General features: G+C 42.5%; 16 protein-coding genes and 5 long non-coding RNA genes across 34 annotated transcripts; 10 read left to right on the top strand and 11 right to left on the bottom strand.

The window, feature by feature from the left end:
* Positions 1-44,983: 44,983 nt before the first annotated feature.
* Positions 44,984-47,320, bottom strand: LOC106098292 (uncharacterized). Its single transcript, XR_001224481.3, has 3 exons — positions 47,180-47,320; positions 46,934-47,028; positions 44,984-45,860 (listed from the first exon to the last, which is right to left on the bottom strand). It is a non-coding gene; the product is annotated as an uncharacterized LOC106098292 (long non-coding RNA).
* A 9,265-nt stretch (positions 47,321-56,585) lies between these two features.
* On the top strand, positions 56,586-58,990 carry LOC109196087 (zinc finger BED domain-containing protein 4-like). Its single transcript, XM_019349297.2, has 2 exons — positions 56,586-57,805; positions 58,023-58,990. Exons 1-2 carry the CDS (start codon positions 56,733-56,735, stop codon positions 58,672-58,674), a joined length of 1,725 nt encoding a protein of 574 aa, XP_019204842.1. The 5' UTR covers positions 56,586-56,732; the 3' UTR covers positions 58,675-58,990.
* A 2,296-nt stretch (positions 58,991-61,286) lies between these two features.
* Positions 61,287-91,767, bottom strand: LOC109196069 (C-type lectin lectoxin-Enh2-like). Its single transcript, XM_019349264.2, has 3 exons — positions 91,529-91,767; positions 91,064-91,158; positions 61,287-61,515 (listed from the first exon to the last, which is right to left on the bottom strand). The coding sequence occupies exons 1-3, from the start codon at positions 91,764-91,766 to the stop codon at positions 61,399-61,401; spliced, it is 450 nt and encodes a 149-aa protein (XP_019204809.1). The 5' UTR covers position 91,767; the 3' UTR covers positions 61,287-61,398.
* Positions 91,768-99,393: 7,626 nt separating this feature from the next.
* On the bottom strand, positions 99,394-122,617 carry LOC100708795 (peptidase inhibitor 16). The gene is made up of 6 exons (XM_025901829.1): positions 121,923-122,617; positions 106,276-106,426; positions 104,822-104,889; positions 104,338-104,447; positions 102,915-103,006; positions 99,394-102,491 (listed from the first exon to the last, which is right to left on the bottom strand). The coding sequence occupies exons 1-6, from the start codon at positions 122,211-122,213 to the stop codon at positions 101,971-101,973; spliced, it is 1,233 nt and encodes a 410-aa protein (XP_025757614.1). The 5' UTR covers positions 122,214-122,617; the 3' UTR covers positions 99,394-101,970.
* A 16,195-nt stretch (positions 122,618-138,812) lies between these two features.
* edem2 (ER degradation enhancer, mannosidase alpha-like 2) lies at positions 138,813-146,542 on the bottom strand. Its single transcript, XM_003446007.5, is given in 12 exon segments — positions 138,813-140,712; positions 140,715-140,837; positions 140,949-141,070; positions 141,740-141,884; positions 141,964-142,088; positions 142,362-142,503; positions 142,866-143,077; positions 143,173-143,298; positions 143,458-143,563; positions 143,659-143,698; positions 144,950-145,060; positions 146,273-146,542. Coding segments are annotated over 12 exon segments (1,689 nt in total). The 5' UTR covers positions 146,365-146,542; the 3' UTR covers positions 138,813-140,367.
* A 2,245-nt stretch (positions 146,543-148,787) lies between these two features.
* On the top strand, positions 148,788-154,673 carry LOC102078770 (macrophage mannose receptor 1). Its single transcript, XM_005477876.4, has 6 exons — positions 148,788-149,320; positions 149,515-149,705; positions 150,112-150,331; positions 150,499-150,840; positions 151,100-151,194; positions 152,436-154,673. Exons 1-6 carry the CDS (start codon positions 149,284-149,286, stop codon positions 152,556-152,558), a joined length of 1,008 nt encoding a protein of 335 aa, XP_005477933.2. The 5' UTR covers positions 148,788-149,283; the 3' UTR covers positions 152,559-154,673.
* Positions 154,674-162,303: 7,630 nt separating this feature from the next.
* LOC102078667 (macrophage mannose receptor 1-like) lies at positions 162,304-169,183 on the top strand. 5 transcript variants are annotated; one of them, XM_025901881.1, is made up of 7 exons: positions 162,304-163,053; positions 163,241-163,375; positions 163,536-163,726; positions 164,284-164,485; positions 164,635-164,973; positions 165,994-166,085; positions 168,626-169,183. In XM_025901881.1, the coding sequence occupies exons 2-7, from the start codon at positions 163,342-163,344 to the stop codon at positions 168,740-168,742; spliced, it is 975 nt and encodes a 324-aa protein (XP_025757666.1). In that variant the 5' UTR covers positions 162,304-163,053; positions 163,241-163,341; the 3' UTR covers positions 168,743-169,183. The 5 variants fall into 5 exon arrangements, with proteins under 5 accessions (XP_025757666.1, XP_025757665.1, XP_025757668.1 ...); XM_025901880.1 differs by having other exon boundaries at positions 162,304-163,124; positions 163,280-163,375; XM_025901883.1 differs by having other exon boundaries at positions 162,304-163,124.
* A 9,912-nt stretch (positions 169,184-179,095) lies between these two features.
* On the bottom strand, positions 179,096-182,245 carry LOC106098291 (uncharacterized). Its single transcript, XR_001224479.3, has 3 exons — positions 181,993-182,245; positions 179,831-179,930; positions 179,096-179,434 (listed from the first exon to the last, which is right to left on the bottom strand). It is a non-coding gene; the product is annotated as an uncharacterized LOC106098291 (long non-coding RNA).
* Positions 182,246-185,631: 3,386 nt separating this feature from the next.
* LOC106098290 (C-type mannose receptor 2-like) lies at positions 185,632-201,020 on the top strand. 2 transcript variants are annotated; one of them, XM_013271809.3, is made up of 7 exons: positions 185,632-186,284; positions 188,178-188,324; positions 188,599-188,780; positions 190,575-190,776; positions 190,924-191,262; positions 192,061-192,152; positions 200,227-201,020. In XM_013271809.3, the coding sequence occupies exons 2-7, from the start codon at positions 188,291-188,293 to the stop codon at positions 200,344-200,346; spliced, it is 969 nt and encodes a 322-aa protein (XP_013127263.1). In that variant the 5' UTR covers positions 185,632-186,284; positions 188,178-188,290; the 3' UTR covers positions 200,347-201,020. The 2 variants fall into 2 exon arrangements, with proteins under 2 accessions (XP_013127263.1, XP_013127262.1); XM_013271808.3 differs by lacking the exon at positions 185,632-186,284 and adding an exon at positions 187,900-188,120 and having other exon boundaries at positions 188,217-188,324.
* Positions 201,021-204,268: 3,248 nt separating this feature from the next.
* On the bottom strand, positions 204,269-205,426 carry LOC112843258 (uncharacterized). The gene is made up of 3 exons (XR_003215475.1): positions 205,362-205,426; positions 204,527-204,781; positions 204,269-204,440 (listed from the first exon to the last, which is right to left on the bottom strand). It is a non-coding gene; the product is annotated as an uncharacterized LOC112843258 (long non-coding RNA).
* Positions 205,427-205,706: 280 nt separating this feature from the next.
* Positions 205,707-223,369, top strand: ccdc135 (coiled-coil domain containing 135). Its single transcript, XM_013271776.3, has 18 exons — positions 205,707-205,804; positions 206,871-206,932; positions 207,485-207,623; positions 207,739-207,864; positions 208,553-208,747; positions 208,839-208,991; positions 209,399-209,617; positions 209,697-209,840; positions 211,783-211,849; positions 212,029-212,157; positions 212,589-212,717; positions 216,157-216,371; positions 217,030-217,242; positions 217,353-217,463; positions 217,588-217,683; positions 220,772-220,918; positions 221,543-221,683; positions 221,782-223,369. Exons 2-17 carry the CDS (start codon positions 206,895-206,897, stop codon positions 221,657-221,659), a joined length of 2,238 nt encoding a protein of 745 aa, XP_013127230.1. The 5' UTR covers positions 205,707-205,804; positions 206,871-206,894; the 3' UTR covers positions 221,660-221,683; positions 221,782-223,369.
* A 1,245-nt stretch (positions 223,370-224,614) lies between these two features.
* LOC112843361 (uncharacterized) lies at positions 224,615-225,629 on the top strand. The gene is made up of 2 exons (XR_003215683.1): positions 224,615-224,929; positions 225,592-225,629. It is a non-coding gene; the product is annotated as an uncharacterized LOC112843361 (long non-coding RNA).
* A 1,772-nt stretch (positions 225,630-227,401) lies between these two features.
* On the top strand, positions 227,402-238,126 carry LOC102078323 (neural cell adhesion molecule L1). Of its 7 annotated transcripts, none has more exons than XM_019349460.2 (10): positions 227,402-227,510; positions 232,648-232,777; positions 233,340-233,483; positions 233,568-233,670; positions 234,468-234,628; positions 235,286-235,445; positions 236,174-236,301; positions 236,413-236,523; positions 236,877-236,917; positions 237,221-238,126. In XM_019349460.2, the coding sequence occupies exons 3-10, from the start codon at positions 233,381-233,383 to the stop codon at positions 237,338-237,340; spliced, it is 927 nt and encodes a 308-aa protein (XP_019205005.1). In that variant the 5' UTR covers positions 227,402-227,510; positions 232,648-232,777; positions 233,340-233,380; the 3' UTR covers positions 237,341-238,126. The 7 variants fall into 7 exon arrangements, 6 of the variants coding, with proteins under 6 accessions (XP_019205005.1, XP_019205006.1, XP_019205002.1 ...); XM_019349461.2 differs by lacking the exon at positions 227,402-227,510 and adding an exon at positions 227,557-227,575; XM_019349457.2 differs by lacking the exon at positions 227,402-227,510 and adding an exon at positions 231,930-231,964.
* A 735-nt stretch (positions 238,127-238,861) lies between these two features.
* On the top strand, positions 238,862-255,847 carry LOC100709875 (PHD finger protein 20). Of its 2 annotated transcripts, none has more exons than XM_005477812.4 (18): positions 238,862-239,029; positions 240,202-240,281; positions 240,918-241,089; positions 241,567-241,651; positions 242,732-242,805; positions 242,915-243,152; positions 243,289-243,378; positions 244,272-244,331; positions 246,005-246,191; positions 246,287-246,378; positions 246,470-246,595; positions 247,411-247,497; positions 247,577-247,719; positions 248,012-248,111; positions 249,424-249,619; positions 249,709-249,925; positions 251,511-251,766; positions 252,316-255,847. In XM_005477812.4, exons 2-18 carry the CDS (start codon positions 240,202-240,204, stop codon positions 252,450-252,452), a joined length of 2,340 nt encoding a protein of 779 aa, XP_005477869.1. In that variant the 5' UTR covers positions 238,862-239,029; the 3' UTR covers positions 252,453-255,847. The 2 variants fall into 2 exon arrangements, with proteins under 2 accessions (XP_005477869.1, XP_005477868.1); XM_005477811.4 differs by having other exon boundaries at positions 238,875-239,029; positions 246,473-246,595.
* A 2,195-nt stretch (positions 255,848-258,042) lies between these two features.
* Positions 258,043-260,183, bottom strand: LOC102077874 (uncharacterized). Its single transcript, XR_270221.4, has 3 exons — positions 259,365-260,183; positions 259,161-259,212; positions 258,043-258,979 (listed from the first exon to the last, which is right to left on the bottom strand). It is a non-coding gene; the product is annotated as an uncharacterized LOC102077874 (long non-coding RNA).
* LOC100710142 (protein NDRG3) lies at positions 259,442-290,445 on the top strand. 2 transcript variants are annotated; one of them, XM_019349453.2, is made up of 17 exons: positions 259,442-259,578; positions 262,954-263,176; positions 269,257-269,328; positions 269,554-269,586; positions 273,170-273,275; positions 273,400-273,520; positions 275,092-275,154; positions 275,247-275,307; positions 275,395-275,481; positions 276,539-276,595; positions 276,711-276,814; positions 277,875-277,940; positions 278,025-278,076; positions 278,161-278,208; positions 278,704-278,739; positions 278,936-278,987; positions 288,160-290,445. In XM_019349453.2, exons 3-17 carry the CDS (start codon positions 269,269-269,271, stop codon positions 288,318-288,320), a joined length of 1,107 nt encoding a protein of 368 aa, XP_019204998.1. In that variant the 5' UTR covers positions 259,442-259,578; positions 262,954-263,176; positions 269,257-269,268; the 3' UTR covers positions 288,321-290,445. The 2 variants fall into 2 exon arrangements, with proteins under 2 accessions (XP_019204998.1, XP_005477865.1); XM_005477808.4 differs by lacking the exon at positions 262,954-263,176 and having other exon boundaries at positions 259,443-259,578.
* A 314-nt stretch (positions 290,446-290,759) lies between these two features.
* rfc2 (replication factor C (activator 1) 2) lies at positions 290,760-304,336 on the bottom strand. The gene is made up of 6 exons (XM_003446012.5): positions 304,030-304,336; positions 296,843-296,948; positions 296,663-296,764; positions 294,841-295,099; positions 294,496-294,756; positions 290,760-291,204 (listed from the first exon to the last, which is right to left on the bottom strand). Exons 1-6 carry the CDS (start codon positions 304,262-304,264, stop codon positions 291,094-291,096), a joined length of 1,074 nt encoding a protein of 357 aa, XP_003446060.1. The 5' UTR covers positions 304,265-304,336; the 3' UTR covers positions 290,760-291,093.
* A 1,175-nt stretch (positions 304,337-305,511) lies between these two features.
* Positions 305,512-322,400, top strand: usp11 (ubiquitin specific peptidase 11). The gene is given in 22 exon segments (XM_005477806.4): positions 305,512-305,753; positions 305,755-305,829; positions 309,274-309,383; positions 309,460-309,590; positions 310,696-310,813; positions 311,836-311,981; positions 312,164-312,225; positions 312,703-312,802; positions 314,526-314,699; positions 315,253-315,411; positions 315,557-315,781; positions 315,960-316,043; positions 316,340-316,434; positions 316,517-316,720; positions 316,819-316,919; positions 317,096-317,593; positions 317,751-317,821; positions 318,330-318,442; positions 319,358-319,507; positions 319,588-319,703; positions 319,784-319,872; positions 320,063-322,400. Coding segments are annotated over 22 exon segments (3,045 nt in total). The 5' UTR covers positions 305,512-305,721; the 3' UTR covers positions 320,255-322,400.
* Positions 322,401-323,089: 689 nt separating this feature from the next.
* zgc:86609 (TMCO1/EMC3 family protein) lies at positions 323,090-330,245 on the bottom strand. The gene is made up of 9 exons (XM_003445975.4): positions 330,153-330,245; positions 329,215-329,412; positions 328,577-328,634; positions 328,124-328,217; positions 326,833-326,937; positions 326,551-326,632; positions 326,085-326,164; positions 325,931-326,013; positions 323,090-323,831 (listed from the first exon to the last, which is right to left on the bottom strand). The coding sequence occupies exons 2-9, from the start codon at positions 329,367-329,369 to the stop codon at positions 323,703-323,705; spliced, it is 786 nt and encodes a 261-aa protein (XP_003446023.1). The 5' UTR covers positions 329,370-329,412; positions 330,153-330,245; the 3' UTR covers positions 323,090-323,702.
* Positions 330,246-331,508: 1,263 nt separating this feature from the next.
* LOC100710931 (IQ motif and SEC7 domain-containing protein 1) lies at positions 331,509-513,520 on the bottom strand. The gene is given in 19 exon segments (XM_005477802.3): positions 331,509-339,223; positions 340,166-340,215; positions 340,778-341,005; positions 342,441-342,602; positions 349,861-349,960; positions 350,954-351,079; positions 352,066-352,205; positions 352,876-353,042; positions 353,135-353,257; positions 356,456-356,614; positions 358,203-359,117; positions 360,137-360,318; positions 360,321-360,731; positions 363,517-363,612; positions 363,706-363,879; positions 364,509-364,676; positions 365,332-365,500; positions 498,715-500,761; positions 513,173-513,520. Coding segments are annotated over 18 exon segments (4,362 nt in total). The 5' UTR covers positions 499,440-500,761; positions 513,173-513,520; the 3' UTR covers positions 331,509-338,956.
* Positions 455,854-469,557, bottom strand: LOC109196140 (mucin-7). The gene is made up of 3 exons (XM_025901959.1): positions 469,538-469,557; positions 468,570-468,802; positions 455,854-460,929 (listed from the first exon to the last, which is right to left on the bottom strand). The coding sequence occupies exons 1-3, from the start codon at positions 469,540-469,542 to the stop codon at positions 460,838-460,840; spliced, it is 330 nt and encodes a 109-aa protein (XP_025757744.1). The 5' UTR covers positions 469,543-469,557; the 3' UTR covers positions 455,854-460,837.
* Positions 513,521-517,060: the final 3,540 nt, after the last annotated feature.

Raw genomic sequence — 517,060 nt, 5'->3', positions numbered from 1 at the left:
GAAAGCCCACAGCCTCGACTGTGTGTGTGTGTGTCTGTGTGTGTGTGTGTGTGTGTGTGTGTGTGTGTGTGTGTGTGTGGACCTTTTTAGCCTTCATAACTCACATGTTTGAGCTAGCCACGTGAAAATGAAAGTGCACTTTGATGGCTTGTAATACGGACATTATTTTGCATGAAGGTACATTTTGCACAGCTTCATTAAAAATGTTAAAGTTGTTGTTAAAATAGGAGCTGGATAGAAAAAAATGTACCCCCCATGTGAACACCACACCTTAAATATCCTGCTTGAACTCATCAGGCTTTTCTTACTATTAACTTTTAAAAACTTCTCCATTTCAAATAACTTCAAAGTATGACTTGTATGAGTCGTTTAACTTAAAATAACCAAGCAATTTATAAAATACCAAAAGTATAAAAACCGATCATAATGGAGATCCTGGTACTCTGATCCCACGCTGCCATATTTGGCGATAGAAACATGGACTTTCTCTCTGGTGGGAGGTGTCATGATCCACCTTTCAGTTTCTCAGTGGAGGTTGTGTTTTTGTTTGTAAGTTATAGTATTATTATTATCTATTTTCAGATTTCCTGCTCTCCTGTGTTTCCTCTATTTGCCTCTTAAGTCTGCATTTCTTTGTTAGACCTGCTGTTACTTCCCGTTTTATTTTGTTGGTCATTGTTTCCTGCCTGTAGTTGCATTTCAGTTTTATTAACTTTGTCTCCCAAATCTGGATTTTGGATCTGATTTTCCCCACTGCATCTGACTGAAGGACCCTGAGTTAGTGTGTGGTTGAAAGATATCACCTACATATGGTCAGAGTCTCCTCAATGCACAGCTCAGGCTCTGGAACCAACTAATGATTGAGAGGTAAACATCCAAACACACAATATTGATACAATAAACACAAGTGACCAAGGAAAGACAACTTTTAATAGCTTTACAATATCAAAAGTGTAAAAGGTCCAGACACTGACATCAAAACAAACAGGGGGACCAGACTATTTATACACTGATATGAGACTGGAAACGAGACACAGGTGAATATAATCAAATTAAGCAAAAAGCAAGAAATAAAACATATGTGAGGCATAAAAGGAAACTAACCTTCAAAATAAAGCAGGAAATAAACAAGAGAACTAATACAGACGTAAATACTAACATGTCGGAGTAGAAAACACAGGAGAACTGAGATATTAACACAAACATGAGCGAGAAACACAGACGAAACTAAAAACTAATAGGCATCAAACAAAACACAGGAACTAAAATTCATCACTACAAAAATGATAAAAGGAAAAGAGCAAAGTCTCAGTGATATTTCAACAAACACAGTTTGGAATCTGCTAGAATAAAGAAAACAAAAGAGGAATGTGTGGTCTACGGCTCTGCTGCGGGGACGGGGTCGTGGTGGTCATGTCAGACCCACAGACTGCGCAGCCGGTTCAGTTGCTGGCGGCCATCCACAGGGAGCAAGCGGTGGCGCAGAGGGAACAGCCGGACAGACTTCAGGACCCGGCCGAGCACCAGATGCAGCTGCTGGTCGGGATCACAGTGCCACTGCCCCCTCCTCTGCTGGCAGTGACGATGCATCGGATAGGGGAGGGGGACAACCCACAGTTATTCCTGGAGACCTTCCAAGCCATGGCAGAGCGTGCCAGTGGCCCACAGCAGAATGGGCGCCACAGCTGCTGCTCTCTAGGGAGGTTCAGACGGCAGCTCTAAGCCTGCAGCAAGCCTTACGGGGAGCTTTGGAGACATCTGCCGGGCCATTTTGGATCACTTGGGCCTTTCCCAGGAAAACCATTGCTGGCGGTTCTGGGGCTGTTGGATGACGGCAGAGGACCAGCTGTTCACGTGGGCCTGGAAGGTGCATGACTGGGCCGTTGTAGGGAGAGGTACAGATGCTGACATTGTCCTCAAACAATTTGTGGAAGGGCTGCCTAGAAAAATGGCATGATGGGTTCACTGACATCAGCTGGCAAGCCTGAAGGGGGCTGTCATCCTGGCGGAGGACATCCAGGCCGGATACAGGTAGCAGAGAGCTGCATCCAGTACTGAGGAAGAGGATCCCTGGCTTTTTGCCCTTTTTTTTTTTTTCTCCTTTTGTCTGTCCCATTTGGTTCTTTAGCTGTCAGAATTGTTGTCTGAAGACCAACAAGGATACCAAATGGATTTATTTTGCCAAATGGATCATCATGGCATTGCCGTATTGGTCCATTTGATCAAACTTTGTTGTTATTATTTACTTTATTTTCAGTTGTTACAGATGGAACAGACATGACTGGGGGATAGGAAAGGGAGAAAGAAAGAGAGGAAGGAAAAGAAAAACAGAAGGGAAAAGGGACAGTGAGAAAGGGCACTTACAAAGACAAAGAGAAAGAAAAAATCTCCTGGATCACCTGTTGAGAGAAAAAGAAGAGAAAACTTTTTGCCCTTTTTGCCCGATCTCCCTTGCCGCGTCCCGGAGGCAACAGGGACTGCATTTGAACAATGGAGGGCGGCACTGGGGCAGGACTGCTGGCGGACGGTACACATGAGACAAGAGTGTCTGTTGATGGAGCTGGGCAGGTGTTTCATGCCGCTGAGCCTCCCACACCCTGCCCGGATCCAGGAGGCACATACAGTCTTCTGGTAAGGTGTCAAGGGGCTTTACGCCAGGCTTTGGTGGACAGGGACTGCACGCAGACCCTGGTCCAGAAAAAAATGAGATTCAGTAGGTCCTGGACCTTAGAGCAACGCTGCACACATTGGGGAGGTTGTCACTGAAAAATGTGCTTCAGAACGTGAGCAGCGCCTGTGCAACAGTTGCAATTTTCACCAGGAGATAAAGTGCTTGTGTTACTGCCTTCTTCAAGGTGAAAGTTACTCGCCAAGTGGGAAGGACCCTTTTGTTTTCACCGACTATGAGGGGATACAGTCAGAAAGGGGTGGAGCCACACAGATATATCACCTTAATCTCCTAAAAGCATGGACAGAGGCCAAAACCGCTTCTCTGGTCTAGTGTCCTGGTGAAGGAGGGAGATGAGTTGGGGCTAAAGGTGCCAAGGTTACCTGAGCATAAAAGGCAAACTGTCTGGAGAGAATTGGCTGAAATGCTGAAAATAGTTCTCATAGTTCTTGTAGTGAAGAAAGATGGGTCTATATGGTTCTGTGTCAACTACCACAAAAGTAGATTCTCTTGTCTGCAAAGTCCAAGGAAAAAAAGCCTCATCCACTTCGTGAGGGTTGTACCTATTTGTCAAACTTCCGTTTGGCTTGTTCAGAGACCCAGGCACTTTCCAGAGCCTCATGGACCAGGTGCTCGGTGCTCACGCTGCAGAGCTTCTTAACTTAACTTCTCCCTCCCTTTTGTCCTGCAGATGTGCCCCTTGAACAGAAGGCTGGGTGCTGTTTTGTCCCAGCAGGTACGGGGGATCGACCACCTGATCCTGTACACCAGCTGGAAACTGACAGAGCAGGAAATACAGCACAGTGGAGAAAGAGTGCCTGCCAATCCGGCGGGCGGTGGACTCTCTTCGTTCGTTACTCTCACACCCAGACTGATGTGACTGTGTCAGAGGCAGAACTGAGGTCGAGTACAGCTGCATCAGCAACCATTAAGAGATCAGCTTATTACAGCGTTTGTTGTAGAAATATAATAGAAAAGAGGATGGGACAAAAATTATGCTATTAATTTCAAATAAAATCTTAGATGTTCTTTTTTATATTCACAGAAACATCAGCCAAGGCTTCTTTTACCAATGCCTCAAAACATGTTGTTTAAAGTCCTGCTTTATTAGCTGTGACCATTTCATTTTACATAAGAAAGCAGATTTCACACAAATTGGAGAAGAACTAAAGAATAATACTTTTTAAAAGAACAAAGCAAAAAGAAATGTTTCATAATCTCAACGAGTAACGTTTAAAGCTCATCTTTTACAGATGGGTTCCTTTCCTTGGTTCCTTCTTCGTCCTTGTCTCCATCTGGCTGCTTCCTCCAGCTCACTGTGAGATCTCCAGTGCCTCCCTGGTCCTCCAGCTTCTGTTTGAGCTGGGACACACAAAACAGTCATTTTCAGAATATGACATCATTCACTGATATTCTCTATTCACTCGTTTTTGCTGCTGCATTTATAAGTTTGTTGTTATGAAAGTAAAAGCAGCGTAAGCTATATTTCACAATAACGGTGCAGTTAGGTGACTGACTTAATCTGCCCAAAAACCAGTTACCTGTTTCAGCATGGCATCCATCACATCATCGTCATTCAGATCCACAACTGTGTTTTTTGTCTCCAGCCTCAATCTCACCACCTGCCTGTAGGTAGGCGCTGATTAAAGAATGAAGAACAGTCAGGGTTAGAAAACAGAACGCACAGCATACTTCACCTGCTTTTTCTGCTGCCCTGAGTTTTCTCAGAGCACAGGTGAGTTTAGTTCAGGGGCGTCAAATTCATTTTACGTGGCAGCCACATACAGCCGCCTTTAGGCCGGATCAGTTAAAGAAATCTGTCAGCACGACTCTTTGGACTTAAACTGTAACAAATGAAACTACAGAAAAAGTTCATTGCCCAGACTGTCCAGTTTGTTTGTTGGTGTCTTTGTTTTTTTCCGTTTAACTGTAGTCGTAAAGAAGAAATTTCTATATTAGAAAGTGAAAAACAGAAACTTTTCTGCTTTTTACAAAGTAACAGAGATTTTATTAGAGACAAGAGCTAAGCGTTTTGCAATTTTGGATAATTTGTTAAAGTATAAATCTGTACTGAATAGAAGAAATTAGCATTTCTTGTCAAAGGTCATTTTTGGTGAAAAACAAAATAGCAGTCGACAGCACTGTACACAAAGGTAGACTGCTGCGTAATAAGAAATTGATGCAGAAAACAGAGATTCAAAGCAGAGATAGCGCTGTGCAGGAAGTGCGTTTTATCATGGTGGAAGTAAAACAGCGAAGTTAAGAAGAGATTCATGACAATGTTTTCCAAATGTCTCCTTTTGCTGCTGGTTCAGTTAATTAACCCGCAGTTTCAGAACCTGGGGGATGTTGCTTACAGACAGATTAGCGCTTTGTATTAACATCTTTTTGCAGACTCTGGCTGGCTGCTCTTTAATCTTTTGCTCTTTTAGTTGTTTGATGCTTGTTGAAATTCCTGCATCTCTGCCATTCAAGCACACTTTGTATAAATAGTTCATTTTGTGTAATATTCAGTACTGAACTGTAACTTTAGTTTTTCTCAAGGAGCAGTTTTTTTTATTGAGTGTCTTCATAAAAGCCTTATTTTTATGGATTTACTACTTTTAGGGAGAACACAGGTGAGGTTTAAGGCCTGGACAAGTTTGAAAGCTTTTGTCCTCCACAATGGAAAATATGGATCACTTTATTCAGCTGCTAATTTGATCAGTTCTGCTGTCAGCTTTGCAGTCTCCATTATTACTGAAATGCAGCCAGATTCTCATTTTATGTTTTTGTTCCTTTATGTACTTTTCCTGACACGCTGGCATTTAAATCCGGCTCCCAGCCTCTCGGTGTACCCGGCTGTACCACTACACCTGCTGTCTTGGAATGTCTGCCCCTCTTCCTGCATTCACATAGTGCTATGATCCATGTCTGTCATTGCATGTGATTGGCATAGTGTGCCCATCAAAATGAAGCCCCACCAGTGCCTGCATGGATTCTGAGCGGGACTGAGGATTCGGCTCCCACATACTGTCGGGCCACTAATAACTGACATATGAAATGACCTCATGGGCCGGATGTGGCCCGTGGGTCATGCGGTTGACACCCTGGCTTAGACCCAAAAGGGTTAGTTCTAGTAGTAATAATCACTTATTTTAATGTTGTGTCTTGTCATTAATAAATAGGACTTTCATTGTTGCAGCAGAAAGAAGATGAAGAGATAATTTCATGACACAAATGAGTGGTGTAGATATAAAACACACTTTACCTGAAATATAGCAAGATAAACATGTATCATTTCATCACTGATGATGATTCCACCTAACTGAGCAGTGTGTTGTATTGATATCAAGTGTGGATTCCCAACCTGCACTTATAATAATTAGTATAAGGTTATTTTACTATTTTCTATTTGAATGCCATGTGTTTGTCTGTGACTGAAAAGAAGGAGTGAGGAGGATGGCGACAGTAGACAGAGAGAGCAGGAAGAAGTCTGCAAACAACAATAGTAACTAAGTTTCACAAAGTAGGTTTACATGCATTTCATGGACGCTTTCTGTGGTTTCCAGTAGCACATTTAAAAAAAGACAAGTGGACATTCAAAACAGAACATACTGAGATGAGTAGTAGCATTTTAGAGGATTCATTCATATCACATGGTGTTTGAGTTTATGTGATAAGGGAGCATTTGCATGAATTCAAAACCTTGTAAAGCAGGAAATGTAAAGCAGCTTTCTTCCCAGCTTTTTGACCAGGTGTATGGAGGGCAGGGTGACTTTCCCGTGCCTGTACTAAATACTGCTGCTTTAATAGTTTGATGATTTGATGGGCTGCCTCTACTGCATCTGCCTAATGGACTGAAACATTGTGCATGTTACTATATACCTTAACTTACTTTGAAAAATTCTGGTCAGAATGACTGCGTCTAACTAAAGGGTCTGACATAAAGGCTTTATATTATTTAGAAATCTTTGATTATTTATTCTGAATTATTCTCTGACACTACAACTGTGATTGGTGGGTAAGGGTAAAGAAGTGTTGGGTCAGAAATAAAGCAACATCAGTTTCACAGCCCAGTGCAGCAAATCTGCAGTAGTTTTACTTTGGCTTCTTTATGGATATTGTTTAACATCAGTCTGGAGTGCAGTGTGCGAGGCTCTGAGGTACATGGGAGCAGCGTTGTCTCTATTTGAAATCATGTAATTAAATCCAAAACTGAAGACTACCTCACTGTTAAATCTAATATTGTGCTTAAATAAAAATATTAAGTAGACTGAACTCAGTTTTATCAACTTAAGTAAGTTACCAGTACTTTTCATTCAAAAAGCTGATCAACTCAGTTTATTTGTGTTGGCTTAAATTAGAAAAATTAGGTAAGCCGGAAATTTTGCTTTTCAGTGGTGGAATGTAACAAAGTACAGCTTACCACTGTAGCAGATAAATGCTGTCTTTCGGTCACAGTTCCAGTCCTCCCATATTCCAGATGAAGGTACAAAGAGCCCTGTGCTGATATCAGGTTGAGTTGGATTCCAGTATCTAAACGCGGAGTTACTACCATCTGCCCACTTCCAGGAGTCTCTGAAAAGGCCGATCCAGGCGGATTACCCTGCAGGTAGCACTTCTGTCACCCTCTGGTTCTCTGACATGTTTCTCACACTGGCCAGGTCTGTGTGATGAGCTCTGCAGTAGCTCTGGGCTTCAGTCCATGTCATGAAATTGTTGATGAAGACAAATGTCACATTCAGTCCTGTAAACAGACCAAAGCGAAGTGTTCTGAAGAACAATGTAGATCCCTTAAACAAAACAGCTCAGGTTCTAGATGAAAATGCCCCTGACCTTTACATTTAAAAAACATCCTCACCTGTGACATCAGAACAAACTGCGTTAAATTTACTGTCACATTTGTCATTATTCCATAATCCAGTCTCATGTAAGTCAGTGCAGTGTTCTTTCTTTAACCAGTTGTCCGGTTGTCCAGGCTCCCAGTTTCTGAACATAGCCTCATCATTTTTGTAGAAATCTGTGTCCGACATCGACCACCTCCAGCCGCTGATGTCACCATACATCCCAATCTAGGCTCGCTGCAAGCAATAAATAAATTGTGTTGACTAAAACTATATGACCTAAATTTCTGGCTTAGTAATAAAGCCCGAACCTAAGAGGTCTCATTTATCTTTGGAATCATTCAGTTTGAGTTGGACCGAGGGGATATATCTGGTCATCTGGTGCAGTAATTACCCAGTCACACCTGTAGTTACATGGTTAGTGGCACGTTATGTCGACAGACTCAATCCCCAATGGACAGCCTTGAAATGGTAAAGTTAGGCTGTGTTTGGACTGTGTTGAGGGTGAGATTTTGGGGTTTGGCCTCTCTACAAAAGACTGGAAACGCTAATGTTTTACACACACATACAGATTAAACACAAAATTACACACAGAGAAGGAGCCTGGCTTGGGCTCTGGGACCAGTCTCCTCAGTCTGAAGTTGCCCCTGGTGAAAGGCGGTGGGCTGGGGTGGGTATCTAGTATGCCCTCAGCTTGCTGCCAGTATGTAGGGGTTTCTCCCAGTGGACAAGAGGGTTTTTTCCCTGCGCCTTCGGGTCAGGGAACAGGTCCTAACTGCCGACTGCACTTATGCACCGAATGACGGTTCAGAGTACCCAGCCTTCTTGGAGACCCTGACAGTGCTCCACCTCGGGACTCTGTTGTCCTACTAGGAAAATGAAGCACTCATGTGGGCAACGATAGTGAGACCTGGAGGCGCGTGACTGGGAGGAACAGCCTGCTGGATCTAAACCCGAGTGGCGTTTTGTTGTTGGACTTGTTGTTGATGCTGGACTTCGGTGCAAACCACAGTTTGTCCATAACAAACATCATATTTGAACATAAGGGTGTCCATAAGTGCACGTGGCACAAGGACACCCTAGGCCACAAGTCAATACTTGTATCACCAGACCTGCTGCCATATGTTCTGGACACTTGGGTAAAAAAAGGGGTTGAGCTGTCAACTGATCACCACCTGGTGGTGAGTTGGATTAAGTGGCGCAGGAGGATGATGGACAGACCTTGCGCACCTAAACGTATAGTGATGGTGTGCTGGGAATGCCTGGCAGAGGCCCGGTCTGTGAGATCTTCAATATTATACTATATAAATTATACTATTTGTATTTATCTGTCCTATTTGTATATATTAACCAGGCATCTGTGTGTTGAAAGCAGAGAAAGAATTTCATTGCACAGAGAAATGCTTTTCTTTGTACATATGACAATAAACGCTTTGAATCTTTGAATCTTGAATCTGAATGGACCATGTTCAGCAACTCGATTGCTGAAGCTGCTTCAGTGAGCTGTGGCCGCAAGACAGTCGGTGCCTGTTGTGGTGGCCCCTGAACCAAATAGTAGACACCAGAGGTGAAGACAGCCACCAGCCTGAAAAAGGAGTCCTACCAGGTTTGGTTAGAGGCAGCTGAGGCAGCTGATAAGTACTGACAGACCAAGCAGAATGTGGCTCGGGGAGTGGCACAAGCAAAAACTAGAGTGTGGGAGGAGTTCACAGAGGCCATGGAAAAAGACTTTTGGACGTCCTCAAAGAAATTCTTGTAAACTGTGAGGCGACTCAGAAGGGGAAAGCGGTGCTCTAGGCATAGCCAAGTGGCGGAAGTATTTCACTTGGATTGTCTCAGAATCTAATCTTTGGTTTTCTGAGGTAATGTGTTTCTGTTAGCTTCCAGCTCAAACTGGAATGATTCGCAGCTGAGTGTGAAGCTGTGGGAATGAGAATCAGTGGCTCCAAATCTGAGGCCATGGCCCTCTTCCAGAAAAGAGTTGAGTGCAAACTCTGGGCCAGGGACGAGTTCCTGCCCCAAGTAGAGGAGTTTAAGCATCTTGGGGTCTTGTTCACAAGTTATGGGAGAAGGGAGCGGGAGATCCACAAATGGATTGGTGCTGCAGCTGCAGTGATGCAGACTCTGTACCTGGTCTGTCATGGTGAAGAGAGAGCTGAGTGTAAAAGCAAAGGTCTGAATTTACCAGTCAATCTACGTACCTGCCCTGAGCTTTGGGTAGTGAGTGAAAGAACGAGATCGCAGATACAAGCGGCGGAAATTAGCTTCCTTTGACGGGTGGCTGGCCTCTCCCTTAGAGATAGGGTGAGAGGTTCAACCATCCTGGAGAGGCTGAGAGTAGAGCCACTGCTACTCCACATCAAAAGGAGCCAGTTGAGGTTGTTCGGGCATCTGATAAGGATGCTTCCTGGGCGCCTCCTGGGTGTGGTGTTCAAGGCATGTCGCACCGAGAGGAGGCCCCGGGGCAGACCCAGGACACGCTGGAGAGATTATATCTCTTGGCTGGCCTGGGAACGCCTTGGTGTTCCCCTGGACAAGCTGGAGGAGGTGGCTGGGGAGAGGGAGGTCCTGACTTCTCTGCTCGGGCTGCTGCCTCCGTGACCAAGCCCCGAATAAGTGGAAGAAAATAGATGGATGGATGGATGGATGATGACAAAGGGCAGCCTTGGTGCAGTCTGGAAATGATTCCAACTTACTGCCAGCAATGCAGACCAAGCACTGAGACTGAGTACAAAGTACAGAGACTGAATGCCTCCTAACTAAAGGGAATACGCCACATGTTATCGTAGTGATCAAATCCCCCCTGTAAGTCCACAAAACACATGGGCACTTCCACACACTCGAATATCCTTGACAAAATTAAGAGCTTATCCAATGTTTTGCCAACAGGACAAAAAACACAATCTGAATCTGAGGTTTCACCACCACACAAACTCCTTCTCAGTACCCTAGCATAGACCCAGACTTCCCAGTGAGGCTGAGGAGTCTAATCCCCCTATAGCTGGAGCACACCCTCCACTCCCCCTTTTCTTAAAGACGGGAACCACTACCCCAGATCTCCATGTGATGTTTCAGAGACGTGTCAACCAAGACAGCGAGAGCCTTCAGGAATTCAGGGCTAATTCTTATCAAGGACAATGTGACAAGGGAAGTAAAATAAATGCAAAGACCTTTCAAATAAAACAGAAAGCAACTAAACGGGGAAACACCTAACACAGAGATGAAGACTTGACAACAAAATACAATGGACTACTGGGACGATATATTAAAGTGAAAGCAAAAACACAAATCAGAAAACTTAATCCAAAGATAGGTGGACGTTTATCTGCAGAATAATTACTTTTACTTTTGAGACTTTATGCACAGTTTTTCAATAATACAGTTTTATGTGTACTGAGGTGTTTTCATGGTGTTTTTATTGCTTTTTTACCTAAAGGAATGGTCTGAAAAGTTCTTCCATTACTTGTGCTTTTCAGGTAATAGAAAATATATTTTTTGTAATATAGCAGATATTTATTTAACTATAGTAGTAATAATATTTCACAATTCTTAAGCCAGGAAGCAGTGCAGAAAGGTGACGGCATCCATGTATACCATGCCACTGATACATACAAATACTTTAACTCCCACCTGTGGTTTATATGAATCAGTTTTAATTTAAAAAGAGGATAAAAGTGTACTCACATTTTTGTATTGTGCGTCGTTCATTTTACTTGTGTCTGCCATGTTGTTCAACATATTCAGATCCTCCGTGTTTTCTATGGTGGACAGGTCTGTGTATGGAATATTATAATATTAAATGTAAATACTGATTACATTTGGGCTTATCTGTATCGTTTCAGTGGAATTGTAGTGGTATTAGCTGTGTATTGGATTATAGCTGTAAAACCACCAATATTAATGTCACATAAAATGACTAATGAAGACTATCCTTCTGTTTTCAGATCAGTTAATATAACAGTAACACAAGGTACCACAGTGCTACCTGATACCGTGTTAAAAATGAATATGAAAAGGAAATAGAAAATAAAAACACATTAAACGCTATGATGAACAGAAAAACTTTTCTTCCTTGTTTCTCTTCTTTGACTGTAGACATACAAGTCTTGATGTTTTTCGGTAAGTTATAGATTAAAATCTTTCATCTTCATGCAAAGGAACATATTGGCATGTTAAGGCAAGTTCTTTCACATCAGCTGATACAGTCTTTGTTCCATGAGACTGTACTGAAGAAGTAAGTGTTGGGTGGTGGATGATGCTTTATGACTGACGCTTGCTCACAGGTGAAGTGATGTCACAGACCTACAATACCCCGCCCATGTCAAGTTTTAACTAAATGAAGTAAAAACAAACTGTACAAAAACAAAAGTAATCTTATTTAAAAAAGTCAAAACATGAGATTTTTACATGAAGTTCTAACTCAACTGCAGTTCATTAGAAAAGGTTTTTTCAATTTTAAAAAGTAAAGTAAGAATTAAAAAAAATCTTAACTTTAAGGATCACTATAGTTCATCATCTCCTCCACCTAACCTCATCTCTACTCTCATCTTCTGTCACACCAACCCTCGGCATGTCCACCTTCACTGCATTCATGAATCTTCTCTGAGGTTTTCCTCTTTTCTTCCTGCCTGGCATCTCCATAAAAACAAAAATATGTTCTTTTTTTTATCAGTTGTCCAACCTGTAATGTATACCTGCTACTCTTCATCTCTCCTCCCCAAACCCCACCCCAGATATTTGCCTTTAGAAAGTTTTAATATGTAAATAAAAAGGTGCAGCACCAGTACTTCCCATCAGTGTTTAGCATAAGCGTCTTCACACACTATATGTGTGTGTTTGCACATGTTTAGTTTTCCCGTCAGGTGTGTTACCATGTGATTGCAGATTATCCTGCTGAATTGTTAGGATGTATTTATGGGTAAATGCATACATGCTGCACTGATACAGTGTCTGTATCCCTCTGTTCTGTCTGCTGTTGCACTGTCTTTGTTTTGGTTTTTTGCAAGTTTTGCACTTTATGTAGTCCTGTGTTGATTGTCTGTTATGTGTCATATGTAGCACCACGGTCTTGGATGAACATTGTCTCGTTTCACTGTGTACTGCACCACTGCACATGGCTGGAATGACCATGAAGCCACTTGACTTGATAATTGTACATTTTATGGGCTAAGCTCATTTTGGATGATAGTGAATAAAACAATAAATCCATTTTCTAAATTTTATTCATTCTAAGCTTCAGAAAACTTATGACTATTACTGGCTAACAACTTGAGAATGACAGTTTGTTAGCCAATGAGCATTCACTTTTACACTCAGACTGCCCCTCCCCCCTCTTGTTTCAAAACAACCAAATGACAACAGGAAACAAACTCACAAACCAACAGGTGACATAATGTTAGCTGTGTCCAAACTGTACATGGCTTTAATCATATTATCATGAAACGCTGTTTTATTTACCTAAATGCAGGATTGTTGACACAGAAATGAACATTAAGCAAAGTTTAATGCTTCTAACTCCACAGAAGCCCAAAATCCAAAAGAAGTCCAAACATCTGGAAAAACACAGCTATGGTGACAACACAACAAGGGCAAGGGGACGATGAGATAAGGGAAGTAAAATTAAATACAAAGAACCACAGACGAGACTATCAAAAAAAATAGGAAGCTGAGCCAAGTGAAGACTTTAAAACAAAAGAAATGGAAGATTAGGGAAGATAGATTAAACTGAAACACACAAGAAAGTAAACACGAGCCAGAAAACCAAATCCAAGGATACAAAACCCAAAACACTGGGCCAAAGACTGAGGACCAGAGAACACATATTGGACAGAAGCCACCTCGTTGGCTGTTAGTCTTTGTTGTTCCTCCTGCTGAGTGATTCTCGAGATTTCCCCGAGCCTAAAATATGGTGAGAATGTGTTTCTGACAGGAGTTTGTACGTGACAACATACTGGTTAGCGAGCTATGTGTGCAAACAGAAGGTATTTACTAAGTAGTTACGAGTAGCACCAGAATAAGGTAGAAATTCACCCCATGTACAGCTATTAGGAAAGGGAAAATTATCCTTAGAGGCTAAATCGTTTTTCTATGTCAAGGATGTAAGCAGTTTTATTCTTTTGTTGTTTTTTTCTGCTGTAAAGTTACGTGTTTTTATCATATAAGCCTTCAGAAGAGTGACTCACTTTTTGAGTCATTGCCAAGTGGCCGTTAGCAAAACTACTCTGAACTTTTGGCTACATAACCAGACGGGCCTTGCAGAAACTAAATCTCTTTCAAACAAAACAGGCAGGTGAGCAGGGAACAAGAGAACTGAATTACAGATGTGGTTTAAAAATACAATAAGGAAAGAGTGAAGGAACGCAGAAAAGGTGGCTGGATAATAGGTGCATGGAAAGAAAAACAAAAGCTTACATGGAGTGAAAGAGAAAGCGACAGAGGGCAGCCAGAGGCCACGTCACACTGGATTGTCTCTAGCTTCAGTGAAGATCTCTTTCCCTCACTCCTGTTCTCTAACTTTTCCCCTGTTTTTACTTCTATAGCTCCCTCTGTGTGGCTCCATCCTTTTATACTGACTGCATGTCTTTCTCTTTAATGCAAACTCACTCATCCTGCCTGCGGGAAGGTTGTTGGTGTTGTGGTCACTGGAGGCCTGTACAGTACAGTGCAGTGGATCACTGTGTTCACTGCAGCAGGAGCGTCATTGTTTGGCTGGAGGACCCAGGCTGGGTCACTGCAGGACGCAACATAAAGTGACTTATTTTACTTCAACCTGAAAGACATTTAGCATTCTGTTTATGTAAAACTGGACTGTTCTCCAAGTGTGTAAAATCAGAGAGAGATGCTGTGTAGTCAGTTCATTGTTGAACCTTTTAACTAACCGGGGCCATCGTTGACAAAACCAGTATTATGAAGCTTATGTGTAAATTCAATGAGGAAGCTCTGCAGTCACACATCTGTCTGTTTCCCAGGCGTTTGGTGGCCAATCTCAGCTTACATCACTTCCCACGCTGCCAAGCTCATTGTGACATCACTGGGCTAGTCCTTATTCGGGCCAGTCAGCCTCCATCTCCACCACCACCATCTAGACTTTCGGGGGTAGTGTTCGATCCCTTCTAATGATCTCTGCTCACTGAAATGAATTTGTCAGACTTTTGAACACAGACTCAGCAGGAAAGCCTGAGATCACAAATCACATGAGCAGTAAGGTCAATTTCTTAGAGAACTACAAAAATGATCTTGACTTGATCAGAAGAAAAATTAGAAGAAACTATAAAGGAGTCCCACTACAGTCACACGATGGTTCAGTCTCACCACCATTAAGCTCTCATGTTTCACAGTGACAATGATGAACGTGCGAGACAACTTCTATAGTTTCAGTTAAACTTTTGGTCAAACTCTGAACACATCTCAGGGAAAGATCATAGCTTCAAAATCCATGGGTAGATTACTGATGGGCAATTTGGTCTCCTCAGTTTTTTTTGTTTTTTTGTTTTCCCTCTTCAGTGTCCAGTGCATGGACAGGCCTCGGGGGTCTGTGGCCACCCAATAAAAGTCACAGCGCCGCCTCAGCTGAATCCTACTAAAACACACAAGGTTACACTAATTCAAACAGTCTGGTACAAAAAAATGAAACGCTAATGTCGCCGGGAAGTTGCTGCATTTCAAGTTGAGTTCAGGTATTCGGTTCCCAGTAATTTAGTGTTTCTGCAGCAATCATGGAGACCGGTATGATGAGGAAGACGCTCAGCTGATGGTCGATGCAGGTCAGATTTTGGAAAGTACCTCGATGTTGCTTTGAAACTAAAGACCAGACATTTGTCGGTTTGTGTAGAAAACTTTCAAAATAAATATAAATGTGTTATTGATGGTCTGCACTCACAGTCAGCTGTTCTAGTCCGTGGTGACGTCACTGATCGACTTCTGCCTCTGCTGTTTGCATCTGCCGTCTCAGACATATTTGTACTCTTTCATGACTGTGGCTACATTACTCCGAGTCTCCTGTATTAGTGTAATCACTCCAGTACAAATGCTCTGGGTTTTTTCCATCTGTCATGTTTCTTTGGAGCCACTTTGAGTGTTTTTGTACAGATGTTTGAGTTCTTCTTCAAATCATTTTACATCTATATGCAGTTATTTTCTTTGCAGTTATATGGCTATGAGCCTCATTTTATTTTTCTGTAGTACTCTACCGTAGTACTCCGTACTATGCTATACTGTAGTACGGTGTAACCATGTTGCATATCTGGTAGTACCATCATTCTCTGGCTGTCAGTCTGTGTCACTCCTGTACTGCATATTTATATAATTGTGTGCTAAGTACATGTGCGATTTTAAAGAGCTGGTTTTAATCTCATTACACTGTGTTTAATGACTATAAAGGCTTTCAATTTAATTTTTCTTTTCCTTCTTGTTGCAGTTTTTTTCTGTCTGAAATTTTCTTGAGAAACTTTTTCATTTGATTTACTTCAGTCACATATCCTACAGCCCTCTGTGGGGAGTAGGCCTGTTCAATACTTCTCACAGGCAGTCACTAGAGTGCCTGTAACATCTCCTCCTCCTATGCAGATTTAGAAAGAAAAAGATATTCTCTTTTCCAAACACAAAGGCACACAGTACAAAGCAGCACAGAGTGAAACAAAGAAAGAGACTGATAGAGGGAGGGGCAAAAGAGCGATATACACAACAGAAATACAATCAGACAAGTTTATTTTAATAGAAGAACAGAAATGCTGTTTAGCTGCAGGGAAGAGCTGCATGCAGCACACACACATACATGAAGAGTGACTCTCTGCAGCTTTGCAGTGCACCAGAACCAGAAATAGGCTGAGAGCACTACGAGCATTTAGCGATGAATATTTCAACCATTCTCTCACTTTGAAAGTCTGTTCTCTCATAACCACCACTCCACCTTCTGTCACTGCTTTCACTTCTTTAAACTTTTAATCCAAAATCTTTAAGTTCACATCTTTGTTACTTTCTCCACAGGCATGCCCACCACACCACACCCACTCAAACCCATGTCCATTACTGCTTTCCTTCCAGTCCTGTCTTTGGAAACACATTCACGACAACGTAGTAAACGTGGGACCAATAATCAGTGTTGGGAAGGTTACTCAATGAGAGTAACGTATTCTGAATACTTTGGATTACTTAATATATTATCATGCTTTTTACAACCACATGAATGTACTATTGCTGTGTGATTTATTACTATTACTGAAGGTTAATCGCCATACCAATATCAACTAGATTTTTAAATCTTAATATAAATGAGTAACAGTAGGTGGACATTAGGTAAAGCTGCACTTTTTGCAGTGATCTCGTGTAGAAAACTATTCCGCGCGTATATAAAACAGGTCTGCGGCTCCGAACTGTAGTAAAGGGACCTCTGGCTAAAACTAGCTTTACTTTGTTGTCTGGGTCAACTTTGCTAGCGAGAGACAGAGAGAGGCGTTGAAAGGCTCCAACCGAACTTATTGTTTCGGAGGAAAACATGAACACAGTGTACAGTCGAGTCTTAATAGCTTACTTACAGCTGGGCTACACTGGCCATGAGGCTACATTCTTTAGGGCGATGCCTGTAACACTCTGCCTATTGCTTTCATATTAAATCATATTTTGAATAATAATTTTTTAAAATATTTCACCACGTCATTATGCGGGTGCAAGTAGAGGTGACATGGGCCGCGAGATTGAGACTTGTGATGTGTCGGTCGCGAACGAAATGGCTCTTAGAGCCGGGTGTTGTGCCAAAAAGTGATTTCCAATGTTTCTGTGTATTTTTTGTGTAATATCTTTATGTATGTTTGGAAATAGACTCCGGTGAACAGGGTTTACAAAGGGGTTATATATAGAATTAAAAAATTATCTGTTTTTCAAGTATCTTTACAACTGTGTGTTATTGTACTTACATTATAACCAATGTGGTCCTTTATCCCCACTTAAAATATTTTTACACAACTATTGTAATATTTGCTGCCATTTCTGCTGTCCTCTTGGCCAACTTACTCTTACAAAGGACATTTTTAATGTTAATGAGATTTTTTTAACTGCATATGTAACAAGTGTCACCTGGCAGTTTGTTGCTCTCTGCCAGGTGATTGGATGAAGAGCTGTGAAAAGGTAGTGGGTGTGTGGGGTGAAGTCAGCGCTCTTCTGTGGAAAAAACCAGAGGCAATTAATTCACTGGGGTGCGAGTGGGTATACTGTCGGTAAGAGACTTTTGCCATTTTTGTTTGGATCATTTGCTATTGTATGTGCCTATTTTTAATGTGTTGTTGGACTTTTTTAGTGTGACCACGAATTTTAATAGAAGAATTGATCAAGCCCTAGATCAACTGCGCGCAGGGAAACTGATCAATATTGTAGGTATATTGCGTGTTTGTTTTAGCTTCATGATTTTGAATGGTTTCATAAAATTTATATTTTATTGGGTAATATTTTAATCGATAATGTTGTTTGTTTTTCAGCTGTGCTGTCTCTGCTGTCCTTTTTTTTTCGTTCTTTTGATTGATTTGTAATTTTGTTTTGGTTAGTCCGTCCAGCCGTAAAGGCGGTTATGGATTGAGAGTGAGTTGTGTAAGGGCGGACTAACCTCCCTTTTTGTTTTTTGTTTAATTGTTTGTGCCACTTCCCTTTATCTCCCAGATCGCAGGCCATGCATAGCGCTGATTCCCAGCTGCACTGAGACCCGAATTGTTTGCAGTGCGTGCCACGATTGCAGTGTCGCTAAGCGGGGTGTGACGGGTTGCAGTGTTGCGTTATTTTCGCACCGTTTGTGTGGTAAGTCTCATGTGCAGCTGGGATATCAGCAGGATGTGTTGTAAGCCCTGTCTGGAAATAACTGGGATTTTTGTATGTCTAATTGATGTAATAAATAAATGATCAATTTGTTTCGTTGCCCCGTTTACTCATACCTCGTCCTCGGTTACACATAAATAAAGGTTATATAAGTCACTGCCAAAAACTGATTGCGCCTTCTACCTTGGTACACGAATGTTGTTTGTGGCTCAAGATGACTCTATGTCATCCATAAGGGATGCATTTGACATATGTTTCACATATTATAACCCAACAAGTTACTTATAGCAGTTTAAATACGAGCAATCAGTTTTTGGCAGACAATTACTTTTTGGCACAACACCGGCTCGTTGAACTGACCGACGGGAGCCGGCTCCTTATTGGGAGCCATGTTTTTTTCCCTCCCTCTCTCTCTCTCTCACTTTTATTCGCTTCATGCCGCACATGAGTCTTGTGTTTGTGCTGAGCAGAGGGGGGAGGGGCGGTAGTTACAGGTACAGGAACAGAGCAAGAGAGAGAGAGCTAGGGGCAACAACAAGAGACAACATCGTCGCACTAGAAAGGTATGGTGAAGAAAATGAGTGACACCAAGAAAAGAAGCAAAGTCTGGAATCATTTCACAACCGCCTAAACCAACCCAGAGCTCTGTTAGACAGTTTTTGCAGAAGTCTGTGAACCCCGGCAAGACAGACCTCAATTGATAAAGAGCTGGCAAAAATGATTGCACTTGATTTCCAACTATGATAAAGTATTCAGAAAGTTTATTCATGTAGTGAATCCTATGTATGCAATTCCAAGCAGGAAAACACTCTCCCAAAAAATCATCCCAGGCCTATATGACAGAAAACATGCATCTTCTTTTTGTTTTGCATATTTAAATTTATATTTTATTGCGTTGTGGTTTGCAGTGTTTTGTGTTGTTTCACTTTTAAATTTGTTTAAAAGGAAAAAGCTGAAAATTTAAATAGTTAAAAGTTGAATTGTAAATAGTTGGTTTTTATATTTTATAATTTATTTTTTACATTTTATGTAGAATGAATAAATAAAAGCATATTTATATAATAAACATGTATAAAAAAAATGTTTTTTTACATTAGTAATTCATTTTGTGGATAATTTTACATTCTTGTTGCTAATAAGTTAATTAAAGCAACAAAAAACCATGAAGAGCCGAAAGAGACGGTTCTCTAAAAAGAGCTGGAATTCCCATCACTAGTTGACACACAGGCATTAGAGCCTCTTAACGCGTGTTTTGTTCCAGAATTACCAAAAATAGAGAGGGGATGAAACAGGAAAAGACCGTCGTGTAATCCCTTTATTTCAACAAAGTAACTGTATTCTGATTACCACATGTATTCCGTTACTCCCCAACACTGGCAATAATCAAATATATGACGGATTCACATGCATGCAGGCTTCATAAAGAAAACTTTACCTGGTGGTGTGATTGCTTCTTGAAAGTCCCATTCTGACTGCATGCACATGCAAGATTTATAAACTGTGGAAAAATCTTATTGGCTTTGTGTTGAGGAAACCAGGGCGATGCTAAGAAGAATGTTAGATAGAACTAGAAAGCGAAAATTTCAGAAGAAATTTTATGTGTGCCTATGCCGCTGGTAATCAGTGTAGTTTGCCATTCATACAGCTACAGAGAGCAAAACTCAGCAGAGCAGCCATTCTCCACCATGAATTATGATAAAAACAAACACCGCTCGCGCCTCACAGATGACAGCTTACAGTTTTGGGTAAAGATGAAGTGACTTTGTACAGCCCCGATTTGCAGACGCTGTGCACACAGGTTCATGAGCAGAAGTCCCATTGTACCACGGCAGACCCAACAATGTTTGCATGAACACGCTTTGAAGCATTATGTTATGGACCACTTTTCACACATGGTTGGTGTACCCACACAGGCAGCTGTAGCTTTTCAACTCATAGCCCAACACACACCCAAAAAACAGCCAAGAGAGCACAGACTTTACACCCGTGGGTCCACCTCCCCTGCAGCGGCACTGCAGACCACGCCCCGACACACACATCAAACACATAAAATAAATATATATGCACTTTTGCATTCACTTTTTGTTTTTTGTTATTTTTACACAGTGTTCTGAATGATGAACAATGGTCTACAGCCAATCTTGTGTATTATTATACAAACTTTGGTTGTAAGATTCGGATAAGCATTTAATAAAAGCTAAATATTTTATATGAGAGTAAGAAAGAAAAGTATATCTTTATGTCCACCTTTCTCTGTTAATGCCCTACCTGGCCCCCTGGCAAAAGCTTTGCTAGATCCGCCCCTGCACAGTTACCAGCTGTCAGCTACACAAAAAAAGGAGCTTGGTGTTTACAGGGAGTGCAGAATTATTAGGCAAATGAGTATTTTGTCCACATCATCCTCTTCATGCATGTTGTCTTACTCCAAGCTGTATAGGCTCGAAAGCCTACTACCAATTAAGCATATTAGGTGATGTGCATCTCTGTAATGAGAAGGGGTGTGGTCTAATGACATCAACACCCTATATCAGGTGTGCATAATTATTAGGCAACTTCCTTTCCTTTGGCAAAATGGGTCAAAAGAAGGACTTGACAGGCTCAGAAAAGTCAAAAATAGTGAGATATCTTGCAGAGGGATGCAGCAGTCTTAAAATTGCAAAGCTTCTGAAGCGTGATCATCGAACAATCAAGCGTTTCATTCAAAATAGTCAACAGGGTCGCAAGAAGCGTGTGGAAAAACCAAGGCGCAAAATAACTGCCCATGAACTGAGAAAAGTCAAGCGTGCAGCTGCCAAGATGCCACTTGCCACCAGTTTGGCCATATTTCAGAGCTGCAACATCACTGGAGTGCCCAAAAGCACAAGGTGTGCAATACTCAGAGACACGGCCAAGGTAAGAAAGGCTGAAAGACGACCACCACTGAACAAGACACACAAGCTGAAACGTCAAGACTGGGCCAAGAAATATCTCAAGACTGATTTTTCTAAGGTTTTATGGACTGATGAAATGAGAGTGAGTCTTGATGGGCCAGATGGATGGCCCGTGGCTGGATTGGTAAAGGGCAGAGAGCTCCAGTCCGACTCAGACGCCAGCAAGGTGGAGGTGGAGTACTGGTTTGGGCTGGTATCATCAAAGATGAGCTTGTGGGGCCTTTTCGGGTTGAGGATGGAGTCAAGCTCAACTCCCAGTCCTACTGCCAGTTTCTGGAAGACACCTTCTTCAAGCAGTGGTACAGGAAGAAGTCTGCATCCTTCAAGAAAAACATGATTTTCATGCAGGACAATGCTCCATCACACGCGTCCAAGTACTCCACAGCGTGGCTGACAAGAAAGGGTATAAAAGAAGGAAAAACTAATGACATGGCCTCCTTGTTCACCTGATCTGAACCCCATTGAGAACCTGTGGTCCATCATCAAATGTGAGATTTACAAGGAGGGAAAACAGTACACCTCTCTGAACAGTGTCTGGGAGGCTGTGGTTGCTGCTGCACGCAATGTTGATGGTGAACAGATCAAAACACTGACAGAATCCATGGATGGCAGGCTTTTGAGCGTCCTTGCAAAGAAAGGTGGCTATATTGGTCGCTGATTTGTTTTTGTTTTGTTTTTGAATGTCAGAAATGTATATTTGTGAATGTGGAGATGTTATATTGGTTTCACTGGTAAAAATAAATAATTGAAATGGGTATATATTTGTTTTTTGTTAAGTTGCCTAATAATTATGCACAGTAATAGTCACCTGCACACACAGATATCCCCCTAAAATAGCTAAAACTAAACACAAACTAAAAACTACTTCCGAAAACATTCAGCTTTGATATTAATGTGTTTTTTGGGTTCATTGAGAACATGGTTGTTGTTCAATAATAAAATTATTCCTCAAAAATACAACTTGCCTAATAATTCTGCACTCCCTGTATGAGAGTGAGAAATAAAAGTATATCTTTGTGTCCACCTTTCTCTGTTAATGCCCTACCTGGCCCCCTGGCAAAAGCTTTGCTAGATCCGCCCCTGCACAGTTACCAGCTGTCAGCTAAATAAAAAAAGGAGCTTGGTGTTTATTTCTCTCAGAAACAGTTCATAACTTCCCTTCAACTCATTCATGTCACCTAAAAAAAAGGTAAACCTGTTTCTCCATCACCAGTTCAGCTCTGATGATTTAGTAAGGTCATCTCCTGGTTTCGACCAGCCGCTTCTACAGCTGTGGCTCCAGCAAACATCAGCTGATACTAGAAATTAAAATCAAATGAATTCTAACAACAGCTGATCAAGCTTAAACGTGCTGCTGTTGTTTAGCGCGATAAACAAACAAAAGAGAAAAGCCGATCATTGATCAGTTTCATGACTGAAGTTTGAACAGGCGAGAGAATGACAGGGGAGGCTGTCATAAAGTTCAACATCAGTAACTTAGCGCGCACACAGCTGTATAGAAACTCCATCGTGCTAGCTACCACGCAGTACGAGTTATTATAACTGATTGTAAAAAGTCAGCACAACGAAAATAAACTACACCTAAACTCGGTTTATATCTGACCCAAATAGAGTGCAGGTCATAACTTCTTACCTGAAATTCAGTTCACCTCACGCTCCGACCGGCAGCCGCCTGCTTCTCCTGCCTTCGGTTTCCCTGATCCACGATCTACCACCGGTCGATCGGCGGTCACCTCGCCGCCTCGTTCCCCGCATGTTCTTTCTGACACACACCGGTGGATAGCTGCCCTCGGTTGTAGCTCCGCGTCAGCGACTACCAAACAATTCAGTTATTTTTTCCACATCGACCAGCATCTGGACAATCCACCGCCTTTCACTGTTTGTACCGTTACTAAAAAAAAACCCTCATCGGCTCATAAAAACGAAAAATAAGTCCAGCTATGACCCTGAGTCAAAAAGACAGCCAGCTCGGGTTAGCTAGCTACCTGTCTAGCTCTTTGCAGGCACCGAAAACATCAGAGCTAATATGGGATGTCTTGGTAACACGAGCAGATATTTGAAGTTTACATCTGGCCAATCCACCACCTTTCACTGTTTATACCGTTACTAAAATGAATAAATAAATAAATCATCGGTCCATATAAACGAAAAATAAGTCCAGCTAAAACACATACTGTCGGCGAGCGACCGGGTGCTGACACGAGTTTCACCCGCCTCAATATAAGCCAAGCCTGGGTGCTTTTTCACGAAGGGTCGCTAGCGGTGCTAGCTAACTATGCTAGCGGCGCTAGCTAGCTAGCCGGCTATCAGCAACACATAAGAGAACTGCTGCTAAATAAACTACACCTAAACTCGGTTTATATCTGACCCAAATAGAGTGCAGGTCATAACTTCTTACCTGAAATTCAGTTCACCTCACGCTCCTGCCTTCGCTTTCCCTGATCCACGATTGACCTCCGCGTTAGCAAACACCGGTCGATCGGCGGTCGCGGCATGTCCTTTCTGTCATACACCGGTGGATAGCTGCCCACTGTTGTAGCTCCGCGTTATAGCACCACCAAACAACTCAGTTATTTTTTCCACATCCAGCTGTAACTCCGATTCTGTGCGAGCATTTGCGAGAGACCGGGGAGGTGAAACGACAGAGAGAGTCCCCTCGCTATCCATTTGCAGCCAAGTGCGGCAGCTAGCTAGGTAGCCGGCTAGCTGTCAGGCAGGACCAACGTCGTCAGAGCACTGTCGCTAAATATGGGATGTCTTGATAAAACAAGCAGATATTTGAAGTTTACACACCTACATTCTCGCCTGAAAATATCTTAAAAGTTTATTTTGTGACCTAGAAACACGAATAAAAGACATATAAAACGAAGTGGTGGCCGCCATTGTTCACTCTGTAGAGGCGTGCTATGAATTGTGGGATATGGAGTTTTCAACACAAGGATAAATCTTTTCGGCTGTACTACTCCCGGTATACCACTAGAGAGAGCCAAGACACCACAAATGAAGTCTGTTTATTTGGCGCCAAAAGATGAATTGGCCTAAATTTGTACTAAAATATTAATATTTAAAAAACTATAAAAGTCATAAACACCAAAAGTCACAACATAATAGTCCAGCTCCAGCCGCACAAAATGATCTAACATATGTAATCCTAATGTCAAAACTGTTTGGCAGAGGAGCGCGGGAAAATTTTCACTAAAATATTAATATTTAAAAAACTATAAAATTCATAAACACCAAAAGTCATAGCACACCATTCCAGATCCGGCCGCACAAAATGAGGTAACATATATGAAGCTTGTCTCAAAACTGCGGGGCGTGATACGTGCCGAAATTTAGGCGGAAGATGGAGAATAATAATAATAAGAATAACTAGAAAGCGAAAATTTCAGAAGAAATTTTATGTGTGCCTATGCCGCTGCTAATCTGTGTAGTTTTCCATTCATACGGCTACAGACAGCAAAACTCAGAAGAGCAGCCATTCTCCACCATGAATTATGGTAAAAACAAACACCGCTCGCGCCTCACAGATGACAGCTTACAGTTTTGGGTAAAGATGAGGTCACTTTGTACAGCCCGGATTTGCAGACGCTGTGCACACAGGTTCATAAGCAGAAGTCCCTCTGTACCACGGCAGACCCCGACAATGTTTGCACGAACACACTTTGAACCAGTACGTTATGGACCACTTTTCACACATGGTTGGTGTACCCTCCCAGCCAGCTGTAGCTTTTCAACTCACAGCCCGACACACACCCAAAAAACAGCCGAGAGAGCACAGACTACGCCCGAGAGGTGTGATTGCAGATGCCCCTCAGGTGGGTCCACCTCCCCTGCAGCGGCACTGCAGACCACGCCCCGCCACACATATCAAACACGTAAAATAAATATTTATGCACTTTTGCATTCACTTTTTGTTTTTTGTTATTTTTACACAGTGTTCTGAATGATGAACAATGGTCTACAGCCAATCTTGTGTATTATTATACAAACTTTGGTTGTAAGATTCAGATAACTATTTAATAAAAGCTAAATATTTTATACAGGGAGTGCAGAATTATTAGGCAAATGAGTATTTTGTCCACATCATCCTCTTCATGCATGTTGTCTTACTCCAAGCTGTATAGGCTCGAAAGCCTACTACCAATTAAGCATATTAGGTGATGTGCATCTCTGTAATGAGAAGGGGTGTGGTCTAATGACATCAACACCCTATATCAGGTGTGCATAATTATTAGGCAACTTCCTTTCCTTTGGCAAAATGGGTCAAAAGAAGGACTTGACAGGCTCAGAAAAGTCAAAAATAGTGAGATATCTTGCAGAGGGATGCAGCAGTCTTAAAATTGCAAAGCTTCTGAAGCGTGATCATCGAACAATCAAGCGTTTCATTCAAAATAGTCAACAGGGTCGCAAGAAGCGTGTGGAAAAACCAAGGCGCAAAATAACTGCCCATGAACTGAGAAAAGTCAAGCGTGCAGCTGCCAAGATGCCACTTGCCACCAGTTTGGCCATATTTCAGAGCTGCAACATCACTGGAGTGCCCAAAAGCACAAGGTGCGCAATACTCAGAGACATGGCCAAGGTAAGAAAGGCTGAAAGACGACCACCACTGAACAAGACACACAAGCTGAAACGTCAAGACTGGGCCAAGAAATATCTCAAGACTGATTTTTCTAAGGTTTTATGGACTGATGAAATGAGAGTGAGTCTTGATGGGCCAGATGGATGGGCCCGTGGCTGGATTGGTAAAGGGCAGAGAGCTCCAGTCCGACTCAGACGCCAGCAAGGTGGAGGTGGAGTACTGGTTTGGGCTGGTATCATCAAAGATGAGCTTGTGGGGCCTTTTCGGGTTGAGGATGGAGTCAAGCTCAACTCCCAGTCCTACTGCCAGTTTCTGGAAGACACCTTCTTCAAGCAGTGGTACAGGAAGAAGTCTGCATCCTTCAAGAAAAACATGATTTTCATGCAGGACAATGCTCCATCACACGCGTCCAAGTACTCCACAGCGTGGCTGGCAAGAAAGGGTATAAAAGAAGAAAAACTAATGACATGGCCTCCTTGTTCACCTGATCTGAACCCCATTGAGAACCTGTGGTCCATCATCAAATGTGAGATTTACAAGGAGGGAAAACAATACACCTCTCTGAACAGTGTCTGGGAGGCTGTGGTTGCTGCTGCACGCAATGTTGATGGTGAACAGATCAAAACACTGACAGAATCCATGGATGGCAGGCTTTTGAGTGTCCTTGCAAAGAAAGGTGGCTATATTGGTCGCTGATTTGTTTTGGTTTTGTTTTTGAATGTCAGAAATGTATATTTGTGAATGTGGAGATGTTATATTGGTTTCACTGGTAAAAATAAATAATTGAAATGGGTATATATTTGTTTTTGTTAAGTTGCCTAATAATTATGCACAGTAATAGTCACCTGCACACACAGATATCCCCCTAAAATAGCTAAAACTAAAAACTACTTCCAAAAACATTCAGCTTTGGTATTAATGAGTTTTTGGGTTCATTGAGAACATGGTTGTTGTTCAATAATAAAATTATTCCTCAAAATACAACTTGCCTAATAATTCTGCACTCCCTGTATTTGTCTCTCAAAAATAGTTCATAACTTCCCTTCAACTTATTCATGTCACCTAAAGGGTAAACCTGTTTCTCCATCACCAGTTCAGCTCTGATGATTCAGTAAGGACATCTGCCGTTTTTACAGCTGTAGCTCCAGCAAACATCAGCTGATACCAGAAATTAAAAGCAAATGAATTCTAACAACAGCTGATCAAGCTTAAAGGTGCTGCTGTTGTTTTGCGCGATAAACAAACAAGAGAGAAACGCCGATCATTGATCAGTTTCATGACTGAAGTTTCAACAGGCGAGAGAATGACAGGGGAGGCTGTCATAAAGTTCACCATGCGCACACAGCTGTATAGAAACTCTGTCGTGCTAGCTAGAACGCAGTAGGAGTTATTGTAAGTGATTGAAAAAGTCAGCACAACGAAAATAAACTACACCTAAACTCGGTTTATATCTGACCGAAATAGAGTGCAGTTCATAACTTCTTACCTGAAATTCAGTTCACCTCACGCTCCTGCCTTCGCTTTCCCTGATCCATGATTGACCACCGCGTTAGCAATCGCCTGCCCGGCCTCGTATGTCTCGTTGGCGGCATGTCCTTTCTGTCACACACCGGTGGATAGCTGCCCTCTGTTGTAGCTCCACCACCAAACAACTCAGTTATTTTTTCCACATCGACCAGCATCATCGGCCCATATAAACGAAAAATAAGTCCAGCTAAGACACAGACCCTTGCTGAGCGATCGGGCGATCAAACAAATTTTAGCCACCTCACTATCAGCCAAGCCTGGGTGGTTTTTCACGAAGGGTCGCTAGCCGCGCTAGCTAGCTAAGCTAGCGGCGCTAGCTAGCTAGCCAGCCGGCTATCAGCAACACGTAAGAGAACTGTTGCTAAATAAACTACACCTAAACTCGGTTTATATCTGACCGAAATAGAGTGCAGTTCATAACTTCTTACCTGAAATTCAGTTCACCTCACGCTCCTGCCTTCGCTTTCCCTGATCCATGATTGACCACCGCGTTAGCAATCGCCTGCCCGGCCTCGTATGTCTCGTTGCGGCATGTCCTTTCTGTCACACACCGGTGGATAGCTGCCCTCTGTTGTAGCTCCACCACCAAACAACTCAGTTATTTTTTCCACATCGACCAGCATCATCGGCCCATATAAACGAAAAATAAGTCCAGCTAAGACACAGACCCTTGCCGAGCGATCGGGCGATTAAACAAATTTTAGCCACCTCACTATCAGCCAAGCCTGGGTGGTTTTTCACGAAGGGGCGCTAGCTAGCTAAGCTAGCGGCGCTAGCTAGCTAGCCGGCTATCAGCAACACTTAAAAGAATTGTCGCTAATATGGGATGTCTTGATAAAACGAGCAGATATTTGAAGTTTACACACCTACATTCTCGCCTGAAAATATCTTAAAAGTGTATTTTGTGACCTAGAAACACGAATAAAAGACATATAAAACGAAGTGGTGTCCGCCATTGTTTGACTCGGTAGAGGCATGCTATGAATTGTGGGATATGTAGTTTTCACCAAGCATGGCACCCTTTAGGCCGTACTACTCCCGGTATACCACTAGAGAGAGCCAACCCACCACAAATGAAGTCTGTTTCTATGGTGCCAAAAGCAGAATCTTTCTCAGGAGCCTAGAAATTGGCCTAAATTTGCACTAAAATCTAAATATTTCAAAAACTATAAAAGTTATGAACACCAAAAGTCACACCATACTAGCCCAGCTCCAGCCGCACAAAATGATGTAACATATGTACCCCTATTGTCAAAACTGTTTGGCAGAGGAGCGCGGGAAAATTTCACTAAAATATTAATATTTTAAAAACTATAATAGTCATAAACACCAAAGTCATAGCACACCATTCCAGATCCAGCCGCACAAAATGAGGTAACATATATGAAGCTTTTCTCAAAACTGCGGGCGTGATACGTGCCGAAATTTAGGCGGAAGATGGAGAATAATAATAATAATAATAATAAGAATAATAAATCCGACGAATAGTAATATGTGTGCCTCTTGGCATAGGCACACATAACTAGAAAGCGAAAATTTCAGAAGAAATTTTATGTGTGCCTATGCCGCTGCTATTCAGTGTAGTTTGCCATTCATATAGCTACAGAGAGCAAAACTCAGAAGAGCACCCATTCTCCACCATGAACTATGGTAAAAACAAACACCGCTCACGCTTCACAGATAACAGCTTACAGTTTTGTGTAAAGATGAAGTTACTTCGTACAGCGCTGATTTGCAGACGCTGTGCACACAGGTTCATGAGCAGAAGTCCCATTGTACCACGGCAGATCCGACAATGTTTGCATGAACACGCTTTGAAGCATTACGTTATGGACCACTTTTCACACATGGTTGGTGTACCCAAACAGCCGGCTGTAGCTTTTCAACTCACAGCCCGACACACACCCAAAAACAGCCGAGAGAGCACAGACTACGCCTGAGAGGCGTGATTGCAGGTGCCGCTCAGGTGGGTCCACCTCCCCTGCAGCGGCACTGCAGACCACGCCCCGCCACACACATCAAACACGTAAAATAAATATTTATGCACTTTTGCATTCACTTTTTGTTTTTTGTTATTTTTACACAGTGTTCTGAATGATGAACAATGGTCTACAGCCAATCTTGTGTATTATTATACAAACTTTGGTTGTAAGATTCAGATAACTATTTAATAAAAGCTAAATATTTTATATGAGAGTAAGAAAGAAAAGTATATCTTTATGTCCACCTTTCTCTGTTAATGCCCTACCTGGCCCCCTGGCAAAAGCTTTGCTAGATCCGCCCCTGCACAGTTACCAGCTGTCAGCTACACAAAAAAAGGAGCTTGGTGTATATTTGTCTGTCAGAAACAGTTCATAACTTCCCTTCAACTCATTCATGTCACCTAAGGGTAAACCTGTTTCTCCATCACCAGTTCAGCTCTGATGATTCAGTAAGGACATCTCCTGATTTCATCTTCATGCTCCAGCAAACATCAGCTGATACCAGAAATTAAAATCAAAAGAATTCTAACAACAGCTGATCAAGCTTAAACGTGCTGCTGTTGTTTAGCGCGATAAACAAACAAGAGAGAAAAGCCGATCATTGATCAGTTTCATGACTGAAGTTTCAACAGGCGAGAGAATGACAGGGGAGGCTGTCATAAAGTTCAACATCGGTAACATCGGTAACTTAGGGCGCACACAGCTGTATACAAACTCCGTAGTGCTAGCTAGCACGCAGTACGAGTTATTGTAAGTGATTGAAAAAGTCAGCACAACGAAAATAAACTACACCTAAACTCGGTTTATATCTGACCCAAATAGAGTGCAGGTCATAACTTCTTACCTGAAATTCAGTTCACCTCACGCTCCTGCCTTCGCTTTCCCTGATCCACGATTGACCTCCGCGTTAGCAAACACCGGTCGATCGGCGGTACCCTCACCGCCTTGTATGTCTCGTTCGCGGCATGTCCTTTCTGTCACACACCGGTGGATAGCTGCCCTCTGTTGTAGCTCCACCACCAAACAACTCAGTTATTTTTTCCACATCGACCAGCATCATCGGCCCATATAAACGAAAATAAGTCCAGCTAAGACACAGACCCTTGCCGAGCGATCGAGCGATTAAACAAATTTTAGCCACCTCACTATCAGCCAAGCCTGGGTGGTTTTTCACGAAGGGTCGCTAGCCGCGCTAGCTAGCTAAGCTAGCGGCGCTAGCTAGCTAGCCAGCCGGCTATCAGCAACACGTAAGAGAACTGTTGCTAAATAAACTACACCTAAACTCGGTTTATATCTGACCCAAATAGAGTGCAGGTCATAACTTCTTACCTGAAATTCAGTTCACCTCACGCTCCTGCCTTCGCTTTCCCTGATCCACGATTGACCTCCGCGTTAGCAAACACCGGACGATCGGCGGTAGCCTCACCGCCTTGTATGTCTCGTTCGCGGCATGTCCTTTCTGTCACACACCGGTGGATAGCTGCCCTCTGTTGTAGCTCCACCACCAAACAACTCAGTTATTTTTTCCACATCGACCAGCATCATCGGCCCATATAAACGAAAAATAAGTCCAGCTAAGACACAGACCCTTGCCGAGCGATCGGGCGATTAAACAAATTTTAGCCACCTCACTATCAGCCAAGCCTGGGTGGTTTTTCACGAAGGGGCGCTAGCCGCGCTAGCTAGCTAAGCTAGCGGCGCTAGCTAGCTAGCCAGCCGGCTATCAGCAACACGTAAGAGAACTGTTGCTAAATAAACTACACCTAAACTCGGTTTATATCTGACCCAAATAGAGTGCAGGTCATAACTTCTTACCTGAAATTCAGTTCACCTCACGCTCCTGCCTTCGCTTTCCCTGATCCACGATTGACCTCCGCGTTAGCAAACACCGGACGATCGGCGATACCCTCACCGCCTTGTATGTCTCGTTCGCGGCATGTCCTTTCTGTCACACACCGGTGGATAGCTGCCCTCTGTTGTAGCTCCACCACCAAACAACTCAGTTATTTTTTCCACATCGACCAGCATCATCGGCCCATATAAACGAAAAATAAGTCCAGCTAAGACACAGACCCTTGCCGAGCGATCGGGCGATTAAACAAATTTTAGCCACCTCACTATCAGCCAAGCCTGGGTGGTTTTTCACGAAGGGCGCTAGCTAGCTAAGCTAGCGGCGCTAGCTAGCTAGCCGGCTATCAGCAACACTTAAGAGAATTGTCGCTAATATGGGATGTCTTGATAAAACGAGCAGATATTTGAAGTTTACACACCTACATTCTCGCCTGAAAATATCTTAAAAGTGTATTTTGTGACCTAGAAACACGAATAAAAGACATATAAAACGAAGTGGTGTCCGCCATTGTTTGACTCGGTAGAGGCATGCTATGAATTGTGGGATATGTAGTTTTCACCAAGCATGGCACCCTTTAGGCCGTACTACTCCCGGTATACCACTAGAGAGAGCCAACACACCACAAATGAAGTCTGTTTCTATGGTGCCAAAGCAGAATCTTTCTCAGGAGCCTAGAAATTGGCCTAAATTTGCACTAAAATCTAAATATTTCAAAAACTATAAAAGTTATAAACACCAAAAGTCACACCATACTAGCCCAGCTCCAGCCGCACAAAATGATGTAACATATGTACCCCTATTGTCAAAACTGTTTGGCAGAGGAGCGCGGGAAAATTTTCACTAAAATATTAATATTTAAAAAACTATAATAGTCATAAACACCAAAAGTCATAGCACACCATTCCAGATCCAGCCGCACAAAATGAGGTAACATATATGAAGCTTTTCTCAAAACTGCGGGGCGTGATACGTGCCGAAATTTAGGCGGAAGATGGAGAATAATAATAATAATAACTAGAAAGCGAAAATTTCAGAAGAAATTTTATGTGTGCCTATGCCGCTGCTAATCTGTGTAGTTTTCCATTCATACGGCTACAGACAGCAAAACTCAGAAGAGCAGCCATTCTCCACCATGAATTATGGTAAAAACAAACACCGCTCGCGCCTCACAGATGACAGCTTACAGTTTTGGGTAAAGATGAGGTCACTTTGTACAGCCCCGATTTGCAGACGCTGTGCACACAGGTTCATAAGCAGAAGTCCCTCTGTACCACGGCAGACCCCGACAATGTTTGCACGAACACACTTTGAACCAGTACGTTATGGACCACTTTTCACACATGGTTGGTGTACCCTCCCAGCCAGCTGTAGCTTTTCAACTCACAGCCCGACACACACCCAAAAAACAGCCGAGAGAGCACAGACTACGCCCGAGAGGTGTGATTGCAGATGCCCCTCAGGTGGGTCCACCTCCCCTGCAGCGGCACTGCAGACCACGCCCCGCCACACATATCAAACACGTAAAATAAATATTTATGCACTTTTGCATTCACTTTTTGTTTTTTGTTATTTTACACAGTGTTCTGAATGATGAACAATGGTCTACAGCCAATCTTGTGTATTATTATACAAACTTTGGTTGTAAGATTCAGATAACTATTTAATAAAAGCTAAATATTTTATACAGGGAGTGCAGAATTATTAGGCAAATGAGTATTTTGTCCACATCATCCCCTTCATGCATGTTGTCTTACTCCAAGCTGTATAGGCTCGAAAGCCTACTACCAATTAAGCATATTAGGTGATGTGCATCTCTGTAATGAGAAGGGGTATGGTCTAATGACATCAACACCCTATATCAGGTATGCATAATTATTAGGCAACTTCCTTTCCTTTGGCAAAATGGGTCAAAAGAAGGACTTGACAGGCTCAGAAAAGTCAAAAATAGTGAGATATCTTGCAGAGGCATGCAGCAGTCTTAAAATTGCAAAGCTTCTGAAGCGTGATCATCGAACAATCAAGCGTTTCATTCAAAATAGTCAACAGGGTCGCAAGAAGCGTGTGGAAAAACCAAGGGGCAAAATAACTGCCCATGAACTGAGAAAAGTCAAGCGTGCAGCTGCCAAGATGCCACTTGCCACCAGTTTGGCCATATTTCAGAGCTGCAACATCACTGGAGTGCCCAAAAGCACAAGGTGTGCAATACTCAGAGACATGGCCAAGGTAAGAAGGCTGAAAGACGACCACCACTGAACAAGACACACAAGCTGAAACGTCAAGACTGGGCCAAGAAATATCTCAAGACTGATTTTTCTAAGGTTTTATGGACTGATGAAATGAGAGTGAGTCTTGATGGGCCAGATGGATGGGCCCGTGGCTGGATTGGTAAAGGGCAGAGAGCTCCAGTCCCACTCAGACGCCAGCAAGGTGGAGGTGGAGTACTGGTTTGGGCTGGTATCATCAAAGGTGAGCTTGTGGGGCCTTTTCGGGTTGAGGATGGCGTCAAGCTCAACTCCCAGTCCTACTGCAAGTTTCTGGAAGACACCTTCTTCAAGCAGTGGTACAGGAAGAAGTCTGCATCCTTCAAGAAAAACATGATTTTCATGCAGGACAATGCTCCATCACACGCGTCCAAGTACTCCACAGCGTGGCTGGCAAGAAAGGGTTTAAAAGAAGAAAAACTAATGACATGGCCTCCTTGTTCACCTGATCTGAACCCCATTGAGAACCTGTGGTCCATCATCAAATGTGAGATTTACAAGGAGGGAAAACAGTACACCTCTCTGAACAGTGTCTGGGAGGCTGTGGTTGCTGCTGCACGCAATGTTGATGGTGAACAGATCAAAACACTGACAGAATCCATGGATGGCAGGCTTTTGAGTGTCCTTGCAAAGAAAGGTGGCTATATTGGTCGCTGATTTGTTTTTGTTTTGTTTTGAATGTCAGAAATGTATATTTGTGAATGTGGAGATGTTATATTGGTTTCACTGGTAAAAATAAATAATTGAAATGGGTATATATTTGTTTTTTGTTAAGTTGCCTAATAATTATGCACAGTAATAGTCACCTGCACACACAGATATCCCCCTAAAATAGCTAAAACTAAACACAAACTAAAAACTACTTCCGAAAACATTCAGCTTTGATATTAATGTGTTTTTTGGGTTCATTGAGAACATGGTTGTTGTTCAATAATAAAATTATTCCTCAAAAATACAACTTGCCTAATAATTCTGCACTCCCTGTATGAGAGTAAGAAATAAAAGTATATCTTTGTGTCCACCTTTCTCTGTTAATGCCCTACCTGGCCCCCTGGCAAAAGCTTTGCTAGATCCGCCCCTGCACAGTTACCAGCTGTCAGCTAAATAAAAAAAGGAGCTTGGTGTTTATTTCTCTCAGAAACAGTTCATAACTTCCCTTCAACTCATTCATGTCACCTAAAAAAAAGGTAAACCTGTTTCTCCATCACCAGTTCAGCTCTGATGATTCAGTAAGGTCATCTCCTGGTTTCGACCAGCCGCTTCTACAGCTGTGGCTCCAGCAAACATCAGCTGATACTAGAAATTAAAATCAAATGAATTCTAACAACAGCTGATCAAGCTTAAACGTGCTGCTGTTGTTTAGCGCGATAAACAAACAAGAGAGAAAAGCCGATCATTGATCAGTTTCATGACTGAAGTTTGAACAGGCGTGAGAATGACAGGGGAGGCTGTCATAAAGTTCAACATCAGTAACTTAGCGCGCACACAGCTGTATAGAAACTCCATCGTGCTAGCTACCACGCAGTACGAGTTATTATAACTGATTGTAAAAAGTCAGCACAACGAAAATAAACTACACCTAAACTCGGTTTATATCTGACCCAAATAGAGTGCAGGTCATAACTTCTTACCTGAAATTCAGTTCACCTCACGCTCCGACCGGCAGCCGCCTGCTTCTCCTGCCTTCGGTTTCCCTGATCCACGATCTACCACCGGTCGATCGGCGGTCACCTCGCCGCCTCGTTCCCCGCATGTTCTTTCTGACACACACCGGTGGATAGCTGCCCTCGGTTGTAGCTCCGCGTCAGCGACTACCAAACAATTCAGTTATTTTTTCCACATCGACCAGCATCTGGACAATCCACCGCCTTTCACTGTTTGTACCGTTACTAAAAAAACCCCTCATCGGCTCATAAAAACGAAAAATAAGTCCAGCTATGACCCTGAGTCAAAAAGACAGCCAGCTCGGGTTAGCTAGCTACCTGTCTAGCTCTTTGCAGGCACCGAAAACATCAGAGCTAATATGGGATGTCTTGGTAACACGAGCAGATATTTGAAGTTTACATCTGGCCAATCCACCACCTTTCACTGTTTATACCGTTACTAAAATGAATAAATAAATAAATCATCGGTCCATATAAACGAAAAATAAGTCCAGCTAAAACACATACTGTCGGCGAGCGACCGGGTGCTGACACGAGTTTCACCCGCCTCAATATAAGCCAAGCCTGGGTGCTTTTTCACGAAGGGTCGCTAGCGGTGCTAGCTAACTATGCTAGCGGCGCTAGCTAGCTAGCCGGCTATCAGCAACACATAAGAGAACTGCTGCTAAATAAACTACACCTAAACTCGGTTTATATCTGACCCAAATAGAGTGCAGGTCATAACTTCTTACCTGAAATTCAGTTCACCTCACGCTCCTGCCTTCGCTTTCCCTGATCCACGATTGACCTCCGCGTTAGCAAACACCGGTCGATCGGCGGTAGCCTCACCGGCTTGTATGTCTCGTTCGCGGCATGTCCTTTCTGTCACACACCGGTGGATAGCTGCCCTCTGTTGTAGCTCCACCACCAAACAACTCAGTTATTTTTTCCACATCGACCAGCATCATCGGCCCATATAAACGAAAAATAAGTCCAGCTAAGACACAGACCCTTGCCGAGCGATCGGGCGATTAAACAAATTTTAGCCACCTCACTATCAGCCAAGCCTGGGTGGTTTTTCCCGAAGGGTCGCTAGCCGCGCTAGCTAGCTAAGCTAGCGGCGCTAGCTAGCTAGCTAGCCAGCCGGCTATCAGCAACACGTAAGAGAACTGTTGCTAAATAAACTACACCTAAACTCGGTTTATATCTGACCCAAATAGAGTGCAGGTCATAACTTCTTACCTGAAATTCAGTTCACCTCACGCTCCTGCCTTCGCTTTCCCTGATCCACGATTGACCTCCGCGTTAGCAAACACCGGACGATCGGTGGTAGCCTCACCGCCTTGTATGTCTCGTTCGCGGCATGTCCTTTCTGTCACACACCGGTGGATAGCTGCCCTCTGTTGTAGCTCCACCACCAAACAACTCAGTTATTTTTTCCACATCGACCAGCATCATCGGCCCATATAAACGAAAAATAAGTCCAGCTAAGACACAGACCCTTGCCGAGCGATCGGGCGATTAAACAAATTTTAGCCACCTCACTATCAGCCAAGCCTGGGTGGTTTTTCACAAAGGGGCGCTAGCTAGCTAAGCTAGCGGCGCTAGCTAGCTAGCCGGCTATCAGCAACACTTAAGAGAATTGTCGCTAATATGGGATGTCTTGATAAAACGAGCAGATATTTGAAGTTTACACACCTACATTCTCGCCTGAAAATATCTTAAAAGTGTATTTTGTGACCTAGAAACATGAATAAAAGACATATAAAACGAAGTGGTGTCCGCCATTGTTTGACTCGGTAGAGGCATGCTATGAATTGTGGGATATGTAGTTTTCACCAAGCATGGCACCCTTTAGGCCGTACTTCTCCCGGTATACCACTAGAGAGAGCCAACACACCACAAATGAAGTCTGTTTCTATGGTGCCAAAAGCAGAATCTTTCTCAGGAGCCTAGAAATTCGCCTAAATTTGCACTAAAATCTAAATATTTCAAAAACTATAAAAGTTATAAACACCAAAAGTCACACCATACTAGCCCAGCTCCAGCCGCACAAAATGATGTAACATATGTACCCCTATTGTCAAAACTGTTTGGCAGAGGAGCGCGGGAAAATTTTCACTAAAATATTAATATTTAAAAAACTATAATAGTCATAAACACCAAAAGTCATAGCACACCATTCCAGATCCAGCCGCACAAAATGAGGTAACATATATGAAGCTTTTCTCAAAACTGCGGGGCGTGATACGTGCCGAAATTTAGGCGGAAGATGGAGAATAATAATAATAATAATAAGAATAATAAATCCGACGAATAGTAATATGTGTGCCTCTTGGCATAGGCACACATAACTAGAAAGCGAAAATTTCAGAAGAAATTTTATGTGTGCCTATGCCGCTGCTAATCACTGTAGTTTGCTATTCATACGGCTACAGAGAGCAAAACTCAGAAGAGCAGCCATTCTCCACCATGAACTATGGTAAAAACAAACACCGCTCACGCTTCACAGATGACAGCTTACAGTTTTGTGTAAAGATGAAGTTACTTTGTACAGCGCCGATTTGCAGACGCTGTGCACACAGGTTCATGAGCAGAAGTCCCATTGTACCACGGCAGACCCGACAATGTTTGCATGAACACACTTTGAAGCATTACATTATAGACCACTTTTCACACATGCATTCACTTTTTGTTTTTTGTTATTTTTACACAGTGTTCTGAATTATGAACAATGGTCTACAGCCAATCCTGTGTATTATTATACAAACTTTGGTTGTGAGATTCAGATAACTATTTAATAAAAGCTAAATATTTTATATGAGAGTAAGAAAGAAAAGTATATCTTTGTGTCCACCTTTCTCTGTTAATGCCCTAGCTTCCCCCCCCCCTAAAAGCTTTGCTAGATCCGCCCCTGCACAGTTACCAGCTGTCAGCTACACAAAAAAGGAGCTTGGTCTTTGTCTCTCAGAAACAACTCATAACTTCCCTTCAACTCATTCATGTCACCTAAAGTGTAAACCTGTTTCTCCATCACCAGTTCAGCTCTGATGATTCAGTAAGGACATCTCCTGATTTCATCTTCATGCTCCAGCAAACATCAGCTGATACTAGAAATTAAAATCAAAAGAATTCTAACAACAGCTGATCAAGCTTAAACGTGCTGCTGTTGTTTAGCGCGATAAATAAGAGCGAACAGCCGATCATTGATCAGTTTCATGATTGACGTTTCAACACGCGAGAGAATGACAGGGGAGGCTTCGTAACGACAGAATAAATCATGTTTTCTCTGAATGTGGGACGATTCCGTTTGTACGGCACGGCAACTCTATGAACTAACCCTAATGAATAAAATAAAGTCCAACGTCAGTAACTTAGTACGCACACAGCTGTATATAAACTCCCGTGGCATTACGATTGTAAAAGGTCAACGAAAATAAATTACACCTAAACTCGGTTTATATCTGACCCAAATAGAGAGCGACCGGGTGCTGACACGAGTTTCACCCGCCTCAATATAAGCCAAGCCTGGGTGCTTTTTCACGAAGGGTTGCTAGCGGCGCGAGCTAACTATGCTAGCGGCGCTAGCTAGCTAGCCGGCTATCAGCAACACATAAGAGAACTGCTGCTAAATAAACTACACCTAAACTCGGTTTATATCTGACCCAAATAGAGAGCGACCGGGTGCTGACACGAGTTTCACCCGCCTCAATATAAGCCAAGCCTGGGTGCTTTTTCACGAAGGGTTGCTAGCGGCGCGAGCTAACTATGCTAGCGGCGCTAGCTAGCTAGCCGGCTATCAGCAACACATAAGAGAACTGCTGCTAAATAAACTACACCTAAACTCGGTTTATATCTGACCCAAATAGAGTGCAGTTCATAACTTCTTACCTGAAATTCAGTTCACCTCACGCTCCTGCCTTCGCTTTCCCTGATCCATGATTGACCACCGCGTTAGCAATCGCCTGCCCGGCCTCATATGTCTCGTTGGCGGCATGTCCTTTCTGTCACACACCGGTGGGTAGCTGCCCTCTGTTGTAGCTCCACCACCAAACAACTCAGTTATTTTTTCCACATCCAGCTGTAACTCCGATTCTATGCGAGCATTTGCGAGAGACCAGGGAGGTGAAACGACAGAGAGAGTCCCCTCGCTATCCATTTGCAGCCAAGTGCGGCAGCTAGCTAGGTAGCCAGCTAGGTAGCCGGCTAGCTGTCAGGCAGGACCGACGTAGTCAGAGCACTGTCGCTAAATATGGGATGTCTTGATAAAACGAGCAGATATTTGAAGTTTACACACCTGCATTCTCGCCTGAAAATATCTTAAAAGTGTATTTTGTGACCTAGAAACACGAATAAAAGACATATAAAACGAAGTGGTGTCCGCCATTGTTTAACTCGGCAGAGGGGTGCTATGAATTATGGGATATGGAGTTTTGTAACAAGCATACAGATTTTCAGCCGTACTACTCCCGGTATACCACTAGAGAGAGCCAAGACACCACAAATGAAGTCTGTTTATTTGGCGCCAAAAGATGAATTGGCCTAAATTTGTACTAAAATATTAATATTTAAAAAACTATAAAAGTCATAAACACCAAAAGTCACAACATAATAGTCCAGCTCCAGCCGCACAAAATGATCTAACATATGTAATCCTAATGTCAAAACTGTTTGGCAGAGGAGCGCGGGAAAATTTTCACTAAAATATTAATATTTAAAAAACTATAAAATTCATAAACACCAAAAGTCATAGCACACCATTCCAGATCCGGCCGCACAAAATGAGGTAACATATATGAAGCTTGTCTCAAAACTGCGGGGCGTGATACGTGCCGAAATTTAGGCGGAAGATGGAGAATAATAATAATAATAATAATAAGAATAATAAATCCGACGAATAGTAATATGTGTGCCTCTTTCCATAATAAATCCGACGAATAGTAATATGTGTGCCTCTTTCCATAGGCACACATAATAAGAATAATAAATCCGACGAATAGTAATATGTGTGCCTCTTGGCATAGGCACACATAATAAATCCGACGAATAGTAATATGTGTGCCTCTTGGCATAGGCACACATAATAAGAATAATAAATCCGACGAATAGTAATATGTGTGCCGCACACATAAAAAGTGGCGTGGGTTAAACATACACACACACATTACTCATGCCAGTGTCAAGGGCTCCTTGAACTCTGTCGCAGCTGTCATTTAAAAATACACACAAACCTACAACATACGTACAGTTTCACAGTTTCAAGGTTCCCTAAAACACAATTTTCCTCGATCTGAGCCTCAGTGATGCAGATCAGAAAAGACTGTAGCACCAGAACAACAGTATCAGCTTTCATTTTTGTATTTTTGGGGTCACTAAAAATTTACATTTAGAATATTGGTGCTGTTATCAAAACTGGTCAGTACCCTTACATATAAACCTTATATACTGAACAGTATGTAAAGGTTGTTATATACTGCAAAAGATGTTGCACTACACTTCACAGTTGAAAAAGACTATAAATAAATGTTTTTCTTCCTTTGCATTTTATCAATAAATTTAGTGAAAAGGCAGCGAGCACCGAAACTTCATGCTGTGTCAACTTAAATTACATTTGCCATTAAACAAACACATAAAACAAAATACTGATGTGGATGAACACAGATCAGGAGGAGTAAAGACAGCCTGTCGTACTCTTACCACAGAGACTGTTTTCACATCTCTGGAGGTGTTCGGGGCATCTGGAGCACCAATCGCCTTCAACATATGGCCACACTCCTTCATAGTTCCCTCTAAGCACACATACACAAAATATCACACAAATCCAAATCCCACTGAAAATGTTATGTCCAGATGAACAGAATCAACTTTTGGGGATTTCCTTACCTGAATAATTGAATAAACTGTGTTTAGTTTTAGTCTTAGTGTCATTTTCCAACAGAACTAACACGAAGCACCATTGATGTCTTGAGCACAAAGTGCCCTTTTGTTGAGGCAACTTTTAAAAAAAAAAAATGTATTTATTCATTTATTTATTTTTTATGTGTGTGTGCGTGTGGAGTCCTGTCTGTGCCCCTCAACAATAATATTTAACTATTAATCACAGTTTTGCTAAATAAAAGGATCTGGCTTGCATCAGTCACATGATCACATTTAACCAATGATCGCCCTTGACGGCAGAACGTGTTACGAGCTCACAAAGAGCACGCGCATTTTTTGCGGTCCGGAGCTGTAGGAGAAACAAATTAACTCAGAGACACAGACTGATGCGACAAAACCAGTAAGTAGGTGTACAGCGCACACTGTAGTCTACAGCACACAGCAGTATTAGCTTATCATGTACACGTTGGTAAGCTGTCTTGTTGCAACTGACGAACTGAAACAAATGAGCGTGCTGTGTGTGCAACAGCGCGACAAACATTACCTGTCCTTTTATTAACTGCACAAGTAGTGCTGGTCACAGCTGCTGGCTCACTGGGTAAGGCTGTCATGGGTCTGTAGCTCTGTCACCGTTTTAGGGAACATATTTAGTTTTAAAGTAAGTTACAGGGCTTTTCCTGCCTTTCTGGAGGGATTATATTTCACTAAAAAATGATCTAATATGCATGTACACATAATTATGCATTATTATAATTATAATATATTTAAAAACACACGCTGTATTTTAAAGAACATACATTAAGAAGCAGATTATATTAGATTTATATTTTAAATAAGACAAAATTTGGATTTTACAGCAGCAAAATTATTGTATCTCTACAGTTTAAAAATGTAATAAGCTTTCTGCCTGCACAGAGTGGATAGTGAAACAAATGGAATCATCATAATGACATTATTTCATATTTATTACTTCCCCCTCTTCATTGCTTTATTATTGTAGCTCTAGTAATAAATAATAATGTAATGTAATAAGGATTCTGGATCAGCACCATGATGCCCACAGTATATACAGTATTCTGAAGAAGGTCTAAAATGTCACTGTGTGTGCATGCGTGCGTGTGTGTGTGTGTGCATGCATGTGTGTGTTTTATGTATATGGATTTAAAAAAAAAAAAATTACTCATGATATAACATTGTCCAGACATGCCTGGTAAGGACATGAGGAGGAAACAGTAGGAGCTGTGTGAGGCTACTAAAGGCAGTGCTATAACATTTTTCTGTCATCATTTTATTATAGATTAAATGCAAGAGTTGTTAGGTGTGGATAATTAAATTATAGTTTATTGCAATAGCAAGTTGTGCCTTGTTCTCAGATAGACAGCAAGTGGAGAGTGATATATGAAATGATGGGATGGAAGGAAGAAGAGAAGCAAAGAGTGATTCACAGGCAGAGCCTAAATTATTTCTCAGTTTTTTGTTGCCTTATGGTTCCAAGCGCTGTCACCAATCTTTGCATTTTGTTATTATCTCATGATACTTGTTTAATCAGCTACCATCTCTCCTATGGACGTTTTAATGTCTACAGTCTCAGATCAACACAGCCCTGCCCTCCAGCACTATCAGCAGCAGGAGCAGCAGCAACCCCTCAACAGCAACATTGTACCCATCAGGTAAAACATCGGCTACGTTTGCTTTGCCTTGTTGCCCATATTAGATTCTTGATGAATGTGTGTTGTTGTTATTCAGCCTGGTTCAATGTGCCCCTTTTTAACTTTGAGCACCCGCCCCTTTAAACGTTTCTGCACGGCCCTGCAATTAATGACACGTCTCCTGCCTTCAGTCAAACATAAAGTGTAATTATTACTACTGTCCACAAGAGGGAGCGCTTGTTGTAGTATTGTGCAGCAGTAACACTTGAAGGCGTCGTGGTACTGACGCTGGGTAGTAGTTACAGACGAGGAAGGAGACTGTCTCAATCCAGTCCCTCCATAGTGTCACACACATGCACAGTTTAAACTGAGTGGATCTGCCACATTCTACACTAGTTTTTGGACAATGTCATCTGCAGTGGATTTTTAATAAAAAAAATCAGGATGTGCCTTTAATTCGAGGAGTTTAACAAAAGTATTGAACTGTTTAGGAACTACAGCTGTTTTAGTCATATTCCCCCATTACTTAGAAGTAACTGGACAGTTGACTGATAATTAAAGTCATTCTCAGTTTGGATATGAATTTCTGGAGATAAAAGATCTTAAGATGTTTGCAAGTGTTGAACACCTTTTTTGGTACGTGTCCACTGGAACAGCTCAAACTTAAAAAAAGTGCTGGTCTGCTTAGCAACTCAGAAAACAAAGCAGCCAACTTATGAAACTCAAGAACCATAACAGGAGCTTCTACAACAGCCCGCACACATAATTCCTGTATCAGAATCCTGAACAAGAGTCTGATGGACCAGAGCACATCGTTCATGTCACCCACAGCTTTTTGAATTACTGGGTTATGTCTGTGAAGGTTCTCAGTCATCCAGGTCATCGTAGTCTAAGGAGCTTGGAAAGAAAAGTGTCTGGACTCATTTAAGTTGCTTGAATTACTGGGTATAAAGTCTATTTGGACCAAAGCGTATCACCCACAGACTGATGGTATGGTGGAGCATCTGAATAAGACTTTTATTGATCAATGATGATGACGAACATGACTGGAACCAGTGAAGAGATCCTCAGTTTTTTTCACTGCGTTTTTTAAATTTCCTGTTTGGCAGGAAGCCACATGGGGTCCTGGACCTACACAAATAAAACTGGGAGGAAGGGCCAAGCTCCAGTACAAATGAAATTCAGCACGTAATGGACCTGACAGAAAAATTTTGGGTCAGCTGTCATGTGACAAAAGGGTACCCCCCCAGTACTGTACATCAGAGCACGAGTCACGCTACAGCACTGTAGAGGAGTGCTTCAGTGTCAAGTGGGCGGTCAACACCCTGATCTATTACATCCTGGGATGCCCACTCACCCGCTTTTTGGAACATTGACCCAACATACCAACATGCCCCCCTGCAATGGCTCCATCACATGATAAATGTCGACAAATGTCCACACCTGGACCACCTGTCGGTATGTGATTGACAGTAGTAAAGTTAGTAGGAGGAAAGTTAGGCCAGACTGCTCGCTGACCTGATTTGGGCTTTGGGGTTATGTGGTGCAGGGTGCACTCCACTATAAATGACACTATCATCTTGTAAATCTTCCTTTTCACCCTATCACAAATCACCCCTGACACTCGTCTCCACCCACACCACCCTGCATGAACTTCTTCACCTCTCTTGTACATTGTTCACTGCTTTTAATGGTTGAACCCAGATATTTAAACTCATCTACTCGTCTCCATCAACACTCAAAGCAAACAGTCTTTGTTCTTGGCATGAAGCCTTTGTTAAACTAGGTTTGGCCAATATTCACTGTCGTGTCTCATTATTAACTTTTCCAAACAGGCAAGCCTGATTATTACGTGTTTTGGAAAGATGTGGACAGATCACTCAGAAGTATTTTCCTCAACTTTCAATAGCTTTTACAAAATCCAAGAAAGTGTTAATCCCACTGATAAAGTAAATCCAAAACAAAAGGGCTTTACAACAAGATGGCAGACCTTTATTTTATTTTTTATCTCTATATTGTTTTAGTGTACACTGAGGGCTGTGGAAGCTTTGCAGTTTCAAATTCCTGTGTATGACCTGTACGCATGGTTTTTGACAGTAAAGCTGATTTTGAATACAGTCAGACTAACCAAACAGCAGGAAGTAAAACTAACATGAAACATGAAAAAAAAAAATCAATTGTAAACAGGAAATAAACAAGAGAAGTAACACAGACTGAATACTAACACTTAGGCTACATCCACACTCATCTGGATACATTTGAAAACGGCATTTTCGTCTGAAAACGCGTCCACTCTATCGTTTTCAGTCGTTTCAGTGTGGTTGAACAGCTGTTCGGAAACGACTGAAAACGCTACCTTCCTGTACTGCGCATGTGTGAAACGATTTGACCTGCGTCATTTCAGTCCGATGTTTATTTTGCCACGACTTTGAAACATCGCAGTAAAATGTCAAGGAAAAGCACTTTTTAAAAAATGGACTGATAATTAGGTGGAGTTATTGCTGTGAGTAACACAAAAGTACAAAGTTGCGTCTTCATTTTCGAAAGCCTCCGTTTTCGCTTTTCACACTGCGACCCAAAAACGCCGTTTTCAAATGTATCCACTTTGGAGAGCGTTTTCAAAAAGCTCCGTTTTCCTAGTCCAAAAACGCGTGTCAGTGTGGACGGAAGGCCAAAACGGAGAGAAAAAGATGCCTTTGCAAATGAAAACGTATTAGTGTGGACGTGGCCTCGATAAGATGCCTGAGTAGAGAACACCGAAGTGCTGAGATATTTACACAGACACAAGAGGAACAGTCACAGATACATGAAAGAAACCAAGAACTCCTACTAACAGACATAAACCAGAACACAGGAACTAAACTCATCAATAACCATAACATGAAAATAAAACTAAAAGTCTGAGTGATGTCCTAATAATCAAAGTTTACTACTGTAAACTTTACTACTACAGTCTACCAGAATAAAGATATCAAAACATGAATCCAGAAATACACGAGAAAATCAAACTCCTAAATGCAGAATAACAGTAAAACTAGAACACAAACACGTTTATTACTATATTGTGCTCTACAAAACAAACAAAAACAAAAGAACCACCCACACCAAACAATACATGAACACAACCTGCAAAACTAATTTTTACAGGCTGTGTTCTTCTTTGTTTCCTTTTCATCGCTGTGGAAGACCTCCCCGTCTGACTGCTTCCTCCAGCTCAGTTTGATGTCTCCTTTTACGCCGTTATTCTTCAGCTTCTGTTTGAACTGAAACACACAAAAAGTGTTTTTCTGAATATCATTTAGACAAAATTCTTTACTAAAACCTTGTTACTCACATTGCTTTGCTTTGGAAGGATGCAGGATCACACATCTATAACTGAATTAACACTGTACACAGTGCTGTGCATAATGTCTGTTCCTTTATTATTCCATAACAAATGAAACAGATAAAACAGTCTCTGAAATGTACTCAAAGTAATGAATGTAAAAAGTAACTCTTTGAATAACAATTCTATCAGCTATTTTTGTGCAAACTAACTGAACCTTGTGCTATATTAGTGTATTACAATAATAATATTGTTTGCAAATTTATACACCTGATTTTAACCAGATGTCAGCAGATGTTTTATGTTGTCCTGGCTGATTTCCATCCTTGACACTGACAGTATAGTGTTTTTGCTGTCTTTATATTACACAGCCACTGTGCACCACTCACACACAGTTCTTTATTTTAAATCCATCACAGTGTAAAAAAAAACTAACCTGTTTGTTCTGCACTAAGCTGCAGAGGATTTTCATGCAGCCTTTAAATAACTTAGAAGCTCCCTTTATTCTTGCTCCTCTTTTGTAGGGCGAGCTAGAAGTCAAGCGAAGCTTACGGACATCGGCAGTCGTTCTGGTGTTGTGTGAAAAAAAATTAATCACCAGCAACATCTGCTGGTGATTAATGAACAAAGATTGCCTTTCATGTGTTACTGTTCAAACTCAAATCGGTTTGATGAGTGAAGGCTCACAGTGGCGTAAAACAAAACTCCCCTCAAATACATTTATCTTTATTGAACAAAAGCAAGCAACCAACTGATAGTCAGTGTTTATCCACACCTCCCCCCGAAAACTCTCAGTATCAGGTGACGATAAAACTGAGGGGCAAAAGCAGTAAAGAGGTGAGTGGGGCCAAAAAATGAGGCAGCTTTAAACTAATTACTTATGAATGTATCCTGCCACTGTAGAGAGCTCAGGCATTATCATTGGAGAGCCACAACTAGTTTTACCCCTGCACTGAGATCATGACTTCTTACTATGTCTATAGTGTGTTTAAAAAAAAGTTGTATAATTACCTGTTCCAGCATGGCTGCCATCACTGCAGGGTCATTCAGATCCTGATTGTTGTTTTTCTCCATTCTCAGTCTCACAACTTGCTTGTAAGCAGGATCTTTGTAAATAATGAAGAAATGTAAGGATTTAATTGTAAAGGTAAATAAGTGATGCACAATACAGTAGCGCCTTGTTGTTGCTGCTGCCCTGACTGTTCACAGGGTAAATACAAATGTCAGAAATGAAGCAACATCAGTTTCAGAATTTACCTTTATAAACTACACTGAACAAAAATATAAACACAACACTTTTATTTTTGCTCCCATTTTCAATGAGCTGAACTCAAAGATCTGAAACATTTTCTACAAACACAAAAGACCCATTAGTCTCAAATATTGCTCACAAATCTGTCTAAATCTGTGTTAGTGAGCATTTAAGATAATCCATCCCACCTCACAGGTGTGGCATGTTAAGGTGCTGATTAGACAGCATGAATGTTGCACAGGTGTGCCTTAGACAGCCCACAATAAAAGGCTACTCTGAAATAATAATAATAATGTATACTTTATTGATCCCCGTGGGGAAATTCTTCTCTGCATTTAACCCATTCACTCAGTGAAGCAGTGGGCAGCCACCAGTGCGGCGCCCGGGGAGCAGTGTGTGGGGACGGTACCTTGCTCAGGGGTACCTCAGGGTAGCCGTTCAGGGGATTCAGGGTTCAGGGAAATGTGCAGTTTGATCAAACAGCACAATGCCACAGATGTTGCAACCTCTTATTGTGGGCAGCAAAAACAAAAGTGTTGCGTTTATATTTTTGTACAATGTATATTGACCTTTGTCATAAAAACATATGTTGTCTGTAATATAAAACATCATAATAGAGTGCAGTCTGTGAGGACCAGAGGTGGATGGGAGCATCCTTGTCTCCATTTGAAAACATGCAGCTAAATTCAAAAACTAAAAGATACATGAATCAGAACTTACCACTGTAGCAAACAAATGCTGTCATCCGGTCACAGTTCCAGTCCTCCCATCGTCCAGCTGATCCAAAGTTTGCTGCCGTACAAGTTTCCTTACTGGCACCATTGGGTTCATTTGTATTCCAGTGCCTAAATGAGGAGTTACTTCCATCCGTCCACTTCCAGGAGTCTCTGAAAAGGCCGATCCAGACCTTTTGTCCTGCAGGTACCAACTCCTTTGCCTTCTGGTTCTCTGACATGTTTGTCACACTGGCCAGGTCTGTATAATTAGCTCTGCAGTAGCTCTGGGCCTCCATCCATGTCATGGAATTGTTGATGAAGACAAATGTCATATTCAGTCCTGGAAAATGACCAAAGTGAAGTGAGAACAAGACATATTTAAATGTAAAATCCAAAAACATTATCTGGACAACTGGTGGGAGTCTAGAACTTGAACAATTTTGTTTTAGGGTTCTGCATGAATTAAAATCCTCACCTCTGACATCAGAGCAGAGTGTGCGAAGGACACTGTCACAACTTGCATCATCCCAAAATCCAGTGTCACGTATAAAAGTGCAGTGTTCTTTGCTGTTCCAATTGTCTGGTTGTCCAGGTGCCCAATTTCTAAACTCAGCCTCACTGTTTTTGTAGAAATCTGTGTTCGACATCGACCACCTCCAGCTGTTCACATCATCGTACAGTCCAATCCAGGCTCGCTGCAAGGAACAATTGAACTGTGTTGTGACATAAACTAGTGATCTAAATTGTTATCCCCAAAGGTTGATTCTGTTCATCTGGACGTAGCGTTTTCAGTGGGAGAAACGTTTCGTCACTCATCTAAGTGACTTTTTCAGTCTCAGCTGACGGCAGGTTTCCTCAACTTTATAAACAGCACATTTGCATAATGAATGAAACCAGCCCACTGAAGGAACAATGGGCTGGGAGGTCAGTTCCTTAATCATTAATATGCAAATTCTCTTTGTGAATGGTACTAATGGACATTGATCAGTAGTCAGTAGTAATATACCTGTACTTTTTCAGGTTGTTATGAACGACTTATATTTCTAACATTTTGTGATATAAAATGAACCATGTGGGTTTTTTTTATTTTCTGTGTGATGGAAGGACTTAAGACACGAGTTATTTAAACAATTCTAAATGACAGTGTGATGGCCATAGTACTTTATGTGGGCCAAATATGTTAAGGATAATGTTTATCAATGTAAAATTGCAAAGAACCTTTGGATAGAATATAACATCTTGTAAACAGTTACCTCAGAAGCTGTACTGTCAGCCCTGTGTATGTAAGGTAAAACTTTCCACAGTACTTCCACTTAAGTAAGTCAGCCTTACCAATAATTCACTGCTCCTTGAAAAAAGTAGCACAAACAGACAACTGACTCAGCAATGATGAGTAGAGCTACCCGAGGCCGAGACTCAAGCGGAAGAAAATTAAAAGTTTTGGTTTTTGTGGCTCGAAAAATTAAAGAAAGTATATTTAATAATTCAACAAGACCTACACCTTCAACACGTGTACATTCAAATGTTGGAACAGGCTCAACATTGCTGTTTGTTCAATAGTTTTTAGCCGTTCGAAAAAGTCATTTTATGGCTTTAACGTTTCCAGCTGATTAGGAGAATGACTGCATTTCAAATGTGCGTCCAAAGGTTTTAAACATCCGCTTTGTCTGTAACGACAGTATCAAACTACAGAGCATTGTTTTTACTAAAATTCAACATTTTCAGATGAACATTTGGCTGCTTTTTGTTTTTTTTTTCACTGTAACACACCCCTCAATGCCATTTTTAGGATATTCTTGGTGATCCCATTTTTTCATATTCATGCTTTTGGGAGTAAGGGGAATCTAACACGCACGTTGTTACTGTGTTTTGTACTACCAGCTGTGAGGGCTCTGCGTTTGCTTTGGGCAGTCTGTTTTTATTTTGTCTTGTGAGTGCGTGTTTTTCAAACAAGATCCTCCTCAGTTTGATTTTGTTACCACAAACTTTGTGTGAAGTTCACAACAGAGGTAAAGAGATTTAAACACACCAGTTTAAGGAGGCAGCGGTTGGACCAGCTGCACAGGACAGGTGAAGCAGAGAGTGTCGGGGGAGATGCAGCAGAAGCAGAGGGAACATTTTACAAGATGATAAATGGCAGATTTTGTTGACAAGATTAAAAGACACGTCTGTCAGAGTTCAGCAACATTACAGTTTGATTAAATAACAAGTTTTAAACTACACAGGGTTTATTTTCTCCTCTGATAGTAATCATATTAAACATGTCAAGAAAGAAAGAGTACAAAGAAAAATAGTAAATGTGTTTAATTCAACTCTTTCTGTGAACCTTATATCATCCTTTAATATGTTCGGTGTTACAAACTTGAAGAAGCAGAGAAAAGATCATCAGACATTAATCTAATCAGTTTTCAACCTTCATTCATATTGAAAAGTTGGAAATCTTCCCTGCTAGACCAAAGTGCAGCGTTTAACACCGTTGGCCATAACATTTTATTACAGCTATTATTAAATGGAGAGTCCTCTTCACACGCTGAGGTTAATTATGAAGCTCCACAGGCTTCTGTGCAAAGACCAGTTCTCTTTACATTATACGTGCTTTAGAAGACATAGCGTACATTTTCACTGCTATGCAGGTGATACCCACTTTTATTGGTTAAACTGCCAGGATGTCTTAGACACATAATGAGCTTTAATTTTCTGCTTCTAAGTTCAGATAAAACTGAGGTTATTGTAACGGGGCGTAAAAATCTTAGAAACACTGTCTAACAAGATCCTTACTCTGGACAGCATTGAGCCGCCTGCTGTAGTGAATTGACACATTATAAGTAAAATTGAAACACACAATCCCGTCGCACAACATCAACATTTATTTATATACAAAAATAAAAATGCTTTTTACAGAAAAGAACTGTAACTTCACAATTCATCACCGATTACGTGGGTACATGTTTTTTTTAAAAATGCGCTAAATGTTGGATACATTGTTTGGTAAAATGCAGGTTACACGTTTTTAGAAAGAAAAATCAGTCTTTCAGAGAAAACATTAACAGCCTCCTTTGTAACACTCTGCGACCAACCGTAGCTGTCTGATTCTCACCATGTCCAACCCCACCAGATTGGTGTATGCCTCGGCGATGGCGTCAAAGACTTTCCTTTCCGATTTCAGTTCGTGCAAGAGAGTTTCCGCCACCATGAGGACTTTGACATTGTCCATTTTGATGTTGCGAGCAAACGGAAGCCGTTGAATAGATAGAATGAAACGTGGGGTGAGGAATCTTTTTCTGATGCTTTGATAATTTTCAGCGTAAAAGTCATCCTCCAAGACTTGCACACACTCGTGCTGTTTCTGGCGGGGGCGATCGGACTTACAGCCGCTGCATTCGTCAGTGAGGTACTTGTTGATTACTAGGTTGACTAGATGATACACCGCGGTTTTCACGGTATCGATGAAAAAAGAAGATGCCCAACCGTCAAGCTCGTCGGCTTGCTGCTGCTTCTCCAAGGGACAATAGTAACCGGGCGTGTCAGGTACTATTGTGCCCTCGGCCGCAGAACTTTCCTCCTCCTCAGTGTGGCGCAGGGCTGCAGAGGCCATACTTCTGTTTTTGAGCTAAAAACGGTTTGAAGGAATGAGACGGCGGTGTTCTTTTTTAAATAACAGGAGGGGGCATGATCTGGAAGTGGGTTGATCTTAGAGGGCGGTTAGGAGTTGCAGCAATTTTCAAAAACCGTAGAGTTGGCCACTGTGTCTCTCTAGCAGCTGCAACTTTGGAAAAGAACGGTAATTCTCATCTGTTGGGCTTGAAATTCTCCACGAAAATGGCATCTTCCAGCCCTTCTGCTCTATCAACCATCAAAGTGGCTGAACTTGGTACATACTTGGTACTTGGTACTATCAGGGATGCTGGGCAATCTTTACTCTCTGAAGAGCCATCCACGAGCCCTGCATTTGAAGATTGGAGTGAAGACGCACAGTGTTCACCAGTATCAGTGTGGAGCTCACCCCCCTCACCACCACAACTGTGGACTATGGACACTGACAACGAGGAAGATTTTTTGTATTTCGACAACTCTCCCGACATTGATGATGTAGACTGGGCATGGCCACCCTTCCAAGGCCCTGAGAGATTACTGGAACCGCTATGGGATAATGATGAGGACTTACCCTATGTACCCACGTAATCGGTGATGAATTGTGACGTTACAATTCTTTTCTGTAAAAAGCATTTTTATTTTTGTATATAAATGTTGATGTTGTGCGACGGGATTGTGTGTTTCAATTTTACTTATAATGTGTCAATTCACTACAGCAGGCGGCTCAATGCTGTCCAGAGTAAGGATCTTGTTAGACAGTGTTTCTAAGATTTTTACGCCCCGTTACGATAACCTCAGTTTTATCTGAACTAAGAAGCAGAAAATTAAAGCTCATTATGTGTCTAAGACAGTTTAACCAATAAAAGTGGGTATCACCTGCATAGCAGTGAAAATGTATGCTATGCCTTCTAAAGCACGTATAATGTAAAGAGAACTGGTCTTTGCACAGAAGCCTGTGGAGCTTCATAATTAACCTCAGTGTGTGAAGAGGCCTCTCCATTTAATAATAGCTGTAATAAAATGTTATGGCCAACGGTGTTAAACGCTGCACTTCGGTCTAGCAGGGAAGATTTCAACATTTCAATATGCATGAAGGCTGAAAAACTGATTAGATTAATGTCTGATGATCTTTTCTCTGCTTCTTCAAGTTTGTAACACCGAACATATTAAAGGATGATATAAGGTTCACAGGAAGAGTTGAATTAGACACATTTACTATTTTTCTTTGTACTCTTTCTTTCTTGACATGTTTAATATGATTACTATCAGAGGAGAAAATAAACCCTGTGTAGTTTAAAACTTGTTATTTAATCAAACTGTAATGTTGCTGAACTCTGACAGACGTGTCTTTTAATCTTGTCAACAAAATCTGCCATTTATCATCTTGTAAAATGTTCCCTCTGCTTCTGCTGCATCTCCCCCGACACTCTCTGCTTCACCTGTCCTGTGCAGCTGGTCCAACCGCTGCCTCCTTAAACTGGTGTGTTTAAATCTCTTTACCTCTGTTGTGAACTTCACACAAAGTTTGTGGTAACAAAATCAAACTGAGGAGGATCTTGTTTGAAAAACACGCACTCACAAGACAAAATAAAAACAGACTGCCCAAAGCAAACGCAGAGCCCTCACAGCTGGTAGTACAAAACACAGTAACAACGTGCGTGTTAGATTCCCCTTACTCCCAAAAGCATGAATATGAAAAAATGGGATCACCAAGAATATCCTAAAAATGGCATTGAGGGGTGTGTTACAGTGAAAAAAAAAACAAAAAGCAGCCAAATGTTCATCTGAAAATGTTGAATTTTAGTAAAAACAATGCTCTGTAGTTTGATACTGTCGTTACAGACAAAGCGGATGTTTAAAACCTTTGGACGCACATTTGAAATGCAGTCATTCTCCTCATCAGCTGGAAACGTTAAAGCCATAAAATGACTTTTTCGAACGGCTAAAAACTATTGAACAAACAGCAATGTTGAGCCTGTTCCAACATTTGAATGTACACGTGTTGAAGGTGTAGGTCTTGTTGAATTATTAAATATACTTTCTTTAATTTTTCGAGCCACAAAAACCAAAACTTTTAATTTTCTTCCGCTTGAGTCTCGGCCTCGGGTAGCTCTACTCATCATTGCTGAGTCAGTTGTCTGTTTGTGCTACTTTTTTCAAGGAGCAGTGAATTATTGGTAAGGGTGCCTTTATGTGTTTAGTTACTTACTTAAGTGGAAGTACTGTGGAAAGTTTTACCTTACATACACAGGGCTGACAGTACAGCTTCTGAGGTAACTGTTCACAAGATGTTATATTCTATCCAAAGGTTCTTTGCAATTTTACATTGATAAACATTATCCTTAACATATTTGGCCCACATAAAGTACTATGGCCATCACACTGTCATTTAGAATTGTTTAAATAACTCGTGTCTTAAGTCCTTCCATCACACAGAAAATAAAAAAAGTCGCATGGTTCATTTTATATCACAAAATGTTAGAAATATAAGTCGTTCATAACCAGTGTTGGGACTAACGCGTTACAGTAACTACGTTATTATTGTGGTAACGAGCACGGTAACTAGTTATTATGCCAAAACCAGGAACGCGTTACTCATTACTGGGATTTAGATAGGCTCGTTACTCGTTACTTCGTGAGGTGAGTGGAGGGGAGTGTTGTGCGGAATCCTCGCCGACGTAGTTTCACCTGCGTGAGTCCCCCGTCTGCGTCTCCTCCGGGAGCCACAGAGAGCCGCTGCGCCTCCGATTCAAATCTCTGAAAAACTTTCCGGGTTTATGAAAAATGGATACGAACTATTTTGAGACGACTGCCTGATGTTTAGCACTTGATCTCTGGAGAAAGTGATGTGGTCTGAGTGACCAAAAGCGCAGAAAATAAACAAAAACAAGAAGAAGTGCAAGAGAGCGCAGTACCGAGGCTGCCATCCGCGACGCCATCTTGCATTTTACTGTTTCTTCCTGCAGTGAATGTGATGATATTATTCAGGGGAAAAAAATCACATATATTTTTTTATCATGACTCTGGTTTTACATGGCCTTTCGACACAATTTAAAAACTGTTATATCGTTTGAAGTCCCCACTTTTAACACAAAAATGGAGACTCGGGGTTGTTTTGGGCTGACATAGCATCTTGTTGCAATTTCATCTTAAATTGGTCATGTGATTGGTTTACAATGACTACTAAATTCTTCCTCAGCCAATCAGCAGCACTCGTGCGATTGTTTGCTCCCCCCCAGCTCCCGGTAAGCTGAAGACAGCTTGAGCCGTGTGTATGTTGAAAAATAGGTGCATCATCTTGTAAATCTTCCTTTTCACTTTATCACAAATCACCCCTGACACTCGTATCCACCCACACCACCCTGCATGAACTTCACCTCACTTGTACATTGTTTGTTGCTTTTAATGTTTGAACCCAGATATTTAAACTCATCTACTCATCTCCATCAAAACTCAAAGCCATACTGCTGCTCACTGATCCTTACTATTAAGAAGAAAAAAAATGTGTGGATAATTACTTAAATATTATATCCAAACTTAATATTGATATGATAACTGCAACTACAAATCTCAACGTTGAATTTAAAATTGATTCTGTGTGCTCACAGTTGTAAATTACTGTTAGGCCCTCTCTCTTTGCTGATAATTCGTAATTGGATTTAGTGAAGTTACAGCTGGTGTTCCGGGGGTGTACATGTGCACATTTTTGGAAACACGCTTATGGATCTTGTAAGGCTGCAGGGATTTAATAAACTGAAATAGATGGACTCAACAAACATCTTCAGCCTTTTGTTAAAGTAGGTTTGGGCTGTATTCACTATCATGTCTCATTAACTCTTCCAAACAGTGAAGCCTAATTGTTACGTGTTTTGGAAAGATGATAGGTTTATGCTACAAACCTATTCGCTGGAACGTTCAAGACAATTTACTACACAGCAAAAGCAAGACACAAGTAGGCAGAGTTCTTTGTGTTACTCATGCATGAGGGAGGCCTGCCTGGAGCCAAGTGTCGTTCCACCCACTTGACCTCCGTCAGACTCTCAGCCAGGTTTCCCATAGCACTCCTTTTATTGTGGTTACATGAACATGCACAGGTTCATTAACATATGACGTTTCATATAGGTATACATGTGGACAAAGAATACCTTGTCTGTGTGTGTCGCGTAAGTGTGTGTGTGTGTGTGTGTGTGTGTGTGTGGGGTCAGAGTGTGACCCCATAAACGACTTCTCTAAACCTGCTGGTCTGGGGCCCGTTCTTCGTACCTCGCTTACTACATCCAAGATCAAATGACACATCCAAGATCAAATCATCGCGCTAACTTTGAGCTCGCTAATCCGGTTCTCCGAACACACCTGTTGTTGACGATTAGTATAGCTGGATGAAGTAATCTGAGATCACTGGGTGGCTTAAAAGGGGCTACGCATCGATAGTAGAAACATTGATCGGCAACCCTTTGATTGGTCGGCGAAGATGTCGAAGGAGCGCGCACAGTATTTCACGGCAGCAGACCAAGAACTCTTGATTGAGGGATATCAGGAGTTTCAGAGTTTAATTAAAACGCAGGGGAACACTGCAAAGGCTGCAAAAGCAAGGAGAGAGGGCTGGCAGAAAGTTGCTGACAAATTAAACTCGTAAGTGATCCATGATATTACATTATATCATGTGATATTATTTTATTCCACATTATATTATATTACATCATATCCTCTTTCACATTAGAGCCACAACAGGACCCACTAGAACATGGGGACAAGTAAAAGTGAAATATAAGAATATTCTACAGAATGGTAATATTTATCACTTATATTGCTTTTAGTCTATGACAAGAGACCCTGGAATAATCTGTTTGTTTGTTTATAACAGCAACCAAGAAAAGGGCAGAGCAAATAAAGACAGGTGGTGGTCCTGCACCCCCTCGTCACACCCCTTTTTGTACTGTGACATTTATTGACATTGTGGGTTTTTTTGTGTGTAGTTTGACATAACACTCCATCACTTTTACCTGTTCCCATGCAAGGGGTGACTGAAGCATGCACAGTAAGTCGGGAGTAAGTATATACAGTACAGTAAGTGTGTATATATATATATATATATATATATATATATATTATAGCTGTCGAAATTAACGCGTTAATTGCGATAATTAAATTTTGGAATTAATTACGTTAGAATATTTAACTATTTAGCGCAACACGCAGATAAGTCGCTCCCATAATTCCACTTGATTTGTTTACCGCGCCACTGAAAATGGAGAAGCAGGAACAGGATGGCCTTCTGGATGGGGAATTTAAATACAAGAAGAACATAGATGGGACAATAAACAAACCCGTTGTAATTTGCACTCACTGTAGTAAAGAGTTTCAATTTCACCGTTCAAATTCGACCTTAAAATACCACCTTAATGCCAAACACGCGTTTGTCGGGGCAGCAGCTTCACCCGGCCTGCGTCAGACCACTCTTAGTGAACGCAGGCCACTCGGTAAGTCTTCTTTGGACAAACTGACCGACAATATAGCCAAATGGATAGCAAAGGACTGTAGACCGCTAAGCATTGTGGAGGACAAGGGCTTTGCGGATGTTTTAAAGGTTGCATGTCAGGACGCGTCCTACAAGCCCCCAGCGAAAAGCACAATAACAATTCGAATCCACGAACTGTATGAAACGGAGAAAAAGAAAAAAGAAGAGGCTTTAGTTCACACAGAATGCGTGGCTCTGACAGGAGACCACTGGACATCATTGAGTAATGACAATTACCTGGGAGTTACTGCGCATTTAATCACTGAAGCCTGGGGTCTGACATCCTTTGCGCTGACTATAATGAAAACGGAAGAGCGGCACTTTGCGGAGGCTTGTGCAGAGCAGTTCCAGACTGTTGCTCGCAGGTGGAGAATTGAGGAGAAGGTGAGAACAGTAGGCACGGACAGTGCGCGCAATATGATCGCCGCGGCTCGCATCATACCATTCAATCACATGCCGTATACCGCGCACATTCTACAGAGATGCATCACAGTGAGTCTCGCAGACAGTGGCTTTGTCACTGCGCTGGCCAAATGCCGCAAAATTGTTGGCCATTTTAAGCACAGCCCAGCAAACACAGCAGAGCTGAACGCAGAGCAGGTGTCACTGGGGCGCAAGCAGGAGCCGTTGCCCCAGGACGTGCCTACGCGCTGGAACTCCACGCTGGAGATGGTGAAGCGCTTGATCCGCAACCAAACTGCAGTAACCGCGACTCTGGATAAACAAAAGCATAAACTTGTCCTCCTGACGCCTCCAGAGTGGGACAAACTCCAGAGACTGGAGACACTTCTAGAGCCCTGCAGGTGAGCCTGTCATTGTGACCATAATTGTAGGTTTAGATTAAATGTATCAAACATACATCTTAAATCAGTTTTGTTATTATGAAAATGTCTTATTTAAAAAATAAATGAAATCAAATATTTTATTAATATTACCTAGTATTAAAAAGCTTTTTTTAATTTGCTGTCTTATCTGTGTTTGTGTGTGTGTGTGTGTGTGTGTGTGTGTATTCCACTGCAGATATGTGACTGAACTGCTGGGAGGAGAGGCCTACGTCTCCTGCTCTGTAGTTCTACCAGCCTTCTGCCACCTGCGCCGTGTCATGGAAGTAACTGATGAGGACCCTGCATATGTGGTGAGGTTTAAAGAGAAGTTTAAGGAAGACCTTGCTTCCCGCCAGGAACATACCAACTATGCATGGCTCCAGATCGCAACTGCACTGGACCCACGTTTTAAAGACCTACGCAGTGTGCCCAAGACTGACAGAGAAGCAGTGTGGACCACACTGGCAGGCATGCTGCATGAAGACTCTCCTAGAAGATCACACACTGCAGAAGAAGGTCCAGCCAAGAAGAGGCTGAGCCTGCTGCAGATGGACTCTGACTCTGAGTCAGAGGAGGAAGTACAGCAGGACAGAGCCATACAGCGCTACAGAGCAGAGCCCTGCACTGCCTTAGAGGACTGTCCCTTACAGTGGTGGGCAGCTCATGCAGGAGCCCACAGCCAGCTGGCCCGCCTTGCTCGCAGATACCTGGCCACTCCTGCCTCCACAGTGCCCTGTGAGAGGCTGTTCTCTGTAGCAGGGCACATTGTGAACAAGAAGAGGTCTGCTCTGCACTCAGAGAACGTGGACAAGTTGGTTTGTCTCAGCAACTGGCTGAAGGATGAGTAGACCAGAGGACCGTGTGTTTAGAGCTTGTTCTATGGTTGAATGTGATTTAAACAATACTTTTCACTGTTGTTCATATTTTTTTGCACTAATCTACCTTACCCAAAAGGATGATTGGAGATTTTTTCTATTTTGCCTGTTGAATTAGGCCTATGTTCTGTGAACTTGAAGATGTATATGGATAAAACAATGTGCTAGATTTAAACGGGTGGAAAACATTCAGTAAAAATCCCTCACAATTATTTGAAGCCCTGTTCTGCTTGTACTGCTTGTACTCACAATTAATAATAAATAAAACAAACAAGTGTGTTAAAAACCACTATCTGTCCCGATTTTTACACATATATACACATATACACATATATTTCGAGTTGCGATTAATCAATTTTTAGGCTGTGATTGATTCGCTTCCAGCACAACACCCAGCCTACGTCAGACCACGCTGAGTGAACGCAGGCCACTCAGCGTGGTCTTAGCATTAAATAACACTAACAAGTGTGTAAAAATCCGCTATCTGTCCGTATGTTTGCACACATTTTGGTCATATTTCGAGTTGCGATTAATCATGATTAATTAATTTTTAGGCTGTGATTAATCTGATTAAAAATTTTAATCATTTGACAGCCCTAATATATATATATATATATATATATATATATATATATATATATCTATAGAGAGAGAGAGAGAGAGTGAGAGAGAGAGAGAGAGAGAGAAAGTAAATAATACCCTCACGGGAGAATCGATATCTCTCTATGAGCACACCGTCGCGCTGAGCTAAAGGATCCCGTCTATCCCGCAATATACGCTAAATTCTGTAAACTCTCCTTATCAATCTTGCACCTTCCTTGCTCGCGTACAAACGGACAGGACATGGCTGCGACAGACTTCCCAAATCCACCTTCGCTTTTATAGCCGTGGTCTCTCATCTTGATTGCACGTAGTAATTTACTATTACTACTCTAAAATATGAATTACATCTGACATGATCTACTACATGTAATAGAATGATTAATAGTACATTTCCCTTTTTTTCGGAAATGACCTGTATGTATCTGTATGAAATCAATAAAAGAATCAAATACATTATCTTTAGTTACATTGCTAATATTTATTTATGGTAAAACAGTGGCGAAATATCGCTCTTGCTTTCATATAACTGCAGCGGACATACCTGAGTGGCCGCGATCTAATCCTGTTTACATAAAGTAAGCCTGCTCCCGAGCAGGTTTACGCTTACGGATCTGTTGCTATGACAGCAAGTCCCAGATGAGCTTTGGAGAACCGAACGATCCAAGATCACGCGAAATCGTCAACATTCAAATCCGGCTAACTTACTTAGCGAGGTACGAAGAACGGACCCCTGGAAGTCCAGCAGTTCATCTAAACAAAAGGCACTTAGAGTAAAACAGATATACGTGTTTGCTATACCATATATCAGTAAGAGCAGATATAACCTCTCTCCTGACCTTAAGTTGTGTGTGCATGCCAGAGTGCTCTGGGAGGCACAGAGTCTCCACAGGCTACTAAGGATCAAACCTCTACCAACATGACATTGATTATAAAACTAAGCATATATGAGTAGATATTTCTAAGCATAAATGACAATCCACTATATAAACCTGACAAAAGATGTGGACAGATCACTCAGACGTATTTTTAGAAGTTAGTCTTTCACTTGGATGGCAATTCCTCAACTTTTAATAGTTTTTGTAAAATCCAAGAAAGTGTTAATCCCACTGATAAAGTAAATCCAAAACAAAAGGGCTTTACAACAAGACGACAAGACTGTTTATACACTCAGACGCTGAGTGTGAATACAGTCAGACTAACCAAACAGCAGGAAGTGAAACTAACAAAACATTTTTAAAAAATCAACTTTAATTTTTTTTCAATTTTAAACAGTATACAGGTCTGTGTTAGTTCTCTTGTTTATTTCCTAACACTTAATAAGATGCCTGAGTAGAGAACACCGGAGCGCTGAGATATGAACACAGACATGAGACTGAGGGAGGAACAGTCACAGATACCTGTAAGAAACTAAAAACTCCTACTAACAGACATAAACCAGAACACAGGAAAACAAAAGTTAAAGTCTCAGTGATGTCATAATAAACACAGATTGCAATCTACCAGAATAAAGATATCAAAAGATGAATCCAGACAGACACAAAAAAAATCAATCCCCTAAATGTAAAATAACAGTACAGTGGTCCCTCGCAGGAGTTGCGTTCTAAAATTAACCCGCGATAGGTGAAATCTGCGAAGTAGACAACTTTATTTTTTTACAATTATTATAGATGTTTTAAGGCTGTAAAACTCACTACACACTTTATACACTTTTCTCAGACAGGCATGAACATTTTCACACTTCTCTCTTGTTTAAACACTCAAAGTTCAAACCTTCATAGAAAAATAAGGCCAGTATTATAGAATGAAACCAAAGGCACCTGTGGTTGCCTTTGGTGGTGCAAAACGTTTGGTTGACATTCTTGTTTGTTAGGGAGAAACGTACAAACATACAGCGCAGCACTTCAGAGTCACACTGCTAGTGATCGAAGATTTATGTAAATTTGACAAGCTGAACGCATTCTGTACTGTACAGGAGACAGGGCACGAGATTGATTGACAATGGTCTACAGCCAATCAGGACGCAGAACACAATGCGCTGAAAATAACAAAAAAAAACAATACACGCGCCCTGATCAACATTTAAAACTCGTTATTTCAGGCTGTGTTCTTTGTTTCCTTTTCATCCCTGTGGAAGACCTCCCCGTCTGACTGCTTCCTCCAGCTCAGTTCGATGCCTCCTTTCACACCGTTATTCTTCAGCTTCTGTTTGAACTGAAACACACAAAGTGCTTTTCTGAATATCATTTAGACAAAACCCTTTACTAAATCCTCATTATGCTCTGCTCTGCTCTGGAAGGATGCAGGATCACACATCTATAACTGAATTAACCCTGTACATTGTTCCAGTGTTTGTGGACAGCTTATAGATTTCTTGATTGGTAAATAAAGGCAGGCAGTATTCAGAAGACGACAGTTTGAGGGAATACACTGGAACACAGGAGGTATAAGTGCACAGTTTAAGACAGTTATAACTATGTCTGTTGTAACAGCTGTTGAGTGCTGGTGTTTCACCATTAGGTGGAGCTCTTGCAATGCTAATGTCATTAACGCATTTTATTTTTAAAGATTTTTATGTTTGACATGTTTAACATTTTCCTATTTGTATACAGGATTAGAATACTGTTAATTTGACATCTGTAAAATAATTGATTAATTTAGTCTAAGGGCAAAGACAGAGGTCACTTCCTGTTTAGAAAAAAGGTTAGAGAAGCTGCTCATGGTGACGGTCTAGCCGTGTGAATATCAAGCTAAGGAAGAAATAAGAAGTCCTAAGTTTCCCAGTACACCAGTTTGTCCACTTGTTTATATTTTATGATTTTTATATGGCAATATGTTTTATGTTGAAATATGATTTCATTGTACATTTTATTCACCAGCTCTATGTTGTACCTGTGTACATTAGGAGGAGCACAGTAAACATCATTAAAGGAGAACTCTTGTGTTTCTCGTGTATGTGTACAGGCCGACATTTCGGTAATTTTCTCAGTTTTATGTCAGATTAATATTTCAAACAAACAGCAAGGTTTAGTTTTGAAAGACAAAAAAAAGTACAATAAAAAAGTACAACCATAATTCTGCGTTGCAGGACTACATTACATTAATACGCTTTCTGAATATGTGAATTATTATATGTGAATTATTCAGTCAGGTGATGTTTGTTCCCTCGTTATTGCATAAAAAAATTAAACAGATAAAACTTATGAAGTTGGTTCCAAATACTGAATCTGTATTTTGTAGCTTTTCACTGGGCTTCTCAATTTAAGGTCCAAAGAGATGTTGATGAAAGCTTCCATCATTTGGAATAATCCGAGTGAGAAACCGCTGTTTTTCTGTTCTGGCTTTGCATTGCAGCATCCGCCCCTTGGGGTGGAGCCCAGGTTCCACACCTGCACCTCTCCATTTGTTCCCCATCTTCAGCAGTCAACAAGACGATTACTTAAGACCAGCATCTCCTTCAGTTCTTTGTCAGTTTGTCAACTACCCTATGGTGGTAACCAGGCCTCAGAAATGTTCATGATAAGTACTTACCTTGTTCTCTTCTCGCGTCAAGCAGCCATGCCAAGTCTCCACACGTACCTGCAACCTTCCTCTCTGGACGTTGGGTCTCAGTAACAAAGATTCTCACTTTTTCCCGCAACTCACTCCTCTGGTCCTCGCCTGCTTGTCCTCCTGCCAGCCGACTCTTTTGGAACACTAGAACTCGGGTTGGAATCCACTCATCCACTCCTCACCCGGACGCTCACTTGGAAACCCCTCTTTGGCGGAGGTGTGGTCTTTAGCCTGCTGCTGAGGAGGGGTGACGCAGTGAGCTCACAGGGCGGCATGGAGGTGGGGGAACAGCAGGTGTGCTGAACTGGATTGATGAATGAAAACTTTGTCTTGCAGTGAGATGTAGCAGGGGAGTGATGGTTGCAGAAGAGTACCTGTGTCCTGGGCAGAAGCCATAAACCGCCTTTCATATCCCCTGATTCTAGGTACCAATTGGCCGGGGTTTCATAGCTTGTTGTGGCAGTATGTGGGGATGCTTTCGCAACCAGTAGACGCATGTACTGTCTGTGCGGCGTTCGGCGGTGACGCAGAGTTGTCCAACACCAACTCTGGGTGGGAGGCGGTGGCGGGGCCCTCTTCAGAGGGGCATTCGGTGGAATGCCCCACGGGAGATTTCCCACTGGAGCAGTCTTGTGACCCTATGACTAGGGATGGGTATTGATAAGATTTTAACGATTCCGATTCCATTTTCGATTCTGTTTAACGATTCGATTCTTTATCGATTCTCTTATCAATTCTTATTTTAAAAAAGGAGAACACTAAGGTCGATTAGCTTAGAACTTTGTTTTATATCTTCTCTTTGAACAAGATAGAAATTTAGGAGTAACATGGCCTTACAAACCCAACAGTGAGATCTTAAGAGATCCACAGCCTACGGCTCTTCAATGGGGTGTCACAGGGTCCCCGGGGAAAATTGTAAATGTAAAATAATAAAATAAATATTCTTCTGTAGCAATAACAAAGTATAACATAAATTATTCTGTAGCAATTACACAAGAATATCCAGTAATGTCCCTGCCTACAATTAAACACATTCACTTACCATCTGCTGTGGCAAATGGCTGCAAGGCTTTGACCACAAACTTAATCACTGCTCGGTGACATTCGGCCCTGAAAAGAGACGCTACCGGTGGACTGCAGCGACAACTGCCAGCGAGCGCCAGCCAGACTGTCTGTCTCTCTCATCACGGTCACCTAAATGCACAGTAATGGCAGGTTTTGCAATAAAGCAGATCGCGCTAACATAATATGCACTGTTAGTTGATTATTTACCTGCCGCATTAACGGGAGAGGACGTGCAAACGTTACCGCTGCTGCTGGGTTGAGATTCACGAGTCCGGAGCGGAATTAAAAACACGACATTCATTTAAGTTCATCGCGTGTTTTGTGAGCAAATGCTTTTGCATATTCGTAGTGTTTCCTCCCTTAAATGAAATATCTACTTTGCAAGTATTGCAAATTGCCCTGTTGTCATCCGTTCTGGTAAAGTATAACCAAACTTTTGAGCGTTTGAGCCGCTTAGGCGCCGTGTTTCCTGCCAGGTACGCTCCGACGCTCCGCAACGTGGTGACGTCATTCGGCGCGACTGGAATCGATAAGGGAATCATTTGCAAAAATGGCAAACGATTCCAAGGAATTGAAACAGTGGGAACCGGTTCTCAACAAGAACCGGGTTTCGATACCCATCCCTACCTATGACCAAGGCATACAAACTGATGGTCGATTGGTGCGCCCCGAGGTCGCGTGGACTTACCCGCATTTTCTATCACGACTCACTCAATACACGAGTGAGTCGTGACACTCGCACGAACGAAGTACACACCCACTTGTTGGTGCCACAAAGCCTCTGGAAAATGATTTTCCCAGGCGGCTCCTTGCAACCCCATGGCAGGACACATGGGGTGCGACAAAACTCGATGACAAAACATATCACAGCTCAATTGTATTGGCCAGGCATCTGGGCCGACGTGCGCCGGCGTTGCATGTCGTGCCCGGAATGCTAACTGGTTAACCAGCCGGTGTTCCAGATTAATTGGCGTCGCAGATTAACTGGCGTTGGTCGAACAGATGTGGGGTAGACTTGCGTTTCAGGAGCCGCTCCTGACAAACCAGCAAATAAACACCAAATATTTCATCTGTGACATTTGTGAGGTTACCCCAAACACACTCCGTCAGTCTTGCTGCTGTTGAACAGCAAAATGTTTAAAAATGTCACGAGTTTACCTGCCGATATTCTCCTGCACAAGGCGATCGCAAAAACGGCAAACAATTAACACCACGCCGATGCTGTTCACAGGACAGCAAGAGTAAAGGATCAGGAGAATCTTGTCTTCGTTAACGTTCCCTACGTATGTGTTATTAGTCTGATTTCAGCGTTTTCGCTTCACAACTAAAGCGTGCAGTTTACTATGTGTGCACTCAATGGAATCGAGTCAACTAGCGCCACCTGTGGCCAGGTGCCATAGCCTACAGCCAGATTTACTTGTGACACACATCTGCACCTGGCTCTGTCGGCACGTTTAAATGCATTTCATGCACAATACATTTGTAACTTTCAATTTTGTTTTTTTGTTAGTGTCTTGCAAATAAACCTTTAAACTACATGAAATGGTGTTACACATTTATTTTTGTCAGTAAGAAATGCCAAATTATATACACAAAGTTATAGAAATCACCAACCCCGTTCTTCATGATGATTTCAATATTTTTCCCCATAACAAAGAAATACATCTTGAAAAAATATATTACACACTGATGTTTCAATAGTGTTGTAATATCATATCCTGTAAGCACAGTCTGCCTGTTTCTTTTCTCTGGAAATGAACATTGTAAGCCAATATAGGAAATTCATCAACATTGCTGGAGAGAGGTGGTAGTTATGCACAGTCTATGTAAGTGTGGTTAATTTAATAAACATTTGTAAGGAGATGGCAGTTACTGTGAATTTACAGCAGTTACACAGTGATTAGTAATAAACAGAGCCAGTGTGAGTCGAGCCTATGAGAGTGAGTGGATCTAACAAAGTGAGTGACTCAGGTGTGTTAGTTGGTTTGTCATCTGTTTTTGAGTGTGGAGGAGTTAGCATTAAAAGTAAACATGTCTAAGTTAGGAATATTCATGATTTATTTCCAGAAATTGCATAATTTGTAGCAGATCTACTGACTATTACATTGCAGCTGGAGCAGTCTCAAAGGGAGGTCAGTCCACTACTGCCACCTGTGGCCAAGTGCCATAGCCTACTACTAGATTTACTTGTGACACATCTGCACCTGTTTTGATGATCACATTGAGTAGAGGCTGAGTGGCTGCACTTCCACTGGTGCATTCAAATCTACCCACAAACACATTGAAAGAGGCAATGCCAGCAATGTCGATTGTCAAGAATAAAACCAGTCAGTAAGCAAAGACAACAGGGATCATTTTCTGTTTATCATACAGCCAGATTTACTTCCCTTAGTTATGCTGCAATAGACGTAGGCTGCCGGGGATTCCTATGATGCAGGGTTTTAATAGTTTTGCAACTTTCATTAGTTTTTATTTTTATTTCGTTTTGACTTCAGATTTTCAATTTTATATTAGTTTTAATTAGTTTTTACCAATTGTTTGCTAGTTTAGTTTATTTTTATTTTTTTGAAAATCCTTAGTTTCAGTTTAGTTTTGATTAGTTTCAGTTATAGTTTTAGTTGTGTTTGCAATAAAGTGTAACAAAATCCCAGTTTCATCATATCAGTCATTCTCTTCTGCTTATCCTTGGGTATGTTGCTATTCCAGCTACCATACCCTGCACCCTGCACAGGTCACCTGTCTGTCGCAGGGCTAACACGCAGAGACAGACAACTCACATTCCCACCTATGGGTTCTTTAAATAAATAAATAAATAAATAAATAAAGGCAGATGAACAACCATTGATACCAGGCAACTATAAAATGTATATCTTGGCCCCAATGAGACTATTAACTCTTGCAGCACCGGGTGTTAAGGCAATTGACTCACACAGTTATGTAGATATCCCAGTCCTGTTGTCTCGGGATGCATCACGCTGCCTTGCCTGGTGTTAGCTTCTGTTTCTGGGGATGAGGGTTGGGCGTGCTCCCTTACCTTCTCCAGGTAAGCTAGGTTAGCCTTCTTGTGTGAGCTTTTCAAGTGCACTTTAAGGTTTGTGGGATTTTTTTCCCTTTAGAAATGTCCCTCATAATTTGTCTCGTTCCACTACAAGACACTTGCTTTATCCAAAACACAGTCATATTCAAAGTAATCCCAAATTGGACTCTGGCGCTTTCTCCCGACTTTTCCTGACATGATTCTGCGCATGGACGGAGCAGCGACACAGACGACTCGACTAAAGTACTGCCACCTGCTGGCATAATGAGACACAGCACGAAAAAAACCTGGAAACTAAACTTCATTTTCACCCTTGACTATTGTATGACTCGCACACATCTACGAAAACTAAACACATTTTTGCTATAAATTCAGTTAATTTTAGTTAGTTTTGTGAACACTCATTACAGTTTTAGTTAGTTTTCCTTTTTTTGTTTTTATTTTTATTTCCCTTTTTATTTAGCCCTGCGACAGACTGGCAACCTGTCCAGGGTGTACCCCGCCTCTCGCCCTATGACAGCTGGGATAGGCTCCAGCGCCCCCCGCGACCCTGAAAAGGATAAGCGGAAGCGAATGGATGGATGGATGGATGGATGGATATTTTTATTTCCGTTAACGAAAATGTTTTTTCACTTCTAGTTTTCGTTAACGATAATAACCTTGCTATGATGCATTGAGTTTTTCCTTTCCAGTCACGTTTCTCACTCACTATGTGTTAATAGACCTCTCTGCATTGAATCATATCTGTTATTAATCTCTGTCTCTCTTCCACAGCATGTCTTTATCCGGTCTTCCTTCTCTCACCCCAACCAATCACGGCAGATGGCCCCGCCCTCCCTGAGCCTGGTTCTGCCGGAGGTTTCTTCCTGTTAAAAGGGAGTTTTTCCTTCCCACTGTCGCCAAAGTGCTTGCTCATAGGGGGTCATATGATTGTTGGGTTTTTCCTCTGCATCTATTATTGTAGGGTCTACTGTACAATATAAAGCGCCTTGAAGCGACTGTTGTGATTTGGCGCTATATAAATAAAATTGAATTGAACTTGTGACACACATCTGCACCTGGTTCTATCACCATGTTTGAATTTGTTACACAATACATTTGTGACTTTCAACTACATGAAATGCAATTGTGTGTTTATTTTCATCTTATCATATAAATGAAGTTTTAGACATCACAACTCCTTTTGTTTATGTAATTTCACAAAGAAATATTTCAAAAATATATTACACAGAAATATTTCACTAATGTTCTCACACAACACGTTCTGTTAGCATAGTGTGCCTGTGTCTTTTCTGTCATTCTACATAGAGCAGGGCGATTTGACCAAAAATATTTATCACGATATACATTTGAAAATTTGCGATAACGATATAATTGACACTAGACAAAATACTTTACAACTCCACAACTTTATTAGTGCAAAAAACAAAAAACCCCATCAATTTTCACTTAAACAAGCAGCTGTTTTTTTTTTTTTATGTGCCTTAAAGTTATATAAAAATTTAACAGTGCAAATGCAAATTCCTTGCTGACAGTTTAACCAAAAGGCATTTCCAGTGGAAATTGGCCGACATATCCTCAGCATAACCATGTATAATATCCACAAAACGTTAGGTTAAAAACACACACACACACACACACACAGGTAATATTATGTTGAAGCACAGTACGTATCACTCCGCGAGGCTCCTGCCTACGATAGCCGTAATGCTCCGACAATCCATCAAGTGGTGTGGGTTCGTAACTTAGCAAAGTCGTACTCAAACCTTTGACAGATGTTCGAGCGCCGGGTGCCACAAAATCGTTTCGAGGTCAGTAAACACAACCAGAATTCATACATAAGGCACACGGGATTTTAAGGGACACTGTCGATTTTCAGAGAAAATCTAAGGATTGATTTTAAGTGCGCCATATTTTCCCCCCAAAAAACACGGTAATGACGACGGCCCGCTAGCATGCGCTACCAAAAATAGTGCTTTGTTGTGTATCTGACAGACGAAAGGCTAAACCAGTTCCACACCACTGAAGTTGTAGCATTTTTACAAACCAATTCTGGTTCATCCGTTTCATTCAACGATCGGCTTTCGCCCTTCTTATTCTCCATCGCTGCCATGGTTTTTCCCGCCATGTGCATATGAAAACAAAGGCGCTGCGCATGCGCGTTTTACCCATATTCCATCGCGATATTTCATTTTCTTATCGTTGCCCAACATTATACCGGTATTACCGTGAACGGTATAATATGGCCCAGCCCTAATTCTGTATATTGAAATTGTTTAACTAGTCACCTTGGTCCAGTCATTTAGTGTTTGCTAGGAACACGTGGAGCCGATATATGTAATTGATCAGCACAGCTGGAGAGAATTGGTAGTTATATACAGTCTATATAAGCTTGGTGAGTAAAACAAACATTTGTGGGTTTTGTGAGGAGAAAGCAGTTAGGCAGTGAATTTACAGCAGTTAGTAATTAGAAAGCAACTATAGCCAATGTGATTGAGAAGAACTTGTGAGTGAGTGGATTTCAGAAAGTGAGTGACTGAGGTGTGCCAGTTGGTTTGTGTCGTGTGTTTTTGAGTCTGCGTGACTGTGGTACAGTGGAGTAGGTAGATAGGTGTAGGTGGGGGAAATGTATCCTAAAATTGTGAGTGAGCTTCTGAAGTTCAAACTCCACAATCGCTATCACCATTTATCGCTCAGGATAAATGGTGAGTACAATGGATAATGTCATGTAAACTATCAGAGTGTAGTATTGTGGTCTTATGTGATCATTTGTTTTTTGTTTAATTTAGATGGAGACCTGCATTATATATTCAGGCCGAAGAAAAACAAAACTGAGCACTTGGCGAAAGTGGTCTCCTCTGCCAAAGAGGGAAGTGAAATTTTTGTGGAGTTTTATTCCAGCCACTTTGATGGACACTGTGGATGGGAGAAGACCCACAGTGCTATCATGGCACGCTATTACTGGCCTGGCATGGAGGGGGACATTCAAAAATGGTTGAGTACATTTCCTCAAAATGAACCTCAACCTTGTACTTTGTTGCTTCTCTCTAACACATTACCTACAGCTATAAGTCATTGTGCTGATTATTATGAAAAGCAGGGAGAAAGTTAAATTGTTTTTGAGCATGTCATGTTACTGTATTTGTCAACAGGTTGCTCAGTGCCCACAATGCCAGTGTAAGTGGGTCAATATTAAGGACAAAAGAGGATACATTCCAATAGAGGTACAGTAACACAAACAGAATATTGGATACTGTTTAAATACATCAAAAGTAATATAACACTTGTCTTTTCCCCTCACAGGTCAACGGAGCCCTTTGAGCTCCTTGGGATGGATCTTGTGGGTAAACTGACTTTAACAGATGGTGGTAATCAATACATTTGTGTCATGGTTGATTATTTCACCAAATGGGCTGAGGCCTACCCACTAAAAAGCAAAACAGCAGATGAGGTCACCAGTTGTGTTCTTGATTTCTTTTTGTTGTTTTTTTTAACAAATTTGGTGCACCTAAAAGACTGCTACCAGACCAGGGTTTTTTTTTTTTTTTTTTTTTTATTTGTTCATTTCAGGCACAACAAAATACATATATTAAACATAAAGTGCACAAAAACAAAAAACAATTTTACCTGAAAAGGAGTGGGACGAAGAAAACGTATTAAATCCCACCCCTATACTCACTCATCAACAAAAACAACAATAGCTTCCCACAGCTATGCCCATCATTGCAAACCAAACAACACATCAACAGCCCCGGGCATCTCAACGGCAGCTCGCAAACAACAAATAGAACCTTCATAACTGAATACAAAATATATTAATTATAAAATTGCGTTACCACAGGTAACAGGTCATACAGACAGACAGACAGACAGACAGTGTTTTTTTTTGGAATCCATACCAGCAATGGTAAGAGAACAGACATTACAGAGCACACCAAAACCATCATTGATTATACTGTGACCAGACCAACTGTTTGTAGAGGAATTTAAATTTATGAATATTTTTGCATTGTTTCAGTTGTAAACTCAGACTGTTCCAGATTTTCACACCACATACAGACACACAAAAACCTTTACGGGTTGTTCGAGTTCTGGGTAATTTAAATTCTCCGAAGCCTCTCACATTATAAACCCTTTCTCGAATTTCAAATACAGTTTGTAAATTTGCAGGTAGAAGTTTATTAAAGGCTTTGTATAAGATTATGGATGTATTGTAATTAACCAGATCCTGGAATTTAAGTAACTTTGCCTGAAGAAAGAGTTTGTGAGTATGATCTAGATAACCAGCCTTGTGAATAATGCGCAGTGCTCGTTTCTGTACTGTGACTAATGGATTGGTTGTATTTTTATATGTGTTTCCCCACACTTCCACACAATATGTAAAATATGGAAGGACCAGGATACAGTACAGAGTACGAAGTGCATCTTTATCAAGGTATGGTTTCACTTTGTTCAAAATTGCGAGGCTTCTTGAAATTTTGGTTTTTATGTGTCTGACGTGGGGTTTCCATGAAATTTTGTTATCAATTACGACTCCCAAAAATTTGTTTTCACTCACATTATCAATTGGTACACCTTCAATAATAATTGGTAATTCTATATTATATTTTAAATTACCAAAAAACATTGCTTTAGTTTTATTTATATTTAATGATAATTTATTTATATCCATCCATTTTTTTAATTAATTTTAGCTCCCTGTTTACGGTCATTACAAGATCAGTATAATCATCGCTGCTGAAAAATATGTTGGTATCATCTGCAAACAGTATGAGTTTAAGTACTTGAGAAACATCAAAAATATCATTTATGTAAACATTGAAAAGTTTTGGTCCCAACACTGACCCTTGGGGAACACCACATGTAATACCAAGTTTCTCTGAATGGTAATGCCCTATGCTAACATATTGTTCCCGACCCGTTAGGTAACTTTTTAACCAGTTACCAGCTTTCCCTCGAATACCATATCTTTCCAATTTATCCAATAAAATTGAGTGATTGTGTCGAAGGCCTTTTTGAGATCAACAAAAATACCAGCTGCATATTTATTTTTATCCAGTGCATTAGTAATTTCTTCTACTGCCTCAATTATCGCCATTGAAGTGGTTCTTTGCGTTCTGAAACCATACTGACCAACATTTATTATTTGATGTTTTCCAAGGAATTTTTCTAATCTTGAATTAAAAAGTTTTTCTAAAATTTTTGAGAATTGAGGCAGTAGAGAAATAGGCCTATAATTGGTAAAGCTGTGTTTGTCATTACTTTTGTATAGTGGTATTACTTTCGCAATTTTCATTTTTTTTGGAAAACAACCGCACTGAAATGATAAATTACAGACATATGTACAAAACTGCTCAAAGAAGTCCTGCCATTAATTAATTCTTCGATCTTAAATATGATCAACCTATCTCTAATAATTGGCTATGTACCACAGGCCTTCAAGGTGGCTGTAGTTAAACCTTTACTTAAAAAGCATCTCTAGACCCAGCTGTCTTAGCTAATTATAGGCCAATCTCCAACCTTCCTTTCATATCAAACATCCTTGAAAGAGTAGTTGTCAAACAGCTAACAGATCATCTGCAGAGGAATGGCTTATTTGAAGCGTTTCAGTCAGGTTTCAGAGCTCATCACAGCACAGAAACAGCTTTAGTGAAGGTTACAAATGATCTTCTTATGGCCTCTGACAGTGGACTCATCTCTGTGCTTGTCCTGCTAGACCTCAGTGCTGCGTTTGATACTGTTGACCATAATATCCTATTAGAGCGATTAGAACATGCTGTAGGTATTACAGGTACTGCACTGCAGTGGTTTGTATCATATCTATCTAATAGACTCCAATTTGTTCAAGTAAATGGAGAGTCCTCTTCACACACTAAGGTCAATTATGGTGTTCCACAGGGTTCAGTGCTAGGACCAATTCTATTTACATTATACATGCTTCCCTTAGGCAGCATCATTAGAAGACATAGCATACATTTTCACTGCTATGCAGATGACACGCAGCTCTATCTATCCATGAAGCCAGGTAACACACACCAATTAGTTAAACTGCAGGAATGTCTTAAAGACATAAAGACCTGGATGGCCGCTAACTTTCTGCTTCTTAATTCAGATCAAACTGAGGTTATTGTACTCGGCCCTGAAAATCTTAGAAATATGGTATCTAAGCAGATTCTTACTCTGGATGGCATTACCTTGGCCTCCAGTAACACTGTGAGGAACCTTGGAGTCATTTTTGACCAGGATATATCCTTCAACGCACATATTAAACAAATATGTAAGACTGCTTTCTTCCATTTGCGCAACATCTCTAAAATTAGAAATATCCTGTCTCAGAGTGATGCTGAAAAACTAGTTCATGCATTTATTACTTCCAGGCTGGACTACTGTAATTCTTTATTATCAGGATGTCCTAAAAACTCCCTGAAAAGCCTTCAGCTGATCCAAAATGCTGCAGCAAGAGTCCTGACAGGGACTAGAAAGAGAGAGCATATTTCTCCTGTTTTGGCTTCCCTTCATTGGCTTCCTGTTAAATCCAGAATTGAATTCAAAATCCTGCTCCTCACATACAAGGTCTTAAATAATCAGGCCCCATCTTATCTTAATGACCTTGTAGTACCATATCACCCTATTAGAGCACTTCGCTCTCACACTGCAGGCTTACTTGTTGTTCCTAGAGTATTTAAAAGTAGAATGGGAGGCAGAGCCTTCAGTTTTCAGGCCCCTCTTCTGTGGAACCAGCTTCCAGTTTGGATTCGGGAGACAGACACTATCTCTACTTTCAAGATTAGGCTTCAAACTTTCCTTTTTGCTAAAGCATATAGTTAGGGCTGGATCAGGTGACCCTGAATCCTCCCTTAGTTATGCTGCAATAGACGTAGGCTGCCGGGGATTCCCATGATGCATTGAGTTTTTCCCTTCCAGTCACCTTTCTCACTCACTATGTGTTAACAGACCTCTCTGCATCGAATCATATCTGTTATTAATCTCTGTCTCTCTTCCACAGCATGTCGTTATCCTGTCTTCCTTCTCTCACCCCAACCGGTCGCAGCAGATGGCCCCGCCCCTCCCTGAGCCTGGTTCTGCCGGAGGTTTCTTCCTGTTAAAAGGGAGTTTTTCCTTCCCACTGTCGCCAAAGTGCTTGCTCATAGGGGGTCATATGATTGTTGGGTTTTTCTCTGTATTTATTATTGTGCTATCTACTGTACAATATAAAGCGCCTTGAGGCGACTTTTGTTGTGATTTGGCGCTATATAAATAAAATTGAATTGAATTGAATGTTAAGGGACTAGCAATATTCAGAATAACCTGTTTAACTACAGACATATTTATGTCATGATAATCCATTGAAGACTTACTTTTACATTTTAATGTGATATTTATTACTTCTTGCTCATTTGTAGCTGAGAGGAACAGTGAAAAGGGATTTGATTTTATATTACTGATATTTTCATTTTTTTGACACGGGATGTCCGCTGCTAGTTCAGGGCCAACATTTATAAAAAATTTATTGAACCCATCAACAATGTTACTCATGTTGTGATTTTCACCATTTGCATCAATGAAATATTCAGGATATGATATTCCAGAAGATCCTTGTTTAATTAAGTTATTTAACACATCCCAAGTTCCTTTTATATTGTTTTTATTTTCATATAATCTTCTTCTATAATAAAGTTGTTTACTCGTTCTTATAATATCAGTCAATTTATTTCTATATGCTTTATATCTACGTTCCACTTCTTTTGTTTTTACTTTGATGAACTGTTTATACAGATTGCTTTTCTTTTTGCAAGCACTGATGATTCCTTTTGTGAGCCTTTTTTTTTCCTTTGTCCTGTGTTCGTTTACAGGACAATGTTTATTGTACAACATAGTGAAAATATCTAGGAAATTGTCATAAGCCTTGTCCACATCTGACTCTTCATACACCGAACTCCAATCTTGCTGTGCTAAATCGAAATTGAAGGCATGAATTGCTTCTTCATTTATTGTTCGCTTTGCTATCGTAATCTTAGTATCTATTTTTTTTTTTTAAATCACAGTCACACAAAGTAAAAACTGGTAAGTGGTCAGTTATGTCACAGACAAGCAGGCCACTATTAATTTGGAAATCCATGACACTAGTAAAAATGTTGTCAATAATAGTGGCGCTATGTGATGTTATTCTGCTTGGCTTTGTTATTGCTGGATATAGTGATAAGCTGTACATCGTGTCAGTAAAGTCATCAATGGCTTTTAACCTTGTTGGGTTTAGCAAATCAATATTAAAATCACCACAGATGAATAGTAATTTTTGGTTCACCGAAGCAAACATTTTTTCTATCCATTCATTAAAAGTGTCGATACTTGAACTGGGTGTCCGATATATGCAACTTATAACATTTCTCTTTTTTTCCATTCATGATCTCAATGGTCAAACATTCCAAAATTCCATCAATAGCCATAGACATAGTTGTTACAACATATTTTATAGAGTTATGAACATATATAGCAACCCCGCCACCCGCCTTATTTAATCTATTCATGTATTTTAAATCATATCCATTCAAACCGAAATCTATTCCTTTATCGACATTGAACCAAGTTTCAGTGATGGCTATAACACTAAAGGGGCGAGAAAATTGTTGCAAGTAGTCCTTAATTAAAAATTAGAGTACATACTTCTACTATTAAAGTGAATTAATGAGAGCTTCCCGTCTAGGTTGATTTTTTTTTTTTTTCATATTGTTCCTGTGTGAAATAATTACAATTTTTAACAAAAGAAGAGAAAATTACTTTCAGAATCTATTTCTGGGTCTATTATATTATGCTCCTTATATTCACAATCTAGATCAATAACTTTCTGTTGGAGAATTGATTTCAACGTGTCCATGTCATTTCCTGGTGTAATTAGAGATGTTGGTGTATTTATCATCTTTGTCATTAGAGTTATATATTACCTCGATACATTAGTGTCAGTTGTACTTGTCCAGATCCTCCATGTTCCTCACTATCAGTACTTTTGCCTCTTCTGGTGTCCCGTTTAGCTTGATGAAAATCTTGCAGTTTGTTACCCATGTATGTTGTATTTTACCGTTCTTCTTCAGTTGCCTTGCCTTCCTCACGATGTCTGCGTTTTTTTCGTGTCAGATGCTCATTAATGAAAACGTTCGTGCCTTTCAGTTTGCGTCCTTGTTTCAGCAGTGCGACCTTGTTCTTCCGATTGACGAATCTCATAATGACGGCCGGCGGTCTGTCGCTCCTCCTGGGCAGTGGGTGACATGCTTCTACGTGCTCCAGGTCCATCTCTATCCCCTTGCTTTGAAGGAAGGACGCCACCTGTTGCTCCATCGAGCGGGTCTCCTCGTCGCTGGGCTCTCCGACGTTCCCGGGGCTTGATTTTAATACCGCTGATGACCACATCGTTTGTACGGGTGTACTGCTCCAGCTCATCCACCTGCCGCTCGAGATCCATGATTCGTCTGTCCTTCTCGGCATTTTGGAGGCGTAGCTGTTTTACCTCCTCCAGAAGCCCCAGAAGCAGCTCCTGCTGCGCCCTGACTGCGGCCACGTCTCCGCACAGCGCTCCGAGGGAGGTTTTTATGGACTCTGAGGAAGAACCACCTTTCCTCAGACATCCTGGTGAACTTCTATCGCTGCACCATCGAGAGCATCCTGACCAACTGTATAACAGTCTGGTACGGGAACTGCTCTGCCTCGGACCTTTGGCTCTCAGCGAAGGCGGTCGCACTTTTCCTCCTCTCCTCCTTTCCCCCCCCCATCTTCCCTGCTTAGCTGCTTATGTCCTTGTCTTGTGTTTTTTTTCCTATCACTTCCCTGGAACACTCTCTCACAGTCTGTGTCTAAAAACCTAAAGAGAACTATGGATTTGATCAACTGGTCTCTGAATGCTATTGACACCCTCTTCTCAACGAGAAGTCTGGGCTCGGGAGAGCCCGAGTGCCCTGGAGGGACCTTCCCTGCCGGATACATGATGGACGGGTGGCAGACTTGGAGGATCGTGTGCCTGGCGGGACTGTCGATCGAGGACGCTGAAGATATCTACCTATTCGGAACCATGATAACAGGGTTCTTGCTGATCGGAGCTGGCTTGGCCCTGGCTTATCAGAGAATTAAGAAAGCGGAACCGGCTGTCCAAACTGCCACAAAGCTGCCCGCTGAGATTGAATTGACGGGACGAGGTGCGGGTTTTCAGAAAAGGCTCACAGACGGGGACGTGGTCAAGAGCTTGGAGGCAATTGCGGCTGCAGTGAATACTCAGAATAACATCTGAGCGGATATTGGGACACATCAGGGAAGAATCCGCTCAAATCAACAACTATGGGCGGAAGTTGGCATACATCACGGATCAGTTGGCTGCGGTCGCGAGGTCTCAGAATCTGATCTGTGAGCAAAAGAATGACAAGATCATGGAATTGAAGGTAAATAACATCATGGAAAAACTCGCAACTATCCAACGGGTGATGGAGGGACCAGTGTCGGAGTGCTAAAAGAAACAGCTCAAAATTCTCATGAGTTGTTGGAAGACAATCGCAATCATAATATGACTACCCTTCCGGCGCCAGCTGCGGGCTCAAGGCTGGAGCCGATCTAAACAATCCCTGATAACGACTATGTTGAGACTGTTCCTTCCCATCCCATGCAAGGCCACCTGGGTTGGCTGGTAGACTGTTTACTTAGCCTGGCAGGGCGAAGGACACTGTCTCCACTGAACTATGGACACACATACACTGATAAGCAAACACTGATCCCCCTCCCTTTCCAAACGCCTTCGATGCTTGTTTCCTGCGGGGGAACACGGCGGGTCTATGTGCCGCGCTGGAATGATAGCGCTGTGCAGGGCGGCTGCTGTGTTCGCTTCGGATAACTCCTCACCCCCCACCCAACCCTGTGGCTTGTCATGTCCTTCATAATGTTGTGCTGTGGACATTCATGTGCTTTTTTGTGCAGAGGAGTTTTTTTTGTTTCCTGTTCTCATGCTGTCCTACCATGGAAGCACAGCATGAGTAGGGGTCTCTTTTTTTCCTCTTGTACTTTCCCATTGTAATGTACATTTCAATGTTTTTCTCTAATGCTACCAATCTCCGACCGGTATCCCCATGTAATGTCTGTGTTGTATGTGTAAGGTCGGGGGGGGGGGGTCCCATTTCACTGCAGGGCAACCTGCATGTGACGAATAAAGCTTTGATTGATTGATTGACCGGAAGGCGTTGCAGAGGGTCGTGAAAACTGCCCAGCGCATCGCCGGAGCACCACTTCCTGCCATAAAGGACATCTACAGGAAGCAGTGTCTGAAAAGGGCTGGGAAAATCATCAGAGACCCCAGTCACCCATCACATAGACTCTTCACCCTCCTGCCCTCTGGGAGGCGCTACAGGAGCCTCCGGACTAAGACCACCAGGTACCGGAACAGCTTCTTCCCCACAGCTGTTAAACTCATGGACTGAACACACACACACACACACACACACACACACACACACACACACACTTTACTACTGTATAGTTCTGTGTAAATAATCATTCTGTACATATGATAATTTTTAATCCCACAACTGTTTATAACTTACATAGTTCACATTTCTGTATAACTGTATATCTCAGATCCTGTTCATAGCTTGTACTCACTACAGCCTGTACATACATAGTTATAGAATATTCATAACATACTTCACACTGTGTACATTATAACATACCATAATAGACCCATTTCTGTAATATACTTACACATCTCTATTATTGCTAATATATATCACGACTAAAGCACTTTCTGGATGGATGCAAACTGCATTTCGTTGCCCTGTACCTGTGACATGCGCAATGACAATAAAGTTGAATTCTATTCTATTTATGTCCTCGACCTCCTCTGGTGTTGGGCCTTTCTTGGGTGGCATACTGTTTTTAGTTTGTGTTATTTGTGGAACTCCAATAAAATATTTGTCTTAACCAGCCTTTCCAGTCCAGGGGTCATTTCTTCTTTTATTTAACTGGCGAGCTAGCAGCTGCTGGTAGCTAATGCTACCGTAAACTTGCTAGTTATCTCCCGGTTAGGGAGCGCAGCCCGAAACACTCTGGTTGATAGAATTGGTAGAATGTTGGTTGTCCTCTTCTTAACCAAAGTCCTGTTTGCCGTTTTAGAAGTTTTTAGAAGTTACAAATACAGTGCCCGTTGATAAGCAGCGACTGTAGAAAGCTAGCATTTCAATCCAGTGAAACCGAGGAGGAAAGACACAACCGAGGGTTCAGAGTTTTGCAACAAGGTAAGGTATTAATAAATCAAGCAAATATGTAATTGCAGCTGTGATGACCTTTTCAAGGTCAACTATGGCTTGTGTGAGACCCTGGGCATCAAAAGAAGCCTCTGCTCACCATATCATCCCCAAACCAATGGCCTTGTGGAAAAATTAAATGGCACAATCCAGAGGTACAGTACTGTCATTTATATTTTGTGCTGTAACTATGTCACATAACTGGCTGTTTAGGATATTTGTCTTATGCATGCTAACAAATTTCAGATTCCTCAAAAAAAAAAAAAAAAAAAAAAAAAAAAAAAGGTCTCTAACATCATTTCCAACGAAGAGCCGTGTGAGGGCCTAAAATCCCAGGAGGTGGTATACGCTGAAGTGAACAAAAATGTAAAAAGCAGCCAAGACAAAATTCGCAGGAGAAAAGCAAAAAGGGGAGGAGGAGGATAGTTTTCCCACCTGAAAACTATCCTCCTCGTCAGCGCCTGCCCGTGAGGGGCCATCAGCGGTGCAGTCTTGCTGTGACCCAGAAAATGATGAGTAAGCAGACAATGAACAGCTAATGTGTCTGACACGTGCCTGACAATAATGTCTTCACAGTAATAACAAAAATCTGGGCTGGAGAAAAGGGAAAGGTGCTGTAGTCAAACATTGGGCCATACAAGTTATTTTCCGAAAACATTGCAGACTTGGCCCCTGGAAAAGTTGGAAAGTGAGGTATTTAAATGTTTTCCAACTAAGTGGTCACCTTATTGGAAGGAAATGACGAATGTTTGTGCTTCTAGATAATAAATGCCTATTTGACACTGGTGGGGCGGAAAAATGCTGCATTAATTATCGATTCATATTTGATTACATCAGTTTGGCAGGGGTCCACAAAAGGTTTCAGAAAGGGGAGTTGGCATTGAAAATTAAACTCTCATTTAAGACCATTTATAATTTAATTTCTAGATCTTCACTTTGTAGCTGGATCTGCTAAAGTATGATGTGGCAGCTGGGGGAGTCTGCGACAACAGACACTCATTGTAAGACAACACTTGGCTCATACACAACCATGAGAGACTAAGAGATGCAGGTCATCTTTGACCCATTTGGGGCAACACAAGCACAAATGGAAAAAGTGCCGGGATGTAACAAGAACAAGGTGAGCAAAAAGGGCTAATGTTAACCACAGAAGTCATTTCTATTAACTTGTACATGTGAATTACATGACATGAGGCTATTGCAATGAGTGAAGATCAGTAACTGTAGTACCCGTTTTGTACAGAGCTCTGGTTAGGAGGAAATATCCAGCTATTGGCAAATGGACATGCTCAACTGTCGCCCATCCTAACAGCAGGACATTACATCCTGTGGTGTCTTTGTATGCAAGGTAGGTAAAATGCTCATGGTGTATTGTGCCTGAATAAACAGATTCTAATTAATAGAAAATTGTCAGCTTGCAGAACAAATCCTATCGGGGACAACAATATGCTACCCTGTTTACGAGGAGGGGGTTGCGTGCTCAGACTGGACATAGCTCTCTCTCTGTTCCAAAACTCAGGTGTACCCAAGAAGTGGCATTTGGGTCTCCATTTAAAATATTCATGTGTATATCCTCATTGTGACATATTTTCAGATGACCTTTCCCAGCTATGCCGTGCCTGTGGTGAGAGAAGCTGTGGTGCAGAAACCGATGAGTGGGTAAGATAACCAAATCAATACTTAAGCCTGAAGCACTCTGAATGGGTTACTTCAACATCACTGGGTGACATGTCACTTTGATGCACCAGCAGAAAAATTATAGTTCAGCTAACCTGCATGCGTTTGCACTTTAAAGACACTGGAGCACCTAAAGGATGCATGAAAACATCGAGTGACCCACAGAAAAGACTTTTGCACAGACATCTGCAGTATCGACACATTTAAACATGTTTAGTCGCTTCACTCAACATCCTGACTTTAGATGAATGACTGTGACAATCTCATTTTTCTTGCAGATTTAATGCACCTTCTCTGGAAAGTAGTACCACCACACAGTGTGCGTGGACTTCCCCTGTGCAGACGGCGACTACAAATGTTGTGCATACTGAATAAACAGAAAATGATCCCTGTTGTCTTTGCTTAATGACTGGTTTTATTCTTGACAATCGACATTGCATCTTTCAATGTGTTTGTGGGTAGATTTGAATGCACGAGTGGAAGTGCAGCCACTCAGCCTCTACTCAATGTGGTCATCGAAGCAGGTGCAGATGTGTGTCACAAGTAAATCTGGCTGTAGGCTATGGCACCTGGCCACAGGTGGCGCTAGTTGACTCGACTCCATTTGAGTGTACACAAAGTAAACTGCACGCTTTAGTTGTGAAGCGAAAACGCTGAAATCAGACTAATAACAAGTACGAGGGGAACAATAACGAAGACAAGATTCTGATCCTTTACTCTTGCTGTCCTGTGAACAGCATCGGCGTGGTGTTAATTGTTTGCCGTTTTTGCGATCGCCTCGTGCAGGAGAATATCGGCAGGTAAACTCGTGACATTTTTAAACATTTCGCTGTTCAACAGCAGCAAGACTGACGGAGTGTGTTTGGGGTAACCTCACAAATGTCACAGATGAAATATTTGGTGTTTATTTGCTGGTTTGTCGGGAGCGGCTCCTGAAACGCAAGTCTACCCCACATCTGTTCGACCAACGCCAGTTAATCTGGACCACCGGCCGTCCCGAAGGAGCCTTTGCGCCCATTACCCTTAATGGAGGTTCCCCTTGACCATGTCAGTACGTACCTTGTCAGGCCATTTCACCAGAGCGCATGCAGCTACTGCTTCGGTTTAGTTTACAAAATTTGTGGATAACTTTTCAAAATATACAATTTATATTTGCATTTGAAGTTATAAAAAGCATTTACTAAACATGTCTACGGTTTTTAACAGTTTAAAAAAAAAAAAAAAAAATATATTATAATAATAATAATAATAATAATAATAATAATAATAATAATAATAATAATAATAATAATAATTTAAAGAAAAAATAATAATAATTCAGACGTGAGGTTGAGCTGAAAAGAATGATACCAAGCAAGGCAATGTAAAAAATAAATAAAATTTGAACGTGAAATACAAATGTAAAATCAAAAGTCTTCAAAAATGGTTAATTATATGTTGGACCTTAGGATTATTCCAACAAATCATGAAATATTAGGTTTAAGTTTTTGTTCATGACAGCACAGATTTCTGACAATGTGTTAAAGTATTTTACAATTTGATTATTTCTAACAAAACAACCCAACACACCCCATGTTGTGTAGCTTTCTGGATTTTATACTTATTGGGCTACATATTTATTATACAAGCTATACAGTACATCAAATCAAAATTCATGTTTTATGTAACTGAAATGTTTAATTATATGGGCTACAGAAAATAATTACGTTAAAGACTATTTATATGAAACATGCATACTGACTGCATTTGAATCATTTTAACCATATGTAACACCTGCATGTCTTTTTAAAGAAGGCTTTGATTTTGCCACCCAATTTCTTTTCCATGCCTCCCTAGGAAGGTTTCTCTAGATGTCATGGTCTGTGTGCAGGGAGGCAGGAAAGGACCCAAAATGCAGACTCAATACAGGAGCAGCAAAACTTAAAGTCAAAATGGCAGCTTTAATGCTGGAGACGAGAAAAACTAATCTTAAATATGCAGCACAAACTAAACTTGGCAGACAGAGAACACACAGACATGTATGAGGGAGATCGCGACACTGACAAAGAGGAACACAGGGCTTAAATACACAGAGGGATAACGAGGGGAATGAGACACAGAAGGCGAACACAGCTGGTCATAATTAGGCAGGACGAGACAAGCAAAACTAGAAACACTGACATCAGACATGGACCTTAAAGTAAGTAAGTAAGTAAAATTTATTTACATAGCACATTTCACAGATAAAAATCACAAAGTGCTTCACAATAAAACCAGAAATACATATAAAATAATATAAACCAGTGAAAAAATTATTTAAAAGCTTGTTTGTCTAAAAATGTCTTCAGCTGCTTTTTAAGTGAGTGAGTGGAGTCTGCACAGCGTAAAGACAACGGCAGACAGCCTAGGTGCCTGAAAAGCCTGATCCCCACGTATTTTGAACCTAGTACGTGGGACCAACAGTGACCTCTGATCTAAAGATCCAAGTGCTCGGGATGAAGCACGAGGTTTCAACAGGTCAGAGATGTACTGGGGAGCTTCACCATGCAGAGCTCTAAAAGTTGCAACTAAAATTTTAAAATGAACCCTAAAATTTACTGGCAGCCAATGAAGAGAAGCCACAACTGGAGCAATGTGTGACCTCTTGTTTGTGCCAGTTAAAAGTCTTAAGGCGATCCAGAGCTGATTTGTTGAGACAAGTAAAAAGACAGTTACACTAATCCAAACGAGAAGAGACAAAAGCATGAAGAATCATCTCAAGTTCTGTGTTTGACACCAGTAGTCTGAGTTTAGAAATGTTTCTTAAATGATAAAAACAGTTCTGTGCCAGTTGTTTAGAGTGTTTCTCAAGAGACATTGAACTGTCAACTATAACACCTAATTTTCTCGACTCGACTGAAATGAAGGGTCTAAAAAGCTGATATGCTGCTGAATTTCTGAGAGCATGTGATCAGGAGCAATAATCAAAGTTTCTGTTTTATGTGTATTTAACTGGAGGAAATTGTCATTTAATTAGTGCTGTCAAAATTAAACCCTAACGCAAATTAATCCGCCATCACAGTCAACCAGATTACAATTTTTAACCCTATTAACGCATCTGGAGTCCAGAATGACTCAAAATCCCTGAAATGTTTCTGTCAACGCATTTCAGGCAGTTTGTCCAAGTAGAGTTACCCTCGCACATGCGCAAATAGGCAGTTGATCTGGTGACGGGCAGCTGAACCAATCAACTCAATTTGGAAGATAATAAACGCACATTGGCCCTCTCGATGGGAAATTTGAGTATTAAAACAGTCGACCGACATTAAGTATTATGCACATTGTGGGAGTTTTCTTTTCACCAAAGCACTTCTAGCTTTAATATCACATTGACGCAAAGCATACGTTAGTCGGGTATGCTGCTCGGACTTTGGCTAATGCGTCACCCAGCTTGCGACAAACCACTCACAGAGCATCGGGGACTCAGTAAGTCTACCTCGGACATATTGACTGACAGAATTGCCAAGTGGATTGCAACAAACTGCAGACCTGTTAATATCATTGAGAACACACGCTTTACATAGCTTTGGTTCCTCGCTTCAAGGACTTGAAGTACCTCCCCAAGAGTGACAGAGAGAGAGAGGATAAATGTTTATAGAGCAAACACACTAATAAAAAATGAAGGAGGAAGTACATCAAGGTGGCTTGAAGTCAGTTTCATATGACCAAGCAGAGCACTGATGTCCTGTAAGGTAACAGGAGTAAAAGAGGACCAGGTATCAGAAGTAAGCAAAGTGTCAGTGTGATGCTGGGAGGATGATGGAGAAATATTAGACCTGATGGCAGTGACCTTATTAACAGAAAAGTTCAAAAATTAATTACAGTCAGATTTAGTACATGGTACATGAGGAATATAAGGAGAGACAATATTCTTAATTGTATCAAACAACACTTTGGGATTGTTCTTTTTTGAAGCTATTAAATTAGCAAAATATTCAGTTCTGGCATTTTTTATCATGTCGTTAAGTGAGAAAATTGATTCCTTGAGATGTACCCTATGAACCTCAAGCTTGGAAGTCTTCCATAAACGATCTAATTTGCGACGATATCTCCTAAAATTTTGAATATTTTCATTTATCCAGGGACAGAAATGTGAAGAATGAACACTTTGATTCAGAGGTGCCACTGTTTCTAAAATAGATTTACATTGATTGTTAAAAGCACTTTGTGCTACAGTTTTGTTTTTTTTTTGTATGAAAAGTGCTTTATAAATAAAGATTGATTGGAAAAAAAAAAGACAAAATAATTGAATCAACGTCATTATGAGCCATGCGAGGGTCAAACATGGCAGAGAACCTTCTAGCAGCATCCTGGTTTATAATCCACCTTTGGATCATAAGTTTAGGAGGTGAAGGATCCAAGTAAAATGACAAATTAAAAAAATATGCAGCTATGGTCACTCACATGGACATCCTCCACACATACATCATGTATATTTAAGCCCAGGGAGAAAACAACATCCAGTCTGTGGCCCTTTGTATGAGTGGGACCAGAAACATGCTGCTCGCTGAAATCCTACTCTTATCTCCAAATATGCTACTGCTGGGCAATTTTAACATCAACATGGACAGCACATCAAATTCAGCCACAAGAGAGTTTATATCCTGTCTCGACAATTTTGCCTTTCACCAATATATGGACATTCTCACACACTCCAAAGGACATATTTTGGATCTTGTTTGCTGTTCTGGTGTCACCCCAAAGAACTGTGCTGTATTGGACATGCCTTTTTCAGACCATAAATTAGTTTTATTCAGTGTTAGTCTCCCACTGTACAAAAATAAACAAAACCGCTCAATTACTTTTAGACATATTAGGGGCATAAATAATTTACCTACCATTGATGCCTCAGCTTCAATAGACAACCTGGTATCTCACTATAACAACGGACTTATCAACCTCTTAGATACTTTGGCTCCCCAGAAAACTCGAACCCTTCCTTTCTCTCGCTCAGCCCCATGGTAGTCCTCTGAACTTTGCCAAGTTACAGCTACTGGACGCCGCCTGGTAGGGCTGTTCGATATAACGATATAAAAACATCTATCGTTTCATTTTACGCTATCGTTTGTTTCGTGGTGTCGTAAAATAAACTGTTTACGGCAATATTTTTCATCGTTTTGATGGTCACTGTAGTGGCTATATTAATTTCTTAAAGTTCTCTCTTTCTCTTATATTTAATATAACCACACTACGGCCGGACAAGCGCCTGTTTTTATGCGTTGTTGTTAGCAACAACAACGGTAAAACCATCGCGTGTCCGCTTGTTTATTTTCCACATAAACCTTTCACAATAAAGCTCAAGATCCTGTTGAGACTTTTCAAAATAAACTGAATCACGTGAAATAGTATGCAGAGTATTTACAGATGAGAAGCAAAAAAGAGCCGTCAGGTGCTAAAAAATAAACCTTGGACTCAAACGTTAGAACAGGCTTTTCCCTGCAGCACGCTGTGTAATAAATACTCACAAAGAAAACGGCGGCCATTATAACTTATGTCTAAAAATGTATAGTATCATGCATCGGTTTAAACATTCGACTCCAGGAACACGACGCCCAGCTGGAAACACTTCACGCCAGTCGAGCTGCCCGAGATTCACAGAATTTTCAGAAAATGTAAAATTTTTGTGATTTATATCGTTATTGGACGATAGATGTCTTATATCGGGATATGAGATTTTGGTCATATCGCACAGCCCTACCGCCTGGAACATCGCTTCAGGAAAACAGGACTTACTATTCATAAGGACATGTATCTCAGTCACATGCAACCTTATAAAGAAGCTATTCATCATGTTAAATCTGCCTACTACACTTCTATTATTGAATCCGCTGAAGGAAACACTCGCACTTTGTTTTCTACATTACACAATATTGTTAAACCTTCAGATATCTTTGCCATACATACACACTCTGCTGCAGTTTGCAACAAATTTATGGACTTTTTTTTGGACCAAGATTGAGAATCTTCACCAACACTGTCCTGTGATATGGTCAGTTGTTCTATCTGCATTTTTTTGTCCTACTCAGCTGTCATCCTCTCTATCTAAATTTGAACTTCCTACAATAACTCAGCTATCTTCCATAATTGCTATGTTAAAGTCATCATCGTGTAAACTTGATCCACTGCTGACTAATCTTGTTAAAGTCTCATTCCCGTCTTTTGCCCCACTGATTGCTAATATCGTACACTCCTTTCTTATATCTGGTTCTGTTCCTTCTTCTCTTAAAACTGCAATAATAACCCATCAATACTGAAAAAGAATGGTTCAGATCCCTCCAATCTAAATAGCATCTATTGGCATCAATGGTACAGTACTCACCTGGTTTACCTATTATCTCTCTAGCCGCTTACAGTTTGTTCAATTACTCACTCACAGATCACGATCTACTCCAGTTAATTCCGGGGTACCCCACCTCCTGTCCTCTGTCTTCCTTTCTTCAGCGTCAGGTTGTCTGTTTTCCCTCCACGTCTTGTCATAGTATTCATAGTCATCATCAAAGTCGTCACATTCATTATAGCTGATTCATAGTTCTACAGTCTTGTAACAGTTTTCACAGTTTTTTAGTTTTTCCCATTTAGGTTTCAGTTTAATTGTTGCTCCTGTTTTGCCTTTGCTCGAGTTTTATGTTCAAGTCTACCCACCACAATAAACAGCTTGCTTTTGTTTAAGACTGCAGTTCCTCTCTGAGTGTCTGCATTTGGGCATTTCTCAAACACACCGGCATGACACAATATGTACCCATATGGATCGGATGCTGCTCGGGAGAGGGATGTCGCTCGCCTCATGAGCCTGTGGAGGCGCATTTATGGCGCCTCGGACATATGGGTGAAGATGGTGGGATTAAGCGCCATGGAGGCTATTCTTCAAGGCAATCCAGATTTGTTGCAGGTCCCATTGGCTTCGGAGCTGGTCCACAGTCTGGTCCAGGCCAGAGAGACACTCCGAGCCCAGGAGCTGACGGACTCCACGTGGCAGTGGCAGCCAGAGGTCTCCGCCTCTTCTGGCCCTGCTACACTGTCACCTGCAATTCCACCATTCGTGGCTCCCATGCCTGGCAAGTCAAGTCACGTCCACGTCCAGCACCAAACTGTCGCCAGCCACTTTTTCTTTTTTTTTTTTCTCTGTCCCATTTGGTTCTTAAGCCGTCAGAATTGTTGTCTGAAGACCAACAAGGATACCAAATGGATTTGTTTTGCCAAATGGATCATCATGGCGTTGCCGTATTGGTCCATTTGATCAAACTTTGTTGTTATTATTTATTTTATTTTCAGTTGTTACAGATGGGACAGACATGACTGGGGGATAGGAAAGGGAGAAAGAAAGAGAGGAAGGAAAAGAAAAACAGAAGGGAAAAGGGACAGTGAGAAAGGGCACTTACAAAGACAAAGAGAAAGAAAAAAAAAATCTCCTGGATCACCTGTTGAGAGAAAAAGAAGAGAAGACAAGCAAAAAAAACCAAACAAAAACAAAGCAACATACTAAACACAACACCATCACGTTAATCTAGCTGAGTGTGAACAGCAGTAAATACTAAATATTGAAAGTTGTTGTGCAGCACGCAGGACAGACAGCGCACAATGTGCTTTGAAGTAGCAGCTAAGAAAGGTGTAGTTTATGTCTACAAACAGTGAACACCCGTGTGCACACCTGTGTGGATCAACGCGCTTGTATACAAAAGGTTTCCCCATGTAACGGTCTGCTAGAGGGTGTGGAGGCCCATAGCCCCGTCCCCCAGGGCATGAAGGAGTACCACCAGAGGGGCATCCGTGCCACCTTCCTGGGAAGGGCTGAGGAGATCCCCAGACGAGGGGTTCACCCAGTAGCCACGGAGCAGAAGCCAGAGGGGGCTGCACCGGCGTGCCCGCCGGCTCTGCCGGCAGCCAGCTGTGCCAGAGTGAACCGAGTTGCAGGCCCCGAGGCCGGAGGCCCGAGGGCCCCCTTTTGCCCCGGAAGAGGCCTGACCGAGCGACAGGCACCAGGCCCCGCCAAGTAGCCACCGGGAGTGAGCTGGTGCATACCTGAGCGCCCAGCCCCGGACACCAAGAACCACCAATGCACCAACCCCTGAGGGCATCAGTTACCAGCAGGGAGTGTGGTGAGGGGAGATAGGCCTCCACACTTGGAGGGCCTGGGAGTACCCAGGGAGGTGGAGTCTAAGACCCGACCTGACATATAGACACAGACAAACAGGCACACACAGACATAAACATGCTTTCCCACCCTCATGCACACATATACAAACATTCAGCACTCACCCAACGTAGGGATAGACATACATGGACATGTACACACAATCATACTCCCCAAACATACTCTATGCCCTGGGTCCAGGTACCCTCGCCCCAAGAGGGGGAAACGGCACCCAGACCCAAGAGATGTGACCCTTTCCCCCGGGGTGGAGGCAAGCAGACTGCCCCAGGCTCCGCAGCAGCAGGGAGGCCAATCGGACAGCCAACACCTCCTCCCAGCCCCCGCCCCGATGGCTAGTAGAGAACGGGGGTGTGTGAAGACCCCATACCTCCCTCCTCCCGCTCACGTGTAGTGTTGCTGCGTGTTGTTCTAAAGTGCATTTAAAACAAGGGAGGGCATGGTGCTGCTGCCAGAGAGCAGCAGGTGTTAGCACGGCCCCTCCCGAGAACCCTCAATGTCTACATGGATTTAAAATTGAGAGGTGGGCACCGGCGCCAGAGGTAGGGTTGAATACACAGACCGTCCTCTGAACGCCGTTAACGTGGTCACCCTCAAGGCCCTATATATATATATATGTGTGTGTGTGTGTTATGAGAGTGTGAATAATGTGGATGTCTAAGTTGTGAAATAAAATTGAGGCACAGGTGGCCAGAAGGGGACAGAGGGGGGGGGGATGCCTCCCCTGCACCCTGGTGACACACCCGCACCCCAAGGCCCTACCTGTGTGGGTGGGTGTGGTGGAGCGGGAAGAGGGAGGCAGCCGGGGATGGGGAGGAAAAGAAGGGAGGGGCAAGATGCCCCTCCTTAGGGCCAGCTCCCCGGCTGACCCCAGTAGGCACCCCCGTCCTCTAGTACCCACCAAGGCAAGGGAGCCCAGGCCCATCCAGATCGGGGCCTATGGCAGCAGCACCGCTAAGCCCCACAGGACCTGGGGAAGCCCACCCCACCCCACCGCAGAGGAAACTATACCCACCCCAACATTCAATCATCTCCAGACTACACAAGACAACAGACACCCAGGTTAGGTTTATTCTCCACCTCTCCTGTGTCTCTCCCCCACCTGCAGAGTGGACTTCTGCAAGGATGGAACAACCTCCCTGCCAGTTGAAGAGTCCCCCAGTTAGGTCGATGCACCAGAGGCCCCTGCGCCAGGGCTGAGCCCCCGTGCACCCACCCGCCCACAACCTCGGCGACACACCGACGAGGACCGAAGCCCCCAAGGCCCAGCCAGAGCCCCATCACGGAGACGAAGCACCCCCGAACCCCAAGCCCCCTCGCCAGCCACTTTTGAGGCCATCGGCTGATAATCTTCACCGTCATGGGTGGCCTCCTGAACGGTGTTGCCGCTGTTTTCCATGCAGCCGGACTCCTCAACCGTTTCGTCACCGCCGATGGCTCCGCAGTAGGCCTCCCGAACTGACTTATCATGGATTTCTGTGCTGTCGGCCCATGGGTCGAGCCCCGGAGTTATATAATTATGGACTTTTGCGCTGCCAACCTCCGGGTTGACCTCCAGAACTGTTTTGTGATGGACTTTTGTACCTCGACCTCCGGGTCCATCTCCTGACATTTTGTTTTTTGAGTTAGTTTACTTTAGTGGATTACTGTGAAAAAATGTGTTCTGTGTAATATGTGCAATAAAAGAAGAGCCAACCCAACCCAAAGACAGGGCCCCCGGCACCCAGCAGAAGGGCAGTTGTGGGATAAGCAACCAACTGCTAGTCAGTGTTTATTCACACCTCCCCCCGAAAACCCTCAGTATCAGGTGAACATAAAACTGAGGGGCAAAAGCAGTAAAGAGGTGAGTGGGACCAAAGATGCGGCTGCTTTAAACTAATTACTTGTGAGTGCATCCTGATATGTCTCTCATTGGAGAGCCAGAACTAGTTTTACCCCTGCACTGAGATCATGACTGTCTGTAATGTGTTTTTAAAAAAGTTGTATAATTACCTGTTCCAGCATGGCTGCCATCACTGCAGGGTCATTCAGATCCTGATTGTTGTTTTTCTCCATTCTCAGCCTCACCACTTGCTTGTAAGCAGGATCTTTGTAAATAATGAAGAAATGTAAGGATTTAATTGTAAAGGTAAATAAGTAACATGTGCTCAGTACAGTAGCGCTTTGTTGTTGCTGCCCTGACCGTTCACAGGGTAAATACACGGTGCATATGCTATGTCAGAAATGAAGCAACATAAGTTTCACAACACTGTACTAAAGCGCTTGTGTTTTTACTTTCTTATATTAAGCTAAGCTAACTGTATTGACCTTTGTCATAAAAACATGCTGTCTGTAATGTTAAACAGCAGCCTGGAGTACAGTCTGTGAGGACCAGAGGTGGATGGGAGCATCCTTGTCTCCATTTGAAAAAATTGCATCCAAATTCAAAAACTAAAAGATACATGAATCAGAACTTACCACTGTAGCAAACAAATGCTGTCATCCGGTCACAGTTCCAGTCCTCCCATCGTCCAGCTGATCCAAAGTTTGCTGCCACACAAGTTTCATTTTTGACATAATTATTGGGTTCATTTGTATTCCAGTGTCTAAATGAGGAGTTACTTCCATCCGTCCACTTCCAGGAGTCTCTGAAAAGGCCGATCCAGACCTTTTGTCCTGCAGGTACCAACTCCTTTGCCTTCTGGTTCTCTGACATGTTTGTCACACTGGCCAGGTCTGTATAATTAGCTCTGCAGTAGCTCTGGGCCTCCATCCATGTTATGGAATTGTTGATGAAGACAAATGTCATATTCAGTCCTGGAAAATGACCAAAGTGAAGTGAGAACAAGACATATTTAAATGTAAAATCCAAAAACATTATCTGGACAACTGGTGGGAGTCTAGAACTTGAACAATTTTGTTTTAGGGTTCTGCATGAATTAAAATCCTCACCTCTGACATCAGAGCAGAGTGTGCGAAGGACACTGTCACAACTTGCATCATCCCAAAATCCAGTGTCACGTATAAAAGTGCAGTGTTCTTTGCTGTTCCAATTGTCTGGTTGTCCAGGTGCCCAATTTCTAAACTCAGCCTCACTGTTTTTGTAGAAATCTGTGTTCGACATCGACCACCTCCAGCTGTTCACATCATCGTACAGTCCAATCCAGGCTCGCTGCAAGGAACAATTGAACTGTGTTGTGACATAAACTAGTGATCTAAATTGTTTCATAAAAAACCTTGAAACTAAAATGGTATTTTTATACTTTAGAGTCATACATTTTGATTTCAGTGTAAACTGGGTGATTATCAGGTCATCAGGTGCAATGCTATTTCTTTGGATTTTGGTCAAACAGCATTTGACGATGATGATAATAATGATGAAGTCTTTATTTGTCACCTGCAGTTGCCTGCAGCGAAACCATACATATATTAAACAAACATCACATTGGGGAGACAGGTCAGAATAGGTAGCATAAAGAAAAACAATGAAATGTACAACACAATAGGGGAGTGGAGGAGAAAGAAGAGAACTCTACTCAGACTGAGCTCCTGACAGGGGATCAGTCTGAGAACAGAAAAACTCCTCAGCACACTAGCACATGAATCTTCACACCGTAACACCATGAAAACACGTGACAAGCAACAGGGGTGGGTGAGTAGGGTTAGAGTAAGGCAATGTAGACAACAGCATTGGGTCGTGGTATCTCTGCACAGTCCAGCTGACCTGCCGTATGATTCGGATGGGGGGTAAGCATCGGAGGTGTTTGGAATGGGAGAGGGAGTGAGTGTGCATCTGTGTCAGTGTACATGCGTATGTGTGCGTGTGTAGCCTGTGTTCAGCTTGAGAGAGTGTCCTTTCACCCAGTTAACCAAAAGTCAACAGTCCTTCAACCCACGCAGGTGTTCTTGAAGGATAGGGTCAAAGAGAGTAACCTTGGTCCTGTTATCAGGGCCAAGAATTTGTTGTTCTGGAGCTCCATGAGTGAGGGAGATGATTGTTTGGATTAGTGCGGACAATTGCACCAACTTCGCAGTTGTTCTTAATCTCCATCACTGGTCAACAGGTCTATCTATTTCCCTTTGCAAGGCCGTGAGCTTCTCCAAGATCTTCCCATATGGCGTTCAGTAAACACAATCTGAGTACTCACGGGTTGCCCATCATCAATCATTTTGGCCAGCCTTGTGGGGTTTTGAACAGCTGTAACAACTTTCTTTGTTCTTCGATAAGCCAGGTCCGAGCCAGCTCCAATCAGCCGAACTCTGTTATCATGGTTCTGAATGGTAGATGTTGTTCAGTGTCCTCCATTGAGGCTGTCACCAGACACACAACGCAACCGACCATCGAGTTTCTGGCAGCAAGTGTCTCTGAAAGAAAGGCTCTATCCCATTCCCTGTCACCGGAGGAAGTGTGGCCCAAACAGTTCTCCAAACTGGACATTGATAAAGGTATTTTTTATGTTTCTGAGCCAGCAGATCATATGACTGGGTTTTATGTTTACCTGCCTGAGAAATTAGAGACTCAGGTCAGTGTTTCCCACAATGTAAATAAAGAGACTGGCTTTTTGGCTGAGCTGAGCCTTTCAGATACTGTTTATGGATCACAGCCAGCTCTCTCTAAGACCAAGGTTTCTTCAGTTGTGGCAACTCCCCTAGAATTTATACACTCTGTTCCCGGTCCAGAGAGTCCTGTTTTTCAGCCTAAGTCTATCCACGAACCACTACCTGCCCTAATAAAGACCGCAGTTTCTCAACCTGTTCCTCCTCTCAGGGCAGGGAACTGCCTACCTTTTTCATTAGTTAATTATCTAATTTTATAAAGTTAAATAATTATATAAGGTACAGGACCTTATATAAGGGTGGCACGGTTGCCCCTCTGGTGGTCCTCCTTGGGCTCTCGCACTCTGGGGGCTACTTGCCCCCGCCCTTCCATCACCATCCCCAACTGCCTCCCTCTTCCCATTCGCCACACCCACCAACACATGCAGGGCCTTGGGGTACAGGTGTGTCACTAAGGTACAGGAGGCATTCCCCCTCTGTCCCCTTCTTGCCAACTGGGCCTCAATTTTATTCCACAACCTAGAGCCGCTGCTCCTCCACATCGAAAGGAGCCAGTTGAGGTGGTTCGGGCATCTGACAAGGATGCCTCCTGGGCGCCTCCTGGGTGAGGTGTTCCGGGCATGTCCCACTGGGAGGAGGCCCCGGGGCAGACCCAGGACACGCTGGAGAGATTATATCTCTCGGCTGGCCTGGGAACGCCTTGGTGTTCCCCCGGATAACCTGGAGGAGGTGGCTGGGAAGAGGGAGGTCTGGGCTTCTCTGCTTAGGCTGCTGCCCCCGCGACCCGGCCTCGGATAAAGCGGATGAAGATGGATGGATGGAACCTAGACATCTACATTACTCAAGACTCTAATAACACATACATATAGGGCCCTGGGGGTGGGCATGCTATACAGAGTCCAGAGGACGGTCTGTGTATTCAACCTCACCTCTGGCGCCGGTGCCCACCTCTTAATTTTAAATGCATGTAGACATTGAGGGTTCTCGGGAGGGGCCGTGCTGTCACCTGCTGCTCTCTGGCAGCAGCACCATGCCCTCCCGTGTTTTAAATGCACTTTAGAACAGAAAGCAGCAACGCCACATATGAGCGGGCGGAGGGAGGTATGGGGTCTTCACACACCCCCGTTCTCTGTTAGCCATCGGGGCGGATGGGCTGGGAGGAGGAGTTGGTTGTCTGGTTGGGGTCTGGGATGTGGGGCCCGCTGTTACCGGACCAGGGACGGTCTGCCTGTCTCCATCCCGGGGAAAAGGGTAACATCTCCTGGGTCAAGGGTTGGATTCCCCCTCTGAGGGCGAGGGTACCTGGACCATCGGTATAGAGTATGTTTGAGGAGTGTGAGTGTGTGTACAGTGTTTATTTCTTTTTGTCTCCATGTTGTGCGAGTGTCGAGCGTTAGTATAGGTATGCATGAGGGTGGGAATGCATGTTTGTCTCTGTGTGTGCCTGTCTGTGTCTATATGTCAGGTCGGGTCTTAGACTCCACCTCTCGGGGAACATCTCAGGCCCTCCCAGGTATGAGGGCCTGTCTCCCCTCACCACACTCCCTGCCGGTGGCTGATGCCCTCAGGCGTCGGTGTGCTGCTGGGCGCTCAGGTATGTACCGGCCCACTCCTGGTGGCTGCTTGGCGGAGCCAGGTGCCCATGGCTCAGTCGGGCCCCTTCCGGAGGGTGGGGGGCCCTCGGACCACGGGCCTCTGGGCCTGGGGCTGAGTCCACTCTGGCATGGCTGGCTGCTGGCAGAGCCCGTGGGTACATCACTGTACCCCCCTGTGGTTTCTCCTCCGTGCCTGCTGGTGGCCCCACGTCTGAGGCCCTCCTCAGCTCTTCCCAGGAGGGTGGCACGGTTGCCCATCTGGTGGTCCTCCTTGGGCTCTCGCACTCTGGGGGCCTTTGGATGTCTGGGGCCTGGATCTCCTCCATGCCTGCTTCATGGCCTGTGGGATGGGGCTATGGTTCCCCACACCCTCTAGTGGATTGTTACATGGAGAAGACTTTTGAATAAAGGTGCATGATCCACACGGGTGTACACACGGGTGATCAAAAACTACACCTTTCTTGGCTGCTGCCTCAAAGCAGATTGTGCGCTGCTGGTCTTGCGTGCTACACAACAACATTCAATATTTAGTATTTACTGTTACTTACATTTATTTAGGTTATTGCAATGATGTTGTGTGTATTGTGTTGCTCTCTTTTTGCTTGTTTTCTCTTTTTTTCTCTCAACAGGTGATCCAGGTGATTTTTAAGTGTCCTCTCTCACTGTCCCTCTTCCCCTCTCTTTTTCTTTCTTTGTTTCTTTCTCCCTTTCCTATCCCCCAGTCATGTCTGTCCCATCTGTAATAACTTAAATAAAATAAATAATAATAATAACAAAGGTCAGTCAAATGGACCAATACGGCAAGGCTGTGATGATCCACTTGGTAAAGTAAATCCGTTGGGCATCTCTCTTGGCCTTCAGACAATAATTCTGATTTCTAAAGAACCAAACAGGACAGGCAAAAAGAAAGAAAGAGAGCAAAGTGAGCTTACGTTACTGTATTTGTCGTAGTTCATTTTACTGAAGTCTGCCATGCTCTGCAGGATCGTTACATCCTCCATGTTTTCTATGGTGGCCAGGTCTGTGTATTTCTCTCTGCAGTAACTCAGAGCATCAGTCCAGTTCTTCCAGTCATAAACGAAATGGTGCTGACGTTTAACATATGAGGAGCCTGAACACAGCCCTGCAGATATAGATGTGAATACTGATATTACATTTATGCTTAAAACAAAAAAGTAAAAAATCCATCTTAACTTTGTCATTAATATCTACTTTTATGTGCAGTAAAATAACTTCTAATGTTAATGTCATGAATATATAATGATTTAATAATTTAGTGCAAACTATGATTCTGTATTCAGCACAGCAATGAAAGAGAGAAGTATTGTACAGTTAATATAATAGTTCCTAGAGGTTTCACAGTGCTGATGTTGCATTAAAGAAAAGTGGAAATGATCAAAACAAATGAAAATACTCGCCTGATGCAGCGACGATAAACAGAAAAACCTTTTCCATCCTTGTCTGTTCCGTGTTTCTTGTCTGACTGAACATGCAACTGATCTTTCAGCTTATTTCATGCAAAGTGATTATCGGGAAAATATTTGCATTAAAGGCAAGTTTGTTTTGTGCAAACTGCTGCCATCTTTGTTTAATGAGGTTTTTCTGAAGAAATCTATATTAGGCGCAGAGTGAGGCTTTTGTGACTCTTGTTTGTTCACAGGTGAAGTGACGTCACAGGCGTAGCTATTACACACTCCATGTCCATGTTTAAAATGTGATTTTTATAGATACTATAAGTACGTTCTAACTTTAGCTTCAGATGAACAGAAAAAACGTTTTTAGATTTTAAAAGCAAAGTAAGAAGTAAAAATTATGTTTGAAATGTGGCAGCAAGTAGTACAATCCTTCTTTTTCTTTGAGATGTTGCCTTTAGGGGTTACTGTAACATAAGATAGTGTTTATTATTCCCAGAGCTGATAAGTTGACATGGTGGATGGTTTGCCTCCACCCTCTCTCTACCTGCTCGTCTGTGACACCAACCCTTTGCATGTCCTGTTTTCCTGCATCTATAAATATTTTCTTCTGTTCCTCTTTTCTGTCTAAAGGAAGCTTTAATATGTAAATAAAAAAAGGTGCAGCACTACCTCTGCTAATATGTTTTTAGCTGATTTTCACACTGTCTGTGTGTGTGTGTGCACGTGTTGTGAGCCTTCGTGTTCAGTTTTGCCATCATGTGTAACTGTGTAATTTCAGATTATCCTGTTGAATTGAGATGAGATTACTGGCTGTGGAAATCGTGTACATCACTGTTCTTTGTATGCTACTGATGAGTGGTCATTCCTGTATATCCATAGATTTTCCCATTGGTTGGTTTTTATCTCTGCTTTCTCTGGTTTATCTTATCTCTGTGTGATTGAAAATCACAACCAGTATAACTTAGATCGCAGACTCACAACAGAATTAGAAAAACAGGCCTTTAAATACACTGTCAGTGTAATCTACAGACAGAGCAGAAAATGTCATGATCCACCAGTGGCTGTCCTGGGGTGCGGTGCCTGCCTTCCAGTGGTCACCTGATCTTCACACCCATGCACACGCACGTGTGGCTCATCACGGCTGATAAACACTGACCATACTTAAGGCCTGGTTGGAGTGGTGTTCCTCGCTGGAGCGTTGTACTTACTAATGTTAGTGTAGCCTGGCTTAGTCTCTTGTTGATCTCCCCGTGTTCCTGAGTCTGACATCTAACTCCATCTCCCTTGTATAGACCTTCCTGGGTCTGAACCTGTCTTCCCTGGACCCAGTAGCGGTTTTTGATACGGGCAACACGGGCGGTTGCCCGGGGCGGCATCGTGGTGGGGGACGGCAACACGGGCATTGGCAAAAAAAAGAAAAATTGCTCGTACTCATGCTGCCCCGACGTCATGCCAGCGCATACTGTGGGTGGCACAGGCACGAATCGGTTTTCTATCGCCCATTTGCTGGGAGTAAGGGCGCCCTCCGTTTGCGAGGGGCGCCTGCTGCTTGCGGCACAGGGAGGAGAGGGCGGGGTGGCGGGGGATTCTCTGGCTGGCTGGAGCAGCATCTAATAACCAACTCACAAAATAAAAACAAACCAACAAACACGAAAACACCAGACATTATGATACAGACTTATAATTTGCACTGATGTTTTTTTGAAATTCTATACGCGAAAAGTGAGCGCGAGAGCCCTCGGTGCTCCTGCGCGCTGCTGAAGTCAAAGTAAACTTTATTGTCATCTCCACTACATACAGTCCAGTATGTAGAGAGACGAGATGACGAGGCTCCAGTTACAGCAGTGCAAGTAAATAAACAATATATATGAGAAGAGTAAGAAAATAAATATACACTTTAGGACCAGGGGTAAAGGGATCAATAACAATTAAAAATTTATAATTTACAGTTTGATGATTTAAAGTCTCACACAACCCGTCGAAAGGGGAGGGGGGCCGGCTGCTTCCAAATAGAGCAGATTTCATTCATAATGTTGTAAATCCAAGCCCATTATGTATTCATGGTTTGAATCCTGGGTTGTGCGAAATCCCAGAAATAAACCCTAGAGGGAGTGTTCGCCCAGGGCGCCAAACAGGCTAGGACCGCCACTGCCTGGACCCTTCCCAGTTGAGCATGAGTGAGAGTTAGCACGGTGTTGGAGTGGACGGTGTGGAATCTGTATTTGGACTGTACATAGTGGAGTGTCACCGTGTGTTCCCCTTTTAGCAGCCAGTTATGTGTTGTTGTTGTTGTTGTAATATCTGCTGCCCTCTTGGCCTTTTTAACCTCAATGTGACTTTTACTTTGATAAATAAAGGATAATTAACTAAAAATGAAATGAGTAAGATTCAGTGTTAATCAGGGAAACACATGATACAGTACTTTGGATACATGTACACATGCTGTGCTGTAAGTTTGCAATAAAACACTGCAGGTTCTTTTGATCAGTTTGTTGTAAAACACCCCCAAATACCCCAGAACCCATTTTAGCATTCGACAGTGAGTGGGTGCACTATTATTGCTCTTATAGTAGAAAAGTAGAGAGCGCCACATAGTTAGTGTCATTTGTCCCAGTGGTCAACTGTGGTATTGCACTGAAAAAGTCCCCAATTACCTCCATTAAAAAGAGACTTCTCTAAAAAAAAAATAATGGTACCTTCAGCGACGAGCAAACTCGGCTTTTACTATCCTTACTGTGAATTATTAGAAGAAGCCACACAGTATCAACTAAAGGAAGTAAGGTAGGTTTTTTTTATTTATCTTATATACAGACATTTACAGCCACCTTTGCTAAAGTTATTTAGGATAATTATGGTAATTTTCCTTCTAAGACAGCGTAGCAGAGATATGTCAGTTGTTAGATGTTGTCCAGTTGTAGTTCCAGTCTGAGAGAGAATACGCTGTACAGTAGACATGTAGCGGTGAAAAAGAAGAAGCAGGGTCGTCAGTTTGAAACACAACAAACACACTCAGTGATTATTTCTCCTGCAAACCTACTACAACACTAAAATCCCTGTAAAACAAAATGTCTCCCACTCTGTTAGCTTTCACTTGATGATACTGATGCACACCACTTTCATCATGTTTGTTTTCATCAAACAAAGAGGTGATATCAGCGGGGGTTCAGTTTGTGAGCAGCTCCTCTGCAGCACTGCAGTGCTGTTTGGTTTTCAGTGCAGAGGAAGCACAGCACTGCTGTAAATATCTGACGGAGCTCAAACTCCAAATGAAAAAAATGTAAGTAAAATAATGTTCAGATATATATTTTTTGGTATTTCACTTCCTTACACATTTTTGTGCATAAAATAAGATCATTAGGACTTTCCACAGTTTTGATGGTGTAGTAGCAACAAAACATCAAAGATATGCAGCAAATTCAGTTTTTTAGTTCAAGAGTGAACCTGATGTAAGTGCATGAAAATGCTTCTCGCTATTTCACATATCAGAGTTTCTGCCAAGAGTTAACCAGCAGCTCAAAGTAAGACGAGAGATATGATTAACTTATTAGCACAAAGACTGGAAGTAGAGGAAAACAAACGTTTGGGGGTTTGACCTGTAAACCAGGTGTGACGGTTATACAATTTAGTTATTTACCAGGAGTTTCTTCCACAATTTTCCATCTATTAAACTGTTTAATAACTTAAGACATTTTTATGATCTGATTGGAAACGCAGGTTTCATTAATGACAATCTTCAATCCTGCTTTTATCTTTATTTAGACGGGTCGGCATTTTACATCCTGGACATTTTTACATGTAAAAATAGAAACTGATAAAGTTACAAACAGGTTGGTGAAACTTTATTACAACTAATATTTTGACAATAAATATTTACACTTCATTTTAGTAAGTTTAAAACAAAGTCTAAATAATTACATATTCAGTGTCCTACATTCTCAGGGCGTCGGATGAAGTCATTTCTACTCATGAATTTATCAGCACAGTTTAAACCATTTACTGTGTTTCTGTGAAGGTTGAATTAGGCTTAAAACACGGGAACATAAAATGAGACAGAAATGGATCCAAAACAGCTGCTGCAGGTATTCAAATTATTCATTAAATTAAGCACAGGTTATTTAATCTGTGTAACAGATGGTTCTGATGATGTCATCAAATCTGGAGACAGCTTCCAGTCTTTATGCTAAGCTATAGGCTAACCATGTTTAGACACTCCTCTCAGACTCCTACCTGATAAAAGTTCTGATGGACACATTTGAATCTGATGTAAGTGAAAAATATCCTCAATCCTCTCTGAAGCGGTGAGGAAAACAACTTGTTCACATACAGGGAGATGGATTTCCCTTCTTTCACGATACAACTTATAAATAACTCATTATGTAATTAAGAAGTTTATATTGCGTCAGAAACCACATATTTGTTTAAGACAAACTGGCATGAAGCTGGCACTACCTAACCTGTGGTTAACATTTTACACCAGTCTATTTGTACCCAATTTAGCCTAAAGGCCGACGTTTGGGGGGGTTAGCAGATATGTGGACAGGCCTTCCAAAAAGGAAATAAAATCCTACACTGTTTTTAGCACATAGGCTGTTATTCTAAGACTGAATTAAATTAAACATGAGGATGGGCAGAAAATGTGACTTGTTTTATGATTTTTTATTTTCTGTCAATTATCGAGCTACTTTGCGGCTGTTTTGGGGCACCTGCTAAGTTTTCAGGGTTTCCTGTGTACGTAGAAATTTCAGCAGCAATTTCTGCTATTTCCATCCACTGGTCGATGTTTGTACATGCCTATAACTATTGAAAACTGAAAATTAAAAACTGACAATTGTATAGTCAGCAGTTATCCGATGCATTGATCTCCACAGAGACTGTGAACCTGCAGGTAATCAAAACCTGCTCAGGTGTGATGAGTAAAAGTACAAAAGGAAACCTCCTCTTGATCCCAAAATCTTATCCTTTGAGACTTACCCAAACCACAAATGAAACTGCAACAGAAACTGTGACTGTGTCCATTAACCAATAGATTAATCTTTTTTTAACTATTTCACAGAGTGCTCTGAAGCTGTTTTGGAAAACATCATATTTCCTGTCAGTGAACGGCAGTTTACTGGCTGTAAGACCTTAGTTTTCCAGGCAGGTTGAAGCAGGTTATGCACACATTGTTTGACCCAAATCTCAGTCCAGACTTGATGCAGATGTGGCAGAAATGGCAGCTGTGTTATGGTGAGGCTGATTTATAAATTGACCTATTTAGCTCAACAAGGCAGAGAGGGGAAACGGTGGGAAGGGTTAACAAGGCCATGTGCAGTCAAGTATGGTGAAGGGAGGAGAACGCTTCCTCTTCTTCTACTCACAGCCTGACAATCAGGATCCCAGTCAGACAGGCTAGCAGGACTGAAGGCGAGGACATCGAACCAGCACTGTTCTGCACAGCGCTACTGTCCTTATTTATTATACTTCCAACGACTCTCTTCACATCTTTCTCCTCTTTATGTGGCGTTTCATTTAGTTTCTCCTCTTCCTCTTTCTCCTGCTCCTTCTCCTCCTCCCTCGTATCAGGACTGATCTTGTTTATCAGTGTAACGAGTGTTGTTGGGGGGGCAGATGGAGGTTTGGTGGCCTCAGCTGTGGTGTGTGGACGTGGTGTATCTTCAGAGCTCGATGCAAAGTGCACAGTGGGAACACTGGGAATGCCGTCAGCGGTGGTAGACTGCACTGGGAAGTCAGGTGTTGTAGGAAGAACATCATCCTCTGTAGGTTGGAAGGGATACGTTTTTGCATCAGGACGGGATTCTCCTGTTGTGGGCATGGGATCAGCTGACACATCATCATCATCGTCATCTTCATCCTCTTCTTCTACTGTGTCGGGAACTGGAAAACATAAATGAAGAAAAACTTGTTGTAATAACTTTCTGGGATCTAATGAGGTCTCGCAGTCGTTAATGCTGCCAGTGAGAAATATTTTTAGGTAAGGAACCCGGGAACATGTGCTGGGAACGCAGACTGTGCTGATAACAGAGCTGACGTCCCCCTTAAACTCTGTCACCACTGCTCCAGAAAAAATGCACACAGCCATGACATGCAGCTTCCAGATCCCACAAAACCACATTTTCCTTTGATCCGACCCACACTGGTGGATCTACAGTGCATATCAAACTTGACATGGGACAGCACGATAGCAAATACGTATTATATTACATTTATATGCTGATAAAAAATACATCAATAAAAATAAAGTCAAATAAAATACTGATGTGGATGAACACAGATCAGGAGGAGTAAAGACAGCCTTACCACAGAGACTGTTTTCACATTTCTGGAGGTTTTCGGGGCATCCGGAGCACCAATCGCCTTCAACATACGGCCGCACTCCTTCATAGTTCCCTCTGAACACACATACACAAAATATCACACAAATCCAAATTTAATAACTCCAGATTGTGTTACAAGAAAAACAGAAATAAAAAGAAAAACTAACAGAAACAGTGAAACAGTTAGTCAAGTGTTACTCTTTGTTAGTTTGTCCACAGCATGAGGCACCAGCTATGTATATATGCATTTTATTACATTGCCTGTATTACTGTGAATCAACTGACTTTAAAAAGTATAAATTAACAAAGGGATGTTAAAATATACAATACAGGCCAAAGAATTCACATTTAATGACGTGTCTCCTGCCTTCAGTCAAACATAAAGTGTAACTAGAAGAATTTGCATTTCCTGTGAAAATGCTGTGTAGCGGAAATTATCTGCTGAAAAATGCAGAAGAAGCAGAACTATCTGCTGAAAAGAGGTGTAGAAGCTGAAGTGTTTGCTGAAGACAGCTTTATTTGGAAGGGTACACTGAAGAGTGTCAAGAACGCAGAAAGAACGTGAGTGGGGAAGATGTGTGGCAAGAGCCACGGGTAGGATTCAAACCTGCGCCACCCAGTCTAAGGGCGGCTGCTCATTTCAGTGAGCCAAACAGGCCCTTATCTCAGACACTGGAAATGCTGGTGAAGAGGCTGAAGTACATATTAGAAAAGTTGCTGAATTCATAAAAACTTTGTTTTTCTTGGTCAATATTTCTGCTAATTTATTACAATTCTTCAGTCAGCTGAAAAAAGCTGAACAAGTTCCGTCACAAGTAATAGTTGTTGAATGGTGAGAAATCGGCTGCTGTCTGCTGAAAAGAGGTGTAGAAGCTGAAGTGTTTGCTGAAGACAGCTTTATTTGGAAGGGTACACTGAAGAGTGTCAAGAACGCAGAAAGAACGTGAGTGGGGAAGATGTGTGGCAAGAGCCACGGGTAGGATTCGAACCTGCGCCGCCCAATCTCAGTGAGCCAAACGGGCACTTATCTCAGACACTGGAAATGGAGGTGAAGAAGCTGAAGTACATATTGGAAAAGTTGCTGAATTCATTCAGGATTCCCCTTGAACAAATGGCCATAATAATAATAATAGAGTGAAAACTGAGCGAGTAGCAAGAAGTTGTTCAGACATGAAGAAAAGACTCAGAAAGGTCCAGCGGGCCACTCAAAGCAAACTGCATGTATTTTCTGAAAAATCATAATGATGCAACTGAAAACTTAAAGAGGGATTAAATTAAAACAGAAGAAGATATGAAAAAGCTGAATTATACATGAATAGCTCAATAATTATTACTACTGTCCACAAGAGGGAGCGCTTGTTGTAGTATTGTGCAGCAGTAACACTGGAAGCAGTCGTGGTACTGACGCTGGGTAGTAGTTACAGACGAGGAAGGAGACTCTATCCCAATCCAGTCCCTCCATGGTGTCACAGAGATGGAAGGCACAGCCCACTCTGTGTGTGTCTGCCCACACCATCTGTAACACACATGCACAGTTTAAACTGAGTGGATCTGCCACATTCTACACAAGTTTCTGGACAATGTCGTGTGCTGTGGATTTTAAATAAAAAAATTCAGGATGTGACTGAAGTGCAGACTCTCAGCTTTAATTCGAGGAGTTTAACAAAAGTATTAAACTGTTTAGGAACTACAGCTATTTTAGTCATATTTCCTGATTACTTGAAAGTAACTGGACAGTTGATTGACAATTAATGTCATTCTCAGTTTGGGCATGCACCCTCAAGTGTGTCATTGTCCAGATACACAGCCTAACTATACTGTGTGTGTGTGTGTGTGTGTGTGTGTGTGTGTGTGTGTGTGTGTGTGTGTGTGTGTGTGTGTGTGTGAGACCTGCGTGTAGTGTCCACACATCTTATCTTCGTCACAGCTGTTGTTCTGGAAGTCGTAGTCCAGGCGTTCTGCACAGAACAGATCGATTAGAACACACTATTCTAATCTGAACAATGATGAGACTTTGTTGAAGAATCACCATGTTCGGGACATATCCAATGACAAGTGAAAGTTCTGCACTCAAGATGAACATCCGGCATGTTTATCCTGAAACTTGAGAAATTCTCGTGTTACAGCAGCCAAAATAATAAACAGAAGCTATAACAATAAGGTTCAATAAGGATGCAAAAGTGCTGGTCTACAGCGCAGGGCTCTGCTGTCAGAAGTACAATGGTTAGAAAAACCACAAGAAATCTCACAAAGCAAAAAGCAACAATTTCAGCACAACTGAGTGAAATCAAATACAAAAAGTGGTGAAAACTGAGAAACTACAACAGGAGTTGTAACTTTAACATTCAGTGTCAAAGTTACATTTTTTATACAAGTTAAGTAAATCAGTAATCCATAGTTATAGGAGGGATTATTAATGTGTGAATTCACAGAAAGAATGTGAATGTTTAGGCTTTTACGACTAGGTGGGGGCCACTAGAGGCTATAAGAAGCTGAGTAACCCGTCACGGCACCAAGTTGTTAAAATCTCCCAATTCTTTTAATCTTTGGGCTGAAGGAAGGACAATACTCGGTGTATAAATGCTCAATCAACAATACTTTATTTCCATACAATTCAACACTTAAGAGCATAAGAACCATCATGATGGGGAGACCTGCCTGCAGAGGGTCACAGCAAGTCTCAAAATGGTGACGGGTTACTCAGCTTCTTATAGCCTCTAGTAGCCCCCACCTAGTCGTAAAAGCCTAAACATTCACATTCTTTCTCTCACACGGCGCCTAAGTTATGACCTCGGCTCCTTGTTTTCTGCTCTCTGTAAAGGTGGGAGTATGGAATGTAGTCTGTTTCTTCTATTCTAGACACAAGGTCTCCTGCACACAACATTCTCTTCATGATTCAGCAGTATGAAATGTCAAGAAACAGTGTAACACATTCAACAGTGTCGAGTAATACAGGTCAATCCAATAGATCTAATGATTTTCACACTCTTTTAAGTCAGAAGTATAATGCAAACTAAAACTACATACTGATCACACACTCTATATTAAGGGGTATAATATGATCTACAGCAGTATCATAATTCAACTACTTTGATTACATATATAAGGTAACATATGATAACAGAATAATCTCACAGTAAACAGACAAACATCTTATTTGCTCTGACTTTTCATTGTGAAATAGATTGGATTGCAAATCTCGTGGTTATAGAATACTGAACACCAGCACTGCTTGGAGTGTTTGCCTGTAAGCCTCACTTCTACTGTTCAAGGATAACCACTAACTGTAATCTGTCTGCTGTGAAGAAGAAAACCAACAAATATTTACTTCTGAGATCACTCACCCAGGAACCATTTCTCCAGAGCCGTTCGGAGGTCCAGAGGCCCGGTGCCAGCGTAAAGATTCTCTCCAGTATCTTCCAGTTCTGGGTTGTGGTTCCAGATGCATTTAGCAGCGTAGCCCTCTGCCACCACCTTCAGGTTTGGATCCCATTTCTGCAAACAACCAATGAATGTTACAGAAGTGCTGGTTTGGCACCACCAAATCTGCTGTTTGTTAATCATAAGCAGCTTGTGTCATTTTGCAAGGCAACATGTTATTAGTTTACAGAGAGGAAGTCACATAAAAGTAGCTAAAATGCTGGCTGTACATATTAAAAGCAGTCAGAGTTTAAAGCAATCAAATGAACATGTAAAAGTAAAGCTGGTTGACAAAACGCCTTTTTCCAACATTCCTGTCAGGGTCCTGATTCTGGTGACTCAGTGTTTGTTTTTTGATTATTAATATTGTTTATTTCTGTTAGTTTCTGGTTGTACTTTAGTGATTTAGATGCTTCCTCTGTGTTATGTCTAGTTATCCTGGTTTCTCTGTTCGTGTACTTCCTGTTTGACAGTCCTGTGTCAGTGTATTCTGTTTTGCTTCCTCCCTGTCTCGACGGTTCATCTGTGTTTCCTCTGCTTATCTCGTGTCCCAGGTTTCTTCAGATCTCAGGTTCTGTATAGTTTTTTTCCCTCTGTATCTAGTAGTGCTGGGCCATATGGAAAAAAATATTTATCACGATATGAATTATTTTATATCACGATAATGATATATATCACGATATACCACCTGACGTGTGGTCATCTGGAAAGTATGCAGTCTGTAAACAGCAAGTGGAGAGGGTGCAGTCTTTGTTTTGAGTTACCGTAAAGCATGTCGCAAATCTGGGTGCAGTTAAGCAGTGTCAAAAACACAAGACGGAGTTTCTTTGCGAAAAATATCATTTTTTTATACTTTATTTTCTCTTGCATAAAGTTAAGAGTATGTATAGTGAGAAGACAACACTGATATATTTGTCACAGGCTATTTAACCCTTTAAGACCTACCATGAGACCAAGTCTGCCAGAGCTTATCTTTACATTTTACATGCTGTGGAGCCATTTGTGGGAGCATTTCAAGTTGCTATACATCAATACAACCGTTATAGCCCAAATTTTAATAATATGTATGCATTGAGTCCATAGTAACTACATAAATTGCAAAAAAGTGCAATAAACTACAAAAAAATTGAAAATCGTTTTTGTTTTGTTTTTTTACAAATATTTCTAGTTAGAGAAATTTAAGAGGCTCAAAACTGTAAATACAAAAAAGTTGCACAAAATAGTTTCCAACCACGAGAAATTTATTTTGAGTGTCTTCATAGTTTTATTTTTGAGATACACTAATTTTTATATACTACAGGAAAAATGAAAATAAATATTATAATGCAAATTTGCAAAAAAAACTGCATGTGCATCAAAATAAACTATTTCCAACAGTGTAATTTGACTTCTAAGCCTCCCAGAAAGATACAGAAAAGCATAAAGTCAAACATGACTTTTAAAAACACCAACATAGTCTTTGAAGCTATCAAACTACATTTTCCGCGAAAATGACGTCACTTCCGGTTTCGAACGGGTAATGGCGGACATGTGATAGTTCCCGCTGACTTATATTCTAACATAGGAAGTGCTATGAACAGCTGATCAGATCGGCAAAGCGTGTTTCTGGAATATTATGTTTTTGTTGCTGGAAGTGCTTTTTATGCAATTTTTGCAAAGCTATATGTGGAAGGAAACCGTGACCTCGGGCAAGCTAATGGAATAAGATGTAAGTACAACTCCTCCGGTTTCATATGCAAAAAAAATTATTGCGCCACCTTACGTGGTTCCAGTTCTACAGGGATTTAAAAATAGTTAGGCAAAACGGAGTGTGCCTGCTCCGACCGGTTTTTAAGGGTTAATGATATATTTTATGTAATAATTTATAAAATTAGGGTTAGAAACGATAGAAGACAAATGGCACGATAGACACTTTTCTATCGTCCATCGTCATATCGCCCAGCACTACTATCTAGTGTTGTGTTGTTTAGCTTTCCCCAGTTTAGGATTTTGTTAGTTTATCTCAGTTCCCAGTCGTATTTGGTTTTATAGTGTTTTGTGCAGAGCCCAATAAAGGCTCGCCTTCTGTTCAACATCCACTTGCATCTCCGTTGTCTGCATTTGGGTCCTCTGCCCTCGCACATCATGACAATTTCTTCTACTTTCTTTATTTGTTGATCTTCTACAACAGCCCACAGTAAGGGTGCTGCCTCGCTGAGGGAAGACACGGCATAGATAACGGGCCATTAAAAAAGATAAATAAGTTGTGCTCTGAACTGTCAGTCATGAACTCTAAACTACTCTACTATAGGGAAGTCACACAATACAAAAATAAATCAATGCAGTTGGACCATCCTCATTTTTGTTGAAATATTTAGGATTAGTAGAAATAGAGAACCAGTTCCCAGAAGTTCAGTTCCTTGGAATTGTTAGTGTGCCTGCTTATTGATTACGCTTATCGGATCTACTAGACTACAGTCAGTTCAGTTCCAGTTTGCATGCTGGAGGAGGAAAAGGGTGGCTCAGTCTCCAGCCTGGATATGGACATTACTTTTATTTTTATTGCACAAAAGGACGAGTTAATTGAAAACTGCCTCCAGGACAGAAACAACTGCATTATGCTGCCAACACAACTCCAGCTCTTTACAAGCACCTGCACCACACAGCATGCAACTCATTCCCATGAAGGTAAAGTCTTTGTTATGCTGCTTTGTTATGCTGTCGTGGTGACTCTCAAAGCGGAGGCAGTAAGAACCCAAAGACAATCAATGAGAACTAAAAAAATCAAATGAATCTTATCAGTGTCCATCCCTGCTGATAATTCTGTAACAGCTAACTTTCAGATTTGTATCCTGTTCATTACACTGCTGATACAAATTACAGTGAAATAGCAACAGTAACAGACCGTAGCACACAGTGGGTCTGAGGTACGGGGAGAAAAAACACCCTCACTGTGATGAGTTCACTCTGAGACGGAGAAAGATGTAAGAACGAGAGAACACGAGAGGAGGAAGTGGAAATGTAAAGCCTAGGCTCCCAATCATGCTTGATTTTTTTGTAATCAGATATTGATTGTGTTCATGTTGTGTTGCTGAAGTGTTTTCATATTGTGGAACAAACATAATAATTACGGGATAATTATGCTCCATAAGTATAATAACTGTCTTCAATGCTGCCTTGTAAGTGACTCTCTGTACAACACAAGCTGACTTTTATCCTTTTATGCATCTGTGCCGTACATGTGGCTCTGATATCTGAGTCACGGTCTTGAAGTCGTTGGCTGCTTCGCCCGGATCAGGACTTGAAGCACAGATGAAGGCAAACTTAATGCATACAAGTACAAAACACACACACACATCAATGAACTGGTGCACATCGCCGTTCATGTGCTGCAAGCAGAAGTTCAACAGGGATGATGAACACGACTGTCGAGTTATTTGGTCTTCATGTTTATTTGTGCACACTACACAAATCAGAGTTTTAATGCAGACACAGCACCGATGCGTTCATGACAACAGAGTGTGTATTTTTTATTTAAATTTCACACCACAAGTTACTAAAGTCATACTTTTGAATTATTGTTTGTGAGATTAAATTGGTGGTTTTATAACCCTTCTCCATTTTTGGTTCCCTCCCCTCTTTAAACCTGCTTTTAATTATCATGATAATTTCATTGCATTGCATTTCCCAAGAGTTTAACAAGCCATAAAACAGTAAATCCAAAACAGCAATGTACAAATACTCTGGAGCTGCTTTATTCTGATTATTTAAACCACCTCCATATCTCCCAGTACTATAAAATCAGCCACAGCTCTCCAGCAGAGTCAACAGCAGGATCATTGTTGCTGTTTTCTGTGACACTCATAGAGGCTTCATAAGCTGAACAGCCTCTTAAAGTAAATTTGACAGCCAGTAGTTAAATAAATATTACTGCAGATGATATGACATTTAATATCACACCAATGAAATGTGGAACGCAGAGAGCTGATTTATTAGCAGCCATTGTGTTTGAGCCACCAAGGCTGAGTCATCCTGTCCTGGCCTCGCAGCCATTTAAAGATGTTGAAGTTATTTATTTTTTCCAGTTATTTTCTATCCTGCTTTCTTTTTACAAGACAAATCATGGACGACCCCTTACCCCTGACCTCTGACCCTGAACGCAGTCTGACCCCCTGACGTGCACATTCCCTTCCCATCATGTCTGTGGCTTTAACAGCAGGTTTTTCCTGTACAGAAACTGATCTGGTGAAAGGCAAATCGCTTACTGCACGGACGTGTGACCTTAAAAAAAGTCATTATGAACAGCCGCTCTCTGTATCAGCTTCCTTTTATGAAGATCAACCAAAAAATGCTCCGACTGGGACAAGAAATGCCAACTTTGTTGTCTCAGTTTAAAGAGCTCAGGTGTTAATGACGCCTGAAGCAACTAAAATAAGCATCATGTGGTGGATACATGTGTATATAATACCAATATATCCACCTTCAGTCACTGATTTTGGAGTCTGCAGTTTGAGATCAACGTCAGCACGAGTCAGAAGTGACATGTCTTGTTTGGACGACATGATGGAGAAATAAGTCATCATCTGAGTGGATGGATCCACACATTTGATTGATAAAACACATTCTTGGAGTAACAACAACCATCAGCAGCTCCAACATGGCCTCAGAAAAAGCTGCCAGTTGTACTGAGTTTGTGAAATAACTAAAGAGATCCCAAAGTGATAAAAGTTCTCTGTAAATTTCTAATTTAACTTTTTTTTAATGTCATTTATTTTCAAGCCATCTAACACTTCACTTAGATATGTCTTACTTCTACAGCTTCTTCAATTTAAAAGTCACCATTAAGAGTTTGAATGTCCACTGTCTAAGAGTCGGGCAGATGCAGCCGCTGTTTGCCTCCCACTGCTGCTGAAGACGTCATGTGATGATGGTCATGAGTGATGAGACGGAGCACAGTGACGTCTTTAACTCAGCCCATTGTCTGCAGCTCGTGGTTTGAGTCACTGTTGCTACGAAACCTAAAGAATGAACAACAGGACCCTGACAGGGAGTTTAATATCCCCGTGTGCGTGTGTGCGTGTGCACATGTGTGTGTTTATTTGTCCAGCGCTGACATGCAACACAAACAATAGTCAGGGGTCTCCTTCACATTCCTCTCCCTGCAGGCGCTCGCAACATCTGGTCTGTATTATGACTTTCAGGTCACGTCGTGTACACACACACACAAACACACACGATCATCTCTGTCGACTGTACTGGAAGTCACCCGATCTGAGAACAGCTGATTATGTTCGCCCGAGTTTAACCGCGGCCTGTTTTTTGTAATCTGAACAAAGTTTTTATGTTTTAATCGCTGACTCTTAAATTAATGGATATTTTTCATTGTTGCCCAGCGCGCAGAGGATCACTGAGTCGAGGTTTCTACCTCAGCTGTGGACTTCAGTAGAAACTTTCTATGCATATCTACTTTAATCTGTGCTGTATAAATAAAACTTAATTGAATCCTGGACTTTAAAATCACAAAGGATGGGTTTACTTAGTGAGTCCTGGCTACCATCGAGGTCGAGTTTGTTTCTAGAGCACATTTCAAAACAACAAATGTTGAAAATGTGTGCCGAATGTTAGACCCCCCCTCCAAAAATAATATCTGAAACAGATTTATTAGTTAGTTTGTTTGCGTTTGCCATCGTTTACTGATAATTCAGATAAAATAAATAAGTATCAGGTCAAGATGGATTAGAACCCCCCCGGTTTTTAACCTGGATTGGTGAACCATCAGGAGGCCATAGTGAGGCAGAGCTGTCGTGTCATTTTTTACCTGGGGAGTCTTTTAATCCCAGGCAGAACATTTCCCTAATAATAGTAATGCGGTGGTGTGGACGCTGTGCCCGCCACTTCTAGGAGCGAGAGTCTAGCTCTTGATTCACAGCTGCTTGTATTACTTATTTCACCTGCAGCCATGAGCGTTGGGCGACTGAAGGAATATTCTGGATGATCAGCCTCAGAGGAGGAGGGGCTCAGCCTGATAGTTTCTCTGCAGGCCTGGGCTCTGGTTCAGTTTCGGGCTCTAATATGTGACGAGCAGGTTCAGCCGGATGTGAACTGGTCCACCTGATTCTCCTTTTTGCATTTTCCATCTTGTACCACGGTACTGGTTAGACTGGTTTGGCTCAGTCCAGGTCTCTGAACCAGCTGTGTGACTGGACCATTTTGCAGACGCCTTTACATCCCAACAAATGCTGAACTCTGTCCTCTGTCTCTTTCTCCTCCTCCCTTTGGGTCTCCCCTCATCTCCCTGTTGCTCCTCTTTTCCATCATTGTCTCCTTACCTCCTCCTCCTCTTTCTTCCCTCATTTGTCTTCCCCTTCCTACCTCCTTTCCTTCCTTGTGTCCTTGAACCTTTTCACATCTTTTTCTCTCCTGGCCAGCTACAATCATAAGAAAATAACATGAAAATAGAAACATCCCTGTGGGGCTCCCATGGAGGCTGAGACCTCCCCTGGTCCAAACACACAAACATCACTGTTAGCACACATGCGCACACACACACACACACACACACACACACACACACACATTCCTCTGGGCGCCCATTCATTCTCTACCTAATTTTCTTTTCTCTCTCTATCTAAATCTTCTCTTCCCCCCTCTTCATCCCTTGGCTCTTTCCCAGCCATCCTCCTCTTCTGTTGCTCAACCCCGATCGCTCACTCCCTCGCTGTTCAGTCTGTTCCCTCTGACACGCTTGCTAATAACTGGAGGGCGTCTGCAGCGGGAAACACCCGCCTGTTCCTGGAACCCAGGCCTGATTTACTCTGCTGCTTTTTTGAAATGCGGTTATCTCATGAAGAGTGATGACCCTGCTCTGCCAACCTGTGCAAGCAAGTTTTTATCAACTCACTGAGTGAATTAAGAATGGTTTTGGTTGGTAGTAAAAGGAGGTGGGGAGGCAGTGTTATTAAAATGGATCTTTGCCATCCATTGTATGCTGGAAGATAAGAAGGAGAAATAAACAAAGCCATGCTAGCAGTTCTGTAACTACAACTAAAAAAACTGCAGCATTCAGCATAACAGGTGCTTTGGTGTTTGTCCTACAGACAGTCACAGTAAGTTCACCCGTGCTCCAAATGCAGACATGCAGCACGGGTAAAAGGTGACGTCCAAATATTTAGTAACAAAATTAGTCAGTGAAAAATAATTTCAAATGGAGAGAAAAGGGATGGAAAGTGTGAGAAAGAGAACTAGGAACATTTATTTTTAGATAAGAGGTGTTTATAGTGACACTGAGGAGACAAGTGTAGAAGATTAACCGTGAGATGGTAGAGAAAGCTAAGAGGGAGGAAGTGAAATTTAAAGCACCTCAAATTACAAAACAAGAGGAAATAACTTGAACCTGAACATCAATAACTACAGTTCTGCCCAATGTCCCTTTCACATGTTTATCAGAGAAATAAAAGACTCCTTCAGACATCTGGCAGCTGTGTGATCGCTCTGGGTCACTGACAGCAGTCTAGTCGTAGTCAGAGATGCTCGGACACATCCTTCAGCTCCTCCAGGGGGACACAGAGACAAGCCCAGGCCAGCCGAGAGTCCAGTGTCAGGGAGATTACGTGCAGCATCACTGCAGATGCTGCATCAACCCACCCATTCTTTTCTAAGTGAGCACCGTGGTCTCAGATTTGGAGGAGCTGATGGTGATCCCTGCTGGTCCACACTCTCTAAACCAAAAGGATCACCTGTGGACTCTGTGGACTTCATCAGTGACATAATGAAGCACCAAAAATCCCTACATCACCTCATTGATGGAGTTCCTGCATTTATTTTTCATCTCATTTGTTCTCCCAGGGTGGCTGGATTTTTAAAAATGGCACTTATTGTGTTTTTGTTTCTCAGTTTGATCTATCGTCCTGCTCGCTGGAGTTTTTCTGGATCACTCTCTCCACTAAAACCAATCCTAATAGCAGTCCTGCTGAGGAGATTTCCACTGTGGAACCACACATTAAAGTTCCTGTGGTGGAAAACGGACTAATCCTTTCTTCTGGTTTATGGGCTTCAGAGGTTTAACTGCTTGTGGTTAACATGTGACCTAAATTTTGACAGATCTTGGCTGATGTTTGTCAGACGGGTGTCCTGCATGATGCGCCCTGATGCGCCCTGCTCCCAGTCTTCAGTTTGCTCTCAGGCCCGGGCACAAAAGATTTTATCGAGAGATGGGACGATAAGAATTTAGCGATTCAGATTCTGGTATCAGTATCCTTATCGATTATCTGGTTCTCATTCGCTCTGCTTTGAGAGTCACCACAATCGCTAAGCAGCATATCAAAGACATCAGAATCAATTGCATGCTGTGGGTCAAATGTTTGTGCATGTTGGAAGTATTTCTCCTCTTTGTTGTGATCAGTGTTGGGGTCGTTACTCCAAAAAAGTAATGCATTATATATATTACACAACAGTTTTCTTAAGTACTCACATAGTAATGGCATAAAATGACCTGAAATGCATTACCATTTCAAAACCTACAGACTGCAGTCCCACACAAACCCCTATAATAATGACACATACAGTGTAAGACAAATGCAACAGCACAAAGCAAGGATGAAGTCTAACACAAAGATGCTTTAAGGTGGTCACCACAGTGACTCTACTTTGGAAACATGAACAGGTAGAACTGGAGGCCACAGCCTGACCGCTGATCACTTTGGTTACCTGCTGAGCTTCAGGCTGCTCGGTCACTCAGCTTTAAAATGGCTCTGGGCTAGCTTAGCATTAGCATGCTGTCTATGCAGATGTTTACAAAGAGCCAAAGTTCTGTTAGCAGTACAGTGCAGCTGTTTCTGTCCTGGACATGGTTTGCACTTTACCGTCGCGCTGTCGTCTTTTTGTGAAATAAAATATAAGTAATGTCCACATCCACGCTGTAGACCGCGCCACTGTTTTGCTCCTTCGCACATAACTGAAATCAGCTGATTGTAAGTGGAGCCAGTAAAGGGAGAAGACTAACAGTTCCAAGGAACTGACCTACTGGGACTCCCAATGTCAGGTTAACTGATGAAAAGTTGGAGGTAACATGACATGACTCAATCAGACCTCATGTTAAACTGTCCAAAAGCTGGATTTGACATTTCACAAACACTCTGGCCTCAATGACGCTGGATTCATTTCAGAAGAGCAGAGGCCGAAAATCCACAAATATAAGTTTGCTATCTGAAAAAGCAACCAATGAAAAGCTCCTTGTCTGTGTTTGTAATCGAATTAACCTTTGTTTTTTAATCTTTTATGTGAATCTGTTTTTATCAAACTATTTTCGAAGGATGAAGGAAACAAAAATGTAAATATTCTTCCTGCATGGTGTTTGACACTGTTAGCTGACTTCATATTTTTACTCCAGAAAAAAAAGCCAAAGAGCTTCTCGTGGGATTGATTAAACAACTAAAAACTAATGATGTATTTAGTCTTTATGTTTCCAGCAGAATCAAAATGACTAACATTGTCTCCAGAGCCAAAAAGTGCAAAAGTGGAACAAGCAGCGATGTGTTGTCGTTCGATAAAAGGCGGTCTCGCTCTCTCGTACTGAAAGACAGATTTTCTTTGAATTTTGAAAAACAAACTGAATGTTAACCTGAAATACAACATGTCAGGTCATGTCAGCAATAGATTCTCCATCATCTAAACAGCTGGACACGTTTCTCCTGTTACATGACTAATCTGTCCTGATATGATAAAATTACAAAATGAAAAAATATGGAAGCAGTTATGATTTTAATTAGAAGGATATTTAAGTGTAAGTATGAACTCACGATAAAGATCCCAGCTGTTTGTCAAACTCAGCTGAATACTTTGATCCTGAAATGGGAAAATTCCCTTTCTGGAACTCAAACGCAGAGAAGTCCATCATTCACTGTAACATCTCCAAAACGAGTCAGACTTCCTCCAGCTCGTCTCTGGTCCAGTGAGCAAACCGAAACAAGCAGCCAGCCCGACGCTTCAGCACAAAACCATCGCACAGCTTTTATCTGATCTCAGAAGCTGCACAGACAGAAAGCTCCCAGAGACACACTGGACTGTGATAATTGTGCTTTTTCACTGATAAATGCTATCAGACTATCAGTAAACTACAATGTTCATTCGTGCTTCTATAAATAAGAAAGCACATAAAGTTAAACTCACTGGCTTGCTGTATCACTATAGTTGAGTGATATTATCATCACCTCACCTGCTTTTGCAAACATGTTTTTTTGTATTTCCGTCTTCTCATCTGATAACATGATGTCATCTGAAGTTGATGTACTGATGTCAAATATATTCAGTCTGGTTTTTAACTTTAAAACTTACTAAATTCTCCCAGTTTTCTCTTTAAGTGGTAAAGATGTGTTTATATTCTTTCTGCACGTTCCTACAGCACTGTGTCCTCAAGCCTTTATAAAATCTAATTACTGACACATTCATACTCAGAAGGGGCAGAAAGGACGCTTCAAAACGCAGACAGTGTGTTTCCCTGCTCTCTGGCCCACTGACCAGTTTGCTGTTGTGGGAGGCTTTCTTATTATTTAGCTGATATCTAATGAGTGTCTCTGTGTGGTCAGCTGGAAGGCCGCTCCTTCCACTGAGCGGATAGAGAAGAAAAAACTGGAGAGGGTGATCATCTTAATGCTCCAGTATTTATTTATCAAAAAGTATTCGATTGAGTTTTTCTGATCAATGTACTTACCGACCACACATTTTTTAGATATGGCTCTATTTAGCATCTCAGCTTGGTGTCACTCGCAGCAGTGTCATCATGCTTCTGTTTAGAGTCTGTGGGTCTCTTGGTGAGGATCAGAGTGAGGGTTTGTGCACTGACTTGTTTCTTTCTGAGTGATCATTGACCATCATGTTTACTGTATGCATATGATTTCATCAGACAACAATGAGGTGAGAATCCCAGCCCCACCTCCACCACCTCCACTGGGAGGAACGTTTGCTGCTGATTACCACTGAAATTTCCAGAGTTCAGAAAATGGTGTTCAGGACAGCCTTGGTGTGTTCGTCATGAAAACATGGGACACAAAACACAGATACAAACAAGGATAATTAGAACAAGACAAAGCTAGAAGATGGATCCAACAAACAGTGCCAGAGATTACATATGCACTTGTGCTCGGGGGAACATTCGACAGAGAGAAGAAGAAGAAAAAGCAGACAACAGAACAAGAACTGAGAATATTAGGAAATTAGGATCAGGTCTGTTCTGGACAGAAGATAAAGACAGTAAACAGACATCCGGCCAGTCAGTTTTACTTGTGCTTCCTCTTTATCCGTCTCCTCCTTTTTATTTACGTTTTCTTCTTCCCCCCCGCTGACTCAGCACTAATAATCACCCAGAGCCTTTTAAAACAATGTCATGTAAACTCAAACTGAATTTGCTTTTGGCTCCGATGAACGCTGATATCCCATAATTCACGAATCACAAGAGCCGCTCACAGCTGGAAATGATGAAAATAAATTGCGGGCCGTGATGAGAATGAGCAGAATCGTCTTATTTGCTCTGTTTTATTTCCTAACTGGAGAAATCACACGTGTTTCAAAGTAAAAGCTAGACTTTCACACACATATGGAGAGGAGTTAATAGTATTAGAGACTGAAAACACAGCTTGTCCCTTCAGTTTTATTCATCTCTACAAAATAGAATTTGTTGGGGTCTTTTTTTTAGCAGCAGATTAATTTTAGAGATTTCAGTTCAGCGTTTTACAACGAGGCTCAGTGGATGGTTGTTGCTGCTGCAACACAATTAGATTAGTAAAACTCAACAGCAGCATCTCTTTCTGAACACAATGGTCAGTCTGTGTTGTCTTGAGGTCTCTGGATTACTCAGGATGAAGCTCAGAGTCAGACGAGGTTCAGAAAACTGGAGACCTGATCCCTGTAACTGGGAAAAGACTGGCTGGGTGGTCAAACATCTGTAAAGTACCTCCACCCACAAGCAGTTTTGTGGAGGTTTAAACTGTTACGAAACAGAGACTCACAGGCTGCTGTTGCATTAGTAACACCTGCCTGATGTCACTGCAGTCTTATCGTACATGCAGTGTAATGCAGAATTATATCTTGTGTGAAAGGTTGTCCTCACTTGTCTGCAGGCCGTGAACACCTTTGGGCGCTTTACATAAGACTGGTTATAAGTGGTGATGCTTTAAAGACAATTGTGTTGTAACCAAATTACACATAATGAGAAAAAAAGTTAATTTAACTGTCATCAAATCTGCAGTTTGCCACTGAGGAAATGACTTTAACTGCAGTGAACTGGCAACCGAGGGGCTGAAAAAGGAAGTGAACACTAAAGGATCAATGCCCATAAACTCCCAAGGATTAAACATTCAGCTTTATAGCAAAAAATACATAAATTTGTAACCCGGTGCTAATAGAAAATATAAATATAAACAATTTTATATCCAGTCCATTTCTGAAGTGTGTTGCAGTTGCAGTGCCCACCCTAAGCTGTAAGATTTCTTTCCAAAGCTGGACTGGCTTCAGGCAGTTCTGCTATCAGATGCTCAGATGCATGAAGGCTCACTGGCAGACATTTTGAGAACATCTGAGAACATTTTGTAGTCTTCGTTTAAAGGAATTACCCACAGTTCATAGAGGCGTGGGCTTCACGGGGTTAATTATTTGTCCTGAACTGTGGTGGACTACAAAGGTTTGGACCTAAATGCGGGGCACTGGAAAGAAGAAATTATAACAATGAAAGGCAAACCGTTTTTTTGAGGTCTAAAAATCCCAGCAGAAATCCAAAACACAGGAGGGCACTGAGAGCAGAACACTGGGAAGCAACAACAAACACTGACAATGGACAAAGAGAAGAAAGGGCGATATATACAGAGAGGAATGATTGGACGTCAGGAGACAGGTGGGGAACGAGGTACAGCTTAACACGATTAACACAGACGAGAACAATCAGGGAAGTCGCAGACAGGAAGTAAAACTAACGCAGGGGCCAGAAAACAAGGCTAGAAGAGAGACGAAGTATAAAAAGAAAGTTAAAACAGAGGGAGGAACGACACGGAAACACTGAGAGAACTGAACACTCAAGAAATTACAAACTCAAAGTAGGAACTGAGGGTTAATACAAACAGTAAGGTCATCTAAACATGCGCCCGAAACTCCACAAACAACTAAACAGGAACCAGAACTCAAATAATACAACAAGAATGCTCAGAATCACTGCAGTGATCATGAGATCAGAGCAGGAGTGAAAAACACTCACCTTTGCATTCAGTACCAGGGTTACGCCTAAAAACTGCTCAGATAAATATTGTTAGGACTAAATTCTCCACATTATCCGTTAGTGCAGAGCACAGCATCTTCTTCCTGTTTTTACTTTTGTCCTTTTCTACAAGTTTCACACAGCAAAGGTAGGGGAGGGGCCAGTCACCTTAAGAGATTTGATTGGGCAATCCAGTGTCAGTAATGAACGTGAACGAATTCACCACTGTCAGTGTTTGTAGGGCCGGTGTGCAGCGCCCCTTCAAACCGGCCATTAGTCCAAAACTGTGCCGGCCCACCGGGAAAATGCCAGGTATGCAAGATAACTCTGAGCATCATCATGTGGTTTGCAGTGACACATTCAGGTTTGCTTAGAGTTTTGTCTGTGTGAAGAGAAACCAAACCACAGGGAAAAGCTACAAATTTAAAAACTCATCAGCTGATATCACCAGAATAACTGAACTATAGGTGGGAAAACGCCCTAATCAAACACAGAGGTGGCCCTGGCTCAGGAGGTTCAGTCCCAACCGGCTCCAGTCTGCAAAAGTATCCTCGGGCAAGATGCTAAACCCAGAGTTGCTCCGGATGCATACATCAGACTGTGAATGCGTTTGAATGTTGGATAGAAAGCACCTTGAATGCTCAAGAAGAGTAGAAAAGTGCTATAAAAGAAGCAGTACATTCGCCATTTACAAGCACAGACAGGATCAAAATACATCAAACAAAGCACAGCAGTCAAAAAGGGCTTAGCTACATCACATGATCAAGCCCCTCCCATTCCTGTTCAAGCCCACCTGAGCCCCTCTGCTGCACAGAAGACAGCGAAGGGCTCGGGTGGTGACATCACTGAGGTCTGTGAGGGTGTAGTGCTTAGGGAGAGCATTGTGCTTTGGCCATAATAATGGGTTCCTCCCAAGATCTGTGTCTCTCAGATGCTGAGGTCTGATTATGATACTATCCATGGTTCAACTTGTTTTTTTGAGTTAATAACTGATACATTTTGACTTAAGGAGAAACAAATGGACGGGTGGATGGTTGGAGCTTTTCACTTGGTTAAAACTGCTGCTGTATGTAACAATGATCACTATGGAAGTAATGTTTTACTTTGACTGATGTCCATATTTGGTGTAACTGCTGGGGTGCTTACTCCTATCATTTATAAAGACAAGAAAAAAACAACATCCATCCATTTCTTCAACTTCTTCTCCGAAACTGGGTGAGGGGTGGGTTACACCAGTGCTAACACACAGAAAAGACCATTCACATTCACGCCTACGACCAGTTTCGAAAAACCAGTTAAACCAACATGGAAAGAAGAACATCCAGGACAACAAGGACCTTCTTGCTGTGTTTACTTACTAATGCTGAAGAACACGTCATCATAATGGCGATACGAAGGCGTGAATTTCTGTTACACAGTAAAGATCTGCAGCTATGCTCAGTCATCGCCATTTTAAATGATTAGCCAACCGTTTCTGCGATGATCTGTTTTTAAACCAACTTCAAAGTATTTCTATGTTGCTGCATTTCCTGCAATCACATATATTTCCTGATGGCGTCAACATAAAGATGAGTCAAAAGGATGAAATATGTAACACCATACATGGTTCATGATCAGTGAAGCCACTGTCGCCTTCCTCCCCGGAGTGATGACACATTTACAGCTCAAAACCAGAAGTTACTCAATCAAAAGAAGCTGAATCACTCTCAGCTAAGCAGGTTATGTGTTAGCCTGCTGTAGCTGTAGGCTAACTGTATTTAATCCATATTTAAAGTAGTTCGGTTACAGAGATGCTGCATTTAGAGTTTACTTTGTTGCTCACACAAAGAAAAGTCAGCAGAGATTGAGATAAAGATATATTTTTTATTGAGTCCTCTAAAGCTGGATAAAAGTCGTTGAAGTTTATTTATCAATGCTGTGCTTTAAATCAAACACTATCACAGTTGGTCTGCTGCTGAGCCAAACAATTACTTGTCGCCTGGACTCACCAATATAGCATAATGGTGACGTTGGAGTCCAGTTCAGCACAGTTAATGATTGAATTCTTTTACAGCTCATGCCCTAAAAACATGACTTAATATTATTTTACTCTAATCTGCTGATATATATCTAATACATCTATGAGTATAGACGTCTCTGCTTATTTGTGATGAATAAGCAAAAACGGTGATTAAATGTACTGACATTAGACAGAAAATTATACATTTATGTGTCTGCTTTTATATTCTGCAGCTGTACTCAAGGAGGAAAAGGTGATATCAGATACAATATCTGACATTTATTGGATAAACTACATAAATTACATTCCCTTCCTTTGTTTATGCTTATTTGGGATGACTTGTAGGGTCTTACCAGAGGCAACATGGCCGAGGCGCTGGGTGAAACCTGTCCTCTGAAGTAGTTGTGAAGCTCCACCAGCAGCTCCTCCTGCTCCTCGTTCAGAAAGCTCCAGGCTCCAGGAACCACCAAAGCCCCCAGCAGCAGCCATACCCAGAGAGGAGCTCTCCTCAGTGGGCTGCAGTGGCCGCTGGAACCTGTCCTCTCTCTGGAGCTGCATGAAGCTCCATCCTGGGTGGTCCATGGGGTCGTGGTCCCTCTCTGGGTACTGACCCCCTGCAGCGCTGAGAGTCCCCGCAGGTGCATGATGGGAAACAGAGTCCTGGGGAATATTCTCAAATGGTCCAGAGTCCAGCGAAGAGTCTGCGTGTCAGACAGATCAACAACTGTGTTTTTTTGTCTGTGTGAGTGTGTACAAAAGGCCACTTATCTTAGTATGTGTGTGTGTGTGCGTGTAAAAGTGTGTGCGTTCCCTCCTCAGTGCCTCTCACTCTCAGCTCTGCTGATCTTTGTGTTGCTGACCCGGCTTTAAGAGAAAGAGGATCCTCCCCTACTCACACTCACGCAGACTTCCCTGTCTCTGTGAGTGCTCTCAGCATCCTCCAGCCCCCGATCGAAACCTAAACCCAAAAAACAATTTTACAAAGTGAAGAACACCCGAATTACCCTCACTCTGAAGGAGCTACACACACACACACACACACCCTGCAAAGTTCACATTTCACACACTGCACCGACTGGTACGCACAAAATAACCCCCCCACCCTCCTCCAGTACCCCACTCCACCCTCCACCCGTGCTCACTTTCCATTTTCTCCATGTCAGAGTGACTCTCTGATCCTCAGTTTTCTGTTTCTTTCTCTTCTCAGTTTTTTCTCCCTGTCATGTTTTTTTTAAATGAACTCATTCTGCCTTCATTTGATTTCTGTCATATATGTCCTCTTTCTCTGAACATTCAACAATCAAACATTTCAAAGTGTGAAAGAAAGAAGTCGGTGTGTTCACAAATACTTCTGATTCAACCTTTAGACTATGCTAAAAACCCGGGAGGTTTTTCTACTCTTAGCTCTTTATGATGTCACAGAGAGTACCAATATTTCCCTGTTTATAACTACAGGGGCCCCAATAACAGATCAGCACCCCATGACTCTGAAATGGATGGATGGATGGGTGGATGGATGGGTGGATGGGTGGATGGGTGGATGGATGGGTGGGTGGATGGATGGATGGATGGATTCTCACTCATTCCGGCCCCTCTAACTGATAAGACTCAGGTGAGGTGGTTTGGGCATCTGATTAGACTGCATCTGGATCATCTGGCTTTTGGGAGGAGCCCTGCCCTCAGGATCATCCAGGAGGAACTGGGAAACATTGCTGGAGTAAAATGCATCTAGCTTACCTCATTCAACCTGATACGACTGCAGTTTGACTTCTAAATAGCAGCGACACTCCTTCACCTCCCACCTCTGTCCCTTCAGAAGCCTTCCTGTCTGTCAATGACAGGTTTGTACCAGATTTTCCCAGAATTCAACAGATTCACATCGAGTCACTGATGAGCTGACACTGATTCAGTTTGTGACATATGTAATGTAGTCTTTTAAAGAGCCACATATGTTTCGTAATCACTTTTTTGTTATTTAGATTTCTTTTTACTTTTGGATTTGCAGTGAAATTTTCCCAAAAGTACTTCACTGTAAAAACATTCAGTACTTTAGAGGAAAGGATAACCTTCTCTCTTGTAGTTTCTGTGAAGGATGATGGCTGTACTTTAGAGCATCCTAACCTACGTCTTACATTGGACTTACATATTTCATTTGTAAGTTTTTAAATACTGAAAATAACATCTTAAGTTCAGAAGAACTTCATGGTAAATGTTATGATTTTGATTAATTCCCAAGTGAAACCCTGTATTACAAAGTGACCATTTCTTACTATGACCTTCAGTTCAGACTTTTTATTTTCCAAAACAGGAAAGTTTGTTGCAACATGGTGATTTTTTTCACAGACCAAGTTTAGTTTTTAGACCCGAGGCAGTTTGTCTTTTTTTCACTCAGGCTTAAAAATAAAAGTCTTAGTGGCGTGGCCTCAAGAAAGCAGTGCTTCGGTTTTAATGAATGAAATTCTAGAGTTACTTGGCACTAATTAACTGTGTGATGCACCCAAGTAAACACCGAGGTATTTGAAGGTATTCATTCTTTCCACCCGGGCCCCATTTATGCTGAGAGGGTGGAAGCGTCTCTGCTGTTTTTAAGTGACATTGTCTTTAAGTTCATTCATCTCAAGGTTGTTCTCCTTACACGAGTCAACTAGGTGCTTAACTTCATACCGACAGGCAGTCTCATCATTATTTGTGGTCAAGTGACTGTGTAGTGAGTGTACTTGACTATGATGATGAGTCTGAAGTATCTGCACAGTCATAGGTGTAAGGGAAATCCAACAGAAGACTCAACGCACAACCTTGAGCGACCTGTTGTGCGAACCACCTGTGGTCTGCTAGTCAGGAAACTGAAGACTAGCCTTGAGGGTGGGGGAAGGAAGGCCAAGGTTAGTTTAATGGCCAGCCTGCAGTGAATTACTGCATTAGAGTTGAGTGGGCTATGGAGTCATCTGTGGATCTGTGGGGACGTATGAAAATTGTAAAGCTCAGGCAAAGAGGATGTGCTTAAGGTTCTGATCACGCTTTATCTCTACAAACATCAAGGATCTAGAAGCAACGGTCATTTAAACAGCTGGGGGCTGGAGTTTCTTAGGAACAGGAACTATATCTGACTGTTTGATGCATGTGGGGATGATGCAGTGGTTAAATATATCACAGGGACTGGCTCATTGGCACTTCCTTTGAGGAAACGTCTAATAAATTCACCTTCACTGGGATCGAGTCCTCCTCACGTTGTGCTCTGTCACAGTGGTTGTCGTGAATCCACCAGGTGGTACGTTGGTTTCCTGCCCTCAAAGTGCACATAGAAGATCTTTAATTCTCCAGCCAGACAGCTCGAGGGTTTTTCATTACAGTCTGTGATGGTACGTGATCCCGGTCAGTCTTCTGGAGTTAGATTGCGCTCTGTGGACTTTATCAGAGGCAGCCTTGTATTTCCCCATGTTACTGATTGAGAGCTCTTTATACAGGCAGTGGTGTTGGTCCTCAGAGCACTGTAGATGCTTCTGGTTCAGAAATGTCCTCGTCATGGTTTTTGGGACACAATTGTCCATTAATTTCTTATTGAATACCACACAGCTTCCATAAACACGACATCATTTGAGCAGCATCAGGACATGGCCCAGGCAGAAACAGGTCACTTCTGCTGGTGTCATTCATCTGGTAAAGTTATGTTTATTTGTCATTTATGCAGGACTTCCACAGACATAAAGCTAACATGATGTCTGTAACCATCGGTCTGCTAGACATTTGTATAAAAGCTACTAGGACCTTGAGTTAAGAATAGTTGGCCCACTTTCATTATATGCTTTTGTTAAAAATGTTTAACTCTTGTTGTTATTGTTCCCAGGCAACCTTTGACAAATGGCATCACAAACAGAAACACTGAAGGACAAAAATCTGTGATCAGCGAGGACAGGGAACCACATCATGGAGAGGGAGGAGTCACAGCTGTCACATCTGTAACTAACGAGCTGCCAGAAAATATGAAGCGACCCAGCAATGCTCTCACACTGTGACCATAAATCATTACATTTATGGGTGATAGCTTTGCAAAAGTTTAGTTTTAGGAGTTGTTATGTTGAGGCAAAGTCACTCAGAAATGGGGGAAAGATTCGGTCTGCCACACAGATGCAGTTAGAACCGATAACTGTTTTTTGTGAACGCTAAAGCTGTGTTTTCATTCTTTCAGCCAAGTACATCACATCATAACACACACCCTGCTGTACCCACAGGCTCACATTTCATTGTACAATGTAACACATTCCTGAGTAAGTGTATGTGTGTGTGGTAAAGGAAGCAGATGGGATGAATATATGAAACTGAATCCTGTGGGGTCAGCGTTTGCTGAGTAACACCAACCTCATGTTGATGCGAGATTCACGAGTCCTGACCTCAGTGTCGCATCAACTGTCAGGAGTGTTGAAGATAATAAATTCAGGGTAGATTTAGGTCCAACCTAAATGACCGTAAGACTGAACGAGCAGCAGCAGATATCCAAACTGTGAAAGAGGACTTTCCCCCTCGTTTTCTGTCATATATAACCTGTTACAGTAGCTGAACTGTAACAGGTTATGGATATGGAATTAGCCATACTGAATATTACCAAAGTTTCAAATAACGAGGCAAGTAATAAACTCTGTGATCCTCAGCCTTTCAGACTAAGCTCGCAGTTTTTTCTAGTCTTGGATCTCTGTGATGTCATAGAGAGTGAATCCTTTTAAGGCCATCTCAGACACACAGTTCTGGTTGTGAGCACTGAGCACCAACTCAGCTGTACTTCAAACCTTCTGTTTATGATAAACAACCAATCAAAAGGTAGTTCTCGTAAACAGGACCTAAAACACTTTGTTTCAGACATTGTCACGGTAAGCTGTGTGTGCCAGGACCCAAAATCCAGACTCACAAGCAGGACTGCACTCAGAACGGATTTAAACTGGGAAGGTCAAATGGGAGATACTAATCAGAAAGAATTATACAAGGAATTACCTTACAGACACGACACCCAGCAAGAGGGAGATCACAACCCCGGACAGAAGGAAAGAACACAGCGAGGAATAATAACCGAAAACTAAAGGCTAGATAGCAAACAGACCTGGGGATAGAAACAACAGTGTGAATACAACGGATGAAACAGTGGAACATAATAACTTCATAAACCAAAAGTGCATCATGAACCCTCAAAACACTGGATCAACGACCCAGGACCGTGACAAGCCTGAACCGAGAGGTTGCACCAACGCCGAGTATGACATAAGAATCTTTTTCATTCAATCAAAATATGGAGTTGGAAATGAAATTAATAAGTTCACTAAGTTTGTTAAATAATATCCTAATCCTGTAGTAACAGAGGGAGAAACTCGATAAGCATTACCACAAAGCTGCGAGAAAGAGTTGTTGAAGCTAGATCATGAAGAAGGGCGACGATCGTGAGTGGTAGTAAGAGCACCACAGATGTGATGTTTGACAAAGCGGATCATAGAGTGTTTTTTGCTCAAACAACATTTCGCAATAAAAGTCTGCATGGCTTTTGACAAAGAATGATAGCAAGCACAGAATCATTCATCGAAGCATGTTATCTGCCTGCCACGGTCAAAGAGTACCATCAGAACATTCCATGTAAAAGATAACTTGTACAGACGAGTACTTTATGTTGAAACACAGGATTACATTAAGACAAAATATGATGCTATGGAGCCTCCCATCCATTCAGCCATATCAACATAACACAGGTCAGAATCTTTAAATATTCCATTGCACAGTATCCAGTGTTTGACGGTGGAGATGTCAGGCTACAATGTTCCCATTTTTGTAGAAAACTCAACATTTTATTTGTTTTATTGTACAAAAATAGTAATGGTTGAACTTCTGTGTATATCAAAGTATTCTAAAGCTGGGACCAGAGTGGGTCGACTGGATCACCAGACACTGATCCCAAGCAGTAAATCTGAAAAATAAAAGAATCAAGGTGCTGCAGTGTACCAGTCAAAGTCTGGACTTCACCTGATTTAATGCTGTGGTGGGATGTAAAGATATCTGTCCATAAACAAACGCCTGCAAACCTCAACGAACATCCTAAAGAAGAGCGGGCCAAAATTCCTCTGCAGTGATGTGAGACTGATAAAGTTGTACAGAAAATGATTACTTCAAGTTAGTGCTGCTGAGGGTGGTACTACAAGCTGCTGAATCACAGGATCCACTTAGTTTTTCCAGCGACTGCGTTGAGTCCTGTGAAAACAATGCGCATGTTTCTTCACCCCAGCGTGTTCTTACCATGTTTCATAAACGAGGACTACCAGTAAAAAACAAAAGTCGCTTATAAAATAATTTGTTCCTGCTGTTAGAGAGGATACTGTGTAACTACTTTCCTCCCTTTTATTGAGGATTTTTGTAACTGAAGTAAAATAACCTCCACTGTTCCGATTCTGGGTGAGGGGTCGGGCAGTTGTATCCCAGCTGACTGGGGTAAAAATTAATTCATGACAATCTCACAATCCTGATAATAAAACAGTGAACAGAACTGTAAACTGAACTATACTGAACCTTACGCTCTCTTTGATATGGATAATATGGCTTACGGTCTTGATTTAGAGGCCACACCCGAACAAAGAGCTGATTCAAACATGTACTGTACATTCTCATGAGACTTGAGAAAAAATACTCTCATGCCTCAAATATGTACGGTAACTTGCACCAATATTCTTTTTTCCTACTCTAAAGCTTTAGTATTTATAGTATTTACTTGTACATTACAATAAAACATTTCTGCTATTTTTAATACAGTGTTGATAGCCATGATGTATTAAACGCAAGCTTTATTTTTGCACTTTGTTTTCCAGATTTTACATCACATATTTGAAGTTTGCTGACTTACTGTCAGCTTTCAGGAAAAAAAGTTCACGAAGTTTTCAACCTTTCTTTGTGTGAAGTGAAATCTTTTACTCTCAAAACACAACGTGAGACCAAATGGATAACAGAAAAAAGACAACAATCACAGATCAAGACGACAAGCAGAGTTTTAATGAATCACATCCTGTAAGATCTCTTTTCCAGACCTGTGAAACTCGCAGGGTGGAGTCGGAGTGTCCAGTTTTTTTTTTCTTTTGTCCTGCAATCTGCTCCAGCTGGAAGGTGGAGAGGAGCCAAACATAAGTTTAGTCATGTTCATTCTGATGTAGGGAGTCTCCTGAGTGTGAGACAGCTGGTGCAGTAAGACTGGATGTATGAAAAGTTAAATCAATTCAGCAGGAAGAGAAATAAGCATATGATATGATCTGAGTTTATTCTTTTCACAAACCTTTACACTGTAAGTGACGGAGCGATTATGAAGGTCTGCTTCCCACAGCATGAATGTACATTCATGTCCTGTAGTTACACACAGACACCTTCAATTTAACCTTGATAGATTTTGGTACCAGTGTTGATTTAGTCCTCAATCTAGACTAGAGAGAAAATTCAAATGGTTCCGAAAAGAAGAGAATTATTTTGTCATTTTAAAGCCAAGAAAGTCCAGATTTGCTTGATATGCATAAAGGTTGTAGTTTCCTAGAGTTTAAACAACTGCTGTATCAGAGTGAGTGCTTCCAACTCTGTAATGAGTGCCTTGCTCTTTGGCAATAAAAGCCTATTCTACTGCATTCTATTCTTTTCACGTGTGGATCGAGTTGCTGGTTTTTCCTTAACAAAAGTAAAAAGAACAGACAGATCTTGGTGTTGAACCTTTTTTTTTAACTTCAGACTTATTGTTGAGCTTAAATCTGAAGAGCCGCCGGTCATGTGTTTGAGGGACAGGGCGAGCAGCTCCATGCTGACGGGGCCTGCAGAGATGGTTCGGTGTTGTTTTGGACACAGCCCAGTGGGAGGAGGAGACCAAGGAAAGATGATAGTTCCCTCTGTCAGGACAGAATCTGCACGAGCAACAGAGAGGCATCAAAATATCTTCTCCTCCCAGAAGATGAATTTATAAGGGATCCACAGCTTAAATCTATGCGAAGCGTGCATGAATATGACTTTAATCTATGTGAAGGAAATTCTGAATGAACATAAAGGGTATGACAAGAACATACATGGAATAAAACATCTTATTTTAGGGTCAGTTAAACTTATTTTTAACCATATTTATCTGACATAAATTATCCTGTCAAATATTAAATCACACTTGCAGCAGTGTCAGTGATATGTTGGCTAATCCATTTTAATCCTCTTGAAACATTTGTCTTCAATGCTAACGACTTAAGCTCAAACCAAAGTCTTTTTAATTGTTCAAGGGTTTTTTTTCCAGCTCAACAAATTAGATTTTAGCAGTTAACAGAATATTTTATGCTTTGTCTACAAGGGAGTTTCTGTCACACAGAGAGAAAAACATGACAAGAACAAATGGAGTGAAATATGAAGAGATGGAGTAATGGTGGAGAGGAGGAGGAGATTTGGAATTCCCCTTTGGTTGCAGACTGGGACTGATGATAAAGTCTGACCAGCTTGCACCTGATTATAACCTAAATCTCCCAAAACAAAGATCCTCACTTTAGAATATGTCCCTGTTTTTCACAGTATGTTCCCACTAAAGTCTGTTCTCATTTTCAAAAATTCCCCCTCATACCAAAAAAGCCTATTTTTTAAAATATCCACACTTTCAGAAATCCTTCACTGCATAACACATCCTCGCTCCCAAACGTACAGACACACACATCACTCGCACACACATCCATGCATCACTTGAATAATATGTGATGGTGTGTATGTGCATGAGCCCAGCCCATGTGATTCTGTTGTCATTGACTGGCTGCTAATGGCAACCAGATGAGCGGCCTTGCATGTGTATATATGTGTGTGTGTGTGTGTGTGTGTGTGTGTGTGCGTGCGTGCGTGCGTGCGTGCGTGCGTGCGTGTGTGTGCGTGTGTGTGTGCGTGTGTGTGTGTGTGTGTGTGTGCGTGTGTGTGTGTGTGTTGGGTGTGGTCCCTCTCACTCCTTTGGTTTATGATTAGTTTGGGGGCCTGGAGCCAAATCTCTCTCACACACATGCATTGCATTATGCAATATTTGAGCAGACCAGCATTTTGGGTAACGCCCATCCTTGACGTCATCATCTGTTCCTAGACCTGCACATGCTCAGTGATGATGTCATCGATATATGAAGCTGATTGTTCCTTAGAGACTATGTCGAACCCTCATAAGTGACTCTGAACCTTCACCGATGTGACTGCTGCACCTCACCCAGTAACTAGATATCCTGGGAACTGATTTTGCTCAGATTACTGGTCCTAATGGGTTCACTGGTGTCACCAGTCACACCTTTGCCAATAAACTGTTAACTGATCTCACTGGTTTCAGGTGTTGAATTCAATATGTTTCAATAATCACATATAAAAATGATTTTTCAGGCACCAAAACATTAGTTACACCAATCAAATGCTTCTCAGGCAGCCTCATGCTTGGTTTTCGGTGCTTTTCCTCCCACGGTGGTCTCTCTCTGCGATACTGGAGAGCAAATCTTTCACCACTGAGGCATGATGTATCTGAAATAAAGTCACTGTGCAGTGGTAACACTGCTCCCAGTGCTCCCAGCACACTAAACACTTGAACTGAACTGAAAGCTCAGTTCACTGAGTGCATTAAATAGCACCAGCATGTCACAATGGTGACCTTTTAGCTTACATTTCATTTTGGGGAAGAAACAAGGAGTCAAATGTGGCAAGTAAGGCGGGTGATGAGTGACAATTTTGTTGATGGCAGGCTGCCCAGCTGTCATTTGTTTGGACTGTTTGGGCTTTTTTGTAAATCTCCACACTGACAGTCTGACGCTGAGGGACAAATACATGCTGCACGGCCCTGTGATTATCTGAGAAAGCGATCATTCCCGTCACGCTCCCGTCAAGATGTACCTTATTCCGTCTTGGATACTGCAAAGACTGCTGTTTAATTTTTGAGCTGTAGCCTCATCTCAGACGTAGTGATTATCCTCCACTTGAAGGCTGGGTTATCACTCAGTGCTTCTCGTGCACAAGGTGTTATGTGAGGTCATAGTGTTGACGTCACGGTCCCGACTGCAGGGTCAGGCCAGTTACAAAGACTTTCACTTACTTCCCGGACTTGAAGCTGGAGTTTTTCCTCAACTTGTAAATCTTTTTAGAGTAGTGATGACACTCCCGTGACCAGCTGGGAGGAAAAGCAGTGGTTCAGAACTTAATCTCACATGTTACAGTTAATTAAAAGAGACACCGATGGGAGAGACGTCAGCTCCTTCTGTCTGGAAAAAGTGCTGAAATATATGATCTAACTCGAGATGTCACGAGATTGTTAATATCTAAGACACAATCATTGGTAGACCTTATTTCAAAATTTAAGGACAAGACTCAGAGATGTTGAATGTTACAGTAAAAATGATGTTCATGCCCAAAATGCTGACTTTAAATAATTTGATTATTTGTACATTTTAATGAAATGTTGTTTCATATTTACAGTGTAAATCATTCTATTTAATGGAATCTGGTGAAATTTACATTATTGATTTGCATTCACTTTATACAATGTATATATTTTTGATTTGAATATATAAACCTTTGATTTTATATATTTCAGTTGCATTACATTAAATTTTTTTGGTTTTTTTGCTTTTTGTCTGTCCCATTTGGTTCTTTAGCCGTCAGAATTGTTGTCTGAAGACCAACAAGGATACCAAATGGATTTATTTTGGATCATCATGGCATTGCCGTATTGGTCCATTTGATCAAACTTTGTTGTTATTATTTACTTTATTTTCAGTTGTTACAGATGGGACAGACATGACTGGGGGACAGGAAAGGGAGAAAGAAAGAGAGGAAGGAAAAGAAAAGCAGAAGGGAAAAGGGACAGTGAGAAAGGGCACTTACAAAGACAAAGAGAAAAAAAATGCATTACATTAAATTAATGCTTCATGTTCATGAGGGCCAAAATATTTGAGTATTTCAGGTGTTTGAGTAGCAGCTGTATTGGTAACATACTTTGGTTTTTCCAGATCTTAAACCTCACAGTGACAAAAATATTCAATCAGAAAATCAGACAGGAAGTTGGAAAAGGATATGAGTGACAGTTTGAAGAGACTGTCTGACTCAACTTCCTCTTTGGAAATCAGATTTTTTGGAGTTAATCATCGCTGCAGGTCTGTTTCTCTGGTTGTTTGCTGAAGGAATTCTAAAGTCATTTAAACTGTGTCTTTAAAATCCAGAACGGGGGAAAAAAACAATCTGGCAAAGTTCAGATCTAGCATACTGGTGCAGAGCTGCAGTAAATCCCCTCTGACTGATTTCACCCCTACAGGAAAGAGAGCAGCTGAGATAGATTGCATCACCACATGTTTCTCTTTCTGTTATTGTTATTCTGAGCATGAAGCAAAGAAAACCTCAGCAGAGAAAAGACAGGATGGGAGGCTTTGTTTGAAAAACAATTAAAAGAAATGTTTAGAAAGAGATTTAAATGGAAATGAAGATAGAAAAACAGGAGAACATGAAATCAGAGGATAAAGCCTGATACTCAAGTAGAAACTTTCAAGAGGGAAGGATCCAGTCAAAGTCGAGTGGTCAGCTGTAAGAATGAAAGCAGCAAAGATATCTGAAGTCCAAATGTTGAACTTTCCATTTAATTTGAAGCACAGAAAGGTACTTTCAGCTAAAGTGAAACAAATGATGAAAGATCTTGTAAAGTCTCCAAACACAGTGAGAGCACTGAAAGCTGTTGAAAGGTCATTTGATTGAAGGAGGTGAGGGTGAGAGGAATGAAACGTGTCCAAAAAGAGTTCATGTGTGTGCAGAGCCATCGTTGACCATTAAAACTGTCCTCGCTTCACAGTCGATCCCTCAGGAGCAGTAAGAAGCTGAAACAAATGCAGGACATAGAACCTCCAGATGATGAGGAGCTTCGCTGACAATGGGTATGAGCAAGAGGCACTGCAATGAACCTGGAGGATAAACCCCAAACGGATGGCAGGACTAACTAGATTTAAGAACCCTGGAGACTCCAAGAGAAAACTCTGAAGAACAGCACTCAGCTCAACATTTAAAAAAGAGCACTCGTTATACAGTCTGAGAGTGGGAACAAGACACAGGTGAAGGTAATCAAGACAATCAGGCAGGAAGGAAGCAAAGCTAAGAAACAAGCAAACAAGCCACAAGAACCAACTACCAAAATAAAACAGGAAATCAACAACAACCAAAAACCATGAAACAAGGAGACACTGAAACATGACGGACATGCTAAACATGAATGTGGAGGAACAGCGAGGAACACGCAAGGAACATAATTTACTGAAGACCAAACAGACAGGAAGGAAGTTACTAGGAAGTAAACAAAAGATAAATACCAATTACAGAGGCAGCACCCAGATTGGGGAACAGGCACAGGAAGATGGAACACTCAGGGAACACTTCGAATATGACAGCCTAAAACATAACCAAAGCCACCCAGGGACCATGACACTCCTCTGTGATACAGTCACACACAGTCAAACAGGTGTCGATGAATGATAAAGATTTATAAGAATGAGTGAAGCTGGAACTTGGCTGTAATTCTAGATGACATGACTAGCTATGGATGCTTAGGCTAAAAAAATACAGGAACAAGAGCCAAAGTAAATCATTCTCAAAGAGTGTGACATGACTGAGTCATAAAAAATGCATGTTCTGGTTTCCTTGTCTTGACGTCAGTAGAGTTTTTTAGGGACTGGATACCAGAATTGAGGTCTGTGGTTACCACAACCTTTGTACATCAATTTTGCAGCTCCAGATAAAGTCCCAGATAATGTCTTTGCTAACAAGTGGTTAGTGCTGTGGTGCAACCATGCAGTCATTTGTTAGTCAGCGTTACAGTAGAAAGTCTTAAATGGGACAGAACCTGCTTATCCCAAACTGTTGTGGCAGACCAATGGCATGCTGCCTTTACATCCAGGATGTCAAACTCATTTTACATCGAGGGCCACGTCCACCCCACTTTAATCTTTTGTGGTCCAGACCAGCGAAACTCCCCTTTGTGTCAATGTAAAGAAGTTTAGCTACACGTGTAATCCCTGAGAAGTCTTAATAGAGGAAAAAGAAGTGCAGTGTCAACATTTTGACAGCTTTGCATGTTTCTCTTGTTTATACAGAAGCAGTTAATTTTACAAATGCTTTACTGGTACAACGCCCATAACATTGCACCACATTCTTCATCTATTATTTTTATTTTTCAGCCACTTTATTAGGTACAACTGCTTCTTAATACAAATAAATAATCAGCTAATCTTAGAGACCAGATGACCTGCTGAAGTTCAAACCAAGTATCAGGATGTTGGTGCCTCACTAGTCTGATGTTTCAGAGATGGATGATATAATTTGGGTACACAAACATCTCCAGATTTTACAGAGAACGGTCCAAAAACAAAAAAAAGTATCCAGTTTGTTGCAAGCAAGGTATGCAGAAGAGCATCTCTGAATGCACAACATGTCAAATCTTGAAGTAGATGAGCTACAGCAGCAGAAGACCACAGTGGGTGCCACTTCAGTCAGCTAAGAACAGGAAACTGAGGCAACAGTTCACACAAGCTCACCAAAATTAGAAAAAGAAGATTCAAAAAATGTTGCCTGGTCTAAAAACATGACAGGATGGATTCATCCTGTCATGTATCAGTGATTCAGGCTGGTAGTGATGACGTGATGGTGCCGGGGAGATGGTCAATTCAGATCTACACAAGTGTGTACCATCGTGTCAAAGTCAAAGCCTCTGAACGTTTCCTACACTGTCATGAATCTATGCCATGAAGACAAAAAATAGTTGCATAAACTTTTCTGTGTTTCTAATTTAATGACTATTCAAATATTCAAAATCATGACTATCCCTACTAAGTATCATAAAGCTGTACCTCTGTCCACACAGCTTATTTTTGCAGTTTTTTCATGGAAATTTCATGGAAAGATACCAAAAAGTCATGTGGCTTTAATTATTTAAAGTTTTGGTCCTAAGCTTTAATGTGTCCAGCAAACCATGAGCCCGAGGGCTGTGCATACCTTTTTTATGGGTTTAGTTTAAAAATCTACTACACAGAATAGTTTTTCTCTCAACCTCAAGCAGCAGAAATGAGCTTCCTTTGCAGGGTGAACAGGATCCAGCTGAGATGGATCAAACACCCCCAAAGGAGCTGGTGGCAGCCCGAGAGGTCCGAGTATCTGTGCTGCCCCTGCAGTCCTGACCCAGATAAATAGATAGATGAACCAAAGTCTATTAAAAAAACATAGCACTGTAGCACTGAGAGCCTCAGCCAATGCAGAAACAGCATTATCAGATGGTTAATAATACATCACCATTTAACGGGTGGATAAGTACTTAAACTAACAGTTAAGGTACTAAAAACAAGTAAGACGGTTTAAAACAGCAGTATAATGAAATGAAACAGGTCAAAATAGAGCGACAATCCAGACAGAACAACATCAAGTAGACTGACAGAGTGGAGAAATGGAAGGGAGGTATGAATGCTTTTAATCTGGTTTAAAGACTTGTTTGGAGCAAAGTCGAGCTCACATTCAGAGCAGTTAGTCATGATGGAGTCATGAATGGAGACCGATCCAGAAACACACCCTGAAAGGACGAAGGAGGGGAGGAAAAGAGAGATGCAGAATAGTGATGGAGGATTGAGGGATGTTAAAAGGTTATAAAACGAGGGGAGGAGAAGAAGAAACAGCAGGGTGAGTCCAACCCTCAATGCCAGAGGGGATTTCTGCTGAACAGAACCAGAGTCAGCTCTGATGCTGGTCCGTTCTCCTCCTCACTGACCTCAACTCCGACTTAAATCTGCTCTGTGGAGTTGCCCTGTGAACAAACAAAGCTTCTGTTTACTTTTAGAGTTGCACAGCAAAGCCGGCCGTGTGGACCCTCCAACAAACACAGATTTCTGTCTTTGCTGTATTTTAAACCCTCTCGTCTTCCTTTCACCACCTTTGGCTGTGTTCACTTATTCAGTGTCAGGTGTTCTGTCTCACTAGTACAAAAAACTTCAAGTGTTAATTAATTGATTAATGGCTTGTGTTTGACATTAGCAACTGAGAGTTTTTGACCTTTTTGACCCTAACAGGGGCCATAGTTGATCAAATGAATATAACATGTGATTCACTAACACTGAAAATAGTGACCGAGCCCATAAAGTCATCAGGGACGTTTACTGAGATTACAGAGCAAAGGGACTCGACAACTCTTTCCCATTCAAGCCTATTGGCGACCAGAGGTGTCGCCCCCTGCTGGCCATCAGAAATAAGACAGGTTGAAGGGACTTCTGCATCGACGTCACTCAGCTTCCTTGATCTATGGCCACAGTGAAAACTTGTTTTAGGGCAGTGGTGTCCAAACCCAGGCCTGGAGGGCCGGTGTCCTCAGGTTTTAGATGTGTCCTTGATCCAACACAGCTGATTTAAATGGCTAAATTACCTCCTCAACATGTCTTGAAGTTCTGCAGAGGCCTGGTAATGAACTAATCATTTGATTCAGGTGTGTTGATCTAAAACCTGCAGGACACCGGCCCTCCAGGCCTGGAGTTGGACAAGCCTGTTTTAGGGTCTTCGTTGGCTTCAACACACGTTCTACACAACATCATCACAACATCATTAGTTTTCAGAAGGAGGATGAGGCAGGGCTGACTTTACCATGTGAACTTTCACCAATAATAAAGGTTTACACGTGACTGAAAGAAATTCTTACTTTGTGAGTGTGTCCTCAGTGGAAATTGGGCAGGGGGCGGTGGGACGATCTGGCACAAACATGGGTTAAACTCCACGCGGTAGGGCCCTGGGTGGGTTTGAATCTTCTTGCATTGTGGTAACAGTGCTAACCACTCAGCCACCACGGTGCCGTCAAATTGCAGCTTATGAAGCCAGATAATCAGATAATCCAACAAACTCTTGAACTCTTGTGGAAAGATGATCAATTACTTTGGGAAGACGGAGGATGGAGGATCTATAAGTCTTCTGAATCAGAACCACTTCAGCTGAAAACAGCCATCAGCCCTGCCCTGACTCGTTTGCCTCCATATGAAAACTGTTTGCTGGTAAATGAGTCTGTAATTTAGATCAGCAGTTTGTGTGGAAACTGAAGAGCTGGAAAACTGGATACACACCAAGAAAAGTTGATGTTTAATTACATGTAATCCAGAAACAATCACTCTGTTAAAACTGCCTTTCACCATTTTAACTGCTACAAATCTCTGAGGATATAAAGTTTTTAATCATCATTAGGTTTGTTTGTTTGTTCGTGTCTCCCTCATACAGATCTCCTCCAGAGCATCAAACAGACAATCATAGCCTTGAATTTAATGACAACATTCTGCTTCCTGAAGATGACGTCTTCACTTTTCATGTAGAACATTTGTTACTCTGTCGCTGCATATTCAGGTGCAAAATACAAAGGCAGTGCTCAGCCCGTTTGTCACCGCACATATGCACAAAATGTTCCTCCGAATGCAACTTTACAGTATTTTCATTTAGTCCAAATAGTTTGGACTGCTTATGATCCAGCAGGTTCCTGGTGACATTTTTAGGGTTAGGTTTTAAACCAATACTTGCTGATTTTTACCTGTGAGTCTTTGAATTAACTAGAAAATATTACTGCTCCTTTTTAAAAGCTTCCCTTGGTTTGGTTACTGGCAGTATTTTCACACTCTTTGTGAGCCCAGCCGGTGCTTGAGATCTACAGCACAGATCCAGTTAGCATAAATGAGGCCTGGCAGCCACTGATCAGCTACCCGTCTCTGTGTCAGTCCAAAATAAAAACAACAAAAACTATTAACCAAGGAGGAAACGATCCACCATGAATTCAGTTTTTAGCACTTCAAAGTCTGACACTAACCTGTGAGTCTGTGGGCGCTGATTCACTTTGCAGTCAGCCTGAAGTGGCTGTTAGCAGCGCTGCAGTTTTGGCACTTGGGCCTTTTGCTGCTTGCTCGTCATTAATGATGAGCGGGGATTTGCTGCTCGGCTCCCTCATTTTTTGAATCGTCTGGCCAGGCAGGCTGACAGGTCCTCTTTTAAATGTAAAAAAGTATCATGTGACTTGGATCACACTTTGTGCTTTTTATTCATTCGACCTGCAGTCTGCTGTCACGAGGCTCTGCACTGTAGCTGTTTCTCATCACACAACTTAATTTCTGATTATTCCAAGCATCAACAGATCATCTTTGTTTGTATGTCGGGAAAAGTTTATGCTGGGACTCATTAGTAATAAACTGTAATCTATACTGGATCACAAACAAACCACTGTGTTTGTTAGTCATGTACACTTTAATCAGTAATAAATATTCAGTCACTTGCAGCTGTGCTTCTCGGGGAAATGTTGCATGAAACGAATGGTTTACATGAAATCAGTCCAAGAAGCAGACATTACGAAAACTATAGAAGGTTCATGATTTTGTGTTCTGTATAATGTGACACGTGTTCGTCTCTGTAGGATCCTGACTCCCAGATGCCAGACATACTTTGGCACTATGGAGGCGAAACACTGCCTCCCTCTGGCTGCTGCGAACACAGACACCCACACGGCCCACACAAACACTGCCAGCACGCTCACGTGCTATTAATTCTTTAATTTGTTGGACTATTGTTCTGTCTGCTGGTTTTATTGTAACCACAGTGACAAAGGCTCCTGAACATGAGCCCATTATTACTCCTGATTCCTGCTGGCAGGGATGTAAACTTGCACAAAGCTCCATTTGCAATCCAGTCAACACTCTGACAGAATTTTAACTACTCTCATAGAAACACTTAAAGTTTAATCAGTTTGACTCCTGTCTTTTGTACTCAGAGGTCTGGATCCTGGATTTAGAGGGGAAAACACTTCCCGTCTGTTTTGGAAAGTTATAAATCTGTCCCCACATGTCAGAAACCGTTGGCTGGTCACAGAAACTCTCAGTGTGAAGATGAAACCTTAAATGGTGCAAAGGGAAGTTAATGCAGACTGCTCAAGCTCGGTGACCTGACTGTCGTTTCTGTAGTTAGACACATTTACCTCTGCAGTGGAGCTGCATGGTTGTACATCATCCCACATCAAAGTCATTAAAACCTTATATTGTGATGACCTTCAGACATTTCTCTATTTCTTTGGTGTAGAGGATCATGTTGTGATGTAACTATATCGACGACAGTAAACGCACACAGGATAAACAAACAGGTTTCACAGAATAATGGAGGCAGGTTCACAGAAGCTGAAGGTGTGCCACTTATTGTAACAAACAACTGTAAACTACAGCGATCAGCCACAACAACAGAACCACTAAAATATGAAGGAAATATTGTTTGGGTCCTGGCATTGATGTGGGTGTGGCTCTGACACATACCAGCCGTCAGATGGACGAAACCGAGCAATCGCCATCCACGGACGCACCACCCAACATCCTCAAAGGAACCAACCAATCCGCTGCAAGAATCCCAGTGCCAGACACCGCAGGACAACCACCCCCCACCACCACCCCAAGGTGGTGCGTCCATGCCCCAGTGGGAGTCATAGTGGTGACCGACACACTGTTAGGAATTCAGAGAACCAAACAAAAGCCCTGTACTGCACAAAAAACACCTCATCACCAACCGTGTAAAATAGAGAACAAATAACATTTGTTTTAAATAAAAATATATTTTCTCTTTAATTTAAATTACATTTGAGTCGACAAAGCACAGCAAAGGTCCTGAGATCCTTCATAGCAACAAGAAGCGAACCACAGTAGATCTGTGTAGGAATGTCTGAACAGTTTAACAATCGGAAACCTCGAAATTCGGGGTCTCACAGTCGCTCAGGGCGAGACGCTCGGAGGAAGTCGAACAGTCTCACGTGTTGTCGGTAAAAACTTGTCCCAGGATGGAGAGCCGAGCGCTGAACGGCTGAACGGAGCAGGACAGCAGAGGGGGCGTCTTCTTCTCTCCGGGTTTCAGAGCGATGCTCTCCGATTGGCTGCCCGGCTGTCCCTCTGTCTGTTTGGGAGGTGGTTTTGATTGGCTGCCGGGCTGCGACAGGGTGAGCAGGATGTCTTGGAGCTCCTGGTGGTCCTGGTCGTGCCGGCCGCAGCAGTACAGCGCCGCTGGGTCCAGAGGGTGAGCCTCCGTGTTGAAGATGAACCCCCCTGCCCCTAACACACACTCCCCCGACTCTCCACCCTCCTCCCACGACCCGTCCCCTCCGTCCCTCCGCCGTGCAGAAAGTGGGCGGGGTCAAAGAGCAGGTAGAGGTACTTGATGGTTTCAGCTAGAAAGAAGGACTCCATCCTGTTGTCCAGCTGGTGATCTCGCAGGTCTTTAACCTGCAGGAAGAAGAGCGAGGAAAACTTCACTCATGAGCTCTTTTTTTAGAAATCAGGAGCACTTCAAACTGATAACTGAGGCGAGCCAATCAAACTGATGGTGGGACTTACGCTGGCGTATCCACACGGCGTCTTGGCGATCTTCTCGATGGACTCCAGAGCGTCGAGGCCCAGCTGGAGATAGGTGTGATCACCTGTTGCCCTGAACAGGTACATGGCACTCTCGATTAGCTCTGAAACACGTACAGAAGAAGGAAGATCAGCGTTTGTCAGCTGGTCTGTCACTTAATGCTGCTCTGAAAACACAACCAAAAACTACACTTTTATTAAACCCAGATAACTGACATCAACTCCTCGAGGTTCATCTCCTCTATAGCTTTTAATGGCTGTCACCTGCTGCTGCGTTCAGGCCTCTTATAGCTTCTCCAACCAGACACTTACACCAACATTAGTGCATGCGTGCATAAATGTTTTATTAAACACGCGTAAACCCGATAAAAAGGTGGGGTTGTCCTGTAAGGTAGTAATAGATTTCTGAAGCTTTGGCTTGAGGGGGTGGGACATGATGACGGCTGAACTCAGGAGCAACACTGTGTGTGTATAATAATACTCAATAATTCACTCATTGGGGAAAAACAATGGTTTATTTTTGCTATAAAGCTCTGTGTTGTTGCCCATCTCTAAAAGCATTATTCACTTGCTGTTTAGTTCAGATTATCTCAAGATACTAAAACTCAACCAGCTGAAGGTTTCCACAGACGGACCTGTCAGAGGATTATTAACATTTGCTGTCTTTGTCTACAAATTGCTCACATAGCTGTCACAGGACTTTCAATGACACGTGTTTGAAATGACCCCGAAGACAGAAGGCGATAGGCTGAGGAGTCTGTTCGTGGACTGACCTGGTCTCAGTGGGTAGCCCTCTCTCTTATCCACAGTGTAACCCTGAGGGATGCTGTAAAACTCTGGCAGTCCTCCAAACTGTCTCCACACAGAATAATAATTCTGGAAAGTTCTCACGGCACTGTCCAGGTTTCCCAGCAGAGACTAAAACACAGATACAGATTTAACTTTGTTTATATGTTAACAGCCTCCAGTTAAAGACTGGGTTTGTGTGTTCACTCACCTGCAGGCCGGGCCAGAAGGCCTCCAGACTCTGGAAAATGGGCATGGACACGGTTCCTTTGTGCATCTGCACCCACAGGTACCAGTCGTCAAAGCGGGTGTAGTTCTGGATGGCTCGATCATACGCTGATAAAAGGCATCACAGGATCAGAGATCAGATGTGTGGTTTTCCTTCTGTTTGTTAGCACGGAGGCATCAAATGGAAGCTTTCACAAAACTTTTGCCAGAAAGTGCAGAAGTTATGCAGCTGGAACAATCAGACAAACCAACCCTGACGACTATTTACAGACTAGAAAAATTATTTTATTTGTCTCCACAAATTTATTTGTCTTCCTGTTTTAGTAAAACAGGAAATTGCTTAGCTGCTGTGAGGAGGAAGGAGAGCGCTGTGACGGTTACCCTGAAACATGCTGAGCAGCTCTTCATCCTGCAGCATAACGGCTCCTTTGACCAGATACTCGAAGTACGAGTCGACTCCCGCGCCAATACCGGCATCCTGAGCGACCCACTTCTTGGACACGATGTCGATGTGGTTCCCCACCTGGGCGGGCAGACAGGTGAGAGAAACAGGTAGGAGGGCTGTTCCTTTTTTATTAACTGATTCAGCTAAAAGCCAGCGAGCTCTGGCAGGATTGCTCCTTCATCAGCTCCAGGACTTTAGCACAATGCCCTCCACAGAAACTTTCTTATAAAATCAGCATATTTAAATGTTTTTGTTTTTATTTAAATTAATGTCACTGACTAGCCAAGGAAGCCTAGCTGACCTATCAGTGGCTCCATTCATTCTACTCTCCATTTTCAACACACCCTATACAAATGCTCATGTCAGGCCTTTTCTGACTTTAGCTGCCATGTTTGCACTTTTGGATGTGAGCAGACGGTTGTAGCAGACACTTTATTTACCAGTCCGATGTCAGATCTGGTCTTCCACAGGGCTCTCAGGGCTCGGCGGGCGACGTTCTCAAATGTCGGGTCTCCCGTTAGTCGACTCAGTGTGGCGAACTCCAGGATGAAGGTTCCCACGCCAGCGGTACAGGTGACCGGTGTCTCAGTGGGACTGACGCCACGCAGAAGGTTCACCGTACCGTACGGCATGCCGGTGGGAGTCTCAAACGCTGATTTATTGTTGAGACAAATTTCATTAATTTATTCATGTGTGCTTTTCAAAGTAGTTCATTAAAACTTTAGAGTCTGAAATGCCAGAACACACCAGGTAGCAGTTTCCTGGCGGCGTCCTCGGCCATCCTCAGCAGCGGTCCTGAGCAGGGCCACCCGGGCTCCAGCTCCATTCCCGCCCTCTTCGCCAAGAGATGGGCTGACAGCAGACCACCCACAACTACACACACACACACACACACACACACACACACTTTAACCTGAGGTGGACACGCTCCTTTTCCACAGCTCCTGGGCCCAGATGTGCAGCATTTATAAAACCAGCAGTTTAAATGTTGAACATGAGTTTCCTCTCAGACTCTGAATCGTCCGTCAGTACCTCTGATGTTGGTTTCAAACACGGACGCGTTGACGTCGATGTCGAAGTCGACGGTGTCTTGGAGGAGCGATGCCACTCGCTGGAACTCTGTATGGTTTCCCAAAACCTTCAGAGAGAGAACACATCGAACCACTGTCGGGTCACGGCACAGGAGTACGACATCTGCTCATCAGTGTTTGTTAAAGGTTCTGTAAATCTTACCAGCAGAGTGTCGAGGGCGTCAATCAGAGTGAGCGAGAAACTGTGGAGAAAAGAGCAGAAGGGGTTTTATTACTCTTAATGTTTCTGACAACTTAATAGAAGAACTTTTAACCTTACATAGTGTTTTCTTCTGAACCACTTTAATTGAAGAGGATATTTTCAATGTTTTACTTTGAAATTCTTTGTTCTTTATCTTTGTCTAAATGTAACTTCCTTCCCCCTGCATAAATACATAAACAAGAGAAAAATCATAATTGTATAATTTAATGTTAAAGCCACAATTTTTTAATGTGATGTGTGTAAAAAAGCTTGGAAAAAGCAGTAAATGCATTAAACTTTTCTAAGAGAAATCTGTCCTTGAATCCGTTAATTAAAGGGAAATAAAATTAACTAATTTCACCTGAATATACTAAATACATTCATAAATGTGACCTGATGGTTTCAGAAAGTGATAAAAATCACAGAAAGGTAAAAGAAATTCTTAAAGGTTCGGCGTGTGCTAACTGTGTCCTGTTGAGACAGGAAGTGTCTTATAACTACAAAATAAAAGAAACAAGAGCGCCCAGAGAGTTCAGATCTCCCTCAAAGGCACACGCTCTATTAAAACGGTGATGTTTTTATTAAGCATGCTGATGTCAGCATTGTTGGAAATCTTTTTGCGTCATTGTGAAGTCTATAACGTCAGATTAAACTAAGAAACTGCATGTGTCCCCCAATGACTAACATATCGATTTCAAATTGGGAGATGATTAATCGATTTTATTATCTTCACCCGTATGATTGGAGCAGAACTGACTGAAAACTTTGGCTTCTATCAGCTGTAGAAACTTGAGATTTTATATTCATGCTGTGTGACTTTGTGAAACTTTATGGGTCATCGTAACGTCGTAGGACCTTGTATTGAAATAATAGTGTATATACATAATAATACTCAACATGGTTTCTTTATTTTTTTTTTCAAGGTCAACTTTGACCTTAGGTGCTAACAGTGAAGGTCAAGGTCAAATGCTTAGCCAACCTAGATCCTCATGTCCCCTGAGGCCTGCTATAGTGTTGTGAAGTTTGAAAACAATCCATGAAAAGATTGTGAGTAATACAAAGTTTCTGCTGATTTTCACATGTTGTGACCTTGAACTTGACCCGATTTTTAACCTTAATTAAATCAGCTCGAGACTGTTGACGCTAAACAAACAAACAGACGGACTGAACCGATTACCTGCAATAACAGAAACAGAAAAAAATTAAACAGCAGTAAAGTGTACTTAACATTCAAATTTTTAAACTGCCTCACCTGCCCCAGGTGTCCTGTCCATCGCAGGTGAGAGGGCGGAGCTCATCATAGGGAAAGGCGTTGTCAAGGTAACTGTTGTAGGCGTGGTAGAACATGGATTTGATGCGCTGTCTGAGAGATGAAGTTTGTTACATTAAGGACGGGACAATTTATCAAAGCATTCAAATTTAGATGCCACTAATTCAGTGAAAATTGGATTCTGCAATTTTTCCCTCGTGTGAAAAATGTTAAACATCCAAGTACACAAATATTTCAACATATATTAAAATCAAAATGGAAACGCTCTGAAGCCAGATCAACTTTTTTAACAGAAATTCAGAAAAGCAAGCAAAAGAAACCACTTAACACTTAGAATAACTGTCAACGTTTTTCAAAATAAAAGCTTCTCACATTACTGACACAGGCAGACAAACACGCAAACAAATGAGAGCAGAATCGCTGTTTAAGGTTGTTTAGGACCAGTGTCCATTCTTTACATCACCTAAACAAATCTGTGTGCTTTCATCGAGACATTAAAAACTTTTGTGTTTCAGGTGAATTCAAAGCTTTTTAAAACAAACTGATTAACCTGTGAATATGTTGGGACTTCTCTTAATCATCAGTTTGAAATGATGCTTAAGTCAGTTTGCTTAAGTCAAAACCTTAAAAGAATGAAGGAGGCAGCATTCAAATTATGAGGCAAATGCAGCTGATAGTAGGATGAAATATTTCCACAAACAAAGTGTACCAACATCAAACCTGCCCACACCGACTGCTCAGGAACAGAATCAGTCAAACACAAAAAACAAATGAGAGACGATAAAGATGCAAATGAATTTCTGCGTCTGGAGTTATTTAATGTGCCGCAACTCGAACTTATCTTATATTGTTTTAATGCCACTGCTGCATATCATTAAATTTGGCATCTCTCTTCCACAGTTTGTTTTTTGTCTTGTTTGTTGTTTGTGGTCTTGAGTTCTTCCTCCCCACAGTCACCAACCTTTGCTCATATGGTCTGAGTGTGGTGTCTTTGTAAATAAAATACAATAAAACTACCCAAACAGCTGCCTGGACGCATTGATAAGATGACTGCTGAGTGGAAATACTTGCTTAGATAAAACATACAGTAAAAAACACTTTACAGTTATTATTTGATTATTGTGCTGAGGGAGTTTCCCCACTCTCAAACTCACAGTGGGATCCCAGACTAGTGTTAGCGTTAGCCCCTTCAGACACACGCACCCACCCTCAGACTCGCTCCAGCTGACGTGATGAAGGGAGGATGGGTGGTGTCTGCACAAAACTCAACTTTAAACCGAGTCCAGACGGAGCTGGTGTTCGTACCTGACAGCAGCCATCTCCTCCTCCGAGAACTGACGAGCCGCCGCATCGCTCAGCACCCACACCAGCAGCGCCGCGCACACGGGAGCGCGCATGTAGACAGACAGACGGACAGGTGAGACAGGTGGACTCGGACACAGATATCACCTGAAATTAAAGAACGGGGAAACACGCACGGAGCACAGAGAGAAGAGTCTGCTGTTGTTGTTATTCAGCGGTCAGGAAACAGGAAGTTAGTCATCTGCGCATGCGTCGAACCGGTGCGCTGACGAGGGCTTTCGACGTGGAATCTCATTGGACGTTTTTTTTAAATAAACCTTTATTAATAAACTGGTTACATGACAATGATGACAGTAAAGCCATTGAAATGACAAATAATAATATAACTGGACTGTAAAATGAATTATACAGATATGAATTAATAAAAAAAGTTTTATTTTAAAATTATGCTCCGTTGTATTTATTTTAGAGAACGTTTATTTCGTAGAGCTAAATATTTTTTCGAGCTGTTTCTTATTTTCATCTCTTATTTTATTAATTAAAATTATACGTATCTCTATTTATTTACATAATGAGTGAGTCAGTATTAAAAAGATAACTTTGCAAATATGGATGGACACACATTACAAAATACTGTACATTTACAGTAGTGTGGAAAGTCTCAAGGCCAGTGTTGGGCAAGTTACTTTGAAAAAGTAATTAATTATAGTTACGAGTTACTTCTTCAAAAAAGTAACTGAGTTAGTAACTGAGTTACAAGATTCTAAAAGTAATTAATTACTTGAAAAGTAACTATTGTGTTACTTTAAAAAAAAATTGTAACCCTCTGGGGTCCAGGGTATAATTGGCCATTTTTATCTACTTTTGATTTTCCCTCTACATTTTACCTTTAAAAACTATTTCTTTGCCTTGTTTGGTATCATCCTTTTCAGCACAACCTCATGTGTCTGAATTTACAGTTATGTTTTCATTTTGACATACTGTACTAACACAATTGATCTAAAATCAGACAAAAAACAAATTCCACGTAGAAAAGCTTTTTTACTGCAACAACCACAAACATGTTTATTGAATCATATTTCATAACTTTAAATGCAAATATAAACTGTCAAATTTTAAAATCTGATGCACAAGTTTTGCAACCAAAGTTATTTGCAGCCATTTACCTTTTACCCTTTTTAAAATAACCATTTCAAACTATTTACAGAACAATCAGGTGTTCTGCATTCAATAAGATGCCACACAAATTATTTGTACCACTCCAAAAAAAAATTTCTGTCCACTATAAAGGAGAACATCACAGCCTGATACCTGCACACAGCAGTCACCTCATTGTTCTGACACACAACACCAAACTATATACAACACTACAAAATTACTACACAAGACAACACATTAACTACACGCTAAATGTCACATCTCTCTCACATCTCTCTCGCCGTCACTCCTAAAACTTCCCCCTCTTTCTAAACAACCAAATGTCATGTTGCCATATCATTTTTTGATTGGTCGACATGGTGCATTTCTCCACCAACACGAACGGGGTGGGGTTTTTTGTTTTTTTTTTGTCTTAAGCAGAGAGTGCTCGCTAGCGCTGTCGTTAGACAGTAAACATGATGAAACTATTGAGGAAAAAACGCCGCGTATATATTGTTTATCATGACTCTGGCATTTTCTTGCTAGTAACGGTAACGGCGTTGTAACGATAGGAATAGTAATTAGATTACTCGTTACTGAAAAAAGTAACGCCGTTATTGCCATCACTGCTCAAGGCGCCTTTCATTTCTTTGTTTTGTTATCAAAGAGCCAAACATACATACATGCAGAGATACATACACAGACCTGCCCACTACAGAAAACACAGAGTATATGGATACCCTGAACAGCATGGCAGACTTTAGCAAAAGACCTACAGCTATGTAATCTCTATCATTGCACATTAACTGAATACTTCCATTTATTACTGCTCCACTGTATTTTAGAGTGACAAATTTTTCCTCCAATCAGAAGAACTATATGAGATGTTCTGTAAAAATAAAGCCATTTTAGTTTCAGAGCTTATCACAAAGCTACTATTTAACTAACTGAAGCACACCTGAGGCGAGCCTAGTTTGGACTGTACGATGATGTGAACAGCTGAAGGTGATCGATGTCAAACAGACATTTCTATGAAAGCAGTGAGAATGAGTTCAGAAACTGAGACAACTAGACAGCAGGGAAGGCAAAGATCCCTGCGCTCACTGATCCCTGCCCTCACTGTTCCCTGCGCTCACTGATGTGGGAATGGATCATGGACCAATGGAAATTGTGACCACGTTACCTTAACACAGTCTGCTCTGATGTCAGAGGATTAAAACAAAAATGGCCTGTATTTATATAGCGCTTTCTAGTCCCTAAGGACCCCAAAGCGCTTTACATATCCAGACATCCACCCATTCACACACACATTCACACACTGGTGATGGCAAGCTATGTTGTAGCCACAGCCACCCTGGGGTGCACTGACAGAGGCGTTCAAGTTCTAGACTTAGACTCAATAATTGATGAGAATATCTTTGAATTTTACATTTAATTATACATTTTTGTGGTATACAGTGTGTGAAAGTCTTGAGTCTCACATCTTCCTTTATATTTTCAAACATTCATCTTTCAGCTGCTGGCAGTCTGACGCTGCTCTCTCTCCTGTTTCTCTTAAATGACACTGAATGTGCAGCTTTGTGATGGAGCTGGTAGCAGGTATCCACATGCATACATTGCTGCCTTATGATCATTCCTTACACATTTCCTTTATGTTCATTCAGGAAAGATCATCACATCCCAACAGCATTAGTAAAGCTCCAGTGTTACATCATCCAGCCAGTATCAGTTAGTATGACACGAAATAACCTCACAAGCAAATATTCTCCTTTTAATAACTTTGCATGATGTCAACATTAAAGTGTTCATGTATAACCTCCTGAGTTATTTCCTCATCTGAGTGTGTGCAGTCACAGATACGAGCAGAACAAACAAGAATGGAGAAACTTGTTCTGTTCATCGCCGCTGCATCAGGCAAGTGTTTTAAGGTGTTTCCATATTTGCTGTAATGAAAACAGAATGATAGCTGGATTAGATAGCTACAGTATATCAGTGACAGTAATACTGGATATGCTTTTACTGCTGGAATAAGTTCAGACTACACTGAAATCTAATTATAAAAAGTCAAGTTACTTTTTAAAAGTGATCATGCATGTCTGTCACTGCAGGGCTGTGGGCCGTGTCCTTAAATCCTGAACGTCAGTACCATTTTGTTTATGAGCAGAAGAACTGGACTGAAGCACTGAGTCACTGCAGACTGTATTACACAGACCTGGCCAACATAGAAAACATGGAGGACGTGAAGACCCTGAATGACATGGTGGACTTGAACAAATTTGATAAATCTGCAGACAGCTATGTAAGTTCACTCTCTCTGTTTAACTGAAACATCTTTTTAACACTGGCAGTTCAAATACTTGTACATTCACGTATTTAATTTTTCTCTGCAATATTCCCTTGTTCCTGTTTTTTTCTTATTGTACGTTTATGTGATGTGTTAATCATCTCTACTAAACCTGGCCCCCACAATCACTCGATCTAAATTGAAATGCCTTGGTGTTGTTATTCCACAGCCTTTACAGTAGTATAGTTTTTTATATTATGTAATGAAATACCCTTGAACGTCAGGGTTTATCTATAAACTTTCAAACTAACAAACTTTGTCTTTAAAAACCTTGTTTACAAATATTTCTCCAATATTTAAAAAGATAGTGTACCACTAATCAGAAAAGCCAGGGATGTCACTCGTTAATCGTTGCTTACAGCGAGCCTGGATCGGGTTGTACAATGACGTGAACAGCTGGAGGTGGTCGAGGTCGGACAGCGATCTCTACAGAAGTGATGAGGCTGAGTTCAGAAACTGGAAGCCTGGACAACCAGACAACGAAGGGGGACACGAACTTTGTGCTGAGATTTTTGTCAGTGGAGAATGGAATGATAAACGCTGTGACAAAACCCTTAGTGCAATCTGCTCTGATGTCAGAGGTGAGGATCTCAATCTGTGCACAACCGTGAAACAAATCATGCACACTTCAGTTCTTGACTTAACAACCTTTGGATCTATTTGTCTCAGTGGTAGCTAACATGAAGATATCCATCATTTTTTTTACCTTTTAGAAATTAATTTTCTTCTTCCTTTGGTCCATTTTCAGGGCAAAATGTGACATTTGTGTTCATCGACAAAACGATGACATGGACCCAGGCTCAGAGCTACTGCAGAGCTCATCACACAGACCTGGCCAGTGTGAGGAACATGTCAGAGAATCAGAGGGTAAAGGAGTTGGTGCCTGCTGAAGATCGACCAGTCTGGATCGGCCTTTTCAGAGATTCCTGGAAGTGGACAGATGGAAGGACCTCCACATTTAGATACTGGAAAACAAAAGAACCAAATAACCAATACTGGAGAGAGAATTGTGTGGCAGCATACTTTAAACATTCTGGAAACTGGGAGGACTGGAACTGTGACTGGAACAAGCCATTTGTCTGCTACAGTGGTAAGCCATGATTCAGACAGTCTTTAGCTACATCTACACACAGCTGCATGCATGCAGTGTGTTTAGCTTGAAAACAAAACAGAAGTAATTCATACAAAAGTTTTGCTGGAAAGTTGGACTTTAAAACTACTAATGCATCAAATTCTGTGTAGCCAGGCAGCACATCCAGTGGGTGTTTATTGTGAGCGCACAGAAAGCAGCTTTCAGTGAAAAAAACCTCACTGGCTAACTGTGAACCTTACTTTTCTCTTTTAAAAAGAGCCTGTTTACAAGCAAGCGGTGAGACTCAGGCTGGAGAAAAACGCTCACCTGGATCTGAATCGTGCTGCTGTGATGGATGACATGCTGAAGCTGGTAATTTTTTATTTTTTTTAGTTTCATATTCTTTTGTTTTTGGTTTGGCAACAAGAGTTCCAGTTTACATACAAGTCAGAACTTCTCAACGAAAAACAGATTTTAAATCAATCGACATGTGATTGAAGTACAGACTTACAGATTTATTTCAGGGGACTCAACAAAAGTACTGAGCTGTTTAACTATTAGTCATTTTCAACTTAGATAGCCAGATTTCCAAGGTAACTGGACGATCCAACATACTGTTAAATATATGGATTTTTTAAAAGTTGATGAAATCTTTTGCAGTCAGTGATTTCCTGAAGTCTGGAATACATGGACATCATTGAATGCTGTCTTTCCTCCTTTGTGTTGCTCAGCTGCAGCCGTGTTTCATTCCTGCTTGTTTGTGGGTTTCTCTGCCTTCACTTTGGTCTTGAGAAACTCTTGGGTTGCTTTTGCAGTTTGCTTTGGCCCATCATCCATTCGCACTGTGAACCTCTGTCCCTTCAGTTCTGCAGGTTCTCTGACTGAACCTGAGCTGAGAGTACACTTCATGATTCATCCTGCTACTTCTCTCATCAGCCACATCATCATAAACTGGTGGCAGCCACACATGATGTGATGTTCTTCAGATTGTAAGCGCTGTCTTTCATTCGCTGGTACACATTATTCTTGGTCTCATCTGTTTCCAAAGACTGTTTGCAGAACTCTGGAGGTTTTTTCAGATGTTATATTTTTCCTGTCTTTGCTTTGGCTTGACCCCTGTGCTGTGTAACAAGACCAGTATGTTTGCCACAACAGATTGTAAATATTAACAGAAATTATTTTGTTCTCACTAAAAAGAAGACACCAGTTTGGCATGTGCTTCCTCTCCTGTCTCCCTAAGGCTTGGTAAAAGGCCCAGCACTGATAATTATTATAGTGGCCTAAATAGTAATTATACTTTGGAAAATATGATAACAATACAGGACAGGGGTGTCCAACTCCAGGCCTCGAGGGCCGGTGTCCTGCAGGTTTTAGATGTGTCCTTGATCCAACACAGCTGATTGAAATGTTCTCCAGAGGCCTGGTAACGAACTAATCATTTGATTCAGGTGTGTTGACCCAGGGTGAGATCTAAAACCTGCAGGACACCGGCTCTCGAGGCCTGGAGTTGGACACCCCTGGTATAGGACATATTTTTCTCGTAAAAGAAGAAAATTGTAGTCAAGAATTGACTCTATTAAAGTTTAACAGATTACATTTTCTGTGTGTCTCAGGTCAAACAGAAGCTCCAGGCCCAGGGGGTTAGAGGGGACATCAACCTGAGCTGGAGGAAGCAGTCAGATGGAAACGTTTTTCACAGCGACACAAAGAAAACAAAGAAGATAAAAATCCCTTAAGGAAAGATAAAAGCTTTGAATGTTGCATTATTTATCTTGAAAGATTTTTTTCTTCCTTGTCCATTCTCCATACTTTTGTTATTTTCCAATCAGCGTCACTAATGTTCATACTAATGTTGAGTGTAAGCTGCTTCTTCATTGCATATGTATTTTATAATCAGGTTTAATTCATGCCTCTTTGCACTGAGCTCTGGATTCAAACTGTCTCACTTCTGATTCTCACCAAAAATAATTTCACATGTAACAATTTGTGTGTGTGTTTTCTATTCATTCATGTAACTGTTAGTTCATTTATTTATTTTTCTCTGTCTTTTTTTTTTTGTTAACCTCTTTGTTGTGATGTGGTGGACATTCCTAAACCTCCATGAGTTCAGGCTCAACTTCAATCCAATTATATCCTGTACGCTCTCACTTGAACTCGTCCGGCTTGACCTCTGACTGGTCCCTGTCCCTCTTCTCACAGTGTCCTGTGTGGCCTTCAAATCTCCAGCAAACACAGGCCCAACTCAGCTGTTTCTTCTTCTCTGTTTCTTCTCTGTTGATCTTTTCAGTCTTTTCTTGTAGGTTAACTCCCAGCATGGCAAATATCGCACCCAGCATTAACTTATCACATGGACCACACCGGATCCAGAAATATCAACACAATTGTATATCCACACATACACAACTGATTCTTCACTTGTATCACAGCACATCCAGTAATATCATCAGAATTACTTCAACATGGTAAACACTGATTTTCCTTTAAAATCAATTTTCCATTAAAACTCAAGATCACAGCTGACTCGATTCTCTGAAATCCTGAGTCACTTAGACACCTTGCCCAACTCAAGGCGTCCTTTTGTCGGACTTCCACGTCCGAAATTACTCTTTTTACTGACAAATAAGTGTCCCACAAAATGATCCTCTGATCATTAGCTATTTTTAACCAAGGTCCCAGGTCTTGGCAGGTAGCTGGACCTGGAGTATGCCCACGCCGGAGCTCCTATTGGACGTCTCCAATAGGGAGGAGGTCTCCACCTCTGAACTTGAAATGACGCTTATTAAACCATAAACTGACTCATAAACTCTTATATTCTCTTCTTCTTAATCACACATTGGTCTCTTTTCTCTTTTACCATGAAATCTCACATTACTTTTAAATCAGTACTGTTGTTCTCAAAGTTTCATTATCTTTACTTCAAAGCTTTACTTTATTCTCAAGACTTTAGTTTTACCACTACTGAGCCAATTTAATAGTTAAGATCATCAACTCAGTGAACAGATAATTTAGAATTCATCCAATATGCACAGATTTGCTTTTTCTCTGAACAGGTGCCTTTAAATGTGCCTTTAAATCCTTTTAGACCGGTCTTCTGTTCGCCTCATATCAGATCCAACCTTCGGCCACATTTGTTCTCTCTGTTGCACGAAGAACCGGGCGGAAACACCAAATATTAAACCTGATTCTTTGATCCCCATGATGGAACAGAGAAAACCCGACTCATAGTGGTCAAAACATTTTATATTTCTTTTTTATTCAATCATCTTCCGGAAGAGAGAGTCCTGCACAGCCCCAAAAGCCCGTTGCAGAAACTCTAACATTAGAATCATAAACTGTGTCTCATATAGGTGTTATTTTGGTACTTTACACGTCACAGTTTCGATACCAACATTCCTTATATTGTACAAGTTCCTCTTTTCTGTCTGGCTTCCTGTATTTATTAATATACTTGTATAGCTCTACACTAACTTCCTGTTTTTCAGTCTGGCTGAGCACTTAGTTTATGAGTCAAAAGTGACCTTGCTTTACAAACCTTCATTATTAAAGTACATAAAACCATATAATAAGAAAATACGCACTAAGGATATATTAATTACATGACACATAACTGGAGGGTCGTGTGCCTGGCGGGACTGTCGATCGAGGACGCTGAAGATATCTACCTATTCGGAACCATGATAACAGGGTTCTTGCTTATCGGAGCTGGCTTGGCCCTGCCTTATCGGAGAATTAAGAAAGCGGAACCGGCTGTTCAAACCCCCACAAGGCTGCCCACTGGGATTGAAATGATGGGACGAGGCACGACTTCTCAAAATGGGCTCAGTGAGTGTAGCATGGTTAAGATCTTGGAGAAACTTACGGCTGCCGTGAATACTCAGAATAAGACCTCTGAGCGAAAGTTGGATCACATCTTGGAGCAGCTCACTGCGGTCGTGAGGTCTCAGAATCTGCTCTCTGAGCACAAGAATGACAAGACCACGGAGCGCAAGTTTGATAACATCATGGAGAAGCTCGCGGCTCTCCAACGGGAGATTGAGAGACCAGTGTGGTGTCGAAGTGTTAGAGAACAGCTTTGAAATTCTCATGAGTTGTTCGCATAAAAGAAAAAACCACCATCACTTCATGCGGCTATACCTTCGGCGCCAGCTGCGGTCTCTAGGCTGGAGCCGAACAAAAACTCCCTGATAACAGACTGTGCTTAGACTGTTCCTCCCATCCCATGCAAGGCCACCTGGGTTGGCTGGAAGACTGTTTACTTAGCCTGGCAGGGCGAAGGACACTGTCTCAGTTGAACTCTGGACACGCACACACATACATATACACTGATATGCACACACTCATCCCCCCTCCCTTTCCAAACGCCTTCGATGCTTGTTTCCTGCTGGGGAACACGGCGGGTCTGAGCCCGCGCTGGAATGGTAGCTGCTGTGTCTGCTTCGGATTACTCCTCACCCCCCACCCAACCCTGTGGCTTCTCACGTGTTTCATAATGTTGTGCTGTGGACATTTATGTGCTTTTTGTGCAGAGGAGTTTTTTTGTTTCCTGTTCTCATGCTGTCCTCCCATAGGAGCCCAGCATGAGTAGAGGTCTCTTTTTTTCCTCTTGTACTTTCCCATTGTAGTGTACATTTCAATGTTTTTTCTGTAACGCTACCGATCTCCGACTTGTATCCTCATATGATGTCTGTGTTGTGTGTGTAAGGTCGGGGGGGTCCCATTTCACTGCAGGGCAACCTGCATGTGGCGAATAAAGCCTTGATTGATTGATAAGTAAAGGAAAGAAGACCGATCGTTTTTCTAACACAAGTTAATCTTCAGAAGCAAACTCCAAGGTGTTTTAGACACCCACACCTTATTTCTGACATCCCCAATGACTTAAATAAGTTCCTTTCTTCTTAGATAATAAAGAAATGTCATGGTTGTGGGTCTGTGACCCAGCATTTTGTGTTTTTGAATGATTAATAGTCTTTGATTTCATTGTTATTTATAGTTTCTAGTCTCTTGGTTCCTGTCTCTGTGCCTTTCTCGTGTTCCCAGTTTTGCTTCCCACCGGTCTCGTTGTGTGTGATTTCTCCCAGCTGTGCTCTCCCCCCGTGTCTCGTTCCCTCATTATCTCTCTGTGTTTTTAAGCCCTTTGTCTGTGTATCTCCTGTTGCATTTCTCATGTTCCAGGTTTCCTTGTTCCATGTCTCAGGTCTTTAGTTTCTTTGTACTTGTTTTTAGGTTTCTCCCAGTTTAGGTTTTGCTAGTTTAGTCATTGTCACCCTTTACTTTTGTCTGTATTTTGCTTTGCTGTAATAAAGGCTCACTTTCAGTTTAAGTCCGTCACCAGTGTCTGTGTTTGGGTCCTAACTGCATATTAGGGCAGCATCTATCAGAGATGTCCATGTAGTCTTAGTTCACCACCATGGAGTACACACACACACACACACTCACACTCACACACACACCCTCTCGCCTTGTGGGCAGCCCTGTTCTCTGCTGTGATCGTCGTCTCGTCTCCTGATATACTGGACTGCATATAGCGGTGATGACAATAAAGTTATTTTGTTTTATTTTGCGAGTTGGTGACAGCGCCTTCAAAGCTCACGTTTTTGATTCTTTTAAAACGTGAGCTTTCCGACGAGGGAAAACAACACACTAGACCAGGTCTACACCAACATCCCAGATGCTTACAAGGCCACCCCCCTGCCTCATCTCGGACTCTCTGATCATCTCTCTCTGTCCCTGATCCCTGCTTATAAACCTCTAATTCAAAGACAAAAACCATCTGAAAAATCAGTAAGAGTGTGGACCGCGGAAGCCACCACGGCCCTACAAGACTGTTTTGATAACACGAATTGGAGTGTATTTGCAGAAGGATCAGACTTGGAGGGCCACACATCTGCCATACTCTCATACATCAGCTTCTGTACTGAGAGCGTAACAACAACAAAGACTGTTAAAGTGTTCCCGAACCAGAAGCCATGGCTCAACAGTGAGGTGAGAGCCCTACTAAGAGCACGTGACAGCGCCTTCAAATCAGGAGACCAACAAGTCTACAAAGAGGCACGCCAATCTCTGGTTAAAGGCATAAATGAAGCCAAGCGCAAATACAAACAGCGCATCGAGGAACACTTTAACACAAAGAACTCCAGAGACATGTGGCAGGGGATCAAGACACTCACTGGCTACAAAGACAGTTGCACACAAACCAACTCCCCAGACATCACCTTACCTGACACCCTAAACCATTTCTTCGCCCGCTTTGACCAAGAAAACAGGGACACCATCACCCATCCTGCCATTACAGAGAGGGATGACGCTCCCATCCAGCTGGAGCAGCACCAGGTCAGAGCCACACTGCGCAGAGTCAACGCGAGGAAAGCAGCTGGTCCTGACGGTGTAGCCGGTAGAGTGCTTAAAGCATGTGCAGACCAACTAGCAGAGGTTTTCACCACCATCTTCAACCTCTCACTGCTACAGTCTGTAGTACCATCCTGCCTTAAGTCAGCCACCATCGTTCCAGTGCCCAAGAAGAACACAGTGAGCTGCTTGAATGACTATCGTCCAGTTGCTTTAACACCCATAATTGCCAAATGTTTCGAACAGCTCATCATGTCACATATTAAAGCTGCCATCCCTGCAAACCTCGATCCACACCAGTTTGCATACAGGGCAAACAGGTCGACAGAGGACGCCATAATAACAGCTCTTCACACAGCCCTCACACACCTGGACTGTAGTAACACCTATGTGAGAATGCTGTTTGTGGACTTCAGCTCTGCCTTCAATACAGTTCAACCCCACAAACTGGTTAATAAACTAAGCAACTTAGGACTCAGCAGCTCACTGTGCAGCTGGATACTGGACTTCCTGAGCAACAGACCCCAGAACGTAAGAATGGGAGAGCACACCTCCTCCACCCTCATTCTGAATGTGGGTGTCCCACAGGGGTGTGTCCTCAGTCCCCTCCTATACTCACTTTTCACCCATGACTGTTCACCTATCCACACCAGTAACACCATTATAAAATTTGCTGATGACACCACTGTCATAGGACTGATCGACAACAACAATGATTCAGCCTACAGAGAGGAGGTTCATCATCTGAAGCAATGGTGTGACGACAACAACCTGCATCTGAACACAGCCAAGACCAAGGAGATGGTAATCGACTTCAGAAGAACAAAGCGATCTGAGCACTCTACCCTCTACATTGATGGGGAGGAGGTAGGAAGGGTAGAAAGCTTCAAGTTTCTCGGAGTCCACATCTCGGCCGACCTTACCTGGTCCACAAACATCTCCCACCAGGTAGGGAAAGCACAACAAAGGCTGTACTTCCTCAGGAAACTACGTCAGGCTCAATTACCCCAAAGACTGCTAGTAAACTTCTACCGCTCCACCATTGAGAGCCTTCTGACTTACTGCTGCACACTCTGGTTCAACTGCTGCACTGCGGAGGACAAGAGGAAACTGCAGCGGGTGGTGAGTGCAGCAGAGCGGGCAATCGGCACCTCACTAACTCCCCTCAGAGACATCTATACTAGCAGACTTCAGCAGAAAGCCAGCATCATCATTAAAGACCCCTCGCACCCTGGACACTCACTTTTTTCCCCCCTTCCCTCTGGTAAATGCTACAGGTCCATCAGGTCGAAGACAAACAGACTCAACAGAAGTTTTTACCCACAGGCTGTCAAACATGCCCTACCTCCACCCTGATTGGAGGATAACTGCACTGCCAACACTCATGGACATTACACCTTATTTATAAATCGTATTTCTGTTTATACTTCAATGCAAACAACACCCCTACCTCTTTAAACTGTATTTATTATAACATTATTTAGTATAGTTCCAACAGCACCCCCCACCCCACTCAATGTGCAATATCACTGATCACACTGCACCTCTCAATGCACCTGCTAGTTAGATGGCATGTATGTGTATGTATATAGATGTAAGTGTGTATGTGGAAATATGTGTGTGTATGCATGTACGGATGCAAATATGTATATATACATATATGTATGTATGTGCGTGTATGTTTGCAGGTGTATGTATAACTTGTACATATCTTTCTTGTGTAAATGTAAATTTGTCTGTCACTGTGTAAATACTTACGCTATTGTGTACTTCACACACATGGAGAGATGCCAAACTGCCTTTCACTGTTCTTGTAACAGTGACAATAAAAAGCTATTCTATTCTATTCTATTCTATTCTATAATTAAGTTATAGACTATATTTATATGAAAAACATGTATGCTTACTGCTTTTGAATTATTTTAACCATATGTAACCACCTGCATATGTGTTTGGAAAAAAAAAGGCTTTAATTTTGCCACCCCATTTGATTTCTTTGCCACCCTCATGCCACCCTATGAAAATTTCTCTAGATCCGCCCCTGCCCTCCGATGGTCTTCCTTGGGCTCGAACATTTTTCTTGTAAAACAAAGGGGGGCCTGGCAAAAAAAGTTTGGGAACCACTGGGTTAAGGTTTCTGGATGACACCTGGGCAAAATCTCAGGACCTACCACAATTTATGGATCACATAGACTCGGTGGACCGACACATCAGATTCACGAGGGAGGATATGAAAAGTGGCAGGTTAGCCTTCTAAGACTGAGATTTCCATTAGTAATGGGGGACATCTAAAAGCTGATGTGTACCATTAACCAACACATACGGTTCAGTATTTAAGGTTTGACTCTCATCATCCACTGGAGCACAAACTGGGTGTCATCAGGACGTTACAACCAGTGTTGGGAAGGTTACTTTTAAAATGTATTCCACTACAGATTACATGCCCCAAATGTATTTTGTAACGTATTCCGTTACGTTACTCAATCAGAGTAACGTATTCTGAATACTTTGGATTACTTAATATATTATCGTGCTGTTTACAACTACATGAATGTACTATTGCTGTGTGATTTATAACTGTTACTGAAGGTTACTCACCATACCAATACCAACTAGATTTTAAAATTTTAATATAAAATGAGTAACAGTAGGTGGACATTAGGTAAGGCTGCACCTTTTGCAGCGATCTCGTATAGAAAACTATTCCGCGCGTATATAAAACAGGTCCACGGCTTTGTTTACTTTGCTGACTGGGTCGACTTTGCTAGCGAGAGACAGAGAGAGGCGTTGAAAGGCTGCTCCAACGGAACTTATTGTTTCAGAGGAAAACACGAACACAGCGTACAGTCGAGTCTTAATAGCTTACTTACAACTGGGCTCGTCAGGCACTCTTTTTGGCTGCAGTGGTTATTATTATATTTACATGCTTCCAGCTCCCGTTTCTTTACAGGTAACTCCCCTTTCATGTTCACGTCTTAATGAGACACCTGAGCCTGCCTCTGAGACACGATCATCACGAATTTTAATGAAGTTGATGGTTTTCCCACTTACATCCATCACCTTGTGGAACTCTGGTGACAGTGTTTACAACACAAATTACTGGTTTCGCCATCATCAGTTGAAAGTGAAATGCAGTTAGAAACAGAAAGATACAGTTCGCTCTAGGGATAAATTACAGTTTTAGCAGGAACACACAGAGAAACTCGCTAACTTCACTTAATAAACACAAAGAATGAAAAGATTATAACCCAAAGACGGCCCAAGACATGTGATAATGAATCAGATTCCCTTTTCTTGGTTATTAAATAGTAAATATATATTATATGTTAGCTAGGACGTTTTTCCGTTACTTAAATGAGCTATTCAGGTGTTCAGTGGTAGCCTTAACAGTGTTATCTTCTAGTTACTTCCTGTTTTACTCTGAAGTTTAATTTTCTTTCATTTTGTTTCATGTTTTACATCAATTCAGTTTTAGTCATATAGCACAAAATTACAAACGACAAAACTTAAAGCACTTGTCGATAGTTATTTTACAAGTGCCTCATTACTCTCCTCTTTCTCATCATCACTGATCAGTTTCCTGTGTAGAGACTATAGGTGTGACTTCAGTGGAAACAGTTTTACATACTTTTTTGTAAGCCAAAGGAGCACTTCACTTTGCATGTATACAGAGGAAAATTGTGTTTCTACAATAAATAAAAGCATGCTAATTATTGGCGCTAAATGTATGCTGTGAGTCACATGATGATCATTAACCAATGCACGCTGGTTATGAGTCAGGAACGAGCTCGCAAAGAACACGGTCATTAGCTGCTAGCTAACTGGGTAAGGGTGTCATGAGTCTGTAGCTCTGTCCACCATTTTAGAGACATATTTCGTTTTAAAGTAAGTTAGGAGGGCTTATATTTCACTAAAAACTATCTAATATGCATATCCACATAATTATGGATTATTATAATTATGATATTAAAACACACACTGTATTTTAAAGAAAATACAATAAAAACAGATTATATTAGATTGATATTTCAAATATAACAAAATGTTGATGTACAGCAACAAAATTATTCTGATGACATGTGATGACCCAGGGTCCATGAGCATTTTTGGACTTGTTTATATGTTGCTGGGGTGCATTGTGGTCATGCGAATGAGCTGAAATAACTTAATGAACCTAAACAAACAATAAACATCCAAATAAACTAAAACTCAAAACACTGGGTCGCATGACCCAGGACCAACTCCTGCAAACAGCCTTAGTGGGGTTATTTTGGTCTGCACCCAAACATCTGCACAAAGGAGAAAACTGGACCAGGGTTTGATTTAACTGTACTAAACAGTGCAGGTTAGGAAAACATCATTGTTTTACTAGCTGTTTGAACAGATTTAACAACCAAAACAATTTGTTTAGGGTTCAGAAAAGATCTCATCTTGGGTTAAAACTTTCTCTGCTAAATGCATCTTCTGACATACTAACTCAGGGGTCTGCAACCTTTAACACCCAAAGAGCCACTTGGACCCGGTTTCCACGCAAAAGAAAACACTGGGAGCCGCAAATACTTTTTGACATCTAAAATGAAGATAACACTGTATATACTGTTTTTTACCTTTATGCTTTGTGTGAACAACTAAGGTGTGCTGCTTATGAAATCCATGAAGTGCTACAGAGAAAATTACATTTTATTTATGTAATTAACATATTTTGAACTCTTAAAGAAATATAACAAAAGCAAAGACACCCAGCTGAACTAAAATGATCCATGTAGCAAACAAAAACTGTTGTGAGCCGCCTCCCTTATATCTCCTTTGGGCTGTTGGAGCCTTGACCTGACTTTTAAAAAATAATTGGGAAAAAAGCTCTATGCTGCTGAAAATAAATGAAAAATAGATATTTGCAAAATTCTGCCTATGTATTTTACCTGGTTAATGTGTGTGGCGGGGTGTGGCCTGCAGCGCCGCTGCAGGAGAGGCGGACGCACCTGAGCGGCACCCGCAATCACGCCTCGCCACCTTAACGTCTGTGCTGTCTATGCTGTTGTGTTGGTGTGTGTCGGGCTGTGAGCTGAAAAGCTACAGCCGGCTGTATGCGTACAGCAACCGTGTGTGAAAAGTGCTCAATAAAGAGATGCTGAAAAGCGTGTTCATGGAAACATCGTCGGGTCTGCCGTGATGTGTTTACAATGGGACTTCTGCTCCTGAACCTCTGCGCACAGCGTCTGCAAATCAGGGCTGTACAAAGTCACTGTCATCTTTATGCAGGACTGAAAGCTGTCGTCTGTGAGGCGTGAGCGGTGTTTGTTTTTAACATAGTTCACGGTGGAGAACAGCTGCTGACATAATGTGGATCCGAAGATCCATAATTGGCCTACCTGGGGTTGAAAGTGTTGATAAAGGCACGGCGTTTTGGCGGGTATGCCGGCTTCTGCGAGTGTGACGCTTATTTTGAGCGATCAAAAAATAATAGAATGTAATTTTATATTTCAATATCACAATACTCTTCCAATTTAGAACTACAAGTTAAAAAAGAACATAAACATAAATAAAATACACTTCAGCTAAATACTTAAAAAACAAATTTATTTTCCCAAACCAGGCGGAGCCGTACTATAAGGACTACAGAGCCGCAGGTTGCCGACCCCTGTACTAGTCGATATATTGGGCTGCAGGGGCATGAAAAGCAGATGAGAGAACACACACTAAACACACAAACAGAGACGAGGAAACTGCACACAGGAGGAAGACACAGATGAACCTAATAACCATGACGAGAGGGAGGATGCAAACTGAATACACTGACATCAGACATAGACCTTCCAGTTTTGGGCCGGCCCATCTCATAATATTCGTGCTTGTGTGATTTGAAGGCTTTACCTTTTTCATGAAGTGGTATAAAAGTGTATATAAAATATCTATGAATCTTATTACTTCTGTTCCTTCCATGTTTTCCCAGATGGGGTGTAAGTAGGTTTCCTTTATGTCCTTATTAGCTAGGACGCCCTCATGCAAATGAATGACTGTAATAGAAACTGATTTGACTTGTTTTGAATTAACTTCTGCATACATGCATCCATAGCCTCCTTGGAAGTAACTTGCATATTCATTTTGCATGAAGATGAAGATGAGAAGTCATTTCACAACAGTCGGACCAAAGGAGAAAGCAGGGAACATACAAGAATGGAAAAAGCTCTGTTCATCATAGCGGCATCAGGCAAGTCTGAATTTCCCTTTCATTGTTTTTCTTCACAGAAATGAAAAAGATGATGCATTAGCGCGTTATATTTACTACTGACACAATTTTTCTGCCAAAATAAAAAATTACGCAGAAATGTACCAGTGAGGCTAAATTCATTTATTTACTGTGTTTGCAGGCCTGTGTGCCGTCGCCTCAGATGTTAAACATTACTACCAGTTTGTTTATGAGCTGAAGAACTGGACTGAAGCACTGAGTTACTGCAGAGACAAATACACAGACCTGGCTACTGTAGAAGACTTTAAGGATGTGCAGATGCTGAACAGCACAGTAGATTTAAGCAAAATGACCACCATGGAATACGGCAATGTAAATTATTTTTTTGGCTTTTTTTGTGACAGTAGGAGTTTAAGTATTTGTACATTATTTAATTTTATGGTACTGAACTATATTTAAACTTTATACTTGCTTGAAAGATCACTTTTCTCACGGTTGCCAAGTGCTTGATCACATGGGGTCATCTGATTGTTGCAGGATCTGACTTTACAGTATAATAAAGCACATTGAGGCAACAGTTGTTGTGATTTGCCTTTATGTAAATAAAACTGAATTATATTGAACCATTTTGAACTGAACTGAAATAGGTTAGCGTTAGGATCTTGTGAACTTCCAAGTATTTGAATATAATTTTTGTCAAGTGGAAAATCTCTTTGACAGAAAAATTGCGATACAAAAATCTACAAATTAATTGAGATTTTCTTAATTTGTATTAATCTTTATAAATAGAAATGAAAAAAATTAAAGAACTAAATCACAAAATTTCACAAAATAGGAAATGTTTTATAATATATATATCAGTACTTATAATCTGACAGCCTAACTCATATATCTTATGTCTAATGAAACAAATCCATTGGTGCTTTCAGCGAGCCTGGATCGGGCTGTATGATGACGTGAACAGCTGGAGGTGGCCAATGTCAGAAAACAGTGAGGCTGAGTTCAGAAACTGGTCACCTGGACAACCAGATAACCGATGGATTAACGAATATTGCGTACGGATGCTTGATGGACTATGGTTTGATTCACCTTGTGTGAATGTGTACAGATTCGTCTGCTCTGATAACAGAGGTGAGGATTTTCAACAAAGCAGGTCATGTTCTAAATTTTTGTTGCTGAACTTTGATTGATGTTTCAACAATTTTAGACTTTTTTTAGACTTTTAGACTTAAAAATGCATTTATGGTTGTACACAGCACTTGAGTGTGGTCTGTTTTCAGGGTCGACTAGGACATTTGTCTACATTAACAATCCAATGTCATGGGCGAACGCCCAGAGCTACTGCAGAGTTCATTACACAGACCTGGCCAGTGTGATGAACATGACAGAGAACCAGAAGATAGATAACCTGGTACCTACAGGGCTAATAGTGTGGATTGGCCTTTTCAGAGAGTCCTGGAAGTGGACAGATGGAAGTAAACCCTCATATATATATTGGAAAACAAATGAACCCAATAACAAGATTGGAGCAGAGTCTTGTGTGGCAGCAAACTTTGAAGACAATGCAAAATGGGAGGACTGGAATTGTGACTCAAAGAAGGAATTTGTTTGCAATGTTGGTAAGCATTTACTGGCTGAAACATTAGGCTGCTATTGGTCACAATTTACAAACTACATCCTAATGTAAATAGAGCAGGTTATAGGTATAAGGTTCTTGCTGTACATCCACTGTTGTGGTGGCAGCTGCTCAATATGTGAAAGTAACTGTATATGAGAAAACAGTCCAGTACAGTGACCTCCTAACTGCTGGTTTCACATTTTGTCACCCAGAAACCTCAAGTGGTCACACAGTTTATTCTGCCAGATGCTTAGATAGATCCACACTCAGTGTTGTGATGGAAGCTGCATCTACCGTTGTGTTCAGCGATGTTGGCCTCTGTTTTGTTTTAAGGGGTTTTTTTCAAAAATGACCTTTAACAAGAAAGTCTCATTTCTGCTGTTTAATAGCAAAGAAATGTAAACATTTTTGAAATTATGTCAAATTGCAAAACATTGTGTCTCTAACAAAACCTCTCTAACTGCTCATGTTTTTCTGTAATTTATCCTCAGTTACTTTGACACAAAGGCATCTGCTGTGATGCCTCTGATGAAGTCTCACAGTGTCAGCTTTGTTTTTATACATAGATATAAAAATATGGATATGTACTGATAAATGATCAGAATTATAATATTTCTGACTGAATCAAAATTGAATCGGAATCGGATCAATTATAGAAATCAGTGACGACACCCAGCCCTATTTACTGTGTAGTTATTTTTCTAAAGAGACACGATGTGTTCCACCTTATATTGTTGTTTATACTACACATCAGCAGAGGTTTGAAATGAACACTGTAATATTACTGTGAATATTAGTATGACAGGATGGGTCATAACAAATGGGCCATTTCTGTTTTCTGGTTGTCGCTTATATATAAAATTAAAACAGCAAACAACGAACCAGGAAGGTTAATCTGAGATTTTGGCACTCATAAGTGTTTTATTGCAAGTAAATTACGTATTTAAAAGCAGAGTATGAAAATGCAAGTGAAAGCTATAGAGCTGATGAAGGATGTAACAATTTGTTCTTATTTTAAAAGCACCTGTTTACAAGGAAGTAGTGAGAGTGAATCTGATAAACTCTGCTCTGGATCTGACCCAACCTGATGTGATGGAAGCCATGCTGAACCAGGTACGTCATGTTTATTTATTAATACATATGAGAGAGAGAGATTATACATGCACACATACGTCTACATATGTATGTGTGCATGTATTTAAAAATTGAAGCTCTCACTGAATTGCAGCTTTATTCAATTCAATTCAATTCATTTTTATTTATATAACGCCAAATCACAACAAAAGTCGCCTCAAGGCGCTTTATATTGTACAGTAGATCGCACAATAATAAATACAGAGAAAAACCCAACAATCATATGACCCCCTATGAGCAAGCACTTTGGCGACAGTGGGAAGGAAAAACTCCCTTTTAACAGGAAGAAACCTCCAGCAGAACCAGGCTCAGGGAGGGGCGGGGCCATCTGCTGCGACCGGTTGGGGTGAGAGAAGGAAAACAGGATAAAGACATGCTGTGGAAGAGAGACAGAGATTAATAACAGATATGATTCGATGCAGAGAGGTCTATTAACACATAGTGAGTGAGAAAGGTGACTGGAAAGGAAAAACTCAATGCATCATGGGAATCCCCGGCAGCCTACGTCTATTGCAGCATAACTAAGGGAGGATTCAGGGTCACCTGGTCCAGCCCTAACTATATGCTTTAGCAAAGAGGAAAATTTGAAGCCTAATCTTGAAAGTAGAGATAGTGTCTGTCTCCTGAATCCAAACTGGAAGTTGGTTCCACAGAAGAGGGGCCTGAAAACTGAAGGCTCTGCCTCCCATTCTACTTTTAAATACTCTAGGAACAACAAGTAAGCCTGCAGTGCGAGAGCGAAGTGCTCTAATAGGGTGATATGGTACTACAAGGTCATTAAGATAAGATGGGGCCTGATTATTTAAGACCTTGTATGTGAGGAGCAGGATTTTGAATTCAATCCTGGATTTAACAGGAAGCCAATGAAGGGAAACCAAAACAGGAGAAATCTGCTCTCTCTTTCTAGTCCCTGTCAGGACTCTTGCTGCAGCATTTTGGATCAGCTGAAGGCTTTTCAGCGAGTTTTTAGGACATCCTGATAATAAAGAATTACAGTAGTCCAGCCTGGAAGTAATAAATGCATGAACTAGTTTTTCAGCGTCACTCTGAGACAGGATATTTCTAATTTTAGAGATGTTGCGCAAATGGAAGAAAGCAGTCTTACATATTTGTTTAATATGTGCATTGAAGGACATGTCCTGGTCAAAAATGACTCCAAGGTTCCTCACAGCATTACTGGAGGCCAAGGTAATGCCATCCAGAGTAAGAATCTGCTTAGATACCATATTTCTAAGATTTTCAGGGCCGAGTACAATAACCTCAGTTTGATCTGAATTAAGAAGCAGAAAGTTAGCGGCCATCCAGGTCTTTATGTCTTTAAGACATTCCTGCAGTTTAACTAATTGGTGTGTGTTACCTGGCTTCATGGATAGATAGAGCTGCGTGTCATCTGCATAGCAGTGAAAATTTATCCTGGCTCCTGGCTTTATCACAACACTGAATGTGGATCTATTTAACAATCTGGCTGAATTCAGTTGCACGACTGTGTGAGCAACCTAAGACTCTCACTACTTCTAGGTCTGTCCTCGTGATGTGTCACTAAAACTGCCAGTCTATTGTATCTGCTTCAAAACAATATATAAACAATAATTTTTCTCAAATCAAACTTAAAGCAGTGTATTACTTCTAGTTGATCACTAAACAAGTGCTTTATTACAGCATATAAATACATTTTTCTTCAATATACAAAACACTGAATATTAAAGATGACTTCATCATTTATTAAAGTTTTCTACACAAAATGTTTTGTCATGATTGTTTGCACACATACCTCAGGATGTTAAAGTTGCAGCTCCATTTTTGGGGGATCATGTCTAAGGAAGGACCGTGGTTCCATCCCTGGCTCCTTCAGCCCATGTACCTTAGGCTGAGTCAGGTTTTGAGTTCTCAGTTAGACTAGAAAAGCATTATGTAAGAGCCATGAGTCTCAGTCTGTTTCATCCTGGCAGATGAAGCTGTGGTGAGTAATCCTTTGAGTACTGTGAAAATCAACAGCCCACAGTGTTCAAGCCAGATGCCTCAGGTTAGGACCATGATCTCTGGTTTGTAGCTTGTTGTAGTCCCAGTTATGAAAATCAGGTTAGTTTTATTCAATGAGTGCTTGCTCTGTGCACAAGTTTAAGATCCACTGAAGTCACAGATATAAAAGTACACGTGGTCAGTACGACGCTTTCACAGAGCGATCTAAAAATAGTAACCAGAGTCTGAAAAGTACAAGGTGTTCAAATAGTCCTCCTTTAAGAGTAGCTGCGCCACATTTACATCTGGGATTGGTTTGGTTTTTGTTGTTTGTTTGTTTTAATGACACATTATAATAACTTTTTTATATATTTCATTTCCAATATTTGGACCAATCTCACATGCTTTTGTAGTTTTATTAGACATTATTATTAGTCATCAACTCTCTTGTGAAATCTTACTGCAAATTTAAATATCTTCTCCTAAAAAATAGTTTCTGAAGAATTTAGTGTATATTATTGTCTGAGTAATATTTAGGAAAGTATTTTTGTGTGTCTCAGATCCAACAGACGCTGAAGGAGCAGGGAGTAAAGGGAGACGTCAAACTGAGCTGGAGGAAGCAGTCAGATGGATCGGTCTTCTACAAGGACGAGGAAACGAAGAAGAGCATCGTCTGAAAATAGTTCAAGAAATGTTGTTTTCTCCTTCGACCTTTCAAGTGCTATTGTGCCATATTATCATATTATTCTACACTTTGTGTGAATATCTTCATCCAAATAAAACACAAATCTAATTTTGATGTCTTTACATAGTTTTATTCTTACCTGTTAACATTTAAAACACGGGACGTTTGCTGGGTATTTGGTGACAGTACACTGTAATTTTAATACATGCGGTTTTTCGCTGTTGCACTTTAAAGACAGCTGAGTATTTGGTGCAGTAGAAACAGAATTAGAAGCTGATTGAGGCTGTAAAGATGGCGCATTCTTCACAAAAGCAGTTCAGCCCCACGCACGGGGTGATCCGCGCTAACTTGCTAACAGAGATTTGCCACGTTAGTGCGGTTATGGCGTTAGCGTAATTTTTTGATTTTGTGTTTGGTGTATTTATTACTGTTATTATTATTATTTGTGGGCTGTTTTGAGATGGTTTGTGTTTTGGGGTTTTGGATACTGGGTTTCTGGGTTGGTGCTCCCTCTGTTGGTCCCTGGTGTTAGTGTTCCCCTGTCTCGTCAGGTTAATCAGGTCCAGCTGTGTCTCCCACCTGTGTGTTATTTCCCAGTGTCCCTCTGTGTATTTTTAGTGTGTGTCTGCCTCTGTTCCTCGTCACGTCGTCTGTGTTCATCCCCTGTGTTTCTTTGCATTACTCTGTGAATCCTCTGCATGCTCTCCCTGCTGTCCTCCCTTCGTGTTCAGGTTTGCTATTCTATGGTTTAGTTTCTCCCAGTTTAGTTTATCCTTAGTTCTGTTTTGCCATCCCCACTTTGTGTTCTGTATTCTTAATAAACCACACTCACATCTTAGTAAGTGCTGCATTTGAGTTCTCCTTTCCACACATCACACGGCTGCTGCCCTAGTCGTGACAGTTTGTGTGTTGATGTTAATAGAAGAACAGTTAAATCAATGTCAAATGTATTTGCCGAATACTGAAGACGGTGACAGCAGGCTGTAGCAACACCTGGGGTCTTGCCTAGTGTGATAGACCCCAGCCTCTATGGATCTTGTACTCAGAGCTTGTTCTTGTGCTGCCATGATTAGTGCCTCTGTGCTGTCTTTCAGTCCAGCTTTGTCCAGCACCTGGTAGGATTTCTGGATATCAGCCACCTCCTCTATCTGCCGGTGGTACATACCGTGCAGGGGCCTGTCCTTCCATGATGGTTCCTCTCCTTCCTCCTCATTCTTGGGTTTCTGCTTCCTGAGGTATTCACCGAGCACGCTGTCAGTTGGTGCCTTCTTCGTGATGTAGTCGCTGATGTTCGTTGTCTCATCCTGGACTGTGGTGCTGACACTCACCAGTCCCCGGCCCCCTTCCTTCCGCTTAGCGTACAGCCTCAGGGTGCTGGACTTGGGGTGAAACCCTCCATGCATGGTAAGGAGCTTTCTTGTCTTTATGTCAGTGGCTTCTATCTCCTCCTTTTGCCAAGCTTATTATCCCAGCCGGGTACCTGATCATGGGCAGGGCGTAGGTGTTGATGGCCCGGATCTTGTTCTTACCGTTCAGCTGACTCCTCAGGACTTGCCTGACCCTCTGCAGGTACTTGGTGGTTGCAGCTTTTCTAGCGGCCTCTTCATGGTTCCCATTCGCCTGCGGGATCCCCAGGTACTTGTAACTGTCCTCTATGTCTGCAATGTTGCCTTCTGGTAGTTCGATCCCCTCAGTTCTGACTACCTTCCCTCTCTTTGTTATCATCCGACTACACTTCTCCAGTCCGAATGACATCCCGATGTCATTGCTGTATAGCCTGGTAGTGTGGATCAGTGAATCGATGTCTCGTTCACTCTTGGCATACAGCTTGATGTCATCCATGTACAGGAGGTGGCTGACAACTGTTCCATTTCGTAGTCGGTATCCGTAGCCAGTCTTGTCAATGATCTCACTGAGGGGGTTCAGGCCTATGCAGAACAGCAGTGGGGACAGAGCATCTCCTTGGTAGATCCCACACTTGATGGTGACTTGTGCTATGGGCTTGGAGTTGGCCTCTAGTGTTCCTTCCACATACCCATTGAGTTCCTGATGAAGGCTCTTAGGGTCCTGTTGATTTTGTACAATTCTAGGCATTCCAGTATCCAGCTGTGGGGCATTGAGTCATAGGCCTTCTTGTAATCAATCCAGGCAGTGCACAGGTTGATCAGCCTGGTCTTGCAGTCTCGGCTGATTGTTCGGTCTACCAGTAAGCTGGTGTTTGGGGCCTCTGGTATTCTTGCCCATCCCTTTCTGTGCCCCACTCATGTATTGAGCCATGTGCCTGTTCATCTTAGCCACTATGATGCCTGACAGGAGCTTCCACGTGGTGCTGAGGCGGGTTATTGGTCGGTAGTTGGAGGGGACCGGTCCCTTCTGGGGGTCCTTGAGGATCAGGACCGTCCGACCTTCGCTTAGCCATTCCGGGTGTCTCTTGTCAACTAGCAGCTGGTTCATTTGTGCTGCCAGACGCTCGTGGAGTGCAGTCAGCTTCTTCAGCCAGTAGGCGTGAACCATGTCAGGGCCTGGTGCTGTGCAATTCTTCATATTGGAGACTCTTTCTTGGATGTCTGCCACTGTGATGGTTACTGGACCCTGTTCAGGGAGGTCGCTGTGGTCTGCCCACAGCTGGTTTATTCTCCTGGGGGGATCGAGAGAGATGTTAGCTATGGAGCCTAAAAAAAGTCATTTTAAAACTTGTTGTTGCAGTACGGCTGGATTGGGTTATACAATCAGACTTGGAGATGGTTGATGTCAGGCACAGACGTCTACAAAAACAATGAAGCTGAGTTCAAAAATTGGGCACCTGGTGAACCAAACAACCAGAACGATAATGAAGAATGTGGACAGATGGCCGGTAACGGAGAATGGAATGATGTACCTTGTTATCTAAAATTTGTGGCAGTCTGCTCCAGTGTCAGAGGTGAGGATTTAAACAGTTTAAAGACCACAACACAAACCAGTTTCAGCTCTTCATCTATGAGTTATGCCTGTTGCTGCATAATTTTATCTCTTTTCATACAGCTCATATTGATAACTAAAGATCAGAGAGTTGAAATGTAAGCAATAAAACATGACTTATGGATTTCAGAAATTAAGTGCAGCCTGTCTAGGACTGAGGACTGACACAAGTGGATGGAATGTAAAATATTATGATAGCTCCATTTACTGTACAGATCAGAGCCAGGTGTGGTGATGTTTGTTTAAGAGCTGAGCTCACATATGCATCACATATGCTTGTGATTAGTTTCTAAGGCTATTTCACCACAGTGGCACCACATCTGTCTACCTCACGTATTCTCTGTAAGAGTCCTAACCTCAAAATTTATCATGATTCACCATCATATCAACTCGGTGAACCAACACATCAAGTTCACCACAGAGGACATGAAAAGTGGCAGGCAAGCCTTCTTAGACTGTGAGATCTCCATCAGTAATGGGGGACATTTAAAAGTTGATGTGCATCATAAACCAATGCATACAGATCAGCATTTAAGGTTTGCTAAAACTTTGCCTTCGCTCAGTTCTCAGCCTGCTCAATACCTTTTGTTCTTCAGTAATAATAAGTATTTTATTGAAAATTAAAATAACAGAACTTAACAGTGTTTCAGGTTTTCAGGACATCACTACATAATTAAAAGGCCTCAGCATATCCGTTATCAGCAGTTTCTTTAGTGAACTGATGTCTATTGGAGCCATATACCACTTAAAATCCTTTAATTTTCTCAAAAATCGTGCACCTTATAATCCAGTGTGCCTTATATATGAATTCTGGTTGTGTTTACTGACCTCAAACTGATTTTATGTGGTATATAAAAATCAAAAATCAGTCAAAAAATCTTTTAGTACAACTTTGGTAAGCTATGAAGCCGCACCGCTTGATGGATTGTATGAGAATTACGCTCTTGACTACTGGGTCCAAAACTTCAGGTCCCAAAGTCAAACGAACACTGTGGCATCACTGAGAGTTAAAAACTGTCTAAATTCTTTCATCTTTAATAAAATGATCAGCGTTGCTGCTTTACCAGGTGTCACAATTAAGTTTAACATCCAGGCATCCATGAAAACAGAATTTATTACATTTAACAGAGTTAGAAGTTAGCAGGAAGTTAGCAGAATTTAGCTTGCTAGTTTTGCTAGTTACCTAAACATGATATAGCATGTTCTGACTGCGAGATTTCTGAAACAAATTAAAACGTACAGCTCTGCTATCACTTCCAACATAAATGAAGACAGAAAATTAAACAGCAGTGACGTTTGTAGGGTTACTGAAGTTGGACTAGCTCATCATTACTACTATAATGATGTGCTTCAGTGGGATGCAAAAGTTTGGGCAACCTTGTTAATAGTCATTATTTTCCTGTATAAATCGTTGGTTGTTACAATACAAAAATGTCAGGAGACACACACAGTGATATTTGAGCAGTGAAATGAAGTTTATTGGATTTACAGAAAGTGTGCAATAATTGTTTAAACAAAATCAGGCAGGTGCATAAATTTGGGCACTGTTGTCATTTTATTGATTCCCAAACCTTTAGAACTAATTATTGGAACTCAAATTGTCTTGGTAAGCTCAGTGACCCCTCACCTACATACACAGGTGAATCCAATAATGAGAAAGAGTATTTAAGGGGGTCAAGTGTAAGTTTCCCTCCTCTTTTAATTTTCTCTGAAGAGTAGCAACATGGGGGTCTCAAAACAACTCTCAAATGACCTGAAGACAAAGATAGTTCACCATCATGGTTTAGGGCAGGGGTCTGCAACCTTTTACACCCAAAGAGCCACTTGGACCCGGTTTCCACACAAAAGAAAACACTGGGAGCCGCAAATACTTTTTGACATCTAAAATTAAGATAACACTGTATATATTGTTTTTTTATCTTTATGCTTTGTGTGAACAACTAAGGTGTGTTGCTTATGAAATCCATGAAGTGCTACAGAGAAAATTAAATTATATTTATGTAATCAACACATTTTGAACTCTTAAAGAAATATAACAAAAGGAAAGACACCAACCTGAACTAAAATGATCCATGTAGCAAACAAAAACTGTTGTGAGCCGCCTCCCTTATATCGCCTTTGGGCTGTTGGAGCCTTGACCTGACTCTTAAAAAATAATTGGAAAAAAGCACTATGCTGCTGAAAAATGAAAAATAGATATTTGCAAAATTCTGCCTAAATATGTATTTTACCTGGTTAATGCGTGCGGCGGGGCGTGGTTTGCAGCGCCGCTGCAGGGGAGGCGGACGCACCTGAGCGACACCCGCAATCACGCCTCGCTGCCTTTACGTCTGCGCTATCTGTGCTGTTGTTGTGTTGGTGGTGTATGTCGGGCTCAATAAAGAGATGCCCAAAAGCACGCTCATGGAAACATCGTCGGGTCTGCCGTGATTTGTTTACAATGGGATTTCTGCTCCTGAACCTCTGCGCACAGAGTCCGCAAATCGGGGCTATACGAAGTCAGTTTACGCAGGACTGTAAGCTGTCATCTGTCAGGCGTGAACGGTGTTTGTCTTTAACATAGTTCACGGTGGAGCTGCTGACATAATGTGGATCCGAAGATCCATAATTGGCCTACCTGGGGTTGAAAGTCTCGATAAATGCACGGCGTTTCGGCGGGTACACCGGCTTCCGCGAGTGTGACTCTTATTTTGAGCGATGAAAAAATAATAGAATATAATTTTATTTTTATATTTCAATATCACAATAATCTTCCAATTTAGAACTACAAGTTAAAAAGAACTAACATAAATAAAATACACTTCAGCTAAATACTTCTATTTGCCCAAACCAGGCGGAGCCGCAGTATAAGGACTAAAGAGCCGCATGCGGCTCCGGAGCCGCAGGTTGCCGACCCCTGGTTTAGGGGAAGGATACAGAAAGCTGTCTCAGAGATTTAAGCTGTCTGTTTCCACAGTTAGAAACATATTGAGAAAATGGAAGACCACAGGCTCAGTTCAAGTTAAGGCTCAAAGTAGCAGACCAAGAAAAATCTCAGATAGACAGAAGCGACGAATGATGAGAACAGTCAGAGTCAACCCACAGACCAGCACCAAAGACCTACAACATCATCTTGCAGCAGATGGAGTCACTGTGCATCGTTCAACCATTCGGCGCACTTTACACAAGGAGATGCTGTATGTGAGAGTGATGCAGAGGAAGCCTTTGCTCCGCCCACAGCACAAACAGAGCCGCTTGAGGTTTGCTAAAGCACATTTGGACAAGCCAGCTTCATTCTGGAATAAGGTGCTGTGGACTGATGAAACTAAAACTGAGGTATTTGGGCATAACAAGGGGCGTTATGCATGGAGGAAAAGAACACAGCATTCCAAGAAAAACACCTGCTACCTACAGTAACATATGGTGGTGGTCCCATCATGCTGTGGGGCTGTGTGGCCAGTGCAGGGACTGGGAATCTTGTCAAAGTTGAGGGACACATGGATTCCACTCAGTATCAGCAGATTCTGGAGACCAATGTCCAGGAATCAGTGACAAAGCTGAAGCTGCGCCGGGGCTGGATCTTTCAACAAGACAACGACCCGAAACACTGCTCAAAATCCACTAAGGCATTCATGCAGAGGAACAAGTACAACGTTCTGGAACGGCCATCTCAGTCCCAGACCTGAATATTATTGAAAATCTGTGGTGTGAGTTAAAGAGAGCTGTCCATGCTCAGAAGCCATCAAACCTGACTGAACTAGAGATGTTTTGTAAAGAGGAATGGTCCAAAATACCTTCAACCACAATCCAGACTCTCATTGGAAGCTACAGGAAGCGTTTAGAGGCTGTAATTTCTGCAAAAGGCGGATCTACTAAATATTGATTTCATTTCTTTTTTTGTGGTGCCCAAATTTATGCACCTGCCTGATTTTGTTTAAACAATGATTGCACACTTTCTGTAAATCCAATAAACTTCATTTCACTTCTCAAATATCACTGTGTGTGTCTCCTATATGATATATTTAACTGACATTTTTTATTGTAACAACCAACGATTTATACAGGAAAATAATGACTATTAACAAGGTTGCCCAAACTTTTGCATCCCACTGTATGTGATCGCTATCTACACAGCAATGTTAGAATAGCATAAACACAGTGAAGCTGGAGGATGAACGCTAACTTTTTTCCACTGGATAAAAGTTAACGTGAGGGTTCCTGATGGTTAGGGACAAATGCAATCACATGGCAGGATGCTGTAAACGGACCAAACTTCAGTCAGGAGAACAACTGAGATAATCCATCCACAATACGAGGTTAGTCATTAATATACTGCAACCAATGATTTGGTCGAATTTTACAGTGTTTATTTCTTTTAAATTATTTATTTAAAGTAAGTTAAATGCCACCGTTATTACTGTCCCCCAGCCAGGGCTGTCCAAATTCAGAGGTTGCATCCACTTGAGGACCCGGCCTTCATGGTCTAAGTTGGCCGGGTCCTCTGAAAGCCGGGTAGGCTGGAAGTGAACGACTGTGACGGTCTAGCCTTCAGAATTACGTCATGAGCTTTCTCGGTTTTCTGTTTGACGTTTATTCAGCTGTGTGAAAACCCCGGAGGAATCCTCCCGAGGGATTAATAACGTTTTATTTAATCTAATCTAATCTAATAACTTTAATCTCAGCCAAACCGATTTACTCAGGAACAAATAAAACACTGAAAAAAGTCAAACAATGACATTTTTAGGTTATCTAAGTGACTTATATATCATGTTTAACCTGATTAGCAAAAGACCGCGGGGGTTTGAAAACGATGTGCCGCGAGTTTGCCGTTCTCGCCAGCTCAGATATTTGAAGTTTACACAGCTACATTCTCGCCTGAAAATATGCTTAAAGTTTATTTTGCGATCCAGAAAGAGTAATAAGAGTAATATTAAAACTATGTAGCTGCCGCCATTGTTGGAAACTGCAATTGTCTGGGCCATGCTATGAATTCTGGGACATGGTTTGAAATTCGGGATTCTCCCGGAAAAATCAGGAGGGTTGGCATGTATGACTGCAACAACATGGGAATAGAGCAGCTGCGAGAGAATTCAACATTAATGAATCAATGATACGGAAGTGGAGGAAGCAAGAAGAATGAGCTGAGTAAAGTTTGACTTATCTCACTGATTCGTTTCGCTTATGGTCCGAAAAATAGGGTATACTATATTGCAAAGTACTGGTTCGTTAACGGGATGCTGACCTCTTATAATACAATCATTATGAAGCTGAGTTAAACTTACATCCAAAGACAGTAGCCAACTGCAACCACAAGATGGCAGTAATTTCAAGGATAGCCTGATTGGCATGTGAGAGTCTTTATGGGACGCCCCTGTTTAAATGGGTATTTGGCACCTTAGTGTTGGCCTTATTGTACAGCTCCGAATGTGTTTAACTTAACAACTATATTTACACCATTACTTCTACATTTTGTTGAAGCCTTTAGGGCAGCATGGTCTTTTTTGTCTCCACAGGTTTAGCGAACATTGACAGGTGATGTGATGGTTTTTTCTGACAATAAGAGACATTTCTCAACATTTTAGAAGAGGGAGCACAAACAGCCAGAAAACAACAAAAATATATTTAAACATAAAAAATGTTGGCTGGGCCGCTCTAGAAGATCCAGACTTATACTGAACGCGCTCCAGTTCTGTGTTGGCTGTTTGCTTTTGTTCACTGTTGTACTGAATGACGAACCTTCACCCCAGTTTTTCTCCTTCGTCCTAACCTCACCTCTCATCGTCCCACTATTTCTGTGGTAGAAACACTTAATATGATTTATTTAGACTGTAATGCTTTTTGTTTTGTTTTTTTACATATTAATGTATTGCAAAAGTATTTTATGATATTATATGGCACTTCACTTTGACAAAAGGTCTGGATTGGCCTTTTCAGAGGCTGGATGTGGACTGATGGAAGTAACTCCTCATTTACATACTGGAATGTGAACCAGTCTAGCAGCAGAGATGGGCAGTAACGCGTTACTTGTACTCATGACAGTGACGTAAGCGAGTGCGACGTTGGTGACAACAGCTGTGTGCAGATCAACAATGGATAATATATCGAGTGCGGAGAGAGTATGAGCATGCAGCGTTTAAAGCGTGGAAGTACTGACCTTACTTTGAGTTTGATTCCATAAAAAGTGACAAAAACATTAGTGTCCGTTGTGCGTGGGAAGAAAACTTCTTTTTACAGCGAAAAAAACCCCTAAACTTCCAAGCAAGCAGCGAGTGTACTACGACTGTAATGGGAAACTCACAGAGAAACTCGCGGATTCTTCCACTGACCGCTGCGGCACACCTGCACCAGGGTAAACCTCCGCCTACCCCGGTCCTGCTTTACAGGTGAAAATAGAGCAACAGGACCGCTAGTCTTTGATTTTATTTATTTTCTGCTGTGTTTTACTTGCATCTATTTGAAAGAGTGAGTGTAAACCCCAAAAAATATTTTATTTTATATGCTGGAATGTGCAGAAAATAGGTTTAAATGTTAAACAAATTTCTTCCAGTCAGAGAATGTTGCATATAATTAAGTTTTGCTTGATGCATAAAGTTAAAAGATTAAAACTAATAAAACAAGTTTTAAAAAGAGACTTTTCCATTTGATTACATTTTGTATGATGGATTATGCAGAAAAAGTAGAATTGGGCTGAAAGATCTATCGCTTTATCACCTATTCAGGTTGTAAATCGTGTTTTTAAAAAGTAACTAAGTAACTAAGTAATTAATTACTTTTGAAAATAAGTAATCAGTAAAGTAACGGGATTACTTTTGGGGGGAAGTAATCAGTAATTAGTAACTGATTACTTTTTTCAAGTAACTTGACCAACACTGCCTAGCAGTGTAGTGTCGTATAATTGTGCAGCAGTATACTTTGGAGCTGCTGGAAAATGGGAATCCTATACATGTGACTTTCAGAGAGGATGGATTTGTTTGTGGTTCATGCTAAGTTACACTAAGCTTTCTCTGCAACTAACAGCCAACTTCCAAAGGTCTCACATTAATATCTAAACAGCTATCGTCCATGTCACTGATAAATCTGCTTTTTGTTTGTTGAAGAAGAAAAGCTGAAGGAAGTCGTGCCACTTGTTTCAAAACATGAGGTGAAAGTGAGGCTGGAGAAAAGCCCGTCTCTCAGTCTGAAGGACTCTGCAGTGCAGGATGACATGCTGCAGCAGGTAACCATATCTGTAACAGATGTTTTATGGATTGATTAGTTGTCTGTATTTAATGTGGGTGACATTTTCACAAATTATACTGAAAACAGAGGTAGAGTGCTAAGTTTTCAGTATCAGCAAACTTAAAGGCGTGCACGTGTTTCATTCTTCCTACTCTGATGTTTTCATGGGCTCTGAAAATGGGATGTGGAAAAAAAGAGATGCTTGAGAGAAGAAGTATGATATTTCAATTTTTTATGCAATTTATTTTAAGCATGTTCCAACCATGAAGAGTGATGCATAGGACCAGGGCTGTGCAGAGATGTTTGAAGGGGCAGGTGCTTGAAGTAAAAAATGGGCACATAGAACCAGGCTGAACAACAACAACACACATTCATCAAGAATCTAGTATGGAATTGCATCATACTATATCACTGTCATCAGGCGGGGGCAATGTAGAGCAAACATAGACTATGTCTGCCTGTTGGGTACAATGTTGCTGCTGCTCCTGCTGCTGATAGTGCTGGAGGACAGGGCTGTGCTGATCTGAGACTGTAGACATGAAGAAGTCCATAGGAGAGGTGGTAGATAATTTAACAAGTGTTATGAGATAATAATAAAATACAAAGATTAGTGACAGCACTTGGAACCATAAGGCAACAAAACTGTAAGAAATAAACGGGGCTGTGCCTGTGAATCACTCTTTGCCTCTCTTCCTCCTCCCATCTCCTCATCTCATCTATCACTCTGAATCTGAGATCAAGGCACTGTCTGCTATTGCATTAATCTGTTATTTAATTATTCATACTTAACGACTCTTGCACCTAATCCATAATAAAGTAATGATAGAAAAATGTTATAGAACCAAAACACTGCAATTGTGTTGATCATTGTTTTTATAATAAAATATCTCCGCAATGCAACAGCTGGTACAGGTCTGATTGTTACCTGTGCGCTTTGTAATCCAGCTGCTGAGGGATCCACCGCCTTCAGTAGCCTCACAGATCCTTCTGTCACTGTTTCCTCCTCATGTCCTTACAGGGCATGTCTGGACAATGTTACATCATGAATAATAATTTTAAAAATCTATACACATAAAACACACGCGCGCACACACCCACACACACACATACAGTGACATTTTATACCTTCTCCAGAATACTGGATATGCTTTCCATACTGATCCAGAATCCTTCCCTTCTTATTTATTCCTAGTGCTTTAATAATAAAGTAAAGAGAATTTTAAAAAGCAATAAATATAAAATAAGGTATTCATGATGAATCAGTTTGTTTGACTATCCACTCTGTGCAGGCAGAAATCTTATTAAATGCTTAAACTGCAGAGATACAATAATGTTGCTGCTGTAAAAGTCAGCATTTTGTCATTTTTTAAATGTAAATCTAATATAATCTCTTTCTTAATGTATTTTCTTTAAAACACAATGTTTGTGTTTTTTAATTTCACAATTATAATAATCCATAATTATGTGGACATGCATATTAGATCGTTTTTAGTGAAATATAAGTCCTACAGAAAGGCAGGAAAAGCCCTGTAACTTACTTTTAAACTAAATATGTTCCCTAAAACGATGGACAGAGCTACAGACCCCTGACAGCCTCACCCAGTTAGCTAGCAGCTAATGACCAGCACACAGGTGCAGTTAATACAAGGACAGGTAATGTTTGTTGTGCTGTTGCACATACAGCACGCTCATTTGTTTCAGTTCGTCAGACAACTAACCAACATGTACATAATAACCTAATTCTGCTGTGTGCTATAGACTACAGTGTATGCTGTACACCTACTTACTGGTTTTTGTTAAACCTGTCACCGTCTCCCAGTTAATTTGGGTATTTCTCCTAAAGCTCCGCACCGCTCAGGCAGCAAAAAATGTGCTTACTCTTTATGAGCTCGTTCCCGGCTCTTAACCAAGCATTTGTTAATTGTAGTCATGTAACTGATGCAAGCCAGATCCTTTTATTTAGCACAACTGTGATTAATAGTAAATGTTACTGTTGAGGGGCACAGGCAGGACTCCACATGCACACACACATTTTTTAAAAAGTAAATAAAGGGAACTTGGGGCACCTATGAGGAAAGGGGCAGGTGCTCAAGCGCCCCATAGGATCTACAGTTTCTATCTAGTATCACGTTCCAAAATAAATGTTTAAAAAAATCATATGCAGCAAAGAGTTCGTCACCACTAGCCAAACATTCACATTTATACGTAATGTTTCTTTGCACTGCAGAAACTTTCAGGAACTACAAGAAAATTAACTTTGGAGGGTTTTTTTTCTCCATTAAGTGTCCACACTGATAGCAGCACTTTTTTAAAGTTCACTGAGTGCTCATACTCTTTTAAAACTCAAGTGTTTTAGAAGCGATACCAATTCATGAATCCCACTGACTTATTTATGAAATTAGGACATTTCAGTGCATCTGTTTAGTTGAACTCAAAATTCATTGAAATTAGCCATAAAACTGTTGTTTTTTCATACATCAGATGACTAATCTGTGGCTACGTCCACACGTACCCGGGTATTTTTGAAAACGCAGATTTTTCTATGCGTTTGCACCTTTCGTCCACACGTAAACGGCGTTTTCGGTCACTGAAAACGGAGATTTCTAAAAACGCCTGCCAGGGTGGATATTTTCGAAAACTCCGTTTTTGCATTTACGTGTGGACGAGGAAAACGGAGAAAACGCAGCGTCATAGGTGTGCGCCTTTTTTGACGTCACACTGTGCGCCACGTTATTGTTTCGGTGAAATTAATTTCTACAATACTGTTACTGTTAATTGTCCTCTCTGCAGTGTCTAAATGCTTACATATACACACACAGTTACTGTCCCTCCACACATACGACTCGGTTCTGCTTCTATGCCCCATCTTTGTTTACTATTTCCCACCGAGGCTCCTAGACTTCTGATTGGCCAACATTTCTACACGGTTAGGAATATATCGCCACCTGCTGCTTTGGCATGTTCCTAGCAGCGTTTTCCTTCATTTCTGCGTTTACGTGTGGACGGGATTATTTTTAAAAACGAAAACGGAAAATCTCCGTTTTCAAAAATACCCGTGTACGTGTGGACGTAGCCTGTATCTCTTACCTCGTGTGCTCTGGGTTGGGTCTACTTTCTTTGTCCCGTCTTCTGTGATTAGTCCCACCTGTTTCCTCTCCTCTCTTAATCTCATGTGTATATATTGTCTCTGTCTCTCCATGTCTTTTTTTGGGTTCTCCCTCATAGCTATCCCTTCTTGTAGTAGTCTTGCATGTCTGTCCTCTGCCTGTCACATATCAGCCATGACAAAGGAATATTAATAAATCAGCATTTTAATGTTAATATACAGGACTGTGCAAAGGTTTTAGGCAGGTGATGAAAAATGCTGTAAACAAAGAATGCTTTCAAAAATGGAGGTGTTACTCATTTATTTTCATCAATCAACAAAATGCAGTGAATGAACAAAAGAGAAATCTAAATCACATCAACATTTGGTGGGACCGCCCTTTGTCTTCATCTAGGTCCACTTGCACACAGTTTTTGAAGGATCTTGGCTGGTAGGTTGTTCCATCTTGGAGAACTAACCACAGATCCTCTGTGGATGTAGGCTTCTCACATTCTTCTGTCTCGTCATGTAATCCCAGACACACTCCATGATGCTGAGATCAGGGCTCTGTGGGGGCTGTACCATCACTTCCAGTACTTCTTGTTCTTCTTCACGCTGAAGATAGTTCTTAGTAACTTTGGCTGTGTTTGGGCTCGTTGTCCTGCTGCAGAATACATGTGGGGCCAATAAACAGTCATTTATATTTCTGAAAGCTTTCTTTGTTTACAGCATTTTTTATACCTGCCTGAAACTTTTTTATTTTTTATTAACATTTCACCTTTGAACCCCGAGTTGTTTGACAATTCATTAAGAGCTGTAATAGAACTGTTAGACAAACTTTTTTTTCATCTTTGTTTCAGCTCAAAAAGAAGCTGAAGGAGTGAATGGAGACATCACAGTGAGCTGGAGGAAGCAGTCAGACGGAGACGTTTTCCATGAGGAGGAGACGAAGAAGAAGAAAAACAAAAATGATGAGTGTTAAATGTTGGTAGAAAGTCAGCTTTAACTAACGATTTGTTTCCTTTAAAAGTAAAAGAAGATTCTGCAGTTTGTCTTATTTCTGTTGGAATCTTGGAGGTTAATGCTAATGTGTGCTGTTACTTTAATTCTGTTTATTTTACAACTCAACAGGAAGTTGTAGATTTTTTTGGCAAAATTAGTAACGTAATGTTGGGTTCTTTCTGACATATGTACGCTGTACTGACATATAATAGAATATAATGCCTTTACACAGCTCTTTGTTTTTCCACTGTTGTCGCACCGGTGTGTAAACGGTCTCTTGTCCATTCATATATCTGGTTCAGGGCTCTAGACTAACTTTTTGCCACGGTTGCATTGGTGCGCCTAACTGTGTTTCTTAGGCGCACCCAAATTTTTCAACCGCAACGTTTAACACTGCAGTTTCACATGTGCACTTTTGGGGGGGGAAATTGCTGTCTATACAGACTATATTCATTTGTAAATGATTAACTGACAATCTTGTCAACACAACGTTCGTTATTTGGAGCACATTTCTACCAGAAAGATAAGTTACTGAAAAAGTGCTTGTGCTTAAAGTGTGTTGGCACTCTTTGGCAATATTGTAGAAAATGTTAAACTTAATCATCATCTTGGCTCCTCTGACGACCTGTTTGCTGCTGCCTGCTGCTGAAAGGCAGTGGGGAGAGGGGACACGTGGGCAGTGCATTTATCGCTGCATATGTGTTTTCTGGATACACTGCTGCTTTTTCAGCGCTCAAAGATTGATGGCTCCGTGTCAGAGCTGGCTATGAATTTCAGACAGATCAGGCCTTAATTTAACAAAAAATGTATCAATAGTTCTTTTCATCTTTTCTTATTACCCACAGCTACATCCACTTCTGTCGGGCCTGGGCTGCTCACTAGGGCTGGGTATCATCACTGATTTCTATAATTGATTAGATTCCGATTCACAAGGTCCCGATTCGATTCAATTTTGCCTCAGACAGTCAAAAATATCATATTTCTGATCATTTATCAGTACTGATACTGTGAGACTTTATCAGAGGTGTGAGCATCACAGCAGATGCCTTTGTGTCTGTAACTGAACAGAACATGAAGGAGATTTTCCTGGCCTGGCTTTTTATAGCAGATAAAATTAAAAATATTCTGCAGTTTTGCATAATTTTTAAAGTTTAAGTGTACCTGCTCTCATTTGCTGTTTGGTGGTTGTTGAAATATTTTTAAGAGCTTTAACCAGAGATTCTGGCGTTTCTGGCAAAATACATTTATATTTAAAAGTCGATTCAGGATTTACTGAATCGATATCGCTTTATTCAAGCTACTCACCTCTCTCTATCCATCTGCACTTTCAAATGACAACTACAGGACCACGGCCAATCAGAGAGGTCCTGCCCCTGACTATCTCTGATTGGGACACATGATAGGGGCATGATGTGTGTCAGTTGTTGACCACACGGAGACTTTCAGAGTTGCAGAGACTGGTCGAACTGGTGCCACCAAGGATTTTTTTTAGTCGCACCAGTGAAAATTGGTCGCACTCTAGAGCCCTGCGGGTTATTGAAAGCTGAAGACAACAACATCAGGGAACTTAAACTGCTGCTACCCTGTGCTCTTCCAAAAATTGGAAAAATGTAAAACACTACTGAATGCCTATCACTGGTATTGATGAGGTTGTCGTGGAGGAGAGTGGAAACACCCTGGCTGGAGGAATTATTCCCCTAGCCTTGCAGGATGAAATCCTTTTTGAGGCGTAAGTTCCCAGATCTTCCTCTGCATTCCAATCCAATATGGCAGCAGTCAGCAGAGCAAATCTCAAAAATAGTAAACTCAATTTGTAATCCACGACGGGTTGGAAAAAGAAGACTTCGCCCACTTTTAACATCCAATCACCTATTGTGCTGTGCAATCACCTGATTCGAGCTAGAACCTCACTATAACTAACCGCCCTCTCCTTTTCTCTGTAGCAAAAGCTACTTTATCACATAGTCATATTTATTCAACATATTTCACTTCAGCTTGCATAATTTCAACATTTTCATTTTTGAATTAGTTACTCGAAAAGGACTTATTTTGGTTGTTCACACATAATAAAATATAATAAAATCAAAAACTTTTCTGTTTCTCTGTCTTTTTGTCTGCTCCACTTTCCTCACACGGGCACTTTGTTAGTTCTGATTAGATTTCAGATTTGATAAATTCAATTACAGCAGGAACAACTATCAGCAAAAGCACATATATTAAACTCTGTCACTCTCTGCTACATTACACCCATAAGGGTGGTATTTTAGGCCTTTTACTCATGGGAGTGATAACTGCTAATAATGGCGATTGAATGTACTGATGTGAAGCAGGCGGTCCTTCATCTCCTTCACGTTTCCATTCACTCTGGGAGAACAGCACATCCCTGCAAACTGTGAGTCCTCACTCTTTCACAGCAAATGTCTCACCGTTGATAAATGCACCTATGTGTGAAATGTTTGGGTTTCTATTATAAATCTATATTTTTTAATAATATATTTATAAAATTATATATTATATAAAGTAGGAGGAAGGGAGGGCTGATTCTGTATTCCCATTTAATTTCTTCCTCATCCTGCCTAATGTAGTGAAGTAGATTTTGGGGTAGGATTTTACGTGATGTCCACAAATGCAGCACTAACGTCCACACCTTCCCAGCTGATAATTAGAGGCCCTATAAGAACCAGCTGCGCTTCACTACCACACGGAGGCCTTTGGCAGTCTTTTCCCATCCAAGGTGGTCAAGACTGTTATGTGGTTAAGCATTGCAGAGCAGTTTGCTTTCTTTAGGAAAGCCGCTCATTTTAGTATTGCCCTTTAGAGAGTGGTGAATGTCATAATGTGGCATATAGTAGGGTGGACCTTGACGACTGTTTCCCTCTTTTGTTACAGGACTGTGCCATACTGCTGCTGTCTTGTGCTGTCTCGTTCTGTCTTGTTCGGTTTTAGTCTTGTTGTGGCCTGTCGTCATGTCACAAACGTTTATGGACTGGCCTCGACTGACTCCTGGTTTTATGGTCTTTTACTTGGAATCGTTTTATCCATTTTAATCATGCTTTTATAAAGAGCTGTAACTTAGGGTGTATTTGTTTTATGTAGATCTTTTACTAATTTGTTTAATGTTTTATGTTTTGTTTTATTGCTTTAGTGGAGGTGCGGCCGCTTGTTGAGGGGTTAGGCACGTGAGGTGGAATCCCCTCCCCGATGCGTGGGAGTGTACACACAGGGCATAGGTAGATTGCACCATTTAGATTTCAGTGTGAGTGACAGTGAGGTTTGCAGTGAAACTACACGGGTGAGTAATTGGTGGCACCCTTGGGCACTCCTCTCTGTAGGCTGCCTCCTTAGGTGGCCGGTCTCCACCATTTTTAGTTATTTTATCGAGCTGTTACTGTTCTAGGGTAGCATCGTGGCAGCGAGCCTGGTCATTTTAATCATTGTTTGTTGATAAAGTGTTTTAACTGTCTTGCAGTCTCAGCCCTGCTACCTTAAGAACTTTCCTGATTTTACAGTTCTATGGTTTTAGTAGTTTTTCTTAATAAATTTTGATTCATAAAACTGATCTACCTCACCTCTGCTGTTAATAACGAGCCTGTGGGCTCTGGTAGCTAGTGTAACATCTACATTGGCTATAAAAATCTTTCCTGGGGTGTAACTCTGTCCTCAGGTGGCGTTGTCAACATCCCTTAGGCTACGTTCACACTGCAGGTCTTAATGCTCAATTCCGATTTTTTGTTTGATCAAATCCAATTTCTGGGGGGGTTTTTTGTCTGGTTGTTCACACGACAAATAAAGTGTGAAAGCAAACGCGCTCTAGTGATCGCGCATGATGACTGACAGCTATAGGGCGTATCTCTGAAATGTCAGTCAACAATGAGCTGCTCACTAGGAAATAATCTAGACAAGATTAGGAGTGATGGACATGTGAATAAAAAGTATATTCCCTACAGTTGGGGTGAAGGAAACGCCTTGCGTCACAAAATCTAAAACAGCTCGTGTAGTGTTTAATTATATGTGGCACGGGTGTGGTCTGTGGCGTGGTCTCCAAGAACAAGTGAGCAATCTAAGTGTTCAGAGAGTGCACAAAAAAAAAACGTAGAAGAATGAGGGGTCATCAACATTTGGGCCATATATACTTACAATACGTAACTTTATGTAGTATTGGTTACTAGTATTGGTTGACCATCCAGCAGTGGAGAAACCTAGTATCCTTCTGGGCCCCCACTTACTGACAACACATATACTGGAGCCTAGTTATTTCACTGGTGCCTCATTACTCTCCTCTTTCTCATCACTAATCAGTTTCATGTGCACAACAACTGGTGTTGTGTAATTTAGAGACTATAGGTTTGGCTTCAAAGGGATGCATTTTGCATACTTTTTTGTAAGCCAAAGAGCACATCCATTTGCATGTAATGGGAGGAAAATTGAGTTTTACTCAAAAGGTCACACAGAACAGAGGTCTACACTAAACAAAAACATGCTGTGAAAAGTAAACACAACTACTCACTGCAATAGTGCAATACACTATATATATAATATTGACTTCATATATGATTTAACAACAAAAAACAATTTGTTTATGGTTCAAAAAAGATCGTATTTTGGGTTCAAATTTTCTCGCTTAAATGCATCTTCTGGCATACTAGTAGATATACTGGGCTGCAGAATAACTATGTCTGTGCGAGTAATTACAACTAACAACAGGTTCTCCTCGGTGTTATTAACTGTAGTACATAAAAGGAACAAGTCTGAGCCCTGTGTACAAGGATTCATATGTAGAATTAATGAAGCTAGTTTAAAGGTCAAGTGTGTAAGAAAGTAATGTAAGCAAAGACAAATTTAAATCAGTCTTTGCACAAACATAATATATTTAACTTTATCTTTGATTTTTTGAAACAATCCGAATTTATTTTGTATTCTGGAGTGGAGGAATTAAGTGTCAGTAAGCATAAAAGCAATGCTAAACATAATATAACATAATAGTCTTTGTCTTTTCAGTAGGTGGTATAAAAGTGCGTATAAAAAGTATTACTTGTATTCTATCCTTCTTTTGCTAGATGGAGGGTTTGTAAGTAGGTTTCCTGTGTGTGCTCATTAGCTAAAGTCCCCCTCATGCAAATGAATGAATGTAAGTAAAACTGATTTGACTTGTTTTGAATTGACTTCTGCATACATGCGTCCATAGCCTCCTTGGAAGTAACTTGCATATTCATTTTGCATGAAGATAAAGATAAGAAGTCATTTAATTTGCTGAATATCAACAATCGGACCAAAGGAGAGAACAGGGAACGTACAAGAATGGAAAAGGCTCTGTTCATCATAGCGGCATCAGGCAAGTCTGAATTATTTATTGTATTATAAGTTTCCATGATCATATTTATGTGTCATCCTACAGGATACTATTACTGTAGTACTAAAGGACTTTCCCTTTCAGTGTTTTTCTTGTTGAAAATGAAAAAAAAAATGATGCATTAGTGCATTTTATTTACTATTGACATAAATTTTCTGCCAAAATAATAGATTACACAGAAATGTAATGTAACAGTGAGGCTAAATGTTTGATCCTAAATTGAATCCATAAACTCATTTATTTACTGTGTTTGCAGGCCTGTGTGCCGTCGCCTCAGATGTTAAACATTACTACCAGTTTGTTTATGAGCTGAAGAACTGGACTGAAGCGCTGAGTTACTGCAGAGACAAATACACAGACCTGGCTACTGTAGAAGACTTTGAAGATGTGCAGATGCTGAACAGCACAGTAGATTTAAGCAAAATGACCACCGGCAATGTAAATTATACTTTTGACTTTTTTTACAGTGGGAGTTTAAGTATTTGTACATTAGTTACTGGAATGTTATGGTACTGAACTATATTTGAAAGATCACGTTTCTTACAAATATGTTCATTGGAGACTCTGGAAAATCCTGTTGCTTGCTAGGCTCCTGTAGTTGGAGCTTGTAAAGTGGTTTAGCCACCATTAGCCTTATGTTCAGTCCACTCATTGGCCAGATCTGGGCTGGGAAAATCATGAGAAAATACTGGAAGAAGGTGCTGAGTTCTAGAGAATTTACATTCATTTCATAGCTACTTGCTGCTGCTCGATGCTTAATTTCTGTACAGACTAGTAGCCCATTCAGACCTTTGCAAATGTATAGCACTGAGAATTAAAACTTGGGGACATTTTTTAGTTAAAACTTGTAATGTATACGTGGTAGTTGGTTCAGATCAGATCACATTCACACCATAAACAGACCACTTTGGAGTTCCTTTGGAACCATAGCGAGACAACCTCCTCCAAAGGGTCTTGGGCTACGTCCACACTAATGCGTTTTCGTTTGAAAACGCATCGTTTTCTCTCCATTTTGGCCTCCCGTCCACACTGAGATGGCGCTTTCCCCGAAGCAAAACGCTCTAGAAAACAAATACTGAAGACGGTGCTTTCGCGTCGCAGTGTGGACAGCGAAAACGGAGACTTTGGAAATCGATGACACATTTTAGTCATGTGATGCAGTCATGTGACCAATTAAACAAAGATGCCGGAGGGCATTATACAGCGGTGCTTTTCCTCCACATTTTGCCGCGACGTTTCAAAGAGCCGGAAAGTAAATAAACGGCAAACAGAAATGAGGCAGGTCGAATCTTCTTGCGTTTCACGCATGCGCAGTACTGGAACGTAAGCGTTTTCGGCCATTTCAATGTGGACGCACAACTCTGTGAAAAGCACTGAAAACACTAGTGTGGACGTGGAGCGTTTTCAGACGAACATGCCGTTTTCAAATCTATCCAGGCTCGTGTGGACGTAGCCTTGGTGCGGTTGTTTTTGTCTACACTGAGTAGGATTACTGTGTTCACACCTGAACAAACGAACTGCAGCAAGTAGGAAAACTAACGTGAGTTTGAGTTGAATCGACTAAACACTGCAGGTGTGAAAAGACCTTTACACACCTCTCTGCAGCTTCTCTCTTTCCATTATCTCCTCTCCCACATCCCCTTAGTGACTGTGGCTGCTACCAGATCAGCAGTCACCACCAGTGATCACCAAAGAGTTATTTTAAAAATTATTTAAGCATAAAATTTAATATTGACAAAGACAAAACAATTTAGTGTCCTCAGCTGCACCAAAAATACCTGTCCGATGTCATTTAATCAGACATTAGCTTTCTTTCTTCTGAGTCCCTGTTAGAAAATTGTTTAATAATTGATTTGTTAAACATCACTTAATATCCCCCATCTTGATTCTGCCTTAAAGAGACCTGGTCACAGCAGGCGCAATACTGAATTCAGTTTAATGAAATTAACTTTTATTTATATAGTCACAAAAAAACCAACAACAATAAAACAGAGAAAACCACAAGAATCAAACGAACCAAACGAACGTAAATCTTTTTAACTGAAAAATCGTAATGCAAAAAGTAGATTATGCTTTGTATTAATCTTAATAAATACAAATACATTTTTAAAAAGCAAATTATGCAATTTCACAAAACATCAAATTATTACTACATGTCAGTACTTACCGATAATCTGACAGCCTAAGTCATATCTCTTATGTCTAATGAAACAAATCCATTGGTGCTTTCAGCGAGCCTGGATCGGGCTGTATGATGACGTGAACAGCTGGAGGTGGTCAATGTCAGAAAACAGTGAGGCTGAGTTCAGAAACTGGTCACCTGGACAACCAGATAACCTAGGGAGTGCAGAAGATTGCGTATGGATGCTTGATGGACCATGGTTTGATTCCCCTTGTGCGAATCTCTACAGATTTGTCTGCTCTGATAACAGAGGTGAGGATTTTCAACTTAACTAGAAGCTTAAAACAACACAGGTCCTGTTCTTTGAGCTTTTAGTGATGTTTCAACAATAGCCTAATAGTTTAGACTTACAAATGCATTTATGGTTGTACACAGCATTTGAGTGTGGTCTGTTTTCAGGGTCGACTAGGACATTTGTCTACATTAACAATCCCATGACGTGGGCGAACGCCCAGAGCTACTGCAGAGTTCATTACACAGACCTGGCCAGTGTGAGGAACATGACAGAGAACCAGAAGATAGATAACCTGGTACCTGGAGGGGTGAGGGTGTGGATTGGCCTTTTCAGAGAGTCCTGGAAGTGGACGGATGGAAGTAACTACTCATTTACATACTGGAAGACAAAAGAACCCAATAACATGAATGGAACAGAGACTTGTGTGGCAGCAAACTTTGAAGAAAATGCAAAATGGGAGAACTGGACCTGTGACAGGAAGAAGGAATTTGTTTGCTACGTTGGTAAGCATTACTACCTGAAACATTGGAGTTTCAGCCAGTCGTTAGTTCTGGCCTCGGATCCTGCAAGCTTGTACTCCAGGCTGCTATTGGTCACAATTTACAAACTACACCCTGATGTAAATAGAGCAGGTTGTACGATCAGTAATGTGATATAAATAATGCAGGTTTCCAAACCCAGTCAATAACCAGATTATCAGACTTTGAATCATATGTGTTACTGCTGTACATCCACTGTTGTGGTGGCAGCTGCACAATATGTGAAAGTAAGTACATAAGTAAGGAAAACAGGAGTCCTGTACAGTGACCTCCTAACTGCTGGTTTCACATTTTGTCACCCAGAAACCTCAAGTGGTCACACAGTTTATTCTGACAGATGCTTAGATAGATCCACACTCAGTGTTGTGATGGAAGCTGCAATTCAATAAGAGCTTGAACTTTTCAAATTACCTAAATGAGCTCTTTGTAAAACTTTTTGGAACTATTTACAGTGTAGTTATGTTTATAGTACACATCAGCAGAGGTTTGAAATGAACACAGATATTACTGTGAATATCAGTATGATAGGATGGGTCATAACAAATGGCCCATTTCTGTTTTCTCATTGTCACTTATATCAAAAATATAAACAGCAAACAACAAAACAGGAAGGTTAATCTGAGATTTTGGAACTCAAAAGTCATCTACTGCACATAAATTACTGCTGCTGATATGCAGCAGTAATTTAAAAGCAGCATTCAAAAATGCAAGTGAAAGATAGAGCTGATGAAGGTTGTAACAATTCTTTCCTTATTTTAAAAGCACCTGTTTATGAGGAAGTAGTGAGAGTGAATCTGATAAACGCCAGTCTGGATTTGACCCACCCTGATGTGATGGAAGCCATGCTGAACCAAGTACGTCTTGTATATTTATAAATATATCATAAAGAAAGTATCTCTAAGATACTCACCAAGTGTTAGGCCGATCTACTTCTAGGTCTGCCCTCATGATGTGTCACCAAAACTGCCGGTCTACTGTATCTGCTTTTAAAACAATATATAAACAACAAGTTTAAAGCAGTGTATTTCTTCTACTTGATCACTAAACAAGTGCTTTATTACAACATATAAATACATATTAAAGATGATTTCACCTGTGTACTAAAGTTTTCTACAGAAAAATGTTTTATCATGATTGTTTGCACAGACACCTCAGATTATAGGAGATGTTAGAGTCCCCAGATTGTGGTGATCGTGTCTAAGGAAGGACAGTGGTTCAATCCCTGGCTCCTTCAGCCCACGCGCCTTAGACTGAGTGAGGTTTTGAGTTGTCAGTTAGACTACAGAAGCATTGTGTAAGAGCCATAAGTATCAGTCTGTTTAACGCTGAGAGATGAAGTTGTGGTGAGTAACCCCAAGTTGCTCTCCGATGCATCCATTGGAGTATGAATGCATGTGAATATTGGATGTAAAGAAGATAGAAAAAAGTGCTTGTGTGAATGAGACAGGTTGGGCAAAATGCTTTGAGTGCTCAGCTAGAGTACAGAAGCGTTATATAAGAACCAGTCTATTTAGTCCCACTTATGAAAATCAGGTTAGTTTAAAACAGTGGCCAGTGGTTGCTGTCTGCACATCTTCAAGGTCCAATGAAATCATGGATATACAATTACAAGTGGTCAGCTTGAACAGAGCAGTGACCGTATCCTGAAAAGTACAAGGTGTTCAAATAGTTCTCCTTTAAGAGCAGCTGCACCACATTTACATCTGGGATTGTGTTTTTCTCATTTTATACACACATTATAATATCTATTTTTTTTCTAATATGTTTTTTGTACTTTTATTGGATATTATTATCAACTTTCTTAGGAAATACTACTGTAAATTTAACTATTTCTACCACTAATCTCTTTACACTGTAAAATATAACTTGTTGTTTCAACTTAAAAATATGAGGTAAAGGGCTGCCTTAAAATTTTAAGTTAAGTCAAGAAATAGAGTTTGTTCTTATAACACAACCAATTGTTATCTTAATGAAAAATCACATGTTGTCTAAACTTTCATCTTAGTTTAGTTGACTGAGATTTGTTAGTCAGTTCAACTCCTTTAATTGTCATTTTTACTTGGGAAAACCCTTTCAGCTAAATTAAAATAATCTATTGTTTAAACTCTTGTCCTAGTTCAGTTGACTTGGGTTTTTTAGTTAATTCAAATACTTTAGTAGTTCTTTTAACTTAGGAATCTATTTTAGCTTAACTAACATAACCTGTTAGCTAAGTTGATTTAAGTTTATTAATTAACTGAGCTCCTTAAGGTAGCTGAGTGAACTTGTAAATCAGTTTCATTTTAATTATCAGAGTTGATTGACTGGATGTAAAGAAAAATGTGTATTAAACATCTTAAGTTTTGTTTTGTTTTTTTAGCTTTCTAACATCCATTTCAGCAAAACTACCTGTTAGGTTTATCTTAGATCTCAGGTTTAAATACCTACATTCCTTTAAATTAATTTTCTGTTGTTTACAGAAAAAAAAAAAAAAAACAACCCACAGATTCCATTAAAGTCTATCTGATCATTTCATACAGAAAGTTTGTTTTAAGAACATGACAAGACAATTACTCATGAGCACCCAACATTCACCATTTATTGTGCCATCTTAGTCATCTGAGAAACAGAAAAATCAGTGACGTAGCTCATCAGGCTCACAATCCATCAAAACTCAAAGGCTGCTCCCTGTGAAACAATAAATTTGAACTTGGTCTTGAGCCCAGTTTGGGTGAAGATTAAATTCTGACCAATACTCTAGGAGCAGTAGTGATTCTTGTGAAGTAACAACATAAAGTCTGCATTAATGTAATGTATCAACGGGACACTTGCTATTTTAGAAAAGTTATTCTTTACATTTGCAAAATTTTTAAACTTCATTGTGCTCAGTCACACCTGTTAGCATAAAACTTGAAATATTAAAATAGTACAAAACCTTTGATAAGTGACAGTAAAGATCAGTTTATAACAACTAAGACATCAAACTCTTGTATTTGTCTTCATTTACAATTGCAACAAATTCCACAGAACCAATATCTCTGAAAATGAGTGCATGCTTCTGAAACATTTGATAATATGGATATTTCAGATACATCAGTTTGAGTCTGCTCAATTGCAAAACAAAGGAAAAACTACTGACTTGCATGAGATAAGCATCTGCAAAGTCCAGCATTATATTGTTGTTCACATAAGTTTCTTAAACCATGAACAAATGAGTAATTGTCTAATCTGGAATGTAAAGTGTAGTCATTTAGTGACATACAAAAGTGAGAATGAGAACTTGCAAGAATAAAAAAACAAACAGTAAAATAAAAACTGTCCTTAACACTAAGGAACATACAATTACAGTTCTGCATGGCTTTCTGCAAGAGTCTGTTTCTTAGACCATGCACTAGTGAGATGCACTGCCTTCCACCAATGTTCATTAGGATGTTCTGAATGACTTCAAAGATGTCCTTAAGTTCCTTTGGATAGTCTATGTTGAGGGCAAAAAGAAGGCCCATCAGCATGGAAATGGCACTTGAGACATCCCTCAGATTAGACAGGATTACTGCCGCCTCAAGGACGACCAACACATCGATGATGTCTTCTTCTTTCACCATCGCAATGCCAACTTTCATCCTCTTAGAAAACGTGTCTTCAATACCTGTCGGCTATAAAAGGGTTCAAAGACAAAAAAAAAAAAAAATTACACAATTACAATTACACAATATCCCTTGTGCTTAACAATTCATGTCTTTCCAAAGAAGAGCCATACTGATGCTTTGGATGATGGTGATTGGCTTTGGGTAACACTTATTAGTTGTTAAAGTTTTTTCAGAATGAGATATGCACCCCCATGTTACAAATCCATTTCTTGCTTTAAACAAAGACCATGTTCATAAATAACTGAGCATGTCTTCAATTGCAGAATTCAAACAAAATTTTCAATTTAAATGGTAAATGGCCTGTATTTGTATAGCGCTTTACTAGTCCCCTAAGGACTCCAAAGTGCTTTACACATTCAGTCATTCACACACATGGGTGGATGACTGAATCGTGACTCAAGAGTTGACAGTTCGTCTTATAATTGGAAGGTTGCCGGTTCGAGCCCTGGCTCCGACAGTTTCAGTCGTTGTGTCCTTGGGCAAGACACTTCACCTGTTGCCTACTGGTGGTGGCCAGAGGGCCCGGTGGTGCCAGTGTCCGGCAGCCTCGCCTCTGTCAGTGCGCCCCAGGGTGGCTGTGGCTACAATGTAGCTTGCCATCACCAGTGTGTGAATTTAAATCTAGTTATGCTAAATATTGGCTGTGCTCTAAACCAAATCTGGCTGAGAATACATGAAATGTGCAAACTGCAGCTACACTACAGGATCAGATTATGGCTCCATAGACAATGCTTCTTTAATCAGTTTATTGATTAAAGTTTATTTTCCCCCTATATTAACAGCATGAAAAAAGAGCATATAGACGTGGCTGAACAGGTTGCATAATTGGCACTGAATATCAACATCCACCTTTACCCAGCTGCCCAATGACTCTCGGCCAGTAACCTTTAATTCCTTACCCAGTCTACACAGTCTCTTTTCCAGGGTCCAGGACATTTCACCAAAGTATTGCCCCCCACAGCTGTAGCAGCCACTGCAGCCCCTTAAATATCCTAATATCTCTGCCATTACAATATACAATGTGAGAAATCAAACGTAAAGCTGAAGTGAACAGTACAGCAGCGAAATGTCAAAGACCCTGGTGAAGACATGAATAAACACAAGACACTAATAATCTCAATGCTAGCTTGCCAGTTAGTTTCTCTGAAACCCAGACCAAATCCAGTGTCAAAGATCTTGTAATAATACATTTGGTGAGGAAAAAGTACACATGTTATCATGTGGCATCTGTTGTTTCATAGATGCCACATGTTTCATTTAAAATCCACTGTGGTGCTGTCATTATTAAATTTACTAAAAGAAACAATGCTAACCTTCACAGTCTTGAAAGTGTGTGAGGGATCTTCCTTTAGAAAATGAGGTCCTCTGTCCTCTTCCTTTGTGTAGGGCTCTGGTCAAAGAAGTCAAAAAGAAAACAAAAACACTTTTTAAACAGTGTTTATGAAGCATGTAGACAGCTCCAAATTCACAGCTTTTTGATACATAATTCCATCAATATATGATTGTCATTGGAGATTTTGAATCAGGCTTATCAGGACATTCAAGTAGAATATGATATCCAACCTACCACCAATATACATAGATTCTGTAAAAGTTACCACACTAAATGTCCAGTTGTGAAATATGATGACAGACTTTACTTATCAGCTTTCTTTCAATGAGTTCATCAGTTGAACTGGATAACCTAAAACTTAAACAAAGGATTAGATTTCGCAGTTGAACACTTACATCATCTCCGAAGCATTTTATGAGCCTAGTTAGCCCTCCTATGCTGCTCTTGATTTTGTACAGCTCCACGAACCTCTCCATAATGGTCAAGCACAGCAAAAAGGAACCCTTTCAGGTCAACAGATGTAAGACGGGCAAATTCTGCTTCAACCTGAGCAATAGAAGAAGAGGGGTGGAGAGTACAGGCAGAATAAAAAAAAGATTCTTTGAGACCCAAATTTAAGCAAACAGTCATCTGAGGCCCATTAGAGAAAACACAAACACACAAAAGCAAACAAACAAAAAGATGCACTTTACCTGCCGTTCAGCAAACAAGGAAGTTCAGAGAACAATAAGCTCTGTCTTGAAATCTTTTAAAGTAGAATGATTGTGAAAATGACTTATGTGATGTAAAACTTTAGTAAACGTGCGATTAAAAGAACAGTGAGTAAAAGGACAAGTAACAATTTCCTTATTCCTCAGATGTTTACCTTGATGAGCAATACTGTTTTAGTCCAACTGCCTCATTAAAGTTACACAACAGGCTTTTTACATTAAAGCCAGCAAGTCCATTACATACTCCCTTTTTAGATCTGAAATACTGTGCAGATTCTGTGTATATGTAGTGGACAGCAATTTACCCAAAAGAGCGCAAAGTTTGCAAGTCCACCTCATTCAAATGACAAAGTCAGATGTGATCATCTAGACCTGTGAAAATAAATTAATGACAAACTTGCAGTTATGGATGTTATTACAACCACAAGAACCTAAACAGTCTGCTCCATTGCTTTTGTTAATGAATCATTTGTTGGTAACACGTCTGAATATTTAGTTTATGCCACCTGCATGTGATCATCAATAGTGCCATATTACTTCTTAAGAAGTACCCTGACACTACAATCTTTATATCATTTGTTCTACAGAGCTATTAAGTTACAATATAATCTGTGGTGTTTCCAGTATGACAAAATGCACAAATTGTAACTTACCATTTGACTCCACTGACAAAAATAAATCCCCAGCATCAAGTTTGGCTTCACAGACCTAAAATGAGTAAAATAAAAATATATGTTATAATTATATTGTTTTCGCCATTTATTCATGTTTGCTAATTTTCTGACATATAAACAATGTTAGTTTTGTTACAATACAGAGAATGCAGTTTAATTAAAAGGTAAATTATGCAAAAAAAAACAAACTTCTGCAGTATACCATGCCAAAAATCAGTGTCTCTGATGCCAATTATTTTATCACTACAGCTCTTTTAGTATGGAAACTCACACAATCTAATCATACTGATCACAAGAGTTCAAAAATAAGTCAAAATAGTGAGCTGTTGTTAAGCATAAAGCATTTCAGGGTAACAAATAACTGCACAATAGAATTAAAGCAAAAACTAAACACACTGGAGGACTATCTGATAAAAACTAATATAATGCTGGTTTGTAGACCATATTTTGTCTCAGTCCTCAGTGCACTCTTGCAGCTTAGCATGCAGCAGTTCATAACAACTTAAGTGATTACATAGGGGTAAACAGATGACAACAAGCATCGGAGTCCTGCCAAAAAGTTCTTTTTGAACCCAGTCAGTTATTGGAAATATTGCCAAAATGAACTTCCACCAAAATACAACAGCCTGTGAACTTGAAAGAAATTTACAAGTACAGAGACAATATGAAATAAGCTTTATTAATTAGCTGAGTTAGCTTGCTAATATCGCAACAGTGGTTGAGTGCACAACCTTAAAGCTAGCGGCACAATACTTGTGATTTGGTCAGCGCCACATTAAACCCATAAAAAAGGCCATGTGTCAGTTTATTAGGTCAAGTTTGGTCATGACACACAAGCTGGACCTTGTCGGCTAAAGTTACATTAGCTAAAGCAAACATTTCGGTAAAAGAGAAAAACACACATCATGCCATAAATTCAAAACATGTTCCAACTTTTGTAGCTCTCTTTCCTTATAGTTATAACCAATGTTACTCACCTTGAAAGCATATTCCAAAGAAGACGATTAGAAAACGTCCAAGTAAAGTGAGCATGTCGTTAACCGCCAATTCCCCATGATGCACCTCGGTAGCAGTCACGTGAGGCAGTTTTGAATCCTGCTGTGCTCAACTTACCCACATGCGCTCATTTTCAGAGATATTGGTTCTGTGGAATTTGTTGCAATTGTAAATGAAGACAAATACAAGAGTTTGATGTCTTAGTTGTTATAAACTGATCTTTACTGTCACTTATCAAAGGTTTTGTACTATTTTAATATTTCAAGTTTTATGCTAACAGGTGTGACTGAGCACAATGAAGTTTAAAAATTTTGCAAATGTAAAGAATAACTTTTCTAAAATAGCAAGTGTCCCGTTGATACATTACATTAATGCAGACTTTATGTTGTTACTTCACAAGAATCACTACTGCTCCTAGAGTATTGGTCAGAATTTAATCTTCACCCAAACTGGGCTCAAGACCAAGTTCAAATTTATTGTTTCACAGGGAGCAGCCTTTGAGTTTTGATGGATTGTGAGCCTGATGAGCTACGTCACTGATTTTTCTGTTTCTCAGATGACTAAGATGGCACAATAAATGGTGAATGTTGGGTGCTCATGAGTAATTGTCTTGTCATGTTCTTAAAACAAACTTTCTGTATGAAATGATCAGATAGACTTTAATGGAATCTGTGGGGTTTTATTTTTTTTTTTTCTGTAAACAACAGAAAATTAATTTAAAGGAATGTAGGTATTTAAACCTGAGATCTAAGATAAACCTAACAGGTAGTTTTGCTGAAATGGATGTTAGAAAGCTAAAAAAACAAAACAAAACTTAAGATGTTTAATACACATTTTTCTTTACATCCAGTCAATCAACTCTGATAATTAAAATGAAACTGATTTACAAGTTCACTCAGCTACCTTAAGGAGCTCAGTTAATTAATAAACTTAAATCAACTTAGCTAACAGGTTATGTTAGTTAAGCTAAAATAGATTCCTAAGTTAAAAGAACTACTAAAGTATTTGAATTAACTAAAAAACCCAAGTCAACTGAACTAGGACAAGAGTTTAAACAATAGATTATTTTAATTTAGCTGAAAGGGTTTTCCCAAGTAAAAATGACAATTAAAGGAGTTGAACTGACTAACAAATCTCAGTCAACTAAACTAAGATGAAAGTTTAGACAACATGTGATTTTTCATTAAGATAACAATTGGTTGTGTTATAAGAACAAACTCTATTTCTTGACTTAACTTAAAATTTTAAGGCAGCCCTTTACCTCATATTTTTAACAACTTCAGTCATCTATCGTCAAACTGATATAGAATAATATGTTGAAATAACAAACATCTAGAATTACATTTTACAGTGTAACGTTAAATCCCTCCTTTCCCTCTTGAGCATATAAAACTCAGCTGTTGGAAGTTGTTCCTTGTGAACATAATGATGAATTTATATGTGTAAGCTGACTATGAGAGATGGCACTACAGGCCACATTAATGCAGATATAAGAATGAAATTGTCCAAAAATAATAGTTTCTAAAGAATTTAGTGGATATTATTGTCGTAGTAATATTCGGGAAATCAATTTTTTGTGTGTGTCTCAGATCCAACAGAAACTAAAGGACCAGGCAGTAAAGGGAGACGTCAAACTGAGCTGGAGGAAGCAGTCAGATGGATCGGTCTTCTACAAGGACGAGGAAACGAAGAAGAAGAGCATCGTCTGAAAATACTTTTCTCCTCTGGCCATTCAAGCTCTATTGTGCCAAATTATTATATTATTCTATGCTTTGCGTGAATGTCTTCATTCAAATGAAACATACAAATCTAATTTTGATTTCTTTAGGAAATGTAACATTATAATAGTTTTTTGTGATGTCTGTGAGTGACCAAAGCTTTAAATAGTCTCAGCTGTTATTCTTAACTGTTCACATTTAAATACGGGAGGTTTGCTGGGTATTTGGTGACAGTATGCTCTGTAATTTTAATACTTTATTTTAACACAGTTTGTCACTGTTATGCAGTAGAAACAGAATTAGGTGCCATTTCTTTTGGGGGGGTTTTGTTGCTTTTTTTTTTTTTGCTTAAATAGTGTCTTAGGGGTGATCGTGGCTCAAGAGTTGGCAGTTCATCTTTGCTGGTTTGAGCCCCAGCTCCGACAGTCTCGGTCGTTGTGTCCTTGGGCAAGACACTTCACCCGTTGCCTACTGGTGGTGGTCAGAGGGCCCAGTGAGATTAAGGAATTGTTCCACACTTGGTGATATTTGTAATGTATTTTGATTAGGCTTAAATTTCTTTTTTAGCATAGATTTAATTTGTTGATATTCTAAAAACCTGTTCTTGTTAATCCTGTATTGTGCAGCTACTCTGTCAAATGGAATAAAGTCTGTTCCTTCTAGTACATGTTCCAAGTATTTAAATCATGTTATTGTTTTACATGTCAGGGTTGTTCCAAATGGGTGTACATTTGCATGGGATTAACGAAGTCTCAGTCATTTTTAGAAACTGTCACCATGCTGTCAGAAAAGAATTGATATTGTTGCTTTTAAAGCATACATGTCGTTTGATGTTTGAGCTGATAAATGGTTGGTCCAGAGTCTCTATATTATTGCATAGTGCCTGTTCTACATCTAGCCAGGGCTATAAGGCGCACTTACAATCCTTTAATTTTCTCAAAAATCGACAGTGCCCCTTATGTATGAATTCTGGTTGTGCTTACTGACCTCAAACTGATTTTATGCGGCACACGGCGCTCAAAAGTCTGTCAAAAAATGTTTTAGTATGACTTTGCTAAGCTATGAAGCCGCACTGCTTAAAAGATTGCTGAAGCATTACGGCTACTGAAGTCAGGAGCCTTGTGGAGTAATCAGGGTCCTAAACTCCATCCTCTTCAGGTCCCAAAGTCAAACGAACACTGCGGCATCACTGAGAGTTAAAAACTGTCTTAATTCTTTCATCTTTAATAAAATGATCAGCGTTGCTGCTTTACCAGGTGTAACAATAAAGTTTAACATCCAGGCATCCATGAAAACAGAATTTATTAAATTTAATGGAGTTAGAAGTTAGCAGGAAGTTAGCTCGCTAGCTTCCAACTAAACATGATATAGCATGTTCTGACTGAGAGATTTCTGAAAAAACGCTCTTTAGTTCTGTCCACCAGTTCATAGGTCTTGGAGGTGGATATGTGAAGACTTACCAAAGTGACAGAAATGTAACATTCCAGCCTCCCCTTCAGTTTGCATATTGGGCGACTTAGATGATGTCACTAAAGAGTCCACATTCCTCTCACCACCCTATGCATTGCCAAGAAGACTGTCCACAAGAACTGGAAAAATAAAAATAATCCTAATTCTAACCAATACAGAGACAGTCTGATAGATCATATTAGTGTTGGTACAGCCTGTGCCACCACATTAGACCAATCTTTCTGGCCTGCTTTGATTGGCTCTATCAACTAGTGGGGCTGGGGGCTCCTGGTTTTGTCCCACCTATATATCATTGTAGGTGATGGAGTACGGACGGGGTACTCACTTGGGGTGTTTGGGGGTTCCCTGAGGGTTGGGTTTCTTGTCCGCTCGACCCAGGGGCTGTGGTCATGACCTGGATGGGGCTCTGGTGACTGTGAGCGGCAAGGCTGGGGGGCTCTGTGCCTGTGGACATAGATTAGCGACCTAGTAGCCATGCTGGTCCTGGGTTGGTCTAGGGTGGGCTTGGGGACTTGGGTTCTGGGGGTGTTCCACCTCTGGGTTTGAGTCCTGGTTGGTGTGTTGCTGAGGTTGTGGATGGGTGCATACACAGGGGCCCCGCCCTGGTGCTGGGGGCCTCTGGTGCATCGGTGAAACTGGGGGCCTCTTTAGCTGGCAGGAGGTTTTTAACATCCTTTGCAGGCGGTCTCTGCTCCTGAGGATTCCGCTCTGCAGGTATGTTAATCCCCCCCCCCCAATCTTTTCCTCCCCACCTCCATCCCAACTCCTCCCGCTTCATCACACCACCACACATACAGGACCCCTCCTGGCCACCTGTGCCTCAATTTTATTCCACAACTTAGACACTCACATTACTTACACTCTCATGACACATACATATAAGACCTTGGGAGTGGGCACACTGTCCAGAAGACAGTCTGTTTATACACTCTCACATCTGGTGCCAGTCCCCACCTCTCAATTTTAAATACATGTAGACATTGAGGGTTCTCGGGAGGGGCTTTGCTGACACCAGCTGTTGTCTGGCAGAAGGTAGTTGGCGCCAAGCCCCTCCCATGTTTTAACTACACTTTAGAATAGCACGCATCAAAACCACATATGAGCAGGCAGAGTGAGGTATGAAGTCTTCTCATATGCTGTACGTCGTCTGGGCCAGTGGGCTGGGAGGAGCTGGCCGTCTGTTTGGGGTCTGGGCTGGGGGGCTTCCCTGCTGCTGCAGGACCAGGGGCAGTCTGCTTGTCTCCACCGCAGAGTAAAGGGAACCATCTTCTGGGTCTGGGGCCGATTAGCAGTCTGGCGGTGATGGTGCCTGGACCTGGGGATACAGAGTATGTATGGGGGAGTGTGAGTGCGTGTACTGCGTTCAGTTCTGTGTGTCTCCATGTTGGGCGAATGTGTGAGTATTTGTAAATGTGTGCATGAGGGTGGGAATGCATGTTTGTGTGTGCTCCTGTTTGTCTATGTGTCTGTGTCAGGTCGGGTCTTAGACTCCACCTCTCTCAGAACATCTCAGGCCCACCCAGGTGTGGGGGCCTCTCTCCCTGGACCGCACTCCCTGCCAGTGGCTGGTGCCTTCACCCAACGGTGCATTTTTGGTTCTCAGTGTCCGGTACTGTGTCTCGGATGTGTACTGACTCACTGTTTGGTGGGCCTGGCCCCCTGGCTCTGTCAGACCCTTTCCGGGGTTTGGAGGGTGCTAAGGTCTCTGGGCCCAGGGCTCGGTCTGCGTAGCTCTGCCTAGCTAGCTGCAGGTGGGGCCTGCGGTCTTGTTGCTGCAGCCCCCTGTGGCTGCTGGGTGACTCCGGTCCGGGGCTCTCCTCAGCTTTTTTTTCAGGCAGGTGGCGTGATTGCCTTTCTGGTGGTCCTCCTTGGCCTCTCATGGTCTGGGGGGCCTCTGGATGTCTGGGGCCCTGATCTCCTTTATGGCTGCTTCATGTCCTGGGGGGTAGGGCTATGGCTCTCCACCACACACACTATTAGACAATTACACGGACAAACCTTATGAATACATAAGTGCGCTCACACACACACACTCACAGACTCTACTGCTGCTCCCCCTATGTTCCATGTTCATTATTAGTCCTGTATGCTACATCCTCTTCTAATCTTCTGTTCACTTTGACAATGCCTCGAGTAAATAACAATTAATCGTTATCTGCAAAGAATTTTATAGTCCTCTTCTTTTCTCCAGTTTCTTTCATGGCATGGCCATTACCCAATTTTAACATCCAATCACCTATTGTGCTGTGAAATCACCTGATGCGAGCCATATCTTGTTGTTCTCTTGCCCCTCACCTTATCTCTGTAGACAAAGTTACTTTATCACAGTAGTCACATTTATTCAACATAATTAACTTCAGTTTGCATAATTTCAACATTTCTTGTCATCTCAATTAGAAACACATTGTTTTTGTCACAAACTGGAAAGGTGAGTGAAGTTTGGACCCAAGGGCAGACTTAATTGCACAAACTATTTACAAGATTTATTTACAGGAGTAATCAACTTAAACAAGAGCACGTATATTAACAGAAACTATGAACAGGTGTCGTGGGAAACCAGGGGATGGAGAAAGGTTCTGGCACTCATAACACAAGGAGAGCATGGGCAGGAACTTCTGCAACAGAGGAGAGAAGTATCACTGGACTGGGAAACGAGTGAGCGGGTTGAACTCAGTAGTACTTGTGGAGGGTATGTGCTTACTTGTAGATGCAGGCCGGCTGGCATAGGAGGGGTAGCTGTGAGAGTGTCCAGGGGATGGCGGAGTATGCAGGTGAGATGGATCCAAGTTCCAAGGGGTCTAGAGGAAAGATATATCCACAATTGAGATGACGGGCAGGAGGGCAGGCCGAGGAGCAGGTGAGTGTGAAATCGTTTGTCTGCAGGTAGACTGGAGAACTGGGTGGAAGTGGGACCAGCGGTGCTGATAAGCACGACAGAAGATGGATCTGTAGAGAACTGGAGACGGAAAACACATTAATCCAAAAACAGCATGAATCACGAACACAAGGATGTCTGAGTTACCACCAATGGTAGCAGGACGAACTGGTGGAGAGTGGCAGGCAGCGGTGGTTTAAAAACCCTCCAGATGATGGTCCAGAAATTAGGAGAAGGTGATGTGCTGACAAAACGCCACCTCAGGGGACGAGCAACTGGAACTGGTCTCACACCCAATCAGACACTCCCACGGCACAGTTTCCCTTGATCATTCCATATACTTTTCATTTCTGATTACTTTCTCTAAGAATTTGCTTTTTCTTGTGTCTCTTTTTAACTCAGTATGTGAACTTTAGTATTTATCGATCACAGTTCAAAAGTTAGTTACTCAAAAATGACTTATTCTGTTTTTTTCAGCACAATAAGATCAAAAACTTTTCTGTTTCTCTGTCTTTTTGTCTGCTCCACATTCCTCACTCACAGGCACTTTGTAAGTTTTGATTAGATTTCAGATTTGATGATAAATTCAATTACAGCAGGAACATCTAACATCCAAAGCACATAGATTAAACTCTGTCACTCTCTGCTACATTACACCCACCAAAGCTGGGTTTTAGGCCTTTTCCTTCACCTCTGGTTGGAGCTGAGCCGAGGGATCTCAGTCTCGTTGACACTTTCAAAAAGTATGCAGGTTCAAAGGGCAATAGCTTCACTCTCCAGGCCTAGTACACCATCTATGGGCACACATGTTCATCTTCATAGTGTACTTTTATATAATTAAAGGGAGGATTCTGGAGGGGTATTTTCATGCGATACCTTGACTGGTCTGCCTCACTTCAGATCAAATTGGGCCAGGAAACAGAATAAATTTGGCATCCCTGTTTCAAAGCGCGTCTGAAGTGTGTTCTGTATGAATCCTATTAACTCCGAGGGTAAGTGAATGCAGCATACCTTCACGTCGTGACGTGTTGCTGTTACCATGGACATGAGGCAACGACAACGCTTACGAATGTGAAGCAGCTAAAAACAGTTAACGGAGCCCGGGTGAGTAAAAGTTTAACCAGTTTTCAAAGAGTTTGTTTAAGTGTCGCTCGCTTTAGTTTGATAGCACGTTAAAAAGCACGTTTTAAACGAGGTTAGTTACAGGTCTGTATGTGGGACAGCAGACGTGGTTACTACAGGGAACAAAAACTGAACTGAAATAGAAGTAGATGTGAAATTTAAAGAAATGAATAAAAAAAACTTAAAGTAAACTCATAAAATACTGAAAGTACTAAAACTGATATAAACTAAACTCTAAACGACATTTTAAAAAGAGAAAAAATGGAATACATGCATAACGGTTTGTGAGGAAGAGGACTCCCTTACTATGATTATTTATATTATCTGTATAGCATTGTGAGCACACCTTTCACTTTATTAAAAGCACCTTATCAAGCACTTTATTTAGCATCGCACTTTAAGCATGGATTTGCACAGTAAAACATTTGCACACAAGAAGTTTAATTATATTTATTGGGAATTTTAAAATCAGCTGGCAGCCTCGTTTCAGGTCCTACACAGGTCCTCAATCACCAAAGTGGATGGTTGCAGGAACCAACAGGTCCGTCGGGTTCTTGTCTCCCCAGAAACACTTCCCTTGTGCTTTTGGAAATCAGTTTTTTCCTATTTCTGTTGTGTTTTCGTTTTGTGTTTCGTTTTGTGTGCTTTTGCAGCGTTTTTCTTATTGCTGGTGTTTTCTTAAGTTGCAGTCTGTTTGGCCTCTCAGGGCCACCGTAGTATTGTATTCAAAGTTTTCTTACATTTTGAATGGTAGATGAGGTGTTATCCAGCTCAATACACACTACTTATTTCTAGAGCAGAAATCTGAGATTTAAAAGTTGTGTTTAAGTTTGTTGACAGTGTCAGATAGTCAGATGTTTTTACTGAAGAATTTTCAGCCTCATTTTTTTGAACCAATAAGAAAATACTGACAACAAGATCTAATTTGATTGTATTATTTTATTTAGTAAAATTGTCTACATGTGTGTGCTTTTCTGATGTTTTTCCGTGTGTGTGTTTATGTGTAAACTTCAGGCGCACATAAACACAATTAACCTTAATCCAGTAGGATCGCCAGAGGAGCACAGCACTGATGGAGATGGAGGACGTTTCTGCTTCTGAGAAGCTTCTGTAAGTTTTTTTACACTCATAGACAAACTACATACACACAGGGATGAAGAAAATACACGAAAAGAAAAAAGTTCGTTGTTACCAACTCTACAAAACGCCTTTAAAAGACATTAAAGACAGACAAGACTGTCACAGAGGTTCTGCAGGAGGTTTCTTCCTGTTAAAAGGGAGTTTTTCCTTCCCACTGTCACCAAAGCATTTGCTCACAGAGAGTCATGTGATTGTTGGGTTTTCTCTGTTTCTCTTGATTATCCCTTTAAAACCTGTAACATGAAATAATTGACAGAAAAATCAATCTTATTTAAAATGGAGGCTTTATTTTTGTTTGAAAAAGTAATTAAATTTTAATTTCCATGTATGATTTTTCATTTGCATTTTATTTTCTACATCTGTCCTTGTTTTAAAAATTGCTTTAAAATCTATTCTACAATTTATTTAGATTTTTCTGAGGGAAAAAGTCCCACTGATGATGTAGAAGCTCAAAAAGCATTGTAGGGTAAAGCTGGTGGCTTTGAGGTCATCTTCACGTCTTCACCTGTTCTCCTTCTTCAGCCCCGAGTCCTACAGGAGCAACTCTCCAGAAGAGATTCGACTGTTAGCCATCGCAGAAAACTTCCAGCGTCAGTACTCGCACTTGTGTCCTGACCGCAAACCGCTGCTGCTCTGTCCTGTAAACGAATGTGGAGTAAAGGTAGGTTTATCTCACTCAACCTTTTTCTCTCTGAAGAACAGATCCCATTGGACCTTCACATCTGCAAACACCCTAAATACTTTCTGCATCGCCGTCTGTCTCTTCTCATATTCAGAAGTTTGTGTCGACGTCTCTTCGTCCAACGTCGACCATCCACTGTGAACTGTTCGAGTGGCAGGGCTGTGCCTCTTTTGTGGCCGACTTCCTGTCGTTGGTCCCTCTGGATCCGCCCGTGGAGCTGGTCAGAAAGGAAACAGCAGACAAATGTTTATTTGAGTCTTAGGAGCAAACAAAGTATTTTTTGTAATCAGTGGTTGAGAGTTAAAGCATATGTTAGAGAGAACTTCTTTTATTCTGCTGTTTCTGTTTTGTGAAACCATAATTTTCATAATTCAGATAATTATTGCATATAATGTAATTCTAATATAAGAAATGCTCGTGTTTAGCTGCACATTAACTGCGTGTCATCCTGTCGTGTCTGTATGCAGTATTTTCAAACCTCACATGACCAACAACTGTATATATTATTCTATTCTATTTTATTCTATTGTATATAGTATTTTATTTTATTTTATTTTATTGTATTTTATTGCATTCCAGTGTTTTCTAATTTCTGCTACATAACTTTGCACTTTTGCTGTAACAAAACAAATTTCCCACCTGTGGGACTAATAAAGGCCATCTTATCTTATCTTATCTTATCTTAACTGATGATGTCACACTCAGAGATGATGTGAAAATGTGTTTCTGAGAAGCTGATATATATATATACAGTCATTGTCCCGAACATGTTTCAGCTTTTCAAGATGGTGGATGAGAAAAGAAACAAGACTGCAGCACATAATCACATTCACATCAATAAATACACACATGCGTGCACCTTCTCTCGGTGTGTCTGATTGTGGCGGTGTGCGTCTCTCCCGTTGCAGCCAAAGGTCCTTTCCTCTCCCAACGCGGTGCTGCAGAGTCAGAAAGCCACGTGTTTTGAGTATGCCACTCTGCTGTGCAGCCTGCTGCTCGGCGAAGACTACGACGCCTACTGCGTCAGCGGCTACGCCGTCAAAGAGATGTGTCTGCTCAATCAGAGCCTGCAGGAGTGCCCCCTGCTGGACCCTGAGATCAAGGTAAGTGCATGCAGCGTGCACATGTGGTCGACAATCAGATTGTTGACTCCCAGATGTGAAAGTGACTTCTTGGTTGTGTGTTTGCATGCAGGCTGTGGAAGATGTGACCCCAGAACAGAAGGACCAGGATGATAAATACTCAGTGAAGCTTCAGATGGAGCTCAAGAGTCGTTTTCTGGCCGAGCAAGAGAAGAAGAAACGGGAAGCTGAAGCTGCGCTGCTTGAAAAACAAAAACGACAAGAGGTAAAGTGATGTTTTCTCTATATGAGCAACTGCATTCTCAGTATATTACAATCTACTTACATCTTTAACATATGCTTGTCTGTCTTTTAGTTTCTGTTGATTAAAAATAATGTATAAGATCATATAAAAGCATTTACATAATTTACTTTGACTTTTAAGTTGTAGCTTTTTTTGTCCTTTGCGTTTTTTCATGTTCATGTATGTATTTCATGTATTTTCTGTTGAGGGTTTTTTATGATACTGGTTTAAAGTGGTTTAAAGTGGTATACAAATTCACTGCTTTATTTGCATGGATATGCTGACTGAAGATCAGTAATGGTGCATGTTGTGTAATCACCACATTAATGGGGAAAGTTCCTTAATGAAGATTGAAGTGATGAACTCGTCTTCATTCTCTGTGCGAGCAGGAGAAAGATCAGCAGCTGGCCGACCCGCTGCGAGGCCTGCGGGTGCACTGCTGGGTGCTGGTGCTGTCGGGCTGTCGGGACGTCCAGGAGAACTTCTTCATCGACCCTCTGACCGGGATCAGCTACCCCACCAACAGTGACAACTTCCTGGGCATCGAGAGTGTGTGGAACAACCTCAACTACTACGTGAACATGCAGGACTGCAGTAACGGCTGTGCTGTGAGTCCATGCGCACGGTTAGAGTCAAAATAGTAGAGTCAAAACGGAGCAGGTTTGATGAAATATTCTCCATGCGTAGGATATGATGTTTGACCTGGATGATTTGAAAACGTGGGAGCCAGTCTTGTTTGGAGCATCAAGCAAAAAGCAACTGATTCAAGAAGTCCTGAAGAGAAAAGAGGCTAAATTGATGGGCAAAGGGAACCTGGTGCAGGTACCGAATGTATGTGTGTTTCTCTGTGTGTCAGGATACAGAAAGCAAAAACCTTACCTGATTGAAATTTGTATGCCCTCCTCAGCATCCCTGGATCTCTTCTAGCTTTCATACATTCATGCAAAATGCGATATAAGCTCTGAGAAATCAAGAAAATCTTTGGCTTTAGCTGGAGGAAAAGGTGCATTAAAAAGTTCTTCCAGGCTGTCTTGAATACACAAATGACAGCAAAAAGCATGGAGCAGGCGTCAGCTGTAATTCAGTATATTTGATCCATAGTTAATGTCGTCAAAGATACCACATATACCAAACCCAGAAGAAGTCAAAATACTGCTGTAAAATCTGTACCTAGATTTATGATGATATGTTCCCTGGCTAGCCTACAGGATAGGAGGGATTCACATAACATCCCTCCTAATTTAAAGCTCTGGTTCAGACTGACATTTATAATATAACAAACTTTTATTTTCTAAATCCCTAATAGAGAATAATATAGAATAAAAGGAACTTACCTAACTCCAAAGAAAACCAAATATACAAAGATAACCTACCAGCACATAAACGAGGGATCCCAAAACAAAGGGAGCTCTCCCCCACAGAGACAGTCTGAACAAACAATCACAGCAGTGTAAGCCTGCAGAACCCACGGAGTCGGTACGGGAGTCAAAATGGCCAGACGGCCACAGCTCCACAGACATTATATAGGGCTCTGCTGAGTGACCCAATCAGGACACAGGAGGTGGAGCCTAATATCCTCGTTAGGGATGTAACAATGATTACAACCATACAATGTTCATTTTTATTGATCTCAACTGTAATATGGGTTTTTGCACATAATGTTGGATATTTATTTTCCATTGACTTCTAAAGAGGCATTCCCTTTTTATGTGTAAAATTTGAATGATTTACCTTTTTTAAAAAATTCCAAAAAATGTTTCTGTTATGGCAAAATAGGGTTAATTACGGTTGGTGAGATATGAACCTAACAGAGTTACACCACATTAAGATATTACATTTACTTTTTGAATAATGTTGTAACTCTGCTGTAATACATTTCAGTCTGTATTTAAAAGCATTTTCAATTTAAACTTTACTGTAAGATCACTTCATGTACATTTTTACTTAATTAAATGAAATTTAAAGGAAACTCTGACCTCTCTCACTGAATGACAGATGAAAGGATGAAGCTCTTAAACAGTTACTACACACTTACTTCCTGCTATCAACATTAAACTCTGTTAACAACAGTTCCCCCTCTTTCAACATTGTTAATTAAAATACTTGTGTGAAACTCTGGTGTCCTGTGCTGCAAAAGATATGCTGAGATATTTTCAGCTCTGTGTTGACGCAGAGTCATTTTACTTCTTTTACTTTGCTTTTACTACATTTCCATTTGTTTCACTGCACGTAATCAATGTCAAAGAAAAGATTTTTATTTTCTGTTTTGTCTCTTGATTTCAGGTATGCTAAATACATCTATGTTTCTGATATGTTAGCCTTAAAAAATGTTGGTTGACACAATTTGCCAAAACATTGTTATTGCAAAAATGAGCAGTGTTAACAGCCGAGACGACTGAGGCTAAAACTGTAATGCAAATCTCTGCAGCATCTTCACCTCCATGTAGCTGTTAGAGCATCTGAAGAGTGAACTGGAATGACATCAGACTAATGGAGTCTACTCTTTGTGATCAGGACTGTGGTCAAAGGAAACAAAATAATAACAATAGTAATAATAATTCCCCCATCTTTGTGCTTATTACCTGTAAAGGAAGCTCAGTTATAAGCCGTGGTTTTGGAGAATTGTTATGCGCCTCAGACGAACTGATTTAGGTCATGTTGTGAATTAAAATTTAAATTCCAGCTCCAGCTAAATGAAACACGTCTGTTTGCCATGAAACACGATTTTACTGTGAATACAATAAATGTAAACTGAACTTTCTTTGTCTCGAAGGAGGACGTGCCCAAAGTTTTGGAGATGCCGAGATCCTGGGTCAGTTGCATTGCCATCTCAGCAGAAGGTAGACTCTGTTTGGCAGTACTCTGTGCGAACATTACCTTGTACATTGTTCACCTGTTTTATTTCAGCTTTAGGTTTCATGTGTTTTCATTCAGTTCAAGATTTAACCTCTAAAACCCAAACAGATGTTACCTGATGCTGTAAAACCTGCACAAATACTGCATCTTTTTTATTATTCAGCCCTGAAGAACCGCTGGCCAGGAGGAAAGAAGGTGATCCGCTACAAACAAGCCCAGCTGGAGAGGTTCGCAACGTCCAAAAGGTTATACGGCGTTGTCAAACGACTGAGCAAATACAAGGACCAAGACTGTGAGTGCCAGAGAAACACGTTTTTCTGTCTTCATGTAGAAGTGAATGTGCTTTTCTTTACAAGGAAAAAAGGGGAATTCATGAGTTTCTGAGAGCAAGTCTGGAAATTTTTTCTCAATCACTTTGGTGCAATTCTCCCAGCAGGAAAGTCTCTCAGCACTCTTCATGCAGTTTCTCAAAACGAGAAAAGGTGTAGTCTCATGAGACCCCCCCACCCCACAAATGCAAACAAAAAAGGGCAAATTTGTGACATAATCTCAGAAACTCTAAGATTTTCTCCGTGTATTAACCTTTTTAAAGTTGGTTTGTAAAATATATAGTTTTTGATATTTTTAAGAAATTGGACAACTTCTTTTATATTTTTAGTTCGTTAGTGAGATGATTCATGGTTGTGTTGTTTGTAATGAGTAACCTGTGACTGTGCATTGAAGGCACTGAGGTCGCCATGGTGAAGGAGTGGTATCAAGACAGGAGCGACTTCCTGGAGGAGAAAGAGGTCGACAATGTCAATGAGATCACCACAGAACGCTTCAGACGTGGAAGAAAACGTCACCTGCTGTGTAAGCCTGCTTTCTGCAGCCGTGTAGCTGACCTGCAGTGTGTGAAAAACTAGTAACATTTTTCATGTAAGATTTTAATACAGTGCAGCCAAAGGCACCCAAAATACATCTGACAAACATCAGCAGCTGTGTTTTATCCTAGAAATCATCAATTTAAGAAAGTTTGATTCAGGCGCTGCTGAACCGAAAGAAGCTAACATTACAGCTCGGCTCAGGCTGAACAACTTTAATGTGCTGCTACACTCATCAGAAAGACACAACACATATAACAGTAGAAGAAATTACTAATGCTATAAGGAACATGAAAGGGGGCAAAACTCCTGGACCTGACGCAATACCAACAGAAATATTCAAAATATTTAAAGATAAATTGATCCAGCCCTTATTGGATATGTATCAGGAATCATTTGAATCTGGGTCTCTCCCCCCTCCACTTAATGTTGCAACAATTACTCTGTTACTGAAACCTAATAAGCCAGCAACACATTGTAGTTCTTATAGACCAATTTCACTGTTGAATTATAATTACAAGATACTTTGCAAACTGTTAGCTATGAGATTAGAGACACTCATGCCTAAAATGATTCATTCAGACCAGAACGGCTTTATCCAGGGGAGGCAGGGGTTTCACAATATACGGAGGGTCATGAATATCATTTATGAGAAAAAAGAGACCAGAGACAATGCGTTAATCTCAATGGATGCGGAAAAAGCCTTCGACAGGATCGAATGGCCATTCTTATTTGAAGTTTTGAAAAAGATTGGTATTGGAAACAGATTTTTTTAAATGGATTCAATTGATTTACTCCAACCCTCAAGCAGAGATTTTAACTAATGGTCTTTTTTCCGCACCATTCAGATTATATCGTGGAACTAGACAAGGGTGCCCCTTGTCACCTCTCTTGTTCATCTTGGCAATTGAGCCTCTTGCAATGGCAATTCGGAATAATAAAAACATATCAGGAATTAAAGTAGGCAATGTTGACCACCGTATTGCCCTATATGCAGATGATGTGATCCTGTTCTGCACTAATTTAAACAAATCAATACCATCCATATTAAGCCTCATTAATACATTTAGTACATTTTCGGGTTATAAAATAAATTTTGATAAATCCGAAATATTATTTTTGAATAAAAATGAACGACAAAATCCTCCAATCAACACTCCCTTTCTGCGATCTGAACATGGGTTTACTTATCTGGGCGTGAAATTAACTCCCTCAATTGAAAATATTCTGGCATCCAATTATAATTCCTTTACGACGTTAGTTACTACACTCCTAAACAGATGGATGAAACTACCTATATCTTTAATTGGTCGTATTAATATACTAAAAATGTCAATTTTGCCAAAATATCTTTACCTTTTTCAAACAATACCTCTCTCTCCACCAAACTCTTTCTTTTTAGATTTGCAAAAACTATTCCGAAACTTTATTTGGAATAACAGAAGACCAAGACTCAGAATCTCATTACTATACCTACCTTATGAAAGAGGGGGTTTACAACTTCCTAATTTAAAGTGGTACTTCTGGGCTGCTCAAATCAGAGCAGCAATGTTTTATTTTGTTAATGACTCCAGTGTGGGTTTCTATGGAGTCTACAGGAATTAAAATTCCCCCTAACTTATATCTTTACTCAGCCGACAGGAAGACACTAAATAAGCAAACTAAGAACCCCTTTTTAAAAAACACTATAATGATCTGGTTTGAAACACATAACTACTTGGGAGAAATGTTACAACTCTCTAGGTTTATTCCGATATTTGGAAATAACAGCTTTCCTCCTGGTAGGGCGGATGCAGGTTTTAAATTTTGGTTCAATCAAGGTATAAGAAAAGTGTCTGATATATTTAGGAATAATACGCTTATGTCTTTTGAACAACTTCTTGTTGTTCAAACAGCATCTAAATGGGAGAGGCCAAGTTTCTGCATTGTACAAATTATTTATGGAAAATTCCAAAGAATCAACACAGTCTATTTTAGAGGCATGGAGGAATGATTTGATATCTGATGATGAGTGGTATAAATCATGCTCCTTGGCCCAGAGTCAGACAATTAATGTGCAATCTAAACTACTTCAATATAAATGGTTAACAAGACAATATCTTACTCCGTCAAAAATGCATTATTTTAACTCAAACATCCCAGACACCTGTAATAAGTGTGGAGTGGACAGGGGCACTTTATTTCACTGTATATGGGAGTGTCCACATGTGAAAGTCTTTTGGGAAAAGGTAATAAACCTGTTAAGTCAAATCATTGGTGATGTGATTCCACTTCATCCTAAAATATGTATTTTAAATATATACCCGAATAATTTTTTACCTGCTGCAAACAATAGAGCTCTGTTAACGATTGGACTTTTGGAAGCCAGGCGCTGTATTACTATGTGTTGGAAAAATCAAAAAATATGTGGACTATCTCAGTGGCTTAATGGACTGACATCTATACTAATTATGGAGAAAATAACTTATGCATTAAGAAATAAACTGGACAAGTTTTGGGTTATATGGTCAAAATTCTACAATTTTTTGGAGAACTACGTCTACACTGTGGACTTTACAGCCTGAAGTGCTAACGTGATTTGTATATCTGCCCTTCCCTTTTGTTATGGTTTTCTTTGTTTTTGTTTCTATTACTATGTTGTTTTTGTTGTTGTTGTGGGTTTTTTTTGGTTTTTTGCCTGTTTTGTTTTCTTTTTTTAATTTAATTTTCTTTTATTTTTTAATTTTTTTATTTTTATTTTTTTCATGTCCGCAGTGTATCATGTAAAACCTGTTAAAACCAATAAATAAATGTTAAAAAAAAAAGAAGAAGAAGAAGAAAGACAATGCAATGAAAAATTGGTATGCAAGATTTTTAGCCTGTTGGTAGATGGTTGCTAGGTAACATGATGGTGTCATAATCTCTGATATAGATAAGAGCCGATGGGGCCTTTTTAGCAGCTCAGTGTCTGATTGTGGAGTGTGCAGACAAACAGACACAGAGAGACTTCATGTGTTATACTATGAGTCTAAGTCGGGGGTATTACTCAGGATAGACTCATTGACAAGCCGTTAGCCAATGAGCATGCAGTTTGACGGTCATACCCTCCCCCTTGCTCATCACCCAGTTTCAAAATACCAAAACAGAAACAGCAGTGTTCATCACAAGCTCTCAGTACGGGACTTGGTAGTCCAGTGGGCAGTGTTATGGTGGCGATGTCCGTCTTTTACGTGGTCTATAATTTTAACATGAGGGACTGACTGAGTTTTGGACTCAGCTGCAAGAGGATGCTGCTCAGAAATGCAACTGAAAGTTTTCACTTGGATTGCTCCATGTGTGAGCCTTCAGGAGCTTTGGAGTGAGCAGGAAAATAGTGACTCATTCTTAATGATAATGTCAGAGAAGTGATGAAGGAGTAAGCTGAGAGTTGGTGTTTCTTTTTCATTCAGTTTTCAGGGTCAAATCACTTACTGTGGGCACTGAGGTTGAAATGCACTTCAGCAGCGCTCGTGTTGACGACCTGGTGCGGAGGGTGCTGTCGCCAAAAGAATTCATCGAGCTCTATGAAGGCCGGAGCGACTTCCTCCAATACCGGCACGTTTACTTCAAAAAAGAAATCCAGCTGCTCAGCGAGAACTCACGAAACGAGGAAGCGCCCATACTGGTAAATAAAAAGAAACAAACTCACAGATCGCATCATAAATCTTACTAATCATTTGATAGTTTTATGATTTTTATAGTCAATTCACCCTTTAACCACATTCTTTGCGAACTCTGGAGGAGGCAACTGACCGCAAGTACTCTAGACTTCAAGCCACATTCAATTATTCATTCAAATAGAGTAAGACTCATCACAGAAGCGCCCCAGCCAGGGTTTAAACCAGAAACCTTCTTGTTGTGAGGCATCAGTGCTGACCCACAAGCTTGGGCCCAAAAGACAAACTTTTTCCTGATTAGCACTGGTCCTCAGCAGGGAGTCTGCGTTTGTCTGCTCAGTGACTGAAAGGATATGATTGCAGACATAAAGCACATCTGGCCCTTTGGTCGCCCCTTATCAGGTTGTCATGTTTCAAAGTTTTTGGGAAACTTGATTAAATAGTGAAATGTTGGTGGTTTTACTGTTCCCAGTTTTGTTATGTAACCAGACGTAAAGTCTAATTTATAAACTGAGCTCCCTCCACTACAGTCCCAGGTTTTCATGGTGTAAAGGGCTCACCCCCAGAGATGAGGAACAAGCTTGAGCTACATTGTAGCTGTGTTTCTAAAAGCCACAGGATGCTTATGTGGATGTGTTTTGTTTGTTTTGTTTATTGCTTATTTAGAAAGTGGTAGAGCGTTTCCACAGAAACTGCTCCAAACCAGCCAATGAAGACGTGGCTGAGCGAGTGTTCCTGATATCAGAGAAACTGATTGAGTTGACCTACCACTTAAAGGAGGACCGATTGATCCCGTCAAAGATCAGCTTCATCAAGCCACTGGACTCAGAAAAAGGGAGCGCACAGGAATTCTCTCTTGACATGATCTCCACCTTCCAGGTACACGTCGCAAATCCATGAAAATACATACAGCAGATATCTCAGTTAAAGTTTTCAGTCTAAAAGCTTCTAATCTGCCTCTGGGTTCATGCACTCCACTGACACTTAAGGTGGATCTGTCTGAGAAGCCATTTACAGCCGTAACCCTGCATAAGATGCTGGTGGAACTGATGGAGGTTGAAGAGAAGGTGACTCATCAGATTATGCGGTCGGTGAAAGAGGTAACCACACCCTGGATTAAAAGAGTAATCACCACAATGCCTTCATTCTTAAAGTTTTCCAAGGGTAATTAGAAAAAGTACCTATAAGTTCAGTTAAAGATGTTCTCTATTGATGTGTGAACAGATGAGAGACATTGTGACCCTCCGTGAAAAGGAGAACAAAGAAATGAAGCTCTGGAACCGAGCAGCTGCCCTGGTCCGCAGCAGGAAACAGAAAAAGGTGAGACACAAGCTGCCGCTCACGTTCCCAGACTTTTGTTGCCCCCTTCCAACATTTTTGAGATGTAAAATAAAATGTCCCAGTGAAATGCATTTGTATTTTATTTACATTTCACACAACATTTGACCTCCTTCACAATTGATGATATCTAACTGCCGTTTTTACAATCTTTGACTACTTTAAGAAAGTTAAACATTTGACTCACTGAAAATTTAGTAGATTATATATCAAATAAAGACTTTAACAAATATTTACACACAGAAAATGTTGTTTAAAAGAGGACCAGGTCCCTCAAGATTCCAGATGATTCACATCCGTTAGTTTGGTTTTTTCTTAAGTACAAGTAACACAAACAGTTTATATCCAGATTGTGCTCTGGCTTGAATCTGGAAAAACTTTCATGGCTAAAAACTTCCTGGTCTACTTTTTTTTTTAGATGTGTAATAGACAATGATGTGTTGAATAAGATTGTGCGACTGCCTTTCAGAACTTCAGTTTATTATGTATAAATGTTCACATATGTACATATCTCTGTACATAGTAAGTACAGAACGGGTCTGCCTCAGGTTTAAATGTCATACAGGTGCCAGATTACGTTGTTTGTGGCAATGCACAAAAGTTCAGACATTCTGAACGACGATATGATCGAGTGTAGGTTTCTGTAAACCCACTGGTGCATCTGCTCGTGAAGGTTCCAGAAAAAGAGGACGTGATCTAGTCTCTCTTAATGTTAGCGAGGAGAGCCGCAATGATGAAGAGGGTCGAGTCCTCCCTTAATATTTCCATGTGGAAAGCTCTCATTTCAGAGGTTGTGAATATGGAGAGACACTAGGTAAATAGGACTCATCTACTTCAGCAGAAATGGGGAACGGCACTGGAACTTCTTGGGGTTGATCCTTCTGGATTTAAACAAATGACATGGACAGCTGTGTGCAAAGTGAATGCACTGGATTCAGATTTTACTTATTTGGCTGTTTAAAACAAACCACTGTGCGGGATATTTTCACATACCTGAGAACGGCCGGCCTGGATTCGAGTATGATTCAAGGCCCTTTTTTTGTTTTTACTCAATTTCCACCTGGGATTAATAAAGTTTCTCTGATTCTGATTGTTGGAAACCCAAACAAAACAATAAAGGCTCTAATTTAAGCGTCCTGTTAATGTTGGTGGCGTCAGTTACACAATGGACCCAGAGCCAGCAGTGCACGGGCAGGAACGCATTTCTTACTTGGAAATTCCGACACCACTTCATAAGAAGAATGGGATGGGCGAAACTTCAGTATCTTCGATGTACTATTGCTGTGTGATTTTCATTACTATTAATGAAGGCTACTCGCCACCGAGCTAACATTGTTAGCTGGCGTTAGCTGAGGTTAGCTCATAGACTGCAGACTGTTAGGCCGTTTCTAAATACTCAAGTACGCGAGTCCGTACTCGTGTTCTCACTAGACCGGACTTTGTAAGTTCACATAGGAGTCCGAACTTCCCAAGAACGCAGCGCGATCGCTCAACAATTGGAACGAAAGTGCACGTGATGACATCACAGCTCCAAAGTTTTTACTGCCATCCCCTCTTAATTTAACTGTGATTAATATTTGCAATGGAAATTACACGACATAAAAAAATTATACATGATGTTGTAGATTTCTTTAACAATAAAAAATAATTTGAACTGATTTGAATTGAACAAATATTTAAAACATATTTAAAATATTAAATAAAAATATTTAAAATATAATCTGATCATTTTGGAGCTGCCTTCAGGATCTCCACGGATTAACATGCTGTTTTTAGACTTGATGGAGAGCATTAACAACCTGCTAGCTGCAAATAATCACGTGCAGTTCCACATGATTATTAAGAGACAGAAAGAAAACATATTACTGGTACAGAAATAGTTTTCTACACGAGATCGCTGCAAAAAGTGCAGCCTTACCTAATGTCCACCTACTGTTACTCATTTATATTAAGATTTAAAAATCTAGTTGGTATTGGTATGGCGAGTAACCATTAGTAATAGTAATAAATCACACAGCAATAGTGCATTCATGTAAAAAGCATGATAATATATTAAGTAATCCAAAGTATTCTGTTACGTTACTCTCATTGAGTAACGTAACGGAATACGTTACAAAATACATTTTGGGGCATGTAATCTGTAATCTGTAGTGGAATACATTTCAAAGCAACCTTCCCAGCACTGCAGGTGAGTCACATTCCTTGGGAAACAAAAGGTCGGGGTTGCATCAGGAAGTGCATCCACAGTAAAACCGCTGCCAAATCAAACGTGCCTGATGTGACCCTGCAACAAGGGAGAAGCTGAAAGCAGATTCTTCATCGTCATTCAGTACAGAGAAGGTCCGGGGAGAGGCACAACGTCTCCACCTACCTAGACCTCCACCTAACACAGTGGAGGCTCTATCATGGCACGGAGCTGCATCTTAGCCAGGTGTGTTTAAGATCATGCCAAATTCGATGGAATAATGACCACAGAAACGTACCGTCAGATTTTGATCCACCGTGCAATACTTTTTGTTAAATGTCTGATTGGCAACAGTTTTATTTTTTAGCATAGCAATCAACCCAAACATGCTGCCAGTGCAGGAACAACATAGGTGGGGAGGAAATCACCCAGTGGGTCACTATCAGTAAGTGGACTGGCCTCACCCGAGCCTGGATCTCATCATTATTGAAGCAGTGTGAGATGGTCTCCCAGAGAAAAGGACTAAAGGCAGAAACGTGGAGTCTGGGGATGGACTCGCTTTTGGAGTCTGCCTCAAGTGGCCATTAGAGGAACTGCAGCTTTTGGTACTAAGGCGGGCGTTTCATTTTTCAGCTCTGGGGTTTAATAATGGATGAGGCCTCTTTGTCTGTATGTGGAACCTCTTTAATATCAAAACGGCAAGAAATTAAACATCTGTCTTTTAATTTGGAGAAATATTGTCTAAATCTGCAGCTGCTGTTATAAGTTTTGATCCTCTTTGTTAGTTTTTTTTTTTTATCTCAGGTGTTTGTTGCAGTTTATTTTCTTTTTTAAAAATGATTCTTGTTGCATCATTCCTGGTTTCAACTCTGTGCTTTTTTTCAGGGAAATGGTGAACTTAAAAACATTTTGCGTAAATATCTGTCTGAGGAGATTGACGAAGACCAAGATGTGAAGAAGGAAGGCCTGAATCCATATTTTGACATCGAAACAGAGGAGAAAGTCAAAATCATTCAAGAACAATACATGAAGGTACCAGTGAAGCCACACACAGTGACTCTGGGTGACCAGTCTTGTTTACTGCACAGATGGGCCTGTATAGTTTCAGCAAAGAGGCTGTTGTCTGGCTTAATAGAAGCCATTTTTATTTTTGGATGTTTGATAAGTAAATTCAGTTAAATGCACCTTACAGAAGCTTGTTACAATCTGTCCAGGTTTTTGTCCTTTGGTGGAAGGTAAAACCTTCTCGATGGGTGCCAGAATTCTTTCCTTTAATAAAACCCTGGACAATGTCTCATCAGGGACTAAAACAGGCATTTGATGTACATCAACGTTTTACTTTAGTTAGATTTGTAAGTACAATGGCCCCATAGTGTCCATTTATGTAACAGGATCCAGAATCTGGGGTAAAAATGTGCCAGATTGAACATGTGACCCAGAATGCTGCTTTAAAGGAAGATAAAGGCTATAACAGCTTGTTTTAGGAAGATAAACTAAGAGGCTGTGCAAGATAAACAAGGACTGTTTGGACTGTGAGTCACACAAAGTCTAGTAAAGTACAGCAATGAAATATGGGGCTGGAAGTCAGCATGGTGACAACAGAAGCAGTGAGGGTTCAGACACAAACTGACATTCTCGTTAAAAATGTGTGTTCAGGACATAGCAGAGGTGGAGAAGACGCAGGAGTGTTTAAAGATGAAATTGCACGAACTGAGAAAAACATCGGGAGCAGCTCCACCAGCAGCGCTGCGCCGACATAAGAACCCAAGTTAAAGCCGCCCGGGAGCAGCTCCGCATGTACCTACACTCACCTCAGCCCAGTTTTCCAAGCCACACCCAAAGATTGTCTGTTTCTGTGTGTGTGTGTGTGTGTGTGTGTGTGTGTGTGTGTTCAGGGACATGCGGAGAGGAGAGGATATATAAGGATCTTCAGGAGGAACTCTGTCAGGAACTCGAACTCTCCTCTCTGATGGACAGCTGAGCCACGCACACCTGTCGCCTTTTTGTTTTTACAGTAAAAACAAATTATTGGTGTTTATTAGTTACACATGTGCCTGTTTTTGTTTGTTTTGTTTTTCTTCATCTTTTTATTTTTGAAATTTTGATTTTTCAGACCGTGTGTAAGACTTTATACAACTCAGTGCAGGAGGGTCCTCTGTACACTACTGCCTCTAGATCAGATATTTATGGTTGCTGCTACGAAATCAATAAATAAACAAATAAATACAAATCATAAGGTATCTGGGGGTCCTGCAATTTCATGATTCGGGTGAAGTAAATATAATCAGGAAAGCAAAGAAAAATAGAATACGTGTGTGTGAAAGAGAGTAAGACCGATGGAAACATCCAAGGAGTCAAGAAAATGAATGTAGATGAGTTTAAATACTTGGGGTATTTATTCATCTAAATCAACAGGCAGTGCACAAGAGAGGTGAAGAAGAGAGCGCAGGCAGGGTGGAGCGGGTGGAGACGAGTGTCAGGAAGGATTTGTGACAGAAGGAGAGCAGCAAGAGTGTTAAAGATGGAAGTGAGACCTGCTGTGATGTTTGGTTTGGAGACGCTGTGTTGGTGACCAGCTGTCGTCGCTCCCGATTCTTGGATTCTGACCTGGTGGAAACACGACTCAATACGGGCGTCTCAGTTCAAGAACTTCTATATTTACCCACGTATAAGAGGAGACGTGCACAGCGCGAAGCCTCCTGCAGATCTGAAGGGCAGTCCCTCGATCTGTTACAGTTATATTTCTTCAAAGTTCCTCATTCAGAGCCTATTTTTCCTGTTATGTACACTCTGTGTTCCTGTACCCTTCATACACAGTTTTGATCAAAACATCTCCTTATCTTTTACTTTTACAGTCTTACACATCAATTCATCTCTCCTTCTCTGCACATGTCCTCATTTTATATGCACGTGGGTGGCTGCATGTGGGTCTCTGAATGCGCTAAGCTCTCTACCTAGTTCTGCTTTTTTGACCTATACTTATCGAGATGTAAACCCTAAAGATCAGCTGTTTCTAAAATACTCAGAGCAGCCTGGTTAAAGTTACTTAAATCACCTTTCTCCCCAATTCAGAACTTCAGAAGGTTGTAAATGCATTAAATGACTATTTAGATATTTGCTGTAATGATCAGTTGAACTGGTAAATTTCACAAAGTGTCCATTGATTGTATTTCTTCAATCAATAATTGAAACACCTTCAGTTACACTCTGGTGATGTGTGTGCCAACCATATATCCAGGAACACACTGTCACACAAAGTTTTATTTAATAACTTAGTAAACCTACCAGATACAATGAGGTTGTTTACAAAATGTTGTGTGTGCAAACTTTTGCAAGATCATGTACACTGACCTCATTTTCATTTCACTTTGCCCAGGAGATGTTCTTCTTGGCAGAAAACCCGAACTTTTCCATCCCACTGGCAGTCTCTCCAGAGTTATGGCCCTGAGGGGTCACAGTGTCACACTTGAATGTTTGCCCAGTGGCTTGTAAGTATCTGTGTTTGTGTGCTTGTGGACATGCAGCACATGTCAGCCTGACACAGTTTACTTACAGTGGCTTGCAAAAGTATTCGGCCCCCTTGAACTTTCCCACATTTTGTCACATTACAGCCACAAACATGAATCAATTTTATTGGAATTCCAGGTGAAAGCCCAATACAAAGTGGTGTACACGTGAGAAGTGGAACGAAAATCATACATGATTCCAAACATTTTTTACAAATAAATAACTGAAAGTGGGGTGTGCATAATTATTCAGCCCCCTGAGTCAATACTTTGTAGAACCACCTTTTGCTGCAGTTACAGCTGCCAGTCTTTTAGGGTATGTCTCTACCAGCTTTGCACATCTACAGACTGAAATCCTTGCCCATTCTTCTTTGCACTCCCTCTTCTTTTCTCTTTTTTTTTAAACTTTAAAAACCGGTTGTGTGTGAGACTTTAAATCAACAAAATATAAAATATACATTTTAAATTGTTATTGATCCCTTTACCCCGAGTCCTAAAGTGTAGGCTATATTACGGAAGCGTAGAGCTGCCACCCAGGCAAAAGAAAAACAGAAGTATATCAAGTTATAACGTGAAAAGTTTATTGTTCTAACAAGATACTTTTCATGTTTGTACAACATAAAATCACGTTATTACAATATACATAATTATCATGTTCGTACAATATAAATAGGGTTAGTTATATTGTACGAGCGTGATAATTATGTATATTGTAATAACTTACTACTAATCCTTGTTAATCTGTCCTGTTTCGTTGCTGCTCCCATATTCACACGTGGTCACCACATATGTGTGAATGGGTGATGCAAACCTGCTGGGCATTTGTGTTAGCCACTGCAACAACAAGCCAAGTGTATTACATCAGTCTTAGGGCAGTCTCTGTTCATTCAGCTCTAATTTCCTCTTGTGTTTGTCTTTCTATTCATCCACATCTTTACCTCCGTGTTCACTTCTGTCTCAGTCACACTTTTCTTTCTCTGTTCTTATGTTTGTCTGTCTCTACAGGCCCACTACGGTGGCCCCTAGAGACAAAGCACGTACAAACTCCAAAGCACATGCAAACTCCAAAACACATGCAAACTCCAAAACACTTGCAAAATCCAAAACACTTGCAAAATCCAAAACACTTGCAAACTCCAAAACACTTGCAAACTCCAAAACACTTGCAAATTCCAAAACACAACGGAAGTGCTCCAGGACGCTAGGGGCAGTGTTGAGCTTTCGTTACCTAGTAACTACACAAGCCAGGAAGTACCAATGACCGGATTTGGGCTCTATCCCAATTCAGGGTCTGCAGCCTTAAAGGCCACATTTTAAGGACGATTATGTCACAGCGACACGACGAAGGCTGTCCCAATTCAAAGGCTGCTCGAAATGCGGCCCTCAAATGCGTCCTTAATTTCCCTGAATTTTAAGGATGGGTCGGTGTAGCCTTCATGGCCCAACATATCCCAGATTTCATAGCGCGGCCGTGGTGTGGATAATTTTGCCGAAAAAAACGGCGGAAGCGGAGCCGCCAAAGAGTAAACTTTCAGAAGTAAGTACTGAATATTATGTCACTTATTTATGCGCAAATGTTTTTATAATGAAGAACATTAAAACATTACTGTTGGCCACATGTCAGCAAAGTTAAGTGACATTAGTGATGTTTGTACTAACTTGGTTTTAAAGCCTTTACTTCAAAATATATGCCGTTCAATAGTTGACTTTAATCTTACAGAGAATGTGATGATTTTATGGATAATTAAAGTCAGTCATATATCCACAAACACAACAAGCTGAAAGTCAGTGATGCTGCTCGGTTTGCAGTCCTGAATATGACGGCACAAGCAGGATTCACTGCACTGTTAATGTTAGCTATGTTATATTGCTGCCTCTGTTCGGTGGTGTCGAGCCAAACGGACTTTAACGTGTGTTTGAACGAGCTGACGGTTCACTCGTTAAGCTGAAAGAAAGATGCTTTAATCACAGGAGTCACACATGTGTCCACTGGACCATCTGGGAACTCTTCTTGTTTAGCACTCGTAATAACACAAACACTAAATCCTCCTTCTCTTGTGCTGTTTTGTAGCAGTGTGTACACCTGAGACTGTCACCTGTCTGTCTGTCCTGCACTCTCTCTCTGTTTCTTTCTCTCTGATTGTGGAATAAAAGTATGAACATGTATTTATAAGTTACACTTGTGTTTGAATCCTGCAGCTTATCACACATTTGATTTCCATGTGTGACAACTGCAAGTGTCCAGAGTGAGGACAGACTGAGGGACCCACTGCTGCACATCATCTGTGAGGCTTTGCACCCCTGATGATCCACCAGGACAAACTCAGCAGCGTGTGAGGAAGAGGAGGAGGAAGAGCCAGCAGCAGCTGACAGATGGAGAGAATAGACAGACTGTTCCCTGTTTGTGAAGGACTGCTAGGAAAGTTTAACATAACTAATTGTCTGTCCTGAATCAGTCTTATTAGGTAATGTTCAAATAATGTTATCATCCCAGTGTTTTCAGTGTGGGAGAAAGTACTCAGGGCCTTCAAGTTACACACTATGAAAGGCAGCAACAAGTTTAATATTCAGAAACCTAAAGTATGTATCAGCAGCAGAATGGAGCTAAAAATAAATGTTTGTTTCAGTTCTATGAAGCTTTGAGTATTTTGGATTAGTAGCACTGCTGTGTTTGTTGCATCATATTGCTGTAACTGTTTATATGCTTTATATATTCTGAGGTAAGTTGATCTATAGTGTTACATCATATTCTATAAGGATGTTATGTGTTTGTAGACTTTCTGCCCAGTTTGACCCATTTAGCAGAAGTCAGCCTGTTTAAGGCTCTGATATCTATTCTGTATGACTTAAAGCAGTTATGACATGCTCTGATTTTCTCACCCAATAAAGGAATATTTAATATATCAGTCTACTCTTCATTTTATCAGAAACAGTTATCACAGTTTGTACATTTTCTTTTTATAAATATATGTAAGCAATGAGCCAAATTTAGCAATGCCAACATACTGAAGGAACAACATTTGTCTCTTATATATGATACACCTATATACGGACTGTCAAAGATACTTCTCTTTGAGTGAAGATTTAAGGTGATAAGACATATAGATAACTGCAACTTGAATCTGTACTGAGGCTCAGTATTTGACACAGAGTTCATGTTCACTGCTGTAATAGCTAATAATGATTAATATAATAACTATAATATTGGCCATATTATATTTACATTACCAAAGTGATATGACTTTAGTCTCATGAACAACATTAGCTAATTGTTATTTACTAACTAATCTTAAATGACTGTTCATTACAGAAATGAAGCCCAAAAATCATGTTTTACAGTCCTGTGGTCTCAGCCTCAGATACTTATCAAATCACACAAAGCTCTTGTAGAAACAAACAAACAAATGAACAAAATATGTTCTCCTTCATTTCTGTCAAACAAAGTTGTATGACACGTTTCCAGCGGTTAGTATCATGGTTGCTAGGCAACCTGGGAAGCGCGACGGAGACTAGACCGTCCCATACAGACAAACTTGCCGTTTATTTTGCAAATTGAGCTCAACACTGCCCCTAGCGTCCTGGAGCACTTCCGTTGTGATTTGGAGTTTGCATGTGTTTTGGAGTTTGCATGTGTTTTAGAGTTTGCAAGTGTTTTGGATTTTGCAAGTGTTTTGGAGTTTGCAAGTGTTTTGGATTTTGCATGTGTTTTGGAGTTTGCAAGTGTTTTGGATTTTGCAAGTGTTTTGGAGTTTGCAAGTGTTTTGGATTTTGCAAGTGTTTTGGATTTTGCATGTGTTTTGGAGTTTGCAAGTGTTTTGGAGTTTGCAAGTGTTTTGGATTTTGCAAGTGTTTTGGAGTTTGCAAGTGTTTTGGATTTTGCAAGTGTTTTGGAGTTTGCAAGTGTTTTGGATTTTGCAAGTGTTTTGGAGTTTGCAAGTGTTTTGGAGTTTGCATGTGTTTTGGAGTTTGTACGTGCTTTGTCTCTAGGGGCCACCGTAGCCCACTCCTAAGGTGGAATGGAAGAAGAAGGATGGTGTCCTGGCAAACACAGCTGCTCATGTTATTAACTTTGACCGCTGGCTTCACTTCGACAGCATCACCCTGGAGGATGTTGGCAAGTACGAATGCAACGCCTCCAACACCCACGGCTCCACCTCACACTTTTTCACAGTCACTGTGGAAGGTAGGCTGCTGAGCTGAGCGCACAGGAACAAACAAGTCTGGTTATGATGCTCTGCTGAACGTGAAGAAGTGATTTCCATGTTAAGGGGTGCAGGTTTTAACAAAACAGTTTCAAAACTGGGAATTCAATTTCAATTCAATTCAATTTTATTTATATAGCGCCAAATCACAACAAAAGTCGCCTCAAGGCGCTTTATATTGTACAGTAGATAGCACAATAATAAATACAGAGAAAAACCCAACAATCATATGACCCCCTATGAGCAAGCACTTTGGCGACAGTGGGAAGGAAAAACTCCCTTTTAACAGGAAGAAACCTCCGGCAGAACCAGGCTCAGGGAGGGGCGGGGCCATCTGCTGTGATTGGTTGGGGTGAGAGAAGGAAAACAGGATGAAAGACATGCTGTGGAAGAGAGACAGAGATTAATAACAGATATGATTCGATGCAGAGAGGTCTATTAACACATAGTGAGTGAGAAAGGTGACTGGAAAGGAAAAACTCAATGCATCATGGGAATCCCCGGCAGCCTACGTCTATTGCAGCATAACTAAGGGAGGATTCAGGGTCACCTGGTCCAGCCCTAACTATATGCTTTAGCAAAAAGGAAAGTTTGAAGCCTAATCTTGAAAGTAGAGATAGTGTCTGTCTCCCGAATCCAAACTGGAAGTTGGTTCCACAGAAGAGGGGCCTGAAAACTGAAGGCTCTGCCTCCCATTCTACTTTTAAATACTCTAGGAACAACAAGTAGGCCTGCAGTGCAAGAGCGAAGTGCTCTAATAGGGTGATATGGTACTACAAGGTCATTAAGATAAGATGGGGCCTGATTATTTAAGACCTTGTATGTGAGGAGCAGGATTTTGAATTCAATCCTGGATTTAACAGGAAGCCAATGAAGGGAAGCCAAAACAGGAGAAATATGCTCTCTCTTTCTAGTCCCTGTCAGGACTCTTGCTGCAGCATTTTGGATCAGCTGAAGGCTTTTCAGTGAGTTTTTAGGACATCCTGATAATAAAGAATTACAGTAGTCCAGCCTGGAAGTAATAAATGCATGAACTAGTTTTTCAGCGTCACTCTGAGACAGGATATTTCTAACTTTAGAGATGTTGCACAAATGGAAGAAAGCAGTCTTACATATTTGTTTAATATGTGCGTTGAAGGACATGTCCTGGTCAAAAATGACTCCAAGGTTTCTCACAGTGTTACTGGAGGCCAAGGTAATGCCATCCAGAGTAAGAATCTGCTTAGATACCATATTTCTAAGATTTTCAGGGCCGAGTACAATAACCTCAGTTTGATCTGAATTAAGAAGCAGAAAGTTAGCGGCCATCCAGGTCTTTATGTCTTTAAGACATTCCTGCAGTTTAACTAATTGGTGTGTGTTACCTGGCTTCATGGATAGATAGAGCTGCGTGTCATCTGCATAGCAGTGAAAATGTATGCTATGTCTTCTAATGATGTTGCCTAAGGGAAGCATGTATAATGTAAACAGAATTGGTCCTAGCACTGAACCCTGTGGAACACCATATTTAACCTTAGTGTGTGAAGAGGACTCTCCATTTACATGTACAAATTGGAGTCTATTAAATAGATATGATACAAACCACTGCAGTACAGTACCTGTAATACCTACAGCATGTTCTAATCGCTCTAATAGGATATTATGGTCAACAGTATCGAACGCTGCACTAAGGTCTAGCAGGACAAGCACAGAGATGAGTCCACTGTCAGAGGCCATAAGAAGATCATTTGTAACCTTCACTAAAGCTGTTTCTGTGCTGTGATGAGCTCTGAAACCTGACTGAAACTCTTCAAATAAGCCATTCCTCTGCAGATGATCTGTTAGCTGTTTGACAACTACTCTTTCAAGGATTTTTGATATGAAAGGAAGGTTGGAGATTGGCCTATAATTAGCTAAGACAGCTGGGTCTAGAGATGCTTTTTAAGTAAAGGTTTAACTACAGCCAGCTTGAAGGCCTGTGGTACATAGCCGATTATTAGAGATAGGTTGATCATATTTAAGATCGAAGCATTAATTAATGGCAGGACTTCTTTGAGCAGTTTTGTAGGAATGGGGTCTAAAAGACACGTTGATGGTTTGGAGGAATTAATTATTGAAGTTAACTCAGAAAGATCAATTGGAGAAAAAGAGTCTAACTTAACATTGATGGTACTAAAAGTAGCTGTAGATAATATTACATCTGTGGGATGATTATTGGTAATTTTTTCTCTAATGATAAAAATTTTATTTGTGAAGAAGTTCATGAAGTCATTACTAGTTAACGTTAAAGGGATTGTTGGCTCAGTAGAGCTCTGACTGTTTGTCAGCCTGGCTACAGTGCTGAAGAGAAACCTGGGGTTGTTCTTCTTTTCTTCAATCAGTGACGAATAGTAAGATGTTCTGGCTTTGCGGAGGGCTTTCTTATAAAGCAGCAAACTATTTCTCCAGGCTAAATGATGATCCTCTAAATTTGTGACACGCCATTTCCTCTCCAGCTTACGAGTTATCTGCTTTAGGCTACGTGTTTGAGAATTATACCACGGAGTCAGGGACTTCTGATTTGAGACCTTAGTTTTCACAGGAGCTACAGTATCCAGAGTCGTACGTAGTGAGGAGGTAAAATTATTAACAAGATAATCGACCTCTGTTGGAGTAGCGTTCAGATAGCTGCTCTGCTCTATGTTGGTACAGGGCATTGAAGATGATAACAGTGGGTGGATTATATTCTTAAACTTAGTTACAGCACTTTCAGAAAGACATCTACTTTGATAAAGTCTACTCTCCACTGCTGTGTAATCAATTATTGTAAATGTAAATGTTATCAGGAAATGATCAGACAGCAGAGGGTTTTCAGGAAACACTGTTAAATGTTCAGTTTCTATGCCATATGTTAAAACAAGATCTAGAGTGTGATTAAAGTGGTGGGTGGGTTCTTTTACATTTTGAGAGAAGCCAATTGAGTCTAATAACAGATTAAATGCCATGTTGAGGCTGTCATTTTTAGCATCTACATGGATGTTAAAATCACCCACAATAATTATTTTATCTGAGCTGAGCACTAAATCAGATAAAAAGTCTGAGAAATCAGAGAGAAACTCTGTGTAAGGCCCAGGTGGACGATAGATGATAACAAGTAAGACTGGTTTCTGAGTTTTACAGCTGGGGTGGACGAGGCTAAGCATCAGGCTTTCAAATGAATTAAAAGTCTGTCTTGGTCTTTCGTTAATTAATAGGCTGGTGTGAAAAATTGCTGCCACACCGCCCCTCGGCCTGTGCTTCAAGATTTCTGGTAGTTAGAATGACTCGGGGGTGTTGATTCATTTAAACTAACATACTCATCCTGCTGCAACCAGGTTTCTGTAAGGCAGAGTAAATCGATTTGTTGATCAATTATTAAGTCATGTACTAACAGAGACTTGGAGGAGAGAGACCTAATATTTAATAATCCACATTTCACTGTTTTACTCTTTGGTTCAGATGTGGATACTGTATTGTTCTTTCTTTGTGATTTTTTATGTTTAAGTTGTTTATTGCTGGTTTTTGGTTTGTTTTTTGTCTTTTTGGGAGCTGACACAGTCTCTATGGAGATGGGTTTTTGGGGGGGTAGCAGGAGGAGAGAAGCTGCAGAGAGGCGTGTAAGACTGCAACTCTGCTTCCTGGTCCCAACTCTGGATAGTCATATTTTGGGGGGGTTTAATAAATTGGTCCATATTTCTAGAAATGAGAGCTGCTCCATCCAAAGTGGGATGGATGCCGTCTCTCCTAACAAGACCAGGTTTCCTCCAGAAGGTTTGCCAATTATCTATGAAGCCCACATCGTTTCTGGGACACCACTCAGACAGCCAGCAATTTAAGGAGAACATGCGGCTAAACATGTCACTCCTGGTCTGATTGGGGAGGGGACCAGAGAAAACTACAGAGTCCCACATTGTTTTGGCAAAGTTACACACCGATTCAATATTGATTTTAGTGACCTCCGATTGGCGTAACCGGGTGTCATTACTGCCGACGTGAATTATGATCTTACTGTATTTACGTTTACCCTTAGCCAGCAGTTTTAAATTTCCTTCAATGTCGCCTGCTCTGGCCCCTGGAAGACAATTGACTATGGTTGCCGGTGTCTCTAGCTTCACATGTCTGAGAACAGAATCACCAATTACCAGAGTTTGACCCCCGGCGGGTGTGTCGCCGAGTGGGGAAAAACGGTTAGACACATGAACAGGTTGGTGGTGTACCTGGGGCTTCTGTTTAAGACTATGCTTCCTCCTCACCGTCACCAAGCCGCCCTCTTTCCCCAGCTGCTTGGGGTCTGCCGGGGAACAGCTAGCGGGCCTACGCTATCTTCGGCTGCACCAGCTACAGGGGCCTGGCTAGCTACGGGTGAATGAAGGGTGCGAAGCCGAGTCTCCAATTCAGTAATCCTGGCCTCCAGAGCTGCAAATATGCTACATTTATTACAGGTATCATTACTGCTAAAGGAGGCCGAGGAGTAACTAAACATCTGACACAATGAGCAGGAAAGTGCAGGAGGGACAGGTGAAGTAGCCATGGTGCTAACGAGTCGGCTACGAGCTAAGCTAAGCTAGCGAAACAGTAAAGAGACAGTGAGTGAATACTTTGGCTATAAATTAGGTAGTGAGTACACAGAAAGGGTGATTCAGATGAAGCACGTTAAGATTATACTATGAAAAAGGGATGTATCAAAAGATTTAAATTAAATTGCTAAGCAGAAAAGCTACTCAGAAACACCACTGTGTTTGAGCAGGAACAGGAAGTGATACTCTACCACAAAGCGAGCGAACACCAAGAGGCCAAGGTAGTGTCATTTACTTAACAATAATCCACAACAATGGATCTACAGTTCTCAAAATGCACTTTGAGAATTGTAGGATGCATTTCCGGGCATGGCAGGAAAATGTGGGATTCATTGCTCAGATTAAACCTAACACAGCCTTTGTGTTGCTGCTTATTCAACAATGTGCTATTTGTCACTGACTAGTTTCTTTTCTATGTGTTTCTTCTATTGTATTACTTTCCTAAAGTAATCAAACTAAATGTTTGCTTCTTTTTCCAGAGGCTCCTTACTGGGTGAAGGAGCCCCAGAACGGGATGTACACTCTGGGTAAAACTGAGACTGGACTGTCAGGCTGACGGCATCCCGAGGCCCAGCATCACCTGGAGAATCAACGGTCAGCTGTTCACAGGTACAACAAGTGACTTTTTTGGTTTTGTCTTTGAAGTGTTGCCATAGAACAAAGTCCTTGATGAGCAAACTGATTGCTTAGTTTGTGTGAGAGAAATTTGGGGCTTCATTTCTCTAAATGAATTGCGATTTAGATTCAGTATTAAATAAATAAAATAAATAAAACGAACGTTTATAAACATTTTGGTGTCAATCCTTATTTAATGTTTGCAGTTTATGACCTGGGTGCAAACACGTGACCAAACTACTCTGTTTCAGTTACTACAGATCACCAGATCAGTGAAACCTCCTCTCGCTGCACTTTGAGTCTGATTGTATTGTCTTATAAAGAAAAAACTTAGAGTTGCCAAAATACATGTCTGTCTCTTTCGACCTGGTGGCTGTGTTGCTAAGTTTTAGGTCCTAAGATAATAATTCATAAGATCTCAGCAGAGGAAGTGAGGGAGGACCCCGGACCAGCTGCTGCTTATCTAACTAGACCACAGTTTATCTGTTAAATATTTTTGTGTGAGAAACTCACATTATTGACCTGTTCTTCACTTCCTCCCCCTCCCTCCCCGTAGAAGTGGATGAAGAGCCTCGGCGCAGTGTAGCAGGCGGGTTGATGACACTGAGAGACGTGAATATCGAAGACATAGCCGTGTATCAATGTGAAGCCACTAATGTGCACGGCTCCATCGTCATCAATGCCTTCCTTTATGTCGTTGGTGTGTTTCATGTCGACTCATTTCATCTTCAAGCTCTTTATTCTGTCTAATCTGTGATTAGTAATGATGGTATCCCTCTCTCAGACCTCACTTGTTTCCCTGACGGGGTCATCTCTAAGGCTGTTGATGGCGATGACATCATGCTTCCCTGTGAATGTTCTGGCTTACCGCCACTTTACATCATATGGTAATACTCGTATATGCTTGAAACCACCTTATTGTTATAAATTGTTAATGATAAAGTATGTTCAAATCAGCAAGCAGCAACACTACAGTTATGATTCTAATGCAATTTATAGTGCAGGAAAGGAGCGGTTCGATTCATTCGTCCATTTTCATTATTTTTAGACTTTATACTTAGTGATATGTGGACTTTCTGTGACAGAGTGAAGGTTTAAATACTAACAAAACAAATGTTAGCAGGATCCTCTCTCTGTTTGGGAAACTTCCCAGTTTCAAATCATCAGTTTTATAGATCTTTGAACAGACACCTGCAGTCTGCCATCTATAATCTAGTTTTGAGACAGGCCTTAACACACACTCACATCCTGGGCCATTTGACCTCAGGGAGTCACATGATAGGGTGGAGCTAGGTCTCACAGTGGGTTCACCTGAAACAGTGGCTGACTGTGACCTACACGCATTTTCACACCTTGGCTCGTGTGATTAGGTAGAGGATCAATATGGCGTCAAAGACCCTCTTAGGGACACTCTCATAGGGCTTTAAATCTGGGACTGTCCACCAGTTGCTCTTAGAACTGAAATTTCTCAGATGAAACATCTTTAAAAACTTAAAGAAGTCCAGACGATTTTCTTTCAGAGTTCCTCCGATGAGCTGGATGACTGAGAACCTTCACAGACAGTTTTATAGATGCAGCGGTGCCCTCATGTGGTGCAGCAATGTCTCTATTATTCTATTATGCACTGAGTCTGTGTTCTGCTGTTAGTGTTTGATGGTGGAATAACCCACAGTGTTGCCTCCAGGAAGCGTCAGGACACGGTTCCTCTGCTGTCAGACCCTCGTGTGTCTTTGGAGCCCAGCGGGACAATCAAACTGTCCAGTGTCAGCCACAATGACAGCGGACTGTACACCTGCTCTCGGGAAAACACTAACATCTCCATCACTGCTGAGCTGCAAGTCTTCAGTGAGTCACATACATGTTGTCTGTGTCAGATTGTTTTGCTGCTGAACAGCCTGAATGTTTTATATTTTATGTCCAGAAACACAGAAGCAAACACCAGTTTGTTTCTGTCTGGAACATTAAAAACACAGAAAAGGTGTGTGTGTGTGTGTGTGTGCGTGTATGTGTGTGACACACCTGTGACAGCTGAAGATGGTGTGGGTTTATAGCGTCAGCTTAAATGTCCATTCCCCCGACCACTGACTGTGGTCACGAGGAAAAGATGGAATTATGCTGTTGTTATTATGTTTTAAAGATTTATATTTGGGCTTTTGCCTTTATTTAACAGTTGAGCAGTAAAGAGCAGGGAAGACACCCACCAAAGCACCACACATCAGACTCACAGCCTTCAGAAATAAGGCGTATGGACACCTGCTCGACCAGTGAGCTAAACTGGCACCCATAAATATTCTTATCAAGCACTGACTTGTTTGACCTCAACCTTCTCCTGGATTAATAAAAAAAAAAATCAGTGCTTGTGAGTTTGTTAGTTTTTTTTTAAAGTTGGCCACAAAAAAGAATAAATCAGTTTGAATTACAACTCAGCACTGCAGCCTTTACAGAACAACTTTGTTAGCAGATGCTAAAAACACTCTGTCCTAACTTCTCTGTTACTTTCAGATCGAACGGTGATCCTGACGGGTCCCCAAGACGTTCGCGCCCTCCGAGGTACCAGCGTCCTCCTGGACTGTTGTTTCGTTGTAGATCCTCGGCTGAGCGGTTACCAGGTGGTCTGGAGGAAAGGCGACCAGAAACTATCAGACTCTAGTGTTGATGAAAAGTAAACAAAAGCACACACTCGCAATGTTTCTGTCCACAGCAATATCACATTTTCAGAACATTCTGAACACATTGCTGTGTAAATACTCGGCTCAGATTCTGTCAAATGCTACAAAACCGACTGGACAGAGCTTCACATCCAAAAGTAAGACAAAGCCAGTTACCTGATCTCTGTTCAACAGAGCAGCTTTTCAGTGGCTATAGGAAAAAAACTGAAGACAGAGTGAGCCACAAACAAGCAGCAACTGAAGGCAGCTGCAGGAAAGTGAAGGAGAGCATCTCCAGAGAGGAAGCAGCATTTAGTGTGGTTCAAACATCAGGCAGTTATTTACTATAGATTATTTTCATCCAAGTATTCAGCTAAATCCTTCAAAATCTGTTAGTTTGTGCAATTACTTTTAGCCTCAGTAGTCACTCTTATTAGAGAAATTGCTGATTTTTGGTTTCCGGGAACTTTCAGGTGTCACCAACAGTCACTGTTGTGAAACGGCACAGCTCTGCTTCGTTTTTGTAATCACAATCACTGAGAAACTCTGCCTCTCAAAGAAGCTCTTATTTGTACCAAGTCATGTTACCGACCTGCTGGCAATTAACCCAATGAGATGCAACATGTTCCTCCCACTTTCGTCCTTTCACTGCATCTGTCCCAACATTTCTGTTGGTGCCATCAAAGTCAAAATCAACATTTCTGGATTTGGGTTGTACACGTGTGCTTCTGTCTGTGTGTAGGTACACGATCTTTGACAACAGTACGCTCAGAGTGACGGACCTCCAATTAAACGACACCGCTGAATATTCCTGTGAGGTCATCACTGATGTGGACAAGGTTACCGCCCACGCCTCCATCACCATCATCGGTGTGTGTGTGTGTTTCTGCACATATTGTATAGGGGTGGACCCTCAGCACCTCTGGACCCGGCCAGTCTAATATTATTTTTAATGACTCACCTTCTATTGTCTCACTTTAGACCCTGACAGATTCTCCACAAAAAACTGGCTGATAAGAACCACCTGCACCATCGGGCTGTTGGTTCTGATAGTCTTCATCATCACATGGTGCAAGGACAGCGAATACAGAGGTTATGTTACCTGCATATTCACAATGTGTCACAGACACAAAAATTATTTTTAAATGTTCACATTAGTTACATATGTTCAATTTAAAAAAGAGCTGCAGTGAAATCCAGTTTATTCATTCAGCAGATTTCAGCAGGAGGTAGCATCCACATCCCACAGTATATAAAAAAGAAACACTGGAACAGTTTTTAATGCTTTTTACACAAAGAGTCAACACTCACTATTTATTCAACTGGATGAGGTTTAAAGGTTTCACAGCATAACTGTTACCCCTGCTTTACTGTTGTCCTCCAGCCTCAGGTGCACTTTGAATGGTTGGTCCTTCTAACAGAGGAACATCCTGTTTGTTCCACAGGTTTGAGGACCAGAGGAAACTCAGAGGGCACAAACATGGAGGTGACTTTCTTTCTCTTTGTTTCCTCTCACTGCTGACAGACTGCTACTGTAACAAAGAAATAAAGCAGTCACAGTGTGATGGTTCAGTTTGTAGACTGTTCCAGAAATTACAATCCAAGAAGGTGAATTCAAACAGGTAGGTGACAAAAATGGCCGCCCAGACGGAGACTCCAACAACAAACAGAGACACTGTTGTCTGAGAGGTTCAACGAGGCAACATGGAAATATTTACCAGCACAAATTATTTCACCAAGTCAGAGTCTGTTCTTGTTATGTGAAGAAGACAGTTTGTCTCTGTTTTAGGACGTCCACTACGAGAACTGTACTCCAGGTTCTACACGTGACGACTCGACCTACCAGAGCCTCCATCCAGCCGCCAGGGACCAGGACCAGACCTACTCCACACTCACACACCACACATGAGACTCTCTGGATTCACACCTGGGTTTTGTTTTTGTACTTGAAGATTTCAGTTTTTTTACAGACCCTGGAAATTCACAGCAGCTACACCCATAAATGTGCCCATTTTAAGCCTTAATACAACTTAATAGTTAAGTTTTAAAAATAGATCACTCCCTGAATGTTTGTTATAAAGGAGGAAATTGCAGATAGACAAAAACGTCTTGGTCTCTGTCTGTCAGCCTTGTAAAACATGTTTATTTCCGGTGTAAAGTTGGACTAAGTCTATGGTTTGGACTCACTGGAGCCTCAAGTGGGCATTAGCGGAACTGCATTTTTTTATCATTTTAATTGAAAGCGCAACAAGACTAATGAAAACAAGCCAGGCCAGCTCATTTTTGCATGCTCGTCACTTCCATTTACTTCAGTGCTCACTCCACTGTGCTCCCATGTATTCATCAGCTGTCTCTGCTGCTCTGTCTATGCTCTGCTGAGCTGTGGTTTTGATCTACTCTGCAGGTTATGTCCAAGTTACTGTCCTAACTTGCAGGTTTAAACTTAGGTTCATTGCTAGTGCATGTTTCTGTGTATGAAAAGTGCATTTAGTCCCAGAAGGCCATAGCCTGATAAGATTTTTGCTGCTGTTTGCTTTGCCCTGTTGTTTACACAGTAATACTTATGATATGCAATAAAACAACTTCAGGCCTAGCTGTTTTCTTTATAAATGCCATTAAGTGTTATTGTACATATCTTATTTTCTTTTGTAATTAATTGATTTCTTTTAATAAACAGGCAGAACTTGTAACTGAAGCCACGTCTCTTCTTTTCCAAACTTCACTGTGTGCTGGACGGGTTAATGGCAGTGATGTGCAAAGCGAGGCTTCGTGAAACACTGAAACACGCCACGCGTTTGTGCTAGAATTGAATTCAGGCTTCGAAACGATCTGAAAACATCTCCACAGTGACACCTGCTGGACAATTTGACTATCGCCACATCTTGGAGCTGCTGTTTATGAGTCACACGCAGCAGAAGCGTCAGTGAGACGTAAAAAGATGAAAGAAAAAAACGCATCTGTCATGAAATTTGTTAAGAAGTAGGTCACCTGTATTCATGTGTTTTTCTAACATTTCTTTTACACTATAAATATATTCTTTATGGGGGTTACAGGGAGGATGACGTCACTCAATCCTGCACAGACGGAGTCAGAGGTGAACATTTCTGTGTTTTATTTCTCCTTGAAAGCAGAAAGGAGGCTTTTCCTGAGATACTTTAATGAGTTTACAGAGCGCCGTTCTGTGGATTCTTTAAGTAATTAGATAATATCGGTCTCCATTATCCACAACGAAAATAACAATGAGAGAGGGCCTTGTTTTCTGTTACACATGCACGTGTCATAAATACAAACACATTAATTCAGTAATTACAAATGACTCTGGCTCATTAAAAAAAATGTGAATCCTGACGCCTCTCGGTGCCCGGAAGTAGCAGGTACACCACCTGTCGGAACTGGGGCACCAAAGCCTCGTTTATTCGTGGTCATGTGATCTGTGTGTTCGGTGCAGTGTTCTGAAACATCTGCACGTCGGAGGCTCGACACAGCGAAGAAACGTTTGTTTCAAGCGTCCCATCCCTGCCAGAAACTCGGCCCCCTTCGCGCATGCGCTTTACAGTCATCACAGTATGAGGAGTGCAGAGAACAAGTAACGTCAGAGGTAAACAAGCTTTTATGTTTCTCGTTTACATATTCCACGCTCATGATTGCAATTAAAGTGCAGAGACATTTTATTAAATATTCCGCTGGCCAACAGGAGGCCCGCGGCTGCTCGCAGCGGTCAGTGAGACTTTTCAGCCTAAGCTGCTTCAGCAGGAGCGAACTGTTAGCCGTGTTAGCTTCTGTATTCACAGTCAATGGAGAGGCGATCCAACTCCGCTGAACTGCACCAGCTCAAAGGACAGCTTTAAACATGCGACTGTATCTTCTCTTACGCTGGTGTCTTTTACTGAAGTGTTCTTTTAAAGTACTTTCCGCTTCGTCCGGTGTCATTCTGTGCTAATATTTAGAGCTAACATTGATAGCATTAGCGTCTTAGCCGCTGTCAAATATCTGTGAAGCTAGAGAGGGGCGGGATATTTAGAGCGACTGACGACCGAGACAGCCAATAAGAATTTAGAGTAGGCGTCCTCAGGAGTCTTCAAGACCAATTATCTTCTTCTACTAAGAAATCTAAGAAATATCAAGCGGAAGGTCAAAAAATGTCTGTTTCATTCATTACAAACTGTTCGATTTTTACATTCGCACTTTTGCTCAGTCGTAATTCAGACTGCACTCGCGGAAATATGATAATAACTCAATAAAAAAGTTGGGCTGCAACCGTTATCAGAGACGGGCGCAACGTCATCATATGTATGCCGTCATCACGCAACGTAACGTACAGTAGCGTTCGCGACCTCTGACCTTTCTGGGTTCTTACTTTAATTTTTTTAATCTACAGCAATAATTTGCAAAAAAAAGAAAAAGAGAATTAAAACATTTATTTTTTAAGGTAATAAATACAATATGGGGAAAATGTGAAGAATATAAATCTTTGGCATATCTAGATTTTGAGTTTATTTAGGAACTTGCTTCATTCAGCCTACACTCTGTTTTTAAGTTATTAGAATGGACCACCTTTCAGTTTTTATTCACCTTGTCCCTTTACACTTGTTGCTGCACTAACAATGAAACATTTGTGTAGGAAAATAGAAAATTTATATCCAACATTGAAGATAACTGCTGTGCTCCATCAAAAGTCAATGGTTTAAAACTATCGAACTGTCCAATAAACTCTCCACAGTAAAGTTACAGAAAACGCTCACATCAACACTTCCTGTGTTTTTGTACCAGATGAAGACACCTCCAGACCGATCAGGCATCACCTTTGAAGTCGGAGCCAAGCTAGAAGCTCGAGACCACCACAAGAACTGGTCAGAAGACACCTCCCCACCACCACCTCCCACACACACTCTGTCACAAATCACCCCAACACTTGTCTCCACCCTCCTTGCACTCTCTTCTTCACCTCTCCTGTGCACTAACACACTCAAAATACCTAAAATTAATGGTTTGTTTTACTGAGCTTCTGCCGTTATGATGTACCCACTCATTCAAGCTTTTAACGTAAACTGTGGGTTAGCGACTTCTTAATAGTCCCTTTGTTACGAGTCTGGTCCGTGGAAATCCCCTGAGTGGATGATTCATTTAAGTTCCCACAGCAGTTCAGCCAACACACAGGAACCTTTCAGATACTGCTGTTGATTTTTTTCCAGGATTTTAATAAAATAATTGACTTTTTTATGATGTTTAATCCACCAATAAACCACCCCCAAAAAAGCAAAAGGAACAGACTTGTATTAAATGAGGTAACACAGACTCATTGCCTTAAATATATGCAACCAGCTGTGCTTATGTGTGAATTCAGGCCCAACCTTCCTGTGTTGTGTAAATATCCTCTAATTTGTAGCTAAACAAGAGCTAATTTTGAACATGGAAATTATAAAGGAGATTTTAGGGAGAACCTATTTCAAATTTAATGGTGTACTAAAAGTTTGTCCTCCTTTTAGGTACACGGCCACCATTGAGAAGATTGACTATGACAAAGAGCGGGTCCTGATCCACTACCTGCAGTGGAGCCGTCGCCATGACGAGTGGTTTCAGTGGAACTCGCCGTACCTGCGGCCGAAGGAGCGAGTCAGCCTGAGGAGGCAGGGCCTGAATCCAACGCGATCACAACCGGTACAGAAGACGTCAGACGTACACAGATGTTACTTTTTTAAATAGTTTTAAAACATCGGTATCAGTGTCATGGCAGGGATGCTGATACTGAATAAGATTTTTTTTTTTTCTAAGATGCATGAAACAAAATATCTTATTTACTTCCTGCTTATAAATCCTAGATACTCTGCATTTGAAGTAAATGTGAAAATATCAGGGGCCTGTACTACGACTCGGTTCATCGTATCCACGATATATTTCTGTTATCATTTACCCCACCATCAGTCAGGACAGACGACGAGGCTATCATTTTAAAGACATTTGAGGAGGTTAAGCTCATAATACAGACTGAAAGTGAAGCAGCTGCTGTGGACAGAGCAGCAGAATCTGAGTGTGTGTTTTAAGCATGTTGCTCAAGAAGACTAGAAACACGACAATGAGTTGAAGCCAGGAGAATGTTGGCTGTGTAAGCTAACAGACTTCTTCTCTGCGTCTCAGACGTTTGTTTCAGGCTCAAAGGTTCTGGCCTGTTGGACCGACTGTCGTTTCTACCCGGCCAAAATCCTCCGCGTCAACAAGGACGGTGAGGCTCAGCTTTGACCTTTTACCTCTGCTGTTTTTCTGCTGTATTCTACTGCTGGTTAATTTATTGATTGCTGGAAAAAAGGTCAGTGCAACTGTTTATCACAAGGTTTTATGATAAATCACTAAGCACCTACCATCTGCACCCCTCACTAACTTTTGGCTATTCGATGGATCCATGCATATGTTTGCTTTCATAGTATATATCGTAACGTATTCAGATTTAGCTCGCTCCTGTACTTAAAAAGTGAGGTCTTAATAATACTGTGACAAAATGAGGTGAGAGGCCCAACATTTCAGCCCACCCCTCTGTGCTTCTAGTTCCAGTAACTTGACTAGTATGAAGGTCCGATTGTGCTTGGGTTCATTAATTACACTAAGTTACTCTACAATATAAGTCAGCTAATCCTGGGTGGTTTTCCTGATTCAATGATATTAATGATATAATGCTGCTTACATTATTTTTACAGTTGACGCTGATACATTGGACTTTTTAAAACATTTCATTGACGAAAAGTCAAATAAATCCTGATTAATTCATACTAAAAACTCTGGTTTGGAGTCGAGTTGCTACCTCAGGTGGGAGAGGTGAGGTATTTCTGGGTTTTGTTTGAGGTACTTAGGTGGAGATTGGAGCAGGAGATTGACAGAAGGGCTGGTGCAGCTGGACCGGTCTGTTGTGAAGAGGGAGCTGAGTTTGAAGGCGAAGCTGTCAATTTACTGGTTGATCTACATTCCCTCTCTCATCTGTGACCCCGAGCTGTGGGTAGTTACCGGAAAATAAGATTGTGCATTCAAGTGGCAAAAGCTGGACTCTGTCTTCAGAGCTCAGAGTACAGCTGTGCTCCTTTGCATTAAAAGGTGCCAGTTGAAGTGGTTCGGTCGGCTCTGTGACCCAGAAAAGCTCCAGAAAAGTGTTCAGTGAATGGATGGGTGTCTTTTATGTCCTCCCTCCATGCTGTTTGACTCCTGCAGTCCGTGTTTGGGTTGTTTGTGCTGTGTTCCTGTTGTTACTGAAGCGAATCAGCTGTTTTTGAAACATCATTGAACTAAACCTGGTGTTTGTGTTTTCCTGTGTCAGACTCCTACACAGTGCGATTCTATGATGGCGTGGTTCGGACTGTGAAGCCCACCAAGGTCAAACCTTTCCAGGAAGTAAGAAATGCTTCTCTCTAATTGGTCCTCGTCTACTCAGTGTTTCACCCAATCACAACGTCTTTGATCCTAAATGTGTGATTTGTTTTTGTTTGTTTGTCGTTCTTAGAAATGCAGATCTGAGAAAAGTGCTGTGGGAAGCGAGGGATGGGAGGAGGGTGAGAGTGAGGAGGAGGAAGGAGGAGAAGGACAGGAAGAAGAGGAGGAGGAGAAAAAGGAGGAAGAGGAGGCAGATGAGAAGGTGACAACAGAAGAGACCGATGCAGCTGAGGAGAGGGAGGAGGACAGGAAGAGGAAGGCAGAACCTTCTTCCTCAAATCCACCAGCGAAGAAGAAAACAGACGACAGTAAGTAAGATGACCTCTGACCCCGAGCACCAGCTGATTGTTAGCACACAGTACATCTGTCCAGATGTTTAGAGGCTCTGCAGGTCATCAGCGTGAGCAAATTAAAATGGTTGACAATGGTCTGTCTCTCTTCCAGGCAGAAGCAGTGGAACTCAGAATCAGCCGATCACAGCTGACTCCACCACCCCAGCAGCAGCAGGACTTAACCCTGCCCACATAGACAGAGGTACACTTATCTCTGTAAACAGATATCTGCACAGGAATATGGAGAATACATAAAGGGTTTCTGGCTTCGGCTTGTAGTCCGGTTTGAGTATGCACGAAAAAGTGAGGTCCTGTTTGCCGAAATAAAACCTGAAAACATTCAGCTACAATCTAACAAAAACTTAGGCTTTTATAAGCTTTTCTAAATATGTCTGCATTAGTAAAACCACAACTGGGGCGGGGGGCTGAAAGTCTCGTCCAGGATATCAACAGACGACACCAGAGGCTCTGCACCTCTGCACAAATGTTACAGCAGCAGACTCGCTGATGGTGCCTGAAGTCGACAGAGGAGAACTTTAGACATGCGTGTATTGGTCCAAACATGAGAACTCTGAGAGTGAAGTCTCCACTGAACAGATGCACATTTTACATGGTTCTCTTAGCTGAAAGTATTTCTGCTGTAAAGCTTTAAGACGATGTCTGTGGGGACTGGCTCACTCAGGAGGACAGCAGAGGAACTCCATATTTAAACAGAGGAGATCAAACTCTGTACTGGACGTAGTTCTTATTAGACCTGGCTGAGATGGACAAAACTCTTTTGTGACATGTTTTTCATACCAGTCAAATCACTATTTCTGTCCAGCTTAAAGACCTCCTCTACTCCAAAGTGAAGATAAAATGTTAATTTTGATTTAAATATTAATTATTTTGTGTCACACATTGAACACGACTAATATACTGTAGAATATTATACAAGTGTACTTTGAATAATAATGTTAGTGTATGTGAGCATATAATAAAGTAAAATCTTAATTTTGACCAGTAAGAACCTTCAAGTCAACCCGAAGATACAACCATGGTTAATGTGAGGAAATCCAATTCTTTACAGTTTGTTTTATTTAATCTTTGTTTCAGATGTCCTGCTGGAGCGTCAGGCTCACCTTCCCACCACACACAAGTTCAGCAGAGAACCATGTAAGTCTGTCAGTCCTCCACATAAACACAAAACTTTAGAACGTCTTGATGCACGCTCAGTCATCCAGGTAAGTAAATCCCCAAGTTTGATTCTGCTCATCTGGACGTTTTCAGTGGGAGAAACGTTTTGTCACTCATCCAGGTGACTTCTTCAGTCTCAGCTGACTGCAGGTTTCCCCAATCTTAGAAACAGTCCATTGCATAATGACTGAAACCAGCCCACTGAAGGAACAATGGGCTGGGAGGTCAGTTCCTTCATCATAATTATGCAAATTCTCGCGACCATTGATCAACAACCGCTGATCAAAAGTGGTTGACGAAACGTTTCTCACTCTGAAAACGCTACATCCAGATGAACAGAATCAAACTTTGGGGACAAAAGTTTAGAGTTTAAAAGTTGTTGTTTTTTTGTGTAATGAAAACAAGTAGGACAGATAAAGACTGTAGGCTGCTCAATCCACACTTGGAATGGGGCGGGAACAGATTGACTGTGGAAAGGATATCAAATGTTTTAATTGCGAAAATTTGATGGAAGTGACGCCTCTCAAGAGAACATGGACAGGGTGATGTTTCCTCTGTGTCTTAAACATCTGAGAGCCAAGGAGACCAGCAGCTGGACTCTTGGAAGAGGAATCTTGTCCCATTTTTAGGATTAAAGCTGCTCAGTAGTCCTGGCTCTTCTTTGGTGTCACGGTGCTCCAAATGTTTTCAGCCGTGCTGTTGGAATCGATGCTTTATGTGATTTCGCATTGTTGTGCTGATATATGAAGAAGATGTAGAAGTCACAGATGCAAGTGCTGATATTGAGCCACAGGGTCTCCCTCCTATTTATTCCGGAAGAACGTTTTCCAAAAATAATTAAAACATTTGTCTGACATCGGAACAGTTTTCTGTGAGTTTTGGTTCAGAGAAGACGGCGTTGTTTCTGACCGTGTTTAGATGTGGCGACGTGTTTGCATGATGGAGCTTTAACCTGCTGCCCGAAGGCCTGAAGATCACGAGCATCGATGCTGAATTTCATCCTCGATCCGCACGCAGAGATTTCTCCAAATAATCCAAATTTTTTAATGATTTTATTTTATTGTAGATGATGAGACATTTAAAGTCTTCACAATTTCAATTTGAGAAACATTATTGTGAAATTGTTCAAAAATTTTGTAGACACAGTTCTTTGCAGACTGGTGAATCTCTGCCCATCTTTAACTCTGAGAACGCCTGCCTCTCTTTTTATACCGGCCTGCTGCTAATTAACCTAATGAGGTGCAACACCTTCCTCCAGCTGGTTCTTTTTTACTGTCACTCACTTCTCCAGGGTTTTGTTGTCTGAAACATTTAATGAAATGGTAAAATGTCTCAGTTGAAATATTTAACTTTTTTTCTCTGCTTTATTGTGAATAAAATTAATAAGATTTCCAAATCATTGCACAGCATTCATACTTTTTTGGAACTGGGATTTTTCTTCAGCTCCACAGGAATTTTAGATGCCGTCTTAAATTGACACATTGTGCTTCTGAGCAGACAACGTAGCTTCCTGTCCACTCTTTGTGCTCGGGGTTACTATACAAAGGCATATTATTAGTGTGCAGCTGCTCCCTTCCAAGCATGAAAGTGCTGAGGTTTCCTAATCCAGTCCCACAGCAGTTAGAAACACTCGGCGTGTCCTCTCCTCTCAGTGTACAGGGTGATAAAGAACCAGCCTCCACCCATCCTCTCCATTGAGCTGGACCACAACCCCTTCAAGTGCCCTGCTCCTGGGTGCACTAAGTCATTCAGGAAGGCGAGCCTGCTGCACTACCACATCAAGTACTACCACTCCGACCAGCAGCTGGAGGAGCAAAGCAGCGCCGAGGAGGCTGTGAGGTCAGTTTGTGCCCCACGGATTAGATACGCTGAGCAGAGGGCGGTGAGTTTAACACTGACTGGAGCTGTTTTATTTTTTTTATTTTTTTTTTTAGGAGGAAGCGATCTTTTTCAGAGGGCGGCGACTTGGTGTCAGACAGGAGGAGTGAGAACTCGACCAGCAGAGAGCATAGCATCGTGGGAACAGGTACAGAGCAGAGCACAACATCAGGACATAGGAGCAGAAAACCAGTCCAACCAGCAGCGTTGGTGTCATTTCTCTCATGTGTGCCTGTTAGTAGAAGCCAAGAACGACGGGGGGAAGGAGAAAACAGGAGGACTGGATAAAAAGGAGAGGAAGAACTTCCTGCGAATCAAACTGAAGAAGAAGAAAAAGAAGAAGAAGAAGAAGAAAAGTCAGACGGGTGAGACTCATTGTGTCTGTTGACTTTCTTAAACTGAGATTAACAGGTTAGTAAGATATTTGGAGCCTAAAATCAGAGGTCTGTTCTCATCTAACTATCAGTTTGAAATTGGCTCTAGAAGTGTCATATTTTACTATCCATCCACCCGTCCACCCATTTTCTTTCACTTATCCAAGTCAGAGTTATGGGCGAGGTCAGGTTGTCCCAGCTTCCATAGGGCGAGAGGCAGGGTACACCCTGGACAGGTCACCAGTGCGTCGCAGGGCTAACAGAGAGACAAATATTCAGACTCACATTCAAACCTATGACCAGTTTAGCATCACCAATTTACCTAACCCCACTAACTGCATGTCTTTGGACTGTGGGAGGAAGGCAGAACCCACCCAAACACGGGGAGAACATACAAACTCCATCTTCAACTCACATTTTATTTGTTATTGCACTTATTGCATCCTCAAATTTAAATATAGAGTCCCATCTGACAGAAGTGTGAACCTGCGCATTAGTAACACTGCAGGAAATGAACTCTGCAGTGTGTTTGGTTCAGATTTGGTGTTGAGGTCGTTTTGGCTGCTCACAAACACGCGTGTAACCGGAAAGTAAAAACATTATTTATGTTTTTGTTGGAAACGCTGCAGACGGAGCTAAAGCACCTTCATGACCTGTTCATTGTGTAAAAGTGATTTAAAACTCTTGTTCAGCTGCTTCTCATTAGTTGTCATTACTGTGAGTTATTGAGCACCAGAAGTGATGACAGCGTCCATGTGAGCACTGAGCGTCCAATCATTTTGTTGCTTCATTCTTCTCCTCATCAGGTTTCTGCAGCAGCGACGATGAGAGCTCAGACAGACCTCCGATCACTCTGAAGCTCTCGACTGAACATCAGAACACACACATGCAAGGTGGGAAAACACACACACACTAATATCACAAACACTGATACGATGCAAAAATTCAAAAACTGAGTTTCTGCTGTTTCAGTCGACGATGGCAGCGATTGGTCAACGCTGACAGCAGAGAGCGGAGAGGACACGCCCTCCTGGCCTGTTGGCACGGAGACGGAGGAGTGTGAGGTGGTGAGGTGTGTGTGCGAGGTGGACGAGGAGAATGACTTCATGATCCAGGTGAGACACACACAGGAATGATTTGTCTGTAGCTGCTTTTAAAATGAATCCACAGAACTGACAGACAAGCAAACAAACAACTGAAAGGAGAGAAATGAATCATGGGAAATATTTTACATCATTCATATCCATCAGGTTGGTATGTTCGATGTGAAAATGTCACAGATTGTCTTTATTAGGACGTCTTTTGTCACTGCAGGCCTTTGTGTCAGAACACATGCTCAGAAACACAGAATTGTTTCGTGATGCTGCTGTGAACTGATCCCAGTGTTTCCTCTGTGTGTGTCTGTAGTGCGAGTCATGTCTGTGCTGGCAGCACGGGACCTGCATGGGTTTATACGAAGACAACGTCCCACACAACTACATCTGCTACTACTGCAGACAGACCGCAGGTAGGATTCACACTGTGACAGAGAGAGCACTTACTGCTGTGCCGAGCCTGTGAAAGAAAGCAGGTAAATGGCCTGTATTTGTACAGCGCTTTCTAGTCCCTAAGGACCCCAAAGTGCTTTACACATCCAGTCATCCACCCATTCACACACACATTCACACGCTGGTGATGGCAGCTACATTGTAGCCACAGCCGCCCTGGGGCGCACTGACAGAGGCAAGGCTGCTGAACACTGGCGCCATCGGGCCCTCTGACCACCACCAGTAGGCAACGGGTGAAGTGTCTTGCCCAAGGACACAACGACCGAGACTGTCGGAGCCGGGGCTCGAACCGGCAACCTTCCGATTACAAGACGAACTGCCAACTCTTGAGCCACAATCGCTCCTAGGTAAAGGTAAAGGTGGATTATTTGATAGTTAGTGAAACTCAAAGCTTGCATTTGATATGTTACAGCTAAGGCCACAGCAAAGGCCGCTGTGGAAAAGTTCCTCCACCCTTTGTCGAGTGGTCGTAGGAGGTAGCTTTCTGTGTTTAGGTGAAACCAGTCCCAAACTTATACAGTGCTGCACCAAGAACAACCTTACAGCTGCTTTAGTTGCTGTCAGGTTGCTGCAGTTTGTAGAGGTGACTTGTCTGCAGACGCTCACTAACTATTCGCTCAGTGATAGTGAAACTATGAAGAGTGTGATGGAAACACAGTGTGATGAGACGTGTTGGTTTCAGCACTAAGGCGCACCTTTTAATTTAAAGGCGAACGGTCTCTGAGTCGAGTTTTACCTCCACTCAGTGGTTAATAGCGAGAGGTTGCAGCGTAGTCGGTGTCTTCCATACAAACTGCGAGGGGACCAACGCGAACATGAGGAACCTGCGGGAAACACTCAGCGGCTGATTAGGGATTTCTCCTGTGACTGGAGGACGCCACAGGGGTTGCTGACCTGTGTAACCGAAGCCTAAAATAACAGAAGAAATCCATTAGTGTCCAGAAGTATATGGATGCACTTGTGTGTCTTAGATCAGAGACAAATGAATGAGTGAAACTGCATTTGTGCTGATTGTTTGGTCAGGTTGGTGAAGAACAGCAGCACGAGGAGGCTTTGATTAGATGTGTGTGTGTGTGTGTGTGTGTGTGTGTGTGTGTGTGTGTGTCTTATGTGACTTTGTATCTCAGTGAGTGTGTGAGGCTTTGACGATACGAGCTCCACAGCTCAGGCTGAAGTCGTTTTCAGAAACCTGCTGGCTCTCCTGTCGGTTCCTGTGTGGTGCTTGTGCTTCTCCTCTCATCTTGTTTTCATCTGTAATCCTCATTGGTCCAGGTTGGCGCCGTGCTCAACGTTTCCGGTCTGAGCCCGACTTGTTGAAATCCGGTCACATGTTTGGCCTGTCATGCGTGAAGGAGAACTACTCTGAGGTCAACGCCTCCAAGATCTCACACACCAGCCGCCTGCTGGCGCACACGTACGGCATCAGCCAGGTCCTCAGCGCCCTGCAACTCAAAATCAGCCTGCTGCGGTGAGTGCGGTCGCTCCGGCGGCTCGGCTCGTCTGTTCGAGCCCTCAGAGATGTTAGCTCGGTCTGACTGTGGCCGTGTGTCCCCGCAGCTCGCCGTCCCACCCCGACCAGCAGCTGTGGAGGTTACCGTGGAAGCAGGAAGAGAGGCACAGACTAATGTCCAGCCCGAGAGGAGAGCCGCCCGTCTGCTACGTCAGCAGTGAGCACTGCTACCAGAAGCCCGGAGCATCATGGGAAAAAGGAGAGGAGCAGGAGAAAGAGAGGCCGACGGTGATGGTGAAGCAAGAGCACAGCGGCGAGGAGAAGGTAGAGAGTCTGCAGACACTCGTGCAGCCTTTTAACTGTTCACACGTTTCCAACTCAGAAAGCTCACCTGCTCTCTCCACTGCCCGAGGTTACAGGACACAAAGCATCTGTATTTTCATTTATTTGTGCTGTTCACACTGATGGGGGGGAACGAACGACCGAATGAGTCGTACATGAGCAATAAAATCTAAACTCCGATTTCACTCCTTCATTAAGTCTGAACATCACAAAATCAGAGCTGATTGTTTTGAGCAAAGACGATGAGTCTCTTTTTCTGTCTCCTTAAATATGAAACTTGAGCTGAGTGCCGTTTGGACGTGAAAGCTCTTTTCTGCTGTGAATACGAGACGTGTGAATCTTTAGCCGTTGGGAGGTTTAGGTGTAGTAAAAACAACAACAAAGCCTGGCTCACAGAGACCTTTAGCTGAAGCAGCGCCTCACGCTCGCAGCGCTAAGCTCCTGCTGTTGCTATGAGACCAGTGAAGACCAGTTAGAAGCTCATTCTGGTGAATGTGGAACTATTTTTACCTTTTACTGAGTGTGAGGGGAGAGGAGCGAGAGCTGCAGAGGATACTCTGTGAAGATACACCAACAGAAAAGCTGTAACAGGCTTCTTCTGCACAATCACACAGCCAGAGATTTAAAGAACATAAGGCTTTTCGGGTAGATTATGAAAAGCCTGTCATCTGTTTTATTTCATGGCCGGGGACTTTTTGTCATTTTTCAGACCAGTTTCTGATCCTGAATTGTTTTATTTCTCTTAACTGTTGGAGAATTCTTGTAGAATAGAAAGAATACATCATTAGTAGCAGCGAAATGGAGCTAAAAATAAACGATTGATGTAGAATCAGCAAGTGAAACGAGCAGATCACAGTGAATCCATTTAAGTGGACCAGAAGACATGATGTGAGATGTAAGGGAGATTCTTCCATTCCAGAGAGGGTCACGGCATTCGTGCGTTTGGAAGTAAAAGGTTTCGACAGGTGAATCCGTGGAAGGATTGTACGCTCCTCCTGTGATTGGCTCATGAGTCTGTTGCCACTGGTGTCTTTTGAGACCGTGAAGTTTCTTTGAATTTTTATTTAAATCTTAAGGAAATCAGCTGTAAAAAAGGAAAATAATTATTTATTTATTTATTACAGAATCATTATGGGTATGTTTTTGGTGGTTATACATTGAGCCATGACTTGTAAAACCTGAATTTCATATTAAATCTTGAAGTTACTGAAATACAAACTGGAGATGTAATAAGTTCAGTTATTGCATGTAAAATCAATAAAAACTGAAAAATGTCCACCTGACCCTTCAGAATCAGCTGATCTCCTTGAATTTTTTAAATACAGCAGAAAACTCCAGGACTCAGGATCTAAAGCCAAAAATCAAGTTGTTCAGCATCATTATTATTATAACCAACTCTGAGCTTCAGTTTCATGGCTTGTATTTTAGCTTTAAGAATCAAACTGGTTTAACACTGTGATGGAACAGAAACAAGGACCCTGCATGCAGTTTGTCATATTCACTGAAAAAGTCCTCGTGTGTCTCTGACTGCTGTTTGTTAAAAACATCTGTGATTCTCTCTGTGTAGGAAATAAAACCTGAAGATGTCAACAGGAACGCAGCTGATACCGCCGCAGACGGAGACAGCACCGCACTCACAGATGTGCACAACATAAAAACGGAGAATCACGCAGACGGCGGTGAGCAGGCACAGACTCGGACGCGCACACCGGAGCCTCGCGCCGCGTCGGTGGCCGAGTGTCAGCTGAACCTGCTGGAGCACATCGAGTCCCTGCACCAGCAGATCAGCGCCAGGATGGACGTGATTGAGAGAGAGCTGGACGGTAACGCACACTTTTCATGTAAAATACAGAGGTGCACACAACACTCTACATTAATCATCATTCAGTGTTATTAAAATAGTCACGGTGGCTTCGTCTGATTACAAAAGCAGAGAAATAATTAGGGAAACAAGCAAGTAAGTAATTATCCACCACGAGTTAGAGCCATTCTAGCTGGAGGAGAATAATTACTGAGGCGTGGGAGGAAGGAAGAGGCGAGAAAGTTCAGGGGTTTTTTGCGTCGCTTCACTTGGAGGGGTCATGTGAAGCTCATGCACACGTGTATATATTCCATCTTTATTTTGTGTCTTCATTGCATGTTTGGCTTTCATTTTAATTTAACTTGGGATTAGAGAGGTCTCGCTTCACTGTTGTACATCATGTATCTTGTGTGACTGACAGAGCAGCGTGTATACCTGAGCGTGATACAGCAACGCTGGGTTGGACGTGATGAAGCGTCAGAGTCGGGCTGTGCTGCTAAGTTACACCTCGGTGTTAGTTTGTGTCCACATGCTGCTGGTGGTCAAACTCGCTCTTCTTCACTCTTTTCAGTTCTAGAGTCCTGGTTGGACCACTCCGGCGAGCTCGAGCCTCCTGACCCTCTGTCCCGCCTCCCGCAGCTCAAACAGCGAATCAAGCGGCTGCTGTGTGACCTTTGCATCGTGAGGCGCCTGTCGGTCTGCCGCTGACCGCTCTCCCTCTGAACTCTGCTGAGACAAAGAGCGTGAAACTCTGAGTTGGCTGTGGTTTGTTTCCCTGCAGTTACAGGACAGCGCCCCCCTGTGGTGGAGAAAAGGTGCTTTGCAACATGACGAGATGGTGGTTTCTTTTGTTAGGTTTTTTTTTTTATACAAAGCGACTGCTGATTTACGTTCCTGAGACGCCTCCAGCAGGACTTCAGAGTGCGTGTGAGCACCAGGCGAGGACGAGTGAGGTCACTGATCAGGTGTCATCCGTCTCATTGAGACAGGATGATGTTTGTCTCTTTGGAGGCTGAACGGACAGGTCGTCTGCCATCAGCTCGTTGTTTTTCTGTCAGCCAGCATTGAAGTGTAACAACGCACACGAAGGATTTGGATATTGTATATTTTCTAATTGCACTAATATTCCCAGTACTAATAATTGTTTGTTTTAAAGACTCTTGGAGGGTTTGACAGTCTGGTGAGACCAGGAGGTTCTTAAGGCTTGTTGACCGCTAACTGAGCTAGTGCTAGTGCTAGTCAGTCACAGCAGCGCTCAGAGCTCCTCTCTCTCTCTCTTTTTTTTTTTTTTGGTTTCATCATTTCATTTACCAATGAAGAGAGAAAGAACTCTACAAGCTGACTTAAAGGCAAGCTGTATTGTTTTTAAATCATTGGTTCCTTTTTGTTTAATGTTAGGAATCAGTGCGATGTGGAGCAACAACGCCTGCAACAACAAAACAGCTTCAGTGTTTCTCAGGAAGGATACCCTTCAAAAAGCAGCTTGTTTTCCTGCCCACACATATTTAATCTGACTAATTTACTGCAGGACATATCCCTTACTCTTATTTCGAAAGTCACTGCTTCATTGTTGTATCCGCCCTCTGTGTGGTTGCTGATGACTGATGTCATCACCGCTGGGGTGGGCCAGCACCAGAGGTCACTTAATCATTGATTAATAATCATTATGCCCAGTGTGAGGCCAAACACCTTTAGTTTATTTGTCACTTGCAGCATGAAGAGACGTTTACACATTTGTGTAAAGCCATGACTGACTATGACGACTCGTGAGCATCTGTGCGACTGTGCAGCAGTTTCAGCTTTCAGCGTTTTTGCTCAACATTGGACTGATTCTAAACTTTTTTTGTCCTCTGTAATAATTTAAACCCAGAATGGAGCAGCAGGCTTTGTACCAGACCACTGTGTGAACACCAGCCTCAACGTGCCACACTGTTCACAGTGAGGCACGTTGAGGCTGGTGTTATACAAATCTTGAATATGGTTCAGTTTTCATGTACGTAGAGCTCTGAACCAGTCAACAAACATGCAGGGGTCCTCACTGTGCAGACTGCAGCAACAACCAGGCAAAACCTACTGGGGACTCAAAGTGGTGAGCGATGGCCTTGATCTGGCCCATGGGCCATAGTTTGTTCCTGTGCTCTGGTCTTTGACTGAAGGAATGATGTCACAGATACATGCAATGTGTGGGCTCAGCTGTAGAGTGGACGAGGGGCTGTGGCGTCCCCGAGGGAGCTCAGAGTAGTCGCTGCACCTCCACGTCTAAAGGAGCCCGGTCATGAAAATGTTGCAGAGGCAGTCCGTGCCTGGAATACCTGCTTAGCCCGCTGCCACCAGCAGACAGGCAGAAGGAAGGTGGATAAATCAGCCCCAGGTTAACAGATACTGAGGTTTTCCTTTCACGAGCTGTTTCAGTTGCTAATTTGAAGTTGATGCAGTCAGTTTAATCCTTTCAGACAGCTAAAAATTCTGCTCCTGGATTTTTGACTCATTCAGAATTAAACTATATATCTTTTAAAAGCACAAAAACTCGACACCAAATGGTGCGAACCACTTACAAAGACCACAGAAACAGTAGCTCTTTGTAATAATCTGTCGTTTCTCACCTCTTCCCGTTCACCTCTGCTGAGAGCTGTTTGCACTGCAAGAGTCCAACAAACAAAATGCTTCCAGATTTTCAGCGTCTTCAGTGGAAAAACAGGGTTTAAAGACGCGCATGTTTAAATGGATGTAAACAGCTAACTGCAGAGCTGATCTCATTCGGTTCTGTTAGAAAATCCGTTATTTGGGGAAATTCTGGGGATAACTTTGCAGAGGAATTCATTCTTCACACCTGAATTTCATAATTTGGTATAATTTACTGCTTGCTCGAGCTGTGAGAGGCCAGCCAAATGAAGTTGTGGTGAAAGACTGTCATTATGAGTGTCAGCTTTGACGTCCTGTGGGTCTTTCTCTGTTAAAAGCCTCATTGAGGGCACAGTTTTCTTCCCTCCTCCTGTCCTCATTTATCTGCTTTTCTGCATTTATTTGTTTGGTTCAAATACACAATATCTTGGGTTGTGAACAGCATGATATATTTTTTTATTCTCGACTCTACAGTGGTAGCTTTGCTTAACTCACAGTTTTAGCTCATCTGCCTTTCATGCTACTCTTTCCTGATTGGTTGCTCCTCTTAAATAGAAGATTTGGACAGCGGGTGGGTGGGGCTTATGTGCCTGAGATGACCATATTAGTAATATCCTTTTTCTGTGATATCATACAGATCCAGGGATAGAAAAAGAGCTGCCTGATGTGTGAGCTTTGGCTCACAGCGAATTGTTCTTCATGTTAAATATGAACGTCCACCGCTGGAACCGGAAATAAGGAAAAGCAGAATATGTCCCCGGCTTTTTACAGCTGGCTCATAATAAGTTTTATATGTGTGAGTTCTGAACCAGACTGTCCTGCACAGAATTATATTCAGATGGAGAAAACTGCTGGTGCTTTTTGCCGTTCAAACAAACAGCTTGCTGTTAGATTAAGAAACCCCAGCAGCTTTAAAATGTACATATGTCTGAATGAAGTTTTATACTCTTGTACAAGAAGCTAACTGTATATAGCTGTAGATTTTATTTTGATAGAAAGAACAGTTGTTCATTTCATGTTGTTCTCAGTTTGTCCTTCAGCGTCTCGTTACACTCTAAAAAAACTTACCTGGTTAACGCTGATGTGTCTTTAATCCAACCTGTTGCTTCTCTTCAGTTATTTGTTTTAAGTTTTATTACCACGCCGGCTAAAGATGCTCTGTGTCACGTGTCGCAGCCCGCAGGGGCATCTGACTCAACAGACCACATGAACTGTATATAAAAGATGGACACATAACATAAAGTCACCAGAACAGCGCTTCCTGAGGTTGGCGATATCAGGAAGAGTCTCATAGACGTTTCATCCAATCAGACAGCTTTTCATAGCCAGAGTCGCCGCCCTCTGCTGGTCATCAGAAAGCAGGTTAAAGGCGTTTACGTCTTTCTTTCATATACAGTCCCAAGTTTTCATTTTTATATTAAAGCACGAGGAAATGCGTTTTTCTGAGGAGTTGTAGCTTTGAATAAAGTTATAAAATCCCAGTCGGTGTGGTTGAGTCACATTCAGGTGTCTGGATTTAAAGACAGATTTACAGATTGAATACGTGCCCATGGGTTCATTACTCCTTTTGTGGTTTGAGTTCTTTTTTAAAATTTATTTACTATAGTCAACATTTTAGTTGAACAAATGAACACGTCTGGATGCTTTTCGGCTATTTAAAGATATAATTTGCATTACTGAGACGACTTTTCAGGCCAGATGTATCCCAGCATTGTAGAGTCATGCTGGGCGAAGGAATTATACAGATTAAAACAAACAGAACAGCTTGGAGAGCTTTTTTTATTTTAACTGGAACTGAACAGATTAGAAAAGATTGATACTTATTGAAGAGCTGAGATTATGCTTCAAATATAAATGGTAAATAGCCTGTATTTGTATAGCGCTTTACTACTCCCTAAGGACCCCAAAGCGCTTTACACATCCAGTCATCCACACACTGGTGATGGCAGCTACATTGTAGCCACAGCCTCCCTGGGGCGCACTGACAGAGGCTGCCGGACACTGGCGCCACCGGGCCCTCTGACCACCATCAGTAGGCAACGGGTGAAGTGTCTTGCCCAAGGACACAACGACTGAGACTGTCCAAGCCGGGGCTCGAACCGGCAACCTTCCTATTACAAGACGAACTCCCAACTCTTGAGCCACTCTCTTCACTGCTGAAGTATGCGGTGCCATCATGCTCTGAGCTAAAGAGCAAACCAGTGTTATTGATACCCACAAGTGAAGAAGGGATATAAATGGCCTGAAAAAGCATTTTTCTCTTAAATCATCTTCAGCAGTTAGTTTAGTAGATTTGACCAGGATTTCATCAGTAAGGGATGGGATAATATCTTATGGTTCTCAAAGATTTCCATCCCATGATCTTCACGTAACTCGTCTTCATATTAACAATGAGAGAAAAAAATGGTGAAAATATTCAGGACACGACTGTCCTTTGATAGATGTGTCAGTGTGTGTGCAGTGACACAGAAAGTGTTGTGTTCAGGTCCAGTCAGCCAGATGGTCTCACTGTGCGTCCGCAGACCACCAGGACATTTCCTGTTGGCACAGACTGTGTTACACACTACAGTCCACTGAGCAGCAACATAAAAATGGCATTTCCAGGATTTTATAGATGAGCTGGGACAGTAAGGATTGCATCATTAGTCTGATAAACAGGCCTGTAATCTCCACACAATTTCCAAAAAACCCTGGACAACAGACTAAGACAGAGATCAGCTGATCAGAATATAAATGCAAAAACACAGTCCTGGTGGATAAAGCTGCTCAGAGGAAGTGCATTTATCTACAAACTAAGATCTTTGGTCCATTTGTTTCTGCATGGTGACCAACATTCGAGCTTCACCTCATTGTGCTGGAAGATTTTCAGCTGCTGCTGAAATAATTTGGACTTAAATTTGGTTTCATTTCATCTGTTTTTACAACAGGCACAGAAAGAAACCATTCTTTTGTTTTTTCAGTTTGAAACTAAATGCCAGGATTTTGTTTCTCTTCTTGCCAGAAAACCGAACATCCAATCTGGCTTCCTCACTGGTTAACTCTCCATTACTCCTACATTAATGCAGAAACTACCAACTAGAAGTTGGTAGAGAGAGAAAATGTAATCCTATCTGTGTTTTGTCTCAGACTGATTATTATTTCAAGTTCCAACACGACTGTGCACAAAGCAAGGTCCACAAAGAGATGGAAGAGCGAGTTTGGTGTGGAACAACCAGACTGGCCTGCACAGAGTCCTCGTCCTGTACTCAGGCCGACAGAACACTTTTGGGATGAATTAGAGTGGCGACTGCGAGGCAGGCCTTCTCGTCCAACATCAATGTCTGACCTCACAACTGCACTTGTGGAAGAATGTTCAAAAATTCTAATAAACCTGCGGAAAACCTTCTTAGAAGAGTTGAAGCTCTTATAGCTGCAAAAGGTGGTCCGACATTATATTTGACCCTATGGATTAAAATTGGGATGTCACTCAAGTTCATATGTATGTGAAGGCAGACAAGCGAATACTTTTGTTAATATAGTGTGGCATAAATATATAGTAATATAACATAAAGTCATTACAGGTGTTTACACACACCTGTAAGGTTTATTAAATATTTAATTCTTTTTTTTTTTTAACACATTTACAGTAAGAGGAAGAACAAACCAATGTCTCTCCAATGAAACAGAAAGTACACTCTTTGAGTAATAACATTTAATATATCAGGACATAATAAAAGCATTGTGTCTATTTCAGGACTTGAAATGAGGTAAATCCAACCTTAAATGAACAACACATGATATATTACACTGTGTCATTGTTTACTCCTCAAGAGGTGTGTAAAAAATGTAGTAGTCCCTTAATGCTTCCATAAAAGTTAAGCAGGTCAGTTGGTTTGGTTAACCGATTATCAGGATTTGGGAGCACCTCTATGAATTAAACAAGTTTTGGTAGGTTGCTGTTCAAGAGCATTCAGTGTGTGAACACAGTGCCACAATCTACCAAATTCCCCTCAAGGTCAGACCATACAATGCTCAGAGAAATAAAAGATCCCAGCAGCTCCAATCCAGAAACTACAGGCTGCATTTAAATGTTTAAGGTCAGGACAGGACCACTGAAAGACTGAATATTAAAAGACTAAACAAGTACAGCTTATTTAGCAGATTTGCAGAAGAAAGTTTTGTCTCTCTAAAAAGAACATGCAGCACGACTTAGATTTACTGCATCTTAACAAACCACAAGACTTCTGGAACAATGTCCTTCAGACAGATGAGAGCAAAATGCAGATGTTTGTATATAATGCACAGAACAAGGAGTGGAGTAAACCAAACACAACACATCAGTACAAACACCTCACACCAACTGTATGCACGGTTGATGATTTGGGCACCTTGCAGTTATTGAGCATGAACTCTTGTATACCAAAGTACTCTGGAGTCAAATGTGAGGCCATCTGTCCCACAGCTAAAGCTCAGATCAAATTAAGTCACGCAACATGACAATGATCTCAAGCACAGCAGCAAACAGATGAGAAAGATGACAAAGGAAAGAATCGGTGCTGCAGGGATCCAGTCAGAGTCCATGAACGATTGTCCGTCTCAATGAAGCAACGATTCCTCCACAACGACGTGCGAGACTGAAAAAGTCATACAGAAAACCATTACTTAGAATTATTGTTGCTAAATGTGGTTCTACGAGGGACTGAATCAGGTGTACAGGTGTACTAAAAAGAGCACATAAATACAAATAAAAGCCAATTTCTAGTAAATATTTTTTAACCCCCTGTGTTATACTTACAGCAAAGCATCCTTACTCACCAGTTTAACGCTCAGGAAATAAATTCAGAAGTTTCTCAGTAGAAAAATAAAGCTAAAAGTTAAGAATAAGAAGAACAAAAAATTATTTACTAATTTAATCAAATTAAAAACTACAAATAAAGTTTCCCAGTAAAAAAAATAAAATAATGAAATAAAATATAAATCAGAAACAAAGCTTCTGGTGCTCGTAGAAAATTTTGACACCTGTTGAGAATATGGCGGCTGATCTCGTGACCTGTTGTTTACGCTGACGTAGCTCCGCCCCGGACTGTCCGCGTGCTGCTGGCTGCGAGCTCAGTCAGTGAGAGAGGATCCTCGCGACCACATCGATCTTAACGGCTGTCTTTGACGTTGAAACGGTCACAGGCGGCTGGATTAACCCGGTAACCTGAGCAGATTCCGGAGCTAACAAAACACGGTGAGTAGCGTCTGGTCCGACTCGGCTCGGCACGAACTAATGACTGCTCTTCAGGATAATTAACCAGTTAACGGGTAAATGAGCGGGCTAGTTTCAGTGTTAACTGTTACTAGTTAGTGGTGGAGGTTATTAGCTCGCAGAACTAGCTTACATGGCGGCGGTGTGTTTGGTAACAGGTGTGTGTCGGTAACGTAGCAACGGTCGGTCTGTGGCTTAGCATCCGCGCTCATTAACGTTAAACGTTAAAGATCCTCTACAGTATAACTCCTGCCACTGTGTGTGCGTGTGCGTGCGTGCGTGTGTGGGCGGACAGCCTCGGTACATCCCGTTCAGCCCAGCCTCGCATCTATTGTTGTTACAGCCCGTTAATTAGTCGGATGGATGTCGGCAGGTGCGTAGCTGTTTGAGGCGTTTACGAGAACGTCGTGATGAGGCTTGTTTATAGAGCAGGGCTTAAATAAATCCGCTCATGATGTCAGCCTCCTCACTTTTACTAGTGCAGCACGTCCTGATCATTTACCTTTGATTTTATCAGCTCGTTTTCAGCCCCTTCTGATATAAAGCTGCAGTTCAGTCCATTTGTTTATAGTCTGGACATAATCAATCAATTTCATTGATTTCTTTATTGAGGTTCCTGGCTTAAAATGGGACTGTTCCATATACAGTTAAGGCAGAGGGTCTGTGTTATCTGCAGTGTTGGGTAAGTTACTTTAAATTAGTAACTTAGTTACATTACTAGTTACTTCTCTAAAAAAGTAACTCAGTTACTTCAAGTTACTCGTTACTTTCAAAGTAACTAGTTACTAGGGAAAGTAACTTTGGTTTTACTCAGAATTCTCCTGTTAATGTGTTGCTTCCATAACTGGATACCCAGCCAGACTGCCAGTCTTCTAGCTTGCTTACTTGCCACAAGTGCACTGTGCCACCTACCAATAGAAAGGAAAAAATAATGTGCACATTTCCATGAGAGAAATCCCACGCCTGGACCGTCGTTGACCGCCGCCATGATTCTAGCCTGCTTTTTACATCCAACACAAAAACTGCAGTCGTGGTGCTTTTGATTGTACTCAGAACTTGGAAATTCTGCCTTCTGAATAGGAAGATGTAGGTAACACCAGACTGCAGATGAGCTGCATACAGAGCTGGACTGGGACAAAACAATCGTCCCGGGCATTTTGACTAGAGACCGGCCCACCATTATAGGAAAAATCATGAAGCCTTTGAATGAAAATAAACACTGTTGTGACAGTGATGTACACTGTTCTGATGGTATATATGTATCAATCTATCAATTGTTTGTTGTAAGACTCAGATAATTATTTTTTTAAAAGCGAGACATTTTAAATGAGAATAATAAAGAAAAGTATTTCCTTGTCCCCCCCTTTCCCTGTTAATGCCCTACCTGGCCCCCTGGCAAAACTTTGCTAGACCCACCCCTGCACAGTTACCAGCTGTCAGCTACTTAGAAAAGGATCCTGGTGTTATTTGTCTCTCAGAAACAGCTCATAACGTCCCTTCAACTCATTCATGTCACCTAAAAGGTAAACCTGTTTCTCCATCACCTGTTCAGCTCTGATGATTCAGTAAGGACATCTCCTGGTTTCATCTTCATGTTTCCCTCTCACCACATATCCAAACCGACATCATGACCAGCAGCTTTACAGCTGTGGCTCCAGCAAACATCAGCTGATACTAGAAATTAATATTAAATAAATTCTAACAACAGCTGATCAAGCTTAAACGTGCTGCTGTTGTTTAACGCGACATCCGCTGGTTTCCTCTTTCTGGCGCAAAGTGGGCGATAAATAAACAAGAGAGAAAAGCCGATCAGCTGATCATTGATCAGTTTCGTGATTGAAGTAGAAACAGGAGAGAATGAGAGAAGAAGAGGCAGCTGTGCAGCTTCAGCTTTGTGTCTTTTTCATTGTAGCTGAAGTCCGGGACAAACTGTGTTCCTTTTCACCTCAGTACGAAACGCGTAATATTTTCTCTGAATACCAGACGATTCTGTTTTTTACTGGATGGTTGGCAACTCTGATAATTAACCGTATGAACAAAATAAAGTTCAACATCAGTAACATAGCACCCACCCAGCTGTATAGAAACTCCGTCATGCTAGCTAGCACGCAGTACGAAAATGTCAGCATACCGAAAATAAACTCCACCTAAACTTGGTTTATATCTGACCCAGATAGACTGCAGGTCATAACTTCTTACCTGAAGTTCAGTTCACCTGACACGCGGACCGGCGGCCGCTTCGGGTCTCTCCTCTTGCCTCCCTTTCCTTCATCCACCTGCTGGCCTCCACCACTTGCTAATGTTATTGAATCTGTGGAAGCTCCGCGATATCCACCACACGAAGTAACGAGTAACGAGCCTATCTAAATCCCAGTAACGAGTAACGCGTTCCTGGTTTTGGCATAATAACTAGTTACCGTGCTCGTTACCACAATAATAACGTAGTTACTGTAACGCGTTACTTAATAACGCGTTAGTCCCAACACTGGTTATCTGACATAACAAATGTCTGTGCGGATTCCTGAGATTTTTGGCTATTAAAAATGTGTTTCAACAGCATTTTCATAAACCCTACAAGAATCACCGATATTAATGTGTAGAATGAGACCATGTAGAAATCTGTAGATGAAGAGCTACAGAAACGCACTAAAAGAGCGAATATACAATGACTTTAAGGACAACTGTGTTAGTCTCACAGCTTTCTTATCAGTTTCGCAGTCTAATAATAGTAATAATATAATAATAAAATCACCATATATCTCCTGGGTCATTGGGAATTGGAATTGGTCTTTTAGAACGTATTTAGTTGGTCAGTCCTTAAAAAGCATGTGGACAAGCAGAAGCCCACAGACTGGGAGGCAGGGATGGATCTCCAGAAGCTGATATAAGCATCTACAGTCATTATATCACAGAAACATGTAAAAAATAATAATGAGAGAAATAAAAACTGAAGCTGCGAATAAATGAAACACAAAATTTGTGCCCCTGTGCCACAAAACTTTTGGCCATTGCTGTTCATTCGTTCCACCTGGAAGGATTATAAAAACAAAAATGTGGATCTTCTTTATTTATGGAGCATTTTTTTCAGGGATTGGAGGAGCTTCACAGGAACCAAAAAGAAACAGATGAAGTCGAGAAACTGCAGTGTACAGTCTATGTTAAAGAAATAACAGTTTATATATCATAATTATATATAATTATAAATGTATATTATTATTATTATTATCATTACATATTTATAATAGTAACTTGTTGAATGATGGGAATTATGACCTTGTGACTAATCAGCAGTCCTGAATAACAGCAAGGAGGAAGAGAGGAGGTAAACTGAGCTTTTTGATGTGTGGTGCGAACCAGGAAGAACCAGCGGTGCAAACACTACATGAGGAAGAGGAGGGACGTTAGCGGGCCTCAGCAGGAGAGCTGGATCAGGACCAGAGGCACCAGGACCGCTCAGACTCTGTGAGATTACAAGCAAAAGAACAAGGAGAAGGGCCAACTGATCATTTTGGTCCTTAAAATCTTCCCTTTGGTCGGCCTGTCATCTGTACGTGACGACCTTCTGCAGGTGTTCCTGCAGGTGTGTTTGTATGTGTGCTCTTCTGTCAGTGAGATCGGGTTTGTGGAGTATCCCACTTGTATGTTTACACATGTAGTCACTATATCTCTGTTTTATAAACAGAGCAGCCCTCGTTGCTGCCTGGACCACACGTAAACATGGACATGGTGTCATGTAAACAGTCGTTCTGTTGGCAGACGTGTCCTCAGGCTGAGTGATCCACTCATGAATCGACCAAACAGAAATCCACTCACAAACAGTACCTGCCTGGTTTGTTTGGGCCTTAGGAGCCTTTAATGAAAAAAGACACATGAGCAAAGAGTGGAGTGACTAAGGCGACGTTCACACTGCATGCAAAAGCGATTCAAATCCGACTTTTTTGACCCTGTGCGACCCATATCCAATCATGGTATGACAGTGTGAACAGCACAAATCCGATCTGGGTCACTTTCGTATGTGGTACTGAATCTGATACATATCCGATGTTTTAGAAAGTGACTGCTGTTTGAACGGTCATGTCGCATTAAATCCGTCTTTTACGTCATTGACACAAGACAGACGCCAGTTATCAGCGCCGGAGAAGACATCGCGAACGCTTCCTGACCATCCAGTGAAACTGTTGGGAAGACAACGTGAACATTTTATTTGTACTGTATAATCTGCAGATTCTGACAGAAATCTGCAACTATCCTTTGAAGCACCGCTCCTCTAAAACAGCAATAAGGATCATTATTTAAATATTTAAATAACAAAATAACTTTATAACTTAAAGCAAAATTGGGGAACGTAAAGTCCGAAACAAGTCTTTATATTAAGGGCCATCAATCTGGGAGGCTTGAAAAGCTCATTTCTATTACAGGATGTACTGCTGGTACCTTGAGCTTTAATGTAGGAGTGGCAGTGCTCAGCTGCAGGCATCGCTGCTAGAAACTGAGAGGAGAGCAAAATTTAGCGTAAACTTATTTAACCTGTTCTTTGTTGCTGTGTTAAACAAACCTGTGGTAGACAGGAGCAGCTCAAAAAGTCACTTCTTCATATTTGAGTTGATCACATGGTTTATTAAAGGACTCTTAATTAGGGCTGCTCGATTATGGCAAAAATGATAATCACGATTATTTTCACTGAAATTGAGATCTCGATTATTTGACGATATTTATTTAACAATAACAATGTATTGAATAATGGCTTTAAAGATTGTCAAAAAATAATATAAAATAGTGTGCAAATACTGATTACAGTGCAAATGTTTGCAATATAAAAAATAAATGAAAAATGTAAACATCTATGTTTAGTGAACTTCAAAATACTGCACAATATTTATGCATACAAATAACCAAACATCAAGGCAAGCTGTGTAGCCACACAATGCACAATTGCATCAAACTGACATTGAGGTATGTCGACTAAAGTTGCTGCTCCTTCATTGTTTGATCGTGTGTCACTTTGTGAGCGGTCTTCAAATGTTTGAATAAATTTGTAGTGTTGCTCTGTGGTGCAGCTGCGACACTGTAGCAAAGTTTACACACTATGTCTACTTGATAATGTTTCCACACCACTGAAGTCGTTTGACCTCTTTTCAACCAACAGCATTCTCTCTTCAGCAGCCATTATCCTCTCCTCTCCAAATAACTTCTGCTTAGCTTTCCGAGCTTCCCTCGGTCCTCTTAATTGTTGTGACGCGTGTTCGAATCGCAGAGAGGTGCGCTCGATTTACCACACGGAGCAGCGTGAGAGTAAAGCACGAGGGAGGTGCTAATAATCGACTCAGTCGTTTTTAATGATCGTTGACAGCCCAGATCATAATTTAGATTAAAATTCAATTAATTGAGCAGCCCTACTCTTAATAAGGTTTTAATCACAGTGACGAGTGGTGCTGCTGTCGCTTTGAGTCCTTTTCTTTCACCCCACCTGGGCTCGCTGTCTCGGTCGTGGCTCCGCCTCATTGCTACTTGCTGTGAGAGAAGAGGCATCAGCTCCACCATAAACTACCACAGCACCATCTGTGCTGCTGTTTTAGTCACAGGTGTGCTGCGAAACACATTTTACAGTCTGCACTCCATTTTTAGACACACGTGAATGAAACTGTCGCCACAGACACCTTCATTTGTGTTTCACACACCACTAATAACAGCCTCTGTGTTTCAGTCACCTCACGCTGCCTTTAATACGACACTGAGATACCATCAGGAAAGAAAAACTGTTGGTTAGTCAGGGTTGTTACAGTCTGTTTGATGATTGGAAACAGCATCAATGGCAGGAACAGACCAATGGCTGGCCAGTCAGCTTTATTGGGCCTGGACCATCAGGTCATCGGTTTTGTTGCAGACTGTGGATGCAGCAAAGAGCCTGGGGTGGACACAAACCCAGATTCTGACTCCCAGCTCATCACATACTGGCTTTTATATGCGAGGCCCATCATTCTCAGCCAAATGAACTCCAGGAGTGTGCTGTGATGACCCACATTTGAAATAAATCATGTTGAAATCAGATGGATTTTTACACTAATTTTGAATTTTAAGTTTGCACTGAATTCAAGCTCTTGTTGGACTTTGATATAACTTCGATATAATAGGTAATATCTTTGTTTTTCCCCAGAATGGTAGTTAAAATAAAAACTGCAGCCTGTCTGCTGTGAGGTGTAGTTTTTGGATTCGCCCCGTTTCTCACATCAGGTTGCTGCAAATGTTCAAAAGGAGCTTCAACCACTGCATAGAAACAGTTGTCGTCCCTGGTCTCTGATCCCCGGTCCTGAGAAGACATTTTCTTTTAGAAGATGCATAAATCTGTTTCCAATTTCACCTCAGGGCCGCATAATAAGAGTAAAATTTAGTTGTAAAAAAGATCAGTTTAATTTCTGTACCGTTCATGTTTGGATTTGGGATTGATCTCGTTTTGTTTTCAGTTTGAGCTCCATCTGACTCGCACACGGATTGTGTGTCTGGGTCGGAGCCAAAGTGCCCACAAGGAAGCTCAACATCCATCCAAACCACTCTGCTGAAACACTGTTACCCAAGCTGTCTGCCCACACACATATGCGCACGCACACACACACACACACACACACAAACAGGAGGATGGCTTACTTCCAGCCAGAGATCACTGTTTCCATTAGATTCACACAGTTGGATTACACAGGTGGAAGTGCCCCACAGGTAGACTGTAAGAGAGACACACAGACTGGGTTACATTGAAATTAACATTATTAATGTCAGCAGAACTGGTCCGAACAACCTCTTCAAAACAACCGTCTGTACTTAAAATGTATAATTACACACTTCTTATCTGACTGTCTTTTTCATGTCACAGTCAGACTGCAGAGTGAGTATTTATAATAAATGTGTTTATAACTCACCCATCATTCAGCTGATGTGCCTAACAGGCTCATAGAGGAAATATTTGAACAGATGCAAATGGTGGCATGCAGCAATGCAGGGTGTAACAGCCTGACCTTTACATGAAGATCCAGTCACAGCATTTGCATGTCGGAGTGTTTCTTGTGCAGACTGTCAACTGCAAACATGTTGAATCATGTGTTAAAGTTTTGGACACTAAGACTAAAGTTTAAATGTAAAAGACAGAGGTGGGGTTTATTGTTCCTCTAAAGTAAGTTACTCGAAATAGTCTCACAACACACACACGCACGCACACACACACAAAAGACCCCATGTTTCTTAGATTTCAGTATAACAACCTCAGCTTTGTCTGAATTTATAAGAAAAAAATGACAAGACATCATCCCTAAAGTAGCCTATAGTTTAACTCATTTGGGATATCAGGCTTCATAAATATAATTTGGTGTCATCCGGACAGCAATGAAAATGTAAACGGTGTTTTATAAATTACATAAAGGGGACATGTATAACATAAAAAGTATCGGTCCTAGCACACAACCCTGTGGAACTCCATGACCAAGACTTCTGATTTTTTTTTATGCGTAAATTGGAGTGTATAAGATAGATATAATTTCAACCAGCACAGTGCATTTCCTTTAATATCAAGTATTAAATATAAGTGTCCCAGTCTCTGTAATAAAATGTTATGATCAGTAGTATTGAATGCTGCACTGAGATCTAGCAGAACAAACACGAGATGTCCACGGTCAGAGGCCATGTGAAGATCATCCATTGCCTTCAATAATGCTGTTTTTGTGCTATGATCATGTTTAGTGTGTAACTCTTAATATACACTGTTACTTAAATAATAGAATGTTGGTCCAATGGAAATCAAATTAATTCCCACCATGACATTTTCTGGTATTAGTGAAAGTTGATTCCATTCATCTGGATGTGTGATTTTGCGTGGGAGGGGTGTTTCGTCGCTTGTCCGGGTGACCTCTGCACTCTGAGCCGACTGCAGGTTTCCCCAACAAACAGTGCAGAACTAGCATTATTTACTAGCAATGTAGGATTGCATATTAACAATCCTACATTGCTAAGATGGTGAAAGATGTACTCTAAGGCCTCCTCCTCATTTCAGAGATGTTTTTTTTCCTTTTCATGTAAGCGTCATCCTTGACTCCCTGTTTAAACCAGCGTTCCTCTGTGTCAAGGATGTGCACATCCTCATCACTGAAAGAGTGCCCACTGGCTTGCAGGTGTAAATTGACTGGCGAGTCCCAGCCTGATGATTTCTGTGTTCTGCTGTTCTCTAATTTGGTTGTTTGGTTTACCCAATATATGATTTGCGGTGTTGATTTTGGCACATAACCATGTATGCTATATTACTTTGTATGAGCTCACGGCCCATTGTTGGTCAGTGGACAACTGTACTGCTGTTGGCTGGGACTGAGGAGCTCACTTAGATGGGTGAGGAAGTGCTTCTTCCACTGATACAGCTCCAACTCAACTCTCATGCATCATGGTATTAGGTATTTCATTTAAAATATTGTTTTTAAAATAGTCATGAAAACTTTATTTTTAATTCCATTAAAATGAACCAAGTTAATTTGAAAATAAATGAGATAATTGTGTCATAAATAAGACCTAAAAAAAAGAAGAAAACAATATTCTTACAACTGTTTTATTACATGATGAAACATATCTGTTCCACACGTCATGGAAACACATTCACAAAAATGAAATTGTCTGTATTAAAGCAAGTTGTCATCGTTGTCATCGTTAAATATTTGTGACAGTCACACCTGTGAGATCTTCACAGCTGCTGGATGATAAACTTTAATGCCAGCACTCATTTATAAAATCCACTGAATTAAAACTTTGAAATTCTTTAAATGTTTTGTACTTTTGTGAGTCTGTTCTAACATGTTGTGTGCTCATTTAGCTCAGATGTACCAACTGAAACAAAATTCAGCTCTTAGTAAATCTTTATCTTAAAAACATGCATGTCCGAAGTTTCTTATTGGAGTTGTAGCTGTAGTCCTGCAGTCCACGCGGGGCAAACTAAAGAGACGGGCACAGCCAACAGAAAGTGCAGCAAAAATGAAAGTTGATGCTGAAGAGAATTCCCAAGCTAGTTGAGAAACTGGGCACTTCTCCAGTGAGAGAAGCTGCCAACAAAGATATGCAGTCGCAGACGGGGAACAAAGGGGTCAAAGCTTTGGCACAGCGGGCTGTTTCTTTGAGTCTAGTTTCAAAGCTGGATATGAAAGTTTCATCTTTTTGTGCAGCTAAAGTTGGCCCGAAGGGTTACAGGTAAACTACAGAGCTGCCACGTTCAGGCCTGAGGAGCTTTAAGACAGATGCATGGATAAAATTGGATTAAACATTAGCATCTTGATGTGCCACGTACGCCCAGCAGCTTCAGTTCTGAGGCTGTGTGGTTTCCTTCCTGCAGCACAGGAACCAGAATGCTTAGCTGTAGTGAACGCTGTGTTTTTAAAGGCTAATAAACTAGTAACATGAGTCAAGTTTTACTTCCTACACAGTTCTTCTTATTTGTTTGTTTCAAAGTTAAATTGTTGTGGATGTGAAACAGTGTCAGCTGTTTTTTGCTTCCTCTTATGCTTCTGACCACCCCCCAAAAAGCAAACAGGAACGTTGTTTTTATTTATATATGTATTTATTTGTTAATGTATTTATTAGAAGTCTCGACAACTTCCAGTAAAACAAACTGTTCCTCTTCCTGTTTGTGTGCTTTATCAGGTGGATTGTCCTATGATGGAGGAGCTTCATGATGTCCAGCTCACTGAGATCAAACCACTGCTGACAGGACAGGTGAGGGGGCGGGGCTTACAGGGTGCCCTCAGACCTGGATTCCAGGACTTGGACGTAAACTGTGAACTTTTGTTGAGCTGCTTCTGAGGAAAATGATTTTCTGTTCCTGCTTTTCAACTAATTTCCGCATGAATTATAAAATACAGAGGTACAGTCGTCTTTGTGTTCAGTTCCTGGAAACTGCGATTGACATAAAAAGTGAAGATTTTGTCTCTGTCTCTTCAGAATGGGAGGAATCTCCAGGATTTTGATTGTCAGGTGAGTGACTGACACTTCATCAGCAGATATTCTGTTCATATTGTATTCATGGACAACATTTAACTGTTTCTGAGATGTAACGCAGCCACCATCCATGAGATTTTGTAGTAATGACCCCAGCAGGGTGTTCTTTTTCATTCTTAGAGTGAACAGTACAAGTTTATTTGATAACCTGTAGCTGAGAATGAAAGTGACTCGGTGTGAGAGAAGTGGATAAAACCTCAGAGATACTTCATCATTGTGTAATTACAGGCCCATCAAACAGTGTTTGCTATTTGCAGGCTGCTGTGTGTTGTTGAGCAGAATCGATTTAGGAGGAAACAAGTCCACATTGATCAGTCACGTTCAATATCAGCTATTATTAGAAGCGGCGCTGATGAAGGCACATGTTTTATTGACCTTTTGTTCACCTTTACATGCGTGGAAGCAGAGGGGGTGGAAGCTTTTACAGAGCAGCCTGTTTTTGTGTCATCACCCAGCTGTGGTATGTGTTTGGGCTGCTTCGGCACACTTTTCCCATAGAAACTGTAAAACTGTTTGGCACTCTAACTGTCCAGAACTGGAGGTTTTCTTCTTTTTGGAGTGTTTATTTCACCCTCACTCTGATCTAGTTCTTGTGTTTTAATCTGAAGGTTTGACTGTGAAGGGGGCTGTTCAGCTTTTGGACTTTCTCAGCTGATTTAGCTGTGGCCCTCTGGTCCAACCTCAGTGTGAGTTTAGGGTCTTCTAAACCTGCTTGGATCGATCCTGAGATGACATGCATGATGTCAGCTGATGTGATAATGCACTATGCATTCTTCCTGCCTTGTAATAAAAACAAAGGCTGGGCCAAAAAAACGACAAACAAGCAGAGCTTAACTGTATGGATGGAAAGTTTCCCAGTCAGTCATATTTGAGGAGAACTGTGCAGAGATATGAGGCTGAAGTCAGCGGGCCTGCACATGGATCGATCCTCTGCACCCGTCATATTAACGTCACAGCAGGTCAGTCTGCATCAGTGACTCTGATCACAGCGATGGGGTAAATGTAGAGCAATGAGCTGCTGCTCGGACTGTTTGTTCCCCAGCTGTGGTCGTGTCAGGGAAATCCACATTTTCCTCACAATTTTATTTAAAAATAAAATCGCCAATAATACAGTAGATGACATTCAGTGTATTTCATATCACCCACTGGTTACAGACTGGGTATTTTTGCTGTAGATCAGAATTAGTCAAGTGGGCACAGTGCTAAGTTATTAGCTAATTCTAGCTAGCTAAGTTATCAGCCTGCACCCATAAACTGTACAGGTGCGTCACACAGACACAGATACCTGCTAGATAGTGCTCCACAACATCTGGAGAAAAAAATCCTAGAATTTCCCAAATCAGCACAACAGCACGGTCCACAGGTCCAGACTCAGGTGTCTGTTTGTTCTATTAGAGGACTGAAGATTAATCAGGACAGTAAATTCTCAGCAGACTTTTAAATTAGTCAGTTTCAAGAGCAGGAGATGAAGTTTAATTAAAAAGTTCCACAAAGGTCTCAGGTGGTTCACTCAGAGTGAGCAGCTCTGAGTCTGCTTCCTTTCTGGTGATACAGACTTAAAATCTGAGCTTTTCTTAAAAACACAGCCGGGTGGATAAATCCACTGATTTCTGGGTAATGGTGTTAAATCCACCTGTTGAGCTGACAGCTGCACCTGGAGTACGTCTGTGTCGTCTGTGTGAGTGGAGGGAGCTCTCGTCAAACCTCCTGCAGGTAGAAATAAAGTACCTGAAGCTGAAGGAGGCTGCAGATAGAGAGAAGGCAGGTTCGACTATTTAGACTTTAAGACCTTCCACTTCTCAGCCAATGACCACATGGATTATGTCTCTTGATCCAATCATACCACCCCCGCTTCCCGTCTCTGTGTTCACTCAGCAGAAGGCCGAAGGACGTCAGCACGGCTGACCTCCATCTTTCTGAAACCTTTTCTCTTCCTCCTGTCCTCTGTCAGGATGTCTGACTCTCTGGATCTGCACCAGATCTTCTGTTCTTTAGAAGTTGGGGTGGTGAGTTAGCCGGTCAGCTGCTCATTAGCTCCTCTGGAGTCACGCTTCACCAGCTGATACCTTACAGCTGCTGAGCCAGTTTGCTTCGTAGCCTGCTCTCTGCTTTTAGCTGCCTCAAGTTAGCTGGAGGGGAGTCGGCTGCTTTTACATGCTGTGATATTAATCCGTTAAAATGTTACTTACAACACGTCCGTGTATGTGCAGCGCTGTGTTTCTGCCAGTTCAGACGTGCTTATTGTGTCTGAGGACTGTTCTTCATGACTGTGGATGCGTGTTTGGGCTCACTGTCACTGCCCTGATGGTACTGCATGAGTAACAGCATTGAGACCACTAATTCTGATCCTGCCTCACACGGTCCTGAGGTCGCCGAAGTGGACCTCAGGACCGTGTGAGGTCCACTTGAGTAAAAGCGTGCTGAGCGGGTGCTTTTATTGTCAAAACAGAGACTCAACCGTTGCATTGGAAAACTTTGAAAACTAATTTTTGAGTTCAGTTCAGTATACAGACTTCATAATATGTTTTAATATTGTGTCATCTTATTCTTTTAAGATGTACTGTTTCCCCAGAGTCAGGAACAGCTGTAACAGAACACTTTAGCTAAAGCACTTTGGTGTAAATCGCCTGTTTTAAAACAAGCTTGGAGCTTCCCTCCACTTGTTTTCCACATCAGAGGACCCGAGCCCGTCTGACCGCACGCCTGAATAAAGGTCTGCACGAAGCCAGTCCTCTGATTCACATCATCACCCTAATTTATTTCCAGTCCTCACGTTGAAGCACGTGTCTTGTTGCTGTGCTCACTTGCAGAAATGAGACTCATCAAAGAAACTGTGACTTTTCAAGCATCCTCGTGTTTACATGCGCTGAACCTCACACAGGCTTATTTTACTCGGCCTGGTTTACACAGGAAGTTTCAGAAGAGTCGGCCTGGGATCTTTTCCACAGTTTTCCTCTCACATGAAGCACGCAGCAGAAACGACCTGCTTCAGGCACGATACTGAATTGACTCTGTGCTTTGTGTAAAAGCATACAAATGCTCTCAATGCGCCGCAGATCCAAACATGTAAAACTGTGCGTGCCGTGTGTGCACGTGAGTAAGTATGAGCTTCAGATCCACTAATGGGATCTGTCAGGTGTTTCCATGAGTCAGTAATGAGATTACAGCACCCATGAATCCATTCACGGGTCTGCGCGCCTGTCTGTGTTTCCATCTGTTACCAGATGAATATGGATGATTTCCTACACAGCCTGTGACAGGCTGAGAGTCGCCGTGCTGCAGCTTCGCACGGCGTCGTTCGGCTTTTTAAACAACACTACGACGCGTTCATGTGGCCTGATTTCTGATCACATAAACATGAATGACCTGTTCAGAGCTGCTGACACTTGGTTACTGTTTTAAAATGACTCCAGAGATTAGACACCCCCCCCTCCAGTGTTATTTACATTACAGCATGAACACAGCTTAATGAGCCGGCCCTCAGGGCTCGTGCTGCAGTGCATGTTTGTTGTCGGTGCTGACAGGGCGGGGTTTGTGTGTTGTTCGCGATGCTACTCAGGAGCACGATGTGGAGACGGCCCACGGCGTGCTGCACGTCACCATGAGGGGGGCCGCTAAGGGCAACCGGCCCACGATCCTCACCTACCACGACATCGGACTCAACCGTGAGTAAAACATGGACACGGTTAATGAAGCGACGAATTATGTGACAACAAAAACACAACACATTGTTTTCTTTGTGTGTGTGTGTGTGTGTGTGTGTGTGTGTGTGTCTTTGTGTGTGTGTAGATAAGTCATGTTTCAACAGTCTCTTTAACTATGAAGACATGCAGGAAGTGACGCAGCACTTCTCAGTTTTGCATGTTGATGCTCCGGGACAGCAGGAGAACGCTCCCATATTCCCTACAGGGTAAAAACACACACACACACACACACACACACACACACACACACACACCTTTTCCATGGTGTAACACTCACCAGTGTTTTCTTGTGGCTGATCTGTTGTTAACACAAAACTGTCCCCATTAAACAGCTGCTGTGTTTCTGTGAGGCTGTTTTTCGGAGGATTGTGAGGACTCTGGTTATTGTCAGAGCTGACGTTAGTCATTGACTTGATTTTTATTTTGAAATGAGAAAATGCATCAGATTTGTTTGAATCCAGAATATCAGAGCTACTTTCCTTAAGTTGGTTTTATGTCGTTACTGTGCAATAAAACTTTCTGGAGTTCAAATCTTAGTCTAAACCTCAAAGACTTTAAGTTTATCCAAAAACAGATTCTGCAAACTCAGAAGAAAATGACTATATTTAATAAAAACAGTTATAATGTTGCTACAACATACTTCAGGAATGCTTGCTGCTTTCTTTAAAAACCCTTATTTAACCTGAAGTGTCCTGGATATTTGCAGCATTTTGACTTGTTAACAGAAACAGGAGCTCTCAGAGAAACCTGCACCAGCTTAGGAAGAACACTCTTTCTTTACACACAGTCACAGTTACAGTGATCGGTTAGATTAGTAAGTGTCACATTAACACTGGATCCTAAATCTATGCAGAGCTATTGTGTAGAATATGCTTCTTTTCTAATTTTCCACTCAGATTTGTAAATAATAAAGCAGAGAGACAGACGGTGTCAGACGGTGATTGTTCCCACCTTCAGCTGTGGAGTAGCAGCTTCTGCTGGTGTGTGGAAACACAGCTCGGACAATCCACCCACAGCGGCTGTACACTGTGACAGCAGAAGCAGTTTGTTGTTATGAATACGATTACATCTGATAAGAATGATTTTCACAGCACTGGATATTATGATCGCTACACTGCTTTAACCATCTGCTGGTTGCAGTTAAAGCAGGTTTGGATGGGGCAGGATGCTGAGCCCCACGTTCCTGATGCATCCATCAGTGTGTGTGCATGATGGGTAGAAGCCATAGAACAAAGTGCTGCAGGACTGACTGTGTGAAAGGGTTAATGTGGCCTGTGATAAATGCCAGTTCTTTAATTTCAGCAAGAACTTTGTTTTCTCTTGTTTTCAGGCGATTATAATGACTTTATATTATGTAGTGAGTGTACATTACACAAAGTAAATGTTGAAAATAATTTATAATAATTCATCCAAACCGGTATAGTAGTAGTAACAACAAATAATGACCTACAAAGCAAACAGCAGCTGACTAAATCTAACAAAGAAACTTTGGAGATGATTTTCTAACAGCGCTTAAAATGTTGGTTTACATCTTCTGGAAGTAAAATGACACACAAACCGCCCACGCCGGTCTCTGTCTTGACAAAATAATAACCCACTCAACTATTCTCCAGGCGTCAGTTATTTATAGAAGTTAGTGGCAGTGCCGTCTTCTTTACAAGCTTCTCCCCGAGGTTCCCCGTCTCTCAAAAGTCCCGTCCTACACAAACGAAGACTTTGTTGACACACAGATGTGAGTCCCTGAGTCAGTGTGATGTGAACATGACTGTGTGTGTAGGTACCAGTATCCCACCATGGATGAGCTGGCTGAGATGCTGCCGTCTGTCATGACCCAGCTTCAGTAAGTCTGCTGTCCTCTGTTCAGTCAAGTGCATGATGGGTAATTTTCAGACAGACAGCATACCCTAATGTGTATCTGTGTGACATCATCAGCATAAAGAGCGTGATAGGTATCGGCGTTGGAGCCGGAGCATACATCCTCACCAAACTGGCAGTAAGTAGCAAACAGGACTGAGCAGGAGGGACGGCAAGGAGGATGATGATGATGATGTAACTGATGACGGTTGTTGTCGTGTTTCAGCTGAATGAGCCCAGTTTAGTGGAGGGTTTAGTTCTGATTAACGTTGACCCGTGTGCCAAGGGTTGGATCGACTGGGCTGCCTCCAAGGTAACACACACACACACACACACACACACACACAAGCCCGTTCAACTATTGTAATGAGGACCTTCATTGACATAATGCTTTCCCTAGCCCCTAACCCTAACCCTGACGCTAAAACCACATTTTGAGCCTCAAAAAGGCCTTCAAACTTGTGAGGACCGGTGAGTGTGTCCTCACAAGTGACTGTTGGTTCTCACAAGTATAGTAGAATGCAGATTTCGGTCCTCACAAAGATAGCTAGACAGGAACACACACACACACACAAACTCTGGATACCGACTCCAGCTGTTCTCAAACATCTGCAGGTGGAGAAATGTGGAGTCAGGATAAGATGAATATGTAGGATTTTTTTTCAAGTTTGCATCTTTTGAAGAAGAAGAAAGTAAACAAAGAAGAAGTTTGTTAATTTTATTGAACTAAAAGTCAACTTCAGATACTTTCTTGTTGTTAATGGTTGGAAAGAAATGTTCTCACCACCACTTTTCCATGTGCATGCATGTAAAGCCAAAAGGAAGAGAGCGCAGTAGTAAGACCCACACAGAAAAAAGTGAGAGGATGCAAAGCATGAAATCGAGGAGCTGCAGTGGAAGTGGCTTGCAGAGCCAGCAGCAACTGAAAGCAGGCTTGTGCCATATAATATTTACCAACACGATGCACAGAAGGCTATCACCATCCTCAGTTTTGAGAAAATTATTATTAAGGTGGTTTTTTGCTACAAAAAGTCTGTGTGATATCTGAGCGGTAATTATTTGATGGATGCACAGTGAGAGGTTCAGCTGTGCTCAGGCAGCATCCTCGTCTAAACCGCAGAGAGCATGTCGAGTGAGTGAGAATACACGGAGCAGAAAGACACAACTGCAGGCGAGCTCTGAACGAGCTCAGGTCAGTCTGCAAGCTCCAGAGTTCAACTGTCCTTACAGTTAGTAAGGATCCTGGCAGTTAGTCACTGTGTGTGAACAGAGACAGTATCTATTAAACTGTCAGCCGAACACCAAGAATCAGTTTGTCTGTTGGTCTTTAGGTTCTGAGGATCATAAGACCTTTTCTTTGTCTCCTGCAGCTGAGCGGCTGGACAAGCAACCTGGTGGACATCATCATGGGGCATCACTTCAGCACTGTGAGGACAGAAGGCACTGCAGGCTCGTTCTGTATGACTCTAAGCTGTGGTTAACCACCACTGAAACCTGTGTGTGTGTGTGTGTGTGTGTGTGTGTGTGTGTGTGTGTGTTTAGGACGAGTTAACAGAGAACAAGGAAATAATCCAGACGTATCGACTCCACATCTCTCAGGATATACCGCAGGACAACCTGGCCATGTTCTACAACAGCTACAGCAGGTAGGACACTGAACACTGTGGCTCTGTGGGGAAAAGGAAGTGGATGTGATGAATAAATGCAAATAGAAGTAAAAACAGAATTTATATGAATGCCACTGATATGTGTTGATGGACAGATATGAAGGAAGTGGGAGAGGAATATTTTGTCTTCCTTCACAGCTTAATACTTAAAGAGCCTAAAGAAGATCTAATACAGCACCATCAGACAACCTTCTACCTCAGCTACGTGTGTTACTTACAGCTAATGTTGGATTATCGTTTGAAACAGTAAAAAAACAGTACAAACAACCAGACTTCATTATGTAATAATATTTTACCTGTTGAGCTGATTTCCTTCCACTAATCAAGGTTAGCGCTCTCCTGCTACACACTACTTTGTCTTTATGCTGGAAGTGGGAGAAGAAATGAACTCTCTGTTTTATTGTCTTTACCACATTAATCCTGCCAGTTAAATCACCTCAAATCATCCTCCACAGCTGTCGGTTTATCTGGTGGAAACCTGGAAGTTTCCTGCTTCAGAGCTCGATCTGAAGCTAAAGTGATGCTTCATTTTTCAGAAGCACCCTGATCCAAACACTGATGTTGTTTGGATTAATTGCATCTTTCAGGACAACAAAGCGCTACGTAATTATCTGAGAAACAGTGTTTAACAGAGAGCAGGCTGCGGAGCGCACACTGACAGCTTTGCTTTCAAGCCCCTGTAATCATCATCAGTGACAGCTGATGGGAGCTGGAAATAAGAGCTGTGCTGATCTTTAGAAATAAGACACATGTGTTTTGACAGCTCAGGTGGCAGAACAGACATCTTCACTTCACAGGTGTGAGCAAATCATTATTCACATCAAGTTTCAGTGCAGAGTGCTAACAGGCTGAAGGACACTTCAGAAAGCTTCAGATTTTCATTGGTTTTATCTTTGCTTCCATCTGATCCGAGCTCCTTTCAAAGTGAGAAAATCCCAGACTCACTGATGCTGCCGTGTTTTACAGCAGCAGCTTAGTGTGTCCACTTCACTGCCTTACAGTGTGTGTGTGTGTGTGTGTGTGTGTGTGTGTGTTTTAGTCGCACCGAGCTGCAGATGGAGCGTCCTGTCTCTGGTCTGAATGAGAACACAGCCACCACCGTCAGGTATGTCTTCGTCTTCTTTCACCTCCTTTAACATGTCTGACAGTCATGTGACTCGTCCCGTTATTCGGCGTGCTCGTTTCTCAGGTGTCCCACTCTGCTGGTCGTCGGAGACTCGTCGCCTGCCGTTGATGTCGTGGTGAGTGGCTGCCCTGTTTCCATGACAACAGCCAGTAAATGATGTCACATTCTAGTGAACACTGTGTGTCTGTGTGCTCTGCAGGTGGAGTGTAACTCCAGAATGAATCCCACCAAGACCACATTGCTCAAGGTACCGTCTCTACTCATCATTTTATGTATGAAACCTGATGATGTCACCGGGGGGAGGGGGGGGGGGTATTACTCCCACCCTCCACAGATCTGGGTTTCATTTTTGTCCTTCAGCTGTAAAAGGCTGATGGGGTAAAGTCGTCACCCCGCTGGGCGGGCGGGCGGATGACAAGGTTTGACTTTCTGAGTTTAGAATTTAACTTTTAATTGTTTGTTTTTGTTTCTATGAAGTTATCGTAAAAGTGGGATTTTCTTGGGGGTTAATGTTTCTTCCCATCATATTCCACCACCACCACTGTTGAGTGATTATTGAAATGTGATCTGAATATCCAAAAATTAATCTGCTTAATAAATATTCTCAGACTTGCTCAGACTGTGTAAAAGAGTCTTGGTATGTATTACAAACCTAGACTTTAATGTGCTTGTTAGTTTTTGTGATCGTAGCGTTTAAAGGGTCACTGTTTTACCCCATGATGTTTTTTTGTGTCTCCACTAGATGGCAGACTGTGGAGGACTTCCTCAGGTGGTTCAGGTGAGCCTCGGCAACTCCCTGCTTGTTCCTTGTCCTCCACCATGTTGTAATAATAAGGAAATAATCGCGATGTAATAAAGATTAGGACCAGGATTTTCCTTCATATTTGAAGTTTTGAAACTTAATAAAACTTTAATGTTTGTAGTTGTTAATAATTGTGTCCAATTGAGGAAACTTATGTTTTGTTTTTCACCAGCCTGGAAAACTAGCCGAGGCCTTCAAGTACTTTGTGCAGGGGATGGGTTACAGTGAGTACCATTTAATGACTCACCTTAATTCTAAATGAAAAATGTCTAACAGTTTGTTAATTATGATCTCAGCTTTGGTTTATGGTTCGCACATTACTCGAGAGTTATTATTCAGTGTAAAAACGTATGAATTCCACGAGCAGCTGGTCAGGGGTTCCTGCAGTTGCTGGCTGTCGCCGGGTGAAACTGGTCACAAAGACGGTGCTGTACCAAAAATCTCTTTGTGATCACTTTGGTCACATGGTCACAGTCGCCTGTAGTTTGCATGGAAGACACCGACGTGTCTTTATAGCAGTTCAGACACGCAGTTCAGGAAAAAGTGTGACCATCACAGGAAATGCAGAATGCTTGCTTTCAAAGTAAAGGTACACATTGAAACATATTAGCTTTTACTTTGAAAGTGAGCCGTTTCCAGTTTGTGTTTTTCACTTTGATTACTACTTAGAGAGCAGTTAGCGAGTGTTTGCAGACAAACTACGGGCGACCTCAGCAGTCTGCTGGCAGCCGTGGCAGCACCACATTCCTCTTCAAAACCAATTTGACTGCAAAATAAAATCAGTCTTTTTCCAATGAAAGGAGTCGCCCCCTGCTGGCCATTGAAAGATTGGCTCACTTCATCAGTCCTGTACGAATGAGTTGTTAAACAGCTAGCATGTCTGATGGCAGCACGTCCACAGTGGTTGTGCCGTTACGTTTGTAGACATTTCCTCCTGCAGGACTAACGCAGTGTGTGGTGGCTTCACACTCGTGTCTTTGTCTGTTTGTCTGTCTGTAGCTCAGCTTCACTAGATTTTCTGTGTAAGTAACAGTTTGCACAGCATGGCCTGCCTTAGGATTTGTTGTAAACGCACACACCTGATACCCGTGTGTGTGTCTGTGTGTGTGATATTAAACTGCAGCATGTCGGTTTCTCACCCTATCCTCCTTCCTCTCTGTTCCCGTTACTCTCTGTTGTTCTTTTCCTCCAGTCCCTCATGTTGCTTTACACCACGTCAGCAGCCAATCAGGTATCAGGATCTGAACCCCTCTCGTCCTCTCCATCGTCTTCCCCCTCGTCTGTGTGTGTGTGTGTGTGTGTGTGTGTGTGTGTGTGTGTGTGTGTGTGCATGCTGTCGATCAGCTGATCACGCTGACGTTTTTCTTCCTTTTCAGTGAGTGACCAGCAGAGTGCGCTGCATGCCAGCACATCACTCTGTTCACACTGTCGGCTCTCGGGCTCGACTCTAAGCTGCTGCTCGTGTCTGAAAGACTGTGTCCCAATTAAGAGTACGCACACTACGCGTACTACGTACGGTGCGTACTATAAGTACGAGAAGTGTGGAAGTGAGAGGCTTGTGAAATGGGACGGTCTGACCTTCGTCGTGCTGCTCAGGTTGCCTAGCAACCATGATACTAACCGCGAGAAACGTTTCATACAGCTTTGTGTGACAGAAATGAAGGAGAAAAAATGTTTTGTTGGTCATTCGTTTTTGTCATGACATCACTTTGATTAGTTGAGACCACAGGACTGTAAAACATGATAGTTGGGCTTCATTTCTGTACTGAACAGTCATTTCAAGATTAGTTAGTAAATAACAATTAGCTAATGTTGTTCACTGTGGTAATGTAAATATAATATGGCCAATATTATATGTATTGTAAGATTATTAAGATATATTTATATATTACAGGATACATTACAGCAGTGAGCTTGAACTCTGGGTCAAAGATTTAAGTTGCAATTATTTATATTTCCTATCACCTTAAATCTTCAGTCAAAGACAAGTATCTCTGACAGCGTATATACAGATGTATTATACATAAGAAACAAATATTGTTCGTTTAATATGTTGGCATTACTAAATTTGGCTCAATGCTTACATATATGTGTAAAAAGCAAATGTACGAGCTGTGATAACTGTTTCTGATAGAATGAAGATCAGACTGATATATGAAATATTCCTTTATTGGGTGAGAAAATCAGAGCATGTCATAACTGCTTTAAGTCATACAGAATAGATATCAGAGCCTTAAACAGGCTGACTTCTGCTAAATGGGTCAAACTGGGCAGAAAGTATACAAACACATAACATCCTTATAGAATATGATGTAACACTATAGATCAACTTACCTCAGAATATATAAAGCATATAAACAATTACAGCAATATGATGCAACAAACACAGCAGTACTACTAATCCAAAATACTCAAAGCTTCATAGAACTGAAGCAAACATTTATTTTTAGCTCCATTCTGCTGCTGATACATACTTTAGGTTTCTGAATATTAAACTTGTTGCTGCCTTTCATAGTGTGTAACTTGAAGGCCCTGAGTACTTTCTCCCACACTGAAAACACTGGGATGATAACATTATTTGAACATTGCCTAATAAGACTGATTCAGGACAGACAATTAGTTATGTTAAACTTTCCTAGCAGTTCTTCACAAACAGGGAACAGTCTGTCTATTCTCTCCATCTGTCAGCTGCTGCTGGCTCTTCCTCCTCCTCTTCCTCACACACTGCTGAGTTTGTCCTGGTGGATCATCAGGGGTGCAAAGCCTCACAGATGATGTGCAGCAGTGGGTCCCTCAGTCTGTCCTCACTCTGGACACTTGCAGTCGTCACACATGGAAATCAAATGTGTGATAAGCTGCAGGATTCAAACACAAGTGTAACTTATAAATACATGTTCATACTTTTATTCCACAATCAGAGAGAAAGAAACAGAGAGAGAGTGCAGGACAGACAGACAGGTGACAGTCTCAGGTGGACACACTGCTACAAAACAGCACAAGAGAAGGAGGATTTAGTGTTTGTGTTATTACGAGTGCTAAACAAGAAGAGTTCCCAGATGGTCCAGTGGACACATGTGTGACTCCTGTGATTAAAGCATCTTTCTTTCAGCTTAACGAGTGAACCGTCAGCTCGTTCAAACACACGTTAAAGTCCGTTTGGCTCGACACCACCGAAAGCGTGCTGCTGCAGTCTGTTGGGGGGGGGGGGGGCATCAGAAACAAGGATGCAAGGAGAGGAGACAAACTAGTGAGGAATGCTGGCTCTATAATTGGAGCTGACACACTCACACACACACAGACTCTGTGTTAAGCTCGTCTATATTATATTTGCTGATCTATCATACAGCTTAAACTTATTCCTGGTTATATTCTGATCAGTGCTGAGCAGTTAAACATAATTAACAATCAATAAAATCATATATGAATTATGATTCTGTGATTAACAATGAATACACTTAATATCACTTCTCATTTTCAAAATCATGTCGTTTAGCTTTGAAATGTCTGCATTTGTGAATAAAACATTTTCTTAGTAACAACATTTGTTAAGATCCAACCAAGCAAAATATGATTTTTGCCATTTTCAAGTGGTCTTAAACCTTTAATCAGGACTGTATCTTATATCACTTCCATTTAATGTGAAAAAGCTGCATCAGTGTTTTGCTGGGATGTGTCTGCTCCTCTGGCTTTCCTGTTAGCAGTGAGTGCAACTATGTCACAGAGGTTTTAGTGCAGCATAAACTCCAGCAGATATTTTTGTCACTCTGGAGCACATTTTAGGAAAATAACAAGAAGTAAATGGAGGAAACCGACAGAAGCAGACAGGATAAGACGAGCGTCATATCTGAGACAATAACCAGGGCCGGGCCGTTTCTGACACCTGCATCATTTTTATTGTGCAAAAACACGGCAGCAGAGGACGATTTTTATTGTGCAAAAACACGGCAGCAGAGGACGATTTGATTTTGTCTTGGGAATAAATCACTACTGGAAATCACAGGACTCAGATCAACACACGTCTGCTCTCCAGAACCAGGACAACGTGCTGAGATCACGGTGGGCGACAAATGTTCATCAGCAGAACGATGAGACAGAAACACAGAAGAGCCGTTTGGAAAGGCAGGAGGTACAGTGCTAACAGGCTGCAAGAAATATAAATACAGACTCACGTCTGTCTCTATCAGTACTTATCATACAAAAGATACGACACACGTGTACAAAGAAGTGTCCAGGTTCATCCTGACCATCAACCTTTCTGACTGAAGGGCATTTCTGCCAGCAGGACTTCAGATATAAGCAGTGACGTGAGATATAAGACAATAACACTATCAGTCATGGTCTGGCATTCCCAGAGCACAAAGCTCAGCAGGACATAAACAGTGTGGAGTCATCAACATCATCAACAGAAGGCAGAAGAGCTTTGAATGTCCTTCAAGAAGTCTGGAGAAGTGTTCCTGCAGGTCCTCACAGAGACGCCAGAGAGCTGCTCAGAGAGTTCAGAGTGAGCTGAAGGATGAAGGTCAGACCATAATATTCCTCCAAAAGTGCCTTCATGGACCTGCAGCCGAGAAACCGATGCAAAGAGTTTATGCAGGTGAGAGAAGTTCACCTGAGGGCTCTTTCAGCGTGCATGCCGAGCGCTGAGAGACGGAGGTTGTGCTGCAGGCAGACGTTTGGACGGCGACTCAGACTTCTCTTCTAGACGTCGTCAAATATTTGTCTACGAGATGACGACAAGACAGGTACCGTCCTCCCGAGTGGCCGAAAACAGAAAAACACACAAGTGAACACAGCAGCACACAAATCCATACGTCTGTGGACACGTCAGTGCCTGCAGACACTTTAGAAACGGCTGTGCTTCACTCCAACACTTTAACACTAAAGAACACTGAGGAAATGAACAAACTGACAGTTAACAATATGGAAAAATAAAAGGATCTCTCTGCTGCTGAAAAGTGTGAAATAGCTAAATGCCTTGGACCCGTAGTGAAAACCTGAGATATTTCATGAAAACTTAATCGTGATCACCGTAACGTTAGGAGATCTGTGGCTGAGTCAGAGCACACACGGGTTCGTGCAGATAAAGGCTCAACGAGGAAGGTTTCTGCAGGACAAATACATCCGATTAAGAGAGCAGCTGCTAAAAGGCCATTGCAAAGCAGCAAACACATATTTGAAGCTGCTGGTGCCTCTGGAGCCCCACCAACATCAAGGTGTAGGATATTTTGGACAATCTATAATCTTCTAACACAAAAACATACAGTGTTCACTGAAGTAAACACACAGAGCAGTAGCAGATTTTTTTAAAAATGTGTTTTATTGATTTTCATTTGCTGCTAACTGCCTTGTTTTCATTTGTAGTTTTTGTAGTAGGAAGAACTACAAAATCTACAAATAAAAAAAGTGCAGTTAACAAATGTAGTGCTCTCCACTATGTGAACCCCTCAGCTGAATTTTTAGGTTTTTCAGTTCAAGCCAATGAAATGAAATCCAAAAATTCAACCCCAACAATCAAATGATCCCCTATGAGCAAGCACTCTGGCAACGGTGGAGAGGAAAAACTCCCTTTTAACAGGAAGAAACCTCTGGCAGAACCAGGCTCAGGGAGGGGCGGTCTTCTGCCATGACTGGTTGGGAGGTGAGGGGCAAAATAAAATCAAACATAAAGGAGAGCACAGCGTATTTATGACAGGTCGGTGGACTGTGGCTCGAGTTCAAAAGATGCTCGAATCCCGCCTGAGGTGGTATGGACACGTGATTCGAAGCGATGAGAACTCAGCAAAAACGGCTAAGAGGATCGACCCAGACGGACGCCGGCCTTGAGGCAGACCGAAAAAACGGTGGATGGACAAAATCAAGGAAGACATTAAGACCGTCAGCGCGTCACCTGAGGACGCCTTGGACAGAACCAAACGGAGAAACCTTTGCTGAGGAGCACCAGCGGGAACAACGCCAGGATGAAGGTGGACTGTGGCTGGAAAACATCATTACTGTTTTTAAAGGGTAACCACATCCACAAAGCTGTAATTGTGGATGTGGACCACAATCCACAATTGTCGATTGGACGTGTGCATGCAAGCACACGCAAGTGATCCCCGCTCTGTGGGGTCGTGATTATCACGACCCCACAGACGTCATGATAATAATCACGACCCCACAGAGCGGGACATTCGCTTCAGCCGAAAATCTTAGAGGCGACCCAGAAAGCTGCAGGAAGAGCAATGACACATCCGGCAACAGTTAAACCTACTTTAAGTAGGTTTGGACACCACGAACCAACGGATTCTCTTTCTGTTGTCTGTTGTACATGTACCGCTGGGCGCTGAAGATTTTCCACAGTTTGTCTGAGTTCTGCGACCTCTACCCTCAGTCGTACGTTTACTTCATTGAGTTCCATGTTTATTATATTGAGTTGCATGATCAGTTCATTAATTTGTCCATTTTCTTCCCTGATTTGTGCGTTTTCTTGCCTGAGTTCAGATACCGTACGCAGCAGTAGTTCTGACTGATCTCCTCTTGCCTGTGACATTTCTTTAAAGGTTTAAAGCTCAAAAGTGTCAAAAAAGTTAAATCTCTGAATGATTTAAATGCAAAGGTTAGTTTTGTCTAAACTGTTAAAGGTGCTCCTCTATTTAAGGACTCGGTGGGTGTGGCAGAGAATGTGATGTCGACCGTGATGTCACAATGATCGTTTGAGAACATCAAAGGATCAAAGGAGCGCTGTGGATCATTCTGCGCATGCTCAGATCAATGAACGGGAGAATTATTTGTAAATACTTTGCTATCTAACAAAGGTGCTTTTAGCAACAGCTGGTGGTGATTCATCGTTATCAACCCTTAAACTCGTGAACTGGCTCTCTAGCTTTTCGATTGCTACTGTTGTCTATCACATATGTATTATTTGGAACCCAGCTTACCTGTAAAAACAGACAAACAGCAGGTAACAGGAACTACTCGGTGCGCCAGCTCCCCCCAATTCAGGGTCTGCACGCTTGAAGTACGCCCACTACGCGTACTACGTACGGTGCGTACTATAAGTACGAGAAGTGCGGAAGTGAGAGGCTTGTGAAATGGGACGGTCTAGCCTTCGTCGCGCTGTTCAGGTTGCCTAGCAACCATGATACTAACCGCGAGAAACGTTTCATACAGCTTTGTGTGACAGAAATGAAGGAGAAAAATGTTTTGTTGGTCATTCATTTTTGTCATGACATCACTTTGATTAGTTGAGTATCTGAGGCTGAGACCACAGGACTGTAAAACATGATAGTTGGGCTTCATTTCTGTACTGAACAGTCATTTCAAGATTAGTTAGTAAATAACAATTAGCTAATGTTGTTCATGAGACTAAAGTCATCTCACTGCGGTAATGTAAATATAATATGGCCAATATTAAAATTGTTGTCAGATTATTGTGATATATATATATATATATATTTATATATATATATATATATATATTACAGCAGTGAGCTTGAACTCTGGGTCAAAGATTTAAGTTGCAGTTATTTATATTTCCTATCACCTTAAATCTTCAGTCAAAGACAAGTATCTTTGACAGCGTATATACAGATGAATTATACATAAGAAACAAATATTGTTCGTTTAATATGTTGGCATTACTAAATTTGGCTCAATGCTTACATATATTTATAAAAAGAAAATGTACGAGCTGTGAAAACTGTTTCTGATAGAATGAAGATCAGACTGATATATGAAATATTCCTTTATTGGGTGAGAAAATCAGAGCATGTCATAACTGCTTTAAGTCATACAGAATAGATATCAGAGCCTTAAACAGGCTGACTTCTGCTAAATGGGTCAAACTGGGCAGAAAGTCTACAAACACATAACATCCTTATAGAATATGATGTAACACTATAGATCAACTTACCTCAGAATATATAAAGCATATAAACAATTACAGCAATATGATGCAACAAACACAGCAGTGCTACTAATCCAAAATACTCAAAGCTTCATAGAACTGAAACAAACATTTATTTTTAGCTCCATTCTGCTGCTGATACATACTTTAGGTTTCTGAACATTAAACTTGTTGCTGCCTTTCATAGTGTGTAACTTGAAGGCCCTGAGTACTTTCTCCCACACTGAAAACACTGGGATGATAACATTATTTGAACATTACCTAATAAGACTGATTCAGGACAGACAATTAGTTATGTTAAACTTTCCTAGCAGTTCTTCACAAACAGGGAACAGTCTGTCTATTCTCTCCATCTGTCAGCTGCTGCTGGCTCTTCCTCCTCCTCTTCCTCACACACTGCTGTTTGTCCTGGTGGATCATCAGGGGTGCAAAGCCTCACAGATGATGTGCAGCAGTGGGTCCCTCAGTCTGTCCTCACTCTGGACACTTGCAGTCGTCACACATGAAAATCAAATGTGTGATAAGCTGCAGGATTCAAACACAAGTGTAACTTATAAATACATGTTCATACTTTTATTCCACAATCAGAGAGAAAGAAACAGAGAGAGAGTGCAGGACAATCATGACTCAGATGGATCTGTGTTCGCTTAAGTCAAAGTGAGTTTTCTCACATGAACGGAGGGCTGGAGAGTTGGTCAGGAAGTGTTGCAGGTGATAGTCTGCCCCTGAAACATTGGCAGGGCTTGCGTTTAGGTGAGGGAGCGTGCAGAGGCAGCCCACACACCGGACGATTAGCTGCGATATTCACGAGCACAGCTGAACATCTGAGTTTGTACTGAGGATCTGCGAGGTTAAAGATCCAAGATTTGCATTTACACAAGCACAGGGTATCGATTCTGCTCATTTCCATATCCATACTTTATTCTCGTCAAAGTAGCTTTACAAGGTTCGCAGTTCAAAAACTCCATGTTAGTTCCTCCACCTTTACTTTTCCTGTTTGAGATATTCTGGTTCATTTGAACTAATGGTTGTTACAGGTTGTGTTTTGTGCTGAAAGGTGAGCGTTTCCCAATGTTTGGAATATTGATCTTGTATTGAAGTTAGTAATAAACATGGACCCAAACACAGGCTGGATCCACAGCAACATGCTTCTTTGATCGTCAGTGATTCGTTGCTTTTATTTTGCCAACAAAGTACCACAACCTTCGATTCGTGTCCTCCTGAAAAGTAGTCATCCATCCGGAGAATGAGAGCGGGGGATGAAAGCAGAACACGTGGACTTCCTGTTGTGCAGAAGGCCTGAATGTCACAGCGGCTTCTCTTTGTCTGTGTGTAAAGTGAGCGTCACGCATGAAAATACAAAGCTTCAGTGTGAACAGACTGTCATCAGATTTGAATCCAGCGGCTCGGTTCACCGCGGACGATTCAAATCAGCCTCTGCTCGTACGTTCGCTGGCTCCGCCCTCTGTTACTCTGTCACTAACACGTTCTCATCTCTGTCGCCCACTCAGTGCCCACGGCAGGGATGACCCGGCTGGTTCGCTCCAGGACTCACTCGGCCTCCAGTGTGGGCTCCACAGATGGCGTCCGGAGCCGCAGCACCACCAACGAGGGCGCCAACTGCGCCGAGCCTGACAACACTGCAGTACACACCATTGAAATGACTGCATAGGACTGTTCCTGTTTCCTCTGTGTACCTGCAGTTCTCTCATCCAATCAGATCCTTCCTTTCTTTTAGTTGTAAATGTTTTTCCTGAAAATAGAAAGCCCTCAAAAGCTTCACTTCCAGCCCCTGTTCTCTAAATATGTTCCCTGTGAGTTTAGGGTTTAGATTTGAATGATGTCATAAACATTTCGGTGTCAGCTGCCGCCATGTTGGCTCCTTTTCCCTGCGCTCTGTAGGCGTTACTGCACACAGGTCAGTCGGTTTGTATGTATACACAGCTGTTGTATTCCTTCACTGCTCCTTTCTCACTCCTGAGTTCTTCTTTTAGTTATTACTCTTATATAATCAATATTTTGTTTATCTTTGCTGGTGGTGTTGGTTGATATGAAGCTCGTTTCTTAAATGAACCCTTCTTTGGTGCCCATTACAAAGTGGATGTGCTTCCGACCCAGATGTATTTTTGTAATCACTTGAATCGCACTGACAGAAGATCTGCGACACGAGTTTGACCTGGTTTAACGACAGAAAATGGCATCACGAGCTGCGGTTTCCTAAATGTGCACCATGAAGCCGGGTCCTCGTACAGCTCAATCAAATTGAATAAACACATTAAAACATGAAGTCAGTGGGACTGAACTTTGAGCTGGTTTCGTCCGATGCTGTTTTGCTGATCTTTAAACGGGATTTTCTTTATTCTTTTTCTGTGGCCGTGCAATTTTTTTGCCTGAGCTTCAAGAGAAAAATCAACTTAAAGAGATTTTTTTTCCAGATAATTTAGCAAAACATCCTGAAGTCAGCCTGTTACCTCCACAGTTTCCTCTCTTTCCCGTCTCTGAAGCTCGGTTCATTCGGCCCGTCCACAGCATGCTCCTTGTAGAGTGTTGGCATGCAAACTGTGCCGTGGTGTCAGTGTAGTGAGTAATGAGATGTTGTTCAGCTGTAAACCTGCTGCTCTCCATCTGAAATGAACAAAAACTCAGAGCAGGATTCTCTGGGCTGAAGCTGGCAGCAGGGGGCGCTGCTGCGTTTACTGTAAAAGGTTCAAACTAAATGATTTGATTGGGTGAAAAACAGGAGACACCATCCTGATAAAACTACAGCCAGACAGACTACGCTATCTGAACACTTGATTTATTTTCCACCTAATCTCTCCTAGAAGAGATTAGCTGGTTGCCAAAAGGTTGCAATTTCCAAGACAGCCCGACGTGATGCGGGACAAGTTACCAGGAAATGGAGGTGGTCGTAGCTGCTGCAGAAATCTTGGAGTATTTCTGGTAATGGAGTATTTCTTGCATTCTGATTGGATTTGTAGGAATTGTTTTTTGGAAAACAATGTTAATGAAAACTTTCACCACAAGGTGGCAGTGTTTTACCAGAAAGCTGTGATGACTGTGAAAGAAACATGACTGCTGTACAGATGTTAATGCTGATTCACAGCTCCATCTAGTGGATCAAAGTGGTATTACGTGAGGGTGCAGCGCAGCCTTGTTTTAGCTTTGGCTGAGATCTCTGCAGTACGTAGATGTTGTAGACGTGAGATCAGAGCTGCTGTCAGTTTTCTCACTGCATAATAAAAGTGTCACACTCAGCAGGAGGTGGAAACAAACAGCTGATGTGTAAAAGAAACAAACCAGGGTTTTTTTTCACGCACTGAGAAGCTGCTTTTCTCCTACAGTTGACGGCAGGTTGTGTTTGGCTTTCTTGGAAATGTCCTGCAGCTTTCAGCTGATGTTAAGGAACATTTTCTTGGAACGTGATGGAAAATACCCTGGTCGTGGTTGTAGAGTGTTGCTGCCCCCTGCTGGACGATTCAGCAGGAAACGAACGCCTGTAGTTTTTCAGCAGCTTTTCATGTCGACTCTTATGAAACATTCAGGTTCGGCAGGGACAGCAGGGTCAACCCACAAACTGTTCACTTCCTTTCTTCTCTATATTCTGACTGTGGTTCTGTCCTTGTTGTTGTTGTTGTTGTTGTTGTTGTTGTATCTATTACACTTATTTGTGTATTATTACTTTGGAGATTTCTACTGAAGCTTTGGTAGCGGTTCTGTTACAGAGAAGTTTGTATTCACTGGATGTTCCACAATGTAAACACGGTTTGTAATGAAATAAAACTCGTTATCCAGAGACACGGTCGAGGCAGAGCATCTCAGCTTTTCTTTAGTGGGTAAAAATACTCACATTCAGATTCTACTTGAAATAAATCAGCTGTTCAATGGTGAAGCGTCTTTATATTGTAAGGTAGACCCTACAGCAGGGGTCCCCAACTCCAGGCCTCGAGGGCCGGTGACATGTTGAGGAGGTAATTTAGCCATTTGAATCAGCTGTGTTGGATCACGGACAAATCTTAAAAACTGCAGGACACCGGCCCTCGAGGCCTGGAGTTGGGGACCCCTGCCCTACAGGGTAGACCCTGGTTCAAATAAGTATCAGTGATATCTGATGTTTACCTTCACAACAGTCCCACCTTTATTTTCTCAAAGATCTCAAAGCATACAAAACACTTCTGTTGGTCAGCAACACAAAACAAGACAACACAGCAACACAAATATTTTTAACAGCTTTTGAGGTTTAAATTTAAAACTTGCTTCACGGCTAAATACCAGAAAGCAGCAGACAAACTCTGACTGATGAACATTTAATCCAATGATGCAGCTTTAAGTTTCTTTACATCATTTTGCAGGAATGAGTGACGTGCTGTTACAGTCTTGACTCTGTCAGCAGTGAACAGTCTGATTCTGAGCGGGCAGCTTTGAGGCGCTCGGCGGTTCGCTGGGGTTTAGCTGGCAGCGGCGGGCGCCGTCTTGCTGCAGAGCCGTGCGAGCAGACCGGCCATCTGCAGCAGGGAGTTCACACCTTCAGCTATCCGCATGTGGGTGTAGCCGATCTCCTGAAGGAGAGAAACAATGAGACAGAGGTGAGATGGGACGAATTTGCATGGAAAGTCATCGTTAAAGGAACAGCTGAAACTTTTAGGAAGCGGGAAACTGCACGCCGGCTCGACTCTGACGGTCAGAAATGAGACAGTTTAAATGACGTTACCTTTGAGTATGGTGACTGAAGAATCACACAGTCACAATACTCAGATTAGGAACAGTTTTTACTTTAGTGATATATCTGACCTGGCAAAGTTGGTTTGTATTTTAATGACTTCAGATGTTTTCCACAGAAAATATAAAAGCAAATCAAAGTAGCCTGAAAATACACCAAGATTATCCCAGTGAAATTAAAATGGATCCGTGAGCTCTGAACCCAAGACTTGCTTCAAGAAACTATTTAGAATAAAAAGTAAACACGGGGATTTCTACAGAGCAGATTTCAACACTTGAGCTCCTCCAGCTCAGACTGACCAGCAGCTTGAAGCTTAAAGCTGCTGCCGTCCTCGACTTCATGCTCCGTCAGACCGAAATGACACCATAAAGTGTTTACAGGTTTCTGCCTAGAGACGAGCTGATGAGTGGGACTGATGGATGCAGACAGTCAGTCACGGTGAAGCTGTTTTACTCCTCCATCTGTTCCTGTCCTCACTTCAGAACAGGACAAAATAAATAAATAAATCATGGAAGCGTGCAGCACGGTGGTTAGCACTGTTGCCGCACAGCAAGAAGGTCCTGAGTTCAATTCCTCCATCAGGCCGGGGTCTTTCTGTGTGGAGTTTGCATGTTCTCCCCGTGTTTGCGTGGGTTCCCTCCGGGTACTCCGGCTTCCTCCCACCGTCCAAAGACATGCAGTTTGAGGGGATAGGTTAATTGGATAATCCAAATTGTCACTAGGTGTGAATGTGCGAGTGAATGTCAGTGCGAATGATTGTCTGTCCCTGTGTGTTGGCCCTGCGACAGACTGGCGACGTGTCCAGGGTGTACCCCGCCTCTCGCCCTATGACAGCTGGGATAGGCTCCAGCGCCCCCGCGACCCTGGAAAGGATAAGCGGAAGCGAATGGATGGATGGATGGAAGCGTGCAGCTGGAATGAGCTTCCGGGGAAGGAGGTGGCTGTGGAGAGGAAAGTCTGGATATCTCAGCTCTGACATCTGCCCTCAGGAACATGATCCAGGTAAAAATCGATGTTTGGGTGCCGGAGTTCAGAAAGTTCCGGAAAATTTCCACTAAGAAAACCTAAAACATCCAGATCTGTAACAGCACCGGGGAGGGCGTCTCTGTCAGCCTGTCCTGTGGTACTACCAGAGGAGTCCATCAATGATGTTCAGCACTTTGTTTAAAATCTCCTTTAATCGGTAGCCATCAGCAGAACTGCTCCTCAGTTATTATTCATATTTCCTGAGAGCTCATAGATGTATGCAAGTGGCCACCACCCGCCCAACACAGCAGCCCAGCAGACAGCAGCATCGTCCTTCCTGTTTCTCCGCGTGACAGGAAGCTGAAAAGGAAAGCAGATGACAGCTGCTCGAACCAGCACAGTTGACAGTAATTTAAATTTAGAAAATAAACAGCGGTACGTGAACCCAGTGAGAGTACACTGACATTCAACCGCTCTACCGGAGGACTGAGTAATCACATCCTGCATGGGCGTGGCTAAGCAGCCGCTGTCTTATGCCTGGGCGCCGCTCACAGTCACAGTCTGACAAATATTTGCATATTACAAGTCAGCCTTGCAAAGGGAAGCAACTCCGAGTTCTGTCCCCATTTCCCAGTTAACAGAAAACCTCCAAAGTGTGTGAACAGCGCAGACAGTCCCCCGTGGGCGGCGACTCCATCCATCCAGTCAGCAGGGGATTTCCCCATCAGGTGACTCAGGAGGGAAATTCAGTCACATCTGGTGTCACAGGGATCTTTGTATAGCAGCGTGAGACTTTACTTCCTGTTCTGTTGCGGAAGAAACCTTAGGTTAAAAGTTGGTTTCAGTTTATTACCTACAGTGCTTAAAAAAGAAAAAAGCAGAAGCTTCAAGAACCTGAAACACAAACGTCAGAGGAGAAAGAAAAAGCAATGAGTGAGGGTGGTTAAAGATAAAAACGTGACCTCACCGTCAGATGCACACTGTGGTTTCCTTCACATCATACTAATAAATCTGACCTCTGCTACTGTTCTGAGCAAACGTTTCAGACCCTGATCACATGACCTCACAGACGGGCATGTTTGCACGTAAAAGTTCTCGGATATATGCCGGTCCTGGTCTTTGCAGGATCTTCCAGAATCTGGAGTTCCACTCTGAAGTTAACAAGAAGTTGGTGCAGTGAATTAGTAACTGTGATACGCGAGTACCTTGCAGAGGCCTTCTGAGCAACCTGCCGACGCTCCAGGGATGCTTTGAGTGAACAATGAACGTGATGAAATGAAGGACAAATAAGTGGAACTCAATTGTAAAAGATTTCAGTGATTTAACGTGAGCGTTTAAGTGGAAGCTGAGTCAGAGGTTACACCAAAAGAGGAAGTGGCCACAGAAAGGCTCACTCAGACAGAAGGACCCGCTCAGGGTCAGCTTATCAAGCAAAACGAGCATCTGCTCCACCCGGCAGGATTTCACCGTATCCAGGTAACATTAGGGTTAACTCTGGGTTTTCTGTACTCTGAAGGTGGTTCACTTCCTAATGGGGTAAATCGCCATGGCAACTTATACTGCAGACGAACTGGTACGAAATCACCGTCTACTGACCAATCAATTCTCCAGAAAAAGACTGTCACTCCTGGACGATTCTCTGCTGGGAGAGCAGGAGCGTCTGAGGGCTTTGTGTTTCCCTGATCACTAATAAATGTTTACTTCTTTTTTTCCTGTTCGCAGCACAATCAGACACTTTTCTGTTAGCGTTAATATCTGATACTAAAACAGAACACCTACACTACACTCTCAACTCACATCTTGTACATACACTATATTTGAATTCTGTTTTTATATTTAATCTCAAAAGTGCATCATGCTGTCACGGGAATGCCTGTGTATTAATGGTGATGCAGAACAGTATAAATGTAGTTCTACACTGACTGCTTACCTGCTTATGCCCGATGTTTGGTTAAATGAGTCCAGATAACGACACCTGCCTACAAACTCATTTCTGAAAACAATAATGGCGAGTGAAGGGCTTTTATTTATTTTTCTAAACAGCTGATGCTGATATAATACTCTGTGCATGCCTTCACAGAGCAGCTGCCATGTGCTGGGACTACCAGTGGTTTACAAGTCATCAGGATCAGCTGATTTCAATCGGAGCCGTTGATGAACTCACCTTGATGAACTCCAGTTTCAGGTACTCGGCCATCTGGTAGGTCTTACAGACCCTGAAGATGTTCCCAATGATGTCCTCTGGAGAATAGCCCAGCGCCCACAGCTGCTCCACGACTTTGTAGGCCTCGTCGATGTTCCCGTCCACGCAGTGTCCCAACATGCTTTTTACCATCAGGGGATGGGGCTCGTCGCACACCTTAAACACGTTCTCACTGTTGATGTAGCCGAAACCAGAGTGAGTGGACTGCAGGTTGTTCAGCGCCTGGAAAGAAAAGGGCAAAACGGATTCAGAAAATCCATGTTCAACCTCTGGGATGAGCGCCTGACTCTAAGCTCCGCCCCTCACCTGTCTCATGTCTCCCTGCGCAGTGAAGATGATGGCCTCCAGTCCATCGTCGGACACTGAGAGGCGCTCTTTCTCCACCACTTCCTGCAGCCGGACGAGGATCTGTCCGTCGGTCAGTTTGGAGTACCGCAGCACGGCGCAGCGGGACTGGATCGGCTCGATGATCTTATCAGAGGCGTTGCAGGCGAGAGCGAAGCGTGTTGTCTTTGAGTAGATCTCCATGATCCTCCTCAGCGCCTGCTGAGCTCCGTCTGTCATGCTGGGAGGATGGAAACATCACAGAAACTGCTCTCAGATCAGTGTTCACACAAGATTGACTGTTCTGCTGTCAAAAAGCTCCCCCTACACCCCCACCTGCCCACCCACCCACAGCCTCACACACAGACACTATACTCAGACCAAGTCCTTTGCACTACGCACTACACACACACACACACACACACACACACACACACACACACACACACACACACACACACACACACACACACACACACACACACTATTTGTTGCAACCATAATTTTGTTGTACATATACAATGACAATAAAGGTCTATTCTATTCAATTCTAGTCTTTACTGTCAAACAGCTGCTGCCAAGTCACATGTGATGGAGGGCAGGTACAACTGAGCAGGTTGTCCAGCTGTGTCTACTCATCAGTTACACTGTCACTGATGTAAACTTTTTATTTTCATTTACAGGTTATATTAAGTTCACTCTGATGAACAGCATGATTAGATTCTCACATCGCATGAAGTTTATTCACCAAGCATCTGAGTCTAACTACATTAGAGCCACTTCAAAGAAAGTTTCACTAAAACCAGGTAACAGAAACAAAAACAGCAACAGTTACTGGCAGCAAAGTTCATCTCAACGAATCACCTCGGTATCGCTGCCATCGGACACAAGGGAGCTTCTCTGACTCATCAACCTGTATCGGACTCCTTTCACAAACATTTACAGCCTCTTAGTGTAAATAGAGACGAACACTTCTGACCCGGCATTGACAGCTGAAGTAAACAGTGGACTGACAGCCTGTACAGGTGGGGAAAACCTCCGGGAATGACCTGTTCCACGTTGGAGTATGCTCGCTACAGATGAACGGTGGCCAGAGTTTTTGGGGTGACTCAGGGGGTTAAAACGTAAAAAAACCAACTACAGAATATTTAAATTGATGTATCTGTTTTTTATTACTTCTTTATTAGATAGATTAGATAGATAAGATAGATCTCTCGCAACACAAACAGAAGGACAAACACAGCAGCCGGTCCCTGCCGTTATGGGACGATATCAATTTCATGTTTTTGATTTCTTGGTGGACTAAAACAGATTTCTCCTACAGCAGCCCCCATAGCCAAGAGTATGCCCCAAAATTGCAGTTGACTGCAATTTACTGACATCTAGTGGTGGGATTCTCCATCTCTGATGAAGTGTGTTATGTCAGTAAAGTTTTACTTGCTTGTCATTTTGCACTCTGCACAAACTGACTTTGCAACCAAAGGACCTCAGCTTAGAGATTTGTTGGTTTTTGTGCTTTTTTTAGAGAACAGTTGACGTTTGTCATTTTGGTCAATGCAGTGCTACTGAAGCTTGATTCGTTCTGTGTGACTGGCCTTTCGTGGGAGCAAAGCATGTTTTATGGAGGATTCACAAAGACGAGGACCAAGAGACAAAAACTGGTTTTCAGTGTGAACATGACCGACGAGGGCACTGCCAGCAGATCTTTCTTGTTATCAGTATTCCGTACTTCATGTTACCTTTAACTTTTATCCGAAGTATTGGAATTTCCTTATTTTTAAAAGTCACTGCACGGCTTGCTTACCTGTCGGCTTCGTCCAGAATGATGATCTTGTGCCGTCCTTTGGGCAGCGTGACCTTCTGCTGAGCAAACATCTTGATCTTGTTCCTCACCACGTCGATGCCCCTGCAGATAAAAAGCTCACCGTCAGCTCCCAGCCCACCTTCACCAAACGACCAGCGGTCGTCCTGAGCGGCGCCTCACCTGTCGTTGGAGGCGTTCAGCTCCAGCACGGCGTCCTTCATAGAGGTTCCCAACAAAGCGCGGGCCAAACACAAGATGCTGGTGGTCTTTCCAGTGCCGGGAGGACCTGAATAACAACATGCATGACTCAGCCAGAGTTTCCCAATTATCTGCCTGGTGGTAGATGGCGACTGTCATACCTGCTGATCTCTTATTTGGTGCATAAGCTTGTCCAGAGCTGGTTAGCTCTGCTGCAAAAGTTACGAGCTGATGAACCGCATTCATAAAAACTAGAATTATATCTGAAGTGACCTCACAAAGCCCCTAATGCTGCTTCAGACCTCAGGTGAGTCTACATGTCCAAGAACTCAAGTAAAAATAAAGCACATAGAAGATGACATTTCCTTGGAAAACACAGTTTTTCCTTCAGTTACTTTAAGAAATGCCCGTTACATGCAAAATTAGTCTTTAGATGTGACGCTGTAGTCTCATTGGTCTCAGTTTTTATAAGGATGCAGGTTTACTGGCTACCTTTTGTCTTCTGATGTCCTTATGTACTGTACACTCTCCTCGTGGATATGAATGCCACTGTAATTTTGGTTTTTTTAATCATTTCTTTTAACATTTATTTTTTGAAAGTGGAATGATTATACAGCATACATCTTTAATGACTTTAAAGCGTGAGCACACAATTCTTGTTTTTTTAATGTATTTTGGATTTTCTCTAATCCACACAGGTTCATATATAGAAATATTCCCCAAATAATATTTGGTTAAATGTCCCTTAGCAACCTGCACTTCGACCTGATCCTTTTGGTTGCCATCAACTAGCTTCTGGCATAATTGACTGGATATTTGACCGCTCTGGTAAATTGGTTAGTTTCCTGATACAGGCTTTATTAGCTAGGTGCACAGAAGAGTGACAGGAAAGCAGAGAGAGAGAGGGGAAGACGAGCAGCAAAGGGTTCCGATTCGAACTTGGGCCAGCCATACGGCATATGGTTGCCTGCTCATCCCTGTGAATAGAGCTGGGCGATAGAACGATAACGATATGTATTGCGAAATAACTTTTTCTTGATAGAAAAATTTAACTATTGTGATAGGCCTCATCTCTCTTGTCCTCTTAAAAGAAAAAAAAAAAAGAACAGCCAATCCAAATTAAGTAGCGCAGAGCCGAACCAATCACAGCCGCAGCGTCACGTCACGTGACTTGTTACGTACAGCACAAGCGCCAAGGCGCACATGTGTGTTTGTGTGTTTGTAACTTTGCCAAAACAATGTCGGACTCTGTAGTTTTCTCTGGTCCCCTCCCCAATCAGACCAGGAGTGACATGTTTAGCCGCATGTTCTCCTTAAATTGCTGGCTGTCTGAGTGGTGTCCCAGAAACGATGTGGGCTTCATAGATAATTGGCAAACCTTCTGGAGGAAACCTGGTCTTGTTAGGAGAGACGGCATCCATCCCACTTTGGATGGAGCCGCTCTCATTTCTAGAAATATGGACCAATTTATTAAACCCCCCAAAATATCCAGAGTTGGGACCAGGAAGCAGAGTTGCAGTCTCACACGCCTCTCTGCAGCTTCTCTCCTCCTGCTACCCCCCCAAAAACCCATCTCCATTGAGACTGTGTCAGCTCCCAAACAGACAAAAAACAAACTAAAAACCAGCAACAAACAACTTAAACATAAAAAAATCACAAAGAAAGAACAATACAGTATCCACATCTGAACCAAAGAGTAAAACAGTGAAATGTGGATTATTAAATATTAGGTCTCTCTCCTCCAAGTCTCTGTTAGTACATGACTTAATAATTGATCAACAAATCGATTTACTCTGCCTTACAGAAACCTGGTTGCAGCAGGATGAGTATGTTAGTTTAAATGAATCAACACCCCCGAGTCATTCTAACTACCAGAAACCTCGAAGCACAGGCCGAGGGGGCGGTGTGGCAGCAATTTTTCACACCAGCCTATTAATTAACGAAAGACCAAGACAGACTTTTAATTCATTTGAAAGCCTGATGCTTAGCCTCGTCCACCCCAGCTGTAAAACTCAGAAACCAGTCTTACTTGTTATCATCTATCGTCCACCTGGGCCTTACACAGAGTTTCTCTCTGATTTCTCAGACTTTTTATCTGATTTAGTGCTCAGCTCAGATAAAATAATTATTGTGGGTGATTTTAACATCCATGTAGATGCTAAAAATGACAGCCTCAACATGGCATTTAATCTGTTATTAGACTCAATTGGCTTCTCTCAAAATGTAAAAGAACCCACCCACCACTTTAATCACACTCTAGATCTTGTTTTAACATATGGCATAGAAACTGAACATTTAACAGTGTTTCCTGAAAACCCTCTGCTGTCTGATCATTTCCTGATAACATTTACATTTACAATAATTGATTACACAGCAGTGGAGAGTAGACTTTATCAAAGTAGATGTCTTTCTGAAAGTGCTGTAACTAAGTTTAAGAATATAATCCACCCACTGTTATCATCTTCAATGCCCTGTACCAACACAGAGCAGAGCAGCTATCTGAACGCTACTCCAACAGAGGTCGATTATCTTGTTAATAATTTTACCTCCTCACTACGTACGACTCTGGATACTGTAGCTCCTGTGAAAACTAAGGCCTCAAATCCGAAGTACCTGACTCCGTGGTATAATTCTCAAACACGTAGCCTAAAGCAGATAACTCGTAAGCTGGAGAGGAAATGGCGTGTCGCAAATTTAGAGGATCATCATTTAGCCTGGAGAAATAGTTTGCTGCTTTATAAGAAAGCCCTCCGCAAAGCCAGAACATCTTACTATTCGTCACTGATTGAAGAAAATAAGAACAACCCCAGGTTTCTCTTCAGCACTGTAGCCAGGCTGACAAACAGTCAGAGCTCTACTGAGCCAACAATCCCTTTAACGTTAACTAGTAATGACTTCATGAACTTCTTCACAAATAAAATTTTTATCATTAGAGAAAAAATTACCAATAATCATCCCACAGATGTAATATTATGTACAGCTACTCTTAGTACCATCGATGTTAAGTTAGACTCTTTTTCTCCAATTGATCTTTCTGAGTTAACTTCAATAATTAATTCCTCCAAACCATCAACGTGTCTTTTAGACCCCATTCCTACAAAACTGCTCAAAGAAGTCCTGCCATTAATTAATTCTTCGATCTTAAATATGATCAACCTATCTCTAATAATCGGCTATGTACCACAGGCCTTCAAGCTGGCTGTAGTTAAACCTTTACTCAAAAAGCCATCTCTAGACCCAGCTGTCTTAGCTAATTATAGGCCAATCTCCAACCTTCCTTTTATATCAAAAATCCTTGAAAGAGTAGTTGTCAAACAGCTAACAGATCATCTGCAGAGGAATGGCTTATTTGAAGAGTTTCAGTCAGGTTTCAGAGCTCATCACAGCACAGAAACAGCTTTAGTGAAGGTTACAAATGATCTTCTTATGGCCTCTGACAGTGGACTCATCTCTGTGCTTGTCCTGCTAGACCTCAGTGCTGCGTTTGATACTGTTGATCATAATATCCTATTAGAGCGATTAGAACATGCTGTAGGTATTACAGGTACTGCACTGCAGTGGTTTGTATCATATCTATCTAATAGACTCCAATTTGTTCAAGTAAATGGAGAGTCCTCTTCACACACTAAGGTCAATTATGGTGTTCCACAGGGTTCAGTGCTAGGACCAATTCTATTTACATTATACATGCTTCCCCTAGGCAACATCATTAGAAGACATAGCATACATTTTCACTGCTATGCAGATGACACGCAGCTCTATCTATCCATGAAGCCAGGGAACACACACCAATTAGTTAAACTGCAGGAATGTCTTAAAGACATAAAGACCTGGATGGTCGCTAACTTTCTGCTTCTTAATTCAGATCAAACTGAGGTTATTGTACTCGGCCCTGAAAATCTTAGAAATATGGTATCTAAGCAGATTCTTACTCTGGATGGCATTACCTTGGCCTCCAGTAACACTGTGAGGAACCTTGGAGTCATTTTTGACCAGGACATGTCCTTTAATGCACATATTAAACAAATATGTAAGACTGCTTTCTTCCATTTGCGCAACATCTCTAAAATTAGAAATATCCTGTCTCAGAGTGACGCTGAAAAACTAGTTCATGCATTTATTACTTCCAGGCTGGACTACTGTAATTCTTTATTATCAGAATGTCCTAAAAACTCGCTGAAAAGCCTTCAGCTAATCCAAAATGCTGCAGCAAGAGTCCTGACAGGGACTAGAAAGAGAGAGCAGATTTCTCCTGTTTTGGCTTCCCTTCATTGGCTTCCTGTTAAATCCAGAATTGAATTCAAAATCCTGCTCCTCACATACAAGGTCTTAAATAATCAGGCCCCATCTTATCTTAATGACCTTGTAGTACCATATCACCCTATTAGAGCACTTCGCTCTTGCACTGCAGGCCTACTTGTTGTTCCTAGAGTATTTAAAAGTAGAATGGGAGGCAGAGCCTTCAGTTTTCAGGCCCCTCTTCTGTGGAACCAACTTCCAGTTTGGATTCGGGAGACAGACACTATCTCTACTTTCAAGATTAGGCTTCAAACTTTCCTTTTTGCTAAAGCATATAGTTAGGGCTGGACCAGGTGACCCTGAATCCTCCCTTAGTTATGCTGCAATAGACGTAGGCTGCCGGGGATTCCCATGATGCATTGAGTTTTTCCTTTCCAGCCACTCACTATGTGTTAATAGACCTCTCTGCATCGAATCATATCTGTTATTAATTTCTGTCTCTCTTCCACAGCATGTCTTTCATCCTGTTTTCCTTCTTTCACCCCAACCGGTCGCAGCAGATGGCGACCCTCCCTGAGCCTGGTTCTGCCGGAGGTTTCTTCCTGTTAAAAGGGAGTTTTTCCTTCCCACTGTCGCCAAAGTGCTTGCTCATAGGGGGTCATATGATATGATTGTTGGGGTTTTCTCTGTATTTATTATTGTGCGATCTATTGTACAATATAAAGCGCCTTGAGGCGACTTTTGTTGTGATTTGGCGCTATATAAATAAAATTGAATTGAATTGAATTGGAAGCAGCCAGCCGGGCTGCCCAGGTAATGGAGGAAATGAGTGTGCCGACTAGAGAAAAATCAACCGAGAGCGTGAGCGAAGGTTACCGAAGAGAAAACAGATGATGGTTCCAATGCCAGAGAGCTTGTCGAACGGAAGGGCCACAGAAGTTCCGTAGTGTGAAGGTATTTCGGCTATTTAAGTCTGACAAAAAACAGAGTAGCGCGCACTGTAAATTGTGCCGAAAGCAAGTCTGGAAATACAATAAAGCGGTGCATGCTCAATCTCTGACTGAAAGCGCTAATTCATCATTCGGCTTTTGTCAGACTAAAGTAACTGTTAAAACTGTTTGAAAAGCTAAGCTATACAACAAGGAGAGATTGAGAATTTCCTTTTAGTTCTCAGTTTATTTGATATTGACAAAAGTTAGTCAATTTTGTCTGTTCTTCTGTAAAACAAACTAAGATTTATTTTTAGAATTAAAATTTTGTTTCTAAGTGGAATTGACAATTTAGTCTGTTTTGTTTTTTCTGTTTTGAAACTTAAACGCTTTAGTGGCTGCGTTTTGTGTAGTTTGCAATATTTGCCTTTATTTATCTGAAACTGAAGTCTCATGTTCCTTAAGTACATCTACCCTGTTGAACTTATTATGGGAAATAAATATTTAAATCAAAACAAGCTGCTAATTATTTCACATTTTACTTGTGAGCAACGGCACATTTAAATCTTACAAATATAGTTATTTGGCTTATATCGTGATATATATCGTTATCGCCTGAAATGAAAAAAACATATCGTGATATGAAAAAATCTTATGTCGCCCAGCTCTACCTGTGAACTAAACTGGCACCACCAGAACCAACTTTTAAGTGTAGTTCAAAATTTTCAGCTTAATGTTATCCTGCTAACAACTGTGTCTTAGTTTCAACCATCTAATTGATTTGATTTGAGATCAAGCTGAGTAATTGGGAGACTGTCATCCTCCTTCATCCTTTGTGGAATGTACGACTGGCAGCAAAACAGCCTCAATGATGCTGCCATTACTAACGGCTTGACAGTTGGTGCAGTGTTCTTGGGTTTTCAAGCATCATATTTACTCCTCCAAACAGACCTCCTGTCATCAAGTCCAAAAGCTCAATCTTTGTCTCCTCTGACCATGAAACTCTTCTCCAGAAGGCATTTGGCTTGTTCATCTGGGCAGCTGCAAATTTCAGGTGAGCTTGAAGGTGTCAATTTTGGTCTATGGGCTTCTTCCTTGGTCGGCACCATCTTAGTCCATGGCGATGCAAAACTGGCTTCACTGTGGACAGTGACACTGGTGGTCCAGCAGTTTCCAGCTCATGGGAGTGTTGGGCCACGATGGGTCCTGAGTTGTTCCAGAACATCCTAACGAATTTCCTTGCATCTGACGTGAAAAGTTTAGGTTTTCCTCCAGACACATCTAAATAACTTTACCTGCGTGCATTTGTCCGACCGGACGACCTCGAAACTGCAGTTGTTTACAAATGACTAAAAGACAGCTCTCCAACTTGTGAATTTACAATTCACCTTCTTAGAACTACACCAGGTTCTGAGCATTCATAAATCCAATGAATGGATATAAATCTTTTAATTTTTACATTTATTAAAGATCTATGCTGTACAATCATTTCATCTTGGAAAAAGAAAAGGTCAAAGAAATGAAAAGCCCTAAATGACCCTGATAGTCATACCTCTGATGATTGGATGCACAGCTGTATTTGGGATCTACCTTTTTAAGTTGTGTGTGACTGAGCTCAGTCAAAGAAAGCGTGGTAAACGGCACGTGATCTTTAAAGTAAACCGATGAGGAACATAACACCATGTGTCAGAGATCTGTAATATTGCATTACATGTTGGTAAAATGATGGTCAAATTTCCATCATAAAAAATGTGTGGTTCTCAACTCTGAAAATGTGCTTTTTTCCCTGTAGGTACAAAAGTCATTTAGGAGTTTCTCAGCAGGTAATCAAACTTTTGGTAAGTTAGTTCTTCCTCGAAGTAGCTATACTGTTTATTCTCCTCCATACAGGCTTCCTGTAAATAAATCTCCAGCCTAGCGGCAGCCTGGGGAACACACAACCCTCTAAGTGTTCTAACCCTTTGCATGAGAAGTCCTAACCGTGTAAAAGTCCTCACTGACCTGCGATGATTATGTTGGGGACGTTTCCCTCTCTGGCGAAGACCTCTAGCCTGCTCACCGTCTCCTCGTTTCCCACAATCTCGTTCAGCTTCAGCGGCCGGTATTTCTCCACCCACGGCAGCTCGTAAGCGCTCCCGGAGCCTTTAGACGAGGACTCTCCGGCCTCCGTGTCCGCCTTCTGTCCGCTTTCTGTGGGTTTCTGCTTACACTCAGTCTCCGCCATCTCCACGTCCATGATGTCTGTTTCTGCTCCCTGACAGCCCGCGAACGGAGGTTTCCCTCCCTGACAACAGCGCCAGAGCAAACCAACTCCTCATTGGCTGAGCGTTTATGGGTGAAGGTCGTGATTGGCTAAGAAAAACCTCGCGATGTTTCACATCCACAACCGTATAAACGCGAGATGTCAATAGAAAACAAGAAACGTTTCACGTAAAAACGAATTTATTTACTCTTTCAAGTACATGTAATTGTTTAGATTAGACGACTATTTCAGAACAGAACCATGTTGATAACAATTTAAATCTTCATTTTAACAGCTTTAACTAAATATTTACTCATTCATCCTCCTTTGTTATTGAGATTTTATGACGTTCTTGTCATGCTTCATAAAAACTGTTTTCCCCCTTCTGTTTAAACAAAATATACCTCAGTAATGCACATTTCTCATCGGTTTTTTTTGCTATTTTACAGTTAGTCATGAAAATTATTTACACGCTGTTCTCAGTGGCTGCACGTACTTTTTAAATGGGTTATATCCTTACACACAGGCACACTCATGCTCAGTATCAATTATTAGGTACACTGGAGTTTAAGCTGGTTCTAATGGGCCAAACGTGTTCAAGAAAAATTACACCACCACCACCATTATACCACCAGCAGAAGTCTGAACTGTTGACATAAGGCAGAATGAATCCATGTCTTTATGTTGTTTATCCCAAATCCTGAGCCAACCGTCTGAAGAATGCAGGAGAAATCAAGGCTCAGGTAACATTTTCCATTCTCAGTTTTATGTTATTAGCTGACAGCAGTGGTCTTCTGCGGCTGTAACTCATCTGCTTCAAAGTGTTGTGTATTCAGAGATTCTTTTGCATACCTCGGTTGTAACTGGTTGTATGACTTGCTGCTGCCTTCCTATCAGCTCTGACCTGACATCAACAAGACATTTTCTCCCAGACAACTGCCGCTCACAGCCAAGATACAACACAGAACAAGACAAATCTTCTAATTGAAATATTTTTCTTAATTTTTTGCTATGTTCAATTTTGTGACGTTTTATTAACTTAAAAAATAAAATTATTTAAATGAATTCTAATTCTGTACGTTTGTTGCTATTTGTTTATGATTCTCTCCATATACATTTTATAAAGATTACATATGTTTATTCTTTATCTTTTCTTACTTATCTAAACGTAGTCTGCTTATTTTATTTATTATTTTATTTTAATTTAATTTAATTTATTATTAGTTTTGGTGTTTTGCTTCCCCTGCTGGTGACTCCGGGGTAGTTCGCACGTCTCCTGCCGGAATTCGTCATCGTCCGGGTCTGAGCCGTTTCCTACTTCCGCAAACAGAGGGCTGCGAGCTTCCCCGTTTATCGGCAGATCAATGCGGCGGCGGACTTCTGCTTCTCATTTCCTGGCTCTCTTTAACATTTCCGACACCTCTGACATTTATGAGTGATTGATCGGCGTCATGACGGCCAACAGCCGCTGCTCCGCCGCGGAGCCCCGGGCTGGAGACCCAGCGACGGGAGATCGAGTCTCTTCTGCGGGAGTGCGAGCTCCGCGCTGGGGAGAGCTGGTGAGAGTCCGACCGCCTCTCCGCTCCACACATACACACACACAGACAAACACGGTGACAGGGCTAACGATTATTTCCACACGGGTAACGCTGCTAAACGGTGATTAACCGGTTTAACTGTGGGGTGGAGCAGCTTTGGTGTGGCTGTTGGAGTTTTTCTGGGACGGTTTAACGGCTCAATGCTACATACTAGCCGTGTTAGCTTGTGCTAAGCAGGCAGACGTTACTCCGACCTAGCCTGCGCTGTTAACGTTAGCCTGTCGACCAGCTGTCTCCGATGAGGCGTTCAGGGTCGGCTCGTATCCCCCGGATCGTGTTTTTATCACTGAAGCCGAGCCGGTTTCAGTCCCAGTTTATTCTCCTATGGGCGACCTCCTGCTCATTTAGGAGTTAGAATGCAGAGCAGGGCCGCCAGTGAATATTTTCAGTTTCATTTTCCAGTGAAGAAGGAAAGATTTAACTTGTAGTTTTGTGAAACTATAAAACACTCATACTGAAAGTCAAATAGAAAAATATGATTGAAACATTATCAGCAGGGATGATATTTGTAAATCGACAGATCAATCAGCTCTTCATCAGATCAGCTTTTCAAAACAGTCTAATTAGTTCGTGAAATAATCACAGTCTATAATTTATAACCTGTTTGTGGACTTTGAGTTTTCATCTGTCTGGTTGCATATATACCGATCTCTGTCCACATACTCAGGTGGCACGGTGGTTAGCGCTGTTGCCGCACAGCAAGAAGGTCCTGAGTTCAATTCCACCATCAGGCCGGGGTCTTTCTGTGTGGAGTTTGCATGTTCTCCCTGTGTTTGCGTGGGTTCCCTCCGGGTACTCTGGCTTCCTCCCACCGTCCAAAGACGATAGTTTGAGGGGATAGGTTAATTGGATAATCCAAATTGTCACTAGGTGTGAATGTGTGAGTGAATGTGAGCGTGAATGGTTGTCTGTCCCTGTGTGTTGGCCCTGCGACAGACTGGCGACCTGTCCAGAGTGTACCCCGCCTCTCGCCCTATGACAGCTGGGATAGGCTCCAGCGCCCCCCGCGACCCTGGAAAGGATAAGCGGAAGCGAATGGATGGATGGATGGATGTCCACATACTCACAGTTAATATTTTGCCCTTTAAACATAAAGAAAGTCCCAGTTAATTAGCTTTAATACCCAGATGAGGTGAGGACATGAGGCAGGAGTCTTTATGGACTGTGATATTCCAGAAGACATTGTGATTTGAAAGGCAGGTGGCTGAGCTTAAGGTTTTCAGATCTTTACAAGGAGTAAGCAGGATGGGCAGGAGTGTAAATGAGTACACAAGCTCAAAGTTAGAGAGGCATGGTTGAGCTGGTTTGGACATGTGCAGAGGAGGGATAGTTGATATACTAGACAAAGGATGGTGAAGACAGAGCTTCCAGGCAGGAGGAAAAGAGGAAGACCTCAGAGAAGATTGATAGATGTAGTGAAGCAGGGCATACAGACGGCTGGTGTGACAGAGGAGGATGCTCAGAGAAGGGATGGGGTGAGCAGGAGGCAGATGATCTGCTGTGGCGATCCCTTATTAGGGACCTACTCCATGGTGTAGTGGTTCAGACAGTTTGTGATCACAGTAGGATACACAAGTCCCTCTGGGGCCCATGAGGAGCAGCTGGAAGTAGCTTTATTTCTAAGTTTTAAGCATTAAAAAGAACTTGGGTAGGCTGTCATCACACATCCACGACAGATTGTTTTTTCCTTGCTTGTTCGGTGAGATTAGATTTGACTGCACAAACAGGAGAAACCTGCAAAGTCCAAACCATGAAAACGTCTTGTTTCAGCCAAGTGAACTTAGCTGACCAGAGAGTAAAAGCAGCGTTAAATCTCTTATTACTGAATGTTATAACTGCAGCATTTTTATTTTTGGCCTTTTCTGGATGGATGGATAACTCTTCAGAGTTATTTCAAACTTCAGCAGACACTGAAGGAATCAGCACTGTGTGAGAGTGCAGCCTTTATTAAACCTGGCAAGTCTTTGAAAACACGTTTTTATTTCGAGTTTTTTCATTTGTAAAAAGCTTTCAGTGAAATATTGTTTTATTAAGACATTTAAAAGACGATGACGGTCAGTGAGAATTCTCCTGTGATCACAGAAAGTACCTTTAAAGGGAAACTGTGTTTACGGCTGCAGCGAGCTGCTGATTAACTGAGATGCCAATTGACAACGGCTGCATCAGACATGCGGCGGGAAATAAACAATAAAATCCAGACGCTGGTTAGAACACGCCCCTCATTCCTTCACACTTAAAAAAAACCTCTTCAGGGTCTCAGGAAACAGAAGCACCGTGACTCTGCAGGGTCAGACGTCACCAGGATTTACTTTCTGTTCAATATTCAAATAAATCACAAAGCAGGCCAGCGGCTGCTCACAGGTTTACAGTGAGGCCATCCAGGCTGACAGTTTGATGCTTCTGTTTTGGGCTTTTGCCCACATTTACACCTTCAGGAAATCAGCCACAGATAGAAAATTATTTATCCATACAAGAAAGTGCCAGCTTTTACATTTTTTATAAAGCGTCGGAAGGCAAAGCGGTTCTCTGTCAAACAGGAATAAAAGAATAATGAGTCCTTAAAAGCAGAACGCTGCAGTCTAACCTCTGAGGACTGATGCTGCGATGGATTTTCATTCCAATCCAAACCATCAGATTTATTAACGCCTGCCACTGTGACGCTTCCTGCTCTGCTGATTTGGTTTTAGCAGCTTTGGTTTCACATCTAATTTTGAGCAGGTAGTGTCTCTGCTGCAGCTTCAGATATGACAGAAAGTCTCCGGTTTGATGAAAACGGGTTAGAAATGCAGGATCATGAAGTAATGACTATGTTAAGCTTCTGGTCACAAAGAAAGCAGAAGAAATCCCAAACATTCAGATCACCATGAATTTATTTTAGCAAAACATCCAATATTTGCTGCTTCTGGCGTCTCAGGATGCAGTGATGTCACACTAATGTGAACTGTTTACGGTAAATTATGTAATCTGTTCATGGATTTTTCATTAGTGTGATTTCCCAGCCTCCTGGTTTTGTTTGGACTGTTTTTAAAAAGAAAATCCACTAAAATAAAACCGTGACAGAGAAATAATGTTTCTGACAGAAGATCCTGTCAGTTCATTTTTAGGCAAAAATAGTGAAAATAACGACTTATCTAAAGGTTTTGGTGTCTTTCATCAGGATATTTTGGGGGAAAACAAATGATTAACAGTCACTTTGTTTTTTTTTTTTTGTTTTATTTACCAGGTATTAATTGATTATTTAAGTAATTCTTACTCCCATCTCTGGGAGTAATCTCAGGTAAGACGTCGATTTAGTCACGTGTCTCGTGTTCGGCTGATTTGTTAGCGGTAAACTTTATGATGGAGGCAGCAGTGTTTTATGAATGTGTCCTCAAAGAGCAGTGTAATAATGTGTGTGTGTTGTAGGTATGTGGTGGATCGCCGCTGGTTTGACCAATGGAAGGAGTTTGTGGAGACCGGAGATCAGAACTCGACGTCTTTCCCGGGTCAGATCGACAACGCGGAGCTGTTCGAGGGTCAGTTACGCTTCGTTTGCTTCAGCAAGACACAAAACGATGTTTTCTTCAGCGAAGTGTCGTGTCCTGCTTTCAGATCTGGACTCGTACCACCTGAAGGATCGTCTGGTGGAGGACGAGGACTTTGTGCTGGTGCCGGCAGAGGCGTGGCACAAGCTGCTGGCCTGGTACGGCATAGCGGACGATCAGCCACCGCTAGAACGCAAGGTAACATCACCACGTGCCGTGCGGTACCCTGAGTCCAGAATGAGAGCGGAGAGTTTTTGTTGGTGAGGTTTTGAAACACATAAAAATGAAAAACCTCCCCTGATTTAAATTTGGCTGCTCTCGCCTTCAACGCGTCTCCTCGCGCAGCTCTGGGCTGCTTGTAGTCTGGCTGCTGTGTTTACATCACTTCCTGGAATCCCTTTTTTGCATCTCTTTCTCACATCTGAGCGCCGCTGTCAGATTGAGGATCAGCTCTGAGACCCGAGGGCGGAGCAGCAGGGCAGGAACGCCACCATGATCGTCACTCTTTCTGTTTCTCGTCCTCCGACTGTCAACACAAAGTTTTCCTGTAATCTCCCGAGAAAGGACGAGCCTTTGAAGCAAAACTAATATTAGCTCGTCACTGATATGATGGGTAGAATAAAATGAAATGAAAGAAAGAAAGAAATGAAAGAAACAAGAGAGGGAATAAAACCTTTGACTTTTTTATTATGCAGCTCAAACGGCCTCAGATAACTGCCACAGACTCGTCACATGCTCTCTTTTCCTGGTGAAGTTTGCACATCGTTTTCATGTAACTTCCACATAAATTCAGATATTTTAAAATCATGACGGTCCGGATCCATCCTTAGGCAAACCTTTGTCTGCACGCCATCACCGTCTTTGCTCGCTACATGACAGATTTGGCAGATTTGTCTCTTAACCAAAATAAAGTTCACGATGAAGACTCGTGTTTCTGGTGAGATCTGCTGCTGCGAGGTGTGAAACAGCAGCAGCAGCCAGAGCTGCACGAGGAGGCGAGCTCCAGGAACAGCAGTGAGCAGTGAGTTTGGCTTTATGGGCAGAGCTGTGAACTTTTACCATAATGAATCTGCTGGCAGCCACGCTGTGGTGAGCCGACCCTCAACTGGTGACAGGAGGAAAGTCCCAGCAAAGTAAATCATTCACTTGTAGTGTGAAGCATTGGTTTAATGTTGGATCAAAGAGTAGGAAGCAATATTAGTAATGGTTATGGCTCAGACAGGTTAGTGTAGTGACAACTGTGTGTGTGTGTGTGTGTGTGTGTGTGTGTGTGTGTGTGTGTGTGTGTGTGTGTGTGTTTCAGGTGGTGGACCTGCCCAGCACTCTGAAGGTGGAGGTTTACCCCATCGAGATCTTCCTCTGCCTCCACAGCAACATGGAGAACGTCATCACCGCAAAGTTCAGCCGAACCGACAGCATACGTGAGTCCGTCTGTGGGTTTGTGTGTGTGCGTGTCGGCGAGGTTAATGTTAACGAGAGGAGACGTTCACGTTTAATCAGCCTTTTCTCTGCCTAAAGACAAAAATGCTTCGTAGTTTAGATACTTTCTCAGACTTTACACACCACGCTCGTCAGCAGTCAGTGGCCCAAACCTGCCGGCTGCCGGTGCAGGTGTCCATGTCATCCAGGTGACTGCATGTCGCAGATTACCTGCACAGGAGCGGCTTCACACGGCGTGACGCAACAGAAACACAAACAAAGGCGGCAGACAGAGCTGCAGTTTGGAAACGATTGAATAACCTCCTGGTAACAATGAGTCGGTAAAAGCTCAGGCTACCCAACCTGTTCTCAACAAACTAGTTGTGAAGGGGAGCACTGCTGTCAGTTCATTCAGAGGTTACCTGTGCAGGTAAGCAGTAGGGCGGGACCTGCTTTAAATGTGAGGTCATTTTTTTTATTAGTCAGATTCAGTTTTAGAGAACGTTTGACAGCAGCAGCTGTGAGGATGTATGATAAATACATATATACAGTAATAAAGAGGTCACTGCTTACAGTTATTTATTACTGAGGAAAACTGAAGCCTGTGAAAGGTCGTCTTTGTACAAACTAATAACTAATAAAGTTTAAAAGACTGAAACTGATGACATTCACTCATGAAACTTCACCTGAGGACAGATTCCTCGGTCATCACATACAAAGTCGCGCTCCCCGCAGTTTTTTGGGTCGAAGCATTAATTAAAGGAAGTTTAACTTCCACTGCGTTACAGAGTTCTCCCATCAGTTTCAGTGCTGTGGTCTCTCTGTTTGCACGAGCAGGAAGGCGGCGGTTCATCACGAGCGTCGTATTTATTTATTAGATTTGTGAAGGAACACGTGTTAGTCTTTATGTTAACAGGAAGCTGATGTCAGGGGCAGAATATGTTCCCCTGAGGGTTGCTGTTTCAAACACGGTGCTTCCTGTGTGTGTGTGTGTGTGTGTGTGTGTGTGTGTGTGTGTGTGTAGATTCGATCCAGAGGGCGATGTGTCAGGCCTTCTCGGTACCTCCGGGCTCAGAGTGCCGTCTGTGGATGAAGAGTTCGGACAGCAGCTGCGAGCGTCTCAGGAACGTGCACATGAGCGTGCTGGACGCCTGCTTGAGCTCGGGGATGGTGAGCATGATGCTACAGTCTTAATGTCGCTGCATGTGTGGAATAATTCTCCATGTGCCGATGACGTTTCCCACTTCTTCATAGCACCACTCTAAAATAACAAGCTGTCCACCTCAGAGATAAGCTGGAACATGCCTGTGTGTGTGTGTGTGTGTGTGTGTGTGTGTGTGTGTGTGTGTCAGACGGTGATCATGGAGACAAGGAATGCAGACGGCACCTGGCCGAGCTCCAGGCCTCAGATCATGTAAGAGCACTTGCCTCTCTCTCTTATCGCTGTCATCGTTCTCTCTCCACGTTCCATCGTCTCTGTTTTTCTTCACCTGCTTAGTTTTAGTTTTTTTGCAGGAATTTTTTTCTTCTTCCTTTTTTTTATTTGTCATTTCCTCTTCTTTGATTTCACCTCTTCCTGTTTGGAGAAGTTGCGTCATAACGTGACCATCGTGATGTTTGTCCGTCGCCCTCTCACAAACGCCATGTCACAAAAACTGTTAAAATGCTTCATTCATTGACTGTACTGTTGATCTAAATGATGAAATGTTAGGACAGCTGTGCTCTTTAATGAATTCAGCTGGTCCGAGCATGTTTCAGCTGACTTTGCCACATATTTGGTCAGCTGACCCTTTGTTTTTGTTTGTGTTTCCTCTTCAAGAGCAAACAGGCGTTTCTGTCTCTGTAACGCTGCAGGTGTTGTAAATGCTGCTGACTCTGTTCTCGATTGCAGGAGGAACTCTGTGGAGGAGCAGGACTCGTACAGAGGGCAGCCGGGCGTCTGCGGCCTCACCAACCTGGGCAACACCTGCTTCATGAACTCAGCGTTACAGGTTTAAACTGATTGTTTTTGTTACTTTGGTAACTACACCAGACACATGGATCATGTGTTAGAGAGAGAGAGATGTCACATGGTTGAGCAGGTGACATCCCTCAGGGCGGGGCCTGGGGTGGACTCCAGCCGGGACCACTGAACCAAATACCTGATACTTAATGCGAGTGTCAGTCAGGAAGTGCAGTCCAGACCATCAGCACGCACCATTTGTATAAATGCAAACCCACCGCTGACAATGTTGCTGCGTCGAACATGAATGAAAACAGGACGCTGTGATTTACAAACCTTTGAGATGTTTTTATCTTCTGCTGTTAATCAAATATGTGTTTACGTGATTTTACACGGCGTCCCGACTTATTCTGTTTTTTGTTGTTGTTTTTTTAAGTATGCAGTGACTAGTTGGTTGCTTCAGAGTTCGGAGGTTTCTTCCTGTTAAAAGGGAGTTTTTCCTTCCCACTCTCACCAAAGTGCTGCTCATAGGGGGTCATATGATTGTTGGGTTTTTCTCTGTATGTATTATTGTAGAGTCGACCTTACAATATGAGGTGCAGTGAGGCGACTGTTGTTGTGATTTGCTGGTGTATAAATAGAATGAGTTTAGTTGAGTTTGCTAAAGTAATTGGACATCAGACGCTTTTCTTGGTCCAGCTTGTGGTTTGTCCTTTCAAAGTGTGCTAAGGTCCCGCTCTACTAGAAAACTAGATTTGAAGACTTCATTGTCATTCATTGTTATTTTCCTATGAGAAAATAGACAATAAACGTGTGTTTGGTGTTTTTTGTTAGACTGAAGCTTGTTTTCATTTTGGCACCTTCAGTGAGAGATGTTTGCTTCACTTTCACTCGTCACTCTGACTGCAGCTCAGTGTGAAACGCCGACACGTGTGAGCTGCTCGACACTGAAATGATGCATTTGGCAGCTGAGTGTTCAGTTACTGTTGAACATGTGCAGGGTGCAAACCTCAGAATAAAGCAGAGGGTTAGTCCAGGAATGTGTAACTGTCTAAATATGGCACAGACTATGTTTTGGTTGTTTTGTAAAATAGTCACATAAAGGTTTTCTTCATTTCCTGGCAGAGCAGAGGTGAAATGCTGCCGCGTCTTCCTCTCTGTATCTGATCCCTCTCGCTCTGTAATTATGTTTCACTGATGCAGTGCTGAGCTTTGTGGAGCTCAGATCAGCGTCCAAATGTCACTTTTCAAGCAATAACTAGATCTGAAGGAATTTGTGCATCTTTGAAGTTCTGTAATTGGATTTTAGCAGTTTCAGTTTTGCAGCGAGTCATGAAACCTGCTCGGTGCATAATTAACACCCGTGTGGTGTCAGTGTTGCTCCTTGGATTTCTGCAAAGGCACTTGGAGCTGAGCGCCAGTATATCCACTGAAAACATCACTTCATGCATGAGAACACTTATTCAAGGTTTTAATCAGATGATGTCACTGCAGCGTGCTCTGACCAGGCGCCGTCAGCAACAAAGCTCGTTTAAAATGATAAAAGCAAACAGACGTCCATCTCTGTGTAGTTTTATCCCCAGACTAAAGTATCTTTGCAGGACTCACACTTCAAACTGTTTTCCTCGAGGTTCAACTCCTCAGTTTATCCTCAGGCTTCAGCAGCTCTTTCAGCTCCTCCCCCTTTAAGCTAACTCTGTTCTGATTGGCTGCCCCTCACTAACAGATGTGTAGTAACTCCTCATGTCCTCCTCTTCCTCGTCTCTCTGCAGTGTCTGAGTAACACTCCTCCCCTGACGGAGTACTTCCTGCAGAACTCCTACGTGGATGAGCTGAACTTCACCAACCCTCTGGGAATGAAGGGAGAGATCGCCGAGGCCTACGCCGACGTCATCAAGCAGATGTGGTCAGGGAGGCATTACTCTGTGGTGCCGCGCGTCTTCAAGGTAGCCGCACATTACCCTGACAGGTGTCCCATTACACTCGGGTGTGTCTGTTTCACCTGTGGAGTCGAACCAAACAAACACACTGACGTACGGTAAAGCTGAGGCTGCGACGTGTGGCGGGTCGTCCAGAAGAGCCGGAGTTTGTGACTCAGCACGACAGAAATGACACAAACTGACCTGAAAACATTTTTAATGAACATTTTTAAGAGTGATTACATTTACACAGGAAACTAACACAGATATAAACATAGACTTTATTAATCCCACTTATTACAGCAGGACAAGCAACAGGAAGAAATGTGAAATTAGAGATTTATTAGAAAACTTCTGAAGGAAATGTCATGAAATCCCAAATAAACTAAAGTATCAGTGCAAAACATAAAAACTCAAAAAGTAAATACATAAATTCAGTGAAGTCAAAGCCTTCAGGTTACTCAAACGTAATCTCAGACTCCGCCCTCTTGAAGATAAAGAGGCGGAGTCTGTGATGTGTGTGGCAGAAGCTTCGGTCTGATTGAAGTGGTGCGTTTCCCTGCTTCCTGTTTGTGTGCAGACGAAGGTGGGCCACTTTGCGTCTCAGTTTCTGGGCTACCAGCAGCACGACAGTCAGGAGCTGCTGTCCTTCCTGCTGGACGGGCTGCACGAAGACCTGAACAGAGTCAAAAACAAAGAGTACATCGAGCTGCGGGACGCCGACGGGCGACAAGACCAGGTGAGAGGCGCCAGAGCAAACGCTGACTCCAGCTTGGTGTGTGATGGGCTTCATGTCTTTATATTTCACCTTTCAGTGATTTTCTATGTTTGAAAGCTTCGTTGGTTTTAGCTGTGGTCGATTCAGCTCCTGTTTAATCCGACAGGAAGTGGCGGAGGAGGCGTGGCGTAACCACCTTCGGCGGAACGACTCTGTGATCGTCGACACGTTTCACGGCCTCTTCAAGTCCACGCTGGTCTGTCCCGAGTGCCACAAAGTTTCTGTGACCTTTGACCCATTCTGCTACCTGAGCGTCCCACTTCCTGTCAGCAAGGAGCGTGTCATGGAGGTGTTCTTCGTCTCTCTGGACCCGTACGCCAAACCTGTCCAGGTAACCGCTCATCACTGACCGTGGTAGTGTAGTTCTCTGCAGTTACACTCAAAGAGATGCAAGTGTGTTTCCGGTCTTTGGTTCTCTTCTTATCCAGGAAAATTCTAACTTCTGTGATGTGTGTGTGTGTGTGTGTGTGTGTGTGTGTGTGTGTGTGTGTGTGTGTGTGTGTGTCTAGCATCGTGTTGTGGTTCCTAAAGCAGGAAAAGTGTCCGACCTCTGCTCAGCTCTGTCAGAGATGACCAGCGTACCGCCCACTCAGGTCAGTGTGTGTTCAGGTTTCGGTTGATGTGACTCTTAAACACACTTTTAACCTAAACTGAAGATTCTGATCACGTGCAGATCAAAAGTGGTTTCACTGACTGCACATTAATCCAACCTTTGTGTGCTGTTTTCTCTTAACGTTTCTGGCTTCACTTTGTAACACGTGAACTCTGTTAGAGCAGCTTTGCATGACTCAGTTCAAAATAATCCTCCTTTATCTTACACTGGGCCTCAGTCCATCCTGTATGAAGCAGACCCCCCTTTAAAGCTCCTCCCCCTGACTTTGTGTTCCAGATGGTGGTCGCCGATGTCTTCAATCATCGTTTCTATAAGATCTACAACATGGGCGAAAGTCTGAGCGCCATTCTCGACCGAGACGACATCTTTGTGTAAGAAAAACAAATCACTCCTGTGACCTTCCTGTCAAACAGAAAAGACTTTCTGTGACTCACCTGCTGAACCCGTGTTCAGGTACGAGCTGAGTGTGCTGGAGGAGCAACCCGAGGAGCAGGTGCTGCTGGCGCTCTACCTGAGGGAGCGCTCGCACTACAGAGACTACGGCTCGGGCGGCGGCTCGTACGGCACGTCGCTGTTTGGACACCCACTGCTGCTCAACGTGCCGCGCAGCAGCTGCAGCCAGGAGGCGCTCTACAACCTGTTCCTGCAGAGACTGGCGTGAGCAGAGTGCACACACACACACACACACACACACACACACACACAGAGTTTTTGAATATACTGAGTTTTGCTGGGCGGTGTCGCTGTGTGTGCAGGCGCTACGTGCGACTGCCTGATCCGTCTGAGGAGTTGGAGGAAGAGGAGGAAGACGATGAAGAGGAGCTGTACAAGACTCAGACCAACGGCATCAGTGATGGTATTAATTTTCACTTTCTGGTTCTGAGGTCTGATGCTGCCCTTCGTTTCATGTTGTCATAAATATATTTGTTTGGCTTCTGTCTCTGAGTTGTGCGTCTTTCACAGTTTCTTGTGTTATCTGGTGCTGAGTGAGCTCTGCAGCTGCTGCTGGCTGCTTTTGTGTTGTTTTCTCAGATGACGAGCAGGAGGAAGTGGAGCCTGCTGGCCCGTCCCAGACAGATTACTCCTGCGGTGACGCGACCCCCAACAGGAAATCAGACGGCAACACCACAACGGAGCCACAGGCTGAGGAGAACCACACTCAGCCCTTACCGGACCACGGAGACCACGGTGAGAACAGTAACGGCTCCCTGAGCCAGACGGAGCCCAGCTGCAGCGGAGACGCCAACAGCGCCGATGACATAGACCCCAGCGAGCAGTCGGGCGGTCCCGCAGAAGCCGACGGCAGCTCAGAACCACCAGCGGAGCAGCCTCATAAACCAACTGAGGAAGAAAATGAAGAAGACAAGCAGGAGGAGGCGTGCTCTCCCAGCCCGCCAGCCAATGAGCATCCGGCTAAGAGGAGGGCATGTCATGTCAGGAGGAAGCGTCTGTTCAGCATCCAGGCGGTCAACTCCAACGGGACGACCGAGAGGGGGATGGGAGAGGGAGGAAGTGCTGTGTCCTTCAGCTGTGAGTGTGAACGCACAAACACAACCTCTGTGACATCACACTGATGTCATTCATCAACCATGTTGAACCATGTTGGACCAGTGCAGCAGGAGAAGCAGAATAACCATGTTATCAGACGATGTCACATCCTGTCCTCACGCTTCCTTTGTCTCTGCAGCTCAGCCCTACGTGGCCATCGACTGGGAGCCTGACATGAAGAAGAGATTCTACAACGAGAACGAGGCTGAGGTCAGCGCCAACATTTAAGCCTTCTGCACTCGATAAAGCACAGACTGTATGTAACACGTTCACAGGGCGTGTTCTGAATAACTGAGGGTAATATGTTTAAATAAAAATGGCACTGAGTGGGTCACGAAAACAACACGACCTTCTGTGTTGGTTTCATATAGAGACTGATCTGAATCATCTGGTGTTTGGTCAGTGGTTTAAACAGAGGTGAGAGATGGAAAGTCCGAGGCTCTGTAAACATCCAACATACAATAACAGCATTCCTGTAACATCTTAACAGGCTGACTGGTTCGAAGGATGTAATTTAACACTTGTCAGGTGCAAACAGAAGGACTCTGTGATGAAACCTGAATGACAGAGAAGATGATGACAGATACGTCCAGAAAACTCAAGAGGAGAGATTTTTAAAGTGAACTTCCTCCTGAGCTTCATGACTGGATGTTCTACACGTATTTGTTCTCTTGCACCTCTGACATTAACGTCTGTCTTTCCTCCTCCTCCTGTGTAGAAGTACGTGAAGGATCCCAGCATGGAGGTCCCTCAGCAGCACATGACTGTTCAGCTGCAGCAGTGCATCGAGCTGTTCACCACTGTGGAGACACTGGAGGAGGAGAACCCATGGTAACACGCACGCACGCACAGAGTAGCGAGAGTCTGAGGAGAGCCCACCACACTGTGAGAAACCAGTGAGGAGTAAACTGGTGGACAAGCTCAATTAAAAGACTAAATACTCTGAAGGTTTCACCTGTTTAAAGTAAAGACCAACATGAAACATCTGTGGATCTACGTCAGCCATTCGGTCGTTGTTACTGTAACGTCCAGATCCAGAGTGGAGCTTCTAGCTGATGCCTTCCACGTTTTCATTTCAGTGGTGGTAATTTAACCTGCTGTGGTGCTGGGTGGCCTATTAGGCACCTCACAGTGCCCTCTAGTGGTCACCCTGGAGTCAGCGCACACTTTCAGTCCAATCAGCAAAATGAGTCGGGGCAAGTCTGTGCAAAACCTGTATGCATGTGTCAAGGTTTTACATTCATCAACATGTAAAATCTGATGAGCTGAGATGCTGGGCGGCATGGTGGTGCAGCGGTTAGCACGGCTGCCTCACAGCAGGTCCTGAGATTGAATCCAGTCTGGGTTCTCCCCGATTACTCCGGCGTCCTCCTGCCGGATAATAAGTGCTTGATTAAAGTGAGAGTAATAGATTGGCAGCCTGTCCGGGGTGCGCCCCACTCTCACCCTGTGACAGCTGGGACAGGAGTTCCATGTGACCCAGAATTGGATTAGTGGTAGAAATGGATGGATGGAAATGAGACTGACAGGTGTGTGGAGCAGCATCCCTCGTGGACGCCGCCTGGATGACGAGATATTCTTTGTTTCATAATCTTGCTGTCGTTTCGCTTCTTTGACTGAATTATGAAAACTTTTCATTCAAAGCAGCAAAATTTACACTGCACAGCTTTATTGCAGATACTCTGCTGTGTGTGTGTGTGTGTGTGTGTGTGTGTGTGTGTGTGTGTGTGTGTGTGTGTGTGTCAGGTACTGTCCGGTGTGTAAGAAACACCAGCTGGCCACAAAGAAGCTGGATCTCTGGTCTCTGCCAGAGGTTCTCATCATCCACCTCAAGAGGTTCTCCTACACCAAGTTCACCAGAGAGAAGCTTGACAGCATTGTGGAGTTCCCCCTCAGGTACACACACACGCGCGCACACACACGCGCACACACACTCTGAGTCGCAGACTGAATGGCGACATGTGTTCATGTTACAGAGACCTCGACTTTTCTGGCTTCCTCCTGAGGAAGACTCTCTCCAGTGAGGAGCCTCCGAGCCGCTATGACCTCATCGCCGTGTCCAATCACTACGGAGGACTCAGAGATGGACATTGTAAGCTCGTCGTTCATGTTGTGGTCAGTGATTTGTTTGTCACACGACTACATGACTTTAACCAGCACGTGTTTCTGCAGACACCACCTATGCGAAGAACAAGGACAACGGTCAGTGGTATTACTTTGACGACAGTAAAGTGACCTACGCCACAGAGGACCAGATCGTGGTCAGTACCACACACACACACACACACACACACACACACACAATGATTTCATTCATTCTAGCACACAGCTGTTGAGTCGTACTGATTTCACTCTGATCTTGTCACCTGACTAACGATCATTGGAAGCAGCAGCGTGTTGTCTTTATTTGAATCAGACCAACGTGACGTTTCTGCGTCTCTCCTCCCGCAGACCAGCGCTGCCTACGTTTTGTTCTACCAGCGACAGGACAAGATCAGAAAACCCACACTGCCCGCCCCTAACACAGGCCCTGCCTCCTCCACCCAGACATCCAATGACACGGCTTCCTGCAAAGACGACGAGGACGACGCAGGGCCGAGCGCTGCCGCCTCCGCCTCCAGCATCACTATGGAAACAGAATGATTGAGTAATTTGGTTTTCTCCATCAGAGCAGCCTTTTCTTTGGTTTTTGTCTTTATTTTTTTTTTTAGAATTCTCAGTCTATTTATTTTTTTAATTTTATGGTGGCGACACTTGAACTTCCTCTAACGACGTCTCTTCATTCCAAGTTACCAAAAGCAGGAAAAAGCACATCAGCAGGCGGAGCTTGCAGCTCCTCCTCCTCCTCTTTCACCGTGAACTCTCGACACTCAGGTAGTTTGGTGCACAAAGACTGAAGGTGACGTTTGCTGGAGGGCGGAGCTTAAACTCACACCTGAATACAGAAAAGCAGTCTGCTTCCTGCTTCAGGGACGAACTGAACCCTGGCATTTAAGCTCTGACTGTTCACATTTATAAGTTCATCTCCTCTTGACTCGATTTTTGTAATCTGACATTCAAACGTTTGAAAAGCTGTTTAATTAAAATCATTTGAATTTTTCTGGATGTCTGATGCTCGTCCAGGTTGGGAAGACCAAACTTTAGATTAGCCCACATTCGGAAAACTCTTTGGCCAATCAGCAGCAGCTCTGAAGTCAGCTGACTTTTTCTTTTCCTTAAACTGTATATAAAAGACGGAGAGTCTCATTCTAATCATGAGTGATGAGCGTTTCAGAAGTCACAAAACTAGCTTTGCGTTGTGTTCAGTGAGGCTTAAACAGCGACTCATCGAGCAGCGTTTAGTGAGGTCACAGAGAGCGAGGGTCATAGTTCCGCCACACCTCCATGCAAACAGAAGTCGCCCCCTGGTGGTCGTTAGAGCGAGGGCCGATTTAAAGCACCAGCATTAGTTTAGCTTTCACACGTCTGTTTTATTTCTGCGGTCATGCGAACGTCTGCGAGATTTACCACTAACAGAGGTCAAAGGTCGCCGCACACTTTTCACCTGCACTTTTTTTTTTTTACTCTTTACATCAACAAACACGATGCAGACGGGCGCCGGCGAACGTGCCCACCAGCATTCTTTTATCTGGGGTAAACCTCGCAGACGCTCACACGACAGAAAACGAGCGTCAGCTGACTGAAGAGGCCGCGCTGAGAGCAAACGAGTTCACGTTCACATTGTTGCATTTTCCACATTCAAAGTTTTTACAATTATTCAAGCTGAGTGAGTTTGAAAAGCCAGTTTCTCGTAGCAAATGTCTGAGGCAGAAATTTAATGACAAAAGTTTTTAAAAAGTCATCTGTGATCAAAAAGACACGTTTAGGAAATAAGAGCACAGAGATGGTTTCAGTTAAAGCCTTAATTAGCGAGCAGCTCTGATGTGGCAAACCTGCGACGACCTTCTGTATTTGCTGTAAAGTATTCGGAGACGCACTGATTACATCGGACAGCTTTGATCCGAGTCTCTAAAACAGGCCAGTCTTTTTTTAAGTTAATTTCACAGCGAGTTCATGCTGAATCTGATTTAACAGAACTAACGATGATCAGACTTTATGACATTAATGCAGTGATTACTTTATTATCAGCTCCTGTAAAAACTTCATCCTCTGAACTAAAAGAACTGAAGTTTGTTTTTCCCCTCCGAGTTTCTTCGATTCATCCTGAAGCGCATCTGACATCGTTTAAAAATCCAGCTCTGAACTACAGCTCAGCATCGTCCTGCGACAGATAAAACTGTTAAATACTCATCTATAAAGCATAGTTTCACTTCCTTATTTCTTCTTTCTAAACAGGCATGCCTCAGTCGCTCGCTGAAGGGGATTGTGGGTAATCAGAGGATCGAACAAAGCTGTCAGGGATGAGAAATGAATTTTTCTCTGTATATTTTGGTCATTTTCTTTCGGGTATTTATTGTTTTAATGGAATAATTGCAGCTGTCACATGACTACAGGTGGTGCGGGACATTTTTCCTATTTATACGCGAAACCTTGATTGAGGCTGAAAACACAGGACGGGTGTGCGCGTGCAGAGGCGGGCGCAGAGCGAGCTCCTCACTGATTTTTAAACCAGCGCTGTGTACAGTATTTTTGTATTGTAAGTAATGTAAGATTAATATGATCATTCCTGGGTGGAGCAGCAGGGAGGCTTGGGGTGATTTCTTTCTTGGGTCTTCCTGTCAAATATCAGATGAGAATATTTTATTGTACTTCAATCTTTTGATATGAATAAAACACGATTATTACCAGACATCCGTTTTTCTTTGTACTCTTGGCTTCTGTCTCGTTATTTTAGCTTTAACTGCGTGTGTGACGGGGAGGACACGCTTACACCTCGTACAGGAGACACATCTGTTTTTAAAATGACCACAGCTGAACGAGAGAAGTGGAACTAAGTTATCAGCTAAGGCGAGCTAACTGCACAGGAGCATGAGGTGCACAGACACCTGCTCATCAGCGCTCCATAACAACCACATCAAACCCCAAAGTTCACTCAGCACATCTGGAGCTCAGAGTTCTTGGACGGTCTGTAAACAGCACAGCAGCCGTATGATTGGTCAGATTATTAAAACAACACAAAGATGTACTCGACTCAGGCGTTCAGGTACAGCCACCTGTCATTCAAATAGGCCACGCCCCTAAATTTGAGCTTTACTAGAAATTAAAATTGATCTCGAACCATCCAGACACCAAAAACTGTAAACATGTTTGTTTCATGTGACTCACTACTGGAGCCTCTAGTGGACATTTGGGGAATTGCACTTCTTTTTGGAGGCTTTGTTTCACTGACATCAGTTTTTACCTTCCTCCACCCGTGTGTGCAGCCACACTGAATGTGTTCCCACCACCACAGACTCAGCTTACCAGGTAAAAGCAGAAAAACAAAGGCCGGCAGACTCAGGAGTGAAGAGCTGAATGATGAAAGGAGGAGAAATGTGGTTAGTTGTGATCGCACCTTTATTTCACTCCATGCTTCACACCACAGCGTACAGAGTACATCCAAAATGTCCTGCGGGACGACAGCATGAAGCCTTTGTCCGCTTCATCCTGTTGAAAACGTCCCAGCCGTTTTGTTTAAACGATGCTTCAGTTTCCAGCGTCGCTCTGGAGAAACGTCTCGGATCCCAGCCGGTGTGGAGGATTTTAAAGCTCTGATCTGTGTCCTAAGTCACTACCTTCCTGTGTAATGGATTTGGACTTGAATCACTGAATTTAGATGTGAAAATGTGTAACTTAAACACCCACGACACAAACATAATTTCAAAGTAAAATCTCAAGTACAAATAAAATCTTTTCTTTTAGATTTTTCTCAAATATAAACTAACAACAACCCAGGGAAGATCCAGGCTGGAACTCCAGGAAACGTACAAAAGCTGAGAGTGAGCGAAGCGCCCGAGGCAGCAAAGAGACGATTTCAGAGGCAGCTCCATAAAAATAATTCTCTCTTTTTAAATCCATGTTGTGAAAACTGTCCCGGAGCCTTCAGGACAGACTGAGGGGAGAGCAGGGCGTTTCAGGAACACCCCCGGGATTCCAGCGCGTCCTCGCGGTCCTAGAATACGGCAGACTTGATGTCCTGGCTGAAGAAGCCCCCAAAGTTTAGGTCTTTGGACATCAGCTCCTCCTCCACGTTCTCCAGTGCCCACTTATGTTCCACGATCTCCAGTGCCTCCCACTCGCTCTGAAACAACAACAGGGACACGAGTGGCAGCATTTAACTCCACAGTGACGATCACTTTGTCTCAACAGAGCTTATCTTTATATTTTTACTGTAGTGACATTTTTGGAGCATTTCAAGTTTAGGGAAAAAACTACATTTCCCACGAAAAATGACATCACTTCTGGGTTTTGCAGGTAATGGCAGACTAAGAACAGCTGATCAGATCAGCAACGCCGATGTTTCTGGATTATAATGTTTTTTTTGTTTTTAGCGCTTTTTATGCGATTTTTGCAAAAAACCATTTGTGGAAGGAAACTGCGACCTGGGACAAGCTGCATGCATGATGTGTAAGTATAACTCCTCCGGTTTCATATGCAAAACAACATGATTGCGCTAGCTTATGTGGTTGTTGCACCGGGATTTATTTGATCAGTGGTGGTTGATCAATGCATATCAATGATCAAGGAACTGACCTCCCAGCCCATTGCTCATTCAGTGGTGCTAGTTTCAGTTAATGTGCAAACTGTTTATAAGATTGGGGAAACCTGCAGTGAGCTGAGACTGAAGAAGTCACCTGGATGTGTGACGAAACGTTTCTCCAACTAAAACAAAACGTCCAGATGAACAGAATCAACTTTTGGGGTACCAGGATTTAAAAACAGGCAAATCAGAGCGTGCATGCTCTGATGGGCTTTAAAGGCTTAAACACATTTCCCTTGTAATCCTAATGATTCAGGTTCAGGTGAAGGACGCAGACGCACTGATCCATGTCTTTACAGTTCTGCTATGCCAGCTTCAGGTATGAGCTAACCCCGAGAACAATCATGCGCCCTCACACCACAGCGGATGCCTCAGGGGCCAAAGTAAGCTTCAGTATTTTGCAGAGGGACCCAGTGGGGGGGGGGCCCGCTCTGCCTCCTGGACGTAGCCTGAGCCACAGGCTACGTCCACACTGGCGCGGATAGATTTGAAAACGGCGTTTTCATATGAAAACGCTCCGCGTCCACACTAGTGTTTTCAGTCGTTTTCACAGAGGTGTGGGTCCACATTGAAATGGCCCAAAACGCTTACGTTCTAGTCCTGCGCGTGCGCAAAAGTGAGTGAGAATTAGAATTTGAAGAAAAGCTATCTGGAGCTTGTACAAACTGATATTCATCTTTTTTAGGGCTGTCAAAATTGAGAGCAATCAAAGCAACTGCTGTATAATGCCCTCCGCCATCTTTGTTTAATTGGTCACATGACTGCATCACATGACTAAAATGCGTCATCGTTTTGAAATGTATGCGTTTTCGAGAGCGTTTCCAAAACGCTGCATTTTTCCTTGAGGAAAACGCCATCTCAGTGTGGACGGGAGGCCAAAACGGAGAGAAAACGATGTGTTTTCAAAGGAAAACGCATTAATGTGGACGTAGCTTAAAACGTGTAAAAACGTGAGAAAGCAGCTCATGTGTGGGAAACTGAGGCCACGTCCACACTAGCCCAGATAAATTTGAAAACAGCATATACGTCTGAAAACGCGCTGCGTCTACACTATATCTGACCACACGTCCTCGCTTACGTCCCAGCCCTGCGCATGACTGAAGCGCAAGAAGGTTCGACCTGCCTCATTTCTGTCTGCCGCTTATTTACTTTCCAGCTCTTTGAAACGTTGCGGCAAAATGTTGAGGAAAAGCACCGAGTTTTTGAAATGGACTAACAATGAGGTGGAGTTGTTCCTGCGAGTAACACAAAAGTACAAAGTTGCAAAAGCGAGTGAGAGTTAAAGAATTTGAAGAAAAGCTGTCTGGAGCACGTACAGACTGATATTAATCTTTAACAGGGCTGTCAAACAAAACAACTGCTGTATATGCCCTCCACTATCTTAGTTTAATTGGTCACATGACTGCATCACATGACTAAAATGTGTCATCGTTTTTGAAAAGGCTCCGTTTTCGCCGTCCACACTGCGACGCGAAAAACGGCGTTTTCAAATGTATCCGCTTTGTAGAGCGTTTTCAAAACGCTGCGTTTTCCTTGAACGAAAACGCCGTCTCAGTGTGGACGGGAGGCCAAAACGGAGACAAAAAGATGCGTTTTCAAGCAAAAAAGTATTAGTGTAGACATGGGTGTGTAAATGTCACCTTGAAGGCCTTGTTGGGGTCAGGGGGCATCGCCATGGCAGCGCCTGTCATCTGGTCCTGCATGATCCGGGACTGGTCAGCAGCTGAGAGGGAACGCCGGCGTTAGTCCGTGAAAGGAAACAGAGCTGAGCTTTACGAGAGAGTGAAACCTCACCGTTATCCTGACCCAGAATCAGGCTGTACATGCTCCTTAGCCCGAACACGTTCAGGAAGTACCAGGACGCCGAGCTCACCCTGCAACATCAAATCACGTGACTTTAAAGAAGCTGCATGGCAGGAAGTAAGACAACTCCGATTCAACTGCTGTGGGAAGGAAGGAAAATACTCCTTCATGAAACTCAGAAATAAACTTTCATCACATTTCATTCACACATCTGGGCCAAAGCAACAGACTGTAAATAAAGGACAGATGTATGTCCTGTTTGATGCTTTTGAAACTGAATAAGAATGAACTGAACTGTGTCTAAAACACGTACGCTGCGGATTACAGCAGCCCTGAAAAACAAGGCGCTAACAAAGACATAACCACTCGGTAAATGTTTGCTCTCTCATCTCTGCTGTGCTGCATTCACGGTCTGCTGAGCAGCTTGTGCGTTTCAGTGTTCAGGTTGAGTTTTTACCAGGAGGCGTCCAGCGACAGCAGGTCGATCCCTCTCTGCAACATCGGCTTGAACCTCAGCGTTAACGGGAACGGCACCTTAGCTGTGAAAAAACATCGGGAACCAGTGAGACGAGTCGGACCTGCTGCGCGCCGCTTTGTTTACAGATGTGATTGTAGTGATGCACATACGTGTCAGGTATCTAACAGCGCTTACAGATCATTCCTGAAGAGAGAGAGAGAGAGAGAGTGTGTGTGTGTGTGTGTGTGTGTGTGTCATACATCAGGATGTAGACAAACTCACTAATGACGAATCCAGAGAAAGCCCAGTTGATCCATCCACCAATCACAATCATGGGCAGGACGTTGGTCAGGTTTCCCTTCATCATGTCTACCATCATGCTCGAGTCTGCAACAAACAACAGGCTCGGCTTAGAGCACGCCTCGTTCTACTGACGGATAAAAACATTCAGATTCTTTCAGCTGCAGTAAAATGGCGAGTGTGTTCCCTCATCATCTCACAGCAGGTGTTTCCATAAAGTTTAACGTCCAGGTGTGCGTAAAGAAGAAGACTTATGAGGCTGATTTCCATCCAAAGAGTATAACCACACTGTGACTGAAGGAAGCCTAAAAAATACACATCTGTTGTAAATGGACGTAAACAAAGACAGCAAAGGTAGCTAACAGATAATGACCTGCAGTGGTTCGGTGGACATAAACACACAGCACGGGAAGATGAAGGATGATGAGCTTAAATCCGACCTCATGCTGAGGGTCTGATGGGCGGAGACAAACGCCATCATGAGGCAGGAAGAAGACGCCGAAGACAGACTGAACTTCAGATGATGGTGATGTCATAACTGCGGTGTTCAGTCTGTTTAAATTAAGCTCATTTTTGCTTTGGTGTGGTTCACCTGAGATGTCACTCAGGTGTGCACCAAAACAACTGTGCTGAGGAAGTGGTCTCAGTCAAATCAACACCTTCTCATAGCCAGGTATGCTTTGCATTCTGGGATGTGTGAAACGGTCCGTAGAGGGAACCAGCCTCTACATGTTGCCCTACTAGCACCTTCTTCTTGTTACTTTTGCTGCTCCCGTCTGAGACACAGCTGACCGATAATCAGAGCAATCGCTCTCACGGGTTTGAGTTTTTATCTGGTTTAAATGAAAAACCAAAACATGGGAAAAAGCTACACGTTTACAAACTTGTCAACTGATTAAGAGCAAAGAGTAACTGAACTACAGACGTCTGAGCTGATCCATCCACAGCACGAGGTTCGTCATTAATGCTTCTCACTATGCAGGTGTCCTGATCCTGAGCTTCATGTCCACCGCGAGTTCACAGGCTGTAGTATCACAGTGAGAATTTAACACGGACTGAACATGAACAAAGCAGCTAAACCGTTTCTGAGGGACTCGCGTCTGTTTAGAAAGACGTAGTTTTCACAAGACAAAGAACTGAGGCGCGTTAAAAAGACGAGAACCAAAAAGAAACATTTACCCCCTCCAACAGACCATCAGTTAGTCCACACAGGCAGACCTGATTACAATGAAGGGAAAATCATGTGTTCAAACACACACGCACACACACACACCTGTCATGGGGTTCTTGGGGACGACCTTCCTCTTGACCTTCTTGAAGAAGCCGGTCTCGACGTCGTTGAAATAATGTTTCCTCATGGCGAAGGACTAAACCAGCGGAGACACTTGACTCAGCAAGTTTTACACTTCATGCACTCACAGTCAGACTGTGACATTTAAACACAGCTGATTATTTAAAGGATGATTTTTAATGTCTGTAACGTCTAACAGAACAGTCTGTGGTTACTTTGCAGACAGCCAAACATCTGCTGCTCTTAATCAGAAGTAAATAAGATTTATACATGATGCATGAAGTACAACTCATGGAATAATGACCCACAGAACAAAGAATATGGAGGATGTACTGAGGGGAAATTTGATGCCCTCAAGAACAGGGTATGAATGTATTAATATGTAATATTTTAGGTTAAAGGTCAAATTCTACCTTAAACCGAAGGGGCTCTCACCTGTCGGGGAATGTACTTTCCATTCTCTCTGAGGATGCGGCTGCGCATGAGCACCTGGCTGAACAGAAACATGAACATGGGGGTGGTTAGGGTACGATGCTGCCCGGGGCGCCACTTTCACTTCAGACACACAACATAACTGTGAGGAGAGCTCAATCAGGGATCATAACAGGTCAGATATAAGCTGAGCACCTGAAGGTAAACAGTGTTAACTTCAAACAGTTTTTAGAAGTTCTTCTTGTCTACCGGTCTGATATGTAAACATGGAAGTAATACACAATAAAGGATCCTGTAAACAGACACGGCTTAAGTTTTCTTATGAGTCCAAACTCAGCAGCTCTATCAAAGCTTCTTAACTGCGTAAAAACGAAGTAAAAGGTAACGATGTACTCCCTCCCTCTGTTCTTTGTTACTCCCTCGACCAGTGAACGCAGCACGAGTCAAGCTGCGTCTCGGTCCTGTCACATTGTCGATCTACAGCTTATGTAATGGTTATATTTGCCAGCTAAAAGAGAAACAGGTTCACCATGACCTCTGTGAAAAACAACACGACAAAACCCCATCAACTTTTTACTGCTGAGGGGTGAAAAAAACCCCAAAACCTCTGAATATGTGTGTGCTCTCAGCCTCAGACTCACCTGTCAGAGACCTGCTCCAGGTTGACTTTCTTGTCGCTGTGGAGCAGCTGGGTGACATAGTGTCGGATGACCCCAACAAAGAAGGTGACGAACACGATGGGCAGGACCACCCACATCCGAATGCTGGAGTCCAGCAGGAGCTCCGGCCCGGCCATCGCTCTCTATTTAACCCAGGATCCAAGGACAGACAGGGAGGCGCTGAGGAAGGTGTACCACACAGTTTGGAGGAGGAAGTACAACATGAAGTGATGCTCAGTGTTAAATCATTTTACTAAATTATGAAAACCTGAACCTCAGCATGCAGAAATAAAGACTCTCCTTAGTATCTGAAGGCTCAACAGTTCTTATTTTATCAGCATGAACTATGGCACACATGTGAACACATGCTGAGCAGCTCTCCTGGTTTATTTCAAAATAAGAGCCTGGAGAGAATGAGCAGAGGTTATTATTACCCTGACAATAGCACGATACAGCGGCTGAAAGCTTCTGCACATCACCGCGTTTCCTTGATCGACATTTTCACTAATAATCCTTCTTGCTGTTGGACAATGATTACAAATCGCTCCGACTCCTAAATTAAATTATATAAATTAAATCCTCCGCTGACCTACCGGCAGCTGAAACGTCACGATAACTGCTGTTTCCTTTAACGGAGCTAAGAGGTGCTAACTACACGAACCTGTTACTGACCGCTGACCTCTGCTCATTCATCGTTCAGCAGCTACAGTTAGCATTAGCACCGTGTAAACTAAACGCAAAAACAGCTAAAGGTGCTAGCCTGCTAACTCAGCGGGTTACTCGTGTTAAATCTTCAGCTTTAAATGAGCGTTTGTACAAAGTGACAGCTTCTGCGGCCGCACAGGTGAGTTTCAAAAGTCCAGCAGGTCACCACTGCGTGAAAATAATCTGTAATTTATGTTGAAATGACCGTAACTCACCACATTTATGAACTTTGTTAAACAAGCTGCACAACGCACACGCGCAGGAGTTAAAAGAAGAACTTCCGGTTTACCGGAAACGGAAGATTATTATTTTATATTTTCGAAATCAATAAATACATTTTTTTTAAAGTCAATAAATGACATAAAATTTTAAATATTTTTTATTTTTCATTAAAAATGTTAAATAAATGACTCATTCTGGAAAATGGGCCAGACTGAGATATTTAGATAAAGTTGAAGGTTGTTGAAATACAATAAGAGAACGCAACATTTTATGATGTTGTTTTCCGCTAAGCGTTGTTAAAACATTTTGTTCTCAACAAATTACACAGTGCATTTCTGTAACCCTTGAATATTTATCAAGAGCCGATATTTGATTTAAGTTTTCCTTTAATTCTCTGAGCAGTACATAATGCTTAATACAAAGTTGTAGTCGGTCGATTGTTTCTTTGCTGTAACAATGCTTCCCGCATATAAAAACCTGTTTACTTCCCCTTAAATGGCGCCATATTTGTGTGGAAGGTGCATGTGTGGGTTGAGCAGCAGTGTTGAGTTTGTGGGTTGCACCCATGAAAAACAGATCTTTTCTGCCACAAATGTGTTACCATTTAAGGGGAAATAAAGAGATTTTCCAACAGTATAAGATTATTTAGACTATGTAATTTAGTTATCTGAAAAAAGCTTCACATAGTTCACATTTTTTTGGTAAATTTCTGTGTAAGAACCAGCTGTTATGTTTTCACATTAAAAGCATATATACGCTGTGCTGATGAGAATATTGATAATACACACGATGCTGTGTGGACTCGAGGTTGTTATAAGAAAAAGAAAAAAAAGAGTTTCCCCCTTTTTTTTGTCCACGTGTGAACTGTAAAACCATGAGAGGAAACCAGTTTTCAAATCCATATGCACGCAGATGTCGGGGATAGATCCTTATGTAGAGCCACACGTTTAGTGTTTTCAATTTCTCTCCATACCTGGGAGACTATCGCAGGTTCCTCCTGTCACTGGCTTGATAAGAAGAATTACAAGCCATAAATAAACCACCCTACAACGAGGAAAATTTCATTCTGGCTATTTTCAGATATAGAGGGTTGGCGAGGACTTAAGTTATTCTGCACCGCCCTACAGCACCTACGTCACAGTTTATGTAGGAGTTTCTGTATTTTATTATTTTTGCCAGCTTCTGATTGGACTCTTAATGTGATGTGACTTCTTGTGTATATAGGCAGCAACAGATTTACAGTTTTATGATGAAGTATGATGAAGACTGTGATTTCCACCCGCCGTAATGCTGCGCTAAAACAGCACTTGAATGAGAAATCAGCGAAACAAAGAGGACACGTGTTTCCATTCACATGAACAGATTTTTATATCTTTAGAGCAATAAATATTTCCACTTCTTCCATTTCTCTGCAATTTCAAAAACAAAGTACAAGTAATATATATTTATATACACAGCTAAAATTTTCCATACGTAATTTTTAAAATAATGTCGTCTCTGTTGACACATATTTGACACTTTACTCGTACAATTTTACAAGGACTATTCCAGTCTCTCTTTGCTCTACATTATAAACAAGAAATATGTCCTCTCCAGAAAGCGGTCCAGCAGCTTGGACACGCCCCCCATCCAACGTCATTGTATAGATGCACACAACACAGACTGTCTTTACACAGGAACAGAATCATCCAACATTTTTAAACTGTACTTGAAGCAGATCTGATGTGCTTTGAATCTTGAAAAATGTTCCCTGTTCTGGCTGCTGCAGTCAGACCAGATCTGTTTCTCCTGGTGTTTAAAAAACATCAGATCTTCCATTCCCGATGTAAACCCAGCCACAGACAAACTGAGCAAAGTGAGTACTCGCAATGTTATTTTCATTTAACGGCTGCTATGTACATTCATGTTATAATACAGTTTCATTCAGTGCAGATACTGTAATAAATACCACATGCAAACCGATAGTGGAGAGCAGACCCGGGCAGGAAAAATAGACCTAATTTGAGCGTTTAAAGGACCATAGCTGCTTTTTTCTGCATGTTCTTAAACTCGATATACTGTAAATTACTTTCAGGAGAGTCCCGACGCAGTTTAGACAGATTTGTGTCCTCCCAGCCGGTGTTTTCAGTTCATGTCTTCACAGACACTTGAATCCTGCTGCAGATAACTAATCAATCACAGTGATTTTTGCGTGTGAGAATTGACAGCGACTTGACAAAAGTGTTGCACCGACGGCCTCCGATGGCAGCAAAGCAATCCAAGAACTAACTTAAAAAGTGGCCTTGAAACACGAAGAAGCAGATTTTGGTCTAACCCTAGCCCACAGACACTTGGAACATGGTGGGCAACAGCTCGCCAGGAAGCCAGGGTGTTTATATGTCACCGGTTACTGTTTTGGTCCACATTGACTAAATCAGGGGTTTTCACAGTTTTGATGACCAAGTGGCAATTTAGAAAGACTTTGGAAAGCACCCGGTTTAAGGCAGTACAGGCAAAATCTAGCATTCCTAGAAAGACGAGAGAAATCTAATCTGACACGTGCGTGTTAGCAGGTGCAGTTTGACACAGTCCAGCAGTGTAACTATCATAGGCTGTTTCCAGTCATGTATGCCATGGGGCGAACAGTCAGTAATCAGCCTGTAGTGTCTTAACATTTGCTGTTTTATGATTGAAAGTACAAGTGTTACGATGAATGCTGGTTTTACAGAAAGTAGAATATATATGTATATATATATTTAATATATATATATATATATATATGTCATACTTTTTTCTTCTTTTTTTTTTTTTTTACTGTGGACCTGTTGTAAAAAAAAAACCAGACAAACAACTGAAATTTCTATAGCAGAAAGTGAAAAAACAGGAACTTTACAATCATTTCTCTGTTTATCTTTTATGTAATTACTCTGGTATAGTGTGAATGGTCATGGGAAAGTTCTTTATTGGTCGGAAAATACAGTTAAGTTCAGATTTTCCCAACAAAGTCCACCAGGCCGGTGATTCTGGCCCCTGGGCCTTACATTTGACACCCCTGACTTAGAGCCTTATTAGATGTTACCAGTGATGGATGATTTATCTGCAGCAAGTGTCAAGTTCTCTGCAAGTGAAACTTAAACCAAACCGTGGATGTAGGAAGGTAACAAATCTCAACATGGTAGCGCTGTAACACAAAGTAAATTCGGTTTGAAGTTCATAAACATGCAAAAGAGGGGTATAGAGCTTTAAGATGGGAGTTTTACTGAGGATGTGCTTGGGCATGCACTGAGATGAGTGAAATGCTGTGTATTCCCTTACGAGGTAGGTTTGATCCAGTGCTCCTCGAGAACTTTGTTTTGATGTTTCTGTGGTGTTTGCTGCTTTAGTCTGGAGTCGACGTGGTTACTGTAAGGCCTTTAGAAAGAGACAAAGTCTTTCTGCAGGTGATTGTAGATCCATGCTATGGCCCTACGGTCCAAAAATTCTTAGCAGCTCAACATGAAGTGTTAATTTCAATGTTGTTTGATAGCAGAGGTGTTGCTTGTTTCCATTAAAAGGGTGAAGAGAGGTTTTGTGATGATTCAGAGGTGTGCGGGCGTGTGTTTGCTTGAGCATGCTGTGGGTTGAGTCAAAGTAATTATCACAGTCTATAATCAAAATATTAGAAGAACTTGTATGTTAGTTACAGAAAATCATTATTGTTTTTTTTAAATATATTAAAATTAAAAAGGATTGAATACTTTCATAAGATGCCCAAATCAGAAAAGAAAAAAAATCTCACATTGTAAGCACATAACAAAATTAAAAATGCTAAAAATACAAAACAGTCCAAGGAGTACAGTATGTTAGTAGAAGCTTGTCACACAACAATATTGATAATAATATCAGTAGCACACTCTAAAAAGTCAAAGGGGTTCTTCAGACTGAAAACAACAGGGAACCCAAGATGGTTCCCTGAGGAACTCCGTCAAACGATTCCAATATGTGATGGTATTCCCACAAACCTCGCACACTAAGGGTTTTACTGTTCTCACTAAGAAACCCGAGTAGCCCGAAGAACCCAGGTGAACTTTGGTTTTTAGAGCACACGTTTTGTTAATTCAAGCAATTCTGAACCTCAGTTACAGATTGATGCTGTTGGCCCCACTGAAAATAGAACACACTGTACAGTTAATATCTACAGTTGGTGCATTCACGTCATCACAGGGAGACTAAAAATATGTCGTTAATGTTTGCATTCAGAGGAATTTCCCATCATCCACCAGTTAAACTCTGGTAAATATTTATATGAGGCTGACTAGCAACCAACACTGAAAGTTTCATTTCTTGTCAAAAAATGCAAATGGCTGGTAAAATCGTTCAAGTGGTGGAAGAACTTTCTACCAGCCATCACGGGCCTCCTGCCCTGACATCCGGTGAGCTTGATTAAAGGAAAAAAGGAAAGGAAATACACTTCAATACTGGCATGGTAGATTTGAACTCAAAGTGCAAAAATGTGTAAAAATGAGTTTGTTCAAGAAGATTTCACTCGGTGCGGTGTGACAGTGAAACGTGTTCTGCACTTCAGTCCTGTGAGATGTTAGCGAGTCCTTCGAGTAAAATTCGGTCCAGGTTTCAGGCTCCTTTGTGTCTTTGTTGGATGAACAAGGCGACGAGCGGCTCAGTCCTTCAGCCAGACTTTTAAAAAATGCAGTAAATGGCTTCAATTTGTTGTTTTGAATGGATACAACTCATTATATTATTGATTTAGATGGTGAACTGTCTTTGTATTTCATGGAGGTCTTTTGTGAACATTATTATTTATATTGTACCATCACTATGTCTGAAGGCACCTTATTCTCTATTTTGCCACACATCAAATGGGATTAAAGTTGATTCACCCTCCGAGTTTTTTCACACGCTAACTCAGTTTGGACTGGGTGGGAAATTAACCTTTATTTTCCATTTATCATATTTTCTCAATTGTTTTATATCTTAGTAAAATAATGGAGAGTTTCTAACTACTGCTGAGAACCCGAGTAAGTGCAGAGGTGAATCTGAGATCATCTGGATGAGTAGGTTCTTATTTATTTGAATAAAGCTTGTTCCTTGTTACCAGTGTTTTCTACTCATTACATATGAAAGACAGGCGTAGGTGCTGAAGCGCCTTAAACTTGCTTTATTTCTGACGGCAATCAGTCAGAGGGCAACTAGTCTGGTTACAAAACAAAGGCCGGCTGTATCAAGTTTACTGGAAAACACCCTGTCTCCAAACAATTGCAGTCCGACTCAGACTGACTGGTGAAGGCTTGTACAAAGACATCAACACGTCAGTCAGTCCGAGTCAGTCTGTGCTGATACGCGTACATATTCTGCATCTCTGGTGGAGGTTGCATTCTGGTTAAGCTCCTACGCCTGTGTCATTCTGGAGTTAAATCGTCACCCTGCAGCACTACGTCAGTACTTGTAAAGGAATTTCTTAATTTCTGTTTCAAATCAGTGAGGTTCGACTCTGGATGTAAGTATTTCATGTGAATTTCTGTGTATGTTGATGGCAGCAGATTTGCACTGATCACAAACAGATTGCATGTAAACGCTTCATTCAGTCACAGACTGGCAGCAGATCGATAGCAGACCGACTCATCTTATTGCAGTTTTATTGATGTCTCGATGCACCAAAATTGCTCCGACGATGGCAGCTGGCCGTGAGTTGTCTGAGACCTGCCCCCCATCTTTGAAACGACCACTTCGAAGGCAACAACGTCACAAGTGGTAGTGCCACAGTCTCTTTGCCCTGGTGTGACTGAAGCATTCTTCCAAGCGTCTTATCCTCTAATGCTAAGTGCCAAATCTAACACAAAGTCTTAACCCTTAAGCGTGCCTTCACAGAGTTGTAATAAAGAGAACTGGACAAGAAGAAGTTCTGATAGTTAAAAAAAATCAGTCTGATTGTCTAAATCTTGTTTGTTACAAATGAAACCTGGCGTGTTTTATTGAATTTCGTTTCACTGTCGTCTTTGGTTTGTTGTGACAAATGACTTCAGTCACTCACTCATGCAGTTAAACACACAATCACACATCTGTGAGTCTGTTTATAGCTGCCTGCTTTTCAAATCAATAACTTTATGATCACCTGCATGTGATGAGTTTAGGGGATGTCAGTAATTTAAAATAAAAAAAAGTACTAATCTAATAATATCTGTCTAAAGACAATCACTTGTATTTATTTTCTTTACGGCTCTGTCTCCTAATCCTGATTTAAAGGATCTTTATCTGAAGACGTTTAACATAATTTAGTGGAGCCTCATTAGTGATCACCGTTCTGCTGTGAACCAAAACAAAAAGGAACCAACAAAAATGAAACATTTTAAACTTTTGGTACGTTGTGATAAAGATTGATTATCAGAATTATTAAACGAGTCTTGCGTCAAAATTTTGGTTTCGTAAAGTAAATTCAAGCCTTTAATTTCCCACCCAGTTCTGTTAAGATGACCATCGATAAGTTAGAGAGAGAGTTACACCTTATTTACCTTAACCTGAACAGTTACATCACTTCGTTTAGGTACCGCAGCTCTCATTTCCCTGTTCAGCAGCTTTCGGCCCAATCTCGTCTGTGGCAACGTAGAGGGTCACATACAACATGGAGCATGAAGTACAGCTGACAGCTGGAGTATAATATTATCAGAGTATATTATAATTTGTAACAAATTCAGGCTTATGCTTTCATATATACTTAATAACAAGGGAGAGCATTCACAGGTTTAGCACAAATGATCAAATAAATCCCCGTTACATGAGGAAATAATTGGGAATTTTTTTAAAGTCCCAATCCAAAACAACAGCGTAGCAGTCCCTGCTGAAACCCTGTAATCCACAGACGCTAAAGGCTTTTAGTTATTTTTGCAAAGGTAAAAAGACACCTGGAGTGTTTGTTATGATGGCTTATTTAAAGGTTTTAGAAAGTTTATTGTCCACCTAGACGGTCAAGTCTTCCGTATTCTTCACTTCTTATGGCCAAATAAATGCTGGATTGGGGCTTTAAATCACAACAACTCCCTCCCCCTGCATATAGAAGTTTAACCACAGTCACACTGACACTTATTAGCTATTGCACAGGTCATGCATGCCTGTCTAAGACACAGAAACTGCACCATATTAACGCTAACCATCTCTGCTTGTCCGTAACGCCTCATGGCTTGTAAATATGTCAACAACCAAAACGAGAGTGCTTTTTGTGCGGAAAACAAGGTGGTGTAAGACGACTGTGGTTTTTGGAAAACGCGACCCGGACTTGTTTCATTCTCCGCTCTCTGTACATTATGTCAGGCGTAATCCTTGGGATATATATTCTCAGGCACTGTTCCCTTCACGTCTGGTCCCTGAACCGTTTTTTTCCACAACAGCACACAAATTCCTACGATGTGGCACGAACACTTCCCCTGTCAATGAAGAACTACAAATATGTCCTCCCAGCACTACGGGGGGAAGATGAGGACGTTTTCACCAAGACACCGGGACAATGTGGGAGTTTTTTCTTCATCTTCACGTGACTGAAACGGCATGATTCACGTTCTGGGTGCTTTTCACTCCACAAGCAGCTTTTTCTGGGAGGATCTGCTCCCTGTAAGAAACATCCGTCGGTGTGTGCGTCTTTCTACCTGCGGGGAAAGTGGATGTGGAAATAACACAGGCTGAGAAGTTTCCTCTTCCCCGCTCTCACCGCTCTCCTCCTCACCAGGCGTCCGCTTTCATACGGCTGCATTTGTCCTCTCCCTCCTCCACCTCTCCTCCTCCCTCTCCTGCTCACTACCACCCCCCGGCGGCTCACTGCAGGCTGACGCCCCACTGTCCTGGACTTCTGCCTCCTCACACGACCGTGCTGATCCGGCTGACGGGTTTGGATTTGGGGCCGCCCCCTTGGCCTCCCCCCACCCCCGGGGGGTGCGGGGAGAGCGGGGCAGTTGACGGGGGAGGCAAGGGTGAGTGCGGCGGGGGAGGCGGGATGGACGAAAGCGGTGGGTACTGGGGGGTATATGGCTTCGGAGGCGTCTGGGTGACGAGGCGTGCTGAGGGAGTCTGGGGTGGCGGGGTGGAGAAGATGAAGTGGGTAGAGGGGGAGGCGGACGGGGACGGGCTGAGCGGGGAGTGTGTGTGCACGGCGTGGTTGTGAGAGTGTGTGTGAGCGTGGGGGTGGGGCTGCGAGTGCGAGATGGTCAGCGGGAGCTTGGCCCCTCCACCTGGCCTCCCCGCCGCGGGGTGCGAGTGGAAGAGTGCGTGCGGGGTAGTGGGGGTGACAGGGGAGTGCGGGGACAGCGGCGGCGGCGTGGTGAAGCCTGACGCCATGTTGTAGCGCGGGTGTGGAATGACGCCATGTTGCATCCTCTGATGCTGCTGGGTATGAGAGGGAGCGCAGCCGGACGGGCCTTGCCGTCGGGGTGCAGAGAACCTGTGCGAGAGGACGTGGTGCTGCGGGACGCTCTGCATGTGGTAGCGGTGATGGTGATGGTAAGGTGGGGGTGGTGTCTGCTGCTGCTGGTGCCCAGTAACACTGACTCCGCCTCCTCCACTGTTGGCGTGGCAATACTGGGCGTGCAACGCTTGGAGCTTGGATTGTGCCCCTGCCGTACCGCCTCCCCCTCCAACTCCTCCCGAGTCCGACTGGCCGAGGTTGGGCGATGGGGAGGGGCATGGGGAAGGGGAGGATGGGTGGGGGATGGGAGGCGCGGGGGCGGGGTAGTGGGGGGTGATGATATCATCAGGGGACTCGGGGGACCCTGTGGAGGGGGTGAGGTCATCGTCAGGGGACCAGGAACTTTGCCTCTGCGGCTGCCGAAGAAATTCCCTAGTCGGCCTCCGCCAGTCGGTCCGCCCCCTGCCGGCATCCCTCCGCCGCCCCCAACCCCTCCCCCGCTCGCGAGTGGGGAGGTGGTGACCCCTCCCTGGTTGTGACAGAGCCCCGGCCCACCCCCACCCCCGTACCGGGGCTCTGAGTAGGGCGGTGTGGCCGGTAGGCTGCTGGAGATGTAGGAACCATCATGGGGCTGTAAGAAAGACCTCCATCAGGCAGAGGGCGCTGCTGGTGAGGCCGGGGGCTGCTAATAATGGAACCCTGAGAAGAAAAGAAGGAGAAGAGTTTAACATACTGGGTCAGCATTTACCTCAGAGTCTCACAGACTATCTCGTCTTTCTGATGGAAAAAGAAACCTTGACGTGAATCATGCAGATTTCAGGACAAACGTGCAGAAGAATCACTGAAGAGGTTAAAAGACAGACAACAGAAATGCACACACTGAGCTCCTGAAGGTAACGTGTCTGTAACGTGCTTTTCTGCCACAGAGGAAAGTATTTATTGATGACTGAAAGATAGATCACAGAGGCCTGTCAATCAAAACAGCCATGCACCAGATAATTAAAGCGTTAAGATGTAACAAAATCCAAACGGACGAGCGTCTAAAAAGCCTCAAGTGGCCACTAGAGGAACAGCAGTTTTGCTGCTTCCCTTCAAGTCTTGTAACCCCAAGGATGGAAGCTCCCTGAATACGAAGCTCTGACCATGATATTCTGGCTCACAAAGCTGTCAGTCATCCTTAAATCAGCTGACTAACCAATGGGGCCCCAAGGTGGACTGATTCTAACAAGTGATCAAATTATTTTAACATTTAGCATCACCCTGATGCTCTGTATCTCATTTTACAACTGTATAGTGACAATAAAGGCATTCTATTCTATTTAAATATGCCTTATAGGAGCAACTTTACACTTACGTTACTTTACATTTTACTCTTCACTTCATGTTTTACTTATTTCACAGAAAGGGCCTCAGTACTCGAGAGAGCTTTAGAGAAAGGCTGACCGATCCGATTTTGAGGCTAACACAGTGGCTAAACTCTGAACTGAAAAAGAGACACGAATACAAATGAAGCCCTGTTTCAGCATTCACGTCACACGTGCACAAATATTTTCACAAACACAAGTTATGAATCAGACAAACATGCATCAGCAGAGTGTGTGACAGACGGCATGCTGGGAAGTCGTGTCCCGCCCAACTTACTTCGATGGTACTGTCCAGTGACCCCACACTGTTCCTACGACCCCGCTTCCCTGTCACCCAATCAGAACGAGGCAAGTTAAAACGTGGTTTCACATGCATTCTTCACTCAGTGTAAACACAGTTTTTTCCACTCTTTGATCTGTATGATGTCATGAAAAGTGGATACCCTTATATGGTCATGGCCTACACCTTCTTCCTGCTGTTCAAACTTTTTATTAATGAGGCTGACCAACCTGATATTTACATACTTAAATATTTGTGCATCAGTGCTAATTAACAGAAGGCTGTATTACTTGTATTGGCTGGTTAAATCACAGCAGCAATCTACACACTTTCCACAGTAACTTTTTGCATTTTCATGCTGTAGTTCCTGCAGTTATCCAGCAGGTGGAGACAGAGCACCACAGCATCACAGCAAACTTCCATCTTACAGCGGCATTTTACCATTTTAGATTTCATCAGTTGCATAAGAGCACAGGTTTGCTCTGACTCAGTACATCATACTAAAAACCTGGAGCTGCAGAACTTCTGTCGCAGAACACGCAGAGAGAAAACCACACACATCTGTAACATGTGAACAAGGTGAGCCTTGCGTGGTGCACCTGTCCTCACCTGTCTCTGAGAGGTCTCTGAGCGACGAGCTGAGTGCTGTGCGTTTGAGTCCGTCCACCGTTGCGTACGTGTCGTCGAGGCTCGGCCTTCCCAGGGTGCCGTTCACCACCTCACTCTTTAAGGTTCCTCCGCCGCTGTTTGCCCCGCCTCCTTGAGTGCCCATCCCTCCTGGTCCTGCCCCTGTCAACACGCCAGGACGCATCACGCCTTTCTGCTTCTCGAGCTCAGCTGAAAGGAAAAAGGAAAATTGGGAAAGTTGTCATTAACAATAACTCGCTGGATCGCTGTTCACTGCAGATTTGGAATCTACTGCTGGTGAAGTCAGGCGTGGAGGCTTGAAAGGCAACACATGCAGGCTAAACGATGCATTTATAACATTGAAATATTTGAATTTGCACATAAATGAATAATAATCAGGCTGGAGCCACGGGATCATCGGTAAATTTCACCCATCTATTTTCTGCCCCTTATCTTGGGGTGAGGGCAGTCCTAAGCAGAGATGCTCTCCTTGTCAGACACCAGAGTGTTCTCAGTTGGATATGCCCGACATGCCTTACCTAGGAGGCGTGGAAGAGGAATTCGATAGAAGGAGCTCCTTGTAGAAGGAGCAGCTCTCTCCTAAATCACTGAGCTCCTCACACTGCTTCTAATGAAGAACTCAGAAGTACACCACTCATATTCTTCTGCTCACTAGCCGGAGCTTGAGTCCACAGACGAAGGTCTGAATGTAGATCGATTGGTAAACCGATAGCTCAGCTCCCTCTTCACCACAACAGGCAGGTACAGCATTGCTGCAGACACCACACCAATCAATTTGCCAATTTCCTGCTCCCTTCCGCTCTCAGTAGTGAACAAGATTGAGATACTTGAGCTCTTCCTCATCCTGGGGGAGCAACTCATTCCTCGGTTGCTGAAACCAGCAGCAAAAGAACTTCAGAAACCCCAAGGATGGTCCACGCTGATACTGGGAGGTGTTGTACTCGCACACATATGGATGCTAAAATGCTAAAATGAGTTGACAGATATAATAGTTTGGCTGTTAATATATGTGAGCAGCCTGCCAAAGTAAAGTCTGTGTGTGGGAAGTTCTTCATATACCGTGACTGCTGGCAACCGGCCTGAACTCTAACGGTATAACATTTGGTTTATTACTAGCTGCAGCAAGCACAAATCCAAAAGAGAAAAGAAATGAGAAAAAAGATTCTGAAAATAGTCTTCCTCCAACGGCACACCCTGTCCTAAGCCCCGCCCACCCCTCCCACAGTGCATACTCCAAATCAGCTCATGTGGAATTCAAACCCCGTCTCCAGACTCAAAGCTCTACTGGAACTCCTCCGCTGTGTATGAAAACAACTGTGACTGACCAAGGTTTGTCTAAAGCCTGAGAGCAGAGCACAGACGAGGTGCAGGAAAATGGTTATGTTTTTTTTTTTTGTCCAATGAAGCGACTTTAATTAAACAGTTATTTGTACCTGTGCAGCAGACACGCTCAAAGTAAAATATCAGCTTCTGTCCCTGAAACGATCACCGCTAACAGCTTTTAAAGCTACAACCACGGGCACCACAAGCTTTGTGCCCTCTGCTGGTTTCAGTACTGCTTTGTGTAATTATCCTTTATTTAAGGTCCCACTGAGCCTCCCACTGCTGTGACAGGAACACTTACACTCCACCCTGTACTTCTCCATTTCCTGGACCTCTGCGATGCTCTCTCGGAGGTCAGAGGTGAAGCGCACCCGGTCCTGCTGGCTCGGGGCGTTGAAGACGATCAGAACCTTCCTCTCTCCTCCGGGGTTCGCTGACGTCAGCCGGATACCGTGAGGATAATCTGAGTGAAACACAACACAAAGACATGTAACCTCATTAGTCCTCTGATCTCTGGACGGTTGGTGGTTAGAAAATGCCACCAGATGATTGCTGATTAACTTGAACAGTAATAGTTGCCTAATAAGGCTAGAAAGTAAAAGGACCCCCGAATTTTGCAAACACCAGCCACTAGATGACTTTTAGCATTTGGCGCAGCTGTCAGCAACGTGCGTCATGCTAGTGTAGCTCAAATCGTCTCAAAGCATTTAAAGAGAACATTTTGCCATGCCCTCTATTTTCGCTCTCCTCCTTTATGTTTGATTACATGATTGGTGGCGGGTACGCTGGAGTTGGGACAGAGTGCCACCAGCTGCAGCTGTTTCAGCAATCCAGTTCCCTTTGAAGGCCCAGCTCACCAGCACAATGTCATCTCTGCATCAGCAGTCAGTCTTGGTTCGGCCATCTGTTGCTATCTCTGCTCATCAGAATTCTGTTTAATCGCTGATGTTTCCCTTTGTCTGCACTTCTTTTGGTTCACCCACCTCCAGTTTCCAGACCTGCTTTGTCCTTTCGATGCTCTTCCCTGCTTCATTCTAACCCCAGCCTCAGCTTTGGTCTCAGTCTCAGGCTCTCACCTACAAATCCAAGCCTAACTCCCAGTTTTCCATCCTCCATTTCTAGCATCTTGGTATTTTCTCTGCTTAGCTAACACCAGCCCAGCTCCTCACAGGCTCTTTGTCAGCTTCCTTGCCGTGTCTAATAAACTGTCAGTAACCTGTTTGCACCTGGGTTCAGACTGCCTCTTTGTCACGTTTTTTTGTGATATTTTTTTTCTGGTGTTGATAAATGGTCAAAATACGTAAAGGAGAGAGTAATTAAAATGAAAAGAAAATCCCTGCAACTCAAATCTGAAGTGATGATCGTGGAGGCAAGAAAGATGCTGCTGCATGCCCGCGTGCTTCAGGGGTGCAGGGTGTCTTTTCTTCTTTTTTTGGATGTGGATATTTTTTGGAGACACAGTGGAGAGGCAGGTAAAATGGCCTGCTGTGAACAGAACTCAGTGGCTGCAGTATAACATAAATAAGGTTTCCCTGCAGAGCTGAGAATAGGAATATAACTCTGATGAAGTGCACAGTAACGTGCCCTGAAAGTAGAATTCATAGTAGGAGTCTAATCTAAGGGACATTTCATCCAGAAGGATGGATCCATTCAATTTTTTTAAAGGGCTCTTTTTGCACTGATTTCTTTCCCTCAAATACATCCTCACATCTCCAAGCTCTGCAAATCAAACAGATGTAATGTACGCCTCAACGTGTATGGATGGAAAGCCGGAAGCAGACATGCATTAAAAGGAGGAGCTGGGATGGAGGTGGGTTCCAAAGTGGCTTGCAGATGTGCAGCAACTGTATGCATTAAAGCGCGTTATATGATGTATTTTTTTATCTGCTTTGATTGACAGTTGTACAGACTCTAAACTTTGTTCAGTAATGAAACTGAAGTAATTTAACGGCCTGTACTTTGAAAATAATTAATTGGTATTCGGAGCAGTCTGTGTTTTTTTGATTTCATCAGAAAACAGTGTGCTGATCTCTGAGCCTCACCCCTCCTCACGGGCAGGATTAATCTGATTGAGAAAATAAGTTTTGTGTACACGCACACACAAACCTTCCTACCTGCCTCCCACGCGGCATGCACAGACACAAACACATGCACCCACCCACGCGGCTGATGCATGACTGTGCTGATGAATCACATGGGACAATCTGTCCTGGTTGCAGTCATCAGCGCCCAAGACCCATTTAGCTCCAACTGGAGAACCAGAACTGTCAACAACAACAAGCACCAACTGAACGAGCTCCGAGGCGACACTGGAATGACCGACTTATATGTGACACAATGTAATGTGATTCAATCCAGTCAAATACAGCGTAAGGAACAGAAGACAGCTCAAAATATTATCATCTTTGTCTCATGAAAACTACAGCCAACAGTGTCAGCTTTCTTATTTTTTTCAGAAGGCTGCCAAAGTTTAGTTTTAGTTAACCATGATGATGCTGGGAAATAAAAAGAGTCCATAGGAAATCTTTATATCATGTGTTTATTTAGACTAGGATGTCATGGCTGTGAATCAGTTACATTAATGTTCATCACAGCAGTTCATGAGACTGTCCAGTCCTGCTTTATGGCTGGAAATATCCAGATTATGTGAGAGCAAACCAAGAATCACCAGCTTTCTTACAGCTTTGGTTTGGTTAGTCACCCTGAATATTCTTCTTGTCTAGTACGGCTTTAAACTGGTAGCTTGTTGTTGTTAAGAACCTTCCACTTTGAAACCTAAACTGAATTAAAACGAAATAAAAACAAAAGCTAAAGAAAATTAAAACGCTATAACTCTATTCTTTACATCTCTGGTATGGAATAGTTGGTTAAGTTTAGGAAAAGATTCAAATAGAACCTAACATAATGCTGACCACAGGTTTGAAATCAAAGTTCTCACATGATCACAAATATTTTTCTGTGTAAAGAGCTCCTTTAACTCTGTGAACCATACAAACGAGCCTTAGTCTCTTTACTGGCTGTTTGTGCCATGATTAGTAGCACTGCTTAACAAATCACAGTGGTCGCCACAAGAAACACACTGCAAAGACCCACATCACTGCCAGGTGAGAGCAGAAGAGATGAGAAAGCCGAGCATTGAGAATGCAGCTAAACCTGTAACTCTGCAGAGGTTGTTTCAGAGTTGATGCGAGTGTGTGGAGCAGAGTCTCAGAGATAATCTTATGGCTCCCTACAGGTATGTAATGTCCCTGTTAGGTAAGCCACGAGTTTGTGGGCGGCTCTGCTACATAATAAACAACCTCTTTCTGAATTTGGGAGCTGAACTCTCTCCCTGAGCGAGGCTTCCTGTTAACAGGTGCTCAGGCAGATCTGAAACGCCAACAGCTCCAATCTGCTGCGTGCAACTGAGAGCCAATTCATCTCTGAAGAAGTAGAGTCTTGGAAAACATGCACACACACTTGTGTCAGGAATGACAGGAGATTGCATAATCGTGAGCTGTGCAGAGGCGCAGTCTGATTTTACCCAAGCAACACAGGAGAATTTCTCATATATCCTCATTTCATCGGGAACGCTCCCGAGAGTGAATGAAGCTCTGTGGAGCTGTGGGACAGAAAATGTCATTTTGATGGGGTAATCTTTTTTTTCTGATGACGTCATGGCAACAGCCACAGTAAAGCCTCCATGATGTGAGGCATACAGCCTCCTAAGAGCATCACTTTCAACCACCACGAGCAGCTGCTTCTTATACACAAAGGTTTCTGCTGTGGTTTCACAGACACTCCCACTGTTTTTTTTTGTCTAGGTACAACAGCTGTCTCCTTTTGTAAATCCTTAATGGACCAATCGGCATGCATTACAATTAGTTATCTTGTAACTAATGCTAATGCATCAGTTTCAATTGCAACATTTCCAGCAGCTCAACAAATATCAGCAGACACACACACTCTGCAAAACTCCAGCTGTTGAGGAAGGACTGCTCAGTGACATCTGACAGACTGGATAGTTAAAACTTACATGTTATGGCCCCCATTTATTTTAGCGTTTTTGAGCAGATGTGATGCTGGGGTATGAAATTAAAGTACACTAATATTTTGTTATTTAGATGTTGCATGAAATTGCGAGGCAGGTTAACTACACCGGTTAGTTTGTAGTACTGTGGTAATGTTTAGTAATGTACTGTGTGGGACTGGTGCAGAGCAGCTGTGGTGTTCATGGTCAGTGTAAGGTTATATCACTGACAGCACAAAGTTCAATGAAATTTAAGATGTTGATGCTTACTAGATGACCTAATCAAAACAAATAGTTGCCTCAAGGTGCTTCAAATTGTAAGGTAAAGACCCAACATTAGCACAGAGAAAACCCCAGCAGTCAGATGAATCCCTATGAGTAAGCACTTGATGACAATAGAAAGGAAAAACTCTCTTTTATCTGTGACGGTTGGGGGTGATGGAGGAAAACGGGACAAAACCGAGTGGGATATCAGCCATGAGAGTCTGTGTAATATCTGTTTGTATGTTGCTGAAATCAGTTGGGTAGATGCCCTTTGAAGAGTACTTTACTCTTTTCCTTTTGTACTCTGATTACATTTCAGCATTTGTACTTTTTCACATGTAGTTCAGTAAATAAGCTGAATCAGTGCTTCAACCTTCATCAGAATATTTGTCAGGACAAGTACCTGCACTTTTACATGAGTGTTTATTTTGGCCACCTCTGTCAAACTTAGGGTTCATGTCGTAAATTTTAATCCAAACAATCATTTCTTGGCCAAATCAAGTGGTTTTTGCCATCTAATCGTAACTACTGACTGAAAGCAGAAATAAGAGACAGACCACAGTGTTCTAGTTGTTATGGCTGTGATTTATGTTACAATGTGCTCTGTAAAACAGGACTGCTGTCCCTCAGACCAATACTGTAGCAGCCTGTACGACAGAGTCACCAAAGGATGCTCGGTGTGCAGCTGGACACCTCTGGGGCTGAATAAGTCCAAACACTGTAAAATGTCCAACCTTATAGCAATAAAAACATTTAAAGCCTGACACAAAAAACTGTGAGGTGGGTTACTTTTTATAACTCAGATATCTGGTTACTGGAGTTATGGGTGTAGTAGTTTACATTGACAGACTTCCTAACACAAGGCTCTGTACCCAGCATTGCCTCCTCACTGTCATGAACCTTTCCGTCCATCTTTGTGCAGTTGGTCTCCTCTGGAAAATTGTTTAATGTAGTTTTTTTTGTTTTACAAATAATACGGCTTACAGTGTTACCTATTAGCTCGTTTACTGTTTGCATACTTTTAATTTGAAGATGATAACTGCTGGCTCCAACAATAAATAAATAAATAAATAAACAACTTGGCAGGTAGCAAAATGCTAGCACTGGGGATTCAAAATGTTCAAAAACTGTGAGACCCATGGTTGATTCTGGAACCCCCCCCCCCATGTGAGACACGGTGTGAATTTGTGCCCTTTTAACTGCACCCAGCAGCGGTGGTGGTGTAGGCACTTCTAGATGCTTCTACATCATTTAGCTGTTAAGATCTATTTAATGGCTTCAAATGAGACTTTAGTTTTGTGTCGGCTGAGATTTTGTGGGAGGTTCTGCATCGTTTCACGTATATATTTATACATACAGGCTCTTTGAAAGAAAGTGGTGGGTATGTAATTTCAGAGCCGAACTCTCTCTCTGAGTGAGGGATCCTGTTAACAGGCGCTCAGGCAGATTTGAAACACCTCCAACTCCAATCTGCTGCGTGGAGCTGAGAGCCAATTCATCTCTGCTGAAGAAGCAGAGGCTTGGAAACCACACACGCCCACACACACACGCCCACACACACACACACAAACAAACACAACTCTATAGGACTGTGTTAACGCCGTTATTGAAAAATGTGTTGGTTGAATGAGTCACGTTTCGAGAAACGTTGTCAAGCAGCCTCGTTTTCAGGTTGACAGACGTATATTTAGGAAATCCTGTGATGTGCTTCCACCGCGTTCCTTTCAAACACGGTTGGTGTTGTTGGTGCTGTGCTGACTGACGGTGTCTGTCTTTTAAAGAAACGGCTGGCAGATAATTGTAATTGGAGAAGAAAGTAAAATAATGTTTTGCCAAGTGATTATTACCAGATTGTTGAGAATACTTCCAACTAGGACAGAATCTCCAATTTTTGTTTTTTACATGAAATCCAGGAGAAAGTGTCCTGCTCGTACCAAACGAAGGCACGCGACGTTAAAAACACAGCCACTGCTGCTTTTAGCCCAACTTCAAAACCCTGTCGTGTAAATGTTGGTCAAGCTTTTACAAATAAGCTGCAGTTTTAATCTTTAATCCACTGAAATAAGAATATGTTCTTTTGGTTTTTGTGTTTTGACTGCCATATCTAAGCCATTATTTACTTTTAGGTAAGTTAATGTATTTATTGTTTCCCCTTTTTTCGACTCGCTGACATGTATAATATGTGTTAGCCACCTGACGGCTGTGTCTGGATGTTTTATGGCACCAAACTGCAAAAACTCACTTTCACAAGTCCAAAGGATGAGAGAGGTGTAACCTAAAGATTGCATTTGTGGCTGGTTGGTTCAACACTTATGAAATGTCCCAACAGATACTAGATGTGTTGTGATAATGTTAAAGACAGATCCTGAAGAATTCCAGCGACTCCGAGATTTGGAAAGGTTTTTATTTGAAGCATCGCAGACACGCTGAGTGACACAGGCTCATCGCAGGGTGACGTCTCGTCTCCTTAAACCCTCCTTGTGGATATGTTGTTACCAGATCACTACACTTAGCTACGCTGCAGCTTTCCGTCCCCTCAGACTGTACATACTGCAGCTGTACAACAGCCCTTGAGTACTAACGCTGCATCTTTTAAACCTCTGTGAACCTCTTTTACATGCTGCCATGAGTACAGCGATAACGCAATGACAACCTGCTGCCGTGTAGCCTCGTCCTTTAGCATGGACGGAGAGAAAGAAATCAAGAAAGCTTAATTTTGAACTTAGCTGGTATTTTACTGTAACTGATACCTCCAAGCTTTTTGTTCGTGTGGAAATAATATAAGGAAATGGAGACACATTAGTTTAGACTTTCCGCATTTTTCAATGTTTTTCAGTTCCCATATTCATAACTTTTATTTTTATTTCTTAAAATATGAAGTTAACAAGCAGGTATTTGCTTACTGAAGCAACTAACACTTTCTCCATTTCCCCTGCAATCAGCGATACCAAATTACGTAGGACGTTCTTGGAAAGAGACCTGCAATTATGTGAAAAGCTGCCACAAAATTAGCAGGAAGTTGCAGGACTTGTAAATTAAACTGTTGTAATTCTACAGAGATTCACTGTGAAGATCATATCAGCATTTTCAGATTCAGAGTTTCTCACAAAGAACAAAGTATTTGAGTAGCTCGACAACAGCAGCAACTTTTTCAGTGGGATGTCAAAAATATGCTTGGAAATATCCTTAAATCGAGCAAGGCACTGAGAAATGAGCTGGCAAATCCATACAGACAACACGTGTGCAGCGATCACGGTATTCATATATTTACAGCACCATGTGTTTCATGCATATCTGCATGTGTGAGTGTTTTCAGTGGGCCTGCTGACTGCTGGGTAAAAATAGAGTCAAGCAAGTACAAAAAAGAAAAGGAGACATAGAGACTAAAACGAGAGAGGCGGAGGAAGATGGATGAGAGGAGGCAGCAGAGGCAGAGAGCAGTACTTACAGGTGTTTTGGAAAGTGTGGACCTGCATGTCGACCAGAGGAAACGATTGTCTGAAACTGTACGTCACAGAAGTCTTCTTCTTTTGGAAGATCTTTGTCACCTGAGGAGGAGGAGGAATGAAAATGAGGGAAAAGAAGGTAAAGAAGATGTCCTGCATACACACAAACACCAAAACACCGACAGGTACTGTGTTGAAAACAAGCAGATGTGCATCTGTAAAAAACTTTTGTGGGAGGCTCCTGTTTACTGCAGACACAAAACACCATCTTCCCTCAGAGAGTTTAAACCATAACCAGCAAGTGAAGACTAAACAAATCAGTGGGTGGAGAAAAACGTGAAATCGGGTATACGAAGGTCAAAGGTCGAAATCTGAACCAAACTCTCCCAGCTGATAAACCTGGACTTCTTGCTGATATTGCTTCAGCTGCTGAATCTTAGCACCAGTGCCTAAAAACACCATAACAGCAAAAATCAAGCAGCATCTGACCAGAAAACTGAGAATTTGAGTTGGTTAGCAAACAGCCAAATACTGAGCATCTCCTTTAGCTCCTTTAGCCGTGGTTTGGTCTCCACTGACTCAAGTTCAGCTGCACTCGCTCACTCAACTCTAAACTCTGCAGTTTGCTGCTGCGCAGGTTGTTGAAGCGTGCATGACGAAAACAGTGGAGAAAACTAGAAACTTAAAGTCTCAGTGGAGAAACATGAGACCCGATGGGTAAAACTCACTGACAAATCCTGTTTTTTTGGTCTTTTCTCGTAAAGTCATGCAGTCAGACTTCCTGACATTTCTGGAGCACTGCTTAAACATGAGCAGGGCATTATGGGATAAAACGGTGCTCCAGTGATGCAAAAATCCTTTTATCTCACATGTGAGTGAATCTTAAGGTTGTGCAAGAATCGTTGGTCACACTGGTCCTAAAATGGTGCAATAACCAAACACCCACTGTTTTCCACTAAATCCACAGCTACGGACCAGAAGCTCAATACAAAGTTAAACCTAACCTTGGTTTAGATTTAAGCGAGCTGCTCTGGTGACCTTATATCCCTGTGAGAAGCAAAAGCACATGTCACACACACAGAGTGCATCGTTTACCATAAGCAGGTCATTGAACAGGAAGACTTCTCTCTGGTGGACGCCGCTCCTCTGAGCTCTGTTTGGATCGGGAACCTCGAACAGCTGACAGCAGCACACCAACCTGCGATGAGGCAGCGACAGCACCTGCAACGCACACACGCACAGACAGACACACACTTCTGTGACCTGCCCTGTATCAAAAGGTTATTAAGCCAAAGGTTATTATGTACTAAAAAAGAGACAGGGATAAAAAAAGAGTATAATTGTAGTTAAATGCAATGACTTATGTTAAAGCATGTCGGATTTTTGATCTCTGAAATGTGACTGAATGACTGTGTGAGCAGATTTATGTCCCTGCAACATAAAATGCAAATATATTGTCATGCATAACACGGATAACACTTCCTGACACTGATGTGGGACCTGCAGAGTCACATTGTCAGTGGACTGAGTGATAACTCAAGACTACGGATGGTGGAACATAATGCCTATACAGTTTACACAGTTTTATCCTGTCATTTAAAAAGTTATTATTGATGCCACTTTAGTTATTTATAGCTATGGTGTTGTAATAATAACAGTATTTACATGTAATTACATTAAAGTTCAGAGTATCAAGCTGAAACTGATACTGAAATCATACAGCGATGACCCACCCACCCACCCACCCACCCGTCCATCAGTCCATCCATCCATCCATCCATCCATCCCTGGCTGGGACGTGGGGCAGGTGTTCTCAGGTCAGCCAAGAGATATAACCTCTCTGGCGTGTCTTGGGTCTGCTCTGGAATCTCTTCCCAGTGGGACTTGCCAGGAAGACTCCCGGGAGGCACCCTTGTCAGATGTCCTAACCATCTCAGCTGGCTCCTCAGCAGCTGCTTTACTCTGAGCTCCTCTGAAATTCCTCACCCCATCTCTAAGGGACACGTTTGGTCACTACCCAAAGCTTGTTACCATAGGTGAGGGGAAGGATTTAGATCACCCGCTAAATCAAAAGCTTTGCTGTTGCTATAAAGTTAAGTTATAAATAAAAACCCATCATGGTAAAGCATCCTCACTTTACCTTTAGCACCTGAAACCTTTGTGCAGTGTAACAGATATTTTCATCTTGGGATGTACGAGCATCTTACAGGTTTCTTGCCGACCACCATCCTCTCCACCGCCTGGACCTGGGACACGTGGTCATCGTTTGTCCTAAGCTCCCACTTCTGGATTCTTCCATAGATCGCCACCAGCAGGTCCCGGGGAATGTCTTGACCATTATCGACACCTGTTGGGAGCACAGGTAAGAGTTCAAATTCTGACATGTATCTTTTGTGCAGGCACAATTTTTACTCCCGTTTTATCATCCACCGTTTTCCTTTCCTCAGTTCATCCACATTGCTGGCTGCTGTGTGGGACTGTGATCCCAGCCACTGTCTGTGCCATGCTTAGTCAGATTTGTTCCAGCCGTCGTCAGACAAAAATGTGTCATTCTGTAGAAATCTGACGTTAAGTATTTTGGCTAAATTGCTGAGTCACAGACAGAAACAGCACAAACACCAGCAAAGTTTCACTCTTAGCTTCAGAGCACACTGCAGTGCTGCACCGAGTGTTTCACTCTGGATCTCATCAGTTAAATGAGATGAAAATGAAGCGCAAACTGCACATTCTCTCCACCTGAGTTGTTTTAGCCACATGCTAACAGTCAAATAATGCTTCAAACAGGTGAAAAATCCTTTAACGTGGAGCGGACATTGTCCACACCAGGAGGAGGTCAAGAGGTTTCAGCCTCTTTTCTAAACTATAGTTTTACCATTTTTATGTTGCAGATTTATGAGTGTTTACAATAATGATGACAGCTTGCAGCATTTCTGCTGCTCTCAGACTCAAACACTGATTTTAACATTTTCCAGCCCTGCATCATTTCAGACTGATTATGGGGTCGCTGCTCTACTGACCACGCAGGTTCTTGATGAAGTCCTCGAGCTTCATCTTCCTCTCCGGCTTCACGTTGGGGCTGTACATGTCTGTGTTGAGGAGGATGATGGCAAAGGCCAGGATAAAGATGGTGTCTGGATTCTGGAACTGCCGGATCAGCACCGGGTTACAAACGCAGTATCGCTGACTGCAGAGCGAGAGAAAGGGGAGCATCACAAACTGCACAGACAACTCAGCTCTTTGATATTTGATCAAACCCTCCGCGATGCAGTTTAATACCTGAAGGCCTCCACCAGCCGCTCCACCCGCTGGGCTTCACCCTGAACTTTAATCTGAGCTTGGAACTTCCTCAGAGCGTCGTCCAGATCCATCCCTGAGAAATCCATCTCATCCAGGACACAGCTAAAGAAAGAGACAGAAAACGCTGATCATTATCCACAAACGCATTCCTTAAGCCTCGTCTTCACATACTCCTGACAGCTCAGAGGCCCGCACTGTGAAGCAGGAGTCGGGGTTTAATGCGCTCCCTTCAGGGTTAGGCTGTGTTTCAATACTATGAAGGTGGTTAATGATTCACTGAGGTGCATCGCCGCTCATACTGCTGACCTTACCTGGTCCAGAGGATGGTATGTTTGAGATAAGATATAAAACCACTGCCTATTGACCCACCAGTTCTCTGGAAAACAGTGTCAGCATTCCCAGAAGATCCCCCCGAGGTAGAGGAGGTCCTGAAGAGTTAGAGGTTATCTAAAGTTGTTGTCTTTCTCAGTAAATATTAATTAAAAATACAAATCCTCACATGGATGCATTTATTGGATTGAAGTGAGTCTGAGGAAACGTTGTGATATGATTCAAAACAGTGATGTATTACAGGCTTTGTTCATGTTCTCAGTCTGTCATTTCTCTCAGACCATGAGAGCTGCAGCTGAAACCATCTGTAAAAACAGACTTAAGTCACTGGAGACAGAACTTTAATTACAGTCAGATCTTTCTGTGTCTTGATGATTGAGTGCTGTTAATGATAAACACATTCACTGCCAGCTTTCCTTCCTGTCTTTAGATAGACTGCAACTTTCTTTCTGCTTCACCACCCTGTGAAGGTATGTCTTTCACCTGAGTCAAACCTAAACTTTCACTGTTTCCAATAATCATGCCACACTGGATTCTACTCTGGCTGCTTTTCACCAGTTTGTGAATTGTCCCACAAGGAGCAACAGGACAATTGACCTACTGTATGCTAATGTGAGAGATGCATACAGAGGCACCCCCCTCCCCCCACTAGGGAAGTCAGACCACAACCTGGTTTACCTACAGCCACAATACACACCCCTCGTCCAAAGGCAGCCTGTCACAACACGCTCCATCAGGAGATGGACCCCAGAAAAGGAAGATGCTCTGAGGGACTGCTATGACACCACAGACTGGGATGTGCTTCTGAGCCCACATGGTGAGGACATAGAGGGGGCGACACACTGTCTGACAGACTACCTCAACTTTTGTGTGGACACGGTCGCCCCTGCTAAGACGGTACGAAGGCAAACGAACTCAACAACTTCTTGAACAAACCAGCCCACAACCCCCCACCCTCACCTTTACTACAGAGCCCTCTCCCTACTCTCCTACCTCCCTCGCTCCCCCCCTCCCTGACACTATGACATCCCCCTCCTCCTTCTCCAACCCCTCTCTAAACAGCACGACAGCCTCCCTCCCCCCCTTCCAATCATCTCCCAGTGTCACAGTGGATCATGTCAGGAGACAACTGAGGAAGCTTCGCCCCAGAAAGGCAGCAGGCCCAGACAAGGTGTGTCTCAGGATGCTAAAGGTGTGTGCTGCTGAACTTGGGGAGCCGCTACAACGAGTCTTCAATCTCAGTCTGCGACTGGGGAGAGTGCCCGCCCTCTGGAAGACATCCTGCATCGTCCCGGTCCCCAAAAAGAACCGTCCAAATGAGCTGAATGACTTCTGACCGGTGGCACTGACGTCACATCTTATTAAGACTCTAGAGCGGCTCTTCCTCAACCTCCTCCAACCACAGGTACAACATGCCCAGGACCCACTACAGTTCGCATACAAGGCGGATGTCGGAGTGGAGGATGCCATCCTGTACCTCCTACACAGAGCCCACTCACACCTGGACAAGGGAAAAGGCACGGTCAGGATCCTGTTTCTTGACTTTTCCAGTGCCTTTAATACCATCCGGCCCTGTCTGCTCCAGGAGAAACTAAACAGGATGCAGGTGGACCCCTACCTGGTCGCTTGGATCTCAAACTACCTCACTGACAGACCACAGTACGTCAGGCTGAAGGACATCATGTCTGACACTGTGGTCAGCAGCACAGGAGCACCACAGGGAACTGTGCTGTCCCCTCTTCTCTTCACCCTGTACACCTCTGACTTCTGCTACAACTCTGAATTATGCCATATTCAGAGGTTTGCAGACGACACAGCCATCATGGGGTGTATCTGGGATGACCAGGAAGAGGAGTACAGAAGTCTGGTGAGGAACTTCGTCACATGGAGTCACACAAACCACCTGCAACTCAACACCTCAAAGACCAAGGAACTGGTTGTGGACTTCTGGAGGTCCAGAGCAGGTCCACTGCCGGTTCAGATAGAGGGAGAGGAGGTGGAGGTGGTCAACAAGTACAAGTACCTCGGGCTGTGGGTGGACAACAACCTGGACTGGTCATGCAACACAGAGCACCTTTATAAAAAAGCCCAAAGCCGACTGTACTTCCTCAGGAGGCTGAGGTCTTTCAACATCTGCAGGAAGCTCCTGAGGCTGTTTTACCAGTCGGTGGTTGCTGGAGTACTTTTCTATGGCGTGGTGTGCTGGGGGAGCAGCACAGCAAAGAAGGACTCATCCAGGCTGGAAAAACTGATCAGGAAGGCTGGCTCTGTGGTCGGCATGAAGCTGGACACTCTGGTGACAGTGGCAGAGAAAAGGACACTAAAGAAACTGATGGACATTATGGACAATGCTGGGCATCCTCTGCACACGGCCATAAACAACCAGAGGAGTCTGTTCAGCGACAGGTTGCTTCTCTCAAAGTCAAGAACCAACAGACTTAAAAACTCCTTTGTCCCACACGCCATCAGACTGTTTAACTCCTCTCTGGAGGGGAGAGGGAGGGGAAACAGGAGGACAAGGGAGGGGGGAACAACTAAGCTGTAGTGCTTTTTTTTTTTTTTACACTGTGCAATATTTGTTTTGTTTTTGTTTTTTGTTTTTGTTTTTTTCTTATATTCGACTGTGCAATAATCACTGTGCAATATACTCACTCAAATGAGCAATCCTATTTATCCATATTGTATATTCTGTATCTATATATGTGTATATATGTATATATGGTGTATTTATGCTTATATCCTTACTCTCATTCCCCTTATTGTATCTGTAACATGCAACTTCTTTCGGTGCTTTGCTACTGGAAACTGAATTTCCCGGAGGAACCCACCCGAGGGATTAATAAAGTTTCATCTAATCTAATCTAATCTAATTACCACTCAGTTAAGGTAAGCCTACCTTGTAACCACATAAACGCAGACACCTGTCCACAGTAAAACATTCACTGGAATGACTTTAATATTTGCACTCACTCAAGGACGTCTTTGTTGAACTGCTGCCGGCTGCCCAGAAACTCTCCGATCATCTGCCTGCTCAGGCCTTTCCTCTCCAGGATGAACCGGGCGATGCCCACTGGCGTGTCTGACACAAACCCCCTCTCGATCAGGTACTGGATCCCCTTCTCTGGCTTCCTGTAGACCAGAGGAAACACGCCCTCTTAAGTTGTTTGCTCAGTGACTTAAATTCTTTTTATTGGTTGTCTTGTTATAGGTTTGCTCTGTTATCATTTCTGCTCTGTTCTACGCTGCTGAAGAGTCTAATATTTTGGCTTTTTAAAATTCTGATACATAAAAAACCCTCTAAACTTGGAAACTTTATTTCAGTAAAACATTCAGAGTCCAGAGAATTCTCTGTACACATGGGACCAGGTTAAAAACCAACACTGGATGGCAGTGCTCTCTTCAGCCCCTCGGGCAGCACTGCATTACAAAGACAAAATGATGTAGTGGAAATCAGAGGGCTTGGGCTCAAGAACACTTCTGAAAACCATCATCGCTCATCCACAGATGTTCAAACTCCACCATGCAAAGAGAAAACAAACAGAAATGTCACCACCTTCTGCTTTAAGATGTTTCTTAGTAGCCATTTTGACATAACACAGTTGGGAAACACGAGTGGTAATAATCACAGTAATCTGTGAGTATATGTTACACCTGAGTTTCCTTTTACTATTTTATGTAAATGGTAAAATGGACTGGTTCTTATATTCTCCATTTGAGCACTTTATACAACATGCCTCATTCACCCAATCACACACATTCATACGAGCACTTTCTATCTATCTGAATCTATCCACACTCCGATGAGCAGAGGTTCAGTATGGCCAAGGATACTTTGGCATGCAGAACCATCGACCTTCAGATTAGTAGATGAGCTACAGCTCATCTACTAATTGACTCCTGACGGCTCTTGTTCGTACACCAGGAGTCCAATAGACTCTCGCTCTGACCTGACATCTGATTGTTGTCAACTTCCCAACAATCAGATGACCCCCTCTTAGCAAGCACTCGGTGGAGGAAAAAGGGCGTTTTTCCTCCACCAAGTGGTCCCAAGCTCACTATGTGTTAACAGACCTCTGCATTGAATCATACTTGTTATTAATCTCTGTCTCTCTTCCACAGCATGTCTTTATCCTGCCTTCCTTCTCTCACCCCAACCGGTCGCAGCAGATGGCCCCGCCCCTCCCTGAGCCTGGTTCTGCCGGAGGTTTCTTCCTGTGAAAAGGGAGTTTTTCCTTCCCACTGTCGCCAAAGTGCTTGCTCATAGGGGGTCATATGATTGTTGGGTTTTTCTCTGTATGTATTATTGTAGGGTCTACCTTACAATATAAAGCACCTTGAGGTGACTGTCGCTGTGATTTGGTGCTGTATAAATAAAATTGAATTGAATTGAATGATGCTGCTGCTAACAGTGTGGGTGCTTATCTCTCCACCCCCCTGCCCAGAAAAAAGACTACAACCAAGAAGGCTCTGAACTGTTGTCAGACGAAGAAGAGATGGTCTGACACTAAGCAGCCCTGATCGCAGACTCGGGCTGGGTTACATATGGTATTCTGTTTGCTGCAGTACGAGCAGACAGTTTCCTCCATGTTGTATTTTTGTCTCTGACATCAGATGTTACTGATCCCGGACTTATGTCTGGGTTCTTTGAACCCACAGGAGGCAGATTATTGCTCTGAGTCTGAGTCTTCTTGTGGATTATGTTTGCAGATGTTCTTACTTGTTGAATAAGTTGAGTCCAATGCGGTACTGCCGCCGCTGCACCACGTCGTTGTTGAACGCAGGCGAGTCCCAGCTGTGACGGCTCTCCCTCTGATAGGTCTGCTTTCCCAGCGCAGCTCCTCCGATTGGCTCCCGGAGGCTGTCGCGGGACGAGGAGCCGGAGCTGCAGTTGTTGACCGTTGTGTCATCGTTGGAGTTGGTGGTGGTGGAGTTGACGCTCTCGTTGTCTCCGTCGGAGCAGAGCAGGTGGTGGTGGTGGAGGTGGGGGTGGTGAGCGTGGTGCTGCTGTGCCTCCATGCTTTGGAGCGCAGAGGAGGAGGAGGACAGCGGCGAGGGCGTGAGCGGCGGCGGCAGAGGGGACAGAGGTGTCAGGGGCGGTACGGGAGATGGCAGCGGGGAAGAAGGGGGTTCTGGGTAAGCGTGGGGGAGGTGGTGGTGTTGATGGTGCAGGTGGTGGTAGTGGTGCTGGGCGAAGTGGTGAGCGTGCTGCATGTAAGGGCTGCCGCCGTGTCCGTGGTGCATGTGCATCATGTGATGCTGGGTGTACTGAGGGTGGTGGTCGAGGATGGTAGGAAGGTGGGGGATGGGTGAAGGGTGAGGGTGGGGGTGCTGAAGTGGGTGAGGGAGCGGGTGCGAGGGCAGGGTGCGGGCCGAAGGCATCGGCAGGGGGACGTTGGAGGGGCTGCGAGTCTGTCCCTGCGCCGTAGCGACCGAGCGACCATTGGGTTTGTGTTTGATGGTTCCCTGCGGAGATTCGGCTTCGCTGCTTCCTCCGCCTCCTCCTCCTCGCTCATCTTCTCCGCTTTCACCTTCGACTTCTCCCCCCCTCCTATCCCTCTCCCCACTTCCTCCCCGCTCGACTCCTGACGGCTCCTGTTCGTACACCAGGCGTCCGATAGACCCTCGCTCTGACCTGAAGATGGGAACGATACAATGAATTATGACTGCACATCTTCAAGTCACCTGACTCTGATGGAGCACAAAGTGGTAATCATACTGACGGAGGATTTTAAGGATGTGGAATGGAAAAATAAAGGCACAGCTTTAAGATGAACCTGCCTGAGAATCCGTGGACACTGCATGGTTATATGATAGAAACCTGTCAGTCCCAAGCGAGCGCGCCCTACACGACGGCCCGCTTTATCGTCTGTCTCTAAATGGGACCATGATATACAAAATGAACATTGTGCTGTTATATAAAGTAAAACTAGAGATTGAGACTATAAACGTAAGAGTAAAAGCACTTCATTAGAAACACAGCAGGGTTCAGGCACTTTAATAAAGTCTCACTTTCATTTAGACCACCTATAAAAGGTGAACATAGCTTCCAGGCTTGACGGTGATTCATACATTAAAGTTCCTGCAGTGTTTCTAACGGTCAGCAATAAATGGCCTGTATTTGTATAGCGCTTTACTAGTCCCTAAGGACCCCAAAGCGCTTTACATATCCAGTCATCCACCCATTCACGCACACATTCACACACTGGTGATGGCAAGCTACATTGTAGCCACAGCCACCCTGGGGCGCACTGACAGAGGCTGCCGGACACTGGCGCCACCGGGCCCTCTGGCCACCACCAGTAGGCAACCGGTGAAGTGTCTTGCCCAAGGACACAACGACCGAGACTGTCCAAGTTGGGGCTCGAACCGGCAACCTTCCGATTACAAGGCGAACTCCCAACTTTCGAGCCACGATCGCCCCCAGCAGTGATGAGCTGGAAGCTACACTCATCTTTTAAATATGGACTTCATGTGTTCATGTGAAGTATTGACTAATTTCAAACATCTTACAGGTATTTTGTGTTTTGACGCGCATGTGACCCTGCTCTGCAGCGCCCCCTGGTGCGAATGCTCGCGTCTGCAGTCTGTTGTCATGCAGATACTGAACGAGTTCATGCAGAAAGTGAAACGAGATGTTTAAGTGCTGCTGACCTGTCGCTCATGTCCACTGAGCTGTCGCTGGGCGGTTCGATAGTCAGGACGGGGAGATGTCCCCTCCTCCGCCCCTGCCTCTGTACTCGCCCCGACACTCTGTGCAGGGGGTGCTGCTCCTCCGGCTCGTGTTGCTGCCTCCCTCTGTCTCCCTGCTGTCTTCTCTCCCCCTGCACTTCCCCCTCCCCCTCCTCCCAGTACTCTGTATCGGAGCTGGAGGCGGGACGGGAGAGGGGCGAGGAAGGGAGGCAGCCTTCATCCATGTACAGGGTGACATCACTGAAGGAGGTAGCGGTGCTGTCCTCGTGCATGGAGGCACCTCCTCCTGCCCCTGCCCTCCCCCCTCCTCCCCCGTCCGGCCCGCAGCACGTCGGGAAGATGTCGTGGTGTTGCGCCAGGCGCACTGTCTGTAGTCTTCCTCCTCGTCTTCCTCCTCGTCCTCTTCCCCTTCTTCCTCCTCCTCCTCTTCCTCCTCATCGCCCTCCTCCTCGTCCTCGTCATCGTCCTCCTCTCCATCTCCTCCCGCTTCCTGCGAGTCTTCACGGCCGGACTGGCAGGTGAGGGAGTCGTCCATGGAGTCTGCCAACGACTTAACCTGCAGTGCATGAACATAACGTCACGACACAGAAAAATACAGAGAAAAAATATCCTGAGCTGATGCTGAGAAGGTCAGAACAAGAAAATCGCTGCACAACTCCTGTCAGGAGAAAGACGACTGTGGAAATCTGCACTCATGTTTCTTTCTGTTTGTTTGACCTTTGCTGAGAGACAGCCAAGAATCTGCCGCAGGATGGGAAGAGACTCCCGGGGATCCGCTCTAATCACTTCTGATTCATTTTCATTTAGCTTCAGGAAACTCTGGGACATCCAGCACTTTATAACAGATAAACAAGATATCAGCTGACTTAGGCTGATTTCTTTGTTGGTTTTTAATGTAAGATACATCTGTGTGTGTCATTTGCATAAAAAAGGATAAAATCATGTTTGCAAATGACATGAGTACTCGGAGGCACAAAAATAGAAAATGGAAGATGAGACAGGAAAGGGGCAAAAACAGAAAATCGTAGATATTTCTGGTTAGGAAAGGATTAAAATGATTACTTTTCTGCTTATCAGGAAAAGGATGACTCCACGAATCCTCACCTACTCGGATATTTATTTGTTCGGTTTTAGGCTCAAGGTAACAGTTCCTGCACAATCCAACGGGCTTTTAATTTGAAACATCTACACATACAAATATGTTAAGGTCTGCCTATTAGCATTTTCTAAAACTTTGAAACACATCTCCTGTCTCAGAGGATGGAGATTCCTCAGCATCCATTGGTCCCAATCGATGAACATTTACTTCCAAACCTGCACTTCAGTGAGTGTTTCTCTGAAATTTCAGTTAAAGTGTTAAATTGCTGCCCTGACAGCTGGGACAGCAGCTGCTAACAGCCCTCTAGTTGAAAGCTTGTTTGTGGGGATCATCGTCTGGGCCAATTCATTTTCCAATAATCGCAACTCTTTTAAGACCATCCAACATTTAGCAGAGATTTTTCTTCCTTTTAAACTGAGAATATTCAAACACTTCTAGAGGTTAACTGCTTAAAATAAAGAGAGCTTCCCCCACATTCCTATTGTATTTACTGGCAACCTCTGATTTAGCAGCTTTATAAACCAAACTGAGCAGTTTTGTTTCAGCTTTGGAGAATCTCAAAGACTCAAAGACTTTCCAAATTGTTAATAATCTGGATAGTATTACGTGTGAACTAAAAAATGTATAGACTATGACAAAATCAGTTTATTTTCATTGATCAGCAGCAAGTCTGAGATTACTTTTGAAACTTTACATATTACTTTTAAAAGGTCAGATGGTCCTGAGCTATAACTCAGACATTTTGAGGACTTAAAAAGAACCAACTGGACTTCATGAAGGTGTTTTACTCTAAAACTTCTCCAAGCAGACACACCTATGGTATCAATTTCAAAAGCCTGCGCCACCTCATTTTCTTTTTTTTTTTCTTTTTTCTTTTTTTTTTTCTTTTTTTTGTCTGTCCCATTTGGTTCTTTAGCCGTCAGAATTGTTGTCTGAAGACCAACAAGGATACCAAATGGATTTATTTTGCCAAATGGATCATCATGGCATTGCCGTATTGGTCCATTTTATCAAACTTTGTTGTTATTATTTACTTTATTTTCAGTTGTTACAGATGGGACAGACATGACGGGGGGATAGGAAAGGGAGAAAGAAAGAGAGGAAGGAAAAGAAAAACAGAAGGGAAAAGGGACAGTGAGAAAGGGCACTTACAAAGACAAAGAGAAAAAAAAATCTCCTGGATCACCTGTTGAGAGAAAAAGAAGAGAAAACAAGCAAAAAAAAAACCAAACAAAAACAAAGCAGCATACTAAACACAACACCATCACGTTAATCTAGCTAAGTGTGAACAGCAGTAAATACTAAATATTGAAAGTTGTTGTGCAGCACGCAGGACAGACAGCGCACAATGTGCTTTGAAGTAGCAGCTAAGAAAGGTGTAGTTTATGTCTACGAACAGTGAACACCCGTGTGCACACCTGTGTGGATCAACGCGCTTGTATACAAAAGGTTTCCCCATGTAACGGTCTGCTAGAGGATGTGTGCCACCTCATTTTCAAGTTATTGCGTTCACAAGATTTTCAGAAGATTTGACCTCTGAACTCTGACCTTTAGGTCAAGTTTACTGAGATTTGAACTCGTCTAAAATTTTTAGTAGCTACACCTATGGCATCAATTTGAAGATTCTACGTTGCCTCGTTTTCAAGTTATCGCATTCACAATCTTAGATGTCCACGTAGCTCCCCGCCCGTCCCTCCACCTGTCCACGCAGCCCCCCCGCCCATCCACGCAGCCCCCCGCCTGTCCACGTAGCTCCCCGCCCGTCCCTCCACCTGTCCACGCAGCTCCCCCGCCCATCCATGCAGCACCCCTGCCTGTTCATCCACCCGTCCACGCAGCCTGGTGGGGTAATAACAATACCCCCACATCCTTTTTTGCCTAAGGAATAATAATTACTATGTATTAACAAACTCTTTTATGGATTAATTATAATTATATTCATTTATTGTAATAATGCTGTGCATTCAAATTACAGGACCTAATGCAGCACCAAGGACACTTAGCCAAAGGGCAGTTTGTGCATATATGCAGAGCACCTTCAGCTAGAATCAAACTAAACACACTTAACTTCATTTGTCCAGAAATTCAACAACACGACGCTGCCTTCACTGACTTTTGGAGACCAGGTTGAGACGGTTCACAGACTGGTTCTGTCCCCCAGACCGTGTTTGACACATGTGTACTTCAGACCATGTTCTTTAAATATTTTTCATGACTGTTGAAGATGCTCAAACATCTCTACCTGCTTAGAGAAGGAGTCGTCCACATCTCCTGCATCCTCTGAACCCTGCTGACCTGGTGGTCCCTGACCCTGTGGTTGACGCTCATCAAACGAGTACTGCAGCCACCGAAGAAACAACACATCATTAGAACAAACGGGGCAGAACCTGGTGTGTTTCATTATGTGCTGTGTGTGTGAGAGTGTGTGTACCTGCATCCTCATGTTGGACAGGATGATGCGGCGGGTCATCCTGCTCTCTGAGGCGGAGCTGCGAAGCCTCTCAAAGTTCTTGTTCATGCGATACTGCCTGAACGCCGTCTGGATCGTCTTCGCCGCCCGCCGGGACACGAACGGGCCCCCGTACTTCCTCTCCAGCATCTCCACCTATCAGGCCGTATGATCACACAACCAATCAGAGAGGGAAGAGCAGAAAGGATCTTTGCATTTACAGGAACAGAAAACACAACAGTAGAAACTGTCAGCGAACCTTTGTGATGTTGCGTGTTACGACGTGTGTAGTTTTGTGTTTTTAGTGAGTAAACCGAAAATTATTACACCGCTCGGCACATCTGATGGTTCCTAAACTGCAGTGGAAACAAAAGGAGCACGGTCCAATAAGGAGGTTCTTCCTGTAAACACAAACGATGCCTCGTGCCTCCAAAGGCAGCTCTGCTCCTTAGCTGCTAACATTTTTTAACTATATACCTGTACTTTGCTTCATTTTAAAGTAAAGACATATTCTTTCACTAATTTTTCTCTTCCCTATGTAAACCTCCTTATTGGTCCATGCTCCATGTTGCTGTGTACCTCTGCCTCTGTGTGCATTATGGATAAAAGGAAAGGCATTTCCTGATGCAGAAAATAAAGGTGTCCCGATGTATCCTCTACCCTGCGGGTGATTGAAAAGGCTGCTTTGTAATGGAGGCGATTACATGGAAAACCTCTCACAGGAACCGCTCCAGTGGTGTTTTCAGAGGTGTGACTTATGAGGCCGACTTGTTGTGGCATTGTACCTTCTTGTCCTGGAGGTCTGTAGAGAGCTCATAGCTGTCAGATAGAGCCTTGCAGCGTTTGCTCTCCTCCTCCTCTTGCTTGCGGAGCGCCAGGCTGGCCGGCTGGTGTCGGCTGCGCTGAGCCCAGGCGAGGCTCGCTGGGCTGGGGGGCGAGATGGGTGAGCTGCCCTGGAAGAGGACATGATGAGAAGACATGTAATCAGATTTGATTTACTTCTGCTTTTAGGGTGACTTAGTGTTTCTGCTGGAGACAGTACATATAATCCACTGATACAGGTTTTACTGTCAGACTGTTAATTTGGTCAAAAAAAAAAGAGTAAATGGTTTAATGACGGAATTAGCTCTCAGCCGAACGTTGGATTAAAAAAAGAGATCAATGTGTGTAATTTCTTCATTGCGATAATTTGATCCACGGTTTGAGCTCTGAATCTTTGGACCTCTGTTATACAGCATCAACATCTGTTCCCCTGCCCTGGTGACCCACGAGATATCGCTGCTGTTTCAACCATGTTTGCTGGTTTAGATCGACTTTGTGTTCATTTGAAGCGATCCCTTCCACCTTAAATGTCCCACTACAGCAGAACGGGGCCACCAGGCTCTTCACAGAGTGGATTAGGAGTTCACCATTCAAGTTTTTATCTGGATTAGTCTTAAGAATTTGGACTTTGTTAATAAAATATGGAACCTGAATTCTAAAAAATACCTGAATGTATTTTTTAAAAAATGTGGCTGAAGGAGACACTTCCTTTCATAAACTTCAGAATAAACTTCAGACACCTTTAGTAGCTGCAGATAGACGGTGCGTGTGTTTTAGGGTCGGTACCTGTGTATGTGTGTGGGAGGCTCCCAGGGGCCCACTGGAGGAGGGAGAGCCGTAGGGGTCACAGGGGCTGGAGAGGGGGCTGTTGCTATAGCGATGGAAGGGAGGTGGATGGCCAAAGGATGAATCAGAAAAGGTGAGTGCCTCCGGACACTGAGAGTCGCCCTCCACACTGCGAGGAGAGAGACAAGAACATGAGCAGAACGAGAGGACGGGTTATCCATCTGCAGATGCTGCTGATTTCAGGTGAAATCACGCTGAAATAACGAAACAGAAGGTGGGAGAGAAGCTGTGGGATGCAGAGAAGGAGGAGGAAACTTGATCCAAACAACTGAGAACAGAATCAGGATGGCAAGAAGGATGATGAGGCGGAAGAATGGACTTAAAGAAAAGGAAAAGAAGAAAGGAAATCTGTGGGACAGATGGTGAGGTGGGGAGGAAGAGAAGGGAAAGGAAGAATTAAGGAAAGGAGGATTGAAAGAGCAAACTGGAAGAAAGGAAAAAGAGAAAGACGAATAGATTCAGATAAAATAGCTGCTCACTGGCTAAACCGGACAAAATGGAATAAAAAGACTAAATCTAGACTAAAGTGTAACACATCCAAACAAAACCGAGACTAAATGGATCAAACCAGACAAAGTAGAACAGCTGACCAACAGAACAAACCCTTTACCAGTGTCAAACCTGACAAACTGGACCAAACCAGAGTAAACCGGCCTAATCATGACTGCAACGAACTGGAATGAATTGGTTCAAATTGACCAAAATGAGATAAATCTCCGCCTCCATCTCACTCCATCACACCAACACTCTGCAGGTCCTTTTTCACTATATCCATGAATCTTCTCTCAGATCTTCCTGTTTTCCTCCTGTCCATCAGCTCCATTGTCATCATCCCTTGGTCCAGAATATCCACCTCCAAAAATCAAACCACAAAACCGGACCTTACATGAAAACAAACTAAACATATGAAAAAGGTAAAATTAAACCCTTCGAACAGAGTAAATCAGCTGGATCAGCAAGACTAAGTCAGATAAATACAAACAGAATGAAAAAGACCAAAACTGTAGCAAACCCCAATAAAACAAACCACAAAAGCATGTTACTGACATTTATTAAATCGTCTAAACACAATTACAAACCAAACACAGTGGAACAAAAGTTCAACTGCACCTAACTCGGTCTGAGCTTGAACAAACCCAACAAAACCATCCATCCATCCATCTGTCCATCCATTGTCCATCCATCCATCCATCCATCCGTCCATCCATCCATCTGTTCATCCATCCATCCATCCATCCATCCATCCATCCATCCATCTGTTCATCCATCCATCCATCCATCTGTTCATCCATCCATCTGTCCATCCATCCATCTGTTCATCCATTGTCCATCCATCCATCCATCCATCCATCTGTTCATCCATCCATCCGTCCATCCATCTGTCCATCCGTCCGTCCATCCATCCATCCATCCATCCATCCATCCATCTTCTTCCACTTATCCAGCCGACAGGCTCCAGACTAAACAGAATTAAATCAAACAAAAGGAATCGATTGGACCAGTTAAACAAAGCCAATAGGAATGTGACTTAGCCCAGAATAAAACGGACTAAAACGGGAAAAGTGGAATAAAAGAGCAGCTGGCACTAATCTAGCCTAAGTGGAACAACCCAGTCTAAACAAATCACAGATTCAGATAAAGTGGAACAAATCAAACCAAATGGGATGTTCAGACCAACATATGGAAAGCTAGAAAAAAAAAGACTTAATCCAGTGTAAAACCAAATAAAACACTCTTCTGTCTCATCTTGGCAACTGGTTGTGGGAGACGCTACTCTTCCTCAGCCTGGGTCTGCCAGAGGCCTACTCCCCATTCAGAGGGAGTTCTTTCTCCCCACTGACACCAAATGATTGCTAAAGTTGGGACTGACTGGGATTCTCTTTCATGTTTTATGGATTTAGCTGCACACTATAGATCACATTGAAATCACTTTTAATTGGCCAAATCAAAGAAACATGGAACAATTGGATCAAAGCAGAATAAACAGAAAAATGGACAAAATAAAACCACCTTTCCTGAACTAACTGTCATGAGCTGGACTAATACAGATGAATTTGGACAAAATGTATTAAACCATCATACTGTGGTCAGCCAGCAGTTCACAGTGTTTACTGGCTCAACAGAGAGATGTCTCGGACGGACCGATGCAGATTACTGCTAAGAGAAACGCTGCGACACACAGAAGATCAATCAACTTATTGATAAATAAAGGAGACGAAGAGAGAGGAGAAAAGAGGAGCAATCTGTGCGACGGGCGTGTGTTTCATCATCAAAGAGGCTCTTCAGTGTTAATCTAAGACACCCGTGAAGCTGGCACAGAAGCTAACGTGGGCAGTGCCAAGCTAGCAAACACACACACACACACACACACACACACACACACACACACACACAGAGTCACATGAGGGTGACTCATGGCAACAGCAGTGTGAGTGTGTGTGTATATGTGTGTGTGTGGGTGTACAGTATATGTGAATGTGGGTGTGCAGTACGTGTTTGCGAGAAGCACAGCGTGAGTGTGTGGGAGACAATGTGTGTGTCTGTGTGTTCGCACAGCTAGCTTTATGAGGACCGAAGTGAGTTTAAGACCTTGGGAAAAAGGACATTTCTTTCAAAGTGAGGATGTTCAAATCAGTCCTCCCTTCAGGACTGTTTGAGGGTTCAGATCACAGACTGTATGAAACCTGTGGTCACAGTGGAGTCACCCACTGGTTTCTGAAATCTCATTTTGCAAACTCACTTTAGCTTGATGGCTGTTGTCCTTCTGATTTTAGTGAAAACAGAGGCGACGGTCTTTGGATGAAGGGTGGAGTGGAGAAAAGGGAGAACACCAGCAATAGCAAACTGCATCGATGCATTGCAAAGACACAGACACCTGCTAAATAACATCTAGATAAGCATGCAATTACCCTCACAACAAGTCATTTTGAAGCCATATTATTTGTCAGAGCAGAGTCTAATTAAGTGGCTCAAATTAGCGGAGCTGAACGTTGTTCTAAAGACGGAAATTAGCTATAGACACCACAACATGTTGCAGTGTATCAGGCTGTGAACGTGTTTATTTCTGCTGTTTTCTAACATGTGAGTCTCATGTTTGAAGCCAGATTCAAGCGGACGTTAGAGGAACTGCAATTTTTGACACTGGGTTTATGTCAGCGATGGTCCCCACGCAAACGGCGACTAGCCTGCCACTGAAGTCCACCGAAGCAACTTGAGACAGCTTTCACTTTGTGCATCTGACTCAAAGTTGTGTCCACAGTTATTAAACTGTGTCTGCAGCTGAAATACTGAGGCCAGTGTGTGGCAAGGAAAATGTGACTGATTCGTATTAATAAGCCAACAGTGCAGCAAGAAAAAACACCAAGCATCACACCACTACTAGTCCTGACTGTACGCACAAGGCAGGTGGGTCCACTGATTCACGCCACTGACAGCAAATCCTGAGCTGTCAACAACAGGCGTGCAGCCTCATCAGACCATGCTGCTTTGTTTAGCTCAGGTGAGCCTGTGCATCATAGTTCTGCTTCCACCTGTGCAGGGCACGCTCAGAGATGTGCAGAGATGCTTTTCTGCTCAGCACTCTTATAAAGAGTGACGCTCAGGCAGTACTCAGACATCCTGACGTCTCATTTTTTCCCCATTCTGACGTTTGTGGACATTTACCGAAGCTCCTGACATGTATCTGCATCACTTCATGCACAAAGCCACATGTTTGGATATGACCGAATAGCTCAAGTCAGTTTGTTTATGAGCACATTTAAGAACAAGTGTTGACCAAAGTGCAGCAGAACTAACAGAACAAAAGAAATAAAAGAAAAATGAAATGTCAAGATTTAAAGATGCAAGTGTTGTTCTGAAGTTTAAGGACAGCCACAGCAAAGGTTTGATCTCCTCCATGTTTTCATCTGTGAAACCAGAAGTGTCTGCTCAGCTGACCTCAGTTATCTTTTGGGAACGTGCATTGTTAAAAGGTCAGAAAGTTAAGAAGGTGCTAACACATTTAAAGACTTAAAAACCAACAATTGGAGATAAAGTATCGGAATTTCAGGAGCGGGACCACGCCGCCAAACACGCTCTTTCTGGTTCTCATCTATATATGTCCCCCCAGTTCTACAAGCTGTTCATTCTCGTTTACATGCCCCCCCCTTTTCAGTTCTTTAAGTTCTTCGCTTCTATTTAGTCCATGGGGATCTGCCAGGCCCGGGAGCCGCCACCAGTCCCTTTCGAGGCCTTCCCCCATTCACTTCTAAGCCATTCACCTTTATCTACTTCAACACTGTCAAACCTAAAACGAGGATGTGGGCCCAGCTGGTGAATAAAATCTTAAAATCAATTTGAAAACACACCGTGAGGCAGAGCAAAGAAGGCAAAACAGGAAACTGGTGCACCGTCATGAGCTGCAGACGAGAAAGCAGAGCCGGGTTTTTCACAGACTCCTGCAATAATCAAGCCTGGATAGAATGAAGGGCTTTTGGGGTGAGCTGGAAAGTCTCCTTCGAAGGAGAGAAAGGGCTCAAACTTTGCCAGGGCCCTCAGCTGGAAGAAACCGGCTCTAACTGCAGCAGTTATTTGTTTGTCAAATGAACCACTCCCTGATTTTGTTGCAAAAGCTGATTTTCCAAAAGGGCCAAGACCACCTTTAAAGCAGGAGTGATATCGGGAGGTCTGAACAGTCTCGCTTCGGATTTTCGCTTGTTCAGGTTCAACAACTTTAGCGCCATCCATGATTTTATGGCAGCGAGACGGTCCAGCAAAGCTTTCAGAGGAGCCGTGGTACGGAGACAGATTTGTGAGTCAGATGCATAACAAGGAAATTAAATTTCATATTTTTGGAAAATTGAAATCAGGAGCATAGAAAGTGAAACGAGTACTGGACCAAGAATGGAGGTCATGAGAGTGGAGCAGGTGCTGATGGAAATCCACCCAACGTGACAGAAAAACCTCTGCCTGTGAAACACACACACCTCTAACACACATCTCTGTGTACAGACCAGGAAACACGATCCACTGTATCGAATGCAGCAGCTGAAAGCAGGAAAATGGTTCAATCTCCAATTACTAAAAGATCATCAAAAACATTTCAAAGTGCTGATTCTGTGCTGTGAAACCAGAAATATTTCAGTCCGATATTTGTTTCAGGTATTTATTTTCATCGGGGCCTCAAGATAGTGGAAAACAACATTCTCCAGTATCTTAGACAGAAAGGGCAGTTTAGAGATCGGCCTAAAGCTTCTTTGACAGACGGCAGAATGACGACATGTTTAAAACTCAGCAGTCCCTGTCAGGAGACAGGTGTTAGTGATGGACAGCACACCAGCCCGACAGTGTCCAAGACCTCGTTTTACAGATGGGACATCTAGGGAGCACATAGGAGGCTTCAGATGACCGATCACTTCAGAAAAAGTCTCAAAGTGGTCAAAATCAGCAGGAATATTTGGGGAACAGAGAGATCACAGGCAGGGGGAGTGATGTGAGACCTTATACATGCAACATTATCACATATAACTGCTGATAAGTTTATTAGAGATAAGGCCCGAAAAATACTTCTGCTGTTCTGCATCTTTGTAATAAAACATGATAAACTTTAACATATCGAAGAAAATCTGAAGTTGACCCGTTAGCTCTCCTACCAGTAAGCAGGTGTACAGGTGTTCCTCTGCTCTCCTCAGCCGAGGATGAGCCAGATGTAGGTGAGGAGAGGTGTGTTTGATTTATATCCTAGCTGTGCGCCTCCTTTGGCAGGCTGCTACACTTTACTGAGGTCAGACAGTAAACTTCAGGTGACCCTGACATTATAAACCATCACATCTGCCCCAGATTCTACTTTGCAAACTTCTATCTCTGAAAATTTCCCCTTCCACCTCTTAACTGGGAAAAAACAGTTTGCAATTCACAGCTCTACTGGAACGTGAGTCTGAGCGAGTGAAGAAATGAAATATTTGAACTGGATGTTTTTGCATTTAACATCTTTAATGCCAACTGCAGAAATCAGAAGGAAACCATCTGCTTTAAATAGTTTTAAACATTCATGTCTTGGTAAGATTTTCCTGCATTTATCCATCTGCGTTGTTCTGGTGTGTTTGTCTGCATTCTCTTAAAAATAATGAAGTTAATGGCTCTCATCTTGTGCGTGTGTTCAAAGCCGCCTCCCTAAAATCCATTTGCTTAGCAACACGACCCGGTTACACAATTTTCCTTCTATCGAACTACACCACCAGCTGTGCCACTACACAAGGATGCCTCCATCCACAACCAGCGGCTGACGCCTGCGACAGTGACGGGATGTAAATCCCGATGATTCTCCCACGCTTCAGAGCTGGAGGGTTTTATAGCGGCACGCTCCTTCTGGTCGGCGGATGTCGGCGCTGGAAAACAAACATTTCCTGCATGAAACTGCTCAGAGGTTGGACATCAAGATGAATAAAAGCACTGCGGACATAAAATACATACGTCTGAATTTAGGGGTGAGCTGGAACTTTATTCATTTGGAGCATTTAGGATTTTATTGTTATCCTATATTGTGATTATGAATACTTCCTAGAACTACTTACTCCCACCCCTCCCCCCAGGGACTCCCCAGATAATGTTGTTATCTAACATTATGTCTTTGCATCGTCTCCTCCTGCGCAGCAAACAGCACAGATTACATGAAAGACTCCAACATAATTGACTGCAGCCTGGCTCTGCGAGTTGTGCACGGAGGCTGTTTGCAGGCTTGTGGTAAATCCTGCTGTACAGACGTGGGGGTGGGTGGTGGGGGGGGTCTGAGCTGTATATCTGCATACTTTGTCCTGTTACAGTATAAGATAAACCTGATACTGGTGGATGTGAGCCGTTCAGTATTAAGACACACTAAAAAGTGAATAAATAAAAATACTGCAGCGTTTTTTCTCCAGTGTTGTTAAGCTTGACTTGCAGAAAAAAAGCTATCGCAGAGAATTTCATTGATTTTTCCGACTATGAGCTCCAGGACCGTGACGTTACATATGCATAATGTAAAGCGAGGCATCCCGCTGGCCTATTGGCTAAAAGTGTCTGATGAACTTCACCTTTGATAAACTCTCAGCTGTGTTTGTACTGTTGGTGCATTTTTTATTATCTGACAAGTAATATGGCTTCCTTGATAAAAACTGTCCAAGCTGTGGGTGAATTTCTAGCATCACATTTGTGTGTTTCTTAGCACTAATTAACAGATTGGTGTGCACGTGGGATGCACCCAGTCTGTGGATGCTGTTTATGGATGCTGCTCGCTGAGCACGCCGTCTCTAAAAACCAACACGGTAACGGCCAAAACACTGAAGCTGAGGCGTCACAGTGGGACTTTATGAACCAATGGGAAACATCGATCTCTTACACACAGCTTAGAGCTTTCTACTTTCTGGTTTAAATGCAGAAAATACCACAAACACGTCTGACTCCATAATGAAAACAACCCAGCAGTCTGCACTGTAGAATGATCTTGCAAAAACCTGCCTGTACAACCACAACAACACGTCACACTGTAGAATTATATTAGCGAGAGAGCAGCACAGCTACCTCACACTAACAGCACATATAAACCTGCTGCAGCACATAAACACAGCAACACTCACATGTAAACCTTGGCTCTGCGCTGCAGCTTGTTTTTCCTGAGAAGCCACATGAGTCCGGGGGAGAGGACACACACACACACACACACACACACACACACACACACTACGCAGTACAGCTGCTCATATTTACCATACTTTCTGATAAATATCTGGTATTCCTTTCAAATTTTTCCTCCACACACAGAAGACCTCACACGCTGTTTCTGTTTGCTATCCTGCATTCACAGCCAGGGGCAGTAACTAACAACACACACACACACACACACACACACACTAAGTTGATTGGAAGCAAACTCCTGTGCCTGCACACACACACAGACGATGATTAGAAATCTGATTTATGCAGGTTACAGTGTCAAAGCAATGACTGCACTTCCTGCACAAGCCCACACTGATACACCCGAGCTTGGGCACACTCTCTTGTAATTAATAACACACACTGCGTCTCTCTGAACTGCTGTCCTCCCACGACTAACAGTCGCCTCCACCAACGAGCCAAACAGACGCAGAATATAAAGACAATCAGTCAGTTAGGCAGGCAGCTTCCCACAGGAGCAGGAGTCCTGAAATATTCACGTCACGAAGTCGATCCTGGGCTGCACGTCCACTCAAAGACAAATTAATACGCTCATTTTATGAACTTCAATTTAATGCTTAATTACGTGGATGCAGACGTTACAGTTAGCTAGCTCTGACAAGGAACAACACTTCCTCCATCCATCCATACATCCATCCATCTTCTGCTGCTTATTTGGGTTTGGTTGCAGTGGCAGCAGTCTAAACAGAGAACCTTCCACTCCCTGTCCACCTCTTCCAGCTCATCTGAGGGGACACTGAAGCATTCCCAAGCCAGCTCAGAGATATAACTTCTCCAGTGTGTCCCGGGTCTGCCTCTGGGCCTCCTTCTAGCAGGACATGCTTGAAACACCTCACCCAGGAGGTGTCCGGGAGGCATCCTAGGCAGATGCCTTAACCACCTCTGGATCCTTTCGGAGTGGAGGAGGAGCAGTTCGACTCCAAGTCCCTCCTGAATAACTGAGATCCTCACCTTAGCACTAAGGGAGAGCCCAGTGACCCTTCGATAAAACTCATTTCTGCCACTCGTGAGTATAGCACTACTTCCCCCTCCTCGGGGTTTGCCAGAATCACTTCAAGACAGATAGAAAGCTTTGTTTCATGGTCGCACTAAACTCCTCCCACACCCACGTTTTTCTTCAGCTACTCCCAGAACCCCTCTCCACCCGCCCGCAGGTACCCGTCAGCTGTCCTCGTCGGATCCAGAACTTGGTTTTTATTGGAGAACATCTTCTTTTTCTATATCTGTTGACATAAAATCTCAGAGGAACGGTGCAGTAAAGACTCCCGAAAGATTTCAGTCCCTACGGGTTCAGTCTGGAAAATAAATAACCCGTACACAACTTTGCATCTGTTCAAAGTTCAGTTTTTGCTAAATTAGAGCCTTCTTCTTTTTCTTTCAGCAGCTTCCTTTAGTGGTCACCACAGCTGATGATCTGCCTCCATCTCACCCAATCACCAGCATCCTCTTATGTCACACCAACTCTGAGTGCCAAGAGTGCAGTACTGTTGACAAGCTGATGGTACAATAAGGTAGACTCAAACGTTTACAGTGAGTTTTGTCTCTCAGCTAAGCAGATTTAGCTTTAGCACACACACACACACACACACACACACAGACTCGCACACACACGAGGATTAAATCACACTACACACCAAAATACCCCATCTCATGTCAGATCCCCCCCACCTCACTGCTGCTGGGTGTTATGATGAGGTGGCGGTCAGGACAATGGTAATGATGACAAATATGACAGCTGTCACTGTTATTGGCTGCTCTCTTTGTCACTGTCACACACGCACAAACACGTGTTTTTTGCACTAATAACTCCAGTCTTTAATTCACAAAAATATTTTTTTCTCGTTGCAACACTCGTTCCTTCACATCTTACTTTTTAAAATATAAAAGTAAGAGGAGCTGAGATTTTGAATTGCTCCCCGTAGGCCGAGTGACCACACGAACCCGGCAGGCTGAGGTGTAAACAACAGCCACGACAAACAGGAAGTGAGGGTGCAGCAGGGTGACACAACAGGCAGCGACTCCCAGTGAGACGAGGTCGGTGTCACGGTCTGACACCCGCACATGAAGGAGGAGGAAGAGGAGCAGGGTGAAGAATGACCACATGATTCACTGACCTGACTGTCTCACTGACTCACTGACTGCTTTCAAACCGACAGACCAACAAATGCTTTCCTGCTCCAGGGCGGCGTGAAATATCACAGAGACCAAAGGAAGAAAAACAAACGAATACAAGAAACACTTCATATTTTAAGAGTTCAAATGATGAAAAATGGGGAAAAAAAAAATCATTGGGTATATTAAGGTGATAGTGGGTCCCTCCTTGTGTCTCAAAATCCTTACTTTTCCTCTTGCGCCCTTTATTTACCAAAAAAGTGAAATAATCCTTCCTGTAATGAACACTTCAGCCTCCAGGTGGCACCACCCAGGGCGCTGGAGCCAAATTAATGTAAAGTAAATTAACAGTTGTGTAACAGTGTCTTTGCATGAGAGGGGCATTTTATTTGGCTACTCTTCACTCCGCTGTAAATGTCCCCTGTGGGCTTCTGTAGCCTCCAGCTACAGCGCTGCAGACTGCTGTAGTTCATAACAGGCTGAGCAAGTGGAAGTAACTGATTTATAAAGCTCAGAACATGGAGCCACAGGGGAACACACACACACACACACACACACACACACACACACACACACACACACACACGTGCAGCTTTGTCAAACCTCCTCACACAGGAGGAGGTCAGTGTATCACTCTGCTGTAATTAATAATGTTCTGTGATTAACTGTTGAGCTCAGTAATTACACACACGCACGCATCAGGGCAACACCTGCTCATTGTGTGTGTGTCGGTGTGTAACAGCCACGTTGTGGGGACATAAATCTGTGTACACACTCACACTGTGGGTACCCGTCTACCTGTGCTCATAAGCTAAACCCAAGGTTTAGCCGAGGTTGGGTTCAGATTAAGGTTACGGTTAGACACACGTGACAAACTGTCGTCAGCATTGCTTAAACTTGCTGATGTGCTGTGACATGAACTAAGAACAGAACGACCTCTTCATCATGTTAAGATGCGTGCGAACTTCACTTCTTCGCACTTACATATGTGACCACATGTAAACAGCTAACATAGATTCTTTGTATGACCAGCATGGGCGACTCCTCGGCGCCCCCTGCTGACCGGCTATAACCAAATCAATAGGAAAAGGAGCACTCTGCTCACTTGATCTGTGACCTCAGGAACACTTTCCTGTTGAGTTTGTGATCTCAAACACTCATTTTTTAAGGTCTTATTGAATGAAACATGACATGAAATCATTGTTCCATTAGAGACAAAACAGATGAAAAAGCAAGACGAGGATTTTGAGCCGGACCGCCTCCGGCAGCTCAGGCAGTCTATATATTGGAAGGTCGGTGGATCGATCCCTGACTCCTTGAGTCCAGATGCTGATGTATCCTCGGTCAAGTTAGAATCCCGAGTTGCCCGGATGCATCCATCAAAGTGCAAGTGTGTGTGCACAAGACACTGGGTGACACATATGTGTCTCCTTCACAATAGTTCTGTGATGTTCCCATGCAAACATAGTAAGCATTTACAAAGTACTTATTAAGTAATGTCTTGATGCATGCTCAATCATCCAGGTCAGGAAATCTCAAAATGTTTTCAGTGGGACAAACATTTCGTCATTCAGCCAAGTGACTTCTTCAGCCTCCATCAGAGACCAGTGATCAAACCACCAGAACAGAGTGTCTGACTCGCTCTAACTATTGTTATGCTACAGTCACAGTAGGAAAACACTGGTTGGAGACTACAGGATGACCAGTATTATTGCTACTGTGCACAATGAACTTGTACATCGTTGCTTCTCGTTGGTTTCTGTGGAAACATGAACCAAGTCTGTAAAGGGACTTTTGTGCATCAAGCCGATAAAAGGCTGGTGGAGTTTGCCCGCGTCAGTTTGGGATTCACTACGGTGAAGTTGACAAATGTGTGCAGTCTGTTCGTGATAACACGGCAATTAACTGGGATAAATTTGCAAAAATCACAAATCTGTTGCTGACAGCATCCAGAGAAACTTACACTAACTACTCTGTTTAGAGTCTGCAGGGCAGAGATTTCAATGCAGCATGACACTCCACAATCTTGTTGTTATGCAGGAATTGGTCCAAACTGACTGTGTTCATGAATAGATATAAAAAGATAAACAGATATCTAACAATCTATCTGTGACAGACAGGTTGCCTCCCACCAGGCAGGCTTTGAAATCGCCTTGCAATCGTCGGTGGTTGCCCAGAGGTTGAGGGTCTTGCACACTCAGGCAAAGACATGGTTGCCACAACTACTTGTATTCAGTCAACAAATGTGGAAAAAGTCGATGCAATCACCAGGCAACCACTGAGAAATCTTAGTGGGTAGAAGGTTTTCTGTGGTATTTTTATTTTAGTGCGACTGAGTCATAACGTGGAGTTTTTCCTCCTCTGTGTCGTCTTCAACAGGCAGAGACAAACATCTGTGCAGCTGTTTGAACTGAAGGACTTGACAAATCCTACCCCTGACCAACATTTTCATCTAACAGCCATCAAAACACCGCAGCAACTCCAGAACTTAAAATATCACTGTATAACATCCCGGTTGCTATGTCAACATTTGTTCCAACATAATGACTGTGTCTAAGAGAAAAGGGAAGGCAGTGAAAGCAATGTGATAATGAGAAACTCAAAGCAGAGTAATAATAAAGGGGCTAATGGCATCTAGAGAAAGACAGTGAAATGATTTCTACTTGCACCGCTTTGCACGTGGACACTGTGCAGATGTGCACATTCTTAACACTTCATTAAAAACCTGATTCACAGCGATGGGGTGATGGGAGGGGATGTCTGAGGCCATATTGCGTGAGGGACGGGAACCAGCAACCTCCCTGCTCGTCTGCCTGTAGGCTCGCGGCGCTCTACATTAGGACACTGAGCGAGTCTCCGGGAAAATGTGTGTTAGTAAGCCACGGCTCAGCCAGGCCCGAGTGTGTAACTGGTTTGTGTTTCTGGATGGACGAGTTAGTACATGGACTTTTGTGATTGTGTGTTTGTGTGTGTGTGTGTTTTCTGTTGTTGGTCCAAACAGGCACCAAATGGCACCAAACCCCGAGGCGTCGAGCTGCTACTCACAACAGCTACATGTGTGTCATCCCCACCTCTCTCTGGTCTTCTGCCTCGTTCTCCCCTACAGATGGTCTTATGCCTTTCCTTCTTACTACCGCTCTCGTGTGTGTCCATATGTTCTTAGCTCTTTGGCTACATTTGGCAAAATGGCCACAAAAGCTCCAACCAGTTTTCCATCCAACAGTTCAGCTCGGATACGTAAAACCTGGACTTTCCTATATAGCTACATGCTGCAGAAAAGCCTAAATCTGTCTCTACAAACACAAAAAATATGATGTTCAGTAGTGAAAAACACTTTCTGTCTATCTGACGGCTTGCAGGGTTTCCACCAGCATATATATAAAAGATGGATGCAGCATCATGATGCCATCACACTGGTTCTGCACTACTGGCATCTGCTAATTAGTGCTAAGCACCAGGCTAAAACTCATCTCACCAAACGATCAGACGTTTCAAAAAGCACCAACAACACAAGACAGAGGTGAGTCAGCTGCTTACGCTGGCACACGTGCCAAACAAAGCTCGTATAACGTACAGCTGTTATAACCACTGACTGAGAGCAAACACACTTCCTGTACTGGACCTCTTTGGTGTTAGTTAATCCTTTTGTCCTGTTGCTGCTTGGTCTCCTCCTGCCACCAACACCGAGTACAGGCTGGGGCAGGTTTAAACCCGACCACAATTCTGGCAGGTGGAACAGCAAAATTTCCAGCTCCTTGTAAAATTCTGTAACTAAATAAATTCTGTTGGCTTTTGTAGCGGAGATCCATAAAGTGAGCGTTTCCTCACATTTCCCATAAATGGAACCAGAGCTGACCGGCTTTCAAAGAAAATACAGAAAGACTCATTTTACAGTTAATTTAATGTGGTATAAATTCATATTTAATGCTTTTATATATACAACAACAATTCTAAAAATATAATATAATAATTTACTTAGTGAGTTAAGCTTTATGGCTGTGGAGGTGCTGCATGTGTGCCCGTTATTAACCGGCTGTCGCTGGTTGTTACAAGTCGATTAGGATGACAAATGTTAACAGCAGAACTGGTAACCACTGCAATCATTTCAAGCATACAAGAGAGACCCGCCGCAGCCGTGATTACATGTTGTGATTTTAACGGTCCTGACTGAGTTTGTTCCTTCTGTTTCCTGTCCTCGTCCCGTTTCCACCTGAGCTGCACCCAACACCTCGCCTATAGCTGTCAGCCACCTTCACTATCCATCCAATCAAAGAACAGCTCGAAGCATTTTTCTCTTGCCTGTTTTTAATCTTACTTGTTGTTGTGTGTCATATTCCGCCTCGTTTTCCAGCCCGTCGTCTCTAGTTTTCATCTTTGTGTTTGGGCAAATAAAGCTGAGCAGCAGAATAATGAACCATAAAACTCGAGTCTGAATATTAATATGACTGAAGAGGATCAAGTTAAGACGAGTAATCTGACTGGCCACCTTTCAGACTTGCCCTTCTCCCCGTGCCCACGGTTGGCTGGTGAACTTAATGAGTTTGGACAGAAAGCCGTGGTTGGTCAGATGAGAGATGGCAGAGATGGGATTGGATGAACAGAGATGACAGCTAGTTGATGAATCAGCCTCAGGTTAGTGTAAATGTATGACAGCTACAAACAAATAACCTCCTCACAGCTGCTCTTTTCCCGACAGACAAACATGCAGTTTACAAAGAATATCTGAGCAGATTTATCAAAAGTTATACTCAAAGCAAACGCTTGGTTTAACCCAGAAGTGTTTTATAGTTCTGTCCTTCGGGTGGGAGGAAGCCCTTTAAGGAAACTAGCTGGCTGTGTTCTGTCGTAAAGTGTGAGGAGTCTGGACTTTGTGGTTCCAGGTTAGGATGCTTCCTGAAAACATTTCCAGCACTTGGCCTGTGAAACTGAATGCAGGGAATACTTATCTGGACTATTCTGCTCAGGCTGCTGCAGTGACCCTGCCAAGCATGATGGGAAAATCAGATGGATGGATGTTTTGTTAATTTTTATGAATTAAAACAGCTTCAGTGTCCAGAATCAGCAGCAGGATGAGTGATGACATGTTTTTCATTCAGTCTATGCAGGTCTCCGTCCTTCAGCTGACCTTTAACCGTCCATCCATCAGGCTGTCAGAGCTTCAGCCTCTCCACTGTGCCATGATGAGTAATGGCTGCTGGACATTTGGTCAAACCAGTCCTAAAAAAATAGTCTCTCATCATCGACTCCAGCCCGAAAATGATGGATGCATAAGCAGCTGCGAATTTTACTCTGCCGCCTTTATCTTTTATTGAAACTGAGAGGAATTGATAGAAATATTGATCAGGACTTGTGGTCTGTGACTGAACACAGAGCTGAAGTAGCTGTGACTCATGCCCCGTGGGTACGTCCCCTGAAATCCAAATGCTCTGGACAGAAAATGGTAGTTATCTTAAGAGTATAACAGAACGTTCGTTGTATTTCAAACACTTACAGAGACGTGAAAGGCACAATCCCCATGTCCCCTGTGAGGTCAAAGTTTTCACATCTCATTCTGGTTCCTATCAAAGGATTTGATGGATTCGATTTGTTATTTAGCTGATGGCATGGTGGATGTTAATAGGCTCACATCCTTCGTTCAGGCAGATTTGCTTCAGTTGCAGCTCGTTCTTCTTTACAGACCTGCAGCATTGTTATCGATTAGAAACAAACTTGTGCCTCAAGTTTGCAGCAGAACATTGCAGGCTAAACATTATTTTGATGGCAGAAGACTGAGAGTCAGAACTAAGTGAAAGAGTCTGCAGTCGGATTATTATCCTCAGCTAGAACGAGCCATCTCTAGGTCAGGCTGAGAGGTTCTAACACTGAAACGGCCTCTGGACACCAGATCAGTTAGATCCAAAGCAGGATCAGGCAGAACAAAAGTAAACTTCATCACTGACACAGAAGTTACTAAATATAGAGCATAAGCTCTGTCAGAAGAAGGCTGTCTAGCCACGGCCTCAGAGGACACGAAGCATCTCCAGAGCATTTCTCAGGAGGGGAAGCAAGGTCAAACCATCAATCCAGGCTTAGATATACCAACAATTAAACATCCTGGAAAATGTCATCTTTACTCATGAATCCCAGTTAAATTTGAAGCTTTGGAGCCTGTAACGAGGGCTGGCTGTAACGAGCTGTCCCTTTACTCATCTGGCCTAAACCCCAGGAAACACTGAAGAACATTTTAGATTTTTTATCTTGTACGTTAGAAAGTCATGGAGGAGATGATATCAGGTGTTGCAGACGTCCAGACATCGAGAGGTGATCGATAGAAGCAGGGAGCTCTTTCTGCTGCCCAGCTGTGCACATCTGTAAACCTGCCAAAGTGACAGAGGATGATGCCAGATGGAAATGGAGAAGAAGCACGTATCGCTCACACTGATATCCTCCAGGCAGCTTGAGCCAAGATGCTGTCATTAAAAAACAGACTTGTATTGTTTTAATGAATGAAATGACAGCACCTTCCTTTGATTGTATATTTGTGTGCTGTTTTTGTATCCAGATGTTGTTACACGCGATGCCTTCTACAGCGGGATGAAGTTTGACATCTTGTAAAAGTCTGCATCATAAATCCATCCTACAGCGCTGCTGCTCCCCTGGGCATCGGCTGACGCAGGAGGACTCAGAGTCAAAGAGATCACGTTATCCCAGTGAAAACACTTAGATCAACTCTTTTTAAAAAAATGGAAGTAGTTGTAGAAAAACTGTAAAAATAAAAGGATCCTGCTCAGCATGTGGTTGCACTGTCAGCCTCGGTTATATAACTACTGGAGCTGACTGAAGATGGTGACGGAGCCTGAGGTGGAATGTGGGGTTTATGCACTGACATCTGAATAGGCCATTACAAAACAACAATTGCAGAATATAAGCAGCTTAGTATAAGACGAGGCTCCAGGCAGAACGAGGCTGGGATGGAAAACATGCAGCAAATAATAAAGAAGCAAAACTCAATATTTAAATGAACAGTTTTAATATTCCAGATCTACTGTCATCTGGATCAAAGCCTGTAAATAAAAGATAGCTGTAGCCACCCTGATGTCACACCCACCATCCTGCAGTCCTGAGACTGGACATGTGACATGTGACCAATCTCACCCAGAACTTAACTGTTAGACACTGAACATTCAGATTCACCACACTGGCAGCTGCTGGGTGTACACTTCATTTAAAGCTCTTATTAACCACTTTTAAACCTTACATGGGTTTGCTGCGTCTTACATGACAGATTAGTTTATTGCAAAAGAAAATAAGAAGTTTTTTGTTAGAGCCAGACAGCTGTGGAACTGAGGTTAGCAATCAAAACAGCAAGGCTGCTTATATTCCTACTATTGATTCACTATTCATGGATTTATTACCGTAAATCGCGAACTACACCTGATTAAAAGCCGCATGCTCTAATTGTAGAAAGAAAATTGATTCTGTACAGGCCGCACCGCATTTTAAGCCGTATGTGTTTCACTTGTAATATGACATATTTATACAGAAATATTACACGTGAGGATTTTTAACGTTTAATTTAATCCATAAGGTAACATAAACGTTATGGTAACATACAAAAATACATACTGCAAATGCTTTTTTTTCCTCGAACAGCGCCTGTAACACGGCTACCTTTAAGTATACGTACGTATCGGTAACACACAAATTACGTTGCTTATGGTTTTTTTACAGAACAGAGCACAAACAACATTACAACGTCTCTTAACAACTGATAAAAATATATACCGTATATATACTACTTATCATTTTGATTGGTCTACTGTTATCAGGCAAAATGTTTTTGGCCGCATGAAAAAAAATATGCATTAGCCGCACGTCAGTATAAGCCGCAGTGTTCACAGTGTGGGGAAAAAGTAGCGGCTTATGACCCGAAAACTACGGTACTTTGTTCTACCTGTCGTAATATCCACTGTTTGATCAGGTTTGTCTAGTTCTTATTTCTTTATGTGTTTTTAGTTCCTGTAAGCAGTGAGGTCTGGCAACCACACATTTCACCCCCTGCTGGCCATTTGTACAAATGCAGATTTAAAACAACGCCCTTCTTTTATATACAGTCTTTGGTTCTGAGCGAATTTTGACCTTCAAAGCGGCTAAATAATTTCTCCTCAAGGTCCAGTTAAGGCCTTGGGCTTCCAGCTGTCCTAATCAGAGAGTTTGTCCAGTGGAGAGGTGAATAATCAACCTGGACCTTTGCTCTGTGAATCACTGTGTCCATGATTAGGAATGAAAAGTACTTCTCAAGCAAGGCACAAATAAAAACTTGCAGTCTCATGTTTTAATTCCCCTGTAATAGGCTGTTATCTCTCCCTCTGCAGATTTACTTATCAGCAAACAAAGCATTAACATTTTATTCTTGCAGAGTGAAGCAGAGCTGCTCTGAAAACATACACACCAAATAAACCATTACTGCCTGTTGGCTTAATGAACAATGAAGCCCTCCAAGATCTGTGGCTCTATTTACACTGCAGATAAAACTACATTCTTAATAAGAATAGAATCTCTGCTTTTCAACGAGTCGCCTTTCATCGCCAGAGCAGGAGAGAAAAGGCCTCCACTTAAATATATGTCGACAAAGCATCTTTCCAAGAGAGTTAATGGGAGAATCACAACATGATGATGAAGGAGGTTTTCTTCTACCAGGGGCAAATAAATGGTGACATTAAAGTGCTGCAGTGACTTCTAATACAAACTGAATTGTCATGTGATGGTGCAAAATATGGAGTAAATCTGTGTTTAGCATTGATTTTCTGCCATTTTTGTTGAGATATTCACAGGAAACCAGGACGATAAACCTCTGTGTGGCACTGGAATGAATCTCTGGTAAACATTAGGGTTCATCCTCCGGGGACCATAAAGACCTTCACACTAAGGGTGAAAGCAGCACAGTGACCTTACAGCAATAATGAATCTCAGAGCCTGTATAGCAAAGATGGACATAATCCCTGTGACTCTGTATTGGATGAGAGGGTAGAGCGCTATGTTTGTGCAAGCTTGGTTATCAAACTGCATCCAGAAACTACACAGACCTCCAAATGTACATTTCTAAGGACATGTGAATAATACAATACCAGAATTTCATTCACAAAAACTAAAGCACAGACTTCTGGAACGGGTTTTCAGATAATTCCATTAAATTTCTCCAAAAGGCACCAACGGCACAAACACGTCCACAGTTCAGTGACTCCAGTCAGCTATCGGCCAATCGCAGCAGCCACTCCTCTAACTCCAGCATAAACGTGGAAGATTCTCCTGAAGTGACCTAAAGAAGCTGAAGTCAAGCTCAGCAAACAGCAGCTGCAGGAGCTGGGGTCAAATCAAAGAGGCCACTCAACCAATAACACCAGCAGAGACACAATCGAGGACAACCAGACTTTGTAATATTTCCTGTGTTTATCTCAAGTTCAATGTAGAGAAAACATCTTTCTAAATTATGCCTCAAAAATTTGTTTTATGCAAAAGAGAAAACTGCTAATAGACAGCACACTATTGTGCATCAAATCCTCGAGCGGAAAACCCTGACGCAACACAGCCACACACCTGTGGGGGCGTGACCTGGCCGGTCATCCAATGAAATGTGGCCTCCATCTCTGGTCTGCGATGAGCCAACGCTGTGTGGTTTGTGACTGATTTGATTTATTGTAATCATTAGTCTAATCATATATGAGTAGTAGCTATTTATCTACTCGCATTAATGCTGAACCACTATAATTCAAAGAACATGTTCAGCTAAAAGAAAAGAAAAGAAAAGAAAGAAGGAAAGATCAAATCAATCTGTGATTCTGGAAGGTTTAAAATATTGGGAGGTAAAAGTAAAGGCAGTCGCATATATTAATGTGGATTATTCACTTTTAGAGCCTCGAGTGGCCATGAGAGGAACTGCAGTTTTTAGCGCTTCCATGTTCATGTTTGAGCTGCTTGCTGTCTCTGTGCTGTCTGTCCTCTTTTTGTTATCCTGATGAATAAACTGCGGTTTTAAGAGCCTTTGATGCATATTTTCCATTATTTTGCGATTAATTATGACGATCATTTCTAGCTTCATCTGTGCTGACTTGAACTGATGGAAATGAACTGTTAGTTGCTGCCTCCTTTGTACAGAATTTCATGGAAATCCATCCAATCGTTGTTGTGAGTTTCAGTCTGGCGTTGCCATCCCTAGAGCCATGCTGCTAGCGTAGCTAAAAATAATCAGGCAGCAGAGAGACCCGTTACTGAGCCTTCAGTCCAACGAAACGATCACAGATCTGAGAGAGACGACAGCATCCTCAGACCTGTGCCACAAATCACATCAAATATGGCCGAACACAAGAAGCTGAATTAACTTAATCAACTTAAATCATCACAAAAAACCTTCTTTATGTGAATCTTTCTGTGGCCTGTTCTCCACTCGGTTACCTGCTCTTTGTTCTTTGCTCACAGCCATAATTTGATTTCCTCTCAGGGATTCAGAAAGTTCATCTGGTCTTATCGCAGGACAGCGATCTCATTTATGTCCACTCATTCATTAGAAGGTGGTATGACAGAAAAATAGAAATCGATATCACAACACTATTATATCCAGCGTCATTAATCTTAACGACAGCCACGAGGCAGCCCCGAGGAGCGACTGTGCAGCGGAGCAGTTTGGAGGTCTATTTCAGGAGGCAGCCGAAATCATTTGGCTGGCTCGCTTTCGTCCAGCATCGTTGCCCTCTGCTCCCTCTGAAGCAGGATGAATCACGGCTGTGTGTGTGTGTGTGTGTGTGTGTGTGTGTGTGAAGGAGGATGAATCCAAATAACAAAAGAAGAAATGTCAGATTAGTAAAGCAGTCTTTAAAAGCATGCTTCTTCTGACCAGTGCTGAGAAAAAATTGGCGTTCAAAGAAACTTCAGAGTGATTTTTTACTCCTGCTGCAGAGCTACAATTTTCCCTGTAACAGGACATCACTCGCCCTGTACTCCAAGGAAGACGATCACAGAGGCGAGGAAGGTGTGACTACACCATCTGAGAGTCATTTCAAACATTAGCACATAATACGTTCCTCCTCTGCCTTTTAAGTTTTTATCTTCACGTCATTTTCTCACTTTTCTTTTGCCTCACCTCCCAACTGGGCGAGCGCTGGTTCTGCTGGAGGAGCGTTCCCGTTAAAAGGGACTTTCTTTCTCCCCACAGTCGATGAGTGCTTCTCATGGGGTGGAGAGAGTTTACTGTACAATACCTGCTGATGGGAACTGCCACTGTTTAACTGAACTGAATTAATAGAATGGGGAATAAACTTGCAATGCCTTGTAAATATAATGGACACTGAAAGCACTGAAGTTTTATTGCTTCACAAATTAAAATTGGAACATTTGAGACATCCAAGCATTTAAAAAATGATCCATGAGATCGTATTTTATCATTTAGTAATCTGCTCTCTCCAGCTTCCACACAGTTATGTTTCACACAGACCGACTACGAAAAACCTCAGCTTCATTTGATCAACACTGAAAGCATTTACTTTACATACATCACAACTGTCATGTTCCATAAAACATTTTCTAAAAAAAAACACAAAGTGTGTCTTTTTGTCATCTGTGTTATTCACATTGTTAACCACCCCAGAGGCTGCTGGGGTAAAAAGTTCCCGCTGGGTGTGAAACTGTATCAAACTGCAGTCTCAGTGTTTTTAGCTGTGCAATGAGCCTCCGAGCAGATGCTGCGGTTTGCATTTTTTGTTTGGAAATTCATGGCAGGTGAGCATTTATCATGTTTTAGCCAGCTAATTATTCACCACTATGCACCTAGTGTTATGTGCCAGCCCTTCAAACAGGAACAGATATCATTTGTGAAACCTTAATAGGCTCTTTTCATGTTTTATTAACAATCTGACACACAGGGTCGGTGACATCACGAGGGAACAGATTGATGAATGGCCTCCTGCTGGTTAAGGAGCTGTCTGGAGAGAAAACAAAACTGCGAGCTGAGCGCTGAGGGAGTCGATGGCAACACGTCACCATCGCCACAGACGACGAGCAGCTCGGAGGACAAAGGTCAGAGAAGGTGAGACTTCACAGAAACAACCGTACGAGTGAGATCAGGAAGAAACGTACGTTTCTCTTCTTCTGGTAGACAGATGTTTAACTTACCCAGCTCACCGCTGAGTGTGGCCATGGCAACCACAGCACTTCCTGTGGTTTTCAAATAAGCTCGGAAGAGATGAGTGTTTGCTATCCAACCAGCATGAAAATTAAAGAACCGCCAGCTGAAGAACAGGAAAAGGTACCGAAACTGGGGGCTGAAGGTGAAGTGGGCTTTTCCTTACTTCCTGTCGTATATCTCCTGTTCCATTGGAGGGTGTTCACATTAAACATGATCAAAGTTGCTAATAATGAGGCCAATGTGTGTGTACAGCAATCCCTGTGAGCCAAAAGCTCCTTCAAACACTCAGTCAGCTGCCAGCACAAGCTGCTGATGACCATGTCAGGGACACGTGGTCACAGTGACATCACACAGGTTCAAGAGTGGACAGAACAGACTGCCGCAAACATGGACTTAGTCACTATGAGACCATCCGCTGTTTTGGGGAGTCCTATTCTTGGAGCCTCAGCATGATGCAGATCAGACTGTGAAACTGAAACACACTGTATGCTCACACAGTAGCACCACACCCTGCTTGGTCATCCTTCGGGACTCTAATGGGGCCGTCTTTAACAAAATCAACAGCACAAGAGCTGAAACCAGCGACTGAGGCAACAAACCCAAAGATTTGACTGCGGTGAGGATCAGACGAGAAGTCGGTTCATCCTATCAGAAACAACCTAGCTGCTTTTTACAACCAGAGAAGCTGCCCCCTGCTGGCTATTAAAAATAATACAGCCATAATGTGCACTTTTTCTGACCTTTGTGTTATACCAGGGGTGGGCAATCTCAGTCCACAAGGGCCGGTGTCCCTGCAGGTTTTAGATCTCACCTTGGGTCAACACACCTGAATCACATGATTAGTTCGTTACCAGACCTCTGGAGAACTTCAGGACATGTTGAGGAGCTAATTTAGCCATTTAAATCAGCTGTGTTGGTTCGAGGACACATCTAAAACCTGCAGGGACACCGGCCCTCGTGGACTGAGATTGCCCACCCCTGTGTTATACCCATCTTTTCCACACAGTCTATTAACCCCGAGCTTCATCATACAGGCATAATTTGGAACTTTTACCATTTGTACTATGAATATCCAGCATGGGAACGGCATTTATATGGCAGAAAAGCAAAAAGGCAAAGCAGAATAATAATAAAAATTCATCATCAAAACAACCAAAGGTAACAGCATTTAGTTTATTTTCCACAGCAACCACTCCAAACATCGTCTGAATTTGATTCAGACTGTTTTCGATGCATCTGCCTCAGTGCTTCTAACGACAGGGGCGGGTTCAAAAAGCCCTCGACATGTTGCTGTGAACTGTTTTTATTCAGCCTGGTGGAGATCAGGTGACAGAAGGCCACGTCACATGACTCACATCTACTTTCATACCTTTCGTCTCCTCACGTTTCCTCCTGCTTTTCTCTGTTCAGCTTGACGGTGAATATGCTAGACTTAAAATGGAAACGCTCCACAGGATGACAGGTTGTCATGTCTTTTTGCTCTGGTGGGTTTTTTTGGCATCGCTCGGTGTTGTTGACGTGTGTTGGCCACTTTGTCGACTGATCCTCGGTGCTGCTAAAAATAACTACTCTCTCTGTCTTCTGTTCACAAGTGGCACTGTTGCCAAAACACTACCTGCATCTATTCAGCAGAGTCACTGCAGGTCACCGGCTGCACACGCTGCTGCCGCTGCCTGCTGCAGGAAACAACCAGACGCCACCGACTGATGGCTGAGCCTCAAAACAAGCCTCTGTTTGTGCCGATGAAGGGCGTTGGCCAGAACGAAGAAGAGGATGGGTAGGAAAGAGGAAGGGGGAGGCCAGAGATTCAAAAGCAGCAACAAGGAAAAAAAAACAGGGAGAGGAAAGAGACTCAGGGGCTGGATTTTACGAGGACAGGGATGAGAAGAAAAAATAAGAGAAGGAGAAAGGGAGTAGTATGGCAGGAGGTTAAAGAAGCATGATGATGATGATGAAGGAGGGGCAAAGAAAAGGCAGGATGGAGACAGGACAGGACGAATAAGGAGGAGGGGCATGAGGAAGAGGTTGTTTAGATGATGAGAAGGAAAACAAAGAGGACGTTAACAAGCAGGATGTGGTGAGAGGACTGTAAATGAAAGGAAAGGCAGAGAGAAAGGAGGAGGAGGCAACATAAAGACGGGGGCTTGGTGGTGAGAAAGACGTGAAGAAGAAAAGAAGAGAGAAGACGCTGGAGGGAAAATGGAGGACAGATAATGAGGGATGAGGAGACGAAAAAGTGGACATGCTTAGAGAAGGTCGAGATGATGGACTGTCCCGTGCTGTGATTTAACTATGATCTACCCTGGAAGTGTTTTATTCCACTTCCAACTCTGTGTTTGTTTATTTATTTGGTAATAAAATGATATCTGCTCGAGAGATGGCTTACAGTTGCTAGAAGCTGTTTTCATACCTTTGAAATAATTTTTATTGCTGTGAATTCCCCCAAACAACCTACACAGCTGTATCAGGTTCAATCAGGCGTCGGCTTCACGTTTCAGCCACGCACGTTGCCGTGGTGACTTCTGTGGATATGAATGACGTGGAGATGTTTCACAGCAGCATCGAAATAAAACTCCAGGGAGACGTTTCACTCTCTGAAAGACTCCTGCTCAGAGGTGATCTTTTGTGAAGGTTCGAGAACTTTTTACATCACTAAATTAATTTTTATTTAGTGTATTGATCTGTCACACAAAAACCTTAAATATGTACCACCAATTCACCTTATATATGGCAGGTTAAAAACCCAACATTGAAAATAGAGAACGCCTCCTGAACAACACACGGCAACAGTAGGAAGAAAGAGCTCCCCTTTAATCTGGAGCAGAACCAGCCAATCACTGACTGGCAGTTGAGGGGATGAACTAACAGTTTGAAACTTAATCTGACAAGTAGAGAGGGTGTCTCGTCTCTTGAATCCAAAGGAGTCAGGTCTCTACTCTGATATAGAGGAAATGATGTCATAAAACACCTTAACTAACCCCTGTCACTGCTTCGTAGTGTAGCACATACACAGAGACCGGTCAGTGACCCCAGCTGCTTGTGGTTGCTGAGGAAAAAAGACTCTCCAGCCAGTTGGAGAGGGTTTTACAGCTGTCACAGGGTGAAGCTGGTCGTAGAGAAGGTGCTGTACTGTAGTTTGAGCCATGGCTGGAGTGGAAGATGGCAACATGTCTGCAAACACTCACTAACTCCTTGCTAAGTTAAGAGTATGACGCAAAGTGGGAACAGAAACTGCTCGCATGTTTTGCTGATAATGTTTAACTTTTATTTTGAAGGTGAACAAATCCAGGTTTTTGGTTTGCTTTGTACTAGAGCTGCCACGATTAGTCGACTAGTCACGATTACGTCGACTATCAAAATCGTCGACGACTGATTTAATAGTCGACGCGTCGTTTGAAGCTTTGTAAGATCACAAAAGACGCAGGAATAAGTAGTAGGATTTAAAAGTGTAATAACGGACTGAAACAGAAGATGGCAGCAGTGCATGTAAAGGATGCCAGCTGCCGTTAAACCCCGAAGAAGAAGAAGCTGTGTCCCAGAATTCATAGTGCGGCCCAGCGCAGTTGTCAACAATGGCGGCAGCTAGTTAGTTTTAATATTACTCTTATTATTCTTTCTGGGTCACAAAATAAACGTTTAACATATTTTCAAGCTGTAAGTTTTACGTCCAATCGATGCATGATCTGATTAGTCGACTAATCGCAAAAATAATCGGTGACTAGTCGACTATCAAAATAATCGTTTGTGGCAGCCCTACTTTGTACACGTTTGTAGTTTTCATTATTTTCTTGGAATGTTCTCCAGGAACTAAGAGTACTGTGTGTAATGAGTGATTCATTCTAAATGTAAATGAATTTACTCGGTGCTGCAGGTGACTGGGTGGATGCAGGTGATGCTGAGCTGCTAGATGATGAAAACTGCTCGCTGCCTGCACTAACTGCTCACCCCAACCGGTCGCAGCAGATGGCCCCGCCCCTCCCTGAGCCTGGTTCTGTTAAAAGGGAGTTTTTCCTTCCCACTGTCGCCAAAGTGCTTGCTCATAGGGGGTCATATGATTGTTGGGTTTTTCTCTGTATTTATTATTGTGCGATCTACTGTACAATTTAAAGCGCCTTGAGGCGACTTTTGTTGTGATTTGGCGCTATATAAATAAAATTGAATTGAACTAATCCTGCCTTCATAGCTCTAAATGGCTGAAGCTCACAAAAGCTCAAAAAACAGCACAAAATAGGTTGCTGTGGTCCAGAAAACATTTGATCTCATGAAATATTTTAAGCTCATAGTTCAGTTTTCTATGAGGAGAGGATCTCTGCAAAATCCTGCACTGACTTAAGTTAAGCACAACACATGTTGACCTCCTGTATGCAAAACTGCAGTCTTCACACACACACACACACACACACACACACACACACCTACACACACACACACACACACACACGGGCGTGATTGTCGGGTCTATTTCTGACAGTCAGATGAATTTCAGGTGAGAGAGTCAGCCTGTTTTTAACGGTGATGAGTCATAGAAGAAAAACACACAGATTCAGATCGATTACCACAAATCTCTCGTGTAATTGTCGCTATAAGCGCTCCTATTCTGTAAAACGCTCGGTGAATCATTACCAGCAGTAAAAGGTAAACGTTCCGCTCAATAACAGGACATCTCAGAGTCATTATTTAATTATGTGTTTGACAAAATAATGTCAAATCTATAATGTTGCACTCAACCTTTCGGATACGTTATTATCGCCGTATTTTATGGGTCTTAGCCTTCTTTGTATTTCCAAAGAATCTGAAAACTGATATGCAAGTCTAATTTCCACAGTTTCCGTAGAGGAAAGTGCCACTAATTACAGAGGAAACCAGCACTCGGTCAGAGCATGCACCAATTCACTCATTAACCCTTTTGAACCCACAGTTTTCACTTCCTGTAATTACATATGTCCTGCAGAGTTTCTGGGATTTTGTCAGATATGTCGTGTATCTGGTAGGATGGAAAATTCAGCAGTTATATCACGTCCAGCACGTAAACTGAAGGCAGGCTTACAGATTTTTCTCTGCACCAGTCAAACCAGTGATATGAACTAAAGTCCAGGACCAGCAAGCCCGCTGATCAGTTACCATATAAACCACTAAACATCAGCTCAGATCAGATGAATCATAAAAATCTGATCACTTGTTCTAAAACCTTTTCAAAAATAAGACAAATATTAAGAATGACCAGTGATTTCAGGATAAAGTCTGTAACTCTGTATGTAAAATTCTGCAGATTGAATTAGCAAACCAATGTTGCTGTTAAATAAATAATATCAATAATTTCATGGACATAAAACAGATGATGATGCTTATTCTCGGGTTCAGTTCATTCAGGTTTATTTATATGGCACTGAGTCACAACAGTAGTGACTCGAGGTGGTAAACAGACGATGAAATTTCACTCAAACGTCAAAGAAACAAAAAACTTTTTAAAAAGCTGGACTATAGCATCTGTTGCATTGTGCATGAATGACTTCCTGGAGCTTATTCCCTGTGTCACGGCTCGTGTCCATTATGAGGGATTTGTTATTTGTAGCAACTGAACAATTAGCATTCTTATATTTGGACACTGATGTCAGTCTGCACTTTAGGTTGTCGCCTGATTCTGAAGTTGTTACTATAATAAAATGCATTTTATTACTTAATTCATTTTATGCTCAACCGGTAAAGCTGATCAGTGAAGCTTTTATATTTTACAGTTTTCTGCCCAAATGTCTCTCATTCATATCAGCATTTCCTGTTAACTTCCAGTAATAAACATGTGGAGCTCCACAAGGCTCCGTTCTTAGGCTACTACTGTTCAGCTCCATCATGCTGTCTCCAGCTTACCTCAGACTGGGAGGACTGATATTTGTGGATTAGAAATGTTTAAAAGAATATCATCAGCATAGATGGTGCTCATCATTATGCAAGTTAATGAGAGAAATTGTGGAGTTTTCATTGTCCAGAACTGAAGGCCAATGGTTCTATAGGTATAGCATGTAAGAAAGTAGAGAGGAATTTTAAACAGTGGAGAAATGTTCTGATAACTGAGGCTGCCGGGTTACAGTCAATTGTTTTAATTATTTTATTTTTTCATATGTGGGTCAGAAACCAGTTCAATTCAGTTCATATGGGGCTAAATCACAACGATAGTCAATTATTAAAAAACAAACAATGAGAACATTCCAGCTGAGACCATGAAAGGCTATAAAAATACCACCAAGTGGTCGGCATCCCGTAATAACACGTTCTTAGGAAATCAGTCACTGGATGTGGAAACACTTGGTCCAACTAAAGAAAACTGAAATAGCTTTTGCTATCAAGTAAGAATAAAAGTCGATGCAAACAGATCCAGAAATATTGTGGGTGTGAATCATCTACAGTAAGACAAAAACAGCAGTTAGTGGATTCTCTCCTGTTTCCAAACGTGGCCTAATTTTCCCTTTTGGGTTTTGGAAGTGTTCTCTGTCAGCGTTTGAAGGTTTGCCCAACTGATCCTGGTACAGTTCCTGGACAGCTACTCCACACTGAAAAGTAGGTCACATAATGATTACCTGAGCTAAACTAATTCAGTGTAATGCGTGTGACGTTAGAGTGACTCCTCTCAAAGTAAAAATGTTTCAAAACCTGAAAGCTCCTGATTCAGATGTGATCACACAGACGTACTTTCTAATTTCACTAAAACCATCCAGTGTGTGACTGACCAACAAACAGAGACACACATCACACCCACTCATCACTAACACCTGTTTGTTATGTATAAAATGTGGGGGAGTGGAAACATTTGGACCGCAGAGACCCATGCAGCTCATCATACTTTGTAATGTCTTTAAATGGCTTCCAGGTGGTGGAGCAGCCTCCAGCGGCCATGCTGGGAGTCCCACGCACCTGAGTGACTGCAGATGACATCCTCGAGTTTAGATCTGTGTATATTTGGAACAGCAATCGAGAACCTTTTCTCTACAACTGTGTCTTTGATATGCTGCTTAGAGACGGTGGTGACTCTCCAAATGAAGGAAGTGAGAATCGATAAGTGAGATCGATAATGGAATCACTAAATTATTATCAATTCCCATCCCTAATTTGAAAGGTAATTGATTACTTTAAAACCCAATATTACCAAATTGTGGTGGCGTTGGGTTCTGTATAGTTCATTTTAAATGATAAAAGCAGCTTTCCTCCTTTTGATGCAACTCTGGGGACAACAGCTATCGTTTCATCACAAGCATCCAAGAAGAATTAATAAATGAAGCGCTAACAGCACTAGCGGCTAATGGTCAGCGCTTCTCATCGGGGAAACGAGCCTTCAGTGCCCATCTGCATTTAAATGTGCGCACGGCTGACACACAGTCTGTTTATGAGGAAACAATAAGGAAGCAAAGCAGAGCTATGCTTCTCATTTCCAGCTACATTTTTCAATTCTTGTGCTCTACGAGAGCAGCCTCATATTAGCCACAGTTATTGAATTAAGTTCATCTTGTACTCAGCCCTCAGTGTATCCTCTGTCTGAAACAAGCTCCTCCCCCTTTAGTCCAGCTTTGAGCATCAGTTACCTGAGATGACCATATAAGGATGTCCCCTTTCTATGATGTCACACAGATCCAACAGTAGAAAAAATCCCCTGCAGGAAACATGTTTGGAGCCGTCTGCAGCCTGAGCGTTTGCCTCACAGGGATGAGAAGAGCATCAACGCTCTTATTTGAAACCATGTTTGATATGAGCGTTCACTATCCACAGAGTTAACTCTGTGTTTGGACCACTCATTGATGACCTGCTTGGGTCACAGTGGCAGCTTCAATCAACCGCAGACTCAGCTGTTAAATGAAACTCAGGATCAGGTAACAGCCTACAGAGAACAAGCTTCCTGTTCCACGCAGGCAGCAAGGACGTCTGAACCAAACGGGATATTTAAGTAGTGTGAAAGCATCTGACGCAGACACACTCCTGTTGAGTGCTACATGAAACCCAGTGGACACAAACAAAGGAGACTTTAAGACAATAGCTAAAACTGTTAAGTTTGCCAATGTGCTCATTAACAATTTTAGTCATTACAAACACAGATGGTAACATATTAGCAGAGATGTGTGATATGTGTAGTTAGGTTAAATCACTGTAAACATGATTTACTGCTCTCCTACTTATAACTATATGAATGTTATTTTAGTGATACAGGTGGGAAATAATTAACCCCACCCCTCCTCTGAGCTTCACACATGCAGCTCTGTTATTCTTTCAAACCACCAAATAATGAGCCGTTAGTGTTACAGCAGCACAACTTTAAATTTGACCTTCCCCGTCCACCCACACCTGCACACAATGTTACACACAATGACCCGAGTCTCTCAACCCTGTCAACACTGCGTTCATGTGTGAAAACATTTCAGCAATGGAGGACTAAGTGAAATGAAGATCCCAGGTTCAGGCCACCAGAGATGGGCAGTAACGCGTTACTTGTAACGCGAACAGGAAGCTCGTTACTTGTAACGCGTTACTGTAATCCGATTAGTTTTTCAAGTAACGAGTAATGTAAGGGATTACCATTGCAAAAACGGTAATTAGATTACCATTACTTTCCCGTAGTAACGCTGCGTTACTGCGTTACTAAAGCCGTGAGTTTTTTGCGAGAATGTCTCATGACAGTGACGTAAGCGAGTGCGACGTTCGTGACAACAGCTGTGTGCAGATCAACAATGGATAATATATCGAGTGCGGAGAGAGTATGAGCGTGCAGCGTTTAAAGCGTGGAAGTACTGACCTTACTTTGAGTTTGATTCCATAAAAAGTGACAAAAACATTAGTGTCCGCTGTGCGTGGGAAGAAAACTTCTTTTTACAGCGAAAAAAACCCCTAAACTTCCAAGCAAGCGGCGAGTGCGCTACGACTGTAATGGGAAATTCACAGAGAAACTCGCGGAGTCTTCCACTGACCGCTGCAGCACACCTGCACCAGGGTAAACCTCCGCCTACCCCAGTCCTGCTTTACAGGTGAAAATAGAGCAACAGGACCGCTAGTCTTTGATTTTATTTATTTTCTGCTGTGTTTTACTTGCATCTATTTGAAAGAGTGAGTGTAAACACAAAAAAATATTTTATTTTATGTGCTGGAATGTGCAGAAAATAGGTTTAAATGTTAAACAAATTTCTTCCAGTCAGAGAATGTTGCAGATAATTAAATTTTTGCTTGATGCATAAAGTTAAAAGATTAAAACTAATAAAACAAGTTTTAAAAAGAGACTTTTCCATTTGATTACATTTTGTATGATGGATTATGCAGAAAAAGTAGAATTGGGCTGAAAGATCTATCGCTTTATCACCTATTCAGGTTGTAAATCGTGTTTTTAAAAAGTAACTAAGTAACTAAGTAATTAATTACTTTTGAAAATAAGTAATCAGTAAAGTAACGGGATTACTTTTGGGGGGAAGTAATCAGTAATTAGTTACTGATTACTTTTTTCAAGTAACTTGACCAACACTGCAGGCCACATGCCTGAAACAAATGCTTTTAAATGACCCTTTGGCACCAAGTTTGAGTTTCATTTTCTGACCCAAAGTCTTTTCTTAAAAGTAACCATGTAGCTTTTAGGCCCAAACCAGGGACTGAAGACATGACACCAGCAGCATCTGGCTCAATAGCAGTAAATGAGTGAGAAAGTCTATGCGCCGAAGTGTTTTGTAGTGTTTTGAAGCCATTTTGGTTACTTTGTTTCCTTGCGGTCGTTTCTTTACAACAAAAACTGTTTAACTAGTGACAGACTGTAGGAATATTTAGACTCTGATTCAGTCATGTTTTCCTGCAACGTTAGTTCAATTTTACCTGCATTTGGAGGGTTGGCGGGTGTTAATTTCAGGCTAACTGCTGTCGTCATGCTTAGCCAATTATTTTCTCACTATATTTAAACACACAAACACACATCTGAGCACCTTCTGGCTGTTCTGGGGGTGTTTGAAGCCCACAAAATACTGCAGAACACAAAACACTGATTAATCTCCCTCTCTCGCTCTCACACACACATTTTACAAGCCACAGTTGTAGCAGTGCGGGCTGTTTATGTGAGCCCATCTCTCCTCTTCTGCTGCAGTAAAGCTGGTTGGTGTGTGTGTGCATAGGATCTGAGCTGAGCAGACATAATAAGCCCTGATCATCCACCCACAGCCCTCCACACACACACACACACACACACACACACACACACAGATACTGTATAGTGCAGGGTAGTTAGCATTTTGCTGCATCATGTCTCAGTCTGTCTGAGGAAACAGGAGAAGCAGAGAGAAAGACTCAACACTGAAGCTGCCAAAAACACTTTTCTATCCAACACAACGAGACTGTGATGACCTCAGGCCTCTGCTGTCCATTATTTCCACTGTTTCCATCATTAGGACATTTTCCAGTATTTTGGGTCTGTCAGCAGAGATGTCAAGTCAGGCAGGTTTGATTATAGCAGCAATACATAATCTTGATTAAGTAACACAGTGAACCAACTTTCAGGGAACTTCATATACAATGAAGATGAACCGGTCGGGGCGTTTTGCCTGTTAGGCCTGTGCACATGGAGCTCATGTCCTGTCTAAGCTGATAATTTTGGACTTTTTTGCGTTGAACTGGCAAACAGTGAAGTTTTTCACTTTAATGCCATCTTAGAAAGAAAACTTGTTCCCATTTGCTCCTCGAGCTCGGCATCGCTCTGTATGTCTATTTAGGATTACTCAAGGGGTAAGCAGCTAAAAAGGGACCTCAGGGGGCCTCGACCAATCAGCAGTATTTGAGGTGTTGGCAGCGAGATCACCCTCGTGACCCCAAATCCAAGCTGTACCCTTTCCATACTCTTAAAAAACTGACTGATTATCACTACAGAAACACGTCGACAGAGTGATGACTGATGTGAAGAGAGGGAGGCTCTTTTGATGGCGTCGGTGCCATGAAGAGAACCTGAGAGTTGGAGGTTCCTGTTGGACGATCAGTGTAGAATCACACTCTGTGACTGATGTTCAGACAGCTGTGAAAAGGTGAGACAAATCGTCAGAAACCTGACGCGTGATCTGAGAGTCTGACGAGTTCAGAAATCCAAACTAAAATGTTCCATCAGCAAAGCGAGAAACGGTGTAACCCAAAAGCCTGAACACAGACGGCTGCTTCTACCTACTGATCTTTTGATTCCAACTACGAATGACAGTGAAATTAAACCCGTTCCAAAGAGTGGAATGAATATCCTGACCACTCGTTCACATGTTGCTAAACTAGAAGTCATCTTGTAAGAGCTGCTGTCGCTTCAGTGAACGTCTTTAAAGCTTTATTTACGAATCTAACAAACCAGCCAATGTGTAAATCTCGCTGCTTTGGACATGACGTCAGCACGTGAGTCAAAATCAAAAGAAGCTTCGAAAAATGTCATTGCAACAAACTTTATTTCCTTCTTCCTGTTTTCATCTCAGATCTACTGAGATCAAGGTTAAAAACAAAAGCTGCATCGTAAACAGAAAATCAACGTGAAAGTAAAAGAGAAATTTGGTTTTTAGTCCCTCCAGGTTATAAAACTGTCATTCTTCTCTCTTGTATGGCAGGATGTTTCTCTAAACTGGTGATGTGCCCTAACTGACAGAAACAACACACCAACTCTTCCACTGCACCACAGAGTCTTACTGATGTCCTCCTCTTCTTAAACAACATATTCTCTGTGTGCTAGCTACACCTGCTCAGTTGCTCAGGAACAGACAACCGTACGGCAGCAAATCAGTGCATTTAGGCGCGTAGACGTGGTAAAGATGACCTGAAGTTCAAATCGAGCATCAGAACGAGGCAGAAACTTGATTTAAGTGACTCTGAACACTGGTATGGTTGTCGATGCCAGACGGGCTGCTCTGATTTCAGAATCTTCCCACACAGTTATCTCTAAGGTTACAGGCAACGGTCTGAAAAAGAGAAAACATCGTTGATGTCAGAGGTCAGAGGAGAATGGGCAGACTGCTTGGAGCTGATAGGAAGGACACAGTAAGTCTGGTGGGCTGATGGGCTCCAGCAGCAGGAGACCACACTGGGAGCTCGATTTCTGCTACGACACTCAAATTAGGGTTTGACCGAAACAACATGGAACCATCCAGCTTTGTATCAATGGTTCAGGCTCATGTTGGTGTAATCGTGTGGCCGGTATCTTTTTAGCACACTGTACTGTTTTCTGTCCCCCCAGAGATGCCTCATTACAGCAGGATGATGCCGGATGTCACAAATCTCAAATCATCTCAAACTTCTTTCTTGAACATGACAATCAGTCCTCTGCACTCAAACGGCCTCCACAGTCAGCAGATCAGCAGAGCACCTTTGGGATGTGTTGGAGCGGGAGATCGGTGTCAGGCATGTGCGACGCTCACGTGTCAGTACGGACCAAAACGTCTGAGGAATGTTTCCATCACCTTTCGCAGCTCTGAAGACAAAAGGGAGTCTAACCTGGTGCTAGCTAGGTGTACCTAATAAAGTGGCTAGTGAGTGTTATATGTTAGCTGTTGTGTTGTTGAGGTCAGTTTTTTTAAATCCATCTTTCAGTGTCTCCAAAGAGAGATTTCATTTCCTGGTTAAATACCAGCTAAATAAAGAACAAACATAATACAGCAAGTATTCATGCGGACGGTTTCCCACAGGCGTGGAGTCAAAGCAGAACTCTGCACAAACCCGTCCAGACCATAATAAATTCACTGTTGATATTCAGAGTCCCCAAAGGATCGATTGTTACCCGTAGCATCAAAAATCAGAGCCTAAAATATCATCATACATATTAACACATCACCTTCCTGCTCCCCAGAGGATGCACCATTCATATTCAAATGGACTAATATCTTGTCTTCAAGCTTTGCATCCTCTGCTCTGCTGCATGTAAGGCTCAAACAGGAGCCAAGTCCTCAGTATGTTCCCTCTTACACAGGATAATAATGTCTGTAACGAGCGCAGCAGCCTGTAGGATCGTTCGCCCTGCAGCGTCCGTCCCGCTCGGCGTTTCTCACAGGCCGAGCGTGTCCCAGAAAGCCTGAGCGAGGAGTCGGGTCAAAATCAGCTCGGAGGTTTCCAGGCAACAGCCTCGCTCCTCATGGGATTAAAGCAACAATGCCGCTGAGTCAACTCCTTCAGCAACACTCCTCCAACAGCCTGCATGACTCAGTTTATGTCTTTTCTTCCTCAACACTCCCACTGGCAGAGCAGAGAGCTAATGAAGCGCAGCACTGCTGGGGCTGAGGGCCGGATTCCCACCTGTGCTGCCAGGATGAACACGACTCCTCTACGGTACTGGAATGAAGCTACGTCATGGATTCTTAGATCAGCAACAACACAAAACCGCCGCTCTAATGTCTCGCTAAGAGTTCCTGAAAGGAGCAAAAGTACACGAACGAAGCAGCGATTAAACACAGTCCTACTCCGAGAACAGCGCACATCCGCTCTGACAAAAACAACGCAGCAAGTGTCCTCCGACTTCACCCCACTGTGGAAAAACAATCCATGCTGTACTTTATTTCATGTTGTGCAGAAACACAGTTAAAAACAACATAACATTGCATTAACAAGTAAAGGTTTTGGTAAATGACAAAAAGGAAGGTATGAGTTCACTTTAGTGACATCTTTTTGCTTCATAGTGTTTCCAGCTGCTGTCAATGTTGCAAAAAGATGTTTCTTTCTAGAAACCTTCAACAGCTCTAAGATCCTGTGAGACTTCCAGATACAGACGGACAAACTGGTGATGACTAAACAACTGGACAGAGTAGTGGTGGACAAGCAGAAGAAGATGGCCGTAGTGATACCGAATGACAGCAACATCAGGAAGAAGGAACACGAGAAGCTTGAGAAATACCAAGGGCTCAGAGAAGAGCTCGAGAAGACTCGGTGTGGTGACTCCCAAGATAGGGGGCTCTAGCAGATCCCGGGAACAACATCGGAGATCTCTGTCCAGAAGAGCGCAGTCCTAGGAACAGCTAAGATACTGTGCAGGACCCTCAAGCTCCCAGGCCTCTGGTAGAGGACCCGAGCTTGAAGGATAGACCGCCCGCAGGGGCAAGCGGGGAATAATTTTGTCTCAAATCTCATCATCAGAGGTCGCTGGTCTGGTGCTGCAATGTTTTAAGACTGTTCATGTAAACTAAGAATGATTTATTCAGTTGGTTTCTTTGTATTATTTTTCCTGTCAAACTTTAGTATATGGATCATAACAACTGTTAAAGAGAGGCGCTAAATAAAAAAAGCTGCTCTGTATGCTGTCGCTCTGACAGTGGAGGGCTATAAACAGCTGATGTCTGTGATTACACTCACTGTGACTGTCACATGATTCAAACTGTGGATCTTAACGTCTGTCTGTGGGAGAAAGGTGTCCGACAGACAGACAGACCGCCTGTTAGCAGGATCGCAGCGAGAGTGTGAGGTCAAAGAGGAAAATGTCAAAACAACGATCGTCTGATTCATTACTGAAGCAGATTAACCCGCAACCGTGCATGACGAGAGGGAGAGGAAGGACGAGCACCGGACTCTCAGCCCAAAGACAGGAGAAATAAAAATGTGTTTAGGAGAAAAGAGAAAATGTTGAAGGACAGTCCCGCTAATGTGTCCACTGTCTTATTTTCTTGCCTCTTTTAGACTTTTCCAAACTCAGTACAGTCAGACTTAGAGCTGTATAGGAGGGCCCACTGGTTTCTTTAAGTCAGCCTCATTTACTTGCTTCCCGGTGGTATAATGAAGGTCATGACTAACATTAATGATTGCCTGGGGGGCAATACGTGAAACACTGAAATAAGAAGCGGATATTAGCTCCAATGCTGATATCCTGGCTCCACTGGAAGATTCAGAAAACAGTCTGCTGTCTCAAGAGTTTGAACCTGGCAATAAATCATAGCTTTGCAATTTTTCAGGTGTTTCTTTGAACAATAAATGATATCGGGATTTCTCCCACAGGTACAGTGTTTTTCCTCTGACTCTTTCCTGTACAGCATCTCTCTGTCAGTTTAAGTAGAGGCACAGCAGTGGAAAATATATTGCGTCTACAATGTCAGAGGACAAACAGGCGGAAGGAAAATCAGGAAACAAACACCACAAACACGTCCACAGCCATTCATCCATCGTGTGTCACGAGGAGCTGGAGACCATCCCAGCTGACACTGAGCGAGAGGCGGGGAGCACCACGGACAGCTCCCCGGTCCATCGTCAAGACAGACCACCGTTCACACTCACATCCTCACCCACCGCCAATTTAAAATCACCAATGTACCTAACAAGCATGCATGACTGTGGGAGGAAGCTGGAGCACCTGGAGGAAACCCACACAGAGATGGAGAGAACGTGCGCACAGAAACCCTCTGTAGTGCACAACTATACGGCCCGTCAGACCGACTCACAACTGAAAAACAACAACACACACTTCCCTCCTTGCACACTTTAGAGCCCAGAATATCCCACAATCCATCACTGTCTTCAGTGTGACACCAGGCCAGCTGTTGCAGGAGTCACCACAACCAACAGACACGAAGATGTTTTAAAGGTTCACATAATGCATTCAGCCTCAGTCGTTTCAGAGAGATGAGGGCACATTGTGTTTCAGTGCTTGTTCGTTCTCTGTAGTGTTTTTATCGCACACGTTTCTTGTTCATTCTCATAACTACGGCTGTCATTCTAAATTCTCTACAGCACAAAACCCTCTGAGCAACACAAAGATGCTGCTAAATGTGCTGTTTGCAGTGATTGGTGCTAACTGTGAAATTAGCCCTCATTCCTTTAGATTCTTTTCTGACATTATCAACACAAACATCCAATAACTGGTCCCCTAAGATGTCTCTCAAAATAATATCACATTAAACCTTCTATGCACAGGAGACCTGCATGCTTCAAGAGAACTAAATTTATTGATTTAATCCTTCCTGTTTTTACATCTTCATGTGAAAATAAAATCAAAACAAACCACTCGGGTGCTGTTGGCTGCAAACAAACATACACAGTGTGCATGACGGATACCAGAGCGAGCCCCACAGTTAAAGTGACCGTGAGGAATGAAGAACAGACCCACAAAATCACCACAAACACTTTCAGTTTGAGCACAAAGCAACCACAAATATGCACATTTACCACAAAATAACTAGAAAGCCACAACAAAGTGATATGAAACAACCAGTGAGACATTCAGCAACCAATATGAGTTGCAACAATACCACAAAATAAAAACAGCGACAGCAAAATGACAACCACTGACACAAAACCAACAGAGAGAAATGCAAAACATCCGCAAAATGAGGTGAAACAAAACTGGAGACCATTACAAAATCCACCGACTGTAAAACAACCACAAATGGAAAACAAACAACAGCTAATCAGCTCAGAAATGTCAAATAAGTGTTTTCACACTGTCACTGACAAAAACTGAGAACTGATTAAAAAATAACCTCAAAATGACCAAAAAATGATGAAAATCAGCAAAAAAATTGCAAAAACAGACCTCAGAGAAAACACCCGAGAACCAAAACCAACAACGTGACGACAGAAATGTGACCATAAAGTGAAGAAAACAACAAAAAACATCCACACAGACAAAAATAAAAGAGAAACTAACCAAGAACAAAGTGATGTCAACAAAAATAACTCCAACAAGATGCAAAAGGACCACAAAAAGGTAGAACAGCGAGTGTCAACAGTTAAAGAATGACCAGAAACAGGAGGGCTGAATGTTGGTGTCTTTGTTACTGTGATCCCGGAGGGCCACTGTATCATAATCCGCCCGTGAAAGTGCTGGCAGTGGGATCGATCCTGCATCTAATGGTGATCCCAGCTCTCTGTGGATACAATCAGCTGATGAACAAGAGGCCCATAACTGAGCTCATCTCCTAATGACCTCCCATCAGGAGAGAGAGGGAGGGGGCGTCACTAAAGCACATCTGAGTCTAGATTTCCACGCACATTACATGAAGCTGCCACACGAGCAGATCAGGAGCACCGCAGACCTCGGTACTTCGAGTCTGAGACCAAACAGGTCCAAAGTCTCTTTTAGAGAGACTGAAAATCACTTCAAACCTTCTAATTCAGCGGCCCGAGTTCCGTTTGTGCCCACTCAGCGCGCTCCGTTGCGTCTGCGCCTCCTTCACGTGGAAAGTTTGACACGTTACGAGTTGCGGCAACGACACACCTACACCAGAAAGGTAGAGAGACATGCACCAAGGGAGACAGGAGAGAGAGAGAGAGAGAGACAGGTAGGCAGGAGAAGGCGCACACGCACGCTCGCACACGCGCAAAATGACAGGTGATTAGCGGTGACATCACCTGTAACGATGCCGTTAGTCTGAATAACGTCGCGATTCATTAACAGCCACGAGCATCAGCTGCTCGGCAGTGCGGCACCGCGGGCGGAAAACACGCAGTGGGTCCGCCGCTGTGCGCGCGCCCGTGCTTTTTTCTTACCAGTACAGCAGCTTGTTGTGCAGGATCGCGGGCGTTTTGTCCGAGGCGCAGTTGATGCACCACATCGTTGCTGCTGTTGATCAACGCGGCGGCAACAACAACAACCACCGGGAGGAGACCGGAGAGAGGGAGGCAGGGAGGGAGGGAGGGAGAGCCGAGCGGAGATCCAGTGCTGCCTCAGCCTCTCTCTCCTGCTCTGTGTCCTCCTCCCTCCACCGCTCTCTGCTACCCTCGCGCCTCGTCAGAGACGCATCATCATCATCATCATCAGCCCTCCTTCATCGCCTTCTCTCTCTCTCTGTACTTTTACAGCTCTGGACTTCCTCCTCCTTCGTCGCTTTCTTTAATCTCCCCGCTGGACCTCAAAGTGAAGCATTAACGTATCTGCGAGCTCAGTGTTGATTCTGATAATCCAAATATGTGAAAACATCAGAAAAGTCTCGTGTAAAAGTGTCAGAAACACTTTGAGAGAGCAGCAGGTGTTAGAGGTCTCCACAGATGTGAAGAAAACACGTGAAAACTTTACTCAAGCACATCTCAGAGGGCATGTCCACGTCTGCTGCTTATTAAGCTCTACTTACTGCACTACATTTATTAGTCAGGGGCTGAGGGGTGGCCAGCACACAGGAAAGATGGTGCAGCCCACTGGGGGCTAGGCTAACCCCAACCAAACATCCAGAGACGGCCTTACTGTTGAGTTTCTCACTGTAATGAGCTAAAGAGACCAATGTAGACTGGTGCAGTCTACATTGGTCAGAGAATCAGAGAGACTTTATTAATCCCAGAGGGAAAATGAGTTGTCATAGCAGCAAATGCAAACAACAAGCACTCATAGAAGAAGAGTGTAGAAACAGAGACATTGATAGATAAATATTAAGATAAATAAATAAATATAGAGATATAGGTATCGATATAAACATAAAAGGACAAAAAGGGTTGGGTTGGCGTTCCCACCAACGGCCTTTAAGCCTTCAAACTTTCCTTTTTGCTAAAGCATATAGTTAGGGCTGGATCAGGTGACCCTGATCCTCCCTTAGTTATGATGCAATAGGTGTAGACTGCTGGGGGATTCCCATGATGCATTGAGTGTTTCTTCTTTAGTCACTCTGTGTTAACAGACCTCTCTGCACTGAATCATACTTGTTATTAATCTCTGTCTCTCTTCCACAGCATGTCTTTATCCTGTTTTCCTTCTCTCACCCCAACCGGTCGCAGCAGATGGCCCCGCCCCTCCCTGAGCCTGGTTCTGCCGGAGGTTTCTTCCTGTTAAAAGGGAGTTTTTCCTTCCCACTGTCGCCAAAGTGCTTGCTCATAGGGGGTCATATGATTGTTGGGTTTTTCTCTGTATGTATTATTGCAGGGTCTACCTTACAATATAAAGTGCCTTGAGGCGACTGTTGTTGTGATTTGGCACTGTATAAATAAAACTGAATTGAATTGAAACACCAGAAGTGCGTGGATGTTGGTTTCTGGTCCTATTATTTTCTTAATGTGGTGGAAAACATAAAAAGCAAGAAGCTATCTTTTGTAATTGGGATAAAAACGTGAATTCATGTTGACCGGAGCTGTAAAACACACTAATTTGTTCACAGCTCTAAGGATAATTTGGTAATTAGAACAAAGGGAGGAAAAATGTTTCTTTATATTTCGATTCATTTAAATTTTCAGATATTTGCAGTTTGTATGCTTTGAATAATTCAGAACAAAGAGCAAACAAACCCACCTTGTTTTACAGGCAAACCTTTGGCCATTATCATCTTTGGCTACAATAGAAAAATGTTGTTACTATAAGAATGAAAAAAAGGACACCTGCATAATTGTGTTCCTATGACAGACTTCAGCTCCTGTGTCAAAGATGCTTTGCTTCTCTGCTGCAGTTTTACATCAGCTAATAAACTGTAAATGAATAAACATAAAGTCTTTAAAGCTAAATCTAAACTCTTTTTTATCACTGTTGCCCAATTTGATGGCATCTATTGGTAAAAGTATATAAATTACCATCATCAACAAAGTCTGATGAGCTCTCTCTCTCTCTCTCTCGTCTCATGGAGCCAGAAAGTATATGACAGCAGAAGAGAGACCTTCGATCGGGTCATTGTCACACGCATCAGAAAATCATTTAAAATGATTACACAGTCATCTGCAGGCCCATCGTTTCTCACAATGCCATTTAAATCAGAGCCTCCTGCTGGCCATCATCATAAAAACAGTAATGAGGTTCATCCTTTTTGCTTCTGAAACCAGCTTCATCTACACTTCAAAGAAGCGTTCTGACAACGTCACACTAGAAATCCATCTGACGTATGGATTTCTAGTGTGGTTCCCCAGCTGCACCAAGGCCGACCAGCAAGCACTCCAGCGGGTGGTGAAAGAAGCTGGCAGAATTATTGGAACGATTCTGCCAGAGATCAGCAACATCTTCCCCACTCGCTGTCTGAGGAGGGTGCACAGTATCCTGCGGGACCAACATCACCCTGCGCACCACCTTTTCCACCTGCTGCCCTCAGGGAGAAGGTACAGGTCCATACAGGCCAGAACGTCCAGATTGGCCAACAGCCTGTATCCACAGGCTGTGAGGCTCCTGAACTCTGCCCCCCCCCTCACGGACAATAACCATATCCAACTTATTAATAGCAGTGAACTGGTCTGAAAAATAGACAATTATCATATCTCACAGTACAATAATTGAACGGGTTGCACTGTTGCACTTTGTCATATTTCTCAGGTCTTTGTCTGAATGTCCCATGAACATTACCTGTCATATTCTCATGTTTTTGCTAAGGATTGTCTCATTGCACTGAAGTCACACTGGGTTAAATAGTCACACTTGGGTCTAAGGGGAATTTAGTATTTATTATTATTTGTTGTAGAAGCTCCAAACACAATTTCATTGTTCTTGACAATGACAATAAATACTTGAATTGAATTGAATTGAATTGAAACACAAAAAGGGACTGTTTGCTAGGCAATGTCGCCTTAGTCATTGAAGATGGGAAAAATTCTCAAGGTCACTTTTATTGAGCAAAGTCTTTACATGACAACATGAGAGCTGTTTCAAAATGATGCCTCATAGACACAAGAAAAACATCCATCCATCCATCTTCTTCTGCTTATGCGGGGCCGGGTCACGTGGGCAGCAGCCACCTCCTCCAGCTTGTCTGGGGGAACACCAAGATGTTCCCAGGCCAGCTGAGAAATATAATGCCTAATGGGCGCACCCAGGGTGGGGTGTTCTGGGCATGTCCCACCGGGAGGAGGCCCCGGGGCAGACCCAGGACACAAGAAAAACATGTAAACTCAATTCAGTTTTATTTATATGGAGCCAAATCCCAAAAACAGTTACCTCAAGGGACTTTATATTGTAAGATGACCCCCTATGAGCAAGCACTTGGCGACAGTGGGAAGGAAAAACTCCCTTTTAACAGGAATAAACCTCCGGCAGAACCAGGCTCAGGGAGGGGCGGGGCCGTTTGGTAGCCAGATACAGGCAGCCAGCTGCGTGTTGGAACGTGACATAGAAGAAGATAACAGTGGAAGAGTTATATCCTCAGAATGAGCTACAGCACTTTCAGAAAGACATCTACTGCAATGAAATGTATTACCCACTGCTGTGTAGTCCATTGCTGTAAATTTAAATGTTATTAAGAAGTGTGAGACTTCCCACTGCACAGATGATAAATGACGTCTTGTGCTTCATGATATGATTACTAAACTCTGTCACAGAAAAAAACTCCACAAACGTCTTGGTTTGTTTTGTATTTGTGGTTAAATTGACCGCACCCTCCAGGTTTTACACGAGCAGCGTGTTTGCTCAAATCATCATCATTATCCGCACCGTAAAACAAAACACACTTTAATTTTTGAGTAATTGATTCATATGTTACAGATATTGTTTGTATTTAAGAATGTAAAAAAAAAAACCCATTCTTGGAAAAACAAGAGAAACTAAACGAGACCATTGCTCTGTATTTCTGTATTTCTGTGGAGGAATATTTCACAGCCTATAGAGTTGAGTATGAGGATGTGTTTTTTCCACACTGACTGAGAGCTGCTCATTAGCAGCGAAGCTCAAGCTTCATTTTTAGCTGAGGACCCGAAAAAGAAGTCACACATTTATTTCAGGTAATTAAATAAAGCAGCAACAGACGTGAGACTTCTGAGAAATTACAGAGTCTGCTGGTGTCTCATGACCATGAACTGAGAATCTCTTCGATCGTCGCAGATAACCCAGCCTGGTGCTTCTTGTTTTGGTGAGGAGATGCTGACCGGCTGCAGGGAGCAGCTTCAGTTTTCTGACAGAAGCAGCACGATGAGTGGCAGCTGACTGCAGCCAAAGTGGGCGAGACACCAGCGGCCAAACGACCCAAATTTCCCAACAAAGCCTCCTCTCCGGGCATGTGCTCATTCACTGACATCAAGGAAAACATATCCATGTAGTTAAAAAGTGCGGGCAGCTTTCTCTTACATGAACTTCTGTGTGTTAACACCACGTGATGTTGTTTTACAGAAGACCTGACACACGCAGCTGAAGGTGCACAGAAGCCTGTGGAACTGCTGCACCGCTTCACTGTATTCAGGGGATTGTGTGATCAATAAATACAGGTAACGTTACCTGAGTCAGTGTCTTCTTTCATTCCAGGCTTCAACGAGTCCTAACTTACTGCCTACATTAGCACAGTTTGGGCTCTGCAGACAGGAAGCTCAGACAAAGAAGAACGTCTGGATTTAATAAAGATATCTTCTGTCCAACAGCATTACGGTTGTTTCCTTATTGAAAAACAAACTGGTGCTTGTGCTCCCAGAGCTGCCGTTGATGATGTAAAAGGAGCTTTGTGTCTGATCGATTGATAAGAAAGCCAGAAGTGTTGTGACACGCTGTCATGATGCGGCTCGCTGAAGTGTGAGGAGCTGCTTTGGGGAACCTCTTTGTTGGAAAATATCTGAGTGAGCGATAAAAGGTGAAGGCTCGAAGGTTAAACTGGAAGCAGTGCACGGACTCAAATCTGACGTTGTGTCAGCTTGACTTTGAAACTGACGAATTTCAATAGGAAGCATATTTCTGTCTGAGGCATGTATGTGCAGACTTATTTCACCATGGCAACCAAGAAGACAGAGCTGTTTAACTATCATCTTCTTATAAAGCTAACAAACAACTTCTTTTGAGCTTTGATTGCAGTTTGTAGATGATGAATGATGCAGATGTAAAAATCTGTGATGTGTGAGGCTTGAACAGCAACAACTTAATTCCATGTCCAAATCAGCACTTTTCCACTGTTAAAGTGTAAAATAGTCCAAATGAGTTATGAAAATATTAATTTCATGTAGTGATCAGTAAAAATGAAGGACAGACAGATTACATGAACATGAATCAGTCCCTTCATGTTTGCAGTGTTGACGGACGGGAAGTCAGAGGGCTGAGGTGGTTTGGACATGTGCAGAGGAGGGAAAGTGGATACACAGGATGATGAAGATGGAGCTGCCAGGCAGGAAGAAAAGAGGAAGAGAGAGAAGATCCAAGGATGTAGTGAAGGAGGACATGTCGAGAGTTGATGTGATAGAAGAGAATCAAAGGGGTAGGGTGGCTGAGGGAACATCTAAGAAGAGCAGCCAGAAGAAGAAGAAGTCGATCAGTACATGAGAGATCTGAGAGAACAACAATAATTGTTAGGTCTAATTGTTGAATGTTGCCATTGTGTTTCTTAAATTTGTACAGTCTTAGTTCAAGCAGTATTATCAAAGCTATTCCTTTGATCCTGAGCACCTCTAACCACTTTGTGTTGGGGGAGGTTTTATAGCAGATACATCCTATCTGGAAGATCTACTTCCTTTGATGTAAGCTTCCTGCGTTTACGACCCTTTGGTCAGCAGGAGGACACACACACACACACACACACACACACACACCTGCATATACATACATACAGTGCCTTGTCTTTGTAACCAAAGGGGGTTGCGAGGGGAGGTGTTTTGTAAACTATTGTTTGAAGTTTGTCAATAAAAGCCAGCGAGAGGAGGTCCTCATGGGGGTCACTTCCATGCTGGACATAGACGAGGCCTCCCTTGCGCAAGTAATCGATCGAACACTGTTGCCTTGTTTTTCTTTCATGGGAATAAGTCCTGGATACAGCGGGGTCTGAGTTTAGACCCAACAATAATCAATAATAATAATCAATCGATTCTTGATTCTTTGTGTTGATTTCAGAATCGCTGTGAGGCTGTTTTGGGCTTCCAGGCTGAAAACGTCTCATGTAAACTTCACATGTACAAAGCAACAAAGTTTTTGAGTTCCTGCCTGCTGTGAAACACACTCACTGTGAAATATAAAACACAAGGGCAGAAAAACCATCTGCCTCTGGCACTGGTAGAAACGGGTAAGACATCATCCTACAAAGCCAGTGATGGCTGATATATCAGGGAGTCACAGGTACAGCATAAACCTGCAGGGGTGGTACGTTGTTAAGGCCGGCTGGTATGAGAGATTTATATAACAACATTTTCTGATTTTGCATCACTAAAGTCTGATACGTTGCATGAAATATTTCGTTATTTGCAGCACAGAGGGACACACAGCGTTGGTCAGATACTCAAAGTTTGAAGTTTGTTCACTTATTTGTGGAAACAACACGACAGGAAATCACTCAGAAACATAAAACACAGATGACAGCGGTGATGTTTTAATGCCTAACGGACTCTTTCAGTGAGTCGCACAAACTAACCAGCTGCAGCAGTAGATGAAAACCTCCCCTCGTCTTTGTGAATGGAGTAATGGAGTAATCTGGTGTAATGCAATACTTTCACCTCCTCTTCAGAAAGATCTGTCCGGCTGCAGGTGAAGTGGTTAAAAGCGTCCACTATCGATTCTTCCAGGAGTGTAAAATCTGTGCTGCTGCTGAGCGTCCACAGGCGAGCACCGCTTTAGCTTGTGTGTCTGCAGTGGGTGTGGTCTATGACGTCTACTACAGGTAACACAGATTGTTTCTGAGCTGAACGTTATACAAAACCACTTAAAAAAACACTGCACACACTGTACTATCCTATTAGTAATGAGAGCATTATTATTTTAAATATCCGATAGAAAGATGTAAAATAGTTTTTCCGTGTCCTGAAAACCACAGCAGCTCCTGACTGAGACACCAACAGATTTTAAATATGACCTGTGACATCACAGATGATCTGCACTTTATATTCATCAGTAGCAAACACAGAATGTGTATTTCTGTTTATTGGTTTTGGTCCATACGTCCCAGTCCATTATCCCGGAGAGCTTCCTGTGTCGGAGGTCAAACTCTATAAATGGGAAACGTCAGCGGGAAACCCAGTGGCTCCTCCCACTGTTGACTGTCACCTTTTTTTCAGTGAGACACCTGTTTCAGGTTCACAGGAACCCCGGGTCATGCTTCAGAGCAGATAAGAATAATTCTCAGTGTTATTCAGCTGATATGTTTTAGACACGATGCAGGCAGGATGTTTCTCACAGCCCCAAAGTTCCAGGAGCTGAATATTTTCACTGCAGATGTAGCCCAGATGTGCAGGTTTCAGGAAACATTCAAAAACAGCTGGAGCAGAACCCAGGTTCTGCTTATTCCTCTAAAATTACTGCCGATAATTCAATCTCATGACAGTTACCGTGGGCAACACTGTGAAACATGAAAGAGCTTTCCTGGTTTCCATGGCAACAGGAACTGGGGCTTTACATAGTTTTGTGCTGTGTGACAGAATGCACTGACCCACACATGGTTCTCCCTCCTCCTGTCACCCGTCAGTATCTTTTCTCTGGCCACTCGTCCCTCTCCTCCTTTTATCCTCTTTCCCAACTCTTCCCTTTTTCAACATTTGCTTTGGGCTACTTCTTTTTATTAGCCTTTTCCATCCCCTTTTTCCTATTGCACTTCATTTCTCTGTCTTTTTCTCCATCCGTCATTGACTCACCCCCTCCATCCCTCCCTGCACAGTGACTCTTCAGCCTGGGGGCAAGCTTCTATAATTCATCATTACTTCTCATAAGCTGCCCTCTTCCCCTCCTCCTCTTCTTCATTCTTTTCCTTTTCTCTCTTTTTCCCTCCTCATGTTCTTCAGAAAAAGAAATACAAGTAAAGAAATCTGTTTCGACACTGATTCTTGTAGTTTGTTGGGGATATATGAGGTAAGAAGTGTTGTATATAGCATAGTTAGCATAGTAATAGAACTAAAAATATGAGACGGTCCCCACATTTCAGGTTCCTGTGGAATGATTATTAAGACTTTTTCCATGAAAATCCATGAAAAGATGGCTTAGATGCTTAGATTCAAGTTCCTTTCCTTAATCCTTCCTCTCTGCTTCCACATGACACCAACAATGTGCAACACTAGATATTGTCAGCTTAGAAATAGCCCCCAATAATGCCCCCCAGCACAAACCAAACCCCACATAAAGGACAAAAACATTCTGACTCTTATTTCCTGACTCTGCTGCTGTCTCAGTCAGGCGAGCACCCATCATCCAGGCCAACCTCCTCACCAGGTTTCTGGTTTTGTGCAAACATGCATTCAAAAATCAAGCAAAGTGTCTACAGACACCAGACATCAGGTACAACCCTGCAGATCATCCAAGCTCCTCTGAAGCCTGCCAGTTTAAATTTCTCTTTAAGCTGCTTTTAGCAGTTGGTGAACGTCGAATTTCCTCCTGAGTCTAAGTCAGTGTGTGCTGTCACTGATGCCTTTTCTGCTCTGTATGAGGCCTGACTGCTGCTCTCTGTGCCTTATGCTCTCCATGTTTGCACATGTGAGGCCACCATAAAAAAACAGGAAAGGAACAGAGTGACAGACATGAGGAAGACATATTTACATAAATCGTTTTAAACAACATTTTCCTGTAATATATTAACAAGGATGTGTAACGTCACTGTGTGAAAACATACCTGAAATTGATCAGGTAGCAAATGAGCTTTTACGAGAACTCTGAAGGTCACCCAAGGTAAGCAGGAGGAAGACGTTAGCAGCAGATGCTTGAAACCCTCAGTGTTTCCTGCTTCACAGACAGCAGCTGGATCGAGGTTTGTCCTCCTCTAACAGCTGACCCAGGCGCCCAGCCATAACCTCTTACAGTCATGGCTTCAAACCTACATGTCTGTCCCACATGCAACACTCTGAGGTGACTGCAACATGTAATCTATGCCAGGCCCCGACGTGCATCTTTAATGACATCACGGTTAAGTTGTTAGTGGTAATCGTGTGTTTTAATGTCAAGCATGACAGCTCTGCTCAGAATCACCTCCAGATGGGATGGTTCTGGCCTCAGCAGCTTTGCTTTTCCTCTTTATCATTCCTCTCCTCCTTTCCTCACCTTTTCTCCTCCATCCCGTTTCCTTCCCTTGTTCATGTTTCTAATAATCAACTTCGCTGAGACAATTATAGAGAGAACGAGATGAGTGGGAGGAGGATGTTGCTGGGAGACGGTTGCTGTGTAACAGGAGGGGAGGGGCATAAGGAAGGAGGGTGGTTGCTGGAGTCAAGTGAGGTGTTGCTATGACAACCGGGGTTTCATGCTGTCACTCTGCTGCTGTGTGTTGCTGATTTTAGCACGCGCATGTGTTTGTGTGTGTTTGTGTTGGGGGGATCACAAGCATATGGGGGAGATGCAACACACACACACACACACACACACACACACACACACTCACACACACACACACAGTGCAGCGTAGCTAACATATTCTGGCAGAGCAGAGCGAGAAGGATTGAAATTAAATGCCGAATGTGCTCAGCGCTTAAAGGTCATCTATGCCATTTGAAGCACAGCGCCACCTGCTGGGAGCAAAAACAGCACGACTTTAGTGGCAACTTCAAAACCAAACTTCGGTCGCTGAACTAAAAAAAAACCATGAATGCTGACCTGTGTGACACCAGGTGAGGCTCACGTCCTGTTGCCACACTGCTGTTTATTGGCTGTTTGTTACAAGCTGCTGTCATCACTTGCACAGGCTTAGCAGAAGTTAGTCATTCCTGTAATTCTTGTACTTTTGTTACTGCACTGTCATGCATGCTAGGCTAGAAGATGTCACAGCACATGTAATGTCTCCTTTTACCCAGAAAGTCTGAAAAATCAGCTGCTCCTAGCTAGCTGTTTGCATTAGCATCATTATTGCTATTAGCCCAAATTTGCCACTATCTGCTGCGTGGCCCAGCTGGTGAACACAGAGTAGAGATCCTTGTTGGAGACTTCATAGTCATACTTTATAACTAATGCACATACCATCCTGTCAAGAACAACCCCTCATTTCTTTATATTTCCAAGGAGCCACACTTTCATGCAATATTTTAAATGAGTAATAGTAATAGCAGCTGCAGGCCGGTAGCCCTGACATCGCATCTGATGAAGACCCTCGAGAGGTTGGTTCTAAACCATCTGCGCCCCCTGGTGAGGTCTTCATTGGATCCACTACAGTTTGCTTACCAGCCTGGCATTGGGGTGGAGGACGCCATCATCTACCTCCTGCACCGAGCTCTGACTCACCTGGAGAAGCCTGGAAGCACTGTGAGGATCATGTTCTTTGATTTCTCCAGTGCTTTCAACACCATCCAGCCACGACTTCTGAGAGACCAGCTGGAGCTATCGGGAGTGGACCACCACATGTCCCAGTGGATACTGGACTACCTCACAGAACGTCCACAGTATGTGAGGTCACAGGGCTGTGTCTCTGATACACTGGTCTGCAGTACGGGGGCCCCACAGGGAACTGTGCTGGCACCGTTCCTCTTCACCCTCTACACTGCAGACTTCTCCATCAACTCCCCACGCTGCCACCTACAGAAGTTCTCTGACGACTCTGCCATAGTCGGCCTCATCACAGGTGAGGACGACTCAGAGTACAGACAGTGGACTCTGGACTTTGTTGACTGGTGTCAGCAGAACCACCTGCTGATCAACGCCGGGAAAACCAAGGAGTTGGTGGTGGACTTCCGGAGATGCAGACCCACCACACTGACACCGGTGAACATCCAGGGAGTGGACATTGAGATAGTGGACTCTTATAGGTACCTGGGTGTTCACCTGAATAATAAACTGGACTGGAGCCACAACACTGATGCTCTTTACAGGAAGGGTCAGAGCAGACTCTACCTGCTGAGGCGGCTGAGGTCATTTGGAGTCCAGGGAGCGCTTTTAAAGCCCTTCTATGACTCTGTGGTGGCATCTGTCACTTTTTACAGTGTGGTATGTTGGAGCAGCAGTTTATCGGCAGCTGAGAGGAAGAGGTTGGATAAACTCATCAGGAAGGCCAGCTCTGTTTTGGGATGCACCCTGGACCCAGTGCAGGTGGTGGGAGACAGAAGGACTCTGGCCAAAATAACATCTCTGATGGACAGAGTCTCCCACCCCATGCATGGAAATGTTGCTGAACTGCAGAGCTCCTTCAGTGACAGACTGCTGCATCCTCGATGCATGAAGGAGCGTTTCTGCAGGTCCTTCCTCCCTGCAGCTGTCAGACTGTACAATCAGAACTGCTCCCAACAATCATAGATGTTTACATCAGCGCTGTAACTGCAATAAGTTAATCAACCGATTCGCACTACAACCTGGTTTGCCTCTTATCTGTAGTTATTTATAGTTAATTTAATAACTGTACAGTACTCTGTATATAGTAACCATTGTCCTTAATGTAAATATGTAAGAAAAATTGTGTATGTTTCTGTTCTGTGTCCTGTTTGTTTGTATATGTGTCTTTCTGGCTGCTGTTACAACCAAATTTCCCCTTGTGGGACAATTAAAGGATTATTCTATTCTATTCTATTCTATTCTATTCTATTCTATTCTAACAGACAGCTTAGCAAAGAACCAATTTTAGATCTTGTATTTGTATCTTTAGGCACTTTGTTATTAGGAGCCTTTTGCAAAAGCACATCATTTGTGCAACTTCTGGTTCAACAGGTTGTCAGTATGTAGGGAGGTGCCCAGGAGAGCGTCTACAGCCATCTGACAAACACAGCGGAGGCTTCCTTGTGGTTTGGGGCTGATCTGCAGCCAGTGGTTTGGAGATTTTGTTCAAACTGATGGAAAAATGAACAGAGAACAAAAGAGATCCTTTCCAGATTCTCAGCGGCTTTACTTTTCAACATATCAGTGACCCCAAACACACTGGCAATGCAGTAAAAGTGCACCTGGATAGAAACAAACCACAACAATGGAACACCATCAGTCATGGATCGGCCTCCTTGGAGGTCATCATTAAAGCAGTGTGGGGTCATCGTGATGGAAAACGGATCTAAAAGCAGCCAACATCCAGAGCAGAGCTTTGAATGAACTTCAAGATGCCTGAAGAACTTTTCCTGAAGCCTCCTTAAAGAAATTACAGGAAGTCGCCTCAGAGATGGAAAAGAAAAAAGTGATCATACCAAATACAAAAGGAACTGGAGAAACTTGTTTTGAGAGCACGTTTCAGAAAATAACTGTGTCTATTTACCACGTTTCAATCAAAACACACAGAAATGAGGGTTAGCTCAAGATTTCTGCACAGTAGCCATAAGAACTCAAATTTAATTTGGATTTTTTCATTTAAATATGTAAATATGCGACTTGAGAAACAAACATGACTTTCTGATGTCTGATGTTTAACCTTTGCTCTTGGGAATCGTTCTCTTTATTGTTTCCTGCACCATTAAAATATTAAAATATCCATGCACAACATTGAAACCATGCCCAGTGTTTTCTAAGCCAATTTTCAGCACTGTCTTTATGTCTGATGGAGGTTTTTTGCTCTTTGGTTTACCTGATTTAAAAAACCTTGGAATGGCCCCTGGCTTCATGTCCTCAAGCAGCTTTCACAGAAGAATATCAAAAACATGGAAACAGCAGGAGGGACGAGACGACGGTGCTTACTTGTTTCTCAGCAGAACAAACATGGCCACAGCAACCTGAGACGAGCGGGTCTCATCAGCCAAATCCCACTGAGCAAACAAGACACGATCTCGCTTTTCTGCTGAGAACAATCTGACCTGCATGAAATGTGATCAGCTGGAGATTCACCGCAGTACTGCAGTGCTGCAACACACACACACACACACACACACACACACACACACACACACACTAACCCTGACATTTTTAACACTTAGTGCGTTACTTCAAGCTCATTTTAAATCATGAACTTAACGAGTTACCTTACGGCGGGCGGGCCGTGGGCATCAGGGGTAAAACACGGAGGAACCAGAGCTGAAACAACGACATGTTGCTGATGCTCTTCATTTCACTAAAATGAACTTGGAGTTTTTTCAGTGATAACTGTGGGGTGGGTGCCTTACAGGAACTTGGTTTTTGACTAAAGGAGAGGCCGTGTTACTGTTCAAGCAGCTTCATGTCCCTGAAACATCCACCCATGTTCTACTGTGTGTCTGGGTGTGTGGCAGGAGTCTAAGCATAGATGCTCTGATGTCCCTCCCGCTGATCTCCTCCTCCAGCTCTTCTTCTGGAAATAATGACACTTTGGCTTCAGCGTCTCCACTTGGTCGATCGTGCCTGCAACACCTCCCCCAGGATGAGTCCTGGAGGCATCCTAATCAGATGTAACTGAGCTTAGAGATTTAGCACTCTCTCTATGTTTGTCACTTGATCTCTGAGAATCCAGGAATCCTTTGGAGGAAGTCCATTTCTGCAGCTATTATCTTACGGTCATAAGTGACAGCGTGACCGTAGGTCCACCAGTAAAAAGACTCATCTTCATTTCTCTCCTCACTTTGAACACATCGCTGCAAACACTTCTATCAGTCTCCTGCTGCACTCTTTCCCCGAGACCCCGGGATACTTGGGGTCATGGGGGTTCAGTTATTTGGGGAACACGTAGAGGCCTTGTTGGCGTGATTTTCGACTGCCTGAAACTGGACTGAGGGAATATCCCACGAGTACCGCAAACACACAAACGAACTTAAAGCCTAAAACAAAGTCTGAACCCAAAAACACCTGCAGCAAGAAGCCGAGCGCCAGTTTGTGTGTATACGAGGCTGCATGTATGTGTGTGAATCTGCAGGTGTGTGTGTCACTGGTGCAGACACACACACCTGATGCCTCGTGTGTGTGTTGTGAGCAGCAGCTGGAATCACGCCTCAGGACGGTCGGCTCCTCTCAACAGTGAAGTTTTATTACATTTTCTCAGTGGAGCTGTTTTTAAAATTCAAGCTGCTGAGCTGAGGAGCGGAGTACGATCTGCGCCTCCCTGCAGGAGGAGATTAGAGCAGACGCAGCAGGAGACGCGACCAGAAACAGTAACAGGAAGTAGTTTGATGCAGTAATATGCTGCCTGCTGAACTGTACAGAGAGCATTTCAAAAACATCTTGAAGACACAACAACAAATCAGTTTGTTTCCAAAAGTTGCACCTGCGTATGCTAACACCTGTTCAAACAGCAGAATTAGTGAACAGAGACTCGGGCATCATACAGGAGACATCAAACTTAATTATGCACAGAAAAAATGGATTTATACTACAAAGAAGGAGATGAAAAAAACTTCACAGTAACAAGAAAACAACCTAATAAAACTGTGAAAGACTGAGCGCAACAAACCACCTGCTGCCTGAAATACGACTGACTGACCAATCAAATATTCACTCCACACAAATATGAAACTTCTCATAAAGTACTAACTATATTTGGGCTTCACATGAACCTGGAAATCAAATTTATTGTGGAAGAAATATTTGGATTTCACTTGCCTTCCTCAGCGTGTTCCTCCTCTGTGCCACCCCGCCTAAAACCCACCATAGATCCAAGTCTGCCAGAGCTTATCTTTACATTTTTACCTGCTGTAGTGACATTTTTGGGAGCATTTCAAGCTGATGTACATCAATACAGCCGTTATATCACAAATATTAATAACATGTATGCATTAAGTCATACACTGAAAATAAGTGCAATAAACTACAAAAAAAGTTGTTGTTGTCGTTTTTGTTTTTTTACACATATTTGTAGTTACAGAAATTTCAGAGGTTTATCCCTCAAAACTGTAAATGCAAAAAAGCTGCACATAAAAGTTTCCAATCACAGGAACTTTATTTTGAGTGTCTTCATAGTTTAATTTTTCCAGTTTCCCAATTCCAGTTTGGTAATGGTAATGGTGGACAGTCCAACGTAGGAAGTGCTATGAACAGCTGATCAGATCGTGTTTCTGGATTGTAATGTTTTTGTTGTTGCCACCACTTTTTACGCGCTTTTTGCAAAAAGCCATTTGTGGAAGGAAAGGATTGCACTAGCTTATGTGGTTGTAATTGTACCAGGATTTAAAAATAGTTACGCAAAGATGGGCTTAAAAGGATTAAAAATATGCTGGAACCTCCCTGCAAAGGATGATTTTAGTCCTACTGAGGCAGAACCGGAGGTGGTGCCATCCTGATGGGGAAGAGACTATAGGGGTAAAAAATGTTGGATGTCAGGAAAGGAGCGCAAAAAAATTCAGGAAGCTAATTTTTGTAAAAACGAATCTGCACTTCTTTCATTTCGCGTGTTTGGAGAGCTCGCCATGACGGACAGCTGCTGATTGGAGCAGAAATGCTTCACCGGGAGCTGCTTCTGTCTGATGTCTGCACCCTGCTGACCCGTCTTAGTTTTTCATACCTTGTCTATAAAACCGACGGTTTTCATCTCCAGTATTTTTTAATACATTTCCAACTTTTCCTGTTTAATTTGTATTTTTAAAGGAGAATGAATATGATTAAGAGAGCCTTTTAGGTTTCCACACAGAGGTTTCAAAGAGTGCATATCACAGCTGAAAAACACAAACTTTTAAAGTGACTCATGTAAAAATCATGAGTCACTTTAAACTTCCTTCATTATTACAACCCTCAGAAACACAAAAGCCTCGAAACGACTGAACAACAGCAGATTTTTCCTTTAGGTAACGAGTGCATTAAAAACTGTAAATGTCACAGCAGACGCTGCTGTTTTCATTGATTGCATCTATCAGCCAGTACATCTTGGAATTGTTCTTTATTCTAATGAAGCCACTGCTGGTTGCAGTGTTTACATTGTGAGCAGTGCAGGGATATCAAAAACACCCAGAATGCACCTCTGTGCCTCACACTCATGCTTGAACATGTTTAATACGACCGTGCTGTGTTCAGTTACACCGAAGCTCAGGTTCAGGACTCAAACTGAGCCCTTTGATGAACGAAACAACACGCATGGAAATTGTATTTTATGGTGGATTTCTTCCTTTAACTTGGTCCCATTTGCCAGTAAGTCGCTGCTATCCTGAAGCCAAAACCCATTAAAAACCATTTAAGGCGTCCCAGCTGACTCTGAGGATGGAGCTCATTTCTGCACCAAATTATTTCAGCTAACTGCTCCCTGACGGAGGTTCGGCATGTTGCTCAAGGGCACTTAAGCTCCGAGAAGGAGGTAAACCTCTGACATTTCTGCGGCGCTCCATCATCTCCGTTATCTGTGGGGCTCTCCCGTCCGTTTCCCGCACCTCCACGCCTTTGGCAAAGTGCGAGCCTCTGTTGTTTTAGGCTAACTACAGGAAATGATGTGGACTTTAAAAATAGAAGGAGCTGGGGGAGCAGCACAAGCAGGTGGCAAAAAAGTGTTTAATTCAAGTGTGGAAATTGTTATTAAACAGAATGAATATTAAAGAGGAAATGTGCATTTTAGGAATCCAAATAAAAACAAAGCGGGGAAGGAAGTGGCGGTCTGGAACAAAGACTGCAGAGAAGAACATCAGCACAGCCTGCAGGTTACCTCCATATATGTAACACATTCAAATTAGTGCTTTGCTTCAGTTTCTTTACAGCTGCTGCCTGTGATGTTTGAAAGGCCCATGAAATATTCCCTCCTATTAACAAAGTCATCAAAAACCAGTTGAAACAACACTAAGCGCATCTTTTTAACAAGACCTGGAGTTTGTTTTCACTCCGTTCCACATGAACCATCCTGCTGTTAGAAACAGAGAGCAGAGTGGCCAGTATGGAGGAATCCTCTGAGACTAGAGCCTAACATCTGGAGTATGTGTTCACAGAGCAGCTGTTAGACAAACTCTATATAAAAGCACTAAAGCTGTTGGTTGTGTCAAACTGATCATCAATCAAAGAATCCAGAGATTTTTGGCAGTGTGGGATCTGCAGGTGTTTGCGTGGTGCTGGGTATACATTTCATTTTATTAGCCAGTACAACATTTCAAAGCACTGTGAACACGTTGTTGTGTAGCCCACCAAATGAAAAAAAGGAATAAGAGGCGCTGATGCTTTAAGAAAATCAAATTTATCCTGCTAGTCAGGGGACAGGACCACTCACAGGCCCACTTCATGAAAAACATCCATGCGCTCAAACAGCAGCATGAGACCTGTATCTGTGTCCTCAGGCCTCTCCTGTAGGGCAGCTTGCATCCTGCAGCGTCCCAGTGGAAACACGCCAGCTATCACTTTCAGCTCATTTAAAGAACGGAGGCTAAGAGTCTAACATCCTGACCTGAGGGCTCAGTGACGTCCTGCTGCAGGCTGAAGAGGTGTTTGTCTTTGGAAACACTCAGCGATCCAACAGGCCTTAAACACAGCAGGAGGGAGACAGAGACACAGAAAGACTAAAAGCTTTGGTCTTTCCTTCAAGGTCAGAGCCGTCTGCTTGTGTGTGTGCGTGCGTGCGTGCGTGCGTGTGCGTGTGTGCGTGTGTGTGTGCGTGTGTGTCTGTGTGCGTGTGTGTGTGCGTGTGTGGTCTGAGGACAGCAGGTCTGCCTCTTCTCATCACATCATGTTTGCATAGAGACCTCGATTCTCTGCGGCAGCACCGAAATATTTATCTACCTTCAATCAGCCTGCAGGACACACATAACACACAACGAGGTAATTCATGAATTATGTTAATGATTGCAAAATACTCAAATATGATATATAATTCAAAAAGAGACGTTCAAGCTGCTGACGATACTTCCTAAAAACCAGTTTGCCCAGTATTTACAGACTTTTTCTAAAAAATTGATTTGTGTATTTAGAAACAGGAGGAAATATATTCATACATGTTTTTATGAATTTGTTTTAATTGTCTCTTTTATTTCTCACATTATGCCAAATTTACTCATCGTTTATTTTGTAACATTCCATTATTTTTAACAGGTTTTAATCATTCTTCCCATCATGTGATCAGGGCTTGCTAGTCGTCCATCACATAAGGCTGAAAACAAAAGGCGACAGAGCTTTTGGAACTGTTTCGCTTTCAGCCTGAGATCTGTGGACAGCTACAAACTCATCTTCTTAAACTTGCTTTTGGTTGATTTTTGTTTTAATGGTTTAGCTTCTGTGAAGCACTTTGTGATTTTTATCTTGAAAGGTGCCATACAAATAAAAGTTTACTTACTTTACTTACTCTGTTTTTATTAAATAAACTTTTCCTTTCAAATCATCAACATGCAAAAAGTACTAAAAAAATAAATAATCTTTAAATATGGTTTATTTGTACACCTCCAAGTCAAAGCACCACCATCATCAGGTGAAGGTGGAACCACTGGACAAACCCCCACCAGCATCATTCCCTCCCAGAACCAATGAGGGCTACAGCTTCCTCCAACTTTCAAAATAAAATATATATAACTGAGAGCTGAGGACGTCATCTGTTAAGAACTGGAGATTTCTTCAATCGCTTCACATTTTATACAAGAATGTGGAAAAAAAGTAAACACGTGTACTTTGAACAATAGTTTTTTGCAAAGCTATTTGCACTGCAGAGTATTCCAGCAGCACATGTACTAAACCTCCTGCTGCTTCTTTGAAGCTGAGATCTGTGTGAATGCATCTGACAAACGAATGCAAAATATAAACATGTAAAATGTCAGAGGACAGCCGTTTATTTAAAATGTTTAAGATGAAGAAAATGAAGAAATCTTGATTAAAAATAAACAAATAAAGGCAAAAACCTAAACTCCCTCCTGACGTGCAGCAAGTGCCTCAAACATTGATGAGAAACAGCGCCACCTTCTGCAGGATGGCAGCACAAACATGGAGCAGCTCCACAGCGTCTCTGTCTCTCTGTAGCTGTGTGTTGCTGAGCCGTCCATCAGCGAGGGAGGCAGGAGAAGAGATGCTGTTACTCCTGATTCACACCTTTTATCCGTTACTCGATTTTCTCTCTCCCCTCTGCTAAGTTGCAGCGTCCCCTCTTTTTATTTAGCGTTTGCTGAATACTGACTGAGTCGCAGTTGTTGCTTTGGGTCCAGCTTGGCTCACAGCTCACATTCTTCTGTCCTGCTGCAGGATGTTTTAGATTTAGCATCGTTTGTGACCGACCTCTGTTTTCCCACATACTTCTTTCCTGTCTCTTCTTCCCTTTGTCCTTCCTACCTTCTCTCCCCACACCAACCAGTTTACATCCACTGCTTTCCTCCTCTCTAGCTGTATCCCTCTGTCTTTCTCCATTTCTTTCTCCATCATCTTCTGTAATTACCTCCTTCGTGTAAACCTGAGAGCGACGGGAGACTCGTCTCGCCCCCGTTTGCTGCTCTTTTATCTTCCTGTTTTTCGGCTCCTTTTCTTTCCATCCCCTCCTTCTTGTTTCCCCGTTCCTCCCCAAACACACTCTGCCTCACAACTTTATTCACATGTAACCTTGTTTATTCCTGACTCATGTCTGTGCTTGCTCTTGTTTGCGCCTCTCTCGGTCTTATCTCAGAATCTTTTCTGAGGAGAAGACGACGAACAGAATCTGAGAGAATTTAAAGGTTTGCTGAAGGTTTTGTAAGAATGTGCTTCACTGTAAAAACAGTTCACTCACTTAAACAACAAGCAGCATTTTACCAGATATTTCACAGCTATCATGTAGACTTTTTATGCTGGAACCAGCACACTGGGTGATTCATCCTTATGCATGGGAATGTAATGCTGCCGGCTTTATCTTTGCAATAATCCTCAAAGGAAAGGTTTAGTTTCTGTCAGCATTCAGAGTTCTGCTGCTAATGCCCACTTACATGAGATCTTAGACGTCACTATTCCATGCTGCAGTATATCCTGCTGTGAATATGGCAGTGTGCAAAGGATTTTATGCCAAGTTCAGACCTGAGGGTCCAAGAACTTCAGTGACCAGGTCCAAAATTCCACTTACTCTAATCAGGTCAGGTAGGGTCTTCTTTTAAAGCCACCGAGTTCTGTTATACGTGCTGTAACGTCCAAACGAGCCTGTGCTATAATTGTTTTTACTTATCCGTAATGCTGCTTCCAAAATTTGGAATGCTGCGTGAAATATAAATAAAAAACTCCATGAAAGCCCAAAGAACTGTGCAAAAGTCCTGACCTCCACTCATTTCTTTGTACGCTGGTTTGCAGGCTTACTTGTTGTTCCTAGAGTATTTAAAAGTAGAATGGGAGGCAGAGCCTTCAGTTTTCAGGCCCCTCTTCTGTGGAACCAGCTTCCAGTTTGGATTCAGGAGACAGACACTATCTCTACTTTCAAGATTAGGCTTCAAACTTTCCTTTTTAGTCAGAGATGGATCAGGTGACCCTGAATTTGTGTTTATACAGCACTTTGTATTTAATCATTAGTTATTATTAACCTCTGTCTCTCTTCCACAGCATGTCTTTATCCTGCCTTCCTTCTCTCACCCCAACCAATCACAGCAGATGGCCCCGCCCCTCCCTGAGCCTGGTTCTGCCGGAGGTTTCTTCCTGTTAAAAGGGAGTTTTTCCTTCCCACTGTTGCCAAAGTGCTTGCTCATAGGGGGTCATATGATTGTTGGGTTTTTCTCTGTATGTATAATAGTAGGGTCTACCTTACAATATAAAGCATCTCAAGGTTGTTGTCATGATTTGGTGCTACGTAGCTGAAGCACTGAAAAATTAATACATTTTTTATTTTTGTGCCACAAGGTGATTCCCAAAGATCTATTAGTCAAAAACTTATCTCAGTATGGTGTGCAGTGTTGTCTTGAAAAAATTTGAGGAAACTGGACAAGTGGAGGACAAAGGACAAAGTGTGAGGCCTAAAAAACCTCCAATCTTCAGCAGATGATCAGTATCTGAAAGTCGTGTCCTTAAGAAACAGGAAAAAAAAATCCAGCAATGACCGGACACAGGACCAGACAGATGCATCTGGACCTTCATCTGATTGATCTACTGTTCACTGAAGCCTCATCAGAAACGGTCTGAGAGGAAGGACGGCTGTCAGGAAGGCAAGGCTGAGAACTCGACTGAAAATGAGCATCAGCAGTTTTTATTGAGTGAGGAACCAAATTTGACAGTTTGTTCCCAGTCATTGTCAAAGGTACAGCAGTGAGTGTCTGTAACACCTGGGGGAGGCTCGGTCGTGGTTTGGTTCTACATGACAGCCAGTGGTGTTTGAGGTCCACCATTAAAACTGATGGAATTATGAATGCTGAAAAGGACCATCAGATTTGATCCACCATGCAAAAGAGTCTGTAAAGCACCTGTTTGGCAGCAAATGATTCATTTTTCAGTATAACACTGATCCCAAACACACTATGACGCCAATGCAGTCGCACAAACTCTGTCTCTGTCTTATATACTGTATTTCCACATCTGTTTGCATGTTTCAATAAATCACTGGATCTATTTCCAATTATTCCAAGCAAAATATGAAGAAATAAACACGACTCAAGACTGCTGCACGGTACTGCATATTTCAGAAGAGAATATCAAGAGAATATATCAAATGTTAAACTGGAGATTGGGACGCCCTGTTTGACCCTGAATGGACACAACAATGGGAGATGAGACTTTGAGACTTCACATTTAGATTCCACAGTTACTTGTTTAAGTTTTGGCAAAAGAGCTTTGAGGTGCACTCGTTCACAGGATGAACGATGACTACATAATCTGTGTTGCTCTGTTTACTACTGATTACAATGGACGATAACAGCCTCTTGAGGGTGCTAGAGAAGTGAGTCTACAGGCCGTATGTATGAGATTCATAATAACTGAGGACGGCTATTTAAAAGCCTGACATTATGCAAATAGGGTAATTTTATTTGGGAATGAGATCCCGGCGTTTAAAATGGAAAATAATGCTTCCACATGATGAAGCGGATTCTTCAGTTCATCAGTCTGTCTGTTCCCTCCTGCCGCAGTCATTCTCTCACTTCCTTTCTGACATCCAGTCTCTCTTCGGCCCATCATTTCTCTGACAGCAGACAGTTGTGCAGCGTCAGGCTTTACATTTATAGTTTAGGTTTGATGCTGTGTGCATGCAGGGTGTGTGTGGCTGTGGATCCAGGCCTATGAAGCTCAGCAGTCTTCACTAACCGTGTTAACAGTCCCGCCTTCCTCCTCACTGAGGAGAGGCTTGATTAAGGTTCGTTAAGAAACATTCACGTCATTCCTGCGGAAATAAAAACTGACATAATGGCTCCATTCAAAGTAGCGGTCCAATGTGATCAGTATTGGGAAGGTTATTTTTAAAATGTATTCCACTACAGATTACAGATTACATGCCCCAAAATGTATTTTGTAACGTATTCTGAATACTTTGGATTACTTAATATATTATCAAGCTTTTTACATCTACATGAATGTACTATTGCTGTGTGATTTATTACTGTTACTGAAGGTTACTCACCATACCAATACCAACTAGATGTTTAAATCTTAATATAAATGAGTAACAGTAGGTGGACATTAGGTAAGGCTGCACTTTTGGCAGCGATCTCGTATAGAAAACTATTCCGCGCGTATATAAAACAGGTCCGCGGCTCCGAACCGTAGTAAAGGGACCTCTGGCTAATACGTCGGGTTCGTGTCGAGCTCGTAGCTGAAAACTAGCTTTACTTTGTTGTCTGGGTCAACTTTGCTTGCCAGAGACAGAGAGAGGCGCTGAAAGGCTGCTCCAACTGAACTTATTGTTTCGGAGGAAAACACGAACACAGTGTACAGTCGAGTCTTAACAGCTTTCTTACAGCTGGGCTCGTCAGGCACTCTTCTTGGCTGCTGTGGTTATTATTATATTTACATGCTTCCAGCTCCCGTTTCTGCTCGATGACAACTCGGACTTTTCCTTTCTCTCCCTCCCTCGCTCACAGACATATAACGTGTATGGCAGTCCATTCTCCCCGCAGCACGGACTACACTGCCCATGAAGCTACATTCTTTAGGGCCATGCCTGTAACACTCTGCCTATTGCCTTCATATTAAATCATTTTTTGAATAATAATTTTTTTAAATATTTCTTCACGTCATTATGTGGCTGTAAGTAGAGGTGACATGGGCCGCGAGACTGAGACACAGACATGAGAGCCTCTTAACGCGTGTTTTGTTTGGGTTTCCACCAGCGTGGAATTACCGTATTTTCACGACCATAAGGCTTACACTTAAAAGTCTTAGATTTTCTTCAAAAAGTACGGCGCGCCCTATAGCGCAGTGCGCCCTGTGTGTTGTAATGAGGATGTAGTAGAGAACACCATGAGAACGATAAAGGGTGAAGTGTGGGCGTTGACTTTATCGCACATACCTGTATAAAAGAACAGGTATGTGCGTTATGCACAACATCGTTGTTTTAACAACCCTGAAAATGGCAAAGAGACACGCTTACGAAGCACAGTTTAAACTGAAGGCCATCAGCTACGCGGAGGAACATGGAAATCGAGCAGCGGCGAGAGAATTTAAGATTAACGAATCGATGGTTCGCAAATGGAGGAAGCTAGAAAACAAGCTCCGGCAGGTCAAGAAAACGCAGCTGAGTTTCCGCGGACATAAGGCGAGGTGGCCCGAGTTGGAGGAAAGACTCGAGCGGTGGATCATCGAGCAAAGAACGAGCGGGAGAAGCGTTTCGACGGTCACCATTTGGCTAAAAGCAGTTTCACTAGCTGAAGAGATGAACATTGAACATTTCCAAGGAGGCCCGTCTTGGTGCTTTCGTTTTATGAAACGGTGCCATTTTTCCATCCGGACCAGGACTACGGTAGCGCAGCAACTTCCAGCGGATTATAAGGAAAAGCTGGCCATCTTCCGCTCCTACTGCAGCAAACACATCGGTGACAAAAACATCCAGCCCAGCCACATCACAAACATGGACGAGGTCCCGCTCACTTTTGACATCCCGGTGAGTCACACTGTGGAGAAGAAGGGGACCAGCACGGTAGCGATACGCACAACGGGGTATGAAAAGTCTTCTTTTACTGTTGTGCTTGGCTGCCATGCTAATGGACAGAAACTGCCGCCTATGGTGATTTTTAAGCGAAAGACTTTGCCTAAAGAGAAGTTTCCAGCAGGAATCATCATTAAGGCAAATGAAAAGGGTTGGATGGATGAGGAAATGATGAAAGAGTGGCTGAGGGAGGTGTATGTAAGGAGACCAGGTGGTTTTTTCCACGCATCACCATCGCTCTTAATCTGTGACTCTATGCGTGCCCATCTCACAGTCGATGTGAAAAAACTAGTGAAACAAATGAACTGTGAGCTTGCTGTCATTCCGGGAGGCCTGACAAAGGAACTCCAACCACTGGACATCGGTGTGAACCGGCCGTTCAAAGTAAGGCTGCGAGCGGCGTGGGAGCGATGGATGACCGATGGAGACCACAGTTTCACTAAGAGTGGAAGGCAGCGCCGGGCGAGTTACGCCACAATTTGCCAATGGATTGTAGATGCTTGGGCTAACATGTCTGCTGGCTTTCGCAAAAGCCGACATCATTTCTGAGGAGCCGGCACGGAAAGTGACTCTGACAGTGAAGAAAGTGAACCTGGAATGTTTGATGGAGATTTAGCGCAGCTGTTCAAATCAAATCAAATCACCTTTATTGTCACATCACATGTGCAGGTACACTGGTACAGTACATGCGAGTGAAATTCTTGTGTGCGAGCTTCACAAGCAACAGAGTTGTGCAAAATACAATAACGTGCAACAAGCAAAATATAAAAATGGTTAATCTAAAAAGTAATAAATATATGTACCATATATAAAGGTATATACATTACTGAATGTGTGTACTAAATATGTTTTTCTACGTGTGTGTGTGTGTGTGTGTGTGTGTGTGTGTGTGTGTGAGTGTGTATATACATGTTTTACAAATGAAATAGAGTAAACAATAAAATAAGATATATAAAATATAAAATATACAGAGGTAGGTATGTGCAAAACAGTGGCATTAATTTACAGTATGGAGTGCATAATGTTGAAGTTCCAGTAGTGAGGGTGAGGTGTCTATGACGTGTTCAGCAGTCTGATGGCCTGGTGGAAAAAGCTGTCTCTCAGTCTGCTGGTTCGGGACCGGATGCTGCAGAACCTCCTTCCTGATGGAAGTAGTCTGAACAGTTTGTGGCTGGGGTGACTGGAGTCCTTGATGATCCTCCCCGCTTTCCTCAGGCACCGCTTCCTGTAGATGTCTTGGAGGGAGGGAAGCTCACCTCCAATTATCCGTTCAGCACACCGCACTACTCTCTGGAGAGCTTTGCGGTTGTAAGCGGTGGTGTTGCCATACCAGGTGGTGATACATCCAGTGAGGATGCTCTCAATGGCACAGCGATAGAAGGTCCTGAGGATGCGGGGGCTCATGCCGAATCTTTTCAGTCTCCTGAGAAAGAAGAGGCGCTGCTGCGCCTTCTTCACTGTCTTGTTTATGTGTACTGACCACGTAAGATCCTCAGCCAGATGTACACCAAGGAAGCGGAAGCTGCTCACTCTCTCCACAGCGGCGCCGTTGATGGTGATGGGGGTGTGTACTCCTCTGCACCTCCGGAAGTCCACTATCAGCTCCTTTGTCTTTGCGACGTTGAGGGTGAGATGGTTGTCTTGACACCAGTGGGTCAGGGCGCTGACCTCCTCCCTGTAGGCTGTCTCATCACCGTTGGTGATAAGACCCACCACTGTAGTGTCGTCCGCAAACTTCACAATGATGTTGGAGTTGTTAGTGGCCGTGCAGTCGTAGGTGTAGAGTGAGTACAGGAGAGGGCTCAGTACACACCCCTGTGGAGCACCAGTGTTCAGTGTGATGGGGGATGAGGTGGTGCTGCCCAGTCTGACCACTTGGCGTCTGTCAGACAGGAAGTTAAGGATCCAGCTGCAGAGGGAGCTGCTCAGTCCTAGATCCTGCAGTTTCCTGTCCAGCTTCGAGGGAACGATGGTGTTGAATGCTGAGCTGTAATCTACAAACAGCATTCTCACATACGTGTCTCTCTTCTCCAGGTGTGACAGGGCAGCATGGAGTGTCAGGGCTATGGCATCATCAGTGGACCTGTTGTGGCGGTATGCGAACTGTAGAGGGTCCAGTGAGTCGGGTAGTGCGGAGCAGATGAAGTCCCTGACCAGCTTCTCGATGTTCAATTCAGACACAGAGGATGAGGACTTCGATGGGTTTGATTGATGATAAAAATGTGAGTACCAAACTTTGTTTTGCTCCTGCTTTATTTTTAAATACGCACACTTGTATGCTTGTGTGTTGTTGATGATGACGATTACTGGTAATAAAAATGTGAGTAAGGTACCGAACTCAGGTTTGCTCCCGCTTTATTTTTAAATACGCATACGGTACTTGTATGCGCCCTATAATCCAGTGCGCCTTATGTGTGTGTTAAATACAGTAATGGCACACATAACTGAGACTGCGCCTTTTAGTACAGTGCGTCTTATGGTCGTGAAAATACGGTACCAAAAATAGAGAGGGGACAGCCTAACATGTGAAACAGGAAAAGACCGCCGTGTAATCCATTTATTTGAACAAAGTAACTGTAATCTGAATACCACCTTTTAAAATGGTAACTGTAACAGAATACAGTTACTCATGCTTTGTATTTTAAATACAAAATATGAGTTCAAAACCTCAAATGGCAAAGAAATGACTTCAGATGGTTTTCCAGTTTTATTTGTGCTCATAGCGCGTAATCAGTGAACAGAACTCAATGCTATTAAACAGGCACAACAACAAAAAAACCTCATCTTTTTATAATTTAACAGTCCACTGGGAAACCCTGAGACCTGCCAGTCATGCACCACAAACTGAAACAGAACAGGAATACATCCCACCAATGTTCCCCTCACGCATCATAGGAACTGGGACCAGTTCCAAACTTGGGAACAGTTTGGAGAACACAACAAAGAGATCAGAGCTTTGTCTTATTTGCCCAATCAGCTGAGCACAACCAGCAACATGAAGTTCCTGCAGTTCCTCCAATGACCACTTGAGGCTAGCTCCAAAAGCGAGTCAATCCCCATACAGTACATCTGCTAGGCCTCACCTCCACTAACTCCATCACTCACAGAACCAGTCTAATAATATGGGTAACTGGTTTTATTGGTTTTTCTATGTAGCATTAATTAGCAAGACTTTAACTGAACCAAAGGATGTGCAGCCAGTATCCTGGTGCCAGATCTGGCAGCATAAGAGGAAACTACATAATATTAGGCATCATTAATTAGCAACAAAAGCTAATTGTGCATATCATGGTCATGGAGTCATTTAGCCTTGGCAGCAGCAAAGGTTAGTGTTGCCCCCCTGGTGTGACAGGTGCCTGGGAGGGGTGCGATCCTAGATCCCGCAGCTGTGTATTGAAATAAAGAGGCACAGATCATGAACTTGTTTACGATTCAACTGCAGGATTTATTCTGCAGATTTGCCTCCCAGGGGGGGTTTACGCTCCTCCTGAGCGCTATGCGCCACCTAGTGGTATTTTTAAGTAATGCCATGGAAGATGTAAAGTGTAATTAGAAAATACTGAATCAACACTGAAAGATATAACAAAGACCAAAATATAACTGGGGTGTTCCCTTTTTTTTTCTTTATGAAGACATAAACTCAACTAGAGACTGAAGAAGTCACTTGGATGAGTGACGAAATGTTTCTCCCACAAAACGCTACGTCCAGATGAACAGATTCAACTTTTGGAGATAAACTCAACTAACACCCCATAAGTCTTTTTATCTCTTAACTTTTTAACTATCAGTTTAATCCAGATTTATCAGCCACACATTTCAACTTAAACACATATGTTAACCTTTTACATTAGCAGCACGTCTATCCAGCCAAAGGCAGAACCCAGCAGTGACAAACAATATGTGCTGCGGTTTAACAGCAGAAGCGGCAGACGTTAGTATGTTCACAATTCTCCTCCAGCACAAACTATGGAACGCTGAACACAGGACACATGGCTAAAGACATTATTTACTGCTAGTGCAGCTTTGGACACTGGAAAGAAACGTCGTCAACGTCACATACTGTTTTTGTTTTTTTTTTTAAATTAAAGCTCCTCTCTGTCTCTGCTTTCACCACCAAACCCCCTCCTGGCTGCACTGCTAGCTGCTACAGAGGCTAGCAAAGATCTCAGCCCGCTCACTAAATAATTGAGCGGCTGTGCACTCGAGTGCCATAACACTTCACTTCACCTCAGCCCTGATGGGAACAACTTATTTTTGTTCTGCAGCCTCCACTTTTAAATGAAGAGAAACGAAATGCTAAACGGCTAATATCAACTATACTTTGGGCTGAGAGGCAGGAAACAACACCAACACCAGCCCATCAATTCAGCCTCGGGAAGAAAGGAAGAAGGAAAAAAACAAAGCAGGTGGTGGAAATGGAGATGATAGTTTGGTGTTTGTGCTGTGAACTCTCCTCTGTAGCTTAAGTTGTGATATGTGGACATCTGAGCTGAGACACGGTTGTGTTTTTATTGTTTTTTAGGTGAGCTGCTGGGTAAATAGGTCAAGTTATGAATTTTTCATTCTATTTACAACTTTTCTTCAGATGTGCTGAGGTTATACTGTGCAGCAGAAAAATAAATGGGGAGCAAACACTGATGAAATTGACTTTCTATATTGACTTCTGCTGGTTTTCAGTGCAGCTTTCCATGAATTCAAACCTGTGCTGAACTACATCTCCCATGTCAGCCACGTCTGCTCAGCAGTGAATATTACACTGCAAATCAGCACAGACACAGATCTTTGACTGGATCTGTACTCAGATCCTGGCGCAACATTTGTCAATAAGTTAAAAATACAAATCTCTGGAAGCCACACTGGAGCTTAAAATGAAATCACAGTTATCTGCTGTCCATCTGTGGCAGCTATATTTGACAATCTCTAAAAACCACGACATTTTTTCAAGAACCAAAGCATGAAAATATACTGCATAAGCTTTTTTCCTGCCTGTATAACAAATGCATGGTTGAAAACAACGATTGCTTTCATTTCAGTACAGTTATTTCTTTAACTTGTTTCCGTGCAGTTATTTTTCATCGAACTTTCTCCTTCAAAACTCAAATGGAAAACCTGCAGAGGAGAACTGCAGGAACAAAACGCATGGATGAAACTTTATTTGAAGGTGCTTGTTTAGCTAAATCAGTTCACGTATCACTCAAAATGGTTTTAGGCCTTGTATGAAAATCACATATTTTCTGAAGCTGTGGCTGTTTCAGACTCTAACCCACTGCAGTTCCTGAAGTCTCCGAGCGACCAAACTGTGATAGTTTTAGTCACTTCTGAGATAATGAAGTATCTCTTGCTATAATGATGCTGTTGATGGAATTCTGAATAATAAGCACTTGTGAAACTTGCCTGAAATCTACCCGTGCTTACCACTGCTGCAAAAAGTATTGGTTACAGTGATGACTGATTGATCTACTGAATGCGAATAATGACTTCCATAGCTGCAAAAGACAAACTGATTGGCTTTCCAATGGTTTGCTGCAAAGGTCCTCCTGCAATGAAAGCTAAACAGAAAAACGGTGGGAGCACTTCCAAGCTAACAAAAACTAGCGTACCCAACAACGGGATCCAGGAAGTCGAGAAAACTTTGTCAAAAATGTCAGACTGTAAAAGGGTTTAACCCGCGTTATTCACACCTTTCTAATGTTACAAAAAAGTTACAGTCAGTAATTAGAAAAAGAGCGCGGTTAGAAGATAAGAGGCATGAGAGGTGGGAACTCTGACTTTTGCAACTCTGTTTCTGGGAGTTCTTATTTCAATCAAATGCACAAACATAGTAACATTTGTGACACACAATTTTCTGCTAATTGTGCCCATGTCTAATGGCGCACAAATGCATGTATTATTTTTTGCAACTGACACTGAAATGAAACGACTGTCCCTGTGTTTACAACACAGTGCAATTTCTATAATCCACCTGTAAGAGGAATCAGACCTGTGAGCTCTGCTTGCTTTCACGTGCTACTTTGCCACATTCAGGGATCCTGGCCTTTAACCTGTGGATCCTAACAGACATGCAGACACAATCAGACACACTTACTTTGACTCACAGTGATTCGGGTTGGGAGTGGCCCCTGTTTTTCAGAGCATTTTGTTTATGATGCCATAAATGTGGTTTCATATTATATGAAAAGAATAATGATACCAGCGTTCACACTGGGGGGGCGCTGTAGGGAGGGTTATAAAAACAAAAACACTTATTCCAGAGCAGCTACCTCGACACCTCTGTGTGCTTTCAGAAGATATAAAACCAATGAGAACAATAAGATCATGATGCGTTCGCTGACCTCAGGCGAATCTCCAGACGCTGCTGCTGGGTGGAATATGTTTGTGGACTATTTTTAGTGAATTAAGAAAACCCAGTGTGGAGTCTGCCTTAACTCATCTGTCTTTTTTCATCTTGGTGCTTTTTCTGACAGCATGATGGTTGTCTGACGAGAATGAAATGTGATTCCAACCCCGGGATGATGCAGACACACATCAGCCATGTGGGGACACCAGGTCCTGCTTTGCTTCAGTTATTTGAGCCGTGCAATGATTCGACTCCAACACACCTGAAGTAGGTCAGAGGAACTGTTGGAGCGTCCTGTCTACAGACTAATTTGGGAAATCACGTCACTCATTCTTTAACCGTGGACGACTTTTTCATGTCTTGCTTTCAAAACACTTCCGGATGGATTCACAGCTATCGTGATGTTTTCTCTGTGTTTGTTATTTGACACAGAGACAAAATGGAAACGGGACCTGTCACAGTTAAATTGTTCCTCGGTGGTTCCAATTTCAAATAACTGCTGTGAGCCTTCAGAGGCTCCTCGGGGTCCTGGGCCTCTGGGCAGTCACTGCTCTGTCTGGTTAGTTAGCCTAGTTAGCTAACTCCAGCCTCGTCATTTCTCCCTCTTTGTCTGAGCGCCATTGAAAACATCTCGAGAAAGCATAAAAGATGCAGGATGCTGGAACAGGCAAATGGCTCTTTTATGCCCCAGTTGCTTCAGTGTGCTGGTGTTACTGGTCACCTCCCAGCAGCTGCAGCTCAGCATAATCTTCCTCAGCTGAAGAGGATGAGGGAGCAGAGCTGCTGCGCTCCTGCGTTTGCAGTATTTAACACAAATTCATGTTTGATTCAAAACGACTTGCAAATTTATTCGGCTGCTTCACACGAGTCTGCTTGATAAGGTGGGGGAGGTGGGGAGTGGGGTGGGGGCACAGGGGGAATCACTCTACTTCTAAGGACCGCCATAGATAAAAATGCACTCCTCAGCAGCCGCCTGTCATAGCGACACTCTAACCTCAGTCTAAACACTGTTCTGATCACGTCTGCACTTATAATCTCCAGAACAGCAACACAGTGTGATTTCTATCCCACAGATCAATGACAGTAATCATCTGAATGAGAGATATGGGTCATTTCATAGAAACTGTTCAGAATACTCCGTGAAATTTTGAGAATTTTGATCAAAACCACGATCGTTCCACCCAGTTGGTGAACTAAAGCCTGCGAGGAGATGGGGAAAAAAATGGGAAAAATCCTGTATGTGGTCAAAGATAACAGCACACTCAGCATGTGGCTAAATAACAGAGGTGGGTTAGGGAAAAGCAACTGTTGTAAAACCAAATCCAAGAAGAATCTGAATCATTTCCTCTGGTGATCTCTGCAGAGATGAAAACAAAACACCAGAAGTCTGACGCACATGTAACCTTTAATCATTGGAAAATGTTCAGAATGGACACGAGAATGAGTCCAAGCTGTCCTCTGTGACAACACCAGCACCACCCCTAATCATAACCCAACAGTACCTCTAACCCCAGGAGTCAGAACATTTCTTTGAATTATTGTCTCAGCTCTCGCCAAGCAGAGAACAAAAAAATCTCATCTAAAAAGTTCTGAAAAATGTTAAATTAAAAAAAACATGTTTTCCTTTCTTGGAGACTGAAATTTAACAGTTTTATAGAATGTCTCATATTTGGGTTAGTGTTACCTTAACTCATCTAAGGTTACTCTAACCCTAATATTTGTCCCTTTTGTTTCCTCCTTTGAGCTTAAGTTAAAGGGGTGCACAGCCGGCTGCAACACAGGTGAGTTAGTCGGGTGGGTATCACAAAGGGACCAGTGGGACCAGGGGAAACAGGGTGATCCGGTGGACCCCCATCGAAGTTTCATACTAAAAGAACTAAGTCACACTCTCTAAACAACTAACTTAAAATCTATTATCTCACCTGAATCTTAGAGTTTCCTTCAGCTTTTCACAACCAAACCTAAACCCAAGCTCAACCTCCACCTATTTCCAACGTGACTCTTACACAGCCTAACAATAAAGTAAAATTAGTCTGACCTCAAACGAGTTTTAAACCTTAGATTCAGTTGAAATCTTATCGTAATCTTAACCTCCATCAAAAACGATCCTTCTCACCCAAATCTTTCCCTCACTTCACTCTGTAAGCTGATATTATGTCAGTGCTTACATGAGTGAACATCACCACATCGTCTCATTGAACTGGACACTGCGAGTGGTTCGTGCCCGCTCTGACACATGGTGATCTGGACTAATGTGGTTCCTTACTGGTCGCTCCTCGCTTTGTAATGAGTCAAAGCTCTTAAATGGCTAACCTGCTAGCTCTATATTAAGCATTTTACTGTAGTAGCAACCAACTTGTCCCCGATGGAGAAAATCATGAAAATAACGCTGCCACCATCTACTGCCTGATTGGTCACTGACACAAAGCAGCACTTCCAGCTTCCAGCAGCCTTAAACTGCTGATTTCAAGGACAACATGTGGCTTTAGTCTGGATAGAGGATTAAAAGTTAGCCAGCTTAGTTTCTGAGATTGGTCTTTCTCAGGATGTTAGTATTGCATACAGCTCTGCAGCCTTGAGGCTTATATTTGTGTGTTATCGTCAGCTCGGTAATTATGGTGCAGATAGAAAACGGGTTCAAAGAAAATGCTAATTAATGCCTGTTTTCCACCCACAAATATCAGAGGATGGTTCGCTGTGGTTGGCTGCCATCAAGCAAGTGCAGAGCTCAGTGAGACGAAGCTTCAGTCAAAGCTGAAGCTGTTTGCCTCAAACGTAAGGTTCCCTCTTCGCTCCACACAGACACGTCCTTCACCTTCTTCTACGTCCTTCACCAAGTTACTGAAGTTTCAATTTTTCGTGAGAAATCAGGTTTTTTTTCCATCTTGTGTGCCTGTGCTCATCTTTGCTGTCTCTCACTACAGTCAGTGTGGTCTTCCTGATTAAACCTGAAATTCATTCAAAAGCAAACCAGTGCACTCACAGTGCAAGTTACCCCCAAACAGCACATCTGAAGGTCTTTCCCAAAGTGACGACTGTCCTCACGTTCCACAAAACGTCCTCATTCCCAAAATTTAGTGATCCTCACACACACCAAACTAACCTTATCCTGATCTTAAACAAGCCTCAAACCAATCATTCAGTTATCTGAATGATTTCTATGATGACTTGCTTTTTTATGCCAAACAATAAAATCACCAATGAACACACACACACACACACACACACACACACACACACACACACTCCTATTATTAGCCAGATGCAGCAGCAGCAGCAGTAGCAGAGCTTCTTACCGTTGTGAAGACAATGGAGACGCCTTCCATTCATTTACACTGGAGAGAATAACACACACACACACAGACACACACACACCTCCAGACATACACCTCTCTCTATCACTTGCGTGCACTGTCTCCTCCTCCTCCTTCTTCTTCTGCTTTATTTCCTGAGCCTGCCCTCCCTTTACTCCTTTCTTCCCTCACCCCTTTTTGCCTCTCTCTCCTCTCTCACCTCCCCTCTTTGCTTTGTCTACCTCTCTCACCCAGCCACTCCCCCAACTCCTCCTCCTCCTGTGCCTGCCTAGCCCTCCCTCCGTTCCTTCCTTCTCTCTCTCCGCCTTTTCTTTCAATTTAACCTCTGTCCTCCTTTCCTTTCCATCTCGCTCTCCTTCTCTGCCCGCTCTCTGCCTGCCTCTCTCGCCCCTCTCTCTGGGTGTATCCTCCATGGAGATGCATGGTTGCTTTCTTGACAGTCTCTTCTCCACGTGTCTGCTTGCATGCGAATGTGTGTGTGCGTGTGTTTTCACTCTCTGCTGCACACACTCAGCCTGTCAGTCACATTCATGTGCACTCAGCCATTCTCGCAGACACACAAAGCAATATTCCTCCGGTCCCGGCAGCGTGTGCACTCATCTGATCGCTCCCTGCTCCTCTCACACACACACACACACACACACACACACATGTTGGGTATCCATATCTTGTGGGGACACCTAATTGACATAATGCTTTCCCTAGCCCCTCATCCTAACCATAACCAAACTGTAACCCTGACACTAAAAAACACATTTTGAGTCTCAAAAATGCCTTCAAACTATAGTAAATTTCCCATCTTTGGCCCCCACAAAGATATCAATACACGCTCTCTCACACACACACACACACACACACACACACACACACACACACACACACACACACACACCTTTCTCTCATTTACTCGTCCTTTCTCTCTCTGTTTACACACCTCTTGAATATTTTGCAGCTCACGGCGGAGCAGCTGGCAGACTCACAATTCCACATTTCGCCCACTGTCACACCCCTCAGCGCACACACACACACACACACACACATTCAGGGAGACGAGCGGGTAAGGGCTCCAAATTGATGCGTGCATCATGGTCACGTGATCACTGAAGATGTGTGCGGCAGGCAGAATTAGCATGCATGCTTCTGAACAGGCTCGTGCAGAGCGCCTGGGTGACAGGTGTGGCTGAGTTTGGGGCTGTAAGCCTCAGTGATGTGACTGCAGACTGGAAATGCTGCGGCCTGTTCACCAGGAAACTGCTCGGCTCCATCTGCAGCGCAGACAACTGAGAAAAAAACCTAAAAAACAAATGGCTTATCTTTTTCTACCTGCTCCTTTGCTTTATTTTCACCTCTTCCTCACCCATCTCCTCCCCTCCTCTGCTGTAGACCTTTATCCTGTTTGCTCCTCCCGTCCTTGCTAAATCTGTGTCACCTTCCCTTTCTTTCCCGTGTCCTCACTCGTTTTTCCTTCTGTCCTGTATTTTCTGCACCTCCTGTTTTCTTTCCAGCCAGTCTTGTGCAGAATCAGCCACAAGCAGCGTCTGCACAATATATGATTAACACCTTACTCACTAATGTAAGCTTAGAATAAAATACAAAGTCTGGTTAATTAAAATACAATTTTTTCCACTGACCTTTTAAAACCACCTCAAATGATCAGGTGAAGCATCCATCAGTTCAGTTTCTTGATTGCTTATCAATTTGGGGTCACGGGGGTGTGTCTCTGTTCCAGCCGTACGCAGCTCCATACTTCCCTCCTCTTTGTCCTCTCTTTCCACCTTTACCCTCTGAAGTCCTCCTGCTCCTTCATATCTGATCATCTCTTCAGTTTTTTCCTTTCCATCTGTTACACACCCGTGCCTTTGTTCATTTTCTGTCTGCTCATGCCCTCGTCTCTCATTTCTCTTTCTCTGCCCCATACTTCTTTACGCTACAACCCATTCCCCATCCCTAAGCTGCACAAGCAATTCCTTTATTCATGCATTATCCTTCTAGCTCAGTGTCTGGCACTGCAGACGTGAGGAGGGAACAGCAGCAGAAGATGCATCAAGTAATGAAATTAGAAGATGTGTTCAAAGAGAAACGAGATGTTCTGTATCAGTCGGATTTTACAGATTTTTGTTGTTTGATCCAAACACCTGCACAGTTTATTTATTAAAACACATCCTGGGAACAAACTTTCATCATGAGAAGATTTTGTAAAATTTGATTTTAGTTCTCGGTCACCTGCAGAAACACTGGAGGGAAGAAAACCTGCAGAAGACTCAGAGTGGGGTGTTTGTGATCGATAAACTGCACACGGCGCAGTATTTTACCACTGAATACATCAAACACCATTCGTTTTTAGTTTAAATGATCCGTACTGACATCGTAGTTTACTGTGGAGAACAACCTTAAAAGCCACTGTTGGGTATAGACTGTATATAAACGATGGGCCTTGCCACTATGACGTCACCCATTGGATCGCGAGGTCCTGTTTCGATGGCCAACCTGGCGTTTCACACAATTCAGAATGGGTGAGTGAAAGCACAAACTCATCAGCAAAGTGTTTACTGAGCTCTGAGATCTATTAGTGATCTAGACGGTTATTTTCTCATAGACTTACATGGAGTTGTGGTTTTCAGTGCATCTAATGAAACAAACTGTGGGTATTTTAGTAAACCAGGACAGAGGAAGGAAACTTATTTTGCCACTTCTACTATGATATGATGTCATATGAGGACTACAAATACCCAGATGATGTTTCTATGTAATAGATTTTCACCAGAAAGGTTAAAGAGGTGAACTTTTCACAGAAATTCAATTTACCCCCCAAAAATCAGTGAAGGCCGCAGCATCCGTCTGGGTCTGAGGTTGGAAGTGAAGAAAACAGCAGCGAGGAGGAAGAGGAAGAGAAGGTGGGGGCAGGGAAAAGATGGTGAAGGTCACAGGAGGGTCTCAGGTCATAAATAATGAACTCAGGGTTCAAAGGTCAGCCAGATGGTCCTCCTACCTGCGGAGAGGTGTCCAAGTCCCGGAGGAGCGCAGGCAGAACAGAGGGCAAAGGTCGCAGACGGCCGGCACGCTGAACATCCCAGCGAGCTGTTGATTCACCTGCCTTCTGTTTCCCCAAAATCCTTGTGATGACATCACTAACCTGTCATCTCCATGTCAGGTGTTAGTGCCACACACACCTGCCTGTCAACTCTCCATGTTGGAGAACTTTCATCTTTCCCGTGAGCTTCCTCTCAGATCATCTTGTTTCACTCCAGCATGGCGGCTGGAGTCTCATCGCACCTGTCACTCATCAACAATCATCTGAGGAAACAACCAGCTGTTTGTGAATCAACTCACCTTTAGAGAAAAAAGGCAGATGTTTACCTGATAAACTGATTTTCTCTAAAACAGTGATTGTGGATTATTTCCTTTCAAAACAAAAGTTCTACTTCCTAAAGAAGCTGCAGGTCAGGGGACAACGCTCCTATAAGGAATGGTTTTCCTGGAGGCTGTGCACAGAGGAAATGAGTTCACATCCAGCGGTTTCCTTGGTTTCCCTGGAGGTGCTGATTGGCGGTGCACACGGATCTGTTTCCCTGCTGCGTGCCCTTGGAGAGGGAGGTGCAGGCGGGGGTGCCGGGTGTTTTTCCAGTGAATCTGTTTCTCTGTTAGGAAGTCAGCCGGTGTCATGTCCTTCTGTTGATGAATGCCATCCTATCTGCTGAAAGCACGCTGCGAGAGTCAGTTTGTCAGACAGATCGGCAGACAGTAAGTCAGCGAGACTCTAATGAAGGCAGTGACTCAGAAAGTGAAGCTGAGGTGTATTTTTTGAGTGTTACGAACAAATGTGACAAAGTTTCCATTGGAAAATAAGGCTGTGAAGTTAAGTTAGTTCTCCTGCAGCGCTGCTAGAATGATTGGCTGTGTGGAAAACACAGAATTTCCACAGATGTTTAGGACACATCTACTGAATCAGATTAAAGCACACCATCATGATGAACATTAGTTGAGCTTTGAATTTTAATTATTCTTAAGTCAAATTCCTATAATCGTAAAAAAAGGTTGAAATATTTACAGAAGGAAGGACTTCCTCCCCGCTGGAACAAACGAACTATAATTAGAGTTACACTGAGGAGACGAGAATATCTTCAGGTAGAGAAATAACGAAGTCTTCGTGTTCAGATAACGATCATCAAATCCGTACGAACATGTAGACGTGCACGCGTTTTATTTAAAAGCTCAAATATGAAGACAGCGCTCGGGTCCTCAATGTAAAGAACACAAAATTATTTATTAAATATAAAAGATGCATGTGCTGTAGGAAACAGCACGTACAGTTAAGAGGTTAAAAAGGTTTATTTTTAGGGAACTGTACGACGTGTTTTACTTGCTTATATTTAACATGTAGAATTACATTTCTACATGCTTCATTTTTAATCAGAATTACAATCAGCCTGGGTTTCTCCAATTTAGTTTTTTCTGTTGCTTGACTTCATCACTCAGGACTCCACCAGTGAGTCTCAATGTTTGTAGTGTGACCTATTTATTTGGATCAGTTTTAAAGAACTTTTAGAATCTCTGACGATTTTAAACTTGTACCTAGAGAAACACCTGATAATCGGTTAATCATTGGACTCTTTTAAAGCAGAGCTAGTTAGAGCTTTTTGCTGTCATATATGTTGATGTCATTAACACGTGTGGGATTTTAGCTGCTGGTGAGATAAAAGAACCAACTTCACGATTAATAAAGAAACTTGCAGAATTATTGTGAAATGGAAATAACATACAGTGAGTTATATTAGCTGCCCAGTCAGTAATTCAATGCAAACTCAGCATTGACGGGGATCCAGTAGGTTGTCATCAGGCTTCAAACTCAGTGCTGTCTAATTTCAAACATTTGCACATGTGCTCGTGTATCTGCTCAGTCAATAAGGGTTCAGAGAGGCTTCAGCTGACAAAAGCATGTCGCTTAACATGAAGGCAAGCAGGAACTATGGACCTGCATTGCTAACTGCTCCAGCTGGCATGTAGTTCACTGATTCTGGGACAAGAAAACAAGAAGAATCAGCCACAGTCTCTGCAGACAGCTCTCACTGCAGAGGCCTGGTAAGTCGCTGTAAGCTAACAGGCAGAAAGATTTAATCCTTGTGGGAAGCTGCAGCTTGTGGCTACAGATTAGCTTCTTTGCTAGCAGATATTTCACACGAACCTTGTTTGGCTGTTGAAATTGAGTCAAAGTCCCCGAAAGGCAAAAACCCGAGTACACAAAACACCAAATCAGACTATTTATTACCCATCTCCCACTCGTCTGTCCATCATGATTAGCTGCGGGCTACAGATTAGCTGCATCGTTAGCGGGTGGAACCATCTATTAAAACTCGTTCAGTTTAAAGTGACTGAAAGATACGTGAGGCCACAAGGAGTGTGTCCAAAAACATACAAATATCACTCGTTCATCTCCTTTAAATTCACGTTCACCTTCGGTCCTCTGCACTGTCACACTTCTGAGTCACTGCTTAGCTCATTAGGAATGAGTGTGCGTTGGTGGCGTGAGTCAGCAGGATCAGTCGGGAAGTAGAAACGGTCACAAAAGATGTCAATTTTAGTCACACAAAGAGCTCGAGCAGTGAGTGCAGGGCCGGCTGCGGTCTGAAGGTGACCGCCTCCCCTTCGTCGTACTTTCTGAATTCAGGACTTCCTGCTTCTCCCCTCAGCAGGCTTTAACGACTCGATAGGAACAAACTCCAGTGAGGTTGTTGAAAATCCAATTTGATCCAGAGATTGAGAGAAAAAAGTGCTGATGTGCTCCTCCTAAAGTGTGAACGAGTTCGATCTGCTTCTCTCTGCCCACCCTCCTGATTCACCTCCTGCTACCTCCTCCTTTTCTCACTCACTAAGACTTTAATTGAATTAGCTCTCACTTGCAGGCTCAGTTCACCTCCCCTTGACCCTCGGAGCCATGACTGGCACTCGGAGCTTTTTTCTCATACGAGATAATGATCATGATTTAACACTTTAATGCTATTATCACTTTTTTCTATTATAGACATCTAGTAGTGTTGATAGTCTGAACTGTTTTTTTGCAAAATCGATTAAAAACTTCACAGACTGAATTTGTCCTACTAAGAAGTCATTGTGATGCATCCGTGTCTCCTCTGCCAAAGATAGCCATAAAGTCGCTCTACAACAGGAACTAATCAGGATAACTTTCTTTAAATAAGAGGAGTGCGGTAACATGCCCACAGTTATGGTACCACTGCTCTTTTCATGGCTGAATCGATGTCATATCTGTTGTCATTGAGGACTAGTGTGTTCTGTTCTGCATGACTGCAGAGGAGCCACGAGGTCCTAGAAGAAAGCCCCCAAATATAGATCGCTGCAAATGGAAATAATCTTAACCTGTAAACGTAAAGATGTTTAGTCACACTGAGCTGTTCCCAGCCCGGTCCACACATCTCGGCAGCACGTCGTCAATCATCATTGGGGCCTCCTCCTGGTCGGATATTCCCAAAACGACTCACATAGAAGACATCCCGGTCATGCCTGCACCACCTCAGCGGGCTCCTTTTGATGTGGAGGTGTAGTTAGGCGCCCCCTGAAGGAGCTAAATCAGGCAGAGCCCAGATATCCTGAAATAACCAACTAAATAATCTGTGTTCATCTAGTTTGAGATTCGGTAGAATTAAGTAAAGCAGCAATTTAATAGGTTCATAGTAGAGAAGAAGAAAGATGCCAACAGACAGTTTAACAAACTCAGAGTATATCAAGGTTGTATTGGTACGAGATGGGCGTCACTTTGCGAAGCTTCTGCTTGTCTGTCAACAAATTTTATGTTCTTTTTGGATTCATTCACGTCTAAAACTGACAACTGAAAATTAAACATATAAACATATAAAAGCAAAAAAAAAAAAAAGTGTTTTAAGTGTCAAAGAAATTACCTGGAAAATGAAAAATGGTTAATAAGACACTGTGATTAATAAATAAATAAATAAAGCACTTTGATTTGACAGTGTTTGTGTAGATCTGCAAATGATAAGATGATAAGGTGTCGATTAACGTGATTAATGTGTGGCGTGCACTTCCTGTTTGAACATCACACCGCCCCCCCGCCCCCCAAGAATAAGACAGATTCATGGAGCATGTCTTTAGAATCATAAGAGGTTTTAATCTTAATCTTCATCATTCACCACCGTCATCCTCATCATCAATGACCATTGCATTAGTCGTTGTCGTGACATCATCACAGTTGTTAATAACTGCACAGAAACAATCACCTCCTTCGACATCATCATCATCATCATCATCGCGCACATTCTCATCGTTTCCAGTTTTCAGTTCTTTTGTATTTCATACTTTTTTAATATATTGTATTTCATCCAAGGTCGATCTCTTTTTTAAATAATTTACATAAGAATAAAGTCAACAGACTGAAGGATGACTATCTGTATATTTACATCATGAGACACGCAGAAAGAGAGATCATCGAGAAGAAAATGACTGGAAACCAAACAAAACAGTGAGAAGGAGGAGGAGGAGGAGGAGGAGGAAGGGCAAGAAGCAGCAGCACAAGGAGAGAGAGGCGGGGAGTGAGGGTGATCGACAGGGAAGCCCCTGTGTGTGTCTGTTCGTCTATCTGCTCGTCGAGCACCAGAACAACCCTGAATGAAGCTAATGAGGTCGTCTCACGATGAGGACCTCCCACCCAAACGTCCGGTTTGTCTCCATGGCAGCAGGTTACACTGACTCTTGTATGGTAGCCTGTAGCACCCATTACCTGCCATAAGCTGATGTGCGAGTTTCTGAAAGCAAATCTAAGTGTAGGGAGAAAGAAACGAGGGATTTTTCTATTTTTATGATCCATAAACATCTTTAGTTCATGTGTCGTTTCGGTTTATCGTCTGAAAAACAACAACTTTAATCACCTCTTTATCCTTTTAAGTGCTAAAACAATCGATAGATAAACTCATTAGCATCATGAGACCAGCCGGCATGTGGAACTTCAACATTAACTGAATTAACAGCAGCAAACAAATCTGAGCTGATGTGAAGACCACGGAGAGTATAAAAGACGGAGGCAGCAGCTGGAGGTGAAAAGCTCCTAAACCAGTGATACTGTTAATAGCCACCAGGGGGCGAAACCTGCAGCTGCAACGACGGCTACAGGGAAACAGCCCCAGACTTGACTTCTGTCTCACTTGCTGAGTTTATGGTCTCAGTTACTGGTTCCTGATGAATAAAACACTGAGTCCAATCTACAAATGTTGGCCAGTGAGTGCGTGGTTTCACAGTCACGTCCTGCGTTTGATCGACTCATGACTCAAAGCATCAAAACAGGACTTCAGAGTAGCTTCATCCATCGTTTATACCACCTGCTTGTGGCAAAGCTGGCTTGTGATCAAAATTAATGTTCAACAAAATAAATAAAATTTTCTCTAATATGGGTTTTGTCTCAATGTTTCCTCTGCTGATTATTGGTCCGATTGCTCTTTGATGCTATAAAATGTGTATCTGAAGGACTGAGACTGTTTTATGCTTTTAGCCTTAACCAGAAAGTCAAACCTGAGAGATTAAGAATCTCCTCTGAGAGAATGAGCTGACAGTAACACAGCAGCTTGTTTGGGATGTGAAGGATGAAAAATTCTTACTACAAAGCAAAAATGAGCTGGATTTTTTTTTTTTTTAAAAAGGAAAAAACTTTTATTCTAAACAAACTTCTTCAAAGTTTTGGAAAGTTTTGATTTGACCTTCTCGAGTTCATTACTCACGAGTGGAATTCTGAAAAAGTACAAGTAATGTGTTTTTCCAACTGTATTAAATTAGACAAGTTTTACTCCAAATCTCACTCCAGGTGATCATTCCTACAGGACAACTATGAAGGAACTATGAATACCATGGGTTCAGAAATTCTGATGTTGATTAGAAGTTGTGAATAAAGTTTTGCATTAAAGCAAGATTATTTCTGTAAGCGCCAAAGACAACTGATGAAAGGTTCCCAACTAATGGAGGGACGAGGAGCGACGACCTGAGCAGTGAAGCAAAGTAATATTAGCAGCGGAGAAGCTGGGCAGCCCGAGTCTGAGACAACGCTATGGAGGAAAACTCTGATGAGGAAATTAAACCAAAACATTAGGAGACATGGGAGAGATGGGAAGCTTTCCAGCTTTACATCCTGCTAAATTACACTTCCTTCCATCCTCGCTATTTGAGACCCAGAGACTGTTCTCCCTCCACGGTCATACTGATGCTCCAATCCCAAAAAAGAGCCTTCAATTGAGACATTTTAAAAAATTTAGTTTGCAGAATGAACTGAAACAGTGTGCCAGCAGCATCACCCATGTAAATGTGTGAGGAAGTCTGTGTGTAGGCTTTTCCATCCTCCTCCTCTAAATTTCCCACCCTTCCTGCAGAGCAACACTCACAGCTAACGTTACAGTCTGTCTCTGGACTCACTAAATATTTAGGCTATTGATTTTTATTGCTGATTTTATTTCTCTCTCACATCTGTTCTTGTTGTAATAATAAAAAAGTCCATTTGTGTTCATACTGTCCGTCGTGTATCATCGCACTGTAACTCTACTGTAATTATGTGCAGCAGTCAGCAGGTGCAGGGGAACACATTTAAGGTGATTTCTGATCTGAACTCTTCTCTGGACCTTGTAAACCCACCTTACTCAGCCTAATTAAGAAGTGCACTAATTAAATCAGTTAGAACAAACAAACAAAAACTCCTGCTAAAGGTCTGATTAGCAGACTGATTTTATAGGTTGTGTATAAATGAGATGGTTCACATGCCAGTGAATGTTGAAGTAACAAGAAGCAAAGCTGGTGTCACAGCGACTGACCGATTTCTGGGACAAACTTGTTGCTTTATGCAAAACATGAAATTCTGATGGTAACAATACTAAAAATCTTTCTATATGTAAAGACTACAATCACCAGACAGATCATTAATTACATGTTGCTAGTCTTAATGTAATTAAAGCTGTCTTAATCTTTCACGTTCATTTTTTATTTTGATCTTTTGGAGCACGTAGATGTTTCTGTAAAGACTCCCAGCAGATCATCAGTTACATTCAGAGTCACTTTAGTCACTTTTCGTGGGGGCCCGTACCTCGACATAATGGCTGCTTCAGTGTTAGACTCGTTTAAAGGGCGATAAAGTCGCTGTTAGAAGCTGAATTTGTGAATTACAGTAAGTTGCCAGTTTGTCAGGTTATCAGAGTTTGATTTACTTTTTATCAGTGCTGTCAGCATTAATGTGGTTAAAATGACGTTAACGCCATAACCGCATTAACGTGGCAAATCTCTGTTAGCGAGTTAGTGCAGATCACCCCGTGCGAGGGTTGCACGACGCTAACGTGTTAACAAGCTAACTGCACTAACGCCGTGCAACCCTCGCACGGGGTGATCTGCACTAACTCGCTAACAGAGATTTGCCACGTTAATGCGGTTATGGCGTTAACGTCATTTTAACCACATTAATGCTGACAGCAGTACTTTTTATACTTATTCTTGGTGAGAAAGCCGGGATCCACATCTAAAACACTAAACTGAAAGATCACGGGCTTTATGGATGGAAATATTTCTATAATTTCATATAAAGATTGATTAAAACTGTATATTAGAGCATTAATAGAAGCATTAACACGAGTCACTGCCAAATCTGATGCAAGGCAGTTCAACATGTGTGCGTATTACATCTAAGTTTTGTTGAGTATGTAAGTAGGCCACAGTGTGCCTTCCCTTTCGGTTATTTCTCTTCTCTGTGTGTTTAACCTGTTTATGTAAGATTAAACAAACTGAAAGTGGGCGACAGCAGCAGTGACAAACAGAAATTTAACGATTAAATGACTCCACGCCAAACTAGATTATCACGCAATGTTGATGACTGTGGCTCTGCTTCCCTATGCATACACCTCTGACTTTACAACATGACTCATATGCCGTCCTGTATGCAGGAAAGTACTTATATAATCACCATGGAGACCAGCAGAGCCAGGCTGTCTGTCTGCAGATGCAAGGTGACGTGTGGTAATGAGCTGCAGTGGAAACAGACGAGAGACGCTGACGAGGACAAGGTCGCGTCCAGACAACTCAGCAGAAATGAAACGACCAACAAGCGAGGACTGATCATGACATCAGCACCACGCAAAAGATTAAGATATATATGACGGTGCGCAGATACACTTAGAGATATTTAAAATAAAAAAAATGTTACTCAGCATCCACTAAGTCTCTTATATGGTACACATGGCTGTGTAAAGTGGTGGGATGAGTGTAATGGAGAGCAGTGGAAAGGTACTGGTGCACGTTAGATTTGGAGACATTTACATTTTAATAAAGACATGTGATACTGAGATATTGATCCCGGCCAGTCAATCAGTCAGACTGGGCTGTATGATGATCTCCTGGCTGAGCTGTTATTAGTGGTTAAAAGATTTTTTTCAGTAGCAGTTTGCTTGCTAATGTCCAGCTTTGTTCAAAATAAACAGATCCCTGCATGGACCGTGCTTATTAGTGCAGGACGCTGGTGTGTGTGTGTTTTAGCACCGGTGTGTAAATGAATAGAAAACAGCGAATCACTGGAGAGAGCTGGGATGAACCTATAAAGAATTACAGCTCCTAAAGAAGTTAATATCAACCATTTAGGGCTCAAGCAGATTAAAAAAAGTGTATGAAGCAATATTTTGCAAACAACCTGCATGAAAAAAAGTCCCAGCTGAAAAAGGCTTGCTTGTAGCTAATCGCCATTACAACTGAGACTCAGCTTTGAGCTAATGAAACTTGACAAATTCAAACTAAACACGTTTTTTAACAAACTCATGGACAGCTTCTGTTAGCCTGTAGAGCTGCATTTAAACAACGACACACCAAAGCGAGATACCGAAGCAGGAGAAGAAAATGAAACAAAGCCTACTGCACATGTACGCCACATTAATGTTAAACCTGCTGTGTTGTTCAACAACAAAAAATACAGATTCACAATAAAGGCTATAAAATTATTGCATTGTTTTTATAAAAAAATAATAATAACAGGTTTTGTAATTATTTACTATGTAAAATTACTCAAGTTTAGACATGGCTGCTTCTTGGTTAAGTTTTGAGAAGAACATGGTTAAAATCAACTTTATCAGTTTTAACAGGCTGCCACATACAGCAGTCTCACAATTATCACCTTTATGATTTGTACTGTGGACCAGATCAGCTGTAACTACTAACCACTGAAGCATGAAAAGCAAACAACTTAGTCAGGGGAGCTCAACAAGCTAAGAGCTATTCAATTCATTTTCATTTATATTGCGCCAAATTCACAACAACAGTCTCAAGGTGCTTTATATTGTAAGGTAAAGACCGTACAATAATACAGAGAAAACCCCCAAAAATCATACGAGCCCCTATGAGCAAGCACTTTGGCGACAGTGGGAAGGAAAAACTCCCTTTTAACAGGAAGAAACCTCCGGCAGAACCAGGCTCAGGGAGGGGCGGGGCCATCTGATTGGGGTGAGGGTCAGTGGGTGAAGACAGGACAAAGACATGCTGTGGAAGAGAGCCAGAGATTAATAATAACAATAAAAAATGCAGAGAGGTCTATTAACACATAGTGAGTGAGAAAGGTGACTGGAAAGGAAAAACTCAATGCATCATGGGAATCCCCGGCAGCCTACGTCTATTGCAGCATAACTAAGGGAGGATTCAGGGTCACCTGGTCCAGCCCTAACTATATGCTTTAGCAAAAAGGAAAGTTTGAAGCCTAATCTTGAAAGTAGAGATAGTGTCTGTCTCCTGAATCCAAACTGGAAGCTGGTTGCACAGAAGAGAGGCCTGAAAACTGAAGGCTCTGCCTCCCATTCTACTTTTAAATACTCTAGGAACAACAAGTAAGCCTGCAGTGTGAGAGCGAAGTGCTCTAATAGGGTGATATGGTACTACAAGGTCATTAAGATAAGATGGGGCCTGATTATTTAAGACCTTGTATGTGAGGAGCAGGATTTTGAATTCAATTCTGGATTTAACAGGAAGCCAATGAAGGGAAGCCAAAACAGGAGAAATCTGCTCTCTCTTTCTAGTCCCTGTCAGGACTCTTGCTGCAGCATTTTGGATCAGCTGAAGGCTTTTCAGCGAGTTTTTAGGACATCCTGATAATAAAGAATTACAGTAGTCCAGCCTGGAAGTAATAAATGCATGAACTAGTTTTTCAGCATCACTCTGAGACAGGATATTTCTAATTTTAGAGATGTTGCGCAAATGGAAGAAAGCAGTCTTACATATTTGTTTAATATGTGCGTTGAAGGACATGTCCTGGTCAAAAATGACTCCAAGGTTCTCACAGTATTACTGGAGGCCAAGGTAATGCCATCCAGAGTAAGAATCTGGTTAGATACCATATTTCTAAGATTTTCAGGGCCGAGTACAATAACCTCAGTTTGATCTGAATTAAGAAGCAGAAAGTTAGCGGCCATCCAGGTCTTTATGTCTTTAAGACATTCCTGCAGTTTAACTAATTGGTGTGTGTTACCTGGCTTCATGGATAGATAGAGCTGCGTGTCATCTGCATAGCAGTGAAAATGTATGCTATGTCTTCTAATGATGCTGCCTAAGGGAAGCATGTATAATGTAAATAGAATTGGTCCTAGCACTGAACCCTGTGGAACTCCTTAGTTAACCTCGGCGTGTGACGAGGACTCTCGATTTTCATGAAGAAATTGGAGTCAATTAGATAGATATGATACAAACCACTGCAGTGCAGTACCTGTAATACCTACAGCGTGCTCTAATCGCGCTAAAAGAATATTATGGTCAACAGTATCGAACGCTGCACTGAGGTCTAGCAGGACAAGCGCAGAGATGAGTCCACTGTCAGAGGCCATAAGAAGATCATTTGTAACCTTCACGAAAGCTGTTTCTGTGCTGTGATGAGAAGCCAATTGAGTCTAATAACAGATTAAATGCCATGTTGAGGCTGTCATTTTTAGCATCTACATGGATGTTAAAATCACCCACAATAATTATTTTATCTGAGCTGAGCACTAAATCAGATAAAAAGTCTGAGAAATCAGAGAGAAACTCTGTGTAAGGCCCAGGTGGACGATAGATGATAACAAGTAAGACTGGTTTCTGAGTTTTACAGCTGGGGTGGACGAGGCTAAGCATCAGGCTTTCAAATGAATTAAAAGTCTGTCTTGGTCTTTCGTTAATTAATAGGCTGGTGTGAAAAATTGCTGCCACACCGCCCCCTCGGCCTGTGCTTCGAGGTTTCTGGTAGTTAGAATGACTCGGGGGTGTTGATTCATTTAAACTAACATACTCATCCTGCTGCAACCAGGTTTCTGTAAGGCAGAGTAAATCGATTTGTTGATCAATTATTAAGTCATGTACTAACAGAGACTTGGAGGAGAGAGACCTAATATTTAATAATCCACATTTCACTGTTTTACTCTTTGGTTCAGATGTGGATATTGTATTGTTCTTTCTTTGTGACTTTTTATGTTTAAGTTGTTTGTTGCTGGTTTTTAGTTTGTTTTTTGTCTGTTTGGGAGCTGACACAGTCTCAATGGAGATGGGTTTTTGGGGGGGTAGCAGGAGGAGAGAAGCTGCAGAGAGGCGTGTGAGACTGCAACTCTGCTTCCTGGTCCCAACTCTGGATAGTCATATTTTGGGGGGTTTAATAAATTGGTCCATATTTCTAGAAATGAGAGCTGCTCCATCCAAAGTGGGATGGATGCCGTCTCTCCTAACAAGACCAGGTTTCCTCCAGAAGGTTTGCCAATTATCTATGAAGCCCACATCGTTTCTGGGACACCACTCAGACAGCCAGCAATTTAAGGAGAACATGCGGCTAAACATGTCACTCCTGGTCTGATTGGGGAGGGGACCAGAGAAAACTACAGAGTCCCACATTGTTTTGGCAAAGTTACACACCGATTCAATATTGATTTTAGTGACCTCCGATTGGCGTAACCGGGTGTCATTACTGCCGATGTGAATTATGATCTTACTGTATTTACGTTTACCCTTAGCCAGCAGTTTTAAATTTCCCTCAATGTCACCTGCTCTGGCCCCTGGAAGACAATTGACTATGGTTGCCGGTGTCAGAGTTTGACCCCCGGCGGGTGTGTCGCCGAGTGGGGAAAAACGGTTAGATACATGAACAGGTTGGTGGTGTACCTGGGGCTTCTGTTTAGGACTACACTTCCTCACTGTGACCCAGCCATCCTGTTTCCCTGGCTGCTCAGGACAATCTGCCGGGGAGAGTTAGCAGAGCCTATGCTATCTTCGGCTTCACCAGCTACCGGGGCCCAGCTAGCAACGGGGTTTTCAAAGTTTCTAAGCTGGGTTTCCAATTGAGTGATCCTGGCCTCCAGAGCTGCAAACAGACTACACTTTTACAAGTATCAAAGGATAAATGAGGCCGAGGAATAACTAAAGCATCTGACACCATGAGCAGGAAAGTGCAGGGCTGACAGGTAAGGAGACCATGCTGCTAGCGAGTTGGCTACGAGCTAAGCTACGCTCGAGAATCCCTAAAGACACAGTGAGTAAATACTGTGAATATAATTAGCGGGTGAATCAACACAAAGTGGTCTTTGGATAAAAGAACATGAAGATTACATCATGAAATAAGATGCTATCTATAAGTTTTTAATTAAACTGGCTACACAGAAACACCACTGTGTGTTGGAACAGGAACAGGAAGTGATACTCTACAGCAGAGAGAGCCAACAGAGCTAACAGACAAAAGGCATGTCGCAATTCCTAGGCAGCATCCTTCAGAAGACACGGCCTTCGTGGTCTACTTGGGCGGGTCCTCTGAAGATCGAGAAGGCCGGAAGTACGAGGCTGAGAAATGGGACGGTCTAGTCTTCAGATTTGCGTCACCGCTGTCTCGGTGGAGTTTAATAAATGCAGCTGTCTGCTCCTTTCTTGCTAAAATAAAACAGGACAGTGGCGTAAATTCTCGACCATCTCACACTTCTGTTTAATCAGTTTTGTGTTTGATGTTTATTCAGCTGTGTGAAAACTATAAGTTTAATCTCAGCCAAACCGATTTACTCACAAAGAAAAAAAATACACTGAAAAAAGCCAAACAATAACATTTTTAAGTTATCTAAGTGACTTATATATCATGTTTAACCTGAGTAGCTAAAGACCGCGGGGGGTTTGAAAACAATGTAGTGGGAGTTCGCTGTTCTCTGCGGCTCTAGTGAGCCTCGACCTCCCAGTCAGCTATCGAGCTGGTGGGTAACAGACATCTCCGAAAACATCGGAGCACTTTTACAAATATGTGATGTCTTCAAATATCTGCTCGGTTTGTCGTCTTGACAAACCGAGCAGGTATTTGAAGTTTACACAGCCACATCCTCGCCTGATAATATGTTAAAAGTTTATTTTGTGACCCAGAAAGAGTAACAAGAGTAATATTAAAACTAAGTAAATGGTAAATGGCCTGTATTTGTATAGCACTTTACTAGTCCCTAAGGACCCCAAAGCGCTTTACACATCCAGTCATCCACCCATTCACACACACATTCACACACTGGTGATGGCAAGCTACATTGTAGCCACAGCCACCCTGGGGCGCACTAGCTGCCGCCATTGTTGGAAACTGGAAATGGATGGGTGGCGCAATGAATTCTGGTATAGGTTGGGACACGAAGGATACACCCGACCCATCCTTCAAATCCGGGGAAATGAAGGCCGCATTTGTTGGAGTCTTCAAATTGGGACAGCTTAAGTCGTGTCGCTGTACGTAATCGGCCTTCAAATGCAGCCTCTGAAGGATTTGGCCCCTGAATTGGGACACAGCTAAACGCTACCAGTCCTTCCTTACACCTTAGGCTATTGACTTGATAGAAACACAGCAGCTGCTTGTATCACTAGTGAATATTTAATGAGTTAATGGCACTTTAGCAAAAATGTCCAATTAAAGGCAATGAAAGGATCCTTTTCAGAGCTGGTGCTCTTTACCATAGCGCTGGTGTCGAACACCAAGAACAACAAAAACTTTCGGACACCCCCCAACCAAAAAATAGAAAAAAACAAAACAAAAACCCCCGCAGACAGCTCTGTGGTGGCTCTCCTTCGGGTAGAAACACAAATCTGTTTTTGAAATATTTACAAATTAGCACCCACTTTGCATTTATGAACAGGATGTACCACTGATCCCTGCTTTGCGACATGCATTTGTTCTATATTTTCCCCAAAATATAACTTAATGGAATATTTAATTTGAAATTATTTAATATTATACAATAATATATATATATAACATAATATATAGCCATCAACTAAAAAGAATGAAAAAAACATCTAAATGCTAAATACTTTTTTTCACTGGTCAGCTGTTCATCACAAATTACTGATAATTTAAATCCATTGAGAAGTCAAGGAGGCTCACCAACAGTCACATCAAGGACACATTCATATTTTTTCACTCTGGGAGGTAAAATGAGCAAAATGAGCTTGAGCACCTTGGTTGAAGACCCATTAGGTGATCAATGTGTGCAAGTCTCACTAAAATCCGGCCGCTCTGGGAGGAGCAGCTATTCTTATGAACTGTGGAGGGACAGACAGGCAGACAATGGACCCCTCACCATCAAAGAAGCTCATCAGTCTTTCAGATGCATGAGCTAAAATCCTAAAATCTAAGCAGCTAATGTAACGTTTAACTGGACAAAATGAAGATTTAAAGTCTGATATTTTTCATGGTGAAGAACAAAGAAAGACAAGGTTCCATAAAGTCCTAACCATCGTACAGAAGAATAATTCCCAAGCCTGCAAAACTCATTTCATTTATATTTAACATCCTTTTTTTAACATCCTACAATGATTGTCACCACATCATTCAAGTCAACTTCATGTGTAGAAACATATTATTAAAATAAAAGTACTTCATGGATAATCATCAGGTGATGAGAAGGTTCTACACAGGAAACAGATTTTATGGTCTACTTTTATAAGCCTATTATGCTAATATGACTATATTACAACAATAAAACATTACGTATTCCCTCGGGTTAATATTAGCTGAATTAACAAAAAACACTAATAAATTCGTACTGGACTGATTTGGGTTAATTGCAGCATATTGTCGTTTAGTGGTAGTGCAGAGTGTCCTAGGTAATAAACTGTTATAAACATGGCACATTAGAAGTCCTACGGTATCTTATCAAACTTGATATTGTTTCCCTGCACACTGAGAGGACGGGATGGTTAGTGCTGCTAAGGTTTGATCATTTATCTGTTCTCACCTATTGACTACATGGCGCGGTCTTTTACCGATGCAGTTTTCCTGCAGTTTCACTGGCAGTTTGCACTCAATGTGATGGAAAGTGCATCATAACCAAGATGTTGTAAAGCTGGAGGACTGTCGCTCAGGATGAATCTAAAAAAGGTGATAAACTGCTGTGGAAAGACTTCTCATGCTGCGCTAACACCATCTTTCACATCTCAATAAACATTTTCACAGCTAATTCATTTACAGCGAGAAAAAGTAGGAACACACAGAGACAAACAGGAAGTAATCATTTGCATTAAAACTCAATTAAGTGAAACCGTCCAAAATCTCTCTTGTCACTATTCACCATCATTAGTGCACAGCAGGAGGGCGTTTGGTTAAACACTGCATTTAGGAATAATACAGAGGTCCTTTACTTCACTGTAAACCTCACCACATGACAAATTAAGATGAGTTTAGTGTGCACAGGTTGCAACTGCAATTCTGTACTGTATAAATGCAGAAACCTTCACATTACAAGGCTTTCAGATTAACAATGATTCAAATAATAAATATATGATATACAGCGTAGCAAACTGGGCGGTCCTGTGTAATGAGCAGGTATGCCTGCTTTTCAGCTTGTATCTGAGTATTATTACAGTGCGGTATTTGTGCTTTGCTTGAGTTAAAGGGGACCTATTATTTCTTATTTACTTCTTTCTGTCATGTACATTAAACATACCCAAGGTTTGAAATGATGAAGTCACCATATGTACAAAAAATCCCTGTAATCCCTTCTGAGCACTCAGTTTCTGAGAGTTTTACTACTTTTGGGCACAGAAGCCCCGCCCACCTAATGTTCAAGACTTTGGCTTATGAGGGGCAGCCAATCAGAAGAGGGTGGAGGAGAGGAGTTAAAGGGGCTGCACCATGGAGCAGTAAAAGATTAATAAGGGTTATTCTGACCTATGAATCAGGCAAAGCTACTCTGCAAAAGTCTAAGTGAAATAGGTCCCCTTTAAGGGTCTGAGAAGCGTCTGTCAGTACAGAAAAAAATCGCAATCATGCAAAGATGGAAAAAAAAAACATGTTTCACATACAGGCATTTTACATCTCTGAAAAAATAAAATATCCACAACTTTCATCTGTTCCACAGTTAAATATCAATACGTTTTTTTAATACTGATAACACCGCTGGACTCATGTTGTAAACCTTTGACATCGTGTCAAACGTCGTCGTGCTGCATACAAAACTTTGGATCAAAGCGCATTTTTTTATTGATAGATCAGCTACTACATGGGTGTAACCCCCTCCCACTCAATATGAGTTTACGTACACTGGGAGATTCTCGTTCCAGATTTGGAAAACAAACGTATTGCTTTTTAAATGTATAAATGGCGAAAAGGAGCTACAGACAAAACTGTGGGCAGCTAGCTATGAAATAAAGATATAGATTGGACTTTACAGCTAAAAGATGACTGGATGAACTCGTCAGAGGATTTGCTCATACAGCATACGGCGTTTTCTGCTCCTAAAACATTACATTTGCTCGAGGGTTTGGGTGTCAAAGACGTCTTCTTTTTTTTAACTTGGCACTGCGACAGAAGGATAATACTCCCCGCTATCGAACTTGGCAATGAGACAGACTTTTCTCTTTTTCGTCTTTGATTTTCTTGGCACTGAATCAGAAAAATGTCTTTCTTACTTTCTTTCTTTAGGAAGAGGAAAAAAAACAGGAAGGAGAGGAAAAGAGGAGGAGCTTGAGGGAGTCAAAGCTACAGAGTTAAATGCAAAGAGAAGACGGATAAAAGAGTGTACACAAAAAAAGATGAGAAACGACACAAAGGGCTCCACTGTTGCTCCCTTCATCACTGCCTCCATCAGCTTCCTCTCGCTCGGAGGGGAAGTCACCGAGTGTGTTTACGTGCACTGTAGTTATTAAGGCAATACTGCGACTCCTGAAACTGTCACATAAAATCCAATTATTTGAATTTTTCGTGATCTGAGCAACAGTACATGCAGACCAAGCTTCCCTCCTTTGAAACCTGACAGTTCTTCTCTTTAGACACGTCTATTTATGGATTTTTTTTACCTGAGCAAACGTCTTGGCTCAGTGCAGGCAGCTAATTAAATGTGACAGCGATGGGACAGCAAAGCTAGCGAATCAGTAACTGCAGGTTAGGTTTACTGGAGCTAACCAGAGTTAGCCACTTTGAAGGTCTTTGGTTTGTGGCACCAAGACTCGTTCTGTGGTGTGCCGTTTTACCTGTGGATGGCTCAAATGACAATAAAAGCCACCTGATGTCACTTTGATTGTAAAGCAGGATTCGTATGTATGCACTGCTGATGTCACTGACAAGGCAAGCTAACATAACTTTGATCAACAGTTAGCACGGCGAGCTCACGATCTTTTACTACCGTTCTTTTATTTATTAGTGAGAAAACCTCCTGTATTTTGCATTTGGACCCTTTGACGTGTATCTGATTTGACTGACTGGTCTCACATGCTCCTTACAGTGAGTGACGTTTTAAAACCTCGGCTCCAGGCTCAGATATCTCCTTTCAAAGACCTCTGTAGAGATTGCTTGGTCTGCGTGTACGATCAGATCAGAAGCAGTCGTCATATTCGTGAATTAACAACCCTTTCATCAAGCATATATAGTAGATTGTGGTAACGGCTACGTGACATCATGAAAATATTGCCTTAAAGCCGATCACTGCCTGTGATCAGAGGACCGATGTGCATGTAAACATACTCCAGATATCACTGATATCATTTATGATCTCTGAGGACTCTTGCAGCTGCTGTGTGCAAATCTGTGTGTATGTGTGTGTGTCTCTGTCCAAGTGCACTGTACACATCAGGCACCAGGGTTCTCCCTAAAACTGGATCGCGGGGAGGGGGGGAAGCACTTGAAGAGTTTTCAGTCATGATTGCTGCTTCATCACTTCTGAAGTGGAAAAAGGGCCAAAAATTACTCTTCTAATATGGCCTTTTTCATACATTTCTCTTCACATGACCTTATACATCAAAGTGCCAAGTCTCAGTTTGGTCTCCTTCAGCTGTCAGACTCCAAAACAAGAGTACAAACTTTCCCTGATGTACATCGGTACGGTTTTATTGGTGCTGCTCACACTCGCTCCGCTGTTAAGTGTCAGCAGGATGTTAACGTAAGAAAAGAAGCAGTTATAAGGAGAACCCAGGGTGCAGTATGTAGGGATGCTAATGACAACAAAACAAAGAGCAAACTCGTGACTCCGGTGGCCGGCCACTGTGCAACCAGTCGAGCAGGCCGCCTTTACTGAAGAGGAGCTCCGAATGATGTGTGGTTACCTGCCAGAGTGACTCGTACTGTTCACGAACTCGCTAACAAACTATCGGTCCCACCAAGACCTGACGAGTCTTCGTCCCAAAGAGTTTGGTGTGGTGACAACGTGCAACAACCAGAGCCCTGCGTACACAGAGTTGGGACACGGATAGCCCTGCAGCTTGCTGCATCGAGCGCTGTCCAACCATCGCCGAACTCTGTATACAGCAGGCTCTCGACACAGCGTTGCCAGGAAATGGCGGGGTCATGGCTTCATGCTCTGACAGGGAGGATAAACCGTTGAAGTCCCCATTCTGACCCGAACTTTCAGACGGAGGTTAAAAAGCGCCTGACGAGTTTAAAATTATGCACAAAACTGCAGACTCATCGTAGGCGTTCAGCCGAGTCACCCTGTGAACCAGCTAAAGCAGGTGTGAGCGTCTCCAGGTAGGTCAGACTGCAGAGGGGATGATCGGTCCTTGTGGTTTTAAAGCTGCAGAGCAACTTTTACTGTCTGACTCAGGGTGTGTAAGAAAACGTGTCGCCAGATTTAAAAGAAAAGAGAAACCAATCGGATCAGCAGCAGAGTTGCAAAGACAGCTTCATCGTTTTCTTTTAAAGCTCCAGTTTTCTCCACAAACAGGCTTTTAACGAGGAAGTTTTAAATGAAGGATCCCCGGATTTACTCCTTATCTTCTGATTTCAAACATCTCTTTTTTTACTCCACAGTTTTCTTGCTGCTTGGTGGTCAAACGACAAAAGAGGAAGGGAGAGAGAGAGAGAGAGAGAGAGAGAGACAGCCATGGTGGACGGAGGACAGGGGCTCATAATTACCCCTCAGTTTACCCTGGGACAGTTGTGTGGGGCGGAGCTTTCTCATGGTCGCCCCTGGTTACCTAGATGAGGGGCTACTGCACTCGGAGGCGGGGCAACAGAACTGATGGGCGATGTCATCATCTTCCTCCTCTCTGAGAGACAGACAAACAGACAAGAGAAACAAAAACAGAGAGGAGGAGGAAGGTGGAAGGGGAGAAAAAGGATCGAGCAGGAAAAAGCAAAAGGGAAGAATAAAGGATAGAGGAGAGAGTAAGGGATGAAGGAGGAAGGAGAAGAAAAGTGAAAGGCATGGGAAGGAGGAAGAAGGAAAGAAAGGAATTAAGAGAAGAGCAAAGAGATATAGAAAGGAGAAGGTGAGAAAAGGATGAGGTGGGAAGGGAGAAGAGGAGAGAATGATTGAGGACAAAGAAGAAGGAATAAGAAGACAAGAAAGTAGTGAGAGTGGAAGGAGACGAAGAGAGAAAAGGGAATAGAGGACGGGGGTTGGAACGAGAAAATAAGAAAAAAGGTAGAACAGGAAGAGGAAGGAGAAAAAGGTCAAAATATGATGGGGAAGAGAGGAGGAGAGAAAAGGATGGAGAAAGAAGAGAATCATCAGAAAAGAGGGGATAAAAGCAGAGACTGTGATGGGATCTGAAGTTTGGACGTGCAGTGCAGCAGATGGCCACCAGATGTCAGTGTTTACACATGGCTAACTGAAGGACTGACCTTCTGAGTTGAACTTTTTCTCACAGAGGTGAAGCAGCATCGCCTCGGGACACAATTAATCTCTAATATTATAAACTTTACACAGAGTCAGAAGTGACCAAACTTAGTTCTGAGTCTGCATGTTTTTCCTTAGGGGGAGAGGACAGTGATGGAATGAGGCTGGGATGAAGCTGGGGTGAATGGATGATGTGAGCCGAGGGGGTGAGGTGATGAGGAAGTTGAGCCTTTTAGTAATTCTGAGATGGCGTCTGGTGCAAAATAAAACACATTAATGCAAATGTAACGCTAGTGGAAAGTACAAATTGGTGCGATGACGACTGCGGCTGTGATTTTTAAATCAGGGCAGAAATCCATCACTTTGATCCCATTCAGCAGCTTTATGTTCCTCCGTCTCATTTAAATAATCGAGCCGCAGACTGAGGATGGTGCAGATCACCAGAGGTGGAAACAGGAAGAAAGAGCGAGTCCACAAATCTTTTAAGTTTCAGAGTAACATTTAAAATGTGCAGCAGAAATCAGAGTTATTGTTTAATTCATAAATGTGTGGATAGTTTGTAACTACGCTGCTCTGGTGCTTGTATTTGTGCAGGTTGTGCATCAGCCTGCTGGGCTCCAAAGTGTACAGAAGTGAATGTGAGTTATGCAAATGGTTTAAATCAACTGTGAGACTTTAAAGGGAGTATTTATGTTAGGTTAGGTAATTATGATAAACAGAAGGGCTGCTTTTTTTTCTATGATTCATTCTGACCTAAATTATTTTGTTGCAATGGCAGGATGTCTGTCAGAGACAAACCCAGTATTTACTTACTGAGAAAATCAAGAGGAAAGCACATCTGCCCTCGGTTTACTGTGGATGGTCAACATTAATCTATAAAGTCAGCTTGAAATGAATGCCATGCTGCTCCAATGAACCTTTTTACCGGAATCTGTGTCTGTACAACATGTTCTGCTAAGCACAGCGTTGCATATTGTTTGCAGGCTTTCTGGTGCTGATCCTGCACAGTGACTGTTTTACGTGTTTGTTTAATTTAAGGATGTTGAGGATGATGTGATTTTAGAAAAAACTCATTCAGGAGCTTTAGAAATGTTTTCTCAACACCTCCCGACATCTTTACTGAAGAAATGAAGCAGCAGAAGATCCAAATCAAATCAAACAAATTCTGATCATCAATAATCTTCCATCAAAGTGCAGCTTAAAAACTGAGGGAAAAAAATGAATTGTTTCTGTAAGTTCCTGTTTTTTTTTTTCTTACCATCTGTGTGGAAAAAACTAAAAGTTTAATCAGGTAAAAAAATGTTGCAAAGAAATGTTTTTGATGTGTGAGAACAGCTGATATGTTTTATGATAATTTTTTGTAGTCAGGGTTCGGTTTAGAAGAGGCTGAAGTGCAGGTGAGGTTTTATAGAGGTGTGCACAAAACAGGAGACTGAGGTCAAAGGTCATCAGAAAAACCACTGCGGACCTGTTACTATTACACTTACTAGTTTCACACGTTAGCTGGGTTAGCTTAGGGTGGAGACCTGCTTGCTTGTTTCTAGCACAAAATCAAAGTTCAAGAGTTCAAACATCGTCATCACTTTCACCTACACTCCATTGAGCCCCGCCTCTGTGTTCAGGATGTTGTTGCTATAAAAGTCAACATGACTCTGCGGTTCACTAAGAACGGCGTATTCCTCGAAGAGGCCGGCTGCTCAACTGTGACTAAGATGAATGTAGGACTTGAGCTTCATTTCTGCTGCATTGCAATTAGAAAGTGCTCAACAACGTCACTGACTCATTGGTTTTGGGTGTTATTTACTCTCAATTCCAGTTTTGTTTCGGTGGAAAAAATCTCAGTGATTTATGGAATTTTATTTAAAATCCCAGGTTAAAAAAAAAGAGATTTTCAAACGTTTTTTTCAGAAGAGCCCAAAGTTGTTAATTCTGGCCTCACAGATAAATCTGGTGATGCTTTTAAAAAATACGTTTGTGACAGAAAACACTTTAGGTAGGACTTCTGGATCATGAGTGTCACTTGCCTGGTTTCTGTAGCAGTGGCACATCGATACATGTCTTTTCTGAGGTTTGCTTGCGAAGGTTTAAATGCCAGCTGCAGAGCGCAGCTTATGCATAATGCATGTCGCTGGGTGTGAAACCAAGTGTCCGTATATCTGTGTGTGGCTACGCCTCCATAGAACGCGCTGTGCCGAGGAGCTTAACTGCTAACACACACAGCGTGGTCGTGTTAACGTGCTGTTTACAGTGACGCGGGTGGAGAATGCGGAGGTCACATTACTTCACCCTGTCATAGCAGCACGTCAGTCAATGGGTGAATCCCTCAGCTCTTGCTCTGTGTATGCATAACATCCTGTGAAAACCTCCCTCCATGCTGATGACGCATGCTCCCAAAAACCACACACACACACACGCACACACACACACACACACGCGCACACACACCCACGCACACAGACATGCACGCACGCACACACACACGCACACACACACCCACGCACACAGACATGCACGCACGCACACACACACGCACACACACACCCACGCACACAGACATGCACGCACGCACACACACACGCACACACACACCCACGCACACTCACACACACGCACACAGACATGCACGCACACACTCACACACGCACACCCACACACACTCACACACGCACACACACAGACATGCACGCACACACTCACACACGCACACCCACACACACTCACACACGCACACACACAGACATGCACGCACGCACACACACACACGCACACACACACACAGACATGCACGCACACACTCACACATGCACACCCACACACACTCACACACGCACACACACACGCACCCACACGCACGCACACACGCACCCACACGCACGCACACACGCACCCACACACACGCAACCTCATCCCCTTCACAGAGTCATTCTGCATCTTTAATGTGAGACAAATATTTATCAAATTAAAAACAATAAAAAACACAAAGTAACAATGTAAGATTTCTTTGTGATTATGAATATTGTTACATGACTGATCAGAACAGACAGCTGGTGGTGCTAATTTCTCATTCTCTTAAACCACCAAAGAAGAAAACGACTGCGCAGAAGTCTGGCAATAAAAGCTCAAAGGGAAGAGTTTTCTGCGCTGATGCGAGGACGCCTGCACGCTCCACGTTTCAGCGCCGCTCACAGGATAATCGGGAATTTACTATTACAGTTAAATGGGTTATGGCAGGTGCGTAAACACTTTGTGCCGTCAGCGTCTCTCACAGGACGCAAATGAAACAATGATGTCACTTGATGATGTTGCGACGTGACGTGAGCTGATTGAAGTTTTTAAAATTTACATGATTTAAACACAAATTCGAAACTTTGGGATAATTTAAGTACCCAAGTCAAGAAAAAAATATAACACCGGCTAAACATTTCTAATTTGGAAATGTTTATTATTTTTATTATATTCATTATATGTTATATTTTTATTTTATTGTGCTTTTTTTTTTTTTCCTCCACCACCTTTGTTTTAACCCACCTCAAATTTAATTACATTTAAATTAATTTTTTCAAATTTATGAATTTAGGCTAAAAACAGACAAACATAAACCCTCATCTAGCATCTCTGACCTGATTTAACATAAATTCACTGAGCAGCTAAAACATTGAGGGTCTGTCTACGTGACAACAGTAATAGTCTACGTCAGAAACACTTATGTTAAATCAATGTGGGGAAATTCTACCACATAAATGAAACCTTTGAGATGCTAAATTAAAAAAATGAAACACGTCTGCGTCGATTAAAAAATTATTTTTTAGAAAAACACGATGTACCACGACAGCCCGACAGCAGAGGTCAGACGAGGCGCACGTTGATCAAACCGATCTGATCACACAGGTGGTTTTTTTAAGCCAATAGGAGAAAAGACGGCGGACATGCTCAGTAATATCTTTTCTCTTCTATTAGAGCGTTCTTATTTATTACGCCGCTTCTCTTTTCCACCACAGCTGACTGTTAACTGGGTCGACCATGACTTGACTCAGATCTAATTATCCCAGAGTCTATTCGGGTCGGGTCTGGCTGTACTCGCGTCCCCCTAAGACTAAAACTCCCCAACGTTTTCCATTTTTGTTAAGTCAGCGCGAAGAAGCCGTGAGGCCATCAGGAGAGTTTCAGAGACCATCCTCCTTTTCAAACATCGCAATGACAGGATCTGCATCCAGCTGTTTCTGCCGCTTTTCACAGTGGACGACCCGACACGTGCGTCTACTTCACATCTGTCTGTGCAACGTCGTCCCAGGAGTTAAAGATCTCGTTTTGTCTATTTAGATAATAAGATTTCAGTTCCTGGGAACATTCAGTTGTGTGTTATTAAAACTCGGAAACAACGCCAAGTTTCCCACCTGGAGATCAACCGACTGATTTCCTCTCAGCTCTGGTGTTCAGCTGTCCAGGGAGCTAAAACTCTGCTGGACTGAACGTTAAATTATCACCCTGCACACTAATCAAAGTAGTGATAAATGAGACATTCTTAATCACAGGTTAGGGAGTAGTAATTAGCCCATATGATTACAGTTATATGATTACTGGTTTGTTTACCAATAGCCGAGCACGAGCCTCCGCTTTGATGATTAAAAGCTCAGAGTGCCTAGGACAACTAAAACCACTGACTGAGCGACTCTCACAGGTGTGCTGTTAAAAACTGCCAGATGACCAATGATGTTCTTCCATCAGCTCTCTATAAAAGAAACAGAAGCTAACGTCCAACTTGCAGTCTCCGTAATGGCCAGCAGGGGCATGATGGCTGCAGGTGGGAATCTGACAGACGCCTACGACAAACACACCGCGCTGATTAGAATCTGTGGTCTCAGCTGGAGGTCCTATTAGGGTGGAGCAAAGGTTGCGATATCATGTCTATATTTAAAGACAAAACGAACATTTGAATATTTATTACTTTTAGCAGTTAAAAATCTTTGTCAAACATTACTGAAGCTGCTGTTTGCAGCAGTGGATTCATCTGCATGTGGAGCTGCAGCTGATATCTGAGACACGAAACAAACAAAGCACAAAATGTGAGTTTGTACCAATAACCTTGGATGTGTTTAACTGCAGCGCTCACAGCACGTGTGCAGAGGAGCGCAACATGTCAGCGCTGATGCTGACAACGTACTTAGCAGGACACGTGTGTGTGTGTGTGTGTGTGTGTGTGTGTGTGTGTGTGTGTGTGTGTGTTTAGATTATTTACTTCAGAGTAATAATCCCACACACTGGACGCGTCCTAAAGTACAGACATGTTAGCACCTAAGTATATATAAAGTAACTAAACTAAGAGCATTAATAGGTCTTAATGATACTGAGTGTGTAGATCAGCTCCAGCTGGAGGTGATCTGAAGAACGCTGCTGCTTTAACAAATATCTCAGTTGTTTGTCTTCATCTGCTTGAGACTCGTCCTGTTGCAGGAAGCACCACAAAGATGGTTGTTGGTTCTCTCGGCGTGTTGTGTGCACTGTGTGAATGTGTTTGCCTCAGGCCGACATGTGAGACTGAATCCTCCTTGATTGACACTAAGGTCTGTGTCAGATAGAAATATGTGAAATTATACGATTAGAAATTTAGATTAGAGATACTTTTACTGCCTGATATTCAAAGTAATTTATGTTGTATGTACTGCATATACTGTACATGTAAGAGTATAAATGCTTTCTGCGATCTTTCATGTTATAAATCAGATATTTCTTATTTCAGAGTTGAATCGGTTTGTTTGATTTTCTTATATTACTACACACTCACCTCCTGTATGTTATTATTTTTGTTTTACTTGTTATTCTCTGTAAACTTTGTGAAAATGTAAAACAGAGCTGAGCCTTTCTGCTGCTGGTGAGTCATTAGCTCTTAAACTGGCCTGTTTATGGTGCTCAGCTTTGAGATGTGATGCTTCAGAGCAGCATGGAGGAGGTGGAGCACGAGCAGGAGGAGGAGGAGGAGGCAGGTGCGGGGCTGATGAAGGTGATCGAGGAGAAAGAGAGGGATGATGATGTTTTGGGGAGAAGGTGGATGAGAGGCCAGGAGCGACTGGAGAGGCTGCTTCACCTTCAGTGCTGTGATGGGTGTGTGAGTCGGGGGAGGCACAGGTTACTGTTGTACTGTGAGGGGAGGCGAGGGAGCGGGTGAGGCCTAACGTGACGACTCGATGCATTTAGAGCGAATTTAAACAATCCAGGCAAACTTTAGATTTTAAAAAAAACAAATTAATTCAAGGTCCGTTATTCTGGTTCTTTAGGCAGTGAGCAGACCTACAGCCATACTGTGCCTTCAGTTAGTCAGCAGCACTATGAAGACAACAATAACGTTGGACCCTGGATCTTTATCCTGCTGTCATCATGTCGGCTGGGGGCCAATCAAAATCCTCCTAAATTCCCACCTCCTGTGCGCTAAAATTTACAGAGGTGGAAAATCACACCATGCTACAAAATGTGCATAATTAAAAACAAATGATTTTCATACAACTATGTGATTTTTGCATCCCATCTAGCATTTTTCTCTTACGAATAAAGCCGTTAGAGCCGTAACTAATGATTATTCTATTATCGACCAATCTGCCGCTCACTGTGTCAAGTAACGGATTATTTGTTTCACATCACAATGCCAGAGATGAAATTTCAAACACTTTCAATCCCAGAAGAATACAGGCTGTAATTAGATAAATATAAGAAAGGCTACAAATGCACATTTGAAAGACGGAAACTGGGGAGGAACTGGCAAATCTGTCTGAAAAATGTCATTTGATTATGAAAAGACTCGCTTCTTACGATTCTTGTTCCGCTCTCACAAAATAAGGGGGAAGGATGATGGATTTGATGGAACATCTGTGCAGACTGGGGTGATACAGAAGTGCAGAAACAACTGTAAAAATTTGCACTGAGTGCACGTCAGGTCACTGGCCTCACCGCTGCTGCTGGATGAGCTCTTGGGGTTGGGGGTAAAGAAGCTACCGGGGCAGTGTGGTGGGTGGAGGCAGAGTTGAGAGAGAGTGGGTGGGGAGGCTGGGTGTTGAGTAGGGGGACTCTGGCCCTTACCTTGCCTGCTCGTGGTGCTTGGCGGGGGCAGGGCGCAGGGAGGCTTGGGCAGGCGGAGGCGCGCGGGACAGCAGTACTGATGGTAGGTGGCGTGGCTGTTAGGAGGTAGGCTGGAGGAGTAGAGAGAGGAGGAGGAGGAGGAGGTGGAGGAAGGAGTGGTGATGCTAGTAGGGTTGTTGGAGGAACGACAAGAAGTGGTGGTAGTAGAACAGGTGGTGGAGGAGGAATAAGACCTGACAGAAAGAGATAGAGAGAGGTAGAAAGATAGAGAGTTGGGGAGAGGGAGAAAAAAGAGAGAAAAATAAAGTCAAGAGAGAAACAGAGAAAGGTAGACAATAACAACAATAACAACAACAACAACAACAACAACAGACGGGCACAGATAAACAAACACCATTAGCACAGTCAGCATTACAGCACACTATCAGCATTAGCTTAGCACAAAGTATTAATAGCAGCATTAGCAAACTAGTGAGGCTAATAATATGGAAGCAAAAAGCACACTTAACTCTATCAGCATTAGCTTAGCGCACAATAAATAACAGCGGCATAGCATTAGCACACACAACTAACATTCTTAGCTTAACATGTTAGCATTACCTTAGCACACAATATCAATGGCAGCATACAGCAGTTAGTATAAAGTTTTATAACTAATCATACCAGCATACAGCACTAACATTCAATCACAAGTGTTAGCTTAGCAGTTAGAAGATACACTGTATTAGCTTATGGTTAGCACACAGTCAGTCTCGGCCCGTAGCACTAGCGGTTAGCATCAAAGCGGTACATGTAAACTGTACAGTGAGTCAGGAGAGGGAGGATGATGCACAGATAAAGATAGTCTGCTCTATATTCAGAGGGGGGAGGACGACCAGTCATTTTCCTGCTCGATAACTGTTACCGCTGCCTGGCTACTAATTTCTTGCCAAATGGTACTCTTGGTTAGCCACATTTTGACTGTTTACTTCATGTTTCCATTAGTAGCAGGTGCAGGTTTAGTGCTCGGTGCAAGGATATCCGTTGTGGACCTCGAGCTCTGAACCTCAAGGAGCTTCCTCTAAATGCTCGCTGAACTTTGTAACCATGCTGTGACATGCTAACCAATCTGTCAGTTAACAGTCTGCATGTCCTTGGTGTTACAGGTTGCGATATATTGTCGAGTAACACTCGGTGACACCATAAGGACTGACGCGTGGGTGGGATGACGGACCATGTTTTACTTTTCCTGCTTTCAAATGTTCCTAATCTGTGTCAATTAAAAATTATCTCTATCAAAACATTTTAATATTATATTATTCTTGTTTGTCTTCTTTACAAACAGAAATCTAGAGAGCCACACTGAATGCATAATCATGACACTAGACCATGTGAAAAATAGGTGTGGAAGCATTTGGGAACCACACACCATATGTTCACACACTGTGGATGAGTCTGCCTTTTAAACACAGGTCTGCTAAAAGAGCCTTTAAAGGCAAAGTGAATTAAATATGAAACATTAAGCAACACCAATTGTGTTTCTTGCAATTTTTATTAAATTCTGTGTTGAATTTTTCTTAAAGGGACAACAGCCTGTCTTTTGACTGTTGCAGCTTGTCATTTGACCATCTGATGATGAGAAAGAGGAGAAACATTTTGCTGATGGGAAGAGTTCACCTTTAAATACAAGCTCAACACTTTTAAATGGTGCATCTGAACTCAAAACTGAGCCTAACCAAACAGGTTTGCTGATTAAAAAAAAAAGCTGGAAAATAAGTGAACTTCATCTAGAAAGAGTGTTCCCATACAGGACCCTGGGTTGGTTCACATTCACACAGTCACCACTCGTTCCTCTTCTGAACGGAGTTTTTGTGACCTATGTAACTGATCCTGAGTTAATTCTGCAGCAAGCAAAATATCGCCAACATACAGCTAGAGTCATAAAGAGCTCCAAACGGTCTGATCCATCACATAAACACACTGAGACAACCTCAGTCCACAGAGGCTTCTCCGAGACACCTGGAACATCCTTTCTGCCTACTACCCTGTATGGCATCGTTTCCACAATATTCTCATTCTAAATCTAATACCAAGAAGCTTTGCTCAGTTCTGAATATTAAACACAACTAGGACAAACATGTTACAAATAGCAAAGATGTTTTGATGTTTTTACTTTTAGCTCACTGGCTAACACGGCTAAAATCACGCAGGAAATGTTTTACTTTCCAAAGTTCCAAATGTAACAAGGTGCTACTACAGAAATTTGGGGATTTGCTTAAAAACAACATAAACTGCTATAAAAATGATTTACTAATCAGCTAATGAGCAATCTAAACAGTGATTGGTTTCTGGGATCCGGGGCTAACAATGATAAAGTGTTACGTGCTCTACTACAAAGTACAGGACGTCCTCAGGGCTGAGAAACTGATGAAAATGTGAAGTGCAGTTCCTCTGAAGGCCACCTGAGCATGGCTCCAAAAGTGAATCGACTCATAGTCACAGGCTCTTGTGTTAAAATTTTATTTGCACAAATTACACATAAATTATTTATATATATGTTATTTTTTAAGTAGCGCATCATTGCTTTGAGAGATAATGATCTACTCTGCTCAGTCTAACTAATTTTCTTTCAGGTGGTTTTTACTCTTTCAGTCTTTGCAGTTCCCAGTCGAGAGGTGTTTTGTGAAGCCGTCACTAAATTCCATCTCCTAAGATGTAGATCCTGCTTTACCCCAGCCTGAGTCCGTCCAACAGTTTCTTCATATAATAGTTTTAGTTCTCCAGAGTTCTGTAAGGTTTTTCAAAGTGTTTTTTGGACAGCTGCTTATTTTAGAAGTTTTTTGTTTCTAAGTCAAATCATTTAAACATAAAAAGACACTAAACTCTACACATAACAGACAACTTAGCAAAGAACTCATTTAAAATGGTAAATTTGGGCAACAGCAGCCTATTGCAAAAGCACAGTGTTTGTTCCCTTTTATTTAGTTGAATCAATGAAAAATGATAAAGACAACACATCTGTAAAGCATGGTGGAGGCTCTGTCATGGTTTGGGCTGAAATGTAGCCAGTGGTGTTGGAGAGCTTGTCAAAATTGCTAGAATTATGAACGCGGTACATGATGCAATACCATCTACAAAGCATCTGATTGGCTTCATTTTTCAGCATGGCAATGATCCCAGACACACTGCCAGTGCAGTGAAAGCATCCCAGGACAGAAAACTACAGAGTGGAACGCTATCAGTGAAGGACCGGCCTCCTCAGAGTCTCAGCACCACTGAAGCTGTGGGGATCATCTTGACACAGAGTGGTACAAAAGTCAGAAACATCCAAAGAAGAGCAATGAAAGCCCTTCAAGAAGCCTGGAGAACTGTTCCTGAAGACAACTCAAAGAAAGGACAAGAAAGCTGCCTCAGACACTTCAGGCTGTGCTGAAGGCCAAAGGTCATAACTGTACAAACTCTAAGCTAATGAGGCAAATTAGCTGCACTTCCATCAATGTTTTGAGATGTTTAAAAAAAGAAAATCACTGCACCTATTTCCCATTTTCCCAGCAAAATATAAAGACATGACTCTGACTCAAAACGTTTGCACAGAACCGTAAATAGGGAACAATCCAAGCCTGTCGAGGTTCTCCCTGCATAAAACTCAAGGTTGGGACACGTGTGACCACAAGTCAGCGGTTATAAACTCTCTCCCTTTGTTAAAAATGAAAACTATGAGCTCTCTCCTTGAGTTAGCACATGAACTCTGGGGTTCATGGAGGTTCACCTCTGTAACCTTTGCCTCCCAGCGCAGTGAAGATGGTTGCAAAGACACCAGAAACAGTTCCACAAAGAGCCCAGTGCAGCACACTGCAGCTCAGCCCGAGCTGCTGCGTCCACGCTTCATCGAGCTGACGCCGTATTTCTCACATTTCATCCCACTCGCTGTGACAGGGTGACACTTTGCTGGTCTGCTGCACGCTGCACGCTCCCTGTCACTCTGTGTAGCTGCAGGCCTGATGTATGCCACGCTGCCTGCAAGCACACGGTGACACAGTGCCGCATGTACAGTGTAAATCCAGGCTGATATACACACTGTGCTCAGTGCAGCGTCCTGGTGACCCTGACATTACATAACGTTACCTGTCAGCGTGTCTCCCTGCTGACGCTCGCTGCAGTTGGTCTGCAGGTTGGATGAAGTACTTGTAATCTGGTTTTCTGGTTTGCTATCAGAGTTTACAGCAGATTCATTTCTAATTTCTGGAGGCTACATGCATAAAAAACATGATGATGATTTCTCTTAATGTTCCAGTCTTTCTACAGACTGGTATGTAGGACCCAGCACAGAGAGCAGCAGGTGGGAGCTTCACTGAAATGAAGCAGGTCAGTGATTTGTTTTGGAAAATCTACCCTTAGACGTAGCGCCGAATGTGGACGCCTCACAAATATGTACAGTAATAACTTCGATCTGATTATTTTTAAGCCAAAGCAATCGAAATATTTACAGGATGTCTCTTTTTAAGATTTCTGTCTCAGACAGTTTTATCACAACGAGGCTTTGAAGCATTCACACCTTCCATCTGTTTCTGATCTCAGCTCAGTGTCAGGACACCGATGTGTGGACTGACCAGTGTGAGTGTACAGGCTCTGTACAGAACCCCACAAACACACCATGACAAGCCTTTTGCAGCACAAACCGCTGTTCCTGCAGTCTCTCTGACAGCCTGCAGCCTCACACAAATGAAAACTGACATTAATGTTTACAGCAGAAAAAATAAAATAACAGTCAAGTCTTTTATGAATCACCTCATCCTTCTCCTTCCCTGTCCTTACTCCCCCCCCTCCCCCGAATCCACGCAGCAGTGGTATGAGTACGAGGCGAGCGAGCTGCTACCACTGCAGAGCGAGCTGGAGCCATTCATTACCATACTGCTGCCACACTGCAGAGGGCAAGAGACACAGAGACCTACAGAGAGAGAGAGGGAGGCACTGCAGAGTGTGACCCAGGTCAGGCCGCTATCATCAGTTATTTGTTGATCAATAATCCTGCATCACTGTCAAATTAAGTTTTTAGTAATTACTGCGAACTAATGACGTCATGATGAATTCCACACCAACGCTGTGACTGCTGCTCATTTCTTCAGCATTAACAATGTATATGCAGTGGTGTCAGACAGACAGCAGCGTGCCAGTAAAGGTCACTAAGGTCAGTAAAAACCTGACCTTCACCGCCAACGCTGCAGAAAAAACAAACAGCATCCGAGTTCTCATACAGTCTGATTCTCCTTCCTACTTCGACGGACTCGGATCATATGTCCCTCTGCTCCTCCGTGCAGGGACCTCAGCTTTTCATCTTTTCTGCTGATTTTGGCTCAGATTTTGTCAAAATTATTAAATGGTCTAATTATACAAGTGAACATAAAGATAATTATATATGTTTAATTATTATTTGTTTCAAGCACGAGAAATTAAATCTGTTTTTATGATCTGTGAGACGAACAACTCGAACACTACAGCTAAAATTTTTTTCATTTTTGTAATTTTGTTATTTTCCAACAAGTTGAACAACTTCTGTAAACCGTGTGTTGTCATGGGAACCGACTAACTATTTTTCTTAATAGTAAAAAGCCGCTCTGTGAGCAGTTTTCACCAGGTCTGCAGAGATTTTTCTAATTCTTCGTTCTGTGTTTAGTGGTGAGTGACACACGCTGAACGTGACACGTGAAATCTGCTTGGTGGTTTCACATGCCACAGAAAATCACCTTCGCAGGGGGATGATGAAGGGAGCATAGCATATAGGAGAATCAAAAAAATTACAATTTATAATAAATGATTTTTTAAACATATAGATGTTAATAACTGCTGTGTGTGTGTCAATGTACATGCAAAGGTTTTGTTCAGATTGGCCCACCGACTGTACATCCAACCATACTCTTCTGCCTATCCTTGTCAGGGTCACGGGGGGCTGGAGGCTATCCCAGCTACCACAGGGCGAGAGGCAGGTACACCCTGGACGGGTCGCCAGTCTGTCGCAGGGCTAACACATACAGGGAGTGCAGAATTATTAGGCAAATGAGTATTTTGTCCACATCATCCTCTTCATGCATGTTGTCTTACTCCAAGCTGTATAGGCTCAAAAGCCTACTACCAATTAAGCATATTAGGTGATGTGCATCTCTGTAATGAGAAGGGGTGTGGTCTAATGACATCAACACCCTATATCAGGTGTGCATAATTATTAGGCAACTTCCTTTCCTTTGGCAAAATGGGTCAAAAGAAGGACTTGACAGGCTCAGAAAAGTCAAAAATAGTGAGATATCTTGCAGAGGGATGCAGCAGTCTTAAAATTGCAAAGCTTCTGAAGCGTGATCATCGAACAATCAAGCGTTTCATTCAAAATAGTCAACAGGGTCGCAAGAAGCGTGTGGAAAAACCAAGGCGCAAAATAACTGTCCATGAACTGAGAAAAGTCAAGCGTGCAGCTGCCAAGATGCCACTTGCCACCAGTTTGGCCATATTTCAGAGCTGCAACATCACTGGAGTGCCCAAAAGCACAAGGTGTGCAATACTCAGAGACATGGCCAAGGTAAGAAAGGCTGAAAGACGACCACCACTGAACAAGACACACAAGCTGAAACGTCAAGACTGGGCTAGGGCTGCCACAAACGATTATTTTGATAGTCGACTAGTCACCGATTATTTTTGCGATTAGTCGACTAATCAGATCATGCATCGATTGGACGTAAAACTTACAGCTTGAAAATATGTTAAACGTTTATTTTGTGACCCAGAAAGAATAATAAGAGTAATATTAAAACTAACTAGCTGCCGCCATTGTTGACAACTGCGCTGGGCCGCACTATGAATTCTGGGACACAGCTTCTTCTTCTTCGGGATTTAACGGCAGCTGGCATCCTTTACATGCACTGCTGCCATCTTCTGTTTCAGTCCGTTATTACACTTTTAAATCCTACTACTTATTCCTGCGTCTTTTGTGATCTTACAAAGCTTCAAACGACGCGTCGACTATTAAATCAGTCGTCGACGATTTTGATAGTCGACGTAATCGTGACTAGTCGACTAATCGTGGCAGCTCTAGACTGGGCCAAGAAATATCTCAAGACTGATTTTTCTAAGGTTTTATGGACTGATGAAATGAGAGCGAGTCTTGATGGACCAGATGGATGGGCCCGTGGCTGGATTGGTAAAGGGCAGAGAGCTCCAGTCCCACTCAGACGCCAGCAAGGTGGAGGTGGAGTACTGGTTTGGGCTGGTATCATCAAAGATGAGCTTGTGGGGCCTTTTCGGGTTGAGGATGGAGTCAAGCTCAACTCCCAGTCCTACTGCCAGTTTCTGGAAGACACCTTCTTCAAGCAGTGGTACAGGAAGAAGTCTGCATCCTTCAAGAAAAACATGATTTTCATGCAGGACAATGCTCCATCACACGCGTCCAAGTACTCCACAGCGTGGCTGGCAAGAAAGGGTATAAAAGAAGAAAAACTAATGACATGGCCTCCTTGTTCACCTGATCTGAACCCCATTGAGAACCTGTGGTCCATCATCAAATGTGAGATTTACAAGGAGGGAAAACAGTACACCTCTCTGAACAGTGTCTGGGAGGCTGTGGTTGCTGCTGCACGCAATGTTGATGGTGAACAGATCAAAACACTGACAGAATCCATGGATGGCAGGCTTTTGAGTGTCCTTGCAAAGAAAGGTGGCTATATTGGTCGCTGATTTGTTTTGGTTTTGTTTTTGAATGTCAGAAATGTATATTTGTGAATGTGGAGATGTTATATTGGTTTCACTGGTAAAAATAAATCATTGAAATGGGTATATATTTGTTTTTTGTTAAGTTGCCTAATAATCATGCACAGTAATAGTCACCTGCACACACAGATATCCCCCTAAAATAGCTAAAACTAAAAACAAACTAAAAACTACTTCCAAAAACATTCAGCTTTGATATTAATGAGTTTTTTGGGTTCATTGAGAACATGGTTGTTGTTCAATAATAAAATTATTCCTCAAAAATACAACTTGCCTAATAATTCTGCACTCCCTGTAGAAACAAGCAACCATTCGCACTCACATTCACACATGGGCAATTTAGAGTTACCATGTAACCTATCCCCACTAACTGCATGTGTTTGGACTGTGGGAGGAAGCCGGAGCAGCCGGAGAAAACCCAAACAAACACGGGGAGAACATGTACAGAACACAGAAAGACCTGGGCCAGGTTTGGAATCAAACTCGGGACCTTCTTGCTGTGAGGCAGCGGTGCTGATCATCGCGCCACCGTGCTGCTCTAAGTGTCCAACATATATGTAATTTATTAATTAATGTATAACACATACAGTGCTGCCTCCTTCCTGATTTCCTGTTTTTTGCATATTTGTCACAATGAAATGTTTCAGATCATCTCACAAATATAACCAAAGTAAACACAATGCAGTTTTTAAATGATGATTTCATTTACTGAGGGAATAAAAGCGATCTGAAGACGTGATCAATGACAAATCCAGGAGGTCACAAAGAACCCAGAACTGCTCGCCTCACTTTGCCTCAATCAGCCTTCAGTGTTCAACAAATAACAAAGACACAGGGCAAAAACAGCATCCACGTGAGGGGACTGAGGATAAAACCAAAAAAGAACACAAAGGCTTCAAAGCTAAAAGACATCTGGAGGATCCCTGAGACTTTTGGGAAAATGTTCCGTGGCAAAAACTGAACTATTTGGAAGGTTTGAGTCCTGTTACATCTGGCATACAACTAACAGCATTTCAAGGACATCACACTAACAGTCAGACACGGTGGCGGTAATGTGATGGTCTGGGCTGCTTTGCTCCTTCGGGATCTGGACGACTTTCCGTAACTGATGGATCCATGAACTCGACTCTCTGCAGAGTCAAAGTCTGGACTTAAATCAGATTGAGAGTCTTTGGCACAACTTCTGTATATATATATATATATATATATATATATATATATATATATATATATATATATATATATATATATATATCTTTGTCTAATATTCAAATTTGTTTGAAGATCTGAAACAAAAAACTAAGAAATCAGGAAGGCAGCACATACTTTTCCCCGGGTGTGTTAGTATTAGTTAAACTGATGTTTCAGCCACTCAGTTCATTTCTCTAGTAATCACAAGGGGATAAAGCAGTGACGAAAACACAAAGCAGTGACACAGCTTCCAGCGTCTGACAGAGTCCATGTTGCTGGGAGACAAAATGTCAACTCTATTGTACGCCACTCAATAGATGTGAGAAGCCCAGTGTATAACCTCCTGACAGTGGTACAAAGACTGTTTCAGCTGGTCCACATGGCATTAGCAGTCATTACCAACCACATTAGACAGAGAGAGAAATGGGCAGATAGACAGACTTTAGAAAGCACAGTTTTAACAGCTGTTATGTAAGCGTCAAAATCTGAATAATTATGTTCAGTGAGCGAGTGTGTAGAGCCAGGAGTTTGCAATTTCAAAATGTCAAAGGGCTCGTGTAAGCATGGAATAGGGCACTCAGCATGTGCAAGTGGAAAGGTGAGGGGGGGTAAAACTGAGTCATGTAGGGTGACAGATGTGGAAATTGGCTGGTCACAGAAATGTAGTGACACCAGGATCATTGTGCAGGAGAGACTCCGAGACGTGGAAGAGACTCAGACGTCTGATGCAGAGGCATCGATGTTACGAACAAAAACGACCATGTACGAGAAAATGATCTAACTGCTTACTTTTATCCTTAAGGTCCAATTTAGAGAAGAACAAAGGATAAAGCAGGGTACTAATTAGGCTGTGGTGACCTTGTGAATGACTAGTTGGTGATGAATGACAATGCAGTGCTCGGATCAGCTGCTTGGTCACGACTTTTGGTTTCCAAAACCAAGATGGATATCGCCAAAATGTGCAATGCAAGGCTTTAAAAAAAACTTTAAAAACATCATGTGAAAATACTAAGTACATCCAGGAAACCAGAATTACTGCTAAAGGTGTAGAAACACCTTTAGCAGTAATTCAATTCAGTTTAATTCAGCTGCAAAACTAGCCGAATGATGAGCCCTGCATCGCCGTGCTGACAGCTGCTACGAGGTGTCTGTGCTGATTCGCTGTGTTTGGTTTTCACCCAACATGGTGCTGGGTGTTCTGGCCAAACACCTCCACGTTGGTCTCATCTGTTCAAAGGACATTGTTCCAGATATCTTACAGTTTGTTCAGAAGCATCTCTGCAAGCCTAATCTGTGCTGTCATGTTCTTTTTATAGCTGAGATTTTCTCCTGGCAGTCCTTCCAAACAATCATTCGTGTTTATTTTTTAACATGCTAACTGAGGCCTGTAGCGTCTGAGATGGAGCTCTTGAGTTTATTCCAGTTTCTCCAAGCAGTCCGACCAATCCTTGGAAGACTGTATTTTGTTAGCACACACCTGGATGAATACTCCAGACCAGCAAACTGCCAAATCATCTGTTGTTACAGACGTTGTTACATTTGCTGAAAGTTTGGTTAGCAGGACCCGGCGGGTATGACCATTTTACCTACTCGATGCACCGAGGGCATAAAAATCCTGTAAAAACTTTCGTTTTCACACGACTGTAGTAATGTTCTGTATACAGCTTCACCTGCCTGACAGAAAAATCTTTGCAGTGATCAGTGAACCAAACTCAATATGCCCGGAGAACACGACGGCCCGCGGGGTTTACACAAGTCCCACTGCGTCTCTTAACCAGATGTGCAGCTAGACTTGTTCACATTGTTTCACTGTCACATCACGCCATGACACAGCTGATGAATTCCCTCTGAAGAATTAGAGAAAATCATTTATTCCAGCAAAAACAACAGAAAGACCCAAACCACCAATGTCTTACTAACAATGATACTTAGAGCAGTGTAACAGCGCGACGATGCAGTAACCTTTGGTACTATTTCATCTTTAATACGCCTAAATGTATTTCATTTGTTACAAGTAACGCTGCTATCTTTATGCTCATTGGCCATTACTTTTTATTACAGAGTTAAATACATGAAGGAGGCGATCACAAGGTCAGAAGATGAGGAAAGAGTGGAGGGTTTACATAGTGACACACACACACACACACACACACACACACACACACACACACAGCCTCTCGTCTTGTCATCAGTCACTCACACAGCTTTTCTGTTCACCTTCCTGTTTTGTAATTTTTCATCAGGTTTGGTCTAAATGTTATTTTTCCACCTTCAGACATCAGTTTACCTGAAACATGTTGCCGGCATCAAAACTGAATATTATTTTTGTTAAATTGGTCTCTATTAAACATCTAAAGTTTTTAAATAAAAAGCTTTAGATTACCTGCTTCTCATTTCATTTACAGTGTTTTTTTTAAAGCAGTTGTATTTAGATGAAGGTTTGGGTTGTTGTACTTTGCATTGAATAAATTGATGTTCTACAAAAGAGAATAACTTTTTTTAACCACCACCACAAACGCACATGGCACGCTCTTGGGTCACTCCTGAACTGATCCAGCCCTGCACTGTGGACACTGTGGACCAAACCTGCTGTTTGGTCTCTGGCTCGTACACGCAGACCCAGCTCTCATCACCGCTGATGATCCTCCGTGTGAAAGTTGGTCAGTTTGAAACAGAAGTTGATGTTTGAGTTGAAGTTTTGAATTTCAGGGTGAAATCACAAACACATGGTCTGAGCACGACTTTCAGCACCGAGCTGAAGGCAAAGCTGCCATATTTGAATCAGGTATGTTTTTGTTGTTTTTCACTGGTGGAGTAACAGAATTTTATGATCATTGGGTATAAATAGGTGAAAATCTATATCCAAAAAGAGAGCGAGGACTCGTCCCATCATTACCCATCATGCCTCCTGTCTGTCCTCAGCCCGCTCTGTCAGATTACAGCCCGCTGTAATCTGATTAGAATCTCATTAGCTCATCTAACGGCGGCCTGTCGCTGAGTCACTGCTACATGTCAAACAGCCTGTCATAACACATCACACACACACACACACACACACGATAATACACACTAACGGCCGAGTCCCTGCGTGCACGTGCGTGTGTGCGTGTGTGCGTGTGTGTGTGTGTGTGTGTGTGTGTGTGTGTTGATGTGTCGATGTGTCTTCAGTCATCAACATATGAAGGCTTTGACTTAAAGTAGTCCAACATGCTTTACACACTGGAGCCAGTTTTGGAATACACGATCTGAGATATTCACATTCAGAATTTAATCGTGTAATCAAATTTAACTGAGGCCTTTAAGCCACGTGTCACGAGATGCTGTGTTCAAGATGAACATGCACCACTGGAACAATGTATGAATGACACAAAAGACAAACACAGTCTGCCTTTAACAGTTTCATATTTCCATCTGACGTAAGTAGAAGAGACCCTGAACAAATCCTGCACTGACTCTGCCCGCAAACAGCAGCTGAAAGCAGCCAATCACGCTGCTGCGTTGACATGTGAACAGTTTCAGCTGTGTGGTGGCAGACAGATCTACTTTTTGCTGATAAAGGCGCAAGTTAGTTGTACTTATCATTTTTCATTCCCCACTAATGTGAACAGGCATGGCTGTTCAGTGCCAGAGATGCTGGATGTACCAGTCCTCACCTGCGAGGTGTTAATGGAGCAAATCACAGCAAAACTTTCTGGCACAACTTCGACTCCATCCAAGATGCATGGAGAGGATGATAAACTCACAACGCAGGGACTCCAGCAACACTTAAAGAGGATCAACTTTATTAACTGACCAACGCGTTTCGGCTTGTGGCCATGACCCTGATGAAGGCAAGAAGCCGAAACATGTTGGTGTAGGGCTGTTTGATATAACGATGATATATATCGGATGACGATATAAAAACATCTATCGTTTCATTTTACGCTATCGTTTGTTTCGTGGTGTCGCAAAATAAACTGTTTACGGCAATATTTTGTCACCGTTTTGATGGTCACTGTAGTGGCTATATTAATTTCTTAAAATTCTCTCTCTCTCTTATATTTAATATAACCACACTAAGGACGGACAAGTGCTTACAACGACGGTAACACCATCGCGTGTCCGCTTGTTTATTTTCCACATAAACCTTTCACAATAAAGCTCATGATCCTGTTGAGACTTTTCAAAATAAACCGAATCACGTGAAAGATGCAGAGTATTTACGGATGAGAAGCGAAAAAGAGCCGTCAGGTGCTAAAAAATAAACCTTAGACTCAAACGTTAGAACAGGCTTTTCCCCGCAGCATGCTGTGTAATAAATACTTACATGAAAACGGCGGCCGTTACAACTTAGGTCTAAAAATGTATCATTTCATGCATCAGTTAAAACACTCGACTCCAGGTACATGACGCGCAGCTGAAAACGCTTCCCGCAAGTCGAGCTGCCCGAGATTTACATTATTTACAGAAAATGTTACATTTTTGTGATTTATATCATTATCGGGACGATAGAATTCTTATATCGGGATATGAGATTTCGGTCATATCGCACAGCCCTATGTTGGTGACTTAATAAAGGAGTAAATGGAGTCCCAATGACATGAAACTGTATGAATGTGCATTAAAACTATAACATGCTTTGCCCCAAATAGGTTTTCATAAGTGTTCTGCAAAGTCGCCTTATATTTTACATAAGGCATATACATATGTTAGCCAGTGTCAGCCGCTGTTAGCCGCTGTTAGGTGGCATTAGTGAAACTTTCTTTGAAGTGGCTTTAACACTGATGGCTCTGATGTGAATAATTTCTCATACGATGTGAGAATGCAATCAAACTTTATCAGAGGCATACTCTAGTTAAACATCAATCACAACAATCATAAAATAGCTTAACTGTCTGCACCTTTGAATAAAGAAAAAGAGGGACAGCCTGGCAGAATCAGGAAAAGGGACAGTTTGTCTGAAACTCAGTTTGTCATCACACACGTCTCCCTCATTAAAGAGGCTGCTAACCTCAGTGGGAAGTTAAAAATCTACTTATATCACATCACGTGGAAAGTATGTCTGCTCCGACGATGCCACTGCAACATGAAGCCAGTCTGGCCAATTGACAGTCAGTGAGAGGTGTGAAAGAGGTCCTGACAAGCCCACATGAAGGACGCAGGAACAGATAAGTGACTTTAACTGACATCAGTTAATCAATTAACGGTACGATTAAACGTGGTTACTCATCAACCACAGAGACGCGGAAGAAGCCGTTGGCAGGGATTGGCTGATCCAACCCAACAGGAGCTTTCAAACCAGGATATTCTGATTACAAAGTGCACGAGATCAACGCATAAACTGGTGGGACAGCATGAATGTTTGATCAGTGGAGCATTTTCTGAAGCTGAAGAATAAAGAAATGTAGCTGCTCTAATGGCTACTTAAAGCCACCACTAACACAGTAACGTTGTTTCCTGTCTCAGTCGTTGAACTGTTAACAAACTGAACTGAAGATGGGAGATGTTCACGTTTCTCCACATTAAAAAGAGGTCTGATCAGACAAAGCAAGAAATATCAGTCTGTTTGTTTTTCAATGAAGAAATGAACACAAAGCCAATGTGAATGTGTGATTGGGTGAATGAGGTGCTCAGTTAGACCAGAAAGCTCCATAGAATCTACAGTTGCTGCTTGCTAACCAAGCTAGCCAGCTGACCCTGCTAGCTTTTCACCCACTCATCCTAATATGGTCATTTCTGGCTTCAATACACCCCTATAGCAGCTCACCAGTGAGTCACATCATGGTGGCTGTGTCCATCTGTTATGTATTCTGTGGATCTGTTATATTTGTTTTGTCTGTCGATGAAATTTTCTGCTTTCAGCCTTTAGGATTTCCATGAATTTACTTTATTTCAGTGATAAGAGTTACATTGGGTCATCTGTGCTGCAGGAAGAGGAAATAAGAGTCGACTAAATGTGGCAAACACTTCATTTCAGACATTTAAATCCTATTTATTTAAAATGACAGCCTTGGTAATGAAGTATTAGCAGACTTTTTATCGTCCATCTTCAAGATGGGATTCACTGAACACCATAAATTCTCATTCACATCTTTAATCTGACTCATGATGTTCACCACGAAGGAGCAGTGATTAGCAAAAGGAGGTACAAGGTCATCTTTGGACTGTCTGACTGCAGCTGGGCTGTAGGCACGTTAGTGAGCAGGCAAACAGAGTGTATGATTAATGTGTATGAGACACAAGATAGTCTAAGAATAACCAGACAGCCAATCAGATCAAATGGTTTTCTGGCCAACACTTAGTGTGAAGGAAGCCCTGCAGCCTGTAGGGGGCGCGAGAGGGGTGAAAGAGTTCTCACACGGCTCTCTTTCTGATGACGGCGTGTTTTTGTGTGAAGCTTTAAACAGATACTAGTTGCTTCAGTTTCTGTCACAGGCTATGTCTGTCCGTACGTCCTGACCTTTAACCCCTAATCTGCAGGATCCATGATAGAAACAACAGAGCCATAAAACGACGGATGAACAAACGCTCAGAGTGAGAGAGGCTGCATTTCAGCTTCAGCAGCTCCCGAAAAGAGGCCATGCCAATAGTGTTGTTAAGGGCAACCGTTGCAAATGAAGAAACATGTTGTCACGGTAACAAGGACTGCGTGTGTAAGTGAGTGTGCGTGTTTTAAATAGATTCTCCACTGCTGCTGCTCACAGTTGATTTACTGTTTCTAAAGGGTTACATCTGTAAGACCGCACACACACACACACACACACACACACACACACACACACACGCACACACACACACACACGCACCCTGACCCAAACCTAATCTCTCAGACAAAATGGCACAAAGTGAGAGAACTTTCTTAAATGTCCCCACTCTGTTTAAAGTTGCTGTGGCATTGAACTTAAGGCCATCGTTAAACCAAAGGAGGGAAAATGATCATCATTCATCTTTCTGTGCAAAACCAAATGCTAAACTGACGTGAAGACTAGTGAGGTAAAATAAAAGTTAAGCACTCCGGATTAAAATCAAGAGGGGGGGCTATCTCATTCCATAATGGCATAATGGGAGGCTTTTGAACAAAGATCATTTTTGCAGCAGTTTCACCTGTGTGGTGGCAGACCCTCTGTACATGTTGCCATAGTAATGATGTAGGTAAGGATGTGAAGAGTGTGGCAGTTGTTCAGCGTTGAGAGGAGACTTTGACCTTTACGGCACCTTGGACTGAACCATTAACGCTTAGCTGTGAAATGTTGGACATGCATGAAAAAATAATAAAAGTTTTAATTTAAAATCAGTCAGAGACCCACATCTTACCATCAGGCTGCCATGAGATTGATAAATGTAACTCCTGGGACCAATAACTCATAAAGGGTTTTAGCGCACCAACGGTACGTCCTTCCAGTCACACCGGAGATAAGTGACTTTAACTGCTATCACTACGATGAGCCGCGCTTCAGTCTGGACAACTGGTCCAAGCAACGTGGTTGCTCGGATTAAAAAAATAAAAACATTTTTTGGTAAACGTAACATTTTTTTCTCAAATTTCCAGTGTTTTCTTTTTCCTTGTAAAACTGTACCAGTTCATACATTTAGCCATTTTAGTGGCTAAATCAACGTTTCACACATGGGATGCCTCACCAGCAAATACCCAGGCCCACAGTGCTGCTTTATTGTAGGTCTGTGTGCTGTACAATAAGAAGACAAAGCCGCAGCTCTCAGGTGCTTTCTTTCTCCCTCTACTGTGACCTTACCGCCTAACTTTTGTCTATACATCCTGTGCCAGCAGACACCTCTGCATACACGCACACACACAGTCGGACTCCAGGGTGTTGTCCTGCGGCTCGGCTGTGAGAGGTAATTCATCACCTCTCTATTCATATCAGCCAGCCCAGTTTCCCCTGCAGCGCACCCACACACACATTTACTTACACTTAGGGCACGCACGCACCGCGACACAGTGGCAACACAGGCCTGAGTGCTAACACACACACACACAGGTGCATGGCAGGCCGCTGATATTTAAGTATTGTGCACCTCCATTCAACAAGCCTGCGGCACTCAGTGCTGCTGCAGCTTAGTTCTCTCACACACACACACACACACACACACACACACACACACACACACACACACACACACACACACACACACACACACACACACACACACACAGCAGCTGCAAATGTCAAACCCTGGGATGAACAGGAGCAGATAGTGTAGCTCACATTCACCACTCAGTTGTGCCAACTCTGTTCCTCCCCAGAGTTTCTACAGCGTTTTCAAGGGTCACTTCACAAACACCCCAGGTTCCTTTGGCAGGAGCAAAAAATAAATCACATCTAAATATAAATCTTTACAAGTGTGGACCATGTTCCTTTCTTTTACTTTAATAGAGCAAGACCACGCCGTACTGTGTGCAACATGTGCTAGGCAGAGCCCGTGTGTGTGTGTGTGTGTGTGTGTGTGTGTGTGTGTGTGTGTGTGTGTGTGTGTGTGTGTGTGCTGTCAGTCAGGTGCCAGCACACACACTGATGTGCACACACTGCAGCTCAAACACAGGATTGCTGTGAAGATGAAAAACAGAGTGTTTGTGGTCATTTTTTTACTGCAGTGCAAAAAGCATGAGTGATGCAGCCTGTAGGGGGTGCACTTCTCTGTGATGCTCTGAGCTTTTAACTGCTGATCCACTTTGCAGTTATATTTTGCACTACCCTACATATACTGTACTCCTTCTATTCTCACATAGAGGAGTGAAGAACACTCGACTCTGCTGCTGCAGTGACCCAGTTTCCCTGCAGAAAAGATTCAAGTCTTATTTGAATCTAATTATACAATAAAGTTTGGTTGTACGTCATTTTCACCTGGAATCCTGTCAGTTTGGGGATCAGTTCAGTAACTGTTTCTCTGCACTGCACACGCTCAGATAAACTTGTTGGGGTTTCCTCCCTGTTACTGTACGATCTTAACCTTCCAAGGTCAAGTCCTCTGAGATGACACAGACATGCATTTATCTTTGGTGTTACTGCAATGTTCAAGGAGCAGTAGTAAAACCCTGTTCAGAAGAGAGCAGAGACGACAGCGGTCGAGTCAGACACAACAGGGTGGGAGCTGGGGTGGGGGTGGGCTGCAAAGTGGCTTGCGGTAGATGTGCTGTGAATGTAAAGAGGCTACAGCAGCCTAACGTGTGACCCGTGCGAGACATGTGGAGGCGTGGACGGGTATCACCTGAGCCATCAGCTGATGTGTGATCTCGCCTTGACTGTCACTAATTTTCAGGCAGTTAGATCAGATCGAGCTCGACTCACCAGTCAGACAGAAACTGAAGCAGAATCTTCAAACGTGGCTGTGAAACAGTCGAAACAAATCTTTTACATGACCTAATTAAAACGTGAAAGTTGAAAGAATAATGTGAAGTGACGGTGCCGTCACACAGGAAGTGACCCGCTAAAGTCAAACATTTATCACACCAAGCAACCATATTATTAAATGCGTTAATCAATATATTCATAAAAATCTTCAGCCTACAATGTAACCCATAATGCAGTGATGCAAAACAACATTATTGTGATTTTTTAGGCCATCGTGAGCTACAGTTACATTTTAATGTGTTAAAGCAACCGTCACAGGCCATGTGACCGACTGCATGTAAAATCTGCAGTCATGTTCTAATTGGCACTCTGGCTAAAAGTGGAAGACTCTTTGAATGCTTAGGTGCTCTCTATCTAACATTCACACTCTGATGACTGCACTGGGAGCCAATCAGAGCTCAGCATCTTGCTCAAGGATACTTTGGCACACAGACTGGTACTCTGGAGGGATCAAACCACCAACCTTCCAAATGATACAGGACCTGGGCCTGCTCTACCTCCTGTATGAAGAATAAGCCTGACCGATCTGTTTTGTGCATAAACTGTGACTGAAAACAAAGGTAAAATCAGCAAAAGTGAAACGTGGCCTGGACGACACTCAGACTTCAGTCTCTGTCTTAAACGTTGGGCGAGTTGATGCCATCTTGCTCCAAATGTTTTGTAGCCTTTGAAAGGCTCGAACAGCTGTGTGTTTCTGAACTCTTGCTTGGCTCATTGGCTGCGATCTTTTAGTTGGAGTTGTTGGACTTGCTAGTATTCAAACAGCTAGCTGTGTGCATGTGCTGTATCTGACCAATGAGGCGTCTTATCCAAAATCTTATAGAATAAATTCAATAATTAACAAGTCAAAAAAACCCAGGACTTCAGGTCTCTCTTTGTTTCTCCATGTACAGCAGCAGGGCTGGGATCACCTCGCCTCCCCTTCGGTTCAGTTGATGTTCGAATAACTGTTTGAATGCTATAATGGTGACAAAGAGTTCTCTTAAATCAGACAGTGTGTGGGCTTCAAATCAGGTATCATTCTTCACGTATGAGACATCTAAGGCTGAACCTATTCACCAGTTTAAAAGTCACGGGCATTTTAAAAACACTGTTTTTTGAGGGGTGAATGTAACTGGCCTGCAGTACTAATAATAATGATCTGATAATAACGTCAGTGAATCTTTAATTGATCTGAATCACAGGAACATGAGTCACATTTTGTAGAATAAAATTCAAGGTTCTCTTTAATCTTGTGACTCGAGTATGAAGTTGTAGATCAGTGCAGCACATTCAAGTCCATTAAACAGCCAGGGACTACAGTTCATTTAAACCCCTCCTGCTCATGAAGGTTTCAGCTGCCATGGCCACTTTTAAACGTGACATTAAAACTGCTTCTTGCTGTTAAACTTGTTCTGACAGTAGAAACTCTAACCTCAGCCTAAAATCCACCACAGACTGGGGTGTGATTCCCACTCGTGCTCTCTCTGTCAGCATACATGTACCATCCAAAAGGGAACAAGATGGGGGCCACAGGCATTCTGGGAAACGTAGGCAACCAACGAGGCGCAGAAACGACACCAGAGAACTTTGCGGAAGAGCAAACTCGCTCTCTCACAGTTCAAGAAATGTTTCTGCTTCCAGACTGAACAAAACCAAGTGAGACTGCTGGCAGCTTCTTTCCCAGCATGCAGTGCGTGCGTCCTCTCGGGTTTTGCAGCAGCGTGGATGGATTACCGGCGATGTCATCAGACTGAGACGCACAGCAGCAGACAGTTTCTACCAGTGACAACGAAGATACGGCATCGCTGGCCTCAAAATGCACACAAACGCACACCCATCTGCACGCACTGCAGGGCCTCTACTGTACCAAGTCTGCTTTACTTCTCATGTCATCATGTCTCACCCACACCAGACAAGGAAGCGCTGCAACAAATCTTTTTTTTTTTTTTTTGGTTAAAGAGGAATTTCAGAACATTTTCTCAAAGCATCAGTCATCAGTAGAATAGCTGCAAATGTGGAACACTCAAAACGCCCAGATTCACAGAAAACATCAAAGAAAACTACAGCAGACGCCTGTCAGCTCCTACAGTCTGAAACAAGCTTCCCTCTTTAAAATAATCCTCCCTTTAGACTAGCTTTCTTCTAATCGCCCATCCCTTGTGAAAGAAGATACATGGGCGGGGCTTCTGTACTTCCTGTGTGCCTGAGATGCCCATATATAGACAATCACTTATCACGAAAATAAACTGTCTGAAACTGAGCACTTAGTGCTGTCTGGGCTTTTAGGGATTATTATATTATTCATATTTGAAACATTGGCCGTGTAATAAAAACATTCTCTACTGTAACAGTAACAAAAGCGTAATAGTTCCAGCCTGAGGTCAGGGAAGCACTGTGATCTGGTTCAGTGCCTCTGGTGAAGCAGGTACAACTATACCTGTTCACATTTGCAGTTTGACCTTTTGAATATTAAACGTCGTTACTAAATTTAACCTATTTGATTTTTGTGTACAGCTTTGTCATAATTAATGTTGGAGTTCTTCAGTTATGACCAAAATGTGTTTTGAAGTCAGAGCGACCTTTAAGAATGAAAATCAGACCCGTTGATCCTTCAGTCCAACTTAAATTGTGCTTCAAATTACAAGAATCCTTCTGGCGGTTCAAACATCACGAATGTAATGAACAGAGGGACGTAAAACGTTTGTAAAATAAGATCTGACCAAATCTTCACCCACACTGAGTGATTTTGTTGTTTGAACCTAACCACACGTGGGCTGATGGATGGTCTAACTGCTGTATAATCTACCCCATCTACCTCCACCCAGTTCCTGTGCAGCAGATGCTAAGTTCATAACAAGTATTCACACAGTGATGCAAGAATGTGCTGAAACATTAGTTCAAAGATATCATTTATACTCTCTGGTGGTACACTTGAAGAACACAACAAGGGAAATTTATTTTTTCAACAATGTATTCAAAGTAATCATCCAAACATTATTCCATCTGAAAAGTAAATGACAAGCTAGCAACGCTCCCTTTGAGCTCATTAAAACTTTAGACCTTTATGCAGAGTTGGACTTTTAGACTTTCATTCAAAGGCATCATCGACACATCCATTAAAATCAAAGAAAAAAGTTCAATGTTCCCCAACACCGCGTCCCTGATTTCTCAAATTGAAAACTGTGCACTTGATTACATTTTAGTCCCTGGCAACAACTGTGCTCAGGAATGTTTTCCTGTTATAGGAAAACCTAAAGTTAATCAGGCAGCACAGCACGCAGCTAGCATGAGGTTTGAGCGCATCAGCTGATAATGGTTGTTTCAGAAGCACCAAACGTTTGCTTTTGAAATATTTGGTTGTTGATGAAAAGTATTTATTGATGATGAGGTGATGAGGAGAAAAACGGAAAAGTATTATGGCATGACAAAAACAGATGGATGAACTCAACCCAAACATGAGAAGAAAAGTTGACCTGCACACAGGAAGACCTCGGGCGGTCCACAATCATCAGGTCTGACTGTCCGTCAGCTTAAGCACAGTCTGCCACCTTCTGTATGCACAGAGCCCATAAATATGTAGCAATAAGTGTGTCGACCAACTGACCACACAGTCTGTAGGCTCAGTCTGCAGCTTCGCCTTTGAGCAGACAGCCTGACAGACGTGCTGTAAAATAAAAGTCACATCTTTACATCAGCTGGCTGCCAGATTCTCCCCTGTACCATCTGCGTCCTGTGAGATCTGCTGCCAGAAATCAGTCTTTACAACGAGACTTCGCGCACAGATTAATGTGCTTTTACTGAAGAGCACATCAGATTATTTCACACTCAGGTGAGGACAGACGGGCCTTGGTGGGAACAGGACCTTTTATTTTGAAATTTGACTCTCTCCCTTCACCTCTTCTGGATACCGAGCTGTTGCCATGACAATGCAGCACTGGACCCCCTCCACCCCACCTTCCCCAGCAGCAGCAGCAGCAGCTCCACGTCTGATTTCCATGTTTCCAAATATAACAGACAGACGGGCTGACGGAGGGAGGGAGAAACAAGACGCTGCGAGCGCTTTGTGAACAGATGCCGTGTGCGTGTCAACGTCCAGGTCAGCTGATGAATGGTTACACCATAAATCACCACAAATGATGTCATCTCACTCCTGTCTCTCCCTCACACACACAGGCTCTAATTGGATTGCGTGAGGTGCAGACTACGGTGAGCCAGAGGGGACAAGTGTTCACCGTTAAGAGATTTTGAGTTTCCGCGAGTCCCTTCACTTAAACTGGGACTGGAAGTGCTTTAATAAAATGTGATGCAATTAAAAGTTATTTCAAACTATAAAAAGATGATTTAAAGGCTTTCAAACGACCGACTTTTGATGGAATGCAGAAATGTTTTATAAAATGTGTCCTAAAGAGACAGAACAGGGCGATAACACAAGACGTTCAATATTTAACCCTTAAAATCGTGTCATTTTAGTTCTGTTTTTGCTTTCTGTTCCATCCTTTTACATATATTATTGTGATGATACAATAATATATACAAACAACTGAAGGGAAGAAAATCAGTGGACGGAATATGGTGTCAAATCTGTAGTCCTAAAAAAAAAAAAAAAAAACTTGGAGGATTTGCTGAGCCTGTTGTTTTGTTTCTGATCATCGTGTGTTTCTGTGGAGCGACACAATAAAAGAACACTTCAGGTTTGTAGAGCCAATGACTTCGGTCAGTGTTTGATTTAATTATTGGCTGCTAGTCGTTCCTCAGACTGTCTGGCTTTTTCTCCAGATGGTCAGCGTCTCCCTCGACTCTTTCAAATGAACCTTGGAATAAAATAAAGACAAAATCATTTTTCACTTTACAGGTTGTTGTTTCACAGAGCTCTAAGAGTCGAGTGGAGCTAGCTCGGTGAGTAAACCGTACAGTCGTGTGAAAAAGTCGTTTTTCACTGAATTCTGTGAAAAAACGAAAACACCCCAAAGATACTCGAGTCAAATGTGACGTGAATCATGAATCATGAGGTTCTTAGTTTCTTTCTTCATGTGATCATAGATCGTATGTCTTTGAAAAGTGATTTAACCAACCACACTTACACAACCAGCCCCCCCCCACAGCGCTGTATCTACACTCATGGCTGACTGACACATGCTAAACAACCGATCGATCAAGAAGCCGATCTATTGCCTCGATCAGCTCTAACATATTGATCCAGACAAGTTTAACACTCTGACTGAAGGTGTGATTCATCTGTAGGGGAGTGAAAGAGCAGAGTGCCTATTATTTAAGAAAAAAGTTCCTTAAAAGCTGCAAGGATACCAAAATCACTCCATAATACTCTCAGGCTTCCCACATTGTCATAACAACTTCAACTTTTCCTATAACAGGATTTTTAGCTCCACTGTTGATGAGGAAGCATGAAACACCAAAGCTGCAGCACATCCGACAGTTAGACCGTAGACATGCAGCTCGCCGCGATCGTACGAACTTTATTACGGCTGCAGCATGTTGGTGGAAATGTGTTTAGGTCAGGATGAGCAGGCAACAGTCAGCAGTCAGCGCTGATCAGGTGCTTCAAATCCACCTCCATTAAAAAAAACTGAGTCATGACTTTTAGCTCACACACACACACTTGTTTTTATATTTTAGTGAGGACATCTCATTGAAATAATGCTTTCCCTAGCCCCTTACCCTAACCACCAAACGTGAATGCCTAACACTGAGCGTAAACTTAACCATAACCTAACAGCCTCAGACATGCCTTCAAACTCGTGGGGACCTAGATTTAGTCCCCACAAGAGCTTTTGGTCCCCACAAGTATAGTAGCATGCTAATTTTCTGTCCTCACAAAGATGTCTAAACATGTACACACACACGCACAATTCAAAATAAAGAGCTGTAAAAGCTCACACAGGACTCGACTGGTTTGAACACTGAGTCGAGTCCTAGTGCTTGGTAGGACTTTGTTTCCAGGACAGTGAACTGATGAGGAGAAAACACACACACACACACACACACACACACACACACACACACACACACACACACACACAGTGAAGCGATGCTGCTGACTGAGCTCATTTATGCTCCTGCTATCATCATCAGCACACAAAGAACCAGATGTCAGCAGCTGTTTACAAAAACAGGGTCAGAGAGAGAGAGCGAGCGAGCGAGCAGGAAGTGACCTGCAGCAGAGTGAGAGGACGACTAACTGAGACCACGACAGAGACACCGGATATCTGAAAACGTGGCTTGTTTTAAAATATAACAGCGATCAGATTATTTGGGCAACCCACGCGCTCTTATTTTGAAAGTTCACTTGCTGCTAACCAGTCAGCCCCGGCCCTCCCCATCCTGTATTTCCCTCGGGCTGGCTCACTGATGTTGTGGCGGTCCCTGAAATCACTCTGGAGCTCACCTACACCGAGCAGGTCTGCGTCCACCATCAGTGGACACGAGCTCCCAGGAGAAGCAGCTGATCGCTGCTCTGGATCACACAAACTCCTTCTACTCTCACTCACAAACTGATGTAATAATGTCGGGGAGTAAGCTGTCCTGGTGTGAGTGTAGTTCAAGTCTTATCTGTCTTGTCTTAAAAATAAAGATTTTTATTCCACATCAGTTGTGAATATTTGAACATGTTTTAAAACCTCTTACGCCACCAGCTGCACTCTTTTCTGCTCTCGCTGCACTCCGTGGCAGCGAGCTGACACACCACAGCACCCACGTGGCCCCGCCTCCTCCCTCTCACTCAGCGCTTTCTTCTTCTCGTCTCCTCTCCGGCTGAAAAGCGTTTTTGTTATGGTGTCAAAAACGTGGCGTTGTTTTGTTCTTTATTGCCGTTTTATTGTGTGACAATCTCACAGGCTTGTTAACAAACGTACAACTTTCCACCGCTGTAACACCTTCCTGTCATGTTGTACCTTTCTCAGACTTTTATTTTACTGAACATCTTAATTATTTGTTGATGTTCATGTTTGGTTTTTTTTGTTCTCACAGGATCAAAAATCTGGACCAGGTCAATGCCACAAGGTGATGACAGTCAGTCACTGTAGTTGGCTGCCCCTTCCAGAGCCTGTTTCTGTTTGAGGTCTTTTCCTGTTAAAGACGAGTTTTTCCTCGCCAGTCCTGCTTTACACAGTAGGAACCAAACAGCCACTCCACAAACACACGTCTTCAACAGGACAACACTCAGCTGAACACCTGTACACAGTGGATATCGAGCCATCAACATCCACTGTGAACGACCATCCCTGAACAGAGGGCGGGGCTTACAACACCATTTGTCTGCCAGCTATAAGACAGAGACAGCTCCCACTAGGGCTTAAATACCTGGGACTCTCCACCATTTGGTTTTAGAACTGAAGAAGCTTCTCAGGTGAGAGGCGAAACGTCTTAACAAAGACGTCCAGTCGCTTTTTTCCAAGCTCCTCAGAATACCATGACCTGGATGACTGAGAACCTACACAGACAAACCAGGTGACCTCAGTAGCTCACATTAGGTGGGGCGTGTCTTACAGAGGTTTTCACCTTGGTCCTCCTGGTGATAACAACAACTCACATGACTGACAGTAGTTTAATGACATAAATAGCCTTAAACACCTGGGACTGTCTGCCCCAGGTGTTTAGAAATGCAGAGGCCTCTTTGATGAGAGGCGAAATGTCTTCATGAACCCAAAGTCGTCCAGCTGCCTTCTCAGTCCCAAAATCACGGCTGAAACTTCGAGGAGACCGAGTGTTCTCTACTGTGGCCCCGAAGCTTTGGAATGATCTTCCTCTTCACATTAGGCAGTCTACATCAGTGTTGGTTTTAATATCCAGGTTAAAAACTCATTTTTATTCGCTAGCCTTTGACTCAGTGGGTAACTGACACTGTTATTTTATTGTTATTATTGCTGTCATTTATTTATCGTATTTATTATTCTTATTGTACCTCTTATATTTCTGTTGTACAGCACTTTAAAAACAACACATGGCTGACCAAAGTGCTATACAAAGAAACTATGGTATGGTTTTCAAGCACTAAAGACGCTCCCAAACAACTGAGACTTGCTTTCAAACTGTGATAGTTTGAAAGCAAGTCTTAAAACTATAGAAACTTAAAACTATAGAATAAAGTGTTGTGTATGGGTTTGTGTGAATGGGTGAAAGATGGTGTAAAAAGTGCTACTCAGATAAGAAAAGAGCTATCCAAGTACCAATCCATGTACTATTTACCATTCACTCACTGTTTAATTCATCTCACACTAAGGCTGAGGATCTATCTAAAAGAATGTGTCTCAGTCTGTGGAAGGATTATTAATGGTTGTCTATGTCTCCGTTTAGCTCGCGGTCAGTGGCAGATGATGGCTGTGGTGTGGACCTCATGCTCCAGGCCAGTCAGGTCCACATCACACATCTGGAGAGTTAATGAAGTTTTGAAAAAGCATTACAAAGTCTTTATTTCAGTGGGCTCATCGTGTGGCTTCCTCATGTTAGTGAATACTAATCATCGTGTTTTTGCCTGACTTTCATTCCTACCTTCAAATGATGTTTAAACTGAGAGAAACAACTACTGTCTGTGTATCAACAGCTGTCCACATGTGGGTCCACAAGCAAGTATAATCCCATGTTTTAGTGTTTTTAAAGTGACTTTTGAAAAAGCTTCTCGGTGGGCCCTTGAAAAAAAAACGTTTTGACCTGAGACGAACAACTGTTTGTCGGCGCATCTGCTAGCTCCTCCTACCCAATTTAGATAACAAGATCTGATCACAATGTAGGCAGATGGAAGGCAATTAGGACTCCCATTAAAACTAGGCTTTATATGCAATAGTCCCATAATCACATGTCAGCATCCAGATCAGCCAGGTACAATTCTCAGGTTAATAGCAGAATGAGGTGGGTCAGAAAGCAAGAACAAAAGATCTTTAAATAAAGAAGGGAACAGGATGATACATCCACGTTTCATTTTATGTTTCTTTTCTTTCTCCTCTCTTCATCCATCTGAATCCTACAGATATGACTCCTGTGACTCCTCCACACCCACACTGCAGAAACAACATCACTCTGTTCATTACCATAACCGTCCTCCATCAGTCTTCCCTCATGGATCAATGGGATGGAACAGCACTGATTACGGTTACGGCCTCCTCACAGTTCATCGCATGAGCTCTGGCAACTGATATTACATAATACTTATCTTTACTTAATGCACAGAAAATAAAACATCACCATCTTTCCATTTATTTGAGAACGCACAAGTGTGCATACTGTACTCCAGGGGTAAACCAAGCAGTTACAAAGTGCATGCCTTTTTCTTCAGATACGATCCCTGCCCAGATGTGAACAGATGTTTGGGCCCACTGTTTCATGCTGCACTACAAGATGATGAGTTCACAGAATCCTCAGCAATCTTTAATAAAAACCATTCAAGGTTCTCTCAAACTCTGTGCAGCTGACTATTTTTGTACTGCACTATAGGCATGAAGTTTTCCAACCTGCCACATCAGCCCAACAAATGGGGTTTGCTGATGCTCACTTTGCATAAAATGCTAGAACAATTAGCTAATATGTCTCATCAGAGGTACAGTTTAGCCCGACTCTTGACTTTTGCTCAACACGATAATATCGGGACTCTCAGCTCTGCAGAAGAACCAGATAAACCATGCTTGGGAACAAAAAAACCAAGTGGTGATGCACTCGATCAATCACTGGTCTATTTCTCCAGTTGCCCAACTGTGATGTGCTGTGGAGGTTTATTTTTGTCTCAGTGTGGCTGTGCAAACCAACTGATGAATAACTGATGCAACTTACATTTCGGACATGCAGGTTTTTGATCTCGGAGCGAGGACACATTGTGGATAGATTTGTTGGCAGTACCGTAAATGAAAACTGACACCGACATGGAGAAAATCTCTCTGTCAGAAGTCGCTGCATGCAATCGGGCTCTCGTCAGTTGAAACAATTGAACTGCTTTGTCATGTTGTGCAGTATTTACCGCTTCCTAGTGTGGCTCGTGTTTCTCCCCGCTTCAGCCCGAGGTGCTGCAGGATGAATCTGAGTGAGGGTGTTTTGCAGTTTGCTGCATCATGCCCTAAACGAAATCACTCAGAAACCAGTGTAGGCAGCTCTGCAACATGCTGTCATGCCTCTGTGCCATAATCTACCCCAGTGTAGTGTGGGATTTATTGGATCGCACTCAGTCAGTCGAAGAGGCAGCGAGCAGCCGATTGTACTGTGCGATTTCATAACGAATCAGCCTTATCTCTGCTGCTGTCAGACTTCATCATTGTTCTGCACATGTTACATCATTTGCAAGCTTGAGGTCGGCTTTTTCTCACGATACCAGCTGCACCTGAACGTCCCATGACTCAGGGCTCAGAAGGATTTTTTTCCCCTGCACTTTGATTAATCACACGAACCCATATCTGAGAGTCTGACTCACCCTCTATCAACCTCCGTGTGCAATCTGCTTTAGTTTTTGGCTGCACGTACGATAGTTTATAAGACAAAGCTATAGTACTATTAAATCTGTCTCCATGAGTCATCACTGCGTTTCCCCAGCCTCATTTCTGCAGGTCTATTGGGAGCCTTGCTCCTGCAGCTGCTCTGTGTTTGCAAAGGGAAGAAGGCGATGCTCCATGTTCCTCTGAGCGCTCAGCACACTGAGCGAGGTGAAAACCACTCAACTGTTAGCCAGAGTGCTGTCCTTCAAACAGGTTTTCCACAGTTGCATAGCAACAGAGATCACCATGGCCCGCACTTCCAACGCTTCGGCGTTACCAGCTACGAAGGAAGTGCCCGATGGACGCACGGGACAGCCACAAGCCTGCATCCTGTTGCCTACGGCACCGGAGACGAAAGTCACAGACGGCAGCGAGGAGCCGTCATTCAACACTTCCTGATAGGATGCGCGCGAGACAGTGTTGCCAGGCAACAAAGCCGATCCAAGCCAACGAAAAACAACTTCAGGGTGACAAAATTAAAACAAAATGTGAGCACAAATCAAAAGAGGAAGCTAACATGGTGATCAGTACAGTACACAGTGTTTTCTTTCTGGCCTCTCAGCAAACAACCGCTCCTATTCCAAAAGTATCGGTTGCATAACGCTGTCGAGTCTTCGCTCCACCAATTATCAGTGTTTGAGATGTTGTAGCCATTTAGTTCATCTGTCTCCGGAGTCCCACACGCTCCCGCTTGTCTGCAATTTATAAAATTCCCACTACGACCTTTCACTCTGCAGCTCTATTAGCTGATAACAGGATGAATATTTATCAGTCCGGTACACCCACCAATCACACTGTCTCACCAACCTCTCTGGTTTGGATGAGGGAACGCTCGAGTGGCAAAACCTCTCCTACTTGTTTGAGTCCTTTAAAGTAAACCCTGTTCAGCTTGCTCGCATTGCTGCGCCAGCGAGGAATCAAGCAAAACAGATGTTTCCTAGTCAGACTAAGCAAGAGGGCTTGCACAAAACCTGAGTGAGAGAAGCAGCAAAGTTAGTAGCGATCAAAGCCAAAGATTTACACGAGTTTTGGCAAAGCAGACAATGTAGTGACCGGCTTCAAGCCAAGGTTACGTTTGAAAATTTAGTGATAGGATGCCATATTATAAAAACATATGTGCAATACATGTTCCTTAGTAGTTAAAAGGTTGTTACTGCAAGATTTGAAAGCATTTATTACATGAAGAAAATGCAAAAGGTGATCTGTACAGACACAAAGAGCTGTGCTGGGGGAGACGCACACCCCTCAGGATAACTGTGGCAATATGGCATCCCTTATTTTTCCCCATGAAATTAAAGGAATCTCAAGATTTACAAGCCACTTTTCACCATTTTACTGTCAGCTCTTTCCTGTGAATTTGCCTGGTTTGCCATCTTCTCGTGCTACCTTTGGCCCTGCTTGTAGTAAAAATACACTGGAACTTACAATTTGTGGTGGTGGAGGGTGTGGGCGTGATGGTTGTTGGCAGCATTGGCTCTGTGCAGGCGCTCCAGCCTTTCCTTCTCTTTCTCCACAAAGTTGGTGTTGGTGCCAGTGCTGGTGGAGGGCACGCGGGTCAGCCGGCTGTGGGCTCGCGGCTGATCCCTGGGTGGAATCGGAGGTGGGGGAGGAGCAGCCGGGGCTGAAGAGGAGATCGGAGCTGGAATTTGGGTCGGTACAGAGTGTGAGGTTGGGGCGCAAGTTGGAGAGGGAACTGGAATTGGAGTCGGAGCAGTGCTGTTGGTGCTGTTATAGGAGTGGGAGTGGTGGGTGGAGGAGTGGTGGTGCACCTGATGATGCTGGTGGTGGAGGGGGATGGAGGAGGGAGGCTGTGCCGGAGCCTGGTGCTGGCTGTTGTGGTGATGGTGATTCTTAGTGGAAATGGAAGCCGATGTGGTCTGAGCCGGCGGCGGAGGTGGCGGAGGAGGAGGGAGAGGAGGCTCGGGAGGAGGAGCAGGTGGGGGAGGAGCGACAGGCTGCCGGTCCAAACGGAGGTCCTTGTTCTCTTGGCTGAGCCGGTCCAGCTGGACCTCCAACTCTTCAATTCGGCGCCGCTGTGTTTCTAGAAGCTTCTGCTGGCTTTCGATGATGTTGTTAAGCTCAAGAAGATACTCTACGGCCCGGTTAGGGCTTTCTGGACTGCCCTGGCCTGGGCCCTGATTAGCATCCATGACTAACAGGTCTGAAAGTTAGCACTCAAGCTAATGGCTAGAGAACCTAGGGCTAAAAAAAACAGCTGTGGAAATGCCCAGTGGACAACGGTCACTTTTAGCCTAAATGCTGTCACAGTTGTTTAGATCCAGATAGTACAATTCAAGCCAGCACTGAGGCTAAATGCTAAATTTCTGCACCAAATGAAATGCTGCCTGAGTCACAGCTACTGCTAGTGCAGAGCCAAAGGCTAACTCAAAGAGTGGTGACACAAATAAGCCACAGGGCCGAGGATACAACTCCCTCAAACTGGCCGAACACAAAGAGGAAGCTTAACACAACAAAGAAGAACTTGGACCAGATCTGAAGTTACACAGAGCAGAGTCGCCTAACTCTACAGCCTACTGTGTGAAAAATAAACCCTAAAACAAAAGTACTCTTCACCCTCCCCCCCACCAGAGGTAAGTGGGGGGGAGAGGACTTTTTCTTCTTCGAGTTCTGAATCAGAGATCAAGATGGACCTCCCCCTCGCATGCACCAAACACAGAGTTTTATTGAGCTGCCGACCATTCCCTGGTTCAGTCAGGCACTCCTGCCGGGGTTCAGACCCATGACCGTTAAAACCAGAACGAATGGGTTAGAGTGCGAGATTGCCTGGTCTCGCCCGACAGTCAGAACGGTCCGTTAGACTTCCTGTTTTTCAGTGAATCAGTTGTATCCGCGCTCTGCACTCCATACAGCACATCAGAACATCAGTTTCCCAGAAGCAGGTGTGGAAAGCACAGCTGACAGAGGATTTGCTTGCCCCTCTGTATTAAACATATTGCACGTTATCATTGCTGACTCCAGTCTATTGAGATCTTGTGATACCAGTCATTTTTTCCACCAATGGTCCACTGGAGCCGTGAAGTGTGAGTTGACTAAGCATCGGCTTCCCTGCAGAGTCTCATAATATAATCCTCTGGTCAGAAGCCATGTGCTGATTTTCCAAATCTCACAGTCAGCAGATGGTTATGTTAGCTCAGTTCAGACACTCGCCATCATTAATACGACCTGGGACCGAGCTTGTAGAAATCAAAGCAACTCAAAGCTCCGCAAATCAAAAAGTGTAAAGTCAGTTGAAAATCATCTTCTCATGAGCATGGAAGAGCAGAGCTTCACCTCCTCCCGGTCCATGGGTTCACCAGCAGGCCTCAGCCTGTCTTCCTGCAGTCGCTCTGTCACAGGAGGTGATAGGCAAAGGTCACAGGTCATGTTAAATATTGGTGTTCTTCCCGAACGCTGCGAGACATTTCGGTTTCACCGTCATCACCGCAATCCAGCTGGATAGCACTTCCGGATCCTTCTTCCCGTCATCCAGCCATTACATGTAAAAGAAGAAAAGAAGGGAAAAGGCAGATAAGAAGCAGAGTCAGCAGGAAACAGCATTGATGCTCTCACTGTCGTTTCTCATCCTTCTTTTATCACCTTCTCTCTGGTCCACCTTTCATCAATACCTCCTTCTCTCTTTATCTTCCTCCTTTCGCAGCGCTCTCCCTGATCTTTCTTTTCTCCTATGCTTTTCTTCCATTTGTTGTCTTTTCAAATCTCCGGCCCTTCCTGCTCTCTCACAGAACAGTTGCAAAGAGTGTGAGGTCTCTCAGCCTATAAATACCAATGACATGCTCCGTCTCAGTCATGAGAGAGACGAAAAATGATCACACACACCATCAGCCTCTCCTCCTACACTATCACTATCGCTCATCTGTCTTCATCCACCTCTTTCATTCCATTTCACTCAGCTTCAGACCTTCTGCTAACCTTCTACACGGTTCTTTTTTGCATCAGAGCAGCATGTAAACACACAAAGACAACACGCTCTATAGGCACAAGCTTCCACGGTTTGGTTATAAGCAAGAAATTTCAGCAAGAAACAGCCAATTGCCAAGCTTAAAAACTGAGAACAGCATGTTGGTAACAGTGGGAGGAAACAAAAGATAATGCTGCTGAGTAATCTGATATTACCATCTGCAGCGTATATCACTTCAGTCTTAATTTCAGGCTTTCAGGGGCCGCTCAAAACTGAAGGCTTATACAACAATATAAGTTTACAACAACACACGGCAAAGTGAAGTACTCGTCTTTTATGTCTCACATACAGCGTGTCATAAAACCAAAAAAGGTGTCATAGCAGCTTTAAATTAGTGAAAATCATTAACAAAAAATTGATAAAAGGAACTGGGAAGCTGTTTGATGGACATGTGAATCTTGATCGGTGAAGGCATCGTGTCCCTGCAGGGCTGTGGGAAAAATGACCAGCGGACCGTATTTGTTTTTGATCCTTGGAAATTATTATTTATACAGGACAAAAACTATATTCCAGTTCAATAACTCCAATTAAGAGAGATGAGGTCCAACATGCAGCTCCTGGCTATAGCTACCTGCGATGACGTCCACCTGTCAGCTAAGGTGGCCACACCCCTAATGATGGAAACGATTAGCTTCAACGTAACTCAGAAAAGAGGGAGATTAAAAAGGCCAGGTGCTGCTGCCTCATATTAAAAAGACGTTCCATCTGTAGGTCTGTGAGTGAGGCCTGCTGCTGTGATTTGGTGCTATATAAAAGAAACTGAATTACCAACTGGACTGTGTAGTGACACCAAACTGCTAAAAACACCCACTAATCAGCACAGAGAGGAGAACAAAATGTCTTCACAGAAAACTGAAATTATCTGAATGTATTTGTGGGTAATGAAACTTTAAACTCTTCATACTTGATTGATCTTAGGGTCACTGCTGTGCTTTAGAAGACATTTCAGCCATATGGACTGCACCATCCATATGCACCATCACAGACAACGTCTTTGTTTGCATGGCTGTCTTTGTGAACGCGTTCCCTGATCTACTGGCATCATGGAGCTTCTTACTCCAACCTTAAAAATGACCACTAACTGCAAAAATTCTGCTAAAACGCAGAGCTGATCCTAAACCTAACCCTAAGCCAAGGCTTTACCCTCACACAGCCGGAAGACATGTGGGAACCAACACAACGTCCACACTGACGGTCTAAAAGTGAAACCGGTCCTCAGAAGGACAGCTCTACATGCTCACACACGAGCGCTCAGCCTTCTGGTCTCTATTGCAGCGCGGCCAAACAGTTTCAGTTTTTATATCCCTTCCCATTAAGCACATTCAATTATTCATGGCTCACTAACTGACCACCATCCCTCTCTCTCTCTCTGCACATCACCGCTTCATGTCTGCTCCACACAGAGCGTTTGTGTGTAACTGTTAAGTTTGCTCACACTGAATAGTTTTTAAGTTTGTTCCTGCCAAGACATCAGTTATCAGTGTTGACACGAAGCCGAACTTTGAGGACAAAAACTGACAGTGTTTCTGTTGATGACAAAGGAATTAAAGAGGAGTTAATGATGAATAACTGAATCATTAAACATTTCTTTACAAAGAAGTTGATGGTGGAATTGCACTTTAACCCTTTCTTGGCTGTTTGAGCATCTAAACTGTTAAAGCCTTCGGCGCTGCTGGACAAAGGCTGCATCAGAAGACTTTGAGCTTATTTAATGATCAAATGGTTTGACTCGTTTAATTAGCTAATAATCTTACATAGGAAACTGAAATGGCTCATTTCTTACTTTAACATATTAACAATCATCCTTTGTTAGCCCAGCAGATCCTCAAGTGCATCCTTCTCTGATTGTCCATCAGAAATTATAAGCTGAGTAAAGTCTTACAAACTGACAACAAAAAAGTAGAACCAGTCTGCTTTTACACAGTGACCTCATTAACGGACAAATGATTTCAGGAACAGATGTGCAGAGCAGATCTGGTGTAAACAGTGTTGCATTTAGCAGATGAAGAACCAATCGTGTCCCTCGATGCAAACCAGCACAGACCATCATTACTCACTTCAATCACAGTTTGCATCCATTTATTGCTCAGTCGCACTGGAACAATGCAACCAGGAACAATCTGTGGTTGCACAGTGACTGCGCTGAATGTCTGTCACCAAATACAAAGACAAAGTAGTCGTGGCAACCAGCTGGTTGAGTACAGGTTAACCATCTAATTTAATTATATTTATATGGCACCAAATCATAACAACAGCCACCCTGAGGTGCTTTATAATGTAAAGACCTGGGTGTCCTAGGTGTCCATTTTTACAGGTGGGAAACAACCTCCAAACAATCAGACTGACTCACTCTGAGCCAATGAAAACAACTCATCAACAGGGGACTTCATTCAACTGGTTGCCCACTGGCTGTATTCTGGTAATATATTCTATATAAAAGAAAAGTTGCTCATGGAATTTTGCAGTTAAACTGTCTGTCTGTTAAACTGTTGTCTATGAGGTTCTTGCTGGACTCTGAATATAATATATTATGGTGAATGTCTGTGCATGCGGTTAAATGTCTTTCCATGTAGTTGCCAACTTGGCAACATTCATTTGCTCTGATTAAAGACTCTTATTGTTGGTTTTTTGCCATCTTTATGGACCAAAGTTGCTTGAAGATGGCAAATGGCTGTGAGTTGTCACAGACTCAGTCTCTTTCTTCAGAGTAACCGTTTCAAATTCAGTAATTTTAGTTGTGCGGCGCTCTCCAGCCACTGTTCTTTTTGAGTACGACTGTAACATTAACTAATTGCATTCCCACATTGTCAGTGTTGGGAAGGTTACTTTTAAAATGTATTCCACTACAGATTACAGATTACATGCCCCAAAATGTATTTTGTAACGTATTCCATTATGTTACTCAATGAGAGTAACGTATTCTGAATACTTTGGATTACTTATTATCAAGCTTTTTACAACTACATGAATGTACTGTGTGATTTATTATTATTACTGAAGGTTACTCTCCATACCAATACCAACTAGATGTTTAAATCTTAATATAAATGAGTAACAGTAGGTGGACATTAGGTAAGGCTGCACTTTTGGCAGCGATCTCGTATAGAAAACTATTCCGCGCGTATATAAAACAGGTCCGCGGCTCCGAACCGTAGTAAAGGGACCTCTGGCTAATACGTCGGGTTCGTGTCGGGCTCGTAGCTGAAAACTAACGTCTGTTTTCTCTGCACAGGAGCCAAGATAAAACATGAGCAGCACAAACATTACAGTAGCCCACATTACTGTTCCACATATTTCTCACACTGGCCCAAGTGGTGGTACACAGATTAAACATCTAAATGTGGGTTTGCAAAGGTCTGGTAGAATTTACTGACTCCCAAAAACAGGAGTGGTAATCCATCCACGTGAAAGATGCTATAGACCTGGATACTGTCTGACAATATTAAAGCAGACATGTGCAGAGGTGGACTGTGGCTATGCTGGACAAAGGACATTTCAGATAGAGCTGCCAGGCAGGAGGAAACAGAGGAGCATCACAGAGAAGATTCATGGATGTAGTGCAGGGAGTTGGTGTGACAAATGATGCTAGAGGATAGGATGAGATGAGAGCAGATGATCTGCTTTGGCGACCCCTAAAGGTAGCAGCTGAAATAAGACAAAGAAGAAGAGAAGAAGATACCTGGATACATAAGTCTGTGAAGGTTCTCAGTCATCCAGGTCATCGTAGTCTAAGGAGCTTGGAAAGAAAAGCGTCTGGACTTCTTTAAGTTTCTTAAAGATGTTTCACCTCTCAGCTTCTTCAGTGAGTTGAAGAAGCTTCTTGGATGAGACGCTTTTCTTTCCAAGCGCCTTACAATACCCAGATACAGTTTGTATTTTGAGTCTGGTGTAAGAGAGTGCACTCAGGTTGTGTTACTTTTACTGTTGCAGCACTTGTTGTGTTTTAAACTGTTTTTCTGCAATAACAAGGCAGGCCACGTGTAGTATGGGTGGTGCAGCCCTACTCATAACCAGCAGGAGGAGGATACACAGCACTGATGGTGGTACAATTAGCATAATTGTAGTTTCTGTGTTTATGCAACTCAATTTAATGAAATTTATATAGCGCTGGTTTACAAGATGCTTCACAGTGTAAGTCAAGAACCCTGCACCATCAGGACCTACATGCTCACCTACAGGCTCGTTATAAACCTTTACTGTAGAAGAATTCATAACTATGGTTGATAAGAGAGTCAACAAGTGGAAACACAACCTGTTTTATTCGTGGGCAGTGAACTACATGAACATACAGAAAAGTAATTCGTTCCATTTATTTTCTTAACAGCGTATCCATCACAGCGCTGCAGTGGGGCTGGGTGGTGTACACCTGGACAGGTTGCCAGCCTATCACAACACCTGGTATTTCCAGGCAGCCCCTCATCCAAGAACTAGCCCGGCCTGACACTGTTACACGTGTGTCATCAGATGAAATCAGGGTGTTATGGTATCAGCTGCTCTGCATTTTATTATTTTTCCTGCCTTCACCATGGAGATCACAGGATTGGTTCAATTTGTTGGTTTTTCCAGAAAGAAATCTCAAAAAGTTCAAGACTGATATCGACGACATGTTTCTAGAAGTGAGGCTTTGCCTATGTTAGGAACAGGAATAGAACTTTATTGTCATTGTACACGTACAACAGAATTATGGAAAGTGGATTCAGGCATTTTTGAAAGGTTTCAGTACTTTTGTGAGCAAAATTGGACAAATACATATCAAATTTGAACTTTAATGGTCTTTATGGTCTAATTTGGATCCATGAGCTCAATTCACGCAGGACATGGAGGAAATGCTCAGCCTCGGTGGAGGTACGGTAACCCCGACTGATCTCGTCAAACTACAATTTCTAAAATCGCTGATGATTTTTAAATATTTCCATAAATCTTTGTTATTATACACTGGTTTCATGGGAAAATAGCACAAAACAGTCATTTACTGTGTGACATAATCCTATTTCTGAGTTCTAAATTTTACACTGAATTCAATCTTCACTCTTTGCTCTGCATGTGCACACAATTCATCAGTGTGTGGGCGGCTTGAACCTTTTTTTTTCCCTCTATGATCTTTTACATAATTTCGATCTTATTTAACAGCAGTGGGACTATTTTAATTGGCCACTTTCAGTCATGTTATTTGCCACAAACACACAAGTTCTTACAACCCACACGTTTCACACACAGCAGCCTCATTCCACTCGCACACGCACGTGAATCACATGCAAACCTACACGAACATGTGCAACATATGCACAGTTAAAACAAGCCACACACACACACACCCCCCCCCCCCCCCATATTGGTCTGTGTGGCCTATATAGCCGACAGCTACATGCACATGACACGCATATGAGAGCGCACTCACACACACACGATGCAGCATCCAGAAAAAAACAAAAACAAAAAACGAGTCTCACAGGTTTCAGCGGCTCCTGCAGAGGTGATGGAGGGATGAAGGTGGAGGAGGAAGAGGGAGGATTATTGATCCAAGCTCATCCCTCTCTCCCCTCCTTCGCTGACGCTGCTGTCACCATCATCTCCCTCAGGAAAAAAAAAAAAGAAGTGCTGCTGATGCTCCGAGGTTTCGCTCTCTTCTTTTTCCTCTTCACCAGATTACGATCAGTTCAATCCCTCCTTCTGTTCTCGCTCTCTGTCTTCACGTATTCCTCTGCTCGCCCCACTGCTGCTGCTGCAGGCCGGCTCCTCTCCTCTTCTTGCTGCCGAGTCAATCTCTTTCTAATTATCATTCCTCTGCGTCTGACAGCCGAGGGATCCGCTGCTGCGGCGCTGATGATCTCCCTTCGTCTGCGTGAGCGTGTGAACGGACGACGCTTTGGTTAATGTCACTGATGAAGTATTAGTTTTCTTCTCCTCTGCTATGTTGTCGTAGAAAGAGGAGGAGGAAGGAGGGGGAGGTGTTGTGTCCGGACAGGCTGCTTGGATGGATGGATGGATGAAAGGATGGATGGAGGAGGTAGAAACCGTAGAGAGGGAGAAAGGAGGGAGGAAGAATGTGTGTAGGTAGAGAGGGAAAACGTGCACCGTCACACAGCGACACATGCAGAAAACACATCAGCTGCAAGCGCTGGTTTACCACACGACCAGCATCATTGCACCGATATCACAGAGGGTGTTAGAGGCTGAATGCAGCTCTGTAGTTCCTGCATATTTTACTAATACTGTGCCAACGCTGTGGTCCAAAGACCAAGTGCAATAAAATATATCCATCTTTGATAAGAATGCATGGAATAAAAACTTAGCTGGTGGACCCAGACTGTAAAATGTAATATTGTGCTTAATTAAAAATATTAAATAGGCTGAACTCAATTTTTATCAATTTGTTATTAGAACTCAATTTAAATAAGTTACCAGTACTTTTTATGCAAAAAATGCTGATAAACTCAATTTATTTGAGTTGTCTTAACTTAGAAAAACTAAGTAAGCTGGAAGTTTTGCTTCTCAGTGCGGAAGGATGAAAGATGTGTTTTGAAAATGCCACGTGACTACCGTCCTCCTCCCTCTCGGATCAGTCCGCATGTTCACGGTGCATTTTTTATGGAATATGTTGAGCAAACCTGGAGAAGCTTCAGCTCAAGATATTATTGTTGTCATTGCTGTGGATCTTTACCTGATACACTGACTTGGTGAGTAAATGTTTACTCTTATTCAAACTGATTTTGTGGCTTCTCTTAGTTTAGCACCAGGTTTAAAATCTTGCTAGCTAGTTAGTGTTAGCCTAGCGTTGCTGCTGCCGCTGGGCTCATGTTACTTAAAAATTAACACCACAGCCTTAAAAACCTTACATAAAACTATGTGGTGAAATTTTCTGTTGATTGTTTGAAATAAAAAAGTGAGATAAGAGCCCAGACAAAATTCTTCGGGAGGTGCAGCCGTTAGGGGTGGGTGGGGGGGTATTTTCAATCCATAGCCATAACTAACTAACTAACTAACTAAATATATATATCATGTTTAACCTGAGTAGCAAAAGACCACAGGGGGGTTGAAAACAATACACCAGGAGTTGGCTGTGCTTGCCAGCTCTATTGAGCCTTGACCTCCCGGTCAGCTATGGCGCTGGTGGATAACAGAGCTCTCCGAAAACGTGGAAGCACTTTTATAAATATGTGATATTTTGATAAATTAAGTAGATATTTGAGCATTAGATAGCTACATTGTCGCCTGAAAATATCTTAAAAGGTTATTTTGTGACCCAGAAAGGGTAGTCTGGGGAAAAGGAGGATCGCATTTGTCGGAGCCTGTGCGTACTTGTAAGCACGGCAATGGCGGAGGAGCGCCGCTGAAAAACTTATTACTTTTTCTGGGTCACAAAAGAAACTTTTAAGATATTTTCAGGCGAGAATGTAGCTGTGTAAATTTCAAATATCTGCTTGATTTATCAAGACATCACATATTTGCAAAAATGCTCCGAGTTTTCAGAGACGTCCATTTTTTTTTTCATGCTTTGTGGCAGCTTTTGAACATCTGTGGCATCTATTAATGTCAAATCTAGCCTTTATTTAACAACATAAGCAAACTCTATGTTACAATGATTGCACAGCCATTAAGGATCAAATCAATGTTCTGTTTTTTCTCCCTCTGCTTGCTTCTTACTGTCTTTGAGGCTCGGGACCAGCACTCCTGTTGTTGGACAGAAAGACATCAGTAAGTATTTTGGTTTTCCAATATATTAGCAACTGTCAGTGACATTTATATTAATCAGGCTGAACTTTAATCATACTTTAGATCAGCCTGTTTTACTTATTGTTTTATTTGTGCTTTGGTTTGGGGAAGTTGTTTCTTTACTGATCTTTTCCTGTCTTCTGTTATTAGACTTGAGATATGACTGCACTGTGCTGTTGCTGGTGACCACGGTTAATTCTACAAGACATGCTGTGTAAGTAAACAAACAACAACAGTTTGGTCTGCATTTCTCGAAAGATCACATCCCCCAAACTTAGTTTAGAGGGTCTACACTGTATATAGTGAAGTCTGCAAGTTTTCTAACAGCAAAATCTGTTTTGTGCCCAAAATCATTTTGCACATCATTAGAATGAAAGTTATTGGCCATGTTTGCATAGCCCTTTTTAAAATGATGCTTTCATGACATTATTGTGTGTTGGGTGGTGGTCAGGCCTATCCAGACTGACAAGTGGGACATTGAATGTCACCTCTGCAGTGGGGAGGGAGCCTGAGATTGTCTAAAGTGGAGTCTGTTCTATACCAAATTCAGAAAAAAATGTTTTAAGAAAGCAATTAAGTTCATGTTCCAAAAAATATGATTGTTTGCTTGCAGGACACCAGGAGAGATGAGTCCTCCGTCACAGATGGTGTGGTCAGTGAAGATGGTCGCCTGTAGGTTCAAGCTCATTGCATCTCCAACCCACATCCACTGCCACTGTACTTAAGGGAAGTTAAAGACTTTCTTCTGCACCTACATTTGGATCACCTCGATCCATGACAGTCATTCACGCAGTGATGCCTGGACTGGAAACAAGCATCCTTAAAATATTACAACATTCCAGCTCATGTGTTGGAATGGAAAACAAATGTGTTGTTTAAATCAGAGACTGCACTTGTGACAGAACAATAAATATTTTATTTTGATTATATAAGTAATGTAAGTACAAAACAAACTGTGGTAGGCCTAAACTTATTTTCAGAATAATTACATCTGAGACTTTGTTTCATTGTAAGATTATAACAGTGATGGCAATATAATTGTTTGTTGTTCAGCAGAACAGTGTCCAGCATGTTGGCTGTTATACTTTGTTGTGTTTGAAAATAAAAGTTGGGCTGATTTTAACATCATTACAAAAAGTGTTGTTAATTATTTTTAATCATATTCAGGTTACCACAAATTGTTTTTTCATTTAGTTGAACTTGAAATGTTTGTCAGTAGGTAAACAATTAGTATTGTACAGTCAGAGATATCAAGTTATTCTTAATACTGCAGACTTGCAATGTATAAGTTGTCCTAACAGTCGTCTTAAGTAAGCTTTACTTAGTTTTTTTGAGGCAACGAGTTTCCATAATTTTTCTGAGTTCTGGGAACTAATTAGATTTTACAGTGCAGGTTTGGTAAATTAACCTTTAGCATCTCATGCTCGACAGTGACATGTTAGAGTTAGGGCTGTGTTCACATCTGTTCCTTTATATGGAATTTTGACCTATTTGTTCCTTATGACGGGATATTTGTAGCCAAGTGCATGTTAAAGACTTGATCTGAGAGTTAGCATCTTTTAGTTTTTTTAGAATAGATTACTCTAAAATTTAGTGTGTGGCTAAAATGCAAGCTAACCCTACATGTTTTACTCGTGACCTGTTGGTGGTTAATGGCCTTGTTTTAGATTTATTATCTGGTGGTTATTTACTAAACTTAAAGTGTGAAGATTATGAGAAAAACCACAGGAATATGAAAACACGTACTGGGTCACTTTTAAATGTCTGATATTTAACGGCAGGTGTTTCTCTTGTAGACTGTATACAATCACTTGTGGAGATGCCTTAAACCTGCATTCTGCCAGCAGGGGGCGACTCCTCTGCTGTATTGAACACACCCAGTTAACACATTCCTGATGAGTTTATGGGCTAAATCACTAGTTTCAGGCTGCTAATGGTGCTCCTATTAGCATGAGAAGGGCATATAAAGCAGGTCATGCTCATGGACAGCTCAGCTTAAGGCTTCACAACAAGAATTCACTAACTGTGTTCATCATTCATATACAGTCTATGTTTCGTCTCTGGTATTATGTGTAGTGAAGGAACCATAAACGCTGTGCTAGAGATATGATCGGTAACTTGTGCATTAATGTCAGAGTCATTTTTGGCTTTTAATTATTTTTTGAACTGTTCCTTTTCCAGAGTGGAACGATTGTACAGCATATAACTTTCAAGCATGGTGGTGGTAGCATCAAGCTCCGGCTTTGCTGTCAGTATTGGTGCATTACACAAAGTGGACAGAATAATGAAATCAACTTGCACACAGTTAGGTGTTCCAACAGGACAATCATCCCAAACACACATCACAGCTGGATTTAGAAGCTCATTACCTCAAAATACAAAATATATTTAAATTTGTGAACCCAATTCTTGCTTTTTAAGGTCATTAAGGATGTATGCTGTACAATCATCCGATCCTGGAAAATTCATGCCTATGATGACAGTATGTAAACGCATATCTGCGACTCCAGTAAGTACCAGCTAACAATAACATACAAAAGTGCTTTCTTTTAATGGCTTACCTAGGTGTTACCACAAATGTGTCAGCAAAGTCAATGAAAAGCAGCCCAAGTGCTACAGAAATAAAGCTGGGGGAGGAGGTATGAATTCATGCCATGTTATCATCAGCCACAGATGATACGACATGTTATGGACGAATAAAAAACACTTTTAGTTTATCGAATCATACGCAGCCATATATGCACAGATGGTTTCTGACACATGTGCCCACTGGCCACCCTGTAAGAGAACCACGACTGAAACAGACTCGTTACAGTCACTGAGGAACATTTGAATCTTTACAGTCATTTTGTCTCTGTGTTATTTGTAGTTGTTGTTTTGTAGTTTTTTGGGGTTGATGTCACTTTGTGGTATTTTTTTCCTCTGGTCATTCAGGCCCTTAATAAAAAAAAAAATTCTCTTGCGTGTCTGAGAAAATTTGTACATTTCCATCGTTTTTAAAGACTGTATATATGAGATGGACGTAGATTACAGGAGGGAAAAGTAAAGCCATGCATTAAACCACCATTCTTTCTAAAAACCAGCAGAGGACGACTTTCGGGGAAGTCAGACCGTGGCCCTCAGCTCCTCTGACCTCCGGCTTCAGTAAACATGTTCCCGATGAGTTTATAGTCTCCGCTGTTAGTTTCAAGTCACACGATATCAATTACTTTGTAAATTATGGTCGGCACGAGTCTCCACAACTAGAAAACTGCAGCGTGTCCTTTAGAGCAGGTCTACCTTGTGACTGAGAAGCTGCTAACATACAGCGGCCCATACACTCATGATGTCATGTTTCCAAACACTTTTGCTGCCTCAAAACAGAACCTCATTCACGGTGCCTATGTCCATCCTTCATATACAGTCTATGGTCTTTCCAGTCAGATTTGATCCTTCTTCATATTTGGTTCGTGCGTCCTTGTGGTCTTTCATCTTTCACTACAGTCGATTTTTCCTCACTTTGGTCAGCAGCAGCCTCTGACCCCTCACGCCTGCGTTTCGGTTTTCACTAATCCTGCCTTACGTAAATAAATGACAGAAGCAGCACATAACAGTTACGACGTTAAATAATAACCTGAGATATAAAAACAGTAAGTAGATTAGAGACATCATGGTTCTTTAGCTCTGTGGCCGCAGTTAAGCTGCACTGGCACAGTTTGCTACACTCTATAAAATCATATGTAATTTGAATGAAAGGCCCACACTTAATAGCGCAGGGTCAGTTCGCACGCATCACAGTGAGGATTTCACTGGACTCGTGTACAGGCTGCATCAGGCCTACAGATTTCAGCCCAGGCTGCTGACATGATTCAGAGGATCGATACAGCTGATCGCAGATTCTGAGCGTCTCCGCGGAGATCAAGACAATGTTTTCGGTTACGGTCTCATTCTGCGCGCGCTGTTTTCAGGCTATGTGACAGAAAAGCCAATTAACCGCCAGCGCTAATTAACGATGACAGCACGAGCGCTCAAAAGCGACAGCAGCGCTGACAAAACTGTTTTTAATAAAGCACGAAAATGAAAAGTTGACGCTCTCTGATGTCTGCGGTCATTCATACACGGCAGAAAACGCGCACGCGCGCCGTTACACACACACACACACACTGAGCCGCCGTTACGCAAAGGTTCATGAAGGATTTGAGAATAACTCACCTCGTCCTCTGTCCTCTGCTGTGAAATGAGAATAATCCCCATCTCACACACACAGACACACACTCTCTGTCACCGCAATCCGCTGCTGGGAGCTGTGGCCGCAGACGGAGCCAAAGATCTTCCAACTCCAACAGGATGCGCCGCTGTGTCGGTAAAAGTAGGCTGAAGCATTATGATAAGGCGGAGGCGCGCGCGCCTGCAGTTCCCGTGATGGCCGCTTGAGGCTGACTCCAAACTGAGTCCGTCTCCACAGACTCTCATGTTAAAATGTACCTGAGGTTTTTTTTATGGCTCATACTGAATGCAAGGAATGCTTCAGCTTTGGCTCACTGGCTGCTTTGATTGTCCTCACGTCCACGAACACAGGGGTGTCCAACTCCAGGCCTCACGGCTGGTGTCCTGCAGGTTTTAGATGTGTCCTTGATCCAACACAGCTGATTCAAATGGCTAAATTACTGAATGCGGCTGGGTTACCATGGTAATATAGCTAGTGTCAGTCAATCCATAGTTTTCACGTGACGTTAGACCTACTGGGACACGCCCACTTGGAGAACAACACAATACTGCGGTCCTTTGCCAAACACAGACATCACTTTGAAAGTTGCTGAGTTTAACTCAGTTGCTGTGCAACATTTATTTAGAGCTGTCAGCAGGATGTAGAGTGTGGCACCAACATGTCAGCCCTTCATGTGTTCAACTTCTGAGACCTTTTCTGGTTCGTTCAAAGTGGCCAAACTTGGAAAAAGTCTCACAAAGCCGAACATTAAGAACCAGGAGGGAGTGAAAACGCAGCAGAGTGAGACCTCCTGGCTTTGTGACACTCTCTGATGGCTCGGTTAATCAGAGTCCTGCATGCACTTCTGCTGCTGCACCTGCTGCAGTCCCTTCCTGCTCAGCTTCTGGCCCCTCTACCTCCTATTGGTGTGTTCCATCACCCATGCTACCATTCTGTTTAGTACTCCACTAAACGATTTAAATGCAGTAATCTACCAGGATGTATTTGGTCATATTTTGCTTTTCAGGACCTTTTCCCCCACAGTTCTCTGCTATTAGAACAGAATTTGGTCAGAGTTCATTGTTTGAATGGTAGGAAAAAGGTTCTGTGTCATAAATGTATGTGTAGAGCAAGAAAAGCAGCTGCAAAATGTTCTGAAAGTTTAAAATGAAAAGCAGGATAATGACCACAGGGCTGTGTAGTGAACTTACAGTAGACTGAATAGGAAACATGAACAGAGCCATCATGACTTCGTCCACTGCTCTAGTGAAGATTTCTCTTTAGTTCTAAGGCTGTGACCAGCTTGAAGTTTTGGAAGCAGACGTTGTCAGATTTGGATGAGGTAATGCACTCCTGCATTATCTGCTAACACCAACAAACTGGGTTAGAAAGCTGCGGTCATCGGATGCGCACAAATGCCTGATAATTGGCCTCAAGTGGCTTATTAATAAGATGCTAGAATTTCATGCATCAAATATCAAAGACAAACTTCTTGAATGGGCTGTACCACACTAAGTCATGTTATCTGAACGAAGGCAAGTCCTGGGACTCCAGTGAAGCCTAGCAGACAGCTGACAGCTACAGTTGTGTTGGCACAGCTGTCAGTCAGAGCAAATTTTATCTGCGTTTAACCTCAATAAAATCCAGATATAGTGAAAACTCCCCCTGCTGAGAGATTAGCTATAAACACCAGGCTGTAAATGTGTTGATTTCTGCTGTAAAGTTGGACAGTCTATGGCCTCTCCTGTTTAAATGTCAATGTCAATTTAGATTAATTTGAATCCAAAGTATTTTGAAGTTTGAGGACTTTTATATTTGCTTTTTAAAAAACAAACACACAAGTACAGTTACATGAAACAATCTGAACTATCACATGTCACATGGTGATTTTTGGATCTGTCTGTGCTGAATATGAATCTGACTGATGATTCCTCGCATTTCCAGTCAGTCTGATTGGTCAGATTCACGGCTCAGTTAAAAACGAAGCTGGCAGCAAATAAAATGCTCAGGTCCAGCTCATCTGTTCATATACTGCCAGTGATTTCTGTCACAAATAAATCTTAAGGTTTAATATCATATTACATCACCATTTGTCTTTAAAGGTATACTGCACAGCTATATCTTGCTGCCAAATACCGAAAAACATCATAAATAACTTCTATGCAGCTACAGTAATGTATAACAGAAAACATCAAGATTAAGATTTTTATTCATTTACAAAATGCCCCCAAATGTGATTTTCCACCAGGATAAGCTATTGAAACATCAATATGAAACACTGTAGTCTGGATGGAAAGAAGCAAACATTTGTTTTCTTCTGTAACGAGTTGTTGCAACGGTTCACCTCACCATAATTTTGCTCTTCCATCCTCCATGTTTGGATCTTTTCATAACCCTCCTCCTCCTCTGTGTTCTGCTCTGCCTCCCTCCTACTCTCTCGGTAAAAGCTGATTGGAAAGAACATATTTCTCTACGGGAATCGATAGATTTGAGCACACGGACCAAACTGAGATCCAGCTTTACTGCATGTATCCATATTTCCAAGATTGTTTTCAAGGTCAACACAGAGAAAACAAGTAAAAGAAAGAACCTGACTTCTGTAGAGCTGCAGCTTCTCCAACAGTAAATCTATAGTCTGTCCTCCGGGAGCACGCACATGTGGTATCATGCTGGTGTTTGAACAAAGACCTGCAGGAGTGCTACCAGCAAAAGTTTCATATTTTACAAAAGAATAATAACAGTAGCATTTTGGAATTATCACATACCAGTGGGAAGAAAAACAGCGCAAGATTTAAAATGTGGAATTTGAAACTAATGGGTCCACTTTGACTCTTGGCTGTGTCTCACAGAAACACCAGCGTCTTCTCTCAGAGTCTTGTGACTTAATTCTTAAATTTAAAAGCTGCCAGTCACTTAGGACTTTTATGTAGTGATGCGTGACACTGTTTTCCCTCTGCTCCTATAGAGACAGCTATGATTCATAGTCCCAGTGTAAAGTGTTATTGTTGAAAAACAGCCTGTAAAACATTGATACATGATGAATCTTTACAACAGCCTGTGCTCATGCTCGTGCTTAGCTCAGTGCAGCAGTGACTGATGCTGATAAACAGCAGATATTCTGTAAGACTTGACATTAAATCGTTTCTCAGATCAGTCTGAAAGTGTTTTTTTACTGTGATGAAATGAATGCCTGTCAAAAGCTTTGCCTACTACTATATATTTTATATGAATACCAGCTAGGCTTACTATGAACTCAAAGGAGCTTCATTATTATTATAACAATGATCATTATCAGTTTCATCCCTCAGAAACTCGGCGCTGCTCTCTGTCCTCCTCTGCACATATTTATAACAGCAGAGAGTTCAGCAAAGTATAATTAGTTGGAGTGATCAGTGGGAGGATGAGGTGTGTGTGTGTGGATCGTAATGCCATGATTTATACAGTTATGTTGTTGTGTGTGTAGGTGTGTAATGTGCTTATACGTTACAGTGTTTGCGTGTGCAGTGTCTTGAAGAGGCAGCAAAGGAGCATCAGAGCTGTGATTATCCCCGCGGCTAGCTTCAGTGTATACATGCATTTCTGTACAGATTGATGTTTGCACGGTCGACTCTGTGGGCGAACGTCAAATGAAGCTGCGTATATCGTGTGTGTACATGTACACTGTCCATACAGAAGAACAGCTACTACATATTTTCAACCTTTTGTCACATCAGCACATTTTTTGTGACTTTTTCAGTCCTAAAAAATGTAATTGGTTACTTAAGGAGGTTTTTGAATAAGCAGCTTCCTGAGCCGACCTGTAACACACTGGGGCTGAAAAATCCAAGTTCCTCCTATCTGTCAAAACTGAGTCAGTCCCCACAGACTCCCTGTTCAAACGGCCATCATTACAG

Source organism: Oreochromis niloticus, linkage group LG20 (assembly GCF_001858045.2).
Source record: "Oreochromis niloticus isolate F11D_XX linkage group LG20, O_niloticus_UMD_NMBU, whole genome shotgun sequence".
In the NCBI taxonomy this organism is placed as follows: domain Eukaryota; kingdom Metazoa; phylum Chordata; class Actinopteri; order Cichliformes; family Cichlidae; genus Oreochromis; species Oreochromis niloticus.
This window is presented reverse-complemented; position numbering and strand designations above follow the sequence as displayed.

Bases quoted from the DNA above. Each gene is read 5' to 3' on its own strand.
- LOC109196087 (XM_019349297.2), top strand. From the start codon at position 56,733: ATGGAGAAGCAGGAACAGGATGGCCTTCTGGATGGGGAATTTAAATAC. The intron at 57,806-58,022 runs GTGAGCCTGTCA...ATTCCACTGCAG, and splicing joins ACACTTCTAGAGCCCTGCAG to ATATGTGACTGAACTGCTGG.
- LOC109196069 (XM_019349264.2), bottom strand. From the start codon at position 91,766: ATGTCAGAGAACCAGAAGGCAAAGGAGTTGGTACCTGCAGGACAAAAG. The intron at 91,159-91,528 runs GTAAGTTCTGAT...TTATTTACAAAG, and splicing joins AGCATTTGTTTGCTACAGTG to ATCCTGCTTACAAGCAAGTG. The intron at 61,516-91,063 runs GTAATTATACAA...TGTGTGTTTCAG, and splicing joins TGGCAGCCATGCTGGAACAG to TTCAAACAGAAGCTGAAGAA.
- LOC100708795 (XM_025901829.1), bottom strand. From the start codon at position 122,213: ATGCACCTGCGGGGACTCTCAGCGCTGCAGGGGGTCAGTACCCAGAGA. The intron at 104,890-106,275 runs GTGAGTGATCTC...TGTTCTGTGCAG, and splicing joins TCTGGAGAAATGGTTCCTGG to AACGCCTGGACTACGACTTC. The intron at 103,007-104,337 runs GTCAGTACCACG...ATGTGTGTTCAG, and splicing joins GTCTGTAACTACTACCCAGC to AGGGAACTATGAAGGAGTGC.
- LOC102078770 (XM_005477876.4), top strand. From the start codon at position 149,284: ATGGAGAAACTTGTTCTGTTCATCGCCGCTGCATCAG. The intron at 149,706-150,111 runs GTAAGTTCACTC...CGTTGCTTACAG, and splicing joins ATAAATCTGCAGACAGCTAT to CGAGCCTGGATCGGGTTGTA. The intron at 151,195-152,435 runs GTAATTTTTTAT...TGTGTGTCTCAG, and splicing joins TGGATGACATGCTGAAGCTG to GTCAAACAGAAGCTCCAGGC.
- LOC102078667 (XM_025901883.1), top strand. From the start codon at position 163,046: ATGAAGTGGTATAAAAGTGTATATAAAATATCTATGAATCTTATTACT. The intron at 163,727-164,283 runs GTAAATTATTTT...TGGTGCTTTCAG, and splicing joins CCACCATGGAATACGGCAAT to CGAGCCTGGATCGGGCTGTA. The intron at 164,486-164,634 runs GTGAGGATTTTC...GTCTGTTTTCAG, and splicing joins CGTCTGCTCTGATAACAGAG to GGTCGACTAGGACATTTGTC.
- LOC106098290 (XM_013271808.3), top strand. The intron at 191,263-192,060 runs GTAAGCATTACT...TTATTTTAAAAG, and splicing joins GGAATTTGTTTGCTACGTTG to CACCTGTTTATGAGGAAGTA. The intron at 192,153-200,226 runs GTACGTCTTGTA...TGTGTGTCTCAG, and splicing joins TGGAAGCCATGCTGAACCAA to ATCCAACAGAAACTAAAGGA.
- ccdc135 (XM_013271776.3), top strand. From the start codon at position 206,895: ATGGAGATGGAGGACGTTTCTGCTTCTGAGAAGCTTCT. The intron at 207,865-208,552 runs GTCAGAAAGGAA...CTCCCGTTGCAG, and splicing joins TGGATCCGCCCGTGGAGCTG to CCAAAGGTCCTTTCCTCTCC. The intron at 209,841-211,782 runs GTATGTGTGTTT...TTTGTCTCGAAG, and splicing joins ACCTGGTGCAGGTACCGAAT to GAGGACGTGCCCAAAGTTTT.
- LOC102078323 (XM_019349460.2), top strand. From the start codon at position 233,381: ATGACACTGAGAGACGTGAATATCGAAGACATAGCCGTGTATCAATGT. The intron at 235,446-236,173 runs GTAAACAAAAGC...GTCTGTGTGTAG, and splicing joins GACTCTAGTGTTGATGAAAA to GTACACGATCTTTGACAACA. The intron at 236,918-237,220 runs GTGACTTTCTTT...TCTCTGTTTTAG, and splicing joins CAGAGGGCACAAACATGGAG to GACGTCCACTACGAGAACTG.
- LOC100709875 (XM_005477812.4), top strand. From the start codon at position 240,202: ATGAAGACACCTCCAGACCGATCAGGCATCACCTTTGAAGTCGGAGCC. The intron at 241,652-242,731 runs GTGAGGCTCAGC...TTCCTGTGTCAG, and splicing joins CCTCCGCGTCAACAAGGACG to ACTCCTACACAGTGCGATTC. The intron at 251,767-252,315 runs GTAACGCACACT...CACTCTTTTCAG, and splicing joins GATTGAGAGAGAGCTGGACG to TTCTAGAGTCCTGGTTGGAC.
- LOC100710142 (XM_019349453.2), top strand. From the start codon at position 269,269: ATGATGGAGGAGCTTCATGATGTCCAGCTCACTGAGATCAAACCACTG. The intron at 276,815-277,874 runs GTAGGACACTGA...TGTGTGTTTTAG, and splicing joins TTCTACAACAGCTACAGCAG to TCGCACCGAGCTGCAGATGG. The intron at 278,740-278,935 runs GTGAGCCTCGGC...GTTTTTCACCAG, and splicing joins GACTTCCTCAGGTGGTTCAG to CCTGGAAAACTAGCCGAGGC.
- rfc2 (XM_003446012.5), bottom strand. From the start codon at position 304,264: ATGGACGTGGAGATGGCGGAGACTGAGTGTAAGCAGAAACCCACAGAA. The intron at 294,757-294,840 runs GTGAGGGGCGGA...TTTTCTTTCCAG, and splicing joins CGCAGGGAGACATGAGACAG to GCGCTGAACAACCTGCAGTC. The intron at 291,205-294,495 runs GTGAGTTCATCA...TCTCTCCTTCAG, and splicing joins TGAAACTGGAGTTCATCAAG to GAGATCGGCTACACCCACAT.
- zgc:86609 (XM_003445975.4), bottom strand. From the start codon at position 329,369: ATGGCCGGGCCGGAGCTCCTGCTGGACTCCAGCATTCGGATGTGGGTG. The intron at 328,218-328,576 runs GTGAGAGCCCCT...CCGCTGGTTTAG, and splicing joins GAAAGTACATTCCCCGACAG to TCCTTCGCCATGAGGAAACA. The intron at 326,938-328,123 runs GTGTGTGTGTGT...TGTTTGTTGCAG, and splicing joins CCCCAAGAACCCCATGACAG to ACTCGAGCATGATGGTAGAC.
- LOC109196140 (XM_025901959.1), bottom strand. The intron at 460,930-468,569 runs GTAAGGGCCAGA...TCTGTCTCTCAG, and splicing joins AAGCACCACGAGCAGGCAAG to AGAGGAGGAAGATGATGACA.